General features: G+C 33.8%; 35 protein-coding genes, 1 long non-coding RNA gene and 1 pseudogene across 57 annotated transcripts; 20 read left to right on the top strand and 17 right to left on the bottom strand.

The window, feature by feature from the left end:
* Positions 1–7857: 7857 nt before the first annotated feature.
* LOC123699687 (Down syndrome cell adhesion molecule-like protein Dscam2) lies at positions 7858–79936 on the top strand. Its single transcript, XM_045646697.1, has 37 exons — positions 7858–7974; positions 9858–9891; positions 25374–25443; positions 29762–29808; positions 32024–32123; positions 32205–32242; positions 34818–34899; positions 37306–37385; positions 41504–41578; positions 41644–41788; positions 45609–45781; positions 46126–46216; positions 46368–46518; positions 47086–47250; positions 47701–47836; positions 50256–50375; positions 51060–51224; positions 51978–52122; positions 52546–52694; positions 53512–53722; positions 55172–55367; positions 55562–55728; positions 55886–55968; positions 56104–56241; positions 57309–57515; positions 59048–59177; positions 60068–60252; positions 60582–60761; positions 61188–61376; positions 61676–61900; positions 62152–62369; positions 62612–62726; positions 64963–65131; positions 71948–72099; positions 72907–73071; positions 77017–77124; positions 77490–79936. Exons 2-37 carry the CDS (start codon positions 9861–9863, stop codon positions 77609–77611), a joined length of 4923 nt encoding a protein of 1640 aa, XP_045502653.1. The 5' UTR covers positions 7858–7974; positions 9858–9860; the 3' UTR covers positions 77612–79936.
* A 6306-nt stretch (positions 79937–86242) lies between these two features.
* Positions 86243–87825, bottom strand: LOC123699628 (protein NDRG3-like). Its single transcript, XM_045646620.1, has one exon. It carries the CDS (start codon positions 87404–87406, stop codon positions 86429–86431), a length of 978 nt encoding a protein of 325 aa, XP_045502576.1. The 5' UTR covers positions 87407–87825; the 3' UTR covers positions 86243–86428.
* A 9866-nt stretch (positions 87826–97691) lies between these two features.
* Positions 97692–99013, bottom strand: LOC123699627 (annotated as a pseudogene).
* Positions 99014–99874: 861 nt separating this feature from the next.
* On the bottom strand, positions 99875–101204 carry LOC123699898. Its single transcript, XM_045646946.1, has 2 exons — positions 100059–101204; positions 99875–99985 (listed from the first exon to the last, which is right to left on the bottom strand). Exons 1-2 carry the CDS (start codon positions 101202–101204, stop codon positions 99875–99877), a joined length of 1257 nt encoding a protein of 418 aa, XP_045502902.1.
* Positions 101205–104170: 2966 nt separating this feature from the next.
* LOC123699897 lies at positions 104171–107012 on the top strand. Its single transcript, XM_045646945.1, has 8 exons — positions 104171–104182; positions 104276–104344; positions 104663–104764; positions 105495–105612; positions 105802–106002; positions 106267–106358; positions 106550–106594; positions 106812–107012. Exons 1-7 carry the CDS (start codon positions 104171–104173, stop codon positions 106592–106594), a joined length of 639 nt encoding a protein of 212 aa, XP_045502901.1. The 3' UTR covers positions 106812–107012.
* Positions 107013–108720: 1708 nt separating this feature from the next.
* On the bottom strand, positions 108721–111719 carry LOC123699830 (protein max). 6 transcript variants are annotated; one of them, XM_045646863.1, is made up of 5 exons: positions 111509–111719; positions 111370–111459; positions 111061–111171; positions 110853–110994; positions 108721–109370 (listed from the first exon to the last, which is right to left on the bottom strand). In XM_045646863.1, exons 1-5 carry the CDS (start codon positions 111551–111553, stop codon positions 109207–109209), a joined length of 552 nt encoding a protein of 183 aa, XP_045502819.1. In that variant the 5' UTR covers positions 111554–111719; the 3' UTR covers positions 108721–109206. The 6 variants fall into 6 exon arrangements, with proteins under 6 accessions (XP_045502819.1, XP_045502820.1, XP_045502821.1 ...); XM_045646864.1 differs by having other exon boundaries at positions 110853–110976; positions 111509–111718; XM_045646865.1 differs by having other exon boundaries at positions 111370–111438; positions 111509–111718.
* Positions 111720–113064: 1345 nt separating this feature from the next.
* LOC123699664 lies at positions 113065–114266 on the top strand. The gene is made up of 3 exons (XM_045646668.1): positions 113065–113302; positions 113653–113732; positions 113996–114266. The coding sequence occupies exons 1-3, from the start codon at positions 113197–113199 to the stop codon at positions 114245–114247; spliced, it is 438 nt and encodes a 145-aa protein (XP_045502624.1). The 5' UTR covers positions 113065–113196; the 3' UTR covers positions 114248–114266.
* A 1035-nt stretch (positions 114267–115301) lies between these two features.
* Positions 115302–116844, top strand: LOC123699706. Its single transcript, XM_045646721.1, has 3 exons — positions 115302–115448; positions 116229–116308; positions 116595–116844. Exons 1-3 carry the CDS (start codon positions 115358–115360, stop codon positions 116796–116798), a joined length of 375 nt encoding a protein of 124 aa, XP_045502677.1. The 5' UTR covers positions 115302–115357; the 3' UTR covers positions 116799–116844.
* A 2319-nt stretch (positions 116845–119163) lies between these two features.
* On the top strand, positions 119164–121732 carry LOC123699726. Its single transcript, XM_045646741.1, has 3 exons — positions 119164–119321; positions 119576–119655; positions 121426–121732. Exons 1-3 carry the CDS (start codon positions 119216–119218, stop codon positions 121624–121626), a joined length of 387 nt encoding a protein of 128 aa, XP_045502697.1. The 5' UTR covers positions 119164–119215; the 3' UTR covers positions 121627–121732.
* A 665-nt stretch (positions 121733–122397) lies between these two features.
* On the top strand, positions 122398–123063 carry LOC123699825. Its single transcript, XR_006752570.1, has 3 exons — positions 122398–122536; positions 122625–122710; positions 122803–123063. It is a non-coding gene; the product is annotated as an uncharacterized LOC123699825 (long non-coding RNA).
* Positions 123064–123515: 452 nt separating this feature from the next.
* LOC123699673 (testis-specific serine/threonine-protein kinase 2) lies at positions 123516–124917 on the bottom strand. The gene has a single exon (XM_045646678.1). The coding sequence runs from the start codon at positions 124636–124638 to the stop codon at positions 123604–123606; it is 1035 nt and encodes a 344-aa protein (XP_045502634.1). The 5' UTR covers positions 124639–124917; the 3' UTR covers positions 123516–123603.
* A 613-nt stretch (positions 124918–125530) lies between these two features.
* LOC123699441 (exocyst complex component 5) lies at positions 125531–139389 on the top strand. Its single transcript, XM_045646371.1, has 14 exons — positions 125531–125793; positions 125873–126004; positions 126085–126192; positions 126480–126677; positions 129136–129384; positions 129598–129815; positions 130150–130377; positions 131237–131396; positions 131836–131979; positions 132222–132310; positions 132771–132960; positions 133248–133404; positions 133714–133883; positions 139216–139389. The coding sequence occupies exons 1-14, from the start codon at positions 125761–125763 to the stop codon at positions 139309–139311; spliced, it is 2172 nt and encodes a 723-aa protein (XP_045502327.1). The 5' UTR covers positions 125531–125760; the 3' UTR covers positions 139312–139389.
* Positions 139390–139789: 400 nt separating this feature from the next.
* LOC123699438 (ETS-like protein pointed) lies at positions 139790–240453 on the top strand. Of its 6 annotated transcripts, none has more exons than XM_045646363.1 (11): positions 139790–139968; positions 155738–155873; positions 163118–163238; positions 212686–212802; positions 215915–216118; positions 216841–216969; positions 235119–235379; positions 236484–236639; positions 237600–237712; positions 238414–238571; positions 238982–240453. In XM_045646363.1, the coding sequence occupies exons 2-11, from the start codon at positions 155748–155750 to the stop codon at positions 239043–239045; spliced, it is 1449 nt and encodes a 482-aa protein (XP_045502319.1). In that variant the 5' UTR covers positions 139790–139968; positions 155738–155747; the 3' UTR covers positions 239046–240453. The 6 variants fall into 6 exon arrangements, with proteins under 6 accessions (XP_045502319.1, XP_045502318.1, XP_045502322.1 ...); XM_045646362.1 differs by having other exon boundaries at positions 237594–237712; XM_045646366.1 differs by lacking the exons at positions 139790–139968; positions 155738–155873; positions 163118–163238 and adding exons at positions 198382–198536; positions 204466–204826 and having other exon boundaries at positions 237594–237712.
* Positions 152437–182472, bottom strand: LOC123699439 (ATP synthase subunit d, mitochondrial-like). 3 transcript variants are annotated; one of them, XM_045646369.1, is made up of 4 exons: positions 174635–174695; positions 172394–172445; positions 153007–153228; positions 152437–152654 (listed from the first exon to the last, which is right to left on the bottom strand). In XM_045646369.1, the coding sequence occupies exons 2-4, from the start codon at positions 172441–172443 to the stop codon at positions 152453–152455; spliced, it is 474 nt and encodes a 157-aa protein (XP_045502325.1). In that variant the 5' UTR covers positions 172444–172445; positions 174635–174695; the 3' UTR covers positions 152437–152452. The 3 variants fall into 3 exon arrangements, with proteins under 3 accessions (XP_045502325.1, XP_045502326.1, XP_045502324.1); XM_045646370.1 differs by lacking the exons at positions 172394–172445; positions 174635–174695 and adding an exon at positions 182411–182472; XM_045646368.1 differs by lacking the exons at positions 172394–172445; positions 174635–174695 and adding an exon at positions 153417–153555.
* Positions 240454–255318: 14865 nt separating the features above from the next.
* LOC123699635 (39S ribosomal protein L37, mitochondrial) lies at positions 255319–257872 on the top strand. Its single transcript, XM_045646629.1, has 5 exons — positions 255319–255595; positions 255935–256282; positions 256387–256673; positions 256866–257035; positions 257572–257872. Exons 1-5 carry the CDS (start codon positions 255417–255419, stop codon positions 257818–257820), a joined length of 1233 nt encoding a protein of 410 aa, XP_045502585.1. The 5' UTR covers positions 255319–255416; the 3' UTR covers positions 257821–257872.
* A 61-nt stretch (positions 257873–257933) lies between these two features.
* On the bottom strand, positions 257934–266170 carry LOC123699634 (E3 ubiquitin-protein ligase synoviolin). Its single transcript, XM_045646628.1, has 11 exons — positions 265863–266170; positions 265655–265747; positions 265171–265323; positions 264797–264991; positions 264324–264508; positions 264088–264230; positions 263006–263233; positions 259273–259397; positions 258710–258828; positions 258366–258524; positions 257934–258160 (listed from the first exon to the last, which is right to left on the bottom strand). Exons 1-11 carry the CDS (start codon positions 266001–266003, stop codon positions 258091–258093), a joined length of 1611 nt encoding a protein of 536 aa, XP_045502584.1. The 5' UTR covers positions 266004–266170; the 3' UTR covers positions 257934–258090.
* A 351-nt stretch (positions 266171–266521) lies between these two features.
* On the top strand, positions 266522–283731 carry LOC123699637 (AT-rich interactive domain-containing protein 4A). Its single transcript, XM_045646631.1, has 26 exons — positions 266522–266901; positions 266983–267093; positions 267336–267492; positions 267697–267862; positions 268233–268451; positions 268610–268772; positions 268943–269080; positions 269178–269305; positions 269694–269871; positions 270549–270703; positions 270949–271172; positions 271695–271782; positions 271999–272115; positions 273120–273222; positions 273554–273700; positions 273932–273974; positions 274049–274144; positions 274237–276061; positions 276700–276875; positions 278188–278427; positions 279363–279573; positions 281132–281235; positions 282168–282290; positions 282584–282724; positions 283089–283217; positions 283456–283731. The coding sequence occupies exons 1-25, from the start codon at positions 266899–266901 to the stop codon at positions 283118–283120; spliced, it is 5088 nt and encodes a 1695-aa protein (XP_045502587.1). The 5' UTR covers positions 266522–266898; the 3' UTR covers positions 283121–283217; positions 283456–283731.
* A 2743-nt stretch (positions 283732–286474) lies between these two features.
* LOC123699622 (pre-mRNA-processing factor 39) lies at positions 286475–297476 on the bottom strand. Of its 2 annotated transcripts, none has more exons than XM_045646617.1 (16): positions 297256–297476; positions 296539–297200; positions 296146–296301; positions 295391–295531; positions 295097–295219; positions 294825–294986; positions 294474–294599; positions 293613–293739; positions 293347–293494; positions 292781–292928; positions 292349–292459; positions 292025–292189; positions 290191–290411; positions 289662–289930; positions 289138–289333; positions 286475–287840 (listed from the first exon to the last, which is right to left on the bottom strand). In XM_045646617.1, exons 2-16 carry the CDS (start codon positions 297160–297162, stop codon positions 287630–287632), a joined length of 2928 nt encoding a protein of 975 aa, XP_045502573.1. In that variant the 5' UTR covers positions 297163–297200; positions 297256–297476; the 3' UTR covers positions 286475–287629. The 2 variants fall into 2 exon arrangements, with proteins under 2 accessions (XP_045502573.1, XP_045502572.1); XM_045646616.1 differs by having other exon boundaries at positions 296539–297183.
* Positions 297477–304742: 7266 nt separating this feature from the next.
* Positions 304743–308784, top strand: LOC123699654 (39S ribosomal protein L9, mitochondrial). Its single transcript, XM_045646658.1, has 6 exons — positions 304743–304858; positions 306356–306452; positions 306540–306699; positions 307274–307443; positions 308189–308389; positions 308544–308784. Exons 2-6 carry the CDS (start codon positions 306375–306377, stop codon positions 308700–308702), a joined length of 768 nt encoding a protein of 255 aa, XP_045502614.1. The 5' UTR covers positions 304743–304858; positions 306356–306374; the 3' UTR covers positions 308703–308784.
* A 1574-nt stretch (positions 308785–310358) lies between these two features.
* Positions 310359–323968, bottom strand: LOC123699973 (putative uncharacterized protein DDB_G0289963). The gene is given in 4 exon segments (XM_045647033.1): positions 310359–312103; positions 312106–312531; positions 312615–312762; positions 323758–323968. Coding segments are annotated over 4 exon segments (2070 nt in total). The 5' UTR covers positions 323820–323968; the 3' UTR covers positions 310359–310669.
* A 412-nt stretch (positions 323969–324380) lies between these two features.
* On the top strand, positions 324381–325217 carry LOC123699972. The gene is made up of 2 exons (XM_045647032.1): positions 324381–324750; positions 324978–325217. The coding sequence occupies exons 1-2, from the start codon at positions 324537–324539 to the stop codon at positions 325124–325126; spliced, it is 363 nt and encodes a 120-aa protein (XP_045502988.1). The 5' UTR covers positions 324381–324536; the 3' UTR covers positions 325127–325217.
* Positions 325139–329224, bottom strand: LOC123699956 (protein salvador homolog 1). The gene is made up of 11 exons (XM_045647014.1): positions 329097–329224; positions 328800–328965; positions 328556–328724; positions 328400–328481; positions 328217–328324; positions 327867–327996; positions 327392–327502; positions 327139–327316; positions 326808–326944; positions 326480–326612; positions 325139–326268 (listed from the first exon to the last, which is right to left on the bottom strand). The coding sequence occupies exons 1-11, from the start codon at positions 329124–329126 to the stop codon at positions 326199–326201; spliced, it is 1314 nt and encodes a 437-aa protein (XP_045502970.1). The 5' UTR covers positions 329127–329224; the 3' UTR covers positions 325139–326198.
* A 1349-nt stretch (positions 329225–330573) lies between these two features.
* Positions 330574–332634, top strand: LOC123699964 (diphthine methyl ester synthase). Its single transcript, XM_045647023.1, has 5 exons — positions 330574–330861; positions 330976–331158; positions 331359–331530; positions 331755–331886; positions 332444–332634. Exons 1-5 carry the CDS (start codon positions 330727–330729, stop codon positions 332632–332634), a joined length of 813 nt encoding a protein of 270 aa, XP_045502979.1. The 5' UTR covers positions 330574–330726.
* Positions 331888–337769, bottom strand: LOC123699947 (rap guanine nucleotide exchange factor 2). The gene is made up of 2 exons (XM_045646997.1): positions 337513–337769; positions 331888–337105 (listed from the first exon to the last, which is right to left on the bottom strand). The coding sequence occupies exon 2, from the start codon at positions 337066–337068 to the stop codon at positions 333544–333546; it is 3525 nt and encodes a 1174-aa protein (XP_045502953.1). The 5' UTR covers positions 337069–337105; positions 337513–337769; the 3' UTR covers positions 331888–333543.
* Positions 337770–338350: 581 nt separating this feature from the next.
* LOC123699955 (serine/threonine-protein phosphatase 2A 56 kDa regulatory subunit epsilon isoform-like) lies at positions 338351–349840 on the top strand. Its single transcript, XM_045647013.1, has 8 exons — positions 338351–339278; positions 340746–340942; positions 342599–342793; positions 344348–344538; positions 344958–345171; positions 348090–348209; positions 349087–349316; positions 349556–349840. Exons 1-8 carry the CDS (start codon positions 339140–339142, stop codon positions 349662–349664), a joined length of 1395 nt encoding a protein of 464 aa, XP_045502969.1. The 5' UTR covers positions 338351–339139; the 3' UTR covers positions 349665–349840.
* A 2201-nt stretch (positions 349841–352041) lies between these two features.
* On the top strand, positions 352042–355652 carry LOC123699950. 2 transcript variants are annotated; one of them, XM_045647007.1, is made up of 4 exons: positions 352042–352392; positions 353182–354203; positions 354331–355159; positions 355547–355652. In XM_045647007.1, the coding sequence occupies exons 1-4, from the start codon at positions 352197–352199 to the stop codon at positions 355585–355587; spliced, it is 2088 nt and encodes a 695-aa protein (XP_045502963.1). In that variant the 5' UTR covers positions 352042–352196; the 3' UTR covers positions 355588–355652. The 2 variants fall into 2 exon arrangements, with proteins under 2 accessions (XP_045502963.1, XP_045502964.1); XM_045647008.1 differs by having other exon boundaries at positions 354331–355186; positions 355547–355633.
* A 2172-nt stretch (positions 355653–357824) lies between these two features.
* LOC123699962 (polyglutamine-binding protein 1) lies at positions 357825–358928 on the top strand. Its single transcript, XM_045647022.1, has one exon. The coding sequence runs from the start codon at positions 357905–357907 to the stop codon at positions 358736–358738; it is 834 nt and encodes a 277-aa protein (XP_045502978.1). The 5' UTR covers positions 357825–357904; the 3' UTR covers positions 358739–358928.
* A 2719-nt stretch (positions 358929–361647) lies between these two features.
* LOC123699954 (cystathionine beta-synthase-like) lies at positions 361648–371842 on the bottom strand. The gene is made up of 10 exons (XM_045647012.1): positions 371546–371842; positions 371172–371278; positions 370925–371095; positions 370577–370758; positions 367645–367884; positions 366354–366486; positions 364545–364722; positions 364037–364171; positions 362620–362810; positions 361648–361756 (listed from the first exon to the last, which is right to left on the bottom strand). Exons 1-10 carry the CDS (start codon positions 371614–371616, stop codon positions 361656–361658), a joined length of 1509 nt encoding a protein of 502 aa, XP_045502968.1. The 5' UTR covers positions 371617–371842; the 3' UTR covers positions 361648–361655.
* Positions 371843–373379: 1537 nt separating this feature from the next.
* On the bottom strand, positions 373380–377382 carry LOC123699953 (cysteine synthase-like). Its single transcript, XM_045647011.1, has 10 exons — positions 376857–377382; positions 376514–376617; positions 375752–375919; positions 375418–375578; positions 375047–375271; positions 374716–374848; positions 374409–374589; positions 374011–374142; positions 373678–373925; positions 373380–373523 (listed from the first exon to the last, which is right to left on the bottom strand). The coding sequence occupies exons 1-10, from the start codon at positions 377114–377116 to the stop codon at positions 373453–373455; spliced, it is 1683 nt and encodes a 560-aa protein (XP_045502967.1). The 5' UTR covers positions 377117–377382; the 3' UTR covers positions 373380–373452.
* A 9-nt stretch (positions 377383–377391) lies between these two features.
* On the bottom strand, positions 377392–396747 carry LOC123699952 (venom carboxylesterase-6). The gene is made up of 11 exons (XM_045647009.1): positions 396566–396747; positions 392360–392623; positions 383970–384208; positions 383612–383806; positions 382996–383191; positions 382004–382138; positions 381462–381597; positions 380425–380658; positions 378438–378613; positions 377958–378241; positions 377392–377763 (listed from the first exon to the last, which is right to left on the bottom strand). Exons 2-11 carry the CDS (start codon positions 392483–392485, stop codon positions 377583–377585), a joined length of 1902 nt encoding a protein of 633 aa, XP_045502965.1. The 5' UTR covers positions 392486–392623; positions 396566–396747; the 3' UTR covers positions 377392–377582.
* A 1695-nt stretch (positions 396748–398442) lies between these two features.
* Positions 398443–400069, top strand: LOC123699967 (lipopolysaccharide-induced tumor necrosis factor-alpha factor homolog). Its single transcript, XM_045647027.1, has 2 exons — positions 398443–399109; positions 399201–400069. The coding sequence occupies exons 1-2, from the start codon at positions 398700–398702 to the stop codon at positions 399313–399315; spliced, it is 525 nt and encodes a 174-aa protein (XP_045502983.1). The 5' UTR covers positions 398443–398699; the 3' UTR covers positions 399316–400069.
* Positions 400070–400112: 43 nt separating this feature from the next.
* LOC123699971 (lipopolysaccharide-induced tumor necrosis factor-alpha factor homolog) lies at positions 400113–400791 on the top strand. Its single transcript, XM_045647031.1, has 2 exons — positions 400113–400572; positions 400646–400791. The coding sequence occupies exons 1-2, from the start codon at positions 400271–400273 to the stop codon at positions 400752–400754; spliced, it is 411 nt and encodes a 136-aa protein (XP_045502987.1). The 5' UTR covers positions 400113–400270; the 3' UTR covers positions 400755–400791.
* A 53-nt stretch (positions 400792–400844) lies between these two features.
* On the bottom strand, positions 400845–401415 carry LOC123699970 (NTF2-related export protein). The gene has a single exon (XM_045647030.1). It carries the CDS (start codon positions 401297–401299, stop codon positions 400883–400885), a length of 417 nt encoding a protein of 138 aa, XP_045502986.1. The 5' UTR covers positions 401300–401415; the 3' UTR covers positions 400845–400882.
* A 665-nt stretch (positions 401416–402080) lies between these two features.
* On the bottom strand, positions 402081–418785 carry LOC123699948 (ribosome-binding protein 1). Of its 7 annotated transcripts, none has more exons than XM_045646998.1 (22): positions 418639–418785; positions 417793–418014; positions 417514–417690; positions 416545–416727; positions 415977–416148; positions 415570–415776; positions 415058–415203; positions 414853–414965; positions 414140–414293; positions 413129–413209; positions 411443–411598; positions 410527–410632; positions 410044–410141; positions 409703–409834; positions 408713–408853; positions 407566–407670; positions 406494–406937; positions 405866–405982; positions 405456–405515; positions 404870–404968; positions 404458–404520; positions 402081–404199 (listed from the first exon to the last, which is right to left on the bottom strand). In XM_045646998.1, the coding sequence occupies exons 2-22, from the start codon at positions 417991–417993 to the stop codon at positions 404179–404181; spliced, it is 2976 nt and encodes a 991-aa protein (XP_045502954.1). In that variant the 5' UTR covers positions 417994–418014; positions 418639–418785; the 3' UTR covers positions 402081–404178. The 7 variants fall into 7 exon arrangements, with proteins under 7 accessions (XP_045502954.1, XP_045502957.1, XP_045502955.1 ...); XM_045647001.1 differs by having other exon boundaries at positions 417793–418001; XM_045646999.1 differs by lacking the exon at positions 418639–418785 and adding an exon at positions 418322–418438.
* Positions 418786–420310: 1525 nt separating this feature from the next.
* LOC123699949 lies at positions 420311–426535 on the top strand. The gene is made up of 4 exons (XM_045647006.1): positions 420311–420606; positions 420932–422124; positions 422369–422552; positions 424459–426535. Exons 1-4 carry the CDS (start codon positions 420516–420518, stop codon positions 425919–425921), a joined length of 2931 nt encoding a protein of 976 aa, XP_045502962.1. The 5' UTR covers positions 420311–420515; the 3' UTR covers positions 425922–426535.
* A 735-nt stretch (positions 426536–427270) lies between these two features.
* LOC123699957 (dimethyladenosine transferase 2, mitochondrial) lies at positions 427271–430656 on the bottom strand. The gene is made up of 7 exons (XM_045647015.1): positions 430093–430656; positions 429866–430007; positions 429371–429510; positions 429151–429297; positions 428806–428945; positions 428484–428648; positions 427271–427465 (listed from the first exon to the last, which is right to left on the bottom strand). Exons 1-7 carry the CDS (start codon positions 430486–430488, stop codon positions 427300–427302), a joined length of 1296 nt encoding a protein of 431 aa, XP_045502971.1. The 5' UTR covers positions 430489–430656; the 3' UTR covers positions 427271–427299.
* Positions 430657–436168: 5512 nt separating this feature from the next.
* On the top strand, positions 436169–455740 carry LOC123699966. 2 transcript variants are annotated; one of them, XM_045647025.1, is made up of 5 exons: positions 436169–436471; positions 449184–449291; positions 451312–451389; positions 451687–451775; positions 455387–455740. In XM_045647025.1, exons 1-5 carry the CDS (start codon positions 436402–436404, stop codon positions 455591–455593), a joined length of 552 nt encoding a protein of 183 aa, XP_045502981.1. In that variant the 5' UTR covers positions 436169–436401; the 3' UTR covers positions 455594–455740. The 2 variants fall into 2 exon arrangements, with proteins under 2 accessions (XP_045502981.1, XP_045502982.1); XM_045647026.1 differs by having other exon boundaries at positions 436457–436471; positions 449184–449269.
* The last annotated feature ends 1943 nt before the right edge of the window (positions 455741–457683 follow it).

The following is a 457683-nucleotide window of genomic DNA, read 5'->3' as shown; positions in this document are numbered from 1 at the left end:
CGCTTGAAAGCTCATGTTAGACTTTGCGCAAATTTATTTATCTATATCGGCGATCCTTATTCCAATATAGTAGGGTTGTTTTTTGTTTAAACTGAATGGCAATGTATTTGTGAAGACACATACGATTACAGTCGGCTCGCTTAATCAAGCCTGCGTCGAGGACAAAACAAACGGACGAAGTTACGTAAAGCTGATGTAGCTATGTTTAAAAAAAAATAGTTGAGCTCGTTAGTCCATACACGTTTTACAAATTTTGCAAGAGTAAATGTTCATATTTTTATCAAATACATTTAGTAGAGTGTCGGCTTTTAGGTGCAGTGCATACGTTACATACATGATTAAATTTTATGATTTTATGAACAAACGTAGGTATAATCATAACATGGGTTGTAGCATCAATACATTATACAAAAGTATATTTTTTGGTAAATATTTTTTCAATATACTTACTAGGAGATGGTAAATATATGTATGTACGTTGTTGGTCTAAGATAGGTACCGAAGGTAGGTAAGGTTATATATAAATTTAAATCTTACTTCAGAATTATTTTTAATGCAACGAGTGTATTTATAATCCACGCATTTGTAAGTACACATACCATACACGCTAGTCGAGGGTAAAGTAATGTTTAGAATAGCGTATAAATAACATGTTAATATGAATAGTGGCTCATGACTCGTCTGTTCATTTCCATATTATAGAATTGGCGTGCATACTCTGGGTTCCTATTAGAAAATTGCTATGGTAATTGAGAGAATTCAATTGTTAAACGTTTGTGATTTATGTTGATTGTTGATAGTCTTCTGTTACCTTAATGGTTTGTTTTCGATGTGTCCCGAAATTAGCTAGAAATTTATCGTTTCTCTTTATAATTTCAATAGCAATATAATATGTTAATGCAAAATTTTGTTTATGGATTGAATTAAAAAAACTGCGCTTACTAATTGAGGAAATAAATCTCAGTGATCAGAAATAAACATCTTTATTTGATCTTTTTGTGGTAGTTGAATTAATGAGAAAAGAATAATACTTCACATAGGTACCTAGGGTGGTAATTCAAGTGAAACTAAGCACACACAAACATGTAACTTGATTAACACGATAGAATTCTTACATAAAAAATAGATTTAATAGAATAATGGAAAATATGCGCAACTCTCCGTAGTCTATTCTTTGGCTTTATGATAAAGTATTCAATTATAATACTTATTAATTGTATCTCAAAGACATTTGCAGAATATATGGTTTAGGCAGAATTTTGGTAAAGGCAGAATTAATAAATGAGGAACTATTCTCTACCTGCATAGTGATTTATTTTAGCCAACTAGATTTAAACAATAGCAGCTTTGAAGAGTAGAACCCACTAAACAAGTGACCAGTTGTTCACCGAAGTAGGCTTAGGTCGTCAAACGATATTGTTATTTCAAAAAAACATTACAATATACATTATATAGAGCACTGAGCAATCAATAAGTTTTCTATATATTTTCTAAGTGGTATAGAATCTAATCTGTTACACTTTACAGGCATAGGCAGATAGCAGGTAGGTAGGCAGGTATTAGAAAATAAATTCATGTTCAATGTTACAGCGGGAAATACCTATATTGAGGAACAAATTTCCGAACTCGCCGTAGTGGCGAGGCTCTATATGAACACTTCAATAAGGTCTGAATGGATTTATTGTTCCGCCAGACTAGATTTTGACGCAAATATTCAAATCTGCCCACCGTTGATTGGATATCGGAAACTAGACAATCGAAGTATTAATTTACTCACAGGTAACCATTCACTAATTAAAAGGAGAATCTTTGTTTTTTATATTAACGTTTAAGAATAATTTCTTGAACTTACTCAAATAGAACAGCTAAGTATAAACCAGTTAAAAAAACAATTTTTGCGTTCTGGAAATATCGTCAAATCATTCTTATGTAAGTGAATTGTCTAAAGCAATACAAAAAAGCCAGCGAGGGTTTGATGTGACGCAAAATGTATTGAATTGATGTTTTCTTATTGAGTTTATACGATGGCAAACATACAGATTATCTAGGCATGGAATTCATGAATATAAATACAAACGTATTTACATTTTCCCGTAAAGCAATAGTAGATATGTAAAACTCTATGTATAAAGTTGATAGATTGGTATTTAAGATGACAATTTCAAGACGACTAGCTTCAACGCGTTTATTTCAATAAATCCCTACCAACTAAATATTATAACTCTTTCTCGCTCAAAAATGCATATATTTTCATCGAATAGTTCAGGAATGTATTTTTAATTTAAAATCACACTTTTAAGAGTCGTGGACTCTTATAAAATTAATTGAGACCATTGTATTTCAGAAAACCAATTAAATAGCTAGTTTCAAAGTGTGTCGAGCGTTTAATTACTAACCATAAATTAAAACGAGAAGAATACTTAAAGGTTCGCAATGTAACTAGTAACGACATATTTGTAGTCGGACGGCACCGTGTAAGTAGGTACCCGCTCTTTAACGATTCAAGAGGAGTGTACGTAGTTGAAGTAAGATTTTAATTAAAACGGCAGGAGTGTTATAAAACACCCGAGCTGTAAAAGAAGCTGAGGAGCACTGGCTAGTTCTTTGCGTGTTAAGTTCTTTATTTAGTCTTAGCAACGGGCAACAGATTGTAATTTACTTTGCGGGCCTTTCAGAGGCTCGGTTCTCAATGGATTCCGCGTTAAAACCGCGTAATTACGGTTTCGGAACTGAAATTCGTTGGCAGAATCTTTATTGACTGTCTGTCGTAAAGGGAATGCGAATTTGAGCTTTTATGCTTCGATACGGGAGGAGATGATTTTCGAATCCTATATTTATTTGAGGAAAATACTTATTTGTTATCGTTGTTATATCAGAAGTACTATTTCGAAAATGATTTTTAAAATTGAATTTTTATCATCTTTAGATCTCGTGATGCTAAAGATAATTTTCGTCAATACCAAAACCATCGTATTGAATCATAAGTTTAAAATTCATACAATAAATACACATCACTAGGTAACTTCCCTCATCTAAATATTATATGAAAGCCATCATTATTACTATATTAATTGCATCCATTGTTCACTAATTACAAACATCACAGCACCATCAGTTTCGCGTTAATACATCAATCAGACATTAATTTCACTACTGTAAAGTTATTAAAATTCCCCGCGTTTTATTGTTTCCCCGTTCGCTTTTAGCGTCCTTTGTCTGGTTGGGAATAAAAAACGCAATTTCAAGCACGTAAACTACAAAAGGCAGTTTTAAGCGCGCTTGCACTCGTACCAAATTATTGTGCTCTTAATGGCTTGTAGCGTCGTCAACCATTTTTGTAACACTATTGATCTAGAACATCTGTCTTGACTTTTTATGTAAAAATGAGCTTTTTATGATAAGTTATAAAATTAAATTTCAATTGATTAAAAAAAATCACATTGTTAGTAGACTTGGCAGTGCTACGCGGTGTGAGCACTATGAGTGGTATCGGATAAATCATAATACAATTACGTACATTTTTGGTTAATCCATATAGCATTATCTATAGTCTATACTGTTAGGTTTTGAACAAAGATCACGCGGAAGAAGAGGCGCGGATCATCTAGTATGATTTAAATACAATTTTTTCTTGTAGGGGATTTGATCAAGGAAACTGATAAAACTATTGTACGTATATTGTACTGAATGTTTTATTATAACCTAACGTTCGGTCTAAAAGATTATAGAGTTACCTTACATTAGTATTATTGATGCAGCTGTTAAAAGGGCAGCTATGCTCATGATTTTGAAAATGACTAATGCCTTAAGGATTAAATATTGTGCATTATATGATCCCCTAAATATGTAATGAGTGTAAGTACACATTTATTATCTATTTATTTATTTATGAGCACGTTATTCCGGACAAATTAATCAAACAAATTCAAATATTATTATGGGCTAGAGAGTTGCTGCAATTAAGCTTTTAATAAATGAAATTATTAGAATAATTATATAGAATAATTTCATTTATTATAAGAGAAATTTCTGACAAATTATATTGGTTTCTGATAAATAGCGGCTAAATGTACATGAATCCCTATGGCTGTATATTGTATGAAAAGTAATTTGTGGAAAAATATTGCTATTTGCTCGGTCTATTTGTATATCCTTGAGATAAATATCTCTGAGAATATAGTTTATTGACACCCATCGCTTTTGTTTGGCGGGGCTTTGTGAAAGAAAACTATGAAACGAAATACTAACAAGTCAATAACTGCGTTAAAAACAACCGACTTCAAACTTGCACTTGCAACATTTACAAATACAGACAAAAATGCTCATAAAATAAAAACTACTGTGCCTATCCGAATAAAATTTTATGGGACCAATTCGACACCATCCCGCATCGAACAAAAAAAGAATCACGAAAATCGGTTCAGAAACCTCGGAGTAATCGGTGTACATACATAAAAAAAAACATACCGGCCGAATTGATAACCTCCTCCTTTTTTGAAGTCGGTTAACAAGTCAAGTGTGTTGAACCAGCTCAGTATTGAAGTTAATTTAATTTATTTTCTCTTTAAAATGCTATTAAGAAGATTTAAATTGCAAAGGGGAAAAGAGCACAATTATCACTTGATGGTCGGCAAGTAATGTGACCTCATAAATATCTGTAAGTACCTCTCGTAGAGATTAGAGGGGATAATCATTGAAGGAATCGATTTGGTTTAATTTTTAGTTGTGATCTTCTCTAAAAATAATGACAAATATTGTTTTTGTATTAATGAAATTTCTCTACTTAATAAGTAGTAGTTTTATTAGGTACAGTCGCGAATATTTCAAATAGCATGGCATAAAAAATATTTTAGCCAATATGTATGCAGCATCTCTGTAGCATATTGAGAAAAAAAACCATTTGAACTTACGAAGCAGTCGCACAATTCAATATTTTCGTTATACAAATACGAAAAAATTTCAAACTCTGCAACAGAATTTCGAAATAAAAATAACACAGCGATTCACATTGATGTTTGAACTTTGAACTACACAGCTCTCGAGAAGTGGGTCTGTGTTGCATGCGACAGTTTTACTTTAATATATATTTACTATATATTTCAATTTTTATATCATACGTAAAATGTTTTGTTTGGACCTGTTTCGTGTTCCGATTTATAAGCCGATTTCAATTTGCACACGGAAATACGCCATTGAACAAACAATTGACGTTTTAACAAGCTGGTTTTTATTCGGGAGGGAAAAAGGGTCGGACACCTGGTATTTGTGATTAATAATGAGGTCAGATAATATCGCTACCGTTGCACGTCTCATTCTTGTAAAACAAATAATTGGATGTACAAATATATCATTATTGTAACATCTTAAAGTATTTTATTTCATATATTAATTGACTCATTTTTGCAATAACTTAATACTAAACAAAACGGTAACTTATTTTAGAAAAACTTTGAGATGATACTATTTCAAGTTCACACGCGGTCAGGTATATAAGTTAAAGAAAAATATACAATATAAAGGTTAACAATTATGCCCAACATAGTTACTAGGAGCGGAATGATTTTTTCAATTTTATGTTGTTTGTACAATAATCAAGTCAGCATTTTGAATGAATCTAGGTCGATGCTGAAATTGGAATTGTCCGATGAGTTTTAGAAAGGATTCATTATCTTTACTGGGCGCTTAAAAACGCAGACTTTGCATGAATACATTCCGACCTCTCAAACACGTGTAGCCAGCATCAAAGAGCAATAGCACTGTATTGGGTTACTACCTACTGTCTTTCTTCATATGATTACTAGTGTACAAAGACTTTGCGTTTTTTATTTTCTATGTATAATATTATTTTTATATTTAAAAGTAGAGAGCGACTCTATCACCAGATAGATTTCCGAAAAACAATGGATATCGGAAAGAGTATTTTTATTAAGATCATCAAATGTAATAAATATGTATTGTAAACATTATTTATTCTTGAATGCAACGTACAGTGCGTTATGTCATATTTTTAACTGCACGCCCACTGTAAAATAGCATATTGTGGCCGCTTTAGATAACGTATTACTTTATAAATGACAAACGGGACAAGAAACCTCGCTCTTTCATAATACAAAGTACAAAAGAATACTTTTGCGTGTTCTTTGTGAAGCCTGCGAGTCCGATGACATGCGGTCGGACCCGCGCCTTGATTATGCGTTTTGTACTAGCTATGGACAATGTGCTTTGTTGCTGAATTTCTCTTATTACTTTGATGTATTTTGTATGTGTGTGTTTGTGTACTTTTACGCTGCGACTGCTCTTGAAGATTCGTTCATAATCAAATGAGTGTTTTTCTAACTGTCGTTTTTAGAGACCTTTTGTATCATGTTATGAACACAACAAGAATGAAGAAATACGCTGTATAACCCCCGAAACGTAGGTAAGCTAAAGCCGGTCGCGCTTTTAATATAATGTGTATATAATGTGTGTGTGTATTTTAAGTATTTGTGGTACAAATAAAGAATTTTTAGTAAATAAATTCCCTGTTTTGTTGATATTTAAATAAAATGTTAATTAGCACATACTCAGAACAAAGGTAGATGTAAAAAGCGTAGCAAAAGTTGTAAATTCTTTATATAGACAATTGAAGAATAGATATAAATAGATCCAATCATTATCGATCAAAAAAAAATATATTATATTACATCATACATGCAGTCTTCAAGTACCTACCTATGTCCTGTGATAAATTTGAAATGACGATCCGTTACAGGGTCACGACTGCTAAACATAAATTTCATTATCTACCGCAACATCAGCTGTTTGCGTACTTTTACAGATTTTTGTACTTATGCCAAAAAGTTGGTGTGTGCTGTGCAGATGAAAAGTTTAATCCACTACAACTGTTAGTTTATATAAGTTGAATTAATTGTTAATTAAAAAAAAGTATGTTGTAGTACCTAAGTGTAAATTAACAAAAAAAAAACACGTATATACCTATAATGAATACTACATGTGGATTTTTTGATATTTTCAAGTTTGTTTTCATAACCACCATTACTTAGATAATAATTTAGATGTCAAATTAAAATAAACATATTGATAATAATAATAAATAATCAATTTTTATGTTCAACGTAACATCTCATTTTATTTTATGTTTGCCGACGATATAGGTTTTAGAGTAAAACATGAAAGTTGCGAGTTAGTTTCACACTTGTCCGTGTAAAAACTTGATTTGTACTCACTAATAAAACATACTCACTAATAAAACGTGAATTCGATCCTATTTGCTTGGAAAAGTAAATATTAAAGTTTTTCAATTACTTACTTGAGTACAAATACCAAACATAACTCAAAGGTATTGCTAAAACTTTTCTCCTCATCATATTTATTAAAAGTAAATAAAAAGACTGACTATGTAATACATTTACATTGTGTAATGATTACAATAGCAGTATTCAAGTGTAAAAATGTAATTCTCGAATCGTAAAGAAATATTTCACAGGATTCAGGTATTCAGCGTCGAGTTGAACTACAGCGAATAGTAGAAAGGAAAGGTATAAAAGCTTCACCCTTTCTAAAAATACGTAAATAGAAGAGCGGAGAGTTCGTTTCGTTCGGTTCAAATGGCGGGAACGCACACACGCGCCGCGCCTACACTGTCCACGTCTCACATACGCGAATAAACGATGTGAAATGGGAAAAAAGTTAAATATGTATGAGTGCGGGTAAATATATAAATCGGTATATAAAGCGGTTTATATATAAAATAGGTAGGAGAGCGCGGGAGGCTGGCTGTATTGGGCTCAGTCGCTCGCGATCTCTCATGCTTTTCTCTCGCTCGGGACGCAGCCTCCGTCCGCGCCGATACTTGCCGAAATGTGAATTCTATTAACTTGTAACTTATCAAACTTTTTGGACAGTGTTGATAAACTGTGCTGTGATATGGACTCTCGGTTTCCGGTCCCTGCGTTGATGGAACTTGCGTAGTTGGTAAGTTACAAACTTTATCGAAGTAATTAAGTGAGCGCGGTCGAGTTTGTAAACATAAGTGACTTGAACTTTGTGTTATATATTACAATTTTGGTTATTAATAATTTATAAATACATTTTTAATAATAATAAAAAAAATTTCAATTTTCGATTCACTTTTAAGTGAAACTTTGAATAGTACACAATATAAGTATACTCACTAAACTTCGTCATAACTTATTACCACAAACATTTATCAAATAAAGTTTTAAATAATACAAAATAGAAACCAATCCAAACTTTTGGTTCCAAAACCGGGTGTACTTTTTGTAAGTAAAATATATTTGATAAGTGAATAAATTGGAGCTAATGAAAAAAGTGTAGCTAATGAATTGAGTGGCTGAATGCGTTTTATTTAAAAAAAAAATCTCTCAAATGAGAGAATCGTAAAATAAATAGTAAGTAATCCATCTATGATATAATAACACAATGCATAAATTATATCAGAAACATTTGTATTGTTTACAGTATCATCATAATTATTTTTTCTAGTGTGAGAATTGTTGTGGTGTTATTAATATGTGTTAATTATTCAACCGTTAGTTTCTTTAGAACTTTTCATCACAACTAAAAATAAAATATCTGGGTTAATATTAAAAAAATACCACTAAGTTTAAAAATATATACAAATTCCTATTATATACCTCTGTTTGTCGTACATAAAAAACAGACGTAGCTTCTATTTCCGTTCTACGGCGGACAGCTGACGTAGCATGTAGCTCGTTGCGGCGTAGCCAGTAAACCGTAGCTTTCATTGGAATTTATCGATTAGTACCAAAATACCACTGCCTCATCCAATTCAGATTAATGTAAGAAATTTGGATACACATTACAAAATTGAGATACATCATATTTTTAGATTTAGACCTAATTCTAAAAGATTTGTTTCAATTATGTACATTTATTTTTTATCATATTTTTAATTCAGGATCGAGATATATTTTCTTGTTTATTTAAGTCTTTTTTAATTTGCCGTCAAAACTTATAAGTAACTTCTAAATCAAAGGAGATAGTGGAAACAAACAACCAAATAACTTCAATTACTACTAGTTTCTTAAATATAATATAAAAATTGTTGTATATATTTTATATCATGAATATTGCATATTTGAAATAACTTCCAATCGAGAATTACTTAAGTGAGAAAGCACTTTATTGAAGTTTCCTTGCATGCACTTTTCTTGTAGTAATTAAAATTTAAATGGGATCGTGAAAAGCTTTTACCGCTTAAGTTTCGAACGTAATAGCTAATGACTTATTAAGTCATAAAAATGAATTTTATTTCGCAATGTATCGAACCCGTTCCACTTTTCGCTGGGTTTAAATAAATAAGTTAATATTAATGCTATTAAAAAGTTATTATAAGCTTAAGTAAAGATTGGTATTTTATTATTTTCTTCTTTTAGAAGTATTATATTAAATTTTTCACTTAAAAGCTGCATATATAAAGGAGTTATGTAAGCTTCTGTTTCTCACTATATACATATTTTTTTTCTTCGTTTAATCATTCATCGTCGTTATCATTTTCTAACTAAGTTTTGTAAAAATTTCATAACACCAACTGTTACTAAAATCTTAATGAATTTTCATTGTTTTTTTCTTTGTCAGAATTCCCTCCATTGTTTGCATCAAATTCATACACTTCACAGTTGTATACCGTCAGCCATGTTACTTTTTGATATCTGTCTGTTATGCTTGTCTAGATCATTTTAATTTGGCCGAATGTATGTTACATTTCAGGAAATATTCATTCTGTTTCAATGTTAACATTTAATTATAAAAATAATGTTTTACGTAACTTACTTTAATAACTACATAAAGTAATAATATTTTTTTTCTTTCAGGTTATGGACACGATCTTTCTTATAGTTCTCATCTGTAAGTATTTAAATAGATTAATAATAAATAATTTAATAAATTTAAAAAAATATTATCAAACGTTAAGTTAGAAGTAGACTTTCTTTAATGTTGTAACTTACAAGCCACATCACTACGGTCTACGTCTTAAGTGATAGATTATAATATGGAGTACAGAAGATTTTATACCATTTATTTATTTATTACTTTACACAATATTATTTGAAGGTAAACGTTTCTGTCCATGGTGTGGTTTTAATAGACAGTCTTTCAGGCCAAGATTAAATGAAATTTGATGAAATTATCCATGACAATTTATAGTACAGGCTTTAATTTTTTTGGTTTACAGAACACTCTTTATCGTAAAAACTCTTCACTACGTCATAGTATGTATAAAACAATTAACAAAGTCGCTTTCTGTGTCCGTTTGTATGCTTAAATCTTTAAAACTACGCAATGGATTTTGATGCGGTTTTTAATAGATAGAGTGATTCAAGAGGAAGGTTTAAGTATATAATTTATTAGGTTTTAGACAAAGCGGGCGAAGCCACGGGCGGTAAGCTAGTATTTTTATATAAAAATTCGTTCATATATATGAGAAATTAAATTATATCCAAACAAAAGTGCAAACATCCGTTTAAACGCAGCATCTACTATTAATGTAAAATTGTATCCGTTTTCGTACTTTAATTCATTTGCTCTCATTTAATTAAAAAAGAAGATAACAAAATACAATCAAAAGTTTACACAAGTCTGTGTTTGACAATTCACTGCCGATTTGTAAAAACACAACGGCCGGTATTAAATTTAGAAGACAGTGGAAAAAGAAATGGTTGTTTATGTTGGATTACATTAAAAATAAAAGTAGGAAAGTATCTACTATAATATTTATTAATTTAAACATTCGTTAATAATAATTTAAACGCCCATAGATTGGGATAAACTTTTTTGAATTATTTATATATTTACACTATAAGAATGCAATAAACTAAAATATTCAGTATTTCATTGAGCGAGCGGAGAGTGAAAAAAAAAAAATAAATAATTGAAATGAATGGAACATAAATTGAGTTCACAGTTTATATTTCAAGCATTAATTATAACCTAGTTAGTAACGTATTCTTTGGAACAGAGCAGAGTTCATCTAATTAAAGCCAAGAGTCACATACTAAAGCGAACAAGATACGGAAATGTAGCAAAAATTACACGCCACAAACTGAATCTCTGTTGTCCTTCTAGCTATTTAGCTCCAACACAAAGGTCTTTAGTTAGTTTATCGACGGGGAGAGCAAACACAAGCGTAGAGGCTTTGAACAATTCAATCAAACCTTAACGGGATTTTGAACGATGCCGTGGCAGTAATTGTTAAGGCTAGGTTCAAGATTAAACTAACCTCCTTACTTTATAATAACTCACAAAGACAAGAGATACACAAAATGTTTCTTACTAGGTTTCAATAGTTTAATATATATATATATATATACATCTATAATATAAAAATGAAACGCAAAATGTGTTGGTAAGCGCGTAAAGAACGGCTGACCGGATTTCGTTAATTCTTATTTTATAATATTCCTTGAAGTACGAGGATGGTTCTTATGTAGAGAAAACGTAAATATGTACCACGGGCGAAGCCGGGGCGGACCGCTAGTAATAAATATATATAGGTATATAATATGAACGTAACGGAAGCTATCAAAATAAATTCACGCATCTCGGGATTTCATTAAAACTCTCTCTTTATTTCACTTATTTTCACCAGTGTTAACAGGAAAAATATGAATATTTGTTTGCACATGGAAAGTTTTATATGAAGAGCTTTAATTAAAGTATATTAAAAATACACTTTTCAGTTTCTTATCAAGTATCTTATCGTCGAGGTCAGTTGAATAACATTTCATTATGTGTACAATTTTGCGGAAATTAATTTCTGCAAAAGTTAGAAGTTTTTTCGAGAATATTGTCGCACAAATTTAGAACAAGTATTAAATAATAAAATTTATGGCTGAGACCATTAGTCATTAATGTTCACAAGAAATGGTTCTATTGCTTTTAATATTTCAGGCGTCGAAAGGACACAATGACGTAATCAATAAGTCCGGTATAAATAATTGATAGTTCTGTTTCTTATTCCTTGTTTTTGGATAATTTTGTATAGTATGATAAATATTTGTAAGTTATAACTATACTGAAGAAAACTAAGTTTATTAACCAAAAAATATATTAAAATTAGAAATAAATTCATAAAAAGTATAATGTATAATATTAGTTCCTTTTAAATGATAATTCTAATCATAATATAATAACAATTTTCCAAAGCTTAAATATAAACCGAGAGTGTTGAAAGCTTCTAAAACAGCACAAATATTCATGCAATCACTTAGTGACTCTTTCGATACCCCTAATAAATTCTGTCCCTTAAGCGTTGAACGTATTTGAAAGGTCTTTTATTTATTCTCCTGGACGACATTTTAATACTAATTACACGAAAAGTAGGTTGATTTTTCGCTTTCATATAAGTTCTTAAAGAGATCGATTTTATTTCATTTTTAAAAGCTTTGATTTCTTAATGTTTTTAAATACGTATTTGAAAATTATTGTGTGTTGTTGCTACAGTAAAGTATACCATAAATATACCCATATATATAACCCATATATTAACCATAAAAGCTTCAAATTATAAAACATTTTAACATCGACGAAAAGTTCATATGTTATGAAAAATTAGGTTGACTCGGCGTACATTCTCGTGTCATTTTCCGCTAAAATGCGTATTTGTTCATTTCTTTTCCGTCAACTGTTTTGCGCGGTTGTGTACAAATACACGTACATGTTTTCAAGTCATTACATTCTCGTCTAAACTAATTTGTCAGTGTGTTCTGAACCGCGGCTGCGACTTTTGACGCGGATGTAATCTACTTAATTGAGTTCACAGGTAGTTAACATAATGGCGTTATTTGTAATGTAAGTGGAGCAACGTTTTATGAGTGAATAAATAGGTAATACATTTGAATTTGCGCTTATTTTGTTTTGTTTGGACTCAAAACATAATTTTATATATTTTCATCGTAATGTATGGTGTACTAAGATGGTAGGTACAAAATAGCGATGGCGATGAAAATTGTAAAAAAAATATTTAAAAAATTACTCAAGGTAATAAATTCTTTTTTCTGTTACTTGAACTTTGTTTCATATTATTTGTTTATTTTTACTAAGGTAGAACGATAGTCAGTATTAGCTAAACATATGATAATAATGGACATTATGATTAACTGCGAAGTTTTTAATTGTAAGAAAAACTATAACAATAAAACTGTTATAAATTATGAAATTAATTCCTAGTCGGATCATTGATATGCGGACTTAAATTGTTTTTGAGTTTCCATTACTTCTATTCACCCATCTGAATATCTCGCTGAAGATCATGTTCAATATGCACAACGGGAAAGTATATAAATAATAAATAATTATTTAACGTAACTTTTCTCTATGCTTGGCTATTTATTAAATCCTAATCGGAAAGAGTATCTCGAAATAAAATATACGGTCAATTCTGTTTAATAATAAACAATAAGAAAGATAAAGACTTTAGCGTAGAAACCGACGTTTTTATTCCGTCCTCAATAATAATTGTATTGTTCGTTCACATATTTGTTTTCCAATAACGAAACTGAAATGAATTGTGAAATAATTTAATCATATTTGGGCGAGCGAACACAATCGACTGTCCCTTGAGCTTTTAATTATTATCATTATCAGTTCGATTGTAGTACGTACATAATGATTGCTTTTAAATGATTTAACAGTGGACAAAACGTACAACTTTTAGGAGAAGTGATTCCATAAAATATATTTTTTCTTATTATTTTCCATATTTTTAAGTTACCTATGCATTCTTTAGAAACTTCTATTGCCTTGTCAAAATATTTTCGAACATAGCTATAAAGTAGATCTTTAAACCATACCTACTCCATTTTTTAGTATGCGTCAAGACTCTACTAGGTTTTGTTCGTATGTAATGTTTGAAAATATCTCGACAAAAGCTATTCAATTTGAGTCATTTTTTTACTTAGATAGGATTTGTCGAGTAATATGCATAACAGCTCAGCAGCAGTACAAAAGCTCATCTATTAGAGTCCGACTCGTGACTCAAATACATAGGCTTTGGAAATTCGCGTCAGGGTCACCCATAATTTTTTACACTAATTCATTAACAATATACTTGAATCAATGTCTATCACAGATTTCATTTCATTAATAAAAAAAAAATAAAAATAAAAAAATAAAAAGTTCATTTATTGCCTTCACAACAGCTTAAAAACTATTACAAACTAACTGTATTTAAATGTAGCATGTTCGTTGTGAAGGACTAGTGTCTGAAATAGGTCTGTGAAAGACCTGTAGTACAGATCACTAGCCCCCCTCGCGGATAACACTACTGATAAGTGATAACTAACTAAAAAAAAATAAGAACAGAAAAACAAAACAATAGAAACTTAATACTAATATGCGTGACCAATGTGTTAGTGAAATCTGTGTGTGTGTTTGCATGTACTTGTGCGCGTGTATAATATGTAAGTTTGTATTTGTGTGTGCGTGTGTGTGTCAGCGTGTGTGTTTAAGTGTCTGCGTGTGTGTGTGTGTGTGTGTGTGTGTGTCTGAGCGTAGATATTTTCATGTGTGTTTTTGTTCGTCATGTACAGAAGGATACAGAAGGATAAAAAATTAGGTTTTGGTAATTAAAAGATCTTCAGTTTGTTGGTAGTCTAGGGATTTTAAATAATTAGTTACAGCTGATTTACATTTATATTTATTTTGGGAATATATATTTAAGGTTTTATTTAATTGGTTGTAAAGAAATGGACCCATGAAACAGAAAAATTTGTGCGAATGAAAACTTTTAAATTGTGACGTCGGGCATACTTTATCTTTACGGCGTTGGCTAAATTGCAGGTTTTCGTCAAAATCTAGTTGAGTATGCTGTTTTATTATAGTTTGAAGGATAAACGATTGCCTAACAGTCAATACGTCCCACGTTTTGTACAACTCGGTAGTAGGGAATCGGTATGGAAGACCAGCCCCAACTTTGAGAATTGAGCGATGGGCTCGCTCAATTTCTAAAAGGTAAGTCTTTGCACTACCGCCCCAAGATGTGATGCAATAATTTATTATAGAACTACCTAAAGCGAAGTATACCATTTTGATCACTTGTTGATCACCAATGTGCCTTATACCCTTAAAAATGAAAATTAACTTACGCAATCGGCTCACGAGTATGTTTATATGTGGTTTGAATGATAATATCTGATCAACGGTTATGCCAAGATACTTAACTGTTTCAGCCCTCTCGAGTGATGGACATTGACAATTTAAGAGAGTTGAAGAACATGAGTGGGCTGTAATAGTAAAAGATGACGATGGAAGTAGTTTAGATCTATGAGCAAAGGCCATATATTTGGTTTTTGTGACGTTTAACGTAAGAATATTGTATTGAAGCCATTTACAGACACTGTTAAATCCCTGTTGAGCATATTCGAATACCTCCTCCCATGAATTACCAAAAAAGAAAAGGGCAGTGTCATCGGCAAAGGTGATGACTTTGCCCTTGGATAGATTGAGGTTGCACAGCCCATTGATATAAGTCAAGAAGAGCGTTGGCCCGAGGATACTTCCTTGAGGAATGCCATATTTTACTGATAGTTCGCCACTGATTACATCATTATTAAGCCTGACACGTTGTCTTCTATCAGTCAAATAGTCACTCATTAGTTTTAGTGGGATACCCCGCACACCACTACGCTCTAGTTTATATAATAGGTGAGGGATAGAGACTGTATCAAATGCTTTGGCTAAATCGAGAAAGATTGTCAAGCATTTTTTATGAGTATCCAAATTGGTGATAATTAAGTTGATAAGTTCATGGACAGCATCACTCGTAGATTTACCACGTCTAAACCCATATTGATTAACAGAAAGTTGATTGTTGGTCTCCAGAAATCTGATTAATCTTTTGTTAACTATCCGTTCCAAGATTTTGGATAATGTTGGCAATATAGATATGGGCCGATAATTATTCACACAGTCTCTATCCCCTCCCTTATGTATTGGTGTTATCAGAGCTATTTTAAAAGCTTTCGGAAATATACCGGTTTCCATACTCAAATTGCAGATATGTAATATTGGTGGAATTAACAAGTTACTATATTTCTTTATAATTTTACCCGAAATTAAGTCTACGCCGGATAGTGAATCATTGTTCAAACAATTTATAAGAGCTTGAATTTCATCTTTATCAGTAGGAAGCATGACGAAAGAGTCAAGAGAGGATGGACTGAACTGGAAAAATGAATCAACTTCTAGCTGTGAATTTTGATTCGATCTGATAATCTCCTCAGCTAATTTTGTACCAACGTTAGTGAAAAAACTATTAAGATCGTTGGCATTTTGGATCGTGTGAATTGTGGACGAAAAATTTAAGTTATTTCCAGAACCTTTTTTACAGTTACTAATTTGTTTAATTGAATCCCATATTTTTTTATTATTACCTTTATATCTCTGTAACTCCTGCCTTTCAAAATTACGCTTTGCTTTCTTTAGTTGAGAATTACAGAAGTTTCTGTAGCGATTATAAGTTATTTTTAGAATTTCGTTGGTTGGGTTTCGCTTTAGTTTTTTATATAAATTGTCACGATTTCGCATAATGCGCAAAAGTGTCTTAGTGATCCACGGTTTACGTACTCTCTGCCTCAACGGAGTTTTAATTGAGCGAGTATTATTGATTATAATATTAGTTAGATGACTTACAAATTTATCAGTCGCTATGTTAGCGTCATTATATTCAGAGATATAATGGAAATTGGTATTAGATAATTCTGAGTCCAGACCAGAAAAGTCAACGCGATACGATATATTAGGTTTTTTGAAGGATGATTTATCTTGCTTAAGGTTAACAGCAACGCACTCATGGTCCGTGATAGACGATTCGATTATAAAGCAAGTAGCGTTTAGGTTCGTTCTGATCATAGCATGATCAAGGCATGTCCTTCCGTGAGTAGGCTCAGTGTGAGCGGGTAGAATGCGATGGCTTGCTAGCAAATTAAGGTAGTCATAAGCCCGTTTATCCGATGTGTTTGTTGAAATATCAATATTAATATCACCGCATAATATAATATTTTTATACGAATGTAGTTTTGAGAGAAGTTTATCTAAAGAGTTTATGAAATTTGTTGTGTTCGTATGGCTCGGCGGGCGATATATTGCAATAATACATGTATCTAAGTTGATGGATACTAATAAACAGTTAGCATCACTAATACAAGGTTCCTCATGCGTTACTATAAGATTTTGGTTGTAGTAGATAACTACTCCTTCGTTTTGAGTGTTATGTGAAGATGTTGATATATACTGATAATTGTCGAGAATAGGGATGTTTCTATTTGATGAGAGCCAACATTCTGACAGCACTAAGATGTCCCACGAAACTTTGGATCTATGGAGAAAAGTATTAAGATTCGGCATGTTACAATTAATACTGCGAATGTTTTGTGACAAAAGATTTAAGTTATATTTACTATTGGAGTTTATGATATGTTTATCTATATTATCTATGTCGCATATTATAGAATTAGCCACCTGAATGTTATCTAGATCAGAGTTCAATGTTTCAACCATGGGCATTATTTTATGTAAATAATATGTAATAAAATTAGGTGTCGACGGCAACACCGTGACACACAAAGACGACCATAATTAAAGTAATGATTTAAACTCTGATCAGAAACACAAGTGGCAACTCCATATTTTTTTGATATTATGCGAAACATAAAAATAAGATTGATAATGATGTCGAGGCTAGAATTCGTAAACAAATATTTATTCGTCAGGGTCGTGACTATGTATACTAAATTGTATGTGTATATTGTGTATCTGATTTTTGTGTGTTTTGTGTAGTAAGTAAATTGATTGTAAATTGTTTTATTGTGTGTAGTTATGTCGTGTGGTCCGCAAATAGGTAAAGAATAAAGTAAATATTTGTTATAAAAGTAACAAGAGATATAATGTGTAAACTTATTTGTAATATGCAACAATAGAATTAAGTTTATGATTAGAGGTAGTAGTACAACATAATATAGTCATGCTGATAGTTGACATAAAATATCATTTTCATTTAAAATACGTACGGGTGTTGAGCTTTGTTCCTTTTTAATATAGATCTTTCCGTATGAGGTCCAGGCCGCAAACAGCTTCTTGTTTTTTACATTTTCGCGGGCTATATAAAAAATTTTTTTTTTTAATTTACTTGTTAAAAACTCAGAAATAAAAATAGGACGGGCTGGACCCTGTAAGTTTATATGCTCAGTGTTCAATTGCGATTCTTTATTTTGGCGTCTATTTTTATTGTAATTTTTATAATGCGATACGAATGATTCCTTACGGAGAGATGAAGTGAAATCCACTAATACGGTGTCTGATTTCGTGCGAAAGATTTCTCGTATATCTGAATTTTGAATTGGAGATTCGAGGCCTAGTGTCGAACTGATGTTAGAAATAATATTAGTCAGAGTGCTCTTATTCTCATTTGGCTGCTTGTGTAAATTTCTCACTTCTAGTGTAGTACAATGGGCCGATTTTTCAAGTTGTTCCAGTTTAATCTCCAGCGATGCCACTCGATCTTTGTATTCCTTATTTTCTTGTTCTAATTCATGTATTTTTAATATTAAGTCCTGGTGTTGCCCGGAAATAGTTTCAACTGATTTTTGAATCTCCTGATTTTGCGACATAATAGTAGTTAAAACATGATTCAATGATTCGAATTTCGTATCTTGCTGTTCTCTCAGTTCGACGAACATGGATTTTATTTCAGAAGTTGACTCAGTCGTTGTTATGGGAAGTTCAGCAAATGTACGTTTTTGACGTTTTGTTATATTAAAATAATTGTCCTCCGATTGTTGTATACACGAAATGTTGAGAGCCGAATCCGAGTTGTATTGTAATGTCGTGTTTGGTGTATTTAATTGAAGCTGAGAATCAGGTGGCGAGCGTCGTACAGACATCGTTTTTATTTGTACTACTTCCGATATACAATTAAATTTCTATACTGTAAATAAATGTAATACGAAGTAGTACCTATGACGGCGATACAAGGTTGAAAATCAATTAGCGTCTTTTTAAAATATCGGCATGAGCGAAAGATGCGTTGTGGTGATGAATAGGATGAATCACTCACTGTCTTGTCTTCGTCGCACGCAATTTTGTCCCGCTCTTCGTGATAGGTACTTAGCGGCCAGCTCCTACGTGCGATGCGATCCTAGTACTCGTAGTTAGTATTGCGCTGGTGGTTGAGATGATACGTTGTTTGTTTTTGATGCGTACGCTCACTAAGATGCAGCTGCTTGAATGTTATGGTATCCTGGTATATTTGATTCGTACGGTCCGTTGGATGAATGAAAGAAACAGCTTTATTCCTTCCTTCGTATTGTTTATCTCAATGAGAACTCTTCAATTTTATGAGCTCCTATTATTTTGTTTTAATTAAATCACTTCAATTTAAGCTTAAATCGTATACTTTTATTTAGAGACACACGTCCGTAGCGCACGGAGTCCGAGAGGGAAGGGTTGTTGTACGTAAAATGTTTCGATTCAACACTTACAGCTGAAAGCATATTGCAAGCTAAATCAATATTGACCTTCATTTCTTCTCTAGTAGTTACTTGATTTCGTTATTCTACATCTCTCGTTGTGAGAAATATCAACGTAAAATTAACGTTTTTAAAATAACTGAAGCTTTTATTCGCGTTTGTAATTTGAGTTACATTACATATGTAAAACAATGCAGTATCCACCGCGGTATTCATGTGATATTATGATAATACGTTCCGCTTAGCAAATACAAATGAAATTTACTCCGAGGCGAAATGTTTATTGCGCTTAGGTAATTTAATGTGGATGAGAAAAGATGTTGTAAAGAGAGATTTCAAAATGGTCCATCTTTGAAATTTACTGTTGATTACATTTTCAGACTAATGTGCTTTATTCTTCCGGTTGCATAGATACACAAAAATAGTCTGTATAAATAATTGTTATACTTTTAATCTAAGTAATGAAAGGAAATTTTAGTTACGTACTTACTTTTAACTCTGTAAGGGTGAAACTGATTTGAATTTTGGTTTATTGGATTATTCTCCGTTTGGATTAGCAAATTCACGAAAAAAAAAATTGAAAAGATTACAAAAAATATCTACCCAAGTATCGTCGGGGCAAACAGCTAGTTTGTAAAAATTGACACAACAGAGTCTGCGTCCCAACACCTTATTGTCACCATACACAATGAGGTCATAATAATTATTCTCCCGAGCTTACGTCACATGACGTTCTTCCAACCTGCGACGGTTTTCCTTACCTAATGCAATATCGGGGGACAAAATAATTGCATGTCTTTCCTATTCCACGCGATATACTGATGACCGCGGGTTCAAAGCTCCCATTTCCGAGCGGGGAAGGTATGGAAACAAAAGATGCTCGTTTCCTCAGCAGTTCCGAGCCATAGGTCGGCAGGGAGGGGCACAATGGAGGTATTGTTTGTGCCCGGTGACAGGAAAAACTCCGACCTCCTTGTTTCTGTGAATTTTTTATTTCTCTCTTTCAATTCTTTCCGCACTTTTTTCTCACTGAAAACCTCTTTGACCGTGTTGGTTTGAAATCGAAGTTGTTTGTTGAGACGGAAACGATAGATGCAAGAAAAGCATCTGATTTTGAGGAACGATTTATTCAAATTCGTTTTATTCAATCAAACTTAACCTAACCTTAGAGCTAAATACATTAGGTGTTGTACATATGTTTAGTGATAGGTATGTATCAATCATCGGTTCGAGACTGGCATCTTTGCTAGGTTACCGAGAAGGTAACCTGTATTAAAGATGGCAGTTCCTTCCCCATATAATGTTATGTTTATTATTTCCTTCGTATTGCTATTTTCTTTAGAGATGCAAGATTCTAGAATTAAAGAAATAAAGCATACAAGCTTCCACGGTTATAATGTAGAACCGAGAGATCGTAGGGGTTCGATCAAAAAAGAAATCTTAGAACCTCTCTCAGCTAATTGCCCGGAATCAATAAATGAACCAGATGTGAAATGCACTTGCCTGAAACCCGATAAAGGGTCACGGAATTTTATTCCTATAAATTCAATAGCAGTTCCATTTATGCAACAAAAATTAAACAAATAACAAATACAGTAAGTTTCTTTGCTACGGCTATTCTCAAATAAAATGAACTATACGAAGTTAAAACTGAACTATATTCATTTCCAGAAATGTAATGAACCGTTCAGTTTTATTTGGATTTTCAATGTTTATAAAATTCCGGTGTGACCTGTTGGGGGGTAGCTTAGCGGACGGCTGTGTATCCGTCGGATTTCCCCCTCCTCCCACCCTGACCTTTCCGGTCCGCTCTCAGGATTCCTTATTTACCCGTTTTTCCTTATCAGACGGCAACATTCGCAACACATTATCAAGCTCTCCTATATCGCGTATTTTATACAAAATAAACGTGATTACGCTCTTGTTCAATCAATGTATTATGTACTTCCTTTTCATGAAAATATATACACTTTTTATTATTTATAAATAATGTATAAGGTATATAATAGCAGAAGAGAAAATGATTGCGAACAACATCAACGATTCAATTTACGAGGTTTATAACTACGCTTTTTGTTGTTTTTGCAAAATTGTATTCATTCGTTCTCTTGCTATCAAAACCTGAAGGGTTTCACGGCATTTAGCGAAATACAAAATAATTTCTTGTGCACAGAATGCACTTCACACGAATGAATAAGAAAACACGAGCTGGTCGCTAATTGCGCTTTTTCAGGATTTACCTTCATAATGGCGTCGATGGAAATACGCCTATTTCTAATTAACGTCGAAAACCAAGTTCATTTATGATTCCCGAGCAAAAACAAAGCGCGAAAAGTTCGGGAACTATTATTTTCTATTGTGAAGTACTTACGAGTAAAACGCGCTGGATGAAAACTAATTTTGCTGCTGCTAATTTCAGTGTTTTAAATCACTATAAACAAATTAAATTTTGCCTTTTATTAAATTAGATACTTATAAATAATCTATATGTTTCTATACCAAACTTGTTCATATTTGTTTCAAAATAATTTACAATCGTCATCGCATCAATGCATCATCGCAAGGTCATAAATAAAATAGCTAGTCGTTTATCTTAGTATCTTATATAAATAGAAAACAATACTCTGATTATCCTCTAAATTAATTTTGCTATTAAGCTAATTGAAGACGTAATCAACTTACAATATTACCTCTATATTAAAAATACATGAAAGTAGCAATAACAATAATGTAGCAGATGTACGTACAAGACTATATCCGGAGGACGCTCTCCGCCCCTCGATTTCCAATGGATTCCTCATTTTTCGTCCCTGTCCCCACTCATGTGGAACACATTATGAAGGTATACACATGTAATGTAATTTGTTTTGTAAATACTTCTCGCGGGTCGTTGAGTTGCGAATTGATCGAGGGAATGAATTTTCGTTCTTGCCATCGGAATGTTTTGATTCCGTCGATGTAATTTTCTACGAAATTACGTGCCTATGTAATTAAATACAGAGAACATAATATAACGCTACGTTACATTAAATATTGTAGAACATGTAACGTTATGTGAATAGAAAATATTGAACAATAAAGTGCTTCGAAAAGATTTTATCAAGTAGTCTCTTTTTCATCTTTGTGACTAAGTAAGGCGTGAAGGCTTTGGCTGATAGAGCGAATAGCTCGTATTAGATCAGCCAATATCGTTGGCAATCGACCAGATTTAGTAAAAGTTCTTACCTTACTATGTACTATTGTGTTGTAAAAAAATAAGAAAGATTCCTTCATTTTACAGATCAAGTTGAATCGATCAAAATACAATCTATAAAATATTTTGGTCGGTTATTGCAAATAGAAAATCTAAAGTAAGCTTTAATTAATTATTATTTAATGTTCTAATATTTTAATGTTATATTTGTATACTTTGTTTTTGTCCATAATATGTAAAATAATATGTTTCGCGCTTTGTTTTTGCTCGGAAATCATAAATGAACATACAGTAAGTACATAGAACATTTTAATCCCTTTGCGGAAAAACTACGTGAATAATTCTTGGAAAGCTTTAAATCAACTATAAAAATCGATTTTTACTTCATTTTTTTCACACATCTCCAGTCTCTGTGCTTTTACTATAATCCGTTCGCTTTGTTTATTCTCTTAATAGATTTGCACAAAAAAAAATACATTTGCAGTGCCTTTACAATTGTATTAGTGGAAATAAAGGAGAAAGAAAAATACCTACTTATAATGTGCACCATGCTTAACGTACCAATCTTTTAATAATTTAAGTTAGTATAGCATGGATTTTCATGGAATATAAGCAATCTTATTACCTAATGAAATAATGATTATGTGGAATTACAATTGTCTACATTATTTTTAATCAAATAAATAAAAAGATCTCGAAAAGCTTTTCAAAGTTAATTTATTTATAAACTAAGGAATTTGCGATAGCTTCAGATATCAGTTGGACTCGTAAAATAATAAATAAATACAATAAACTATATCAATACATCTTTATTTACAATCGTAAAATATAAGCAACGTACAGCGAACGGATACGGGGTGCGGAAATCGAATTCCAAGATTTGTACATTATTATATGGAAAATAGGAATCCCTGTTGGATATGACTATGACGAAACCTTTTTCGAATCGAGCTGCCAATATGAACACGTAATACATGAGGTTGTGGACGCGACGTTACGATATAGCTTTTAATTTCAGTTTTATTTATAACATTTTATATGCTGTATGTATGTGCAGCCAATATATATCTGAAAGCTTTGTATCGGGGCAGTTTAATTATACAAGAGCTGTTTTTCTATGGTAATATTGTCCACAAACAAAAAATTGTTTGTTTTGAACAAATGTCGTGTTGACATCAATTTGTATTTCATCTCTGTGTGTGTTAAATAAAAGGTTGATTTTTGAAGAATTTTCTACGCAAAATTGACAAAGAACCTACCCATTATGCAATGGCATTTTAAAATACGGCTAATCTTTTATAGTGTATACTAATAATAATATAATATTATAAATCTTAAGAGTTTGTTTGTTTGTTTGAACGCGCAAATCTCAGGAACTACGGGTTCGATTTGAAAAATTCCTTCGGTGAAACCTTTGTATCGAGGGAGGCTATAGGCTAAACATCATCACGCTAAGACCAACAGGAGCAGAGCATTGCGGGTGGATCCGTGGAGCACAGCTAGTATCGGATAAACGTTGTAATAATTTACATCCTTAAAGTTTCCATTTAACAAATACCTGCCTTGAAAGGAACATTATATTATATTCAACATATAACAAAAATGAAAACAAGACCTTCTATTAAGTTAATATTTATGCTTTGCCAAATTATGAATGTTAATGAACATCCGGTGCGGGACTACTATGATTTTTCCCTTCAGGAGTTTGAATGCTGCCAAGTTTCGAAATATACACATATTGTAGATACTAATTGTAGATATTGACTGATAACATTAATACTTTTTAACCGACTTCAAAAAAAAGGAGGAGGTTATCAATTCGGCCGGTATATTTTTTTTTTTTTTTTTTTTTATGTATGTACACCGATTACTCCGAGGTTTCTGAACCGATTTACGTGATTCTTTTTTTGTTCGATGCGGGATGGTGTCGAATTGGTCCCATAAAAATTTTATTCGGATAGGCCCAGTAGTTTTTATTTTATGAGCATTTTTGTCTGTAGGTATTTGTAAATTTTGCAAGTGCAAGTTTGAAGTCGGTTGTTTTTAACGCAGTTATCACTTGTTTTTCACTTGATATTTGCGGAAAACTTCTTACCACTGTTACATTGTTTTAGATATACAAAAGTATATAGGTAACCATCATATCGGTACAAATAATTAGATTTTGATTAATTTCAATATTGGTCTGTCTCTATCATAAATACAAGTATTATAGGTACGTAAAAGCATTAAGCAATTATACCAAAAATAAATAATTTATAACAACATATCAGTGGTAGGTACCTACTTAATTATATATAATAATACTTAATAGTTCAGTACAAAAAACTGTGAACAACAACAAAAATAATCACACAGACACACGGAAGGCATGATTAGTTTTAAAAAATTAAACAATAGATATAATTAAATAATGCCAACATTTAAAATATTGGACACATCCACGTTTTAACTACTCTTACCTAACATGGTAAGTTAAATTACAGTTAAAGGGTTAACTATTAAATTTAAACGTAGGTAACCGCTTGCACAATGAAATTTGAAACACATGATGAAACCGCATTCGTTATTGGAACCCGTTGTGGCTTGTAAGTTGTAATGCACGTAGGAAGTGAAGGTTTTCATCACATGCCCACGTCAATAATTGGAGCGGTCTTGTTTTTTTGTTGCAGCGGCGCTCGCTCCGGGGAGGCTTTGTTCCCCCCGCGGCCCGCCCCACCCCACGGCGAGCTACGTAAAACGGTTCGTATTTTTCATTGTTGCTTTAAAGCCTTATAGGTTTTGCTTTATTTATGCCCTTTATGCCTCTTCGTGGAAGATAAATGCCCGGAAGGCGATGTTCTGTTTCTGTCACGGTTAATGGTTCCACGTTATCGGCGAGCGTGTTTATTAATTATAATTATCGTCTCTTTAATGATTCCGTGTAGTGCTCATTAAATTCGAAATGTATTCATTATGCTTTAAATTATAATATTTTTTTGTATCGGATTATTTCCTGAAGTTTTAAAATACAAATTAAAATTTACTTTTATGTAATGCAGCTGCAGTGAAGCAGACATGTATTTTGAAATTATCGTTATGCTCGGAATATATTATTTGAGAGGGAGATCTCCCTTTTGAGTCTATAACTCTATAGTGAAAAACCCTTACTAAAGCTTATCCATACGCTACATTGACGCTAGTATATTTAAAAATAGAATGGTACTTGACATGCGGATCGACGGGAAGTGATACTTGATTCTCTTTCAGTATGAACTATTCACTGCCTTTGATGTAGCTATCTATTCTATCAAAAAAAGCTTTAGACTGTAGTTATACCTACGGTAATCTAAATAATAATTCTGAACGCATTCGCATGGTTGATATTCAAAGTAGATACGCTGATGCAGCACGCACGAAAACAATTTCACACGCTGAAAAATCCCAATGGTATTTTAAATTCGAGTTCGTTTTAAATGAAAATTCTGTTTTTGCAAAATGCAACGCGCTCAATTCCCGACCCATTTTCGCACAAACGCGAGGAGAACAAGTATGGCTTTTGAATCACCCCATACTAAGTGCATTACAACGATCGTGCGAGATTAAACAAACAATGTTAACTAAGTTACTTACATTACAAACTGCGAACAGCGAACTTCATTCGCTTTCACGGGTAATGTTGTCGATACTCATATTTAACATTTTTTGTCCATTTTTCCCATCAATGTCTGTACTGTTTTATACGTTCGATAAAGAGCAATGAAAGCGTGAAAAGATGATTCGGAAGTATTCGCCTTGATAAAAATATATAAATGAGTAATGCACAGATTACCGGAATATTTAAATATTCCCAATAAAATGCAATTAGAAATTATATACCTTTATTTGTTGTTTAAATGGTCCCAACATAAGAAATAAATAATACAATTTTCTGAAAATGCTTTCTTTATTTTATCCGAGAAGATAATACGATGGTCCTTGGATATCCTCATAATTTAATTCTAAGAATAAAAACAAAAGATAAAACAACAATACAGCGAAATATGTCAACATAAAACAACGGAATGACATAAAGATAAGAATAGCCATATTTTTGTGGGCACAAACTAAGATCAAGTTAAACGATGCTATAAACTTGAGCCACAAAATCTAATATATCCCGTCTTGAAAATATCATCGTCTGGCTATATCGCTGATATTATATCTCACGACACATCTTCTATATTGAGGTGTCTTGTATTGATACCGATTTTGGGAGGGAAAATATAGATGTAGACTACAGGTATGTTTTCTATTGTTTAACGCAACATGATACGAAAAATATTAACCACACTTTTGAGCTCAGGCGTAATGTCCCCATCCTAAACAAACATCTAAATGTTATTACTGCTTAAAATTTCGCAGGGATTTATGAAAAATAATACGAAATGAAAAGCCACCGCAAACGATTTATATAAAACAATTGAGATATATCAGGGTTCAGTAAGCAACTGATTAACAGGGTGTTTGTGTTTAGAATAGGGTGCTGATAGTGTCCACACTCCACAGACAACGTAAACAATTTGCAGGGTCAGTTAACGCGTTAGTTTGCGTCCTACATACGGATTGAATTGACTCAGCCTTTTCAAAGATTAATGGGATGCACTAACGATAAATCGCAGTCGCCGGTTGACAACAAAAGATTTAAAATCCTGTCGAAAAATGTATTGATCGAATAACGGATGAATGTTTGTTGAAAGCTTGCAAGCGTTCAAATCGTCTGGTATTCCGTTTAACGTAGCATTGTTTTTAGAATTTTTGCATCAGTTAGTTTCGTGTTCACAAACTAAATTTACGTTATTTTTCATAGAACACTCCAATCATAATGGTTATACCGATAATCCTTTTCATTACAACATTCATAATCACAGAAGCCATAAATAATAATATTCCAATTTCATAGTCTTCACGATGATGGAAACACGATGTAATATGTAGGTAGGGTACGTTCATATAACAGAAACGGTCAGAATATTCCAATATGAATATTCCGGAAGATATTTATTGGAAATACATTATTCGCGTTCACCTACATCAATCATACGTAACATACATTAACGGCGAAGAATAAAAGTGCACAAAGGGAAGATAGAGAATGTTTTCACAGCTGCTAACGTGTAAATAAATGTGTATTCTTGAGGTTCATGATAAATTGTATTATATCCAGCGTATCCATCATAGAAGACACAAAGATAGAATACGACTCATACATTTTTAATCCGTCGGTAATCCTAAAGCCGATTAGTGAACCCATCATCGTGTGTTCCAGTTAGAAACAAAGAAATAATGCGGAGCATTTCGCCTCTTATTCTGCTCTAATCCCTAACACATTTTCGGATCGTTCAGGAATTAATACGATCGTTAATGAATGTAGCTTACGTTATTCAGCAAAATATCTGAATCAACGTTAGTTCCGTCCAACAAATACCTATCGACTATATATTCCGTTCTTATTTATAGACTGAAACTGTTCGGAGTTCGGACGGATGCAAATGAATTTAAGAGGAGAACTTTTTAAGCATTTTCGTAAAGACAAATTTGCATACTTAATTAGAATGGGGTTCTATATTATTTAATCACTTGACAAATGATTCTGCTGACGCTATTAGACGTTTCCCGGAAACTCCCATCTGCGCCATCGATCATATGCTGTCGATACATTTGACGTCTCGACTCTGCGCTGAATCAGCAATTTCCAATAGGGAAATGTCTTACTATTTGCGCCGTATTTTGAAAACAACATTTATATTTTATAAATTCAGTCAAAATCCAAAACTCAGACGTAGAAGCTGAAGTTGGTATAATATTTTTTTCACGACTGCGATGAATAAGAAATAGATTGATTCTAAGAACCCTTCAATTTTGGATAGATAATATCGTTATCTCGTCACGATTTGCCCGGTTTGGATTGAAATTTTATTCCCTTATGCTTTAATAATAAATTTGTATAGTGCCTATGAATAAATTATTCCCTTATATTATTAACATTGTTAAGAAAAGTATGAAATATGACCCCAAAAATAACAAAAGACAGTTTCGAGGACATCCTCGGATACATATCCTCCGCGGGAGATTTCGTAAGTGCTCAGAACAATGTCCTTTTATGGGCTTCACGTTACCTTCCATCAAGTAGAAGTGAAGAGTAGCCCTTTGAGAGCTTGCCGTGGCCCGTGCATTGTCTGCCAAAGGTGACAATGTATTGTGTCGTGAGTGTGCTCAGCCACTTTTTAATTTATAGCAAACTTGTTACATGAGAGGCGAAGGCGTTGTAATAAGGGACCTTGTGCCTATTGTGTATCTAACGTGACATGTAAGGGAACCGGTGATTATCGTAAGAGTTGTTATTGTATCTACAAAAGGATTTGTGCACACATATTCGTATATTCAATATTAATTACGTCTTTTGTTTCAAACACTGGTTTTATTGATTTATATTTGGTAATTTTTAATGTTGAGAACGTGTTGAGTACCATAGACTTAACTTAGAAAATTGAAAAGTTAATGAATTTTAATGTAACATGGGTTTAGGCATTTATAACTCAACATAATTTATTAATTTACCAATAATTGGAGAAATTTTTCCTATATCATTGGATAAGACAACGTGTTACTTACAATCTTCTTTCAAGGAAACAATTTATCTATACATAGGTATAGTAAATCTGTAGAAGGGTCAATCCTGTACATTGAAAATATTGAAAAAATAAATAGCAGGGGGTGTTACTGGATCGATACCAAACCCAAATATGTGATTAAACAAATTTTTGTCTGTCTGTCTGTCTGTATGTTCAGGCATCACGTGAAAACTAACGGTTCGATTTCGATGAAACTTTGTATAATTATACCTTATTATCCTGGGCATAAAATAGGATACTTTTTATCCCGGAAAAATACGTAGAAAAAAAGTAAATCTTAATTTTTCCGCGTGGACGGAGTCGCGGGCGGAAGCTAGTATAAAATAGATCCTAATTCATTTGTTCAAAACATTTCATATGCAAGTTTTAATCTGAAAATATACTTAACAAGTTTGTTTTTATTATAGATGGCGATCGGATTCAAGCGGATTCATAAATGATTCACGAAATATTGGTGAGTGTGATTTATTTCAGTTAATTGTTTTTTATTTATTTGGATCGAAACATTTCCATCAATGTTCTCTCCATGTGACAGATTTATACGTTTTTCACAGCGTTGTATATTATTTTGTGACAAGCGCTACGGTTCGGTTGGTATATTTTAATTTTTAATATTAAATCAAATGTAATGTAATGTTGTTTTTTTTTATTATCCATACGAAGACTTAAAGGTTAGGTACCTAATATTTAAATAGTAAATATACGTGTACTTAATACACTATGAATATCTGTTTCCATTTTTGTGAAAATAAATTTTTCACATATTTTGAATTTATTTTTAACTCTATCATACAATAACCTTACACATAAATATTAACCAATATGAATACACATTACGTAGATAAATAATAGGTACCAAAACTGTAATGACACGCGTTGAAAAGTGTGATAATCGAATCGCGTTCAACATCAAAAGTGATAATATGTCGACACTGTATGCCGTTAAAGTGATTATCGAGAAAATGTTATGCCGAGGTTATGTACCTACTTCGTGAACGCTAAATTACACACCGAAATGAAAATTAAAGGGCGTTTTATTCGAATCCTATTCGTTTGAAAACGTATCTCATTATATGAGATGGGTTTAAATTGGAGCTTACTATTTGTCAAACACTCTGCTGGGAGCGTTTCGATCCCACCGATTCAATTTGCGCGAAATTTAATTGAAAATCGAATCGAGGAATGAAATAAAAGCAGCTCGTTGAGATAATCCGTCATCGTTTTGAATACTAGTTCACTTTTATTCTGGCTCGATGCGAGTGAATACAGCGGAGAAGTCGCGAGACTTGTAGCGTGCTGCGAAGCGATGCTGGAATATCCCCCTGAAAGGATCTTAATCTTCCATCAAAACGGAAAACTAGTTAGCGGAGATCTTTTGTTCGAGAGCCCGTTTCATATTTTTTTCATTCGCTTAAAACTATTGGACTGTCTGGAAATCTAGATAATGAAAAGGTGAGGTTTTACGAATGATGAAAAATAAAAACGTAAATAATTTGTCTGCTCTTAAAGTAGATAAATAAAAATAAATAAAGATTAAAATTGCAAGAACTCTCGACGGTAATATTAAAAGTATGAACCCTTTCTAGACAACGCGTAAATTATTTGTTATATTTTAAAATAAATATAGGTAGTAAAATACCGACAACACGAATACAGCTCTTGGAAATCTCGATAGAGAAAGATTAATGAATATAGGATAACATACTGAAGTTCCTTCATTCGAATTTCATATCTACTTATTAATTGAAATAACATATCAATTTTATGGAGCCATTAATACCGAAAATGTCAATAAAATCGTGTGTGATCTGATCAAGCATCGGCTGAATATTCATAAAGAATTAACAGATCTCGTTAAATATGCAGTGTGGGGCATATAGCGCGGCAGTAGAAATGGCCGGCTGTCAGCAGTGACGAGGGTCGCAGGGTGCACTGGAGGCCTAATTGGAAATCAACGTGACACCCGATACGGTTCCCATCAAACTTAGCAGTCTGATGTTCGATTACAAGAATACGTCGTTCATATGTAGTATAGTCACAGAGTATAGTGTTATAAATGACGTATTTATAAATTGCTTTTGTGGTGCAATTTGGAGTTGTGTTTATACAATAAATTGCGACTACTAGTAGTACCTACTAATAAAAATACATCTTGTAAATGACGATATTGGGATGGTACAATGGACAAGCGATATGTCTTGTTACAGGCTTTTTTTATTTGGTGATTTAGGTACTAATTAATCGATATGAAAATTGAATGTTATAACATACTTATAAGTTATTTTCTTTCTTAGTGGATAATTTTTTTCTTTTAAATTACTTTAGAAATGTAACGGTTAGTATTAGTATGTAGAAGTTAGTTTGAGAATTTAATCAAGCACAGCGAAATCTCATTCCAGCATTCTTCATTACGTAGCTATCCTGCAAGAAAAAATTTATAATGAATGAACATACCGCTGTTTTAAAATAAATTAAAATTATAAGAATCGGTGAAAATTTACCAACTGCGATGCGTGCGTTTTAAATAAGTACAGGACATTACATGTATCCGCGACTTCATTCATTAATACCGACAATTATTTCAGTAAACTTTTCACACATAGTATTTAAAACGACACGATTACATGAGCTATATGTTTGAAAGATTCACACGTTTTGTATTCATACAGGTTCTGAAAATAATGGCTTCCATGCCGTATGGCCTAAAAAGAGTTTCAAGCTATGTGTGTGCTATCAAAAGACTGCGACTGAACAAAACGAGGCATTCAGGTAACATATTCTTTACATAAGTATTTTCAACATAGGAAACCATACAATGTTTCATCCTTACTTAAAAATATTTTGTTTCAGAAGAATTGTTGCGGATTTGTATGAAGGCGATAATTTGTGTAAGTATCGATTAATTACTTTAATTATTCTGCACCACGTTAAAGTTTGTAGGATTACTCAGAATAATGATTTAACCAGACACTGAATTTTTAACGCACATTATAACATACATTATTAAATTAAATTTCCAATCCCGAGAGCTTAATACATTAATAATGTATAATGTTTTAAGTTACACATTTAAAGTTCCTTGTTTTTCGTATTAAAAGCGAATGAAATAACAATATGTTATTGTCGTATTTAGGGTTTCAATATATCTCGCACAGTTAACAAATCGTCAGCTTAATTCGTATCATTGTTGTAATGTGAGTTCATAAAACATCTTGTTTGTGTGCCATCGACCACAATGGCCGCCCGCCCGCAGAATTAGTGCTCTCCCGCCAATTTTAACCCACTTTGTCTTCATTGCCAGCTGTCTCTGAGCTCTAGGGTCGCGGAACATTGGGACAATGATGGTAATTTTATAAAGATACTTTCTTAAACTTATTTGTTAGTTTATTGTGAGCGTTAATAGTGAAAAAAAAAAACATATTTTAAAATAATCAAAGATAATAAGAGATCCCGCAGGGAAAGTAAATGTGTTGCTACAGTGATATATATAAAGTACCTACAATACCCTCCAATTTAAGCAAAGGTGAACATGCACGGCTGGCAAAGGGTTCATTTCCATTTCATCTGTTTATAGTCCTAGGGTACAAAGGAAAGATATAACAGCTGGGAACAAGAGCGTAATTCCCGCAGGTTTTGTCTTGCGACAAATGTGTTGCGAAGTAGAAAAACGTGTCTACAAAGCTCACGGCTGCATTTTTAAATCCTTCGTAATGGCCAGTTCGTTAGCAAGCTACGAGACGTGAACAGGAAGAAACACATCATATTTTCCTACAATATTAAAACTAAAAGTGAAATCCGAGTAATGCCAAGTATTCGAGTCACGTACAACTATTTACAGAGTATGCAAGATGTTCGAATCCGTTTATTCTTTCACAAAACTTTATTTATAGGTCTTGTTTAACTTTGTATTCTTTGGAGAAGGTAGAAATGTTAAACAATATTTGTTCCATAAAATTTATCTCTTCTTATTCTTCTTATTTCTATACATTGCAATGAAATATGAAATATTCATATTTACGTCAATATTCATTTCTAAAGCAATGTTTAGTTTTATAAAAAAACAAATTACACTGCCACAGTAGTATCTTTTACTATATTACTTACTACTGCCACAGTAGTATAATAAGTCTCCAAAAATATTGAAGATCAATTAAAAATGCCCAATAAGGATCAAATTGCAAAAAATCGAAGTCTTTAAAAAGGCCTACACTTTTGATGATCAATACAGTGCACACCCAAAGGCAGTCGGAACTTGTAATCTGTATCTGAGAGCAAATAGTACACGTTGTGTGCACATTGGACGCGTCGTGTTCCGCAACTTGCAAAGCTTTGAGGGGATGAGACATTGCGATTCATTCTCGCATTTAAAAGCAAGACTGTAATTTCACAGGCCTTTGTCTATCCGCGCGGGCCTCCCGCTCGCAGGGAAATATGCGCATTCAAAATGGATTTTTATCTTTTTTCAAGTGCCACGCTTTAGTTGCGTACTTGCATTGAACAAAACATTCCACGTTAAATACTTTATTCTTCATAAATTGTCTACGCTGCATTAAAACGTTTATCAATTGAATTTCGCTACCGTTTTTCCCTCGTATTCACAATCGTTTGACGCTTATTGCAAGCATAAGATTTGCGCGTGGGATTTGAACTTTTCTTTGATATGTGCGTTAAACGTTTTATTTTTATTAAAACATCATTGATTATTTCATTTTTTTGTTAATATAGAATACATGATTTAGTTGAATAGAGTCGTATTCATTTGTCTTTACCAGACAGAGACCGTTGTCCGTTTTAATGGTAACCGCTGGTCATTCATCTTGGTCATCAGCTTGGTCATTCGCTGGTCAGGCTTGGTCATTCATTACCGAAGACTAATACAAGTCAAAAAAAATTATTTGCCAACATATCTTGCACAGTTCAAAGATTTCGTAGTTACGTGAAATAAATAGTTTATACAACGTGTGGCCTTATTCGGATGGGAGTAGGTCAGTGCACTCGGAAAGTTCACAGTATTGATTTTATTGCGCAAGCCCGAAAATATAAATGGGCTCTGCTATATGGAAGTGGTCCTGGCCATCGATTGCGGATAAGTGCTAAAAATACTCGCACTTCTACTGCCATTATGTCGGAGTGCACTCGAATCGCTTGCGGTGTACCCTCTTTAATTATACGTCATCTCTAGTGTACATTTTAATGTTACACACGAATCGACACAGGAATCGTATCCAACATTTCATCATCAATCCTATATTTTATACTGCAAAAGCTAAAAATAGGGTATAATTTATATATTATTATCATTAATTTCTGAGTATTACAAAAAGCAAGAAGCAAGACGTCTAATATTTTTAAATATGAAATGCACAACGTCTATTCTCGCTATTTATGAGACCTATTATTACCTATAGTACCTATTATTTGAAAGCTCTTTGAAGATTTATTCAATAGATGGCCTTTTTACAGATTTTAGTAAACGGAAGCGGCGGCAAAAAGCATTCAATCTAGAAGTTCCAGCCGAGTACGAACTTATTCAATCAAGCGAAGAGTAAGTAAACTTTTCCTACAAATAATGGAGATAAAATAGGTATCTTTCTACGAACAATACTGTATATTTTTTACCTTAAACATTGTTGAATATACATGAATAAAAATGAGACTTAATGAGATCGTTGCAAAACTTGATATTTCATTCAATTCAATGAATGTCTCATTCTTGTCCTCACCTCTCACCTTTTTCCATAAAAACGAGCAAATAGGTCACAAAAGCAGATGCATTGTCGCGGAATCTTATTAAAATTGGAATATCTTATTGAATTTTGTGCCGTAACATTATTGTGTTAAGACACAGTATCGTGTTCAAGTGACATCTCGGTTACATAATTACTTCAGACGCTCTACATAGCGGGGCGACGACCCAGCGCGACTTTGACCCACTTCTGACTAATTTCTCGTCTCACCCTCTCCCCAGACATTACACCTACATAAACGGTATCGTTTAGAACTTACCTGTCACTTGTAGCCTCATTTTCCGGCGAATTTTGAAGTCAATTATAGCTGTTAATTTTACGAAAGGGTACCTTTACATTATTTTATGATAGGATTAATGAAGTTGGCTGTGAAATTATTCACGTGTAAAATTAAATGACGATACGCGTTAAGGTATTAGTCCCTTATGGAAATAATTAATTATTAATGGGTTACGTTAGTCTATTTTTAATAATACAGAGTAGTTGTAATAATTTGCTAGCTACATAGAGTACTCTATTATGAAAGTGAATGTTTATTAATTAATTGATGCTTGTAATTTCAGTATACATACGAAATTAAATTCACTTACCGATATTATACAATAGCCCGGTAAAATGTATGAACTAAAATTTCCCATTAATACAGTAGGTAGTTAAATGTTAGGTGGTAGTTGTTGCAATAATTACAGATTTCAATACATACCCTTTACACATTGTAGTTAAAGACCCTTTTATAGATGCGAGACCCCACAAACTGAACGCCATTGTTCTTGCGTCTCAATGAATTGTTTCTTTTCATAATTGAATACAAATTACTGCTCTCGGCACACGCAAAATTAATTCCTGGTAACTCAACTGTATGTTAAATTGACAGCATGTATAACGAAGCCGTTATACAAAATTCATTACGAAAATGTTTAACATATAAACACAGGTATAAAGTATAAACGCAACCGGCAGAATTTTAAATAAAGCGTGATTACGTGTGCCTGCGTACTTGCAAATATTTATATTTTCTCATCGGCCTCCACTAAAAGTTTATTCGCGTTGTAATGTTTTTCTTCCATTACCTATGATTTGAAATGTTCCTAGAAGGGTTGAATAAAATAACATTATTTGTGAAAAGGTATATAGACTTGCCACAAAAATATTTATAAAAGTTTATTTTTATGCTTTACGCTTGTGTAGGTGTTTGTTTAATTGTTAATATAATAATAATGATAGTGCTTTATTTTTGTTTTTAAAATAATATTATAATATCAAAAGTCAAAACATATTTAACATAACTAATCTTTTCATATTATATTATTATAATCTTTTCATATTTTCATGTTTTATAAGCGCATGCCATACCACACCTTAAAATAATATCACTTTAATTAGAGAGTACACAGGATCAAGATACTCATTCACATATTTTTATTATTCAGGCGTATTTAGCATAAAACGATAGTTTGGAATGCGGAAAACAATACATGCAGGCTCCAACATGTAATAACTTTACTTTATCCACTACTTGTAAAATTAAATATTTTCTAAATCCAACTTTTTGCAGGAAACGCTTTGTTTTAAGCTGAGCATTGTGCTCGCACTGAGTAGTGCATGTAGGAGAACGGTTTTTATTAAAAATCGTCACTTTTCATAATGGTCTATAAAAGTTTGTCGGTAAACAAGCAGCGTAGCGCCCGGCGCCGTTGTTTCAAAGTTTGTCATATTCAAGTGTTTCGACAAGCAACTTTGCGCATTACAAACAGTTTGCGTCAACAATTTCTCATTTGTTCAGCACTTTGCAAATATAGCCTTTACAAATTTATTAGCCTTTAGTTCGCGTTCTTCACATTTAATGCATGGATATGAAGTTCAATGTGCTTTTAGTCAAAGCTTTATTTACGAAGCGTTCACCTATGAATGTGAAAAGGATTACTTTCAAGAACTTTTTCCGTAGTTTATGAATGGTAGCATGAAAGCTTCATTTAAGTATTATCTTAAGAATTAGTTTAAAGAAACTGAATAGAGTAGTTTGAGAACTAATTAGGAAGAAGCATTGAATTAATATATTTCACATTTAACATCCTGCATTTGATATGAAGAAATTTCTAAAAAATTTAATTAAGAAATGTATTTAAAATAATAATTATAAACATAAAATAATAATGACTTAAACTTATATGAAAATGTTTGTTATAACTTTGAATTATTTGCAGGTATAACTGCATACAAGTGGAATCTGCTAATGGAACTTGTGATGAAATACAGGGTAAATGGAAGAAGCAATTTAACACCGGTGAGTAATTAAGTCCATAAGCAATACTTTATTCGTACAAGAAATACGCCATAGGTAAAATATATGTATTTCAATAGGTAAGTACTTATACTTTATTATCATGTTTTACGTTTTAATATTTCTCTTTTACATTTCTTTTTTCATTGACATGGTGACACTTTATTATTTTTCTTTAGAATATGCTTCAGAAAAAATGTGTACCTACAAGCTCGAATATTGGATACAATCTTTATTTATTTATTTTTACCTTTTGAAGTCTGACTTTTATTACGATTTCGGCTTTAATAGTCAGTCGTCAACTTCAGATAGAAGGTTTGAAGTAGACTTGTTTTAGTAATAAAACTAACGTAAGTATACAAAATATTTAATTGGATTGGGCTTCGTGGAAATAACTGAAGAAAAACTGTGACTTTATTTAAATGAAATTGCTACACGAGGAAACAAATTAGTATGGGTCATGTTATTAAAATGTACAGCTTCACAGTATGAGTATATTTTCTATATTCTATTCATATACATTTTCTATTTGTTCAGTAGTTCAAATTATTAATTACATTACTTATAGTAAAACCCTGGCGAAAAGCTTATTTTGTAACATTTAACACATTTCTATAGTCAAGTATTATTATTTTACATAATATAAAATACAGTCTAAGTAACCGTTATTACTCTAAGGAATGTATAGTTAGTCTGTGAGACCACTAAGTATCGGGCGACGTTAACTGTACTGTATGATGGTTATAAAATGCTAGGCTTTGCCACTAAAAGGTTCTAGTCCACAGTCTAGAAATATAGCTTGCGGCTCATAATAAGACAGGTCATAAATATAATGGTTACCCCAGTCTCTCGAGTGCTGCGGGTTAAGAATTACTCTGCTAGAAGCGAGCTCAGATGACATCTTTGTCATTCTTTCTATTTTTATACTCATTTCGACGCTCCGTTGAATTTATGCAATTTTAAAATTTATAGACATTGAAAATACTTCGTTTCGTTTATGAACGAATATTTTAACAAGAATTTAAAATATCTCGGAATTCATTTCTTAATATCAAAAGATGACTATAATAATTTTGGACGGAATGTGTTTAGTGCTTTATTTTTAAAGAAATTAATCGATTTGGCGAAAACATTTTGAGCTTTTTTTGAAAGTATTTAATAGGTTTTTATTACGTGTAGGTATACTCTAGCATTCTTATTCTCTAAACTTATTAAATTAATAAATACGTTAATAATAATACAATTTGTCGTGATGTTATTACAATATTAGTTTATAAGTGTCTCATGTCTGTCTCGTAGGTTCAAGGATAAATGTAAGGACATATTATTGGATAAATGAAGCTTATTTTATTACATCGATTATTTCTGTTACCAAATTAAGCTTTTAGTAAAATACGATGATATACCTAATTATTCTCTCCCATGTTATAAACTCCATATATCCATGCTCAATTTCATTTTAAATTTTTTATCATAAAAAAATAAATGCACTTTTAAATAAATAATTATGTTCGCAAAAAAGTATAGGTTCGAGCATATTATAAATATTGATACCACCATGTGATTTAAATTTTAATTGTATTTCAAATGTCGTATATAATATTTGAACTGAAAGTTATTAATAATATATATTATTATTATAATGTTCAATGAATATTCAGTTAAATTGCATCAATATTTTAAAAGAGCCCCAGGGAATATTATAATTATTATATTCGCGAACAAATCGACAGGTTTATTATTTTATGCAAAATTTATCATTATCGTAACGAAATGCATTTTCCTTGCGGCATCAGATGGCTGTGTAATTTATAATTATTGTTGATTTAAATCATTTTGCTTTCCAGTATCAATTTCCATTTGCTCTATATAACATTTTACATGTAACTTATTGTTATATATACGTATGTATTACAAAAATGTTCTCGATATTTCATCTCTGGATACCAAAACTCGAGATGCAATAAATAACTCGAACACTGCGATACCCATTATAGTTAAGTAGTTATATTTTGTTTATATCACCGTTCACCTTCCATCTCGCATTGTTAGCAAGAAATAATATTTCCCCACGCGAATGCTTAAAATGGGTTTCTTCTAGCCACCAAGGAACAAATATATTGCGATTTGCTCCTTCATTTTCTCGCAAGGTATTTTATTGCTTTGGGGTCGCTCATAAATTTCCTACTCACTCAGAGAGAAAAATAAGGCTGTAGCTTAGGGCAAATTGTTGTGAAAAAATCCTATCAGTACGTTCTTATCACCTGGGTACAGAAATTGGAAATTTATGGGTGTGTTAATGTAAAATATGTGGTCTTAATTTAACTGGTATTTTGCGTGGAGATTGGAATTTATGCTTTTGTGTGTGAAAATAAAAGTTCATATTTTTCTACAAATTATAAATTAGACTATAAATAATATCTATTATAATATTTTTATTTTTCAATACATATCTACTAACTTCCATGTAGGTTATAAATTCCGAAAAACAAGCACCAGTAGTATTCGCCAAAATGGGCTAGAACTAAATTAGTGTATTTAATTTACCCACAAAACTCTGGTTCTAATGAGTTTCGTGCCAGATAAAGTTCTCAAATGGGATGGGAACCGGGATTAAATTCCTACGACCAGAAAACGTACAGAATACAATAATATGTACCATTTTCCTCGTCGTTAAGACCACTCCTATATATAAAACCTTCTTAATTTCACTTCACAAAGAAAATGCCAAACCTAAATTAAAAAGGAAAGTAAACAAGTCCTTATACAAAACGTAAAAAATTTAGTCGTAACCAGTCTTTAGGAAATTCGAATTGCAAATAAATGTGTAGGTAGGTATATATAGCACGTAGCACGTAGCTAGCGGTGACCTAAAAACATTGTCGGCCATCTGCCGAATTTTTTATGCACACTAAACCGTACATCGTAATGTCCTCGTCCATACGAATGGCTGGACTGAATATATTAGGGGAATTGGATTTCGATTTCCCAAAACATGATAGTTGAAAAGTTACAAGAAAATACGTGACTTTGACGAGATCAATTTTCGAGTCCATTCTGGGCTAGTACTCCAGCGGTTACTTTACCGAAAGGAAAGTTTTCAAATTGGAATAGTTCGCCGGATATTTCCCGCCTGACATCCATCTTGGTGGAGGTGGGCGTAGGTGGCGAGGGAGATGATTTTTTTTTTATTTTCATATGTCAAAAGCTCGTTTTGCCAAGCGTCTATTGTACTGACGAGGTTATCGCATGAAGTTTTTCATAAGAGTGTATTTACCCTCTTCATTTATGAAATGAAATTCACATTTCACTTTTCGTAAGGTTTTTCATTGGAATAATGTTTACCTAATTATGTGGGTACTCTTTTTGTTAAAACTTTATGGATATGTAATGTGAGCCAAAAACGTTAGGTATCTTCAAACAAGAGGAATTATACCTAATAATTGTAACAAATATGAAAGTATTTTATTTCTAAGCATGAAATCGTTACTGTAAATAGTTACACTATGTCCATAAATAAGATTCTCAGACTATTTTCGTTGCAACCTTCACGCTGCATCTTCCTCATGATATCAGCAATTTTGTTCTGTATCTACTTACTGAATAGTAACCCATTCGGTTGTAAATTTTTAGCTCGGTCGCACGATTTATAGCGTTATAAATTCTGAACGAATGCGGATAGTAAAACGGAAAAAGAATGAATTTTTCAACGAGTCACATTCCGTATGAGACGTCCTTTATAGAGGCTTTGTACATTTATTGTTTGCGTACAACTCCGGAACAATAAAGAATAAAATGCTACATATGAAGCGTAGGTGTCCTTTATTTATAAACATCAAAAGATAATATTTTATTTAATGTTCTAAGAATACTGTCTAGAAAAATGTTCTCCGTCTGTAATAATTTTGTAAGAACTTATACTTGTTTTTCTTGCTGAAAATACTAATAGATTAATCTCTCAGACGTCTTATGAGCTTTAGGAATCCAATACAAAATATTATTATGTTTCATAATTATGTTATGTGTACCTATAATTTACCAACTTATTTCTAAGGTGACTTTCTGTAACAGCGGCTTGTTTTATGGGACACAAAAATATTGTTGCACTTATATATTCTCAGGTATATGGTGCTCATTAGCGGCGAGGACGGGTTGTGTCGGCGCTTACAAAAGAAAACGACAAAAACGCTCTTCAGGTTAGAAAGAAACCATATTTCCTCCGAAGTCTCCTATTATTTTCATAACGTGTTGTGTTTTGTAGATTCTCGGCCGGAATTGGTGTATACTTTTATTGAACAAGCTGTACAGCCCGGGGCGCAAGTTGCCCTCAAGTGTTCGGCGGTCGGGGAACCGCCACCTAGGTTTCGATGGACCCTCGATGGACAGCCAATTCCTTCGCACCATGGGTATGAAGCATTTTGATAAGTCAACAATAACAAATGTACTAGCATCTAAACATGTTATCAAGTATTTCACAATTCTTGATAACATGTTTAGATGCAAGTAGCGTAAGCTTTTGTGAAATTAGAGAAAAATAATTTTATTTCATTTTCCCGAAATTTACAGAAGACTGTCTTGGATGGTGACGCAACGTAACCAGATATAAGGAGCAATCGGTTTATAAAAATATATAATATATTTCTTTGTTCTTTTAACATTTTCCTTCATAAGTATTTTATTAAACCGTCGTTCACGGTTCAGTTTTCCAGATATAATATGAATATTCAATTTCCTCTTATGATTTTTTCAGTTATATTGTAATCGTAGAAACAATTGAAGTGTATGTAGGTCAATAGTCAATGGTTTATTTGTTGAAATATTATGTAAAGGCATTTGGGCAAAGATTTTGTGGTAATATTACAATTGAATAAATTAATGTTTCTTAGGAAAGAATTTCGTTTGTTTTTATTTCGTTGGTATCGTTGGTTGGAAATGGTTGGAATACACTACCTAATACAACACAAGCTAATGTACTATTATGCATGAGTGGATACTATATACAGGGTGTAATCGTTAAGTGTGCACAGGCGATTTTTCCGTAAGTATTACAGATAACAAAAAAATTTAAACTGATATCGAAAGTACTTAACCTTATGAGTAAAACGGCCGTAATAAATTTTTAAAAATAAATCGAGAAATATCAAAAAAATTATCTTTAAACCCTCCCATACATTAAGTATGAAATATGAATATCCTATATACATTTAATATGAAAGATTTTAGCTTTCTTTTTCTCTTTTTGGTTTTCTGCTTTAATTACTTCGCAAATTTGAAGTGGCATTTTCCACGCTTTTTCCGGACATTTTCACGCATTTTCCGGATATTTTCCGGGCATTTTCCAGGCATTTTCCGGGACTTTTCCGGGAATTTTCCAGGCATTTCGCAGGCATTCCGGATGTCCCCGGAAAATGCCTGCGTGAAAATGTCCGGGGAAAAAGTGGAACATACCTGGAAAATCCCCGGAAACTCCCTGGGAAATTCCCGGAAAATGCGCCTGGGAATTTCCCGGAAAATGCCTGGGAAGTGCCCGGAAAATTCCCGGAAAATATCCAGAAAATGCGTGAAAATGTCCGGGAAAAGTGTGGAAAACGCCTGGAAAATCCTCGGAAAATGCCTGTAAAATCCTCGGAAAATGCCAGGGAAAAGCCGGGAAAATATCCGGAAAATGCCTGGGAAATGCCCGGAAAATTCCCGAAAAATATCCGGTTAATGCGTGAAAATGTCCGGGAAAAGTGTGGAAAACGCCTGGAAAATCCTTGGAAAATGCCTGGAAAATCCTCGGAAAATGCCAGGGAAAGTCCCGGAAAATGTCCGGAAAATTCCCGGAAAATGCCTGGGAATTTCCCGGAAAATGTTTGGGAATTTCCCGGAAAATGCCTGGGAATTTCCCGGAAAATGCCTGGAAAAGTCCCGGAAAATGTCCGGAAAATTCCCGGAAAATATCCGGAAAATGCGTGAAAAGCCGGGAAAATATCCGGAAAATGCCTGGGAAATGCCCGGAAAATTCCCGAAAAATATCCGGTTAATGCGTGAAAATGTCCGGGAAAAGTGTGGAAAACGCCTGGAAAATCCTTGGAAAATGCCTGGAAAATCCTCGGAAAATGCCAGGGAAAGTCCCGGAAAATGTCCGGAAAATTCCCGGAAAATGCCTGGGAATTTCCCGGAAAATGTTTGGGAATTTCCCGGAAAATGCCTGGAAAAGTCCCGGAAAATGTCCGGAAAATTCCCGGAAAATATCCGGAAAATGCGTGAAAATGTCCGGAAAAGGGTGGAAAACGCCTGGAAAATCCTCGGAAAATGCCTGGAATATCCTCGGAAAATGCCAGGGAAAAGCCTGGAAAATATCCGGGTAATGCCTGGGAAATATCCGGAAAATGCCTGGGAAATGCCCGGAAAATTCCCGGAAAATGCCTGGAAAATTCCCGGAAAATGCCTGGGAATTTCCCGGAAAATGTCCGGAAAATGCGTGAAAAGCCTGGAAAATCCTTGGAAAATGCCTGGAAAATCCTCGGAAAATGCCAGGGAAAGTCCCGGAAAATGTCCGGAAAATTCCCGGAAAATGCCTGGGAATTTCCCGGAAAATGTTTGGGAATTTCCCGGAAAATGCCTGGGAATTTCCCGGAAAATGCCTGGAAAAGTCCCGGAAAATGTCCGGAAAATTCCCGGAAAATATCCGGAAAATGCGTGAAAATGTCCGGAAAAGGGTGGAAAACGCCTGGAAAATCCTCGGAAAATACCTGGAAAATCCTCGGAAAATGCTAGGGAATAGCCTGGAAAATGCCTGGGAAATGCGTGAAAATGTCCGGAAAATGCGTGAAAATGTCCGGGAAAAGTGTGGAAAACGGCTGGAAAATCCTCGGAAAATGCCTGGAATATCCTCGGAAAATGCCAGGGAAAAGCCTGGAAAATATCCGGAAAATGCCTGGGAAAGGCCCGGAAAATTCCCGGAAAATGCCTGGAAAATATCCGGAAAATGCCTGGGAAATATCCGGAAAATGCCTGGGAAATTCCCGGAAAATATCCGGACAATGCGTGAAATGTCCGGGAAAAGCATTTAAAAAAAATGCCTGGAAGTCCCCGGAAAATAGATGTACTTATTACTTTACAGGTATTTTCCGAGGATTTTCCGGATATTCTCCGGGAATTTCCCGGATATTCTCCGGGAATTTCCCGGGCATTTCCCAGGCATTTTCCAGGCGTTTTCCACACTTTTCCCATTCCACATTTCCACATTTTCACGCATTTTCCGCATATTTTCCGGGAATTTTCCGGGCATTTCCCAGGCATTTTCCGTGAAATTGTCAGGCATTTTCCGGGAATTTCCCAGGCATTTTCCGGGGATTTTCCAGGTATGTTCCACTGACATTTTCACGCATATTTTCCGAGCAGTTTCCGGGCATTTGCCGGGCATTTCCCAGGCATTTTCCGGGGATTTTCCGGATATTTTACAGGCATTTTCCGGGGATATCCGGAAAATGCCTTTTTTTTTAGTGGGGAAATCTTGCATAGATACCCACGGCCTCCGGGTAAGAGGCCGTGGGTTATGTCAGATTCCTACCGACCAAAACCCCACTGTGTTCCGTCAAGCCGCATCAGCGACAGGGCCACGGGTATGTGTAGAATTCATCCGTGACCAATCCGGAAAATGCCTGTAAAAATGCCACTTCAAATTTGCGAAGTAATTAAAGCAGAAAACCAAAAAAAGAAAAAGAAAGTTAAAATCTTTCATATTAAATGTCTAAGGGATATTCATATTAATTCATACTTAATGTATGGGAGGGTTTAAAGATATTTTTTTTTTTATATTTCTCGATTTATTTTTAAAAATTTATTACGGCCATTTTACTCATTAGGTTAAGTACTTTCGATATCAGTTTAAAGTTTTTTGTTATCTGTAATACTTACGGAAAAATCACCTGTGCACACTTAACGATTACACCCTGTATATATCCAATTAGGAATGAGCCTGAATTATAAGAGATTCACTGTTTGATTGATTTAAAAATTTCATCTTAATATTTATGCAAAGCAATACATGGTAGAAAATTTTGCTGGTATAAAAACATAGCTAGCAGCTTCGCGAAGAATTTTCCGCGTAAAATGGCTCGGCAGAGGAAAGCGTGTTTTTCGGCCGAGCCACGTCCACACTAGCCAAGGTGCTTCACGCAGTACTTAATTAAAAAAAGCTTTTTTTTTATTTGACGTTTTGTTTTTGTTTATCCACAGAGCGATAATATCAGAAGGGCGCGACAACGGCCCATCTGGTATGGGCGGGAACAATTATATCCTGTCTACACTCTCGCTGAGCACCGCGCGGGTGGAGCACGGTGGCCGGTACGAATGCCGCGCGAGCAACGCGCACGGCTCGGTTGCGCATGCCGCTCGGTTGAACGTCTATGGTGACTATATATTTGGAAGTTTATTAGATTAACCAACATTATATTATAATTAATATTAAATTGTTTTAGGATAATGTGATTTTTGTTAGGTAGCAGGTGTTCATTTTTGTTTTGTTAAAGTGAAAATGGTTTATTTATTGAAATAAAAAAGGTTTACTGAAGGTACGAAGGCATTTGTATAAAGGTTTATCTTAATAAATAAAATGGTTATTAGAGATACCAGACACAAAATTAAAGAATTTCCTAAGCTTTTATTACTTCTAACTTATAAGTATATGACATATTATATCGCGTGAAATGTAAAGTCAAATTGAAGAGTTTTCATGAAAATATATTTCCGCTAGGTCCTCCATACATCAGAGCTTTGAATCCAGTGAAAGCTGTTGCGGGTTCGGAAGTGACAATATGGTGCCCTTATTACGGTTTTCCCATTGAGTGAGTAAATTTTCATGCTAAATCTTGCGTAAAAACTTGTTATCCTTTTCCCTCCCATTACATTTTGGCACACCTGTCTCTTTCACGCGTGTTTACTTATACAACCATGGAAAATAAGTAACAGAACATTTATTAAATGTTTACTTTGCAGCTCAGTAAAATGGGAAGGTGGAGTGGGTATTGATCCCAGATATCAACAAGTTGATGGCAGGCTAACTATTATAAATGTGGATAAAAACAGGGATAAAGGGGGTTGGATTTGTTCCGTAATGACACCTGGAGGGGAGCTCGCGAGGAGAGAGGTAAGAATCAAAGCTTGTATATCCACGAGAAATATAATATTGTTCACTCTTTGAGATAATGTTATACTTTGTATGGAGTTCATATAGCGTGCATCGATTGAATCGGGCATGGATTAAATCCAATATTATTTTTAGAAGAGTTCATGGGCAGCTAGTTCAACGTTCTAATTTAGTATGAATTCAGTATTCAGCCAACTTCAGATTTATAAAGTTGAAAATAGAATCTTAACGAAGTAGGTATATACGAATACGATGCACAAATTGCACATTTTCATGATAAGTTAACCTGTTATGAAAAACGAATAACTAGTCTATTACATTATTTGAACAATTCATAAGAAGTTTTTCAACTGGAACCAAATATTGCAGATACTTACTAAATATTTTATTATCAATGGTTCCATCCTTATGAGCATACCACTTAAATTCGTCATAAGATTATTTATTAATTTTGAGATCTTACAGAATCAATAACAAAAGTTAATTTAATGTAGGTACATCTTTATGAAGTTGCAAAAATTCTAGCCCATTTTAACGATCCAAGATAGTAAGATACGAATATTCCAGGTGCAAGTGAACGTAGTGTCGCCTCCCGTCTTGTCGCCCATCGTGTTTCCGCCCGGCTTGCGCTCCGGCGACCGCGCTCAGTTGACCTGCACTGTGACGTCAGGGGACATGCCTGTTTACTTCTCGTGGCTCAAAGATCAAATGCCGATTTCCAGCGTGCTACAGGTAGGGTTTATAGACATCTTAATAGATGGTGATTGCGGCGGATTGTACGTTATGTTGATTTTATTTTTTTAGGTGTATACGCGTAAATTTATAACACCTAATGAATAAGGATTTAATACCTACAACAGTATAATTAATCAGTATGTTTTATTCATATTAAACACGGTGACCTTAATCCTACAAAACGAAGTAAAGCCTCGATAAATAACAACAAGATAATAAAGTTTTTAAGCGCAGTTTCCATTCTATTCTCGTAAATTATATCCCTGCTTTTATTATAATCGTATTTTACAATACTTTGTACCTAGATATTTACAACGTTAAAACAAAAAATCACGTTTTCATCTCGGATTAACACCATCCATAGAACCCGTTCTCAATATTTAATTAAACTCAAAACTCATGTACTCTTGGTATTTTTTTCGTCTGGCTAAGATTACGTAACTGCAGGTCGACGAGCGCGGCGCGGAGTTCTACAGTATGTTGCTATTCAAAAGCCTTACAGCAGCACACAGCGGCGTATACACGTGTGTAGTGACGAACACCGCCGGCAAAGCTAATGCGTCTGCTGAACTAGCCATCAAAGGTGAGCCTTTCATTTCCACACGTTTAATCTTTGTACTATTTGTTTTGTATCTCCGTTGGAATGCTTGAATGCGGCTTTTGAAAGCACCGTGGGTTTTCATTTGTCGTATATTAATAGATATGAGATACCAAGCCTTGTTGGATAGTCATTACAATGCTTTTGAAGATTGACTGATTCCAATTTCCAAGTAGGTACGTTGTAGTATAAAACGTTGGCAGGCAGATAATAATATTATTTGATAAGATAATTATTAAATACTTTATGTTAAACATAAATTAGTTACGCTATTATCAATGAAAAATTTACTTAAATTCATAAAATATCTAAGTAAGTATCAATAAAACCCTCAAAAATCTTGAAAAGGCATGTAATTGACATAAACATTTAAACAATGTAATAACATGCATTACATATTCAAATCTACATGCCATAAATAAGCTATGCAGTATAGAAGCGATAAACCAAGTCCATAATTTGTTCTACACCATCCGGTAACAAATTTTAACTTTTCCGTCACACTTGCAACTTCCTTAACTCAAACTTATCGTACTCGCGGTAAATACACCACTTGGAAAATTGCCTTGTTTTTATAACAGATTAAATTTATACAACATGATATTTAATATTAGGTGCAGATATTATATAAAAATGGAGATTATGAATTTGGAGTAAGTATACTTTTTACGTAAAAATTAAGTAGGTATAACATTTATGTTTGTGAGTACCGAATAATAAAGAACTAGCGCGCAAGAGCAACTTTGAGTTGAGTTGATTGGAGAGACATAATAGATGCGGAGACAAAAGTTGCTCTTGCGCGCTAGCTAGCTAACGCTAATGTGAGATTGGCAGAAACGATTGTGATTTGTTTATGTAGTTATGTACCTAATGATGTTACTTATTATGGTATTAGAAATAACGATACCAAAAATTGAGTACATTATTTTTTACTTTTATTTCAATATTTCTTAATTAGATTCTACTATTCGCTATGTTCTATCAACTATAAAGCAATTGTTTACTATGCACTTGCTGACTCAATAATAAGTTATGGACTGAGTTGTTATGGATTAACTTTTAAAACATACTTAGATCAAATTAAGAACCTACAAGTAAGATTAATTAAGTATTTAGTTCATAAGAAAGTTCGAAAGAAGTTTAAAAATAATTATGACAAATTATTTCCATATTGTAACATCCTACCTGTAAATTATAAGGCTATATATTTAAATGCCATAGATACATATTATAGTAATGACTTTAAAATTGTAAAACAGTTTAGATTTAATACAAGAGCGTCAAAAGTAAGAAAATTTTATGTACCAATAACAAAAAATTGTTATGACCAGCGATCTAGAAAATATTATATACCAAAAATTTGTAACATGTACCCGATTTTACTAGACGAAAATAAATTAAAAATAGGATCTGTAAAGAGTAAATTAAAAAAATACATTTTGTCAAATATCTAGTACTAGCTTTCCGCCCGCGGCTTCGCCCGCGTTGGCTGAAACTTAACATAATATAGATTATTTATACTGAAACCTTCATCTTGAATCACTCTAACAGTTGAAGAAAAACAAAACTGCATCAAAATCCGTTGCTTAGTTTTATAGATTTAAGTATAAATAGGTACAGAGAAATGTGACTTTGTTTTATACTATGTATGTCATTTATAGCGGTATTTAAGTGTTTGTTTATCAACTAATTTGGCAATGTATAACCCAGGGTAATCTATAATAAGTAGGAGCGCATCGCCAACAAACTGTTTTACAGTTTGGCGAAAATTTGTTAAGGTTATATAGTGTTAAAATATAGTGTAAATTAATAAATAAATAAAAAAAAAAATATTATGTTCTAATAGCTAATTGATGTATGCTTTATTGTGTTTACGAATACAAACATGCCAATCCAAATCCTGCGATCCATTATAGTATAATCATAATACAAAATCGTATATTAATTTGTGAATACACGCTGAGGTATATGGAAAGTGGTGAACCATTATAATTAAATTCCATTCATAATCCAATACCAATAACCAAATTATATTCCGCACATTATCTGTTTCGAGCTAAATGTAACAAGTAGGTGGAGTATGAAATAACATTTATTTATACGTAGGTAATAAATTGGCATCGGAATAATTATCGAAATTATCGTCAATCATGTAAATAAAATTCTATGATTTCATGTAAAAATTAGGTTAAATATTATCTTTTGTTGTTTCTATTCATGCTTGTCTTGTTTCCATTAGAAATCTTCTACATAATAAATAAATGAAAAACATCATATTGATTTTTATATATAGTTTTGATGACTCTCAAAAACAAGTGCTGTTTATGTTTTTTTATCGGCAACCGTGATCGAAATCGCAAATTGCATATCATAGTGTAAGAGCGTGCAATATTTTCCCCGTCAGTTCCACCGTACTGGCAAATTGAGCCGTCAGACGCCGCCGTGCTACTAAATGGATCGCTCACGGTGAGCTGCGATGCGCGCGGACATCCATCACCCGCTATTTATTGGACAAAATTCTCTGGTAAGCTCCCTTACTATATTTTTAAAGTCCGCTCTAAGCTCCACTGCTCGGAGATGATGGATTTTCTGCTTAATAAAATCTCCTGTTTCTTATTTTCATTTCGGTTGCAAAGCTAAATTAATTTTAAGGTACTAATTAAATATAGAAATTAATTTAATTAAATGTCAATTTATAGAACGCTCAATGTTTTTATAACTGGCAACTTATACTTTTTTTTCTTTTAATTACTATGTGTTATCTGTAGTCGTATAATTTGACAATATTTTATACCGCCAATTATATTTCTCGTTATTTTGTGTTTAAAAAAAATAATAATATTTAATATTATATTAATGTAATTATCAATTATTAATTATAATAAATAAGATAATCTGAGTGACGTGATTTCGTTATTGGAATATATTATGGTGGTTTTGTAAGTACCTATTACCAGCAGCATAATACCTATTATCTTTGTGAATATAACTATCTTAATATCTATAATATTATCATAACCGCTAATGCGCTTTAAAAATAAACATTTCTGTACTCCAGACTTAATAAACTTTGCGACAAAACACTTACCGTTATGATTCACTTACATCATAAACTTCTGGCACGTTCACGGCGAAATAATCTCCACGGGCTTCAACTATAAAAGCACGAAGGTTTAAAATAGATTTAACACTATTTTTCGTTTATAAGGTAGTACAGAAACAGCGTTGGGAGCTGTATCGGATCCAGTGGTGCTTAGTAACGGCTCACTGAGGCTGGAGTCGGCTCGCGCGGAACATTCTGGAAAATATCGCTGCAGAGCTGACAATGGCGTCGCTCCGGCTTTATCAAAGGCCCTTACGATTCATGTTAATGGTAAGTGAATGCGCTCATTTTAGTCGAATGAATATTAAACGAATTGACTGACAGATAAACTTACATAATTATTGACTGTTCATTATTTCGTTAATAGAAACAATACGTAGAGTTTAGCAAGTATTCATTTATCTTTTTTCTATTTAATAAAATTACAAAGAAATGGACAAAGTATTTTGGTACAAGACAAACATTTCCTTACTTCCTTTTCACAGTGAATCCTTAGAAATCGTCTTAAAGATTATAAACAGAATCAAGATTATTTAAAAAAATATACCTACCTGTTCGTTTATATAACTGATCGTTTATAAAACTTTTGTAATTTTCCTTATTGATGAGTAATTGAAAGCAATATTTATAGGTTTCGTTACGAACAAAGTATTTTGATAAATCACTATAATAGTCTATATTCTGATGGCCTATATTTCTGTTAAGTTTTATCCAAATCAGTCTAGTGATTTTTTTTTGTGAACGAGTAACAATCATACATACATCCGTCCATCATAACATACTTTTGCATTTATAGTTTAAGTCGTAGGATTATCAATTCTTGATAAACCTCTACATTTTATAGTTAGTTCAAGCGTAGAGCGAACAGGTACCTTCTAGGGAAGCGCGTACCATCTTAGACCACATCTCAGCTTAACATCAGGCGAGATTGTGGTCAAGCGCTTCCCTATCGACAACTAAAAAAAATAGTAACATATTATAAAGTATAAACACGATCTCAAAGTGCAATTGAATTGCACACAGAACCAGCGAGATTCGAAACTCAATCAGCGAACGTGACCGCCAAGCTGGGCGACACGGTGCGTTTGGTGTGCGTCGCCCGCGGCGACAGCCCGCTGGCGATCGCGTGGAGCCATTCCGGACGACCACTTCCTAATTCTGATTATAGGTATATCTGTGGGGGTGGGGGTGGGGGTGGGACATAGCATGTGAAGTTACGTGTGTATTGTTTTATAGTGTTGTGGTTTGTACAATTTCTAGAGATTTTAAAAAGATAATAATTTTTATTTTTTACTAAGTGTGCTTTATATCGATTTCAAAATTAAATACACTTAATAATTTTAAAATTTGTCGTTACGCATATAAGTGAAAAGATTAACTGCTTAATTTTGTGCATTATAAAATTAAATTTAGAAAACATAAAGTTCGTGTTTTCTGATATAACTTTATGGGGTGCAGCCAAAAATTTTAATCAAACTTCTCTGAATATTGATATTTTTATAGTATCTTATTTGTGTATTCTAATAATTAGGATTCTTTATCTATTGACTTTTAATTTGAGTAAATAAACGTATTCGAAATATCTCGTTAGGATGAGTATATCAGAAACTCGTAGCGCGGAGGGTCTACGCAGCGAGCTCGTAGTGGAGCGGGCGGATAGACGCGACTCCGGCGTGTACCGCTGCCAGGCGTCCAACCCGTATGGCAGATCCGATCATTTCGTACATCTGGGGGTGCAAGGTATGAACAATAGAATAACTAATAATTAGTAATTATGTGACAGTTAAAGTGAATCTAAAAATAAGTAGGTAGGTTAAATATGTGATATGAACATAGTTAAAATATTAACTAAAAGTTGTTGTATACTGTTAATTGAATAAGTAGTTGTTTGGTGCTGTCAAAACAATCCGATCTCATCATCATCATCATCATCAATCAATCATTTTTAATCGTTTTATTAAATCTTATGTTTAACACAGAACTGAAAAACATTCATTTTGTTATGAATTCTTAAATAATGTCTGTATAATCAAACTAAATTCCACCTACAGAGCTTTTTTCACGAAATAAATGAAGATAAACAATCATACCATTTGTATGGTAATTGTTTCACTCTCGCTATCACGCGACCGAAACACGCTACACCCAGGTTAACTACAATTAACAAACCAAGATCATTTTAGCCTAAAAATAACACTGAAGCCTTATTGATTATTAAAAACTAGACGTCCGCCCCGGCTTCGCCCGTGGTACATATTTCGGAATAAAAGGTCCACAAGGACACAACTATGTCCTTTCTTGGGTATCAAAATATCTCCATACCAAATTTCATGCAAATTGGTTCAGTAGTTTAGGCGTGATTGAGTAACAGACAGACAGACAGAGTTACTTTCGCATTTATAATATTAGTATGGATAATGTCGTGCAATAAGTTTTAAGGATTTTTTTCAGTATAACTTGACTGTAGTTTCGTAATGTAAATCCGGTTATAAAAGAACAAATATTTAAATCATCGTTACATATAATCTGATTCATTAAACTAGATACTCGTTTGTAGAACCACCAGAACCGCCTACAAACTTTCGCGTGCTGGACACAACGTCCCGATCTATTCGTCTTCAATGGAGAAGACCATACGACGGAAATTCCCCTGTTATCGGCTATGTACTACAATACAGAAGGCACGATTCCACCAGTCCCGATGTATGGAGAGACGCAGAAACACACAACGTGTCTGTGTCTACACATTCTATAGATTCTTATACTGAGTAAGTATTTATCTATAGTCAAGTAATGATATGAAATATTAATACGTTTAATTGGTAATTAGAAAGATTTTTCCGATAATTAGTTATCGTAAAAGTATATAACAAAGTTATAAGAACAGTTAATAATATTTTGTCCAATAAAGCTATTGTTAAGTGATAATAATATAAATATGTATTAGAAAATATATTTTTGACGTGACAACGTCTTATAATTCGATAGAGCCGCCTGCACGCACGAAAAAACATGACTCGTGCGGCGTTACCTCGCTCTGAGGCGTTCCATGTAAGGCTTGAAGCGCAAGCGAGAGCGCGGAACAAATGACAAAGAAGCACAATCGGACGTTGTCACGTTCAACTATCGTCAGTAAACCGACTTTACAGACAACCAATTTTTGTTTATATTCTTGAAAATATATTTAGTAGAGAGTTCAATTAGTAGGTACGAATGGAGGAGCTAATATCAATTCACATAGAAACAGGAAATAAGTTTATTGAAAACATCATATTATTATGTATTTCGACACTTATGTGTTATATTCTAAGATCACATCTATATACAATACAGTAATATCATATACATTGCGCTTCGTTTGGCTCAACTTGGCAGAAACACTTTATATAAATAAAATATAAATAAGAATGACAAGAGAAAATAATATTTTCTGAGACAAAATGTAAGAATAACAATGACATCGTGACATCTTTGGTCGAGTAGATTTCGATTTCAATTTCACTTTCTATTATTTTTACCTCAGAAAATGTCAGAATCAAACAACATTTTATGAGATTGAAATGCTCCTCGATGTTGGTAAAACATTTGTTTTCTTTTTGTTGTAATAATCATGCACATTTAACTATATAACATATAACTTTAAGTAAAAAATAATTTACATGAGTACCTTATTTTTAATTGTAATTATTTCTTTTCTTTAGATAAATTATAAACATTCTCATTAAACAAAATATTTTCGCAACAGAAATCAAGTATGAATCGTCTTGACAGAAACAAATTAGATTCCAGGGGTCATCTGAGTTATTCCACGAAATACATAATATGTATTTTGTTATACTATTACGCATTACTTTTATTAATTATTAATTTCTGTACCTCATGTTTTTCTTGACGATATTGTGTCTTAAAATATGTATATCTAAAAATTTTGTCACTTAAATTTGTAAATTGTTGTTCTCAAGCTTTTTAAAAATACAAATTAAAGCAAGTATATACATGTATATATGTACTTGCACAGTGTACTTGCTTTAATTTGTATTTTATAAATTCGCAGCACAGTATTCAAGTCCCGTAAATGTTAATGTCTAAATAAATTCGATACGAACTGTGTCATAAAAGTATTCACGGTCATAATTTATTTACAGCGCCATTTCATAAATAAATGTATATAAAACTGACCGATGAGGTAAAAAGACATAAAAATTCGTGTTTCGTAGCGCGGAATCGGCTACGATTTCGGGCTTGGAGCCGGCTACGGCGTATCTGGTTCGCGCGAGGACTATGACCGCGCAGTTCGCGTCCGCACACACTCGCGCCATACTCGCTCTGACGCTACATGAGCCGCCTTCTAGACCACCTATTAGTTTACGGGCGTCTGCTCCACGACCGTCTACTATTGAACTTGCTTGGCAGGTAAAATTAACAGCTTTTTAACTCTCTTAATTTAAACTAAATAAATATTATGGAGTTTATGAACAAATGAATGTCGCAATCGAAAAATGATAATCAAGTGTTTTTAGGGTTCCGTACTGAAAGGATAAGACGGGACTGTATTGTTGAGTTTTTTTATTGTATTTTTTTCTATACTTATATATATCTCATGTTAGGCGCCACCAAAATCTTCCTGGAATGGAGAGCTACTAGGCTACACAGTATGGTGGTGGGCTTCAGCTGATGGTTCCTTAGCTAGTGGAGTAAATGTGGGGATGGAGTTTTCTACCGTAAGGGGACAAGTCACAAAGTACGTTATTGAAGGCTTGGAACATTACACCAGGTGAGATTGTATGATATTGATGTGTTATTCTTATATAAAATATTCAAATTATTAAGTATTTTTAGTAACTGTGTAAATTTTTTTGGCACAGTGAAAAAGTTATATTTTGTGTCAAGTTTTATTTTGCAGTAAATTACAAGATGAGATTATTTTGCAGGTATTCAGTTAGCGTCAGAGCATTCAATAGTGCTGGCGCTGGTCCAGCAACTGCACCTGTAAATACATTGACCAAAGAAAGTGGTAAGACATTACCAATTAATATTTATTACTAACTACTAAGATGCAAAAAAAATCTTAAAATATTTTTTGAATAAAGAGTTTTGATATTTTTTTTTCTCATGTTTATACGCATACCACTATTTATTTTCCGTTTAGTACCATCAGAAGGTCCCCGAGCGGTTCGCTGTAGAGCCGTATCACCACAAAGTATCAAAGTGGAATGGTCTCCACCGCCTGCGCACGCGCATCACGGAGCGCTACTGGGATACAAGCTGCTGTACCGCCCTGAGCATAGTGAGTAAATGTTGTATTGATATTTATTTGATTTATGTAAAGTGTATTTATCAAAATCTTGGTGTAAAATAAAGTTTCGTGTTCTAATGTTGATAATAAAATGTAAATGTCTATTTTAATTTTATTTTTAATTTGTGATGTGTTGGACATATTATGTGGTTGATCTGCTGTCGTCTTGCGTTCGTTCATGTGCTATCAAATAGTAACAATAATATAAAACAATTATTATTCAAAAATCGCTCTCAATGAGACCACACGATAAACTCATAAAAATAAATATAGCAATAATGTAAACATTATTAGACACCAACAACGAACAATGCGTGTACACTGTACATTGTATAACAAAAAAAAAACAAAGTTTTACTGATATAATAAACGTGAAAGTTTGTGAAGGTGGATAGATGATATTCCATTACGTAAAAATAGTTGATCGTATTTGTATGAAATATGTATGGATGGATCTCTAACAGTTAAAATAGCTGATTGGTTCTTTTCAAGTTTGGCAGGCTGGCTGGAATAGGAAGTGTAAAAATAAAAATAAACATGAATAGAATAATAGATGGATGCTATGTCGATGGATCTATGAACTTGGTAAAGAGAATAATCACATACATTTAACTCACCTACTACGTTCGGCTCTACGCACTTACTACGAGTACGTAGTGGGTGCGTACTGCGTAGAGTTGTGCGTAGCTGAAGGACAGTAATTACTCTACCACGTAATCACGTGTACACGTGTAAAATCGCCATCATGTATATTTGCACATTGGTGTGTTACATCAAAGGTTGGTAGTTGCCAACTAACTGGACTGGTACGATAAAGAATGTGAAAGTTCAGAAGAATGAATGAAAATGGTTAAGATTGTCGTATTGTTTATGTGAAGCGTTCCCGTTTATTAGGTTCGTAGCTCAAGGATGGTAGTTGCTTGTCGGCAGGAGTAGGCTGAATGTGATTTTCACAAAGCGTGAAATTTTGGAAGAATTGATGGATGTCATAGTATATTCTTGAAGCCGTGCGTACGTAGTAGGTGCGTAGCTCAAGGACGGCAGTTGCTTGTCGGCAGCGGCAGACTGGCTGGAGTGGGAGGTGCGGGGCGGGGGCACGGGCGGGGGGGCGCTAGCCGCAGCTGAGGTGAAGCGCGTGGCGGGCGTGGAGACGCTGCTGCTGGCGCTGCGCCCGCACTGCAACTACACGGTGCAGGCGCTCGCCTACACCGCCGCGGGGGACGGCGTGCCCGCGCTGCCCATACACTGCACCACGCAGCAGGATGGTAAGTGAAATGACTTTGACGCATATATTATATTGCGTAACGCTACAATATAGTTTGTAACCTTTCTTCTGTACATTGAAAACAATACCACGCAGCAAGATTGTATGTGTTATTTGACACATACATTGGGTAACGCTACAAGATAATTTGTAACCTTTCTTCTGTACATTGCAAACAGGCAAATTGCATCACGTAACACAATACAGCAATATAACCACAACCACGTGCAAATAACGAAACTGTTTAATTTTAGACGTGAAATATTTATTTTGACCTATCTCTTTTTAATAAAATAATATAAAATACTTACTTAAAGTTTATTTCTCATAATTTACCTCTTTGAAAATTGTAAATGTCACGCCACCAACATGTAAACACCGTTAAATTACAATCTCGCGAGTTCGAATCCCATTACATTATCCTGAACCTGACCCAGTACTGATGTTGGGGAAAAGTAATACATAACTGCGATGTATTCTCATTATAGTCTGAGGAAAAATAGTTTATTTAATTATTACATTAAATTGAAAGCAAAAGCTATAATCTCGTCGTCGTCGGATAATCTCTTGCGATTATAATTTAACAGTTTTTACAATGTTACGACGACAGAATGAATGTACATTGATTTAAGCACGGTCAATTTTTTTCGTGCCATTTGCCATTACCAATTCACAGATTAATAATTCAGGAACAGGTATCGGAAATGATTACAAAACGAAGGTATTAAATAATGCTGCATATTTAAATATAAATAATGCTCATGTTATGAATTGAACCGACGCTTTTGTTATTTATTTACCGTACCGTTTGTTTTAAAGGAAAATTATGCTGAAAACCTTTATGTTAATCAACAATATTATTGCTAATTAAGTTATTCCGGAAATTTTGTTTTATTAACTCCTCTCAATTTCCATTCTATTCCGGAATGAATGGGTATTGTTAATGCATTGCACCCTTTATAATAACAATATGAGAGCTATGAATAATATAATGTATTCATTAAATTTCATCCAATTTACTTCACGAGCGTGATTGAGTAACGACATCATTCATCGTTCATCAAGAATTCCGCTTTAAAATGTAAATTAACTTGAATCCTATCGCTATCGGTTACCATACCATGTTTACAGAACGTAAATTAAGCATGTGACCGCTCACTCAATTAATTGGCCATATTATGGGTTACCTTAATCTAGAATATGTGGGATTTTCAATTATCAACAGTTCATTATTCACAATCAATTCTCTCGTCAATTACTTCGGTTTTGTTTATCTGCTTTTTTTCGGTAATACGCAAATTCGGCAAACGCAGCTAAAGAAATACAGTAAGATACAATTTGCACAAATTGAAAACTGATCTCTTTTGAAATATTTAAAAACTCACTTGCATCCAGTTAACTTTTCCATCAATTCATTCAAATTACAATTCATCAATCAATTAATAAAAGAATAGCTTTTATGGAGTAAAAATATTAGTATGCATGCTACACACATTTTAGGATTGGATGGTTCTTTTTTAACCAAAGAAACAGTTCCAGGACCACCAGCTGCTGTAAAGGTGGCAGCTACTTCTATAACATCGCTTGCCGTTAGTTGGCTACCACCAAGTCGACCGAATGGGCCCATACTGTACTATACAGTATTTTATCGAGAATTGGGAAGGTGAGTCCCCTCATAATAAATGAGAGAATTTATTCATTTAACATTTTGTGTAGCCCCTGTGTTAATAAAATATATAATTTTAGGTGAGTTTCCAAACAATTAAATTTATTTCCCAATTTAATTTATAACTTAGTAACAAGCGTACTTAGCATATTTTTCGATATCTTTTTTAATTACACTAGCTTGATTGAATATAATAATAGTATACACATAAATTTTACATAAGTAGTTATATACATTTTATATCGTCTGAAGAAGTAAAGTACAACAATAATTTAAATATGTTTGTACAGCTGTATAGAGAAATATTATTATGGCTGTACATTTATACTAGTGTACTTTTACGTAGTATTTGAGTCTGTAGTGAGATCATTCACATGCTTTTAGCTTCAAGAGGACTCAATAGTCTATTTGAAAGGCTCGATTCTTTCGGTCTTGTAACAAATGCTCAGGCATATAGAATCCAAATGTTTATGGAGTGTAAGTGGTTTAGAGAACCTTTTTTGTTTGGAAAAGTCTTTTATCTTTTATTTCGAATATTTATTCGATTTCAACACAGAGCTCATACAGACAATTTTAACACATTGAAGATTGGCAATTTTGTGCTTATACCTATTACGATAGGTATTAAAACAACAAAATATCGAATATGACTGCCTACCTATTTATTATGTTAAGCATTGAATAAATATAAAATAAAATTGGGTTACACGAGGAACGTATTAAATTATGTATAGGCACAGTTATAGGTAGGATTACACATATTTATACGTATGTCTACGCCCTACGGATTTCATACAGCTCTTGTACTGCCACTCTATTTTACCGACAATTTTAGGATATCCATAAATTAGAATTTTTTCATCTTTTCACACACCTAGTGGTTTTAGAGATCGACCACCACAGACAACCACAGTGCAAGCAGAAGACACAGAAGTCATAGTAGGTTTGGGGGGTTACACAGAACTGCGTTCTCTATCTGAAGGAGCGACGTATGAAGCGTGGGTCGCGGCGCATTCCGCTGCGGGGGAGGGGGAGCCGTCTGCACCACAACCTGCCACTACTACGTCTAGAGGTAGGTTAGGTAGTTGGTATTTAGTGTGCTTTTGTTTGTGTTTACTGCGACATCACTTTCATTAAAAAATTGAGAACCTACAACGGAAATACTATAGTAGGTAACCATGCAGTTTATGTTTTTATCTTTAGGTGCATATTTTTTGTATTTTTGTGTTTTTTGATTAACGTTAAAAAGGTATTTCTACACACACTTTTATGATGGTATATATATCTATGAAGTTATGAGATACCTATGTACGTATTCGTATCTATTTTTGTGTTTAGTTGTTATTTGTCAGTTGTTGAGTATCTTCCAGTCTGTATGTTTATGTAAATCTCCACCCATAGCGGCAGTCCGCGTTCTATCCTTCGGTGTATGGACACGCGTACAATGCGGGCGCGCGGTCCGGCTCGCGTGCGCGTGGCGCGGCGAGCCGGCGCCGCGGGCCCGCTGGCTGCGCGCCGACCGACCGCTCACACACGACCCGAGAGCACGTCTCACGCCGATGGGACATCTTGTTATACATGGTACGTGTACCAATAGCTAGACTCAACAGCTTAACCTTATGCGCAATTTTTAAATAAATAAAAAATCAATTTCTTTGTACAGTGCACACAAAAATAACAATTTATAAAAATACAAATTTATAACTAATGTGTAGGTACAATTCAAACGGTTTTTTTTAGCATCAATTCTTATTGTAATCATTCAATATACTTATATTACAAAAAAATTGATTTAATTTTGTCTTAAGCTTGAAAACATCAAAAGTTACTGACGAGAATCGTAATGTAGGTTCTGATTCCTGGTTGTTAAATATATAATCTATTGGTATAAAACGATCAAAATCATAAGTATAAAATACAAAATAAGATTTTCATCGTACTGCCCGAAAATTCTCTAACATTCCTGACAAATATTTATACATACAAATCAATAAATGTTATTAATAGACGTGGACGCATCAACGAGCGGCAACTACACGTGCTCAGCTCGGAATACTTATGGCTCGGAGGAGGTTACATATCGTGTGGAATGTGTCGTTCCACCAGCAGCTCCCACTCTGACCCTAGAACATGCGGATCATCGAGAGGCTAAAGTGTCTTGGAGAACTTCGCATCATGTCACTGCTCCACCGCATGGTAAGTGGACCAAATCTTTCGCTGGAGCAGCAACTGTAACACTACTAGTGATAGTAACTAAAATACTATCGATTTTCTATCTTTAAAAGACGAACATTTAATGTAAAAAAATATCTCAGAAATTTCAATTTTTTTCGGGTCTTTAATGTTAAGTGGGTCAATACTTCCATAGATGAACCTAGTAAATTTACCCCTCTTTATCATTAGTGATGTCCATAGCCTATTTTTCACCATGTTTGAAAAACTCTAGCAGCATTATAAATTCTACTTATCAAGAAGTATGTATTACGTACAAAAAGGTTTCACAATCTGGTGGGTTCGTGTCCGAGAAGACGACAGTGACGCTGAACAAACTTCCCGTATAGACACAGAAGAGCACAGAATAGAAACTGGTGGAGAGGCAACCAATGTAGTACTAAGAGCTCTTGCATGTGGTGCCAAGTATTCTGTACGGGCTGTTGCACATTCTCGAGCGGGAACTTCGCCGCCTTCTGTTCCACTTTTGGTCAGGACGAAGCCGCCAGGTAAATGGAGTATTTCAAGAAATTAAAACTTAAGATGGTAATAAAATTTTTACCTGAGATAATTTTTTTTTTTTATATGTAGAAAAAAATATTTCCAATGTAGTTTCAAATTATCTAGTCATTTGGGAATGTTGGGTTGGTCTGTCGTTTTTTGCTTCTTCAAGAAGATCATTCAAGCAAGAATTACGCACTCAATTCCACTGTATTTATACTATGTTATAAAGTGTTCATCACATTAATACAACCAACAGTGTTAGTATGGGAGGGCGGAGGAAAACTCGGCGAGAGTATAGACGAAACAGCCGAAGCAGCAGTATGGAGTAACAGCAGTTCCCTAGCACTCGATGCTCGGCGTGCAGTGCGTTGTGGCGCTCGACTCGTGCGCTTGCAATGGAGACGTGCTTCACCAGCTGTTCCTTTACCCGCTTGGAGAGATGCAGATCTTACTGCATTGCATCATCATCGCGAGGTGAGTATTTAGAGACAAAAGGGCATATTTTCATCTCATTGGTGATCGCTTTAAAAGACAAGTTTTACAACAATATATAAGGACTTTCTCCATTATGATGATGAGTACTTTAGTACTTTAGCAGAGAAAAAATCGCAACATCTGGTAAAACAGAATATTAATTACAAATGGAGAAGTGTTGAACTTGTGAAAAGTTGGCTGTGAATTACAAATTGAATTAAAGTATAAATAATATTGTTTAGGTGATAGTCGGTGATCTACCCGCCGGCACGTGGTTCGCTCTCCGTTTGTGGACAGCGACTGATTCCACGCGACACCAAGCAGTTATATACGCAGCCACTAGTACTCATTCAGGAGGTAAGCTATCTGTACATAGTAGGTACTTCTGAACTTGCAAAATTAATAGAAAATATTTTCTACAAAAAATGTAGGGTAAATTTCACTTCAATAACTTGTAGGCACTTCATTGTGTGTACTTTAGTTTTTCAAACCTGAATACGCCGTATCGCGACACAATATTATGTCGTTTTCGTCGCTCAACTTGGAGCAAATGTATACTTCAGTCTGATGAAAGCTGTTTCTGAGAAACCTTTGTAAGAGAATGGGCAAATAAATAGCGTTATTATTTTTAGGAATTCAGGTAGGTAAGAAACTTTTATTAGATCGTAAGATGCTTTAAAAAGTTGCAAGTTTCAGTCTCATAAAATAAGTTACTAAAATTGCATTGTATCTCAGAATAGAATATTCTACGTTTGTAACATTTGTTCCTGACTTTAAACGTTTATTTTTATGAATGAAGATTTGAAGAAGTACTAATTTTGTGAAGAAAAAAACAGATTAAAGAATCTCTTACGCAAAGAGATAAATACAAACTCAAGAAAAGTACACAAACGAATAAGAATAATATTTCAGCAGACAGACTTAGAAAATATACGTATACTTCTTCGTCATCGTGGTTATTCACTAAATGTGGCTCAAGGACAACTTGCACCGGTTCTTATGGACAGTAGGTACATTCTACAGCCACGCTAGTGTTGCTAAGCCGCTTTTATTAATAAAGTCTATTTAGGCTTTACCACAGATTAGTAAATAGTTACTATGGCTTTACGTTTCGTTTTTAGTTCCAATAAGCTTTACGCACATTGAAATCTGTGAAACACGAAATTGGATGTCTAATGTGTAAGAATGGAACATCATCATAAAAATAAATAAATAAATAAAAATAAAAATCATTTATTTGTTTCATAACACAGTGTAGTACAATAAGATTTAATACAGTAAAAATTGCATATTAAAATAGATAAAGACATATTCAAGAAAACAATACACGACATTTGTTAAAGGCAGTCACGAACAGAATGTGGAAACGTGGGAAAAACCGACAAATAATATTGTGGCTCAGCTTAATATATTGTGGGTTGTCATCACTAACATAATAATATGATTTGAACTACAGAGCAAGACAGTTTCTTGCCGGCTCTTCTCTGTAAAAACTTATTTCAAAACCGGTGATAAATATTTATTTTTTAATTAAGTATGATGTTAATGGTTCAAAAGACTTTCTATGATAGGCTACTTGAAAAAATACTTCATGTATTTTCCTTATAAATATCGTTCAAAATGGCGGTTTAGTAATAGCCTGACAGACTGATTTTTGCATTACTCGTATCACTAGGAACATACGTTCTGTAGCAGAACCTCCCCGCTATCCTTATTTTAACTAACTTTTATTAGCTTCACCTATGTCTTTATTTTACATGTAACTTACCTACTAGTTCAGCATACATCGCCCATTTTTGCAAGTGACTACTATCAAGCTAATTTTCCGTTTGTAGCTTTATTTTGATGAGACGCCCAATAATTTTGTGTACGAAAGTCTCGATTGTGGTAGCTAACAGAGATAACAAGGATAAAAATTTTTGATTTGATGGTTCTCAAATATTTATTAATAACTGAATTTTTTTTGTTCAATCTCAAGATAATTACCTAAATTATTCGAAAAAATATTTGTCCTACAAAATCTATGGTTTGTTCAAAGAGTCACCCTTTCCAAAGTGTATCGATAACGAGGTCATCATAAATGATTACTAACAAGCTGATTTTTTTGTTTTCACTTAGTTAATGTTTATATAATTCAACAGACATATTGTCCTACAAATTGCGTAATAAATATTTGAGAACCATCAAATCAAAAAATTTTATCGTTGTTATCTCTGTTAGCTACCACAATCGAGAGCTTCGTACACGAAATTATTCGGTGTCTCATCAAAATAAAGCTACAAACGGAAAATCAGCTTGATAGTAGTCACTTGCAAAAATGTGCGATGTATCCTGAGACTCTTATCCTGAGATCTTTGAGACTCGATTGTGACCCAGCTTAAACAGACAGATTTAATTCAAACTTTGTACACTTATCAAGGATCAGTGATAATACAATAATTTCACATGCGGTTTTTTTTTTCAATTATAGATATTAATTTTCCCATAATCTATACATTTCCGAGGTGGAACGTTTTATGGTATTTAAAATGTTACAACTATTTATTATGTTATACGTTTATAACATAAGTAAGAACTAAACCCCCCACGGCAGAACGTCTCCGCCGTCCCGCGTCTTTCGGCGCGGAGGCCACTGCGCCGGGTGGCGGTGCGGCGTCGCCAGACAGCTCGGAGCGCGTGCTCGGGGCTGTATCGCTCGCGTTCGCCGCGCTCGCCGCGCTCGCTGTCACCGCGCTGCTGCTTGTGCTCATGGCTAAACGGAGGTAATACAACTACATAGGATAAAACAAAACCGATTTCGCCTACGTCACTATCTTTAAAACTACGCAACCGGTTTTTTTTAATGACGGAGTGATTCAAGAGGAAAGCAAGAAGAAGAAGTAGTAATAAACATGTATTGAATAAGGGCTCGCCGCTACCGTTGGTGCTCATCTGTAGTGTATAGTTCGACAACTTAAGAACTCAACACATCACTCAGTAATAAATTAAAATTAGTTTATATTATGTATTTATTTCCTTCTTACTTAATGTCGAAGGTTTCTTGTATTATGTGTTTATATTTTTTTTATAATTATTGAGTCACTTATGTTTAAAAGCTCTTAGAAAGCAAGGTAAAGTATGCAATTACATTTTTCTTAATCTAAACATCAGCAATGTCAATTTTAAAAGAATTCTTGGAGTGATGTCACTTACATTAGAGAGCTTATGGCTCTAACTGTCATCGCTAAAATATTTAATACAAAGCTCGTCTCGCTGAGACTTTTGAAAATAACGGTTCAAATGATAAAAATACATTTTGAAATATGCTTGAAAATAATATTATTATAAATTTATAAAGAATAGAAAAAATTCGATCACGAGGCGGGACTTGAACCCGCATCTTTCGCGCCATTCCGGGGCGGATGCCTAACCAACTCAGCCACTCGTGACCCGCCTGAGCAATCGAATTTATTCTATACTTTCAGTTTTTATGTGTCTTAAGGGACACACCGCGCGCCATCTATTGAGATGATTTAACAACCATCTCAACCAATATGAAGCACTTTTCAGTGAATACAATATTGTAACGATGGAACACGACCTTTTCTTGAATTTATATTTTTTGGTTTTTATGGCATTCAAATGCTTTATAAATATAAATTTATAAAGAATAGAAAAAATTCGATCACGAGGCGGGACTTGAACCCGCATCTTTCGCGCCATTCCGGGGCGGATGCCTAACCAACTCAGCCACTCGTGACCCGCCTGAGCAATCGAATTTATTCTATACTTTCAGTTTTTATGTGTCTTAAGGGACACACCGCGCGCCATCTATTGAGATGATTTAACAACCATCTCAACCAATATGAAGCACTTTTCAGTGAATACAATATTGTAACGATGGAACACGACCTTTTCTTGAATTTATATTTTTTGGTTTTTATGGCATTCAAATGCTTTATAAATATAAATTTATAAAGAATAGAAAAAATTCGATCACGAGGCGGGACTTGAACCCGCATCTTTCGCGCCATTCCGGGGCGGATGCCTAACCAACTCAGCCACTCGTGACCCGCCTGAGCAATCGAATTTATTCTATACTTTCAGTTTTTATGTGTCTTAAGGGACACACCGCGCGCCATCTATTGAGATGATTTAACAACCATCTCAACCAATATGAAGCACTTTTCAGTGAATACAATATTGTAACGATGGAACACGACCTTTTCTTGAATTTATATTTTTTGGTTTTTATGGCATTCAAATGCTTTATAAATATAAATTTATAAAGAATAGAAAAAATTCGATCACGAGGCGGGACTTGAACCCGCATCTTTCGCGCCATTCCGGGGCGGATGCCTAACCAACTCAGCCACTCGTGACCCGCCTGAGCAATCGAATTTATTCTATACTTTCAGTTTTTATGTGTCTTAAGGGACACACCGCGCGCCATCTATTGAGATGATTTAACAACCATCTCAACCAATATGAAGCACTTTTCAGTGAATACAATATTGTAACGATGGAACACGACCTTTTCTTGAATTTATATTTTTTGGTTTTTATGGCATTCAAATGCTTTATAAATATAAATTTATAAAGAATAGAAAAAATTCGATCACGAGGCGGGACTTGAACCCGCATCTTTCGCGCCATTCCGGGGCGGATGCCTAACCAACTCAGCCACTCGTGACCCGCCTGAGCAATCGAATTTATTCTATACTTTCAGTTTTTATGTGTCTTAAGGGACACACCGCGCGCCATCTATTGAGATGATTTAACAACCATCTCAACCAATATGAAGCACTTTTCAGTGAATACAATATTGTAACGATGGAACACGACCTTTTCTTGAATTTATATTTTTTGGTTTTTATGGCATTCAAATGCTTTATAAATATAAATTTATAAAGAATAGAAAAAATTCGATCACGAGGCGGGACTTGAACCCGCATCTTTCGCGCCATTCCGGGGCGGATGCCTAACCAACTCAGCCACTCGTGACCCGCCTGAGCAATCGAATTTATTCTATACTTTCAGTTTTTATGTGTCTTAAGGGACACACCGCGCGCCATCTATTGAGATGATTTAACAACCATCTCAACCAATATGAAGCACTTTTCAGTGAATACAATATTGTAACGATGGAACACGACCTTTTCTTGAATTTATATTTTTTGGTTTTTATGGCATTCAAATGCTTTATAAATATAAATTTATAAAGAATAGAAAAAATTCGATCACGAGGCGGGACTTGAATTGACTTAAATTTATATTTATAAAGCATTTGAATGCCATAAAAACCAAAAAATATAAATTCAAGAAAAGGTCGTGTTCCATCGTTACAATATTGTATTCACTGAAAAGTGCTTCATATTGGTTGAGATGGTTGTTAAATCATCTCAATAGATGGCGCGCGGTGTGTCCCTTAAGACACATAAAAACTGAAAGTATAGAATAAATTCGATTGCTCAGGCGGGTCACGAGTGGCTGAGTTGGTTAGGCATCCGCCCCGGAATGGCGCGAAAGATGCGGGTTCAAGTCCCGCCTCGTGATCGAATTTTTTCTATTCTTTATAAATTTATATTTATAAAGCATTTGAATGCCATAAAAACCAAAAAATATAAATTCAAGAAAAGGTCGTGTTCCATCGTTACAATATTGTATTCACTGAAAAGTGCTTCATATTGGTTGAGATGGTTGTTAAATCATCTCAATAGATGGCGCGCGGTGTGTCCCTTAAGACACATAAAAACTGAAAGTATAGAATAAATTCGATTGCTCAGGCGGGTCACGAGTGGCTGAGTTGGTTAGGCATCCGCCCCGGAATGGCGCGAAAGATGCGGGTTCAAGTCCCGCCTCGTGATCGAATTTTTTCTATTCTTTATAAATTTATATTTATAAAGCATTTGAATGCCATAAAAACCAAAAAATATAAATTCAAGAAAAGGTCGTGTTCCATCGTTACAATATTGTATTCACTGAAAAGTGCTTCATATTGGTTGAGATGGTTGTTAAATCATCTCAATAGATGGCGCGCGGTGTGTCCCTTAAGACACATAAAAACTGAAAGTATAGAATAAATTCGATTGCTCAGGCGGGTCACGAGTGGCTGAGTTGGTTAGGCATCCGCCCCGGAATGGCGCGAAAGATGCGGGTTCAAGTCCCGCCTCGTGATCGAATTTTTTCTATTCTTTATAAATTTATATTTATAAAGCATTTGAATGCCATAAAAACCAAAAAATATAAATTCAAGAAAAGGTCGTGTTCCATCGTTACAATATTGTATTCACTGAAAAGTGCTTCATATTGGTTGAGATGGTTGTTAAATCATCTCAATAGATGGCGCGCGGTGTGTCCCTTAAGACACATAAAAACTGAAAGTATAGAATAAATTCGATTGCTCAGGCGGGTCACGAGTGGCTGAGTTGGTTAGGCATCCGCCCCGGAATGGCGCGAAAGATGCGGGTTCAAGTCCCGCCTCGTGATCGAATTTTTTCTATTCTTTATAAATTTATATTTATAAAGCATTTGAATGCCATAAAAACCAAAAAATATAAATTCAAGAAAAGGTCGTGTTCCATCGTTACAATATTGTATTCACTGAAAAGTGCTTCATATTGGTTGAGATGGTTGTTAAATCATCTCAATAGATGGCGCGCGGTGTGTCCCTTAAGACACATAAAAACTGAAAGTATAGAATAAATTCGATTGCTCAGGCGGGTCACGAGTGGCTGAGTTGGTTAGGCATCCGCCCCGGAATGGCGCGAAAGATGCGGGTTCAAGTCCCGCCTCGTGATCGAATTTTTTCTATTCTTTATAAATTTATATTTATAAAGCATTTGAATGCCATAAAAACCAAAAAATATAAATTCAAGAAAAGGTCGTGTTCCATCGTTACAATATTGTATTCACTGAAAAGTGCTTCATATTGGTTGAGATGGTTGTTAAATCATCTCAATAGATGGCGCGCGGTGTGTCCCTTAAGACACATAAAAACTGAAAGTATAGAATAAATTCGATTGCTCAGGCGGGTCACGAGTGGCTGAGTTGGTTAGGCATCCGCCCCGGAATGGCGCGAAAGATGCGGGTTCAAGTCCCGCCTCGTGATCGAATTTTTTCTATTCTTTATAAATTTATATTTATAAAGCATTTGAATGCCATAAAAACCAAAAAATATAAATTCAATAATATTATTATATTTAACAGCTGAGAAAGGATTCGAAATGTTAGTTATTTTTTTTTTATTGTATCTCCTAGTCTTAAGTATTCTGAATTTCTTAAAAAGTAATTTAAATATAAGGATACATATTGTATCATTCGTTTCATTGTTTCTTTAATATTATAAACCTTATAAGCGGTGGTCGCCATACATTGTTCATTGGATTAATGGATAATGTACTTTTTGCTTTGAAGGTTAGCGTGTTTCATTAGAAACAGGACGCCAGCTAAGCACCTTCAAAACAACAATGTAGAATGACAAATGGCTCTAAGTTTCACCGTTTACCTAGTCGGGCGAAGGTGCCGTAATTTCTTTAGTTTATGTTCGTTTTCTTACGAGGGTGTAAGTAACAATCCACCGTTTATTTTTCCGGTACCTCATTTAGTTCCGTCGGTGTAAGCATGTTTGGCACAATTTATTGTCCAGTTGTTTTGACAATTACACTGGAGTTGAGTGTACGAGAAAATTATATGACAGAAAGAGAAAAGTTTTAACATTTTACAAGCCAAATATCAAAGAATAGAAGAAACCTTACAAGATTTGATTTGGAAATATTAAAAGTTGCAATTGTGACCTATAATAAGGTTAGCGTGCCACCGTAACGTACCGATTGTGTTTGATTCGATTCGAGCAAGGCGATGAAAGTTTTTCTGATATCAGAGAAATAGAATACGATACATTATTGCTGAGCAGTATTGAATATTCTTACTTCTTAGTCGCGATATAATTTCAAACATAAAAAATAACATAGATAATGTTTTTCGTATATATGTAGTACAGAGATAAAAACAAGACATTATCATCAAAATAGGCAAGCCTACTTTTATAAAAATACGTCAAGACAAAGATGAAGTATTAGGGTACCAATGTCGGCTGTCACAGTGAAATATGTTCTAATACTGGACAGTAAATCATACGGATGTTGGCCGGTAAGAAACTTGGAGATACGAGTATATGGAACATTCGTATGCTTCGTCAGTTATATCATTCGAGCTTGTCCTACTTTTTAGATACTAGCTTTTTCTATGCGACGGATCTCATTTATTTTTCTAGTACCTCATTCTTTGAAGTTTTAATGAATCCTGCGTCTAAGATGCAGGTGTGTTGTTTTGTAAAGGAAGTTGTGTAAATAGATTAATTGCATTTACATTACACTTTACATTATATGATACAAATTTTGTTTGTGTTGATGGCTGTAATGACCTAATTATGACTAAAATTATTTCCTAGATTATGTCAAATTATTTTCTATACTATACTTTAGGTAGGTACCTACTTACTACATAGTTACCATCCAAGTGATATTTAAATAATTCAGCAAGGTATTCTTTACCATGTATGATATGCATAACTACCATCAACCATGGAGATTTAAAGAAGTCTTACTTAATGATCGAATTAATTATTTGCAAGTGAGGTTGAAGTCAGTCCAGCCATTTCAGACGGTAACCGGAACGAAAGGGCGGACTGAATGTTAATTTTATAAATTGATTTACAAACTCAAAAAATTATAGCAGTTAATAATATTTCATTATTTTAATAGAGAAGAGGTCTCTTCTCTCTACCGTAGTTTTCCAATCATCAACCTGAATATTGAAAAAAATCAAACATCCTTTAAAAGTTTTTTTCATTTTTAGGTTAAGCAAATTCCCTTTACCCCAGCAAGGGTCTTTCTTTGCATCCCTTATTCTCTTTAAACCGGCTAACGGATTTATCTGTAACATTACCTACGAATTTTTATGAGCGGCTGTTTTTATTTAGCATCAATAAAAGTATTTTATTAGATCTGGATTTAGTTACGATAGGAAAATATTTTTGAATACAACATTTTATTCGCCTTGATGTAAAAATAACTATAAACGTCACTGATACTAACGGATCGTTTGCTGTTGTTAAAGTACATTCATATATTTATTTATAGATAATATAGACAGTATAGATACTTGTAATAATGTTTTAATGAGTGTAATTTTTTCAAGTGAGTGTGAATTGAAATGGCTGAGACTTGAGACACAATTTGAGTTCACATTAAAATATTTCTTAATAACCCTCATATTTTATCCACGAAATTTTATACGTTATATGCAAATTATATGTATTTACTAGCGGTCCGCCCCGGCTTCGCTCGTGGTACATATGAAAAATAGATGTTGGCCGATTCTCAGACTTACCCGATATGCACAGAAAATTTCATGAGAATCGGTCCAGCCGTTTCGGAGGAGTATGCAGACTAACATTGTGACACGAGAATTTTATATGTAAGATATATATCTGCCTTCTGAGATACAGGTAATTACCTAGTTCAGAAGGCAGAGCAATATTGTAAAGTTATATTTGAAGTTGCTAATAAATTGTATGTTATTTTATTTTATTTTAGCACGCTCTGGTCGTGCGGGGCGGCAGTGGACGAAGAAACGCGTCGCTGCAGCCACTCCGTCGCCAGCACGGACAAATCCGTGTGTCCCGAACAGCAGAACATACGGAACTGCCAACATGACTATAAGCACGATAAACTGTCGCCTGCTTCAGGTTAGTGATAATATATTATTTATATTATCCTCTTCTGGTTTACATAACACAAGCGAAAGCTTATTAAGGGATCAAATCGTGCCGTGTGTGAAATTAATCCTGAATATTTATTATTTTTTTTTTATTATGTACCTAAAAGTTACGATTATTACCATGATGTTAACAAATGATCAATAGACATAATAGCGTTCATATAACTTTGTCGTTATTATAATTAGCTAGTTAAGTTAACATGGATGATAATTAACCTTGACTTACATTGATTAGCTCCTGGTAAACACAGAAAAAATATAAAAATCTTTTCAGCAGGTTTTGAACACCATATAAGTAGGTAAATTAAATTACCTGTATAAATTGTTAATTTCCATAATAATTGAATTCCTATATACTACTACTTTAATTAACATTACAATAGAATTTACAGTGAATAACGCACACTGTTTAGTTTCAATGTTACGTTGTCATTACTCATTAACGCCGGTTATTTTATGGCAGTAATAATAACAAAGCGTATGTTGACAATGATAGCGTGATAATTATATACAATGTTTTGATTAAAATAACTGTTTGGTTGTATGTTGTTGTTAAAATGTGTATGAGTACTTACCAGTAAATATAAAGATAAAATAAACATAATTTTGCGTCAATTAAATTTCAGAATGTAATTATTGTACCTATTATTTATTACCAATAAATCCCTACCTACACAAAAATAAACTAAGGTAATTGACTTCTTTAAAACGAACTTTTAAACTTTGCTACTTGTTAAAAGTTCAATTCTATAAAATGTTCATTATCCACCCCAAGACGTATACGAGATAAGTCCATACGCAACATTCGCGGTGGGCGGTGAGACAGCGGCCACGCTGGACCACACGCTGCAGTTCCGCACGTTCGGGCACCGCGACAACGACGCGCCGCCGCACCGCCCCTGCAGGAAGCACCCGCAGCGGCACCGCGAGCGAGCTGACGGTGAGACACCACATAATATGATAGTTTACAGCTCTTAAGACACCACTTATTTATTATACTTTATAGCTAAAATGTGTTGAAGATTGCAGCGCTTACGGCGACATTCTACACGCTATAGAATTGGCAGCGAGACACTGTAAACTAACATAGTTTATGGAGCTGACGGCGACGTACAGCACATTAATACAGTATACATTTTATATCTAGCTTACTCACTGCGGCACACGACACACTTTTATAATTTACGCAGCGGATGGCGGAACGTAACACACTCAGCTGATGGAGGAACGTAACACACTATTATAGCTTATGCAGCTGTCGGCTGCACACAACACACTATTATGCGTAGCTTACGCAGATGACAGCTTCACACAACGCACTATTATGCGTACCTCTAGCTTACGTAGCTGTCGGTTACACGCAACACACTTTTATACATAGCTTACGCAACTGTCGGCTGCACACAACACACTATTATAGATTACAATGCTGACGGCGACACATTACACAATAATAATACTTATCTACTTATGCGCATTTACCTACTGCATTCTACTAAATATTAATACTTCACTGTTCTTAGTATGCCGGATTATGTGTACCTATTTAAATCAGAATACCTACATCTCTTGAGCTTTCACGCGTTTGCTCTTTATTACAATTGTGATAAGTGATAATATTGTAGTTTTATGGCACCAATGTCAGTTTAAACACATGAAAGTCAAAACCTTCTGACTTTTCAGTATCGTTTATCAAGTTTTTTTTTAAATCTTCCTTGATTTTCGTTGTTGATACTATGCCTACGGTCACTTGTACAACAAACATTAGCCATATGATAAAGACAGGACGTGAAAGGATAAAAACATAAATGAATTCAAATAAACACAAAATATTTACCACAGAACGTTTTAAACATGCAGATCACGATGTTCTCTCAACTAAACAACTCATCAATAAATTCCGTCATGTCGAGTGTAGCCAATTACGCGGAAGTTATTCTAGCGGGTGCACTAACAATTGCACTTTACATTCCTTCAGTTTCAATAAACAAGAGTCAAAGATCTGGAACGAAAACAAAAACAGTATCCAGACGAAGTCACAGTACCTAAGGTAAAATTACCGTGGTAAAGTTTACCCGATCGTTTTACGATATTCAGTGGGACATTTCTGTATGACAAATTAATAATTGTTTTTACGAAACGTAAACATTGGAATTTGGAGCATTTATTTATATCAATGACTCACTATCGCATAGAGCATGTATTATGTAAATTATTTCTCTAAATTTCTACCTCTAGGTCAAACTTTTATGCCGATTTTAATTTATCGATAAAAATCTTATACAATTTTTTTTATTATAATATAACAAGTAATTTAAAACCCCCTCTACAAACCCAATATTACTTATTATAAAATAATTTACATAAATTACCTATAGCAGCGGGCAATAACTTCTATATGGCATTACTAATCAATACTGAAATTTGATTAGGTATATCATATTGATTATCTTATGAATATTAAATTGTGAACGACAATGAAATTATTTTTAAAGTGAAACCCTACGCCACTCATTCGTTAGATTATGTTCGGTTCTATTGAGTTTCACGATAAGCAGATCTTGTTCCAACCAACTAGGTCCGCATTATTTCAAAGACTCTACCTTAAATCTTCCTTTTTTTAAATTAATCAAATTTAAATAGAATAAACGCAGATTTAATTAAATTCGGATTTATGTACACAAGTCATTTTTATCGTTTTCTTTGTATATTTTTCCTTAAGCTAGCGTTTCATGAGATAATAATAAAAGCGTTTTGTAATCTTGCTCCCTCGTAAAACAATTAACAAACATTGGAAGGATAAAAATTAAAAATATTATATTCTATTAATTTCCCTGGCTGGATACGATCGCTTTCAATTATATCGTATTAGCTTTTCATGCTTCAAAGGCTAATAATTTCTTTAAAAGTATCTCATTTGTAACAATGGTTCCTTAAAACATGACGTGATACAATCAAAATTAAAAAAATATAATTAACTACATACACAATACAACGTCGTCCAACTATTAAATTGTGCATTAAATGTACATATAAACAAAATCTCTATATCTATCTATCTGGAAAAAACTAGCCAAAAATTGATACAAAAAATATAAATCTATGAATTTTAAACCGACAAATATCAATGTAGATTTAGAAAGAAAGAAAGAAGAAAGAAAAAACATTTATGTCAAGGACATCAATAAAGAACATCAATACAAAAAAAATAAACATAACTAAACTAAACAAAAAAAAATAAAGTTACATAAAATTTACACACGAGAAAAAGTAAAAAAGAACATGAGAAAAAATTTAAAATATAAATGAAAAAAAAAAAAAAACGTTTGTAATTTGTTTACACAGATCATTGCATTATTTATGTCATGCACTTAATACAGTTAATTAATAACGTAATCCGATCACTCTACCGAAGTGTAGATTTACTATCTACTGTATGGTTTCATTTTAATATGACATGCCAAATGGCAGGTGATTAATATTCTTACCGTTTTTGTAACAGAAGAAAAAAATATGTACCTAGTACCTACCGCTCATTACTACATAATATTTTAGTACTAAAACAGTATCATGGTATGATGGTACCAACGATATTAATGCTTTGGAAGATCAAGATTCAATACGCGGAATAAGTAGGTACTGTTATGTACCTTTATAAAATGATCGCTTTTTTATTTCAACAACCACTCATTTTCTAGAGTTTTTAATTGTTCTAGACTCTAGTGTCCACTTGTTAAACATACATGGCATTTCAAACTGAATAATAATTAATATCAGTAACTATACAAGGGAAAAAAACCCTGTTTTAAAATATTTTTACGTATGCAATTTAAACAAAAGAAATGACAGTATATTGCTAAATAAGGCTAAATGTTGATTAATGAGTAATCCAAACCAATTTCCCTGCTATTAATAAGAATCTGATACCAAAATAATATAATGGCGACGCGACGCTGTAAAACTGTCATCATACTTCATAAACAATACAAATTATTTGTAGTCGGCCATAAAATTGTATAGTTCATTACATAGTTGCTGGATTTATTTATAAAAAATGTTTACATTAATTTTAACCTATCCTCAAATGCAAACTGACCTTATGTTTTTTTCGGCTTAGGATCACTATTGTTATTGTTGATTGTATTTAGTTGTCTTCAAATTCTTAGCTTATAATAGTTAAATACTTAAAATACGATAAAGGAAAATATTTCTCTACGTGTTCTCCAATCATTTTCCTATCAAATAAATTATAAAATAGTTGTTACCTTTCAGTTTATTGTTTATATTTTGTTCTTCCACCTAGTTTGAATTTTTATCAGAAAACTAATAATTTATTGCTATCTTTCAAGCCAGTCAATGAAAAAACACACTCCTTTTTGTATTCAACAAAGTATGACTCAATCCTAAGAAACAACCTTCAGAGTTCAGCCTCAACGTAGTAGCCGCTTTATGTAATAGCGGTTAATCATTTACGCTAACCAGACATGAACGTGAACACGACATACATTAAGTGTTATTTTCTATTATTACTGAAACTGTTTATTCATTTAGCCTCATGTCGTTTTTAATGTTACCTATGCCTTTTTCAGACTTAGGCACTATCTAATAAATAGATCCTATTTCACTCAAGGTTAAGGTAGCGTTCTGTAGTGAATGAATTTTTAAACCTTTGCTAAATTTAAGGTGAGTGAGGATTTTTCTATCCTTTAAAAATTTCTCGAGATCATCTGTTTCTGATGTCGATTTCAAAAGAAATTTCAGACAGTGAAATCTTTTTAAAAGACAGTAAAATTATTTTAAAGTACAAGATTTAAAATTTTGACCACTCGTTACATTTTAGAAAAGTTTATTTTCGTTATATTTTAAATAAATAACTTTCTTTCAGTTGAGAAACACCACTCAGAATGTGAGTTGCAGCACCTCACTCGCTATGAGAAGGTCCGCCCGAGACACTGCGCGGGAACCTCTTATTGCGTACCTCTGTCGCATCATGGTAAATGTAAACCTGTAATTTTTTTTATTTTGATTATGAATACATGACTTTTTCTTCTGTTTATCTTTTTTTTGGGTTAAGTTTTAAGATTTTGCTCTCCATGTTTAAATTGTCCACTTTGACTCTATCCTTTGTCTATAATTAGCAATCTCTTTAGTTCAATAAAGCGATAGCCATTCTATAATTAACAGTATTTCATTACAAGTAATAAATAGCATTAACACGATACTATTATTTGTTTTTGTATATTTTGTATACTAATTGATACTTACTCCTTCAATGGTTTATCAACCCTAACCTAGTCAGTTCCAAAAGTCGCAAACGTCATTTACCAATCCCAAATATTCCACAAGTAGCTCCACTAGGTGGCGGTAGCGGCGGCGGGGGGGGCAGCGGCGGCGGCTTCTCGGAAGTGTACGCGGGCGACTCCAGCGCGGAGTCCGGCCCCGGCTCGCTGTCGCCGCGCACGCACCTGGAGCACAGCTAGCGGGGACCGATTTACACCGAGATGAACTAATCTCCAGGTGGCAAGGGAAAGAAGAGTACGATTTTTTAGAGGGACGCTATCTACCTTTCCGACTCGGTGAGCGCGCCTGACAAGTAGAGTTCGTTCATTTTTCAGGCTTACATGCAGATATTTTCAGTTAAATTTGCTGATTAAGGTTAACTTCATTGATAAGGGTACTTGGGGTAAATTAGTTGAGTGACCAAGAACAGTGAGTCCGGCCCTGTCTCGCTGTTCTCGCACACGCACCTCGAACAAAGCTAGCGAAGACGTATATACGTATAAATGTTCTAGATTTGGCTGGTTTTGCAGACACTGATGCGGATATAATTTCATTGATTGTAATTTTATTTGTTATTGTAATAATATCTAAATACTAATTAGTAATTTCCTTTCAATTGAGTTCGATATCCGCGATCGCAATGTGAATAAAAGGAGTAGATTCAATAAGGCGCTTAGCCACGCTTTCAATTCATTGAAAACTTTATTAATAAAATCCCGGGAAATATATTCATTTTTATAATTCCGAGAAAGATTAGGTACAAACCACACCCACACTAATGATCTAAAGTCTAAACCAAAGAACAGCTTCAAAGTGTGTACCTATGTAATTTTTTTAAAAATTTATTGATACTATGATCACTCAACGTAATTTTTTTATCATTTGGGACGCTTGTCCAAATTTCTTACGAGCCTAATATTATGCGAGCAACGAATTTAATAACCAAAGTTCGGTGAATCTAACTCAGTATATATCCCAATTAGGCATTCCGTTCCCGTCTGAGTTGCCAAAGTGAGGTGACTGAGGTTTTAAAGAACACTGTTGAGTGTTGAATCACAAGATCCAAAGTACTTAATATTAATTGGAGTCAGGTGTGCACCGAATTAACTAAGAGTTCTCGATTCTAGAAGTTTCGAGCACTAAAGTATAATAATTATGTAACACCTTGAAAAATGAATTTTTCAGTGATAGTACTAGGAACTAGTGTTAAAGGTTTAGGCTGTCTGTAACATTTGGAGAATGGTTTATAGAATGAATAAATTGTTACGCTGTTAATTTATTTGTTTACAAATAAAGAGACTTGTAGGTATTTATTTAACACAAATAATAAAGAAAATAAAATGAAACTAAAGTAATAAACACGAATTATTTTCTTCTCGATCATCGTACTATCGAAGTATCGAGTACCCTTCCATTTGATCTAATCTTTAATTTTTTGCTTTAAAAAAGCAGCATTGCAAGTGACTTTTTATCAGACTTAATAAATAAGTGCAGTGTAAAACTACACTACCTAGAAAGTACCTACAAACCGTAAAGTTTTATAAAGTTAATGAAATTGGAATTCTTAATGGTCAATAGGTAGAATGAGATCAAAAGCCAGCTTGATAGGCTACAAATTTTATTTGCGACTGCATTGAGTTCATTTAACGGCTATAGAATCAGCTGCACAGGAATCAGGACGAATAAAATTGAACTCGGAATTAAAGGACTAATTTGTTAAATGTCGAAAAAATAAATAACTTTATACATTTAACAGTTATCCTACATGCACATTTAATACATTTCATTTCTAACAACAAACATTAAAAGAGTAAAACATGGGTAATTACATACAGTTTATTCGACCGCGCCGGTAAATGATAATAGGGCATTTATGTGAGAACGTTAATTAGTTACTTTAAAAAGGTGTAGACTGTACGCAATTATTTTTAACACATCAGCTACGAATTTTGCAAATGTTTAATTTAAAAATAAATATTATTTTCAAAACAATTATTTTTAGCTTATTTAAATGCTTCTGTTCAATCGATACATAAAATTAGGTATGTAAAGTTAAATAAATCAACTCCCAGTATGATTTGGGTATAAGACTTTAACGATATCATAGAAGGATCGAATTCTATCTAATAGGATTAAAAAAAACAACAAACTATCTATAAATATTAGACGCCTAAATGTTACCAACTCTTTAATTATATTTATATGAAAATGTTTATATTAACAAGTTTTATTATTGAATTATGTTTTAAACATCTGCTATGATATTGTTGGTGACATGAAGCAGTCGTTAAACACTAATTGAATCTGAAACACTATTTGGTGTATTTATACCCTGTGTAATATCTTTTAATATCTACATTATTGTTTAATAAATCCTCTACGGCCACGGCGTACCTTAATTATGGTAATAAAATGAGTTAATTACGTCATAATTTTAATGTTAAAGTGGAACTATGTAACATAGATTACACTTACCTAGGTAGTAGGTTATTATTGAGAGCGCACGAAAGCAAACAATTACCACAAATTGTCTAATCCATGTTATTATTTCATGTTATGCTACTGTTTAAAAGACTTTCAGGCATTCTTAGGAATTCCATAAGCATATTAAAAGTAACATTGTCCATATCGGATTAATATAACGAAAATAGAATCGAAGTTCTTACGTCACAACTAAAGACACAAACTACGCTTCAGTTTACTGCCATATTACACTAACTATGAAATAGATTAAGCGATTTCCTTATATACAATATTTTTATCTGTGTGTATCGATTAGAGGAGAAAAATGAGTATGGGCAATTAAATATGAGAATCACAGGCTGAGCCTAAATATGTTGTTATATTCCGCTGGAAAATTGTTTCATTTTGTAACGTCATACCTACTTATTTTACGTTTATGCTTCAAGGTCTATTAGATTTATTTTTACGAAAGCATTTCATTCAGTTTATAAGAAGCATATTAACAATTTATTTGAAGAGATTAAATATTAATTTTCCCTTGAAACTTATTTCGACAGATTTTAATATATTATATATTTTCATAGCAATGAAATACTTCACTCGAGAGTCGAAATAAGAATTGAATAATAATAATTGAACAATAAGAAGCTTAGCCTACTGATCTAGATTTGCCCATACTTGTTTTAGTAAAATAATCAAATGTTTTAAATGATCTCATGTTGTCAGTAGATTAGTTAGCTATTAAATTAGTTAATTAACTATATGTGGTTATTAATAATTTGTAAATACTAGTTGGACTGACGAATCATTCTGTACTTTTATGGAGCTTACATTTGTAAATAAATTTATTGATCTAGTCAATTTTTATTGAATGTTTTCGACAATATGATTGTATTATGTAAATATTAAATCTATGTGATCTGTTTATTGTAATATAAATACATTTACGAATTATTGTTGTTTTATTTCAATGCCCAAAGTCCTAATTCATCTACTCTTCTTTGACATTTTTTATGATTGATTATGATTCTTAGACAGATCTTTTGTTCCAATAAAATAAGAGAAATTTTATTTTTTAAAGATTAATAGCAACAAAATCACGAAAAACACAGAAGATATCCAACCTGTTAAAAAGTTCCTTACCTAAGTTCGACGGAAAACGTCTATGCTAAATTCCCAACCAATATGAAACCTTTATCAAAAATTCCTATATACAAAAATGTAACATCCCCAAGAGTAAAGAGGAGAATTCAATATCAAATATTCGAGGCGCGCGTAGCTCTACGAGAATGCTGTTCAGTCGACGGCGACAATTTGCCAACTCCGTGGCCTACAATGTTATTGGTTTAGTCGATCCTTCGATACAGACCTACATACATAGTTCCAACGAATGTAGATATTATTAAATTCCTGATTACCTACTTATTCTAACGCTCAAGTCTCAACGAATATGTTCGAATATTTCTGGATTAAATGTAATTTGTCTAGGAATTGCCATGGGAATTCTCGATGTATAATAAATATGCTTCATACAACTCTCAAAAGATAAAGAAAATAAACAATGGAACAGATATGTAGTTACTAGTTTTATAAATATAGCCATAATTTGTATAATGTGATATCTCTGAATTATTATGATACTCATTTACAATCATTAGGTATGGCCAACTTATATACAGTTCGTCAAGGCGAATTGTTTCTAATTAGTAGTAACACAAATACTATACTGTAGGTACTATACTATTAGTAGGTACCTACATCCCTAAAATACTTAGTAGTAATCTACAAAGTTTGTGAAGTTAAGTTTGTGAAACTTTTACCTTACCTATAATTAAATTTAAACAACATATATGATATATGATATTTTATATATATATGATATTTTATCACGACCCTGCTACAAAATAGAACCGTATTTAGCCGTCACGTATCGATTCTCTGTTCAAATATAGCATTCCAGTCAATCCGCCGGTTGAAGGCAACAATGTTCTTTGAGCGTCCACTAGAACGCCCAGCACTCAGCCACTTTGCCTACAAAGCTTCGACACTAGTATAAAGCGATCGCTTTGAGTTTAAGCTTGACTTACGACTCGAAACATATCGATGTGTTAGCTACTACATGCAGAGCCGTAGCCAGGTAACCAAGGGCCCTGGCAAATAACAAAATACCTAGGGCCTCTCGACGATCAACGAAAAGAAACAAAAACGCCCTAACTAGCTAAGTTGCAACCTGTCATATTTATTGAAAATGGGAGAAATTGCCGAAAACTTAGTTCTATCGCAGATATAATACAATACCTATTCTGTGGATATTTTCTGCTAGGATTCGAGGGCTGGGCCCCACTTACCCCTGGGGCCCTGGTCTAATCTACATAGCTACTTACGATGTATTCGTATGAGTTCCTGAAGTGTTCATAGTTCGCACAATTTCCGTAGAGCTACGCGTTGTTCATTCCAATTGCAACGCGATACAATACAATAAACAATGTAATACACTGCACAGTGCTCTGGTACAAGTGTTGAATATTAATAAGTAACTGTTTAGTATTTAGTTACTCATTTAAAATGTTCCTGTAGTTAAACAAAAACATTTTTTATAGGAGTTATACAAAACTTTTTCATTACTTTATGAATGTAAAAACAATTTCTTTTGTGTTTTACATAGGTAAGTAACCCATTACATTTACAGTACATCTAACCAGTAAGTTTAAAAGTAAGTGTTAGAGCATCGTTATAGGTTTAAAATAATAATGTATATTTTTTACATTTTAATAAGATTAATAGTATTTACAACACAAACATTACTGTAATATATTACGTTATGATATAGATTTATAGCTAAATTTATAAGTGAATAATTAAATAAAAGTTTCGGAGATGATACACACAGCGCCATCTAGTGGTAAGCATGGTAAATACTACTATTTCAGAAAAGGGAAAACTAAAAAGATTTTTGCTATAATATAATATCCCACCAAAAACATAAATGTAAAATTTGGAGAACAATGCTTATTCCAAAATATAACTTTTTTAATTTGAATAATATAATTATTTTCACAAAGCAAACAACTAATGACCTATTGAACCCCACAATTTGATGAGGCTAGTTTTTAGAACCTCACAAAATATAAACAGTATGTAAAACTAGCCTCATCAAATTATGGGGTTCAATAGGTCATTAGTTGTTAGCTTTGTGAAAATAATTATATTATTCAAATTAAAAAAGTTATATTTTGGAATAAACATTGTTCTCTAAGAGAAAATAAAACAATTGAGTTTTCAGTCAACCTAAGAACTTAATACATCTTTGTAAATAAATTTCTGGACTGTCTGCAGAACTTGGCACACATTTAGATCTCATTTCTTTTTTTGGCAAATTAAGTCAACGATTGAACTCGGCTCCAAATTTTACATTTATGTTTTTGGTGGGATATCATTACTTTTGGTACAGAAAATTACTCTGCAAATTTGATTTACTTTATGAATATAATACTTTTTATACACGATTTTTTTTTTCTTGCGGTTTCTCTGTATGGTTTGTTTAGTATTATTTTCTATATTTTCTTATATGTTATGAATGTCAGCGCACATTGCCCCGTCATTATCTGCAATTTTTTAAACTCGTTTTCTGTTTAAAAGATCACATGATTTTCTAAACATCCAGCGTGAATTTGTACACACACTATTACCAAGATGCAAAGATCGTTGTCGAAGAATCGTCGCCTTACTCCATGACGTTACGGTATTGCCATGACGCGATCTTGAAATTTTACTCTAAACGCGCCTAAAGATGTTTCACTCATATTAATATTACGCAAATTAAATCATTTCGACCTTCGACGAAGCCTCCTTCCATTACACCATTTATGGTAATTATTTTTGCATGCTTGTATTGGCTGAACATGTTTGTGCTTTATTAATATAATTGTATCACCATTGAATACCATTATATAAAGCGAAATAAAGATTTTATTTATTTATTTATGTATTTATTTATTTACACTGAAATTAAAACTAAACTAAACACTCATAAATAAAGAATAAATAAATGTGAATATGTAAAATTATATATTATTTTTAACTGTATGAGCAATATTTTTATTACAAATTTCTTTTATTTTACGTTTAATAACAGTTTTGAATAAAGAAATCATGCAATCGAAGTAATCCGCCCTAGCGATACTAGCGCGAGTGAGTGTGATGTCAGAGGCGCTTCGAATCTACAGATGTTTCGTCCTAAAATATGTAAACTTCAATAATCTATATCTCAGTCATTTATTGATGGATTTCAAAATTTTTTTCGGCCACTGATTAGTTTTGATCTATTTTTTAAGACTTGTAAGGTGAATATACTATTTTCTATTTTTTAAACTTTTCCATTTTTCCATACAAACAAAATTAATGTCATTGAAAAAAAAAATAAATACAAATAAATTCAGTATTTTCTGATTTTTTCCTTTGTACACTCACTATTACCTAGTTGATTACAAAATTTGAACTTTCTAGGTCATCTGGAAGTGGGTTAGGTTTTGTATATATCTATAAGTCAGTCAGTCTTAAAAATTGCGATTTTTGGATATTAATATCTACGCAACTGTTTAATCTTTATTTATGAAATTTAAGGTTCTTGTTTATCTTGAGGATCCTCTTGATATGTACCAAATTTGGTTTATTTAACTTAAATAGTTTTCGAGTTATAAGGGGGTGAAAAGTGGCTCGAAATGGTTCGTGTAAATATACACACGGCTGCTGCTCGCCAGTTCTCTTCGCTTGAACTCGGCTTGACACGCTGCCGCGTGTCTAGATGTACTTCATTGAATATCTAATACACGTGTCGATTATGCATAAAACAATAAAAAGTTTAAACCCTCATTAGATAAGACAGAGCCATGATCCACCGCGCTACCAGGATATTTGTTTTTTCAATTTAGTAAGATTTGAAAAATAATATTGGTAGGTATGTACTGACAATGTTATTGATACAAATTCCAATAAGATATAATACGTAACCACTAACCACTCTCACCACAAGAACTTGAATAATAATATCTTATTTTATTTATATCTAGATAAAAGCAACAGCATGTGATTAGATCAGACTACAACTTAGCTTTACTAATTAATACAAAACCAAAACAAACGTAAATATAACCAAGGAACTACTCGTGCATACGTGATGTCCCACATGTATTAAACAAGGATATCCTCATTTTAAATACTTCCCTTCCTTTACAAAAAGGACTGCATTCACACAAAAAACTAATCTCCGATATCCAACGTTCCGTGTGTATTCTTCGGAAAAATATCGGATAATCTGTACACCCAGTGGTCAGTAGGGGGTGAGGCGGGCGTCAAACCTTAGTTGCTACTCCATTGAAACCTCCCTGGGTGGCGAGCGGTGGCCATGCACGTTTGTTCACAGGAAAAAGGGGGAAAACGAATCGCAAATCAACCATTCAAAGCGAATCGAAAATTAATTATAGCTACGGATAAAAGTTTATTATTGTTCTGCGTTCGTTTCCTTTCTGTGATGCCTTTGTTTATTTATTTTGGAAATAGAACTTAAAACTAACACAGTAGCATTGAGATTTAATTATTTATCAATGTTTTTTGATAAAATTGTGAATAACATTCAAAAATCTTATTATTTATTCCATCACAATTATTATGATGTTTTTCGGAATTTCAAAGGTTTTACAGTTTTTTGCAAATTGAACCATTATTTTTTACATTCGTACGAACACTTGAAGTTTTATATAATCAAAGTAGTTTTGACTAGGTATTTTATCCAAAAATTATTTGTTACTAAATTTTACCTCTAGCCTTTTAGGGGCACTTAAATATAGTCTGACGAGCGGATATAAAATAAAATAGGTCAATTCAGACAACAAGCTTAATAATTGTTTTTTTTTGTCGATTAATTTAAAGTCTAGACATTAGAGTATTATGATAAGAAAGAGAAAGTTATGAAATAAACTTTTTGATTTTATATTATTATGATAACTATATATATTATTATTAGTATTTAATAAATTTTCAAATCTTATGATCCAATCAATATTCTGGACAAAAAGAGTCTGTATTGTTTATTGTGGAAGTTTATGTGGAATCAAAGCAATTTATTATTTTAAACATTGTGATAACGATAAGAGCATGAACGTTACTCAATTATGTGTGAATAATTAATGTAAGTATGTATTGTGTTATTAAAATAATCCAATAACGTTTTATAAACTTATTTTAGTCGTTACCAAAAATAAATAATCAAAGTACACTTGTGCCATTCATTTGATATATGAAGTGCATTTAATTTTGTAATCCAATTAGGTACAATTCGTTTTAAAAAATGTAGGTAAAATAAAAGGCAATTTAAGCCGTAAAATAAATATATTTCGTAATCATATCTAAAACAAGGCATAACATTTTTTCCTACGTTTCCAATGCGCTCTCAACAAATGTATTGTAGAAGCTCGCGTGGGGATAAGCATCGTGTGCATTTCTAGGTTAAATGTAGCAGCGTTGCATATTTATATTGTAATTCCTACGCAACATGACTACCTGCAGTAACCTTCCCCTTGAAGGAACAATCGGAATGCCTCGGATATTTTGTTAGGCTGTTCCTCCAAAACCATTCCACAATCCGAAATACAAAGCCAAGACGTCTTTGATGGCTCCAAACGACCGTTGAATGTCACTGTGTCTTCCACGTGAGGAGAGAGAGCCCCGGTTACGTTCAAGACGGGGACCTTGACAGAGTTGCTGTCGCGCGAGATTCCCAGGTCCGTACGGCGCAGGTATGAATCAATAAACATAGATAAATTAACTGGGTTCACATGTGAGAAACACTCTTTGTAGACGTGCACTAAATCGTGGTTACGATTGTCAGTGCTTCGACCGAAATGATGCCACATGAGATAATCTAAGGCTCCTTGAGTCATCCCACTGGAACGAAGCTGTCTACTATTAATTTTTTGATAGAGCCATTCGGTCCACCCGGCCTGGGTGGAAGTGCAGTTGATCAAAATTAGCGCATCTACTTTTTCTGGGTTAGCGAGCGCATAACGCGATAGTACATTAGCTCCTGCACCTACTCCAAATCCAATGAACGACCTTATTCCAAAGTGGCCGAGAACAAAATCAATCTGGGAAGACAATTCATCCATACTAGGATAAACGAAATCTTCGGGTAGGGTTGGGGCACCCTCTTCTTGGCCGGGAGCATTAACGTGATAGATGCAAAATTTGTCCAAAATAGCTCTCATATCAACAAAATTGAAAAACGCTTGAAAATTCGCTGCATAATTAAGTCCGAGGTCGTGGTAGGTGATTATGGCGCGTTTTTTACGGTCCCCCCGGACTGCCACCAGGATGTCGCCACGCGAGGTTCTGACCCTCTCCTCCACGCATGCGCCGTCGCTTTGCAAGCGTCGATCAGAAGGGTAATGTAGCGCAACACTTTTTAAATCATCATCTAAATTGTCTGAAGACATCATGTTGAGGAGCGCGATGTTCTCGTGTACTGTGGTCGGCATTATCCTGGCTAGAAACTTCCTTATAGAGCGCAAACTGCCGACTTCCGTTGTATACAATTGGATAGTTGTGTAACAATGACGTTACGATCCTACCTTTATTTTAGTCGCAAGTATAATTAGCATCAATTAACGTAATTCATCAGGTGCAGCTGCCGAGAAGAATCTTCCAGGTTTCATGTCATAATCACGAAACTTATATTATTACTGCACGTACATTAACTCCAATGCAGTAACTAAAACCACTTTCACTTGCCGTTCACTTTTACCTTTTTGTTTAATACGTATATTCCATGTTTCAATTTCGATGGACGATGTTTTATTAAAAGAATAACGCAAGAAAATAGTCAATAAAGTGTTGACCGGGCGAACGTAAGTCCCAACCAGCAGTCGATTCGGCACTACTCGGTCCCATTCGTCATCAATCGGCCTGGCCTCCACGGCCCACTTGAATAACAAGGTCGACTCGCAGCAACTTCAGTGCGGTAGGGAAGCCCGCGCATGTGTAATCAAGATAGTCGATTCCCGATTGTTATTCAACGGACTAACGTACCGGTCTATTACTATGAAATGTACGTTGTCGATCTATTTTTTTATTTTTTATTGTATTATATTTATAACTTCAATATTTGAATGAAATACGATAAGATTGTTTTAATTTAAGGAACTATACATTAAGTATCTACATTTACATTTATTTTTTTCTTGCTACTGTAAAGTTTACAGTTCACAACAATGCTTCTTATATATACAGTATTATCTATGAGCCCTACCCTTGGCCCTACCTGACATGGGTTCCCCTTTCGATAGTTGAGGTGAAAAAAAAGTTACCAGTTTTTTACTGATGACTCTATCAGCTTGCCATTCGTCCTGCAAAAAGATTTAATCTTAAAGATAAGATTGGAAAGCTAATAATAAAATATATATTAACCAATATTTAAAGAAATCTACCTAATTTATTAGGTATTTCATATGACTATAGGTATTGAAACGGTTTTTGAATTTTCTTTTTATTAAGTAATAAATAATAAAGGAACAGATGATAAACTGTACCTATTTGTTACCTACATAATTTCCACTGTTCGTTCAATGTTAGATAATAATAGAATTCCATCCTTGGATAACCCAATTTAATTTGCAATGAAATGGAATGAATGCATGCACGCATGCTTTTTTTCTGTAAATCAAAATCATTAAAACAAAATAATTTAGTTCTATTGATTTTATCATCATATTTATTATTTGTTTCTTGTTTATTATTCCTCAGATTATTCGTTGAATGTGGTTAAGGACTTTGGAATGTCAGTGGTAGTAGGTATATCATTAGATAATTACCTATTTATTGTTTAATCGTGCATTATTGCATGAACAAAATATCCTATGCACTTATGTGTACCTACGGTTAACGGTACAATTACCATAAATCAAATTCTAATTATACTTTTTTTGAAAACTTCTATTTAATGAATAGTTAAAATTGGATACATTAAAAGTTTATCTCTACACAAGCTCTACACAGAAGCTATTTAAAGGTAATATGATTTTACATCTAAACACTAATATTGGACCCGTCTTTTCACCTCTAAGAGCATTAAACCAACTTCATGCTCTAAGATTCACCTATTTGAAATATTAATTTTTTGTTTTTTTTTTTTTTTGTAAGGTGTTTCTCAATGTTAGCCAGAAGGGCTTCTACATTTTAACGCGGACGCGGGGGTGAACTGAAGGTTCACCCTGGTAGCGACATGCACAAGGGCGTCCCCCCTTGACGGGGACCACGAACCTCGGCTTGAGCTGTCGCTTGAGTGGAGGAGGCCAGAAGGGCCCTAATCGGACGGGATGAAATATTAATGTGAGTCTATTAATAGACTATACACTGTATACAGTATACTGGTAGCTAGCTGTCCAGTGAAAAGTACCTAAAACTGCCAACTAGGTGTATGCTAGTATGTGTTAGTTTTATAAAACTTATAACGTGGGATGACAGATGACGGTTCAAAACTTCTATTTATACAAGGCTCGGGTGGCTCGGGGTCGGGACACGTTAAACAAAGAAAATTTGCAACTCTATGAGTTGTTTTGCAGACTTTATAATATCTCTATACAGTATACATATATATTACACGCACAGCAATGCAGCTAGCTAGTGTAAATAAAATTTTAATTACGTGTCATGTTATTGCTCATGTTATTGCAAGAAACACCAGCGCGGCACAAACTCTATTACTTATATCAATTTAATGTGTGGCGGCAGCCCTTCGGGAGAACATCAATTAGTAACAAATGAGGGGAAAATTAAACGCTCGATTCGCATTCGAGTTCATATTATGAAATTTTTATTTTGTTGAACATTGTTTTAATTTGGTATTCTTTATTAAACTTACGTAAACATGCATCTATTTACTTCGTTTCTTCCGTAAAAATATATATTTTTTGTCACATAAAATCTCTTTTTATTATATCAGTATCTATAATTAATGCAAATTTCCTTCAGATTTAATAGAAAGCACTTACGCGTTAAAAATCATGGCTGCAGTTTTAACTTTTTAAGTAATATTGGTGCTGCTTCTTTAATCATAACTGCAACCTCTATTGATTACGGATAATTTTTTACCCTTTTTAATTCGACTAGACAGCTATTAAAAAGCTCATTAGTGATGTTACCCAAAAATTGGTTGGTGAGTTTCGAAAAGCATTGCATAAATGAAAATGTGCTCTATGCGTAGTACAATAACGTTCAAAAGAAATAATATTTGTTAGTGTCACCCGGCTCTGTTATTTTTCACTTCATAATTGGTATCCTATCAGATTTTGAACAAGCTAAGCGTAAATTTTAATTTCAGTGCGGCGTATCGTATAATATAACCACAAATTTTGACCAAAACTGAAAGCTCTAGAGAGCTTTTATTGACTGGATAAAACGTATAGAATAGATAGGAAATATAAAGCATGATAATAGTTATTGTTGATTAAAGTTAACCATTAATGACAATTGTTATAGATAGAATAGATATATAGATTTTGCAGGTAGGTAATAAGCCGTAATTAGGTACCTATGAAATCTTGTTTTTTTTACCTAATCTTTTGATCTTATTTTTAACGAACATAATATTCAAATTAAATTTATATAATTCATACCCTTGATTGACATATTAATAGTTGGTACATGCTACTGTAGGTATCTCTATAATATAAAAATTAAAAATGAATCGCAAAATGTGTTGGTAAGCGCATAACTCGAGAACAACTGAACCGATTTCGTTAATTCTTTTTTTATTACATTTCTTGAAGTACGAGGATGGTTCTTATAGAGAGAAAACGTAAAAATGTACCACGGGCGAAGCCGGGGCGGACCGCTAGGTAGTTAATTATATATTTGTATAGTATGTATGTATAATATTTAATCTATAGTAATCTAGACCAATTTCTAATATAATATAGGCCATTCATAGGCTCTTAGACAATATCTTTCCAATTCCAATTTCTTATGGAAGTTAATTACTTATCAAACGTGACTGGAATAACATCGGATGGGCTAATGATTCTCCTGACTATAAGATGTCCTAGAACAATATTAGTATGTAATGAAGTAGCTGACGCTATTTTCGTATTAATGATTTTTTTATACACGCTTGTATGTAGATACCCGTTATCAGTAACATAGCCACTAACATTCAATGTTATTTTTACACTCACAAGGTAAAACCATTTATTCGTAGGACCCTTCGTGTGAATAATATTATTATCCTGACAAAGAAAGCCCCAAGGAAAACCCCATAAAATCAATAGGTACCTACTATTGTATCACGCAATGTAGGTGGACTAAACCACCCTTTTTGTATAAATTATTTTTGTTCACTTATGGTTTTTAATTAGTTGGTAGTTACGTAATATAAGAAGAATTATAAACGAAAGAAGAAACATCATAGGTGGTAACGTTACATAATACTACCTATGTAGTGACATATAATCTGTATATATCATCTTAATATATATAAATCTCGTGTCACAATGTTTGTCCTCAATGGACTCCTAAACCACTTAACCGATTATAATAAAATTCGCACACCATGTGCAGTTCGATCCAACTTGAGAGATAGGATAGTTTAAACATGTAGGTACCACGGGCGAAGCCGGGGCGAACCACTAGTTATATTATAATATATGATGTAAAGTGACCATTTCACACCATCATAAATTTAACAAAAATAGCACTTTGAATGAATCATTTTATTTGTTATCTCATAGCTTCATAATATTACAGCGGTCAAAACAATTGAAACTCTTATACAGGTAATTTTTTATTACCCCATATACCCAGTGACGGATTAACCCTTAATCAAATTAAGCAATTGCTTAGGGCATCACGTCTGAGGGGGCACCAGAAGAAGCACAAAAAAAATCCGACCTAAGGGCATCACGTCTCACTCTCACGTCACCAAAAACCACACCAAAAAAAAAGTTTCTAGGACTAATTTGAAAATTCGCGCGTTTTACGTTGACAGAGTCCGACCTAGAGTCATAACCCCACTCCCGCTTGCCCACTCGCTGCCCGCTAGTGCATTCGACAATTCGAATGCCCTTGAATTGCGATCAGCCAATCACAAACCACTCCCTCCTCGCGGGCCCCAAGCCTGGCGCCTCCGCAAATCTGTTTCAATCAAATGTTTTGTTTTTTGAGTAATTGTGTTTTTTGAGTAAAAATATACAAAGAAACAGCAGACAACTTCTCATTCTTGAATAAAATACCCGATGCCGATAAAATTATGTGCCCTTACGCACTAGCGGTTACCGCTAGTGCGTAAGGGCACTAAGTGTCCCAATCAAACTGCAGAATACAATCAGCACAGTACAAATCTAGTAAACACATATCCAGAAGACCTTAACACCGAATTAATAACAGAAATTCAACAGTTTCATTCATATGTCATAAGTAAAATAAGTTTCAGACCCAGTGATTCGGCTCGCACAAGTTTACATCAAACTCACGCACATTGTATATAATGTAATAATACATTGTAATAATATACATGATGATAAGATTGAATCAGCTTTCCCTAATGTGGAAACAGCCCTGCGTAGTCCGGGCAATCTAAACATTCGAAGTTATATTATGTACTAGCTTCCGCCCGCGACTCCGTCCGCGCGGATGTCGGTCTTTGCGTGGATGGTTTATTTCTCCATTTTGAGTAACTCGGACAATGACATCTTATAAATATCTATTGGACCCAAATACGGCTAGGTCTATAATAATACGCAACGTGTGTTCGCGGTACCTACTACAGAACAACGTCTATGGATAACTGAAAAATTGAGATTAATTTTTTTTCTACGTATTTTTCCAGGATAAAAAGTATCCTATTTTACGCCCAGGATAATAAGGTATAATTATACCAAGTTTCATCGAAATCGAACCGGTAGTTTTCACGTGATGTCTTCACATACAGACAGACAGACAGACAGACAGACAGACAAAAATTTTTTTAATCACATATTTGGGTTTGGTATCGATCCAGTAACACCCCCTGCTAGTTATTTTTTCAATATTTTCAATGTACAGAATTGACCCTTCTACAGATTTATTATATGTATAGATAATGTCCCAACAGGCTGAATTTCTGTGAAGTTGTTGAAAACATAATTATAAACAATGTCTAAAAGTTCCCCATCATTCCCCTGTAAGGAAAAAAAATTATTCAAGGTCAAAGGTCAAAAAAATGAGTTTTTCGCGATTTTCAGCAAAACGGATACTATCTTGCGTGAATTCAATGCTCGGAAAAGCCGCAAGGCGCATTTCAATAAATAAATAAATTATGCTTTGGTTTTTATTATTGTCGCACCTACTCCACTTCTAAAGTACGTTACATCTCATCATCTTATTTTACAAAAAACCTTAAAACTAATGTTTTTATGCGGTAAAGGTTTAAAGACCGATTCTAGTTGACATACGGATAGGGGGGCCCACAGGCATGGATTGCTTAGGGCATCTAGTAGTCTTAATCCGTCACTGCATATACCTACATGAATTGAGATGGCAATTAGGAAGTTCTTAGAAAACAGCGATGACGCGATAAAATAAATAGGTAATCTTCCTTAATCTTGAATATTAAATTCAAAGAATTCGCTATGTTATCCTTGGAAGAGATAAGTCCTTTAAAATATTTTTAAAGCCAAGACAATTTTTATTTGTCGAAATTTTATTATTTTAACGAAAATAGGCTTAATTCTTAAATAAAGCACCAAATGAAATTGTACTCTAGAACATATTTCATTTGAATTATTAAAATATGTTGTTATTATAAAAAAATATTAATCAAGACACAGCCTTTAAAATGCCATCTAAGTAGGTATATCATTCTTTATTTTGGAGCAAACTTTCTCATCAAGGATTGGTACGTTCGCTTGCTTTGATATGTAAAGATCCAAGACTCAAGAGATGTCTTTATTTTTTACGGATTCAGTCTCATGTACCTCATACAACATTCACATATTAATCCACTCGAAGCCCGATTGTGTATACATTGTTAATACCTCACTTGTATGTAGATACAACTGCCAATCTAGGTAGTTTCTAGGTATACACTTGATTGACTACGTTGTAGGTAAAGGATAGAAGAACTTTTGTGGTACATTGTTAGGTACGCTAGTTGTTTTCTGAAGATAAATTTCCAATTTATTTTTTATGTTTTCTATTATTCATATTCTTTAATAGGTACCTACCAAATTTATGAAATAGCGAGTGTAAAGTCATAAAATCATTGTTGTGTGCTAAGATAGTAAAATATGAAAGACCCTTGCCGGTTGCCGAATAGACTATCTCTATTCGACGTTTATACTTCATACCTACTACAAAAAAATCAGAGCATAGGTACTTACAAACAATTTGGGACCTGGAACTCGCAATTCCTCTGACATAAAACTTTATCAATAGGTAAGCATAACAAATTTATGTTTAAAAATTGAGACATTTATTACAGACTAGCTTCCGCCCGCGACTCCGTCCGCGCGGATGTCGGTCTTTGCGTGGATGGTTTATTTCTCCATTTTGAGTAACTCGGACAATGACATCTTATAAATATCTATTGGACCCAAATACGGCTAGGTCTATAATAATACGCAACGTGTGTTCGCGGTACCTACTACAGAACAACGTGAAACGTCTAAGGATAACTGAAAAATTGAGATTAATTTTTTTCTACGTATTTTTCCAGGATAAAAAGTATCCTATTTTACGCCCAGGATAATAAGGTATAATTATACCAAGTTTCATCGAAATCGAACCGGTAGTTTTCACGTGATGTCTTCACATACAGACAGACAGACAGACAGACAGACAAAAATTTTTTTAATCACATATTTGGGTTTGGTGTCGATCCAGTATTACACCCCCTGCTAGTTATTTTTTCAATATTTTCAATGTACAGAATTGACCCTTCTACAGATTTATTATATGTATAGATTAGCCGCTAGCCGGCATCGCCTGGGTCATCCCGCGCAGTAAAAAATAAAGCCTATTTTACTGGGTAACAATGTAACATTATATTGAAAAAAAAAATCGCTCCAGTAGTTTTTAAGTTCAATATAAATTACAATCAAATCTTTCCTCTTTATGTAATAGTATAGAATGAAGATAGGGTTTGTCAAAAACGATATATTTTTCATCCATAATAAATAATACTTTGTTTAGCTAAGCGGATGTCGAATGGAAAACGGATTAAACAGAAAAAAGGAAGCTTTAGAAAATACTAGGTAAAGGAAATAGTAGGATTTAAAATGTAAAGAGAAAATCCCCGTATTTTTCTTAGATTAAAAACTGTTATCGGATGAAGAAAGATATAACGTTTTGTGACTTTTATTTATGAACAAATCCTATGTATGCTAACTACAGTAAAATATTATTAACAATTTTGCGCAATACCTAGTTAAGTAACTAGCTTATAAAGATTTGAAACTTACAAACAAAGCGATTATGTCAGCTAAAATGGAACTAAAACAATGCGAACATGTTTACGTAAAAAATTTTAAAGAATGGACACGGAGTACCTAATTACCTACTATTTGTGCTTGCGAATGCGAAACACCTTTTTATTAAATGTTCACTCTCGTTACCTTATACAGAATATTCTGTGTGAAATATACAAGAACTTTACGTACGCTATACGATAATAGTGAGTTTAATAAAAAGCGAAGGTCTCTCAATTGACGTCTGGGGTCTGTGCGGATATTAGAGCCCACGTACGGCGCTGCAAATTGCTGGTTCTATGACGGGTAATTGTGTTCCCTGTAGTTACATACCTAGTCAGATTTATAAATTAATACATACACGTGCAATGGTTCAAGTTATTTTCTAGTTGTGGATTTTAGTAGATAATATTGATGCCTCAACCTAAGGTCCCTGTCCTATAATGGGATTAAATACATTTTATAAACTCAATACCTAGGTATTTTATTAAGACCAAAGATTTCAGATAACAATTACCTACGGGTTGATTGTGATATCACTAAAAATATCCCACCATACAACCAAAAAAAAAGTGTATCTCCTTGTTTGGTAAAAATATACCTACCTATGTGTAGAGATAATTTAAATTGGCAAATGATGTTATTTCACGAAGAAGCATCCATTTTCGTGGCGTAATGTTCAACTACGGCCAGAGATATATAGATAAATGTGTTTGTCCACAGAATGGCGGCCAATCGGAACTGGGGTCACTATTTACGAGGTCCATGTTTGACTCCGTGCCAGGGTTCCGCGGGCGGAACGGTTTCGTGGACTTTTCGGAATACAGCTGGTTTTGGCGTCGATTAACCGAATAAATTTAAATTTACGGCAATTATAAATATTAAATAAATATTTTAACTACGTATTTTGTTTTATTTTACCTTTCTATATACAGAACTTAGCTGAACTACAGATGATATAATAGTAACTGAACTAAGCATTATGTAACGATGGTAATTAGATAGTAATCACAGAGAGTTCATATTTGCACCATTTGCAAAAACAAAGTTGTGTGTTGACTACCTAACAACACACTTTAATCCTTACAGATTTAGAAACAAAAGGGTCACACTACCCTACCTGGCCACCCAGGTAAAAAAACATAACACCAACATTTCCGAGCAAGTAACTACGATCCGAAAATACAATTTTCTCATCCTTCAACATTTTACCTTTAATATTTTACCCCGTGATTTCAAGGTAAAAGGTGTATTGACATTTCATTAATCGGTAGACTGGATAAACCGTATTTGAATAGGCTAGACTGGTAACTCCTGAACTTTTCACTATACATAATATATAAATTCCCTTTGTTTATTGGGAAAATATAAATAACATATACATAAATCAATGTATTTTCCATACAACACATTTATTTCGAAACCATAATAATGTGGATAGATATATCATTTAATAAAGAACCATTACGCAATTTAATTAATTGCTGAATTAGCAACGAGGTCAAACTCATTAGCGTTGTTTATAATGCATAGGTATTAAGGGTGCTTTCAATAAAACTTTCAGCTTCACGTGAATCTATGAATATTGCTTTTATATTTTAAAACTAGAGACACAGTTTGATGACTAATTAAAGCATTGTCTAGTAAAGATTTAAAGATTTCTGTTTCAGAGTAAAGAGACAATAATTATTAAAAAGATTAATTTTATGTCATAAAGACGTACTTTACCATAAGACTTGATAATTAAAAGGTGTCTGTATAAAGGAGCGAGGTAATTGGTTTCAGCAAGGTATAGTCGAGTGTCCTCGTTGATATAAAAGCTTCATACACGGCTTGTTAGCTCACCTTTCAATAGATACTAGTATATTACCCGCTCCTAGGGGTGGTTCAAGGCAAAAACTTATGTAGGTAACTACCTATTATAAAAAAATGTTAAATATTATAATGGACCCATGATAATAGATAATTAACGTTTTTAAACATAATAGTAACAATATGGACACTAATAAATGCGTACTATAGATAAGTTCGAAATAATAATTAATAACCATTATTCTATAGTTTCTTAAATTTTGAAGTAACTATACAATTAGCGAGCGCTCAAAGATTTCAATAAAGTTAATAACATGTGTTTGTATCACTATCACATTGATGCTGAAATTAAAATTAGATAAACTAATTGTGTTCACTAAATCTATATTATACAATACGACAAACCCCTATGGTACAAGTACAACTGCACATACGGTAAGTAAATCGCATCCTATAACACAATGTGTTCCCGCTTTAGGCTTGGGAACTGGAATTTCTTTAGGGAAACTCAATATTCCGTTTAAAACAATTTATTTTCGAGACCGACACACCTTTGTACAAAGATTTTTAGATAAGTGTAAAAAATACATTCTACCCGGCCAATAAATAATAAATAAAAAATGACAATCTATGTTGTTGAAGCGCATGATTGCTATAATAAGTTTAACAGGCGTAGACATAATCCTCCCCCCGGTGAAAAGCGTAGGTTTTCAAGCTTGAAGGTCTTCAGAAGTGGGCAGAGGACACAGTCGAACCAAAGGTCTTCGAACGCAGCCTCTTGTAGTTTCGACGTCCGCAACTCGACAAACGCCGTCAGTTCCATGGAATAATCGTACAATACGACCCATGCGCCAACATAGTGGTGGAGAATTATCCTCTTGAAGCAGTACGAGGTCTCCAATGTTTATTTTTGATTTGTCAACCTTCCATTTTGTTCGTAGTTGCATTTTGATATATACTCTTTCTGCCATCTCTTCCAGAAGTGTTGGCGGATTTGTTCAAGTCTGCCATATCTATCCAGGGAGCTCTCTTTAGCGTCATCCAATGAAGGAGCCGGTAGTGCATTCAATGGTCTTCCAATTAAAAAGTGCCCTGGGGACAAGGATAGGAAGTCATTCGGGGAAGATGACATGGGACATAGAGGACGGCTATTGAGAATAGCCTCAACTGGAGCAAACAATGTCGAAAGCTCTTCAAACGTAAGATGGGTATTGCCCATGACTCGCTTTATATGATATTTAGCGGACTTAACCCCGGCCTCCCATATTCCACCAAAGTGAGGAGCGTAAGCGGGGATAAAAGAAAATTTTATTCCCTCCTGAGCAGCAAACTCAGACAGAGGTTCTTGATTAGCCTTTAGAAAATTATTTAGTTCTTTCGCGGCAGCAACAAAAATTTTACCGTTGTCGGAAAATATTTCGGTTGGCTTTCCACGGCGTGCCACAAATCTGCGAAGTGTCATAATATAAGCGTCTTTTGTCAAATCAGATACGACCTCTAAGTGAATGCATTTGAAGCGCAAACACACAAACAGACATAAGTAGCACTTAACTACTCTAGCACCGCGTCCTTTACGATTTAGAATGAAGAAAGGGCCCGCATAGTCTACTCCAACAGACTTGAAGGGAAAGTCAACGTTGACGCGATTTGCAGGTAAGTCAGCCATTTTTGGATTATAGGTCTGACCACGAAGACGTGTGCAGCTAACGCAGTTTTTGACTACGCGCCTAGCTAGTTTTCTGCCATTGACAGGCCAAACAGACTCGCGGATAATCGACAACAGAAGTTGCGGTCCTGCATGCAGAGATCGAACGTGTTCGCGTTCAAATAGAAGCTTCGTCACATAATGAGTTGAATTTAGAAGAATGGGATGCTTCTTTTCAAATTTATATTCAGATGAACTGAGCCTGCCACCGACTCTTATAAGATTCGCCTGATGATCAAAAAATGGAGATAACGATAAAATATTTGACTTTGGGCTTAAAGGTTTACTATTTGACAACTTATCAAATTCAGAAGTAAAAGTTTGTTTTTGAGACAGCATGAAAATAAAATTAAAAGAATTATTTAATTCGTCAATTGATAAAATGCCGGTAAGTTTATTATTTTTATTTTGTTTTTTACAGTTGTGTAAAAATCGTAAAATGTAACTAAAAGTTCTTTGAAGTTTTGTAAATTTAGAATATTTTTTAAAATCAAAATTAATTTCAGATTCGACGGCTGTATGGACATTGATTACCTAATGCAAAATCTTTGGTTGAATTATGCACGGGCTCAAAAGACCTAAGGGATCGAAGATTCGAAATGAACTTGAGAGGATAAGTCTCTTTGTGATTTTGTCACTATGAAGTGGAATTTCGATGGGAAAATTAAAGCGTCCTTCGATGGATCCCAACAAAGTCCGAGAGTGCTCGACGACTCACTGATTGTCAAATGTTCTGTATTAATTTCGTGTAAATTTTGAAACAAGTTTTTTTGAATTAGTTTTATACTTTCGTAGAGGAAAACGAGCGTTTGAAACTGAATTTTGAATGTTTTTAAGTTGATCTTCATCATCACAGCCGGTGATTAGATCATCGACATAAAAGTCGTGCTGAATGATATTTTTGATTATTTCGTCTCCACATTCCTCTCCAACCTGCCAAAGACATCTCGTGCTCAAGTAACTGGCACTTGCGGTACCGTAAGTGACAGTACTCAGTCGCAGAGTTTTGATAGGCTGAGACTCATTTTCTCTCCATAATATGAGCTGCAAATTTTGATTTGAACTTTCAATTTGAATCTGACGATACATTTTGGCGATATCACCTGTCAAAATGAATTTATGTTGCCGAGCTCTGACTAAAATGGAGAAAAGAGAGTCTTGAATATTTGGGCCTACCATGAGGATGTCATTGACAGAGAAGCCAGAGGTTGTGGGGGCTGAGCCATCGAACACTACTCGGAGTTTGGTAGATTCACTATTCTCCTTTATGACAGCATGGTGACACAAAAAATATGATGGATTTGGAATAGGAGTAGGTGATTCAGATAGATGGCCCATATCAGCGTATTCACGAATGAATTCAACGTATTTTGATTTTAGTTCTTTATTTCGTCTAAATCTTTTCTCAAGATTTAGGAATCGTTTTTTAGCTTGAGAGTATGAATCGCCGAGGCAGTCAGGTGAGTCCTTTAGGGGTAACTTCACACAGAATCTGCCGCTTTCTAAGCGAGTGGTGGTATTTAGAAAGTGTTTTTCGCATGCTATGTCATTTTGACTTCGAACAGTTTTTTGGGGTAGCTCTTCAAGCTCCCAGAATTTTGTGAGCATTTTGTGAATTTCGTTAGATGTAGGGTTTGCAATTCTGGAATGATTGCAATGAATTTCTTTGCTAAAATAATTGTTGATTGGGCCAGCTATTATCCAGCCGAGTTTAGAATTTTGCAATTTAGGATTATTAGGACCTAAAGAAAGCTGTTCGCTGTTTAGAATGTCCCAGAAGATATCTGCTCCAATCAAAACTTCAATCGGAGCTGACTTGTAGAACTCAGGGTCCGCCAAAGTAAGAGAATTAGGTATTTTGAGAGCTTGAATATCAACTGGGGTCTTAGGTAAGCGGCCCGTCAATTCGTTGAGAACAAGACATGAAAGGGTAACGCTGTAGTTGCTATTTAGAGATTTTATTTGAGTGAGACAGCTTTCGTACACTGTATTAGAAGAATTATTGCCAATCCCAATGACATTTATTGCTTTCAATGGGCAAGTTCTTAGTGACATTCTCCGTTGCAGGGATTTAGTGATAAATGAAGACTGGCTGCCACAATCCAAGAGAGCGCGAACCTTTTCTACCTGCTTATTAATAGGGTTAAAAACTTCTATCAATGCTGTAGATAGGAGAACATGCTTGGACATTTGTCTAGAAAAGGCTGCTACAGATTCGTTTGGTTCAACTTGCTCATCTGTGCTTAAGTTGGCAGTGACGTCATCATTAGAACTATGGAGGAGAGTGTTGTGTTTTTGTTGGCATTGTCGACATGAACCCATGCGGCAGTTACTGACAGGATGCCCTTGTCTGAGGCAATTTCGACATAACTTATATTTATTTACATACGATAGCCTATCTTGTATATTTTTAGACTTAAATGTAGGACAGTCATAAATTCTGTGATTTCCGTTACAAATTATGCAAAGATAAACATTTAATTGATTTTGATTAGATGTAGAAAATGAATTAGTAATTTTCTTTTTATCAGACTGATTATTTTTTTGTGAATTTAGTTGTGAGAGACGTGGCGTGAATTGTAATTTGGAATTATTTTGTGATTCATTATAAGTGCCAACCTTATTACGATTTAAAGATTCTAACACATCTGCACGGTTGATTAAAAATATTTGAAATTGTTGCAAAGTTGGAATGTCATCAATAGTATTTCGATACTCTTCCCATTTAACAAGAGTACATTTTTCCAATTTAGAAGACAAAATAAATATTATAAGTACATCCCAATAGTCAGTAGGCTGACCCAGGCTAGACAGGGCGCGAAGATTTTTTGTAACATGATCGACTAAAAAACGTAGTGACTTGTCGGACTCACGAGTTAAAGATTGAATGTTAAGTAAAGAATCTAAGTGATGATCAACAAGAAGTCTTTTGTTATTATACCTGTCGCAAAGTAACGTCCAGGCTGCCTGGTAGTTTGCTGTTGACACTTCGAGATTAGAGACAATCCGTGCCGCATCACCCTCAAGGTAAGAAAGTAAATAATGAAATTTATGTATATCAGTAATATTTTTGTTTTTATGAACTAAATTTGAAAATGTGTCGCGGAACTCTAGCCAACGCAAATATGAACCATTAAACTTTGAGATCTCGATTCGTGGTAATCTAATATTTGAGTCTTGATGGAAAGAGTCTTCATTGCCCATCGATTTCCTACGATTTTCGTTGTCATTAAATAAATTATCATATTTTTTAATCATTATTTTAGCAGAAGCAATACTTTGGACGAAATCGTTCTCAATGTCGTCTCTTTCATCAATCTCGGAATCAAGATTTTCAGAATTTAGAACCTCAATCTCAGTCTGCAACACATCAAACTTTGTTGACAATGCTTCGAATTTGCTAAGTTTCAATTTAAATTCAGCCATTAATACTTCATCCATTAAAGTAGACTCGCTAGTTCTGTCCAAATAATTTTTAAATTTTGTAATTTGGCCCTTAATAGCTGACCTTTTTGAATATAAATCTCTTAACAACTTTGGATTAGGTTCCGTAGACATTTTGTAAAATAGTTTAATTAAATATTGTTATGAAAAGGAAGTATGTAATTATTTTCAAATTATGTAATTATTTTCGATTAATTAATAATTTAAATGCACGTCAACAAGTCTGATAAAGTTATGGAAGAAATAAAATGCTTATCTCACGCTCCTCGCCTGGTGGAACCTGCCGCTGGTAGCCGGGCTGCTGCTCACACGCAGCTGCTGCGCAGAAGATCGTGCGAGCGATATATTTTAGTCGCCTGAGAAGACGGCTCCTGAAATTATTCGGCGAAGTCGAGTTTATAAGCGAGAAGGGGCGATAATATACGAGATTGTTGTAAACAAAAAATGAATTCAATTTTGAACAAATTAATTACGATTTACGTAAGGGAATATGGCGTGAGGATGTGAGAATAGGTTAGGTAATAAATCAATTGCTATAATTTAAATTGTTTTATGGTTAGGAACGGAAGGAATTAAGGATTTGCACTTAACTTTGTATGAATTTTGAGCTGCACTCCGGCACGACACTTTAGATGTGGCGTTGTTCAGACGAGCAGGTTAGGTATCCCTTTCGGCAGGAATCAGTCCCAAAAAGATTGCGTAGGTGTGTAGATAACTTATCCGTATTTTCGTCCTGTCACGGTCGCCAAATTGTTCCCGCTTTAGGCTTGGGAACTGGAATTTCTTTAGGGAAACTCAATATTCCGTTTAAAACAATTTATTTTCGAGACCGACACACCTTTGTACAAAGATTTTTAGATAAGTGTAAAAAATACATTCTACCCGGCCAATAAATAATAAATAAAAAATGACAATCTATGTTGTTGAAGCGCATGATTGCTATAATAAGTTTAACAGGCGTAGACACAATGCGAATACAAAATTTTATTACCAGCCGCTTGCAAATTGGACCAAAACTATCAACGTCGCGAACTTACCTAACGAACCAACATCCGATCAAAGAAAATAACTTTAAGACTCTTATACCAGCCGCTGTCGGGGTTTTGTTATTTTTCTTATTCCCTGCAAGATGTATTTATTAGTTTATTACAGAACCTATGAAAATATTGATAGAAATCAATTATTTTGTAACAAACTTATAAGAAGTAAGTAGGTAATCGACATTACATTTTTTTCTCTAGCTTGAAAGTTTAGTTAGGAGCGATGCCTGAAAGACTTGCTGACTTTAATCAGTTTAAATGCTCAAAATTATTGTAAATGCAAGTCTGCTAATTGCCTGAGCAAATTAATTATATGGAAGTTTGTAGCTATGTTGTACAAAATACAATGTAGAGTTAAAAGTAATAGAGCAAATAAAAACAAGCATCTAGCAGAAACCGCAAGAGACATTTCAATGGTGACGTAAAGAAAATTACAAAATGTAGCTCAAAGCTTTACAAAAATTGATGAGCCACATTTTGTAATAAGAATTATTTATTAGTCCAATACGATAAGTCTTTCTTTTATTATTAGAATCTCTTTTACTAAAAACAAAGCTTATTTGTTAAATTGTAGCGATGGATTAACAACAATAGAGTCATAAACCCTAGAGATAACGTTCGCTGAAAGCCTTAAGTACCTAAAGGAGTGGGGATTTAATCTCCTATTGGGGATGGAATAGAAAAGGTATTTAAAAAATAGTTTACAATACTTTTTTCATTTACATTTAAATCGTGTTAAAGTAAACAAGAAAAATATAGTTCATAGCTTTATATTTTAAACGTTATACCTACTTTAGTTCTAAGATGGGCAAAAGTGTAAGTTGTCATTGTAATAGTTTGTGCAAATTGTGGAATTATTATAATTATACCTGTGTATCAAATATTTATTTATGGTTTTAACATCTTCAGGATATTTTCAAAGATCAAGAAAGGAGGCGAGGCAGACCCGCAGGAAAGAACAGAGTACCACTATCTGTTGTAAGTTTTAGGCACCTTCCGATTAAATTAATTTCTTACGTTTTGTTGTCTCACATATTTAAAAGACAATGATTAAAATCTTTAGGTAGTTAATTATTATTTTAAGTAGAAAGTTAGATGCTTTAATTTTTATGATAATTATTTTTGTTTTTATAAATAATGACTATTAAAAACAGCTCCCTTTATCTACTGAGTAGTGAAAGGGAATCAGAATCTCGATGACACCCCATTATTGTAAATAACTAAATTGAGTTTATTACAACAAATTAATGTTTCATATACTTTAATGATAATAAGTAATGTACGCTTAATTTTCAGGAAGAAAGGCGGGCGCGAAATGCCCAATACGAAAGAGAGAGGCGAGTGGAAACCTCCGAGGCGATGGCGCAGCTAGCACAGGCTTTGGGCTGTGAAGATACGGTAAATAATGGTTTACTAATATCACAAATACTAGTATATTATTATGTTATCTGTGGTTTAATTCACTTGAACTACCGCACGCTCTAATAAAAACTTTTCTAATGGTAGTAGAAAATATTTAAATTGGGAAACGTAATTAAATAGTCTCTCGGATGGAAACTACATAGGTAGACCTATAAGAAAAACAAAACACACCTACCCAAAATGATTTACACCAATTAGACGAGAACATTATAATTAGAATATAACCCCGTTAATAATTTAATTCAACTCATTTACGGGGAATTATTCCTGGTTCCAATCACACGGTGATCTCGGGACCAAACAAGTGTGTAAATTCATTCAGCGTTAACTAAACTAATTGAGCTGCAAATTTTGTCAATAGATCTATTAATATGCTTAAGTATTTTGGTATTGGGATAAATTGTGCTTGCAGTATAATATATTTACTGTAATACAAAGAGATTTAAATTTTTGTTTGTTTTGTTTTAATTGAAACAAACAAATAAGCGGTTCCGAAACCACTGGACCGATTAAAAAATTACCATTAGAATCCTACACTATCCCTGATGAACATGGGCTATATTTATTATTATTCAATACGAGAAAATAGGGATCCGCGTGAATTAAAAAAAAAACACTTTTTTTAAATTTTGCAGTGTAGGATATTATATTCGTCCATGGTGTAGGTAAGTATCTAATAATTATATATTGTATGATATTGTTTTAGATATCCAATGCTGATATTTTGGCAACGGCAGTGCAAGAGCTGCAGAGGGCTGCTGGTAGAGACCCATCTGATGACATTATGGAATTAAGACGTTGTAATGCTAAATTAATGCAACAGAGTAAGTATTGTGATTAATTATATCTAATTTTCTTAGACTTAAGTGGTCTATATCGTCACGTATATTTATTTTAAAATGTTGCTGGTTATTCTTAGTTAGAACAATCTGGATCAGGCATAAATTTAACTTTCATTTTTAATTTGAGTCTTATTTGAATAATTGATGATAATTATTCGAAACTTATTTCAGTCGAAGATATAGAAAAACGTCTTACAACTTGGGAAGAGCGCGCCGAAGTGAGATCAAAGAAAAGTGGTGGCATTAAGAAAAAGGATAAGATAAAGAATAAGAAAGTAGCAAACGCAATATCTATTTCTGAAGAAATTAAACAAGAAGCGACCGAGGCTGAACATCCCATTGCTAATGAGCCATCACCGACTGAAGCATCTGGTTAGTACCTAAAATATTTAAACATTCTTTCAATCTATTGGCGAGCTTTTCCCAGTTTTTATTATTCAAACTAACGTCAATAATTATTGTTGTCTCTTATTTTTACTAATCATAACTTGCACTTTTTTTAGAGATAAACGAATTTTAACTTAATTTTAAAAAAGTTGCTTTATTAACCTTAATTCAAATAACTTGTGTATATAAATAAAGTTAAATTTAGGACTAGCAAAATATAAAAATAACGATATCTCATTTAATTTTCAGCCTGTAACGATAGTCAAATTATAAAATCTGAGCCCATGCAATTGACTGAAGCCGAACCATTTCAATTGGATAGCATTGCCGCTGAGTGTCCCGTAAGTTACCCACCGCTATAATTAATTATTTCAATGGTACATTTATCTTTTACCTTTTCCATAATTCCCATTTTCTATTTTTATTAATTTAATTTTAGCACTTACCTGAAATATTTAATAGGGAAAGCGTTATTAAGAGATACAATCGTTATAATATGTATAATAATTATAAGTATGTTATTTATCACCAGGTGAATGATTGGGGTATTGACGATCTCATAGCTGAATATTTATAGGTAATAATATTATATGTATCTATCTTATTTATAATATTGTATTATTTACGAGTGTATTATTTTTTCGTACCTACTTTATTATTTGGATGCCTGTAATAATCGTTCTACCTTATTATCTAAATGTTAAGTATGTACATATTACTTAAATATGTATATACCTAACTAAAAAACCTATTAAAAATAGACAATTAAATAAATATTATATTAACTTTTACAGGTCAATACCGATTCCCGATTACAATGAAGTGCAATACCGACCATTCCAGTGCAATATAACGAAATTCCGAGTACCCTAACATTTGAGCAAAACTATCGCACTGAACAATGTGTATCTATTGTTTGTAAGGATACTTTTGTTTTTAACTTTGTAATACCATACTATTGTCTTAGGTATACATATAGTGCAATAAACGATTGAACTTTTCTTCTTGGTTTGTTTTCGAATCCTCTTAATTTTTAATCCTTAATAGGTAGTTACCTAGTACTTAGTTACCTAATAAATTAAAAAAAAATAAGAGTTTATGTACATATCATTCAAGTTAGCAGTTATAATATCTAGATATTATTTTCTAATATGGAATCTTTACGGTTTTTACCGAATACCACATTATAGATCTACATATTGTAACTTCACCACAATTGCATCGGTATATCAAAACCACATAACCAATATTCATAATATCCATAAAATGGTTTTCCGTTTGATATTGGAAATGTATTCATAGTCGCAAACAAGTTCGCTAAAAACGTTATATTCGAACAGCAAATACACAGCTGAACGAAAGTGCATTCAATAAAATAGAGTATCAGGAATATAGTACGCGTGGAGCAGCGTTATCTAAACAACATTGAAAAATAAACTGGAAAAACGTGCTGGTATTTAGGTCGATCTGCAAACTATTTGAACGAGTAATGATTAAAATATAGAAGCCGTGTTGGTTGCATTTCATATGTATACTTGTATACCATATATATAATTGTAGCCGCAGTTCATAACTGCGGCTACAATTATATTTTCTGAATTTAATTTTCATTCGTTAGATAATTTTTTTTATTTTAGCACTGAGCGTACGAATTTATATGAAGTATATAAAATCACTTAATTCATTAATGTACGCAAAATAAAGATAAACATTATTCTTTATTAATAGACACGTTGATGCTACTGCCATCTATACATTGGTCTCAACATTAAAGCTCGTCAAAGTAACTAGCGACACCTAGTTAACATAAAAAAATCTATCTTCTTTTGCGTGCATTTGCGTTCGCGTTTTATTCACGATTTTTTATAATTACCCCATTGGTCAATGGCCTTCTTTACTTTTAATTTATAGTTCAGGATACATCGCCCATTTTTGCAAGTGACTACTATCAAGCTAATTTTCCGTTTGTAGCTTTATTTTGATGAGACACCGAATAATTTCGTGTACGAAAGTCTCGATTGTGGTAGCTAACAGAGATAACAAGGATAAAATTGAATTTATATTTTTTTGGTTTTTATGGCATTCAAATGCTTTATAAATATAAATTTATAAAGAATAGAAAAAATTCGATCACGAGGCGGGACTCGAACCCGCATCCTTCGCGCCATTCCGGGGCGGATGCCTAACCAACTCAGCCACTCGTGACCCGCCCGAGTAATCGAATTTATTCTATCCTTTCAGTTTTATGTGTCTTAAGGGACACACCGCGCGCCATCTATTGAGATGATTTAACAACCATCTCAACCAATATGAAGCACTTTTCAGTGAATACAATATTGTAACGATGGAACACGACCTTTTCTTGAATTTATATTTTTTTGGTTTTTATGGCATTCAAATGCTTTATAAATATAAATTTATAAAGAATAGAAAAAATTCGATCACGAGTGGCTGAGTTGGTTAGGCATCCGCCCCGGAATGGCGCGAAGGATGCGGGTTCGAGTCCCGCCTCGTGATCGAATTTTTTCTATTCTTTATAAATTTATAAGGATAAAATTTTTTGATTTGATGGTTCTCAAATATTTATTGTATCCTGAACTATTATACTTCGTGTAAAATTTCAGCCCATCCTTAAAATATATTTTGTCAAAGTCTTATCTAGAACTGAAAACGTTTGAAATGTTTGAAATAAATACTCATCCATAAGACGACTGTCGTTTATTTAAGTATTGTATTTTAATAGTGTTATGTTTTAATTCAAAAGATCCTTAAAATCTAAACCAGTGTATTTTGTACACAACATTCATTACACAAATGGATACTATGAAGTTTTAGGTATATTCCGTGAATTCCTACTTTAAAAGTCATAGGATAGCTTAATCTAGATTAAACAATAGAAAATACTAAATTTCTGTAAGAGTTCAATATGTATAAACATGTAATATCCCTAATAGACAAAGATAAACAGCAAACAAATTCCTCACTTTATACATGCTCCTTAAAAAAAAATATATATTGCAAAAAACAAAAACCTAACATTTTAATGTGCACAACATTAAAATTATTTTACAAGGAAGATTCAACAACCTTATTTAATAAAAAAAAAGTAAATTACAGAGTTTGTCATATCCGCAACACAAACATTAGAACAAAATATCTCACAGAACTTAAATTATAAAAATAAAGTTATTAAACGTTGACGCTGTTGATCTTGAGTTTCTTGACCCGCCGAGTGGTGCCTTCTCCATCTGAACTGTCCGTGTCGTGTGAACTGTCTTCCGATTTAATGCCCAATCCCAATTCGTGTGCGTCCATGTAGTTGCCGGTTGCGCGAGCCTTTTCCAACGCTCGTACTGAAACAAATTTATAATTTTTATATATTATGATGTATACTATACTATAACTTTTCAACAGAATTCAATAAAGGGAGAAGTTTTTCAATTCAATTGTATTATTTTGTTATGTTGCCTCAGTGACTGGGTGATCAATTTTAATTTTTTTTTTATTTTATTTGAAGCCTACTGCCTTCTAATTATTGGTCCTATACAAATTTTATCCAGATCTGAGCATTTGATAGTGTTGGTTTGTTGAAAATTAATTATAACATGAGTATAACATTTATTATTTGACTGATATTATTAGCAATTAGTTACAAAGTTACCACAGCAAGCATGCAGATAATAATAATACATAATTAAATTCTAGTCTTAATATTGAATAAATATAATATGTTAATTATATAATTATCGGCCTCAGTCAGTTAATATTCTAGATAGGAAAAACTGAGATTAAGAGTTATATGATGCAAATAACAAGAATAAATTTATTGGATCAGCGAGCAGCATCAATATATAACCTGATTAAGATTACCCTAGTTTATTACATTACAGATAACAGGCCTCAATCTATCTATACCAGATCATTAGCAATGCAGCAATATAATCATAATAATTGAAATAGTAAAGATTTGAAAACAAAGTCTGTAAGAGAATATCTGTACCAGCTTAACTTGTATATCTCGCTAAAATTAAAGGATTACAATCAATGCAGAAAAAGTATTATAACATTAAGAATTTATAATTATATAATAATTATAGAGAATTAAGAAGCTTGAGAGCTTTAAATGTTAACAATATAATATAATAAATAATTATTAAAAGTACATTTACTTAAGAATATAGGAACTTTGCCTGGTAGATCTACCTTTAACCTTGAGGCTGCTTTTTGTGCAGTAATTTGAAATTACTTTTTAATTAAATCTTTTTTGTGTTTTTGCTTTGTACAGTAAAAAAATAGATAAATAAACATTAAATGTTTGTGTCAGCCGGTACACATTTATTAGTCGCGGGTGAATTCAATAAAACACCTGCGGCCTGTCATTAATACTTATATTATAATGCTGAAGAGTTTTTATGTTTCTTTGCTTGAACACACTAATGTTAGGAACAAAAGGTCCAATTAGAAATTTTTCTATGTAAGATAGATCAGATATCAAGGAAGCTGATCAGCTATTTATCATTACACTATTACCAATAGCAGCACGTTATGATGGTATAACCGTGGCTGACAGCTAGTAAATCACGAAAATATTTTAATTGGAGGCTGGAAATGTTTGTTTTATGTTATCCAACTGCACCAGAGGAAGTGGAAAAGGTATTTAGGTATGTATATTTTTGAGGTGGATTTATTTTAATAAAGTTTCTATGTATGATTTCCGTAGAATACTAACTTGCTGTAATTAAATAAAGAAGAAATAGTTTATTGTTAATTATAAAATATTATAATCACATCACTAAATAAATAAATAAAAAATCATAGGTATCAAAATAACTTACTTTGTGTCTCCAGTAAACTGTTTTGCCGTTTGAGATCTTCAATGTCTTGTTGGTGTGAGTTGTTTTTTCGCCTCATAAATTGTATATATTCTGCAGCTTTCTTCAATATTTGAGCTCGACTCGCCTGAAAATTAGAAGAAGACTAGAATTTTTTTGTTAAATGCTTAAAGTATGTATAGTAAGAAACCCATTGCAAAACTTTACTCACCACTTTTTCTCCTTGTAGTGCTGGTACTGAATCTCGGAGTGATGTAAAGCTATCCTTTATGTGATCTCTTCTCTTTCTTTCCAAAGCATTATGATGAGCTCTTTTTTCCGCCTATAAGAAAAAAGTTATTTATATTTATTTATATAAATAATATAAATAAACATAGCATACTAATATAATGCGTAAATACCAGACATCTGTATATTATTAAACCAAAAACGAAAAATCGATCTCATATACAAGTTGTAACAGTGGGTAGTGGGTACTTAAGGTCACGGAAAACGGATAAACCCGAATCGAACCACTTACTTGAGAATAATAACCTCCACTGCTTAAGCCATTCCTTGCATGTGGACGAGAGTCAGAGTCGTTTTCGGCCTGAAAATTATAGTATGATATCTAGTAGACAAACGAAATATCAAAACACAGAAGAGTAAAAAATACCTACATCACTTTCGATATCAATGTCGCGGTCGTCGTCGCTCATCATCATTAACGAATTGTAAAGTCCAATTTACAATAAGTTGGTATTATAGGTTACTTATTAAATTCATTAGTTAAAACTAAGAACCACCAAATAAGATTTCTTGATATTTTTTGCTTCCTTGCACACAATCACACAAAAGAACGCGTGACATAAATTGACAATAGGTACATGACATTTCCAATTGATCCGAACCTCCGAACATAAACAGATCTTCCGAAAAATATACAGATAACCTACACATACAGACTATGAAAAGCAACATTTAACTTAGATAAATAGACAATATTATCTATGGAACAGTCATGCTTGGTGTAGGGTTTGGTTAAACCATAATATAATTTTAGTTATACTTTAAGTTTTATACCAAATTTAACAATAACAGTAACGGAGACTTTGGATAAAATTAATAACAATCAAAAATTCAAAAATTGCAAAAATAAAAAAAAAACTGACAAGAAACAGCGTAGGTACCCGCAGCGTGGTGCGAGCGAAACTTTATATAGACAAAAAATGTTGTGTGGTTTTATGAAACCACGGTAAAAGTGAAACTTTTTTTCACACTATAGACATTTAACTAAAAATTATCATATTTGTACGATAATTATCGTACCGTGTATCGTTGCGCTACACAGACCAAAAAGTTTGAGACGATGTAATAAAAGTTTCACTTTAAAAATAAATAATACTAAACTGTCCGTAGATTAAAATTGAAATATAAATACTTTTTTATACTATTCTAATCAGTTGTTGAGTGAATGGCTGGTAAAAAAAATACAATATTCGATTTTTAAATATGTTGTTGCCTTGGTATGCAGTATAACAGTACAGCGTAGAAATATTACTTACCTACTCTCTATTATTTAGTAATAAATAAGGTAGGTACATACCTACATATCTACTATTTTCCAAAAAAAATATTTTTTCAATATATAACAAACTAATAAAATAATACAACATGGATAATGTGCAAAATATAGCAACTTCATTACAATATATTGATGTTAACAATAATGAGTTTTACGATAAATTGCAAGATGAAATTGATTTGGATTTAGCACGGCTAAAAAAGAATGTCGCGATTATAACTAATTTACGGCGTATGTTTATTCCTGTTTATTCATAGTATGGTAATACTTTTTGTACCTATATGTAAATACAATAATTTCTTTTAACAGTCACGGCTGCGGAAATGGAAGTGGAAACTGCTGCTTTTTATCATGCAGAGCTTTGGTACAACATAGAGGAATTAAAATTGTATTCAAAACAAAATTAATAAATAATTATTTTTAATCATAACTACTTACCTACTTATGTATTATTTTTTTGCCACTATTTCAATTGCAACGGTTGTTTGTAGATGTTTCTGTTTTGTGCGTGTTTTGTGGCATCGAGTAAATTTCATAGAATTGATAGTTACAATTGATAACAATACCAATATTAATTATAACCAGACCACTGCTTATCTCGAAATGTGTTCAAACAAACCACATTAATATTATTATTATATAAACACTTTATAAGGAAATGAGCGTAGGCAGTACGTTGATGCGTACTATATAATAAATTGTTTTCCTTCCATTTGGACTGTCGAAGTCTGTAGCATCGATTAACTATTATTTTAGAGGAGTGAGTAGAGACAACAGCCGAAAATGTATATTTGTAAATTCATCTGTATTTTTGTGATATTAGCGGTAGGGATTCAAGCAAAGAATAAAAAAAAGAATTATCCTCCACATTGTACTCGGGTTACAAAAGGTATGTTCTGTAAATAATTATACTCCCACAAAATATATGAACCCACAGAATTTTAGTTTTGTTTTTTTTTTTAGTTTCAAGTCTCGTATTTGTTGAATAAATTGTTGTGTAAATAATTGACGATATCTAAGAATAAAAAAATAAAAAGGAATAAAAAAAATCCAAGGTCGCATAGGTTTATCGCGCTTTTCAATATCCCGAGCATTATTATCAAATCAAATATTATTAAATGTACATTGCGAAAATTGGAATAAATTAATAATTAATAAGTAACTATGTTTCCGAAAATAAATAATAAAACCTTAAAATATTTAAATATCATCTGCAATGATTTGTAATGTAATTTTCAGATACGGATTATGCATCGCGCTTTAAAATGGATTATCCTGTTGTATATATTGTTCCTGGACAACAGGAAGCTTATCAAAAGGTAAAAACGAATTTTTGCATAGCAGATGGAAACTTAGGCTTAGGCTAGGTTAGGCTTAGGGGACATTTTCGCCTCATTTCAAACACAGATAAGACGAATGACTATCCTTTTTATGATTTTTAATAAGTACCTAACTTAGTCAGTCTTAGGATTCTATTATTGGCCGAATAAAATTTCCTTTACCCCTAATGTATTCTGGAGTATTAAACCAGTAGGTAAGTAGGTATCATTTTGTTGTTTTAATCGCATTTTCATTTTCACAGCTATACTGCATAAATCCACCAGCGATTAATAAGGCTGTGACCGTGGTGTGTGACTGGGCGGCCCCACCGCTTGTACAGTTCACCCTTGGAGACGAGTACATGCACGTAGTACGACAGGACCCTAGCCACAGGTACCTGGGGAACGCTGTGATCACCACCTATCAGCTCTGCAACCACACGACTGTCCTTGATAAGGATAACAGTAACGTTACTATTACGGAAATGTATGTTGATAGCAATGACATTGTATAATAAAAATTTAAATTTTGTATCGATTTTTTTTAATACAACCCAGTTTAGATTGTTCTTAAAGAATAAGAGAAACGTTATCACGAGGCGGGGATTCTTCCATAAGGATTGTTAACAAAATAAAACGCATATTGCATGATATGTGAACAACTTTGAATTTCGATACTCTTATTACCTACCTACCTATCAAGTATCAACCATCATGAAAGTACCTACTCTAAATTTCTAAAGGATTATAGATAGGTAGGTGATATATAATAATTATAGATAATAATATTGAAAATCCTCTATAATGGAATGGATTTATTCCGACTACATTGATACTGGCGCTGCACAATGTTGGTGGCCACAATCCACGACGCTGATGAAGTGTTGGTTTTCAATGTCACAATTAAGTTTTGGAATTTTTTATTCTTGTACCTATCCTTGTTTCCTTCGCTGAAAACTTATTAATACTTATAAAACATTTACGTATCTACCTGTTATAATAAGGATCCTTTCATCCTTGAATATAGACACTATCTATGATATATAAAAGAGCTAGATACGTTACCCGCTCTCTATTTTGGCAAGAAAAAACTCAGGTAAGTGCCCGAGTTTCACTTAGTCACGCACCATTCAGCGTCGTGGCAGGACGTTCTTTTTGTATTTTAATCGGCAGTTGTTATTACGAAGTACATGAGTGAGACATGTATTATGTCTCGTGCGTGAGAGTGAAAGAGAGAACAACTGTATTGGTGATAATGCGTTAGTAAGTAGGTATGTATTAATTACGCTGTTTTTTAGTGCAATGATGTTGGCGTATGCCGCGTCTACTAGTATAATAGGTCATTGGACACTATGGTGAAAATCTCATATCTGCCGTTAGGAAGGTTCATATTCCGCATCATTACTTCTGGAGTGATATTTTATATACACAGTTTCCATTAATAGGCAGTCAATTAGAAAATTAAAAAGTATAAGAACACGATATTGTGATTTCTTATTATGGGCGTATAATTTGACTACAAAAATCTACATGCTTGGGTAATACCCAGAGTTTATAAATAGATGTGTTAAGCTATATTATGAACGTACATTCGCACACAGTGGCTTTTAGCAAAAATTGATAAAATGAAGACTCCAGGTTTCACGTTAGCTTTAACGTTATGTATATTACACTGTTGTTCACACGTGCAGGCCAGACAGTTCAATTTTAGATTTGGTACGTCTTCAGCATAATTTAATATTATTATTATTATGTCAAGTAGGTAGGATGTTATCAAAGCGAATAGGGCGATTTATTCGTGCATTGGCAATACATTTTGCGTGCAAGTTGTATGTACGTACTACGTACCTATAGTATATGGTATATGGTATTGCACAGCAGCCATGCTGTAGCTATGACAACGGCTACTCATCATGGTCAGCTTAAATCTGGTGCATAACGATATAGCAAATTGTAATTAACATCTACTGATAATATTCGGTGCACATCCAATGTGCAAAGTGAAAACTGAAAACCATAGGTAGATAACAGCTGAACCACGGATTTAACCGAATTCGCATGTAAATCATCAATAGAACATTCACTTGTTTTTGTTTAATAAATTTTCACTTTTATACGGTCATTATTTAGTTACATGCAGAACTAATATAATTATAAATTTCGATATACATTTAATAAAGCAATAACGATAATTTTGTCGAAGTATAAATAACATGTGTAAAGTAATAATTCTAAACTTTTTGCGCATCGTTCATCATGAAAACCGGACCGATTGCCTTTTTTCTTGGCTTAATATTTTTCTTCAACGGTGTAAATAGCTGTCTTACTACCCTCGTTAATCCCTATGTTTATAAATTTGGTACGTATTTGCATAGTTTTTGTAGATTAAAAATATGTTATTAAGTAGAAAAAAACACCAGTTTTTCCTTGAAATTGGTATAACATGTACCTAGTTAGGTACCTACTAATCAACACATCAAAATGTTAATATTTCAGGAAATAACTATGGGACCACTGTACAAGTAATAGAAGGGACAATACTACCTTTTGTCTATCAAACATATAGAAATATTCACGTAAGTAAATGTTAGATCATTAGGTATAGTTCTAATAAGCTTTCTGAAATTTCTCATTTTTCTTATTATTTTATTATATGTAAGTTTTTATAAAGATAAATCGATCGAGCACTACGAAATGCGACGTGTAGGTACCTCTTTGTCATGAAAAGACCATCAAAGCACCTGTAGTACTGTAATACTAATAACCTGCAAGCTCCGCCATAAAAAATCTGACTGCTATACATAATTTGTAGTTGTTCAAAAAGACGGAGGAATTCTCAATTGATAGCTTTTTTGTTATCAGATACCCGATGGAATGTCTGTCACCTACGTGGAAGTGCAGGTGCACTCTCTGTCCTCACCTAAAGTAGACTATGACAACGATGCGCAGCAAGTCTCTATTGCTTTTAGCATCACCCAACTGAGTATGTCTTCATATAAAATCATAGTGAAAGCTGCTCCAACCAATGATGTGCTTATCTCAAAGGAATATTTTACGATTCACTAAAAATATTTATGATTTTCACTTGAAATATACAATGATATAAAATACATAGTTTGTGTTTCTGTTAACAGATTCGTTACAATCATTTACCTAACTGTATATTATGTAGATTTTTTTTTTCATTGTATATCATCCCATCTCAGCATTTTCATCGAGCCTAGCCACGAGCGTTATGCCATGCCGAGTCTATCAAGAGCGTTTACACATTATTATAGTGCTACAAGTGCTATACACATCGCAATACCCAATTTAATTAAAAAAATGGAATTTACTATTTAGGTAGATTTAAAATGCGAGAAATACATGAAAATAATAAATGTATTTTTTAAGACTGATGTTCTGCCCTCAAATCGCTAAAACAGAGGTTCTCAATCCGTAGATATCCGTAAGGTCGTTCGTTGGTAATAAAATTCAGCGATATAAGGTTTTGATATTTATTGTATAGCTATTCATATTATGCGCTATAAATTAAATAAACTTTGTAATTATTTATAAATTATTTTATAAAATATCGAAATTCCACACTAATCAAAACGATAAATTTGTTTCACTTCATTAAGGAAAAAGAAATTCGCTCTATTCTTTGGCTTTAGAATTTAATGACTATTTTTAATGAGCATTACTAAACTAATTACTTTTTCATACTACTACTCTACTGAAGTATACAGGGTGTACCTAATCGTTAAGTGTGCACAGGCGATTATTCCGTAACTATTACAGATATCAAAAAACTTTAAACTGATATCGAAAGTATTTAACCTAATGAGTAAAATGGCCATAAAAAATTTTTAAAAATAAAACGAGAATTATCTAAAAAAATAACTTGAAACCCTCCCATACATTTAGTATGAGATACGAATATCCCATGTACATGGGTTGATCCAAAAGTAATGATAATCAATATTAAACAAGCTCATTACAGTTATTATAATTATGTCGTTCTCTAGATAGTCTTCTAACTAGAAAATACTCTTCAATATTTTTTTTCCTAAACTTAAAAAAAAAACTTTGACTTCATCCACAAAAACCCCTCCACGCGGCCATTACTTCGCTGTCGTCTTAAAATCATTTATTGCTAAGAAAGTGTTTCTTGTGCCGAGGAAAGAGATAAAAGTAAATAGGAGCTAGATCTAAAAAATAGGGTAGGTGTTCAAGCATTTGGAATGCCGATTTTTGAATGGCAGCCATCGCAACTGACGCTTTGTGGTCTGGTGCGTTTCTTGGTGAAACACCGTTCAGGTCCGCAGTTTGCCATGTCTCTTTTCCTTACTAACCTACCGCAATCTTTTAATTTGGTCTGTTTAGTAAGAGCCCAATAAAGTGGCTACCTTTTTAAAATATTCCACCATAATTATTCCTTCAGCGTCCCAAAAAACTACCGCTTTAATCTAACCTACTGATTTTCACTTTGAATTTCTTCATCGTCATTTTGGAACCTCGCATCCAGGACATTGATTGTTTTTTGGTTTCAGCATAAACATGGTGAACTCGGGTAACGTCCATGATCACAAAACGTGACAAAAAAATTATCCTGATGTCATTAAAAATTTAGAAATTTACCCTCTACATGTCGAAATGTTGTTTCTTCTTTTCGTCGGGAAACATCTGGCACGCACGGTTCACATTCAAATTAATGTAAATAATTGGAAACGTGGCCTGTTGATATGATTACTATTTTTGTGATTACTTAGTGAATACATGAGCAAGCAAAAAACACTTATTTTATATTTTTATATGCACAATTACTTTTGGGTCAACCTAGTACATTTAATATGAAAGATTTTAGATTTTTCGTTCTTTTTTTGGTTTTCTGCTTTAATAACTTCGCAAATTTGAAGGGAAGTTCATTTAAAAACTGTAAATAGAGCTCCTCATTGTATTGCACAATGAGGACATCACTTCGAAAATCTGCTATGAATACAAAATGTATGGGAAATAAAATGTATGGGAGCGTTTAATGTAACGTTTTTGGATATTTCTCGTTTTATTTTTAAAAAATTATTATGGCCATTTTACTCATTAGGTTAAGTACTTTCGATATCAATTTAAAGTTTTTTGGTATCTGCAATAGTTACGGAATAATCGCTTGTGCACACTTAACGATTACACCCTGTATAATACTAGCTGCGCTTCGCGGTTTCACCCGAGTGGCTCCGCTTCTGTTGGTCTGCGTGCGTCAGCGTGATGATATGTATATAGCCTAGCCTTACTTGATCGATGGGCTATCAAATACGGAAAGAATTTTTCAAATCGGACCAGTAGTTCTTGAGATTAGCGCGTTCAAACAAACAAACAAACTCTTCAGCTTTATAATATTAGTATAGATACATAGTTACTTACTACCATAGGTAATATAAATAGCCTGAATTTTGTAATTTTACCATTTTGAAACACTGTCAAGGCAACGATAACGTATAACGATGAAAACTTTTAAGGCCACCATTTTTGTTGGTCTATTATTTTGCATTAGCGGCATTAATTGCAACGTGCTTAGTTCGTTTCTTAAGCCTTATGTGTATAAATTTGGTATGTAATCAATTTTTTTAAATATTTATACTTGCTTGATCCTGATTTATTCATGGTTTATTTTTCAATTCACCTTTTTCGTATGCATGTTATAATGCAAATAAGCATGTTGTGTGTTTGTAATATTAAAATAACCGTTTTTTACTAAATGCATAGTTATACAAAATGGTACATATTACAAAATAGTAATTATTACAACTTTTATCTGTCTGTCTGTCTGTTTGTTCCGGCTAGAAAACAATATATTATTTCAGGCGAGGATAGTGGTAACGTGGTCCAAATATTAGAAGGATCAATTTTGCCTTTACAGCACCAAACATATAAAGATATAAAGGCGAGTAATTATTATTCTTCTATATTTTATTATTTTCACTTTTCAACAGTTCGTTTATCTCTATCATCATCCCTTTAAGAACTATTAAGTACTTTATAACAATTAAACTCAAATAAACTCCTAAATATTATCTACAATACAAACTTTTTATGTGTCAAGACCAATGGTTAGGGAGCCAGGTGCAAATTTGGTTAATTATTTCCTCTCAAGAGATAATTCGTCAGACGCATCAGAGTACAGTATTATAAAGCCTCGTGAACGTCAGCTGGCGCTCGGTTGGGGGGGTGAGCGGTTGTAGCCTCCCACGCAAGTAGGAAAAAAAAATACATTTATTCATTTCCTCTCAGCTAAAAATTTGTCAAATTGTAGCTAACCCAATATCTCAACGAAAAAAAATAATCAGCTGGTTACAACATGGTGTATTATACGTCAGCTGGTGTCTCGAACATGAAAAAAATAAAATTATTTTCCGTGATTTCCTCTCAAACTAAAATTTACCTGATGATAGCTTATATGTAACTGTGGATATATAAGTATATAGGTCAGCTGGCTGTATCTGGGTGGAAAAACCGTCAGCTGATACTTTGAAAGTTATTACATAGGAGTTAGACAGAAGCATCTATTGCCAATTTATATGCATCAACTGACTAGGTTTTCCTCGAATTATTGCTAGCTGATTTTTTTTTATTTATCGCATCAGTATATTAACAATCAGCTCACAAATTTTCATCTGAGATGAAATGACGTATCTTTAATTATTATCGTTATTTTTAAAAATTCAAGCAACACACGCTAGCATAATATAGACAGTAATAAGGTACTTGGAGGTGGTTAGTTGTGCACATGATTACACTACGTACATTCAGCCACTTCGGTAAACATGTTTTTACAAATATTATAAACTGCATTTAAAAATAACTATCATATCATCAAATTCACATAACTACATAAAAGTGTAACAAATATGAAATAACCCACTAAAAACATTAGTTAACTATAATTATTAAAAAAATAATAGTATAATATATAATTAATAAAGTTATTACTTATCTTTTACGGGGACTTATGTTGATGGAATTCCACGTATCTCGATGATTTTGTTAATGTCTCATTATATTCGAGACACCAGCTGACGCATAATACACCATGCTGTAACCAGCTGATTATTATTTTTCGTTGAGATATTGGGTTAGCTACAATTTGACAAATTTTTAGCTGAGAGGAAATGAATGAATATACTTTTTTTTCTTACGTGCGTGGGAGGCTACAACCGCTCACCCCCCCAACCGAGCTCCAGCTGACGTTCACGAGGCTTCATAATACTATACTTTGATGCATTTTACTAATTACCGCTTGAGAGGAACTTGGTCATAAAATCTGCTTCTGGCTCCCGGACCACAAGAAGCTTATATCTCAAGACTGTAACTAAACTATCGTTATCGAAACTACTTTATTACTTACTTTCCATACACTTATAGTACTACTTACTTTAATAACATGGATTATCATTTCTCTAAAATCCTGCGTTATTTATTGACTATCGTAACTAACTATATATTTTGTAACAAAGCGAAGGCTATTAAGCTGGCGTTTATAGTAGCACTTATAATATCGAACAGTTGCTTTTTTAGCCTATTTTCACTCGCCTAGTTGCATTTTAGGGTCTATTTTCGATACTTCTCTTATTTTTTTTTTTTGGTACATTTCCCCTTTTTGAATCTTTATCTAATCTGTACTTACGTTTACGTCATTTTTGAACGTTTATTGCAGATTCCTGATGGAATGGATGTGAGTTATATTGAAGTTCGAGTGCATTCGTTCTCGCCACCCAAAGTCGATTACGATAGCAGCAATCAACAAGTCTCTATTGCTTTCAGTTATACTCAAGTCTCAGTGTCTACATTCAAAATCACTGTAAAAGCCGTCCCTAATGTTGATCATATAGAAGAAAAGAGTATGAAGAAGCTGTGAAAAAATACATTCATTACTAAAGTATTCTATGCTAATATGTATCTACAATAATTACATTCTTCATAAATGTAATTTAATCGAATAAATGAGTAAGTTCTTCCTTTTGTCTGATTGTTTTATTGAAAAAATAGTTAAATCGTAGATAAATCATTAAACTAAACGTTTAAAGTTAAACATAAGGTATAAGTACAATCAAGAGACCAAGAGTATATTGTAATTGTATTATAGTAAGGTTATTGTTATTACCTAGACCACAGATAATATATTATTACCTACTATATTTTCTAAATTCTAACATATTATTATTACCTACAAGCTTAACATTCTATTTCTATCTTCAAACTAATTATCGGAGTTTCAATGCGTTAAATCAATTTTTTTCGCGTTGAGTTTCTCAAATATCACGATGACTGCAATAAAAAAAATGGAAAAACAAAACTTCCTATATAATAACCTTAGTACATTTCAATGTACAATCAAGAGACCAAGAGTATAATATTAGGTACTACGTACTAATAATAGCTCAATGGGTAAACCACGACATTATGCGCTATATCTCTTACCTATCAATAATAATCCAAATCATTCATCAAGGCCTCAGCATTAGAAACGTGGGCTTAAAATGCATAATGCAAATTAATTTTAGCATTCACACAATCTCAACATAACTATTTACTATAGGTAAATGTGGTTCAATATAAATTAACATTTTACCATACTAAGATTTATGAAGCTGTCTGTATTCTAACAATTTTGAGAAACTCTGGCTTATCAACAATAACAAGTCGATGGCTGAAAGCCGATAATATGTGGTTGTGTTGGATAACATTAATTTTGCATCTTTTCTTTTACATAATTTTATGCGAAAAAGATAAAGACATCAATTACAAAATACTCCGATATGAATTTGGTGTGTATAATACCTATGACACAGTTTTTTTCTTATAAAGTTTTCATCATAGAGCAAAATTATTAAGGTGGTACCTACGTTTTATCAGGTAATGCTTCAGCAACCGAAGTTCTTTCAATGGTGCTTGTGGATACAATTCCTCCTTTTGAACCAATTTACCGCGTTAATTTGATGGTGAGCGAAAATTTTGGTCTCAAAAATGTAGATATTATACTTACTTAGCTTATTTTTTTGTAAAAAAATTCACGTGCCTTCTTCTTTTCCAGCCTCAAAATGTAGCAACAATACATAAAAAAATTACGCATTTCTATGTGGAATACATCAGTATTATATCAAAAGTTAACATCGTTTACAATCAAAACACTTCTATTTTGGAATTTCAAATTAAATTTCCATTTTATAAGATACCATTTGGAGTTATTGGTTTTTCAGCAGCAACACCGACATTAGAATGGCCCAATTGGCCCACAAAGCGTTGAAAGTGTTGAGTTTAAATAAAATTTACCGTACCGTATGCTAGTAGTGTATGTTGCCTATTTATTATTTAATATTACGTACCCATGTACAATGTTAGAGCTGGGCTAGTAAGAAAGTGCGCGCACGTAGCGACGCAACTCCCCATATGTTGATGGGCGCGACAAAATAGTTGCGGAGACAAAATTTGCTCTTGCGCGCTATCTCATCACTGTTTATTGTTTTTTACTTAGCACGATCATTACTTAATGATCTTGATACTGACTTCTAGCAAACATTTACCTATGCAAAGTTTAATTTCACAATGTACCTTCAGATGTTATAATTTAATAAATGTAATATCATATGGATAGGAGATTGAGGAGCATGTGAAAATAAATACAATGTTGTGTTTATTATTTATATACAAAACGTTTATTTTTACCATTGACGGCTAACAAATTCTGACGTCAATTGTAAAAAATATATATAAAATAATAATAGAAAATATATATCGTAATTAAATATAATGGGTAATTTTAAATTGAAAAATATTGTCCAAAAATAATTGAACATTACACTGTTTTGTGCCACTTTAACAGTGAATATGATACCTAGGCATGGGAACGGATATTGATATCATCGTGTCTTTCTCTTTCGGTCTCACGGTGATCTCCAGAAACACGTAGACCTGCCGATGTGCCAGCTTCATCGTGCTTTCCTGGTGAGTGAGGGGCTGAGGGAGCAGACTGCACTAGACGTCCCATCAAACTAGCACTTTTGTCCTTACGTGGTCGAGTCCATTCATGGGACAAAACGCGATCCAAAGTCAACCGTAATGTGATATCCGGCTCTAAAATATGTCGCACGATCGACTTTGCCGCTGCAGAAACGGAATCGCGGATCCTCGAGCGAAATACCCAATTGCGAGACATTTGATCTTTAAGTAGCTTACGGAGATTTGAGTCATCGAATGGCATCGATGCGTTTAACATTATGAACAAAATGATTCCAAGCGACCAGACATCTGCCAGCTTAGGATTATATGGAGTTCCGCTCACAACTTCAGGGGCAGCATATGCGGCTGACCCACAGTACGTTTGACTCAGAACGCGTCTGTTGTCACCATCTGTGCAAAATCTTGCAAAACCAAAATCGGCAAGTTTCACATTAAATCGTCTGGATAACAAAATATTCTCACACTTTAGGTCCCTATGAGCAATGTTTTTACTATGTAAGTATTGTAATCCGCTTGCCATCTGCCGAAACCACAGCTTGGCCTGGTTTTCTGGGACGACTCCATTACGTTTAATAAAATCTAGTAAATCCCCATTATCTGCATATCTCATAAATATAAATACTCGAGGCCCTCTCTGTAATATACTATGCACTTGAATGATATGAGGATTTTCGATTTTAGTTAAAATATCAAGCTCACGAGGGAAAAACTTTTCTAAAAAATCTCGAGGTGCTTTTTCTTTGTCGAATATTTTGCATGCCAGGTGCATTCGCTTTGGGCTGGACGCATCGCAGTATTCTGCTAGATGAACAGTTGCATACGATCCTTGTCCTATTTTTTTGCCGATTAAATAGCCTCTTTGTTCCAAGGCATTGACCTCGGAGCTGCGAGGGCTGAGACGCTCAGCCATGGAGCTCTATCGACTTTATCCTAACCCGTTTAGGATACATTGGACATTTCACGTGTACGATAGCTCTACAATGTTCAGTGGCACTCCTGTCAAACTTTTCAAACAATATTTAATTGGTATTTTCGCTCACCTCTCATATAAGAGAGTAATATTATAATTGTAAACGTTAATATCACGCACGAAATTTTGTTGAATATATTACGACATCACAAAGAATTTGGATATAAAAAAAACGCTTTCACTATCAAGAAGTCTTCCAAAAAGACGTATTTGCTACATTGACGTACATTTTTTTCTTTTGTTTCTAAAATTAAATTATTTTCAATTATGCCTGTGATAGGTTGCATTATAGGAGGATATTAATCTAGATTCCAATGGATGCAATTTAAAACATTATTAATATATCTTTAATCATAATATTATAATATGTCGGTATACACATCTTATTATAATTATATTAAATCTAATGTGTTTTAAAAGTTAAAGATACGTTGTAGGGAGTACCTATATATTTATATAATCAAAGGTTGTAGGTACACGCTCCAGAATACCAATAAGTTAAATTACGAAGCTCAGGCAGTTGCGTGGCAGTTGCCCGATTCGTGTAAGCGAGCGCGCAAAGCAATTTTTTGTATTAATTGCCTTGTTAACTATTTAAATCTCAAAACTAAAAAAAAATTAATGACGAACTGTATATTACACAGGTATATTATATTTTGATACTTAATAAAAATTATTGTCAGCAAACCATTCCCTGAAAAGGATTACTGAAAAAACTGTCGCTTGTCATTAAAAATTGCAACTGTCAAATGTCAACAAATAAAAAAGTTCACTTGTAAAATAGCCAAATAGGTACCTACCTATTGGGAAATAAATACGTGTTTAATTCATATTATGTTTAATATTATTATAATATGTTACCAGAAAAATCAAATCTTTTAGATATATTTTTATAAAAAATAAGAAAGTTACTACATGTTTATATTAAATTAGTTACAAACTGTATTACGAGTACATTCGGATGAAATAACTCATCTAGAAGTGGGAGGAGTGGCGAGAATTTAAATATATTATTCGTTGTAAATATTTGCATTGAACAGTTTATTTTCTCCGGCTGCCAAGATGATGAACCAATATATAAGAGAATTGGAGCAGGTAAGAAAAACAACCATTACTATTCGTATTGTGATTTAAAGACTAACTAAAAATTATTAAATCATCTTACCAATTTTAGGACCCATTTGATGCTGATGAGTTCGTGGAGAGAATGGTACGCCGAAGTATGCAAGAGTGTCGCTTACAGGATGATCAATTTGACCCAGAAATGATCCATGACATATTTACTCAAGCTATTCAAGACCTGAAGGTACTGTTTAAATTTTCCACATACATATGAAAGTATATATAAGTAGGTACCTATGTATAATAATAAATAATGACTTATAGGTTTTACAAGAAAGGCAGGAGAGAAAATGTGCGAGATTGGAGCAAGCAGTACAGGAAGAGGAGAAGATTTATGTTGCTAAACTTGCTGAAATCATGGATCAGCATTCAGTGAGTGTCCTATCTTTAACAGTATCAAATCTTCAATTACATCTTTGAATGTTTCATCTGATATTATTTATCTTCTGATAAGTATTAATAATCTATCTTCTTCTAACTGAATGAAGAATGGCTGTCGCTGAATGGGTTGTTGGATGGATGAATAAAAGTATTGAAGTATAATTACAAAAAGAACTGACAAATACAAACCATGTGAACCCCCCTTTATTACTATAAACTAAATTAAAAAAATTGTATAATAAGAGATCAGCACAATCTAACCATGCATATATTTTCAGCATTGTGTATCAGTATTTAGTACACTAGACGAGCGAATGTCACGGTGTGGTGGTAGAGCCTTGGATATTGGTGAGAAATTGGGAGCTGCAAGAGCCCCGAGAGCCAGGGCTGCCGCTGCACGGGATCTGCTCTCCCATTTGGCAAACTTCCTTAGCCCAGGACCAGTGCTTAGTGATCTGTTCAGTGATCCTAATAAGGTTATTATAGGTTTAGAGACATTTATTTTCAAAAGAATTTTACAATTCACTTATTCTAATTAAATAGTGATAACTTGTACACCTTGACAAAAAAGTTAAAAACTTGCGGGTGAGCGGAGAACTACTCTGTGCTATTATATCGTCTTATGACGGTATGGCTGTGTTTGTAAGGAATGCTAACGCGGATATAAATCAACTAAATGTGACATTGAGTGCATGAACTAAAATAAATATTAATTGTAAATTTATTTAAACGTTTAGTGTAAATGACTTAACTATTTAAAGTAATTTTACAATCTTGAATATATACAATCTTGTTTTTATTTTTTTATTTTTTACTTTATATAATAACTAATTCATAATATTATGTTATAATGGTTTTTACTCTTTTGATTATTTTTGTATATATACTTTTTATGTTATAATTAACACTTTATACTATAATAATTTATTTTTGAATTTTTTTTTTAAACTAGTGACTGTGATAAGAGTATTTTGTGATCGTTGTTATTTTTCTTTATATTGCTGATTTTATTTTATTTATTTACATTTTTAAGTTTTATACACGATAGTTATTACAGGAAATATTTTCATTTTGTAGTATATGAAGTTTTAATTTCTTTTTGAACAATCCTAATGATTTTACTTGTTTTATATCTGTAGGTAGGCTATTGTATATTTTAACTCCGTCATGAAGTAAATTTTTTGAGCCATACTAGGTACGGGCTGGATGGATATTTAGGTTGTCATAACATACATTTTGTCGTAGATTAGAATTTCGCTTTCTTTTAGTTAAAGTGATATCTGTATGAATTTCCTTATTAAACAATTTTCGTATCAGGATACAAGTATTATAGATGTAAATTTGCGAAATATCCATTATTTTAGTATCTTTATATATTTTTTTTGTTGGAGTGAGATAATTATAGCAAAAAAGGGTTTTTATTAATCTATTTTGGGCTATTTGTACTTTGTTCAGGTTAGTTTTAGCGGATGCTCCCCATATAGGTATTAGATAATCTAAGTGGGATTTAATTAAGGAGTTATAAATTGTATATCGAACAGTATTTGGAAGACATTTTGCAAATCCTCTTAATGCACCAGACAATGAAACTATTTTTTTCCTGACTTTCTCAATATGCGGTTTCCAGGTCATATGACTATCCAATACTAGACCCAGATATTTTTCTTCATTAATCTGTTTAATTTGTTGATTATTTATAAAAAGAGGGGCTTGTGTTGGAACTTTTTTAGATTTAGGTGAGAATATAATGTAATTCGTTTTTGCAACGTTAATTGTCAGTAGGTTATTTTGTAACCAAGTGTTAAGGAGGGTCATGTCATGTTGAGCTTCCGATATCAAAGAGTGTATTGACTGTCCATAATAGAATAGGCTGGTGTCATCAGCATATAGACTTAAGTCACCTTTGAAGGGAAGCTCATATACGTTGTTTATGTATACTAGGAACAATAGTGGGCCTAGAATAGAGCCTTGTGGTACTCCATAACATATCGGCATAGGATCACTTTGACATGATCCAATTTTGACAATTTGACAAGGGTTTCCGAGGTAGGATTTAATTAATTCATGAGCTGTTCCCCTGATACCAATGCAATGAAGTTTTGTTAGTAACAAGTCGTGGCTCACGGTATCAAACGCTTTTTTTAGGTCCACAAAAATGCCGACCGCAATATTTCTATTGTCTAAATTACTAATAAGTTTTGTTATAAGATCTGACGTGGCTGAGAGAGTATTGGATTTGGGACGGAAGCCGTATTGTTTCTGATAAAGAAAGTTGATTGAGTCAAGGAATTTTTTTAATTGAGTGTGCAGGACCCTTTCAAAAATTTTTGATATAACAGGTAGGACAGAGATTGGTCGGTAATTGTTAGGGTCTGTTTTGCTACCGGCTTTAAATATAGGTACGACTTTGGCAATTTTTAGAGAGTTTGGAAATGTTCCTTCTGATAGACATTTATTTATACAACACGCTAGATCATGGCTTATCAAGTCTTTGATACATTTTAAGGCTTTAACGCTAATGCCATCTAACCCTGAGCTGGTATTAGAGTTTAGCGAGTTAATAATGTTTTTTACTTCTTCAGCGTTAGTGGGATTAAACTGGGTGAATGAATTATTGTAATCTAATTTCACATTAAGTTGATTATATTTCTGGGTTTTAGGAATTTTATTTGCTAAATTCGAGCCAACCGAAGCAAAGAAGATATTAAAACACTTATGGCATTATTAAATGATGTTTTGTGGTATTGAGATTTATTCTATGTGTTTTCTTTGCTTTTATTTATCAAAAATAAATACCTATGATGTATCTCTAATCTTGATAGTCGTAATTCTATTATATATATATTTTTAACAGGTTATACAATTTGTGTTTGGTAAAATGTTATCCTATTTTGTACAATGAATTTTACCTAATAAATAATTGTTATGTTTTAGCTCAATGAAGCTGCAGATGTTATTCAAAAACTGTTCACTATTGCTCAAGAGTTGCCGCCTGATAAATTTGAGGTTGCCAGGAAGAAAATTGAAGCGAAGTATGATGAGATTGAGCGTAATCTCATTGAAGAGTTTGTCAAAGCACAAAATCAGGGAAACATGGCTAAAATGAAGGATATAGCCAATATTATGACGAATTTCAAAGGATATTCGCAATGCGTGGATGCTTATATTGAGACAAGTCAAATGGTATGTGAAAATTTATTTATTAAGTTTTGAAAATTTATGAAAACATTATGATAGGTAGTTAATTACTCTTTACTACTGTGTTCCACACTATTTCACATCACACTTAAACATTTTTTTTATTTCAAATTGAATAAATTATTTATTTAACAATACATAAAAGCATGTAACAATATTAAGAATAAGTACATAATAAAAACTCCTACATCTTTCTAGAATACTCTCCTGGGGAAAGATATATTTCTATCTGTTCTGCCGCTTTGCAAAAAGAACTACAATGTTATAAGCAACGTCTTTCCAAACCCTGATCAAGTGATGAGTAAATTTGTATTGAATATATTCCATTTGAAGCTGCAGAAATACATACAGACAAAACTTGCTGATAAGAACGATATTGAGAAATATTTACGCAATTTGTATGAGACTTACACGAGGTAAAGTTTAACTATATATTATATACATGTAATAATTAAAATATTTTTAAATTACCTTCACATAAATATAATTTAAATTAGCAGTTTTATGTATTGTTGAAATTTTCTACTTTATCTTCTTATAATATAAAAATGAATCCCAAAATGTGTTGGTAAGCGCATAACTTGAGAACGGCTTAACCGATTTCGTTAATTCTTTTTTTATAATATTCCTTGAAGTTCGAGGATGGTTCTTATGTAGAGAAAACGTGAATATGTACCACGGGCGAAGCCGGGGCGGACCGCTAGTATCACATAAATCGCATAAAAATTAACATTGTTTATCTTCTTCCAGTACACAACGTGTTTGTGACGAACTAGTGGCTGCTAATTTAGTATCAGCTGATGGTAACAGTGCGACTGGCGAATTGCGTAGAGAAGCCTTAATCAATGGTGCTATGGCCGGAGCCACTGAAGGCTATCCTGCTCTGGAGATACGGAGATTGAAAGCAGTACTATCTAATACATTGAACGCGTATTATGCTGAGAAACAACATGTTAAGAAACAGATTCAAGGGGGCGGGTGAGTTTTGAAATTGTTTGATTGTGAAATTAATTTTGGTAAAAATGTAGCTTCCGTCTTTATTGTGTATATTATAATTATATGAGTGTTTCTTTCTGTATCCATTCTGATTCGTATGACATCTGTAACATAAACAGTAATAATATCCATTAGATTTATCACTTAAAACTAGCTGCTTGCTCTAGCTCTCTCTGCCTTGAGAGGCATATTTTGTGTTAGTTTTAATACCAACTGAAACTAAAGTGATTAAAATTCGTTCATTCTTCTTGAGTTATGAATGGTGTAACTATAGTCGAGCCAATTTAATAGGCAACATTTGATGTCTATCAATTTTATCTTCGAAGAGATGTAACTTGCATAAAAACATCGATTAAAGTGAATTAATCGATACGGATTTGAAACATTTGTCAATCGAATTTATTAATTTATGATGATTTTTATTCACAAGTAATCAATGCATTCGATTCTAGATGTCAGATTTCGATTTTTAGAGTAACATCTCTGGTATTTAAAAAGAAAAAAGGTTTATTGACACAAAATTGTAACGACGTCAGTTCTTCAATTCAGAAATTGTTTATTATGTTTAGAATGGTTAATCAGTAAAATGAAATCTTAAAATTACTTGTATTGGTCATTATTATTATAAATATGTAATCGTAATTTAAAAAAGTTAAGCAAATGTGCAGTTCTAACAAAACGAAATATCATGTTATTCTATGTCGTCGTTACTAGGTTACGTTGTTGAATTTTGTTGAACTGTCAAATGTTGCCTATTAAAATGGCTCTACTATAACACTACTCATAAATATAATAAATAAAAAAATAATATTTATTTTCTTTTCTCTTTTCAACCTTTCAGTTTCCAAGAACTGCGTCGTGATTTACAAGCCGTGATTGGGACAAGGGCGAACATAAACATAGCGCAGATAGAGAACTATGGCGGCGAGACGTTCCTCAGTGAGCAGCTTGTTCAAAAGATGTTGAATGATGCAAAAATATCCTTCTTGAGATGCAAAACTGTAAGTATGTTACTCATCTGTCTGTGGAGCATGTCCACTGTTAAATAAAAAATACTCTCTTAAAAAGCTATAATACAAAATTATTTGTACAATTTGTTTTAATGTTTAATTATGTATGGTATAAGACTATAATTATATTCATACAAATTATATATATATACCAAGTATAATTTATTTAAGCTATTGCATAGCATATATATGCTTCTATCGCGGGCCTTGAGCGCGGGGACCGAATCGAGAAATTCCGTAACGAAAAAACCTCACGCTCCGCACTCCGACGGGTGGAGGTGTGGCTTGAAGGCATAGCATGCAATAGCTTTACCGCGGCAGTCCCCGAGTGCCACACGTCGTTTTTTTTACATTATGTTAAGTTTGAAATTTTTGAGAAATTACATTTTAAAGGTACTTTTTTTAATAAACATATTCTTTTCCTATTCAGTTATGTACATCTACTGAATTGCCCGGAACCACGATAGCCCTATTGGAAGTGCTAATACAACACTTGCTTATTGAACATGTTGATTACGCATTGGATTTAGGTCTACAATCTATTCCGATTGGTGAGGGGAAATCATTGCCTCAGGTATGTGTTGTACAATGTATTTTCTTAGATTCGAACCAGTTTGATGGCCTGTAAAATGTTAATTAGCTAACAGATAAATTAAACAAAACATTACGAAAGAAAATCTTCTGATCCTTCTTTCTGAAATTATCCATCTCTTACCTTTGTCAAGTGTGTGAAGGATAAAGTTTTTCGCCAAAGATCTATTGTTAGTTTTATTTTGTTAATTGTTTAAAATTTGTACTTCAATATTTTTATTTCAGATTTATTTCTTTGAAATAGTGAACCAAACGAATACAATTGTTAAAATGTTTGGGGAACAATTTCAAGAATCAGTGCTGCCCTGCTTGAGGTAAATATATTTATCGTGTCAATTTTACAAAAACTATAACATTTCGGCATGTTTGACTTAACCTGGGTTACATCATTACATAATATGTAATAAAATTTATATTATTGACTAGCTTACCGGCCGCGGCTTCGCCCGCTTTCTCTAAAACGATTTGAGATTTAAACTATCCTATCTCTCAAGTTGGATTGAACTGAACATGGTGTGCGAATTTTATTATAATCGGTTAAGTGGTTTAGGAGTCCATTGAGGACAAATATTGTGACACGAGATTTATATATATTAAGATTGATATTCAACTGTAATGTTTTCCATTCCATCATAAACAATGTATTATTATATCTATATTATTTTATTATATAATTGTTATTATTATTCTATAATTGTTATTATCTGCAATCAAAATAATATTTTCATTTATTAATCTGTATCTCTATCTTTTTTGTATCTGTATCTCCAATAGTTCAACAAGCAAGCAAACAGAATGCATACAACGAAAGAACACTATCATGGAGCAGTTAGAAACTAAATTGGACGCGGGGTTGGAGCGAGCGATCGCTGCAATAGTAAGCTGGGTGAAGCTGTACTTGCAGACTGAACAGAAGAAAACTGACTTTAAACCTGAAGGAGATATTGACACTTTGGCCTCACCAGTGAGTTTATATTCCGAGTAAATAAATAGAAAAAGTATTATAACGCTAGTAAGAAATATTTTTAGCATTACATACGAAGCACAATTTAGTAGAGCTAAAACACATTTTATTCCTTGTATTTTTTTGTGTAATATTATTAAAATTAAAATTAATGCTGATGTAATGATTACCTTTTACATATGCTTTATATTTATAAAATATTCATTAATTTCATTTTTTTTTTGTAAAGCTTTTAAAACACATCCGATACGCTAGTTAATGTAAATATTGAATCTATTTCTGTTTAGGCTTGTACTGCGGTTGTGTCATACCTCAACACAGTGATGGACAAGATTCACGCCAATCTAGATGGAGACAACTTGAACGCAGTCATGTTGGAGCTAGCTGTGCGCCTGCATCGTGTTATATACGACCATTTGCAGAACTTCCAGTTTAATTCTGCAGGTATGGTTCTTTGTGAAATTTATTACTTAAAGGTAAAATTATGTCGCTTGCTTAGGTTAGGGGAAAATCCATTTCGCATGTTGTTTTTAGAAGTAGGTGGGCAGTTTTTTTCCCACTCAAATGTAGATATTTTTACAGAAGACCTAGGTCTCGACACGGAGACACTCGATGCAATTCATGCTATGTAACTTACTGTTCGTCAAGCCTTATCCATTACGTAATTATCCCTTCGTTTTCTCTGCCATTACGAGCTCATACACTATTCAGTCAATACCACACTTACCAAACTGACACCGCACATGTGTCCAGGTGCAATGATAGCGATATGCGACGTGAAGGAGTACCGGTCGGCGGCGTGCGGGCGCGGCCGCGCGGCGCCGGCGCCCGCGCATGCGCTGTTCGACGCGCTGCATGCGCTGTGCAACCTGCTGCTGGTCAAGCCGGAGAACTTGCACCAGGTGTGCGAGGGTGAGACCCTGGTGAGTGATTTTTTAATAGATTTTTGATAAAAAATTAAAAAAAAAATGGGGGGGGGGGGGATTATACGATCCAATTAAGACTACCTGAACGATAATAATAATATGTAAAATATACTTAATTTGAAAAATACGATTTACTTAGTAATCATTGCAATAACAGTTTATTTAATTTCTAATTCGAAGTAAGTTAGACTACGCGTGTGTTTTATATGGTAATAGCTGTAAAACTAATTTAAGTATTCTGGATAAGATACAAAATCAATGCATGCGAGTTATAGGTTCAATTGCTAAACTGAGAAAGTTATTTTAAATAAAAAAAACTATAATATCACAATATGGCACTTAATCTGAGCTTTGGCACTACTTGGTCTTTAATAAACAATAAATATTGTTATATTATAAATGAATCAATACGCATTTCAAGGAAACGTATTTTAGAATCATTTACATGGGCTTTATTATTTGGACATGTCTAAAGCTTTTGATTGAGTGCGTCACGATGTTTTTGTGCTATACGAGACACTGTGTTAAGTATTACCGCACTTACCTTGAAAATATGTTTTAGTCATAATAAAACAAATAAACATATAAAAGTATGCCAGAAAATTACATCTGCAGCGTATAAATAAGATAAAAGTGCCACAAGGTTCTGCACTTGGACCGCTACTATTTCGAATTTATAAAAATACGTTATTGAATAATAAGATTACTTGCTCACAATCCTTACTAATAAGGTGAAAATGTGATTTATTTATTTATTTATTTATTTATTAATACTTTATTGCTCTTAGAATCATTACAAAAAGACTTAATCTAAGGATACATTACAACAATTGGCGGTCTTATCATGATTGTTTGTTTCTCTTCCTTACGAAACTCAAAACAGCAATTTTATGCTATGATTTTTCTAAAAATAGGATTAACTACATTTTAGTTACAGATATACGCTTCTTTTTACTGGGGTGATACATCATACATCTCATTCCGACGTGAATTTTCCAACGCGGGCGAAGTCACATGTGCAAAACTAGTTTAGTAATTACACTCTTCTAGTTTGTTACAAAAGAACGAGTTTTATGCCTAAAATGTAGTCCAAATGAAATTAATGATTCGTAACATAATCGATACGTATAAAAGTATTTTGTTACAGTAATCCAACTGCTTACTGGCGTGTAATGTTTTTTTTTTTGTCTTTAGTGTTAATTTGATGTTTCAATTATTGCATATTAGAAGTAATATATTTTCATAGTAGAAGATAACTTACAATGATTTTTTAATCACGATACCTTATAATCTCTTAAAGTCTGTTTATTTGTTGAATTTATTTAATATCGTCTTTGCCAACGTAGACGCTTACTCAAATACCGTGACTATGAAATGTTAATAAAAAACATGAAAGTAAAATATTGTTCCGCATATCATAACAAAATATGATACGGTATAAAATTATATTGATATCGAGTTAGAGCTAGCGTGCAAGAGCAACTATTTTGTCTCCGCAACTATTTTGTCTCTCCCATCAACTCTAGGGGCTAGTAAGAAAGTGCGCGCACGTAGCGACGCGGACGCAACTTCCTATAGAGTTGATGGGAGGGACAAAATAGTTGCGGAGACATAAGTTGCTCTTGCGCGCTAGCTTTTAAGTACATTATGGTACTTATCGTTATGTATTTGACTTGCACTTGGATTTAACCATATAACAAATGTACATGTAACACAACAAAAAAAATAATATAATAATTTTATGTATATGTCGATATAAGATTGTAAAATCTTTATGGTGGCGGCCTGAACCCTCATATTATTATGGTTGAGGTATGCCGTATGTGTCCCTTTAGTGGTAACATAATATTATATTCCATACTAGCTTCCGCCCGCGACTCTTCCGTCTTCGCGTGGATGGTTTACCTATTTCTCCATTTTGAGTAACTCTGGCAATGACATCTTATAAATATCTATTATAAAGACCAAATACGGCTCGACCTATAATAATACGCAGCGTGTGTTCGCGGTTCTACAGAACAACGTCTATGGATAAAACTGAAAAATTAAGATAATTTTTTTTCTACGTATTTTTCCAGGATAAAAAGTATCCTATTTTACGCCCAGGATAATAAGGTATAATTATACCAAGTTTCATCCAAATCGAACCGTTAGTTTTCACGTGATGTCTTCACATACAGACAGACAGACAGACAGACAGACAAAAAATTTTTTAAACACATATTTGGGTTTGGTATCAATCCAGTAACACCCTCTGGTATTTATTTTTTCAATATTTTCAATGTACAGAATTGACCCTTCTACAGATTTATTATATGTATAGATGGATAGATGATGGAACATGGATGATATACATAAACAAAACAATACAGCAGTATTCCTTGGTACTGAAACTGAATAAAAATATCGGCTAACAAGTTTTCTAGAAAAGAATAAATTACTAACAAATTCTCAATATGGATTTCGGAAAGGAAAATCCACAGAAGAAGCTATATTGAGATTAACGACATTAGTATATGAATACCTCGATAAAGGGGACAAAGTTATTGGTGTATTTCTTGATTTTAAAAAAGCTTTCGATACAATTTCTATTCCGATACTATTATCAAAGTTGGAAAGCTTAGGTGTCCGCGGTCACGTTCATCAATGGTTTCAGAGTTATCTGTCTTGCAGAGAGCAGTACGTGAGGGTTAAAAACGATATAAGTGATGCCTCATCATGTAGATTTGGTATTCCACAAGGCAGCACGTTAGGACCTACTCTCTTCTTAATCTATATTAACAGTCTCCCTGAAGTAATTTCTACCGATACAGATATACAGATGTTTGCCGATGACACTGTTTTGTTATTTCGCGGTCACAATTGGGAAGAAGCCCACAGAAACGCTGAGACAGGCTTGCAAAATGTCACAGCCTGGCTTGAAGATAATTTGCTTACACTTAATATCTCTAAAACGAAATACCTATGTTTCACAAAGACAAAGACCTACGGCCCATCCACAAGTTTATCTATAAAACTTCACACATTTCCATGTAATAGGAGGTATTTGAGCAAATGTAATTGTAAAATACTCACAAGAGCTTCATGTATACGATACTTGGGTGTTCTTCTGGATGATACATTGAGTTGGAAAGACCAGATCACCAATGTTTGCAATAGAGTTAGAAAGCTAATTTACATTTTCAAGCAACTGAGATCAGTAGCTAATAAGAAACTGCTTATTCAAACATACAAAGCACTGTGTGAGAGCTTAATAAATTACTGTGTGACGTCATGGGGCGGGGCCCCTAAAACAATAATGCTTGAACTTGAACGTGCACAGCGGGCAGTGTTAAAAGTTCTAATGCACCTACCATACAGGCACTCTACAGCGGATGTTTATACACAAACTGGTGTTCTCTCAGTTCGTAAGATTTATGTTCTGAAGGCTCTGCTAAGATATCACCGTCTAATAGCTCACAAACTGCCCCGAATGAGAAAACGAAAACTAAGGTGCCCTGTACCTCTAACTAAAACTAGTTTTGCAAGACGACAGCTAAATTGTATTGCTCCAAGAATATATAATAAAATCCCGACTAATAACATAAACGCAATAATAAATATGACTACTAATCGGTTTAAAAAATTCATTATCAACTGGCTCAAAAATCTGGATTATCTCCAAACTGAAAGTCTCTTCACTTTCATTAAATAGGTGTCAAAATCAAAATCACATATTCATAATATTCCACTCACTGACACTTACACACACACGCGCACACTCACACCCACATACACACACACACACACACACACACACACACACACACACACACACACACACACACACACACTCACGCTTGTCCACCTGTCCAATTCATGTATCGTCATATATATTATATAAATTATAATTAACTAGTAATTTTTATTCTTTAATTGCTTTAATTGTTATTAATCTGTAACTATAATATTCTGTTTACGTATTTAATAATACTTGTATGAACTCTTAAGGGAAGGCACTGTTTTCTGAGACACAGGTAATAACCTAGTTCAGAAGGCAGAGCAAAATTGTGAACTGAATATGTAAAATTTGCTAATAAATATAATTTTATTTTTTTTTTATTTTTAAAATGTATTGCTCGATTAAAAAAAATATACAGAGAAAATATAATAGAACTAAAGAATGAGTTGAAATAGAACACTATTCGTCTGGTCTTCATAAGATACTTGTCGTATAGGAAGCAAATCGTTATTTAAGAAACCTTTACCTATAGATTTTTTTTAAACACCACGCAAGTATGCGACATCTCGTACTCAGTGTACCACAGTTCCTGTGCTGCGAACGTTGCACAACCGGACGATACATCTGTCGCCTCCTCTTTTAATATACCTACATAATGCCAAAGTGTACCTGCGTAATAATATTTGATAATAAGATCGGCTAAAATTCAGATTTTATCAAAACTACTTTTGCCACTGGAAGTATAGCCACTGATTAGTAAATACAAAATATTTACTAAGGTATCTATCACGATGAAACATACATTCGACAAAACGAATTGTAAAACAAAATCAACGATGTGATGTGTGAGGGAACCCTCTAGAAATTACATATTATGTACTTAGTATTTTTTTGACCAAATAATATGTGTATGGTCAATGGTAATATCATGACCAATTTGCTCATGCTCTGTGCTACACCTAAAATTGCGGGCAACCTCACTCGGGCAAGATCACTTAATTTCTGACCTATTCATATATAAATTCAATTAGCAAAAAAAAAAAACGTAAATGCTTTTGTGCGTCTACGAATTAATCTTTTGGTTTGAAATTGTTACAAATAAAATGTTTACTCAAGGTCTTATATAGAAGATTAATGTCAAGCCATTTATATGCTGATTGATACCAGATACCTCACCTTGCTTCCTTCTTTCTGCGACCTTGTACTCTTTTTTGATATTAAATTATAATATTTTATGTCCATTTTTATTTGTTGGGCTTGCTATGAAATTGGCTATGAAGTATTTCTTCAAGCCAATCTATATCAATCTAATTCTATCAATCGCCATTTTAAATTCCATTTCCGTTGTGATGAGGAAAATTTTTGCAGATGTATTGTGTTTAATGAATATCTAAATTAAACCTCGATGCTATAAATACGAATTTTTATTCACCAAAAATTGTAATTGTTGGTTTTGAATTCTGGTTGGGTTTTGTTTGATTCTTTGAAGTTACATTGTGAAAACTTGACTTTGTCCATTTAATTATAAATAGGAGAAGTTCTAGATCCTCTTTTGATTTTAGATAGATTTGTAACATAGTATATAACTTGCAATTTATTTGTACGCAGGCGGAGTTGGATCATTCAATTCTGTTGAACTTCATTCAACTGCGCGCCGACTACAAGAGCCACAAGCTGTCGAGCTTCCTCAAGGGACTCTCGTAAACGAAACGACGTATTATTATTGTCCTTATTTAAGATGAATTATATTTAAATGTTATTTATTAAAGTATTTACGTATAATTGTTTATTTTATTCATTTTTACCTTTATTGTAAGTAATTAATAATTATAGAGTCTTATTGTAGAATAGAATTATATTATTTAATATTTTTTTATATGTAATGTATATTCAATATTGTATAGTTAATGTCCTAGTTTTTTTTTTTCATTGATTCAACGCTGTTAACAATTTTCAGCTATCATATTTCGCTTACATTAAAACATGTACAGTGTGAGTGTGCACTGTGCAAGCAATTTGAACGACCGCGCTTCGCTAGCTATAATATGATGTTGTTACAATACTGCCCCTTATCAGTGATATCTATACGACATAGCTTCACTACGTCCATTCATAAGTGCGCCCCTCTACGGCGGCGGCTGAATGAACGCGCTGGTGTGTGTGCGACGCGGGCGCACCTACGGCCGCGCGAGCCGCAGTGCCGACCGAGCCGGCTCGCAGCACACTTGTGTACTCCGCGCCGCTCCTCCTCTCGCGCGGTATACAGTGATATGCACACATGTTCAGTGTAACCTGCACTAATACTTCGACCTAGTGCTGTGATAAAATCGCTAATCTGGATACCCTAATTAAAATCGAGAGGTAAGCCGCGTTGGATGTGTTTATTTTCATTCGAACTCGACGCCTACGCGCGAGCCTGTCGCGATTTGAGCGACGAATTTACATGTTATAAGTTCATTCATTGGACGTTAGGGCCTATTTATATTATTATCGGAGTGCGTGTGATATGAATGGGTGATTAGGGAGGCTTATTGTAATGAGAGAGACGCGAGACGGGGCTCGATTCGCTGGGCGACGATACGAAACCGGGTTTGTGATCCGGGCGTTAGGTTGTATGGTCTTTTAATCGGTCGAGCGCGTTATCTAGGTGAGACCGGCTGCGTCCGTTCCATTTCAAGTGTTTTTATCCCGGGCTACCTGAGTCGAGCGATACTCGTCTTGCCACAAATCGATTCTTGCTAATATCATTACCCCTCGACTCGATCAGACCACACCTTACAATCGTTTGCGAATCCATTCGATAGCTTTTATCATAATGATATATGATCACTATTTATGAATAATTAATGTCATTTCCAGTTCGATTTTATAGGTGACGATAACAGGCTGCTCGATAAATCAATAGTTTAACAGTTGTGTTTACAAAGTAACTCTTAAACAAAGGTTGCAGTTATGAGCTGGAGGTTTAAATCAACTCTATCGTAAGAGCTGTGCTTGGCTTCACATTCTGCCAGGCACAAAGCTAAAGAAAACAATGACATCAGATAAAATATCTATATCAAGTTGATAAGCGTTCATAGATTAGAAGTAACATTAAAATTATGATTACGTTAGTCGTTACAGTGTAGTCATACATTTTCATAATATTTTTGACTCAGCAATGGTCATGGAGATTCTTCGTTATCTGGATGAGATATCTCTTATCCCTTTCATACTTTAACTCTTTACTTATATATTATCTCTTTCTTTCATTCATAATTACGAATCGAGAATCCTATTCAAAATCTGATAAATAAAAAAAAGAAAAGCTCAGCTTAAGTTTTTATGAAATTGAAAATGCAGAATAGCAATTTATTATTTTCTAATTTGTTTTCTCATACATGTAAATTTAAACAATGGAAAACAAATGAGTAGGTAAGTATAATGACGACCTAATATTATAATTTCTCGGAATATGACAAAATTTATCATGGAATAGATAGTAAATTTATCATTTATTTAGTGTATAAAATAATGAGTATTGAACAATTTTTACAAGTTTTACCTCATACATTACATATTGTATCATATCTTTAAATTAAATCTAATATGGTGACACTATCGCGTTATCAAAGTATTGCAAATATTGAATTATATTAAGGGAATTCCACTTTATGAGGTGATCAGCTCTAATCACAGTTTTTCATATTTTTCAAAGTAATTAAAAGCTGTATTAAATGTTTCTAATTTTATGTATCAAGTACTAAAATATTTTTATAGATAAAGGACATAATGTATAATATCTGGCGTTTAGCTTTTTGAATAGATTGAGTATAGGTAAGTACTAAAAGTACCTACCTAACTAGGAAAGAATTGTACGAAAGTTGTTATTAAGTATATGTTCTCAAGATAATTATTGTCTAAATAAGAAATCACTGGTACTAACTAGAAATTACTTCATATTTAATTATTTAGTTAGATACTATTCAGTATTCACTATAGAACATTAATCAGCGATCTCCTACCAGTTTTCATTCATTTACGAAAATTGAGCTTTTGCTTGTACCGTATTCTTTTGGAACTTGAATTCCCCTAAATATGCAAGAATTATCGATTTGCATATTCTTTCATCGCCATAAACAGTTTAATAGTTATTGATGCAATAAACTGCATGTGGAGGCGTCACAAAGGTTACATACTAGCTATTGAACCTTTTAGAAGGTAAAATTAGAAGTTTATATTAAAAAAAAAATACTCCAAGAAAGGATTTATGTAAAAGAAAAGTAGCGTAATGCGTATTTCACAATTTCCATTGTTTGTCATCACCAAAACCTTTTTAATGCCATCTGAGGACGCCATTTCAAAGTTATGTTCAAATCTACACGATTAATAAAAATTAATATATTTCATTCATGATATTTTTTTGTATACTAAAGAAATGCCCTTCATAAAGATTATTCATACAAAATACCTTCCTACGTGTAATGATAATACATAGCTTTTGGACAATTATCACTGAGAAATTAAGACTGAAAAGAGTAAAGAAACCTTGTTTCTTGTATTTCTTAAGTTCGATGGAAACCACCTCGCTCTGTCTTCAGTAGTCCTACTTTCTACAATTGCAATGTAGAGTTACTTCATTCATCACACGTATAAGCCAGCGCTATACTAATTCCAATTCATTCATATTTGATTGCGGTTTCCACGAAAGCCCTAAACTGTAACCCTTATTGCTTATGGTTATTTTTGTAGAACAAGTTTCGATTGCTTGAAACAATGTAAGCTTGTTCTTGCAACGGCCGCTTCTTGGTATCGGGTGAGCCGCATTAGTTGTGTTTCTACTTCTGGTTTATATTTGTATGTGCTAATTCGTTGTGTAATCGATTTTAATTTTCTTCAAATATACAAGTGAGAAATTTGTGAATAGAGCAGTGGTGTTGTAAAGAAATGGACTAGGATAATTAATGATTAATACCAAAAAGCTTCTTTTGTGTATTTTGGTTCGTTTAAGTTAACTGAAGTCCGCACAATTAACTAAACTAGATTTTATAGTAACGTACATAAAAATATGCAATTGATTTTACATTATAAGATATATTTCTCAAAAATACTAATGTATTGTTATTTCAGTAGAAACTAAAGCTATAAAACGGATCTACTCTACAAAATAGGAGAGCTGTATTTTCTTAATTTTCCTAATTATATCATATGAATGATTACCTAGATCAAAGATTACATTTACCATAGTAACTATGCAATTAGAAAAAACCATTAAGAAGTTTCAAAACATTCGGACACAGCTGTACCTAGTTGATGTTGGTCAAATAATACATTACTAAAGTTTAATGGTATTTCAATTTTACAACCACGCTACAACGTTAAAAGTAGGTGTATCTATATATATTCCAGAATATACCGTTTCAGATAAACAGGAGATATTTACATTGTTCAATTTATAAAAAAGAAATGGGAAAAGACAGCAAAAGCTTTCGTACCGATTTTCGATCAATCCGAAATGTTCATACTTATATACCTAGCCTTCGATCAATATTTCTCAAAATTCATAGAGAGCATTTCGCACTGTTTGTTATTATAGGAACGAAAGCTTAAACCAATCCACTCCACGATAAGGTTTTCAATAGCACCGCTTATCATATTACCACAATATTACTGCGGTAATTCACGTTCGTAGAAACGCAGAAAAATCACAAAACGTTACGCAGTTCCATATTATCATGTTATCACATACACTGTTATCTGGATATCTGAAGGCTACGGGCTTATGTAAATTATGTATTCAAATTCAATTTTCTATGTCGCTAGTCAAGAGATAAATTATTTCAAGACTTATGTAGATCTTTGTAGGACATGTTATTAAGATATAAGATAGTTACTTAGTTAAATTCTGATTGAAATAAATTATAATTTTTCATTCCTTACATATCATTAACAAACTAAACCTTCAGGATACAACAGAGTAATTTAGGCATAAAAGGTAAATTATAAAACTAGGAAAGTTTTTAGTTACTAGATATTAAAAACAGCGCGGTCAATACACCAATGTCCATTTTTGTAAAAGCCTTAAAACGGCCCTTGCAATTTCGACTTCATGTTCTATCCAATAAACTTGCAGGTGGTCTGATTCCTCTGCCATCCATGACTAATTCTTGCAGATAAGAAACACCATATTTTGTTTCTTTCCATACAAAAGATGAGAATCATTATTTGAATTCTAAAAACAACGATAAATAACCCCTGGAATGTTAATGTTCGTGATTTTACATACAAAAGACTGTTTCAATCAACAATAAAAATACTCTATCATATTCTGGTACTCTATCTAGTTTACCTGCATAATATAGTAAATAATTATCGTTGTGACTTTGATAAAACTTAATATATTTTTTGTAAAGATTGATTTAATATTAATTGGGTCATTGTCAAATTTTGCGCAGGTAAACGTAACTGCAGATTTCAAAAATGTGAAAAAGAAAATATTTTAAAATTGAACTTTTCTTTATGCCCGTGCCTGTTAAAATAACTGAAGTATCTGTAATTCAAGTTGGCCGAGATGTTTAGCTAATAATTTAAGATTTATTTCAGATTTAGTGCGTCAGGGTGGAGAAAAAATACAACTCTGTTATTATTACACTTTACCTTTTATCATTAAATTAAATAAGCCAGTCGAACATATTTTGGCTTTTATATTAATTACAGTCTTATATCTTATAATCACCATTAGAAGCACAAGCTTTTTTTAAGTTTAACAGTAATTTATTTACAATTTTAGTCAACTCTGTTACTTTATGAATAATAACAAACCTTAAATTCTACACTACTCCATGAAATATCTGTAAATTAACAGCTAATTACAACATATAACCGCTTCATTAACTGACAAATTAACCTATTGTAATTTAGCAGTATTATATTGAATAGCTTTTCCTAAATTTCGTAACTAAGTTCTTTAATCTTCGGGACACGAAAGTAACAGAGTTGTAACACAGTAACTTAGTTGTTCTTTTTGTACTATAAGTGAATAAATTGCATACTTTTGATATGTCGTCACGTTCGAAAAGATTGATTTTGGTTCTAAAAACATTTTTCTTACATGTGGGCTGATTTTTTTCATATGAAACTTTGATCCACAGCAAGACACTCTTGTATAATTTGTATTTCCTGCCTAGACATTTTAACGGCCTTCTTGTCGAATATTTTATCAATAGCATACTTTTCCTTCAGATTCTTAACTTTTTCATGGCCATTTTTAATAGCATTTACTGGATTTTCTGGATTGCCGTCCTTATTTTTAGACTTCTTTCGTTTTTCTCTGTTGCATTGTTTTTTATACGTCTCCTATCTCTTGTTAACTGTTTCTAATTGTTACTTAAATTTTATATAACCTGTAAATAACTTCGATCTGTTTCTGTTAACTTGCTTGCTTCTCAGCTGGCGTGAGAGGCATTTTAAGGGCGTTAATAACGGCAGAATAAACTGTAACAATATCTTCAAAGTTACATTTAATTAAATATGATTTATTTACATATAACAACTCAAAATTACTTTGGGAAACCGATTCTTAAGAAAAAAAATTATTACAAATATAAAATTTCAAACAAAAGTTACAGAATACATGCTTACTCAACTCTGTTACCATGAGCTAAGTAACAGAATGATGATAACAGAGTTGTAAATTTTACATTCTAAAAGACATAAATCATAGAATAATGCATTTAGTTATTTTTTTATTTCAAATTGAGCATAATTACCCCTTAAACAACAAAGTGAACGTAAGTTAATAGAAAAAAAACGGTTTTACTTACTTTAATAGGTAGGTAACAATGTTGATGCGGAATAAAAACACGCGGCACGTTCAGCGCCACGCGGTCGACTGAGATTCAATGTACCCCACCCCCAGACCTAACGAACGACCACAATGGCTGCAGAAACCTCGCTCAAGCTAATAGAAAGTCGAAAACAGCGCCACCTCTATTTTGAGTAATGATTTATTTAGTAACATAGTAGTGCACACGATTCCAAACACTACGTGGGACAAAGTTAAAATATTTTTTATAAAATAAATCTTAGCACTGATCGGGTTGAAAATGTACTTTTAGAAATATTCGCAATATTCTGTTTATAGTAATATTTTAATTGATGTGGGTTGGTATATTGGAAATTGTAGTTATTTTATATTTTCTGTAACGAAGTGCTACTTGGGACAGGTCAAATTTGTATGGAAAACCCTTCTGTTACCAGAAAAAACCACCATGTTACTTTAAAAAATAAAATAAAAAATGAAAACTAAGTCTTTATTTTATTAATATCTGTTTATTAATGCGATTAAGTTTGTATTTGCTGTAAGTTTTTAGTGACAGTTAATTTTTTAATGGTATAGAAGTAAAAAAGTTTTGAGGGACAAGTTAACCTGCGCAAAATTTGACAATGACCCAATTGATTCTATGAAATCACACAGGAAATTTCCAGCAATTACCTACTTAAATCCGTTCATACATTTGAATAATTTGAAACATGCAAAATCGGTATTCAAATATCTACGCCGAAAGCGCTTTAAAAAATCTGTCCATCAAACGCAGCTAAGGTTGGTGCTCCGTCGCTGCGGGGGTGGGAGGGGGTTGCGGCAACAGATGCGCACACGCAGCCTCTATACGTGTCCGTGAGATTTAATAGCATGTGCGCTTGTGTGCGTGTAGGGCGCTCTACACCTTGCACGCAACGGGACCCGAGCAGGTAGAAATATAGCCTGCTGACATGTTTTTAAACGGATCCCTGCGAATATGAATTTTGGGAAGCATAAAACATTTCACGATGAGCAGTTATTTCGAGGAAACAATGAGAGGTTTCATAAAATGCACGCGTGCGTGAGCATTCCTTTGCTTATCTTTTGCGTCAATCTAACAGTAGATATACATACAATTAATTAAAAAATAATAAAAACAATATGTATTATGTATACTAACTTATGACGCTATGTCTAAAAAGACGAAGGAAGAGGCAAGAACACACAAGTTTATTAAAAGTTAGATATTTATGATTTGAGATTTCTATACAATGTTTCTATTTGCATCCACTTAGGATTAAAATATCTAAATATAACTCCGTTTCTAGTTCACATTTGATTAGTCAGCTCCTCCTTTAATATAAAAGTTTACATTAACTTATAATAATTTGGACGCTTCCTCAGTGCTCTACGTTCTAATTTTGTGAGCGTTGGAATTTTTAATCACGAATATTTTTTGTATACCACAACACTCGACATAACAGATGTTCGTATTCGGGCGAAATCTTTATCTTGGGCATATAACTAAAGGTTGAAAACACATTTGTTTATTCGGTAAACATAAAAAATATTTACCCATCATCTTACCATCAACTCCCAACTGAGTATTTTTAGAGTAACCTTGATCCAGGGACTATAAATAATCATTTGATTTCATTAATGTTGTATAAAATCTGTGAATGTATTCTTATTTCTGTAACTTACTGCCAATAAGTAATCAATCAGTAATTTAAATGACCGCAAGTCTATCAATAATATTTATTCCGAAACAATGGAATGAAACAAAATTACCTATTATTTAATTAATTACTAGGACATTTTATCGTAGCATCAGACCATATACGTTTAATTTATGTATGCTCAAGTTTCTACAGTCAATTTTATAAATATCTAACTGCATTCATCAAGTATGCCGAACTCATATCGCTCCATACAAAGCTGGCACAGTAACAATTCAGTCCAAGTACTAAATATAGTTCAAAATAAAACAACTGTCGCTTGCCCTTCATCCAGAGCACATTTATAATGTAATTTTATACTTAATGCGTATAAAAATAGTGTCCATTTTAATTCGAACGATGTGGGCAGTGTAATTGGTAGATGTCGACGTCTGCGCGGGCGCACCAGAATTTTTAATTACGAATTAATTAGTAACGATCAACAGCACTACAGTTGCCTAACTTTTGGTTATATTCTAATTTCAAACTTTAACTGATACAAAGATATTAAAGACCATAACATACAAGCATGGGAAACAATTTACATGTTTTCTGATGTACCGAAATCAATTCACATAATAGCAGTATTAACAATTTAGTAATTTTTGCTCTAATATTTACCAAGCTCTATTAATTATCTCTTAGTTACATTGGTGGCTAGTGCACCCCTTAGATCATTATCTAAGGTGCACCCACGTGGTCATTTTATAGAAATTTTAGGTAGAATATGATAGAGGTAGAAATAAACATACCTGAAAAAAGAGATAGAAACCTAAACACAGATTATAAATATAAATAAATCATACAAGTAGGCTAACTTTTTTAATTATCTTTTAAAATAGGTCATGTTTAATTTAAAAACAGTTATTGATAGCTTGATCTACATTAATTTTATCTAAAAGTCTTAGCTAAAAGTACATTCGACCATAGTATTGGTAGACAGAATTATAGTATATGTTTAAAAATAACCTACGTATAAAATACCTTTGCATAATATTATTACGTCGGCCCTGAGACGAGTTCGTCGACATGCTGATAAAATGTTTATAACGACACATATCAATATCGGCGTCCGTACATTACTGAGTATTCTATGGAATTGTTTATCAGAGGGCAAGGTATAAGATCACAGCTTCTTTGAAAAACTTGCACAGATTTATTGTTAGACGTCAGGCTCTCATTTGAATACATTAAACCTTAATTAAATAGTACCTACATAGGTAGTAACCAGTATAGATACCTGATATTTATCCGTATACTTGCCTTCGTTGCTTGTTAGTCTTGTAATAGATAGTGATTAGAGAATGTGAAGACCTTTTAAACAAATTGGACAAAAGAGATTTAGTGTTGAGTACATAAATACAGAAAACCGAATAAAGAGCCCGTCGACATTTTTATCTTAATTGACTACTCGTATGTAAATTTAAATCAGCTTTTCGTTTCGAGTACCAAAAATCGAAGCAGATTTCGTCCAGACTGAAAGCGCATCTAAACTTTGCCAAATCTAAAAGACCTATCGCAATTTTCTCCACATAAATCTCAAAGATCAATTATCGCTGATCATTATATTATACTATGACTCATTTGACATCATTATATCACAAACATGAAGCTTAGAAGTTAGAACGTTCATTAGGTATTTTATGACAAACTCATGATTCGTGTCTCACAACACTCCGTGAATAGTTATGCAGATGGTGCTCCTTAACGAAGGTCAATGTTTTTTAATCTCTATCGATTAACACCTTAAAGAATACTGAGCAGGCACGGAGAGCTTCAAAAGATAACCCACACATGTAAACAGCTCTGAGCGTTTATCGCTCAACATTCACCTCACGGCTTTATTATGCGTGGATGAGAATGAATAGGCAGACGTATCATGGAGGTTGATTGTATGACAATTATAATGTTATTCATATGCTACTAGACTTGTAACGCCTTTGTTTTCTGGGATATTTTATTCCGTTTGCAGTAATTTCGAGTGGTGAGTTTGAGGTTTCAAGTTACAAATATGGTAAAATTGAATCCTGTAGGATATACAATTAATTACAAAACTAAAAGACCCATAGGAGGTCTATGTTCCTGCACTGGCAACAAATATGGGCTGACAATGAGTTGAAAGTTATATGTATAAACATGTAGTCAATTATAAAATTCTCCACATAATAAATAATTCAAACCTAGAAATAGCCTCGAATGTTCACGCATCAAACGTATGTAAACCAAAACAAAGTGTCACAAATGACCGGCGTTGGTGGACTCAGCTAATTTTTCAACTCGCACATTACTCATAGTTATGAATGGCTGAAGCGCGGGGCGCGGGCGGGGAGAGGCTAAATATAGACGTCTGCAACAGGTGGTCCTCACCCTTCCACCCACGCCCCAGAGAGAATATAGGCTCGGTACTATATGTACAAGAACTAAGCAAAGCAATGAATGAAACAAATGAATTCTCAGAAACAAAGAGTAAAGAATAACGAGAAAGATATGCTAACATAAACCTACAGAAACATCTAGAAACGATAAGTGAATACATAGGTATAAAGTATTTGTGCCACTTTTTATCGAAATATCAATTAAAATAAGAAAAAAAGCTAACCTTGACGACCGAAAGTAATTCATTGAGCAATTAATATTTAAATTTCCTTTGTCATAAACTTTCCAATTTAAGTACCTAATTGACTTTGATAAAGATAATGAATGAAAAGACGTAATTTCAACAATTGATGCTAACTGAAAAAAATACTAATTTATTTTCAAATTAGAAGCCAAAATATCGCTTGAAACATATTTCGTTTAATAAATCAAACTAAATTGTCCGCGTAATATTTCAACTTTATGGAACTAATTTAACCACAAATAAGTATAAATTACAGCATTTGGATTCTATAAATCGCTTAAGCTTTCTATTTGCTTTTGTGGCACTTCTAACTTCCTACATTCTCAGATGCTAACGATATAGCAAACTTTAAATAAACAAAACTGGACTATTGGATCTGGAATAGTGACTGTTTTGAATAATTTAAACTTACTACATTGTATCGAAAATTCAAACAAGAAAACTCTTATTTTTCTTAATTTCTGACAAAATCTAACAATTTTAGATAAAGCGTGCTTCGTCATATTTGGGAATACCGGTTGAAAATTAATCATGACCTGGATTATCCTCAGACAAATGACTACCTCCACTTCGCTCATATTGAATTCAAAATGCTGTAGTCACCAATTAATACAATTGTCACTAATGAAATAAAAGAGCTTCAAATTAGACATTCAGTTAGCATTTGGCTCTAAATAAATCCGGTAACACAATCCGATCATCAGTCACAATTTGCCACGCGCGACTTCTTGGCTGATGTCTCGGCTTCGACCCTGAACACTAAATATAGACTTGTGCAGCCCTTTTATGCACCCATAGACGATAATTCACTCGTTTGGACTCAATTCCACTGCATCGACCGTTTACTCTGGATTCTGCTGTCAAAGCACCGTTATTCCAAGAAGGGGACGTTTTATTAGAAACGAAATTGAGAACTGATGCTTTTTAGAATAGTATGGGTTTTAAGATGAGAAGAGCTAATTAGTATATAATCTAGACATTCATGAAAAATCTGGGGGCACGGTAGTGCCCCCGCCAAGACGAGCCAAGCGAAAGCGAAGCGCACGGGCACTACACCTACCTTTTCTCGAAGCGCTTCGACGTTTTTTTGAACCCTCATAACTTGGGTTTGGATTATGCTAGATCAACAAAATTTTCGGGATATATTGCCAATAGCGGACTTATTGAAAATATTAAGTTTTAATTACATTAGCTTTTATACTTCAGATTTTATTTATATCTAAAAAACGCTAATTTCGTCACTGACTCACTGATGATCATCAAAATTCTTAAGGTATTTCCTAATGTCCTAGAAAGCTGAAATTTTGTATGTAAGCTAGTATTAGCACACAAACAACAAAAAAATTATAAAACTTGTAACTTTCATCCCCCAACCCCTTAAACTAGGGGATGGGAGTTTGTATGAGACCTGTAATTTTAAATTAAATTTTGATGACGCTAGAGGTCTAATCTAATAATCTAAAACTTGGTTCCCCTATATATATTATGTATACTAGCTTCCGCCCGCGACTCCGTCCGCTCGGATGTCGGTCTTCGCGTGGATGGTTTATTTCTCCATTTTGAGTAACTCTGACAATGACATCTTATAAATATCTATTAGACCCAAATACGGTTAAGCCTATAATAATACGCAACGTGTGTTCGCGGTTCTACAGAACAACGTCTATGGATAAAACTGAAAAATTAAGATTAATTTTTTTCTACGTATTTTTCCAGGATAAAAAGTATCCTATTTTACGCCCAGGATAATAAGGTATAATTATACCAAGTTTCATCGAAATCGAACCGTTAGTTTTCACGTGATGCCTTCACATACAGACAGACAGACAGACAGACAGACAGACAAAAATTTTTTTAATCACATATTTGGGTTTGGTATCGATCCAGTAACACCCCCTGGTATTTATTTTTTCAATATTTTCAATGTACAGAATTGGCCCTTCTACAGATTTATTATTATATGTATAGATATGTATAGATACTCCTTGTTAAAAAAAAAAATTTAATCGACATATTATAATATTGAGACATATACTTCAGATCAGATCATATAAATATGAATGAATAGAAGTGTTGCGAACGTCTCCTGCCTCTTACGTCCACACAGTAGCTAAAAATAAATAAAAAATTGTCCTTGACAAGAGAGTGGGCTATAAAAAAGGCGTCTCTGATGTGCAAGAAATACACCCCAAAAAAAAGAAGAAAAAAAAAATATTACGAACAACTTACAAAAAGTAATGAAATCCCACCAAAAACATTTTCATGTAAAATGTTGCCAAGACGAGCCCATATGACTTGCACTGTCAAAAAGTTATCAGATCTCATGTAGAGCCAAGCTTCTAACACTACTCGCCCTAACTCTACAAGGCCTAATTTCACAAACTCTACACCTTAGTCAAAATATGTGGCTTGGCCGTTCGTTACAACAAGAACTATTGTATAACACAAAAGTAATGAACAGTGAATTAATTTTTCACCTTGCGCCGATGTGAATGTAGCGAAATGGCCAAAACATATTTTGACTAAGGTGTAGAGTTTGTGAAATTAGGCCTTGTAGAGTTAGGGCGAGTAGTGTTAGAAGCTTGGCTCTACATGAGATCTGATAACTTTTTGACAGTGCAAGTCATATGGGCTCGTCTTGGCAACATTTTACATGAAAATGTTTTTGGTGGGATTAAATTAACACCAAAATTCATATAACGATAGGTTTATTCAATTTTGTTAACATCACTTTTTCGTCTGCGCTTCTTTCGCATCTATCTTGGCTTTTTTCTCTTCGTATCCCAGTTGACTTTCTTCATCGTGTGGCCAAAACGTCGGACGATTAACAGGATCTAATGCTTCGTTCGGATATAAATCGTAAAACATTTCCATGGTCATATCTTCGAATTTAGGTAGACTCTTTATCTTTTCCAATTTTTTAGTTGCTCTAAAATTGAAAATATTTGTTATAATATTACTAGTTTATTTAACAAAAGTCGATTTTATATCAATTTCAATTACACTCTCTAAGTAAGAGCTACGTTATATGCTTCGTCATCTGGGCATAAAATAAGTTAACCCATCTCACTCGCAGCAGAGAGAACAGAAATACTTACACGGAATGCTTTTATTTATTCTTGAATGCAATGTGAATCAAATCATCTTTCTTAACGAGGAAAGATGTCTTCAAACCATTTTCTAATCTGGTATTGTATACCTACTATTCGTCGGGTCTTTACTGGTCACAAAATCCTAATAGATACAAAATATTTATTGGTTAGATTAATAGATTTACTCACACTTCTATATCTTTTTGTGCACTATCACAATATGCTTTGATCTCCGGTTGTAATGCCTTCCACTGTTCATCAATAGTAGCTGATAATAATTTATCTTCAGGATACGGGACTTTAAAGCCTTCGTATTCTTTCTTAAACTTTTCTACTAGCCCAGCAACCGGCACCAATGCTTCATATTTCTTCCAATCTATTTTTGGTAGTTCAGGTGGGTTTGCTTGAACTCTGTAAACATTTTTAAATATTAGCTATAGGTAAGCATAATGTAAAATTTCAGTCCTATAGAAATTTTATGAATTACAAAACGCAATAACAATATTCACAAGAGTAATTTAATAATTTAAACATGCAGAATTTTCACATAATAACAGATATCCCAAACAATGATAATGATACAAAAATAAACAGCTAACCGTCGAAGATAATTATCAGATTTTGCCTTAAATGCCAAGAAATTCGTTCGTTGATTAGGAGGCACTAGTTTATCTAATTCCTTCCAATTAATTGTAGGTTTTGTAAATCTTTTCGCCATAATTTAAAAAAATTGCGCAATCAAGTTTTTGACTACTGATATTTTAATGACATTGAAATTATATATCACAACCCAGATGACAACGATAAATGCTAAAATACACAGACAATGATGGCGACACAAAGGTTTACTTATTTCAAATGAATCTAAATATTTACTTGTTGGATGGAACACAAATCTGAAATCATATCTAAAATATCTTTGTAAAAGGGAATTTTACGAAAAGAATAGCTGCTGAATATATAAGATTACTAAAATTTAAAGTACCATATTGTCCGAAATGCTTTCACTAATCAATTCAGTAATAAACATCGATTATCGACCATGCGATGCACAAGATGCAGATGATCAAATTAGCACGCGAAATTGCGTGCGAGCAAATTGCTGAAAATTATTTTGTAGGTCGGGAACCGTATGTCAACGACTTAGCATCTGCGTGTTAATGCCCCCAGAAGTTAAATCTTCTATTTCAACGATTAAGGCCCTGGAGCAACAAAAGGACCTTAACATTATTCAGAAGTTCTATGAATCAATTTGAAATGCAATCCCTTTTTTAAGTGACTGAATTTACATATTAAAATCTCTGTTTTATATTCCAGATAGCATTTTAAAGATCTCTTGATGCATTACTTTTATATCTGACTGAAAAAAAGTCTTTGATACTATTGAGGCTAAAATATAATTTAATTTAATGAGACATACGAAAAATATAGAGTCGTAATATTATCATGCATATAAAACTCGTGCGAATATCGTTATGTAAAGATAACGTTTTATCTATTCTGATAAGATAGAAACAATCGGTCGGTATGATTTCTTAAGAGCTAAATTAAGGTAAACGTAGTTATATTTTTTTCAAAATAGAATGTATAAATAATACCCTTGTAGATTATTTCTTTGCTCGCTATTCTATGTTTCTTATCGCATGTCTATAAACATGTTTTAAAGTATAAAAAGCAACAGATTTTACTATGACGTCTACTATACTACCCCAATATTTTAAAATAATATGTTCTTATTTATTTACTCATTAATTTACCTAATTAAAGAATCTTACAAACGCATTAGGCGTTTCAAAGGTACCAACCAACCAATCCGTAGGCAATTTGTGATAACAAATCTCCGCGATCATAATGAAGAACTTGCACCTAATTATGACCCTTGACTTCACCCTCTCTTACAAATGAGTGAACAAACGACACGCCGTTCCAATTACAAGGCATTATTACAGACGGTGTCAATGTAAGCATCGTTTCCGGCGGATATTGCCCGGAGCGACACGAGTTGGCTCACGCTGAATTCCTCCAGCGACATATTAACCATATCATTTTGGTTTCCCGAAACGGCCACTCCACTTTTCAAAGGACTATCCGCTCTATTTCTTGAATAGAATGAAAAACACGTGCTTTCGGGAACCGTTTCCGCCGGATCAACCCGTTAGCGTGAACGAATCTGAAACGCTTTGATGGGATATTAATGGAAACGATGAGTGACGTTATGGGGTTTGTGATATTAAATAAAAATGGAACGGTTTCGTACAATGCATTTGAAATCGTAAGAAATAGTAAATACTATAGCAATTTCATTCCCAATGTTAATGGTGTAAGATAATTTAATTTTTCTCAATATATTATGAGAAGAATGAAGCGAAGCGTAAGCGACGTTTCATATTTTCTTTGTCACAACGCAACAGCATAAAACGAGAACATCAACACAGCCAAGAATGGCATGTGACCGATCCTACCTGCGGTCAGCGAAGCCCTATTAGTATTGCCACTTGCCCCCAGTGATCACTGACCATAAAATTATATTGACGTTTATGTAAGTAGCGAGAGCCGAGATGCTTGACGTGGAACCGCTCTTATGTACAAAAAATAAGAAATAGAAATAAACTTATACGCTCTTGCTCGTCGCTAGCAATTTGATCAGCTTTTTTACTCAAAATACTAATCGTAAATTTTTCATATATTTGTCAATTCGGGATTGCATAAATCAACGGTATGATTATATAAACTTTTAACCAAACGAAACGTCGCTCTCTTGTTCAAAAATACTTATAGCATATTTTTAACAACTGCAAGCTCCAACCTGAAAATCATCTCTATATCGGCAACATTTTCACAGCTATACAGCTGTCCAGCTCCTTTATTTCATTGTTTCAACTGCATAAAACACTAGCTACAACTCAATCCTTAATTCCAGTCCCAGCACGATGAAGCTGGAGTGGGCAGAAAGCGACTCCGACTTCGGGCTCGACGACGCCGCGTTCTACGAAGCCCCCGCTATGACCGCGCCGCCGCCCCGCAAGCATGTCTCCTTTAGCTTGCGACTTGATCTGGTAAGTATACTGTATAAGTACTATAGTATCATTGCTACAAGACATTTATAGCCGGTTTCATAGTTCGAATTGATTTTGTAAGTATGGTATGTTATGTGAAAAAATAAGAAATCATGGTTAGATAGTTCTGGATGTGCGTCTTTAGCGTCTGTTTCGTCAAAGAGTGTTAAATAGAATAAGGAATAATATCAATAAACAGTGAATCGGACAGATAAACAGTAATGCACTAATGCTTCAGCTGCACAAAGTGTAGTTTACAACAAAATATACAAAACTGTTCGTAAAAGCTTTCAGTAATGTAAAATGTAAAGTGATAGTTTGTTTGAATTATAATCCAAAACAATGAGACAAAGTACTTCAACATAAGTTCGATGGATATACAGAAAATTTCATAACCAGATAACCCATTCAATATTTTTTCTTCTCGCGCGATATAATAGTAGGTACCAAATGAAAGCCTTGGCGAACATCAAAGCCAGAATAACAACATACTTTAGAAACTAATGAAAACACTCGAAGTAATAACGAGTACGGCTCAACAGGTTTCTGTTCATTGAAATAGAACCTTGATCTTGACTTACAAACGGCAGGAAATCCGATTATACGAGGAAAAGCTACATCCTTGCCAGCGGCTAGCCTAGACGATTCGAACACGCTCAACTAGTTTAGAAATTCCGTTGAAAATTGTCCAGTTAGTGTGATTTACTTTCCGTGGACATTTGCAACGGCTTCATCTAAAATTAATGTTACCGGTTTTACTCCTTTAATAATATACAAAATACTTATAGACGAAAAGGCATAATTTGATACTCATTTTAAAGGCTGACGTCCTTTTGCTTCGATATATGTTGCTCATTTTATTCAACTAACATAAAATACATTTTAATGTATTCTTTAAGTTCTCGTACAGAGCTACTTACATATTTTCTGAGGCTTTTAAAGCATATACTATTTGACTTGACGATAAAGATACCTACGTTCAATATTCTAATTGAAAGCTCTCTCGTTAGTGATAGAAATAATTGAAATTTAAACGGAAATGTTTTATTATAACTTTTTAATAAACTTGCTTTATCTAGTCCATGATAATTAACGAACAAGTAGCTTTATTATAACAAGCCCATTTAGTTCAGAAAAGGCGAATCAAGAAAGCAATGCGAGAGGATCACAAAAACTCGTCTGTAAGACAGGTCCAATACTATATAGTACTAGAGTATAATTTGCCAAGACGTGTTCTGGATAGTACATGAATATAAAAAGACTTTAAACTTTTTAATAAAGACTATGTATTGACTAGTAGTAGCGGCCGCTTAATTTCGTTTCGAATAATAAAGAGCTTTTATATTATTTATAACTGCAAACTCAAACATTTAGCTACGGTCAACTTTGATATTAGTAGGCATATACCTATATTACTAAGGTGGTTAGATAAAATGCTTCAACTTATACCTAAAGTCCTAAATATTGTAAGAGAGAATTATATTTTTGATAGAGTTTAATATCAAAGTTAGCGCTAACGACTGACCATTAGAATCACAAACAAATAAAGCCGACAATTAAACATATTCAGCTGATATCCGAAATTGAATGCATGAGTATTCCATTCATAGTCCAATTTTGTGTTATTTCGTATTCAGTTTGGTCGCACGTAAGGGCTGGCTAGCACCGGATACCGCGGTGGCAGGCGCGTCCAACGGAGCGTGATCAACCGTCCTTCTACTTTCATAGCAGTCATATTGTCAAGCTTTTATTGTTCATAAATTGTAATTTTAAAGTGATTGAGTAAACTAAATTTGTTTAAATATAAAGGGAATAAATCCATTTATAAGATAATTTTGATTATCAGAGCTTTCTCGCGCTTTCGTAATTTAAATATTTTATCACATTTTTAAATAGTGTTGTATTTCAATATAAGAATATTGCTTTATTTACACGGAAAAGGTGTTATTAAGATATTGATATAAATAATAAATCCATATTGGTATACCTAATTGCGTTAAATGAAGCGTTTCTTACCATCCCCAACAATCAATCACTGAGAAGTTTAAGAAGTATCGAAAAAAGAGTTTCTATTTCAAAGCGTCCGCTTTTTATTCGTTTTGTCTTTATTTTTAATCTGTCCGTGACACTGACGTTAAGCTGCGCTAATGAGTTACGACATTAGCTTACTGCGACGAAGAGCTTATTGGATTTTTTACGAATGGGTTACCATTACTGTTGTAATTGTTTTCTGTGACGTAGGATAAATAATGTTTCGATCTTATTTTTAGTTTGTTATATTATTACATAACGATTTGAAATTTAACAGCTTCAATAGTAAATTTTACAAGCAAATCTAACCTATTTCCTTCTCATACCATAAACTAAAGATATTTACGTTTCACTTTTTTTATGAAGAATGGTATTTAAATAAAGAATGAATGAATGCATTTGTTTCTTGAAGTTAATTTAAAGTCATCAAATGAACACGTCATACACCCAAGGGTAAAATAAAGGGGCTGCCGACAGTTATGACGTTAACACCTTTATTCAAAGAGGTGTCGCCATAAAATACAACTTGACTTGATTTACATCGCTCCTCGAAGACAGAAAATGTACTGTATGGGCTCGAAAGGATTACATACTTCTTACCATATGTAACTTTCTTAAATACTTGTTCGTTTCCCACGGTTAATATTAAAATACTTGGTATTTGGTTTAGTGTTAAACTTTTTTGATTAATAATATAATGTTGTTTTGTATAGGTTAACTATAAAAACATGAATAAAGGTAAAAAAAACTTAGGCCTGCTATGTAGACTTACAAATAATAATATATTTTAACTTTAAGTACAATATAATATTATTCTTCTAACGATTACCTACTTCTCGTGTTACAACGTTTTTATCACGGCTATATGAAAAAAAATATTAATGTTTTTTGGCAATTGTACCTATAGTTTTGTATGATATCGATTAACTATATGACATCATTTACATTACAATGCTGTTTAATGCATTTTATAATGAACCTTCTATTTCAAATATTAATTAAAGTTTTTTTGGCGGAAGTGTAGTTAATTGCATATTATTATCAGTATTTTTCTTTACATTCATATAAATGTAAGTCATATTTATAAGGTAATGAAATAATAAACCTCCTGTTCTAAATGCGTAGTCTACAAAATATCATAAACAGAATGAATATTTCTAAATGCCTATTTTTTTTTCAACGTTTATATTTTAGAGAAAAACTTTCGTCAACAGGTTGAATAGTTGGATACTTTTCAATTTTTCAATGAATGTTATAAAGCTCTGTCCTCAAAAAAATCGACATTGAACACATAATAAATAAGGTAAAACTTACATAAAGCGTTGTATTTCATATTTCTGAAACTATACGGAAAAATTATTCTATTTATTCGAGCGAGCGTAGCTCATTAGGGCCTGCCACTTGATATCCGGCCCCTAATTAAAGGGATTTATCTAGCAGATATATCCGTTTCGAAGTTTATGACAAATATTCTGTAATTTTTCCAAGTGTATTTATAAATATATATTTTTTATGATAACCGCTTCAATTTGAATAAAATATATTCCTAGAATTAAATGACTGACAAATTTATCTTGTAATCTTTGTTTATGTAGCTGTAACTTTGATTAGATACTATATTGTTTGATATCTAAGATATTGCATTACTTGTTATGAGTTATCTATATTTTATATTATTAAAGATAATATATAAATCAGTCAGCAGTTTTTATTTCGTCTTGTGACGTTTACATGATTATTCTTTCACCGTGCTATAAATGGACATACACTCAAAATTTAAAGATTTAAAACTACGGGATAAGTATTTTTATGTTACCTACTTTTATATTAAGCTATTTTTTTTTTCAAACTCAAACATTCATTTATTCAATTAGACTACTATTTAGTAGCACTTTCGAATCGTCATTACATAAGTATTTTTAACATTTACCACTGATTCGAAAAGCAGTATCTATGGAGAAGAATCGGCAAGAAACTCCATAGTTGCTCTTTTAAAATCATGTCAATATTACACAATATGTAACTTATATCTAACTTATACATAATATATCATAATATGCCAAAGAACTGTCCTGTGGTTTTTACGCGACAACCCTCCATGGGTCTTTATCGTCCATATATATTAATATAAAAGTAACATAAAAATACTTATATTTTTTCCTATTTTGTCCACAATGAAATCACTATACTTTGTTTCATAAAGTTAGTAGTTTAGAAAAAAAAAATTAAAACTTAATAAATAAAAAGTTTATTACTGCTGCTTAAAAAGATTAAACATGAAAGTCCTTTTTTTTTTTTTTTTTTTTTTTAGTGGGGAAATCTTGCATAGATACCCACGGCCTCCGGGGAAGAGGCCGTGGGTTATGTCGGATTCCTACCGACCAAAACCCCACTGTGTTCCGTCAAGCCACATCAGCGACAGGGCCACGGGTATGTGTAGAATTCATCCGTGACCCCATCAGAAACATGAAAGTCCTGAAACTACGCTGTCGAATGTAAAGGAAAATGCATTATAAACACAGGATTAAGTGATCTCCATATATCTTCTGTTTAAAAGTTCTCGTGATAAATAGAGACAAGATCGAGGAGTCACATGTGATCAACATAATTAAATTAAACCGAGGACAAATTGACAATCAACTAACTAATATATCAGGATAAACAGAATTTATTTGTAGCTTTTTATGTAGGTTGGTTGTACAAAAACGTTTTAGAACGCGGTCTGTTGTAGTTTATATCATGCACGAGAAAATTGTGGTATTGTTTGGTTAAATAAAAAAATATTTACAGTTTTTTGGCTTATTTTAATTGAGATATATAATTTTTCCAAAAATAAAAGAGATCTACGACAATTAATTATTACTTACCAAATACTTATTGCATTCATGAAAAATACCATTAATCAACGTCTCTCATCCGTGGCATTGCCAACATCCATCAATGAAGAAAGCAAGGAAGAGGAAGGGTCGAAAGTGAATAGTTTATCCATCATCAAGGCACGTAAAATCTGAATTGGGTTCGTGCCCCCAAATATCGGTAATCACGTGCTAGGGAGGGCCGACCCCTCCGCCTGAACCGTAAATAAACCAGTGTTTATGGGTTAATCATCGCGTATGCATCACTGATTGTAATCGTTCTGTCTATGTGGTCCTGCTATGAGCTATCTACTTTTCATATTAACGCATTTCCTCGCTTAAAAATACATTTATTTATCTTTAACGAAACAAGAGACGTACTTAATTATTATGAAAAAAGAAGCAGTACTTATCACAAAATGAAACCGGGAAATAACTTGTTGCACTATCTACATTTCCATTATAAAATAGTCTGGTACTCTATTATATATAAATTAATACCTACAAGTTATAACTTATATCAGTGGAATAAAATCTAATTTATTTCAACAATAACAATTGATAGGCTTTTTATCGAACTTTATCATTCAATTTGAAACCTTATCATGGAAAAACAAAAGCCCTTGAGACAAGTTATTTATATTTTATGAATGAAAATAGCGTGATGACGTCATTTTCTGATACTATTATCTTCTGATATAAAATCGATGTACTACGCCCTTTCACACCTTTAATATAAATAAAGGGTCTTTGCCTTTACAATAAAAATAAACGTTATGTAAACATTACCTACTCATTTTTATTTTTGTCACAGCGCCGATATTATATGTCTATTTCAGTTAAGAAGTATATAACGTGTCCACAACAAAATTGGTTTAGTTTTAAGGCCAATCAGAAGCAGCCACGTAGACAACTAGTAATTGTATTAGATTATTATATTCATCGTTTCCAAATCGAATCAATTATTTAATTCAATTGCAAGTTCAAGAGCTAATTCTGTACGAACGCATTATTACTATCTCTCATATTATTTAGACTAGTAAAGGCGAGCAAGAACTAAGAAGACATAAAATATACCAATCCGTCCTGCTAATCTTAGCAGAGATATTCAACCGTGACTGAAGCGTTCATACAGAAAACAACTTTGATTTGGTGACGCGTATCTTGAAATATAATCAGATCATATCATATAATCTAACACTTGGTTGGATAACTAATAGACGCGTATTGATGCGAGGAGGTCGTATATCTCATGTCCTCCCTTTGTCACAATATCATCGTATAAATTCAATTTGATTTGATATGATTAGCCGGTAAAGTAGATAGATTTGTATAGCATTAAAAAGTATATTATTACTATGTTTATATTCTAAGTTAGTAAGTTAGATGCTACACGGCATGTTAAAAATTATCGTTTTCAAAGGAAACACGGAGCTTCTATTTCTATTTTATTTAGTACCTGTTGATTGAACTAACACATATTAAGCGTTCATTTACATACATTTTATATACATCAAAGTCAATTTGAAGGCCTAATGTTTCGAGTATTGTCTTGCGATTTTAAATCGGCCCATGATCGCGAGCGGAAGGAGTCCACTCCTGCGCAGAATATTGACGCGGGTCTTTAGTAAGCTTAGCTCACGTAATGGTAGAAAAAAGTAAGTTCCTGTCGATACAGGAGTCATTGAAACCATTGTTCTATCGGGATAAATGTGCGAATGACATGCTTCTTAAATTTATTTATATAGTAAAGTTTGCGTATTTGTGTCATTTTCTAATACATTATTGTTTAATAACTATTTTGTCATTTTATTTAAGCTTTCGGCTTATTTATTGAAATATTATTTAAGTAAATAAGCTATGTTGGTCAGTTAGTCATATATATTTAAACTTAATTTAAACTGGCCTTCTAAGAAGCTTTTGGATCAAAGATTTTTTCAACCTGATAAATGGTGAATTTTCACAAAAGTCTCTCAAACCATTGTTTACACGTTAACTATGCCCGTCCGATTAGGGCCCTTCTGGCCTCCTCCACTCAAGCGACAGCTCAAGCCGAGGTTCGTGGTCCCCGTCAAGGGGGGACGCCCTTGTGCATGTCGCTACCAGGGTGAACCTTCAGTTCACCCCCGCGTCCGCGTTAAAATGTAGAAGCCCTTCTGGCTAACATTGAGAAACACCTTTAAAAAAAAAAAAAAAAAAAACGTTAACTATTATTTCATCTCTTAAAACCCGTATAATAAATTTCTCTTGTAAACTTTGAATGATATTAGTTTATTTCATTATACAAATAACTTTCAGTAGACTTTAATTATTCCATGGTTTATTTACCTATTGAATAATCTTATATATTTTTTACAGTGCGATGAAGGCGGCGGCGCAGCAGAGGGCATCAAGACTGAACCTCCGGAGGCTGAAGAACCTCGCACCATGCAGAAAGTGCCTTCGTTGTCTGATCTCACAGACCCTGAAGCATCGTTGGGTAAGTCTTAATTGTAATAATTGTATTTACTTTGTGTACATATTGCAGAATACAACATAGAGTGGAATCTACGCTTTATGAACGTTGTAAGGTTAAGGTTCAAATGCTTTCTTGTTTATTTAACTTTTAAGTCACTATGTTACAACGTACTATAATGCTGATGATGACGTTTTAGGTAGGTTCTATGTAGGTCTTTATACTCTCTTTTCATCTTCCGAATTTCTAAACGCACATGTATTTTCTAGTTCTTTCGTTGGTTAAAACTTTGCAATACGTCATTTAAACCGCATAAAAAATCGGATACTTCAAGTGTTGCCATCACGCCTTCAGTGATGATAATAAATTACACCACAGATTCAAATAGATTATACTCAATTTTCGCGCCACGTGTCAAGGTAGCGAGTGACAGCAATCATAATCACGACGTGGCTGGAGGGAAGGAAACCGGCCAATCTGCCCTATCCTGCTAAACGTGCTAAACCAACGCGCGATCGGATAATCTGTGCTGAAAACTAAAGAACTATGGTCTGCATTGTTGCAGAGTTTTTATTCGTGTTGCAGTTGACCTAACTGCGCTAGTGATTTTTTTTATTGCAAACGATACCAAAAATTTAAATCAATTTTAACAAACTTAACCCACAAAAAAATTGGGCTATAGGGACAGAAGCAAAAATAGATACTGATTACATCAAGTAGTATAGTTATGAATGCAATATTTAATTATTATTGTGTTACATTATATAGATAGTGTAGCTGAAAGATTCTGAGCTTTTACAATTAAAAAGCTTCATATTTTATGTTGCTATTTTTTACAAAATCTAGGTACTCTACCAATTTGGCTCTAATTTTTTTCAGAAATATGATAGCCTTGCGAAATATGTACTTAGGCTACTTTATAAGCTTTTACATATTATATAAAGGTGTTACATAATAAAAGGGGTTAACAGGTCATTATGAATATTAATGTAATACAGTATTAGTATATGGGGCTGACTGACAATCATTAGCGACTAGAATCCCGAATAGGATAATTCGTTGCATCCTTGTTAGGAGCGATGCAATTTCAGCACGCAACTATTTTCATAACCCAGTTTACATGTATGCACTTGACATTGCTATTGATCGTTTTTTGATACAAGTAGTGTTTTTTTTTTTATATTTTTATTTTGTTGGAGTAACGTGGCATAGTTATAGTAGTCAGTGCTTGAAAGTTGTCATAAAATATTCAAGAATTGTTCAAGAATCAGGATAATTTCAACGAATTTGTTTGGCATTATTTGTTAGGCAATTTTTCGTGATATATTGATAGTAAGTCGTCATTCATAGTAGATAATATAATATTATCTTAATTGGGATAATCGGAAATTGCAATATAAACAACTCGTAAACATCCGCAACAGCCGTGTTTGTGCTGATTGGAATTAATTTTTAGGTTTTAGAAAGTTTATCCTAACGTGATTATGCTTTAGTTTCATGTTTTGGATTGGCAGAGCTTTAAAGAGCTTTTAATTTTATATGATTTTAAACAAAAAATTCTACACCCTATTTTATATAGGATAAAACACGTGTAGGATGTAATTTTTAATTTTATATACGTACGTACGTATGCTTTTTACATAAGAGCTTTTGAAAAAAGGTTTTTAACAAGATCGGTCGTAAAAATTTTAATACTTCCATAAAATTGATTCTTATCGCAGCAAATAAACGTTTTACATTTTAATCGTTAACATAATTATGAATTGTTGATAAACAATTATAATTATATCGCCATATCGGGCATGCTTCAACGCTTTTTAATGATTTTAATAAAATTTTGATACTATGTAGTTGATTTTTTTTAATTGAATGTTTGAAATTATTATAAAGTTAAATATGTTTACATACGTATGTACATATGTATCTTATTTATTCAGTAAAGAACTATTAACTTCAGTATTTATTTATTTACTCATGATTAATAACTGTTAGATATTCGATACAAATTGCCAGACCGCTGGCGATTGTTTTGTTGTATACAAATTTAAAAACAGTTCAGCTGCAACACACAGGGTGGCTAAAAATCAGGCAGGTCGTTGACCCCAGCAGTTAGCTCACGCCAGGGTGGCCTAAGGATACGGGCCTATTGTTCCCTCTATCTTTACTTTATATGTATATTTACGTGGGAACATCGCATATATGCACACATGTTTACCCATTTAGCACCATGTTTGTATTCTGTTTGTGTTCTGTTGCCAAGAAAAATATAAACTTCAATGGCGAGAGAAGGAAAATGTAAAAATATTTAATGATTAGAGTTTTGCAGTTTTCTTTAATAAAGTTTTCCTTGTCGAATAGGTGATTATTAACATACGAAATATTCAGAGGGTATATAATTATTTGCGTATCAAATGTTTATTAAATACGAAAACAAAAAATCTATAACTTTGAAATTGACTTCATGCCTTGAAGATTTACTTATTCATATAATGTTTAAAGTATCAGTGTGGTATCAGTTTACAACTTCGCAGTACTCCACTTTAACACAAAAACCCGCAATATAAGTAGAACATGTAAATAAAACTATTGTTAGGTATATAATATAGCGTCACTGCAAACTTTGCAAAATATTGTATGTCGTATTGTTATAAAATCCATTTTTTCTATAAACATTCGAGAAAGTAGCATTATAGTCTTCTAGTAGGAGGAGAAATTTCAAGGAAAACAAATAAGTAATGGACAATTTACATTATTCATTTACAAATACAGATGCAAAACCTAGACCTATTTTACGTTATGTTTAATAATCTAAAACAATATATTTCGCAACAATATAAACAAACATCGCAATAACAAAGTAGAGAAAGTAAAAAAATACTAGTAATTGATATGATATCAGTATTATAGCTAACGAGAACAATGCAGTAATTTGTTCAATATCTCAGACTCCCGCGTGACTCACACCGTACACTACTGATTAATTATATCATAATATGACACTTTTTGTACGCAACATTGTTATTTAACACAATTAGATAGAGCTGATTATCGAATGATATGTTAAATGTATGTAAACTTGTGTACGTGCGTGGTGTATTTGCGCAGATGAGACCTCACTGCCAATGATGATTATCACCGCTTTATTTATTCACGACTAGCTATAGCTGGTGGCCCCGGCATTGTCCGGGTTCAACAGGAAAGAAAAAAACTTTATAGACAAAGTTTTCATTCATACTTACAAATAACAACGTAAATTTCTAATATATTTTCAAATACCCCAATACACAATACAAATTTTACTTATTTGTCCTACAGGAAACAGATGTGTTGTTGCCAAAACCATAAGTCAACAAAGATAGTGCGATAAATTAAGTAATTACCGCAATTATCAGTCAACAAAACAAACATGCAGATTTGTCATATTGAAGTAAAATAACAAGTCGACGAGACGTTGAGGATTAATTCCTAGGTATTTTTCCTTGATAACAGCAATTAATGTGAGATAGCCATAAAAGAATTTTCACGTGAAATATTTTTTATTGTCTCGAGGCTTCATCCGACACCGTAAAGGATGTTGCGGTGTCCACTTCCCCTCAATGTTGTACGATATACAGGATGTTGCCAAAACTTCGTAGCAACTGTGTATATTTACATTCGCCCATTACTAAAGTTACACACTTCAGAATAAACAATTATTACTTACGGATAAACGTTTAACACAATAATGGTTACGATGTAATTACATTAATAATTGTTGATTTTATTACTGCATATCATTTGGCATTCAATTATACATTCATTTTATGAAAAACCTTTAATAAAACCCTCAAATTAGACTTCATCAGACGTTGTTTAATGCCAATGCATTATTAGTAAATCATATGGGTAATGTAACATTATAATGATGGCGTGCCCAACTTTTTTACACTCCATCGAGCGGAAAGAGAGTCTCGCGTGTCACCTGGTTTTTAAAAAAAGATTACGTATTGCAAGCCAGTTACGGCTTCCATAATTCGAAAAAGGATTTTTTTCTGTACATATTTTATTTTATATTTTTAATTCTATCTATCATCATTGTGAGTGTGACCATAATAATATTACATTCACAGATAATAATATGTTGCTAATTAAATGTGTAAATACAGTGTGACTTATCTGGGTAGTTGGTACTACTTAAATCTTACAGTCGCAGTCACTAAATATATCGATTACATACGTTGCAGTCTGCAGAAGCATGAGCAGAAGCTAAGAATTTAAATACCTATATTTTTTGTGCAAAACAAAGTTGCGGGTTATTTATGCCTAAGCAAGTTCAGATGTTGACACAAGAAAATTCTCATGAACGGCCTACCATGTTGACTCAAACGAACACGTGTTCAGCACACAAATACAACTGGCTCAAGACGTCCGACGCACACATACACAACTCATTCATGTCGAAGCTCGTGAATGGCGAAGCGGTCCCTGTACGAAAGCTCCTGAGAAGTTATTACCGCCTGGTACCGCGGGCGGACTAGTTGACGGACATGTTGGTTTATAAATCGACAGTCGATACTGACCGCTGCCAACGCAAACAGATAAATTATTTGATCGAAAAAGCAAACGAATCAGACGTGCTGATAATAATAGAACTACAATTATTACTAAAATAATCACACTACGCCATCACGATACTGTGTAATATTATGTAATGCGCTAGAAATACGTATCCATAACTCTTTTTTAAATATGATTTGGAGTTGAGGTTCGTTTAAGTTTATGAAAAATTTATTTATTGTATAGTACAGAATACAGATAGAATTATTAATGTGTATAGAGTGTGAGATATATTTTTCTTCCGAGCTATAAATAATAAACGTTAGAATCAAACATTATTATGCAACGAAATTTTTTTTGTAATAAAAATACGTGTAACTTTAACAATAGATATGCCACCTGAACGAAATAATTGTAAGCAAATACATACGCATTTTATTTCACTAGTCACTACAAATAATAATATTATGTTAATTGTCCACAAATCGACCGCAACAATAATTGCTCAAACCGCACGTTAGATAAACATTTACCTACCACGCGTAGGCGCGAACATTAATCCCTTCAACACAAAACAATTTACAAATCGTCTAGTCTGATTTTATTACCAACCTACGTTAGAAAAACATGTTATAAAATATCGTGTTCTTTTCACTAAAATTATTTAGAAACAACTATATAAATATCGCCGCGAAATAATATTCGGTCTTGTATGCGGAGTATTTTAAAGTAAGATTGATTCATTTTATTGATAACTGACAAGTTGATAAATAAAAATCAAGTTTATTGTACGATCAACGGATTGTTCACTAGATGCATATAAACAAGATGCATTTTAATGATATGGGCCATGTTTATTGAATATTCTAGTCATCGCTCAGTCATAGGCAGGTATACAATTTTTTTATAAACTTTTAATAATTTGATAATAATTCAGTCGTGCGCACGCTCTTATTGCTGATGCACAACGCGTCGAGCCATTCATATACGCATCCAAATGGTCTCGTCGTCACCTCTCGGTTCTGTGCTACTGTATTGTATGCATACTAATCGCTATAGCATAAAATCATAAAGTTGTACACGTAGAAACGAAATCTATTAAAGCTGTCACCTTTCCCACTTGCAGAGTGTGAAATCATGGCTGATCGCAAACTACACGGTTATTTTATTAATAAAGCATGTGACTAATAATAATAATGTATGTATTCATCTACATTAGCCATGGCCCTTGACAAATGTGTGATGTAAATAGAGAGTAACAACAAAGGCAAGATTAAAAACTCTATCAAGAAATGTTTACATAAAAATAATTATGTAATAAGTCTTAGTTATTTTAAATAAATGAAATAACATACAAACTTGTTTAATTAATTACGTATATTTAGATGATAAACATACGCACATAAAATATGTACAACCACTATGTAACATTCGAACACATTAAAGTACGAAGCAGCGCCATCTAGTGGCGTTGGTAAAATACGTGTACAACAAATTTGAGCGTTGTGTTTCAATAGTTCGTCTACCATCCGATAGGTGGCGGTAAATTGTAGTTCTCAAATGTAACCACAGAGGGCGTTACTCTAAATATTTAACCTTGTGTTGGTAGACTACTCAACCACTTTTTTTTCAAAAGCTTTACGAAAATTGTTTATTTATTAGTTACTTTGATATTAAATTTAAGCACCTTTTCGATGTTTAACTATGTGTAATAAATATTTCCCTTTATTATTACGAAATATAATTCCATATTTTTTTCTATATTGTGCCACAATATTCTTATACTTCGGATAAAAATAAACTACGGCTAAAAAGCTTGAGCGATAAACCACAAAACAATCGACACATTTAACTTATTTTGCATAGTTTTGCATAAACACGTGATATCTTAATCGTTCAATAATGATTTGGAACATAGAACCCTCTACGTAGGGGTAATAAAACGAGTTAGACCGTTGTTTGTGTGGATGTGACGTCACGCGGGGTGGCGGGGGCGGGCGAGGCGTGGGAATCGTGCGGCAGGTGCGCGCGCGCCGGCCACTGATCCTGAACGCACACACACAACGCAAGGAAACTATCCGTTATTGAGAAAGTTCCGCTTTTCCACTGCTCTCCATAATTTATTCTAAGTTTATTTGCTTATGGCTTGTTCAATATCTTATTGTGATCTATAACTTCTATTAGTTATAGAACGACAAGCTATTGCAGTACAAAATTTATAAAGGTTTTGCAGAGGCCAGTGAAAAGACAAATTTCGATTCAAGATTTCAGAAGTGTTTTGAAAGAACCTCATATTATGTAAGTACTTACATAATATTATGAGGTTCATTCAAAACACCTTGCAGTAAAATAAATATCAATATACATTTTACGATATGAGGAAAATATCTACGTTGTTTTTTTTTCGTTATCGAATTGTTAATATTTTTTCAGGTAAAAAATAAAATAGACCTTTCATGAAAATTAAACTGAGTATAGTAAAAAAGCAAGTTACTAATACTGTGCCAATACTATACCTTCATATATACCTATTTAACACTTTTTCTATAAATATCAACTTATTTATCTGCTTTATGAATGCTTTCCACATATTAAAATAAAATGTTATCATAAAACACAATTATTCAATTTTATCAGCGATAACAGCTTCATCACATTTAACAAGTTTTAAAAAGCTCACAGCGTAACCTTATTACCGAGTAGCCTCCACTGAGATTCAATAAAATTGGATACAAAAATTAGATTCCTTCGATGGAGGGTCGCCGAGAGTTTTTCGCTTTGATGTCGTTTAATAAAGTTCACCTCGTTCCCGCCAGGTCACCTTCTAAATGGACCTTAAAGTTGTATGTATCGTCAAAGGCTAATTCGTTTTTGTGTAAATGCTGAAACAAAATGTTATGAGCGCTCCTGATAGTGGCGCTTTTAGTTTTTAATTCTATGTTCCGTTATGCAACAGTTATTTTACGAAAAACTAATGATGTAAAATTAGTACGTAGTATCATGCTCTTTAATAATGTTTAATAGGATTAATTAACCTTATAACAGCACCTTCTACACCATACGATTGGGAAGATACTATTTATAAGAGACTAGGTACTTAAACATAACTGTTACTCTATAACAATTTCAAATTTAATCGTTTCTCAACGAGAAAGTACATAGATATTCCAATAAGAAGAAGCGTGAATATATATATATATATATAATGAATCTCGAGACTCGAGTTACCAATTTCTAAGTAAGGTTTGAAGCAATTAAGAGCAGTAAACAGCCCAAGGCAAGAAGGGCGGGCTCGGCTATATCTTACCGCTTAAATTGATTAATAGTTAATGAGCGAAGTGCTAAACCTTCTGTTTGAGTTAATTAGATACTGATATATATACGTGTTTTAACGTTTTTTAATTGCATTCATAGATTTAATTTTGGAGCGTGTAATGTGAGTTGAACAGATCTTTAGTTACATGAGTGGTATTTTGTTTTTTTTTTATCTACGTATCGATGTAATCTACATAATATAGTATATGGTTTGATCAAGGGTTTGATGGAAAAAATAAACCGGCACTCGCTGAGTTTTTTTTTATTTTTTTTTATTTAAATAATAAAATATTATCAAGAAATAACTTCACAAAGTATTAAATGCTCCCGCGCAACTGAAATTTACTTATTACATAAACAGATATAAAAACTTAAAGTATCTCATTGAGTTAAAGAGTTTTTTATTGTATTGTAATTTTCACAAAAGAAGGAAGTCGCCACAAGTAGTGGTTTTCAATAAGGTATTCATAATTCGATACGAACGTTTCTATTACACAATGAAAAAGCTTTCGAATCGATAAAGAAAATATGCTAGAGGATTTGAACAAAACTGGTGATTGACTCGACCATTTATCAATATAAAAATGTAAAAAATTGTATTAGAAGTCCATCATTTTACCATATGATATGGATACATCATCTCATATTTTTATCCAATTTTGCTTTTTTAATAGTCTCTTCTCTTCTTAAATTGATCCACCTTATATTCTTCATTACTCAGGCCCCGGAATCACAGACACAATAGAAAATCTATTATATCGTGGGCCGATCGGGCCGCTTGGGACTCAATGGGTTAAATCGAATATTTCTGTAAGCATACGTCTGTATAAACTACTTATGTTTAAGATGATGCTAAAAACAAGATGTGCTAACATTCTATTAAAGTGAGATATTATCATGATGCTGCATTGTTCCTAACATTTATAAATAGTGTTAATGTAAGCGTTTCCAGGTAACAATCGCATACCGATAATTAACGAGTCGCGAAGTAATTGCGCTAATAATGTAGAATTGCCACGATTTACACCGCCTCTCGCGTGCATCTGTATTGTTTGATTGAGCTTCCAGCTCTTTGTTACGATAAACTGTATCAGTTAGTGTAGTTTGTAGTGTATGGATAGAATCCATAAAATATAAATAAAGTTATGAACGATCAATGTATCACAATGTATACCTAAAGAGTATAATATAGACTCTCAAGTTTCTTTTAACATTTTATATCCACAATAAAACTTGTGTAAAATAAATTAAGTTTACTCGCATGTTAATTTCTGATTAAAATTAATTTATTTATTCTTTTATATTATAATAACATACAAATTACGTACATGATTGGCAGGAAACTGACTTCATTAACACAGGTCCTAAAAAGCGTCATAACTGAAACGAAATATCATATTTTAGTAATTATTTAATACCATTAATATACCCTTAATAGCTGATATTGCATAAATAAATTATTCTACGAATCGAAAAGTCCATCTATGCGTAAATAATACTGTATATATTATATGTAAATGCATAATGTTTTATGTAAATTAACTAAACTTGCCAATTTTGTTAATGCCTCGAATGAAATAAGGAAGGCTATAAACTTTTATTAATTAGGTAGTCAATGTAAATTGCACATAATTGTTTATAATCTGGATGTGTAGAAAAACAATAATAAATTATTAAAACTAGCAATTTTAGATAATAAAATGGAAGTTAAGTTTTATTACTTCTAATAATACAATAGGCTTATATTATTATTCCCAACGGTTTAATTACACTCTTTCTATGTATTGTATAAATTAATATGTGTTATTATTGTTATATTTAATGTCCCTTGAATTTATTTGCAGTCTGATGACTAACATCTTGAGTCTTTTATTCGTAAAATACGACGTCAGCAAGTACTTTTGAACTAAGTGATTTTAAAGTAATTACTAAGTGACCGTTCAAGAATCTGTTGCAAACCATTTTTATTTTAATTCTATTATTAGCATAAAGGAAGTACTTAACTAATAGTAAAACCTACAAATTTCCAATTTCAAACGTAATACTTGAATTAAAATTTACTATTGTACTATTTCCAGTTTTTAATAAAACGTAATTTAAATTATTTACTAATATTGGTCAGGTAAAAATCGTTTGTTGACACCAATTAGGGTTATGGGTTATCTTGAAAATTGCTCATAATCTTATAACAAGTCTAATGTCCGAGTGACAGATCAACGTCGTCTAAACTCTAACGCATGCATTGCGTGCGCACGCTAATGTGACATTTGGTCACTGGCGGGTCCAAAACGGCCCCTTTGTACGTCGTTTCGTGGAAATCCTTACCACACGCTTACCCAATTACATATTATGTATGTGATTGCACTTTGGTTTATAGTATAAAGGATATTACCCTCCCTGGCCTCGAACGATTGTTTCTTTTGAATGTTACAGGATACTGATATTTTGAGTCATTAGGACACAAGATTATTAAGGTTATTGCAGTCGACGTCTTATCTATAAACATATAAAGGAATTAATTGATGTGACTGAGCTCCATAAAACACGATAAAAATATTATAAATATTTACTAAATATGTAGTTTGCATGAAATTAAAATTCTCTTAATTTGTTCCCAATTTGGCCGAATCTCGATCGCAATAAATCTTTATAACATGTTTGTTTTACGAATCTGTGTATAATTATGTAAATGCTTAGACCCACTTTGCAGTGTCACGTATCGGGTTATTAACATAAAATTATCGCGGTTGTTATCGAGGCTTCGCGAAGAGTTGATAATGTGGGAACAGAGGACGGAGGCCAGCACCTGCGCGTCACGCCTCGGATGTTGCAAGCCTGCTCTTTGTTTGTGTATAGAAATATATTAGAAATTTTGAAGTGAGCTTTCGTGTTCTAACACGCCGAAGAACTTGCCAAATACCACACAAAACACGGTGATTATAAAGTATGCTAGAATGTCAGAAGCTAGATATGTGCTAAAGGAAACCATTATGACTATATAAAAAAAAAGATTAAAGCAACGTAAGAATAAACCCTTTTGTTCGTTTGATATTTGCATTTCATCAGCGTATAATAATAATCAATCCGCTTAATGTAATGTTCAAAATCAATTAACTTCCGACCAATTAATACACATAACGTCATTGCCAAAGATATTAAAATGTAAAAATTAAATCTGTTAAACGATTAATAAATCTCGTTTATCGTCAAGTGACCATTTATTTTCTGGGTTTGCTGAATTGTCTTTAATTAATTCTAATTGAGAGTCCTTTTGAGTCCTTTGCGAGGCGCTTTATTGCAAACGCCCGCATCGTCTCCATGGGATACTAAATTCGACCCTCATGTTGTAAACAACACTTTTAATTTCACACGAAAATCGAACTTCCATTAAGACAACACTAATCGATTTCCCCGAGTATTGAAATCGAAAAAATATACAACGAGAAATTTAAATCAAGTTTCCTGTTTACATTAAGAAAAGCGTTAACGGTAAGTCGCTACAATTCCACATAGAGCATTTCGAGAACGTCCTGATTTAGCTTTAGGAGCGGCCGACTAGTTTTACTTACCAAGAAATTGGGCAAACGGGCGAGCGTGCGGTTATCGGCGTCACATAGTTCGCTACTGTTCGGGCAGCGTCTTGTGTTTCATTAGCTAGAAATCCGGGGACTGTTTTTCCGGGCTTCCCAACACATCCACAATGGCGCCGTTTCCGGCCAGGTTCCCGCCAAAACAGAAATAAACTGACCCACTTGCGCGGCCGCACGTCCGTCCTGTTCGCGTGCTGTCTGCATTTCCGGATGGCTTGTCATATTTATGCTTTATGATTTTATATTTATATTAATCCATTTTTCTGTAACAAAAGCAAACCAAATAATCCACACCTGTTGAGTACAATGTAGAGAATTGAAATTGAGAATTAAAATCATAGTGATTTGTAACTAACGATCGATCGTCATCGCGAAAGTAACTTAGAATGTTGAATGAAATAAATAACTTTTGGATTATTTTACTTTTTTAATAGATACGAATGCCAAATATGCAAAGGAATAAATTTCGCATTATTATCTAGTTGTATTAAGAAACCTTTCACATGCTACGAAAACAAATTAGCAATAATTATTAGCACCTAAAATTATCTACCGATGCGCTAAACGATAATACAAACAGCATAAACAATTTAAATATGTGATTTAATCGTTGGATGTGCAGAGGTACTGGGTACAAAAAGTTGCATAACCGCAGTTTTTGGAGCGGAAAGGGGCATGAGCAGAATTGCTACACCGTAACCTTGCTAACGCCGACAGTTTATATATACGAGTGTACAATATGTTTGTAAACACCTATATTAATTATATTTACATACTACATATATATTATATTAAGTCGGATATTTCATGCAGATTAAATAGAGTTTTTGTGGGAAATTAGAATTACATAATACTAAATATAATTTATATTTTTTTTAAACTGTAGTTAGTTATAAATGTAGAGCTTAGACAAGTTTAAAAGTTATTTAATTAAAGTTTTGGCCGTCTTAAGTTTAAAGTGCATTGAAGATATTTTTTACTAATTAAAGATGCTATTTCATTTTGAATCTTATTTCATACAAAAGTATATTGGATAAGTTTGAGCTTTTTGAAATGTAGAGTTGCATTTTCAAATTTTTAACGTTAATTTTATTTATATTAATCAACATTTTGACATAGACATAGACATTTTCTCTAGGTAAATTTTCACGTACAGGTCAACAAAAATACCTCAATATTTTTTTTTCGTTCTAATCAGTTATGCATATTTTACGGAACACCTAAGTCTCCTAGATCTTAGGTCCATTTATGAAAAACCTCTTAGCGAAATCTAATCTTACAAAACGGCATTGGCAACTTCCTTCGCTTAAAGTTGACAAAGTTTGGGGAAGTACACAAAAAGGCAACGGGCAACCACAAAGAACATTATTGTCACTGTTGGTACAGACTCGACTCGAGATAAGAGCGGCACGCTTTGTCGGCGAAGATGAAAGAGCTAGCACGCGTCTCGCGACGCTTTCGAAGAACGAAGTACGAGGTTCGAGTCCCGCAAGCTAATCGATACATAATTCTGAGAATAAAAGAAAATAATTGATAACAATTCGTATGAAATTTCGATTTATAAGGAATTTTGTGAAACATTGTTTTCGTAAATGATATGAGATAAAACAAGTATGTAAAAATCTCGTAAAAATGTAGTCTCAACATAATTATACTTTAATAAACGTTATTTATAAGTAGGTACGCTAGGTAAGCAATAAATCTATTTTACTGTGAAGTATGAAATAACCGTTATGGGTGTAAAGACGGTTTTAATCTTTATTTTAAACGCAATAAAATTATTTATAATAGCTATTTAATTTGAGCCTACGTATTTTTTATTTGCAAGAACGAAACGATTCGTCGCTACACCTGATCAAAAGCTCATAAGCATCTGCTTTAAGTTAGATGTATTATTATAAAATGTGTTAGAAATTATTGATAATGTTTATATGCATTTTAATTATTGTGCACTTTAATAGTTTATGTTACGGAATAAAAAACATATTTCAAACGATTGTTTCTAAATTGTAATAAGAATGTCGTAAAACTCTACATTTGCTGCTCACAGACTCCGATAGACTTACGTATTGTGGACTTCAATCCGCAGTAAAGTTTGTTTCTTTTAAATATCTATTTGCTAATAAAAAGGTAGGTATGAGTATAGTAAAAAATAAAAATGTATCCATACAAATTATAATTTCACCCGTGCAAAAACTGTTCCTAAAAACGACAGAAGTTCTCATATAACTTTTTTGAAGCGATATCGTTTAGACATAATGAAAATATCCCATACTAACTATCTGTAGATATCTCGGATAGCATTGTCCGAACAACCAAGGTCCATGGCTGACCATTATCTTCGTTATCTCAACGAGAGATCGACGGCGGCTCGTTGGCCTCTGATTGAGCTGTACTTATCACTTGTATTCTTTTTATCTCAATCGATGTAGAACGGCTACTAGCTTATTTCGTGTTCAATTTTGATTCGAGCTTTAACTTTCTCTTATATTATATAGGTTTTGGTAACACGTTCATTCATTGAAATTATATGGGTATATCGTTTGTGTATAGTATGTATTGTAGATTTACACGAGTAGTTCCTGTATTAACGCAACTATAGTTCCTACAATTAAATGAATTCTAGATAATACGTTACATTTATTTTGTAGTAGCTGACTTTATATTTAAGTAGTTATTGTTCTTTAATGGGACTGAAAAAATATAAGCATGTATTATTGGTGTCTAGTGCAATGCGCGCTCAAAAGCGGACGCATTGCGCTGTGCAGAATATGCATAAAAAATAATTAATATTTTTTATTGTCGACGTTATCGCTCGCAACAATGAGCGCTACGCTTGTTCCTAATGAAGTCCTGGCATTTCTGCAGTATCAGCTGGATGTCATGGATGAAGTTAGCATAGAGCAAATTTGCACCAGCAATTTTACGGAAGAAGAGATACGTGACGCCAAATCACTTCTCTTTTCGGCATTGAATATGGCCGACCGGATGCCGTCTCGCAGGAGGGACGAGAAGGGAGAGAGGAGTCTACGGGACATCATCAAGGTGTTCAAGGAGACCGATCCGGACGACGTGCCGACTTTCGTGGCGAAGGATTTGCGTAAGCTGCCTCCCGTCACATTCGACCACGTCGACGTCACCCGCCTTCTTAAGGACATCACTTCATTAAGGACTGCCCTAAAGGAGATGGAGTTTAAATTTGGAGCTTCCCAATCCACCATCAACGATCTGCGTAATGAGGTCGTCGCCCTGCGCGATTCAATTTCATTATGTAGGTCAACGGAGGTTTCATATGTGAACACACGTCGTGGAGCGCAACGTGAGACTTTCGAGTCAGCGAATTTGACGACGCCGCCGGCCGTCGACCGCGTCACGCCGCGCCCCGCCCGACCCGCGCCTCCCCCGGAGAGCCCGCCTCGTGTAGCCAACCCGACACCGGCTGGCTACGCGGCCGCTGCCGCCAAGCCTCCCGTAAAGCGGCAAGAAATCACCCGAGATGGAGATCCCGTTAAGCACAGGGACTCCCCGCGCCGTGCGGCACACTTGTCGAGCGTGAATAGTCATCCACTCGATGAGGAGGGCTTTACAAAGGTAGAGAAAAGGAAGAAGAAAAAGAAGCCCTCCTCCAACAAGTGCGGTACCGCCCCGATCGGTAACAACCACCTGCTGCGGCCCGCCATACCGACGACGCAGCTGTACGTGTCCCGCCTGCACCACTCCACCCAAGCTTCTGATGTAGTCGAGTATGTGCGGGTTAAGACCAAGTTTATCGTGAGGGTCCAGCGCCTGGAGCCGCGCAATAATTTGAATTTTAATTCATTTGTTGTGCGTGTACCAAGCGAGCAGCTGTCGATCTTCATGAGCGAGGAGTTCTGGCCCCGTGGTGTCGTGTTCCGGCGGTTTCGCGGGCGACTTCGCAACACCCAGCCGAAGCCCATTCAGCGAAATATGACACTGCCAGTGCCGTGAATTGTTTATAGTGTAGTGCTTAATAGTTTTAGTTATAAAATATTATATGTATGTTAGTCTGTAAGGTATTTATTCTATGGGTCTGTACAATTTATTGTCTGTTACCTGAAATAAATGTTATAAATAAATAAATAAATAAAATAAATTATTATTTATTATACCTATAGTTATAATTTGATCGTATTATAACAGTGTAGTTTCGTAATCATTCGTGTATTATCTGTAAGGATATCTATAATGACTTGCTAATTTCGATCTGTATCAAATGATGTAACGGTAGCTGTTTTTGCACAATGTATGTAAGTAGTCATTTATTTTCTGCGTGGAGTATAAATAAAAAATAAATTGTTTCAACCATTTTTTTCAAAATTATAATTAGGCTCTATTAGTTTATTAGATAGACTTCAAAATTTCAAATAAGATTACGCCATGTCTTTTACATAAGTTATTTTTAACAGCGAATGTTAAACACATTGAATTATATGTAGGTAGTTATTAAGGATCGTTATACGGCAGTTGATATGTGAAATAGATGTACATAATTGTATGTATATTCTTTCTTATCACCTATTTAATCTACCGTTTACTTGAGCATCTCTCAGTTTAGCAATTGATTGTCGTAGAAAGATCTGTTAAGAAGCTCAACAAAAAATTAAATAACCATTATAAATATCGACATAACAGTTCTCCCAGAATCAGTTTAAGATCATCTACCGATTTGTGACTATAACCTTTTATAAACTGGACTCTATGTATATGAGTGCAGGTTATATATTTCCTCAAACGTGAGTTTGTATGTGTGCTAGCTGGTTCATAGTACTTGGGCGGCAGGTGTTTCGTAGCAGGCCTCCTCCCACTGCGCCGGCGCCGTCTCACGATTTAAAGATCATTGATCTGGTCGAGATTTACTAGCCTCGTACTGGATCTAAGGTGCAATGTATGCAGCCTTCGCCCGAAGGGACTAAGCGCGTTGAACTTCTTTATAAGACATAGGGATTTGTAGATAACAAATTATTTATTGAAACCTTTGTGTAAAATGTTCTTTTAACTTTGTTTTATATTGTAGAGTTCTTTAAATGTTTCTTGTATAAGAAATGACATTAATTGTAAGGAAGAGAGTCAATAAAAAGTCTCTCCAAATCTATACTAATATTATAAAGCTGAAGAGTTTGTTTGTTTAAACGCGCTAATCTCGGGAACTACTGGTCCGATTTGAAAAATTCTTTCGGTGTTAGATAGCTCATTTATCGAGGACGGTTATAGGCCATATACCATCACGCTACGACCGACAGGTCCAGTGGATCCACGGGGGTGAAACCGCGTGGAGCAGCTAGGAATGAATATGTAGCTTGTTAGATCGTAGGGATATCATAATCACAATATAATATTATCTCATCGCTATATCTTCATCGCCTGTGTCAAGTCTTCAGAACAGAACAAGTTTTTTATTACCTCATTTTTTCTATGGAACAAAAGTACTGCTGCATACAATAAAGAATCTAATTATTTAAACACGAACAAGGAACACGGAAGCTGTATCGATAATAATATTCATCACAGCAACCTTATTCGCATAGAAATAGAACAAATACGCTGTTTAAAACGATAGCACTGCACAGCTTTAACGTAAATGATGACTTGAATATATTTGTTACATGTAACAACAAATAAAAATACCTCCCATTAAATAATTAATGAGTAAATCGTAACTTTACGAAACAATATTTATAGTAGGTACAATAAATATTAGATCGAAAAATTGGAACAGTTTCTGAAGGCGCGTTGGAATAGATTCTACAGCGTAGTTGTTACAGCAATAATTTACCAAAGATTCGTTCCACATCCGAACTTTCTAACATTTTGTAATTGGATCGGCTACCGTCTTCAATAAACCCGGCTATTAATGCTGTAATTAAATCGTGGCTAGTAATTCGTTAACTGCCATTACTAAAGTGCGTGAAGTGCATTACGGTTTATTATCAATTAACTGTCATAATTTGAACTTTTATACGAATGTGTTATTTATTTATTTATTTATTTATTTAATTTATTATATTAATGAAAAATAGATGAATGAAACAAAATATTTTTTAATTAAAAAGAGCAGCACAATATCTTTACTACGATAACTTTTCATTGATGTTATCTCGTAGAAATTTTATACTGACATTTTTACTTATAAATTATGATACTGAAGCATTACTGAAATAGGTATTATAATATGTTTACGACACACCCTATTGATCTTCTTTCAATATTAAAGCTTACACGCTTATCGCAGTAATCCTTTACAACCAAACGTGTAATCGTAGTAATCACACAACTCAAGACTATAAGATAAACCAATTACATTCGTTTTATTTCGTATGAAAATGAAATTATCTATCATCAGCTATATGACGTAACACTAGAGGTAGAGGTAGTAACTAGTGGATAGTGGTACGTTCAGTAATCATGGGAGCCGTTGAACTTACGAACACTATAACAGTTTTTGAGTTCAACTCTTATTATAAGTCATGTCATTATTTATTTCTTTCGTAGAACTTTTGTAAGATAAAAACGCATGCTGGACCAGTTTCTCAGAATAATATAAATGTGAAACTAATTTGTTTTTGGGAGATTCTAAAATAAAGGAATAATATGTAATGGCCTAATATAATTTCGAAGTGTTATCCATATATTTGACCTATGAGAATCAACATGTTTATGATTTTAATTAAAATATTATAAAACTACAACTTTTTTCAATGGATAATAATAATAAAACCTCCAATAATGCTTTTGATAATAATGATCCAGTAAAGTAAATAGGTATCATACTAATTATTTAAAGATCTACATAATTAATTTAAACAAAGGTCATTTCGTCGTCAAGGTGAGACATTTAGGTCACGACAGATAAACACTTTTCATACTACGAATTTTATTATACTCGATATAACCTCTAAGTGGTTTAAAAAATATCTTAATAGTAAAACATTCATCCATTTAATTTAAACATAAATGATACATAGTCATCAATTTGAAAGGGTTACGAGGCCGAAAGGAGGACGTTATTCATCACCCACAGTGCGTAATGCACTCAAAATTTATTTGCGTTTAACCAAGATACACTGTCGTCCCTTTTAAACCTACGTCCCTTTGAAAACACACATCCTTCACTGTTATTCTTTATGTAACTTTTACGATTCCAACGCTGATCCATTAATTTATACAAAAATAGACCTATTACAACCATAAAAGACACCTCCAGAGCATTACTTCTGTCGCATTATACGGTCAGAATTACTATACTCACATTAATATCTTTTTCGATTACTTCGAGACAAAGGAGGTCGTTATTTAATCAGTAATTCGAATCGGTACCGGCAATTTATTTGTAAGTAGTTCCAATGTTGTTTCGTCAGTAATTTTTATGTTGGTAGCTTACACGTGTGTATAAAGACACATACACATATACATTTAAACATGCCTCATTCAACTATGAATGGGATGCTGCAATGTAGTTAGGGTTACCAACCGTTAATTTAAATTACATTTCTTTTTTAAATTGCAACTCGTAATAATGGACAAAAATAACATATCTACATATTATTTCCATTTTATTATACACAGTAACCTTTTTTACAAAATAAAAAGAAAGAGAGATTGCAGTCATTTTTATTTCACATGTAATTTGTCCATTAAGCTATCTCATTGGAAGCTATAACAAGACAGCAGTAGACTTAATCACTACGACGGGAAACAACAATTTAAGTACTAATAAAGGTGAAAGTATAACCTTACCGGCGCCTGCGATCTCGATGCATAACCCTATAAATAATGCAGCATTTGCGAATGTAGGTGTAATTCCCACGGTGTGCGAAACTGGTCGCAGATAAGCTGAAACCACGCGGCAAGTTAAATTAGTGCTTCGGTGACAGTTTCCTGCCACACCACCGGCTCTTATTTCCACAGTCAATTGAAAGGGGTTTGATATCCTTCTGAACCAGCGACAGTTGAACGCAGCTAGCCTGGCTGTCAGCTACACTGGGCTACATGCTATAATTTATATCTTGCATGTGTCAAAGCGGCTATTTGAAACAGAGCATATTCCTATGTAAGGCCTCGAATTAAATAGACCATTTGTTTACTAAAGGCAACTTGCAAATAATTTCTTGCAATAACTTGCAAATACTTTTTTAAATTATTTGGAAACAAGACTAGCAATAAAGCATAGAAATCTATAATTTTAAAAATGCAGAAGTAAATTTTTCACTGTCCACTTTATTACGAATCTATAAGCATTTTATAGCAACCGCGCACAAGCGAGCTACTTGGTTACGCATCCGAAGCGTCATTAGACATTTTTCGTTAATTAAGTTTTCATGTCAGCGTTAAAAAGTAACAACGTCATAATTTAACAAATAAAAGCTATCACTGAGCCGTGAGATGTTTTGAAATGACAATTTTTTTCCGTTAAGAATTCGTTGTTAATGGACTGTTTATTAATATTGTATTTAATTAACCATACCGGTCCTGTACGAACTGTCACTGGTTGACACTCGTGGGAAAATTTGCTTGGTGTCTTGTCCTTTTGGAATAAAAAATGATTTACTAGCTTCAAAAATATAATTTTATTTTTATTTGAGAAACATTATTACGAAATAAACATTTAATTTATAAACTGTAATAAATTTCTTCATAATATATCAACGGAATAAAAAATTACTTTTGTAAATTAGTTACGAGTTACGACACGAGTTACAAGGAAAATTTCGAATTAACAAACCATGGGATCGTAATTGAACCTTATCGATAAGTACAACCATGTATATTGTATATATACTTACTGTGTACGTAACCTACTTTGCGCAAAAAGTTAATTAATTAAAACTACAGTTCAGAAAGCATATACGAAATTCATTCACTTGGTCATTTTTTTCATGGTTACAGTTCATCTGATTGTTCCAGTCTGTTAGACAAATCATAAAGCAACCACTGAAGCTTATCATATGTACGCGTGGACTGATCGTCCATCTAATACGCTCCATTTACGAATCATTCAAGAAACGCACACACACACAGTCATATATGTACACCTACACAGAGATACATCAACATCGACTTGCCTATGACAATTTTTTGTTTTATCTGTATTTGATAAAGATTTTTTTAATACGATATTGTACATGTAACAGAAACCTAAAGATATCTGAAAACGTTAATCAAATAGTATTTTAGCTACGTTGCTATTCATTTCAGCTAGATGCTGTAGTATATCCTAAATAAATAAAGTTCGAATTTAATCTGAATGTAAGTTAAAACAGTAAATAAATCTGATTTCCAGATGACACCAAATGAGCGCCCAAACCGAGCCGTTAAAAAGTGTACCGTTTTATTCGAATCGTCATTTTATCGCCCGTTCCTGTATTTACATCTGAAAATAGCCCGTGGCGACATCTCATTAAGGCCGTCAGCGATCGGCACCGCTTTGAAATATGTCTCATTTAACCCCGACACTCCTCTAATAGCTGGTGAAGGGTTAACCACAAATAAATACGGAAGTGGGCGACGCTCGCGTCTAAGTCGATTTTTAATAGTTTTTAATTAGGAAATAGTTTAATTTTTGTCCCGTTGAAATAACATTTGACACCACGTCACGATAACAAATTAGCGTGAGAAATGTTTGTAAACATGCTGATGAAAGCTCACAGATGGACAGATAACGACGGCTGATAATTAATTCTTTAATTAATGTGTTATTTAATTAATGTGTTATTTAAAGTGATGAAAATCGTGTTGTATTTTGGTGACTTATCTTAACTTTAAATTAAATTAAGATCTTTTGATTATAATTATTTTCACTCTATGGTTTCTTAATGGTTGCTTCTTTCACGAACTGAACTGGATAATGTGCAGATATTAACTTGACAACACATAATCATATCTATTTAAAAACAAGTTTCCTTTACACAATGGTTACATAAACACATTATTATGCACCCTTATAAAATCATCCCTAGCTAGAGCATATGGTAGATGTCCTTTTAAGTCCTAAAACGCGTTCCTTAAAAAGACATTGGTATTAAGTTTCAATTATTAAATCGACACACAGTGGGGTCCCGTTGGAAGATGCCGGATGACCACGCCTCTTCCTGAATTAAAAAAGATGACAGTTATAAGAGCCACCCTTATCTTTACGGGCAAAGGGTTACAATATAATAACAGGAATTATTAATTATTGATGTACATAATAGATGCTTCTAGCGATACGTTTTTTGTCGTCTTTAAAACTGTATTTTATGTTCCAGATTTCAAAATTGATCTATTAAAATATAAATTAATTGTACATTTATTACGCATTTATATCAAAAACAATTTTAAGTCATAAACTGGACAAGTTTTAAAACAAGTCATAATTGGTTAAAAACACGGCGTATATATATTACAAATAAATAAATATTTTATAGATGTAATTGCTTATATATTCATAATTACATGTGAGTCACACAAAGTCAAATGCCAAAATATGCAAGTCTATACAGGATGTTATATCGCGGGTCGCTTAAATTTTTACGTAACGTCCTGTTACGTACGAATGGCATAACATCCTTTGGCTGTAACTTCAACCTCAAAATACCAAAAGGTTCTATAGAATCCAACCTTAGGTACCATATAGACAACTTCATCTGCATTAGAAATGAACATTTGTGCATATTAACAGAAAAGTAAATTATAGCACACCAGGTTTTCGCTTTTTGCGCTACAGCCGCTCTCTAAAACTTTCGGTTGATATTTAAAAGCTTTCAAATTTGATTTTTGTATAACTAAGGCTTTTTCAAAATGCTATTTTTTATATATGTTTGCATGTATGATGTGACAAAAACGATTTGGTATTTGTTTTTCTAAATATAGCCTTAATTTTAAGCATTTTATCTTATAAATATTTATCGCAACCAGTAAAATTAGAATAAATAAGGCATAAATTAATAAGCGTTAATTGTAGAGCGGATGAGTTTGACAACGCAAATAATCATAAATATGTAGACAACTTTTATAAATGCCTTTTTCCCATCGCTAAATCACCAATGTGAATGTATTCATAAGACACTTAAAGTCTCATGTGATGTGCTCCTGATGTTCTGACGAACGAAGCTCAAACCGGTCTTGGTTCATTCACTAACGGGCTTACAACGAGCCACTAGAAAAACTGCTTCATCCATTCAGTTTCTACTTTCGCGGTCAGTAATATTTGAAATGCAATAATATATTATGTCGAATGAAATTAGTTATACAATTATTGTTTAATTCTCATTAAAACAAAATGACTGCTCGGATATGTCTAATATATTGCATACTTACATGAGTGACCAGTATTAGAATTACATATCGAATATCAATTATTTTTCACAGGTAAGTTAATCTAAATTCGCTAATCTTAATGTATGCAAATGTAAGACGTGTTCTTAATCTAAAATTAAGCGTGTATATGAATGAGTCATTTGCTAGAATGATAAAAAATTTAGAACAGTAATAACGCTGATAAAAAACGAATGCATACATACGATTATTTCATTTAACGACTGAATGAAACGGAAATCCAAGAGGTTATTTTTTGTATGTTATTAATCTCACCAAAGTCGTTTTATAAGCAGAGAGCTATTTCAACATTTAATAAATTAATAATGAAGTGGTTAATTAATTTACGTTTCCTTTGTATCGATTAGGAAACACGGACTCTTAAATGGAGAACCTATGGTAGAAACTAGAAGTGACATCATTTTATATTTTAGTTAACACGATCTATTGATAAACACTAATTGCTGAGCCAAATTACAACACGTGGTAAATTAACTAACAGGTGACAGAGGCAAACTGTCAACAGTTCGATTATTTCTGTCATATTTTGTGCTAAATTTAACGCGGTTAATTTAGTATATTGGAAAAACAAGAGTCGTGAAAAATCACCTCGCGCCTTATGATTGATCATTTCTCGAAAACGGTGCGTATTCTTGACACAATATTTTGAAAGCGTAAAGTGTTGATTTGTTGAAACTCATCGAATGAGATATCGCGATAATTTCGTTTGACATTTCGATTGCCCTTGTTTTACAACAGCTTTGGTTAGAAGTATGATTCATTTTAAACAAAAAATAAATTATATTGAATCGTTTATTGATTATATTCGTGTTCAATTACACCAGAATTGAATATACTTTTTGTAAAGTAAACTATGACATTATATTATGTTGGCATTTAAATCTAAAAGAGCTTCCGAATGATTTGCAGAAAATATCTGCAATATAATATTTTGATCTCTTGCTCAATGGGGTATGTTTCCCTTAGAATATGTAAAAAATAAGATAACAAGCTCAACAATGAACACAATATATTGATGGCACACTGATATTCATGATTCTGTAAGTTGATACAATAATCGCCGCAGGCTTTGCTATGGGGTATCGAGTGACAGCGACAAATCGCTCGTGCATAATCGTAAATATGCTTTTTATACGAGGACAATCAAACTATATCCGGTAGAGCACCATATTGTTGAGCCGAAATACAAAAACATTGCTCATTATAGCGAATCACTAAAGGTGGAATTATACGGAATGAGCATTGCCATAAGGACGATTTTTGAGAAGCTGCACAGGTTGCATTTCTAAGGTACGATTTGTAAAAAGATCGCCCTTTGTGGCTTCAGACAGTGTGGCACCGGACCTTTTTGTTTGTGTAAAATACACGATTTTGTAAGCTAAGATTACTTCCCAGAAATTCGGATGCGTGATTTTTGTTGTAAGGTTAGTGACGCCGCGCCGTGGTCTGGGGAACTTTGATAATATTTCTCAATGCTCTTATCACATTATTTATTTAATATTAATTAAAGTACACTGTTATACATTCACTTCTTATTTATTAAATAAAACGATGTATTGATGTACCTATTTAAAAAACTAGGTTAAAGAAAGCTCTACAATTTTCTTTCTCTACAATTATAACTTAGTAAGTTTTAATAGTATCACTCTATAAAAAGATTGTTTTCTATTCTGAATAATTTTCGTTGTTGAAAGAGCAATCGACGCATCACACATTATATGTACAATGTACATATAGTAGGTACATACATTCAATTAAATGTCCGATAATATTAAATCAGTTTCTATTAAAATTATTTAGTAATCATAAACATCGTACATTAATTAATGAAGTAATTTTCTATTGTAAATTATGTATTTACAAATGTTAATATCGGATGTAGTGTCCACATAGCTGGATGTCGGTGTAGCAAGCGGATTTTCAATATTAAACGGTATTGAATATTCGTTCGTACAAGACACAAGTAAATCTTACTATTTTGTCTAACAAAAAAACATTAGATTATTTCGTGTTCCTTTGACGATTAGGAAAATAAACTTTATATTAATTTAATGAAATGTAAAATTTACGCAACATATAAAAACAAATGGTGTAAATTATAATTTGAAATTAGTGCGCTGTGCGTGAGGCAAAAGGTTTTATTTGGTACTATTGAAGCCATTTTTCAAGACTAGCTTTAGCATTCTTCCATTTTTTGAATGCCATGTCTCGTATAAGTTCATTATTAACATAAATATCATTCATATAATATAGTATTCTACTGGTATAGTGGTACTTATACCATTTTCTAGATGTTGAATTGCAAAGCAACCTGTATAACATGTAACCATATTCTAATATGTACCTTATGTTTCGTCTTAATGAATGAAACCGCATCAATACCGTAATTCAAAGCAAGTTTCTCTAAAGGAAACACGTGATAGCCGATATTAGTACATCCAAGCGATAGATGGAAACGTGACACTGGCTATTTATCCAGCGCCGTCGCCGTTAGCCAAGCGCGTCATCGCCGGCCGCCGCTCCAACTGTTAGCGAGGGTATAGTGGACACTCATTCACTCCATTACTAGATCTTCGCACCTCACCAACCACTAAGTGTATCCCATTCACGAGAATCGAGTAAATCAACCGAGAACATTCCCGCCGTATTAGGGCAGAACCGGAGGAGTTTCCTCAAACGGAAAACAACTATCCGCTTTGGTCCGAGCAACCACTTTCGTCTGCTAGCTTTATAAGTTACATCTTTTTTCATTGTCTATTTCTATGCTGCAGCATGCAGTGAAATAAGTTTCAAAAAGTTTACGTGAGTGGAAAATACGCTCTCGTGCTCGGTGATAAGGTTACTATTGGGCTGGACTTCGTGTGGAGTTGGCGCGTGTGTATAAGTGTTTGATTTTATGAATGAAGTTCTGCGTCGTGAGCGGAAGCGAAGCCGGGCGCAGTGCGGCTTTCCCGCGCGGGCAGTTTCATTAATAATTAAAACTCAGCTACTAGCGGAATGACCGGACGCGAAGATAATTTCTAGCCGGTCTCGGTGCGCAGCCGCAGCGCCCTGCCGGTGCCGCGGCAAAAACTCCGTTTTATTACTTTCCTAGAACAAGTTCAGAATTATAATCGACCTACTTTCAAATACTGGGAGCTTTCATTCATGGATGTAAATGAAGGAAATGGCAAACAGAAATGAATGAATTTATTAATAGACTTCCTCAATTAGAACGGCACAATCTTCATTGTAGTAATAAATATTGGGTATTAAAAATCACTAAATCATTTTATAGAAAGGAATACAGTACATGGTCTAAATAAATATTTAATTAACAACAAAAAAATCATAAGTTTTATATATTACACACAATTATATTTATTTCAGTAAGGTGTCTACTTCCTAATCCTATTTATAAAAAACGCTAATGAAAATCATAAAGGACTTATCATACATACCTAATTAAAATCATGATATCACAAATTAATAATTATCTAGATTTTTGTAGAAACTTCGTCATCCTTAATATTATATTTTCAATTACTTTTAAAAATATCTAGCTTTTATGTGTTAACGCTAACCTCAGATGGTGCCATCATAATTCATAACGGTCACAAAATATCAAATTATATTCGACTACCTCATTACGCAATCTCTATTGGAATAGTACTGGAGAAAGGGACAGCAACACAGTATGTCGTGTGGATGACAGGGATAGATAATGGTTTGAACGAAAGAGTGGAATATGACAAAGCAGTAAAATGAATGAGATAGACACCGCGGCTAGATACGCGCGTCCGGCAGGCCACTTCCTGTCTCTAGGGTTGTCCTGCTACATCGATAATATCGACTGAGGATATATTGTAATCTATGAAATGTATCGACTATCGAATCGATGTTATTGTTATTCTATCAATATGTAAACCTTCTCTATTATTTCTTGTGCATTTCCGCTGTAATGTTAACAGTACACGTTTCTTAGGACCACTCTAAATTAGTCTTAAAATATATTAGATTGTTAATACATTAAATTTTATGTATTAGATCAGATAAAGCGTCAATGAAACAGTTTCATTTCCTTTCAGACATGTTTCTAAAACCGTTAATTATATTCAATTTACAATTACTTTTATCTATTCCCAGCATTTGTCTTATTTAACGGATGTGTTTACAAAGTCTAATTTATTAATATCCTTTAATGTTTATATATTTTGTACAATTTAGCACTATGAGAAAATTACTTGACAAACACACATTTTAGGTTTCTTCGAAATCAACACGTATAGGTACCTACTACATTTTATTTCTATGTAGATTGTCACTGTGGAGCACAGATTAAATATGTCATATTAATACATATAAAGTCTTCCAGAATAAGGTACTTGCTACTTTACTACCACATTTTTAGGAAAAAAAACAACACGACGCAGTTTTTTACCACCTCGAAAAAAAATGTAAATTTCCATGTTAATATGCCTCACTAAGCTAATAAGAGCACACTGTTTGTTTTAAAGAATACGTGTATAATTGAATTTAGCCGCTAGTGGGCTAGTTGGAGCATCCTGCGCCCACGCTCTCTTAATTGTGCTACTCTTTTTGGTTAGATGTCGCCTTAACTCGATTAGGGCAATCAGAGTCGCCCTTTGACCCCTGACGCCCCGACGTCTGATCGCACGAGACTAATTATTGCTACAGTAACAATTATTATTGTTTCCGTTTTATAAAAATAGATCTTTTGTTGTCTAGTTAGGTAGGTACGTAAGATATGATGATGTTTTTGAAGAATAAAATGCAACTACAAGGTAATGGCGACCTTGTAGCTTAACTGATTGTAGGATATATTTTCATATTGCTCGTTTTTGGAAAGTTTCAGTTACACTTTTTTTTACTTTGAAATATTGTTTACTATGTAGGTATGGTACCAAATTACATCCAATCAAGTAAACATTATAGGTACCTACGAATAATAATTAATTATACCTTTAATCGAAAATGTCAATGATAGCTAGGTAACGCAATATCCGAAGTACCAAAATAGAGCCTCGTCTAGCTAATATAATGTTTGTTCACATTTCTAGTCAATTAAATGGCTCGTTTCATTCAAGCTTAATTATTACTATTGCATTGTTAATCCGGTTTCAACTTTCTAGGCTTGTTTATAGAGTCCACTTTTGTTTAATCTACAATCTTGATATGCGACATTGTTGCGTTGAGAGCCTCATTTATGAATGAACTCACAGATCGAGCGACTTCCGGCTAACTGTTGAGATAGTACGACACTCTTCCTGGTTCCTGTCGTATATTGTATAATTATCGACCGATATAAACAAGCCCTTAATCTGATACAAGCTAAGAGAATTGTTTTCTAAAGATAGTAGAATAAAGTATAAAATTCATGTAAATCGCATTTCACTACTGTATCGAGATAGCTCTATCGAAGTATACCTAAGCCGAACGAGTGACGTTTGTCGATAGAAAATAAACTTTATCGGTTTATAATAAAGTAAATTTTAATAAAAGTTTATCTGAGGCAGTGATCTCGCGTCCTGTAGAGCGTGTTTTTTTAGCCTCCTTCCCGTCGTTTCACCGTTACGCAATATATCGTAAATAATTAGCGGAAGGCGATATTCCTGTGTCTTATGGAGATGTTGACTATCTGGTTTTTAGCCGGACATTTCCTGCTCTAACGGTACCCGGTTACAATGTTGGTACTCGTCTGCTTTATACGCTAGCTGGAGTTGCCTATTACGATATTGTAATTGACACGACTTGCCTAATTCGAGTGATGATAAAGAAATGTTCTAAGCATAATACAACGTCTATTTAAGCTTGCAATATAAATCAGGCTTCTGAAAATTTAGTTCGAAATTAAATTAAATCAACATTAATTGATTAAAATGGTAAGTTACGCATTAACAGACATTAAGCGGCAACAAGAGATAAATCCATTTTTTGTTGTAAAGCATTTGTCGGTTCAAGCTTATGATAATGCGTATGGGACAACAAAAACTGTATTATTAAAGTTTGGAGACCTTAAATGGGTTCCAATAGATGGGCATGTTCGACATTACTTGTGGGTATTACCAATCCACTGCGTTTGCGCACGTACTGTCTTTTTGCTGAGCCGAATGCTCGTATAACTTTTACCAAATTGCGCAATTTAGCTCCCAATGCCGACACCGACCTTCTTTTAAATGCTTTTTTACCCACACTCGTCATTATTGATTAAAATAAATGGACTTATCGCAGGTTATAAAAGATAATCAATTTAAATGCCTCGTTTTATGTACAAAATTACAGCTACGTTAAGATATCGCGACGTCACTTTTATCAGACGGCATCGAACTAAGGTTAAATAAGAAATATAGATATTAAATAAAATTTTCTCACGATATCTATAAATAAGGCCAATACTAATTTATTCATTAGATAGCCAAACCGCAAGCCTATTAATCAAGAACGAACTTTTTATTCTATCTTTGTTGAGCACGATGAAAACTGGCAGATACGATAAAGCCAGAATAAATTGAGCTTCGTAATCGTGTAATTTAAAGATAGTTTAAGTAGCTTTTGGGTTGCAAGATATAATGGTCATATGACTTGTTCTCACGACGGCGCCCGCGACTAGACGCTGGACAAAATTATGACTGTTACAACACATCGGACCGGTCCACGGCTGATCTGACCTCAACTACGAGTGAGAACAAAATTTAAATTTAATGCGTAATAGCTTCTGTATCTTTCTGCAGTCCTGGTACTTTAATAAAAAAAATATAAAAAAATATTTATATTTTTAATTGAATTTGTTGATTTTTACATTTATTATTTAATTGCTACTACATATATACATGTAATAGGTAAAAAAAATATTACAAAACCATTTAAAGCTTATTATTTTTCAATTAAACTACAGTTGCACAATTCATTGAACAAAAGTCGCAAAACCAAGTTTTGTGCAATTGCAACAGCCCGTTCCAGACCAGTTTTATTTAAATCTCAGATAAGATTGCACCTTCCCCATAGATACGACGAAAAGTTACATCTTATTGTGTGGGTTCGTTGAGACTTGAGTCATCATTTCATTCTACGTCTCGGATATTGGTAAAGCAAACATGGTGAGTACACATAGGTGACAAAACACTGCTGTGTTACTCGACCACATGAATCAGTGCACACCATACAACGTAATTACAAGTTAGTAAAGCTATGCGTCGTTTTATTATTGTTTCGATAATTTATACAGTGCTTATGAACTCGAGACCTCATGTACATAGGAGACAAAAGTTAATTAATTCAAGTAATATTGACACCTTATATTACGCTTGTTATATACCTCCCAGTATTTATGGCTATGTTACCCTTTTAACTTCGACAGTATCTTTAAACGCATGTCTAAGTGAAAACATGTACATATAAAACGATACAGCATTCATAAATTGCTTGATGAATGAAATTATGTTCAACTAGTTCTAGTAATTTCTCCTTAGATGTACGAATGAAAGCAGATATACAAGATTCATTCATAAGTTAATCCCCACCTGTCCGCAAGAGCGGTCGTTCAACGTATCATTCAAGTTAAAACGAAACGCATTGATATTTAAACGAAATGTTATATTTATTTTACACTCAGTGGTGTGCCTAATTAATTATTTATTAAGTTTGAAAAACAAGGCTACCGACTCTTTGTATTTGATCTATTTAACATTCAATTACATACAATATTTTCATTTTCATACAATATTAAAATTGTTATTGAAAGTCATTGACAATCCCATTTTTTATTCATTTTTATATAAATTAATAACGTTATATTTTACAATCTTATAGTACAGTAGTTTTAGCAAACAATTTTATGATTTTTTTCATAGATAATGTAGAGTCTAGATTCAATGTAAGCTGAAATTGTATGTAGGTACTTACATAATTGATCACAAATTAGGAAAGATATACTAAACGATTAGTCTATACCTCTAAATATGTAGTTTGTACCATGTACTCTTAATATTTTGAACTCGCTCGTTCTCAATAGATAGCAAATAGTTAACTCATCAGTGAACTTAAATCCTGGAAATACCTACCTATTGTAAAAGAATAACACGGTCTCGTCTCATTTTAAATAGCTTTTGTAAAAGTATACAAATAAAGGTGTTTCGAGTTCCGTTGACTAAGGTCATGTTGACATTATCGAAAGCGGCCCAAACAAAGAGCAATCGGACTTTAGTCCTACGTGTCCACAACTTGTATATTTTGAAATGTAAATGCGAAATTTCCATGAAGATGTATAAATGGAATAAATAATCGTTTTATAATGTATCATTCTTTAAAAACTTCGAAAGTATACACAAATATACGGGAGGTGAGATATTAAACGTATATTGAACTTATTTTCAACAGGAATCTCTGAATAAAAACCACTTAACCATCATTCTTATTCATTTAGGTAACATTTTAATATGAATGATCGTAATCCATGCATTTAAGCAACAAACCACTACTCGTTTCGTTTTTTATTATGTAAAAGTTTATTGATTGCCGGCTATCATTATTGTCCTCAAGAAATAAAATATAACCGTAATCAAATTTACAAATATTCTCACGCTACTGGCCTACCTCGAAACGCGTCCACGACCGAATCGCAAAACATGATATTCGCTTCGAATAATTTCACGGACCTGTTTGATCACATACTCCGCAGTCTAATTTACATTGACCTCTCATCGCATTGATCGAGGTGAACTTTTCCACGACTCTCAGGATGTGAAAGGATCACGTTCGGGTGGTGGCGCGGTTTTGGCGCAATCGGAGGAGGCGTCTTTTCGTCGTCGCGATGATCGCGATCCGCCAAGTCGCTGGCTCGCTGGTGTAGCCGCGACATCGCAGAGGCTTCCGTTCCCGCGAGCGACGCCGTGGGAACTTTATTTTCGTATTTAAATACGACCCTCATTAAACTGGTTTGGCTTAAAATTCGCTGCCTTCTTTCGACGCCTTTTACTCAACTTTTTATAGTTCCGTTCGACATTTTACTGTTCGTGATTCAAGTCTAGACTGCGGCGAGAATAATGATGGTGTGCGGATTGTATTGCAGAATAGGATCGCGGTTCTTTTCATTTGAGGACTCGCATTCGCTGACGATGAACAATTGACATATCTTTCACCGGGTACCGACTAATAAAAGGGTTTTACTAATGTAATTCGACGAATACTGCCCAAATTTATTCAATTTTAAAATGCCTTGCATGAAATTTACAAAACAAACAAATAAAATTTCCTACGTTTTGAACTGAGAGTATTTTAAGTCAATTTCAGAAGCATAGTTGAAAGTAACTCTCGTGAAGTAGTAGTTTTCTTTCATGCACGACCTGTAAAGATTAGAGTAGATAATATAATATTTTTAAATTCCATATGCTACGTTTCTTTAGTAAACGTTGGTTCCCACACGTAACTAATTTTAAGAATTAATGAACCATAATAGTATTCAATTAATACAGAGTAATAATTTACTTCGAAACAAGAGTATTATTTATAACGTGTTACCTTTAAATCAATCCACGCTGAGTTGATGAGGAAAATAAATTTATTTAAGAATTGAATTTCTGAATAAATTACTGCTATTTTATTACATGTATACGTATAACATATACAAATCTCATTCTTAAAAAGAATACAAATAACACATTTTAATACATTTCTTGTCAAAACGTTTATACGCAAGTAACATATATAAAAACTGAATTGGTTCAATTTCATATCATACCTACTTAAAGTTTTGCATAATCATTGTCGAAAGATGAAATCATTATCATATTTAATTATCTCGACAAAATATAAAGAGTAAGTCATGCCTTAAAATGGTCTATACTTCCCCACGGTATCGGCTTACACCGGATGCTAGGTAACCCTGCATCACTCCGTAAAACCTTCCACAATATTTCTTGTAAATATAAACCTTATGCTCAACAAAATAAATCATATTTTTTAAAATCATATCTCATACTGTATTTAATTTTGTAACTATTTTTGAAAGTTTATCAAATTTCATCTCTATTCGTTACAATGTAGAGTTCATTTTGAAGTCTAAAGCAAATAAGATAGAATACCGGAAGGACTCATTGTATAGGCCCTTGCTACCTGGTGATAATTTTCTTTGTGGACTGTATACATGAACAATTAAGGATATAAGAAACAGCATTTAAAAGCATTCCAGGGATAACACGACGCATGCCATCAATATGCAATGAATAATGAATATTTCCATCATATATTATTATTTTTTTCTAATGAACTTTATGTCTTATCTACCTATATCATTTTATAAAATACTTTCATAACTACCTATAGGTATATAAACCAATACTTCAGAAAAAATGTATTTATAAATACACATCTTATAAAATTCTTATGCTAAATACCCTGAAAGGTTAAAACTCACTGATTTGCATTAAATATCAAATAATGTATTAAAACATCTTTCCAGCTCAAATATAAATAGGTAATGCTGTAACCTGTTCTCTTCAGAATGTGATATACAAAGCGTGAAAGACGTTTTTTAAAATGATATAAATAAAACTCTGAATTAGCGTTCACTCAGTTCATATATTTATATTCGCCATTTTTCATAAGTAACGAGCGGCGCATTCGTAAATGCAGGCCATTAATAAATTACAGAAACACACATGCACAATCAGTTAGGATCTTCACGGCAATATTATGTAAGTGTGCGTATAGACTTCCTTTGCGTATCTGTGTGAGGGTGAAGGGAGGTTGTAGGGGTGAGGTGGGGGGCTAGCGGGGGAGGAGGTACTTCCCGCGTAGCACCTGGCGCGCAGAGGTTACATGCTTCGACGGGATCCCTTTGATTTGTGGCAAGACGTGATGTTAATGTTCAGATTCACTCTTTGTTCATTGTCTTGCTGATAATCGTATGAGCGCTGTATTGCGCAATGCAGATCGTATTCAGCGATAGTCGTATATCTGTGTGGTGCACTAAATTATTCTAAGCGCGCTTTTTACGCGAAACTCTACAGTTGACCCAATCGCGGTTCAAGCATCGACGATGACAATACAGGCCACATCCTCTGTTTGTCTTAGTGAAAGTCAATTGTTTCGTTATTCCTTGATTATTTAACCAAAAGTTTGGGCAAGACGGTTGAGCAACGTTACGATATGAGACTTTAAAAATAAAAACCTTACTTTTTTAAAATGTAGAGTCAAAAAAATTATCAGATCTTGTAATGCTTGGTCTCCGGTTATAGTCACAAAAAATATGCAAAATTTATACTACTTTTATTCTATCTCTTTATTGGTTTCATAAGTATGTTGATTTAACTTACCTAACATTGTTCATTTTTATTATAATAACTGAACAAGCTAAATTTCTAAACATATTATGTATGATCTAACGCTTACGTCAGATCTACAGTTCCTTTTATAAAAAGGGCATAACCATTGGGTTTATTGATTATTCCTTTCTTCTAATAGTTCATACTTCATAGTCCAATGTTGGTTCAACAAAGCACAGATTAAATATGATTTACTACAAAGGTGTCCACGTGCTGTCTCAAACATTGACACGGTTTGATGGCGGCGCGCCCTGAGATAACGTTACCGCGAACAATGATGTACCCTTCAGACTGGACCGCACCTTAAACCGACGTTATTGGTTCGACTATTCTATTACTATTTACTTTAATTCGTATTATGTACATGTGTGGTTACGTAATCGTTGCATGAACAATACTTGTTTATTTTATCTTTGAACCTACATAATGACAATGTACTGCTGCTGTTTAATTGAATGAAACAAAAAAGCATTAATTTTACATAGAAAATTTGGTATCATAAAATTTGAACTTCATCGTTAGCTCTACATAATCGTGTGCTAAAGCCATAGCAAATCCATGAATGAACGATGGATGGTTATCTTTTGTGCTGATACAAAAACTAAGCCATAGATAGTCCCAGCGGGACCACGGAGCAATATTTACTACGCCTCTCGTCCCTTTCACTTCCTCTACGGCGACAACCTGCGAGCGAGCGAGACCGCAGCGCTGTGTCTGCGCGCCAGACAAGGATAGCGCATTCATTCATAACCAAGTCCGCCATCCGGTCTGCGTTTTGATCGATCACTTCATCTCCTTCTAACGCACAGTTTCCTCTCGAGTGCGAGCAGGTGGCACCGGATGCAGTGCGCTAAGCTTTTTATCGGAAGCTCTCTCTCCCGAACTTGAATTTTATCATCCGAGTCAGTCGCGAAACGGTGCATCGCCGCGCTCTATCCAGTGCAAGTGTTTAATGTGTTTTGGTTTAATAAGTGGACAATCACAATTGGTGATTTTCGTAAGCTCCACTGGGAGTGAGTCGAGCGAGCTTCGCCCCTCCGCCGGCGCCCATTGAGCGCGTAGTCGCGCACCGGCCGCAGTCACGCACGCGCGCGCCCTCACAGCCTACCTCTGAAACTCTGGATACGCGACATCCGATATTGAAATGACCGGTTCCGAAAATCTCTCGCGATCCTCCCGCGTTCAGATAGTGTTATCCTTGTTGTGATTTCACTAATTGGTGCTTTTGAGTGAGTGACGCTGAGAATGTACGAGAAGTCGCAATGGACATTATAATGGCCCAAATTACATTAAATGGGTAATTGCAGTACGTCATTGGATAATGGATTCGGTTCATATACCCACTGCATCATATCAGTCCTAATATGCGTGGGTCGCCGCTGAATTTTGCACTTGACTCCTGTCGAGTCCTGTCTCTCTTTGTTTTATGCCGTTCATTTAAATATTTAAATTCAATACGTTTTGTGTGTATGCGATGAATACGAAGCTGCAGTTCGAATTATTTGATTGAAACATTAAATAACACTAAATAGTGCTTGATTATGCTACGAATACCTATTTACATTATGCACGAAATAACTAGCCCATAAATTTAACTGGTATCGCTCTCGTTGGCCTTGAACCTTTGCTCATAATTTAACATAAAATTATTACTATTCATTTTTGACGCTCTCTCACTAAGTACAGTATTTCCTAATGCCCAATACGTAGAATACGTTCTGTATATTCCTTAAGACGATTCAGGTACTAGACAGGTACGCGTTATCAGTTTGGCTCAACGCTTACCAACGACCGTGGGAATGAAAAAAGCGTGTTAAACAATAGCAAGCAGATAAGAGCATCGTCAGAACCCATTTAGGGTACCACATGTAATTGCGTTTTGTGTTTTCACTATGTTCGTTTCATAGCAACATACGTCACTTTTAATGTTATTACGTAATGTTTTTATTTACTTTTATTTATAAAATTCTTTACTATTATTTGTATATCCCCAAAAAAAAAATGATACTGCTTAGATACATTGCTCTACAATCGCAACGGATACAGGTGATGCTTGTTTATTCAGTCACTTTTTTGCAAATCTTAAGAGTCCTTTTTAATGAATTTTTGATGTTAAAACATCCGAAAGTTAAACATTATTAAAATACAACATCCGTTATCTATCTAATCAAATGATCGGCAATATTGAGTATGAGAATAAATGAGGCAGCTAAAACTCTACACAGATCTTATAACAAAAATAATCACACATTTTATTTTCTGCGAGCGGAAATCGACGGAAATCAAACAACCCACTAGCGATCACAAATCAATAGTTTGTTTTAAAATAGGTTTACTGAACGCTAATTTGTAGCAAAAAGTAAATATTTTCATGTTTTCCCGACTTACTTCTATCGTCAGCGAACCGCTCACACGGCTGGTACAATATTACAAAGTTACAATCTAAAAGTATCCATTACTCCGTTAGTGGGGTAGACTCATTATTTGCATACGTTTTATTAGGTGGAAAGCAGCCTTCGTATTTACAACCTAAAGTATTTTTATCTATGTAAAACGTTAACAATAATAGCAGACCACGAAATATAACCTCCAAATGATAATTATGCGATTATAGTTACATTTTCGTTCGTTAGTACGTCAAGTGCAATAAATTATTCACCAAAGTGTGAGTGGAAACACAAAATAATGATAAGTATTTTACACGTTTATGCGGCAAGTTCGGTTCGCGCGAGTCAGCCGTCAAATTTTCGCACTCATCGAAGCGTACACCGCTGAATAATTGCGTCGCGCATCAACTGACGCACATTCGAGTGAACTTTTTGACTTCTCTTTTATGTTTCAACTTATTTCACTTATCTGAATAACCGTGTAACCAGTTGACAAATTTATTGTGGTCATGAATCAGTAAATTTACATACAGAAAATTCGATGCACACTTAATGTATCCTCGTGGATGTAGGTATAACTTATTTTAAAATGTATTAATTAATTTATTTCAGAAATTATAACCGTTTCCTGACTATAATCAGATATAATTAAGACTAACATGTGTTCTGTCTTTCCACAAATGCGTCAATAAATTTGATGAGGTGCAGTAGGAAATATTTTTAGCGCGTTAACACACGGTTAATAGCCGTTGATGTCATAGTGACACCGTTCCATAAACTAAGGTTATTAGGTATTGCCACATTTATCATAGTTACAGGACAGCTCTGAAATTTATACACCTATTTTTATGAAAATATATTCAACTAAAAATCTTTAAAATTATAATATCATCTAAACTTTAAGCCATCGTTTTGCAAATCATTTTGATAAATATTTTATGTATGAAAATTTGTAAGATAATTTATTACAACATTTGAATATTCACATTTTTCCATATAATTAAAATACCGGATCGACAAACTATTAATGTAATGTTAAACACATCGTCTGCGACACTGAACTTAACCTTATAACCGAATTAACATACAAAAGTACTGAAAATGTATTCATTTGAATGTGTAATCGTTTACATATTTTAATATCCTGAACAGAGATTTACCGTCGTACCGCTGACCGTGATAATGTTTATCGAATGATTTTAAACCGCAGCATATTTATGATCTCGTCTTAGACAATGTTAGTAAGTGCCAATTTTTTTAACAAATCGGATGTGCCAATATGAAGTGGGAGGGCGTTTATTGGACGCGTTCCTCTGAAATGAAAACGTATACAATAAAAACTCGGTTGTGCCAAACCCCTGAAACCGCGATCTTTAATCGCTCGGTTGCAGAAACGGCCATAATGCCACCCACGATAAAAATAGATATAAAATCTCGTGTGCGTTCATGAAAAAAAATTTCCTCGTGAAGATTTTTCTCGCGACTGATGCAAGGCGCATGTGCGTGGGCGTTGGGAGGCGCTCGCCAATCGCCGGCAAGCCCGCCCCACGCTTCTCAAGTCGACTGTGCACGCCTCGTAATATCATTTACCTAACTTTACAAGCAATTTAAATGAACTATTCGATTGAATTTCGAGACGAAACTGTCATGACACAAAAATACCAGATCAACCATATGTAGCTCAATTCTTCTACCGTCTATGTTTCCACTACAACGTTCTATTTTCTATGCTATTCTCTCATTGTCTCATAACGCTTTCATTCTTCATAAGATATTATGAATAAACATGGAATCAACCTTGATAAGATCTCGTAATAAGCAATGTTTCAATTTTATACATGTACCTACTTACAAAACATTTTACATATTATTAACACAATTTAAATAACAATGGAAATAACCTAATATTTTATACGTATACAGAGGCTCATATATCACGACAAAGTCCCCACGCCGCCCGTCCATAACGTTTTAATTGAGAGGTCTGAGGTCAAATCACTTGTGTCCATTGTATATTATACAGATGTGTTGTGCAGCTCCAAATACACAAATCGTGTTTGCGACACAATCCGCCAAACATGCCAAGAATGCGCTAACACAATTGTTGTATAATTTCGGTAAAAGCTCCGTTGCGTCGCGTCCAAACAATCTATCACATTGTTAGTTCGCGTCAACACGCTGAATTGTTATACAAGCATTGTTCTACATTTGTATCGTGCTCCCGCGTCACACACGTTTCGTCGAAGCATCCATTGTCGCAGTGTTTGTTGTTGCACACGCAAAACCGTTCGAAATCTCGCGGCGGAGCGTCAAAACAATGCCGCGGGAAAGAAACTTGTTTTTGAACGCACTCGCCCGATTGTAGGCCTGTGGAATTCCATTGTCTATCTCTCCACGAAATGCATTAACGCTAAATCCAAGTTTAACTTAGTTAGTGTACAAATATGCGGGTGTCCACTTTCCTATTAAGAGGGTCGGAGATGAGATAGAAATTAGAGCCGACCCCAGTTGATCCCGCAGTGCAATTGACACCCAACGCTTAGTATTTGCTTTAGAGACATGCCGCAGGCATTAATTAAGACTAGACGACAATTTCTACTTAACGATTGACACCGTCTATTGCTGGAATTAATATATTTTATGATGCAAATTTATTTCACAATTTATTAATTTATGATTTCTTTCATCTATTTATAAACCAGTATTTGTAACCGTCCAAAATATTAGAACTTATATCAAATAAATTTTGTAGAGTTGCATCAATAATAGATATTAAACAAAATAAGACAAATTCAATATAACGTCAATATAGTAGCAATTTAGGGGCGTAGGGAACAAATTGGGCGCGACAATCGAGTTAGTTGACCCCGAGACCCAAGAATCACAGCACACGATCATCTGAGACATATTGTACGCTCTACTTCAATCAAGAGCCTTACAATTTGTATCAATCACTTAAACATTGCTTGAGGATGCACGTTATGTTCGAACTTTAAACAAAATATTCAAATTAAATTTGGAATTCTTAATTTGATATCATATGTTTTAAAATTATTCTTAATTGATATTGTGAGTCATTTTATAAGTGGCTATTAAATAAACATGTATATTTATAGCGTTAAAATGAGCTCAAATGTTGATGGTATTTAAAAGCTCAATAGAGGATAATAATATAAGCTACTCGCTTATAATATAAATGCTTAAACCAAAGAGAATAAATTATCTGAATAATTATTGATATAAATGTTTTTATTTCCTATAAAGAGTTGTCAAAAAGATTCCTTATGTATATAATATGTAGTAGTGAATAATTGTATGCCAGTATGCATTGATGCATTAAGTATTATTGTACTATTGTCCTCCTATATAGGACAATTGAACTAGACGTATGTCGTTACAAATGAGTTATGACAAAGAGCCAAGACCACCTCGATTATACTTGTTAATAGACAGACATAATCTGATTAAACTTGAACGATTTTATTGGCCCATAACTAACTATTAATATCATATTTAATAGCATTTAAAAAAAACAAACTGGTTGTCGTATCAAAAGGTTCGAATCATTAAAATATGTAATCCAATTTATAGGTCATTTAAGATTGTTAAAAATAATCTAATAATAGTTGTAAATTTTATCGACCTTAGTACAGGTAGCTAGCTACTAGTTATTATACTGTGGTACAGCCTTTTTTTATAGTGGAGAATGCATTTAGGCATACCCAGGGCACTCGGGGAAAGAGCCCTGGGTTATGTCAGACTCACCCTGCTGTTAGTAGATACTCTACAATTATTAAAGCGTCGTGTGAATATTGCTTCAACAACATATGAACTATTAACTAAAAATCCACCCAACAAACCATAAATTGAATGTAAACCCTTCTCAAAACGGTTATTAAAACGAAATGAAGTTGTTTACATGTTAACCCTTGAACTCTTTACGCGGTCTGATGCACCATCACCATCAATTGGTTACATTACAGTTTCATTATTAGTATTCTGAACGCATGTTAAATATTAAACATCCACTTATCCAACCAATTAAGCTGGTAATCTTTTTAATATGCAAAGTGGGCTTGATGTTTATTCACTATCGATATTAAATTGAGATTATTAATTTTAAAGGGAGTTTAATGTATAGTAATGGAATCATTAATATTTTGATCCAATCAAATAAATTGATTAATGTTAATATTCCACGTATGGAATATTTAGGAAAATATGTAAACAAACACAATACTTCATGATGAAACTCAATACTGAATATGTAGAATAGTTAAAAGCTCTGTAACGGGTTCGACCGTGAAACCATTAAGGTAACGAGTTATCAAGTTAGAGAAAACATAGTTCATAAAATTTGTTATGCACTTTGATCATAACCAGTAACCACAAAAGTTAGCAAAATTGGCCGTCACAGGCGAGCGAGCAGTGTGTGAACACGAATGCAACGGGGGGCTAAATGAGGGTGGCGTAGGTGAGGGTTGAGACTGTTCTGGTAAATAGGGAACCGGGCCGGAAACGCCTGTGTCGGATCGCACCACGCACCTGTGGGAATTTCACTTGCAATTTAAATACGTATACATTACGTCGCCAACGATAGAGAGCGTTACCTTGTAACTTCACGCGTTACTTATCACTCAATAATGGTTTGGAGTGCACTTTATTACGTGTGAACCAGTTCGTTAAACTATTAGAGGTGTAATTGAAATGATAGGCAGTAAAACGTAATTGGAGTCAAATGCAAAATTCACTTATCGCTATGTCCATACAGATGTTCGACAAAAAATGAACAGTGATACACTAGTAAGCAGTTTTTCAACCGTGACTTGACAGACATTTTATCATCAAAATGAAAAACAGCGAAGAGTGTTTAGACTGATACAGAACAATATACAGTAAAAGAAACGGTGTGATATTTATTGATCTTATTTAACTAGTTTTAGTCAATTGTGAATACTAGAAAGATTGAACTGTAAATAGTGCTCAAAGACAGTGAATAAGAATTAACAAAGCAAAACCTGCTAACGGGTTAGTTAAAATTGGAGAACCCGTGGCAGACAAAATCGAGGCGACAGCGGCCATTGCAGGCATGGGAATCAAAGTCATGATGAAAGCTTTCAATAAGCCGAAAGGTGAGTCTAATTGATTACAACCTGACTGTGATATACTCTAATTTGTATTATAAATACTTTTACTTAAACAGTGTTTAAACGCTGTCCTATAGAAAAACATTCGAACCGATTATGTTGATTGTAATCTTGAAGTATTTAAATTTTAAACCTTCAATTGAGGGTTATCATAAATAATGGCTATAAACAGTCTTTCTGTTAGCAATACGAGAGGCCAATATTAAACACTTTGTTATTATAAAATTTGACAAAAAACAATATTTAAATTACAAAAAACAACGTAACGTCTGAGTCACATCTATCATAATTTACCTAAAAACCAAGCATAGACACATAACAAATAAAGGATAAGCTAAAAACACGAGCCAAGTACACAATATCCATTTGCAGAATTAGTATTTTTTGCAACACAATTGTCGGTTGTGAAAATCCAAAGTATCATCCTCGGAGAGTGACGCAACGTCTTGGTTTCGTGTGCTCTTGTCCCAAATGTGAACGCGCCGTGACTGTAACAAATATATGAAAACGTATTGTTTTCGATGCGTATCACTACACAACTTTAAATTGCTGCGAAGTATGTGCTATTTACTTTTCAGGAATTTTCTATGAGGCGAGCTTTCTATGAAACGTCCTATTGTGAAATAGTTATGACATTTTTACTATCAAAATATCCACGAGTCTTGAAAAGGATAAGAAGCATTTTAAAAGGATAAGCATTTAATAAATTCGAGAAAAAATTCAACTTGAAAATTATACTCTACTTATAAGTAGCGATATCATCCAACCTGTATATAAACCTAAAATAAATGCTTTTGCATACTTATAATAGTAAAAATAAAACAATTTTCATTAAACAAAAAATATTATACTAAAATAAATTTAAAACAGTGAGAGTTAAGGTCAGTGTAAACCTCGTTTCCGTTCCTATCAAATAGTGTAGAACAACGGTTATGCAAGTAAGCTCTCATTACTGTAATTATGAATTACTCTGCGCTCTGATGATCTTGAAAGTGAAGACCTTGCTACCGTGCGTGCTCAATCAAAGATAAGCTAAGTCTTTAAAACTGCACAATTATAGGAAATTAAGTTATTAAGCCAGTACGATTATCGTATCTTCATTCATTTTGTTACACCCAAAATCGTTAGTTTACTATATTTAAGAATATAGGTTTAAACAAGACAATAGAAACGTATAGATGTTATACTGTCTCTTAACAGCTCAAGTACAAGTTATAAACGTTGAGCATCCAAAATTCTTCTTCAATTACGACCATTCCAAAAGCCGATAAATAAAGCCATTTCACCGAGCGGTATAAACACGCAATAAGCACGTCAAGCGACTCTCAAACGTGGACAATACACGCATGTGTCATATAATGAGGTATTGTAACGACGCATATTACCGCGAGCTATAAAAGTCAACAATTTACACAATACAGAAGCTGGCATCGCACTCTCTCAATGAAGGCGTGAACGCTGGTGGCCTGTTTACTGTATCTTTCGATACTGCGTAACTTAGCTTATAAACTGAGGGAATGACAAAACATTTACATAAAAATGCTTTACATATTATACATATTGAATTATGTTTGCATAGAGTTGACATCATATGAAATATTTTTTTATAATTCATATTATCTATTAGGTTCATGCAACCTTGGCTGTAAGTAAATGAAGCAATTGGTTTACGTCAATACCCATTTTTGAACAACATATTGTCTCAATAGGAACTTAAACTCCTATAAAACTGATCTGCCTTTTACGAACATGAGGATACTATATCGTCGTTTACAAGCATACTTCTTGTAATGATAATACGAGAATTAATAGCTAGCAAGAGCGGGGGCGTCCATTCACGGTGCTGATTGGCCCATCCGGTGCGCGCTCAATGAGATGATGCGCCCGGGCCGCCTCTGTCATTGAACAAAGGTCTCTCGCCTACATTCGTGATCAACGCCACAGATCACTGCCTCTATTGTCTACTGCGTTTTGCCAGATAGATTAATAACCCCTGCTTGACTGTTTTTGCGATACTGACGTTAATAATTATCTGTTAAAAAAAGCCTCTATTACAATCTCTTACCATAGACTTGTATGTTTTTGAAGTAAGTATCAATTCTATCCAATAGAGATCGTAATTATAGAGTCAGTAACAACACTGTGTGTAGCTGAGGAAGACGAATGTAAAAAGCCTATGAAATGACCTCCATTTAACCGAAACATTTATCTTAAACAATATTTAACTGCACTTATTCTGAGATGGTTATTAAAATAGTGACCATTATCATTAACCTTGAACTACAAAGAACACTCTTCTTTCGCATGTAATTACTTTTTAATTACATGAGCGCTAGGAACAGTTATCAAAGTTAATTATACAGAATTTTGAATTCAAAACATCGCACGCGCCGTTTACGTCACGCGACGTTCCAAGTTCAAACGGCGAACAATAGAGTCGGTAAAAATGGCGCGAGCTTTTGTTCTCCCCCTCTATTGTATGAACTGGCCGTGCATTGGAAACAGTTTTCAGTTATTTATTTTTTTTTGTTTTCCCTAAAAAAAATATTTTTATTTGCGGCATGAAATGTAGAAAATAGAATTGTGTCCCATTTAAATGTTGTAAATTTATAATGAAATTTCGTGAGAATTAAATGAGCAATCTTAATGTTTACTGAAATTAGAATATAATAATATTATTTATTACCTTTGACCTACAATACCTACCTACTTGTAAGATCAAAAATATTAAAATACCCACTTTGACTATTTTTTTTTACCTTCAAGAATAGAACAATAAATATATGAGTGAATTACCTGACAGGCGGTGCACATAAAAATAAAGATATTATCGTTATAGCTATCACCCAGCAACAAGTGGTAGGCTTATCGCCCCTCGCAACCACCCTTATTTAACACCTGTTGCACCGAACAAGGCCATTTATAATGCTTTACGTGATATAGTTTAAGCCCCACAGTCTACTAAGCATATACAATCAAAAATTAGGGAAGCATTAACACAAATTGACGAATAAAAACCAACATTTTGCACGAATTTCAATGAAATACAGGGTTACATTTAATTTTTTCATTCCTGTAAAACTGTACTGCAATATAAGGTTATGCACCTTATATTATTATGACTGGCCATTTATATTTTTTAAGATCGTATAGAAACGTTAAGAACGAAATCTTGTTATGAAATTTTGTCCTATTTCAACAGTGCAGTATTGGAAAAAACTTCATATAACGACATGGTTTTATTTTATTTGGACTTATTAATTGTAATCAATAATTATACGGTGTTTCCTGTCTGTAATTTCTTTGATTTTAAATTAGCATGTCTTAACGACCAACTCTCAACAAGAGTCGTTTCGATATAATTTTTTGGATAAAATTGCGAAATCTTAATTTAATTTGCGGTTGGCTTAAGTTGTAAACGAATATGGAATGAATTAATAAAATTTATTTATAATGATTGGATTTAGGAAAATGTTTGTGTAAAGTTATTTTAGAAATATTGTATCGTTAAATTATCGACGGCAATAAATTGTTAATAATAAACAGAACTAGCACTAAATTATTTACTTATGGAAACTTACGTGTTGGATTTGTTATAATTCAGTGGTTTTGCGTATGAGCTGTGTACTTTACATAAAATTCCCTTTTAATTAGTACAAGCGTTTGAAGGCTAATTGCGAATCTGGTATTATTTGGTGGGCAGCCGGGCGCATCTCCTGCCTATTGTGCCGTTATCTACGCCATTCACGATTCGGCCCACACCACCAGTGAAACAACCAGAATATAACCTCCGATTCAACACTAAAACAATGTAAATTGTGCTGATTTCCACTAAACGGCTGTACAAAAAATTACAGAATAACAACTAGCTTTTTTTGATGATTTAGTTTTCATAATGAATTGAAAAACCCATTGAAATATCAATGGTTTTTTTTTATGTATATCGAGTACGTTATATTATTAACATTAGAATATATTAATTGTTAAAATACCACAAACTTGAAAAATGTTATGTTTTTAAAACCATAAGTGCGTTTCTTCGCATTTTAAGGCAAACGTGCGAAAACAACACAGATTATTAAATCGTACCATTTTTTCCGCTACTTGTAAGGTTGAGTTAATTTTCATTGCCCAACTAAAGTATAATTTCCGTTAGATAGCATCTGATTCATTCAACTGTTAACGCGATAGGATCATCTCAACCTTGTGAATGATAATAATTACTTAGAATCTAGAGCCTACAGTTAGGTACGTACTAACTATTAAGTAATTGTACCTAGCACAGACGATACATGTCTGTGGTACCTAGACTCTAGAGTACCTAGACTTCTCGGGTACATAACTTATTGGAATATTATCCATAAGTCATACAGTTAACAGTAGCAGGCCCACATTCTCAAACAACAATCTTCCATCAATTCCCATTGGGATTGCACTTTCTTGTTGATTGTCAGCATTCCGTTTATAATATCAAAATGTTTACAAAAAATTCAAACAATGTTATTGTGCATTAACCACAATTTCACGTTAACATAATATCATGAAACCGTCGAACGCTTATCAAAATTTGCACACGTTCCATTGAAGACTGTGTCAATTCTAACTTGAATATTTCTTACGAAAGAAATAAAGTTTTTCTCAGGTTCATATTAAGTTAATATTTACAAAGTTGGATGCTTTCAGTAATATATGCTATTTTCGATAGACTCTATTTTCGTCGTATTTCATGCTTATTTCATGTTATTGCCGTCCTGTCTTGTTTAGGATTGATCAGACTTTGCAACGTCCACAGTAACTTGAAGAAATGCTTTACACTCTCTTGTCCAGTAATGAGTTTATTAATATCTTAAATGAATTTAGTGCTGTTCAACAGCTGTACGGATGAGCTCAATCACAAACCATATTCGACAATTAAACAGAAACCATTTATCCCCCATTACAATAATAACGGAAACGGAAATCTTGACACCACACACTTTTTGCATGCGTGAAATGCCATTCCTGAAATTAATACAGCAAGTAGAAAACATTTTAATTAACGCTCAAACAAAAACTTCGGACAAAATACATTTGCTACCAGTATACTTTTCTATACATTAAAATTACATGGTTACTGGCATGTATTTTTTTTATTATTTTTTTTATCTATAATTCTAACATACATCGTTCTTCGAGCGCTTGTTATTAATGACATGATAATATATTGTTATGGGTGATATATTGTTATATTTTATATTAAAGTACATTTAATCCTATACATAGTAATGCGTAATGATGCAGGTGTACGCTTTTTATAAAACTTACATAGATTATAATGACCACATAGGTGAAAAATGAAAATGTTAACGTTAATTACCATTCATATCCTTGTTTCTAAGGAACTTGCATGTAGATATATGTATAAAGTAAAGGATTATTTTCTAAAAAATAGAGATTGATAACGATTTTTTTTTTCTTATAATAACGTCACGAATCTTCTCCAAAAACAGTTGGTTGGTTTTAAAAATATATATGTAATTAGTATTTGTTTACATTTCACCTTATAATAAGGTCCCTTGAAATACAACCAATGAACATGACTCGTCACAAAAAGTATGTTACTGAAATAAAACTCTTTTATGTCTCTACTGATAGAAAGAAACATAAAGATATCAAGGCAATGTCGTTTTTTAATTAGTTTAATTTGCTTAATGATCAAAGTTCAAATGTATACTAAAAACTATAAACCGTATACACTACGCTTTTTAAGCGATCCCATAAAAGTTATTATGATAACGACCGTGCAAAATAAAGGCACATAAAGGTACAAAACACAAATAAATGTCAAGTATTTCAGAAATAATATTATAATTTTAATTTTATATACATTAATAAAAAAAATCAAATCTTAAGTCATTTTTTTAGATAGTTTATTCGAACAATGTAAATTATTGTACACACGCGCATAATGAGTCAGGTGCACCTGCGTGTATACATAGTTTATAATTATAACACGTAATATAAGTACGTTTGCCTTTCCATATTTTAATCATTTATTAAAGAAAAAATCTAATTCGTCTTGTGTCAAAAAGTATATTGTATGAATCTTAATATGCACAGCTTTTTTGGAGCTCAAACGGTTCTAGATATTATTTTATTTCTTTTTTCTCTCGTTGTTACTGAATTTATGTGATGGCTACCTACTTTTCCCAAGAAATAAAGAAGCATAAGGAGCCGAGTATGAAAAATATTTAAATTGATCAGAGCGATTCTGCTAGATCAGAGCGGACACCGACCGTGGGAGAGCTGTACAAATCTCTACATCTCAGAACAGGTCGGCAGGTGTGCAGCCGCGCACACACGCACCCGCCCACGCACACACGCGCACACAAACCTGACGCACTTATGAATGAAACTAGTGTATGCAACACAGACACACTCGATGCAATCTCGCTTTTTTATCACTGATTTATTTTTAAAAATAAATATCAAATAATAATTAGTTGTACACGGTAAAATAAATACCATAGATGAAGTAATTAAAATGCCTGATAATTATCTCATTTGATGAGACGTCTGATTAAACGGGACACGCCGCGACGACACTCATTTCTGTCTCAAATATGCTTTGATATTACCGTTTTTTGATGTTTTGATTCGGCCAGAATTGATATCAGAACTAATAGATGTGGCAATTAAAATGTCGTCGAAAATGGTATAGCATTACTTATATTCTTTAAATCGATGTATGTTGAAATGAAAGATAAAACTTGGATAATCATAAATAACGCTAAAGAGGCTTAATAAAAATGTATCGGTGGTTCGCTACGTATTCCCCAACTGAAATGCGCTGACAGTGAGATCGTTAATCGGCCCCAACAACATCACGACACATATCGAACAAGCAATCGATGTCAATCGTCAGCTTCGATCGACAGCTGATAATGGAAAAATATGCACAACTAAATACAGTCAAGGCACGCTTGGTCTTAATCAGCTTGCGTATAGCTTGCTACAAATCTTTTGAACTCGACAAAGAGATAAATAAAGCGTTAGATCATTTGAACTTTGAAGTCTTTTTCTAAGCATTTTTTAAATATTGTTAGTCAGAAAATCATAAATACCTACACGAAGACAACGTAAAAATTAAAGCAAAAACTATATTGACCATACTAATATTATAAATGCGAAAGTTTGTGAGGATGTTTGTGTGTTTGTTACTCTTTCACGCAAATAATACTGAACCGATTTCAATGAAATTTAGCACACATATAGAGGGTAACTTGGATTAACACATAGGGTAGGTTTTATCCCGGAAATCCCACGGGAACGGGAACTATGCTGGTTTTTCTTTGAAAACGCGGGCGAAGCCGCGGGCGGAAAGCTAGTTGACCATAAAACATAAATACATAGCAGATTTTATTTAACTCCATTAATTATAGTTCATCGTATTTAAATGTACTTTGTGTGTAAGAAAATGCTATTATTACGGCTGCAATAAAAACCCTAACTACATTTAAACTGCAAATTATTTTTACGTCTTTAAAAGGGCAGGATTTAAATGGTAACGAATAATAAAAATGTCATTAACTTTTACTCGTTTCATTGATTGATATTATCATCAATGTTTTTCATTTAAACCATCAAATAACTTCATAGGAAAAACCAATTGGTATTCTAATAAATTAATAAATGTTTATCTACAAAATAAATAGATTTATGGAAAATTTTACTATACTAAAGATACGATGAAACAAAATAGGTTGACAAACAAGTCGAATAAATGGTGGGCGTCCTTTTAAGAAAAGTGCATTATGGTCGTTTGAATCATGTAACTAAAGTACCAATTACAATCTTTGTTACAGACATCCCATCGCAGGTGCCGCCGCTCACGCCCGGCACCAACAAGAAGATGGCCGAGGCGCTGAAGGCTACCTTCGCCTCCTGGGAGAAGGAGCAACTGCGCCTCGGTGTACCAAAAGGTAAATTATGTGCAATATATTTGTAAGGGTTTGTAGATATTATTCGAGCTGATTAGGTAAGGGAATTCGTAAAAGATTGAGTTTTTGAAAAGAACAAAACTTTGAACACAACAACTTGTAGCCAGTTTAATCATGCATAAATATACCTACCCGCATTTATTTCATACAGTTTCATACATTGTTATAATGTTCTTGAATTATTATATTGGTTAACTATGAAAGTAGCTTCAAAGTTTATAATTTACTAAATCTTATTTCAAAAGCTCATCCTTATTCATTCAACATTCTTTACGACTGCCCAGAAAAGTAATAAATTAAATCTTACGTATTATTTTAAATTTAACTCTTAAATCTAAAAGGATGGCTCTCTTATTTCAATATAATTATTTCATACCTTTGAACTTACACAATGAAAATCTTAGGACACTAACGTAAGAAACACTATGTAAAGATAAAGTAAGCAAGCATTGAATAAAAAGAATCCACATCAGCCCCCCTAGCCAAGTGGCTTTCTGTTAGCGTAGCGTTCAATAGAATAGACTACGAATGTATGAGATTGACGTAAGATACGTTTGTCTACAGCTGATCTCACTAATTCAACTGCAAGACGAGTCGTAGAAATATGGGCTAGATTTGCATATGCAATATATGCATTTAGCTGGAGTGATGGACGTATGGCGACCACCGCTGGAGACACGCTTGTCTCTTAGTCGATATGTACTAGATATTTAATGATAGTTTTTTTTCTTTTAGTTTTTTTCATCAGCAAGAGATTAGCTTCCAATATGCATATAAGTCAGGGGAAAAAATTTAAAATAATAAACGTGCTGGTTTTCTAAATTGATATAATATTACGTCTGCTCTACCAACCGATAACCATCATTCAATCTTAATATACAGTCAAAATTAAACAAAAGCAACAGTTCTATAATCTATTTCTGTCCAAATGATTCGCAATCTATTGTCCTTATAAAGTGTACCGTGATTGTGGGCGGTCATAGAGCATAGAGCAGACAGGTGGAGGGTCGTCGCCCGTGATCGGCGGAAGTGCGTGCGTCTGCGCCGTGTCTATTCGCGCTTCCGCTCTATGCGCCCAGCACACGATTATTCTGAAACCAATAAATATTTCAAATAACTCTTACACGAGACTATGCCAAACAACCGTTTGCAACCGAACAAAACAAATGGTTAATGACCCGTGAACATTATTAATTTACTTCATTGCACCAAACACCTAATTAAAATCCGATATTTATAAAGATAATTAATATCGTTGCACAATCGTACGATAATAAACATAACACAATTTGCTTTAAAAGCGAAAATAATTTGCATACGATAATGAACATACGACCTTCCCTATCCTGAAAATCGATTTAATTAGATATTCGACTCTTTCGTAAATATTCCTTCAGGCCAAGGTTAGCGAGTTTCTTGCTCAGTCCAACCTGAAAACCTTGTTTTAACTTAAAGTATTTATTAGCAGTCAATATTTACAAAATATTGTTTAACAAATGTCTTTCAAAATAATTTATGTAAATGGTGCAAAAACAACTTAGATAAGAATAAAAATAGTAAATAGGTTTTCAGTATAATCAATTTGAACTTGTTCTACGTCATAGTTAACAAAACTAGGTAGGTAGGTACTTAAGATACTTTTTGATGAAGAAAATATGCTTAATGATAAAAAATAACAGCTTCGTTATCGTTCAAACGATTCTCCAGATTTAGCAGAGCAGGTGTAATATAATTTAAGAATAAAATATTATCATTTATATCCTTGAATGTAATAAACGCTTAATGAAGATTTATCGCTGACAATTTTACAATCATGAGTAAGATTGAGTTCACTCATTGACTCCAGTTATTAGTCGAATCCTGTTTAACACATTATGATTTATTCCAAATGAAAATCCTCTCTTATTACGTTATTTTTAACCATTGTAGTCCTTTTATTAAGGTTTATAATATAGGTAACGATATACGATGTACATTTTGTTCGTATCATACTCATTGATTATTCATTAAGACCCAGCACCGAAGACAATCAGCGTACCTATATTAAAAAAGGAAAATAATGAACGTTGCAATATGTTCCTTTTACTTTAATAAATAGAGTTAATTATTATTATAATTGCATTCTCGTTAACCTGCATAGAAAATGACAGGTTGAGTGCCTACTCAGTCAGTAGCCGGAATATTACAGAATGAAATATAAACACGACGGTGCTTCTCTTGAAGGCGGTCACTGACTAAAAGCCGTAATTAAACTAATTATTTAGTATTAGCCGGCTCTCGTCCCGCTTTTCGCAAAGAAAAAGTCAAGTTACGACCCATTCTGCAATTTGTAACATAGTAACGCTTAACTGCATTTGTATCGATTAACTTTCTTCGCTTTTTACTGAGGGTGGTTAAAATAAAGTATTTTAATTTGAACCGTTGATGCTCTCACACGGATAATTACTAAAGTTCGTAGTTATACACACTAAACTTCCTATAATACATGTTAGTATGAAGTGCAAAATAAAAGTTCTCTTGATCAAAGTGAATTTAATGTTAAAAACGCAATTACGACCATTTACCTACTAGCCAATGCGTATTATTAAAAAGACCGCGATCAATAAACCCCTGTTATTGGGCAAGCAATTCGATCATCTTCAGCAATAATAGAAACTTATATCAAACAGTGGGTCCGACGAAGGACGCTCGCTTCCTGCGCGTGAGGCAAGTTCCGGAGTTAGCCAAGAGCCCGCCCGACTAATTGTTCCTCTTGCCTCACATTCGATAGCTATTATTCTTCTATTAGGCCTTCGGTAAACATGATTGGTTCTCGATGTTTAAACAACTTACATTGAATGTCTAATGAGATCATAAACTGGTACAAAGTCTCGAACGATCCAAATTGAAATACATTTCAGCTTAAAGTATTTCCATGGAAATCAATTTAGTATCCAATTTATGTCAGGATTGCGTGCTATAAACAAATGTATTAATGTCTTTCTGTATCACCTAAAAGTACACATTTACCAAACTATGTAAATTGCGCAAAAAAAGCCACATAATGTTTATTGAGCATTGAGACGCAAATTAAACTCTTTATGTTTATAACCAGATCCACGACAATGGAGCGAAGCAGCGGTGGCAGCCTGGCTGCGGTGGGCAGCCCGCGAATTCTCCCTGGAAGGCGTAGCACTGCAACAGTTTGCGCGCGCGCAGGGGAAGGACATCTGCGCTATGGGCCGGGAGGAATTCGTGGCCCGTGCGCCTGCCTTCATGGGCGACATCCTGTGGGAACACTTAGAAATACTTCAAAAAGGTAATACGATCACGTTTTTTAGGTTCTAAAGTATTGGAACTGAAAGGATATACGGTCATTTTAGGTTTTATAGGTCAAGTTTTTGGGGGCTTCGTTACCGTTGGAAATACTTTCATTTAATTTAAAGTATGATCAATTTAGAACTAAATGGATAAAATTTTGTGTAATATATGTATATAGTTTCTTGGTTTAAAGTATTAAATAAATGGCTAAATCCATACTAATATTATAAATGCGAAAGTAACTCTGTCTGTCTGTCTGTCTGTTACTCAATCACGCCTTAACTACTGAATCAATTTGCATGAAATTTGGTATAGAGATATTTTGATACCCGAGAAAGGACATAGGATAGGTTTTATCCCGGAAATCCTACGGGAACGGGTTTTTCATTGAAAACGCGGGCGAAGCCGCGGGCGGAATGCTAGTAGAACATAAACCCTAAATTCTTTACTAGCTTTCCGCCCAAAGAGAATACCTACAAATACTACGTTTTCCGCCCGTGGCATCGCCCGATTTGTCTTAATGTTAACATAATAATAATTAATATTATAAACTAAAACCTTCCTCGAGATGCACTCTATCTATTAAAAAAATCGCATCAAAATCCGATGTTATAAAGATCTCGGGATAAATATTACTCAGGTACAGAAAAATAGCTGGATGTGACTTTGTTTAAGGTATGCTGGGTGGATGTACCACTAGTTTGATATATTTTGTTATAGATGTAGAAAAAGAGCGATCACTGCTAGCGAATGTGCCGCCGAACATGTACGAGAGCAATGTGTGCCTGCCCGAGCTGCCGGACTACATCCCCCCGCCAGCGCACCACTATAATAACAACAATAACACGGGTAAGTGACTTTTCTTGAAAAATATTGTAATTTTCAACAAATAAGATAAGTAAAAATTAATAAAATGAGAATTTAGGTATTTCTCCATAAAAAATAACTTGGAAAGGTGTATATTAAGAAATTACGATTAATAAAAACTTGCGTCTAAAACTCGTGAATTGTTTATTTTAATTTTCTCTTTATAATGTTAAACATCTTATATTTATAATGAGGAAAAAGCGATATGTTCTAATATTATCAAATTGATCACCGGTAAATCATCGTGCTGAGATCTTACATCTGTTATACATTCTCACGGCCATCGTTAGCATTTTTAAATTACTTTAACATGCCATAATCCTCAAGCCCACAATCTTACTTGTAGCTATCTACTCATAAAGATAGGCGGCTCTTATCTACGGCGATAAAGTTACTCTCATTAAACTACCATTCACGATAACCCAACAATTATTAACTAGTCCTTAACTAACGATAGAGCGTTTATTTACTAGATACGTTCAGTACCTAATTATATCTTTTGACAGCCTTTCTTTTAGAAACGCTTACGGTTATCGCATCCAGTTAAAACAACGATGATAGAATATAATATTTCATATCTTTTCAGAAAATTACTCACTACATTTAGAACGGATTTTAAGCTTTAGTTCTTATTCAACACGTAACAATATTTCGAGGAAGAAGTTCCATTCATATAATATCAGATGAATATAAGAACTAATTAATCAAAGTTTTACAATCCCAGGGGTTGGCTGCGCAATCTCACGTATAAAAGCTCATTTCCATTAGATATAAAACGGCGTTTATTGCGTACTAAATCATAGGAGCGGGATGTTTTGACTGGAAGCCGCGAACGCGTTCTGCTACTGAAATAATAAATTAACTAAGAGACAAGGGGCCTCTTGGTCGTCGTTAACACGGGTGGTCTACCGGTGCGGCTGCCGGCTGCCCGACACCTATTCGAGTGCCGTGTTCGACATGCTGATTTTACTGTCATGTAATTAGCATGTGCATAATTAACACGAACTGTGTTAATAATACGGTACATTACCGACCTTTTTACGACAATACTATGAAATACAATTTATTTATTTAGTCGTTTTTTGCTAGATATTACTATTTATAAACTCTTAATAGATATTCGAATAGATACTGGTGGATAGAGCCCATCAAGGCAATATTGAAATAAGTCTAATTAATTGTATATCTAACAAGCGTGACATATTTGCATAACATGTCATTTATATTGCGACATCTAAACACAACCTTAGAAATTGTAGAAAACATCATTAATATCACATCGAGTATGAGTTTCCAGTCGGCTGGGCGGTGCCGCAACCGGCGACCTTGGCGCCGTTTTTCCGCTCTCTTTCAGGCCGCGAGGCCTGATCGTCTTGTCGTGTGTCATCTTTCCAGTTTTCATAATACTAAAATTACACGTGCGTATCATTATAATAACTTGTTTTTATGTTATAAGTTTAAAAGAGTGTTGTATTTACGTGACGATATCGATAACACACATTTAATTATGATGGTCTACGGTTTTTTTACAGTTTGCCATTCACATACGAGAAGAATGTTTTGAAGTTGATAGACATAAAATTATACTAAATTCATTGCACTTGGACATCACAAAACCACGTCCGTCAGTGACATAATATTTTTAAAATATTGTCTCGTTATTGCTATGGTGATGTAAGATCAAAAGTTTCTTTGATGTTGAATATTTATTTGAGAACATAAGAATCATGTTTGCGACAACTTCTTAGATGTATGGTGGGAATTATGTGTTAATTATCAGCTGATTAATTATATAATTGTTTTATTTATTTTTGTCGTGTTCCAACGTATGCCTTGTTATATTCTTCTACGAATTAACTCTTCAGAAGTTAATGTTTTCTATGTCTATTTTAACACATTCTTGTTAATCATAAAATTATCAAATCATTACTGCTCTTCTTAAAATATGTTTTGGTTAAACATCTGAATCTCGCAATTGTTTCTTGTATTTTCGTACTTATCATAGTCAACATTTCAGCATATGTTGTTATCACTACAGTTTTTGCGGAGTGTATGGCATTGAAGGCTTAATTAGTATCGTTCATTGTACGAAAGGTGCACCCCTACCAAGCGCCTTCGCTGACTCGATTGTCAGCTAGAGCCAGTCTTCAACCACAGCGAGGCCGCGCTGTTCTTCTTCTTAGCAATCGTGTCTTCTTTATCTATTCATTATTTTTTCATAATTTGTAAATAGCAGCAATAAAATTGATTCTTTTTGAATTATTTTCAATTTCATTTTATTTACCGGCAAACGTAAGTATTGCACGTTTGTTCATTTGTGGTTAAATATATTTTTTAAATTTTCTCATTTGTGTTGTCGAAGTATAGGCGAGACGGTGGTCGAGCAATCGGCTGAGTGTGAAGTGCTAGTGATAAATATGGCCAAATTGGATTCTGGTTAAGATATGTTTTTGCACCCAAGTTCCCGCTCCAGGGACTCCAACGAGCTGGACCCACTTTTGGTATGGCGTGGTGAGTTATTGCCATTTGCGTAATAATAAACTAAAAATAAGATAACGTAAATTTTTCGATATTTGATGTTTAAAAATGTTATTATGTATCTATTCCTTTCCTCTTGACAAAAAAATGAAAAAACTGTATTAAAAACCCTTTTCATACAATTATAGGTACGTAATAAAATTATACGTTTATAAGATGTAGATATGCTTAATATATGCGGCCTACGCCATCCACTGAAATATTCCTATGTCTGCAAGCATGTCCTTGCAGCAACTCGAGCGTTAAAAAATAATGCAACTGGGCCGACAGCGCGAAGGTTAATATACAAAAAGGTATATTACAAATTTAGCAATAGCACACATAAGGATTGGTATATATGTGTGCAATGTTCGAGGCATCCGCGCTGTCGCAAGTTGCGCGGACAGCAAGGCGCAGGCACATCCTCGCGTTGCGCACTAGCTGGCTAATCGCCGGACGTGCGCCTCGGAACCGCTCGCAGCTTGCGACACGCCACACTCTGCAGAACCTAACGGCCTGAGAAATTCATGGCCACTGCATATCACAGATTGATCAGATTCACGTTAATGGAGGTCTCGAAACAAAGGAATTTGGGAAACTGGTGTCATAAGTTTTTGGAGATGCTATGGCATAATTATGTCATTATCTAAGATTTTATTCCCGAACTTTTCGAAAACATAGATAATTTAGGAGAGTTAAAATAAATAATATAATTTAAACAAATACAAATGTTCATGAAGAAAACCTTTGAAAATAAAGATCTGAAGTCAGCATGAGCTTTTACAGAACAACTGTAAAAGCTCATGCTTGAACAAGCGACCAAATTTAGCAAATAAGTACATATATACGCTACAAACCAATTAGTAAAAGTTACCATAAATACTTAACCATCTTTTGGCGTACTCTACATAAAACGGACTCTACATTTTTGGGTAATTGCAATCTGCAATCCAATCAATATTAAATTAAGTTCATCACATTCTTAAGTTGCATTTACGCAGCATGAGTCAGTAACACGTTGACCAATCGTGATAAATTATTTCCATAAAGTAGTGCTGTTAGGAGTTAGGTAACACGTTTGACGCCTTGTACCCTTTTAGCGAGTGATATATCAGCCAGCTCCGCCCAGACTTGGCACTGTTCAATTATATAACACCAAAACAGTCAGTTTTATTTTTTTCAAATCAGCAATTAAATAAAAAATGAAGCAAGGTCCCATATCGTGGTCCACATACAAACTTAAGCAGGGTAAAAAAGTTCAGATATTAATTCGATTTTTGCCTGCAGCTCTGATTAAATTAACATTTCTTATTATGGATCGAATTTGTATCAGAAACTGTAATTTACATTTATTGAATTTTCAATAGAGATAGATAAATAAGTACTCAACTAACGTGCTGTAATAAATCTTTTTACGATAAAATATTATATGAAAAACATATCGACCTTTCTTTCGACAATCACAGTAGTACAAAAGCATCACGTGCCAGTAATACGAGATGAATAATCTAATATCATTTACATGACATTAAACATCAATCCTAGTGAAGTGTCGATAGGGAAAATATTGAGCTTTCTTCAGTATCAATAAAAAGATACGTGTCACTTGAAGCAGCCACATCCGGGAACCATTGTACCTCAATTGGCTTCCGGTGCAACCCGATACACTCCTGCGCACGTGCGGACCTTTTCAAATTTCGAATTACGTAAATCGGCACAATGGACGAATTAGAACAGAAAACCGATTAAATACAGACAAAGAAACTAATTGTATTTAAAACTTAGTTTAATATTGAGTCACTCATAAAAGCTTTATAATATGTGAAGTAAGAAATTCGAATTTAGGTTACCTATTTTACCCTCTTTAATCATCACTAATTTATATTATCTTGTATTGTCTACTTGTACCTATAACTAAATATAAAAACGATTAACAAGCAGATAAATATTTCTTAAATATCAATATTGATAATAGTTTCTGTTCACAATATAGGTGCAAATAGAGTTATTATAATAATATTCATAGACTTTCATACTTGACTTTAGGAGAGGATATAGAATACGTTTGCAGATTTTCCTTAGCTTTGCAACTTTCATAGAATCAGAAACCAAAATATTAACAAAGTGCACATATACCCAATAATATCACACATAAAATCATTGTTATAAAGAGCTATAAAACATAATACGCTCTTAAAAACGCAGGTAAGGAGTAAAGGCCAGCCCTTAAGGGTTGGCAAACGAAAAGAGCAAGGGTGCTTCTGTGTATTTATAGTGTTCGCCACCGAGGGCCCTTCAATGAGCCCCTAACAAGAGCCCTCGCCAAGTGCTCGTACAATCAGCGTCTTTTTATATTCAGGTGATTTCTATTTCAGGTGGCCTTGATTCGATTCCTAACCTGATTGTTGATAAATGAAAGAATTCAAATAAAGGATAAGGGGTCAGGCGAGTCACAAAAGCGCTTAAAATTCAAAAAAAGATCCTTATCGCCGATATTTTATTTTCATTTAAATTAAATGTTTAGTCGCGATAGCATTTCATGGATCAATAAAATTTTATTCCCTTTTTAATAACGTTCAACTGTCGAACCGTAAAAGTTAACTAATCGAAAACTTATCTATACGTTTAATACGAGCCATTCAGATTACATCATTTAATTGTTTTGTAGAATTGCAGAATATTTGAGTGGAAAAACATTGATATACCTAATTATATTAAGTAAATAGAACAATGGAATGTCAGTATGTTTCGTGGAACTCTGCAAATAAATACAGTGGGACCGATAACGACTTATCGCTACCACAGTTAGCGCAGTATTTTTCAGCCGAACGAGTGTGTTCGCCGTTTTGTATGCAAATGAATGCGTTTGAAGACAACTTGTTACATTCGTTGCAAACTCGAATATATACTAGTATTATACATGCAAACATAAAGACATTTTCAACGGTTTGTTTGCTTTAAAAAGGCTTAATTTAATATCTTAATTACCTGCCTCTATAAGAAGCTTTAATCAAAACTCGAATATATTAAATCTCTTACAGGTACGAGCGAATAAAATTTCTAATCCGCATTAAAGTATTGACTTAATCTTTCCTTTGAAATTTAAGTAGAGTTCTTTGTTCGCGAATTACGCAGGTGTTTCAGCTTGCACTTCAATACATTTTCGTACCTCCAAATAAGTGTGGGAATTACGTCGGATGAAAGAGTTTACGTGAATTTGGAGCCCTCAGGTCGGGTGATGGATCTCCAATATTAGTGTCGAGTTACAGCGCGGCTTCAGGCGCCGACAAAGCTTCGCCAGCCGATTGATGTGCCGAATTCAATTAATTGCGCTATTTGCAATGCTCCGCTCTCATTTAAGGAAACCCTAGCAAAAACAAATACTATTTTGCGCGTTTATTAAAATCCCGATTAACGTGTTAACTGAAGCAACTAGCTTGTATATTCTTTCACAGCCGATTGTGATAGAATTAAATTTCATAAGAGCATTAGATTATTTAAGCTAAGAAATCACATTCGGATATGTCTATAATAATATACAATTATTCTTTATAAGATACTAATAATTTCCAGAAACAATTAACTAATCGCCCCGGCATTATGTCGTAGTAATTACGCTCTTTCATGAACTTTGCCAGTTCAATGGGTCCATACAAAATAGTTGGGATTACTTAAATATGAAACAATATAAATGTGGTATCTTATCTGCACAAGGCAGGGGCGGACGGCGTGGGCGGTTGTCCTTCATGAAACCATGTGATAGCGCTGTCACAACAATGTCGAGACTCCAACATGGGTTACTACTGTTATTTATCAACTATTTTGTCACAAAGTTTAACTTGCGATAAAGCTTGTTAAACAAGAATAGACTCGTAGATTATACGGCGAAGTAAAACAACAATGAACTTAAATAAACATTTGCTTTGGTTTTGTGATATTTACAGTACAAATGCTATCGATTTTTATCGTAAGTCCTTTGTAGGATTTTAAAAGATCATAAATAAATTGATAAAATAAAATATAGCTCTTTCTACATTGTAAATTTATTTTTGTTCTCAGTTGCATATTAAAATATAATATACATAAAGAATACATTAAAATCATAACGTTCCCAGAATTTTTAATTGAAACTATAAATGTCGTAGACCATCTCGTCACATTATAGAGGTCGAGAGGAATAAATAATTGGTACCGGAAGTGACGTCCCGAGCGCGTCCTAATTTAAAATGCAGGCCGCCTACCGCTCTGTTAAACTTTACTGTTTCTATGTAAAAACATCCACAACTTGTGATTATTTTAATGTCACTTAAAGCCTCAAATTAAGGAGCTATAAATTTTATAATTATATGATCCCACTTATGTCGAAGTAAAACTGCAGATATTCCAATTTAAATCCTTGGAAAGATATTTAAATATAAAAACTTGAAAAGACATAAAAATTGAATTTCAAATGAACTGAATCACTTTTGTTTTGACTAGAACGGATGTGCTCTTTTTAATTAAAACAAAGGTCACGAAAAAAGTCGAGCTGTTAATAAGGCATTGATAATTAGCATACAGTTAAGTTAATGAAAACAAATATAAATATTTTCCATGGAATACGATTTTTTAACTCAATATAATTAATTAATTTAATGTTAGAACTGAAATTAAATTCAGATATATAATAATTAATATTTATAATTTAATAAACATATAACTACTTCTTTTGTCATAAAACAATTCACTTGCTGTGCCAAAAATTAATTAAAAATCTCCACGCTCCGCTCTACAGATTTATGTAGAGTTTATTTTTTCAGCATTTATCTAAAAAAGATTGTTTATCTGTGACTTCCGTCGCCTGCCGCGGTCGATACGCTCACTAGCTCTTTATTGTTTACACTTAATGTAATTCAAAGCATGGAATTCTTCGGTAAATTGTATTTTTAAATTTAAACGCTAAAGGAATGACTACGAGCTTAGGTACTTTGTGCGCGGCGATCGACCGACGTTATTTCAATATTACTACGCCATTTGCGATCGATATTACGTTTATGCCATACTTAATTTACCCTTTTTGTTGCCGACTACGCATGTTCCTAGTAAGATGTCGCTAATGAATAGATAAATTAAACTTAAAATATTTGCACCGTATTTTATACGCAAGTAACGTGTTACGGTGTGGACTGTTTTGCATATTATGCCAGCATACATAATACAGCAGTTACTAAACCAAAACAAGAGCCCCGTACAAATCATCGAATGAATTTTAACATACTAATTAATGGTAACGGTAATTTTCATACTATGAAACTTATTATGTACGTATGAAAACACTGCCAAGATTATTTTCTCATTGACACAAATCTATCGGATGGTTTTATTTCCTTTTAAAACAGCAAGTGCATCGCGAAGCCAATATCCCGCGTGTGTTTATTTCCGCAGCACGTTTATTGAGGTATAGAAAAGTAATTTCCCTTGTCATTTCCACCGCTCGCCTCCCTCACTAATTGAATCTTGACTTCGTTCTAGCACTCTGTTTTCACAAAACTTGCACTCACTGTTTAATCAAGTTATGTTAATTTCATTTTAAAACCTTTAAAACGCAAAGTTTCTGTACTGCCAATATTGCAGGAAATTTTATTTTAGTTCGCAGAAAATAATTAAAATGAGTTTAGTTATTTTACATATAATAATATAAATTATAAATCTAATAATCATCACACGCAGTCATCAATCACACCCTCGCATAATATACCTCATGCGGTACATAATTATGCAACATACACAGGTACGTCTAATAAAAAAATCGTATCTTCCGACGTCGAAATCGCTTCCTCCGGTAGACAATAGCCCTCTATATCCGGCAGCACACGTGCTCAGGTGCCTATTATCCCGAGCGTTCCCTTGTCCCTGCTTTTGTGACCTTAAAGATCCACCCCTAGTAACTTGACCCGATTTCGGCAGAACCGCCTCTAACGGGTACCCTCCCATCGGATTCGTGAATATAACGATATCAGATATATTACACATCTGTCCCGAATCTGCCAATGCAAACATCCTGTAGCGAACCAACATACGATAAAATTTATCTGCATTTCTTATTCTACAAGCCCATCAAGCGTGCCATAATTGCAAAAACGCTTCTAGATTACATGTGGTTGAGATGCTCATTATTTTCAATTCCTCGTAGTGCAAATGGCTAAACATTTTTTTAGCTTGAGTAGTTCCCAAGTCGTCACCGCCTCAAACAATAGATACTCACTCAAGGTCAAACGCGTCAAAAGTCATAATCATTACACGTAATTGCACCTTATTTCGCCATTGACAAGATACATGTCAACAATTTTAGGTTCAAAAGTACATTTCAAATGATTTGATTGTAGTGGTTGTTGTTAAATCATAATAAAATTGTCGAGGTAAATAAATCTAAAGATAGAGTGATTGAAGTGATGAAGAAAGACAAAAACTGATATTTTTTCATGATGAGCAGATTAACTTTCATACAGTATATAATAAGCCTTTTTTTATAAAAAATATTGTTAGGTAAGTTAGTATGTAAAACGGAATACTATAAATCTCTCTTATTATTACATAAATGATGTAGAGGTACCTTCAGTAAATTCTTTTAATTGCTATTATGTTGTGTATGTTTACTAATTAGAGTTATTTTCCTTAAATGATAAGGTACAGGAAAAATGCCGCACGCATGAAACATTAACATACATTATGTAAGCATAACTAGATTATACAGCTTTACTTGCCCATACGTATCATCAATTTAATTGAGATGTAACTGTAAATAAGTCGGTTTTGAGAGGTATGCTAATTTTCATAATACTTTGTCGATTAGCAAAAAAATCAACGGTCGCGCAACAGTTGGTCTCCGTAGCAGGTGGCATGACAGGTCGCAACGCACACTTCTCAGTGCTCCAAGTCGTTCGGCCGCGATCGGGTATCTTCGACGCGCTCGGTTCATATTTTCCGCGGCCGCCCTCTCTAGATCCGCCCGAGGCAGAAAGCTCAGTTGCCTGTTAAGCGCAAAGCGGTGCGGTGCTGTCGGGAAGCAATAAGTGCAGCGCGTACAACTTAACGAAACTGCTTGAATATTAGTGCCGACTTTAACTTGAACATAGGACAGTTAAAATTTATTTACATCAAAAATATTATTTAGTTTTTTTATATTATTTTATAACTAGTGTTGTTGTAAACAGAAATATTATCAAGTGCGCGTATATGAAGTACTGACAGTGTATAAAGGCGGTCTGCAGCCGCCATGCTCCTAGTAGAGCCGCGCGAAGCCGCCGGGCCTCCCTGCGCGGCGCCGATCCATCTCCCCATGTCCACTCTCACAAAGCTGAACTTCACCACAGACTATAGTGTTAAAGTGAAACCATATGAGAACACTGAAACGGACAATAGGCTCAACTATGAGCAGGCGTTAAACGCGAGGTTAAGTTACGAACAATCAGTGAACAGTTCAAATAAATTGCAGTATGACCACAACAGGCTCGCGTTTGATCCTACGGTGGAAAACATTTGCAATGACCCGTCCTACATATTACCTGCAGGTTTGCTTTCTCAATGACTATTTTAATTTTAGACTAGATAACACTCGCACTTGTTACTCCTACGTCACAATTATATGTATAGAAATAGTGTCTTTATAATCTATGTTTTTAGTCAGTCAGAATAAATAATTTATTTTATGCTTGTTCTTTCGTTTATCTTTTATGACTATTAATTAGAATTTCTTTTTTTCTGTTTGTAAAATACCGCTATATTCTTTTCAAAATTGTATACCTTGATTATATACCTATGAACATAAAAGTATTGATTGATTTAAAATAATTTTTATATTTGATTGAATTCACAATAATTATGCACCTACACTAAAAATTACTTTTTATTAATTTTATAAAAGCTCCTAGCTCTATTTTTTATCTATTTAATAATATATTTAAATTATAAGACGTACTAAGCTACTAGACGCCACCTTTATACAAATATCATGCAATTAGTTGTGGTTGTAAGCACGAAGCGCCGAGCTTTTAACGATATCATTCAAGTATCAGGCGAGATTCATTGAGAGCTGCGGCCGGAAGTACTCTCGCCGCCATCTTGGATCCGGCGCGGGCGCACCTCGCCGAACTTCCGCCGCGTGACGCGCATAAAAAGCTCCTACACTATTGTCATATAAGTTACATTTGCATACATAGATTACGTGAAAATAATGTGAACACTTCATCTACATAGCATTATCACTAAAACAATGTGTTGTATAAAATATAATTTATTTATACAATAGATTTATGCTTCCTATTTGCTACGCTGATATATTACCTCGCTATCAGTATTAATATTAATAATATAAGTTTTGCAAATATTATTACATCTCTCATATAATATGTTGAGGCAATCTTTCGAATGCAAAGAATTAACTTTTAGCTTCTAGAATCGTCATTTCTTGTGTAGGAACTAGGTAAGTGATCATATAATTTTTATGTATAGCGGTTTGCGCAATTGAAATGTGCATCACGTTTCTAAATATAAATATGCACGTTGTTCTAATAATCGCGACTTGTCTACAAACAAAATATGATCAGTGCATGGTTCAATAATATAGGTGTCTAACGGTCCAGGTCGATCACCTTAAAGTAATCATTTCCTTCCTTTTACAGAAACAAATCTCATTCGATCAGCTTGACGTGAGCGAAATAGCGAATTAGTTTGTAATCCGACTATCGAATAACCTAGCACCATAAATGTATTGTATTTGGCGGAGCATAGACCCCATAAATATTATATTTTTGTATCACTTTAAATAGATCTGTCGGAATAATTCTATTAGTATCAATAAAATAGTCACAAAAATGATACTTATAAATTATTACCTATGTGTTACTTCTGCACTCTTGGGGGAAATTATTAATAATATTAATCTTTATCTCACGGTTATAGTAACGGTTAATTTGCAACTATAAAAAGGCCTAAGCTTATTCTACAATTCTCACGCTTCTCAAAATTACAAATTTAATAGCAATAAAAAGCCAGTCCGAATAAATATCAATGAAATTATATCATAGAGAAACGAGTTGCGACACTGACACATCATCAGAATTTATTATATTTCTATGTATTTAATACTTGATTTAATATAATTAATGGTTGAAAGCTCATATTAAAACTTTTATTCTATTGCAATTTTTTATCACATAATATTCTATTTTTACGCGCTTGCAACTATTTAAAAGTTCAAATAAATAAAAATTATCATTTAAATGGCCGCTAACACTGCTAACTAATACAATTATTATAAATTATTACCTTAAACACTTACCACCTTTTCTATTAGCGTAACGATAACCTTTTCAGGGTGAATATATTATTAATAAATTTCATAATCCTAACTGATAATTAGCGAGTAATATATAGTATTGGATGTACATTAATCCGAATAATTTCCGACGGTATCATTAGGAGCTTTATAAGGAACAAAGTCGCGTTAGGCACCTGTCTAATGCAGCTGTTGTGTGGATGACCTGTGAGACAGTAGAATGACTTTGACCTCGATGCTTAGATAACCTTTATTAACGTACAATAACGTTAACAAGTCAATATGTAAGTAGTCGGCCGCGTACGCTGTTATTCAGGGCTTTAGTTATCGTATGTTTCAACCGAATCGTGTCATGCAATATTCTGTTTGAACTCCCAAATAATGACGACATGTTATTTTTTAATTTTTTAATTAAACACATGTTGGGGAAACTGTTTCCATATTCCAATATTGTCACTATGACGTCACACGTGTTGACGTCACAACAGTCAACACCCATTCATATCCACTTCCGTCAGCCGCGACACACCAGACTAACTTTGGATTCGCTTTCCTGTGCAACTCGCAGTAATAGCTATTTTTTCTTAGAAACTGCGCACGTCTTCGGATAGAAATAATTTCTCACAAACCCCATTCATATATGAAACGGAAAAGCTTTTTGCTGCTAGTTACTTAATGCGATCGCAAGAATCAATGAAAGCTCTATCTACCATTCATGCGCTGTATTAAAAAATGAAATTAATTATGGATTTGATGCGTACAAATTTTTATGTTTTTTAATTATTTTTTATTGATATTATATTGATAGTCTAGCTATATTGGGCATTAAAATAGCAATAAAAAGAGTATGACGTCACAACGTGTCACGTACGGCCATTGATGCGCCCGCGCCGCTTCCGCCAGCCGAAGCGCCACTACATCCTGTCTCCGACTTAACGCACAAGACGCAGTTCCTTTTTTAATATATTAACCTAAAGCACACTTTTTATGACGGACATTAGTTCAATCTATAAAAAGGCTGATGATAGTTTTCATATATTTTTAATATTAAGTCTAGATAGATCTAACATAGAGCTTATAAATAGTTATTAATTTTAGTCGACGGTACTTGATACTTTAATTAACGAGATAATTATATAATAAAGTTAAATAAAGATTTAAACTTAAGTCTGAATAAAGCGACATCCGTTCGTTTTCAGCTTTCCATACTGTCAGCATATGTTTTATGGCGGGCTAAGTTAGTATGGATAAGTTTTATGGGTTCCCCATGTCATAAGCTGCACAGTGCACGGTCAGCAGGTCCCCCTACGCGGCGTTTTTGTAACGTTCGCGCAGGTGGCGGCGCACCTGCCAAACTGGCGATTAGACTCTACATGGCATATAGCACTATTACGTTATTTGCTTGGGAAATTACGTTTGATACGTTTTATCTAGAATAGAGTTTTTCTGTTAAAACGATAAGATTAATATTATTTTTTCATATTTTTAATTTTATATTTAATTTATAAATGAGAATTAATAATTGCATACTTCTAGTTTAAAAAGCCAAACGCGCTTTCAGTTTAATTGATTATAAAATAAGTAGGTAGGTAACATGGAAAGAGCTTTTTTACAAACAACTTCGTTCTAAAGTTTTATTCGCGTATCAGATATAAAAATTAATTTTATAAATTATATATTATGCACTAAAACAAGCCATGACATCGGTAAATTTATATCAGGGGCGAGATATTTTATTCAGTAAATCGGTATCACCATCTGCCGCCCGCGGCCTGTGTTTATTAATTGATGCAAACATTATGTTCCACCGGATATTATTGTAAGCCCGATATTATTTTTATATCAAAAACTTAACTTTTATACACATCGGTGTGCAGTGACGAAAAACGTTTAATTATATGCACGAGCGTGCCATACGGCGTTTTATTGGTAATAAATATCGGTGTTATGTGATTTCGGTAGATCATGTATGTCCAGGATATAATATAACTCTTGCGGGGGTACAAGGCCTGGCTGTTAACCCCTGTCGCCGAAGATGAACGGTGGCCACCGTTGGGTTTTAGTGGGTATGGCTTCATGCGAGTCCCACATACCCCCTCGTGCAGTAAAACTGTAGAGGGGGATACGTAAATGCATTTCCCAACGTTAAAAAAAAAAAAAAGGATATAATATAACTCCCTCTAATTATAAACCGACTAGAGGTCGTAGAGCTTTAAAATATATTCCGTGTACGTACGAAACTTTTAACCTCTTCAATATTAATTATTTTTGTTCACAATTTATCGTCGTGTTATGTGGACAACCACGTTTGTTTAAGGAAAATGTTTAATCATATAATAGGTATTATTATTATGATTGCTTTGACTCGGTTCGGTTAATATATTTCGAAGCCTGACAATAATTGACCTACATTCACTTGAAACTTAAAAAAAATAAATATGACACAAAATTCGCTTGGTAAAAATAATAATTAGGTATGATAGAAACGAGCATATGACAAAGAATAGCATCCGCTGGACATAAATATATTTAACATTTCCTGTCGAATGATGCTCCAATTTTTGAATTTGATTTAAACTCCATGCGTTGACAGCAATTTCCTTTTATTTTGAATGTTGTTGTAGTTTTTTCGCGTTTCTATTTTTCATATTTTAGCAATTTATTAGGCTACATTCTCGTCACTCGACAAATTATTTCCAAATTCATGGTGACACGTGTTATTTTTTTAAATTTTGGCACGTCTAAAAGGACATTAACATTAATATAATGCATGTTTTATTTACTAGAATAAAATAAAACAGGATTATTATTGTTGGTTATAAATTTATAGATCTAGTACATTTTTAGACAACATTCAAACAACATAATTTAATTCTGAACAGCAAAACAGATATATCTAAGGAACGAATTAAGTAAAAAATTAAAAATGTTTTAATTCTTAATGATGCCAAGATATTAAAAAGCCCAAATCATAATCCTTAATGAGCGATGAATGTCAAAATAGCACGTGCATGACATCTAGCCGTCAACGGTTGATCACCTGCGGTTGTTTTGCGTCTAAAATTAAAAAATCATATAAAACTTCCGCTTGGAACTTTGAATTGGAGCTGTGATCTCATTCTTTCAAAAAATAGCCAGGTAGTAAATAAAGATAGAAGAATAACAGATAATATTTACGTTGGGGTTATTGATGGCGCTTGATAAAAGCTGGTATCCAATAATGAGGAAAAAATTTAATAACGTAACGATTATAACTCTATGATAGAGTTTTATAAAGTTCATTAATTCTACTATTTTTTATTTCTACATTGTAATAAGGCTATAACTTAGATAGTAGTTATTAAGATAGGTAGGTAATACGAATTACGAATAACTTAATATGATTTTGAAGTCGTCGGTCGTCATATACACCATATGGTGTGGTAGAGCGCGTGCGCGACCAAAAAAGACACGTCCCAGGAATATTTTCGCAGTTCTCAAGTTACGTAAGGACAAGTAAAAAAACGATGCTGCCAGCTGCCATCTGCCTCTTGTTTCTGTCGCACATGTCTTCAGATCTTTAAATAATATTCAAAATTTCTAAAATATCATTAATTGGACGCCCGTCTCATAATATTTGAAACTGCAAAGGAAATAGAATATAAAATGTATAAAGCACTACAATAAACTAACCGCTACGCAATTTTACTGAATAAATCTCGACAGATTTAATAGTACTTAACCAAATTATGGATGCAATTACCAATATAGGTACATTTGTAAAAACGTCTATATTGTATTTGGAAGTGGCAAAGTAAAGGTGGTCACAGACGGATTGCTGCGAACCTCTCGTTCCGCGCCAATGGTCGCCAAGTCCCGCGACCTCTCGACCTGGCGCGCGGGGCGTGGCCGCGCTGGATTGGCCGCCCCGCCCGCCCGCGCACACGCCCCTCGCTCATACGCGCCGAAGCCCGAACTCGCGTCATATCGAATTTATAAACGCTTATAATATGTGGACGATTATAATTGTGTTTCATCTGATTTGTCTTTTATTCGACCTCAATAAATGTGAGGAATGAATGTAAACCTCTTTTCAAAGTCGTATGTAAAGTATGTGATCGTTTATATAATGAGCGTAAACTCTTATCTTTTAATTAAAATTATGCATTTTCATTTTCTAGTAATTTTCTAAGTAACAAATATGTATAATATACATTTTCATCCAAATATATTTAACGTATACGATTGTCGACTGAACACTGACGTACGAGAGGTCATAAGTTCATCCCCGCGGGAGCTTTTTCGGTAGTTTAAATGTTTTGTAGCAGATTTATGGGCGCTATTGTGACGACTGAAGGGAATTGTAATGAGCCACTTTCACTTCATTAAAATACTCGTATTAGTCGATTTGACATCACTGAGTGATTTGTTTGCGGCTTTGTTGTTTGCATCGTAACATCAGTCTTTCCGTGACGCGTTAAAAAACATTACCATTTTAACGATATGTTTGGAATGTGTCTTCAAGCGTGAAATACTGTGTTTCTTCTTCATTATCTGAAGCTACGTTACGTGAATAATTGATGAACAATGATAATGAAAAGTCTTGTTTAGTAGCAATGTTAAATATGAATAAGTACCTATATCTACTTACATGATATGTATCAACGATTCCTGTGTAAACAGAAAAACACGATAACCTTTTATATGCAAAACAGAAAAACAAATACTTATAGGTAGGTTAAGCAACGTTATAATAATCTACACATAACCTATCCTACTAGCCTATTTACACGACTCTACCATACATTAAATTATCTATTATTATCTCCATTTCATGTTACTATAGAACATTTTTGCGTGACGTTGAACATCGAGGTACCTACGGTCTCTGATGAAACAAAAAAAGTTTATCACGCACATTGACCGTGGGAATCACACCTATCCAAAAAACTTTGTTCAAAAGTGCTCTGACCTTTAACAAAGGTTTTAGTGGTAAATATAAAAATTTCATAAAACATCATGTTTCTGCAACGTTTCTAAAAAAGAACTGCAATACCTATTATCAATTAAAACTATTTAAGTACATGTCTACAAAAGAGTCATAATAAAAAAGCTAGGTACCTATTGTTTATTAATTCCTAAAATAAGTTACATCACTTGTTACGATTTAAATACGTCTTTGTGCACGTATTTCAGATTTAATCCAATACATATCGAATCGTCTGAATGCTAATATAATTGACTGTAGGCAGAAGATAAATTGATACTGTATACCCTCAAACAATGATCGTGGGACTACTGACCCGTCGAATTGGTACTTATGACAGTAACACAATTATCCAATCACAGAATGTGTTCACGCGTTGCTCCTATGATAGTTCCAACTGTACATGCTTTAAATTATAGCTTAGGATCGGTAGACTGGATTTTATATTTCAAACAACTGAATCTTGCACGTGGATTTTTGAATTGTATATATTCTATGTAATAAACACCTACAAAAAATAAACACGTTGTGTTATGTTTTCGTGTATTACCTATTCTTCTTCTTCTTATAATAATATTTTTTCAAATTAAATACCTACCATAAGTAACATTTTTTGCTCAGTTTGAAAATAGGTAGGTTACATACCAATTTTAAACAATTTTCTTTACCTCGTCCTCACCACTTAGAAAACTTTGATATTTGGTATGATTAATACATTTGGTAGAAGAACTCGGAAAAAATATTGTATAATGTAATTACTAATTACGTATTATAATTCAAAATCCTACACAACGTATGATATTGTAGCTCGTAGCGTCGCCAACGCACGGTGTCCGCGCTCGGACACGCGCAGAACAAAAGGCGCGCCGTGAACCGCGACCGTCGCGCCTCGCTTCCCGCGCTCTACCACACTCACGAGTTTTAACCTTGAACTAACCATATTCAATCCGATATACTTCATTTATTATGTATGTGGAATCCGTAAACCAGTAAACCACAGAATTCGTACTCTTATTACTTTCCCGGAAAGTTAGGAAAACTTTCCGTATCCTAAATATCTTGTACTAGCTGTGCTCCGCGGTTTACCTGCAGTGCTCCGCTCCTATTGATCTTAGCGAGATGACATTATGTAGTATAGGCCTTCCTCGATAAATGGGCTATCTAACACTGAAAGAATTTTTCAAATCGGACCAGTAGATACTGACATTAGCGCGTTCAAACAAACAAACAAAAAAAACTCTTCAGCTTTATAATAGTACCTATAGATAAGGTGTTTTACGTACCTAAGGTACATTAAGCTTACCAGTCCTAAACTACGTGTTATTATTTCAGGTGGCTACACGACAGGCGGGCCCCGCGAAACCAACACATATTACACGGAGACGAGCGGCGGCGCAGCGGCCCCGGCGGCGGCGCCCGCGCCCGCGGCGGCTTCGCCCCTCGACGAGTACTACCAGCCGGAGTACCCGCCGCCCGCGCCGGCGCAGCCCTACCTCGACGAGTACTACCACCACGCGCACGCACATACGCAGCCGCTGCTCACACACGAGCACAAATACCAACCTCACTCGTACACGAAGCCATATCCTAGAAGTGAGTTTTAGCTTGTTTTTCATATACGCCACCATGACCATTTATCCGTTTTAGCAATTTTTTTTTCTTGCATAGAAATAAACATAGAGCTTGAATTATTTCTAAGTAACAAAAAATCACTTTTCCCCCTCAACTATATTATTAATGCGTAAACAAAGACATCAAACAGTAAAAAATCACATTAAAAGTCTATTTAAAACACAGACGCCTTTTGCAAGCAAAAAAATAGTGACAAGTCATTAGGAAAGATGTAACGATAATAAAGAACAAAGGGATTTCTGACTTGGTTCTTAATTAATGTATGTATGTATTCAGTTGCAAGTTTCAAACGGACTTGTTAGCCGACTTGTATCGTCTGGCAATTAAATTCATGGGGTGTCGTCTTCCACGTGTTATAAATGACTGTCAACCACTAACGACTACTTTAAAATCAAAATTATACAATACGTTTTCTTTTTTCATTCATTTACTAGCATTTGTAAATTTACATGTTATGTAAATATACAATGTGTAGGTGTTTTGCTATTGCTATGAAAGTATATTTTGCACATAGCGTACACAAAGTACAATGCTAAATTTATTCATAAATCAGCCTTTTCCGTAATTCTAACTCAAACTCAAATATTTATTTATAAAATTAGACTGCTTTTGAAGCACTATTGAATCGTCATTACATATTTTAACATTTACCACCGATTCGGAAAGCAGTATCTGTACCATGTGTAGGTGTTTTGCTATTACTATTCAAGTTTATACAGTAACTCTTCAGCATATCCCATTCGTATTAAATATCATATGTGACAAGCACAATACTAATCCCTACTACCTAATATTATAAATGCGAAAGTAACTCTGTCTGTCTGTCTGTTACTCAATCACGCCTAAACTACTGAACCAATTTTCATGAAATTTGGTATGGAGATATTTTGATACCCGAGAAAGGACATAGGCTACTTTTTATTCCGGGAAAATGACGCAATCCCGGAAATCCCACGAGAACGGGAACTATGCGGGCTTTTCTTTGACTGCGCGGGCGAAGCCGCGGGCGGAAACCTAGTAGATAATATTATAATACTAGTAACTAACATAAAGGTACGGTTTCAGCGGCGGGCGGCAGGTACGGCGGCGAGGTGTACGGCGAGGGCTACGCGCCGGAGTACGGCGGCGCGTGCGCCGAGTGGAGCGAGTGGCCCGGCGAGCAGCACGCGCTCATACCGCAGGACAAGCTGCCCTACCCCGCTTCGGGGCCCTGCTTCACCGGTAATATATTGAATTCTAACCTCCAACACATTGACAAATAAACACAATCAACACATCCAACAAATAGTCTCACAAATCACAAACAAGTAAACTAATAATGACTTATTAAAAAGGTCGTCAAAAAATATCCAGTACAAACAACTAGAATAACAAGTAACAATTGTCTCTTAAAAGATCAAACTCAAACATTTATTTATTCATTTAAACTTCTTCTAAAGAAGCACTTTTGAATCGTCATAAATGTGGTCATAACATAGGTCTATGATATATAAAAGAGCTAGATACGTTACCCGCTCTCTATTTTGGCAAGAAAAAACTCAGGTAAGTGCCCGAGTTTCACTTAGTCACGCACCATCAGCGTCGTGGCTGGACGTTCTTTTTGTATTTTAATCGGCAGTTGTTATTACGAAGTACATGAGTGAGACATGTATTATGTCTCGTGCGTGAGAGTGAAAGAGAGAACAACTGTATTGGTGATAATGCGTTAATAAGTAGGTATGTATTAATTACGCTGTTTTTTAGTGCAATGATGTTGGCGTATGCCGCGTCTACTAGTATAATAGGTCATTGACATAGGTACTTTTAAAATTCACCAGTCGTCAAAAATGTCCGAGACTTTAAACATTCATTCGAATTAACGCCCCATTTTGTAATATTAATGTTCAAAGTCTATTGTTAACGCTTAAAAACAGTGCCTAATATATGCATAGGCAGAGTTTTGCTTTGGACATTTTTTGAGCGCCACTATGAGTTTAGTTAATCATTTATGTCAATGCGATACGATATATGTACGATAAGTACGATAGATTTCAGTAATGACAAGTCTTTGGTCTCTTAAAATATGAAATCCGAAAATAAAAAGATAATTGATTACCTCTCTATTTAAAACTTCCAACTCCCTTATTATCTAGAATGTTTTGTATATCGTAAAGCAACTGTGTACTATCTGTGCAGGTTCAGGGCCGATCCAGCTGTGGCAGTTCTTACTGGAGCTGCTGACGGACAAGAGCTGCCAGGGCTTCATCTCGTGGACTGGCGACGGTTGGGAGTTCAAGCTTACTGACCCTGATGAGGTAAGATCATTTTTATGTGATAAATTAAAGGAAGGGTTTTCTTTAAGTAGATTACAAGCCTTTCATATGGAGGTGTCTCCTTGTAAATATGAGTTGAAGCCCATAGATACATGTATGTCATTCTAATCATGAAAGTATTTGATGCCAAGGATGATCTTCTATGGCATCGAAATCGATCAATTATGTAGTTCACTACCTTTATATCAACATATTATGTATTATTAAATGTAAAAGTTTCGAAATAATCCGTTGTCCTTTTATATACCTTTTCCCATACTTCAAAATGTTTACTAATTTCACATTTTAAAAATACTAGAATATACAACTTGAACATAGTTATCAATTTTCATACCACCTAGAACTAACTTCATGCTGTTAAATTTAGGTGTCGGTGTGCGCACGCATCGTAAAAATTCACTCTCATCATTTTTCTCCATCGCGCCAAAAGAAGTATAACTTCTAATATGGTTGTTAAATCATCTCAATAGATGGCGCGCGGTGTGTCCCTTAAGACACATAAAACTGAAAGAATAGAATAAATTCGATTGCTCAGGCGGGTCACGATTGGCTGAGTTGGTGAGGCATCCGCCCTGGAATGGCGCGAAAGGATGCGGGTTCGGGACCCGCCTCGTGATCGATTTTTTTCTATTCTTTATAAATTTATAAGTATAACTTCAGTAAATTTATTCACCTTTACCCAGGTTGCCCGGCGCTGGGGTATCCGCAAGAACAAGCCCAAAATGAACTACGAGAAGCTATCCCGAGGTCTCCGCTACTACTACGACAAGAACATCATCCACAAAACGGCCGGGAAGCGCTACGTGTACCGCTTTGTTTGCGACTTGCAAAGCTTGCTTGGGTAAGATACCTATCATTATTGCATTTTATTTGTTTTATAAAAATAGATAGTCAAAATATCCAAGATCTTCACGTGCAACTTTCTATTCCGTAATATCTTATTTCCCGATTCTCTATAAATAATAAATATCCTTATCTCTTACCACACCCGAGTACCGAACTTGTAAAATAAACTTGTTAACGGGGGGTAGCACAGGAGACCCATAGCACGGGGTTTACTCAGTTTGGGCTCCTGTCTCCCACTTCAGTAATGTACTTATAATATAAGTTTGGTGTTATGTATTTTGTAATTTTTGATTGTGGGAGGAAATAAATAAATGAAAATGAAATTAAAATAAATTATTGTTATACTTACTGAATTTAGGTTATTTTTATTTTATATCACAATTAACAATATATTTCTCTTTTCAGAATATCCCCCGAACAACTTCACGCAATGTATGAACCTAAAATGGAAAAGAAAGACGACGACTGAACCCGCTGCGAGCTCTCGAGCGCGCTCAACTACGGCGATATCACACCACTGTACTGAAGTACCTACTCTATCGCACGTGCCACATTATAATGCAAACTTTCGGTCACAAATCTACAACTAAGAAATTATTTATACTTTGCCATTGAATTCACATACATTTTTATTTATTTCCATCATCGAATGAGTGTTTCGATTGCTCGATTTAACAACGACGATGATATCCACAACTCGATCATGTTCATACTGAGTCACGTTCCTGCGTTTCATTTTAAATTAAATGTAGAATTTCACAAACAATGTCGGATTTGATCTCATGCACATCCACCAGTGGAATTTATTTTTAATTGTAAATGTATAACCTAAAGGTTCTATTATAAAGATTTAACACAAGTTTATGTATTACCATACCTATTAACCAACGGTGCCTTAACACTCACAGAATTGTTAATTCATTCTTAATCTTCCCCTTTATTGTATTATCCTAGTGTGCAAAGGCTATACGAGGCCTATGATTTATTTTTAAATTGATATAGGTACCTATTATAATTATCACGTATCTTGAATAACTAAAACGATGACTTTTAAAATATAAAATTTATACATAAATAGATAAAATAGTGAAATTCAGCTATCAATTTAATAATACTGTAAATATAAGTTAATTTTGTTACTTTATAAAAATAATTAGGTATTATATTATAGTAGATAATAAGTGTTGTATGTTTGATTCGATTCGATCGCAAATTGTTGCAATATGCGGTTAAATTAATAATTATGTGATTACGGACATAACAAATTGCTAATATTCCAAAAGTCCAAAGATTATTAAAAAATGATTGACCCACCAATTGGTAAAAGTTACTGTAAAATCACCAAAGGGACTACATTATCTGGATTATTAAAATGAAAAAGCTAATACCTGAGTCATATTATTTTTTTGTTTTGAAATAAATAACAACATAAGAAATGTATATTTAAATGATTGCAACACCAGGTGACGTCACAAGTCGCTGATCTCGTGGTAAGGGATTGTAATGTCTTACTAGTTATGAAATTAATTAGTTGTATTATTTTCAATTTTTATAGCTCCTAGCATACACCGAAGATATTTCGATAAGTTTTATTTTGTAAAGTATTATTCCTCCATCAATATTATACCTTATTGAAGTCAATCATTATGGCCTTTTTCATTTATATCAAAGGTGCTGTGTTTGTGACGATTATTTATTTCTGGCAATGTCTTCCTCATAATATTACTAAAAGTTTGTCAAATTAATGTATCACGGCGTTGGATTCAATATGTTATCTATTGTATAAATTGTAAGCTGAATGATAAATGTCCTACTTTTCAGTTGAATGTATGTATTGATGGAAGATATAAATTTAAATATATATATTTACGAAATTATTGGTTGGTTTCCTTTATATACCCAATACCCAAATAGATAAACTCGATAGTTACCCCATACTCATATTGCACACTATTACATTAACTTTAGCATGATTTACCTTCTATGCGAGTATGCGTACCTTTTTTTTTTTTTTTTTTTTAACGTTGGGAAATGCCTTTACGCATCCCCCTCGCCAGTTTTACTGTCCAAGGGGGTATGTGGGACTCGCACGAAGCCATACCCACTAAAACCCAACGGTTGCCGTCTATCGTCTTGAACGGCGGGGGTTAACAGCCAGGCCTTGTACCCCCGCCGTCTGTGGCGACTGCCGCTTTTTGGCGGCCCTTCGAGGTCCGGAAGTGGCAATGAGCGACGATATTAAATAATATCGTCGTTTCATTTTCGGACCTAGCCACCTTACGCCACGGGGGGCTCTGGTTTCCTTGCCGCGAGCATAACTATAGTATGCGCGTATCTACGGAAACCTCCCCCCGCGCTTTTTCACTAAGGTAGTTTACGGCTGGCGCTGGTCATAAAGACGCCTACGCCTGCCGGGTCTGCGCCGACGCAGAGGATCCGCCGCTGGGTCGTTCTCTCGGGCCCTTTCGGCGTCCTCCTTTCTTTTCATAACCGTCGCACAGAAAGTGACGACGGTCTTCCATGCACGGTCGGTGTCGCCAGTGACCATAGTCTCTACAAGAGCCCGCAGGGTCAGCTGTGTGTCTGTCCCTAGCAGGCTCTCGAGAGACCTACGCTCGTCTGTCCATGCTGGGCATTCCGCAAGCGTGTGCAAAGCCGTGTCTTGAGGGCTGCTACAATGATGGCAGGCGGGAGCCGGTTCACGACCGATTCTGTGCAGGTAACTGCCAAAGCAACCGTGCCCTGACAGAACCTGCACAAGCCGGTAACTGACCGACCCCCACCGAGAATCCAAGAAACCAAGAAATCTTGTATGTCAGTTTCCTAACAAGTTCATCCGGGATAATTTCCTTGCAGCTGTCATTAATTACAACAAATCCCATAAAGACAAAAAACTATCATCATCTCTTCTGGCCATATCCGGTCCTGAATCACCAGTATACGTAAATGGACATCTGACATTGGCAAACAAACATCTGCATGCTGAAACACGTAAACAGGCTAAAAGGAACGGTTATAAATCTGGGGGCACGGTAGTGCCCCCGCCAAGACGAGCAAAGCGAACAAGCGAAGCGCACGGGCACTACCTACCTTTTCTCGAAGCGCTTCGACGTTTTTTTGAACCCTCATAACTTGGGTTTGGATTATGCTAGATCAACAAAATTTTCGGGATATATTGCCAATAGCGGACTTATTGAAAATATTAAGTTTTAATTACATTAGCTTTTATACTTCAGATTTTATTTATATCTAAAAAACGCTAATTTCGTCACTGACTCACTGATGATCATCAAAATTCTTAAGGTATTTCCTAATGTCCTAGAAAGCTGAAATTTTGTATGTAAGCTAGTATTAGCACACAAACAACAAAAAAATTATAAAACTTGTAACTTTCATCCCCCAACCCCTTAAACTAGGGGATGGGAGTTTGTATGAGACCTGTAATTTTAAATTAAATTTTGATGACGCTAGAGGTCTAATCTAATAATCTAAAACTTGGTTCCCCTAGATATATATATGTATAGGTACTCCTTGTTAAAAAAAAATTAAAACTTTAATCGACATACTTATAAAATTTTGTTACAAACAACTTACAAAAAGAAATGAAATCCCACCAAAAACATTTTCATGTAAAATGTTGCCAAGACGAGCCCATTTATGACTCGCACTGTCAAAAAGTTATCAGATCTCATGTAGAGCGAAGCTTCTAACACTACACGCCCTAACTCTACAAGGCCTAACTTCACAAACTCTACACCTTAGTCAAAATATGTGGCTTGGCCGTTCGTTACTACAAGAACTATTGTATAACACAAAAGTAATGCACAGTGAATTAATTTTTCACCTTACGCCGATGTGAATGTAGCGAAATGGCCAAGCCACATATTTTGACTAAGGTGTAGAGTTTGTGAAGTTAGGCCTTGTAGAGTTAGGGCGTGTAGTGTTAGAAGCTTCGCTCTACATGAGATCTGATAACTTTTTGACAGTGCGAGTCATAAATGGGCTCGTCTTGGCAACATTTTACATGAAAATGTTTTTGGTGGGATTTGTTTTGTGCGAAACGTGAAAATTTTTATACGTAAAGAGGAGGCGAGTCCTGCAAGGAATATCCTAAGTATTGATCACCTTCAACAGCTACTCAAATAATTCGGTGATTAATTATATTTTTTTTCCAAATTGAGATACAACTTAATTTTTATTTTGCTCTAGTATATCTTTTGTATTTTTTTTATTTTGTATTATGAATCGAGTTCGAAACATTAAAAAACAAATTGAACCAATTATTTATTACCAAAACATCAGGGGAATGAGAACTAAGCTACTTGATATTCACAAAAACGTACTGGCAAATAACTACTTAATAATAGTATTGACTGAAACATGGCTTAACCATAACATATTTGATGGAGAAATACTTGATAATCGTTATGAAATTTACAGAAGGGATAGACAGTCTAACTCATTATTTAGGGATAAAGATGGTGGTGGTGTACTCATTGCCGTGCATAAATCAGTGAAATCCTTTAGAATGACTAATTTTGAAAGTACTGCTGAGGATTTATGGGCAGCAATAGAATTTCCTACTACAAATGGATTGCAGAGAATTAATTTATGTGCGGTCTATATTCCTCCCCCCATCAATAGTGCGGTTCTAGAAAACTTTTTAAATAAATCTTCCATTGCTGCTAATCAGTCGGTAAACCACCTGATTGTTGGTGACTTTAATATGGGTAGTAATTTAAATTGGATTAGAAAAGAACATTATGACAATTTTTTGTGTCCACATAATTGTAATAACCCGGTTGCAGTTTCACTTATTGACTTCATGGCTTTCTGTAACTATAAACAATATAATGCCATTGTTAACTGTAATAATATAATATTAGATCTGGTATTATCAAATTTAAATAAGGTCATAGTCACGGAAGCACTGGAGCCCATATCCACTGTTGATAAATATCATCCACCTCTAATCATAAATGTTAGTTTGGAAACACCTCTATACCTAAAACACAACGTCACAGAACGGAATGACATATTCAATTTTTTCAATGGTAAATATGATAATATTAAGCACGATCTATCTGTGATTGATTGGACATCAAGGCTACCCTACGACATGGATGTAAATACTATGGTTTCCGAATTTTATTCTATCTTGCGAAATTTAATAAAGCAATACGTACCACTTAAGCAAAGACGCAACTCTAAGTATCCTCCCTGGTTCACAAATAGGCTTATTAAATTGTTAGGTGAAAAAGAAAAATATCGTAAACGCTATAAAATATATAAAAACGAAATGGATAAATTGCAGTATAATTTATTAAAAAATAGAACTCGCATTATATTAGATAAGTCTTATGAAGATTATATAACTAAAATACAGGGCGATATATTAAAAAATCCTAAAAACTTTTGGACCTACGTAAAATCTAAGAGGAGTCATGCCTGCAACTTTCCATCTGTTATGGTACTTAAATGATAAATCAGCAAATGATGGTAATGAAATAGCAAACTTATTTGTTGAACATTTTTCTTCGGTATACAGTCAATCATCGTCATCCTTGTCGTCACAAAACGTACTTTCATATTTAACTATGTGTGCTCGTAATAACGTAAATATTAATGAACGAGAAGTCAAGCGTAAATTACAATTACTCGATATTACTAAAGGTTCGGGTTATGACGGTATCAGTACGGTATTTTACAAAAGATGTGCAACGGAATTGTCAGTTCCTCTATCTATAATTTATAATAAATCTCTAAACAGCGGAATATTTCCAACTATTTGGAAAAAAGGTTTGATAGTGCCAATTTTTAAACAGGGGGATAAGTGCGAAGTAAAAAATTATCGGCCTATTACGTTGTTATCGATACCCGAGAAAATTTTTGAGTCTTTCGTTTATAGTTACATATCGTGGCACACCAAGAGTCTTATTTCTGTGAACCAGCATGGTTTCACAAAAAAAAGTTCGACACTTACCAACTTGCTAAGTTTCACTAAGTCAGTGATAACAAAAATAAGTAACGGTAATGAGGTCGACGCAATCTACACTGATTTCAGTAAGGCCTTTGATACAGTGAATCACCATCTGCTAATTAAAAAACTTAGGGACACTTTTTGTCTTTCAGAAATCTGGTTGCAGTCTTAATTATACCTTAGACCACAAACAGTTAGGCTTAGCGGATATCAGTCTAAAGAATATTATCAGTTATCTGGAGTTCCCCAAGGCTCCCATCTAGGCCCATTATTGTTTACATTATTTATTAACGACATTACAAATGTTATCTTGGAATCTGAATATGAAGTTTATGCGGACGACTTAAAACTTTTCAGATCGGTAAATTGCTCTCAAGACCAACAAAAACTGCAGGATGATATAAATCGAGTATCTCTCTGGTGTAAGAATAACCTAATGCAACTGAATGGAAGTAAATGTAGTTTTATAAAACTTTCCAGAAAACATGTTAAATTCAAAACTACTTATAAAATTGATGATATTGCTATTAATCAAAAGTACAATCTAAAAGACTTAGGACATTGGATGAGGAATGCAGGTTTGATACACATATAGATCTGGTGGTTCGCAAAAGTTTTAAAATGCTAGGTTTTATTTTTCGTAATACACAGGATTTTAAATCTACTCTCGCTATGAAAATACTTTATAATTCTCTCGTAAGGTCTAACCTTGAATACAATTCAGTCGTCTGGTGTCCTTATTATAAAAAATATATTACAGTAATCCAAAATTAATAATGCACATGCAAATCTTCGCTAATTGTCGTATTTCCGAAGACACTCGAATCATTGAATCGTAAGAGCCCTAAACAACGAACTTGCATTTTACACCTTGTTCAAAAGAAATAGAAGTCAATTCATGGTCATACACAATCAAAAACAAATCGGGTGGTAGGTGACGGTAGCCTGTCAGTCAAAAAACTCAAAAATCCGTCAGTTGTCTTTAAATATTGGTGGTTACTGCACGTGTTCTCTCTGTGTGGAATTATATAGAGCTGCTATGTGGAATTATACATCAAACACGAACAACGAACACGAACACGAACACGAACACGAACACGAACACGAACACGAACACGAACACGAACACGAACACGAACACGAACACGAACACGAACACGAACACGAACACGAACACGAACACGAACACGAACACGAACACGAACACGAACACGAACACGAACACGAACACGAACACGAACACGAACACGAACACGAACACGAACACGAACACGAACACGAACACGAACACGAACAACGAACACGAACAACGAACACGAACAACGAACACGAACAACTAACACGAACAACGAACACGAACAACGAACACGAACAACGAACACGAACAACGAACACGAACAACGAACACGAACAACGAACACGAACAACGAACACGAACACGAACAACGAACACGAACAACGAACACGAACAACTAACACGAACAACGAACACGAACAACGAACACGAACAACGAACACGAACAACGAACACGAACAACGAACACGAACAACGAACACGAACAACGAACACGAACACGAACAACGAACACGAACAACGAACACGAACAACGAACACGAACAACGAACACGAACAACGAACACGAACAAGAACAACGAACACGAACAACGAACACGAACAACGAACACGAACAACGAACACGAACAACGAACACGAACAACGAACACGAACAACGAACACGAACAACGAACACGAACAACGAACACGAACAACGAACAACGAACACGAACAACGAACACGAACAACGAACACGAACAACGAACACGAACAACGAACACGAACAACGAACACGAACAACGAACAACGAACACGAACAACGAACACGAACAACGAACACAAACAACGAACACGAACAACGAACACGAACAACGAACACGAACAACGAACACGAACAACGAACACGAACAACGAACACGAACAACGAACAACGAACACGAACAACGAACACGAACAACGAACACGAACAACGAACACGAACAACGAACACGAACAACGAACACGAACAACGAACACGAACAACGAACACGAACAACGAACACGAACAACGAACACGAACAACGAACACGAACACGAACAACGAACAACGAACACGAACAACGAACACGAACAACGAACACGAACAACGAACACGAACAACGAACACGAACAACGAACACGAACAACGAACACGAACAACGAACACGAACAACGAACACGAACAACGAACACGAACAACGAACACGAACAACGAACACGAACAACGAACACGAACAACGAACACGAACAACGAACACGAACAACGAACACGAACAACGAACACGAACAACGAACACGAACAACGAACACGAACAACGAACACGAACAACGAACACGAACAACGAACACGAACAACGATAGTAAAATTTATTACCGAACTGTGCTAAAAAATAAAAAAAATAAATGCCTTATTAATTTTCTATGTATTTCTTTTACATTATGTCATATTATTATTTTTAAGCACCAGGGGGGAGGCGAGCAAATTTCTTCCTTCCTTGTATGGATGTTATTAACAATGTATCGTGCAGCAACTGATCAGCTTAATCGATACTCAGTTCTTATCAAATCCAGCACCAAATCCAAATCAGTACCGGTAGTCTGTACAAATTAGTCGGTAATTACCGACAACTAATTTATAGACCCGTCTTCAGCAATGAAAATGATGTCGCTTAATACCTCTCCCCAATTTGATGGAAGCATACAATGGATACATATTTGTTTATAATTTTTATTCTTCACAAAACTTTCCGTTATGCGTCAAAATATTTATATAATAATAGCCTTGTAGTAATGCATTTTTATCTAAATTAATAACATCATTATTTCAATTCCGTAAATATATGAACAATACAATATAATATCCGTAATATATGAATAATAAAATATAGATTTCATGGATTTGGAAAATCATTTCTTTGCAACACATTCGAATGTTGTCAAAACAAATTATTCTTTGACATTGTCAATCGTTATGATACCGACGTTTTGATCTCGACAAGATCTCGATAACTAAAGCCCTTCTCCCATAACGATTTACGATACTTCTAGAATAGGTACGATACTCGAGTAGAATACTAGTAAGATATTTGCTCGCTACCCGATGATCGCATATTATGCAACTGAAAAATGACTAAATTCATCATTATTGTGCCTCGTTTTTGTGGGCGGACGTTATATAATAATAATGGCGTAGGGATGTGACGACCCCATCGCCCCCGGTTGGCATATCTACAATAGATATCCCAACCGTGCAGTCAGTCACCCCGCAGGGCACCTTGTGGCGAGGTGTTGGGGAGTAGCGACCCCGCGGGAACCGAGCGCTCCCGGGGGAGGTCCCTGTCCTCACCTCTGGGCTGTCCCGGTGGCAGTTCGGAGTGAACAATGACGAGGTTCAGGATCCCCCACCTCTGGCTTGCCTTTGTTGGCCGTCCAGAGTGGAGCCGCTAGAGCTATATGCTCGGGGGTGGAAGTGTCTAATGGCGTAATAGCGGGAAAACCCGCTCCGGGCCCGCGGGCTCGCGATGGTGAAACCGGTGCCGCACCTCTCTACACCCCCAGCCGTTCAGCTGATGCTGCCCCCTTGTTGCCATTATCGGTAACCTTTTTGGGAGCCCATCGACCGAACTGGCGAGTCACCGTCTGCCATAATTTTCAATTTTTAATATTGAAAAGGCAGACGTCCATAGCCCCCATAGACTCAATATACCAGTCCATCTAACACCCCCTTCCATAACCCAGTTTTATTCATTTCCATTTTTCTGCAATAGTCCTACATTGGCCGCGGACTGCCCAGGGCTGTATCTCTATAGTGCAGCCATGGGCAGGCTGCGGCTGGTGTCCCACTACACATTAAATTCTCTAAAGGGCCTCTGCGTGTTGGACCTGTGTCCCCACGTAAGCCTTCCAAAGGACCGGGTATCATCCTTACGGCGATACCCGTGTATTATGGAGAGAGACATAATAATAATCAATCAGTCAACCCGCAGGACACCTTGTGGCGGGGTGTCGGGGAGTAGCGACCCCGCGGGAACCGAGTGCTCCCGGGGGAGACCCCTGTCTTCATCTCCGGCTTGCCTTCACCGGCCGGTCGGAGTGAAGCCTGACGAGGACAGGACCCCCACCTCTGGCTTGCCTTAACCGGCCGGCCAGAGTGGAGTCGCGAGAGCTTTTAGCTCGAAGGGTGGATGCGAAGCGTAAGTGGCGAGTGGGCACGTGATGCTGGACCCTCAGGGAGCGCGTGATCGGAGTTTAAAGTCCAGGGACGCCTCTCCACCCTTAGCTGCTCGCAATATGTTGCCCCCTTGTCGCACTATTGCAGCGACTTATTTCGGGGGCCCATACAGTGAGAGGGCGAGTCACCACCTGCCAACATATTTTTACTTTCTTTTAGTAGAAAGGCAGGTGCCATAGTTTCCCATAGTCCCCAGTACCAGTCCATTTAGCATCCCAATCCATAGCCAAATTATTAAATTTCCATACCCTGCAATAGTCCTACATCGGCCGCGGACTGCCTAGGGCTGTATCTCTATAGTGCAGTCATGGGCAGGCTGCGGCTGGTGTCCCCCAACACATTAAAAGTCTCAAAGGGCCTCTGCGTGTTGGATCCGTGTCCCCACGTAAGCCTTCCAAAGATCCGGGTACCGTCCTTCTGGTGGTACCCGAGTATTATGGAAATGAGAAACATAATAATCATTTATTTATTGTAACAACAGTTAGGTCGTTATGTCGAGCAATCAGCGATTCCAGTGACGAAGAAGCTCTTGCAGTTTTTCTTTTTTATAGAAATAGAAGACGGCAACATAAGAGTAAGAAGTACTGGATTCATCCATATATTGAAATAAAAATAAATTGTAGAGATTTGTAGCCGCACGAGAACTACAACTCATGATGATTAGAAATTTTTATTTTTCTACCGAAGAGATACGCGGGAGACGTGACGCAAAAGCGACCAACACGGTGAGTCGTGCGATGCTAGTCGCGGACGTGTAGGATACCGATAGCGTAGTGTGCGAGCCTACATACAAATGTATGTGATAATGTGAGTTACTCCGCGGCGACTAGTCTCCGAGACTTGCAGGATACTTGAATCGCCTGTGCGTATCGTAATGGGAGAAGGGCCTTACGGTTTGTGTGGGTTTGTAAGTAGATACGGTTGAAAATATCGGAAAAATTATAGATTATTATAATCTATACATATAATAAATCTGTAGAAGTGTCAATTCTGTACATTGCAAATATTGAAAAAATAAATAGCAGGGGGTGTTACTGGATCGATACCTAACCCAGATATGTGATTAAAAAAAATTTTTGTCTGTCTTTCTGTCTATCTGTCTGTATGTGAAGGCATCACATAAAAACTAACGGTTCGATTTCGATGAAATTTGTTATAATTATTATCCTTTTTACCTTATTATCCTGGGCATAAAATAGGATACTTTTTATCCCGGAAAAATACGTAGAAAAAAGAAATCTTAATTTTTGTTAATTTTTCCGCGCGGACGGAAGCTAGTTTTATAATAAAAAAGATATTTCACACTTCCGATGCTATATGATTAAACGCAATAATTTTTTCTCTTATTTAATGTTATTGCAATTAAAATAAAATACACAAATAATGTTTTATTTTTAAGATGGTTTCAAAATTTTATTGAAAACTAGCGGTCCGCCCCGGCTTCGCCCGTGGTACATGTTTACGTTTTCTCTCCATAACAACCATCCTCGTACTTCAAGGAATATAATAAAAAAAGAATTATCGAAATCGGTTCAGCCGTTCTCGAGTTATGCGCTTACCAACACATTTTGCGATTCATTTTTATATTATAAGAAGATGTTCAGAAGCCTCTTATAATAATATGTACATATTACTTATCCATACTAATATTATAAATGCGAAAGTAACTCTGTCTGTCTGTCTGTTACTTCATCACGCCTATTCTACTGAACCAATTTGCATGAAATTTGGTATGGAGATATTTTGATACCCGAGAAAGGACATAGGCTACCTTTTATTGCGAAAAATGTACCACGGGCGAAGCCGGGGCGGACGACTAGTATTAAATAAATATTAGAATAGTTTACTGCTGTCTGCATTTATTCAGCCTAAAAATTCGATAAATTTCTTTCTGAACTTCTAGGATAATAAAATTATACAGATGAATACAAATAAAATAAAACGATCCAATTACGAAAAAAATTTATTAGAAAATTTTCATTTAACAGTTTATAATAGCGTAGTTGAAAATTTGGCTCAAAACCATCACCCCTCACCAACATAATAATTCTAGTAACTTGTTCATATGTAAAATATAAAATTTATAGATAAATATTTATATTTAACACATAAATAATATTAACTGTGAACCGCTAAATCAATTGCATTGCATCTTTTGCTTATTAACTGTAATAAAATATACAATGATGCACATAATATAATAATACAAGCTAAAAATACAAGTGATACAAATTATCAAAAATTATCCGTTCCGTCCTTAGTTTTAGTTCCGTCAGTTTCTATGATGTCTTAAAGATTTCTCAAAAGGCTTCGAATTGAGCAGAATTATCTTGTAGAGCTTTTGGAGTCTTTTGATTAGAATTTTATTGCACTTCACAAATAACAAAATATTACTAAACTAAAACTAATAGCTTTAACTATATAAAACATAACGCAGATTGATATTTTCTTAGGATATTTGTTATCCAATAGATTTAGAGGACTTTTAAGAACATAATTAAAAATTATCCTCTTGAAAACACACAATTTATATTTATTTTGATAGAAATATGAAATATTATTTTCATGATTGATGATTGATGTCAAATGTCAAAAAAGTAAATAAAGAGATTGCCATACATGGAATTTTGGATTCCATGAATATGTAATTAATAGAACATTAATTAATCGATTGATATAAAAAATATCGAATTTGATTAAAATTAAATTAACTGCCATGTTTTTTTGTGCATAAAATTTGCTTTTTTATATGCAATTGCAATTGTAATAATGCGAAAATTAATATAACTAATTTTAATTTACTATCTATTCCCTAAAACTAAGCTAAATTTCTTGGAAAAAGAACACTAAATTTTTTAGGTCTATACTATAGTTACTGATTGGTTACTGATAATCGTTAGTTACCGACCGATTTCGGTCGATATCGATGTCGATTAGTGTCGAGACTACGCCTACTGATCTTTCCTGTCTCACGCCTGTAAAGGTCTACCAGAATCTGATGGCATATTTATATTTAAGAAATAATAGATTTTCATGTGGCAACTTATTTGACAACTATCAAATTGGTTGTCAAATTATTTGTCTTTTTTGCAGTTGATGAATAATTTTTAGGATTTTGTCTAAAAAATCTTCGAAAATGTCGAAAAAGCCGCTGCGATCACAAGCAAGAGGTGTTGTTTATAATGTGTATAGAAAAACATTCGATGAAGAAGGGTCAAACACATCACAATTTTCAATTTTCAAGATTTTATTTGTAAATTTGACTTACCCGTTTTCATACTTTATATTAAAAAATATTATATGTAGGTAACTATAATATTGTTTGTTGATTAGAATATAATTTTATGAAAACTTATTACAGGAGTTTCCAATACGGCTATTCGTCAAGTCCAAGCTGTCCAAGTCAATTTTATAATGTGTGACGAAAATAAACATAATTTTATTTTATAAAAAATTATAAGCAGTTTTGATCTACATTATCATTATATCGATATTTTCACATGGCACACTGGTAATGAATATACAAATATAGTATAAAAGTAATATGTATAATTGTATATTATACATGTAAGTATGTAACTAAATAATATTAAGTGGATATCTCATTATTAAGTACAGTATTGTCCACTTATGTAATGTGACTAATGATATTAAGGACAAAATAAAAAATAAGCAGTATCAAGATCGTTCAGTCCATTTTCCCTAGGGTTGCACACTCAAAATTTTGATTTCCCAAATTGCCATCAGATTCTGGTTTACCTATAGTAACTAAACCGTTTAGACCGTGCAATAAAAATTAAATAAAAAAAACCCCAACGCAACGAAGAAAAGTGCATAGAAAAAGGAATAAATAATTTCACAAACTTCCCGACGATCTTTAAAAATAAATACCATTTTAAATATTTATAAAAAAAACAAAGTCGTCGGGGCTGCCATGCCAACATTATCATAATATAATATCATATATACCTCTATAAATATTTTTTTTAGAATGGTACTTACTTAATTTTTAAGATCGTCGATCGTCGTAAGATTTTAATATCCTGTCGTTTGATGCTCCATTTGGTTTATTTATACCCACTGTCGCCCCTAAAGTGCCCTAAATGTAATAAACGGATGAACCGATTTCGATAAAATATGACTAATTGTAATTCACACTTTGCCCTTTCATATGCCCCGTTTGAGTATATTATTTGACCACATTCGATTATTGTTCATTTCCACTTTTACCGCCGCGCTGTAATCTAATAAATGGATTAACCGAATTGGATAAAAATATAACTAACTGTACTTCACCCGTTATGCACTTTCATATTTGACAATATTCGTTTTTTTCATTCCCACTTTTACCCATATATATAGGTATAATAAATGGATGAACCGATTTTGATTAAATATGTCTAATGATACTTTACACGTCATGCCCTTTCATTTGATATGTCACTTGAGTATATTTGACAAAATTCATTTTTTTATTACCACTTTTATACCTATATCAAATAAATGGATGAACCGATTTTGATAAAATTTGACTTATTGTTACTTTCATTTGGTCGTTCACTTTCATTTCACTTTTACCCCTATATACCTAGATATAATAAACGGATGAACCTATTTTGATAGGTACACTTTATCTAAGAACCAGCGTCTGAAAATATGCTGCCTAACAAAAAAAACCGCATCAAATTCGGATTACCTGTTAGCGAGCTACGGTAGCACAAACATGTATTATACACATATAGTTGTCAAACACTCATCACCCATCTTTTTGCGTCGGGAGTTAAAAATATAATACGACAATCGACACAATTTAAAGGACATTTTATGTATAAAATTTACCTAGAAAAAAACATAATTCTAATTTGACCCCTTCCCCCCTACTACTTCAGCTTATCCCACTCCCCCCCACCCTTGGGGACTTTCGATATGATCACCTGGACATTTATAGGAATAACTGTAACCGATAACTTATATCGTACACTGTACAGTGTACAATAAATATAATGCCTTAGCAAATGTTCGCCGTGAATACTTAAATGGTCATAACTTTTTTGTTTACGAACCGATTGACATGAAATAAACACTAAATGTTAAATGAAGATTACTCCAATATATTAGTGAAAACCGCATCTAAATCGGATAAGCCGTTTCTGAGATTAGCGTGCACGAACATACAGACAAACAGACAAACAGACAAACAGACAAAAATTTTTTTAACTACAGTTTTGGGTTTGGGATCGATTTAGTAATAACACCTGCTAATTTTTTTTTCCATATTTTCATTGTACAGACACCGCTTTTCTAGAATTTTGTTTCAGTTATATTATAGATAAAATAAATAAATAGATAAAATAAATAAATAAATTTATGCTCCTCCATCTTTCCCCATTGTAATGTTATGAATTTCATTTTGCAATAAAAATACCATTGTTATGACTCGATTGTCGTAATGAACGAACTTTGTAAACCTTGCAGGTTTGTACGGAACCCTCGGCGCGCGAGTCCGACTCGCACTTGGCCGGTTTTTTTTTATTTATAACCTGGAATATGCTTTTTAATTCACGTACCGGAATGACAGTTAATTTTGTATTTTATTTTTAGTAATCCTTTGAACAATTTTACTAATTTTCTGCTGGATATGAAATTTTGCAGTTTTAAAGGTCCTAGAATTTAGTGAACTCTGTTCACGCCGGACCAATTCTATACGAATAGATGACAAGCGTTTTGACTTTTGCCATTTGCCTAGGCCTTGAATAAATTAGGTATGTCAATAACGCACGCAATAATTTTGATCAATATGAAACGGCTACGAAAGAAAAAATCCAGATGCTAATTAAAAAGATAAATTTGAAAAAGAGAAAGGTAATTTTAAAAAGTAATTTTTAAAATATTTCTTAAATTAAATTTAATTTTAGTAAACTTGGAGCGCCATTACAGAAGCAGCGTTTCAAATGAATTATATAAAAAAATAAGGAAAAGAAGTTTCCTCAAAAGACCATAATATAATACAAGATTGGTCAGAAGTAACTTTTTTGTAAAATGTTTAAAAAAATGGAGCAAAAATTTTACATAGAAATTTTCTCATTTCTTATTACTTCTTTAAGTTTCAATTTAGGGCAAAAACAACAAAATTATAGTAGTAGTAGTAGATTTGCATTAATATATTTTATGGGAAAAAATTTGTATACCTAGTTTGGTTTCAAAGGGGGGGTTTTGAAATCAAACTAGGTATACAAATTTTTCAATTCTTGTGTGCCCAAGAATGTGCCCCGGCATAGTCTAAGACGGCCCTGCTCAGAACCTAAAGTCTTTCATAAAAATATGTTGTCAAATTTTTGTTTATTGTGGCTAAAAGTCAAGAAGCTAAAAGTTTATGCTCATCACTTTGAAGTGTAATAAAAAAAAAACTTTAACCATATTATGTCAAATGTCACTTGTCAATTGTCATTTATGTCAATTTGAAAATAACCTATGTTTTGCACGACTATAGACCTAAGACCGAAGTAGATTTAATCACAGGATTTAATATTGAACAGGCAATAATATTAAAAATAAAATGAAACTGTCGAGAGTTTTATACGCTCAACATATCGGATTTATGTTTAAAAAGCATTGGATGATACAGGGCAAACGAGTGCCTATAGATACAGGTATCGAACAGTATTTAAAAGAAAAGGGCATAAAAGTTGAAGATGCTCTAGAATTTGTGAAAGAAGAACCAGTTTTGCATGAAAGGTTTGTCTACACTTACCAAAGGATTCTGTTGCAATATAAGCTAGAGAGTTTCGTCTTGTTTTCGGTCCGCCCCGGCTTCGCCCGTGGTACATGTTTACGTTTTCTCTCCATAAGAACCTTCCTCGTACTTCAAAGAATATTATAAAAAAATAATTAACGAAATCGGTTCAGCCATTCTCGAGTTATGTGCTTACCAACACATTTGGCGATTCATTTTTGTATTATAACTATGTATTACATTCATTAACTTCCAAGCAACATCCTTAATTTTTATAATATAGTTATTACAAGATACAGATATATTCAATTCAATACAAGATATATTCAATTTTATTTCAGGCTTAACATCGTAGGGCCTTATGAAAGACCTTTGCCTTTAGACCAAAATCACCCAGATTACAAGGAAAAACCATGTTACACCCTTAAAAATACAACTGTTCTTCTGGAAGGTGTTGCCCAAGCACAAGTTTTGACAAAAACTGTCATAGCTCAAAATAAACTTCCACCAAGAATAGAAGAGTTGGCAACACTACCAGCACCTAAAGCTGTTCACGAAGGAGTTAAAAAAGCAATCTTAAGTGCGAATGTATTTGATTGCGAACAGAAAAAATTGCCAAAAATCAAAGATTCAGAGAGACCAGCATATAACTTTCCTCGGATTTTAGGAATATCAGACAGGCGTAGAAAGTGTGTAATTAATATTTTAAAACTAATTAAACCTTTTTATATTTAAAAACTATATACTTTTGAACTGTTTTTACAAATGGTAACTAATTGATTTTTTATTTCAGTGTAATCTTAACAAACAGATTAATACAACTTGTTGAAAAGAGCAGCGATGTTGATGTCACTCAGAACAAGTATGTTGTAAATGATGTTGAATGTAGCACTCTATTTGACAAAGACGACGAACTCATACAATTTCAGGAGATATCCAACATTCTAGTCACAAGTAATAAGCCCCTGAAACATGACATAGAAGATGATACAGACTTCATTGACATACCTGATTTATATCCTGTAAAGCATACAGTGACATTACCAACTGAGCATTTCTATAATGAGTCTAGTAAATACCGTAAGTTAACTCCATATTTTGTTGTTTTGTCTTTCTGAAAATAGCATCATTAACTTAACATGTATAATTGCCCTATTATTTAAAAATGTGAGATGTTGCAATCACAAAATTTTAACATGATCATTCATTTAAAATAGCTGTAGAGCATCAGAATGTAATTTGATAAAAAAAATATTTGGTAATACTTTACAGCAATCCGGTCAACCGTTGCCTTGAAATATCCCCACACCACGTGGCTGCACTACAATCCTACAGAGGTGAAGAACATCTATGAAGAGCCAGTAACCAATCACCAAGTGCTTGGACGTTCGTTGACTCATGCCTTTACTGTTGCTTCCGCATTCGCAAAACAATTATATGGGGTATGTTTATTGTTCTCTTCTCTTATACTAGCTTTTCGTCCCGGCTCCGCCCATGCCGTAATTTTTTTTTCTTAATTATTATTATCCTAATCCCCAGTGAAGATGAATCCAACTGACCAAATATCATTAAAATCTGTTCAGCCGATCTTAAGTTAACTGTTTTGACAAATCTTTCTTTTTTTCTATGTATAAATATTAGATATAGTTGACCAAGTTATTTGTTTATAAAAATATTGCACAGAGATAAATTTGGAAACAAATACTATAATTTTTTGGCACTATAGGCCTTTTATTACAACCAACCTGCACTTAATGCACCAATATGTTTAAAAATCTTTACATCATATAAGATAGAATAATATATATTCAGCAGTAATTGATATAAAGCAGAAGTTAATTTCGAAGTTTAAAAATTATCTCATGAAATTTGAGCAATATTTGACATCTAAACACAATTTTAATCATAATGTTTGCATAAAAATTATATCATTTAAAGTTAAGTAAGAGCTCCTACTGATCTTTTTTTTATTTTATAGGAAGATGTAAAAGACTTGCCGGAACCTGTACATGTAAATTGTATACAAACAGATGGCCAGAATTACCATTTTGGAGTATTTGAACTGAATACATTAAATGTTGACGGTGTGGAGGGCACTAAGAATGTATGGTATTGCAAGAATGATATGAAGTTGTACGACTCAAGCCGTTATTTCAGTGGAATGCCGTCATTAGAAAACTACAACCCTAAAGTATATGGCTATATAAATGCCTTTTACAATTGTTAAGTTAAATTACTGTATAGTTGTATAGTTATAGTCTAATAAATAAATATAGTTTACATAAAGGTTTTATTTTCCTTGACTAGCTAGTATTTAAGATGTTTGAAGAAAAAGTATGATTTAAATGTATTCATGTGTATATCTCATTATATTTACAAGAACATAAATACATTTATTTTCGATTAGCATACACAAGTTTACACATACCAAAACACTTTGTACAATAAAATTAATAAAATATATGACAGTGTAATGCAGAGTCTGTTACATCAAAATTCAATTCTCTAAACTAAATTTCTGTAATCGACGTCTCCTTAACTCTTCGGCGTCTGCATCAAGGGTCTCGCTGCAAATAAATATAAGGTTTAATGTTTATTAACATCATGATATGATATACATAGTAAATAAATTACCACAAATGGTATTGTCACTAAAACTTGATAAGTGCACAAAGTTTGAATTAAATCTATCCATTACGAGTCGGTCAAAATCGAGTCTAAAGGGGTCAGTTACATACAACAGGTGAAGCTCAAAAGACTTAAATCCAATACCTAGGAGTTTCCGTGGGCATATCTTCCACTCGATCAAAATCGAAGTCGTCTGCGAAGTCATCAGTGCTGGTCGACGGGCCAGGGGTGGGGGTGAAAGATGTGCTTGGTACTTCCGGTTTTACTTTCACAGGCGTCGGTACGGGGGACGGCTCGGTGCGACTATAGTAAATAATAAACATATTAATCTCGACTAGTATTATGTAAAAAAAATTGGATGTAACAAACATACTCGACTATGATCTTATTACACAGATACATAAATTGTTGAACGATAACTTTTAAAAACAGTATCAAATTATTTAATAGCAGTGTCTAAATTGTGAAAAAAATGTGTATTGACTCACTTGATATCAGTCTGGGTAGCAACATTGGCACAATTCAAAGGCAAGTTCGTAACGACAGTGGAGTATTGCTGCATCAACAGTACGGACGCGTCCAACATAGCTTGGATTTCTCGGAGTAGCTGAAATGAAAAAACAAAATGAAAATGCTAACAAAAACAGATGACATAGTAAATTTGAAATATGTTAGCCTCTGATACAAAAATAACGCATAATTTATTTATGTATTCATCTTCATCTTCATAGGTACTTAGACATGCACTTGAAGCAATTCAACATTAAACAAATTACTATTTATAATACTTTATTGTAAAAATATATTATATAATTTTATTATGAATATACTATTTTATATATTTGTTATACCTATCTACTGTGTTTATTTGTACACGAATAAATAAACAACTACACTACGTCATATTATTTTTGTACTCCCACGTGTCGCATTGTACAAGAATAGGACAACAGTATGTACATACTTATTATGTATTATATCTTTGGCTCATTATAATGAACAATGTAGTGAATTTGTTGTATGTAATTTTACTACTAATATCTCAACTTACGTGTAATCGCGCTTCGATATTCCTCCGTTCGGTGCCTTCCATTCGCTGCAGCTCCTCCACAGTGAGGGTTGCGAGGGACGCGGGCCGCGGCGGGGGAGGGGGTGGCATGCCCCACGCCATCATTGCTGTTTAGATGATAATACAAATATATACTTAAAACTAAATTAAAACTTTAAAGCTGTCCCTGTGAAAGTTTTATCAAAATTCGTTAAATAGTTTTTAAGTTTATCTATTACACATAGTTCAGGATACATCGCCCATTTTTGCAAGTGACTACTATCAAGCTGATTTTCCGTTTGTAGCTTTATTTTGATGAGACACCCAATAATTTCGTGTAAGAAACTCTCGATTGTGGTAGCTAACGGAGATAACAAGGATAATTTTTTTTTTTTGATTTGATGGTTCTCAAATATTTATTACGCAATTTGTAGGACAATATGTCTGTTGAATTATATAAACATTAACTAAGTGAAAACAAAAAAATCAGCTTGTTAGTAATCATTTATGATGACCTCGTTATCGATACACTTTGGAAAGGGGGACTCTTTGAACCAACCATAGATTTTGTAGGACAAATATTTTTTCGAATAATTTAGGTAATTATCTTGAGATTGAACAAAAAAAAATTCAGTTAGTAATAAATATTTGAGAACCATCAAATCAAAAATTTTTATCGTTGTTATCTCTGTTAGCTACCACAATCGAGACTTTCGTACACGAAATTATTGGGTGTCTCATCAAAATAAAGCTACAAACGGAAAATTAGCTTGATAGTAGTCACTTGCAAAAATGGGCGATGTATCCTGAACTAATATCTTTCCTCTTTACGAAATTATTAGTATGTACTCTGTCAGCAACTTGTCAGTTTTACTTGTATTTTCAGTTAGTGTTTTCGTGACCACTTGATAAAAGCTTTATAAGCATTTTTTATTTAAATGACAAGTTACTAATAACTAAAGTTTATTGATAGTTTCTTTCGTACATGACTTAGACTTCAGTTGTTGTATAGTTGTTGTATTTGAATATGTTTAGTATTTTACAGTCATTAAATAATTTATGGGTATCCAGAATTAAGCCAAAACAATAACAACAGCCTTTCAGCCTGTTCAAGCATAATGTAAAATTCTACATATAATGTTTTTTAAAATCGCAAATTCGAGAGCTTATTACTGTAAAGAAGTTTCCATCTATATAGACTCAGTAATAAGTAATCTATACATATCGCACACTTAAAACATAAGTGGCACTATACAAAAAAATTCATTTTTGAGTTAAGTATGCAGTCAAAAGGCATAAAACGAAACGCGCCTAACGCAAAGATCCCGGTAGCTCTAATGCGTCAAATTTTTGCTAGATGTCGCTAGTGTCACTTATGAATTTGTCACAATTTGTCCGGTCGGTAATTGATAAACCGGCACTATGCCATTTCGCGTCAAGTCTCCGGTGGAAATCCTTGTCGAGGTGAGTCAAAAACTGGCACTTTGTGTAAAGTGCCACTTATTTAATTAATTTGCTTTCGAATATTTACAGTGAGTAAATGCATAAGTGGCAGTTTGAATATAATGCCAGTTATTTAATAAGTTTAGTGTGGATTTTGTTTTTATACGAAATTCAATAACGGGCATTTTCTTTAAAGAGCCATTTAATCAATAAATATGCTTTTAAATTTTCGCTGTGCGCAATTACATTAGTGTCAGTTAAATTGTGTTAACTTTAATTAGGATTTTGTTTTTATACGAATTTAATAATAAAAAAAGGCATTTTGTTTAAGGCTTTTTGTATTATACTATCATGGATCCGAAAAGAAGTAGATGTAGAAGTATAATAGAATTATCAACTCGGAACAATCAAAGAAAAATAGAAAATGATGACGATGATGGATCTCAAATTACTAAGCCTGCTTCTAAAAGAAATTCCGATATTGTTGAACCGCTTTCAACAATGAGTGCGTCCGAATTGAACATCATGAGAAGTTCATCCTTTAAGCTCTTATCACAACCAAACTAACACTGACGATGGTAACTTTTTTCTCGCCTCAGACGATGACAGAACAAACTTTCCATCAAAGAAAAAATGCAGGAGATCAAACTCAAACTCGTCGTCATCGTCTTCGTCGTCCAGCTCGTCCTCATCTTCGTCCTCAAGCACATCATCCAGTTCAGCTTCAGCTTTGTCTATACAAAGGCCATAACCTAACCCAACAAATTACTCAAATTAGGTACTATAGACACACGTAATAATTTCGACCCTTCTAATCCCGATGACGAAACAGAGAACCCAAAATGTAAAGTAAAAGGAATGACCAAATGCAAAAATTGATGACATTTCCTTCACTCAGATTGTTGAAGTTTCTAATAATCATCAAAGAAGTGATCATCTTCCTGCTGATTCGAATCTTAAAAGTGGTCTTGCTCCGAATGATGGTTATCTTGTCGCCTCTTCCAGCCCTGCTGATAACGTCGAAATCATACATTTTAATACAAATGACACAGGAACGATGAACGATACTGCAAAAGAAGCTCCAACTCAGCCAGTTGATGCAATTACAAGAAAACGAAAAATAATAAGATCGTTACATACTACAAATATTGTGAAGATACTAAGAAATACAGGCAAAAATATGTTTCAAACTCAAAACGCTTTTCCAGCTAAAATGATTAAGAAACCTTGTGGAAGTACATGTCGTCTGAAAATCGCAGATAGAATTTCTGAAGAGTCACGAAAACTTATTATTAACTTAACAGAGATAAGGCCCAGATATAAATATAAAAAGATTAACTCTAATAGAAAACCGAAGAAGGTTAACGAAGTTACTGCAAGATTTTTACTGATCCATGATAATTAGACCATTGATACGCTGATTTTTACGTAACTTTAACAGTTCCTACTTCGAATTAATTGAAATACCTCTAATAACTGTACTGATTAGTAAGTAGTAAGAACAAGATTTTAATGTTAATGTTATTTATGACAATACTTTTATCTAGATTCAAAAACTTGTTAATTATGAATATGTGTGGCAATTTTGACCGAAAACTATGAGCATGTGCCAAATAAATATAATTCTTTATTATTTTAGTAATTCTACTGTTTTATTTATCTCTTTGTTATTATTACAATGTAGGGAAAATAACATTTTAGAGGTCATTAAGCAAAAAGTTTTGAATAACTAGAAAACTATAACCGACACAATACTAAACATTTTTTTAAAAATGCTTTTCCATTAATAAATAATCAATAATTTTATTGTTTGCCACTGGATACTGAAACAGCGTTAGTTAAACTGTTATTTTAATCCGATCACAAGTCTATATTTATATTTTTTTAGTTCCATATCACCCATTCAATTTAAAAAAAATCTTAAAACGGCCGTACTGTAAAATTAACATTTTCGTTTAGTGCCACTTATGTTTTAAGGGTGCGATATAATAAATCTGTAGAAGGGTCAATTCTGTACATTGAACATATTGAAAATATAAATAGCAGGGGGTGTTACTGGATCGATACCAAGCCCAAATGTGATTAAAAAAATTTTTGTCTGTCTGTCTGTCTATATGTGAAGGTATCACGTGAAAACTAACGGTTCGATTTCGATGAAACTTGGTATAATTATACCTTATTATCCTGGGCGTAAAATAGGATACTATTTATCCCGGAAAAATACGTAGAAAAAAAATCTTAATTTTTCCACGCGGACGGAGTCGCGGGCGGAAGCTAGTAATTAATAACATACGTGGTGGAGGCATATTCGGGAAGGGCGGGGGCGGTGGCACGGCCCCGGGCGCCGGCGGCACGGCCCCGGGCGCGGGCGTCGGCGCCGCGTTCGGCGCGTTGTGCGGCACGTCCGGCGCCGGGGCGCGCAACACGTTCAGCCGGCACGTGGGGCACGTCTGCTGCCGCTGGAACCAGAGCCGGAGGCACGCTGCGTGGAATATGTGGTTGCAGGGCAGCTTCTTGGCACCTGGGGGTGAAAATATACATGGTAACCGTAATGTGTTGTAGTAAAATATGTACTTACATTAAATTAGGGACAAAGTTTTGAAGGTAAAATATAATCACAAATATTATCTATTTTTTGATATACACAGTACAATTTGGCTTTTTCAGTGTGATTATGAGTAAGTAATTCACACTGCATATTATGGGACTAAGTTTTGCTGAAAACATAACTTTTAACTCATTATTACCAGAGATCAAAATATAAATGTTTATTTAATTTCAAAAATATCATTTCGCATATTTTTACATACCTGACTCGATTTATTCGTAATATCGTAAGATATTATAATTCGGGCGACCTCTATAATAAGTTAAAATATGAACCAACAAGGAATCAAATCTCACAAACATCCTTGAAATTAACTCTCTGAATACGAAAGTCCTAATTACGCAAGGTTCGTTGATCTCACAATCGCAATAACACTAAGAGTTCAATTCAATACATGTGTGTATTATATTTCAACTGCAATATTTCTATATTGGTTTTACTTGACCAAGAAACAAAAAATACCTTATTTTCGCTATCTTATTAAAAATACAATGTATGTAATCAATCAAATACACTATCATACTACTTTAATATCTCTTATGAACTAGGAATAACACGAAAATTAATATATTTTAAAAACTGGTCCTGCTAACCAGTTTCACTTGAGTTAAACTACTTTTATTGGAAAATTTTCATATATGACCAGGCAGGATATAAAGTATTTAACTGTACCATAATCAGATCACGTTAGCATTGCATTCCTATTTCCTACATAAGGTTACTTTTTATACTATAAACATACAATTAGTTTAGTAGGATAAACAAACCTCCATGCATCTCCTCACGGCAGATAATACACTCATTGTCTGCCGCAGCCAACTCTTCAGGTGTTGCATCTGGATACAGGGTGTTCATGTTTCTGATCGCACGTCGAGACAGTACCACGTCATTGTAAGCTCTCTTGAAACTCCTACAAGAAAAATAGAATAGATGTTTATCATCATAAATCAATAAACTTTTAAAATAATTCAAATTGAAATACAAATGTTTTTTATCATCTTACCTCATAGTTTCATACATAGGTCGGAAAGCAAATAGTGGCAATGTATATATCCTGACCATTACGGCAACGAAACCAACATACAACAATACTTTGAAGAAGTTAATCACCAATTCAGTGTAAAGTAGTACAGCAGCCTTGCTCTCCCATGGTGCTTCCCAGCGAGAATCAATAGCATGAAGAATATACTAAAAACAATTGTTAATTACTGACATGTCATAATGTATAATTAAACAGTTATTGCATAACATACTGTTATCAAAAAGTTTATGAAATCAATAATAAAACTATTGAAATTTGAAATATGAAAAATGGACTACATTAATAAATTTAATGCACAAATATGGTTTTAAATAATTAATTTTATCAATGACAAATTAACAAATATAAAACGAAATTCATTCGCTTTAAGATAAGATAACAGAATTTATTTAAACAATTTCTTCAGATAATAGTTAAAACAACTTTTTAGGTACCTTGATCAAAATGTTAACAATCATCACAAGTAATATGCTATACTCAAATCCAAACACGAGCTGTACCGATGGTCCTCGTAAAATAGTAAATTGATAGGCATGGTGGATAAAGAAGAAATCAGCTTGTGCTAGCAACATGAGTAGTGTTAAGATTCGTACATGAAACAGCCAACCAATGACAGGGCTTCTTTCCATCTAAAGAAAAAAAAAACAATTAAAATTAAAACTACCAACTCAATTATTAGCGTCACAAAATTTACACAATCTTTCATACATACCCAACAAAAAGTGATTAATTGATATATTCTTAAGTTATTAAAACCAAAATATTTCATAATTATATTTCTATAAATACCTTATAATTTTATACTCACATAATCAACCCTGTCCTCAGCGAGCCAGTGGAATGCTTTCAGGAATAATAACACAGTGAACAGTGCTATGAATTTTGGATTGAAATCATCCCTAAAGACGGTAAACGCCAGACATGTTTCAGTTATAGCATACCAAGATCTTTCTATTAAGTGCTGAAATAATATATTCAAATAAGTTATAGAATGAATTTAAAAACAATTACCTTAATCTAATAAATAATTATTTTCAAATTTATTGTTAATTAAATTTAGCATTTAACGTAAACAGTGATTAGCATTAAAAACATATTATTTAAGCAGCACATGACACTTAAAATATTATTATGATATACCTACTTAAAAATGTACATAAAATTATTCTTATCAGATTATTGGAGGTGAAAAAAAATGTTAACAATAATACGTTTTTAAATTGCTTCATATTTATATTGATAAATATATAGTAAAGAGAAAATTAAAATAAGTCTTTATATTATTATAGTACCTCAAGTTCTGCAGGACGCAATTGCCCAAAGAAAATCTTCCTTATAACTTTTCCAACTAGCAATACAAGAATCAGGCCCTGTAAATACATGACCTGCAAGAAAAAAATATTATATTCAGTATGGGCTGCATAGCCATGGAATCTACGCAATATGGTGTTTCATTTTGCAAGCGGCCAGTTTTATAAACAAAATATAACCCATACTTACTGCCATGCTTGGATTAGAATTAGTGAGGTAAACCACGGAGGGGTAAAATTGTTTCTTCTGGTAGTATGCATTGCCGATTACTACGGTTGTGAGTGCAAGGCTGATAGCAGCAGCAACGAGAGCTTTCATTTTTACAGTCATCTAAAACATTTATTATTTCCTATCACAAAAAATTTTCACATAAAAGTCTTGAGAATATTCTAGGCGCTCCCAAATCCCATTATTGTCAACAAATACATTTTCAAAACATCGTTTCGTATCAATAACTTCAACAAAAAAAATAATTTTGACGTGTTCAATGTTCATTTGTGACAAGTGCTGGGATGATTTTATGTTCGGATACTTGTTTCCTTATTGATCTTTATATCACATATTGTGATATCACATTAATCTACAAGAAATATAGGAAATTAAAGAAGTGATATACATAATAGGAATGAAAAAAGTAGCATTTAAGTGTATAAAAATCTGTTAAATATTTCCAATAAGGAAATACAAATATTATTACTATAAAGCTACTTTTATTGCTTGCCATATAAAAAATCTATGCGTATCTCATACTATCCTAAGCTTAGATTATCCTAAGCGTATTGTGACGCATGCACACTTCACTAGTAATCCAATCTGTCAAAAAAAGTAGATTCAGATTGTCACTTTGACGAAAATGGTGTTTGTTCCTGCAATGCATTGAACCTAGTTTTTGCGGCTAGTAGAAACGGTTTCAAAAACCAACTTTTAAGATTCGTGATTATTATTGTAGTAAATTAATTTAGTTTCATGATTTTATACTGTGTATAATCTTTTATCCATGGAAGACCTTTGTTGCCGCGCAATCAATCTTCGCTGTATGCGTTCCCTATAATTTCCGTGATAATTTTACATTTTTTATATAAGTTTTCACAAGAATATTTTGCCATTATTACTGTTAATTAAATTTAAATAAGTGTTCCACTCAATGTAGCCATTTAATTCAAGACGATAAAGTTTAACGTATGTTGCTATTTTCATACCTAAAGATATATTAATAAACAACAAAATGGTAAGTATTATTTCTTCTGTTGATAAAAACTTCATCAGCTATGTAATTAATATCAATATTGATCGATATCTTTTAATTTAGCAGGGTGATGATCCTCCATACCTACCTGTAGGAACTGATGTTAGTGCAAAGTATAAAGGTGCTTTTTGTGAGGCAAAAGTTAAGAAGGTAGTGCGCAACATAAAATGCAAGGTAAGGGTAATTTGTTAAAATATTTGTAAAATTTTGATACTAGAATTCTACTAGAAGTAGTAAAAAATATGTTATAATATTGTATATTCCTTGAAAACAACAAAATATTTATATTTCTATATACATAAATACAAAAAAAAACTTATTTTCCATTGTATAAGTTTATGTATCTATCAAATTGTTAAAATATTAAAACAATATTCTTTATTATATTCATGTTCATCTTCATTTTTATTACACAGGTAACTCTGAAAGCTGGAGGAATAACAACAGTGAATGATGATGTTATTAAAGGAACCTTAAGGGTTGGTAGCACAGTGGAAATAAAGCAGGATCCAAAGAAAGATCCCATTGAAGCAGTCATTACTAAGATACAGGACTGTAGCCAGTATACTGTTGGTATGTTCATAACTACTTATTTTACAAACTATGTAAGACTAATTACTATATTAATATATATGAAATCAATTTATTCAATCAAATATTTAAACTATCCCTAGCTTTAGAGCTAGACAGCCAGACAGACTAGTATACTAGATATTTAGGTGGTATATGAATAGGTACAACAACATAGCAATTAACAGTTACTTGAATTACTTTCAGTTTTTGATGATGGCGATATAACAACATTGCGTAGATCAGCACTGTGTCTCAAGAGTGGGAGGCATTTCAATGAAAGTGAGACACTGGATCAGCTGCCACTTACACATCCAGAACATTTCTCCACTCCTGTGATAGCTGGCAGGAGAGGAAGACGTGGAAGAGCCCAGTGTGTATTCATTTCTTAGATAATTTAAATGTTGATTAGTATAATGGGTAAAGTGGGATGCTTAGTAAAGTTGGTATATTGTAATGAGAATATTAGTTTTATGGAAATTGAACAAATTTAATAACTTATATTAGTTATTTACAAACATGATATTAGTTGTTATGATGTGAAGCCACTGTAAATGATAAAAGTTATTTTTATATTTTCAATAGTTGAATACTTTGAAAGTTGAAAATGTTTGAAATCATTAATTATTTTGTATTATGCTGTGTATCTTATTCCAAAAATTATAATCTGACTTCATTACAACAACTACAACCAACGAAACACTATTTTTTCAATTTTATCTTCAACAAAATAAATTCACTAGGTCAGAGGAGAGTGAGGGCGAAGGCCCAACACGTCGCGTAAAAGCTGACAGCACTGAACGCGAGCCGCATGTCGGTCGCGTAGTGCTTGTAGAAGCCGCTAGTGGGGCGGAGCGCCGGCGTCCCCACCAACCGGCCTTCCCTGCACTTGTTGTAGCACCCACGGCACAAATCAAGGTCAAAGAGGACTATCTGGTGCGCTCATTTAAAGATGGAAGATAGTAAGTATTTTTTTTTGTCACAGTTGCATTGATTATAAATTGAAAAATTATTTTAATATATATTCTTTCAATGAAATAAAATAATAGTGAATATTCCATAAATACTATGTCACATTACCTAGTAAGTATTCTAATGTTAATATTTCCTTACCTTACAGCTATACAGTGCCAAAGAAAGAGGCAAGGGAATTCCGCAAAGGCAGTGCTCCACTAGAATGGTGTGGTGTAGAAGCTGCTTTACAGTATCTTAATAATGGGGTACTTCCACCACACTGGGACAGAGATTCATTGTTTAATGAACCTAGAAACACTTCAGATGATGTAAGTATAACCTAAATTCATACTTATTTATTTATTGTTCTAGTTTTAGCTAGTTTACTGTAAGTAATCTAATTACATATTACCTCTTCCAATATTTACTATTTTATGTTATTTAGCAAAACCTTAAAATTCAAAAATATCCTGACATAACTTGATTAATTTGCTTTTAGAGTTCTGATGATGAGCCTCGTGAAGAAAAGGACCATTTTGTGGCGCAACTATACAAGTTCATGGATGATCGCGGAACGCCGTTAAATCGAAACCCAACTATCGCAAATAAAGACATTGATCTTTATAGATTATTTAGAGTATGTTGATTTTATTCTAATTATTAATTACTATATTATGTCACAGTTCTAAATGAATACAATAATTCAGTATACAATAATAAAAATTACTTTATAGGTTGTACAAAAGCTTGGAGGGTATAATAGAGTGACAAATCAAAATCAATGGAAAACAATTGCTGATAAAATGGGATTCCACCCTGTTACTACAAGCATAACTAATCTCTGCAAGCAAGCATATAAAAAGTAAGTTTAGCATTGGTTTACTGGAATAAGGGCTGATTTTTCAATCCTTGGTTAAAACATCGAATAACAAATTCATCGAATAACGGATTCAACTACCATAAATGTATTCTAATTGTCCATATATGACAGTTTACAGGTGACATTTTTCTCTTAAAAATCTTTAAATTAAAAACCCATCTGTCAAGCGACATTTATCGATTTATAGCCACCAAAACAGGATATACAACAAAATATATGGTATTTTTTAAAACGGCCGATTGTTAACCGCGCATAAATCAATTTCCCTTGCCTACACATTTACAGACTATTACAATTACCTGATTCTGATATTGCTATTCTGGGGGAAATACAACATATCTTCAAGTTAATATTGTTCTGTTCGCCTTAGGTTCCTACACAGCTTCGAAGACTTCTACCGCAAGCTGGGCGTGACGCTGGTAGCGCACCCGCGCGGGGCCCGCACGCCGCCCGCCGGCCGCAGCCTCATCCGCGACCGCGACAAGCTGCCGCCCGCGCCCGCCACGCCGCCCGCCACCCCCACAACGCCAGTTAACTCCGCGCCGCCCGTGAGTAACGCCCTATAAGTACACGTATGTACACAGTGCCGGCGTTAGGGGGGGCTGGAGGGGGCAATGGCCCAGGGCGACAAATTCTGGGTCTAGATCTGAAGTTGGTTAACCTAACACTTGATATTGCTTCCCTCAAGTGGGCGCCACAATATTTTCAGTGGCTCTTACGCCGGCACTGTATGTAGAAGCAACTATGGAGTTTCTTGACAGTTGTTCTCCATAGTACTGCTTTCCGATTCGGTGGTAAATGTTAACAATATAATGACGATTCGAAATCTCTTCTTGAAGAATTCTATTTGAATAATAATTAAATGTTTGAGTTTTGAGTTTATGTAGTACACGTCAGAACATTTTTACCCATAGCTGTGCACGACGCTACGAAATTGGTTGAACATACAACCCCGCGCCGTTGCCGCACCCGGCGCCACACTTGCAAGCTCATCCACGCCGCCGGCCGCTAAAATTATTATTATAAAAATGACTTCCACTCATACACACATGACCACCAGAATCATAAGCATGTGAAACTTATCATGTAACTGTTACTTTAAACAGCTAATCACATCTGAACACTTATGACCATAATTTAACATAAAATTTATACTCATCTGCCTTATGTATGGTTTATGAGGAAATGTAGCGTTATTCTTATTATTATTGTTTAATATTTTTAGCGTGCAAAAGACAAAGATTCTGATAAAAGTGAAACTGATAAGAGTGAAAAGGATGAAAAGGTCGATAAACCAAAAGAGAAAGCTCCCTGCGCTAGCGATGAAGAAGACAGCGCTGACAATCAGCCTCTAGTGCCAACCTGCACAACTCCCAAATTGTGAGTAATCCAAATCCAAATGAATATATTTATTTTTAATAAAAATTAATATAATTATGTAGTTGAATAAACGTAAACACGCTTAAACTTATGAATTTATTTTATTGTCACTTATCTAAGTGTATAAAATTTGAAATCTGTTAATTGAGTAATGCAAAATGAGTCGGATTTTAATAAATGCATAAAAAAAAATTTTTAATTGTGAATAAGTACCTACATTTTTTATAACAAACTATTCTCCACAGACCCGAGAAAGAAAAAGAAAAGGAAAAGGAAAAAGACAAAGAGAAGGAGAAGGAGAAAGAAAAAGATAAAGACAAGGACAAAGATAAAGATAAGAGTTCAACAACGAGTGAAGAAAAAGCGCCAATAAAGTCTAGATCGCAATCTAAGACTAGAAGTCTACCGCCAATCAAGAGTGAGTCGCATGAGAAGAGAACACCGAAACGACGGCCCCTCTCATCCAAACGTATGTACTACCAAAATTTTAATTACAAATTAAGGTTTTTTGTTTTAACTTTTGTCTTTTATCCACCTTTAATTTAATAGCACTACAACTAATTACATTTAGCTGATTACATTATTATCATATACTAGCTGCGCCCCGTGGTTTCACCCGTGTTGCTCCACTTGTGTTGGTCTTAGCTTGATGATATATAGCCTATAGCCTTCCTCAATAAATGGGCAATCTAACACCGAAAGAATTTTTCAAATCGGACCATTAGTTCCTGAGATTAGCGCGTTCAAACAAATAAACTCTTCAGCTTTATAATATTAGTATATATTTTTATTCTACCAATATGGGTCTCGGCACACATATGGGATCGAAAAGGGATCGTAACCGTATCGCCTCGAGCCGTTCAGAATGGTTTGTACATCTAACTGTCTATAATAATAGTTATTGTTATTGTTACAAATTGAGCTGTTGTTGGTGCATCTATGATAAATAAATAAAATAAATAAATAAATAATAGTTGATTTCCTTTTGTAGTGAGTGAAAGTGGGAGTGGAAGTGCATCTCGCGCATCCCGACGCCCACATGTTTCAACTGACAGTGATAGTTCTGGTAGAGCCTCTAGGTAAGTACTTAGAATTATTTAAAACACAATTAAACAAACATTAAACATATTTTGTTGATAATGGTAAATGTATTATAACGTAACTACAGTCGTTAAATTTTTAACAATTATTTGTGAGGTAAAATGATTTTGGTGTCGAAATAAAAGTTTACATTGTCGGATTTAATGGCTTACTTTCTGTAATTGAAGAAAAAAATGATTGTATTATTGGTTCAGATGCGGTCTTACCAAGAAAATGCAAAGTCGACGAAGTCAAAGCGCAAATTCCGCCAGCAGCGGTAACACCATAGCGTCTAACAGCAGTAAGCGGCCGCGGAAACGAAAGACAACAGAGTAAGAATACTTTTTTATACATAGCAATCTTTTTTAAGAAGTATCAATTATTATTATCAATAGAATCATAAGAATATGATTGAAGAATTGTAAAAATATAATCTACTAGCTTTCCACCCGCAGCTTCGCCCGCGCAGTCAAAGAAAAACCCGCATAGTTCCTGTTCCCGTGGGATTTCCGGGATAAAACCTATCCTATTTCCCGGGGTAAAAAGTAGCCTATGTCCTTTCTCGGGTATCAAAATATGTCCATACCAAATTTCATGTAAATTGGTTCAGTAGTTTAGGCGTGATTGAGTAACAGACAGACAGACAGACAGAGTTACTTTCGCATTTATAATATTAAGCTGGGTATCGACTTCGCGCTCCTGGCGCGCGCGCCATGAATGACCGCGCCGAGAGTGCGTTCCGCGAAGCGCGTTCCAAATAATTGAAGTATATCAACTAAGCGCGCCTGGCGCGCGTGGCAACTGTTCCAGTGTTTGACCGTTCATCATGGAAGCTAGTCGTGTACGAGCAGCAGCAGCTTTTGTAATTATACACAGCATAATAAGAAAGAAAAAACAGAAACGAAAAGTGCATTGGTGGATAAAAGAGCTGTACCGAAAAAGAATACAGTATGGAGTGACACTTATAAGAGATATGCAGTTCGAAGTGAACTTCGAAAACTTCTTTCGTACCATATAGCTGAATTAATTTACGGCAACTTTGGTTATCCATAATTATTACTCGGAGCGCAACAAACACAAAAAATACGACAAACCCGTCTCCATTGGCGCGCGCGCCACGATTTATGCGCGGTAAAAAACCGACACCCGACGGAACGGACCGCTCCGCGTTCGACCGCTCCAACGAACATTTTGGCGCGCGTTCCAAACTGGTATCCATTTCACGCGGCTGGAGCGCGCGCCAATGTTCGATCTCTTGGAGCGCGAAGTCGATACTCACCTTTAAGTATGGATGATTCAAATTCAATTAATAATTTCATCATTTTGATTTTTGCAGGCCATCTACTGGTGAACCAGCCCGTATAGGAAATTCCAATGTGAAAGCACAAGTTGGAGACAAACTCAAAGTGTACTATGGTCCAACACAATCAGAATCTAAAGTGAGTTTTTTTTTACTTTGTTGCACTAAATCTACAAATTATCGTGTCATAATCATACAATAAAATTAATAGACAGATAATAATAGATTTGCCGCCATTTTTTTAAGTGAAACTTCTTTAGGCGCGTTGAGTATAAAATTGTAAGGTCGGGTCATGGCAATACCGTCACGTCATGGGATAAGGCGACGATTTTTATATCTTTGAATCTTGCCAAAGAAGTTTCACTTCTGACACGTGTGCTCAGTACACACGCTCTGTTTTTTGTTATTAAACAGTTTATTCATAGAAAACACCAGCAGCAAAAATGATAAATACTTATACATTTTTGAAGGTTACCTATGAAGCAAAGGTAATAGAGATATCCGCTGAAGGAATGTTACGCGTGCACTACACAGGCTGGAACACGCGATATGACGAGTGGATAAAGCCGCAGCGTATCGCCCTCAATGTAACGCAACATGACGCTCGCAATAAGAAGGTTGGTGTTTTTGTATAGTTAAATAGTTTGTCAAATAAAAAACAATATTATAATGTAAAAACAAAAAAGATATTGGCTTTTTACTTGAATAAAATGCACGTTAATATTATGTACCTAATGAAAATGCTCAATGTTTTAAGTTAGTGTTTTAAACTATGAATGGGTTTAATTTTATTTAACTACATGAATCAAGTTTTTTGCCTAAATATGATATTCTTTTTATATTTGTAGAGTACTGGTGCAAGCAGGCGAGCTAGAAGCAAGAGGCCTGAAGGTGCGTATATTTTCATAATTATTGTAATTTCCTATAGTTGCTAGTTACACGAATATAAACATTATTCATTTCAGGAACCTCTGTACGATCAGATACTGACAGTGATTCAGATAGTGACGTGGATGTAAAGAGACCGCCCAAAAAGTCAGATGACAAATCAAATCCGAAAAGTAAGTTGATTTTTATATTCCGTAAATATTTGTATGTTGTAACTGTTTTTTTATTCTGTATGTTATAAATTCAATGTCATCCTTTTTAACAGCTCCATTACGCACAAAGGATGCCAAATCAAGTGATAGCAGCAGTTCAAGCAAGCCAAGAAAAAGGCCTGTCAGGACGGTGTCAACACCAACAAACATCTCTCCAGCAAAGAAACCGCGAATTAACACTACACCTCATCAGCACCAAGGGCGGGACTATGATCTAAATGAAATTAGATCTGAACTTAAAGGTCTACAAACCGTCAAACAAGAACCTGAAGAAAATATTAAGACTGAAACAATACCGACAGAAAGTGAGGAAAACCAACCTTCCACATCTAGTTCGGACATTCCGCTGGAAGAAAAACAAGCTGAAGATGTTTATGAGTTTAAAGAACCCGAACCCTTCGAACTGGAATTGCATGACGAAAAGAAGAAAAGAACCCATCGCATATTTGATGACATATCTCCAACAAAGTACACTTCAACATTAACTAAATCACTTAGTGAGGAAATTTCCGAAGAGGCATTAAGACCTAGAGCCTCTTCATTTAGATCGCCTTCGTTATCACCATTTAGAGAATTTGGATCGACTCGGGATGCTGCTGGTAGGCAGACTCCCGAAGAGGATTCCAAAGATGGTCTGTTTTCTCTAGATGATGACTCTTTGCCCGGTGAAGGAAGCTCTGGGCCTATTTTTGAAGGATTCACTCCTGCTAAAAACCAAGAAACTTATTCGAAGAAAAGCAAAGTTACGAAATTGCGGGAGTTAATTGACGATTCTCCAGAAAGTCCTGCTGACGACGAACGATCATCCGAGGATGAGCGCGAAGTTATCGTTAAAGAAGAAGACCGACAAGAAAGCCCTATGACGCCGCAATTAGAAATAGTTAGTAGTCAGGAAGTGGCCAAGGAAGAAATAATAGAACAAGAGCAGAGTAAAGAAATTCAAGATGCAATTACTCTTCTTAAAGAATTACCACCTATAGAATCTATCCCAATGCCTCCCAACACACCACCCCCGCAAAGCAAACCGACAATACCCACTACTTCAGTTACATCTCCTATTGAAGATAAAGAAGAAGAAGCCGACCATCAAAATGAAAAAGCCATACTCGATCAAACTGATCTTTTATCCATACCTCTCCCAAGTTCTGAACCTAAAGAGATGTCAAGACTCAAAATTGAAAAGTTAGACCCTGATCCTGCATTATCTAAATTAGATGCTCCATCCAGCCCTATCGACACAGAAGAAGATAAATCAGAACCCGACAGTCCCGCAAGAATTGATGTTTTACCTGAACCTCCTCCGGGTTTCTTGTTACAATCCGAAGGTCCAAAAATAGCTGAAAAATTACTTAAAGCTATTAATAGTGCCAAACGTCTTTCCATGTCGCCACCCCCGGCAGAAGATCGACCAATTACACCTAAAAAGGACAGTATTCAAATTAAGACACCGGAAGAGAAAAATTCTCCTGTGCCTCCTGAAATTAGGATGCCAACACCAAAAGGAGAATTACTCAAACCCCCTACTAAAATTGAAACCAGTAAAAGACTGAGTCCAGAAGAAATAAAAGATTCTATATTTGGCGAACCATCGAACATGACTGATTCTAAACGCGATGCAGCTGCTGACATTAAAAAAGTTAAGCCAAAAGAAGCGTCGCCGCCAAGATTGCAGAGTCCTTTAAGTATATTAGAGCGACGAAAGAGTGTAGCAGATTTACCTTTGGGAGGTCCCGGGAAGAATAATAAAGTACTCAGTGACACCATACAAAAACTTTCAAGTCAAATAAACCAATCGGTTTCGGCGGCTACTATACCAATACCGCCATATCAGCCCGAAGACAGAAGCGAATCTACTGATTCTGATGACTCAGATAGAAGGTATGTTTAGCAAATATTTTTGATATATGATTTGTTTAGGTAGTTATAAATTTATAAAGAGTAGAAAAAATTCGATCACGAGGCGGGACTCGAACCCGCATCCTTCGCGCCATTCCGGGGCGGATGCCTAACCAACTCAGCCACTCGTGACCCGCCTGAGCAATCGAATTTATCCTATTCCTTCAGTTTTATGGGTCTTAAGGGAATCGAATTTTTTCTATTCTTTATAAATTTATATTAATTATAAAGCATTTGAATGCCATAAAAACCAGAAAATATAAATTGTTTAGGTAGTTTAATTTGTTCATATTAAACATCTCTATAGTTGGTAAATTTATTTTAAGATATATGGAATTGTTTATAATCTGATTAAATTTGAATAGAAAATAGAAAATTCTATGTTTAAAATACACTTGTGCATTTTTCCAAATCATTAGATAACTTCTTACATGATGATGATGATTGTTCCTTTAACTCCTCGTGGAGCATAGGGCCTCAGTTGCAGTTGCAACTTCTTACATAACTAATTATAAAACGGCCCAAATACAACAAGTTTTTTTTATAAAATTAACAATTAAATTTTGTAAAATTGCGAACGGAGTATCTTTTTTTATTGTAACGTAATTGTTTCCCAATAGGTTAATAATAGACAAGCTATCAATAGAAGAGTGGGGTAGTGGTAGCGGCAGCGGTGCGAGCGGGCGGGCGGAGCGCGGCGCGCGCGGGCCGCACGCCGGCAAGTCGCCCGGCGAGTGGAGCGCCGGAGAGACGCTGCTCATGCTGGAGGACGCGTGCAAGAACGAGAGGAAGCATAGTGAGTGCGCGGTTGTGGGATAGAGAGCATGGATTGGCGATGTGATAAATGTCGAGGAATGATTCGTAAATTATTTGTCATGTAACTGACAGCTGACGACTACATCACTTAAAATATTATGCTTATCCATAATTTTTTTGCCAGATTTTGGTTATGGCAATAAAATCACAAGATAGCATGTTATAATGTCTGATTTATTTTGGGTACAACATGGTTTATATACTATGATAATTGATACTTCGTGCGTGTTACGATCTTAACATAAAAGTGAAAAAGTGCTTAATTAATATACCTAGGTGACAATATACAGTTAATATGTGCAGGTATGTAGTCGCTATATACCAGCACATATTAACTGACTATATATATATATTTCTATTTGAAATAAACGTATTCTCATGTTTACTATCGGTCAATTAAGCAAAGCTGGCATGTTCACAGTACTCACACTTATGCAATTTCACTTACAGTATGTTCAAAAATAAATGCGACTCTAGTTTCATTTTAGAAAATATTCAAGTTTTAGACTGGCTTGCATATTCGCTCGTCTTTTAATTCTATTGAATATGCTTAGGATATGTCACAACTAAGCGCTCTAAAAGATTTTCCGCAAAATTTAATTACGGATCAACAACTTTATGAACACTTCCAAAGAACACATACCGCAATAAGACATTGGTATTCAATTTTAAGTAAGAACAACCGATATCATTTGTAAATTAATGTAAATGGTGATAACGCTGATTATTAATTAGTAATTTGATTTTCGAAAAAAAAATGCCGATTATAGTCAAAATTTATATTTTTCAAACAAGATCCTTATCATCCAAATTTCCACCTTGGTGAGAAAAATTGACATTTCTAATGAAAATGAACAAAAAATTAAATGATTTTATTAAATACTGTAAAATAGTATATAATTCTTCCATTTACTGTATCAAAAAATTCTTCATAGATTTTTAGATATTCGTACTACACCAATTACATCATCCTGTATTTATAAACAATTGCAAAATATGACACATACATAGGCCGGGAGATACTGACACAAAATTTCGGGTCATTTGTAACAGAATGGCGGTTCTACAGAGGTCTTATTACGCAATGACAAAAAGAAAAATGATGGTCAGAACGCTGGTACCGGCGGACTAGTCGCGTGGGCGTAAGTCACACTCGTCGGATAAGTAAGACCCCTCTAGACCGCCATCCTGTTACAAATGGCCCGAAATTTTGTGTCAGTATCTCCCGGCGTAACATGTGCAATGTGTAAATGTGTTGACGTTCCAGCTCTTCTTAATATACTTATACACAGGTGCAAGTGTGGTAGTAGCGGGCGGCAGTCGGTCAGCGGGTGGCACTACAGCAGTCGCTACGGGTACAGCGGGCCCGGCGAGCGTGGCGGCGGCGGGCGAGGAGGACAGCAACCTGTCGCTGCTGCTGTGCGAGGAGACCATCCCCGGGTCTCCGGCGCCGGACGCGGAGCCGGCGCCGGCGCGCCTCGCTGTGCACCTGCCGTTCGCCTGCGCGCCGCCGCACCACGAACGCTCTAAGGGTTAGTGCTTAACAACTTATTATCTTTAACTCTAACACATGGATGGTGCAAAATCTTTAGATAATATAAAAACGAAATCGTAATTACTTTTTAACCGACTTCAAAATAAAGGAAGTGGTTATCAATTCGGCTGGTACGTTTTTTTAATTATGTACGTACACTGATTACTCCGAGGTTTCTGAACCGATTTACGTAATTCTTTTTTTGTTCGATGCGGGATGGTGTCGAATTGGTCCCATAAAAATTTATTCGGATAGGCCCAGTAGTTTTTATTTTGTGAGCATTTTTGTCTGTATTTGTTGTATGGAGTTTTTAACGCAGTTATCACTTGTTAAAAATTTAACACTTCACACAGTCCCAGAACAAGAGAAAATTATATTGCTAAAGTTGACAGTAAAAATGTATGTTGAGTTCTCAAACAATAAATCCTAATTGAATTCACTCTTCGAAATTGTCATCAGAACCAAATTTCCACTTATCCGAAAATATCGATAGTGCAATTAGCCAATCTAACCAATTACACTAGATTTTAATCTTTTTCAAAATGTTATTTTTATTAAGTTTGAATGCTACACATGACATGAACATAAATGTAATAGTCCTACAAGCATTGAGTTAATAGTACTACGTATGGAGGATACACCACGAACAAAATCTGTGCGCCATTTTTTTGCTCTAACTAAGTTTTAAAAATTATTATCTAGTTAGGTACTTACCGATGAAAGTTATTCCTTTGCACTTTTTCGTATTATTTGTATTATTTGTGCAATATCGTAACACACACGAAGGCATATTTGATGCGTTTCATCTTAAAACAAATAAAAATGAACGTGCAGTTACGCCATGTGGCGTATGTTGAGCGGAACATAAGTGATGTAGGCGGTGTCGTCTCCATATGTTTATCTCAATGCCTACAAGAGCTCCTGATTCCGCAGCGGAAGAACGTCGCAACTCAACTGGGGCACGTGAAGGCCGCGAACCCCGCGAGGCGAGCGCTGAGGGCCGGGCGCGGGAGGGCGAAGGGCGAGCGCGCGAGGGCGAAGCGCGGGAGGCGTGCGAGCACGAGCCGTGGCCGCGTCGCCACGCGCTGCTCGACAACACGCCGCCCACCACGCCCGACAGCAGCCTCGACCTGTCGCCGCACCGGTGAGATACTTGTCTAATTATACTTGGTTTGTAGTCCGGTCAACATGTACCGTTTTGCATGAAATTGTGTATAGTCACAGGAAAGTACGATCAAGGTGTCCATTAAAGGTACAAGTAATACCATATCCGATTTGCAACTTCTAGATATGTTCTGTTTATTTATTTATTTATTTATTTATTTATTTATTTTAGAATTTCCGACAGAGGATACAGATTACATTCGTTACATCTAATACAAGTACATGATCTTCTGCACCTCTAATTAAAGGAAATTACAGCGTTCAGAATGGATTACAATTACAATTAAAATTAAAATTAAAATTACAATTACAATTACAAATCTAAAATTACAATTATATTCGTCAAATTATAAAAAAATATTATAAAAAAAAAATATTATATAATAAAAAATTAAAGAGCAATTAATTATATACAGAATTCAAATACATAATTATTATTAAAATTGCAAATATTATTCAATTACAATTAGGTATATTAAAATTAATCACTACAATAAAATTATACAGGTTGGTTACATTAATTAATAAAGGAAAAATAGAAACTTTTATCATTGGCTAAATTGAAGGATTAACGATTTGAAGCGTGTTAGAGATTGACTGAAGATGTCTATGTCTTGCGAGATACCAGTGAGCTTGTTATACTCATGGGTGAGTCTGACTGTTGGTGAGTTTTTACCAAGGTTTGTCCGATAAGAGGGGGCACTAAAAAGGCAACGAGGTTGACGAGGAACTCTAGATGGTACATTAATATTAAATCTGGTTAGTAACGCTGGACAGTCGAAACCATTATTAAACACTTTATACAAAAACAGAAGATCAGCTATAGTGCGACGCGACTCAAGAGATCTCATATTGAAATATTTAAGTCTGTCTTCATATCGAGTCAATGATTTCTTGATACCAGCTCGGTAAGCCAGCTGGCGAACAAGTCTTCTTTGAATTCCTTCGATTCTTTTTCTGTGAGTCTGGTAAAAGGGATTCCAGACAGTACTGCAATATTCCAAGCGGCTACGCACGAAGCTATTATACAGTAATAGCGTGGTAGACCAGTTCTTAAATTCTTTTGAGCTGCGCAAAATAAAGCCAAGTGAGCGGTACGCAGATGTAATTATAAAATCGTAATGCTCTGTAAAACGTAACTGAGAATCTAAGTTTACTCCTAAGTCACGAATCGTTGAGAGTTCTTTTAAAAAATTACCATTAATATGATATTTAGATGTGATTTTATGACGGGTTCGAGAGAAAGATATTTGATAGCATTTACCGCAGTTTAGGTACATTCTATTGGTTTCGCACCAGTCAGTCAGTCTGTTTAGGTCAGTTTGCAATAAATCAGAGTCAGTAGGATTATTAATTTAGCTTATCTGTCTGGTAAAATAACAGGATTTGTTTGAAAGACCACATAAAAAATGTCAATGCTGTTACCGGTATGTGTTAACTAAACGCATGAATGTAGAATTGAAATAAAAAAGAAATCTTGAAAGTTTTATGTATTGCAGTGATGTAAATAATGTTTGAAATATTTCATTTTTGTACAGGGAACGCCGAATATCAGAAAGAGACAGTCCATCTGAAAGAAAAGACGATGAAGAGGACAGCAGGCCTGCGGACTCTTGTGCACTTGATATTGATAAACCACATGGTAAGTTACCCTTTACAACCCTCTTATGTATGTATCAGTATGCATCGAAACTTGGAGTTTAAATAATTATTTCTAACACAATATTTATCACATTTACACATATTATAATGATATTTATTGAGCACCTATATGCATCGAAACTTGGAGTTTAAATAATTATTTCTAACACAATATTTATCACATTTACACATATTATAATGATATTTATTGAGCACCTATTGACATCTTACTCAAAAAAATATATAAATTTATTTATATGGTCTACGAAAAAATGACAATTTATTGATAAAAGCTTTGTATCATAATCTATTTAATCATAATTTTTCCGCTTCTGCATACCTAAATGTATTTAAAGATCATCGCACTTTTATCCCAGCAGAACGCGTCCAATAAAATTAACGAAACTATATTTTATTTTATATTCAATCTTATGAAATCGCGTTCAATTGCGCTTGTCGAATCATCTGAATCTGCAACAACCCATGAAATCTAGATTATTTCGGATGATGTCAACACCGATACGGCTGATGAGGTAGTCTCGACCGGTCATGGTCAGGTTGTTATTAGTTGCGTACAAGCAACTAAAATAATGCGTATTCTTTAGCCAAATATTCGATTTCATCTGCGTGGTCGATTCTTTGCGGATACTAATCCGCGTTAGGTTCCCTCGATTTCGACTTGTCCGATGCGATTGGCTTGCATGAAGTAACGTTCATCTTAAAACGATCCTCATATATTTGCTCCGCGCGGTTTCACCTCCGTGGCTCTTAGCGTGATGATATATAGCCTATAGCCTTCCTCGATAAATGGGCTATCTAACACCGAAATAATTTTGCAAATCGGACCAGTAGTTGCTGAGATAAGCGCGTTCAAACAAACAAACTCTTCAGCTTTATAATATTAGTATAGATAAACGTATAATGTTCCCACAGGCAGCGGCCGGTCGCGGCTCGCGTCGGAGAGCTCGCTGGGCGCGCGCGTGCGGGTGCGTCGCTCGCGCCGCGACACCGACGACCACCACGCGCCGCTCAAGTACAACTTCTACGTGGAGCTCGGTTAGTGTACCGCCCGTGCCGAGATAAATTTGAAAAATTAATCGAAAGCAAGCAAGCAAGAACATTTATTTTTATCCTGTATTAAAAAAAAACATGATGTTCGATATTTCCCATAGTTCTTAATTTGGCGTACGTGCCTACTTGAAGAATTCACCCTTTTTTTGAGTGAGGAAATCTTTCATAAGATGCCCACGGCCCCCGGGGAAGGTTGAAAAATTCACCTAGTATAATCTATTTATAATTTAATATTAGATCGATGTTTGACTAAGACCGCTATTGCGTGCTGCTTTCAGATCCAACATGGGACTGCCAGTCCCGTATCAAGCTGTTGATGTCGCGGATGGCTGACCTGCGCAAAGCGTACCACTCGGTGAAGGCGGAACTAGCGGCCATCGACCGACGGAGAAAGAAACTACGCAGGAAGGAGAGAGAGGGTGAGAAATTATTCTACTATCAAAAACTAAAAGGAAAATTAAAAACTACGTGTGGCACTCGGGGACTGCCGCGGTGAAGCTATTGCATGCTATGCCTTCAAGCCACACCTCCGCCCGTCGGAGTGGGGAGCGTGAGGTTTTATCGTTACGGAATTTCTCGATTCGGTCCCCGCGCTCAAGGCCCGCGATAGAAGCTATGCAATAGCTTAAAAAAAAACTATATTCGTATTATATATTCCTCTTCAATCTAAAGCTATACGTGTACAAGGTACACAACTGGTGGCATCAAAAATATTTACATATTTTTCGAAATACTTTTGAGCTTATATTATAATAATATATGAATGTTTTTTTTTTGTTTCAGCTGTCAAGGCAGCCAAAGCCGCGTGCTCATGATTCGACTAGTCTGCCTGGTGCAGAAATAATATTCCGAAGACTTCAGTTTATTCGTTATAGAATAAACACAACTAAAGCACACTTTCACACAATATCTCGTTTACGTCGTTTAAGGCGCAACGCTCACTGAATCAAGAGTCGAGGTGCGGTCGAGGCGCGGGCGTTCAAAAAGCGCGCCTCCTCTAGATATTCTTAAGAATATCTAGAGAGAAAGAATAATTTTTTATTCTTTTTTTATTCTTAAGAATATCTATTATTCGGTTAAGAATATCTAGAGGAGGCGCGCTTTTTGAACGCCCGCGCCTCGACCGCACCTCGAATCTTGATTCAGAGAGCGTTGCGCCTTAGGGATAACAATACATTTCGGTATATTAAAATGAATTATAAATATGTTTTTACAACTTTGAACTCTATATTTTATCGTTATTTTTATTTACACAAGTAAAGTCATAATTTAATGCATTTTTTGCTTTAAATCTCTGAGTTTGGATTTTATATTTATTGTAAATACAAATAAATAATTTATAAAAAAACTGATGTTTTGCAAGTATAATCTTTAGACTTGTATATTAACGATTTTAATTTAAATCAATAAAGGTAGTGGTATAATACATGAATGTTTTTATTTTCATCCTCACCCTACGGCCTACTAGCAATTTGCCGATTTTACTGGTTTACCTAGGAATTAATATAGAAAAAGTTATATCACCCAGAAATAACTGTAACAACCTGAGAGCTATTTATGTCTTGTATATCAAGTTTTATATCTTACATAATCAAATCCTCGGTTAATAAGATCTCTGTATCAATAAAACATTTATAATGATAATATAATCACAGTATTACAATATTATTTTCTATTGTAATACTGTGATATATTGTTAAACTTGGAAAGCTGCAAGCACCACTCACGTGATTGCAACAGAATCAAAACTACTATGTACATGTCGTGGTCATATCGTAGAATTGATCATTTCATGATATGAGTGGCCATTTCACGAAATGGTCGCATATCGTGAAATGGCTAACATAGTTTGATCAGATCGTTAAATCGTCAACGTTTCACGATTTGGTCATCCACATTTGGCCAGATCGTATAAAATATAAAGAGTCCATAAAATATTAAAAAATTTCAGAATAACTATATTCTAAAAACTTATTTAATGTCATTTAAGTTAGTGCCGCGGCAGCGGCCGGCGAATGCCAGAAGCGAATCGTTTTTGCAATAGAAAACGTTAGGTTAGGTTAGACTTTGATAAACAACGCACGAGCCGAGCGAGCAAAGCGAGCGTGCCGCAGCAGCGGCCGGCGAGTGCCAGAAGCGGATCGCTTTTTAAAAAACAAACAATTATAATAATATAGTTAGTACTTAGTAGTTTCTTAAATTATTTTATTTAAGTCGCATTTTTTCTTAAATACATATAAGTAAGATATCCACATTTTCCATAGTACTCGTACCTCTTCGTCGTAAATTCTTTGCTATGACTTTCTTCATAATATTGTTATTAAACGAATTATGAAGTTTTTAACTGCGAATAATTTAATTTTCGCCAGCGGCCGCCATCTTATCACATACCTAAACATAGAGCTTGCAGCGCCTCTACCAACGATTAATGTAACTATTTTACGATATGATCAAATAATTTTGATAATTTCATGAAAAAACCATGCGTTAATTGGCCATATCGTGAAACGATTTCTTATCATTGATCTGCCCAAACCACATCATGATGTGGCCAAACTAAATTGGCCATTTCACGATATGCGATCATTTCGTGAAATGGCCACTCATATCATGAAATGATCAAATCTACGATATGACCACGACATACATACTATTAAAAAAGTCTATTAGTTATATACAGGGTGTCCCACTATTGGTATACTAAGCGCGAAGGGATGTAGTTTTGCATATCATACTAATCACGTAAAAATACTTAAACAACAAAATTACATCAAAAAATGTTGCTAAATTTTTCCTGAAAATCCATGTTTTCTTCTCTAACTTCGCGCAGCCGGCACACCGCTTCGCTAATGTGAGAATTTTGTCTATGAAAACATAAACGATAGGTCACGAGTTGGTAGCAAAGCTGGGCGGGTTGCTTGTTATGGGTGTACACATTGAGTTTTAAGAATAAATCTATTTGAAAAAAAAAATGCGTCTGAAATTTTATAAGTATTTTTTACGTACTTAGCGAATGCAAAACTATAACCACCTTTGAGCTTAATATAGTGGGACACCCTGTATATTTGTTGCTGCCTTAAAATAATCTATTACGCTTGATTACAGCACAATAATTAAAATGAATAAAAGTGAACAGTTGCTAAATTTAGTTTTATTTGCTTGTCTGTTTGATAGAGGTTTTACAGGTACATGGTTAGGTGTGCACAGGCGATTATTCCGTAAATATTATAGACAAAGATTTTTTTTGTTATTTGCATTAATTATTATAAGGAAAGTTCATTTAGAGACTGTAAATAGAACTTCATTGTACTGCACAACGAGAACGTCACTTCGAATTTAGTAAAAATATTTGTGTATGGGAGTGTTTTATGTAATTTTTTTGGATATTTCCCATTATTATTTTAACAGTTATTAGTGCCTTTTTACTCATTTATGTATATAAATACATACTTCGATATCAGTTTAAAGTTTTTTGGTATATTATAACGGTGCATTTACATCAAACGAGCGAGAATGCTCATTCTAACACACCTAATCCCACTATTATATGTCAAATGCTTAGTCAAATGCTGTGGTCAAATGTATTTATTTCGTTGTTCATAGTGCGTTTGAAAAGATTCTATGGAATGTTCTAATACTGAACAACACTGAATACGAGTTTTCGCTTACACTAAAAGATCACGAAAGAATGCTCTCTGTTATGTAATAGTTATGGATAATAATTGCCTGTGCACACTTAACGATTACACAATACACCATGTATATGCCTATTTTGTAATCGAAAGAATGATAACTATATGTAATTAATTACTTATTTATTTAACATAAGCATACACACGCCACGCAGGCTTTTATAGGCCAAAAAATTAGCAACAGGGGCTTTCTTTTTTCCAACATCTATAAAGTTATGTAACATCATAATATTATTATCATACTTTGACCACTGTACACAAAATATTAATGTCAACATTTTTCCCATACTTTATTATACTAATGAAAAAATGGTGCAAACTGTATAGAAAATCAAGAGAAAATCCGATCAGAAATTCGGTTTATCGTAATATTTTAATACCATTACTTATAAGCTTACATATGTTTCTGTTCATATTAAATTGAGGTAAATCTTTCTCTACTATACAGGAAACAGAAGATTGAAATAAAACACAATGTTTAATAGTTTTCAAAATTATTATATTAAAACAATGTCATACATAGAGTAATGTTGTTAAGTTATAAGATTGCGACATTAAACCTTAACAAATATGAAAATCACTGAATTCAATGATGAGAAATGATAAATCCACCTCTCTTTACAAAATACCTCTTTGCAATATTCTGTACTTCTAAATATCTTATACAAATTATCTACTATCCGGTGGCGAGCTGTGTTGCACAAACAATTGTACTTCTTATTTATATAAAACGAGAGTTCAAGAACTTGAAGACTACTGTATTAGTGATGTTAAGTAAATGACAAGTTGATAGTTATACTTGTATACGTAGTATATTATTATTAGTCTGTGGTTATACATAGACTTCCTTCACCCACAATGAAGCAACTGCACATAAACCAAACGGTGTTCGTTTGAATGAACGTGCAAGCTGGACAAACAAACCAATTGCAAATGTACAAGTGACATCTAGTCCAGATATAATACAATATTTTTACTTTATCTTACTATATAATTAAGCCTTAATTATAGCAAGTGACACATTTAATAATATTCGAACTATTTTTATTTATTTGGCAAAGACAAATTACAACAACACAGCCAAATGCGTCATCTAATTAAACCAAAAAAATTTTACAGTTTAGCTTTTTACTATGTCAATTCAATTTTAAAACGACTTTTTGTAATTAATTTTTATTTAAAATATCTACTAAACACAGATTTGAAACATTTATTGAAACTGTATCATAAATCATGACAATTACGAGAAAAAGATAAGTTTTAACAATTCATTTATATCTAATATGACATACACATCAATTTACTCCCTATTGCAATAAAACTATGGAACATTTCAGATTCTAATAGTATTTCTACAAGTTATATATGCCGTGAAGAGTTAATATACATTTAGGCGACGCTGTACACAACGATAGCTTTGAGATCTGAGCATTACAAATTACAATCGATAATTCTCATTTCCATGTGTCAGAAATTACTGTAGGTTAGGTTCACAAGAACAAAATTTTAATAAGTAGTTCATGACATATAAATTTAAAATTAGTACACACAATCAGTTCATTAAGGTGCCGAGGTTTCAACGGGGGGTTAAAAGCGTCGGGGGTGCGTGTGTTTCGCGCGGCGGGGTTTGCACTAGTAGTAGTTGGGGTACTGGGGCCAGGGCGCGTGGTGCTGGTAGGGGCCGGGCGGCTGCTGGTAGCCCCACGGCGGCTGGTACGGCTGCGCGTACGACTGGTCGTACGACTGCGCGTTGGCCGCCGTCGTCTGGTAGTATGTGGTGCTCGTGGTCGTCGCGCTCGCGGTGGTCGTCGCGCTCTCCTTCTTCTTCGTCTCAGCGGCAACTCTGGAATAGGCATGACGAAAGATTTTGAAATCCTCTTCCATAATGTGTGCATACGTTTACTATACAAGAAAAACCCTATATTTCGGTAATATATTTAAATTTAACAAAGATAAAAGCCATTTTTCAAAAAATATTTATCAACTGTGCCAAAACAGCTCGGAGGTGTCATGGCGTAAGCGTGACGTCACTCTTTAGTAAATACGTAATTATTTGTATGCATTGCGAAGAAAATTTAAAAAATATTGATTTAATATGTGTTATAGAAACGAATTTCAACGTTTATAAGTGGTGTGCAGAATTGCAGTGTGAATCCACATTAAAATAATGCTCAAAAATGTGTTAGTAATTATTTTAAGGGAGAAAATAATAAGAAATGATTGTATAAAGTTGGCGCGGAGAACCCCGAAACCACGTATTCGTGAATTCGCAATTATATTTCTGTTCTGAGTCGATAAAGCATACGTGAAACAACAGAAAATAAATAAAAATGCGTATTCTCAACATGTTCATAACAACAAAATACATCTGACGTGAGTTGTTTACTTAAGCGTGACGTCACGCGTGTTTTAGTCAAAATGGCCAACTGCAGAATTTCAATGTTTTATTTTATTGATAATCTCATTAATCTTAGTGTTTTTAAGATTTTTAAGTCACTATATTGAATTTATTTATTATACATTTTCCCTTAAAAACACTAATACAATCATTTATGGATACTGTCGTCATGCCTATTGGAAATTTATTTTAATGATATCGGTAACGAGAGTGTTAGTGTTACCGTTTAAAAAAGTTATAGAAAGCGCTGTAACGTTCTACAATACTTTTAATTACAATCTCTTGAATGAACGAAGTTATTCATTTGTAGCCTATCTATACATGTATAATCTATACATATAATAAATCTGTAGAAGGGTAAATTCTGTACATTGAAAATATTGAAAAAATAAATAGCAAGGGGTGTTACTGAATCGATACCAAACCCAAATATGTGATTAAAAAAATTGTTGTCTGTCAGTCTGTCTGTCTGTCTGTATGTGAATGCAACCCGTAAAAACGGTTCGATTTCGATGAAACTTGGTATAATTATACCTTATTACCCTGGGCATAAAATAGGATACTTTTTATCCCGGAAAAATACGTAGAAAATTTTAATTTTCCTTAATTTTTCCGCGCGGACGGAGTCGCAGGCGGAAGCTAGTGTAACATAATTTAATTAATTATTCGGAAACTATAACGGAACAATGGACTACAACGGCGGCCCGTCCCCGCTAGAGCTAGTATAGTAGGGAGCACTGACTGCGGCGGCGGCGCGTCGTGCTTGTCCTTGCGCGCGCGCTTGCGCAGGTGTCGTGCGAGCGCGCGCGCGTGCAGGTGCGCGGCGCGGGCGCCCGCCGCCCCGCCCAGCTCCTCGGCGAGCTCGCGCCAGCGCCACGCCAGCGCCGCGCTCGTCTCCAGCTCCGCGCCCTCCTGCTTCTCGTACGACCGCACCAGCTCTGCAACACAAGTGTACACATGTAACTAATGTATAAATCCCGGCGGCTCCGTCCGCGTAGCTCAAGGAAATTCTCGTTTGAATAAGATGTGTCACCGTGGTAAAAAGTAACCTTTGTCACAGGCTAGCCTTCTAACTCTAGGCACAAAAATCATACCATAAAAACAATCAGTTTTTTTTTTCGAATATTACGGTACGTACAATTATAGCTCTAATAAAAATTAAGATACGCAAATGGTTAATACACTCAAGTAAAGTTAGAAAAAACAAGTGCAATAGATAGAACAAGTGAAATAATTATTTTTGACATAAAACCGAAACTCCCCTACCTTCCAACTCTTCATACGGCGTTCCAGGTGTATGTATCGCCATATCCAATCTCTGCATATGCAACCTGGCGTTTAGGGGGTCCTTCTCTATGGCTTCATCGAGAACTTTCCTCGCTGCAGCTGGCTCTTGTTTAACATGGAACAAGAACCGAGCGTACTTAATCGACAGAGCTGAGGCAATCGCCTTGTTCTTGGCTGATGCAATGTATCCTTCATACAGCTGTACACATTTGTCGTAGTCGCCACGACGACGTTCCAGATTTACACGACTGTGAAAGAAATGGAAAAATTTATATTAAAATTAATACGTAAATTAAAACTTATTTTTTCTATTTTCTGATTTCTCTATTACTACACGTTTTTATACGCATATCATACTCTCATATTATAATTTCACTTGTACATTTACTAACAACCCCACACATACACATGCAACCAAAGACCAAAGGATACACTCTCACTAGTACGGGTTTTGGCGCCACAGTGCGCAGTCTATTTAGTATTACAATGTGTTTGCGTGCACACGCACCGGTACTGTATCTGCACGAGCCCCGGGCACGTCTTCTCGATGCGGTCGAGTATCTCTGCGGCCCGGGCGCAGTGGCCGAGCGCCTCCTCGAAGTGCGCCCAGTGCAGGTGCAGCTCCGGCTTGTCCAGGTGGTGCACGGTACACGCCCGCTCCAGTACGTCACGCTGTACTGCCACGAGTTCTGGGTGCGCGGCTGACTTCTCTTCGAGGAACTTTATCAGCTGCAAGAATACATGTTTATGTTCAAGGAGCTTTATCAGCTGCAAGAATACATTTTACAGCTGCACGTAATAAATTGACATAATATAATGGTTAGGGAGCCAGGTGCAAATTTGGTTAATTATTTCCTCTCAAGAGATAATTCGTCAGACGCATCAGAGTATAGTATTATAAAGCCTCGTGAACGTCAGCTGGCGCTCGGTTGGGGGGGGGTGAGCGGTTTTAGCCTCCCACGCACGTAGGAAAAAAAAATACATTCATTCATTTCCTCTCAGCTAAAAATTTGTCAAATTGTAGCTAACCCAATATCTCAACGAAAAAAAATAATCAGCTGGTTACAACATGGTGTATTATACGTCAGCTGGTGTCTCGAACATGAAAAAAATAAAATTATTTTCCGTGATTTCCTCTCAAACTAAAATTTACCTGATGATAGCTAATATGTAACTGTGGATATATATATAGGTCAGCTGGCTGTATCTGGGTGGAAAAACCGTCAGCTGATACTTTGAAAGTTATTACATAGGAGTTAGACAGAAGCATCTATTGCCAATTTATATGCATCAACTGACTAGGTTTTCCTCGAATTATTGCTAGCTGATTTTTTTTATTTATTGCATCAGTATATTAACAATCAGCTCACAAATTTTCATCTGAGATGAAATGACGTATCTTTAATTATTATCGTTATTTTTAAAAATTCAAGCAACACACGCTAGCATAATATAGACAGTAATAAGGTACTTGGAGGTGGTTAATTGTGCACATGATTACACTACGTACATTCAGCCACATAGGTAAACATGTTTTTACAAATATTATAAACTGCATTTAAAAATAACTATCATATCATCAAATTCACATAACTACATAAAAGTGTAACAAATATGAAATAACCCACTAAAAACATTAGTTAACTATAATTATTAAAAAAATAATAGTATAATATATAATTAATAAAGTTATTACTTATCTTTTACGGGGACTTATGTTGATGGAATTCCACGTATCTCGATGATTTTGTTAATGTCTCATTATATTCGAGACACCAGCTGACGCATAATACACCATGCTGTAACCAGCTGATTATTATTTTTCGTTGAGATATTGGGTTAGCTACAATTTGACAAATTTTTAGCTGAGAGGAAATGAATGAATATACTTTTTTTTCTTACGTGCGTGGGAGGCTACAACCGCTCACCCCCCCAACCGAGCTCCAGCTGACGTTCACGAGGCTTCATAATACTATACTTTGATGCATTTTACTAATTACCGCCTGAGAGGAACTTGGTCATAAAATCTGCTTCTGGCTCCCGGACCATAAGTTTCTATCTATTTTAACGTTTACGTTTTTAGAACATGTTATGCTAGAATGAGTGATAATATTTCAAATTAAATGTTATTTTACTATGTTATTCAACTAGGAATAGGAACGATTCTGCGCCATTTTATGACGACATAGATATTTATTTTTAAAATTGGTAACATTCCTATTCTTAGTTGAATTGAATTGCATAGTAAACTCTAATTTGTTGTTAAGTATATATTTTATTTATTAATTTAGTCCATAGAGCAAAAGAAAGTTTGAATTTTTTCATCTTATTTATGTACATACCCTCATCCAAAATTCTTCATACAGCGCACACGCGATTAGGCATCGTTCGTGCAACACTAACGCGCGTTTCAACGATCCATGCTGCTTCTCCCACTCCAAGTAAGCCTTCCAGTTCTTCAGCTGACATCTTTCTAAAGGCTTCACGTGGAAGTACGGTCGTTTTATCTGTATAAATTAAATTATAATTAAAGTTAGTTTAATCGGTTTACATACAAATGTATTACTACAAAAAAATAAATGGAAATCACAAAAAAAATCTTACATCGAAATTACTTATTTCAATTCTATGAATAGCATTAACAATAATTTATGAGTATCACGCACCCCTTCTTCAAACGCCCATCGCGCGGCGACCTCTTCCCCGGTAGTTTTGTGCACTTTCCTCCTCGCTGCGATAACACGCTCTTTGATTGCCTGCCCTTCCTCCTCAGACGCCTAGTAACAAAGTTATAGGTTAAACTTATTAAACATATAATACTAAGTATTTACACGAAGAAATTTCAATATTTAGAAAAGGTAAAATAGGGGCTAATTTTGCAGATAATATGTACTTTTTTTCAATTTTCATTGATTAGTTTCGGGGTGTGTATATGAGCACGCTGTAACTCTTTGGATGTCGCGTGTACCATGTAAAAGTATCCACATATCTCTATATTCAATTTCATACATCTCCAACAAGCTGTTTTTGCGTAAAGAGTAACAAACATACATGTTTTCTTCGCGTTTCTAACATAAATAGGAGGTAGTGTATCTCACCACGTGGTCTAGCGGCTCGTCCTCGCCGGGCGGCAGGTCGAGCTGCGGCACCTGTCCGCTCGCGTCGCGCACCTCGCCGCGCAGCCGCACCAGCTCCGCGCGCGACACCACGCCCGCCACCGGCTCCGACATCACGTGCTCTTGGAAACTGCACCATAACAACATACACTTATGTCACACAATACAATACTTAGACATTTTTTTTTTTGCATTTGGGTATGCATCACTTATAAAATCATATTAATAGTCAGCGTCTACTTGATCAAAGATTATAATTATTAAGAATAGAAGTGACAAATAAGTAAAATCCAGAAATTGGTATAATACTCATACAATGATAAAAAAACATAATAATCACAGAATTATTGAGTTTTATGTAATTATGTAAGAACAGAAGCGAAAAATGACTAAAATCCAGAATTTAACTTTTGAAGATAAATGAAAAAGCTTTTTGAAATATAATCATATTTTTTTTTTATATTTTCCATGTACTTAAATTAATTAAACAAATATGTCTTTAACCTTGTTATTTTAAATTATAAGAGCTCCTGAAATGTTCTACTCACTTGTCAAAATGGGATGTATATCCGAGTGTTGGTGTAGCTAATAAACGATCATAGATGTTGGTCACATTCAAAGCTGAACCATTTTCTGCTTCCCACTTTATGTATGACTCCCACAATCGATCTGAGCGAAACTCTAAACCGCATGCCTCTATAATAATGAAAAAAGATAGTATTATAGAAAAACTATTCACATAATAATGATTGTCATAATTTTCAATTTTTGTAAGCTTGTATGTTGTTTTAACATGTACAATAATTGTACATACCTATCGCTCGTTCATACTGAGATCGTATATAGACGTGGTCTTCAGTTCTAGTTGATTTGACATGATTGAGATAATGTATCCAGAGATCCACTGATAATGGTATAGCTTTCAGACCTCTTTCTAACACCTGAAACGTGCAGAGTTCGTTAGCAAGTCCCAGGGCGGCCGAGCGTCGCCAAATGACGGCGGCGCCGAGAAGCAAGGGAATATTTAATAGCATTATATTATGTTTTAATATAATTTTTGAATTGTGAAACGAGAGGTCGTACCGCGGCCAGGACGGGGCAATGCCGACATCTCGCTTCCATCCAACTTATAAAAATGTTTGTCGGATATATTACACCTGTTCACAGTCGGCGGCCGTCGTTCTGCCTCCCCGTCGCCGTCTCCCTTGCTAATGCCATTCAATGGCGTACCAAATTAATGAGGACCTGTTGCGCTTCACGCTTATATCATTTAATTTAACAATAAACTTAAGTAATTCAATTCATCTTCATTAAGCACTTACTTAAATAAATTACATGATAAGGTATTTGACAATACATCATGCGTGTACATCTTAAATAATATATATAAACACTACTAAATACAATATAGCACCACAATGAATAAAACACTAAAATAAATTCTATGTAACGCTTATACAACTCTTCGATGCATACTGTAGATTTTGCCTTACGGACATTGCCGACCTCGTTGCACTGTTGGGAAAAAAAAGCAATTGCACAATGTGTTACGACTAAAACAATTTCAAATCCAAGTGTTATGACATGTGAATTGTATAAAATTAGATATTATTAAACCTTACCAAGACATCATGTGTAACAAAAAATTATTAAAAGCTACACAAGTGGTACTCACCTCGAGGCACTTCTTTTTACTTCCTTTACGTTTTTCATAATCAGCATATTTCCTCCAATATCCATAACAATATGGGTAATGAGACAAGAAGGCGTCATAAGCCTCACGAGCTGCCTCTACATCACTCTGTTGGCAAAAAGTTTTAACAATTAACAAATGTCAGAAACACAATTTCAAGAGAGTGTGCATTTAGTAAATCAGTTGGCCCTTGCCAATCCACATACATATTCAGTTCTCTTGGCTTCACAAAGCTCAAGAGATTAGCAAAATTTTTCATCACAATAATTACTGTTTTGTGAAAAGTTAAATGTTAGTATTGTACACACCCAAGGTAAACTAAATTTATGTTACCTCTTGATCTACATATTGCAAAAGATATGTCCATCCAGTGAAGTCTGTGGGATCATCATTGACCACTTTCCAGTATTTATCTAATTCAGGTAATGTTTTTTTCTTAGGTTTTTCATCTATTGATGTTCGCTTTTCAGCAGGTACTGGTTTGCTTTCACCGTTCTGGAAGAAAAACCACTGTTATTAGTTTGAATTTTATAAATGGTTATGCTATACATAATTATATTTCATCTTCTATGTGCACCAATAATTTGACATATATTATGTCATACCTTAGCTACTGCCTGCTTTTTCTCTGCTGTGGGAGACTCTGGATCATAGTCACCTTCTTCATCAGGCTTTCTTTTTCTGGTGGACTCCTTTTTAGATGCCGGAAGTTCATCTTCTGAAACTACCTGTGAAAAAATTGTCATCCGCAGTGTTATCTTGTGTTTATTGCCTAGAATAATGACTGGATTTTAAAAGTACTACATGAATCATGCCTTAGAATTTTTTCCTATGAGTATAAGATAAGGCTCAAATCACATTAAAATATCATTTTTTTGATCAAGTTAAATATATCTAACCTCTGTGTCAGCAGGTAGTTCTGCTGGTTTTGGACCTGGTAATTCATCATCGGATACATTTTCAGCGTCCTTAACACTAGGCTTTTGCACCGCTGGCAATTCATCTTCAGATACCACTTCCGTTTCTTCAGCGCCACCCATCTGGTAGACAGATTTACAATATGAAATAACAAATACTCTTTAAGTATACTTATGTGCCTCATGTTGTTCAATTCTCTAAATGTTATCTATACTAATATTATAAAGCTGAAGAGTTTGTTTGTTTGTTTTAACGCACTAATCTCAGGAACTATAGTCCAATTTGAAAAATTATTTCAGTGTTAGATAGCCCATTTAACGAGGAAGACTAAAGGCTATATATAGAGCACAGCTAGTATTAAATGAAAGGGAACAGTTATGAAACAACTGATCAGTCAGTAGTAAGCACTCAAATAAAAATACCTTAATCACTACATAGTATAAAACAAAGTCTCTTTCTCTGTCCCTATGTCCCTTTGTATGCTTAAATCTTTAAAACTACGCAACGGATTTTGATGCGGTTTTTTTATTAGATAGAGTGATTAAAGAGGAAGGTATATAATTTATTAGGTTTTAGACAAAGCGGGTGAAGCCGCGGGCGGTAAGCTAGTAATGTATTAGCATATAACTAAAAATCGAATACTTTATATTTCAGCATTAGCTGTTACCATGGAAACCATACCATTAATAATATATTTGATATAAAGTAAAGTATGTTAAAATATAATTTTTCACACCTTAGGAGACATCTCTTGATCTTCATTTTTGTCAGTTTGTTCAGTTTCATTTTCTTTTGATTCTTCTGTACTTAATTTCTTGTTCTCATCAGATGAGACATCTTCTTCTGCATTATCTGTCTTTACATCTTCAGATGTACAACTAGTTTCCATGGGCTGAAAAATATTTTAATTTTAATTGTTTAACATTAATGAATTAGCTGAAATAGAAGTATAGCAGACACTTTTCTACTACTTTGAGTTATTGATTGATAGATTAGGTGCTGTAACCATGAGCTGAAATAAAGTAATACGGAAAATAAAAAAATCTAAATTTTTGAAATTGAAATAAATAATACATCTAACGGTTGTTATTCGGCTGCAACGAGAATCAGTATATAATAAAAAATTTACCTCTTCCGATTTATTTGTTATTTGTGCTTCAATGCTTTCACTAATTTCTTTTTCTTCAGTAATTTCTTCATTCTTTACTTCACTATTATCAGAGTCATTAGTTTCCAAGTTGTTGTCATTACTATGCTCATGAACAACATTATCTTCATTTTCAATATTACTGCCTACATTGCTTTCTGAATTTTCATTCACTTCAATCACGCCATTACTTTCCATTTTTGCATTATTTTCGGCCCGCTCTATGCTTTCTTCCATGGCAAATACCTCGCTTGAAAATTCACTGTCGTTATTTATTTTAGAATTACCTTCTGTATTATCATCTGTACATTTAAACGTAGCACTCAGACGAGAATCTCCATCAGAGAGGACATTGCTTAGAGAATCATTAGGGAAATTAACGGCATTATCACCCACATCAAATGAGTCGTTATTATAACCCTCGGTATTATTCTCTAAGTAATCGCCAACACTGCCAGTTGATAACTCAACTGCATTAAGAAAACCCTGGTTTGATATTGACGACTCATCAACAGCGGCATCAACGCTACTGAATTCTCCGTCCGTCAGTAAATGAGATAATCCGTTTGAATTTTCATTTATAAGTGGTACTTCATCATTGTCCATAGTAGTTTCTGATAGACATTTCTGAAAAATAATTGAAACTAAAGAAAGGCCGATAGAAAAGAAAATTCTATAACCTCAATAGTATTTACGTACCTGTAAGTCCGGGCTAGTATCGTCGTCCATTTTGTGATAAACAATATTTATAATATAACTACAAAATATGAGTTTTAAAATCAATCTTATAGTCCGTCAAAATTTACACTATATTTTTGTATGCTAAAAAATTTCAATGAACAACCACGCAGAAACACTGCAATAATTTACAATTCAACGAAAAAAATCTATAACCATTTGCATTGGACACATTCCTTCTTTCCGCGTTCGATGCACAGAATATATTAGTAAGGGTTCGATGTCACAACTCACAGATTATGTATAATGTAATGCCGGCACTAGTCACTACCAAGAAGCTTATATCTTATACACTGGAGATTTCGGTATGAACATTTGACGTGTAACAAGAAAATTGTTGTGTTTTATCACTTTCACACCTAACTTGGTATTGCCACTGTTAATACGAAGTTTTCCCAAGGCTACTATGTATGCCGTAATATTCTGTGCAAAAGGTTAGTTTTTGTACATGAGTTTGTTGATAAATTTCCAACAACGTCATTCAGAAGCATTGTTGGATGAGACAATTATTATTTATGCTAAATAAAATAAGTATCTGGACCAATTATTAAAAAGCGATACTCCCTGATTATGGGTAGTTACCATAATAAAATTGTAGCAACTCTCACTTTGACAATATGGCATAAGCTTGGCATAAGTGTCAAAAAAATTGCGTCGCTTCGAATATTTAAGTTAATATTGTTGCGTATTTAATAAATATTTTCCGAATATAAATAATGTACCTATTGCATTGTGAAAAATTGCAGAAGTGTTTGGACACCAAATTCTGGCATAGAATTTCACAGGCAAGTGTATATTTACGTTATTTACAATATTCCTCAATACTCCTGCATTTACCTGTTTAGAATCATTTCAATGGCAAAAATTGTAAAATTTTGCATCATTTTAGAAAGCAGTCATGTTAAATTTGTTATTTTCCTAATACTTTATCATTTTTCAACAAGTTTTCAATAAACAAAATTAACAAGTAAGGTAACCATGATGACGAGTTTTTATGGATAGTGAAGAGAATATATTGTAATAACAATATTATGATGAAATTTAGAACACCATTTTCAAGATTTTTACTAGTAATGAAACAACACTCGACATCGGTATTGCACTCACATGTAGTTATAATATTGTTCGTTTTTACATTGAAATTTATACTTTTTTAACTTACCTCATATTTTTTGTTTTAGGTATTTCAGCTTTCCAAAAAGTAAAATAAAAAGAAATTTATGTGCCCATCAAGGATAAAATTACTGAGGATTACGACCCAGAAAAAAATACCTTTTGAAAAATAAACTTTGTAAAGTTAGCTGAAATTTGTGCAAGGCGTTTATTATAAACAGTTTTTCTTTGATGATTTTGGCTTGAAATTGACCCGTCGAAGCAACGCGTTTAAAAAGAAGATCTGAGTAGCTTACAATTTGGTAAACAGCATCTGATGCAAAACACAACTTTCCTCTATTTACAAAGGATGTTAATGCTATATATCGGTTCATATCCAGGCTTTGTAGCCAAGAGTTATTGAAAATTATCATTCTATACCAATTAAAATTATATGTACCTATAAAGTATGGCCAGTAATATTATAATATAATTAATACTGTTAAAAATATATGTCGTTATTATTTATAGACCATGATTTTTAGTTTTTTCTATTTCGAAAAATCCTGAATATACAAACCAGTGTGGTCACCCACAGAAAGAGACAAAAAACAACACTGACGTCATTCAAGGTTATATTTTCTTGTGACAAGTCAATGGTCATAGTGCAATCTCCAGTGTATTAGATATAAGCTTCTTGGTCACTACACATAGGCCAACGCGTTGGCACATGCCACAGCACAGCACATGCACATGCACTGGTCCAATGTGTAGAACCTGTGTGTAGAACGGGCGTTGGCGCGTTGGTGGTAGGTATTTGAACGTTGGCCAGCGCGCTTGCGAGCTTGCCGCGCGGTGTCGGCAACATCAAAGGACACTTGTCGCAAGCTTGGCGCACCATCCACATTCCACACATTGGCCGCGCGATCAGTTAACAGTTTGCTGTTTGACTGTAGCAGCGATCAGGAGTGCACGTTTTTTTTCTTGCGGCGAATTAACACCTAACTTGACAAAATGGCGAACAATATGAGTAACGAGGAAACATTTAAATTTATTGAGCTCTATCAGAGTGAAAACTGCCTGTGGAACCCAAAAAATAAGTACCATAAAAATAAAAATGTTGTATGTATTAAAAGTGCCAAATAAATAAGGTTCTTGGACATGCCGTTTTCCTTACAATGTTTTACTTCACAAAGAGCATCCTAGTTTAATATTATAAATGTGAAAGTGTGTTTATTTCTTTGCTTGTTACATCCATTTTGAATTCGTCCGTCCGCACATCGGCTCGAACCAAACCATACTAAACGACCTCCCAATGTGTGTATTACTCACAAGCGCGTTTGCAAGCGCACCGCCCGCGCCAACGCGTTGGCGAATGCGCTGGCCTATGTTTAAAGGTGACATAAACCTATATTTAAGCGCCTTATTCACGGTCCATTTGGCTGTACGTCCCGCGAAGGTCATACACGATGCACGACGCAAAACGACAGTATTGACGTACGTCAATAATTATTATTATTATGTTATTATTGACGTACGTCAATACCACTGTCGTTTTGCGTCGTGCATCGTGTATGACCTTGGCGGGACGTACAGCGGGGATGGACCGTGAATAAGGCGCTTTAGCCGTCGAATAGTGGTCGAATCTAAGAGCAATAAACCTATAGAGTACTTATATTGAGACAGAACAAAATACATATTTTCTAATCTACTTACTCTTAGTCAATAACAGCATAAGCCAGATTGAGATAGCGATAGAGTATCTGCACTGTCTTCAAACGTAGCGCGCCGGCAGTCAGTTTGTTTTCCAACCAGCTGGTGGGCTAAGTGCGTCAAGTGTTTTTAACGAAATATTTAGAAAATATAAAGTGTACAGTGTTTCTTTTTATTTGTCAGTGTGCTAAAATAACTATTGTATGTTTAGCTACCGGCTATCACTAGTCGAATGGGAGTTTTGGATAAAAACAATGTAAAAATATCTTTCCATTGGTAAGTGATTTTCAGCAAATTGATAAATATTTATGTTTTAAACCTATTTGAAGGTTTTATCAAGCGCTTTTTGTAATTTTATGTTGTAACTGTAACATTTACCCACTTTATGGGGTTGTGGAATACAAAACAATGAAATAATTTTTAAAAAATGTCACAATAATATCACGTTTGGCATTTTGTTTACCACCGTAGTGTTGTAACACATCTAGCGTATATTATCGATTTATGACAAAAAATCTATTTCACATTAACGTTGATTTATTTATTTTGTTTCTTATATCAGATTTATATTATGTAGTTGTTGTTGCAAATAATAGATGTAAATTTTCTACCGCAGGAAAATAAAAAATATCACGTGGTTGTTTTATTTGACTTATGTGTTTTGTTTGTTGTTTATTATTTTCTCTTTTAGATTATTAATAAATTCCTTAGATTACAAAATAAAAGACAGATGGAGCGTTGCCGAAATAAACCGAATAATTTATCGTCATTTTCAATAAAGCTATGTGTGCTGTCATTTCGCCGCTGCACTGTACGTACACGGTGCTTCTGTGTGCGTGTAATGTTGCCAGATATTGAAAAATTTCCCAAATTTTTCCCCGACTACGCAAAAAAGAGGGTTATGTTTTTCGAGTTTATGGATGTATGTATAATATTTCTTTGACACGCCCTGCAGTATAAACCGTTGGACCGATTTTGAGTTGTGAGGTTTCATTGTAATGATCTGAATTATTATGTTAGTGGCGGTAGTGACGTAGGCTATATACATAAATGAGAAGTCAAGTTTTAATTTTTATTTAAATTCTTTTATTACATAAAGTACCTGCCTACTAAAGTTATATATGGACAAAAAATTGTATTCAATTTTTTATTAAATGAATTACATCCAAAAAGTTTCAATATTAACTATAATAATTATATTATTTTTTATTTTTCATAATATATGAATACGAATAGCGGTAGTTTTTAGTCGAGAATACGGGACACTTTATTTTCATCATATCCATCATGGAGTTCACATAAATTAAATCGCTAGCGAAAACGACTATGACGTTTTTAAGCTTTATAAAAGTAACAAAATAATGTATTATGCTTATTAAAATAATCTAATAATTATCATGAACCTTTAGTGCACTATACAAATAATCACATTCACGATCGAAAAATCCAACAGCATTACCCTGAAGATCCTTTAACCATTTTACCGTTTTACCAATAAAAATGGCAAATTCATTTTCAAAATACTGGCAACATACGTTGAAGTTTTGTATTCCTTCATATCTGTAAAATTATTATTCGTATTAAAGAAATAAATCAGCCAAATAATCTACAGAAAACCTGTGAAACGATGTTTTATCTTTTTTTTTGTTTTCGGGAACAAATTTTACAGCGTTTTATTATCACAAGACGGCATTTTTTTACTAAAATTGCAAACCCTTTTTGACGTATTGCATGACACTATATGCGCTATAGCACTGGTGCAGCGACGTATTTGTTTTTGATTTCGTATTTTCTTTGACAAGGGCGACGGAAGGTTGTCATGCTCCATCTGTACTTTATTTTGTAATCTAAGATAAATTCATTTTGTTTTAGATTTCCAGAGCCAAATAAAAAATGGGTATAAAACATGAGACGAGTAGATTGGACGCCGTCGAAATTTGCTAGATTGTGTTCACTGCATTTCGAGCATGCGTGTTATCAAGATGGATACTCTAGAAGAATTTTGCAATCTTACGCTTACGTTTTGTTTTTATTCCTGTAGATAATAAATAAATTTGATCAAAGAGAGTGAATTTTTATTTGGAATTTTTTTATACATAAGTTACTTTAAATGTGTAACTATGTGAGAATTAAACGGTTGATTAAATGACAGTTCTCATAGATGACAAACTACTATTGAAATACATACTTAATATATTTCCCATTCCTGTGGGATTTACGGGATCAAAAGTAATTTTTCCAAGTTTCATTGTAATCGGTTTAGTAGTATTCGCGTGAAAGAGTAACAAACATCCATCCTCACAAACTTTTGCTTTATTAGGTAGGATGTAAGGAAAATGTTTTCTTTAAGACTGTCCTTTTATTAACTTGTTAAAATGCTACATGATTCCTTCATGCTGACTGTGCCTTTCTCCTCACTCCTTTAACTTTATCATCATTTCCATCTTTATTTTAAATTGTTACATTTCAAGTTTGAAAATTTCTTTTATAATATACTACCTTTCCGCCCGCGTTTTTAAAGAAAATCCCGCACAGCTCCCGTTCACGTGGGATTTCCGGGATAAAACCTATCCTATGTGTATATGTACAAAATTTCATTGTAATCGGTTCAGCAGTGAAAGAGTAACATCCATTCTCGCATAATAATTTCGCATTTATTATATTCGTAGGATTAAACAAATACTGTATTCAACTGAAATTAATTATTAATTTTGTTTTTTATTTTATTTATTATTTCACGAAACCGTAAATGCAAAATGCATTCACCATTTTATCGATTGAAGCACATCCCATCACTATCACCTTCTATCTATCTAAATACGTATCTATAGTAAAAATGGTGCCATGACTATGTTGAAACGTAGCTTGTAGTCTATAGCTATCTCATTCTTTCATACGACGTTTTCTTTAGATAGAGAGAAACAAATATATGTAAATTGTATACGCTCGATACAAGTACTCTATAGGTTTATTGCTCTGAGGGTCGAATACTATAAATTGCCGCTTCGCTTTCCTTTGACTCGTGGCGCATTCGTACCAAAATTCGTTCGAATCGTGCCTAGAGGCTCGGCCGTTGTTTATACGACGTTCGACCCAACTACCCACACTTTACTAATAGTCGTTGACTTGCTGCGTTTTGTTATCAACTACCTACATCAATTAGGTAGCTGTGTAGAATCGCAGTACATTCTTATTACATTCAAACTAATATTTAACCCGGCCTCGCACGTAATTTCTTATAGTATGGTACATTTTTGATGTTTATACTACGAAGAATTTTCGAAGTTAGATAATTGAAAAATAAATCTTATTTTAATTTCTAAAATATTTATTTTTTTAAGAAATTTCCGCAGCTCTGATTTAAGGGATTTTATTTTCAGTTGCTGATCTTCTAACGGATTCACTATCGATATGAATGAAAATAATGTGCCTGTAAAGTCGAAATACTTCGTCGTGTTCGTAATTAGTTCAATGTTTTTATGGTTAGGTAAGACTTATAAAAATCTGCGATAGCCGTACTTTTACTACTTTTATTTCTTCTTTTTTCAGTTCAAGAAATAAATGTCTAAATTCCTCGTATTTTCCCCACACACTTCTACTTCTACCTTCTACCGATCCAAGAAGCATATATTATAATACACGATATAAGCTGATCGGCCCAAGGATCGGCCATTGGCCGATCTCTCCATGATCCATCTGATAGATTAGTTCCACGATTATTGTCCCCGAGCTTAGATCATTAAGTAATGGATGGAGTACGCTGGCAAATGTTCTCACTAAACTTTCTGCTGATTTTGGTGCGGGGAGGGTAACTCACACTATTGAAACACAATCACACATTCACAAAAATAATTTGTGTCACGAAAGTCGTAAAAATTTACGACCTTTTAAGCGATGAGTTTTTAAATTGAACTCTATCCCTAAGTTCATAAAGATTAAATTTGTATTTTATTCCAAGTTGTCTCGTTCAATCGCGATTCAATATCACGTTCTAAATTCAACTTTATAACTTAGATCATAAAGATTAAATTTGTATTTCTTTAAAAGATAGTCTCGTAATGAATGCGGTTCATTATCGCGTTTTAAATTCAACTTTATCTCTTAGTCCATAAAGATTAAATTTGTATATTTTCTTTCCATGATAGTCTCGTGGGGCCGCATCAATAATCGAGTAAACATGACTCGATTATTTGTCTTGATCATATCGCTAAACGATACATCGACGATTATTAAAAATTGCATTTAATTAGAAATGTACGTTAAAAAATAAAAAAATATACACAAATGAAAGGTAATTCCATCTTTTTTAATATTCGACATATTTGAATTGCTTCTGCAAGACTTGACAGTGCAAAACGGAATTTTTAGCAGAGCACTCGCAGACGTCCTTTCGATGTCTTCGAATACGCAGAGTGTTTGTAATCGATTACGCAAGTAGTTTTTATGAAAGCATAAGATTTTTCGATTCGAATAATCTTATACCTCGGCAAAAGGGGAAACGCCTTACTTAATGATCTAAGTCCCCGAGACATCTTTCGTGAAATAAATATAACAAAATAATACACTACTAAAGTTATTAACTCTGTGGATAATATAAATGACATTGACGTATGAAAATGACAAATGACACATTAGCCCGAGACTTATGAGCTTAGAGCTAACCTAACTCATCGTTAGGTACAATAAAAAATAATAAATCTGTATGAGAATTGAGAAGATATTATAATATTTAATTGTCAATAATATTAGTATCAGATTAGTAGATCCCAAGAAGCTTATATCTTATACACTGGAGATTTCGGTATGAACATTTGACGTGTAACAAGAAAATTGTTGTGTTTTATCACTTTCACACCTAACTTGGTATTGCCACTGTTAATACGAAGTTTTCCCAAGGCTACTATGTATGCCGTAATATTCTGTGCATAAGGTTAGTTTTTGTACATGAGTTTGTTGATAAATTGCCAACAACGTCATTCAGAAGCATTGTTGGATGAGACAATTATTATTTATGCTAAATAAAATAAGTATCTGGACCAATTATTAAAAAGCGATACTCCCTGATTATGGGTAGTTACCATAATAAAATTGTAGCAACTCTCACTTTGACAATATGGCATAAGTGTCAAAAAAATTGCGTCGCTTCGAATATTTAAGTTAATATTGTTGCGTATTTAATAAATATTTTCCGAATATAAATAATGTATTGCATTGTGAAAAATTGCAGAAGTGTTTGGACACCAAATTTTGGCATAGAATTTCACAGGCAAGTGTATATTTACGTTATTTACAATATTCCTCAATACTCCTGCATTTACCTGTTTAGAATCATTTCAATGGCAAAAATTGTAAAATTTTGCATCACTTTAGAAAGCAGTCATGTTAAATTTGTTATTTTCCTAATACTTTATCATTTTTCAACAAGTTTTCAATAAACAAAATTAACAAGTAAGGTAACCATGATGACGAGTTTTTATGGATAGTGAAGAGAATAATATATTGTAATAACAATATTATGATGAAATTTAGAACACCATTTTCAAGATTTTTACTAGTAATGAAACAACACTCGACATCGGTATTGCACTCACATGTGTTACATTGAAATTTATACTTTTTTAACTTACCTCATATTTTTTGTTTTAGGTATTTCAGCTTTCCAAAAAGTAAAATAAAAAGAAATATATGTGCCCATCAAGGGTAAAATTACTGAGGATTACGACCCAGAAAAAAATACCTTTTGAAAAATAAACTTTGTAAAGTTAGCTGAAATTTGTGCAAGGCGTTTATTATAAACAGTTTTTCTTTGATGATTTTGGCTTGAAATTGACCCGTCGAAGCAACGCGTTTAAAAAGAAGATCTGAGTAGCTTACAATTTGGTAAACAGTATCTGATGCAAAACACAACCTCTAATTACAAAGGATGTTAATGCTATATATCGGTTCATATCCAGGCTTTGTAGCCAAGAGTTATTTAAAACTATCATTCTATACCAATTAAAATTGTATGTACCTATAAAGTATGGCCAGTAATATTATAATATAATTAATACTGTTAAAAATATAATATGTCGTTATTATATAAAGACCATGATTTTTAGTTTTTTCTATTTCGAAAAATCCTGAATATACAAACCAGTGTGGTCACCCACAGAAAGAGACAAAAAACAACACTGACGTCATTCAAGGTTATATTTTCTTGTGACAAGTCAATGGTCATAGTGCAATCTCCAGTGTATTAGATATAAGCTTCTTGGTAGATCCTATTACTTACCATGTGGGGTCTGCGTACCATACTTAATAAAACTTGTGTTTTAGATCAAATACAGGCTGTGCTTAATCAACAAACTAGAGTGTGTATTACATTTTAAATTATTCTTATTTCTCTCAGTCTTTACTTCTTTTTGGCTATTTTTATATGTGTTTATTTTGTTCCATAGAATACCTTTATACTGAAGAGAAAATGGCCTCTTCCACTTCACAAGAAAGGCGGTAAAGTACCAAAAATGAAGAATCGGCATTTCATTTACGAATTAGTTGAAGACACAAATATTTCAAAGAAGCCCGATATGAAAATAATTTTGAACAAATTTGTTGATGGTATCTATATCATGTTTATTGTTTGTAAGGCTGCCTAACATTTTAATTCTAAGTGATATTGTGTAGAAAGTAATACTCCTATTCCTCTAGAATCTAGATAGAACTCTGAAGTCTGACGAAATATTCTAATGTTTTTAAAAACAAAGAAACTGAATTGAAATATTTCCATCAATTCACTTAGGAACCACACCCAGGAATTTGGCCGACTTAAATCTGCTAAAGTAACAGCCTATATTTTTACTGCACAGCTTTTTAGGATAAACAAAATAGTTGAATTCCCATATAACGAAAATAATAAAAAAACCTGTAAATTCAACTGCAAAATTATACTTAAGTTAACTTAATGAATTTATATAAAGACAGACCAGACAGACTAGCGGTCCGCCCCGGCTTCGCCCGTGGTACATATTTACTCTATATAAGAACCATCTTTATACTTCAAGGAATATTATAAAAAAAGAATTATCGAAATCGGTCCGTTCACGCGTGATGCTGTGACCAAGGAAAACGGGTTTCATTTTAATATATATAGATGTAATAAACCTAAATTATAAACTAAGTATAACATTTTCAGGCGTTGGCAATGTTGGCGATGTTTTAACACTGCGACCAAACGTTGCCTACAATGAATTTCTGCTACCAGGACTGGCAGTATATGCTACACCTGAAAACTTACAGAAGTTCAAAACTGATGAAAATAAATCAAAAGAGACATTACAATTTACTTCGCCTTATGTCCAGAGGGTAAGATATTCTATAACTATTATACACTAGCTTCCGCCCGCGACTCCGTCCGCGCGGAGTATTCACGTGGATGGTTTATTTCTCCATTTTGAGTAACTCTGACAATGACATCTTATAAATATCTATTGGACCCAAATACGGCTAGGCCTATAATAATACGCAACGTATGTTTGCGGTTCTACAGAACAACGTCTATGGATAAAACTGAAAAATTAAGATTAATTTTTTTCTACGTATTTTTCCAGGATAAAAAGTATCCTATTTTACGCCCAGGATAATAAGGTATAATTATACTAAGTTTCATCGAAATCGAACCGTTAGTTTTCACGTGATGCCTTCACATACAGACAGACAGACAGACAGACAGACAAAAATTTTTTTAATCACATATTTGGGTTTGGTATCGATCCAGTAACACCCCCTGGTATTTATTTTTTCAATATTTTCTATGTACAGAATTGACCCTTCTACAGATTTATTATATGTATAGATTTACACCATAAAAAACATTGTTATTTAGTAATCTCTTCCGCACTAATATTTCCTGTGCCTGTGAATGTGATCTAGGTGAGCACTAGAAAGTTGTTCCTATTATTTAAAAAAAAAAAAAACAAATCATTCTCATTTCTCTATATGTCTCATTTCTTATAATCTTAGAATTTGTTTAGATTATGCATGCAATATCTATCTCTATCTCTAAACCTGTTTTTTTAGAACAGAATCAAATTAAGATTTTTTTTTTCAGACCATGGGAGTTCTCTCTCGTTTAGTATTACAAATAACCATGAGCAAAACCACACCATGGAAACTCGAACCATGGCATATTAAAACATCTTTTAGGAAAGCTGGTTTTGTTGTACCTGAACATGCTATAACAATGCCACCCATAGAAATTAATGGACCTGACTTATCCTTACAGGAAAAAGAATTTTTTGTAACTGTTAAAGTAAGTTTCATTCATGCTTTCTCTGTTTTTTTTTAAACTGACATTTCATTATGTATAATAAATAATTATTTACGCAGTGGGATTCAAAATATAATTGATAAATATTTCTGTAAGATATTCAGCCCAAATATTAAAAATTAATAATATTTTACAGATTAATAACAAGGAGGAAGTTAATGTTAGATGTCGCATACACCACTGGGCGACAGGTTTGGAAAGATTGCCATGGGAAGAATTTCATTGGAAAAAGCCTTTAGAAGCTTTAATACCAGAGCAGGCAGCAATATTAGAAAAAATGCCTTTACCAGAATAAAACTTGAATGTGGACAAACACTTGAATGTGGAAGTAGATATATTTTAGGTATATTATGATTTAAATAAAAAATATTAAATTATTATTTGTTTCCAATCCTTTCAACTTTGCAGTGTCTAATGGTAGAATATTTTTTAAATTGGTCCAGTTCTATAAATTTATAAAGAACTAGCTGCTCCCAGCGGTTTCACCCGCATTGCTCCGCTCCTGTTGGTCTTAGCGTGTTGATATATAGCCTTCCTCGATAAATGGGCTTTCGATCCCGCATCCTTTCGCGCCATTCCGGGGCGGATGCCTGACCAAAAATATCAATTTGGTCCAGTTGTTTCGGAGCCTATATTAATATCTCTCTAAAATGTTATAACTGAGCCGCACGGTTATATTATGCCGCACTCACATCTAAGATCTAAACTCCCCTCCTGCACGCGCACCCCAGCCTTGATGACTCATGACGCCCACGCGCTTGTGCCACGTCGCGGCCGTACAGCAGAAATCGTAATATTTTCATTTAGGCAGTAATTCAAAACCAAACGTCCAATTTTACATTTTAATCATTCAAAGACCAAATTTTTTTTTACCTAGACTGAACTCAGTATTAAAATAATTTATTTTGATAAGGATTAATATCATGAGTAAAATAAACTGTCGATGTCGATGTAGCTTTCGAATTTTTAAAATACCGGTTTTAAAAATTCGTTCACCAGAAGTTTTTGAGCCTATTCCTCTTTATAAGATTAGTCAATAGTCTTGACTCTAAAGTGACTTTAATACCCCTTCCAGACGACACAATTTTTCGTCCAATTTGACTAGATTGGCAATCAAATTGGGTCGTCTAGACGGAAATATGAAATTGAAGGTCATTGGGTGGTCGGGATCAGCCGATTTGCGATTGCCTTGGGATTGCCCGATCAAATTGGGTGGTGTGGACGCTAATTGGCCAATTTTTACTTGTAATCTCTTCCTGATGCTAGATATTTACAGTTACTATTAATCTCTCCTCAGGACTAACGGATTCTCTCAGTCTAACAGTGTCTTGTTTAGTAATGTATGGGCTTACTAGAGATAATAATTCATTAAAAGTGTCATGGTCCATCCGCATAAAATTTGTGAAATCGACACTGTCCAGTTCTCTAACAATATTTATATAACTTAGCAGTATTTAACTCTAACAATATTTCTTTTAAGCAACCATTCTTTGCTCCATATCCTTTTTCTTTTTCTTTCTTCTAAATTTGTAGTTACGGCCAAAATCAGCCCCAATTTTTGTTTTTTACTAAGAGGCATGTTGCAAAATAAAAGTCCAGTCAGTAACGGCAACGGAGCAGAACTAAAATTGGCGATTTAATTGTGTACGTGTGGATAGACGATCAAATTGGGCCCGATTCAATCGGCAATCAAATCGGCTGATTAAATTGTGTCGTCTGTAAGGGGTTTAAAGGTGGGTTCCCACGGCCTGATTTCTTCACAGATCCGACCGCGCCAGACCAGACCACAGGCCTTGGGTATCGACAGGCATTATCGGATGCGCCGAAACCGTACGGCCTGTGGTCTGGTCTGACGCGGTCGGATCTGTGAAGAAATCAGGCCGTGGGAACCCACCTTTAGACTCTATAATATAAGATAGTGCAGATATCAATATAATAAAATAAAAAAATGTCAATTCTCAATGAAATTTATTTGAATATTGATAATACGAAATCGAATTTAATAGTAAGTAAAATAAATTATTATGCAGATAGAATCTTATAAACAAACATTATATTGCGACAATACTCATATTTTTACATGTTCTACATAAATAATTTATTTCGGATCTAGCAAGCAAGCAGGTTTTTCATTACATTTCATTTCATTAAAGCGTATTTTTATCTTTTTATTGTTTGGTTAATCTTTGAGTTTGGTTTTATAGCTAAAGCAAAAAATAATTTCATGTCTAGGTAGATTTTAAAATTAAAGCATTTAGAAGTTTATGATCTTTCTAAATCAGTTGTTTGTTCTACTTGAGAAATTTCTTCTTGAGGTACACTTTCTACCCCTTCATTTCCTATTTCATCATTATCATGATAACTATTTTCAAGCTTTACTTGTTTTTCCCCCTGAGATTCATCATTTGATATTTGGGTGGTCAATACATCTTGTTCATATGTAACGTTAGGGTTTTCTTGTTCCACGATATGATTATCATATACATTATCATATTGTTGCTGTTCAACAGGGTTATCTGATTGGTGATATTGCTGTTCATAGTTTTGTTGGTCGTAATTTTGATATTGTTCTTGTTGATATTCCTGATTTTGCTCTTCTACATTATAGTAACCTTGTTCATAATTTTCATTTTGGTATTGGGTAGGATTACCAACATATTGATTATCATATTGTTGCTCATAATTAGGATCATAAGGTTCCGTTGATTCTGCGTGTTCATTTATTTCGGGGCCATAGTTGGCCTCATCTTTAACAGCCTCGTAATAAGAGTATTGTTCATTGTTTTCATAAGTCTCATTTTCTGCAGCGTTTCCTCCTAACTTTTCATTATATGCGTAGTTTTCATTGGGATTTTCCGAATAAAACATATTTTTCTGTTCATCCTCATATTCTTTTATTTGAGATGTATCATTCTCCGTAGTATCTTTCAGTTTAGTTGTTTCAATATCCGTTTGGAATTGCTCACCTGAACCGATTAAATTGGATTCTTCGAAACTTTTGGGAATATCTTCATTTTTTAAGTTAATATTACCTTCGTTATCATCTTCTATAATTTCTTGAGTTTCGGATAGGTTTGTAATATTTTCTTCTATCCGCTCTGTACTTTCCAATTTATCTACGTTTATAAAATCCGAATTTTGTGTTGTCGAAACGTGCTGTTTATTATCATTCGATTCAGTTTGACATATATTTTGATTGTTCAGATCTTTATATTCATTCTTATCGGTGTATGGAATTTTTGTCTCGAAGTCATGATTAACAGATTCTTTAAAGTTATTAAGAATATCATTTTCTTTTTCCTTAAATTTAATTTCTTGAGTTCTTTGATTTAAATCCTCATTTATTTTATTTAAATCTCCATTTTCGAATTCATGTGTTTTACCGTTATCTGTATTGATAATTCTCTGATTTTCTGGTGTCAACAGCAAGTTTTCATTATTGACTACGTTTAATTCAGGTATGAACTTTTCGGGATTTTTTGTAAAATCATTATCAATTTTTTTAAGTGAATCTTCGACCATCGTATCTTTATTTGCGACATGTATTTTTTCATCATTCAAGGAATTATTTTTAGTGTGATCAAGTGTTTCGTTACATTTAATTTTGTCATATTTGTTTGTATCTTGAGGTGCAGTTGTTAGATAATCATTTGTTTTACGTAGTTCATCTCCATTGTTCTCAATATTTATTTGTTCCGGGGCGTTTCATTTATGTTAATATGTTTATCTGAATTATTGTCTTTTTCTGGAAAGTCGTATTTGTCATAATATAATTTTTCTGGCACGCTGCAAGTTTGTGGTACATCCTGGTGTTTCTTATTAATATATTCTTCATCGTTTTGTTTTATTTCATTAAGAATATCATATTTACTTTTCCAATCAGTATCATTAGATAAATTAGTTATACTCGAAGAAGTTGGTATAGAAAAACGATTTTTGATGTCGGGAACTGAATGCTTCTTTGGTATCAAAATATAACTCTTACTTATTTCTTTTAATATTGCCGTTTCATCTAAATTTCTATATGTCGATACGATGTTTCTGTGTGGATCTGGTGTTCTGAATCGAGGTAAATATTCTGACGACTTTGTTATTAATTCTTGTGAGTAATCACATTGATTTTCCTGAAAAAATAATGATGAAAAATAAATTATTTTAATCTTATTACTTACATGGCGTTGAAATAAGCTAGTAAGTACTAAAGTACCTTATATCGCACAGGTGTGATAGTGGTAGAGGTCCGGACCCTGTCAAGCCAACCCAAAATATATTCATTACGACTTTTCCGCTTCTTATCTTCTTCTAAAAATGCATCGAATTGTTTTCTCAATGCGTTTATTCGCTCAGATTTGACTCTAGAACCAGATAAGTTTTTAAAATATTGCTATAAACCAACAATTCAATTTTATAAAAAAAACGTATTCACTTTTTATTCGATTTTCCCATTTAGTTGTTATAACGAAATATCTTTTTACAATTTTTAAAATTGTTTGGGACTGTAGTCCCAAGTGAAATCATTGCCAATCGACTTGTAGCCTTTGCTAAGGTTATGCTACTCGCAGTATCGTTGCTGAATAACAACAGTTACACATTGTGCATGTACATAGTAGGAGTATTAATATTATCAATCGGATGTGGTACATATTTCATTACAAGCTTTTATTATTTCTGTATATTATTTAACGCTTTATTAACTAATTGAGAATGATTGCTATGCTACCATAATTTTAATCTCTACCATTTTCGTTTTTAAAAGTATTTACGGATTTACTGGGCAGCTGAGTAGGCTGAAGTCTTTTCGTTTCAAAGAAATTAAAATGATAGTACTGATAACTAATTTATGCTGATAGATAGGTACAGTTCTATTCAAACTTAATGGCGGTTCGGAAGTTAGGTGCAGGTGCGAGTGCGAATGCGCACGTCCCGCTCATATCAAACGCATGATCTGTTCTGTTAAATTCTGAGCCGCCATTAAATTTGAATTGTTCCTACTGTAGTCTGTATTTTTGATGATACTTTAATTCCATAAAATAAAATTAACTTGGCTATAATAAATTGCAAGTGTAAATTCAAAACTTAGCTTTTAATTCCCAAATACCCGCAAACGAGAAATTTACAAATAGTCACCGACACTGCGGGTAAATGTGTATCTCTTATTAATAAATAAATAAAATAAAAAGGTGCTGTAGTATGAACAATCTTTAACTATGTATCAGGCATCTCCTGGTACCGCAGATAACAGTGACCTTCGACCTTGCTTATAATATAACCTTGTCACGAAAGTTTGTTGCTTACAATAACTTTACACATGCTGGTTATAGGTATTCAACATTAGACAATAACAATAAAACTATATGAATTAATTATTATTCATTACTAGCGGTCCGCCCCAGCTTCGCCCGTGGTACATATTTACTTTTTCTCTACGTAAGAACCATCCTCGTACTTCAAGGAATATAATAAAAAAAAGATTATCGTAATCGGTCCACCCGTTCACGCGTGATGCCGTGCGCGTGACCAAGGAAAACGAGATATATATATATATATATATATATATATATATATATATATATATATAAATACCAACCTGGGCACTAAGTTGATCCAGCCCGACTGCCGTGCATTGCCGACTCCACCTTTACCCCAATATTACTCGACTCCGGTTGCATAGATCTTGCCCAGAGTGGCAACGGCGCAAATATTTGAGCGACGTTGCCAAACATATTCATGGAGAAATTGATATATTCAACATTTTTATTGCTAAGATCTCGAACTGAATCGACTCCGTAACGGCCGAAATTCAGAAACCCATAAACATTTGTTGGCTCCGTTTTATATACCAAATCCAAAGTCGTATGTTGATCAGATTCATTTATATTATCAAAATTACAGCTTTATTTGATCCGACAAAACTAAACTGTATATTAAGTAACGTAGATTAATTTTTCGTAAACACTACTGTATTTGTTGGCTCCGTACACAAACATATTATAGTTAGTTAACCTTCCATACATTGCTAAATCCGCCTAAACTAGACAAACTCGACTTCGTAACGGTTCAAATTTTGAAATGCTTAAACACTTCTTGACTCCGTTTTATATACCAAATCATTAGTCGTATGTTGATCTGTTCCCTTTATATGCACTTGCATGATATTGACATGGGGATATGAAATTAGGGCAAGAAAAAATCTCCTGAGTCTTATGGAAGTTGAAGAAGTCGACCGTAATTCAATTGAAACTTATAGAAAACGTTGTGAAACTAAAAATACGGAACCCTAAAAAGATAGATATTTGGACGAACCTTTCATCATACAGCGACAATGATAATTCTCAAGTAGTATGCATCCTACAAATAACAACCTACCTCTTGAATCATCAGTAAATATCAAGATTATTATCATAATATTTATTGACGTATAGCGTTCGCCTTTGCCCTGATGCTGATATCAATCTGATAAAATAATTAAAATGTTAGATTTAGGTCAAACAAATGACGACTCATATTCCTGCACAAATTATCCATTACGGAGTAAATATGAGTGTACGCAGATCGCCAACACGTTTAATCAGCAGTGGTGCAGTGGGTACTGCTGGTGGATCGCATCCCGACCTATCGAAGCTAAGTTCGTTTTCTACGAGTTCTATGCCAACTGATACTCAAATTACTTACAGAAAACGGAAACAACCGCTAGAACAAGATTGCAGATGTAGTGATGATATGAAGGATATTCGGTCGGAGTTGAGCCGTATTAGTACATTACTTGAAAAATATGTATGCTCAAATTAACAAATAGTAAACAAAATTCATGAAAACATTTCTGAGGTAAAAACACAAATTACCGAAATTAAATCGTCCAACGAACAATCCTTGAATTTAATTCGCCAAAATACGAATCAAATCAATGAAATTAATTAGTCATCAGCATGTATGATTATTACTGCTACTTAATTTCTCAATTAGAATCCCAGATAAACCAGGGTGAGAGTTAAATAAAATCACTGGAATTAAATCTTCAATCAATAAATCAGTCAGCCAACCCATCGGGTTTTACGTCTAAAAATCAACTACATATAAATAAAAACTTAATCAAGGAACTACGGGACAGAAAGAGCCGCGAAAAAAATGTAATTTTTGCTGGTTTCCCAGAATCGACATCTTATAACTCAGAGGAGAGAAAATCTAAAGACAACTACGAAATTTTAAAAATTACCTCACTAATAAGTTCAGACCTACCGAAGCCAGTAAAAATATATAATTATAAATAATTATAAATAACCTTAATTCAAACTGTAGTACATGTCTTGATGGTATTACTACAAAAGCAATTAAATGCATCAAAGAAAAATTAAATCATAGCTTAAGCGACTGTTTTAACCAAGCCATAAGTCAAAGACGTTTTCCGGACTCATTAGAAATAGCGAAGGTAACTCCTATCTATAAGAGTGGCTCAAAATTTGAACCTGTGGTGTGTGCGTTTACGCTAGGGAGGACATCTGTTGCCGCCGCCTTGGTACTATTGAAGGCAATGATCTATCCATACTGTGGTTACGCATTGACTGCGATGACCACCCCCGTATTTACGCGTGTCTTTACCGGTCTCATAGTGGAAACGCCGAATCTGACCGGCTTATTGAGCATGTTCAAGGAACGATCGATAGTTTACTACAAAGGGTTCCCTCCGCTGAAATTGTAGTGCTAGGTGACTTTAATGCCCACCATGTTGAATGGCTAGGATCACGAACCACAGACCACGCGGGGCGATCCTTTCATGACTTTGCCTTGTCCTATAGCCTAACGCAACTTGTAACTTCACCCACGCGAATCCCTGATGTGGAGGAACATACTTCGTCGTTGTTAGATCTCCTGCTGACCTCACATCCTGACCACTATCGGGTAACCGTTGAGGCTCCTCTTGGGTCATCCGACCACTGTATGGTACGGAGTGTAGTGCCTCTCACCCGCCAATCTCGAACTCGACCACCCAGCTACCGTCGTGTTTGGCATTACAGGTCGGCCGATTGGGATGGGATGCGCACTTTTTTTGCATCCTACCCTTGGAAGCAAATTTGCTTTGCGTCTAGTGATCCTAATGTTTGTGCAGACTCTGTCGCCGATGTGGTTTTGCAGGGAATGGAACTCTATATTCCTAACCTTGTAATTCCTGTTGGTGGCAAGTCCAAGCCCTGGTTTGGGCGCTCATGCAGAACGGCATTTCGTTTGAAGCAGGAACGCTTCCAGGCCTGGGCAGAAGCTCAAGCGGTAAAGGATCCTAACGTTAGACGACTGAAAAAAAGATATAATGCTGCTTCCAGATCTTACAAGAACAGTATCATAAAGGCAAAGTCAAAGTATATTGAAGGCGTTGGTAAGAAGCTGACCCAGTACCCATCTGGTACTCGCGCTTTTTGGTCCCTTGCCAAAGCTATTCAGGGCAATTTTTGTAAATCGACGTTTCCTCCACTACGCAGGGATGACGATACTTTGGCCCACACTGCAAGAGACAAAGCCGAAACTTTGGCAAGTCTCTTTGCGTCAAATTCGACTCTAGATGACGAGGGAAAGACTCCACCTATTATACCACATTGTAATAGTACTATGGCTGATGTGAAATTCACGCAATGTGCCGTGCGAAGAACCCTACTTTCCCTTGACATTCACAAGTCGAATGGACCTGACGGCATTCCTGCAATAGTGTTAAAAACATGTGCTCCTGAGCTAGCTCCGGTTCTAACGCGCCTGTTCCGGTACTCATACACCACTAGTACTGTCCCAAGCAGTTGGAAGATTGCCTTGATACACCCGATCCCTAAAAAAGGCACACGCTCTGACCCATCAAACTACAGGCCGATTGCGGTAACCTCCTTACTCTCCAAGGTTATGGAAACCATAATCAACCGCCAATTGTTGCGTCACCTAGAAGATCGCCAGTTGTTAAGCGACCATCAGTACGGTTTCCGTGGAAGTCGATCGACTGGCGATCTTTTGGTCTATTTAACGCACAGATGGGCTTCCGCTATTGAGAGTAAGGGGGAAGCTATGGCAGTCAGTTTAGATGTAGCGAAAGCCTTTGATCGGGTGTGGCACAAAGGTCTTCTCTCTAAACTGCCTTCATACGGGCTCCCTGAGAAACTATGCAGTTGGATCTCCAGTTTTCTCCAGGCACGCAGCATTAAGGTCGTAGTCGACGGATCGTGCTCAGAGCCGCAGCCTGTGAATGCTGGTGTCCCGCAGGGGTGTGTGCTGTCGCCTACGCTATTCCTTCTTCATATCAATGATATGTTGCAAATACATAATATTCATTGTTATGCTGATGATAGCACTGGCGATGCCACATACTCCGGGCACGCACGAATCTCTCAGGAGCAGGTGGATCAGTATCGGAACGAACTTGTGTCCAACATTGATAAAACCCTGGATGCAATATCCAGTTGGGGTCAGACTAACCTTGTTAAATTCAACCCATCAAAGACACAAGTGTGCGCATTCACCGCCAAAAAGAAGCCGTTCACGGTGACTCCTCGATTTCAAAACACTCTCCTCAAAGCCACGCCAAATATCGGGATTCTCGGTGTCGACATTGCGAGCGACGTGCAGTTCAGGGGTCATTTAGAGGACAAGGCCAAATTGGCCTCTAAGAAACTTGGGGTGCTCGCTAGGGCGAGACAGTATTTCACGCCAGCTCACCGCCTGCAACTCTATAAGGCACAAGTTCGGCCTCATATGGAATACTGTTCTCACCTTTGGGCTGGAGCACCCCAATACCAACTACTTCCTCTTGACCGCCTGCAACGTCGAGCCACTCGAATCGTCGGCAAACCCGAGCTAACCGATCGGCTCGATCCTTTGGCACTGCGGCGGGATGTTGCGTCTCTGTGCGTATTCTACCGCCTGTACAATGGGGAGTGTTCCGAGGAACTTTTTGGCTTAATACCGGCTGCCAAATTCCACAATCGCACTGCACGACATAAGCTCAAGTACCATCCGCACCACCTGGATGAGTGGCTCTCAACAACTGTGCGCTTTTCACGGCATTTTCTGCCCCGAACAACTAAATTGTGGAACAGCTTGCCATCTTCGGTGTTTCCATCTACCTATGATATGGATGCCTTCAAAAAAAGAGCCTACGCGTCTCTCAAAGGCCGGCAAAACAATCGCAAAGTTACCTGACTTTGCAATTGTCCATGGGCGGCGGTGATCATGTTCATTAGTACACCGCCCGCTCCTTTGTCGGTTGTGGTATAAAAAAAAAAAAAAAAAAAAAAAAAAAACCTGGTAACTATAGGCCAATTTCGGTTTTGCCAGCATTGTCAAAAATATTGGAGAAGATTTTACACACGAGATTAGAAAAATATTTAGACTCATTTAATTTTATTTCAGTGCGTCAATACGGATTTAAGCCAAAAAGTAACACTCTGTCAGCGACTATGGACCTAACTATTAAAATAAAACAGAACATTGACGCAAACAATATAGTTTTGGGAGTTTATTGACGTACAAAAGGCCTTCGATACCGTTTCTCACGAACTTTTAATGAAGAAATTAACATCCATTAACATTAATGGTAAAGCAGAAATCATATTTAAAAAATCGATCAAATACAAATAGTTAAAATAGATAACCACGATAGCATTCCCTTACCAATTACATATGGCATACCACAAGGTTCGATTCTAGGCCCATTGCTTTTTTTTAATTTATATTAATAATTTACAAGATTTAAATCTTAAGGTCACCTAACACTTTATGCGGATGACACTTGTCTGTTTTATTTTGGTCCCTCTATACATGACATGATAGCGCAAGCACAAAATGAATTAAATAAATGGTTTCAATGCAATCTACTAAAAATAAATATATCTAAATTCAAAGCTCATAACAAAATTATAACCTAGATCTGCGAATCGGCAGCTCCCTGAAATGGAATTATCAGATCGACCACCTAAAAAATAAATTATCAGCACTTCTTAGATCTCTGCGTAATATTACTTCTTGCATACCTCATAAATTACGCAACACCATCTACAACACGTTAGTAAAGCCGCACCTAATGTATTTAATAGAAGTATGGGGGAGTGCTTACAAAAATAAATTAGCGCCACTCCAAATTTTACAAAATAAAATCATTAAAACTATCTTTAACTATCCTTTTTTAACTTCTAGACAAATAAAATCTACGACGACACATAAATAATGAATTTAAAACAATTATACTTTTATAATACGTGTATGTTCATCCGCAAAGCGCTACATAAAAACATAAATACAATTAATATTATAATCTCAACATCAAATCGCCACTATCCTAATAGACGAGCTAGCTATCTTGCCCTCCCGAAGATCCGAACAAATTATGGAAGGCGAACGGCAACATACGTTTCTATAACGGGAATAAATGTCTTTAAACCTTCAAATGGCTAAGGCCGCAAGCGACCAATGGCTGAGCTCGGTGGGCTCTGATTGGCTCATTTGAATCGGATCAACAAGAGCTAAAACGCAAAAAAGGTGGATTTGTATAAAAAGCACGTAATTATTATTATTACTGATGGTGACACTTGTGGCTCCGTTCGGATCCACATACGGACGGTGGTGTGGCAATGGATCCACAAATACCAACCGGATCAACAAGTGAAAACGGATCAAATAATTACCTACTAACTATATGGCACGTTTGATCAACATAGTGCCCATGGAGATATCTATATATATATATATATATATATATATATATATATATATATATATATATATCCGATTCAAATGAGCCAATCAGAGCCCACCGAGCTCAGCCATTGGTCGCTTGCGGCCTTAGCCACTTGAAGGTTTAAAGGCACTTATTCCCGTTATAAAAACGTATGTTGCCGTTCGCCTTCCATAATTTGTTCGGATCTTTGGGAGGGCAAGATAGCTCGTCTATTAGGATAGTGACGATTTGATGTTGAGATTATAATATTTGTATTTATGTTTTTATGTAGCGCTTTGCATATGAACATACACGTATTATAAAAGTATAATTGTTTTAAATTCATTATTTTAGTGTCGTCGTAGATTTTATTTGTAGAAGTTAAAAAAGGATAGTTAAAGATAGTTTTAATGATTTTATTTTGTAAAATTTGGAGTGGCGCTAATTTATTTTTGTAAGCACTCCCCCATACTTCTATTAAATACATTAGGTGCGGCTTTACTAACGTGTTGTAGATGGTGTGGCGTAATTTATGAGGAAGGCAAGAAGTAATATTACGCAGAGATCTAAGAAGTGCTGATAATTTATTTTTTAGGTGGTCGATGTGATAATTCCATTTCAGAGAGCTGCCGATTCGCAAATCTAGGTTATTTCTCGTGGGTTTTATGTTCTAATACAACACCGTTAATTTTAAGTGGAGCGTGTGGTGGAATAATTTTTTTATGAGCTTTTAAATTAGATATATTTATTTTTAGTAGATTGCATTGAAACCATTTATTTAATTCATTTTGTGCTTGCGCTATCATGTATAGAAGGACCAAAATAAAACAGACAGGTGTCATCCGCATAAAGTGTTAGGTGACCATTTAGCTTTAAATCTTGTAAATTATTAATATAAATTAAAAAAAGCAATGGGCCTAGAATCGAACCTTGGGGTACGCCACATGTAATTGGTAAGGGAATGCTATCGTGGTTATCTATTTTAACTATTTGTGATCGATTTTTTAAATATGATTTCAGCATATCTAGTGCTTTACCATTAATGTTAATTGATGTTAATTTCTTTATTAAAAGTTCGTGAGAAACGGTATCGAAGGCCTTTTGTAGGTCAATAAACACTCCCAAAACTATATTGTTTGCGTCAATGTTCTGTTTTATTTTAATAGTTAGGTCCATATTCGCTCACAGAGCTCACTTTTTGGCTTAAATTCGTATTGACGCACTGAATTAAAATTAAATGAGTCTAAATATTTTTGTAATCTCGTGTGTAAAATCTTCTCCAATATTTTGACAATACTGGCAAAACCGAATACTCACTCTTATAGATAGGAGTTACCTTCGCTATTTTTAACGAGTCCGGAAAACGTCTATGACTTATGGCTTGGTTAAAACAGTCGCTTAAAGTATGATTTAATTTTTCTTTGATGCATTTAATTGCTTTTGTAGTAATACCATCAAGACCTGTACTACAGCTGTTTGAATTAAGGTTATTTATAATTATATATTTTAACTGGCTTCGTTAGGTCTGAACTTATTAGTGAGGTAATTTTTAAAATTTCGTAGTTGTCTTTAGATTTCCTCTCCTCTGAATTATAAGATGTCTTTCTGGGAAACCATTAAAAATTATATTTTTTTCGCGGCTCTTTCTGTCCCGTAGTTCCTTGATTAAGTTTTAATTTATATGAAGTTGATTTTTAGACGTAAAACCCGATGGGTTGGCTGACTGATTTATTGATTGAAGATTTAATTCCAGTGATTTTATTTTACTCTCACCCTGGTTTATCTGGGATTCTAATTGAGAAATAGCACTCTTCAATATGTTTTGTTCAGTAATTATCATACATGCTACAATGCATGACTTAATTTCATTGATTTGATTCGTATTTTGGCGAATTAAATTCAAAGATTGTTCGTTCGACGATTTAATTTCGGTAATTTGTATTTTTACCTCAGAAATGTTTTCATGAATTTTGTTTACTATTTGTTTATTTGAGCATACATATTTTTCAAGTAATAAATACGGCTCAACTCCGACCGAATATCCTTCATATCATCACTAAATCTGCAATCTTGTTCTAGCGGTTGTTTCCGTTTTCTGTAAGTAATTTGAGTATCAGTTGGCGTAGAACTCGTAGAAAACGAACTTAGCTTCGATAGATCGGGATGCGATCCACCGGCAGTACCCACTGCATGTTGGCGATCTGCGTACACTCATATTTACTCCGCAATGGATAATTTGTGCAGGAATATGAGTCGTCATTTGTTTGACCTAAATCTAACATTTTAATTATTTTATCAGATTGATGTCAGAACCAGGGCAAAGGCGAACGCTACACGTCAACAAATATTATGATAATTATCTTGATATTTACTGATGTATCTTGGGAGAGATCACAGCACACCCTACACCATCAATACTGACGGCAAGATAAATATAGCGATCTAGGTCCTGGGATCAGATCACAAGGATTTCCAGAAATCCAGCGATATATTTTCATCCGTCAATACACTACCCTACACGTCAATAAATATCGTAATCCGATAGTAAATATTGACGGATCACGTGAAGCGTTCGCGAAAGAGTTGCCCTAATTCAAGTGGTAGGTTGTTATTTGTAGGTTGCATACTACTTGAGAATTATCACCGTCACTGTATGACGAAAGGTTCGTCCAAATATCTATCTTTTTAGGGTTCCGTATTTTTAGTTTCACGACGTTTTCAATAAGTTTCAATTGAATTACGGTCGACTTCTTCAACTTCCATAAAACTCAGGAGATTTTTGCTAGCCCTAATTTCATATCTCCATGTCAATGTCATGCAAGTGCATATAAATGGAACAGATCAACATACGACTTATGATTTGGTATATAAAACGGATTCAAGAAGTGTTTGAGCATTTCAAAATTTGAACCGTTACGGAGTCGAGTTCGTCTAGTCTAGGCGGATTTAGCAATGTATGGAACATTATACCTAACTATAATATGTTTGTGTACGGAGCCAACAAATACTGTAGTGTTTACGAAAAATTAATCTACGTTACTTAATATACAGTTTCGTTCTGTCGGATCAAATAAAGCTGTAATTTTGATAATATAAATGGATCTGATCAACATACGACTTTGGATTTGGTATATAAAACGGAGCCAACAAGTGTTTATGGGTTTCTGAATTTCGGCCGTTACGGAGTCGATTCAGTTCGAGATCTTAGCAATAAAAATGTTGAGTATATCAATTTCTCCATGAATACGTTTGGCAACGTCGCCCAAATATTTGCGCCGTTGCCACTCCGGGCAAGATCTATGCAACCGGAGTCGAGTAATATGGGGGAAAAGGTGGAGTCGGCAATGCACGGCAGTCGGGCCGGATCAACTTAGTGCCCAAGTTGGTATTTATATATATATACCTAGATAGATTAACCAAGTCAAAATAAATTATTAATAATAATGAATCTAAAAAAAATATTTTCGGTCCATCATAACTAAACAGCAGACAAAACTGGTCAAGCTCTGCAATCTGCATAACGTCCTATAGAGGGAAAAAATAACCCGGGAAGTGATGTTACTACGTGACTGAGGGTTATGGAAGTTTTTAGTTGTTACTTATTGTCCTTACTCCTGTAGCATCTATGGTAGCATAAGGGTAGCATCTAGCTAACGAATCTACTTACAATGAAATTTGAGATGGTGTTCTTTTTATTGCTCTCACTGCTCTGATAAACCTTTCCAGCATTTGATAGACAATTTTATAGGAAAAACTCTGGAAAATCTATATAAATTGTGATTGTGAAAAATTATGGCTATGAACTGCTTTTTTTATGTCAAATATTATATTTGTTGATTTGACTGTGATTTGATTACATAAACAATAATAAACCTAATTCTCGAGGTAAATAGGTAAGTTTTTATTCATTTCAGGGTTCCGTAAAATAAGAAAATTAGGTGTAGTTAGGCAATAATCGGATATTTTAATATTAAAAATAGACATTCCAATTTTACATTAATTGAATGCTGCAATTTTATTATTAAATAAATAAATAAAAAACACTTTATTGTACAATGCACAGATATAAAAATACAATAACATACAAAATGAATCTTCACCGTAAAAATTGGCGGCCTTATCGCTTTGAAGCGATTTCTTCCAGGCAACCTTGGGATATAGGAAAATGAAAATAAATATTATTAGTTTATAGACTACATATTATATTTTCTATATAATCTGTACCTACAGTGAGTACATCTGTGAATTTTCTATAGTTTGACCTCTTTGACACTTGACAGTCTGAGCATATGATGCTGAGGTTATGTTTTGAAAATTGACAATTGACTATACCTATGCCGTAACAAGTCAAAAAAATTATTTTATTTTAGCAGCGTGATTGCAGTTCCACTGCTTTTATTTATGGACAGTCTAGTTTCGTAACTAATTACTAAATTGTAACACACAATGATACCTCGGTGGTGGCACAAGATTATTCGAAAACGGACTAAACCAATACCAGAAGATATTGCACAGACTTGGAAGACACGATTGAGTTTAGCTTACGGATTTTTGGCATGGAATGCGTTTGGTTTAATGGTTTATTCTCTTTACCAAGGAAAGGCTGATTGGGCACATTATTATGGTTTAAAAAGTGACGAAGAAAAATCTATGTCTCCAGGTATATATTTTATGTATTCTCAAGAGTATAAGAATTCATGAGTGACTTTTATAGGTACCTATCCCATTCCATCTAGACAGCCTAGCTAGCCTAGTTTTGAATAAATGAATAATAGCCGATACAGACAGGTCTATCTTAAACATATAAAGCACATTCTAAATGTGATAGAATATTAATTAAAGCTAATTTTACCTACTCATAGTTAAATTATCTTTTTAAATTTTCAGGAATAGCTTGGGCCAATACACTTGGTATTAAAAATGCTCAAGTTGTAAGGATATCGGGTTTTAAAAAGGTAGATGAATATGATATTGTTGATGGAAAAGAAGTCAGAAAACCTCGTAGAGATGAATACAATGAAGAACTTAGTGAATAATAATTATTAATATCAAATGTAAATAATTTATTGTTCTGTGATTTATACTTAATCTTATTAAATAGTGCAAGACGGTAGAAAAAACATCCAATACAAGTTATTATTTTTTACTTTCCATAATATCAAAATATTATTTAATAAACAATAAACATAACGTAGCTGTTATATATTAGCTAAAAAGGCAAGAAATGCAAATAAATATTTTAAAACTTGTGCTCAAATTCAATCCAATTTTTTATTTAATGGCAATTTTGCTTAGTATTTCGTAATTCTGCCAGTGTCACCTTGGAAGATTATACACGCTTCATTATGTTATTCACAAATAAGTATAAAAGAAATGATTGAAAACCTAAATTATACATATTGAAATAAATAGTTTTGAAGAAAGTGTGCTTAAATATGTACTTTCAGCATCTGTAATAATTAACCTACCTGAAAAATTGTAGATGCAATAATAAAATTAAGAATGATAATATCTTATGTGATCCTTCGGTTTTACCAACAAATTTGTGTCACAGCTATTTAGCATGAAGGTGTGCAAAGCTATGTACCTACACCACATACATAATAATAGCTTCTCAATTGTTCTTACAGGAACAACTTGATACAACTGGAAAATCTGTTGACATGTTGTATCTTCTATAGTTCCATAATAAGATGAAAAAAATTAAAAGTAAAGAGTTGTTTGGAAGAAAGCTATTGCCTATTTTAGTCTTCTAATAAACACAGAGTTTCCAATGACATAATTGGATGCTTTTTATTTGTATATAATGCAAATATTTTTTACAATTCTGTCCTTATTTGTGACAACAATAATTATGCTTTTAACCTGTTGGTTTAAATATAAATAGATTGAATTATCATGATTAATTACATTATTATTCAAAATAATTTTATTAAAATATGTGCAATCTAAATTATTGCATTAGTAAACTGATTTATATCTTAGCAATTTTAGATCAATAATTTTTTTTATAAAAGCCTCCTAGGCAAATTTAAGGCACTTGTTTCCATAACTGTTCTTTTATATACTATCTAAGATCACAGTTCAATAAAACTATTTATTACAAAATCAATGATTTGTGAGTGCATTGTATGACTTTGCTCGTCTTCTTCTTTCAAGTTCTTGCAGCAAAGCAGACCTGTAAACAAAGTTTGAAAATCTTTCATGTGAATAAGTACCAAGTTATATATTTAAAAAAAAAATACTTTTCTTTAATCTTTACTAATAGGTCTGTCAAACATATTAAAAACGTAAAAAAATTGTTCTCTGTCTATAAAAATGGAGCATTTACTATTGCAACATTCACAATTGATATATTTTTAATATGAATATGAAATTTAGATTCTTACCTATATTGTTCATACTTCATAACAATTAGTTGTAACTCTTGTTTGTAAAGTCGTGTAAGCATATCTGAATAGCAATCCAACTCGCTCAGACGGAACATATTCCAACGTAATTTGTGATCCAATTCCTGATCAGCTGTGTTTGATTAAAAAAAAATATAAAACATGAGGAAATATTGACAAAATAACTAGTAATTGAAATGAGGGTTCGAAAATATGGAGTGTATATTCTTAAATATATTTTCTATTGTGTAGGTACATTACAAGGTTTTAAGTACCCACACATGCAAGTATAAGTGTTTGTTTTTTTTTATAATAATTGATACTTTACCTTTCGAGTAAACGACCAGCCAGTGTGGAATTTCCTCCAAAAGATACGGCGGCACAAGTGTCGGAACGAGTGGGCTCACCAAATAGCATCCTCCCACCAGGCAAGGGTGTGCATATGTTGTCTGTTGTGTTATTTCACTAAAAGGAGTAAAATTATATTTTTAAAGTTTGGTTTAATCTTTGGGGAATAAGGTCGTAGTAGGTATGGTGAAAATTAAAAAGGTGGTCTGCAGGGTTAAATTTAAATTTTTTATTTACTTATTTTTTAACAAATTTCAGCATGCACAAATGCATACATATTTGGACACACCATAATATCCCTTATAACTTACTTAAAATAATAGACCCCATGCTGAGGCGTCGACACGCGTTGCCATGGGCGGGGTACGCTCTCCAAAGGGTGTGTCCAATGAGTTGTTTGAGTATTATGATCCATATAGTAACGACGCCCACGAAGAGTTCGGTCAGCAGACCAACCAGGCGGTAATGGTAATTCGCATTCATCCGAGGCTGTAAGAAAACGTCAAATGTTTTACGGCTATTGTGTGAATGTTGCTGTTAGATTAGAGGATCATTAAAACTAACCTTGACTAGAAGTTATCATATTTCCACCATGATTTTTATTATGATATGGAAGAGCAGGAGTGTTAACATAATTTGTATAAATTGGTGATGATTGGCTGCTGGAATTATAGGCTAAAACAAAAAATAACTTATATTATAAAACATTACAGTTCAATTCAAATTTAATGGCGGTTTGGAAGTTAGCTGCGAGTGCAGGTGCGTGTAGGTACAGTCAAGTTGAGTTCCTGATACCCAAATTTGCGTATTGCACATCAGAACGTACGATGTCCCGAGCCGCCATTAAGTTTGAATGCTACTGTACATTACTATCAACTAATACTTATACTTAATCGTATTTGCAACAAATATTTTTTTAATTATTAGTTGAATGCAATAACACTCATATAAAATAACATTATTAGCTTATTAAAATTTTCTATGCATTCCTCATAATGTGATTAATGTTTTATTAAAATTGTGTTTTTTTTATACTCACAATCGGTAACATGAAGTCTTATAGAGTGTGGAGATGGAGGATGGATCCTGGGTGTTAAACTCAAATTAGAAGATATTCTAGGCATGCTGGTCTCCCTTGAACTGTACTGCTGTTGTTTTTGTTGCTGTACCTATAAGTTTAACAAACAATAGGTATATTTCCAAAAATTACTTTGAATTTATTGGAATGGATGTTCATAATAAATAAGTGCAATCATTTCTGGTGATATTTATTTTTCGCAAAAAGCACACTTCAATCTTCTTTCTAGTATTGATACACAACGTTGGTAAACTATCTAAGACATCGATAAAATGCAACATTTATGTAGGTCATGCTTATAATTTTTTTACCTGCTGCTGATTTTGATAAATTGGATCTTCCTGGGTTTGATGATAATATCTATAACTACTTTGACGACTAAATGAATCATCAATATCATTTAGTGTTGAATGTGAAGCCTGGAAAAATAATTAACAATTTGTTTAATATCTATCATACTTTCTTTGTTAAACACTAATTAAGTAATGTCTTACTATATTTGTGTCCAAATGAAGCTGAGAATTAAAATTGCTTGCAACACTAGTTGTTTCACTCCCGGCGGATAAACTAGCAAACCTGTTAAACATTGAAATATTGTTTTATACACAAATTACAAAAACTACATCATAACATAAAAACATTTATACTACCTGTGCGCTAAATTGGGTACTGATTCACTCGGAGTATACTTGCCAGCATGACCACTCATTGTTTGAGCTTTACCAAATTTATTTTCAGTACTTTGAGAGCTTCCATCGCTTGTCCCAAATGGTTGACTTCGTGGTCTTCTGTTATTGCCAGTGGTCCATACATTAATGACTGTAATTAATTAATCAGATCGTAAATACTTAAATCGAAACGAATATATTTTTCTGATAGATAAATAAGACATACTTGGTAAATCCGGTGGAGTATCTTTCTTTATATACTTTCCTACGACACCTTCATTAATTGCCTTTTGTCCCTTGCGCGATATCATGTTTGTATAAACTTGGTGAGTATAAACAACAACAGCAATTAAACGCTTCGACAATGTTGTAAATTGGTGGTAAGGATCGAGCTAAAAAGAAATTATTTTTGTCATTTCTATTTATTGTTATACTATGAAAATTACATAAACTATTTTCTTTTTTATTTTAAAGCACTCATTTTTAACAAGCAATTCATTTACAAAAATAAAAACGTTATTACGCCAGGCTTTTCTGTAATCTGTATTGACATTTGTATTTTGTTGGTAATTTGGCAATGACAAATGATTAATGCCAATTTTGTAAACGCCCGTCTACACACGTTCGGTTCCCAGATTCGGAATTCAGATTCAGTAGCCCAAGAAAAATCGCACTTGAAGGCTGGTTCACACTTTGATTAGTGCGAGTGCAGGTGATTAGTGCAGGTGTTTAGTAACTACAGGCTGGTTCACACTTTGATTAGTGCGAGTGCAGGTGATTAGTGCGAGTGCAGGTGTGTAGTGCGAGTAGTGTCCAATTCACTGCGAGTGCAGGTGATTAGTGCGAATGCCATTTTGTACAACAACAAGCGTGCCGCGTGCGACGCTACACACTACGCTAAACACTAAACACTAAACACTCCTGTCCAGACGTGTTTAGTGGCAGGCACGCTGCGAGTGAGGGGAGGGAGGGCGCGCGGGACGTGGCTACTCGCAGTCCACTCGCAAAAAAATAGAACACGCTTCTATTCACTTTACTACACAGCCTACTAAACACTTGCACTAAACAGTCGCTGTCCACACGTAGTTACTAAACACCTGCACTAATCACTTGCACTCGCACTAATCAAAGTGTGAACCAGCCATAAGTGTGGACAGCGACTGTTTAGTGCAAGTGTTTAGTAGGCTGTGTAGACTGTAGTAAAGTGAATAGAAGCGTGTTCTATTTTTTTGCGAGTGGACTGCGAGTAGCCACGTCCCGCGCGCCCTCCCTTCCCCCTCACTCGCAGTGTGCCTGCCTAAACACGTCTGGACACGAGTGTTTAGTGTTTAGTGTTTAGCGTAGTGTGTAGCGTCGCGAATTGCACCATTGACCTGCACTCCCACTAATCACCTGCACTCGCAGTTGAATTGGACACTACTCGCACTACACACCTGCACTCGCACTAATCACCTGCACTCACACTAATCAAAGTGTGAACCAGCCAGAAGCGTGTTCTATTTTTTTGCGAGTGGACTGCGAGTAGCCACGTCCCGCGCGCCCTCCCTTCCCCCTCACTCGCAGTGTGCCTGCCTAAACACGTCTGGACACGAGTGTTTAGTGTTTAGTGTTTAGCGTAGTGTGTAGCGTCGCGAATTGCACCATTGACCTGCACTCCCACTAATCACCTGCACTCGCAGTTGAATTGGACACTACTCGCACTACACACCTGCACTCGCACTAATCACCTGCACTCACACTAATCAAAGTGTGAACCAGCCATTAGGAAGGTGTAAAGCACATATTACACCTTCATTATATGAGAATAGATATATGATATATGAGAATAGATATATAGAATTCAATATATGACTATATGAGAATAGGCGACATTGACATTCAAGATATTCGTTGAAAAATTGAAAATGCATTTTTGTTTTGACTTTTCATTTGACACTGTGATTTGACAATTTTATTGGCATACCTACAATTGTGCCTACAACACAGAGTCTGTGCACAGAGTACCTTTTTATGCCTACAATGCATTGCTTTGATTTGAGGTTATATTAATATATTTATTTATATAATTTCCTAAACATATTTATACTTTGTAGGAGTCTCAAACGTAATCTGTTTTCTTACTCAACGATTAAATACTAGAGGAAACATTAATAATGTTTTATTTGGTTGGTTTAGGCTTAGGTGATGCTAAAGACATTACAGTAAAAGGTCTAGAGATAGTGAAAAAATGTGATAAAGTTCTTTTAGAAGGTTACACATCTATATTAACAGTCGGACATAAAGTATTGGTAAGTAAATACTTAATAAATGTAAAGATTTTTTGTTATGATCATAATATTACGGTATTAAAATTTTCTAAGCATTGGTTTATTCAAATGCATTATAAGGACTTATTTAAATAGGAGGAGTTTTATGGAAGACCCATAATAATTGCTGATCGAGAATTATGTGAAGGTAATATAGATGATTTCTTGAAAGAAGCAAAAGAAAGTGATATTGCTCTCCTTGTGGTGGGAGATCCGTTGGGAGCAACTACTCACACAGATATGTTGCTTCGTGCTAAACAGTTTAATGTAGAAACCCAGGTAAAAATAATAAAATAATCAGTATCCCTAATTACGGTTCCTGAGATATTCTGAGAATTATTGTTGAAAAAATTTACATAAATATTACTGACTTATTTAAATTCAGAATTACATCACATTTTATTATTACTATACTCAATAACTACTTGTATAAATATATAATACTTTTGAAAAACTTAAAAATAATGCTTATCTTTTAGATAATTCACAATGCTTCTATAATGAATGCTGTCAGTTGCTGTGGGTTACAGTTATACAATTTTGGTGAAACCATTTCAATACCTTATTGGACAGAAACATGGAAACCAGACAGCTTTTATGAAAAGATTGTTGGAAATTTTTCAAGAAACCTGCATACCCTTTGTCTTTTAGGTATACCTACTTAAAAAACTTGTTAAATGTAGAGAAATTAGTAATGTGTATTCATATGCCCTTTACACTATACAAACACAACATGTACATGATTCATAAGTATTGAATCCAATTCATATGAAACTTACTTAAAATTTTTGCCTATCAACTGAACGTTAACAAAATAGTTTAACTATCTTTCTTTTTTCATATTAAATATTAATGGTATAATGTTTTATTTTTAGATATAAAAGTGAAAGAACCTACTGAGGAGTCATTAACAAAAAAGGTTCGGCAGTATATGGATCCTAAATTTATGTCTGTCAAAGAAGCTGCAACACAATTAATACAGATAATAGAAAATAATCAAAACTCAGGTTGTTATCATACTTTTTTTAATAGAGACTATACATATCAAGGACTATAAATTTAATTCATAAGAAAGTGAACCATACATCAAGTATGTTAATATTAAAGAATATTAGTGAAAATATTTATTTTTAGACAATAATAAATAAGTAGTCACTGATACAATTTTAACTATTTATCTAAACTAGTGATATTTACCTTATCAAAATTAATTCAGACTTGGAGAAGGTCAGATAAACTTGAATGAAATTTATAAAGCTTCAGTATGTACATAATCAGAATGGCTCAATTTTTGAACTGATTGACATTATTATCTATTTATATTTGTTTACACTAAAATAAAACTTGCATGAACCCATAAAGATATGTGAATGAATTTTTTTTAATATTTTTCCGATCAACTTTAATGCTTCTTCATGATATTTAATAAATAACTTATCTTAAAAGTAAATTACATGATACATATTTGATGAATGTCAAAACTTTTTTTCCCTTTCTCTTAAAAAATAAAATGTTTAAATTTTCAGTAATCATGTTTAATTGTGTACATATTCTATTGGTGCAGGTATAACTAAAGATAGTTTAGCTGTTGGCTTATCGAGAGTGGGAGCTCCAGATCAAAGAATAGCAGCAATGAGTTTGGAAGAAATGCAAAATTATGAACTAGGGCCACCTTTACACAGCTTGGTGATTCCAGCTCCGAACCTTCACCCACTTGAACTAGATTATTTAGCTCAATTCAGACAATTTGTTTAACTTTTGAGTTATGCAGCAAGCAGACACTTAAACTAAAAATTACTTTATTCTTTATGATATGAAAATATTCAAAGATGAATCATGTTAAATATTACATTAAGGCTATTTAAATAAATATTTGATAAAATAATGTTATCATGTAGTTTTATTATTTACATTTAGAATTTAAATCATGATATAAACATTATCAATTGCTACAATAAGAAATAATAATATTCAATAAAATTAAAATTGGTCCACAAAGCTACCAAAAACTTTCTATGATACAATAGTGAAGAAAGACATGACATGAATAATTATGCAACATTATTAGCAATGTTTATATGCAAATTCGTTGCCTTTAAATCCCTTGTTGATATTGGGATACAAGTTTATATATCCGCATGTCAATCGCGTAAAAAAGCGCGTCTAATGCAATATGCTATATAATGTTACACTTATTTTTGTAGATCTTACTCCCGAATTGTTTAATTAAATCAATTTGAATTATAAACATTAATAAAAGGTACATTAATTATTATTATTTGGTCTAAGTTGCGCGTTAAATTACGAAATTAATAAAAAAAAAATATACACACAATACACAAACAACGGAATGTAAATGTACCTACTTAGGGTGCAATATAATATTACCACCGACAATGGTACATTTCTAATATTTCTAGTCATAACTGGAACATGGTGGGTCACATATCTATAATAATATATTAAAGGCATGGCTAATGTGTAATTTTACACTATATAACACTAGGACATATTTTAAACATTAAATAAGACAGTCTTTAAACTTACTTATTAGGGATACATACATGAACTTTATTAAATAATAATATATTAATAACTCGTGCTTTCTAGTCGTCAAGTGAGATTATTAAAATGATCTATATAATTAGACATAAATGGGAGTATTTAAACAGCAGAGACCTGTTGGTCTTCATCTTCGTCATCAGGTGTGTCATGATAGTAATCATAGGGTCGGGTCACGCCTTCGTGCGAATGCGCTCGACTTAAACGCTCAAGGCGAGCAACTTGAGCGGCCAACGTGTATGGCATTCTCGGGGGCGGAACCGGCCGCACGCAGCTAGCTGTCGTACAGGACCCATGCCCACTGTCACTTGAAGTCGCCGAACCCGTTTTTCTTAATGGCAAGTTTACTAAAGATGTCACACTGCTACTTTCAGCAGACAGGTCAACTGGCAACAGTGTTGGAGTATCTGAGTGTGATCGTTCATGTGCCGCTCGAGAACAGCAAATTCCTGGAACAGTACCGTCACGCCGATGTGTACAAGGCGAGGGTCCCGGCGGAGGAGGTCTCGGTTGGTGAGGTCGTGTTTTAGCAGGCTCAGAAAGAGCCAGAAGTTTTCTTACAGCTTGGGGTGATGCTGCTCCAAATTTATTTGCCCCAAAGCTCTTTTTACTTTCACTGGCTGATGATGCGCTGCTTGTTGTAGATAAAGATGGTGAAGGGTGTCGACGCCGAGGAATAGTAGGCGCGGGTCCCGAACCTTCACATTCCAATGACAAAGCATGAAGCCTGTCTTCATCAGTTTCAACATGCATGCGGTTTAAATATGCCTTTACACGTCTAACCATTTGGGCTTCTTCAAACATTTTTTTAGGATTAGGTACATTGGAAGATTTCTTTCTTCTTTTAACTGTTACTTGGCCTTGCTGAACACCAGTAGTTAACTGGTTTAAAGCAACCATAGCATTTGATGGTGGTTGTTTTCCTGATTCCAATAATGTTAGCAAATCATATGGTGCACTGCACATGTTTGTAAGAGTTTTTACTTCTTTAGCTATCATACGCAATTTCTCAAAATTAACCATACCTTCTACTTTTGTGTCATTTCCTTCATGAATAAATGTTAAATCTTTTCTTACCACAGGATAAAATGGTATAACTGGTGATCTACCTTGTTCAGCAGTTAATAGCTGTCTATATTTAGACATATTCCTTGATGGATCCATAAGAGTTTGCAAGTCAGAGAAAAGTTTGCTGTATTTGGTTGGTAATTTATCCCAAGTCATTCGCAATCTGGATACAGCCCCATGGCCTAAGCCAGATATAATTGCAAACATAGAATTGTAGTTCTTGCATTCCTTGCAATGTCTTGCAACTTTAATGAATTGTTTTATTATTCTTGAACGTCGCACAAGATTTTGCTCATTTACAACTTCTGTTACAACCCAAAACATTTCTTTATTAACTAAGCCTGCAAATTGTGATAACATTGGTGTGCCATATCTACTTTTTAATCCAAACAAATCATCTACATATTCAGTACTCTCAATTTGCCTGAAAATATAGAAATCTTGTAGTGTAAGTTGAACTGCCACTTCAACGGCATTAAGCTGCAGAAAATGGACTACACTTTCTCTCAGTAGTTCTGGAGCCATCTCATCAGGTACTAAAGTTTCACTTATACCATTTGTTTTTAAATAATATCTGGAGCTTAACCCAATTCTCTCAGCAAGGTTCTGTAATTGATCTGGAAGTCGGTGTTGCTTAATTATTCCTCCCTGAGCAACTGAAACTTCACAAAGGGAAAAATTGGAACTGGGTTCAGTTATTCCAAACTCACGTAATGCTAACATAACCACTTCCCTAGCAGTTGTTTCCTTGTGGGCCGGTAAATATTTGCAGGTTTGATCAGCTCTGTATACCTTTAATACATGTTCAGGATAATCAGAGGACTGATAATCATCATAGCAAATTGAGATAAGATCAGGATTACTGTGGGAGCTATAGAAAGAATTGCTTGTATTAGCCTTATTTAATGAATCTGTATTTGACAAAATACTGTCATCACTGTGGAGGCCATCTGTGATTGTGTTTTTGGGTAGTATATTCATTTTCATCAAAGCTTTGTGTAGTCTTTTCGGGCCTAATGTCATAAATCCTTTTTGTGGTTCTTTTTTCATTATCTGCTGGGGTTTTTTAGTAGGAGATTGAAAAATTGGTGTAAATGTAATTGGATCATCACTTAAAAGTTCAGCAGTTGATAGTCTTGCTCTAGGGTCTGTTTGCCACCTAGCCATGTTTGTAGCTCCTCTTTGTCTAGGTGAATTTTCTGGCATAAGAAGCATTTGCTTGAAAGCAAGGAAATTACTTTTGACAGTAATGCTAAGATGTGTTGAACCTGTTATTATTTCCATAGCTTTTGCATGGCTTACATGTTGGAATGATTGTCCATTAACTTCCAATATTTGATCTCCTCTTTTAAGACCAACATCTTCAGCTTTTGAATGCTTCTCTACTTTCAAAACAAATATTCCATATCCTCTTTCATATCCTCCAAGGATGGTAAAATTTAATGGTTCATCTCTTGTGGGGCGTGACAAAGTGACACTTCTAGTTCGTGCCTTTGCCGAACAAGCTATATTTAACAATCGCAATTGACTTTCCATCTTCTCGTGTTCTAAAGCCATTTCAAAGTTCTCCAAAAATTCCATCATATTTGGATCAGTTTCAAAGTCAGTGAAATGATTATTAACCCAGTAAAGAACCACTCTTGTAACTTTGTCTCGGACTGATGGTTCAGAGAACCAGGCAAGTAACTGTTTGGCAACTACTAAATGACTTTCAATGAAAGTCCTATGAGTCAAAAGAAAATCTTCCACATATGTTGAGTCTCTTGAGTTATCTTCAATGAGCTGCAACATCAACTGCTCTGGAGTTCCTCTAATAACTACTTGTCCATCTTGATGACCTGTTTCTCCAGCGGCACCCCTATATTCTGTTACCAGTACCACTACACCATTTTCATTTTCATGACGCTTTATATTTTCCTGGCCTTGATGCAAGATTCGATAATAATCAGTTTGAGTAACACAAACAAATTGGCAGTCATTACATCTAGTAGTCATTACTCCTCGGTGGTATAGTCTCTCCAGTGTGGCTTCAGCCATTCCAAAACTATCACCAACATTAAGATACTCTACTTCACCATTTGAATGTTCAATTCCAACATGTCCATTTATTAAGACTGACCATGAGTCATGTTCTTCTCCATCTTGCATGACAATTGTTTCAGCTTTTTCAACAACAGCAAATACCATTACAGCACACAGTGCTCTACGCACAGTCAAAGTCATGTTTGTAAATGCTTTCAAATGTTGAGTAAATTCAAGAAGAATCTCAATATCTTCTTCAGTTCTTTCACTAGGATCCTTTTCAAGACATTCTCTGACAGCATCCCTAACTGTCAGACTGTCCATACTTTCTTCTAAATCTTCCTCTTCATCAGAATCCACTATAGATTCTAGGAGACCTGACAAGTCTACCTCCATGTCCATATCTAGGGAACTGTGAACTGATGTCATTGTGTCACTGCCACTGTATGCAGAGCTTGTATCACTGGCGTTGGAGCACTTAAGAGTGTGGGGGTACAGCTCTGGACTGTGACGACCACCGCGCCCACCTCTCAACATTGTGAGGCTTCTATATGTCTTAGATGACTTGCAGCTCCTACAAAAGATTAAAGGACTTAATATACCACATACAAATTTGGGAAGGCAAGGCATATAATACTTGAGTATTTGTATTGTTTCTCTACATTAGTTATTGATATAATATATTAGTTTATTATTATAAAATTATATTGGGAGATTCATACAAAAAAAAAAAGAATTCAAATGTTTACAATAAATATTTATTTTGCCTTCCCAAAATACGTTGACAAAGGCTAGACAAAATACAAAAGCTGTACAATTTACATTGATTTTCTCTTATAAATAATAATGAGTCTACATGGACCATTCAGGTTCCATTTATATTGATAGCTGGTTAATATAATATCACCTGTTAAGTTAATAATCTCAACTTAAATACTGAATATTTGTATACGACAAACATGTTAAAGTATTATAACAAACCTTTTCAATTTCTATTTTATTTATTTTGCATTCATGGCGGAACTGTCAGAGCTTCCATGTTGCTTTCTAATTAGCTACGCCATTGGATAGGAACACCAGTTCAAATGTTTAACACTATACACTCGATTTGTTACACGAAATGTAGATATTCTAAAAACATATATCATTTATTACGAAAGCAAGCAAGACACCAAAATTTTAGAAAGCTACTTTCCAAACGTAGTACCTACACACCATAGACACAGATGTTTTAAAAATCGTTTTCATTCAAGAAATAATACAGATTAAACTATTGAATGAAAAAGTATTGTCAGTGATTGTGACCATAGACTAAAAATTTATTGAATTTTACCACAATGAAATAATTAAATATCATTAGCATTAATTTGATAATGTAAATGAGAAAGAAAACATAGCTTAAAATTATTTAACAAAAAAGTTAGAAAACTATCATGAAAGTTCAAATATTCTTATGTATTCAAATAAGCTTCACTCATTAATTTTAAAATTAATAATATTATATTATAGTATTTTAAATAGCAAGAAAAAATATTTTAAATCTGTATACTGAATAATCCCTAAATGATATACCTTGGATATACCTAATGTTGCTATAGACACAATATATTTATCAAATTAAATAATTCCCTTCCGTAAGCGATTCTGAAAGGGACTTCTTATTAAATATTTCTACATTTCGACAAAAACCAAATTGCGTTTATCACATAAAATTATTATATAATTTTTCTAGTTCATTGTGTAGTTTTTAGGAAATAATAAAGGTATTACTCTAAATAAGTATCTAAACTGATCATCTGAACATTTTTATATCTCCATCTATTTTCAGAAATAGGTACTTTTGAGTGCTGGCGTTTTCGCAGCAAAACCAGTGATGTTAATCTTATAACTAGATAGCTTTTTGTAAATTCATCGTTTTCGTTGCGAAAAAAGTCTAAAAAATCATATTTATCTTCGCGAAAGTGAACTTATCGAATATCATTTGTGATTTCCAATAAAATGCACCTTGTTTCACTGTCTAAGTCGAAACGGATGGTGAGCGATGGCGAGAATACGGTGATAGATTTTTGGTGTTAAAAATTGCTCTGTGTCATTGCCATATAAGTTTTCCATTATTTAAGAGCAAAAATAATTCCTTATTTTCGACGTTTTCCGTGTTCTTATAATTTAATCTTTACCCAAATTGACGATTATTGTGTGGAAATTAAGTTGTCATCGACTGACCGGCTGATATTACACGAGGCTTGTATGTATATGTGACTTCTACCTTTTGCTATTTGTGACACGCCTCAGAAAATAAATCTGATTTTGTGAATGAACTCGTTTTGTTTTGTTTTTGTGGTAATTTAGTGTTAAAGACGATTTTAAATTACGTAACTGTTGTGGAATCGTAAAAGTGTATAAAGGATGGCCTGAGTGTGACCACTCCATTACCGTCATGAGTGACGAAGGAATGTTTGTTTAGGCTTTAATATTTTGCTTCGACTTAACGAGGAGTACTCGTTCATCTCGTTAAATTGGCTGGATCATGAATCTATCAGCATTTAAACAAGATTTAAATTGATCGTTCTCGGCTTATCGTCATTACGGACTCTTTTATATTAGAAAAATGTCTTCGGGAACGTTTGTTGATAGAATTGACCCTTTCGCTAAGCGGTCTTTAAAGAAAAAGACCAAGAAGTCTCAAGGGTCTTCACGGTATCGTAATACGCAAGATGTGGAGTTGCAGGCATTGCCATTCCTAAAAGGTAAATATTACTGTGATTAACTACTTGTTTTTTTTTTGTATTATTTTGATTTACAAATTATTTACCATGTTAGTTATATTTATCTATGTCATTGAACTTATATATTTTTTAATTCTCTTTAAGTTCCCATTATCAATAAGATTTAAATTTGAATATATGTTTTGGCTGAACTTAATATATAAAAATTTGTTCAATACCTCAGAGATACCTTAATATTTTAACTTTAGAGTGATAATAATGATTGTTTGTTCACATTTTTTACTATTAGTATCAGTGGTAACTACTGCTGTTTTGTACAGGTGATATACAAATAGCCTTGCAAAAGAGACCTACTTTTAGCAGCAACTCTATAAATGGTATAATTTATGATCCTTACTATGGAACTTACTTAGTAAGATATTAAACTTATTCACATAAGTTTAAATAATGATAGATACAATAAGACTAAAATGCCAACAATAATTTGTTAATGATAATATTAATTTAGCTATTATGAGAATTAATGTAGTTTTAATATTTATAATTATGGTTCTAAGAAGACTGATCAGATCATTACCTGAACTGTGATTCTCCTAAAAAGGATTTTTTATAATTTCTCAAAATAAGGTAACCTAAATTTGATACAATTTCTTGTCTGGTGATAATATGGTTTATTACACTTGCTAACTTTTATTTTAATATGATCTCATCATTTATCTGATTTTCAATAAATATTTAAAATTAATGTTATGTATCATCAAACTAGCGGTGCCCTTTTACAGTACTCCAAAAGTGATAATGCGCATAGAATTCTTCATCACAGTTCGGTAACTGTCATATTCCCAGAGCGTCCGAAGACAATATGTATATAGAGTGGTTAAATGCATTTTCTTCATGCATAATTTAGTAAAATTTGTTTAGGCAAATGAAATACATTTTGGAAATACGACAATTAGCGAAGATTTGCATGCGCATTATTAATTTTGGAGTACTGTACCTGCATTGCTCTGCTCCTATTTGTCTTAGCGTGATGATATAAAATAGCCTATATGTTGACCCAACCTGTTAGTAATATTCATGTAAATTTGAACGGGTATATCCAATAAATAATCAATACTTTTTAAGTTTAGCCCTGAAATACATACAGACAAACAGACAAAACTTCTGAAAAATACATTTTTGGCATTACATATTGAATGTACATCACACCCCAAATATTCTTTAAAAAATAAATCCAATTTACAGTATTTTTTTTTTAATTTTATGATAAGTATATGTATGGATTTCTCATAAACATCATTTACATATTCTATATTATAGATATTTTACTCTTATTGTAAGTTAAATATAATTAAATTTATATATGTAATATAATATTGTGTATTGGTATGTGCAAACATGTCTCTCTATGTATGGGAGAACTTAGTTCACAATATAAGTAAATACATAGATCTCTGTTTGTATTAAGATTATGATTTGTGTTTACAGATGTTCCAAGTAGCGAACAAGAAGAACTATTTATCCGCAAGTTACGCCAGTGTTGTGTTGCATTTGACTTTATGGACCCTGTAGCAGACTTGAAGGGGAAAGAGATCAAGCGCGCTACTTTGAACGAGCTTGTCGAGTATATCACTGTTGGACGCGGGGTACTGACAGAACCTGTGTACCCAGAAATTATTAAAATGGTATAGTATATGCTTTTATAGATAAAATATTTTCTTTTTAGCGCCACTACAAATTTTACAAAATAAAATTATTAAAACCATTTTTAAATATCCCTTTTTAACTTCTACAAATAAAATCTACGACGATACTAAAATAATGAATTTAAAACAATTATACTTTTATAATACGTGTATGTTCATCCACAAAGCGCTACATAAAAACATAAATACAAATATAATATTCTCAACATCAAATCGCCACTATCCTAATAGACGAGCTAGCTATCTTGCCCTCCCGAAGATCCGAACGAATTATGGAAGGCGAACGGCAACATACGAAGGAGCACGTTTCTATAACGGATTGCCAAGCAAATTAAAAAGTGTAAACTCATTCATTGTATTCAAAAAACAATTAGCGAAACACATCCTGGAAGACCACACGCTCAAACTTTGAATGCAATGAATGAGTACCTAACCTAAACTTATGTTTATAGTATGTAACTTACTCTAAATTTTTATCTAACGAATGATATTTTTTATAAATACCTATGTTTAAAATTTAAGTTTCTCATGTAAGTGACTTTATGTCTTAATGGGAATAAATGTCTTTAAACCTTAAAACCTTAAACCTTTTTCTACTTCATGATTATTATGACTCAAGGTTAGATGTTAAATTGTATTATGAGGATCTTATTTATATGTAAGTTTGGACAGTGTAAACATATACTGGATTATGGTAACCTTGTTTCAAAATTTGCGTTAATTTATCTTTTAATTAAAAATTAAATTTACTTACTATTAAATCTACTACTAAATTACTATACAAATCGAATGAGAATAACTCAATATGTAGATAAGTGAATAACAATAAAAATGCCAAAGATTTATTTTATAATTATTACAAAATTATGGTCCTAATTTCTGTGTAAAAGATTGTGAAAGTGATCTTTAAATACATAATAAGTATGTCTTTTTTGAAAAATATTTAAAAGTCAACTTCTAACAGTTTATTGAGTGTTATCAGCCATATGTGTGTATTTGATGACCTTTGACCAAATCTTATGTACATTATGTTGACAGTACATACAATTTGTACTGGAAACTTTCTGAAGCAAAACCTTCTGAATAATGCTAGAATATTAATTTAGCTCTTGTAGGGAATAATTAATTTAGCACCGTAAATGGCTAAACATATTAATTAAAATTTATCATTTTAAAATTTAAAGCAAGTAATTTTTTATTTTTTTATTTATGTGACCAAATATAAGATGCATCTGTGAACTGATTTTATTTTCATGCAATACATATTTTTTGAGCAGAATATTTAATATTAAATTATGATTATTTATTTTTATAGATATTATTGTCTACAGTCTGCACCATCAATTTAATATCATTAATCTAAATAATAAATTAAGAAATGATATCCCAGTATGAAACTGATTGTGATATTTTGAAGTTTGAACCACAAGAGAGGAACTTACCATGCCATGATCCAATTATTTTGTGATTAATATAACATAAACTGTTAAAAAATCTTACATCTTTTAATAGTTTGAAGTTAAGCAATAATGTGTTTAGTGTTGAAAAAAATCATGCGTGATTAGTACCTGATACTTGTGAATTTTTTTGGTATTATATTAACACTAAAATTTGTTGTTTAAATTCATTTCCTAGATATCGGCGAACTTGTTCCGTACTCTACCGCCAAGCGACAATCCCGACTTCGATCCGGAAGAAGACGATCCCACTCTGGAGGCTTCCTGGCCCCACCTTCAAGTAGTCTACGAGTTCTTTTTGCGCTTCCTTGAATCTACTGACTTTCAACCAACTATTGGGAAGAAGGTCATTGACCAGAAATTTGTGTTGCAGGTATTTATTTGTTCTTTTGTTTGTATAAATAAATATTAACCATTTTATTGTGTTGAATTGGTGTTACACCTACTAAATTAATCTATCATATAAAGTAGAATAGGTACCAACACTGAATTTAAACACTTTTTGTACACAGTAATATCATAGTATTTTATTGATAATTAAGTATTAGCATCACATTTTTTTATGTAAAGTGGAATATAATAAAGTGGTATATGTACTTAAAAATTCATTAAAATAAGAAAATTAGACATCATTTTGTATTTATATTCTTTAATTTTTGAAATATTTTTTATTTATACATGCTTCACAACAATCTTACAGCTATGTAGTATGAAAATATTTTAAATAATTTTGCCCTAATTTATTTTTCTATACAACAAATAGCTCAAGCCTACTTATTACAGTAGAAAAAAAAAAGGTTTTGCACTTAACTAACTTATAGTGATGTTATCAAACTAAGATACATTTCAATCTCTACAGTTTTTTTTTTAAATTGGCTTGTCAAATGAAATAGAGAGAAGTGGATGTTCTTGGTGTTTCTGGTTGAATTATAAGTAATTCTACACTTTTTCCCTGTAAATAATAATATGATTTCAATATTTACTATTGTTCTTTTTTGGAATGTGTTGTCAATGCAATTGAATGATTTAGGTCTTTATCAAATAGAGCATATCAATAATGAGAAAGTACTTGAATAATATTCTATTGAAAATTATTATTGTTGTGGCCGTAAACGAATAGCTTGCATAATCTAACATTCTAGGTAGTAAGATTTTTATTTTTGAAGTGAAATTAATAAAGCTTCATTACAGAATAGTCGAAAAAGATTATTTTCATTCATATCATCCATTTATCTTAAAATTTAATATTCTGTAACAAACTAAAATTGCTTGTCTTGAGTGATGTCTGTTTCAATATCTTGTAAAAAATAATGACGAATAAAAGAACTAGTACATGAGCAAAGAGTAGGTACCTACAATTCTTTTGTCCTCCTATCAATACATAATCATATGTAATCAAATAATCAGTCTGTTAGCCATTTAACCACTTTGACTGATCAAGAATATTCATGTTTGTTTCAATGTATTTAAAAGAGTACAATAATAAAAACAAAGATTAGGTGCGATTATATACACGTCATATGAAGCATGAAATATTTAAACATATTCTTTGGTAGTTAGAAAAGAGGGGAAATAATTACATTTTCCCTGTTGGTATTTACAACTATAAATAACATTGGGTTAGGAAGGACATTTTAAAATTCCAATAGGAATTACGTTTTATACCAGTTGTGTTGTTCTTTTTTTGTTTATCCACGAAAGAAGTAAAGATTAGTAGAAGTATTGAAATTGTTACTTTTTTCCAATTTATTTTAACAAGATACATTTAAATTTTATTTTTTCATATTTTATAAAACATTACAGTGAGCTAACTTCAGAACTAAACGCTCAATTTATTTATCGTTTATAGACAAATGAAGCTAATTTATTTTAATGCATGTATGTACTTGAAAAATTTTTAAATACTGATTTTTTATTTCGTTTAAAGCTTTTAGATTTGTTCGATTCCGAAGATCCGCGTGAGCGTGATTTTTTGAAAACTGTGCTCCACCGTATCTACGGAAAGTTCTTGGGTCTACGAGCTTTTATACGAAAACAAATCAACAATATATTCCTGAGATTCGTTTACGAAACTGAGCATTTCAATGGCGTGGGTGAACTTCTAGAAATACTGGGAAGGTAAGCATACACAGGGCCATAAAATCAATTGATGGAAATAGTAAATTATCAAAAACTAGTTATATGCTGAGTAAAACTGATTCATGCAGCTAATGGTATAAATGAAATGAGGATTGAAATATGGTATGGAAATATGTATGGCAAATGGCTGTTTAACAGTAAGCTGAACTACACGTGAGCTACGGGTGCAAAGCCACTATAGAATGAATATCCACCGTTTTTTTAATTTATTTTTGACCTCATTAAAAAAAAAGTGATTCTCAATTCGATAGCATTTTTAATGATTATTTTTTTTTATAAGCTGGTGTTTTCGGTTATATGTAGTTGTGACTAGACAATCTGGAACACGGTTTAGTTTTTTGTTAAATAATATTTTTTTACGTTTTAATTATATTCTAACCGCCGCCCTCGCGTTCCAGTATAATAAACGGGTTCGCTCTGCCGCTGAAGAGCGAGCACAAACAGTTCCTGGTGAAGGTGCTGCTGCCGCTGCACAAGGTGAAGTGCCTGTCGCTGTACCACGCGCAGCTCGCGTACTGCGTGGTGCAGTTCATTGAGAAGGACGCCACGCTCACCGAGCCGGTCGTGCGCGGCCTGCTCAAGTTCTGGCCGAAGACTTGCTCCCAGAAGGAGGTATGCCACTATCACTACATAGTATAAAACAAAGTCGCTTTCTCTGTCCCTATATCTCTATCCCTATGTATGTAAAATATTTTATTGATACAGTGGTTCTCGAGGAAGGTTTTAGTATACAATTTTAAATACGTTTTAGACTAAGCGGACGAAGCCGCGTTATATAAAACAAGCGGTCCGCCCCGGCTTCGCCCGTGGTACATTTTTACGTTTTCTCTACATAACAACCATCCTCGTACTTCAAGGAATATAATAAAAAAAGAATTATCGAAATCGGTCCACCCGTTCTCGCGTGATGCCGTGACCAAGGAAAACGGGTTAAATTTTTATATATATAAGATTAAGGGAAATTTATTGAAGTCGTTTTGATGTTAAGTATTTTTTACATACTTACTCAGTGTATGAAAATCTATAAGTCTCTTCGAGCCTAGTACTGCAACGGTGGAAAACCCTGTAATACTAGCTAATATGTAAAATGTTTAACCCGCAATCCTCCAATAAATGGGCTATCCAACAATTAATTTACTAATCAGGCTAGTAGTTCCCGGGTTAACATGTTCAAGAAAACAAACCAACTCAACAAACAGATTATAAATTCATACATATATGTATGAATTATATTCTGTAACAGTTGACATGAATTGAAAATTCATTATTGGAGTTAAAATGAATACATGAAAGCGAATAATAGATATAAAATAGCAAGGCGCCAGTTGTATCTAACGCGGTAGGTATGATTGGGCGATAGGATTGTTTGTTGGGTTATACTTTTAACGTTTAAGTATATCTTATTCATATTAAAATCTCGTGTCGCGGTTATCACAAAATTAAAGAACAGATATTGATATACTCTTGTCTTTAACCCATTGAGCCCCGAGCGGCCCGATCGGACCACGACACAATAGATTTTCTATTGTGTCTGTGATTCCGGGGGCTGAGTTATTCTGGTCTATAATAAAAGACAGGATAGTTTTATTTCAGTGATAAATGGATATTGGTTATTGTATGATGTAGAGCTGGGCCCTATATTATACTTATTATAATTACTAGCTGTGCCGCGCGTTTTCACCCGCGTGGCTCCGCTCCTGTTGATCTTAGCGTGATAATATAATAGCCTATATTACTCGTGGATAATGTAGCTTTCGAATGGTGAAAGAATTTTTAAAATCGGTCCAATAGTTTATGAGCCTATTCATTACAATCAAACAAACAAAGTTTTCCTCCTTATAACATTATATATTATAAATTATAATACATATTATAATTATAAATGATTGATAATAATTAGAGACGGAAACTAAATAAATATATGTCTAGATTATAATATCCACTTCAATCAATCAACTAGAATAGATTCGATTATTTATTCCAGTTGAAAGATTGTATCAAATCAATGAAAACAATGAGAAAAATGGGATATGAATGATATACTTGTGCCCACAAATTCGTTTATGCTTGCTTAGAATGGAATAGAATAGGGAATAAACTAATGTTTACAGACAGGTGTGATGACACTTGCAAATAGTCAGTGGATATTAGTCACAGTCGTCCAATTTTTTATTTATTACTTAAGCAGTTCAGAATTCAGAATTTATTTAGTAGATGGACAGAGTACTTTGTCATACTTTTGTGGTTTTTCAATTTTGTATATTATTTATTCACTAGCTGCTCCGCGTGGTTTCACCCCCGTGGCTCCACTCCTGTTGGTCGTAGCGTGATGATATATGGCCTATAACCTTCCTCGATAAATGGGCTATCTAACACCGAAAGAATTTTTCAAGTCGGACCAGTAGTTCCCGAGATTAGCGCGTTCAAACAAACAAACTCTTCAGCTTTATAATATTAGTATAGATAATACTCCATATTCTTTTGACTATTTTTCGAGTACTCAATTTTCTTTTTCATCTACTCAATTCTTTAGTGTAAATGCGTTTTACATTTTACATAATATGTAAATACATAATTTTTACATAATGTATTATAGTATATGTTTAAAATATTTCAAAAAAAGATAAACGTTCAAAAATATCTCAATAATACCGTCAAATGCATACAGATTATATGATAAAGAAATATTATGTATTATGAGAAGTATAGGTTAATGTAGATGGAATAGTAGATTAGAAGAAGTAGTGAAATCGGTGCGATGACGCCATTCTGTTTACAGTGAGGCAGTAACATAATATGCATGTGACTTATATTGTTCGAGTATTAATATGTATAAGGCATAAGCTATCCATAATGAATATAGACAAAAGGTTAATACTGAAAATGTATTTTAATAATATTTGCAAGGATAGCACTTGTCCCTTAGTAATTTTTCAAACAAAAGTATTTGATTGAGTTTTCTTTAGAACAGTTTAACTCATTTCCATTATAGGCGTAGTATATCCAACGGTTAAGGACACTGATTTTAATACAAAAGGTGTTAAAAATAAAAGAGCGCATACAAATTTCTGTGTTTTTTTTTTTCATCTTCTTTATATGTATTATATTGCTATTGATAAGCAATGAAAAAGCAAATCTTGAAAACGTACTTAAGCTACGTACATCGTAAATCCAAAAAGGTTTGACGACATGTGTGTGATTCTATTAACTTGCCTTTATATAAGCTTGCCATATATATCAACTAGCTTACCGCCCGCGGCTTCGCCCGCTTTCTCTAAAACAATTTGAGATTTAAACTATCCTATCTCTCAAGTTGGATCGAACTGCACATGGTGTGCGAATTTTATTATAATCGGTTAAGTGGTTTCGGAGTCCATTGAGGACAAACATTGTGACACGAGATTTATATATATTAATTAAAGATATTAAGTACTGATTGCAATTCATTATTTTGGTAACATTGATTTTATTTTGTTTTACATTTTCGATTTTAATATTTTATAATAATGACATGGGTATTTTGTTATAAGGTGATGTTCCTGGGTGAGATTGAAGAGATTTTGGATGTTATCGAGCCTGCACAATTCGTCAAAATACAAGAGCCGCTGTTTAGACAGATAGCCAAATGTGTGTCCAGTCCTCACTTCCAGGTAAATAAACGACATTTTTTGTTATTTGATTTAAAAATTACATTTTAACATACAGTTGACAATTTTAACATACTATGTTTCCGTAACTTGAAATCAAGCACCTGTTTTGCAATGTAGACTATACAGTATATTTTTTTCGATAAATAAAATGAATGCTTATATTCATTTGACATCTTTTGTTTGCAATTTCTCTTTATTTTCTCTTAATCTTATATTCGCATTAGAATTATCTCCAATATTACTGTTAGTTATGCGGAGGTATTGATAGTGCTGATAATATCTTATCATAATAGTATTATCTGATATTATATACTTCTTATACACAAAACTTCAATAATTCAATAGTTCACATACTACCTATGGCTTATTGTTAATACTAGCTGTGCCGCGCGGTTTCACCCGCGTGGCTTCGCTCCTGTTTGTCTAATATTGATAATATCTAGCCTATATTACTCATGGATAACGTAGCTTTCGAATGGTGAAAGAATTTTTAAAATCGGTCCAGTAGTTCATGAGCCTATTCATTACAATCAAACAAACAAACAAAGTTTTCCTCTTTATAATATTAGTGTAGATAAATAAATACAACATTTTCTTAACACAACATGTATGTAATTTTTATTATAAATATTAATTTGTTTATGCTAAGAAAATGTAATTACTTTTGATGTGTGTATTCACATTTAGAACTTTCAATATTTTTTCTACCATAAGAATCTACAGACTTCATGTCTTGACCAACAGATTATTACACTATTATCAAAATTGTTTTTCTGTATACTCTTATGGAAATAGTCATTTACATAACATAATATAAATGCTTATACCGACAAATTAATAGCTAAAATAAAATTCTGTTTTATTGTAATTTTTGCAGGTTGCCGAAAGAGCATTATATTTTTGGAACGGCGAATATATATTGTCATTGATCGAAGAGAACATTCAAGTTATAATGCCAATAATGTTCCCTGCGCTGTATCGGATGAGCAAGGAACACTGGAACCCAACAATAATTACCTTAATTTACAACGTGCTAAAAACATTTATGGAAATGAATCCCAAGCTCTTCGATGAGCTCACTACTAGCTACAAAGCAGAACGGCAAAAGTAAGTTTTAGTTTAATATTTATTTTGATGAACAATATTTTTTATTGTAGTAAAAAATATATTTTCTTCTGTGCTTCAAAGGAATCTAAATTATTAAAATACGTACGTGATTTAAATCGTATAAGAAAGAAAGAAAAACATTTAATCCAACACACTTATATAAAAATAAAGTTTGGAGAAATACCAAAGTGCACGACTCATAATGCTTATCGGGTATAAATGTGATCGTTGATCCACAGAGAGAAGAAGCGCGAGAAGGAGCGCGACGAGCTGTGGAAGCGGCTGGGCGAGATGGAGATCAGCCACAAGCAGCAGCAGGCGGCCGTCGGCGCCGCGGTCGCCAAGTGATGGCGAACCTCCCTCTGCTAGATAATGCGATCACTTTTATTTTCTCTTTATATTTTCTATTCGATTACATTTTCGTTAATGACTTTATTAATTTTTATACCTCTCGCGAACGGTTCGCTCGGGCGGAGCCGCCCGCCGGCTGGGCATGGGGGGCCGCTCGCGACCCGCTGGCAGCCCGCCGGTCGGGCGCCGGGGGGCCGCCTGCGACCCGCTGGCAGCCCGCCGGTCGGGCGCCGGGGGGCCGCCCGCGACCCGCCGGCAGCCCGCCGGCCCGGCGCTGGGGGCCGCTTGCGACCCGCCGGCCCGGCGCCGGGGGCCGCTTGCGACCCGCCCCCCGCCCGCTCGTCGCTCCCGGCCCGCCCCGGCTCGCTCGGCTCCGCTCTCGTCGTCGTCCTAGTATTTTGTATTCGTTCACGTAGGTCTCTAGATTACTTTAGGATTTTTAATATTGTTAAATTGTTTAAATAAGTTAAAAGTTGTATGTATTATTGATGCATGATCGAATGTATTGTATTTCGGATCGTCGATTATGATTGTATTAATCGGGCACCCAGCTTTCGGCTGAATATGATTGTACAAAAAATTAAAAAAAAAAATAGAAAAAATTCGAACACGTAATTCGTATAATATAGTTTACGGGTTCCGGTGTGGGCGAGCCGACCGCTTGCGCAGATCGCGCGATCCGATGGAGTAGAGCGTAGGGGCCGCGCCATTATTGAGGAAATTAAATTATATATGTAAGGCTTGATTAGATTCGGTTCGGCCGTACCGGGACTCGGGCGTAGATTGTTCTATGAATTTTTGTTTTATTAGATGCTGAATTCAAAAATGTAATTTTGTCGTACTATCATTTTGTATAGATACATAGTGTAAATAGGCATTTATTTATTATAAATTTATAGCAGTGTGATTTTTATACATAGCTGCGGGAGTGGGCCACGATACACCGGTCGTACGGATCGGAGCGAACCGGAGACTATTCATGTATCATGCATACAGCTCGGTATCAACTAAAAAGTTAATTTGATCATATTGGATTAGAACAATGCTATAGTAGATATAATAATTTGTAAGGGAATAGTCATTAATTTGTATGATATTGCTGTAGCCATTAATTTTTCTATCGTCACTCGTAGAGCGCATCGGCGCCTCTGTATATACGGTACGCGCCTAGCAGCCTAGCGAGCAACTGCGTATGTATGTATGTATGTACACTATGGAGATGTTTGTTATGTAAAATGTATTAACATTGCAAAAATTATATGATCTTATATATAAATTACTATTATAGTACACAGTATGGAAATAAAAAAGTTGACTCACATAATTTGAATTCTTTAAGCATGTATGTGTAACGGTAGACGCCACGCTTATTCGCCTTCGTCCCGCCCCGACTGTAACTTCCACAACGACTAACGTTTCTTATAATGTTTGTTTCGGTACGCGAAATACACAAGAAATTTTCACATTACATAGTTTTTTATTTTAGTTCGACTTGCAGATTCGAAATTAATTTGCATACCTAATGAAAACTATTTATTTATACAGTAAAGATGCATTTATTTTAAATTATTATACGTATTTTTGTTGTAAAATGTTTCTTCAAATTAAATTTTCCTTATAACATTGTAATGTGTTGTGAACATACAATAAAATACACTGTTATTAAAATTTCTGCTTTAACTTTTAAACAATGACTTGAGCATTTTACCATACACCAGACAATCTTAATCATCAATAAAAGTTTGTATGCTGAAGTAAACACACATAGTGTGAAACGAGGACAAACAATTTACATTTTCACTACAACACAATAACAAATAAATATATTTAGTTTTAAGAGATTTTAAAGCTTTCAATACAATATAATCTATAAATATACTCATGTATATTTTTATGTAAAGCCTGCTTCATTTGTAAATATTAATTGATTCTATATGCAATCTTACAAAATGCAAATTCATTTAAGCTATATTATGAATATCAGAAAATACTACTACAATAATTTATATAAAAGAATATAATTTGATGTCAAAAAGGGACTGAAGTAAAGTTTTATTGTTTTTGAAAACATAATTACATATTGCACTAAGGTAGGTATTAAATAACTGTTTTGCGTTTAATTGTTAATGGTGAAATTTTTAACTAATATTACTAGTTACTTGTAATATAATGAATAAATATTAAATAAAGAACTCGTATTATGCACACACACATTTACTTTTAATTCACTTATAAACACGATAAACTTAGATTGAACTTAACAAAGAGACAAAGACATCCAAAAAATAGCATGTGCCAACAATGTTATCAACCTTCAACTGACCGTGCCTCTTGAACCTTGAGTAATTAAAGGTACATACTACCTTAGTACCAGACAAATCAATACTCACTTTCTTCAATAAGTTAATCTCATTGCCATAACTACCGAACCCAAACAAACCTCTTATCGAAGTGTATGGCGCACTGATGCCGACGTAAGTTACCAAGTTCTCTTTAAAATTATTTTTTTTGTGCTAAAAAATTACGTAAATGTGTTATCATTATAGATCAGTAATGAATTATCGAAGATCACGTGTATATTCAGCTCCGATACCAAAAATGCCACCGGGTCTCTTAGAGTTAATGGAAGGTCTAAGTAAAGATGTTCTGAGAAATAATCCAATAAATATTTACGAGTTTTGTGCAGACCACATGCAGAAATTGTTACAGATACGTGACGATCACCGTAAGTATATCTCTGCTATTGAACGTCTCCTCTATACTTGAAATAGATATAGGTAGTAAACCAACTTTATAATTAGGTATACATATTTACAACTTATAAATATATGTAATAAATTTAAAAGATAGTCATATTTTTTTTTTAATTTCGTTCAATATAATAAGAATGAATGAAATATCTAATTTAGGATGTAATTAATAGTCGTCAATGTTAATTATCATGGTAGTTACTTAATTTAAAATTTTTAGTTGTTTTTGTGTACCTACTTTGTAGTATTAAAAATTAAAATTTTCAAAAGCTTTGGTGCCTATACGATGTTATTTTACTACACATTATTCTAATATCTGATTTTGACTTCTTTGAAAATAAATATGAAATGCTTGTTAAAATATTTTGGACTCCTTGTAACTTTTTGATCGAATTGGTTCGTTTGATGAAAAGTTTTAAGTTTATCAAAGTCAGGATATTTATTTTAATATTTTAGTGCCACTATGTATGTATTTTTTTTAATTAATATCAGTAGGTACTTGATACTAATATAACTTCGTTTTTTTTGCCTGTTTTCTTGCTACTAGAGTGGGCCCTAAAATTTTGAGAAATTGGTTCGATTCTCGTTGGAGACTGATATAATACATCTTGATGATAAGGCACGAAAAGATTTTGTTCGTAAAGAATTATTGTAGTTGTCAATCTGCCCCATAAACCAGTATATTTTCACCAAATTTCGCACATCTGTTCTTTTCATATCTATGAAATTTAAATGATGTAGTATATTTTAAATTTTGATTATAGCACATCAAAGTATAAACTTGGAACAAAAGATAATTAAGGCACAAAAAATAGTGAGAGAAAGAGCTAAACAGCGCCGTGAAACCTATGATAAATTGATAGCAGGCCAAAAAGGTAACTTCCTTAATAATCGTGCTTTAAGTTTACATGGATCAGCAAACGTTAATCCTGAAAATATAAAAATATCAGAAGGAGAATTACCTGTCAATCAAATAGAAGATCTTGATGCAGAAGGTCGGATCGTCATAATAGAGATGAATAATGATGATTTAATTGTGAATCGTGAGGCTGTAGAAGTACAAAAAATAAATGATCAGAATATATTTGAAGACGAGTCGAAAGAAAAAGGAAATGAACAAAATACCATCGATATGGGCTTTGAAAAAAGAGAGAATGAGAACCAAATAGCAATAAATTTGAAAGAATTTACAGATATTCCTAATAATGAAAAAATTGATGTTGACCAAAGTCTGACATCGCTTATTGAACCAAGCTTTGAAATAAATGCACCTGGCGAAAAATCAGTACTAAAAGAAAGCTTTAAAGAAGCAATTGACGATTTTGATCAAAATATTTATATTGAAAATGAAAACATAGAAACAGACGCTACTAAATTGAATAAACAATCTACATCTGTAGAAAATGCAAGGTCTGACGATGATAAAGACATACAATTCGAATCAAAACAAGATGAAATTCAACCGTCAGTAGTATTCAAACCGGCTAGTGCTGAATCAGAAATTATAAAACCTAAGTTAGAACAGTCAATGTCGGAACAATCATATAGTGCGAAACAACAGGAAAACAGTACGAAAATCACAGGTGACACCGATGCTCTTCCTGAAAAAAAGGATGACAATAATTTAATTAACGATGGTACTCATCACAATGGCATGGATTTAGAAACTGCTGCCATAACTATACAAAAAGTATTTAGAACCTTTCTTTTTAAAAGTAAAACAACCAGTATAGATGATGCTACAAACGTGGATATTAATTTGTTTATTAACGATAAGAATGTCCAGGTATTAAATGCTAAATATAACTGACTGAATATTTAATCATTTTTTATATTTATGGAGATCTTTAATCTTTTCCATTTAGTGTAGGTACATTTAATTAAGTATTTTATTAGAAAATTAAATGTTTCAGGAGAATATAAATATTTCAAATGTAAATATAAATAAAGAAAGAAGAGGCATAAGCAGAATGGATACCGTATTGCAAACCGTTAATGAAGAAAAGTCTTTGTCATTATCTACCGATGATTCTTCGACTTTATCTAGTGCAGCTACAATTATACAGGCGCATATAAGGGGATTTCTTGTAAGAAATAAATTCAATGTTAATAAAGCCTCGTCTTCGTCACTTCTTGACTCTGAATGTTTTTCTGGAACTTCTATGGAAACAGAAAGTGATCAACAAAAAGGGAAAACTATACTGAATATACATATTGTTCCTGAACGGGGGCACTTTACAAGTAGGGATGAAAGTATCATAACGTCAATGGATTTATCTATGGACAATAGCCCACCCTCATCTTCCAATTTACATCCGCATAGTTATGATATCAATGAACGACGAAAACAATTGAAAAGGGAAGACGCTGTTCAATCTGTCTCTCCGCCTAGCAATAACAGCAGTAGTAAACAAAGTGAAGATGTAGATTCAGTTAGGGAGTTGTTAGTACCGGAAAATACGGATTTATCAAAAAAGGTTACTGCCGATCCGTTAATTCAAGGCAATAATGATGTATGTCCTACACATAATGAAATTCAAACAGCTGTAGAAAAAGAAATGAATGAGCATTCACCACAGCCGTCTATTGAAAATCGCATAACATCTGATGAATCGGATGTGGTAACGCCATTCATTGAACAGAGTATAAGTTCAGATAACGTCAAATTAATGCATTCCAGTGAGTTTCATGAGGTAGTTTTACCCACAAAGGTGTCACGAAGTGACACTTCTGTCGTCCGTGGTGAGTGAAGACATCTAATTTTATCAGGTGATAAATTTTTACATACTATTGAGGCCACCGCATGATGCTTATTGCCCAATTTGGTAGTTAGTGGCAATTTGCGTTTGACAGTCAAACAAATAACAAGTAGAGTATCTTTTGCATTTATGCGTAGTTAGATCACGTATTTAGTTTTATATTGTAAATTGTAATTAGTGTATCTTATCAATATATTTAATCTAGACTATGAAATTAAGTTATCCCAAAGGTCTCAATATTTGTAAACTTTTTAGTAGAATCTTAAATACTTGTGTTTTTAATTTGACTACTAACTATATACTTAGTGCAATTTTATTATTTTCTTAAATCAATCTTGTCTTCAGCTCATTGTATTACTTTTCTTTTCAGAGTTCCACAACGTGTTAGCGTACTTTTTACTATGGAATTAATCAATCAACATTCAACGCAAGAATATTATTATATCTGGCACTGCTGTAGAAATTTTCATTAAAACCTATTTATATGAATTACTCTTTAATTACACGTTTGTCCAAAATAATAGTAAGGATTAATTACGGAAGCCTGCTCGAGAGGTTTCAGAGATATTGCAAAGAATATTGTGATCATCAAAATGTAATAAAACAATAATTAATTTTTGTAAATATCTTAATCTTATAATATATATAAAATCTCGTGTCACAATGTTTGTCCTCAATGGACTCCTAAACCACTTAACCGATTATAATAAAATTCGCACACCATGTGCAGTTCCATCCAACTTGAGAGATAGGATAGGTTTTATCCCGGAAATCCCACGGGAAAGGGAACTATGCGGGGTTTTCTCTGAAAACGCGGGTGAAGCCGCGGGCGGAAAGCTAGTAGATATATAGAGAAACTATAGTATATACATTTGTATATAGTATTTTTTTGTAAGTAAGACTTACATGTAAGTACATATTACTTTCTTTCAAGTGTACATTGAGACAACTGTACGAATTTTCATTGTTTATGAGAAATCAGAACTTGGTGAAATGTAAAGACATGTATAGGTATATAAATAAATCCCATTTTATACTTAAGTTCCAGCTCGCCCGAGCTCAATATTAAACATCCAACAAAGCAAACAAACTAGAAAATAATTTAAATGCTTTCAGGCTTTTTTAATTTATAATTGTTTATCGACTCTTAGATGAAATATAATTAAATGCGAAAGTTTTTGTTTGTTTGTTTTGTTACTCCTCGCAAAAACTGCTGAACCGATTTTCATCAAATTTGGTATTCACATAAAGGGTAACTTGAATTAACACATAAGTAGACCGTTGTTTTTATCCCGAAAATCCTATGGGAACGGGAACTAGCCGGGTTTGAACTTTCTACGCGGATGAAAAGCTTGTTTTTTAAATTTTTAAGTCGAATCGACGAACATTGTAATTGTAATATCTAGCTTCCAAAAAAATATATTTACTTATAAGTATCATATAAACATTGCTTATTCCATTCTAATATTATAAATGCGAAAGTAACTCTGTCTGTCTTACTCAATCACGCTTTAACTGGCTTTAACTACTGAACCAATTTGCATGAAATTTGGTACAGATATATTTTGATACCCGAGAAAGGACATAGGATAGGTTTTATCCCGGAAATCCTACGGGAACGGGTTTTTCTTTGAAGTTTACATAAAATTACCTCTAACCTACTACTACCTACTAATCGTTTTAAAATTAGGAAATAATTTGTTTTCATTTGGGTAACGAATAAATTTACATTTACTGTCCACTGGGCATATTGAAATTGGATATTAAACTATTTGGATGTGTATGTATGTATGTAATATTCTCAGAATTGCGCAGTTTTTGGATGGTTGTAAATTTTATGAGTGTAGGTATGTTTGTCCATGCATAACTCTAAATCTATAAGTCAAATTGAAAATTCTGGATATGCTCCAATTTGGGGAACGGTGGCAATTTTATCAGAATCAGTTTAATAGTTTTTGAGAAGAAGGCTAAATAGTAAATATGACATGAAAATACGTAACGGCTTAATTCACGCCTTCCGCTACTTAAACGACGGATGGTTAAATTCTTAAATTTCGTAAATTACTATTTGAAGAATACTTACGTACATCTACCCTATGTTTCATATTAACCCTGGGCCTGGATCTTCATTCACCTACAATTCACCCAAATCAGTGCAGCTGTGGTTAAGTCCTAAGAACATATAATTATTAGATTATTATTACATAGTATGGATATATTATGATATAATTTAAAGATTATTATTAGTATGGATATTGATAATGTACTTCCAGTATTGGTTCGGACAGTACTTTGTATAAGACTTTGTACATACAACAATAACTTTTAAACTTAGCTTTTAAATACAATTTACAATCTCTGCTACATTGGTGCTAATAGATGGTACGAAATGATAGTAGGTACCTGTAGGTACCTACTTGCCCGGTAATATTAATTCAGACAAAAAATAACAAGTCTTGTCAATAAAACCAGAACTAGGTTTATTAATAATTATTAGGTACCTATGGGTACCTATATTTTGTACTACTTATAATCTGTGGATAATGCTGGCTGATACTCTTTGGCAATTGGCAATGTCAAGTGTCAACTGTCAATGTTGCTCTCTTAGTATAGTTACTATACTCTTTGCTCTTAGTTGTCTAATAATTTAATAAACAGTCTATTTTTATTTTAAAATATAATAATCAATCGAGTCTAACTTTTAATTTTATATATACAAATAGTAGCAATGCCTTTACCACCGGCATTAGCAGCACGCCTCGCTAAACGTGGTATATTAAACTCGAATGGAAAGCCAAATACTGACCAACAAGTAACACAAAGTACGGAGGAAATTATTGCTGAAGATTATGACAATAAACCTGACGAATCTGGTGTAACAGAGAACTTTTGGGAAGGGATAGAAGGGGTAAATGTTGATCCTATTAAAGGGCACAAAGGATGCCCCAATAAAAGCAATATATATCATGAATGTTCCAAGTTTTGTGTCAAAACGTGGAAACAAGGTAAAGCAACACCAAGTGAAAAATATTTGGAAGATAAGAGAAAACTTTTAGATATATGGCCTTTACCACCCGGTTGGGAAGAAGTTTACGATGAGGGCACAGGCTATTACTATTTCTGGAATGTTCACAATAACTTAGTATCGTGGCTTCCGCCGTCACATCCAAAAGCTACGCCTTCTGAAAGCGCTGCGCATTTGCGGGAAGAAAGATTGCTAAAGGAAGGAGATGAAAGTGATGACAGTAGTGAAGCTTCAGATCAAGAAGTTCCTCAAAGACATAAGGAAAAACGACATGAAAGGAAAGAGCGGAGACATGAACCTGTCCACCATAGAGACAAAAAGAAGCAAAGAGTCAAAGATAACGATCTTGATCCTATGGATCCAGCATCTTACTCGGATGTGCCTCGTGGTAACTGGACTGCTGGATTGGATGCCCATGCAAAGACTGGAGTGGATACAACAGCTTCTGGATGTCTATTTCAGATGAGGCCCTATCCTGCTCCAGGAGCAATATTAGCTGCCAATAATTCACATAAAAGGTCTCCTTCACCTATTTAATAAAATTATAATCCAGTTGATTATAATTTATGATAGTTGGTAAGATAGGATTGAATTACTTGTAACATAAAATAAATTGTCAGTGTAAGTGCATTACTTATTGGTTGGTTATTATTCCCCAAGTGTATCCTAGACTATAATTTCAGCACCGATGTCATGTTTGTATTAAATAAAATTCTGTATATTTAAACTGTCTTTTCAATCTAATACAAGTTTTTTGTTGCTGGCTTTGATTATTATTCAGATGTATTAGTATCAACTAAATTAAATTTTAAATCGTAGGACTATCACATTTTATCCAAGAATTCTTAATACCTATTATGCCGGGTCCAGACTGGTGAAACGTAACATGCAATGTAACATGCAATGAAAGAATTCACCGTCCACATTGCTGCAATGTATCATGAAAGGTAACACACTTTGTAACAATTTCTCATAGTTTGGACGTCTTGCGCGCGCGAATTGTGCATTACACGCGCATGCTACGAGCATTACAAGCCGCGCGCGGAGCGATCCGAAATTTGTCGGTTTTTCGACGAACACAAAGGGGCGCGTAGTGTGCGCAGAGCAGCCGTTTGAGAACGCAACGAACATGGAGGACGAGACTGCGTGGAATTTTTGTTTGGTATATTTTGGTTGGTTAATTTATGTTTGGTATTATTAATAATGAAGTACTGATAATCGTCATAGCAAGAACGTGGTCTTCGGACTCCATGCTTCGTGTGATCTACCGGTTTGACGCGCACGAAAAAAACGTGTATGTTCGCGGCAGAATGGCGGAAACAGACGAACGCGGGATGTTCGTAGTGAATGCGCGTTATGAGCGCGCTATGCGTCCACACCAGCAGCGAACATGCAATGAAAGGCAGAATGTTACATTGCATGTTACGTTTCACCAGTCTGGACCCGGCATTACCTAGCCTAATTAGTAATTATTAGTTATTTGATAACAAAAAAAAAATAAAACATGCCTTATAACATTGTGTTTTTATCCCTGTAAGAGAAAATTAATTTATATAAAACAAGGTATCCGCCCGCGGCTTCGCCCGCGCAGTCAAAGAAAAACCCGCATAGTTCCCGTTCCCGTGGGATTTCCGGGATTGCGTCATTTTCCCGGGATATAAAGTAGCCTATGTCCTTTCTCGGGTATCAAAATATCTCCATACCAAATTTCATGAAAATTGGTTCAGTAGTTTAGGCGTGATTGAGTAACAGACAGACAGACAGAGTTACTTTCGCATTTATAATATTACAAGGATTATAAATCTTCATGGTTCAGCGGTTGATCAACATGGTTTTATTGTGGATGGTATTGAGCTTATTGTTTTGTTGAGATATTAAAAAAAGAATGTGTGCCGAGCAAATCTCAAACGAGCGAGAAATGTTATTATCAAAATCATTTTGTTTTCGAATATGCTGTAGGTAACATCTTGCTCTTGTAGGCTTAGCTTGTAGGTATTATTACTTTGAACAGATGAATATTTTTCTTTTTAAATATTACCGAAAAACCGATACAACCTAAACAAGAGAAATTATAGAGTTCAAGAAATGTGCCTGATTTAGTAAAAGATTTGTTATTTGAATTTTTCACCGAAATCTTGAGGTAACGTGAAAAATTTTAAATACAAAAGTTGTAGATCTTTTCAATACCTACTTTGTCATTTAACATTTTTCCATAGGAGTTGTAGTTTTGTCAGAAACTGTGGTCAGAAATGACATGGTAATAAAAAGACTATGGGTGATACTATACGAGCGGTTTTCCCGCCGCGGGATTCCGCTTCTGAACCGCACTAGTTACAATTTAATATGAAAGTTGTATGCTGCATACTACACTGCGCGGTTTCCCGTCGCGGTTCACAGGCGGGACAAATTCGACCGCCGCATGCAGCGTCAAACCGCCGCTGATAACCGGCGCTTTAAACTACACGGGCGGTTTCCCGCTACGTTACATCATTCGGCGCGGGACCTTGGCGCTCGCTCGTGATGTTCAAATGAACAGAAAACAGCGATAAACCGCGTCCCGTGCAGTTTGATGGTCTGCGGCAGCGTTGGCGAGCGGATTCCCGCGGCGGGAAAACCGCTCGTATAGTATCACCCTATACTAGAAAAACCAGATCGTGGTTCAAATTTTGTAACTACATAGATAAAAAAGACAGACAAGTACAGATAGTTACCAACTATCTCTTTCGTTAATACTGTTTAGAATTGGTTTAGAATAAGTAAGAGAATAAGCTATCTATTTCATTTCACCTCAAAAAAGGATTTCTAGGAATGTGGTTAATTAGAATTGTGCAGCCGCTCGCGACTAGCACAGATTTTATTTACGTTTGTTTTGTGAGTGTTTGGCCTTTGCCGATCTTTTCGCCTTTGGCGAACAACCTTTCCATTGTTAAAACTTCCAACTATTCCATTCAAGATAAGGAATAGTAACAATATCTTAATTAATAACGATAGTGACATTTGGAAAAAGAAGATATTTTTTTATATAATTTTAGTTGAATTAGAATTTAAATGAAACAAAGATTTATTCATTGTATATATTTTATTTGTCAAAATACAAAATCTCTGGTCTCATACAAATATGTATGTGCAAAATATAAATGCTTGTGGAATTATATGATATAAACTGTATCATAAATGCATTTCCAATGAACACATCGATTTAACATTCCTTTACAAAACATAACTGCAAATTTGTTAATTAGAAGATGTACACTTATAAGTAAATACAAATAATTTAATTCATATATGATACCTACGAAATTAGTAATAATAATCCACTATATATTTTTATTAGTAAATATAAATGTAGACACAGTAACAATAACAACACAAACTAGCTAACAAAAAAAAATCACTGGTGTGTTTGTGACAGTCTGAGTTTTTTGAGCATTATAAATTATTATTGCAAATATATTTAGGCTTTTCCATTTCCATTCATATGGTTACCATTTGTAGTAATGAAGTGCATGAGATCTTCTGAAGTCATTGTTCCCAAAGGCTTTTCGATATTTTCTTCTGTGAACAATAAGTAGAATAAGATAAGATATAATATTATACAGGGTACAAAATTATTTTGGCCATTATACTCATTAGGTTAAGTACTTTCGATATCAGTTTTAATTTTTTTGATATCTGCAATAGTAACGGAATAATCGCTTGTGCACACTTAACGATTACACCCTGTATGTATATATATTATATTCAACTGTTATATTATTATATTAAATAAATACTGTAATTTTTTTGAAAAAATAATACAAAAAAATATGCTTTTCAACAACTGAAATTATTATTCAACTATTAGTCATTGTTTTATAATCTGATTCATACAATATACATATTTGAAAAACTATAAATTACAGAAAAACAAGTATTGTGCATGCATTAAAGCAATATTGCTAGTACATGCACTATATACTATAATATACCATATACTATATACTATGATATTATAAATGCGAAAGTAACTCTGTCTGTCTGTCTGTTACTCAATCACGCCTTAACTACTGAACCAATTTGCATGAAAACTGGTAAAGAGATATTTTGATACCCGAGAAAGGACATAGGCTACTTTTTACCCCGGGACATAGAATAGGTTTTATCCTGGAAATCCCACGGGAACGGGAACTATTTTCTTAAACTGTGCGGACGAAGCCGCGGGCGGAAAGCTAGTAAAAAAAAAGACGTGTGGCACTCGGGGACTGCCGCGGTAAAGCTATTGCATGCTATGACTTCAAGCCACACCTCCGCCCGTCGGAGTGGGGAGCGTGAGGTTTTTCCGTTACGGAATTTCTCGATTCGGTCCCCGCGCTCAAGGCCCGCGATAGAAGCTATGCAATAGCCTAATAAAGAAAATACGTCATAATCTCAATGATTACCTGTCTTTACTACCACAACATAAGGAGATATGTCAAGGATGCGGGACACTTCGCCCAACGTTGGTTTGTTGTCAATGTTCACTTTGTAATACTTTTTCACAATAAATTTGTCGAGACTCTCCGCAGTGGAAGCGGACAGATTGGCCAGACGCTGCCGGGCGTTATCGGTTGTGAATACTCCTTTTAGCAATCTGTAAAATGAAATTACATTTTTATCACAGAGTCTGAATATATAAATTTAAAATTAAATGCACAAATGTAAAATGGTGTGGATGATAAACGTTTTATTATTAAGCTATTGCATAGCTTCTATCAAGGGCCTTGAGCGCGGGGACCGAATTCAGAAATTGCGTAACGTTTTTTTTTCTCCTTTATAATGTGTTATAGTGGTCCCAATGTGGTAACATATGTTTTGGAGTAGTTATTAATAACTTTCCTTGTCGATTTTATTAAATAGATGCAGCTGAGTTTATGTATTATAATATTTTTATTACTCTTTATAGAATAGTAATAAATTACCTTAGCATGGATATAATATATTACTTATTACAAGATTTCATATGAATAATACATATTATTCATTTAGGGCGGTGAATAAGGTATTTGTAAGAAAAATTCCACAACAAGATACACATATACCAACAAAAAGAGGATCAAGAAAATCATGAGTTAGATCCTTGATGAACTTCATAATATTTTTGATTTACATATTTTTATAAAAAATAGATTTATTGTTTATTTTTAATTTGCCATGTTTGTTGACAAAGTCATATTTCTAAATGACAAGAAATAATGATTTCTTTAAGACCATTGCTTACTAAAAATAGGTTTGTTTTCGTGCAGTTTTTACCAATTATTATTTAAAATTTTTAAACAACACGATGTTTAAGTGAATAAAAACAAAAACAGTAACTCAAAAGTGAGATTAAAGTTATCATTTTGGTCATATATAAGTTATTTTTTATTTCACCATATCATAATGTATTATTATATCTTACTAGATTTCCGCCCGCGGCTTCGCCCGCGTTTTCAAAGGAAAACCCGCATAGTTCCCGTTCCCGTGGGATTTCCGGAATTGCGTCATTTCCCCGGGATAAAAAGTAGCCTATGTCCTTTCTCGGGTATAAAAATATCTCCATACCGAATTTCATGAAAATTGGTTCAGTAGTTTAGGCGTGATTGAGTAACAGACAGACAGACAGAGTTCCTTTCGCATTTATAATATTAAAGTATGGATTACACGATTTTGTTCAAACACGGTTGAATAAACAACTTAACAGATTTGGATGAATTTGGGAATAAAGATTGGAGACGTGAGAAAGTACACAATATCCCGATTCCCGGCAAAGGGAACGGAACTATGCGGGGTTTCTTTTAACTTCGCGGGCAGAAAGCCAGTAAAAACCTTATTCCTTACCCCTTTTCATTAAGTACAGTGAGGAGTGTATCACCAGTTTTACGTAACAGAGCGAGCGCTTCAGCCACCGTACAGTCGGGCGATATTGACGAACATGGCTTTATCACATCCACGGGTACTTGCTTGTTCCACCACCTGGAAAATATTGAATATGTTAATAAATAGAAAAAATAGAACGTGTGTACCGAGCACACTTGTCAGAAGTAAAACTTCTTTGGCAAGATTCAAAGATAACATAATCGTCGCCTTACTCCATGTCGTGACGCAACCTTTAAAATTTTACTCTCACCGCGCCTATTAAGCAGTTTCATTTCAAAAAAGGGAGCATCAATATTCTTCTATGTTATATTGATAGGTGATAATAAAGCGATAGAATAAAAGATAAAGGTGTATTAAAAGTATTCAAACCAATGGATATCAATTCCAATAGTGAGTAGAAAATAGTCATTAAAACCAAATACAGCATACTTAATTAGAATTTGCCCAAGTATTTATTCTTAAAACATACCAAAGTTTGTCATTAACAGGCAGCGGTTTGAAGTGACGGGCCTCCATCCACTGGTCGGAAATGAACTTGGTCATATAATTCCTTATATTGTCGGGCAATATGACCACACAGCGCTGGCCCGCCTTCAGACTCTTGGCCACTTGCATTGCGCCCCACATGGCTGCACCACTACTGCCACCTATTTCGATTATTAATATTTTAAAACCTTTTGCGTATTATTATAATTTATATTGGTTATTAGTTTTTGATAATTACTTAAGTACCTATTCCTTAATTTTTCTGTGGGAATGTTTGGGAGATAAAGCTTGAAACCCTTTATTCAAGATAGCGACCATGAATTTGATATTAATTTTATCGAAGTTGTTTTGGCAAAAAGGAAGTCTAATTTTTTATGCGAATATCTGTGGTAATAAAAATTGTTAAGCAATCAAAACAGATTTTTCGCCAGCTATTTAATTGAAGAATATTTAGTACATTTTTGAAGATCCACATGCTTTATAATTTATAATTAATAATTAATGAATGTTAATCAAAACTATATGAAAACTGATATTAAATCATTACGATTATTATTTATGGGTCATTTCATACACTCATAATATAAACAACATATTCGTGTAAGTAATCGTAAACAATAATTATGTTATATTGATTAGCGATTACCCTTTATACAATTTTTAATTAATACCAACGCGAACGTAACAAATTATATCAAGTAAATACGCAGTACGATTTCATCAATGGGGTTTTCCCGTATTTATGTAATTTTACATGCAAAACGTATTTACGTATAAGCTAGTAACCTAGTGTTCCTTGACGGTCTGCATAATATTGGAGGTATTTCTGAGAAGACGATTTAATATCGCGTAGGAACTTAAATCATTAAGTAATGATCTAAGCGTAGAAAACATTGAAAAAGTTAATCGATTAGAAGTGCGATTGTGGTGTGTTCTTAGAAAAATATTATAATAAAACCCATCTGTTTGCATTAAAGTTACGGTTATCGCAGAGGTCGTCTTGAGATACAAAAGGTTAGGTATTATTTTTGTTTTATTTTTGGTAATATTTTAATATTATGAGTAAGCATAGTATAGATATTTCTAAGACAAAAAAGATTGTATGTGTGTTTATTTTATATCGACGCCTATGCCATAATAAAAAAAGGGATAGTTTAATGTTACCTATGTTGAAAATAAATATTATTCCTGTGTCTTTACCAAATTACGCGATTATGAAAATTCTTCCTCCGGCTGAACGCTGAAGGCTACATTGTTCCAACTGGCATATAGGATATTAGAGCATAGGTTATATTTTATTTTTATTTTATTCATTCCTAGTATAGTTGTAGTTTTACATAGTATTTTAATACATAATTCGAAAGTTAATGACGTAACTATCATACTCGCATAAAATCTAGCTTCGAAGAAAATTAATCACGCATTATTTTATCAGTATTTATCAAATCAGACCACATAATCAATGCAACAATGGAGATAAAGCACTGCGTGATTTTTATCGTATTCAACACAGGAAAATAAACCATGTTGATAATTCAAGATAAAGCTCAATGCAACGATTATATTGTTTTGTTTTTTTTTTCATTCGATTATATAATTAATTACCTAATTAAACACGGTCCAAATGTATGAAAAATAAAACCGGCCAAGTGCGAGTCGGATTCGCGCACCGAGGGCTCCAAAGAAACCTATTTTATTATTATATTGTAACCTAAAATTTATGCGTTTCAATTCTTTCCTTTTGAGGTTTGGAACGCTAACACAATTCTAAAATATTTAAAATATCACATACCACATAAAAGTCCTTCTTCTTTAATAAGTCTTCGTGACATTTGCAACGAGGTAGAGTCTTCTGTTTTGATCCATTTGTCAATTACTGACCTATCTAATACTTTGGGCAGGAAATCGTAGCCGACACCTTCGACCTATATGTATACAAATATACACAAATAAAACTATATCTACATCAATAAGTGTTCAAATTATGTCATTTTTTCATAATAATAACAACTAACATAGCTTAGTAACTACAAATAATATATCTGAGAAAAATCCATACTAATATTATAAATGCGAAAGTAACTCTGTCTGTCTGTCTGTTACTCAATCACGCCTAAACTACTGAACCAATTTGCATGTAATTTGGTATGGAGATATTTTGATGCCCGAGAAAGGACCCAGGCTACCTTTTATTGCGAAATACCACGGGCAAAGCCGGGGCGGACCTCTAGTAAATTATATTTCTATAGTAAGTAAAACATTTTACTGTTTCAATATGTAGTAAAAACTAAAAATATAAGAAATTAGAATTTAAATTCGTGTTTCTTCGATAAAGACAACTCAATTTGAGCATTAATCAATTGGAAGATGCATCACATGTCATGTAATCACGATCTGTAAATATTTCATCTTACGATGTTAATCTTGTTATAATAACTCAAAGTTATTAATTTAAATATTTGTTCAGCTCACTGCACAGTCTAGGTCATTTTTACTTATTCGAAAACTTACATGACATAATTTTTTGTAATGTAGTTTCATGCATAGGTAGTCGTGATAAAATGATTTAGACAATTCATAACTAACTTTGCGTAATAATGTAAAGTTACGCAAGTCGGATTATAAATGGTTATTTAAACATAACAGTTTATCATAAGCTTATCGCCAAGTGCGACACGAGTTTAAATAAAATATTATTGACCAAATGAAAAATATACGACTTGAGTTATGTTGTTAACGAGCATTGTAAATAACGTTGTATGTGATTGCAATCTTTATAACGTCAGATTTAAGTTTGTATCTGCTTAGTTTAAAGTTATAATCTATTATAAACAAGCCTTAAAATCAAATATACATATACAGATGAATCTTTTCTATATGAAGTAACTGTTTTCATTCAAGTATCAACATTGAAAATAATACAGGTGTGATGAAGTGTGTGAAAGGTGTAAAACTTTTAATTTTACAATCTAAACAAAACACGAAACAATATTCCCGATTTCCCTTCTTTCTATTTAATGTTTACTAAGTTACAATTCCCACATTCAGAAGCAAAGCAAAACCGGATAAGTCCTTATTCTTACCTCATACATTTGCACGTCGCTTTCGTTGATCTCTTCAGGTTGTGCCAGTATTGACCCGTATGGGTCCACTCCCACTATTACACATTTGGGACATCGTTCCTTTATTTTGTGCGCAATTCCAGATATTGTCCCACAAGTGCCCGCCCCCACCACCACCATGTCGATATCGTCGTCCATGGACCAGAGGATCTCCTCCGCTGTGGTGTCGTAATGTGCCAACGGGTTGCACACGTTGTTGTACTAAGGAAGAAAATGTATATTTTTATCTTGCTTGAGTATCCTATTTAAAAATAAGATTCACAAGATATATCGCGATAAACCATCGCTCCTATTATGGTAGATGATTCAATATGTACATAATAATAATATAGATATTCCTTATAGATAAGTAATTCATCCTGCATTCAATAAATAAAATAAAACTAGTAGTTTTCGATCTTTTCGTGATAACACGTTCACTGATTTAGGACTACGTCATATCTCATCAGCGTCCTTTTGGATGATCATAAGCCGAATCTTATCAAACAATTAATATTTTAATCCGATGCAATTAATTTACGATACTTTAGGTATCTTTCCAAGAAATATTACGTGTTTCATTATCTGGTCGATGTAAGAAACACTCCCTTTATCATGACGAATTATTTAATTAATTGATTACAAGATTACAAACCATGGCACAGTTGTGGTCGTTGATATGGGAGCGACGTGGAATATTCTAGTGGAATATATTGAAAGGACGAACAGCATTCCGTCAAGGACTGCGCTGATAAAGGAAACCAGTAGCAAATGGCGGATTCTAATAAGTTTATTTCCGGTTTACTAGACACTGGTTCATCTTATTTAAAAAAAAACGCAAAATAATGAAAACATACGTATGTAAATGAGTAAAACTAATAGGTACCTACTTTCTGCTTCAAGGTTAGTTACAGAGATTTTATTAAACAGCAAATTGATATGCAGCACGTAAAACAATACGGTGTAAATAATAATTAATAGACATGTACAGGCTGAGAGGATTTGATTTATATATAAATTTAATGGATAATACGGTAACTGAAGGTAGGTAGAGAACGGTGTGGCGAATCAAAAAATAATGCAAGGCCCACAATTCGACATTTTTGGAAAATTACTAAAATGTCCTCGAAACTAAAAAAATCGTAAGCACCCATTCACATTTTTATCAAAAAATGAATGAAAATATTTAGTATTTTCTAAATCTAAAAAGTTAGTTACCTATGTATTTGTGATTTTATACGAATTATTATCGTAAAATACGGTTGCAATGAGCATTAATATGATATTTTAGAGGTGGTTTCACAGCCACCCGCGTAACGTTTCCTTTTCTTCTTTATCTTTTACCATGGGCAGTCTGGAAGAGATCGCTAGTAAGCGATAAGACCACTTTATGTACCTACCTACCGTGTTAATCCATTTTGTATGATTGTAGATATTTTACTTGGTGTGGTATATTAAATTGATAGATAAATAATTAATAACTTCAGGATTTTTTTTATCGAGCCAAATTTTTCCAATCGTGTTTTGGAAACAGTCATCCCATCACACATACGTTCATATAGTACTTATGTATTAGATATTTCAGTGCAAAAAAACTTCAATATTTTCAATTATAGCTCAAAGATAACAGTCCATTTTTCCGTTTTCACCTAGTAAGAGCCCGAATAATAATTTATGAAGAATTTTATGCATCTAATTTATTTATGTAAGTATCTATTTTTTTACTATGAACTGCGTTCTGACTTGGGTAATTTTTCGTATTTATAAACCCAGTTAAGGTTTGCGATTTTTTTTATTCTATATTTTTTTTTTATTTAAGGCATTTGCATGCCTTAAATGCTGATTAACTCTTTTTAAGAATAAAATAAAATTTTATGTCGGACGATTTATGTAGTCATAAGTGGCACCTATCGATATCGTGACCTACCGTATAAATAGGTCGCGTTAAAGTATTTCCCTGTGGTATTTCCATTTCCACACAGGATTTCCATATTTCTATGCATATAGTGCGCATGCCGCATATTGCATACTAGACATTCATGTATTGTACGACAAATTTTTAAAACAACAATTTTTACGATTTAAATAGGTAACTTTACGTACTTTTGCGGAAAAAAAAATTACAATTATAAATCAATGATAACGGTAGGTAAATGTTGAAAACTAATAAACATTATAATTTATTACGCTATTGTTTGTTCAGTTTTTTATAGTTTACATTAGTTTTTATCATTGGCAATCGTTATGGCTATTAAGTAGGTACAACGAGCAATTTGTCATACGAGATAAAAGTCAGTGGCGTATCAATCAGCATCTTTTATTCAATTACTCTTTCGTACTGAGAATATACTCTGATAGGTAATTGTTTTGCTATGGAATACTGTTTATTGCGAACAAAAAACAAAATAATTTGGCATATATTATTAGAAGCCAATTGATATTGTGTTTTGCATAAGTACCCTGTAGGTACGCCTGGAGTTCAAGGCGAATCATTAGATCGGTATTTACCAGTAATAGTAACCTAATACATATGCAAATTAATGTTGATTTTGTATCGCAACTAAATTTTATCAGATAGATATTTCAAATTCGAAACATATTATGTATATACAATTATATTACTTGTTAGCCGAAACTTTAAATTTGTTCTTTATAAATTCAATCAAACTTAAGAATGTGATGTAAGGCAGTTTCACAGATCACAAATGTTGCAAACAATATCTTAAATTATTTATTTCATATTTTATGTATGATTTTTATCACTGATATAGCCTTTTGTGCACTAGATTCTTTTATTACAAGTATATGAATAACAAGGGCTTTTAAGATATTTGGTTCATTACAAAACTACACATATTATATATTTTAGTACCTAACTAATAATGTTATAACCAATTTACTTTAATCCACCTACCTGGTCTAGTAGAACAGCATTAGGGATTTCTTTGGATAATCTTTTTGCTACCATAACATTACTTTCTGGTGACATTGTGGGGGCTTCCGTAGGAGTTCTGATGATTTCCGCTCCCAAGGCTTTTAATGTGTTAACTTTTTCATCTGACATTTTCTCTGGCAATACTATTATGCATCTGTAGCCTGTTGATATAGTATTTATATTTAGATTTAACTCTATAGTTTTTGTAGAGAAATATTAAAATAAAAATCAAATTTATTTTCTAAAATATAACTACTTATATCTGTATACATACATTAAAGTATTTTTTTTTTAAATCATTAACAGCGATTTTTTTTTAATATTTACCTCGTACAGCAGCAGCTAAAGCCAGACCAATTCCAGTATTTCCAGATGTGGGTTCAATGATGACAGACTTCCCTGGTACTAGTATGCCTTTTTTTTCTGCTTCCAGAAACATTCTGTAAGCAATTCTGTCCTTCACTGATCCACCAGGGTTTAAGAACTCACATTTTGCATCTAAAAACAAAAGAGTAAAGGCAATTAATTTCAGATGTTTTATTTGATAGATAGTTTCAATTAAAACTATACTTACAAACATCACATTCCAAGCCCTCTTCTTTGGGTATCTTCGAAAGTTTCACTAAAGGTGTATTACCAATGCATTGTAGAACATCAGAATATGTCTTTTGATTTCTATCCCTAAAAGTATAAGATATGATATTAAAAGCCCTTCTTTTGCCTCCTTTATTTTTCATATAATTATAAAATATGTTTCATAAAAATATTTACAGATTTTTAGAATACAAAGGCAAAAATTTGATATCAATGGAAAGTTAAAAATATTTTTCTAACGTGTTTCGAGGCAGTATAAAAATAAACTTCTCATTTGAACTACATAATAAAACTGGATGCAAAAATAGTTACTGTTGCTACATTATTTGCATTCAAAAAAGTTTTAGTACTTACAATGCATGAGTAACATGGTTTAATTCTTTAAGGTTAAAATAGTTTGTCGAGTTTCCTGTACCATTTTCCATTTTTATTGCTTTTAAAACTTGATTTTTAACCTTTTAATAACAAAATTATGAAAGTTTGGAACTATAATTTTACTGAAATTAGTGAATATAATATGATTCACATAAGATTAAAAATAATATATTTAGCAATTACGCTCGTAAAAAAATAATACATTTACAGATTTAGATTATTTTAACATCACACTTCTCCGCTAACTTCACAACACGGACTGAATGGTTGCCAGCTATGAAGTCCTGTTTTGTCTCTGTGACGACTTAATCTAGTGTTGCCAATTCATGATTGTTCGTATGCTCATGAGGGTGAGGAATGAGGTTGGTGAGTTTTAAAGTGGTTTTAAATATGATTAACAAATCAGGAGTAGATAATATGTTATTTAAAAATAATTTATAGTGCTAAGAAAATTAAATGGCTATGGATAATTATTATCTATCCAGCATGTTGGTTTTATGGGTAAAATAAGAAAATACTTATGATTTTGATAGCCTTATCAGTCAGGTCGTTCGACTCCCGAGAGAAATAAAATATTTTTCAGTTTTGGGAGTGAGAACATTTACATTTTTTAATAATAAATAAAATACTTTTAATAAAATAAAAAAATCATTTATTGCTTCTCATATCCTTAGCTCATATCACATTTAATATTGCGTTACACGGTATATTATAGTTGGATATAGTCTATATCCAACTATAATATACCGTGTAACGCATACAAAGAATACAAAGAATAGGTCATACAAAGAAGCAAAAGGCTGCGTCTCAGCTATTGCTGTCCAAAAACAGCGATGTGTTTTTCAGCCACCCCTAATGATAGGATACAATAAATGTACAATTCGCATCAAAGTAGCTGTAGGTAGGTTAGATACCTATGACTATCTGATTTTATGCTTTATCAGTAATTTTTTGCTACACTAAGCTATAACCGGTGTGATGTACCTACTTGTAAAAATATAGTTTTTCGAATTTTTGCCTGTTTGTATGGGCTAATCTAAAAATTCAAAAAGTACCTACTTAAGTAATAGATTTTCTTCAAAGAGATAGTTTTTGACGTGAGGAGGGACATAGGAAAGGTTTTTCCCGGAAATCCCACGGAAATGGGAATGGTATAAAGGTCGACATTCAGACAACCATTCATATTTTTGTACAGGAGATAAATTAATCATCATGTGACATTAAAGTGTGTCCCTGTGGATATTTCCAATATGTGTGCGGAACTTTTTTTACTTTGATAAGATTACTATTTTATCGTTTTATCAAAATACAAGTGACTCGTTGTATTTAGTTCATTTCGGATTTAAAGTTGAAAAAGAAATATTTAATGTAGGTACCTATTCCTATTCCTGAGTGAAAGCTATTTTTATTAAATTTTTTGTATTTAAGTCATAAGAACACAGTTAACATGGTAAAAAAATATGTGTTAAAAATATGTTTTACAAATTGAAGTACATTACGATAGTTACAATTATATCCCATAATATCTACTTTTAATTATTCTGTGGTTGTAGTCACAATATAAAACGCCTGGACTCTGGCAAATAGACCAGTGCCAATCCCGTCCAAAATGATAAAAACCTTAAAAAAATCGCAGTAGGATGAAACTCATTAGAAAAGGAGGATAATAATATGATAAAAATGTAAGGAAAAATAAATTACGGTCAATCCGAGATCCGAATCCTACTGTGATTTTTTTTTGTATCAAAAATTATCGGCACTGGTCTAAAAGTGGACAGGGGATATATACTTGAAATAAAATCCAAATGATGCTCTATTGTTATTTGTTATATATTCAGTATGCAATATTGTATAATACAAGGTTGTTCATAAAAGTTTTAGAAGTCTTATTTTTGATGGTGCATGATGTAATTGAGGACGTCATCTGCAGTAGCGACACTTTCCGGGATAAAATGAGCTGAAATTAAAACAGTATGGAAATATAAATAAAAATTACACTTAGTTATGTGTTTCTCTAACAACGCATAGCAAATGCATTTAAATACATTTACGCGATCTTTACGGACAAATAATTTTTAAAAGTTTATTTTTGTTGCTTGGTGTTTAACTACCTTGTTCATTCTCTGCAGTAATGTTTCTTCCGATAACCACAAAATCAGTGATATCTAATACTCTGGACAACAACCCCACAGTAGGCATTCCCTTTTTTCCATTTTTTGCAAGAGTATAGCAATGTTTCACCAAATAATCAGTAACTTTGGCATTAAAATCGAAGTCTTCAGAATCGTGTCCAGGAAGCTTGGTGGGATTAGTTGCATAATTTCGAAAACTGTCTTTTGAAACTGCACCTACAAAATGTCTTTAAACATATCTTCTAAATTAAAAGTCGCTTCATTAGAAAAAAATAACAAAAATTATGTTCAGAAATGATTAAGTTTCCATACCCTTCGTCATTCACTACGATAGCGATATTCTCTTTTCCCATTTCTTTTATAGCTTCACGACACGTACATTCAGTATCAACTTTGGGATACTTGTGGTTGGGGGTAATTTTTGTAATTGGATGTTTCCACCACCTAAACAGTTAATCGCTATAATCTATACTATATTATATTAATTTATATTAATATTAATCTATACTTATATTATAAAGTTAAAGCTGAAGTTCGGTGTTAGATAGCCCATTCATCGATGAAGGCTATAGGCTATTTATTTAACATTACCTAAGACCAACAGGAGCGGAGCGACGAGGGTGAAACTGCGAAGCGCAACTATAGTGTCTTATAAAACTAATAACTAGCTGGACAATTATTTTATTCTGTGTATTCAACTATATATCTACCTCATGGTGTGCTCAGGCGGGTCCATGAAAAGCTGTGCTTCCATCCACTGATCGCTAACGAATTTAGTCATATAATTTCGGATACCATCTGGTAAAATTACAACGACACGTTTTTTTCCATCGAGTTTCATCTTTTTAGCAGCTCGTACAGCGGCTGCCATGGCTGTGCCACTGCTGCCTCCTAAATTATTTAAATAATTAAAATAAAATAAATATTGTCTATGGTTCACTGTACTTATGTACGATCAAGTTAAGTAAAATACATTCGCGTTCGAAAACAATATAAATATGTATTTTTGATGCGAACCACACAGTAGTCCTTCTTTCTGACATAATTTTCTAGCCATTAGAAATGATTCTTCATCCGTTACCACTTCAAATGAATCGGCTACCGATTTGTCTAAAACGATAGGAATTTCAGATCCTCCAATCCCTTCAACCTGAAAAGACAACAACTAAGAAAGACTAGAAAAATTTAACAAAATATTAACAAAGAAACTCTAAATGATCTGTTTACACACTACACTACACACATTACATGTAGATAAAATAAGCTCACTCTTTAAAAAAATATTTACGTTACGCCATTTACGCATTTAATTTAGGTACGTTTTATATCATTAAAAAAAAACTTTTACCAAAAACGGGTGACTCTTCCCGTTGACATTGAACATGGTAGATCCATCTGGTTCTGCGACTACGATGTGGCAGTCGGCTAGACGTTCTTTCAATTTGTGTCCGACGCCAGACATGGTCCCTCCAGTACCAGTTGCCAACACAAACATATCTACTTGGCCCAAAGAATGCAAGATTTCTTCAGCAGTCGTTTCATAATGTATCTTAGGATTCATGGGATTTTCAAACTGTTGGATTAATATTATTATTAAATTATTTTCTTAGAACGAATCGACATAGGTAGTTATTAGGTAGTGTTTAATAGTTAGATAGTTATTAATACAATAATTTGGTTATTTCATGTATTATTATCATGTAATGTGTATTTAAATACCTGATTGAGTATAACTACGTTCTCGGGATCCTCATCGTGTATTTTTCGAGCAATATCAACGGATGATATATTTGTTTGGATAACTTCCGCCCCTAGTAGTTGCATGGTTCTAACTTTTTCATCAGAATTTTTTTGGCCAGTAATAATTATACTTTTATTTCCTAAAAGTAAGTATGTATGAAGACGTACATATGTGTGAAGACAGGTACAACACTTATCTATAAATGTTAATCTACTGCTAAATCTTCTGCTATGTCAATTAAGAAACAATAAAGTTTCCAAAAGTAAACGTAAGTACCTACTTGAGTAAAAACTGTGAAACAAACGAACTTACCCATAAGGGCAGCATCAAACGCAACACCGATGCCAGTGTTTCCAGAAGTCGGTTCTACAAATATCGTGTTTTTCGAAATATTTCCCCCTTTTTCCGCATCTTTGACCATGGCAAGAGCAATTCGATCCTTGATAGATCCGCCAGGATTCATATATTCACATTTTGCGTCTAAAATTTTCTTTTAATTTAGGTACGTCTAGTCTTAACAACTGTTAACTAGCTGAGTTTCTAGAACTAGAAACTATTTAACTGTAGAGTGTAGAGAGGAATTAAAACAAGACGAATAAAAGGCAGAATATGAATCTAAGAGACATCAACTAGAAACCAGATAGAAACTAAGAGCCGCCCGATGACTGACTTTCTGGCGACCCAATTGATCAGGAAAAGCTCTATGTCATGTTTTATTTAAATATCCATTTAAAATCAATTCACGTTAACAAAATATTATTAACTAGCTTTCCGCCTGCTCCTAGTTCCCGTTCCCGTGGGATATCCGGGATAAAACCTAGCCTATGCTGCTCAGTGAAGATGCTGCTTTCTAATGATGAAATAATTTTTGAAAGCGGTCCAGTAGTTAATGCGTGAAAACCATACATACATAATTACAAACTTTCCCTCTTTATAATATTAGTATAGAAGTATGTCGAATCAAATAAGCATACAATGCAAATAAAATAAATAATACAATGTAAATAAAGTAAATAAAATAAATGTAAATAAAAATAAAGTAAATAAAATAATAATACAATGAAAAATACTCACAAATTTCACACTCCAATCCATACTCTTTTGGTATTTTATTTAACTTTACAAGAGGCGTATTTCCAACAAATTCTAAAATAGAATTATGAATTTTTCTATTTCCCCTAAAACAAAAGTATATATAGAGTATGAATGTTTCGGATGTCTAGGGTATGTTAAATATTTGGAAAATCTAAGCTATCCTCTATAGACAACTATACAGTCTTATATCGTATATATTATACAGTTTGAGTACTAGTACTTTTTAATTCTTGTTGAGTGCATCTTTTGTACCTTCGCATCTGAGTACATAATGGCTTTCCCATGTGGATATATTATAAAATCATCTAATATATTGTCTTACCACGGTTTCAAATGAGCTGCTTCATTTGGAATGCAAGATAGCTTATGTCTAGCGTCAATTAAATTGAACATTGTGATTTGTGAACGCAGAAGTGACTTATCGATATCGATGGGACAAACTAACTTGTAGAAACGATACTGAGCGAGTGTTAAAAGAATAACAGAATCTCGATTTATTAAATGTCTATATAGATATTTATGACCCATAAGTATACCTATATTTAGCTTATCAGCAAAGTAAGATGCCAAGATGTCATTCATGTGGAGTAAGTTTTAACAATAGCTATTTTCATGGTCATATTCAATTTTAAATCTAGTAAAAAAATCGTTGACGTAAAGATAAAAAGAGCAATAAAAATAGATTTCTATAAATAAAACTTTTTTATTGTTCTATAATTAAAGCAACAATTATTTTAATTTGTTAACAATTCATTAACACTGTACCTAATGTACAAAACACGATAAAAGGAAGTATATACATAGAACTTAAAGATAACAATAACAGTTAGAACACATTTATAATAATAAGAACGTGGCTTTTGCACATAACAAAACTTGTAACATTAATTAATTATTTCTATAGATAATTATTTTTATCGCTTAAAATCATGGTAACAACTAACAGATTATTGCAGTATCCGTCTTAATAAATAACACTTTATAGTTCAATCAATTCTATTATATCACCAATGTCCTCTTTATTTTAATTCTCAAGACACTGTAAAAATTATGGCTTCTTGGTATAATTATCGTAGAGCCAATCCCAAAAGCGCACCCTTTTGGGTTCGGGATCCTCTTTCATGGTAAAGTTTCCCGTTATGTCGAGGTAGTTGATGTGCTGTGTATCATTGACAGGAAGCCATTTGAAGTCTACTATTGACTCGTAATCAATCGGAGGTGTTGGGTTCCTGAAAGGTCAATAAGTTTATGTTAAAAATGGATCTTGTCGTTATTATTTTGTAAACATAGACCATATAAAAAAATACCACTTTTGCCGCATAATTTGCATAAAATTGAGAATAAATATTACATTTTCCGTATTTCTCTCTCATTCGTGAATATTCTTACAGGTACATAGACAAATATTGAAATATACAATTACCCAGTCTTTGCAAAATTTGTCCACAATTGCACCATTTTCTTGGAAACGGCTAATTCTGGCGAGTCATCGTCTAGTCTGTAGTTCAATCTTGAGAAATAGAACAGGTAGCCCATTTCATCGCCATGACAGGCCCCAGGGTGAGAGATGCCCAACATTCGCTTGAAGAGACCCAATGCACCGTCGAAAGCAAATCGATATAAGTAGGTCGGGCTCGTTCGGTTCGTTTTGGCTTGCAGACGGATCGTGTCTAGTGCGGGCCTCAAGAACATTATATCTGTGAAGAGCTGTTTCAAAATTTTCTTTAGAAATGTAATACAAAGTAGATTTAAGTAAGCAAAATAAAATTCAAGTGTTTTTTTATTATCTGTATTTGGAAGACCATTACAAATACCAATGAATTAAGATGTTGTAAGTGTAGTTGCTTTACTGGTGAATTTCATACAAATATTCAATCAATTAGTTAGTAGCTCTGTAACTTACATCAATAAGACTATCGATATTTCGTATGTCCACAGGTCGTTGTTGGAAGTAAAAGGCTCTGATGTGTTCTGCGACCTTTTCCAATCGTTCCTCATCAATTGAAGCAAGTTCCGGGGGTATGACTCGGGTAAATTCATGTTCTAGCTCACTCAATAATTTAGGGTAGCGCTGTAGACCTGCGCATAATGTTAAAATTATTTTAATTAATTACAGAGTAGCTGGTACGTAGGTTCTTTTAAATTGGATGAATTTTTATGAAAATCTATTTATAATCTGAAGAGTTTGTTTGTTTGAACTTTGAACGCGCTAATCACAGGAACTACTGGTCCGATTTGAAAAATTCCTTCGGTATTAGATAGCCCATTTATCGAAGAAGACTATAGAGTATAGACTATATATCATCACACTAAGATCAACAGAAGCGGAGCAATGCGGGTGAAACCACGGAGAACAGCTAGTATTTTATAAGAAACTAAATTATACAATAGCGACCTGAATGATAATAATACCATTAATCATTTATAATGGAAACTATTTAGTATTTACATTCTTAAATAATATAAGTGTATACCTACTTAATTACCTATAGCGTTAAGTTAAAGTTAATCTTTTGTTCGAACTACCACAATTCAATAATGCCTTTCACATACACACATAACGCTCTGACATAATGTATTATGAATTATTTGGGGCATTTTCATTTTCACTGTATTATCTAACATGAGTTACAATAGGCACTCATATGACAATATGATGTCATAATCCTATGTTACGCGAATGGCAATGCTACACAGAAAACGGCACGTTTTAGCAGAATGATGTGACCTTTAATATAACATAGGCGAAATAAAGATATTGCGTATTTCGTATCTAATTTCGAAAGGAATAATTTGATATCGATGACTCGACGAAAATAATATAGGTAATGTTACCTACTAGTTGCTCGCCCGCCCGCCCGGACGCAATTCAGTCTTTATTCGAATTAAATGCGATTGAATTAGTTTTCTGTATCATAATCGATCCAAACGACGAATTCCTGAAGATGAATTGAGATCGTCTCCTTTTTTCTAAAGTCGATTAATAGTAAAAAAACAAAACTTTATAACGTCATAGTTACCTACGTCTTTATTTTTAATATTTAATAATTTATTCCACAAAGAAAATAAATATTTAGCAATGACTCATAAAGGACGATTACAAGTGATTTCAATTATTATAGAGTATGCGGTAATTAAATAAATATTCGTCAGCAATGCTATTATGTCATGTGGACATTATATGACCGTACTCCAAACTTCTCGCTTTGCTAATTAAATATTTTGCAGAATTCTAATTATTATATTAATAGGTAAATTTGCTTAAAATCTTATATACAAGGTGAACAAGGCTTGAGTAAATAACGAGTGACGAAGGTAGGAGATTCTGGCTGCGCCTGGGTTTCCGTCGAGTTACGAAACATCGGAATTTCCGTCCAGTATACAATATGTCTAGTAGCATTTAAGCGAAGCTTGTGACCCACTTGCTTGATCCTTGATACACGAATACCTGACTCCTTTCAAAATAAATTAAAACTCAAACGTAGATTATTGCAACATTAACTGCAAATCATTTCCATCTAACCTATGTTTATACGGTAAACCCTTTTGAATGTAAAAGCAATAACTATAAACACAACTTATTTGTAGGTATCATTAGAAGTTGCCCAACCTCTATATTAATTTTGTTCTCCTTAAAATATATCCTGTATTTTAAAAATCTTAATTAATGTATTCGAGTGAGTTATTTAACTGTAACGTAGACGGTACCTACATCATAATATCATTAATCATTATGTCGTGGTTATGTTAGATACCTAGCGTAAGTATGTTCGTATCTTCCTTAGTTGGTACAGTTAAATAGGTATAGGTACACGAAGTATCTTCCATAAAACGGTTCCAATTTATCCAGTCAATTGAAATTTATTTCTTAATTAATGAACACTACTCACGTCGAAACAGAATAATTCCTTCTTCAGCATTATACCCTGTGAGAAACGGCACATCTGAGCCCGGCAGCGAGTCTTTCGGCATCTTGGTGAAGAAGGCTCCGGGCAGGTCGGGCTCCACCGTCGGCAAGAACGGCAGAGCCACTGTATTGTGAAGGTCTGCTGTTTTACCCGGAGCAGCGGATAAACGAGCACCAGCTTTAACTAGTAGCTCGCTTGGCGTGGCGCGTAAATAGCCTACAAATAATGTTTATTCAAAATTCTGTTTATTGCATTATATTAACAAAAATATGGTAACACTTAACTTATATCTTATTTACATTTAAAACGCAAAGGGGACCCAAACTACTGTACCTACCAGTCGGGCTGAAATTCGGGCAAGTAGATATAGCGACTATGATGTATCGGCTAAGAAAAGAATCTTATCCTAGGATAAAATAGGGTGTCTGTATATGTAGGTATTCTAAGTTTGTACCATGAAAATTTATTTTGACCATGCAAGCGAAGTTCAACTAGTGATTATATAGAACTTTAATAAAGCTGTGTTTAAAGTATTATTTAAAGATGCAATAAATTTGTATGTACACTGTACAGGTTAACAGGTATTCAATGGATTACCTTGCTACTGCCAAAAGAATGTCTTTCAATAAAATGCATGGGTAAAATTCTTATATAATGTTTTAATTAACATATTCATTTTTATGGGTATGAATATAAAAGGCATCTTTAAATTTTATGTTAATAGCATATAAGTAGGCTCGTTGTGGCGGTAAAAAATACTGTGCATCGACAACAAATTCTTATTCATTCATATACAAATACATTTTTTTAAATTTTTCGTTAAAGGTTTGTTTGCGTAAACGTAATTTACATAATATTGTTTGGTAGCTTCAACAAGGCTTCAACGATAATGGCACGCAATGACGTTTTCATTCGTTCCTACTCATCTAGAAGAATCCATTTGATACGGCCGCTGTCTTCTATTATGCTAAATTCAAATAAAAAAATCCAGCAAGAGTTTTTATTAATTTTGTCCTTACCTAATAGTTCAGCAGTGCTATTGGTATCGATCCCAAGTTCTCGACCAAGTTCAAAGGCTCGTTTTTTAGGTTCCCTGGCAAGGGCCCACGGTGATATCGCCACACCACTTTGCGCTATTGCACCGTGAAACAGTCCCTAGATAAAGTAAACGTCTTAAACGTATTTCATAATGTGGTACCTACTAGGTATAGTCTTTAGGTAGCGTTAGCTTCTATTAAGTATATTCTGTGTTTTAGGATTACGGCATAGTAAATGGCAATTTCTTTGCCAAGTAGGTACACAATTTTGATTAATATTTCCTAGTTAAGAATTATTGTATTAAATTAACATTTCCTATTGTAATTATTTATAATTAATATCTTAATAGGATACTAATTATATCCTCTATTCAATGGTTGATAATAATTGGGTTGCTTAATTTTTAACTGTTACTTCGTATTTATGAACTAAGTTCCTGCCTAAGCCTTCAGAAGCTCAGCCCCTTAATTTAATTAAATAACTGTAAAAAGTGAAATCTTTTTCAACGTAAATGTTTAATTACCTGTGATGCGGGTGATAACATGTGCATATGGACAGACGCGGCACCGGCTGATTCACCAAAAATAGTGACACGAGTCGGGTCACCCCCGAAATATTCGATATTATCTTGTACCCACTTCAAAGCCATAACTTGATCCTAGAAAATAAAATGTTCTCTTATTTCGGAACTTTTAGCTTCACTCACGTACCCTGGCAAATATAGGTATATGTAGTTAGTAAGATGCGCTCTTCCAAATTATTAATTTTTTCCTAAATAATATGTTAGATCCGATCTTACTTTTCTTTGTTGTTACTCTGCATTGAATAATGAATACGTTCCAAATATTATATAAAATCAATGTAAAAGGAGTTTAAACTTATTTCTGGAAAGGGAAAGTTGTCATGACGTCACTTGTAGATACCAAAACTATATTGTAATCCAAGCTGAATCATGATACCTACCCAAAAGAACGACGTGAGGCATGAATTATGTACCTACTACAGTCCACAGGTTTAAATTGTTGTTTTAATGTTTATTTATTACATGCACATTTTAGTTTATGTGCGGTAATATGTGATGGCGATGCTCCTTATATCTAAATGATAAAGCATTTATTAATGGCCGCTAGCCTATTGATACAATAATATACATAAATTACTGGTATCTTTTTATGGTATACAAACCTAGATAAATCACATATCTACTGTTGTAACATTTCTCTTATTAGGTAGTTATTATTTCTCGCACTTGACCGCATTTTTTTGAGTGAGTACGAATTTTATATAATTAGAGTTTTAATTTTATGGGTACTTGGTTCTTGCTTATATGTTTTTAACATTAAAACTTTTTGATTTGAAATAAATGATTAATGAGATATTTTTAATTGTATACCACCTTGAGCAATGTTACAACACAGATATAGAAATTGTGATGATTTTTGGTTCTATTACTTAATTCATCAAAGAGTGTCATGTACCTACTTAGTTCTATTTTTATCACAATGGAAGCATTACCTTTAGACCCATGTTTCCAGAGACTTCTTCGTTTTCCAAGCTCAGAAAGCCTAGAGCTCCAAGCCTATAATTAAGGGTAACAAGAACCACGCCTGCACCAACTAGGTGGTCGGGTCCGTACAGGAAAGCGTTTCCTGATCCCACTGCAAAAGCTCCACCATGAATCCAGACCATTACTGCTAGCTTTGGGTTGTATCTAAAGAGATTAACAATTAATGTTAATATTTACGGAAATCAATTAAAAAAGAACGTAAGAACCAGTTCGAAAACATCTTTTTTTTTTCAATTTTTACAGGAAATAGTAATCTGTATTGCGATATAAAGTCGATGGGTCCTTGAACAGTGTGGTCATTGTATAATAATATCCGATGTCATATGGAAGTCATTTTAAGCTAACTACTTCCTTTCATAGTTTTATCTGGCTAGACGGATGGCTCTCTAAAAATATAAGATCTATTCTATATTTTTTTAATAAGACTTAATTTTTAAAGCCATTTGTAAAGTACCTACCTATCGATATGAAAACATTTAAACAAAGTAGAATGAATACTTTTTAAGCTAGAATAAGTAAAATTCGTGAAGATAACGAAAATAAGTATGTATTAAGTTTCCATACCCTGTAAGTATATCGGGTAAAGCAGGCGTGTACACATTTAGGAAGAGACAGTCCTCGTCTCCCTTATAAGTGTCGAACAACATGAACCTGTGAGGGCAAACTGCGCCCTCTTCGAGCGCGTCTCGGATGCCTGACCATGGCTCCAGCGGCGAGGGCGGTCGGAACCGCAGGGATCCTCGAGGTGACTGCGCATACCTGCACATAGTTTAAACTTATTGGACTTAAAGATAAATAAAGTACATAGTTAATTTAAGTATATAATATAAATGCTATTGTTCACATTGAGAATGAAAATTCATCCCAATTTTTAAACAAACATCTAAGTACCTTATAAAAGTAATATAAAACTGTTAATCACCTGATGCCTTTAAAGCTATAATACGGTGTTTGCGCACTTGTCCTTGCGACAACGCGACGTCCTCGTAAGGAGCCAAATCTGGTCGCCACTACAGGCCCTCCACCGACCCTCATTCGGTCAACCAATGCGTGCACCAGGCGGGCTGCACGTTGTGGTACATTCTGTAATCTTCGAAGAGCATGTTTCAGCCCGACCGACTCGCTAACTGTACTTGATAGCCGCCTCCATGCTCCTGTTACCTGAATAGATACAATAGACTTAATTACGTTATTCTTATAAAGATCACGCTGTTAAAGCGTCGTGGCGCAAATTTTTTAATAATAATCCATGTCCAAAAATATAATCATATAGGTAACTTAACAACTAAGTAATTAATGCATCTTACGAGTATAAGGCTCCTACTTCTATAATGCTATCTATTCAAATAAAAGTATGAATTTGGAAGTGTGGATTCAAATTTCAAACAACAATAAGCGGTATTTTTTTTAAATACATTTACAAATGTCGAGTTCAAATCAATATAAAAATTTCGTAGTTAGTCAACTATAAAAAAATAAAGACCTACGTAAAATTATTACAATGATATGATAATTATACAGTCCATAAACGGTGATAATATATAATTTTGAATCGTTTACATAATGACGTTTTACTTTTCATTACCGACTCAAAAAATGGTAGTTACCAGTTAACCGTGAAATGTTACATAACTTGATATCAACTGAATTATGGATAATAATTTATCATTTGATACTGAAAGTTGCTATAATATATTATTTGTTTGAATAAAGATACATGTACCTAATGTATTAATAAAGGTGTTAATTTACAAACACTTTATTCACAAAATCTACGCAGAGCTTTCCTGTGATAATCGTTACACGGACCAATATTAGTTTATTGGTTAAAACAATAAATTGCTATTTATGAATATTATTAGTATTTGGTTGTAACATCCATATTTAAACATAAAAAAAATATTAGTGAATTCATTTTGTCGATCATTAAAAATCATCATCGAAACATGCTTTAAAATTAAATTTTAAGATTAGAACCAGACAACTCTTTCAAATCACTAGAAAGGCGTGATGTTTTATATTCTAGGAGGTAGCAACGTTGACAAGTGAGCATTTTAGTATAGTTGGTTCTTTGATATGCTGTTCCTCTTGCTATTTCGGTTACAGTCCGGGCTGTCTGGCTGGCCCCAGTGGTTGCGTTTATTAGTGCGCATCTTATCTGCACAGGAAAATATCCTTAATTTAAAGTCATTTTTTAACGCGTAATTTTTAATCGTTTGCCTTTAGAATTTAAATAGATCCAATAGACATACATTTTTTATTGCAAGACGTGTTTTTCGTTGTTAAATAGGTGCCAGACGCAATTTTTATTTCAAAATAATTAAAATATCATCGAAATAAGTGAAATTCCATCAACATGAGTCCCAGTGAAGGATAAGTAATCACTGTGTTACTTATCTATACATATAATAAATCTGTAGAAGGGTCAATTCTGTACATTGAAAATATTGAAAAAATAAATACCAGGGGGTGTTACTGGATCGATACCAAACCCAAATATGTGATTAAAAAAATTTTTGTCTGTCTGTCTGTCTGTCTGTCTGTCTGTCTGTATGTGAAGGCATCACGTGAAAACTAGCGGTTCGATTTCGATGAAACTTGGTATAATTATACCTTATTATCCTGGGCGTAAAATAGGATACTTTTTATCCTGGAAAAATACGTAGAAAAAAATTAATCTTAATTTTTCAGTTTTATCCATAGACGTTGTTCCGTAGAACCGCGAACACACGTTGCGTATTATTATAGGCCTAACCGTATTTGGGAATTGGGTCCAATAGATATTTATAAGATGTTATTGTCAGAGGTCTCAAAATGGAGAAATAAACCATCCACGCGAAGACCGACATCCGCGCGGACGGAGTCGCGGGCGGAAGCTAGTACTATATATAATATTCATTTTACTATTTACAGTTTTTTTTGCAACAATCTACCATATCGCCTCCTTTTTCCCAACGAACCTCAAATAGGACGTTAATGTAAACTTGATAAAAACCAAATATCATCAAGAAATTAAAGACTTTTTAACCGATTTTAAACGCGATTTATTCATTGTATTATTTTCCCAAGTCTTTAATTTCAAAATTTATAATACTCGCGTAAAATCAAACACTAGAAAATACAAATATCATCAAATTCATATTTATACCCAAAAGTGTAATAAATATGAAACCATCTATTAAAAATATTAGTTTACTAATTATTCAATATAAGTATTAAAAAAAGATAATATAATATAAATAATAAAGTTATTACTTACCTTTTAAGCGGACTCATGTTGATGTAATTTCACTTATTTCGATGACATTTTAGTTATTTTGAAATAAAAATTGCGTATGGCACCTATTTTACAACGAAAAAAACGTCTTGCAATAAAAAGATTTTGTCTGATGGATCTATCTAAAGGCAAAAGATTAAAAATTACGCGTTAAAAAATGACTTTAAATTAAGGATATTTTCCTGTGCAGATAAGATGCGCACTAATAAACGCAACCACTGCGGCCAGCCAGACAGCCCGGACTCTAACCGAAATAGCAAGAGAAACAGTATATCAAAAACCCAACTATACTAAAATGACTTTTTTTTAAACGTTGCTAGCTCCCGTACTATTAAGACTCAATCAATTAATACAAATACCTATATAAATGAAGTAATTTACTTGTCAATCAATCATTTTTATGTACATTAAACGTTTTGCAATGAGCACTCGTTATTACATTCGACTTGACATAAATATGTGCAAAACCTTAGCGATATAAGATATTGCACGACCCCATATAGATAATTACATGATCATTTCTTTGTAGAACATTCAGGCAATTTATGAACATCCAACATACTGTTATAGATTACTGTCATTACATACATCATCACTCCATAGTATAAAACAAAGTCGCTTTATGTGTCCTTATGTATGCTTTAATCTTTAAAAATACGCAACGGATTTTGATGCGGTTATTTTTATTAGATAGAGTGTTTCAAGAGGAAGGTTTTAGTATATAATTTATCAGTTTTTAGACAAAGCGGGCGAAGCCGCGGGCGGAATAATAAATAATAAATATTTCGGGACAATTTTCACACACGGCACGATCTGATCCCATACTAAGCTTTCGCTTGTGTTATGGAAACCAGATGGCTGATAAACATACATATTATATAATTTTAAATAAATACTTAATATAGATAATTAACACCCAGACACAGAGAGAGCAAACATCTATGTTCATCACACAAATATTTGCCCCGGGTGGGAATCGAACCCACGACCTCTGGCTTGGAAGGCAGGGCCACCACTACCAACTAGGGCATGCACCCGGGTTTACCCGGTTCCGAAAAACCCGGGTTTACCCGGTATACCAACCAAAAGTACCAGTGGTATTTTTATTGAAGTTACGTGCCTTCTTTTTGAACAGAATTTTAAACCTTTATTTGACTTATTTTTATTTAAAAATTACATAAGTATTTAAATCTTATACCGATGTCAAGGATTATCACGAACACATTCATTATATGCAGCACAAATGGGCTGTAGTCCGTCCGGCGCGATACCACTATCTCACAAAAACCGGCGTAAAGCGTTGAGCGTTTCGCATAGGTGAGTGAGACATTCCGGAGGCCCACTCCCCCCCCCCCCCCTTTTTCCCTTTAAAATCATGGCAGCGGAATTAAGAGATTTATTACCCCAGGAGGGTACCAACACGCAAGGTGCTGGAGAATCCCTCCCTGAGCACTTTTGTTCAGGCTGCCCTATGTATTCTGGGGAGGGCAAAATCCCGCTCAATACTCAAGCACGAGGCAATAAGAGCAACAAGTCCTGTGCACGCCCATCTACGTTCTGCGTCAACTTTTGTAACATCAGGGGCTTACACTCCAACATCAATGCCGTCCACTACCACCTTGAGACGGCAAAGCCGGCCTTGCTCTTTTTAACCGAAACGCAGATATCTTCCCCCTCTAATACAGCTTATCTCAGTTACCCAGGCTACAATCTGGAGCACAACTTTTTACCCCGCGCTGGTGTATGCGCCTTTATCCGGAATGATATCTGCTTTCGACGCCTCAGCTATCTTGAAGGTAGGGATCTTTCCATCATTTGGTTGCGTGTAGACTGCGACGACCACCCTCGCGTCTATGCGTGCCTATACAGATCCCATAGCGGTAATGAGGAAACCGACCGACTCATCGAGCATATACAATCGGCGGCAGATACTATGCTCAATCAGATACCCTGCGCTGAAATTGTAGTCCTTGGGGATTTCAATGCCCATCACTCAGAATGGCTTAAGTCCCGAACTACTGACCACGCAGGTAAATCTGTTTTCGACTTTGCTCTTGCCTATGGTCTTACTCAAATGGTACAATCGCCAACGCGAATTCCTGATGTTGAGGATCATACGCCTTCCCTGTTGGACCTACTGTTGACATCTCACCCTGATGGCTATCAGGTCCACGTTGATGCCCCTTTAGGCTCATCGGACCACTGCCTAGTGCGGAGTGTAGTGCCAATCTTGCGTTCGTCACGGCCGGAGCGTGTTGGCCGTCGACGCGTTTGGCACTACAAGTCAGCAGATTGGGATGAGATGCGTACATTCTTTTCGTCCTATCCCTGGGGCCGTGTTTGCTTCTCGGCAGACGATCCTAGCACCTGCGCAGACTCTGTTGCCGATGTGATACTTCAGGGCATGGAACTTTTTATTCCGAACTCTGTTGTACCCATTGGTGGCAAGTCCCAACCCTGGTTTGGTCTCTCTTGTAAAACGGCATCACGCCGAAAACAAGACTGTTACCAAGCCTGGGCTAATGCACTCGTGTCTAGTGATCCAAACGCCTATACACTTAAGAGAGAACTAAACTCAGCCTCTAGGTCCTTCAAAAGAGCAATTGCAAAAGCAAAGTCAGAGCATATTGCTAAGCTTGGCGAGAAACTTGCCCAACTTCCTTCGGGAACGCGCGCCTTTTGGGCTCTCGCCAAAGCTGTGCAAGGAAACTTCTGCAAGCCGTCACTACCATCTCTGCGCATGGAGAATGACTTGTTGGCCCACACGGCAAAGGAGAAGGCCGATCTTCTTGGCTCCCTTTTCGCCGCAAACTCGACTTTGGATGACATGGGAAACTCGCCGCCTACCATCCCGCGGTATGAGGGCTCTATGCCGGACATCCGGTTCACCCAGAGCGCTGTGCGTAAAGCACTTTTTGCCCTAGATGTCCACAAGTCGAGTGGCCCCGACAGTATTCCTCCAATTGTGCTGAAGATGTGCGCACCTGAGCTAGCACCGGTCCTCACGCGACTCTTCCGGTACTCCTACTCCACAGGCGTTGTCCCGAATTCATGGAAGACAGCGTTAGTGCACCCAATCCCGAAAAAAGGCGATCGCTCTGATCCGTCCAATTATCGACCTATAGCAATCACCTCCTTGCTCTCCAAGATAATGGAATCCCTTATTAATCGCCAACTACTGAAATATCTGGAGGATCACCAGCTGATTAGTGACCGACAGTACGGTTTCCGTCGCGGTCGCTCAGCTGGGGATCTTCTTGTATATTTAACTCACAGATGGGCTGCAGCGATTGAGAGCAAGGGTGAAGGCTTGGCGGTCAGTTTGGACATAGCGAAAGCTTTTGATCGGGTTTGGCACAAAGCGCTCTTAGCAAAACTTCCATGCTATGGGCTTCCCGAGAGACTTTGCCAGTGGGTAGCCAGTTTTCTCACAGAGCGTAGCATGCGTGTCGTTATCGACGGTTCCTGCTCCGACCCTAAGCCTGTGAATGCTGGTGTCCCACAAGGTTGCGTTCTGTCTCCCACTCTGTTCCTTCTGCATATCAATGATATGCTGCGCAACAGCAGCATTCATTGCTATGCAGACGACAGCACTGGTGATGCAGTTTACACCGGCCAATGCAATGTCTCTCGGGATCGCGTCATTGAGTACCGGAACAACCTCGTGTCTGAAATTGAGGCTTCTTTAGACGAAGTTTCTAATTGGGGTCGACTAAATTTAGTCGAATTCAACCCGAAGAAGACACAGGTTTGCGCGTTTACCGCAAAAAAGCTTCCCTTCGATGTAACCCCTATTTTTCAGGGCACTCCTCTATCAGCCACAGCTAGTATTGGTATTCTCGGTCTCGAAATCTCGAGTAACGTGCAGTTTTCCTGTCATTTGGTAGGCAAAGCCAAGTTGGCTTCTCAGAAACTTGGTGTGCTCTGTAGAGCGGGACAGTATTTCACGTCGCGTCATCGCCTCAGTCTTTATAAGGCGCAAGTCAGGCCGCACATGGAATACTGTTCCCATCTCTGGGCCGGGGCACCCCAGCAATACCTCCTTCCATTTGACCGCATTCAAAGGAGAGCTGTACGACTCGTTGGCGAACCGAGTCTCACCGATCGGCTTGATACTCTGGCGTTGCGAAGAGATATCGCTTCCTTATGCGTTCTCTACCGCATTTACTATGGGGAGTGCTCTGAGGAATTGTTTGGAACATTACCCACCGCTGAGTTCCATTACCGCACAGCCCGCCATAAACAGAAATACCACCCTCACCACCTTGACTGCTGGCGGTCGACAACTGTGCGCTTTAAACGGAGCTTCTTTCCGCGCACAACAGTCTTATGGAACCAGCTTCCTAGTACGGTATTCCCGAATGGTTACAATCTGGGGACCTTTAAGAAGAGAGCGTATTCTTTTTTAAAAGGCCGGCAACACACTCCCAATGTCCCTGGCGTTGTGTGTGCTTATGGGCGACGCTGAACGCTTACCATCAGGCGTCGCGTCTGCTCTGTTGCCTCCTCTCTCATAAAAAAAAAAAAAAAAAAAAAAACACGTAGAGCGAAATGAAGCGAGTAAAATGAATGCAAACTGCTAGTTTGGACACAAAATCGTAAGTAGACAGTGAAAATAGTAAGAATATCTTTAATAAAATTTGAATTTTTGCTATCTTCGTGTATCTAAAGATGTAATTAAAAAAATCTTGTAGTTAAATATGATTATTGTCGCAAATTTCTCTAGTGCCTCTATAGGCACTTTTAATCCTGACTCTATAATAGTCAGGATTAAAACTTATCGATTTGAGTTACCTCACATTTAAAAAGAAGTGCGTCTTCTGTATACAAATGGTTTACTTATAAAGTGGTTGCCTAACATGACAGATTATATTGCTCTGTGAAACAATGTGCCCTCGCAAGTAACGCAATCCCACGTGGTATCGTTCTAAACGTTCCTGTAATTTTTTATCTGTGATTCCATAGGCGTGAGAACAATGGAGATTTTGATTCGTGCTCCCACCATGACCTCTTTCAACATGCGAATAACATCTTACATTTAAATTACCCCGTATTAGATGCGACATAACATTTATTCCTACAACTCTCTTTTATTATTACTGTTAATTTTATTAAATCTGAAGTTAACTAACAAGCAACCTATGCTCTACATTTTGGTTATTCGAACTATATATCTATAGATATCAAAGGATTGTTTATCCTTTGATATCTATCAGATACAAATTAAGATATGGCATTAATTTTACTGATACATGTTCATTGTTTCTTTGTATTTAATACAATAATTTAAATTTAATGCTATAATAAAATAATATTATAAAAGATTAATATCTTTTATTGTAACTTCAAAGTTTCTAATCTACATTCCCGTACTATTAAAAACTCTAAAAACTGTTCACAATGGTTACACAAAGGCGTGAACATTACTAAAGAATAGAACAGATTATTTCATTTCCCATATTTATTCCTATTACCATATGACGCGACGCGGTGGAACAAAATTAAGTCACTAATTGCTTTGTCCTGAAATAATTGTGCTTGTTCAGAAAAAACTGTAACATGTTTAAGTACTTAAATGTACGTTCTGTACATTAAAAAGATTTAGTTTAAAAATGCTATGTTAGTATGTAAGTATATGCATATTACTTGCTCTGTGGTAAGTAATTACTAAATTTATATTACCTATCAACGAATAGATCGGATTTGATCATGTTTTGATAGTAGAAAATAAATACCTAGTTAGTACAATATAATATAATGATGTAGGAAAAAAAATCTTCTTTTTTTGTAGTAGCCTCTTGTTTTTTTTACACAAATTGGTTTTGAAACAAAGCTTAATTTAAATGTAACAAGTTTTAATTTAAATTATGGACCAATATACTATACTATTGGGACACCCTGTATATTGGACCATGTTTAAATGAAATAAATATCGAATGTTTTAATTATAAATAAATCGCCACAATTATTTATACTCTACAAAAATAAAATCAAAGTGTGTATTGTGTAAATGTATTCCTTAAATGTTAACTTACTTTCATGGAGTTGAGGCTGCTGGCTGCATTGATGACGACGTCTCCAAGCGCCGCGGGAGGCAGGGCGTCGCTCCCAAACTCCAGGGAACACACACACAGAACTAACGCGAACCACCAGACACGCATTTTCACTATTGTTCTCACAGTCTTATCCACATCACAGAAGTTATGAACATATTATTTATTCTTGTTTCCCATTTTTTACTGCCTCACAAAACATCACCTAATGTATTATCTGTTATGCAGCGCACGCTCAGATAACGTCTGAAACAAAATTTTATCTGTTTGAATTATATTACTTAAGTTTTCTTTTTTGAGTTGGCCTGTTTCTTTATAAAATATACAATACATTTCGTAGCGTTAATTCTAAGATTGTCGTCATGTTTAGATAGGCATTTATTTGTTTTTTTTTTCTGATTGATTTGGTATCGGGTTACACAAGTTTGTTACAGTAATGTTGTAGTGTATTTGGAAACATTTTTATAGTGTATACTCTATTTAAGCAAAATGCTTAGCGGCCTGTATTCGTTCTCGATATTTATTCAAGTCACTTTCACCATCTGTGCGTTTGAAACCGGCCGCTTGCATTATGCCCACGATTATGACCAAATTCAAAAATAAACAGATCATTTTAACACATTAAACAAAACGTCAGTGAGTATGCCTATTCCATGGAAAATATTTCGTGTTAATTTCACGTGGATTTTTTATTACAACATCACGGATTTTGCTCGATTATCGTGTCGTCAGTACATAAGAGTTCAACGCTACACTCTTAAAGCGACACGTTCTAGAAAGTCTTATTAAAGTTGAATTAAAGCTTAAAAATAGATTTTTTTTTATTCAAATTATTAAGCTCTATGACATGTTACAACACTAAACAGTTTTTATAAATTTTAATTTCATGCAAAAGATCTTAACTACAACTGAAATTAGAATACTTTTTTTAACATAACTAATTATATTGTCATGACCTATATTTAAGTATGTATTGGTAAATACTTAATAATATCTTAATTATTGTTGTCATTATGACATTATAAATCAAGATTACATACAATAGAGTTACCTAACCCATACAAAGCCTCGAAAAGTTTACGTAAAGTCAGTTGATAGGTATCTTTGATCGTTACGTCATGTGAAAATTACATCCCTGTACAATACAGTTTGAAAGCAAACCGTAATTTCACTGTCTACAGTCTACTGTCTAACCTTCCGCTTTGTACGTTCGTTACTCAGTTGTAACCATGGACGAATAATGGTTGTAACATAGATATAGTTATATCAATTTCTTTATTATGTAATGTCCTTGTGTGCACGACTCTTGAGTTTATTCAACCGTAATTATTCATATTTTTGTATGAGAATGAAAGATTCAGATCTTACGCTATTTAGGTACAACTCAAATTAATAAACATATAAGTATTTTTATAAAAATTTATATTCGATCACAAAGGAAAAGATTTTTTGGAAACAGCTAACTTTTTAAAATTTCGAATGTTAATTAGGTACTATAACATGACCCACGCCGCGGCCGCTTCGGTTTATCTCAAAAATATTTTTTACACTTTTTGCAATATGTTCCGTGTCTATTGTTCGTAGCGTAATTATTTTACTTTAAAGGTAGTCTTACTCGATAAATAAACTATGGAACACAAAACGATATTTTCAATTCGGACCTAGTCCTGAAATGGTCTTGTATTCTTTCTTCAACCTTCCAAGCCCATTTCTTTATTTCATTCGTCATTACGATGCTTATCCTAACAATTTAAAAGCGTGCAACACATTTGCGGAGCCCTGCTTGTGCAAATGTTCATGGATGGTGGTGTTAGCTTACCATTCAGGCGAACCCTCTCGGTGGTTCGATCTAACATAAACAAATATAAAAATAGTAAAAAAAAGTTTGGAAAATCCAAAAGTGCACGCCTCATAATCTCATCCTTTACAATAAAATTGATTATTTATAAAGGTGTATATAATATAAGTATGTAGATACACTTGTTCTCATGTGCCAATGCTCTTGTACTGTCTCAAAACAGTTGGAAAAGTAAAGAAAGCGGTACCGTAATAATTGAGCTATTTTTCTTGTGGCCCCACCTAGATGTGAAACTGCGCAGGTTTAAGGGATTGATTACCAACTTATTTTTTTAAACCTTGGCTTATAGTATAAAGAATCGAGTTTATAATGGTGAATTTTGAGTACACTATAAATATATAAAAAAAGTCGATATTTTTTTTGTTTATTTAATAACAATTAAACCACATCGAATCAGACCCTGAAAAATGAAAGGGTTCTATTCCTGAGCATACTCAAGCGTAAGAGAAAAAAAAAGACTCGATTAGTAAAGTATTTCGGTCGCTATCGTGTTAACAAGAAAATCCTCCGCACATACAGACACACGGACGTCCAAGACAGAACTTTTTTGTGTGTGCAATGTATGATACATAAAGACATTTTAAGTTTGAAAAATCAGATGTTTTGCGCGAAGTGACAGTAGTACCCACCTCAACGCTTCGCTTATGAGGCGTGCAATAAACGCAAATTAACAAACTTTTCAGCTATATAATATTAGTGTAGTATAGGTAGTTTTCTATGTGGGATAAGATTATTGGGCTCTATATTGAGTGCTTAAGTTAGTGAATAAAATTATTTATTAGATTATCAAATAAATTTTCTGTTGATAAAACAAGCACTATAATGCTTAAAAAACATACTTAGTTTTTAGATAAATGATCAAACTATTTTCAGTGTTTATTAAATCTCTAAAAATATTTCTGGTGATCAACGATAGTGGCATTGTGCGCTTTTATATTCAATTATTAAATAAATAAGACGATCTAAAAGTTAAGTAATTACGTAGTAGACTACAAGCAGACACTACAACCTTGCTTAAACTTGTGGGATACTTTATTATGATTTGACCATTGCGCATGCAAAAACATAATTGAATTAACCGTGACCAATGAATTTTCATAAGTAATCTAATGATTTAAGCGTAACATTAATGGTAACTGTTAAATTTCGCAAAGTGACCCTGGACAGTTCTCATATGCATGAAACTATTGACATAGCTGCACAAATTACGACATACAAAGATCGTTTTATAATATATAGTAGGTAGATACTTTTAACTTTTTTGTATGACAGCAATATTGCAGCACATGCAGTAAGCTTTTGTTATTACTTTGCAAACTGGGCTTATATTAGTATCTAATATTATATTACTAAGCATAAAGTTTATCTATTGTGAGAAAAATATTTAAAGATTATATTATATTCTGGGACATTGGCTTCAAAACGGATTTAATTAAGTAAATTTTAAATAGCATACCTAAGCAAATCTTATGATAGGTTATCTCTAACAGACATAACTATCTTTTATAAATTTTTCGGCATAAGTATATGTAGATAAAGAACTCCGTGATTTAAACACCATTACCTACAAAGAGCATCAACTTGATTGATATCGCTGACTATCGGGATAAGTAAAAATTATCAAATTCAGAAAATCACTAGATTTATTTTCATCGCAGTTGATATAATTTCTCGGCAAAATATTTTATGTCCAGTGTGTATCTAAAGAATGTACACATTTTCGCAACGTACATACAGCTATGTAAGAATTAACATTTAATTACAAACCGTAATACTGTACATTAAAGCAATCATACCTTTTTTTTCATAATACATGGATCTTATAATACCCACTGATCTATTAGTTACAGTATATATACTCATACTCTTGTATTCGTAATACTGAAAGCTCTTTATGTTATAGATGACCTAAACGGACTACTTTTTGTATATTTTGTATTAAATTATTTCTAACATATAGCTAAGTAGTTATATGGAAAATATTGTAAATAAAATGAAATTAAAATAGACGAATTCGAGTGTAATATAAATAAATAAATATTAAATTAGCGAATTTTTTTCCTAGGCCGACAGTCGTGCCGACGGCGACAGCTACGGTAACCCGAAAAGCTACAATATTTAATAATTACTTTTTATGTAAAAGAAAAGATTAGAAAATACCTTTTATAGATGGAATTAAATTAAAACCTTGTTATAATTTAAAACAAATTGAATATGACTTGAAAAATATTTATATAGGTAGAATATAAACTTATTCACTAAGGAACAAACGAGGAATGTAGGTTAGTTACTAATTACATAATTTTATTAGTAAATAAACAAGAACCTACGTAATATTTCAGCTCCACTATAATGCAAAAGACTATGAACTTATTAACTCTTTTCTTTATTAAATGTCGTTATCACTGTTAACTTTCATTAATAAAAATAAGATTGTTCGTGTTATGTTATATGAATGTACACTGAGCAAGCGCGCGCGACCTGTGCGTATAGCTGTACCGACTTCACTAAAGCGACAGGTCGGCCTAGTGATTACCCAACACCACCCACCACAAACCAGGTTATTATCCAATATCATACAACATCTCGAAGAGATCACCGGCTTGGTTTTATATTTCATTACCCACTGCATAAGGTTCCGGGTAATGGTTACCGGAACTGAATATCTCCCACTTTCTAGAAATATTTATTGTTTCATAAATTAACCTGGAGGGAAAACATTTCAGTATCATAATATTCTAGGTCCACCCAACACCATATATTTTTCTAAATTCGCATCTATTGGCCAATAAGGAAACGTTAAAAATCTTACAATACTGAATCATATATATATAGTTTAAAATAGTAGGTAAGTAACGTTAAAATAAAAAAGAGCGAGCACACGTGTCAGAACTGAAACTTCTTTGGCAAGATTCAGAGATAAAAAAATCGTCGCCTTACTCCTTGACGTGACGGTATTGCCATGACGGGACTTGATAATCTACTCTCAACGCGGCTAAAGACACGCTTAAACTCAAAAAATACTAAAATGATTGTTGTACAAAGTTATTGATAAAATGAGTCGAGAGCGTTAATTTTTAACTTATTACTTGAAATTAACTTTAAAGTGTTGTTTTAATTTAAGGAAAGAAACCCTTTAAAAATATTGTTTACAGAAATAAAATTGAAAGTTGTTCAAAGAGGCCACCATATCTATTTATGTCTATCTTTTAATGAATCATGGCTACTACACTGCTGCTTACATTTTTCATAAAAATATTTTTTTTGTGTTGCATCTGCACTTATTATATTATTAACCCAATAATTGAGCCCCAAGCGGCTCGATCGGTCAACGACACAATAGATTTTCTATTGTGTCTATGGTTCCGGGGCCTGAATTATAACTTATAACACATTAACCTATGGCTATGGCAAGTTATAAGTTAAAATTTAGTTAACAGCTAATCATGATAATTAGAATTTTGTCTATTTTTCTGTTAAGTATGTGGGTTGGGTGGATGTTGAGTCGCTAACAGAAATATGAGTAACGGTAAACATTCAAATTTATTGAGCTGTATCAGAGTGAAAACTGCCTGTGGAACCCAAAAAAATAAGCTGTGAATAGATACACAGCTGCAGCTGTTAGCGACTCAACATTAAGCTCAACATCCATTTTGGATACATCCGCCCGAAACAAAGCATACTGAACGACCTTCCAATACCTACGTGTGGATTATTCCTAACATTTTTTTGATTTTTTTTTAACTCACAAGCGCAACGGCAAGCGCACCGCCCGCGCCGCGGCTGGCGCGTTGGCGAATGCGCTGGCCGCTGGCCTATGTGTAGAGGCTACATTGGACCGACCGGTGGCTGGGCCAGCGCACTTTCCAACGCGTTGGCTTAATTGTAAAGGCGGCACTACATATATTATGGTTTGACTGCGAACAACTTAGAGCGAACAACTATGAAACTTTCTTACCACATACTAATTTTTTGGTATAACATAGTTATTATCAACAACATAGATTATTAATTATTTCTGAAATTTAATTTAAATTATAACAATATTATGCGTGTAGATATAGCCACCGGCCCTACCTTAGGGCCACCACAGGGCCCTAAGGTAGGGCCGATTGGTAGATTCTATAAAAATTACTTGCTCTGTGCCTATATGTCACTACAATTTTGACACTCACTTGACAGATTCTACGTAATGTCACTATAGGTAGGTACTTACAAGTTACATTGACTTTTATTGCCATTCTGATTGTTCTGATTTTCGAACAATATTAATTGATAACATATTTTTGGAAGTATTCTTGTATTCTACATTGTATCGTGTAGTGAAACTTACTTCTTATAACGTGTATCTCAATGGAATTAAGATTTAATCAATAATTCAAATACTAACTACAAATTCACTGTAGATAAATATAATTTTGGCTTTATTGTTAAATTTTACGTCTCTAAAGTGTAAACATCAAGATGGCTACTCATGATCCAAATATGATAGCATCTACAGTACCAACCATAGCCCCTACGGCACCAGATGATCTTCCACCTCCATATTCAGCGGTAGTGGGTAATCCGCCCTATGGATTTGTGGTTCCGCAGGCAGGCGGCTATCCTACGGGCTCTCAAGTACCGAAGTCATTCACTGCGCCTGGTGTATACCCTCATCCTCCTGTTGTGAATATAACCCAGCCTCAATCAGGGGACATACCACCGCCACCAGGTATGTCAGTGCCAGTAGGGGTGGTGATCCCTGCGGCAGTCGGTTCTGAACCCACTACAGTAACCTGTTACAATTGTGGAAAGGTTGTTACTACTAGAGTAACATACACCACGGCCTGGCACACACATTTAGTAGCTGGATCTGTATGCATTATAACTATGTGAGTATCTGAATATTTATAGTGATAAAAATATGTAATATATGAATATTTCATAGATATGTAATAATTACCAAATTTTTATTATTTTCAGGGCTTGCTCTCTGTGTTGTCTGGGTCTTGTTCCATATTGCTTTGATACATTCAAGGATGCCGAACATTACTGCCCAAACTGCAGTACTTTTATCGGCAAGAGTAACAAATGTTAAAAGAATGAAGAAAAGTTGGATTATGAAAGTTTATTTAAAGATTAATCTTAAAATTGTGACATACTTAGTCTGAAAGTGCAAATTTCTAAGGTGCCATTTGCAAACATTGAAGTTTAAGTGAATAATCTGCTATTGTATTTTTATTGTTTATAGGACACAATATAATATATAAGTTTAATGAAATTTAGTATACATATTTACAACCATAGAACTTGTACAAAAAATGATTTAAGCTTAGGCTTCTTTTGCTTTATTCACTTTTTTATGAAATAAATAACCTAAAGTGTGCTTATTGGTTCATATATCATTGTAATCATTTAATAATAATCAGTGCCCTTTTTAATGTTATAAAAAGTGAAAATCACCCAATTTATGATTCTGTATCTATATTCCATAATCACTTCAATCTCAAATTGCATTTCATCTAAGTATATGATTAAAAATATCTAAAATATTATGGTGATTGGATAAACTGTGATATATAATAAAATTCAACAATACTTATGTCAGATTTTGATATTGTGCTAAATACAAAAAATGTTAGCATGTCAATAAACATATAATAAAAATTGTATTTTCTTTACATAATGAATTATTATTGTATGTTTTCTGTCTTTTTTTACCACATAATTTTACTTCCAAGTGTTTATACTTTATTTATTATCTATTAGTCTTATGATTTGTTCTTTATTGATAGTTTTGTTCCAGAATTGTAAAAAGATTTTTATGTCTTGCAAATAAATTGTAAATGCTATTTTTATTTTATTTACCCGAGTATATTATTGAATAGCCATTTTGAGAATATATAACAGTTATTATATTATTGTGCTTTATCTGTTATTTGTATATTCAAGTTGATTAGATAAAAGCATCTATGACTAACTGATAACATGTTATCAACATGTAGTGCGACTGATCAATATTGAAGCAAGTTCTATTTAAATGTATTTAAAAAATGAGCAACAGAAATGAGAGGACCAACAGAATAGAAAATAGGCAAGAAGCAGTTGAAGAAAACCAAGATCACATTCGAAATGTAGAGCCTCCACCTCCGTATACACCTGTGGATATGTTGCATGGACAAGTGATAACTAATCAACCTGTCATACATCAAACTATTATTGTGCAACAGTCTCTAAAAGATCAACCAGTCCTCATTGATTGTCCAAGTTGCCATAAAAGGTCCAGGACTAATGTGGTCTTTGCAAATTCCCAAAAAACACACATGATAGCCGGTTTCATTTGTGGTCTTACCATGTAAGTTTTTTAACTATTATTTTGTTTGAAGTGATTTTGATTGAAATATTTATACAATGATTTTGGTTCACAGGTGGTGTATGTTATGTTGCCTTGCTGCTTTACCTTACACATTGAAGATATTTAAAAAACCAGAACATTATTGTTCACATTGTAATTATTATTTGGGTTCTGCCTCGTAAGTTTTAAACAAAATTGTATGCATACCTTAAAAAAATATTTATGTTAAACTCCACATTATTATTTAAGTTAAATAAAAATAAATAAAAAAGTCTTTTGTATCACTTTATTTTGTTCATACATCAATAATCTAATTACTATAGGGTACTTGTAATCTGTAACAGTCCGATGCAATTTTCCACTTTCCATCGACGGCCACAATTAGAAAAGTTTGTTGAAATGGTTTCCTTTCTTCTTCATTCTGATAAGTGACATCACCACAGGCTTGAATAAGGTATGTCAAATTATTGGGCATAAAGTTTTCGGCCACAGGTTGAGCATCTAGCGTCTTTACGTAATGATTACTTGGTGGTAATTCTAATAAGAACTTCTGGATCTTAGTGTTTCCATTGATTCCATTTCCGTTCCATACTAACAAACCAGTATCAAGATACAACTTTGAGGTTAGGTGTCTACTATTATCAAGTTGTTTATAAAATAATTTTGTAAATTCTTCTGCAGTTTCACATGCATTGTCAACTTTTTTAACAGCAACTTCCGTGGCCATTATTGTTCTTTATTTTTCTATTTGAGATATAATGAAGTTCATTTATTTGTTTTCAAACATTAGAAATTAGGATATAGTTTTGACATTTCACATTTGACATATTTATACAGAGTATGAAACCAGAAACACAGAGACAGAGCAAGTAATATAGGTAGGTACTTAATGAAACACGGACAACGGGCCATAGAGCATAGACAAAGACAAGTACCAAGAAGCTTATCTTGGTAGGTACCATAGGTACCTACGACGAAACAATTTTTTAAAAATCTAATGCTCATGGCCAGTGATGAAGCAGTAATAGAGGGTCCTATATTACTTGCTCTGTGTAGAGGGGTTTATACTCTATTTAGGAATTAACGAAGAGAGATATATGAAATGTGCATGACATGTCATTTTAAACATAAGTAATTATTTATTACTTACCACGAACCACCGTTATTTCATGATCCGGAATTGTTCTATACGTACATACTCATATAAACTCTCACCTTTCAGCAGCTTTTATGAGTTAACGAAGGTCTGATTATTCAAAGAATTGCATTCAGATATCCGAAAATTCGCTTAGGTACCACATTTGGGAAGAGAACCGACTAAAATCTGTTAACTTTAACTACCACATGGAGGTGGACCTTCCAAGTGGTATTAAGAAATTGCACCCCATAATCCTTTATACTGTCGTCTGTCGAATTACGTTATGAAAATATATTATAAACAAATACCTATGTGTCTTCTGAATGGATTCCTAAAATCAAACTTAAGAGAAAATAATAACACATACAAGTTGTAGAAATATTTTATTTGATTATATCTTTATCTAAAAATTACGAGCTTTATATGACCGATCTTATTACAATATAAATCATTAAGTTTAAATATTATGTCTAGTTTTAAATATTTCAATTCTGGACATTTGACACAGTAATTCACGATATACTGCACTATTGAAACACTTATTAATTTAAGAAACAGGAAGATTTCATTAGATTCATTGATCAGGCATTGACAGTTTTTAGTCGAATAGAATTACAATGCTTTTCATTAAAAATATTTCTTATGTTGATTCAACAACTGGAAATCAGATTAAAACGTATTGTGCGAATAGTTAAGGTTCGCTTATTTAATGATTACTTTAAAGATCTGTATTAATTAAGATTGCATCGATTTATATTAACTTGCAATATACTTGCTTCAAAACCCCGAAAATATGCTTACCCTTAAAATATTATCGTGTTCAAATAGTTCAAATACATCAGCGTAATAAAAATGGCAATAACTATTAAACTTAATGTTAACATGCATTTTATAATTTTATTATTACATTAAAGGAAAATAAAACAGTCGACTTATCAAATTCAAATCTTATTCTAAGGCACTGAAAAATGATTATGCACTAGTACAAAAGCTATAAATAAATCTTTAAAAATAAATAACACTCCCTAAAATTGTCCAAACACACGTTTAATTAAATTCGGAATAACTTATAATTTTAAATAATTTAAATAGAAACACCCAAATAATTGCTTTTTTGAAAATATTGCAAAATGAAGAATAAATTAAATCTAAATACAGGGATTTATTTTGTAAGTTGTTAATTATGATTAAAGTTTATATATATCGTAACGGTAAACATAATATGACGTAAATAAATCAAAGTTACATAAGAGTTATTTTTATATCAATTTGCACTTGTATCACCCAGAAGACTGTAGGCGAGCAATAGTTTATGTCTAAATCTAATTTCACACAATAAACAATTCTATATTATAAAGGCTCTCACACACGAGAATATAAAGATCCGATACATCTTCTATCGCTGTTCAAATCAAACTGAACATTTTTTGTAATTCATGGCTCTTGTATTCGAATTTTAAATCTTTATATTATAAAAAAAAAAAAAAGTTTTTTATGTCAGTCTTATGTATGGGAGAGCCTTAATAATTTTTACGCATCTAATTAGTCAATTTTTATTTAGTCTAAATTATATAAGCTGCTTTACTTAACATTACACCATTAAAGTATGTTCATACGTGAAGAGCCAAGCACGAACAGTATCAGTAGTGCTATTAGGAAATAAGTTTTGTATCTCAGTTCTGCTACAACACAAAGTACATAATTTAAATCACAGTTTCACTTTCATGAAAATATCGTCACATAATGTGTGGTCAGAATAATTTAGACAATTACCTAATCCTGTACAAAAAACACAGGTTAATTTTGACATCAATTATAAAAAACTAAGTCGTATACAATGTTGCGCCAAAATCAATAAATATTGAAAGAAATCCGATTGACAATACAACTTATACAATTTCAAATAATTTCCTAAGCAATGAATATTGCAACAACTGTAAAACACTTATGTTGTACCTTTACAAATGTCTTTTATATTTTTTATCACTACTCAACATTTCAAATCATGTTAATATTCAATTAATTTATCCCTGAGCAAAATTATCTAATATCAATGTCAAAAACAAAATCGAGGGTATTCGCAAAAAATGTTCAGTACACTGTGTAAATTAGCATATATACCTTAGAATTAAATGGATTTTATATACACAATAGATATCATACAATGTAACAGAAATAAGCACGAAATTGTAATCTCACTTATCGATTCTACATGGCGTTGAGAGTGATGCTAAATGTTATTTTGAATCTACGCATTCAAATAACGTGGAAATAAGTTAACTAAAGAGCCAGAATGTTTGCCAAAAGTCGATATAAATTTACTAAGACAATTCGTTAGAAAATTTTAACAAGTTGGCAGCGGCAGTGTATGTCAAGTGGCCAATACGTTACCGGCACTCGTGTGAACGCACCGAATGCATGCAACGATCGCCTACTAATATTCTTGTTCGTGTTGAATTTTCTATTCGTTATTTCTCTCCCAGAGATGCCTGTAAATATCGTATTATATTAATACTTTTCCTGATTACACTTCATGCTAAAGAAAAGTCAAAGAACAATATAAATAGGATCTTCTTTATTTTCATTTAAACTGTTGTTAAAATACATGAAAATAGCATATTATAATTTCTAATGCCTTGACATAAAAGCTACAACTACTCGAATAGTAGCACTCGTAAAAGAAAACGAACTAAAAACGTTTATAAGCTCAACGCTATTTAAATGTTATTATGTAATAAGAAATTCACCTTTAATGGACCATTGTGTACGTCGATTTCATGTTTATCTGAGAGACTAGATATCAGCTTTTCCTGTAATAAACAGATATATTTTTAGTATACTCATTTACTAACCGTATAAAAAAAATGTCAGTTAGAGCCAGCACGCACGAGCAACTTTGTCTCCGCAACTATTTTGTCTCTCCCACCCATGGGCTAGTATGAAAGTGCGCGCACGTAGCGACGCAACTCCCCATACAAATCGATGGGAGAGACAAAATAGTTGCGGAGACAAAGTTGCTCGTACGCGCTGGCTCTTAAGACTATAGGCGGAGATAACGGATGTCATATGATGAAGTCGTTAACACTTTCACTTTCTTTCTGAAATAATAGGGAGAGGAGAATGTAAGAGAATACCATGGTAAGTTACAATAGAACATACCTCTGTAAGTCGTTCTGCCTCAGCAAAGGTGACATTGTGGCTCTTCGTTTTCTGTGCCTTTTGCAGTTCACTCTGCAGTTGATCAATTTTGTTCTGCATCTTTTAATATAAAAATAAGAATAAAATTAAAGTGTGCACACTATTTAATTCTTATTAAAAAATTCCATCCATATTATTTCGATTATTTTTGCCTTCAAATAATAATTATGATCAAAAAATTCCGGCACCAATGCAACAATTCACACAAATAAAAACGCAAAAACTGCATCAGAATAATACATAAATATTGCCATAACAATAAAACAAGGAACACAAATAGTGCAATAAATGATGATGGAAACACGTGTTGTGAAATCCAACCAGTATTAATTTTTAAAATTTGAAACAGAAGTTACTTATATATTTGTTTTAAACCAGTCCATATGTATACATATAAATATATTTTTTTGTTCAATGATAACAACATAAACAGTATAAGTGTTTTCGGACTGCGATTTCTTTTAAATCGAGTGACACAAAACAGGAAAATACCAAGAAAACCACGTAAAAACGACACTAAGAAACGATCAAGTCAATTAAAATATACCTCTTCTACGATTGAAGGTAATGACTTTTCTATGCAGGAGTATGCAAACGCCACTGGGTCCTACATGAAAAGTCACTCTATTTTAGCCATGATTAGAAATGTTGTATTTGCGTATTTACCGATTGTGTCCCATTATGCAATAAACTATAAAATATATGGGATGTAATTTTTTTTCTTTCTGTTACAAAAATAAACTGATTTGGCAGAAATTTAAAGAAAGTGTGAACTGCAATAGTTTTTTTTAAATAAATTTCTACGTTTGTGCTGACGTATCTGTAAATAGGCTAATGGATCGATCGAATAGGAAAATGATGTGTTTTTTTTTTATATGGAAAAAAAATCTTTAAGTATTAAATTAATGCATGCATATTTAAGTCAGGTATATCATGAGCAATAAGTACAGTGTATACCTGTGAAACAGTCCTGTGCCTCAGGTCGTCCAGCTCCTTCTGTTTGTCGGCGAGCTGCTGCGCCCAGCGACTCTCCTCTATGGCCACGTTCTGTTGTAACCGGCTTAGTACACCCTCCTGTCAATGGGTTTCATTAATTCAAATTAAATATAATATCATTGAGATATACATATGGAGACGACACCGCCTACATCACTTATGTTCCGCTCAACATACGCCATATGGTGTTTTAAAGTGAAATGCATCAAATATGCCTTCGTGTGTGTTACGATATTGCACAAATAATACAAATAATACGGAAAAGTGCTTTCATCGGTAAGTACCTAACTAGATAATAATTTTTAAAACTTAGTTAGAGCAAAAAAATGGCGCACAGATTTTGTGCGTGGTGTCTCCTCCATAGTAATATTATCTCAATGTATAATATATTCAAATATTTTTTAATTAAACTATATGTATAATATGTTTAATGGATTGCAAAAAAGGGCGCATTACCACCGGCTGTGCTAAACGACGTTGCTGTGTAACTACACAGCAACGTCGTTTGCAACCTAACTAGGAATAAAATTAATGTAGTAGTTAGTATTTTTAATATAGCACATAAGAAACATTTTTAGTATCTTCTTACCGTATCATCAATAATTCTCTTGTATTTGTCGACTAAGGCCTGTAATTGCTCATTTTGCGCGGCTAACTCGCCGAGTCTCGAATCTGCGGGTGCCTTTTGCGAACTTTCCGCCAACTGCTTCCTTACAACTTCAGTCTCTTGTAACTTTTTCTGCACCTCACCCTCCAATTTCTTCCTCTCATTCTCTTTCTGTAAGAGTTTCTTTTGCATCTCACTTTCAAGCTGTTTCTTTTCATTTTCTTTTTCCAAGAGCTTTTCCTTTAGCGACTTTTCGAAGGATGCCTTTTCAGCTTCTTTCTTTTGTAACTCAATTTTGATGTTATCGGCGAATACTTTGATCCATTCAGAGCCGGTTGAGTTTGCAGGAACAGCTGAGGGACACACAGCGCGAAGAACATTTATCACTTCATTGTAATTTGTCTCCTCTGCCCTTGTTTTTGCTTCCTGTTAACAAATTGTAACATTAGCAAATAGTCGATTCATTGGATTACACTTAATTTATTTAGCATCTAAATAGGAAATATGATACATTTTTATAAACTATAAAAATACACTAACGCATTCTCGAAGCAACTATAGATATATAGGAACGTAAGGATATATTTCTTTCATTTCTAGATTACGATAATCTTGTTTTCTGTTTACGATTATATAAGGTACTTTTAAACATAGCACTATTAGCGTATATACAAAGCGAAGCCGGCCAAAGAGCTTATACCGAATGACGTTAGAGGATAGTGAGTTAATACAACCTGTTCCTTTTGATTTCAGAGACTAATGAACATTGTCTTTTACTATGAATGATTTTGTTAACCATATGGCTAAAGATTATATCCTTCTTTTAGTATCCGATCAATATATAATATATAATATATATAGGATAACCGTTGATTTATCCATTCAACATTATTTCATTTTTTTTAATATAATGGTTCTTTCAATTTTACGTTAAAAATGAATTGAAGAAAAATGAATTTGACCAGGTTATTAATAATTAAAATGGACCATATGAAAAAATATAATGGAAATCAAAAATAACACGTTGCACGTTATTATAAGTAACGACACTTACAGACGTCGTGCCTTGGGCCGGCAACGCGCTGGACGCTTTAGCCTGCAGCGATCTTTCAGCGCTTTGTAAGGCCTCCATTACTTTCCAGTTTTTAGTTCGCAACTCCTGAGTGATTGGAGTCAAAAAAATTAGTTGAAAGTTTAGTGTATTATAATATTATGGAAGAATAGAATGTAAGAAATAGATAATGTTATGATTATGAATAAGGTATGGGATAGTATAGGTAGACAATGTACTTAAATTCTGTTAAATTTTAAAGAGTTTATAGATCGTCTAGCCGATTTTTCTCAGGGTGTAGATAGGTTGAAGAAACATTCCAAATCGGCGGTGCTTTTAGTGAAATGCCAATAATTCATAATCACTTTTTGAGTACAAATAAAATTAGTAAATTAAATATTCTAAGTTAAAATTCATGCAGGGATATTGTTCATATACATATTACTTCGCCCGTGGTACATATGAAAAATAGATGTTGGCCGATTCTCAGACTTACCCGATATCCACAGAAAATTTCATGAGAATCGGTCCAGCCGTTTTGGAGAAGTATGGTAACCTAACATTGTGACACGGGAATTTTATATATATAAGATTTGCAGAGCTGCGAATTAAATAATAGCTGTCGTCATACAGTATATGTAGAATGTAAGAAAACCTACGTAAATAAGTCTTCATTTGTATAATATGCAGACTGTGTAACACAATATAATGAGAATGTGTGTTAAGCTTTGTAAATATAGAATATTAAAACTATTTTGATTGTGCAAAAATTTGTACTGATTTTACTGCATGTTCTATATCATGAGTTAATTAAATTTTAGGGTCATTTTAAATATCTCGTCATTTTCAATAATCAGAACAAAGCAGTGAATCAGACTGGCTATTCTCGCAAATCTGTGGGTATATATGAAATATGAATATAACGGGTGCGTGGGTTCCGATTTTGTAAATAGAAATAATTTATTAAGAAGTTTTATCTCGTTTACCATACACACTTATAGAAATACATATATATTTAAATAATTATTTCTCCTCAATAACGCAATACTACGCCTAATATCAACCACGGACACAACATACTTCTTTAAGCAACATAACACAAACTGCAGCCAACTCAAAATGTTTATTTATTTATTTGTCTTAAACTTACATTATTCTTCTCCTTGTAATGCTCCAGCTGCTGCAGCACCTGCGCCAGCTGTTCCTTCTGCTGCTGGTTGTCAGCCTGCGCAGAGCTCAGCTCTCTGCGGAGAGCTTCCACCACACTCTCCACTTTGGCTAACTCCGCTGCCTGTATATTATCAATCTTATCTTATCTAATATATAAATCTCGTGTCACAATGTTTGTCCTCAATGGACTCCTAAACCACTTAACCGATTATAATAAAATTCGCACACCATGTGCAGTTCGATCCAACTTGAGAGATAGGATAGGTTTTATCCCGGAAATCCCTCGGGAACGGGAACTATGCGGGTTTTTCTTTGAAAACGCGGGCGGAAACCTAGTTATATGAATTTAATCTGCAAAATCCTACCCATAGGTTGCCTGATAGAAATCGCTTAGTAGCGATAAGGCCGCCTTTTTAGCTTTATAACATAATATTGTCTGTTTCTTTTTTATATGTACATATTTACTTGGTGCTGAATAAAGTGCATTTATTACTTTATTATAATACTAGCTGTGCCGCGCGGTTTCACCCGCGTGGCTCCGCTCCTGTTGGTCTTAGCGTGATAATATATAGCCTATATTACTCGTGGATAATGTAGCTTTCGAATGGTGAAAGAATTTTTAAAATCGGTCCAGTAGTTTTAATGAGCCTATTCATTACAATCACACAAACAACGTTTTCCTCTTTATAATATTAGTGTAGATTTGTAGTGCAATAATAAAGGTCCCTTCTATTGTTTGTTAGGATAAAAGCACATAATACTGAACCAATTTACTATATTTTAAAGATTCTAGTTTCTAAATTTACAATACATATAATGTTAAAAACTATTTCCCGTTTCTGATACTACAATAAACTTTGTAAGTGTACAGTCAATCAAGGATCAATGTCATGAGTTTATCTTCATGCAGCGTGTAGTTATGCTTATATACTATATTTATTATTATGTAATATTAAATACACCAACATACCTTCTGTTGTTCATTAGCATCGTTGACCGGCAAGCCATTTTGCGCGGGTGTAACTTTCATCATTTTGATTTCAGCCAGTTCGCTTTCCCTCGCTGCTAGCTGTTCGCGAAGAGAAGCGACCTCCTTTGATAGCTATAACATACATATTTAATATTTATGTATGGTGTAATATTAATTAAGAAAAAATCATATTTTCAAATTTATCGCAACTTTCAAATTTATTGCAATGTTCGTTTCATATAGGTACTATCGAAAATAGTTTCTTCACTTTAAAAATTAACATAAATGTGTTTGGTTGGTTCAAATCAAATAATTACTGAAGAATAGAATCCCCCACTAACCTCTTCCTTTTGTTTTTCGTAGTCCTCCTTCACTTTGTCTAAACTGCTCTCAGCTGTCTGCGCTCGTGCGGTTGCTCTTTGAACTTCATTCTGGAGATCTATTTACACAGATAAAAAAATATGTATAGAAATCACGTCGCGCAAGTTAATTATTCATATTGAATTTCATGTTGTTTTATTGTCTGTCTGTGCGTAAAATATTGCGGGTCAGAAATGCACCAATTTTGCTTTGCTAGTATCTATTTTATTATTTTTCTTATATATTTTTTATTATTTTTCTATGGTTAGTGCGCATTACAACTAACAAATTAATATCCGGATATTGTAGTATTTTTATGTATATGGCAATACCGTCATCATGAAGTAAGGCGACAATTTTGATATCTTCACTTGCCAAGGAAGTTTCACTTCTGACACGTGTGGTCAGCACACACGCTATTATCTATTTCTACCTCGGTGTTACTATAATTAGTAATTCCATACCGGCGAGTCGCTGCTGTGCCTGCCGCAGGTCCTGCTGCGCGAGCTGGTCGGCGTGCACAGCGCACTGCCGCTGCTGCTCCAGCTCCGCGTACAAGCGATTCGCCTCCTGGACATGGATGGGTACATCGTTAATTATACTAACAATCCATACTAATATTATAATTATGCGAAAGTAACTCTGTCTGTCTGTTACTCAATCACGCCTTAACTACTGAACCAATTTGCATGCAATTTGGTATAGAGATATTTTGATACCCGAGAGAGGACATAGGAAAGGTTTTATCCCGGAAATCCCATGGGAACGGGAACTATGCGGGTTTTTCTTTGACTGCGCGTGCGATGCCGCGGGTGGAAAGCTAGTGTTTTTATATATAAAGATGACATTTTTTGTAAGTAGGTTATTATAAAATTGCAAGGAAGTAAATAATTAAAACTTGCATTCTCTAAAATCGCTCGTAAAAGGTCTCAAGTTTCCAGCTGTCCAAATATAAGGCTGTACTGCGTGAATATCAACGCGTAGTTTTTATTCTCGGGTATTAAATTCTTCAATCAAAATTATACCGAGTACGCACTGCGAAATAAAATTCGCATGATTTTTTTCAGTTAAATTCAGTTTTCAACCGAGTATGAGTGTGTAAAATGGGTCATGTAAATGAGGATGGGTCTATTGCACGTCTGAGTGAAACGCGCGAATTTATACCGCAGTGCCGACATAGCCAATAATAAAAAAATAAATATGTATGTTTAGCATTCAACTTGCAACAAATCTCAGAATTATTTTCCGCCCGAATCCGCAGTACGTCTAGGTTCGCCCTCTACATTCAATGTGTTTACAGAATTGCGAAAAAAATCCGCGCGGTGAAAAATAGTAGCGGTCTCGTCTCCAACATTTCCCGTTTGTAGCGCAGTCGCTCACCTGCAGCTGCTGCGCGAGGTCGGCGGCATGTTGCTGAGCCATCATCATGGAGTCTCTCGCCGCGCCCGCCTCGCACCGCGCCTGCCCCGCCTCTAGCACACGTGCGTTTAGCTCCGCCTGGAGAGCTGTCAGCTGCTGTACTAATGTTGCTTCCGCCTGTATACAATATTGAAATTAAATAATATATCGTTGAATCGTTTGTAATAACTCAGGCACCGGAACCACACCGATCGGGCCGCTTGGGGCTCAATAGGTTAAAAGGATTACTTTTAAAACGTACGAGACCGTAATCACGCAAATTGATACACTTGTAAAGTAGCGGCAAATAACTCTAGTGCTGACTGATAATAGTGTGCAGAAGTAAAAAATAAGCTTTTTTTGACAAGAGTTCCCCAATCGTATACCATCCTATGCGCTGAAAAGACGCGACATCCTGCGCGCTTTCAATGTATATGTTAATGGAAATGTATGAAATCAAGGAAATGTGTACAATTCCGATACCATTTAGGAAATGTATAAAATATTGTTTAAAAAACTATTTAATGCATGCATATCCTAGGAAATGTATACTCTTCCTAGGAATTGTATACAATTCGCATATCGTATTAGGAAATGTGTAAAGTAAATGCTTTCTGTAATAAAACACGTTGTTATTTTTTTTTATTATAGCTCTTATTGATACAATCGGGTAACAGTCATACCGTAAAATTGTAATAATATTATGTTCATATTATTATCTTACTAATTAACATTTTAAAAATCAACTTTCTAACTTTTAACGTAAATATCACAAAATCAACTTATATTTATTCTTTTAAAATCAAATTTTCATTTGGCAAGTAATCAGTCCCCTCGTCCCGCTGTCCCCGCGTATATTTGGCGCAGTCGAATTGTATAATCCGCCGTATTACATTACGGCTAGCTGTTTTAATATGCCGAAAATTCGTCTTTTTCCAAAATTCTACAAAAAGACGGTCGCGAGCTGACGGAGCCCCACTTCTTGGGGCTCCTATTTCTGTGTAGTTTTAAAAAACACGAACCTAACCTAACCCACCCCCTTATCCAAACCAAAAATTTCTGATTACGAATTATCGACAATAGTTACTACAAAATGCCGACCGTTTGTAAACGGCCAGATTATATACAATTTGTCTACGACATATCAATATCTTAAATGTTTTACATTTCCGATTGCTATTTAGGAAATGTATAGATTTCCTAGGAAATGTGTATAAAATAATTTATTTCACACATTTCCGAGCGATTTTAGGAATTCTATACATTTCCTAGGAATTGTATACAATGACGGATTACATAAATTTCCGGTAACATATACATTACATTGATATAGTTGTTAATCTGTTAATTGTTTTTTTGCAAATTTTTTCTGCTCCATTCACAATCTATTTTTTTTAAAGTGAAACTTTTATTACATCGTCTCAAACTTTTTGGTCTGTGTAGCGCATGTCGCGTGACGCACGATACGTACGGTAATTATCGTACAAATACGATAATTTTTAGTTAATGTCTATAGTGTGAAAAAAAGTTTCACTTTTACCGTGGTTTCATAAAACCACACAACATTTTTTTTTTTTAAGTTTTAACAATACCAGTACGTATGAGCAGATATGCCCCGCTAGAGTTATAATTTCTGTCTGTGATGTTAATTTTAATATATTTACTCACCTCAGATAATCTTTGAATATGCATTTCCATTTGAACTCGTTGCGCTTGGGCTTCACCCTCTTCTCCCAATTTTGCTTGAAGCTACAAAAAATAGTAAAAGTGTTATAATAATTGTAAAGTACGGGCAACCATTATCATATTTTTTTTCATAATAACTGAAAAATGTACAGCTTTCTGTCCACGGATTAGTTCGCGCGAACTATATTTGAAAAAATCTTTTAGTGCTGAGCTAGAGTACAAAAACGAGCATGTACAAAATCTGAATTACTAATCCATCTGAACTTCTCATCAATACATCCACATTGACCTTTTGATGTTTCGATCAGCAATAACTTTAGGTCGATCGAAACATCAAAAGGTCAACAATATTATAAATTATACATACTTCATCATATTTTCATATTACACATTTCTGTTTATTTTCATAGCAATAAATTATAATCATTCATTCATACTCATTTTTTCTACAATCCCCTCTAATATTATAAATGCGAAAGTAACTCTGTCTGTCTGTCTGTCTGTTGCACTTTCCCGCTTAAACCTCTCAACCGATTTTGATGAAACTTGGTACAGACAATCTTTAGACTCTGAAAAAAAAACATAAGCTACCTTTTATTGCGAAATATGTACCACGGGCGTGTATAATATCACTACATAGTATAAAACAAAGTTATTTTCTCTGTCCCTATGTCCCTTTGTTAAGCTTAAATCTTTCAAACTACGCAACGGATTTTGATGCGGTTTTTTTTTAATAGATTCAAGAGGAAGGTTTTAGTATATAATTTACTAGCTGCTCCGCGCGGTTTCACCCCCGTGGCTCCACTCCTGTTGGTCGTAGCATGCTGATATATAGCCTATAATAACCTTCCTCGATAAATGCTATCTAACATCGAAAGAATTTTTCAAATCGGACCAGTAGTTCCCGAGATTAGCGCTTTCAAACAAACAAATTTTTCAGCTTTATAATATTAGTGTAGATTAGGTTTTAGTGAGCTAGTGCACTATACGTACGACGAGTTTGTCCTGCGCGAGCGCGTGGTTGTCGTCCATGAGGCGCTGCAGGCGGGTCTGCAGCGTGTGCAGCTCGGCGCGCGCCGCCGCCGCCGCCTGCTCCGCCGCCCGGCTCGCCGCCGCCGCGCGACCGCGCTCCGCGTTTAGCAGGCCCCTGGTTCATATCGTATTTTTTTTTTCTTTATAGTATTGGAAGGCAAACGAGCAGAGATGGCAAAGTGCGTCGCCCATAGACGTCCATAACATACGTTATGGGTGTTGCCTACCATAGAGGGAAATGGGATGGGATAAAAACGGTCTTAAGGAGAAAGGTGGAGCTAACCGTGAATTAGGTGTAGCGGTGTGCTTTTGGTCTTTAAAGAAACACATATGCTTTTTTCTTAAAATAACTCAAATCGTAGTTCCTCGGAAAGACAGTCGATGGCAGTTATTATTATTATTTCATATTTGTTTTGTATTCATGATGTTGATATACACTACAAGAACTGTGTAGCTATTTATACACCCTACTTGTACCGTACATACAACATACTACACTGGTATGAGTATGTACAGATACAAGACTATCTTAAAAGAATATAATTTATGTTTATTTAAAAATAAATTGTATAATTGTAAATATGTTTTAACAATGATACAATATTATGCATAATCACAAGATATAATTGCATGTTTTTTTAATCACACCGGTAAGCCTAATTAAAAAAACTTACCTCAATTCCTTCAGTTTAGCATGTAATGCTTGAGATGCCTCAATTTCATCAGCAAGTGCCTTTTCTTTATCAGCAAGTTGTTTCTTCAGTTTTTGCATAGGATCATTAGGGCCCTGAGAACAATTGATCAAATTGTTTAATTATTACATATTAAAGTATTAATTAAAATAATACCACACATTTATTTGGTTGTATAATAAATTACCTCAGTCCATTCAGAGTGTTCAGGCAGAGGGTCATGCTGTTTGTTCAACAAAGCATCGGTAAGGATCTGTATCTCGGTGCGAGAGAGAGACGCTTCCTTCACCACTCGAACCAATTCGCTCACAGATACGCCGCCGCTATCGCCCGCTGTTCAACATTTTTTTCATTTATTTTTGTATTATTATTTTTGTAGTATTGATAGCCAAATAAGATAATAATTTGCATATTATTATGTTAGCGTATCGTTATCACGCAATAATGATTAAAAATATAAATTTATTGAAATACAATTTTACATTCAAATTTAATTGTAAAATTGAAATTAAAAGAGCAACTAAGGAGATTCTTGCCGGTTCTTCCCTGTATGAAATGCTTTCTGAATTGGTGGTAACTGATAAAACTACGACAATTCGGAAGTGCTTCTAGAAGAAGTCACTTTTATTATAAATATTAAATACAACATAAAATTTGAAATGTATTACAGACAAACATTATTTTAAAATCTCAACTGACCCATAAGTGAAAGCACATTGGGCTCGGCCTTCTTCTTCTTGCCCTTCGCGGGGGGCGAAGGCGCCGGGACCGCGGGGGGCGCGGCGACGAGCGCCTGCTTCAAGAGCTTCTCGGTTGTGAGCTCGCTTGGCTGTGGAGCATTAAGCGGGGGCACAATCTCTTCTGCGACTGTACCTTCTTCCACTGCTTTCTTCTCTACTTTCTTTGCTGTAATAAACATCTTTATAAGAACTACATATTTTATAATTATATGATTTTCTATGTGCTGAACTTAAGAAAATGCAGTTGTGAGTTTAATTCACTTGGGCTAAAATAAAACTGTATATAATAAAACACATAAAATCCAAAATCACATAAGACTGAACTGACTAAATTAAAACAAACATAATATTTATATTAAAATATACCCTTTCTTTGTTCCTTGGGAGCTTCACCGCTATTGCGACGTTCACGGGAAGCCTCCTCCTTAACAGCCTCTACCACAGGTTTTGGTTGTACCTTAGCACCACCTTTAGCTTGCTTTGGCTTATTCTCTTTGATTTCTTTCTTCTCTACAACCTCTTCTTTAGGTTCAGTTGCCTAACAAAATATTATAAGGATAAATATTTGAAGAATATTTAACTTTAATATGTATAATTATGGTTAAAAATACAAATTGGAAAGACAACAATGTCTCATTGCCATTTCGTGCAAACCAGAATTGATTCATTCACATGCACTTTGTTTGATGTTATCAAATGTGTAATTGTTGTATAGGACACTGCACTAAAACAAATTACCACAAAAATATAAGTTAGTCAGGTTACATGAAATAAACTAATCATATAAAAAATAATATAACATGTATGTACATGACACATAATAAATAATATAGGTTGTATAAGATGCTCTTAGTTTATTATTACAATACATAAAACACAAAACACAACGTCTAATACAAAAGCGTGAGTGGAAGGGTTTAAGTGAGGGACTCACTTTGTCCCCAGAGAGTGTAGAATGTAACAACTCGAACTCATCCTTAGGTTGCATCTCCTCGAAATGGTTGACGGCTGTCGTAACCGTAGTATCGGGGAGCGTGCTCGGATCGCTAACGCAGCTCGGATCCTCTTTGTTTACAAGAATCGGCTTTACTTTAGAATCCTTGCCGCGTTTGCGAATCTGTACATACATTTTGCTTCCCCTTAATTATTGCCTCAATAATCACATAACATCATACGCAAGGTGCCTAAGGTAAACAAATTCGATATTTTTCGTAAAGGAGGGGGGATGTGATATTTGTATATTATTGTTTATTTGGTTAACAGTGTCAAAGCATTTGGTTGAATGTGAGCGAGACTTTATATTTTATATGTGAATGTAATAAATATCCAGATACATTAGAAATAATGATTCAGGTATAAATAGTCCCATAAGCAAGCCAATAAATATATAATCTAAATAAAAAAAGTGTGTAACATGCATATATTTATAGACCAATAAATTGTATAACCAAACCCCAAAAAATGCATTAAAACAAAGATGATATGATATGAATGTTTAATTATATTATTATAGATGTGATAACTTCATGAAATCCAACTTCAAAAGGTTACAAAAATATAATAATACTGATAAGATTGCAGGTAAGAATACAGATTTTTATATAAATAATCACAAAGAAATGACTAAATATAGTAGAACTTCACCCAATATTATTTAGAGAATAAATTATAAATAGAAAATTTTGTTAAAAGTTTTTAAATAATGTTATTACAATTAAAAAAATACATGGACACATTCTAATAAGAAGCAATATTATTTACAAAATGTATAAATAACAAATTTATATTATATATACAGTATTTTGGACATTACAATACAAGCTAGGCTGGACACTGTCTATAATGCTCAAAATAATGTAGCTGGTTATAACAATAATCAAATGATATTATCACTAATGCTCACCTTGATGTTTAGTGGAGGTTCAGTTGGCACTTCGACAACAACAGGTGGACTAAATTCTACATGTGGTTTTACTGACACCGGTTCATCTTCAACTCCACTCTCAGCCGGTGCTTCACTTTCTGGTTCACTTCCCGTTGCTGCAGTGGTATTTTCTTTGTTCTTTTCTTTCTTCGCCAACTATAAAAGATTCATACAATGAGTGATTTGTAGGATTTTATTTTCTGTCTGTCTTTCAGAACAAAATAAAATTAATTTGATACAAATTTTCCAATACACTACCTTCTTATTTGCCTTTTTGTTTGTTTTCTTATTCTTTGACTTGTTCTCAGCTAGAGCTAACAGTTCACTTGTTGCCTTTCGTTGCTGAGCAATGGCTTCTTCATAGCTTGTTCCTGATGCTGAGAAGAGACCCATGAGTAGAAGAACAGCTACTCCCGCGACTCCAACACCACACAACACTAGCAATGCTTGCAGCTCCATGGGACCTGCTGCATTCACTCACTGTTCTCAAAAAAAAATTAAGTTTTTCAAGCTATTAAAATTGATTTTTTATTGTAATGCAGATAATTATAATAAAAAGTATATTTTAAAATCGACAGTTTAGAAAGAATATGACTACTTTTTTGAAAAAAAAAGGTAAGAATAAAAAGCAAGGTTTGTAATAAGATTAGTAAAGCTTAGTAGGTACTTCTAAGACTAATTCTAATTAAATTCTTATACAATAATACATAGCGAGGGTGCGAGACTTGAATTCAACCGGTTTTTTATTTCTCTGTATTTCTAAGGATCACAGACCACTGAAACGTACCAATTTCAATAGCAATATTATTTAATTCCTTATAACTTTTCGCTTAGAAATGTTAAACATCCCGCAATGGAATAGAAACTTGAACTACGATTGACGAAGCTTCTGCGAAGGCTGACACGTAAGCAATGACACATGTCAAAGGTTATTGACAGGATATTTATATTACGATTATTATGTGTTATTTAAATATTTACCGTAAGTCTACTTAACAGAAAGTGAATATTAATCGAATACGGTGATTTGTTGTAAGAAATAAATAAGAATATTTATTTGGAAACGAAACAATAACGACAACTGTATCAAACCAATAAGCTTACCTTTTTAAATATGTATATTTTACAAAAAAACTATTAAATCAATAATATTCTTTATCGTGATGCAGTAAAAAACCAAAGAACTAGAATATAAATTATTCAATAAACATTGATTTAATTTTAACAAAAAAATGCCGATGAAAGGAACTGTCAGTCTGTCACTCCGCCGACAAATCGGCATTCGTCATTTGTACAGACTATGCAGAACACATTTTTTTTGCCAGATTATACAAATAACGTATAATATCTGTGATAATATCCATCATTGCTCCTTCATAAAGTCCATCCCCCTATGAGTCCATCTAATAAGCTCTTGGTCCATCCATCCATCATATTTAGAGGTAGTTAATGAAACACAAAAAAGTAACATTCATCATCCAGTTCAAATTCATCAATCAATCATTCGCAGTTTTTAACAAATGCAAGACGTCGCGACGTCGCGACGCGTCGCGTAAGCGCAAAACTCGAGATCGGCGGCACCGATTTGGTTATTTTTTTTAAATAATAATTCTTGAAGCACACAGATGGTTCTTATGGAGAGAAAATGTAAACATCTACCACGCACGACGCACGAGGCCAGAGCGGACCGCTAGTTTAGTATAATCACACACAATAATTTAACTATAGACTAGGTATAGTCAATAGTCAACACAATAGTCAACTATACTTTTGGTCATAATGGGCATAATATAAACATGTAAATAACGTCATATTTTGATGACAAATCTTGAATATTGAATACGTGTTGTTGGAGGCGGTTATATGCAATACTATTTTACTGATCCCATTTCAAACTACCTTTAACAAATTATAAATTTAGATTAATGCTATCAGAATTCAGAACTTCATCGCCCGTGCACTACAATATATTATTCGAAGAAAAGTAAGAAGATCAGCTAAACGCATTTTTTCTACATTGCCTGAAATAATAGAGCTTTTAGCGTTATGTTCTTACTGTTCTGTGGTTACACCTTATTTTACATTGATTTCATCTGTGGATTTCATAAACACGCCGAAAGATCTTCTTTTTAACCGACTTCAAAAAAAGGAGGAGGTTATCAATTCGGCCGGTATGTTTTTTTTATTTTTTTTTTTATGTATGTACACCGATTACTCCGAGGTTTCTGAACCGATTTACGTGATTATTTTTTGTTCGATGCGGGATAGTGTCGAATTGGTTCCATAAAAATTTTATTCGGATAGGCCCAGTAGTTTTTATTTTATGGGCATTTTTGCAAGTGCAAGTTTGAAGTCGGTTGTTTTTAACGCAGTTATCACTTGTGATAAACTTAATTTTTATATAGTACTAGCTTACCGCCTGCGGCTTCGCCCGCTTTCTCTAAAACGATTTGAGATTTAAACTATCCTATCTCTCAAGTTGGATCGAACTGCACATGGTGTGCGAATTTTATTATAATCGGTTAAGTGGTTTAGGAGTCCATTGAAGACAAACATTGTGACACCAGATTTATATATATTAAAAAATAAAGAAAGAAGATAGTTGAGTTAGCGTTAGCTACTATTATGTACACTGTGGTATTGTTCTTGTTAGGTTTATTGCAATGAATAAGGAATCTTATTGTTGCTCTGAGGTTCTTGTTCCGTTTCTAGACGTTTTCTTAGAGATATTGGTGACTTGTCATTAGTGCCAATGTCAAATTTGACAAACGTCAAAACCAGTCAACCCAGTTCATCAATTATCTAGTGATTTTGTCAATTATTTATTGTGAACAGCTGTCCATTTCCCTTGTTAAATAGAATATTTGCAATGTTTTAAGTAACTAGTAAAGCAAATGTACGCTTTAATTAAATAAGGCCATACAAAGACAAAAATAATCGAAACATTTCCTGATACACAAAATCAAGTTTTGTTATCCACAATGTCGATTCCTCCGTTGGTTTGCAGTACACCACCACCTCCAGATCAGTGTGAAGACGACAAAGACGAAGATTTTGATTTACAGTACAGACGTAAGTTCCAGCTCAAACACTTACTCGTTATTTATGTTCTCAAACTAAAGAAATTCAAATGATTGTTCTTTGCATTTTAATGATAATGTATAGAACAATCATTTGAATATAATGTATTAAAGAAACAAAATAAAATAATCTGTAGGACTAGCGCAATTATTGGATTTATTATAAATACAAAATAGTTAAATATATTATTTTATATTATAAAGTGTATGACATTATGCAAAAGAAGTAGGATGAAAGATGAATAGAGATATACATAATTCAATATTAGGCTAGAATTATTTGTTTTAAAATTATTAATGCTTGTAATTTTTTTTAGTGTCACAGGAAGAGGATGAAGATAATAATTCTTATGATTATGGAAATTATTCTTCCTATACTAATTACTGTCAAGAGCCAAATATAAATGAAAATGAACATTTTAAATCGGAGCCTGAAAATAGTTCTTTGAATGTTGAAGAAAAAAAAATCTGTACTGAAACTTCTGCAGCAGTTCAGACTGAGTTTATATTAAATGAAACTGAAACAACTAAAAGTGAAGATATTGCTGTTGAAGATTTAAATTTAAAAATTGAACAAGAAAATGTAATTTCGGACCACCTTGTTACACACACAATAAATAATGCTGTTGACCCTGATACTTATGGAATTTCATGTATTGTTGATCATTTAGATTCTCCTGATAAAACTAATGTTGTTTTAAACGAAAATGAAGAAGATGAAAGTAGTGATGAAAAAAGTATATCAGAAACAAATGTTAGTCCATTGGATAATTGTGAGGTCCAAGGTAGTTCTGAAAACACAGTAGAAATAGAAAAAGAAGATCCAGTGTCAAATGAAATTGATATTGAACAACACATAGAACAAGATACCATTCAATCTGAAGAAGTAGAACCTGCTATGAAATCAACAAATACCGATGATTTTGATGACTTTGAAGAATTTAAATTTACAGAAACCTCAATAAGCAATAATGAAGTAACAGCAAATTTTGAAAATCCCTGGGACAATAATGATACGGAAGACTTTAGTTTTGGTGATTTTAAAGCAAATTTTGAGAACAATAGTGATTCTATTCAACCATTCAAAGAAGAACAGATTAATAATGAAGAAGATGTTGTTGTAAATAAGCCTATAACAAATAGTGAAGATATGGATTTGGATGATGATTTTGGAGATTTTGATGACTTTAAATCTTCTGTCAATCAGGAATCAGAGGACAAACCTACAACGGAAACAGAACTAGCACACCATGTTACAGTTTTAAATTTTCAGTCTCCCAATAATGAGGCACAGATAATAGAAAGCATAAATAACATTATATTTAATATATTTCCAGAAGATTTGCCTAACTGTGAACCAGAATTTGATAAAACACTCGACTCAATGTTAACAGAAACATGGCATCATTTAAAAGAAGTAGACGAGAGACAACCATATATGGTTCATTGGAATAATTCTTTAGGTCAAAAAAGCCTGTTAAAAGCTCTATGCATTGACTCGAGAAATATAGTAAGTAGAATATTATTCCTCTTTAAAGTAAACATTTCTTTCATTGAATGGTTATATGAATACCTACATGAAAGTGATTCAGAATTTACAAGTAAAAGATAATAAGGATTTATTTATGCTGCCTCTTCTTGCATTAGGGGTCTTGGTGATTTTTGATAATAATTTTTTATAAATCATACCATAAGTGGCATTTATTTTAGCTATTTGTAGTAAGATTTAAAGAAATTTCTCTTAAAATTTTCAGTTATTTGGTCCAAAATGGAACTATTTCACACCTAAATATGCAACAAGTTTGAGTGTCGCCCCACTTCAACCCCAAAAGCCAGCAGCTGTTCCTAATGCTCCTTCCTCAGAAGCGGTTAACAGTGATAAAATAACACCTAAAGATACGTCTTGGACTGATCCTTTTACTACAGATGGGCAAGAATGTAAGTTATATATTGATTGTGTATATGCATTTTTAAGCTATGAGTAACTTAACATAATAGAGACTAGATTATATACATTCAAAATGTAATAACTAAGTATATTTTTTCATGACACATTTCTTTACCACTTACTAAGTAGTTTAAATAATGCATTGGATGATATAAATATTTGTATAAACTTTAAGGTTAAATATATGTATAGTTTATATCATTCAAAAGAAATTAATTGTATTATATTTTTCAAAAAAGATTGTTTCTGTAAGGACTTATACGCTATCCAATATTGTGGAATTATATATTCTGCATTAGTAAAGTTAATATTGCATTTTCAAAGTTGTGTATAATCTAGTCTCTTATTATAAAACTGTAACTAACTGATGCTATGATATACGTTGATTAATGTAATAAAACACGGCTAAGATTCATATCAAATTACATTTTAAGATATTATTCTCACTATGAACTTCTTTTGCATGTCTTGCACATGGATTAACACTGAACACGTTTGCAATTTTGCTTTATCCTTTAACCCATACCATAGACACATATGCTGAAGCTCTTCTCCTAGATTTAGAACATCTCATGGCAACACTAGACCAAATGGCTCACAAACATTCCACACTTAAAATATCAGAGCTACTTTCTACTGGTAAGTAATATTGAGTGAAACATGACTTGAGTTCATCGAGTGTGGCTATTTAATTATTATTATTAATAATAAATATTTTGATTTAAGGACGCGTTTTCAAATCCAACGAAAATACTTTTTGTGATGAAATTACTATTTTTTTTAGTTATAACCCGTTTTCGGTTGGAATGGATTTTCTCTAGTTATACCTAGTTGTAACTAAACGTCTTTGTTGATCCTGCCACACTATGCTCCTCGCGCTGCTGTTAGGGTCAACTCACACCAAAAGAGCGGCGAAGCGCATCGAAGCGGAGCGCAGTTTCCGTGTCATATGAATTTTAACTTTATTGTCAATACTATAAAACCTATTATCGCCTGAGAAACTCGAGTCCCTGATGAATGAATCCATGATGCCCGCGGCGCCGCTGGAATTCCGCGGAATTCCAGCGGCGCCGCGGGCATCAGCGCGACTCGTTCGAGTTTCTCATGCGATAATAAGTATTATAGTTATGAAAATAAAGTTAAAATTCATATGGCACTGAAACTGCGCTCCGCTTCGCTGCGCTTCGCCGCTCTTATGGTGTGAGTTGACCCTTATTCGCCGCGACATTGCCCTCTCTGGCCACACACTGCTCTACTCGCGCAATTAATCGCGACGCTCCTCATTTCGCACTCGTATTGCCGGTCCTTTGACTCGCGCTCAAATACCGACAAAATGGGGAGCAGTGAGCGACGATGAGCACGACGAGTGGCTTGACGAGTAATGTGTCCACAGTCCACACTATGTCTCTGCCTTTCCTCGTTACTTCCCATATCACTCGTCGAGTGTGTGGCCGCGCAGTTACACAAAATTTGCAATAGAGGGAGCACCTCTATATTTTATCTAGACAACGAATATATTCTTACCTATGAAAACGCGTCCTTAATTTTGTAAAAAAAAAAAAGATTTGTTATTAATAATTAATTAGTAAAATGAAATTTTGCAAAGTTAATGTTATATAAATTGATTAATGAACAAAAATGTTTATAAATCTCTAATTTTTATAACTAAAAAAATAGTAATGTGTTTTTGATATTATATGCACTGAATAATGTAATTTTGCTGTCTAAAATACGTTCCTATTTTTTGTGTTGCGGAAAATTAGTCGTTAGTTTCTATATATATGTATATTTTAAAATGAACAGACTCATCAGAATTAATTTTTAATATCAAATTTACAATACCTAATAAGTAGGTAATCATTAAAATTATTTAAATATATAAACTTATAATTCCAGCCAGCACCATGGAAAAAGAAAAAACACCCAGAGAAATCCGACCTTCAGATTTGGATGTGTTTGAGAAAGCAATATCAGTTACTAACATAGATAAGATACATTCCAGTACATTGAGTGTGCAGCCACTAAGACATATCAGTTTGCCTGACACACATATATTTACCCCCACTGACTCGGAAACACCAAGATCAAAAACGATTCACTATGATAATGGGCCTCCAGTACTTCTCCCACAACAGATTGAAAGCCATAATATAAATATTGAAAAACCTCCCTCACAACACTCAACTATAGAAAATAATGATGATTATTGGGAATTCCAAGATTTTAAAGGAGCTCCTAGTCATACAGCTTCAATGCCAAATACTGATTGCTTACAACCAGATGACAAAGTGACTACTACTTTACCAAGTACCAGTGAACCCTCCACTAATTCAGGCATTACATATCAAACTCAATTGCTGCAACCAGTCAAACTAGAACCTATCATGCCAACCTTGAATTGGCCTGACCCTGGAGAAGTCAAGGAAACCTTTGACGATTTCTCTGATTTTATATCTAATAGTAATAGTAATTGGAATAATGACGGTCAAGAACAAAATAAACCTGATTTGCCCATTTCCAAAGAAGTAAATGACGTTGTAAATGAGAATAGTATAGAAGATGAGTTTGAGACATTCCAATCAGCACCCACTCCTATATCTAATCATATAAACCACGTACAGTCTGAACATAACTCCTTTGAAAAATTAGAACCTGTAATTGGTATCCAAAAACAAATGGATACATTAAGTTTTAAGTCTAATGAAATTTTATCTTCTAACCACACCAGTACTGTAGAAAACAGCAGTTTTCTTAAAAACAATTCCAATAACTTTAACACAAAACAGTCTCCTGTCAACCAAAATATTCTACAACCAATAAATTCTGTTTCTACATTGCGAGCGCAACAAGGCGGACAAATTCTACAACCACTGTCCCTGGAAAGTTATTCACAGATTAACTGGCCAAAGCCCGGAATAGACTTGCAGAATCTTTCAAGCTTTAACCCCTTAGAAAGTCTTCAATCACTAAAAAGTGATACTGGATCTAGTGGTCCCAGTAAAGTGGCGTCTCCTATCCATAATAAGGCGAATGCTATTCAGAACGAAATATCCGACGACGACATTTGGGGAGATTTTGTATCTAGTAAACCGAAACAACACGCGCCAAAGAAAACGCCAATATTCGCTGACGACGATGAGTGGACGGACTTCGTTTCTAGTCCAAGTTTATCACAAAACAGTTTAAACACAATTAGTTTTAATGTTCAATCTAATTCAAATATACAAAAGAGTTCCAACTTAAATAGTGCTTCAAAAAGTAATCAAAATATTTCTCTCGATATACCGACATTAAACTATATAACCCCAAAATCTTCTAACCGCGGGGCCTATATTGATAAACATTTCCAAAATTTATAACATTGTTAGTATCTTGTTTAAATAAACATTAAAATGTACTTAATTTTGTATAGAGTAGTTAATATTTAATAAAAATAAATATATTATGTATATAGAGTGGTGGTGGTGGTATCATAGCAATCATAGTTATAACTGTCAAGTTTCGAATACGTTTTTTATTCATTGCGTTTGTAGGGAATTTCTTCCTTGAAGTTATTTAAAACAGCAATATCCCTTAAGATATAATTTATATGATTAATAATAGTTTCGATACAACATGCGAGAGATTAAAAAAAGACAGCTAAATAGGTGTGATGTTTGTATTGTACTCTTTGTAAACAAGCCTTGTCGTTTATTAAGTTACAATTTTTTTAATTATTTCCTTTCGAAAGCTTATTATGGAATCTAATATATACATTTAACCATATAGGATGTTATGTGTATTTGTAAATTCAATTAAATTTCTTTGATTATTTTTGTGAGGCAACAGATTTACTATTTTGATACCTAATAATGTATGTTCAGTAGTAGTTGTGCAATGGATCAATGCTCTTGTAGGATTTCATGTATTGATATTTCATTTATTATTTCGAATAAAAAAAACGAAAAATTTGGCACCATTTTTAAACGAAATGTAAATAATAGCGTGCAATAAACATGCAATAAATAATTTTAGTTTTCATTGTTGTTATAATAGTATGCTATAATTGAGAAGATTGTAATATCTAAATAGTTAATATATATTCACTCATTTTAAATTAAAGTAACGGCTTATATATTAAATGGAACTGAAACATCATTGAAGATTGCAGAAAAAGTATAAGTATTATTGAAGTAAATGAAAACCTTGCATATGTTTACAAGATATAAATATGTATATTGTATATGGAACTGTATGCATTGTGATCTCATTAAATCTGGTTAAAAGTATTTATTTAAAAATCCGATATGAAACCTAATGACATCTTGTTAAAGAATTTATATTTTTGAAAATAATTATTATATAGATACTTAATGAGAAATAAAAAATAGTTAAAGGAATTTTTTAAAAGCAATTTTGTAAATTGATTATAAATAATTGTAAATATATAATATGTATATAATGTTGAAATGTATAAAAACCATCACATATATTTAATGTATTATATTTGTAAGTTAAACATTATTGTTACCGATTTGAAATTAGAAAATATTGTTTAAATTTATTGAAAATTTAAAGTTAATTATTATTTATCTTATGATTTTAATTTTATTCTCTGTACTATTGTTTGTACAAAATAAATGATTGCATCTATGCACAATATCTTGTCCTTTTCTTTAAAAGTGAATTTTAGAATTATTGAAAATGTTTTAATAAATAATATAACAAATTTACTGTCTAAATAGTTTATTATTATTTCTATACAGTATCATGATCAGTTTCAGAATCCGAATGTTCAAGGTCATCAATATTTGATTCCAAGCTTTCTTTAACGTCAGAATCCAAATTTACAGCAAATTTGGGTAAATTGTTATCCATAGCTGCCCTAAATGGACATTGCTCAAATTCTGGCCAAGATACAAACCTGTAAAATGTAGATTTTATAAACATCTTCAGTATTAAGACGAGATAAACAATATTATAATAATAGGTAATAATAAAATATGGGAATAATTTTGACTTAAATATATATGTAGTTGTATAATTATGAAGAATGATAAAATATATTTTATATCAGTTAGTTTTAATCACTTTTTTTTTAATTCAACCAAATATAAGATAGATATATTGGTACGGGAGCTAGCAACGTTTTAAAAAAAGTCATTTTAGTATACTTAATTGGGTTTTTGATATACTGTTTCTCTTGCTATTTCGCTAATTTCGGTTAGAGTCCGGGCTGTCTGGCTGGCGGTAGAGGTTGCGTTTATTAGTATTTAGTGCGCATCTTATTTGCACAGGAAGATATACTTAACTTTAGTCATTTTTTAACGCGTAATTTTTAATCTTGCGCTTGCGCTTCACCCGCTATTTCCTTCCGCGTACGGTGAAACTGTGGAACGATTTAACACCTTCGGTGTTCCCGAACAACTACGACATTGGGGCCTTCAAGAAAAGAGCTTATTTGTCCATAAAAGGCCGGCAAAGCACCTGCAACACTTCTAGTGTTGCAAGTGTTTATGGGCGGTTGTGACCACTTACCATCAGGTGGCCCACCTGCCCCTTTGCTTGCTCTGACATAAAAAAAAATCTTTTGTCTTTAGATAGATCCATCAGACATAATTTTTTTATTGCAAGACGTTTTATTCGTTGTTAAATGGGTGCCATACGCAATTTTTTATTTAAAATAATTAAAATGTCATCGAAATAAGTGAAATTACATCAACATGAGTCCGCTTAAAAGATAAGTAATAACTTTATTTCTTATATTATATTATCCTTTTTTAATACGATGCGCACTGATAAACGCAACCACTGCGGCCAGCCAGACAGCCCGGACTCTAACCGAAATAGCAATAGGAACAGTATATCAAAGAACCAACTATACTAAAATTCTCTCTTGTCAACGTTGCTACCTGCTATACGATATGGAATTAAAATGATACCTTTTAAAAACAGTAATTTTTTGTTGTAATGTCAAGTCACCAAACTGGGTGAAGATAGTCATATGGGGAAGTTTTGCATCATTGGGCCCTGGGGCTATGTCTTTGTTAACATCTGGAGGATCTTGACCAGTTATAAGCCATACACCGCAGCCAGGTATCCATTGCCTGTAATTTCGTAATTTAATAATTTATTATGTAGGTATATTTTTTTATACTTACATCATAATAATTAAAATAATCTACAAACTTAAAATAATTTGTAATTAGGTACAAATTTTAAGTTTACATTTTAAATATATAGCTTTAATTATAATATACTTACTCTAGCACAGGAATGACTCTTGAGGTCTTTGAGAAAGTGTGAGGCTTAAAAAAATACCATAATAATGGTAAGTAATCAGGTGGACAAGGTAGTGTTTCTTTTTGTGTTATATTTACTAAATATAAGAAGTGCTCATCTATCTGAAATTGAAACATTCATATATATAAGGAATTAGAATAAACTGTACATTAAAATATAATACCATTTAATATTTAAATAGAAATAAAAATCAAATGTCATCTCTATTGCATTGTTTAATTATTTTTTGTGAACATATTCAACTAAGATTTGTTTTTTATTGTGTACAATATTAAAAAATAAAAAATAAATCACTTAAAAACTTACCACAGAAACTTTTTTGTTCACAGGATAAATCCATGGTAGAAAGTGCGCTTTGGGTACTTTTTTCAGTACTCTAGAATAAAAAAGAGTTTGAAATAAGGATGGTACTGATTTGTGTTTCCCATATTCCACTAAAGTATCTGTAAGAAACTGTATTCTTCAATTATAATGATATTAATAACATTTTAAGAAATTATACCATTAAAATAAAAAAATATGTTACCTCATAATGATGAACTGGTATAATTATAAATAAATCTGGCCTACCAAGTTGGTTTGTTGTATTGTGAAAAACAATGGTATTAATAAGGTGTCTTACAAATGATAATCCAGGCATAGCTCCAACTATTTTTATTTTTCTTCCTTAAAAAATAGAAGATTTACCCATTATTTCATATTATAGCTTTATTATAATTTGTCGTAAAATGTTATAAAGTTAAGACATCTGGGCCAGTAATAATTAATTAGTGATCGGCCGAACAGTCAGTAATAATAAAAATCTAAATTATAGAAGTTTGATCTAAATATTTTTGTATTAATATTCTGCTATAGGTGTCTAGAATGTTTTGTATTTATTTATTTATGTGCAGATATCTTCTTCAGTTTTTTCTTGTAATAAGCAGAACTTCAGCTGAAGACAAAAGGTCTGTTAGAGATGACGAAGTACAGTCCATTCCTATCATTTATATGTAATACTATAACTACACTAAACTCTTACCAGTGTTTTCAGTTGCCAAGTCTCCTAATAATTCTTTGATTCTATTTCCATCATCCATTTTATCTTGGAAAGCCAATTTCCACATTCCAAAAAAATCTGCAGTTTTATATTTGATTCTTTCAGGATATTTTTGTTGTAAATCCTTAAAACATATAATATACAAAGACATTTATACTACTAAATATTAATAAAAAAACATTTATCCTACAATTTATTTTCAAACTTACATTTAAAATATTACTAAAGTAGTTGGAAGATTCGTATAGGTAAACTGGATTTTTCTGACATCGCAAAATTGCTTCTGTTAAAAATCCTAATCCAGGATTAACTTCGACTATTGGTGCATGTTTGTCAAAGTGGCCTTTTATAGTATCGGCAATATCTCTGGCTGTATTTTTATTAATTATGTACATCGTTTCAGGTGTTTTGTATTTCTTCAAAAGTACCTTTGGCAAACATGGGATAATATTTTTATACTCCTCATTACTCTCTAAATAATTCATCAAATCAGTCGCATATTTGGCACCTTTTTCAATTTGTATCTCTTCATTTTGTTTATTTTCTTTATGTTTTAACCTCGCACATAACCTTAATCTGTGAGGTTTAAATTTATTTAAAAACATTATTCATGTGATACTAATGCTGGAGTTGATAGCCTGTTTAGAAATATTTTATTTATTCCTCTCAAATGTAGGTACTTATAAATAATTCTACTACTACTGATCAAAAATAATGTACTCTGTGCTACTGATCCAATATCATAAAAATACATGAAATTTGTTTTGAATTTGATTATAGATGTTAAATCTAGGGGCTAAGTGTCAACTGTCAATGTAACATCTGACATTGCATCTGACAACCAACTGACAACAGACAATGCACGCCACAGATTAATATAATTTAGTACTATAGGTAAACCAGAATCTGATGGCAATTAGGGAAATCAAAATTTTGAGTGTGCAACCCTAGAGAAAATGGACTGAACGATCTTGATACTGCTTATTTTTTAGTTTGTTCTCAATATCATTAGTCACATTACATAAGTGGACAATACTGTACTTAATAATGAGATATCTACTTAATATTATGTAGGTACATACTTACATGTATAATATACAATATACATATTACTTTTACACAGGTAATACATATTATTATTTACACATACCTATATTTGTATGTTCATTATCATTATGCCATGTGAAAATATCGATGTTATATCGATAGAAAACTAGACTGCTTATAATTTTTTATAAAATAAAATAAAAGTAAAATAAAACTATGTTTATTTTCGTAAGTATTAACAGATACACACATTATAAAATTGACTTGGACAGCTTGGACTTGACGAATAGCCGTATTGGAAACTCCTGTAATAAGTTTTCATAAAATTATATTCCAATCAACAAACAATATTATAGTTACCTACATATAATATTTTTTAATTAAAAGTATCAAAGCGGGTAAGTCCAATTTACCAATAAAATCTTCTAAATTGAAAATTGTGATGTGTTTGACCCTTCTTCATCAAATATTTTTCTATACACATTATAAACAACACCTCTTGCTTGTGATCACAGCGGCTTTTTCGACATTTTCGAAGATTTTTTAGACAAAATCCTAAAAATTATTTATCAACTGCAAAAAAGACAAATAATTTGACAACCAATTTGATAGTTGTCAAATAAGTTGCCACATGAAAATCTTTTATTTCTTAAATATAAATATGCCATCAGATTCTGGTATAGGTCTACCAGATATAGATATATCAATTAGTATTACCAGAAATTTCGGAGTTCTAAGATCTTTAGAAAGTGTCCAATCGAGACAAGGGTAGATTTAATTGGCCAGCCTGGTCCCTCAATAACGATGATTTTTCCGTGTCCATAATTTCGATAAATCTGTTCTTGCGTCTTTATCAAGCGTGGCCTTCGATTAGGCAACGCTTGTACACGTACACCCTGCGCTTACACCTGATCATCACGTAAAATATTGAATCCGTGACCACTCCTCTTCTTTGAATGCCCCTAAACTTCGTTTTTCTTTCCTTCCCGCGTATTCCGCTTCCTACAAGATTTACCATAGACCAATATAGTAGACCAAGAGTAATAGTAGATTTTATTGTTTTAATATGGTTTTAATTAATATTTTATTGTCTTTTGTGTTCGTTTTTATCTGTGTTAAGTGTGTTTAAAAATTTAGTCTGTCATTTTCACCCTCACCGCAACAAAGGTCGCCATTCAATTAAATAGCAGATTCAACCAGATGACGGTGACATATCGATACTAGGTCTCGCCACAGTTGACAGATATGTACTACGTACATACAGTTAGGAAACTAAGCCCCTGCGATGAAATTATGACGTATAGCTATAGGGCTGTTACCTTTTTGATATTTAACCGACTTCAAAAATGGAGGAGGTTATCAATTCGGCCTGTATATTTCTGTTTGCTTTTTTTCACAGTTGACTTTGTGGTAATTTTGAGATTAAAACCCGTTAAAATTAAAAAATGGTGTAGCCTAAATATGAATTTACAAGAAGAAACAGTCTCAATAAAATATATACCTTGTAAAAGTAAATAGGTACGTTTTTTTCAGTGCTATATTTCGAAATCTTGTCTTTTTTGGACGCCGAAGGCTATTTTAATGTAGGTACCTACCTAAATTATTTATAATGCTTGATATTTGTATGATACATATTATAAGTATTCAATAATTGTTTTAAACCAGAATTAACAATACTTGTATGTAGGTATACGGTCTACTAAATTATTTTTAAAACGATAAATTAAATTAAATTAAAAAACACAAAATATATGCAAAAATAAATTAAAATTATTATTATACGAACATAGAACCTCCTTTTATATAACCTTTTTGTTTTAGGATGAAAAAGAAAATAGTTTGACAGGCTTAGTGCTTGACAAAGTGGTAAAGTCACGTATCGATAAAAATACAATAATTATTATTATAATATCTATCTTTTTCTTCCCTAATATTTACGTAATTATGCACATAAAGAGCATGGGACATTTTAGTATGAAGCCTGGTATACCTACCAATTTGCGATAAAAAAAAAGTCATTTTGGCGGCAAGAGATCAGAGATGAAACATGTGCCAATCGATAGTACATCAAAATACAAATAGGAAATACTCTTTGGTAAAATGTCGTAATTGATACGGTTTCGGAATAAATAAGAGTTTAAAAAAAATTTTTTCTTTTTAGTTTTTTGAATTATTTGTTACTTCTTACACTTAAACGTTAAGACAAAGCATATACAACTTCTAATTTGTAATAAGTGACGCACCGCACGTGCGTATCCCTAGCCCAAAGTTGGTTTATTACTTTGGTTTAGATAGTAATGCAACATTTTAAAACCCTTTTTTTACAAATTAGAAGTTTTATATGCTTTGTTTTAACCTTTAAGTGTAAGAAGTAACAAATAATTCAAAAAACTGAAAAAAAAAATATTTTTTTTTAACCCTTATTTATTCCGAAACCGTATCAATTACGACATTTTACCAAAGAGTATTTCCTATTTGTATTTTGATGTACTATCGATTGGCACATGTTTCATCTCTTGCCGCCAAAATGAAGTTTTTTCAAAATTTCCAACTTTAGGTATACCAGTTAGGTTCCTTGCTTTTTAAACAAGATTTTTTAAGGTTTCCATTTTTTAGATTTTCGTGCTCTTCTAGATTGCGTAAAAAATAGATGCGGTCTTTAAACAGACTGGACTCCTAATAGGTACTATTTGTAGCTATCATTTTGGTAGAAAATATGTCAACATAATTTAAAACTCATACTGCCATATCTATAGAAATTAAAAAATAGTCTCTTTTTAACTTGTAGTCAGATACGATACAGATATATATTTATTGAAAGGGCTACAAACTGAAACAATCGATATTTATTTAATGTGAAATGACATCACTTTAAACTTTTTTCCATACTATATTCAAAATCTGTGGATGTGTCACCCGCTACTATCGATCCCCCTCAATACCCTCGAAAACACGCTTTATGGGGGGGGGAGCCATTTCGAACATTTTGTATGAAGTTTCCTTACTGTATGTATCTGTATATTGTGGTCTCGCTCTGCACTTAGACACAGAATAATATCTAGCAGCTAGATAAAGAAGCTTTTCTTCGCAATGGTTTTGAAAGAAATATGTACTCAATCTGATAAACACTATGATTTAATTTAGCTCGCGTTCCAGGTCGAGCACGTGTTCATTTAGGTACCTACATTCCTACCAAATTTTTGGTAGATATGTAAATGAACACTATTATAAACGCGAAAGTTTGTGAGTATGTATTTATGTATGTATGTATGGATGGATGGATTTTTGTTACTTTTTCACGCAAATGTTACTGAACCGATACTGATGAAATTTTGTTTGTATGTAGCTGAAGACTCAGAATAACACATAGGCATAAAATCTCGCTACCTCACTTAGAGGGTAGGTAGGAAATTCTAATATGGATGTTTCTTAACCGATTTGATCATAGGAAAATAAAGTTATCCAATCAAACCGCCTGTAGGTAGGTATTTTTTTAATACCTACACGCGGAGATAGACAGGCTTGACTTAGCTATACCACTAGCGATTAGCGACTATGCATAGCATGCAAAACATCACACACTTCTTCATAAGCCATATCATAGTTCAACCCATTTCCACCAGTGCTTAGCTATAAGTATGCATCAATGAATATGATTGGTGGATGAACATCGAACGCATCCACGGCAACGTACAATAGCACATATCTGGTGGACTGTTGTACGTTGCTGGCACCCTTACACTCGATATTGACGAAGTCCCTCTCTTGGATGAGACTATAAATAAAGAGAAGAAGAAGTAGACAATGTCAGAATGCAGAAGGTCTAAAACCGGCTACTTCCCTACCTGAAGCAGGTGCAATGGCCGGCTTTAGCTTTAGCTAGATTACATGCATTCATTTAATTTGCCATTGTTCTATGGTTAATGTGGAGATAAAAAAAATCGCATAAACCCTTTTCGAGTCGTGAGTTCTTGAATACGCTGAAACGGCTGAAAGTTAACTGGTTGCCAATTTTTTATCCTTTCCAATTGCTTTTAAGTAGGTATGTTAACAAGTATTGTGTGCAACAAGCCTAAGTAATAAGTATATTGATGCAATGCGTAACTACTAGTATAGCTCCTGGTTGAAGAGATAATTGATTGATTGATTGCTGATTGTTGAAAGTACTTGAAACCACGTTGAAACAATTCACTGAGCTGTGCAGATTATGTCATAAACTTAGGTCATAAATTATTATTACCTAGTGTGAAACAGTCACATAACATAACATATTATAACAAACAAATAATCGATACGCAAATCTATACTAATATTATAAAGCTGAAGAGTATCGAGGAAGATTATAGGCTATATCATATATATATATATATATATATCATCACGCTACGACCAACAGGAGTGGAGCCACGGGGGTGAAACCGCGCGGAGCAGCTATGACGAGCTATGACGAGATGTGCGACCCATCAGCTCTTTTCCCAACTGTCATAAGGAATCCCAGTCGCACCCTACGGAAACATCCATCGAATTAAACTTAGAATAAGCATATACATACATCTTGTATTGTACATACATACATCTTGTACGACGACGCGGTTGGCGCAGTGGTAAAGTAACTGCCTACTGAGCCGACGGTCCCGGGTTCGATCCCCGGTCAGGGCAAATATTTGTGTGATGAACTCAATTATTTGTTCTTGGGTCTGGGTGTTATTATCTATATATATGTATTTATTAAATATTATATTTATCGTCGCCTAGTACCCACAACACAAGCCTTAATTGAGCTTACTGTGGGACTAGGTCGATTTGTGTATTAATGTCCTATAATATTTATTTATTTATTTATTTATTATTTATTTGTATTCATTTCCCGGTATGACCAATGATATCTGCAATGTTTCAGGTTCATGCAGTAGGTAGATACCTATAATATGTTGTATGTAAGTAACTATTTTGTTGAACTGGATTTTATACGAGCGGGGGTATAGGTACATTTTGAAAATGAAGACTAACTTTTTAGACTTTAATTTCTATTCTATGTATTCTTCATTATGTTCATTGTGTCAAATTACCCTTTACAAATATAAAATGCTACAATAAATAAACAATATAAAAGTCCATTGTCTCTCCATGTGAACTTAAATATCTACAAAATTGATAGTAAGTACATATATTATTTATATACTGTATATATTATTCCACATACATTATCTGACTCATTAATGTTACGTACCTAATCCATACGTATAACATTAAATTAACAATACAATTTCTGAACTAATCAATTAACACGTACCTAGCGCTAAATCCGCTTCGCTAATTAAAACGATTATATGTGTAAATCATCGGGCTTAATGCAGCTGAATTCCAAAGACTAGTGATATCATGTGATAGGTAATCTGTAGGGCCCAATTTGGTATATTAGTTGAGCCAGTGTTATGTGCTTTGTATGCAATTGAATAAGGTATCTACGAATGTTGGGAATCTCATTGTTGCTATTCTTTGTCATTGTGACCCGCGCCTCTGTGATTTTCGAGGACTGCGGTAAGTTTTACAAAAAATAATTCAACTTACTAATATATACGCATATGTTGACAAGATACCAAAACAAATTACATTTCCCAACGTGTAGAATCAACAAAGCTAAAAACAGTGTAACATTTATGGCTATTAAAATATATAATAAAATACCGGACAATTTCAAGGAACTACCAGTAAATCTTTTCAAAAATAAACTGACGAACTGGTTAATGGTAAAACAATTTTATGACATTGAAGAATTTATGACTTTGAAGTAGTGTAAACTGAATTGTGTGTGATAAGTGAAGTGTGTAGTGATATAATCGTGTAAATCGTAGTGCGTTCGCGTAATTGTGAAAATTGAATTGTGTGTACATTTAAATAATTAAACTAATCAACTTTCTTTTTTAATATTTGCACACCCAATAAATGGGTAGAATGTATTAGCCACATAATATTGTAATGAAAACATCTATAATTTGTAACTAGTTACATTCTTGCAAATAAATATAATTTGAATTTTGAATTTGAATTTGAATTTATAAGAATATTGTGTAATAAGATTAATTACCTATACAGCTTATATACGCAGATTATTATTACTGGCATGTAATGCTTCCTGTTTAAAGCACAACCTCAGAATCTGAAACACCAACATTATTTCTATTTTTTATTATCATTTGTTTGTATCATGGTAGATAAATAGAATTGTGTTTTAATCTCTTGTTTGACAGAGTTATGATAAAAATGCTAAAATGTGTATTATAGAATATCATAGCTTACGCCTTATATAGTATAGTCTATACTACACCGTAGGAAATCTCAAAAAATCCATGGACTCTCAATTAATGGTTAACTTTGGTTTACTTACACAATACTTAGCTATTGTGGTTTTCCTGTTATGATAAAGTGCTTATATATGTAAACGGAAATGTGTATTATAGATTAGTGTCAAAAATGATAAATGGTAAATGTGCAGATCCTGAAATATTTATGAATTATAAAATTGCCATTTTACGTTCGTATTCAGGCAATGTTCAGTAAAATAGTTTCCAAAACATTTCTTCAAAAAGATATCTCCAATAATATCTAATTAATCTGTAGTAAAAATATTCATCAGTTGTTAGGAAGTACTTATATATTAGCTAGAGCCGATCTCCGAGTACCCGGATAAAAGTTCACCTCTGAGATGTGTCACAAACATAGGTACTGTATATTCCATCATCATCTATAGATAGATGGGTAGTCTTCATACTTATTATAGAGCCGATTAAATGTGTTTTCGTGAAGAATAACAAATATTGATTGATCCTTACAGTTACGTCTATCCATACTAGGGCATGCACCCGGGTTTACCCGGTTCCGAAAAACCCGGGTAAAACCGGGTTTTTTGAAGATCTTGAGAACCGGGTCTGAATAGCTTGAAACCCGGTTCTCCCGGTTCCGACCAAAATATTAAAATATAAAGTATTATTTATATTTTGCTGCAACGTCAGACTCACGTGCATCGCGAATTTTCGTGCCACGCCTCAAGCGTGGCTCTGATTGGTTGTCTAACCTTAGATGCTATAAGTTTCCTACGGATGTATTACCAAAAAAAATTAGGCTTCAAAAATGACAAAAAATAGGCTACTGAAATATTTTCATTCGATTTGTCGTGAATTTGAAATGCTATTTCATTACTTAATGATCTAAGGTTTCATAATATATTGATCCTGTCATGTTTTTGTTTTTGGTATCAAGCTGAAATTTATATCGAATACTCAAGTCTTCGGGTCCCTTGATGCTGTAAAAAAGTCAAACTCACAAGCCAACGCATCAAAAGATACAGACGTAAATGCTGTAAATTTTCGAAAATTTCGACATTCGCATGGGACTCTAAACCTACAGGGTACTTCTCATGAACACAGAGCCTCTAAATTTGGTAAAAGTAACGTCTTATAACACAGATAAATAAAAAATTGCTAGAAACATATATTTCCAAAGTTACAACAATATAAAAAATAGCGCGAGTCCGACTCGCACTTGGCCGGTTTTTTGCTTTACAGTTTACAGTCATGGGCGTAGCTAGCCATGGGCTCAAGGTGGGGCAACAATAAAAAAATAATATGTAACTAGCAACTGTATGTACCCAAAGTCACATCCAGGTCTTCGAACCTCAAATGCCGGTGGCACGGCCGGCGGCTGCGCCGCCGGCATTTGCGAAGGCATTTGCGAAGGCATTTGCGAAGGCATTTGCGTAGGCATTTGCGAAGGCATTTGCGAAGGCATTTGCGAGGGCATTTACGAAGGCATTTGCGAGGGCATTTGCGAGGGCATTTGCAAGGGCATTTGCGAAGGCATTTGCGTAGGCATTTGCGAACGCGCGTTCGCAGGCGCGTTTGCAGGCGCGTTCGCAGGCGCGTTCGCAGGCGCGTTCGCAGGCGCGTTCGCAGGCGCGTTCGCAGGCGCGTTCGCAGGCGCGTTCGCAAGCGCGTTCGCAAGCGCGTTCGCAAGAGCGTTCGCATGCGCGTTCGCTGGCGCGTTCGCAGGCGCGTTCGCAGGCGCGTTCGCAGGCGCGTTCGCAGGCGCGTTCGCAGGCGCGTTCGCTGGCGCGTTCGCTGGCGCGTTCGCAGGCGCGTTCGCAGGCGCGTTCGCAGGCGCGTTCGCAGGCGCGTTCGCAGGCGCGTTCGCAGGCGCGTTCGCAGGCGCGTTCGCAGGCGCGTTCGCAGGCGCGTTCGCAGGCGCGATAGCATTTGCGATGGCATCTTCTTTACCTTGAAAACTTTTTTATAACACTCACTTTATTCTGTGTAATATTTTCTGAAAGTTTTTTTTTCTAAGGCCCATATTTTTTTGAGTTGTAACTCACGTGACACGTTCTTTAGAACGTGAAACTTAAAACAAAATTGAAATTTGATAAAATAGTGGGGTAACTAACTGTACTACACTCATTTTTCTTACAGCTTATGTAACATAGAAGCCTCAGCTATTTTCTTTTTTCGTGTGTAATTCGTTATTCGAATTATTCTTATTCAAAACACCTTATTGTTCACCTACCACATCACGAAATAGATCCAAAATGTGTCCCTATCTTCAGCCGTTTGGTCGCTGGGCGTATGACAATTATTTGTTAATCAGTCATTGTAGAGGTAAATAATACTAATGTTTTGATCTCATTTTCTGTGTCGACTGTCGACTTTCGAGAATCGAGTGTGAATTTTCTTACGGATATTAAGCTTAGTAGTTAGTACCTGGATAATTCAATTTTTAGATTTAGTTAGGTACCTTCCAGGTCAAAGCCTGGGTGGGGCAAGCGCCCCACCCTGCCCCACCGTGGCTACGCCCATGTTTACAGTTAATGAATAAGGTTTAAGTTTATAGGTGATATTATGATAACAAGGTACTTTTATAAGACTGATAAATAAAGAGAAGTATTGAAATTTTGTTTCTTTATTAATTTAATAAAATAAGGGTTCATACGCACTATGCGGGTAGCCGCATTGCGGGTAGCCGTCCGGCTGACCGCAGGATGCTGTTGCGAATGCGGCCAGCCGGACGGCTACCCGCAATGCGGCTACCCGCATAGTGCGGTTGAAAAACCGTTGCGATTTGCGGTCATGTCGATCCATTTCAAAGATGGAAATGGAAGAAGTTGCAGCTATTTACTACATTTACACACGTTACGTATAGAAGAAAAGCAAAGAAAGAAGTACTGGGTGCATCCTTATTTGCAAACACGAGAGGAGAGCAAGCATTTTGCAACCACGTGCACACACTCACTCAATGGCGGGCAGCCGCAGACTGAACCGCACAGTGCGTATAGCAACCGTCCGGCTGGCCGTCACTCGGGCCGCAGCTCTCCGAGCAACCGGAGCGGTCTGCGGGTAGCCGCATCGCAGTGCGCATAGAAATGAATATTACGTACATAATTGTGCTTGCGGTCAGCCGGACGGCTACCCGCAACGCGGCTACCCGAATAGTGCGTATGAACCCGACACAAGCCGCGTAAAATAAAAGGCCCATCAGGTACTTTTACAGTAACTTTTGTTTAATTTCGTTTTTTTTCCGAGGTATTATAAAAGAACCGGGTAACCCGGTTCTACCCGGTTCTGAGCTCAATTTGGAACCGGGTTTCAGAAACTTGGAACCGGACTCGGTTCTGCATGCCCTAATCCATACTCATAAACTTTCACGATTTATCAGTAGAATGTAGAATAGATCATAACGTCCATCATTCTAGGCACTTACAGTACTTTTTGCCTGGGTAGGCCAAAGAAGCGGTTAACATAATATATATACCTATTACTTATGTACTTAGGTACGTAAACTATGATTAATAGACACTTTTTTATCTTAAAAAAAAATAATAATATGTATGACGCATACATTTAATCAATGCCGGATTTAAGTCTGGTATAGTTAATAGTGCTGATATGTATTATGTGGTCTGGTTGTCTCGGGGCAACAAAAAACGGAGGCCCCAGACAAAAGAAACCATTAAATAATAATACCTAGTTATTGGGAAATTATAGCTGTCTAATAAGGATTAAGAAATGAAATTTACAATATCGCTTTTCTCATAGTAGTCGAGCCATATCGGAACATAATAATATAAGTAATCTAATTCTATGATATCTACATATTATTAGATAATATAATTTATATTATATTCAATTAACTAGAATATTTCGGTAATATCTGTAAGTAAAAGTAAGTATATTGTCTGCAACTGCGATAAATATTTATTAAGCCAGCATAAAAAAAGCTTAGTGTAATATAAAATACGAGTAGCTCTGTAAAGATAAGAACGGATTAAAGTTAAGCTGTTTTTATGAATTTCTAATACTTATATATGTGTATTGTTAGAAGTGATTTTAGAGGAAATCGTTTAACATACAATAAATTATTGACTATATCGCAAGGTAGATAATTTTAATTCTTTAATATTAATTTATTTTATCCGCATGGGTAAATAAATATGATACTTAGGTACTTATAAGCACAGGTAATATAAGACCTTCCCGATCCCAATAGTGAATAGAGACTTTAGAGACGGATTCTACCAGTAACTAAGTAGGTATAACACTAGTAACTAGCACTACCTAAGTAAAGTATTGTTTAAATATGTTATGATATGTTTTTGTAACAAAATATTAAGTAACTAACTACCTAGTTACTTATATCTATTAAAATAAAATTAATAAAAAAAAAAACTGTATTTACTAGTTAAAAATTTTATAATAGCTACATAACAAGCTAAAATAAGCGAATGAATATCATTGCAATTTTGCATTTTCAATGTTCATTGAGTTTAATATTCAAGGTTGCACAATTTTTATGCTGAAAGGAATAATAAATTTTCGAAAGGAGAGATGGAAGAAAAAAGCATGGCTATAATAATATATCTAATCCCTATTTTGTACTAACTGCGTTTCGCGATTTCACCCGCGTACCTAAATGTAAATGAGCATTTCCTTTCTGTGGGAATTTCAGTAGGCATAATATATCAGTATCAGTAGGCTATAAGGCAATATATTATATCAGCTGTCTGTTAGGTTGTTGTTATCACCTAGTTCCAGAAATTAGTAAAAATGGTAAAATATATATAAGGGATTTTAAATTAAACGATGTGTTTCTTCTGAAAACAAAAGAAACGACATTTAAAGTTTAATTTAACTTTAGCACACAATTTAAATTTTAAACAGTTCAAACATTACTTATCACATCACAATTTTATTTGGCGTCGTTCGCCATTATTAGTTCTCTCGCGACCTCTGTCGTAGGTATGTCTCACTAATGTTATAATATTATCTATGCCGAGCGGCAAAATTCAAATCCAATAAACAAAATAATAGGTTCAAAGAAATGAAGTTTCTTTACATCTCCCCCCCCAAAGAACATATTTTGCAATATAATTTACACAAAACTAATATATTCTAATTCAAATGCTTGAATACACATAATATAACATAACATAGCTTCATCTAACTCTTAATACTACATACATACTATAATTTTAGTTTAACAGTTTTCATTAAGTATAAAATAGGTACATTTTTTTATTTTTATTTTTTATTATTCTACTTTAAAGACAAAGGAATTAGTTTCGTTATATGAAAGAGGTTCGACTCTGCCTTTTTATGGCCAGTATTAATTCTATAAATAGAATTTGAAATCTTCTCAATAATTTTAAACGGACCAATTCTCAATTCATCTAATTTATTTCTGTTTAATTTACTACCATTCTCAACATATACCATATCTTCTACTTGGAAATCAAACTTAGCTCTATGTTTATCAAATAATTTTTTGTTGTAATTATGAGATTTTAAACTATTTATGAATGCTATCTTTCTATCTCTGAGCAAATCTTCTTCTGAGATTCTATGTTTAAGTTCATTTGGCAAACAAGATATATTTGTGCCTTCTAATAGATATTTAGGAGAAAACCCTGTGACTGAATGTTTTGTTTTATTATATTTATCAACACAGTCATGAGCAATCGTTGTCCATGCTTTTTTATAATTATTTTCATTAACTTTACATCTGATTTTATTTACTAGAGTTTGATTCAATCTTTCATTTAAACCATTGGAAAATGGAGAATTTACTGCAGTGAATATTATTGGTATTGATTTTTCCTTTAAGTAATTTTTGAATTCTTTTGAGTTGATTCCTGGGTACTGATCAGAGAAGAGCATCCCAATTGTGTCTGAGTCTGTTGCTTTATTTATTAATTTCATAAAATCATTAGCATTTTGTGTCTTTGATGTAATAATAAAAGCATATCTTGTGAAATGGTCCACAAGAAGATGTAAGTATTTTTTTGTGGATCGTTTGCCTCCAAAGCCTCCAATTGTGTCGATTGAGACTATCTCAAAAGGTCTGGTAGCAGGACCTAATTGTGACATTAAACCATATTTTTCTTGCCCTCTTGTTTTATTCCTAATACAAGTCTCACAATTTTTACAATGTATTTTAATATTTGTTGTGATATTTTTTGCTGAATAAAATGGACTTATTGTGTTAAGCATTTGTCTTACACCAATGTGACACATGTTTTTATGGACGTTTTGAATCAATTGTTTACTGAATTTTTCAGATAAAATTATCTTTTCATAATTTTTAAACTTTTTGTAATAGACATTGTTTTTAAATATTAAACTGTTTTTTTTATTTTGTAACTCTTCATTTTTTTCTTGGTCCGAAATAATATCATTTAATTTTATCAAATTTACTATTTTTAATGTATCATCTAAGTTTTCATTTGCATTTAGTACAGGATTCCTACTTAAACAATCCGCTTCAATATTTTCTCTTCCTGGAGTGTATTTGATTTTGAAATCATATTGTGATAAATAATAAGTTAAATCTCCCAACTCATCATCTGTCCTTGATCTAATATTTAAATTTTCTAAAGGTTTATGGTCAGTGTATACTGTAAATGATTTGCCAATTAACCAGAACTGCCAATATCTTATAGCTTCTTTGATCGCCAAACATTCCAAATATATTGCTTTCTTTTTCTTTTGTACTTTGTTTATTTTTTTTGAAAAATATGCAACTGGTTTTTCAATTCCATTTGGTTGTATTTGTTTCAATACAGCTCCTATACCTTCCAAGGAAGCGTCTGTATAAATGTTAATTGGTAAGTTCTTATCAAATATTTCTAAAATTGGTTTTGAGCACAATAATTGTTTTATAGCCTCAAAAGATTTTTGGCAATCTGAAGACCAAATAAAAGTCTGATTTTTACGAAGTAAGTTGTGAAGAGGATCCAAAATAATTGATCTGTTTGGTATATATTCATGATAGAAATTAATTTTTCCCAAAAACTGTCTTATATTTTTCTGACAGGTTGGTACCGGAAAATCTTTTATTGAAATTAAATTATCCCGTAAGGGGCTTATAGTATTTTTTTGTATAATATGACCAAGATATTTAACGGAGTCAGAGGCGAACATACATTTTGTAAATTTAAGTCTAAAACCTTCTGTTTTTATAGCTTCCAATAATACTGTTAAATGATGAACATGTTCAGAAAAACTTTTAGAAAATATAAGTATATCGTCAATATAGTTAACAGCAAAGTCAGTAAGCTTATGTTTCCTTAAAATATTACCGAGTATTCTTTGGAAAATAGCTGGCGATGTCTTTAGTCCAAATGGTAGGCATGTCCACTGATAATGCCCGTCTTGTGTTACAAAGGCAGTCTTATGTCTGTCTTCAATCCTTAAAGGAATTGACCAAAAAGCGGAATTTATGTCTAGTGTAGAAAAATATGTTGAATTTCTTGTTTTTATTACAAGATCTTCTATTAATGGAAACGGTTGAGCCTGGGGTACCACTATTTTATTTAGTTCTCTAAAATCTATGCAAAGCCTTGATCTTTTGTTGTCTTCCTTTTTAAAAGCTAGTGTTACTGGTGCTGCAAATGGACTATAAGATTCTTCAATAATATTTTTGTCAAGTAATTTTGCTATTTGCTGTTCTATTTCTATTTTATCTTGAACCGAACATCTGTAAGGTCTTTTACTGCAATATTTGTCCATGAGTAAATCTATACGTGCCTCATATTCTTTGACAGTGCCAACATCATATTTGTCTTTCGCAAAGATGGATTTATAGTTTTCAATCAATTCATAGATCTTTTTCTTCTGTTGATTATTTAAATTGCCCATGTTTATTTTGAAATTTTCTTCCAATATGTGCTCATTAAAATTTATTGAAACTTTTCCACATGTATCTTCTTTTTTAATTTCTTTATTTTCATTTGTAACATTTTTTTCTTCAGTTTTTTGAGTTATTTCCAAATCCTCATTTTGAATCAGTTTAAATTTCTTAATAAGGTCCAGACCAATTAAAAAATCATATTTAAACTCTTTGCTGTCGACAATATAAACATCAACATTTTCTTCAATTTTTAAAATTTTTATTCTTATTGTTGTCAAACCATTAGTCTTTTTAACACCATTAATTGTAACTAGGTTATCCTTATTTAAATTATTTTCACTTTCTTTCACCCTTAATAATTTGGAATTAATTATTGATACATTAGAACCGGAGTCATATATACCAAACACTTCTAATTTTCCATTTAATATTAGTTTGACTTTAATTAATGGTGTTATTATTCGTTTTTTGTATCATTGTTATTTAATTCCACCTCTATCACTGAATTATTTACAGCTTTACTGTTGTATGTCTTACTGGGATGTTTAAACCAACACTTATCTTCATGATGATATCTGACGCCTTTATTTAACCCTTCACAAATCTTACATGGTTTTGTTATTTTTTCAATATATGGTTTTGTTATATCTTTAGTATCATAATATCTTTTTGTTTTATAGTAGTTTTTTTTGGTTGTTAAATTTTCATATTTACCTATTTCATTATATAGTGCGGCAGTTGATTTTACAGTTTTTTTGTCAATTTTATCCATAATGTATTCCGGTAAACCCATAACAATAATACTAATCATTGTTTGAGTGTCAATATCTCTGTTTACTTCTAATAACAGTCTTTCCTTCTTAGTTGCATATTCCAGTAGTGATCCAGCTTGATATTTGAAGTTAAATGCATATCTCTCTTGAGTCCAACCCTTATTTCCGTATGTTTCACACAAATTTTCTTTCCATTCTATCCAGTTTGAATTCACAGTTAGTTTTATCAACATACTGGTATACCAATCTATACATTGTTTCTCTAATAAATGTTTCAATATCTCAATCTTCTCTTTATCTTCTAAAATCTCAAATCTCTCACATTCACTCTCAAATACAGTTATCCACTGATTTACATTCGAATTTTTATTTGAAAATTTTTCTATCATGAATCGTTCAGCTACTTTACTGATATTTTTATTTTCTGTTGTGGTGTTTTTATTATTACTCAGTAAAGGTACGGTTTCTCTTGTAATTTCTTCCAAATACTGGTCACCAAACTGTAAATTTTCGCCTTCGTCTAAATATATGTTCCTCAAATCTGTGTTTAAAGGTATCCACACTGCACGTGTCTGATGTCTTTTTTTTAATGAATTTTTTATTTTAGTGAATACATCCGAAGATATTAAACTAGTGTGCTTACTTGCAGGTTTTAAATCATCTGGAATATTAAAAATGCGTCCATCCGTAGTCTCGATTGAGGTTATGCACACCACATTGGATTTTCCATCTGATCCCGCTAAAACTGCGAATTGGAATCGTAGTTTATCCATTTTCATAACTAGAAATGTCGTTTTATAAGGGATTTTAAATTAAACGATGTGTTTCTTCTGAAAACAAAAGAAACGACATTTAAAGTTTAATTTAACTTTAGCACACAATTTAAATTTTAAACAGTTCAAACATTACTTATCACATCACAATTTTATTTGGCGTCGTTCGCCATTATTAGTTCTCTCGCGACCTCTGTCGTAGGTATGTCTCACTAATGTTATAATATTATCTATGCCGAGCGGCAAAATTCAAATCCAATAAACAAAATAATAGGTTCAAAGAAATGAAGTTTCTTTACATATATTTATGTACTATATCATTTTTGGAGTATGTGGCCTGGGCCTATCCGAATAAAATTTTTATGGGACCAATTCAACACCATTCCGCATCAAATAACAAGTGATAACTGCGTTAAAAACAACCGACTTCAAACTTGCACTTGCAAAAATGCCCATAAAATAAAAACTACTATAGGTACCTATCCGAATAAAATTTTTATGGGACCAATTCGACACCATCCCGCATCGAACAAAAAAAGAATCACGTAAATCAGTTCAGAAACCTCGGAGTTATCGGTGTACATACATAAAAAAAAAAAAAAACATACCGGCCGAATTGATAACCTCCTCCTTTTTTTTGAAGTCGGTTAAAAAAATATCACGTAAATCGGTTCCGAAACCTTGGAGTAATCGGAGTACATACATAAAAAATTATACCGGCTGAATTGATAACCTCCTCCTTTTTTTGAAGTCGGTTAAAAAAAACATTAGGTAGGTACATTCAATACGCCATTCTTAATCCCACTTAATTCCACGCTGATAAAACGATAAATTAAAAATAACATTGCATTTGAATTCATTAAAACTCTTTTGCTAATCCTTTTTGTACGTGTAATTTATAGCTGTTAAGATTGTTAGTGCATACAGGTTAATTTTTTTTTAAATCGGTGAATGTTCATAGAATCTAATATTAATTATTGCTGCCGCGGGCTGAAAGCTAGATCTACAATAAAATCAGCTATAATAATATGTGGTTATTTTTATTCTTACTAAGTAGATACAATAATATAGTCCGCATACCAACTATCTACTTTAAAAAAAATCATAAAACTAGATTATATCTACCTAGGTATTTAATGATAGAACCAATCCATGTTATTCTAATATTGATTTTTTTGTATGTAATAAATATTATGTATCTACAATGAATACTTCGTAAGTATTAAAATGTTTATTCAATAGTTATATGTATCAGGTAACGAATATGATAACAGCTAGTTAGTATCATATTTTTGATGGCGCTAGAAATTTTGACATTCCTAGTGTATTAGATAATATTATAAGCTTCTTGCATTCCTAGTTAGTAGTAGTAGTACTTAGTTAGTTTTTATCTTGGATAAAGCAATCTACATACATAATATTATATGCGGCATACATATACAGGGTGTCCCACTATTGGTACTTATACTAAGCGCGAAGGGACTTGTAGTTTTGCACAAAATTACGCCAATTTTTTTTTTCTTAATTTTTCCTAAAAATCCATGTTTTCGTCTCTAGCTTCGCGCAGCCGGCATATACGGCTTCGCTAATGTGAGCGATAGCTCATGTGCGGGTGGCAAAGTAGAGCGGGTTGCTTGTTAGGGGTGTACACATTAAGTTTTAAGAATTCATCTATTTGTCAAAAAAATTCGTCTGGAATTTTATAGGTAAGTATTTTTTACGTACTCAGCGTATGCAAAACTATAGAAATGCAAAACTAAGCTAGAGAAGAAAACATGGATTTTCAGGAAAAATGTAGCAAAAATTTTTTGACGTAATTTTGGAGTCTAAGTATTTTTTACGTGATCAGTGTATGCAAAATTACAAGGTCCTTAGTATACCAATAGTGGGACAGCCTGTATTTTTGGTTTGTGGATGCCCACTTTCGAGACACAGACACAATAGATTTTCTATTGTGTCTGTGGTTACGGGGCCTGAGTTATTACATTAGTTATACTTAGTTGTTCCTATAGCGATCATTATGAAGTTTTAAGCTGCAGTAGGTATTTTATCTCTGTCGAAAAGAACCGAATCAAGTTTCTAGCGTTTTTTACATATTTTATTTCCTTAAAAGATTCAAGGTTTTGTTATTTTAGTAGATACACTATTTTTTTATCAAGTTTTGCGAACTTGCGAAATAACGATTTGCATATAGCTAGTTGTATTGTACTTAGATCAAAACTGCCTCACGCCATATCTATAGTTTTAACTTTTAACCAAAGAGTAAACTACCTACCTAATATACCTATATGGGGGTTTTAATTTTAAATTATTAAAAAGCTGAAAAGCTCGCTGACATCCGAGCAAATAGCACATATATGTATATACAATATACATATTATGATATACCTAGAAAAATAAACTGTTCTAAATTAATTTTAATCACAATTTAGACTTTTTCCTATGCTAGCAGATAATTAGGTAATTTAAATAAGTATAACTAAGTCAAAATGAATGCATCAGTGTATATATTAATTATTGCATGGTCATTTCAAGGGTCCGCTTACGACTTGGTGACTGTTAACATAGATGGATGTGGAAGAAGTCTGCCTTGCTATGTCACACTGGGGGAAAGTGTCCCAGTGAGTGTCCGCTTTTATGCAGGTATAGTATACATTTATATCGGTTTATATACTGTTGCGTTAGAGCGTTTTCACATTGTCCGGTCCGATATCGGATATCGGGCGCCGATAGCCGATATCCGATATCGGAGGCTAAGTAAATTAATGTATGATTTAGGTACCTGTCTTTCACATTGTCCGGTCCGATATCGGATATCGGAGCCAACACCGATATTCCCGTGAACTATCGGACGATAATGTTCAGTGTTACCAACTCAATTTTCGAAAAGGTAGTATACCAACAGCAAAAAAAGCACTAGTTTGTGTATTTTCAGTCATTTCTAGGCGCTAAATGTAAAAAAAATCCTTTCATTTACTTTAAACCTTTTTATTAAGAAAACATTCATTTAAGTATTTAAAGGCATTAAAAATACTATTTTTACGGGAGCTATTTTAATACCGTCCTATAATATATACGGCAATTGGCTGAACTGAAGTAAACAAAAATATATTGCGTTCTTAAATTCAACCGTATCTTCGAAATATTAGTGTCTTTTATCTTTATTTACTCATTCTGCCTCGCTCCTCCTCCTACTTGGACTACTGTTGTGCTGTAAGCTGTTTATTGTATTGTTGTCATTGAGTCATAGATTTAGTGCTTTGTTTTAGCGCCGATATCAAACCTGTATAATAAATAGCACATCTAAATAATATTAAGTAATTAATAATATCAAATCTTTTTTTATATTTTACTTTTCCAGCTGTTTTTTGTAGTTATTTTTACTGTATGTACAACTACGATCTATCAGTTGAATTTTTTTAAATCAAACTCTTTTTATTGAAAAGAAAATTTACAATACGGCAATTTTGTTTAGTTTTCTCTAAAATTTCAGAATTAGAATGCGGCGACCTTACATTTTGTCAAGAACGCGCGGCGACTTTTGAGCTTGTTTGGCTTGTTTACTATTTTGGTTGTCATGGCTCGTATGCTTAGATTATAAATGGCTATATTATTATTAGTCTGTGGTACTACGTAATTTACTGTTCTGTGGTAGGTGGTGGTAGATAACAGCACCTACATTTGTAAATGTAATTTGAATTTATATTTGCCAGTTTCGTCGCTTTAATACTGAGTTGAATTTTATTTGATTTTATTTGTATAAGAACATAACAGTCGTACATGATTTAATATTAAAAAGTTCTAAAATTCACTACGACCACACAACATGTTCTATTATTAAAAAAAGAAAAACAGCATATAAAAAAAACAAGCCTCACAATGAAATTGAATATTGAAACTAGATTCTGACTCTACAGAGGGTACAAATCCAAACTCCGCAGTCAGCAGATTAAACCGGTTTGAAAAACATAGTTTATTTATTACTATTTATTTTATTTAAAATAAAGTTTCTTTTTTGTAACATAAATGCATCCACTGTTTTTTTTAATTCTCCATATATCTACTTTTCCAGTTTCTGGCAACACTCATAATATCGGGACGATATTATCGGATAATGTGAAAGGGCAAATTGTGTCCGATATCGGATATCGGCTATCGGCTTCCGATATCCGATATCGGACCGGACAATGTGAAAACGCTCTTAGGTATCGTATAAGTATATAATATGTTAGATACTCTACAAAAACATAACTACTAGAATTCTACATTACCTCATATTATTTATGAACGGGTAGACAGGAATAAAAGTTTCTAATTTTATGTCTATAAAAAAAAATGTTCGAATAGAATCTTAATAAAAAATATAATTTAAGGCAATCTTGCTTTTGACCTTGACGTTTTATTTTTTTGTGTCTGTATAAAAAATAAAAATGGTCGCATCGTGATGATTATTTTGTACGAATACCTACCTCTTTTATATTATGTTCTGTCTATATAAATGCAAAGACTCAACCTATCTTATCTGTATGTATGTATTATCAGTCATACGGAATGTAATTCTAGAAGGTAATTCTGTGATTATTACCTACCAATTAGATAATAATCATTGTTCTGTGTTCATTAGTCTTATAATAATGAACTTATCTTTTAATATCTGTTTCAGATTTTGCATCACTAGAACTAGATCAGGATGTGATGTTCAAATTGAATTACGTTAATGCTAAACCTCCGGTTACACCCGGTAAGTAACAAAATCATTTTGTCTTTTTTTAACTCAGGTAACTATGTATAATCTTTTCTTAAAGGTCTCTCTTATAGATCGTATAGAATCTCTTCGAACTTCGAAGCATTCACTGAACTTCATTAAGATCTTATACAAATTAGTTAAAATAACTCAGGCCCCGGAACCACAGACACAATAGAAAATCTATTGTGTCTGGGACTGATCGGGCCGCTTGGGGCTCAATGGGTTAAATCTGTGGTTAATCACAGATAACTATTATACATAGACTGGTTGAATGTTTGACTTTGATTTCAGAACCTTGCGACATTTTGCCATGTCCGGTGCAAACAGACGCTATTACCTCATTCACCAGTGTCATGACCGTGCCTACAAATATGGCTTTGGTAAGAAAAGCGGTTGGAATACCTACCTACTTCTTCCTATGTAGTTTATTTACATTTTACCGTCAATATTGTATACAGCATCCAATTTGGAAATTAAACTTTAACCCTCCAATTTTATTCTTCGCGTGCTTGCAGAAAAGTCACTGCCTAAATTGCTTTTCACAATGAAGCGCTATCGTTAATTTAAATAAATAATATAGGTAACTACCTCAATATTGCACGACGATGCGAAGCATCAGAGAGTGCTTTACGATCGAAAAATTTTTTTCGCCTCATTTTTGCAGCTATTCTTATTATTATAGCCTTGTTAGTTCACGGAATCAAGATATTTTGCATACTATTGTCGAGATAATTTAATGGAGATTAATCCCATACTTTTTAAAAATTGATTTACTTCAATAGAATTGGAAAAAAACACCGAAATAGGTCAAAAAAATTTCCTGTCCGTCATGTGTGAAACCTGAAAACATTATAACTTGTGAAAAAATCCATCATTTGAGTTAATTTTTTTTTTTAAATATTCTAATCGACGATTGTAGGTCACTGAATGCGAATGATTAATTAATTCAGTGTCGTTTAATTGCAATTAATAAAAAACGAAAACTACAAGACTGTATATCTATATATATATATATTTTTTTATATTTCATAATTAAATGAGCATTATGAGTCGTGCACTTTTGGATTTTCCAAATAATATCTTATTATAAATCTATACATATAATAAATCTGTAGAAGGGTCAATTCTGTACATTGAAAATATTGAAAAAATAAATAGCAGGGGGTGTTAATGGATCGATACCAAACCCAAATATGTGATTAAAAAAATTTTTGTCTGTCTGTCTGTCTGTCTATCTGTCTGTCTGTCTGTCTGTCTGTATGTGAAGGCATCACGTGAAAACTAGCGGTTCGATTTCGATGAAACTTGGTATAATTATACCTTATTATCCTGGGCGTAAAATAGGATACTTTTTATCCTGGAAAAATACGTAGAAAAAAATTAATCTTAATTTTTCAGTTTTATCCATAGACGTTGTTCCGTAGAACCGCGAACACACGTTGCGTATTATTATAGGCCTAGCCGTATTTGGGAATTGGGTCCAATAAATATTTATAAGATGTTATTGACAGAGGTACTCAAAATGGAGAAATAACCATCCACGCGGAGACCGACATCCGCGCGGACGGAGTCGCGGGCGGAAGCTAGTGTATAATAATTTTCTCAGGCCAGGGCGAAAACCCGGAAAATTTAGTTGATCAGTTTTGAATTACTACTTACTTGTTTTGATACAACTAAGTTATAAACCTGTAAAATCAAAAATGCTTCTTAGTTTTTCAGAATAAAGTAAGATCTAAAGTATATCTACAAAGACTACAAATATGTAGCTGTATAAATTATACCCATACCCATGTAATAAATATAACTTTCATATAAAATACTAGGTACTAACACGTGTTATAACTACACTCACCGGCACGGAATCTTGGCCACTTACAAATTTGCCGATAAAAAAAGTTTGAAGTGTTTTTCACGATTTTTTTGTATGCAGATATGTTAACATATTATTTGTTTAATTCTATGGTAAGAAATCATTGAGTTTGAGAATAATCTTTTACCACTTTTTAAGAGTTATTCGAAATTTGTGATTTGTGCGGTTAAGCCGAAGTTACGAATTGTTCGTTTTAAACTTTTTTCGATATCTTTTATGCCGTTTTAAGATATTGTTATTGTTGTACTGTAGTCAATGATCATAACAAACAATTTAAAATGCCATTAACATCTGAACAACCTACTCAGGCCATCACAATGTTAGACCAATGACTGCCGCAACGTAAAGTACCTAATGTACAGTACGTACCTCGTTCAGCGATGCACTATGCATGGAGAAGATACCAGGAGACTGGCAGCCACATGTGCAGACCAGGAAATGAAGGTGTGAGGTGCACATCAGCTCGAGAAGACCCGTTTATTGTTCGAGAGATACTCAGAAATGGCTTTCTGACAGTTTTTAGGATACGCCACCGGCTCTAAAACACCAGGATAATAAATGTGAGTGAGCAATCGGTGAGAAGACTAATGAAAGAAGTTAATTTGAAGGTTTTCAGACCAGCACGCCGTCCAGAACTCCTCAGACATCACAGAGAAGCACGTCTTCGTTTTGCACGAGAACATGAAAACTGGACCCACAGCCAGTGCGCTCGTGAGGTGTTCACAGATGGCTGCTAAGGCACTTTACGAGCTTCTGATAGCCAACAGTCAGTATAGAGGAGACGAGAAGAGAGGTTTTCACACATCACCACACTCAAAATGCGATTTTTCATGGAGGGTCAATAATGGTATGGGGAGGTATAAGTTTCGATGCTCGCACGGAGTTATTTATCGTAGATAATGGCTTAAATTTGATCAGGTACATCGAGGAAATTCTCCAGGAACATTTTCAGCCCTATTACAGGTTTATCAGTGAAGAAAATTTGCTACTTATACACTATAACGCACGTCCGCGTGTCGTACGATGCGTATAAGAGTACCTTCAAGAGGTTATTATTGAAAAATTGGAGTGGCCAGCTCGTAGCCCGGATCTTAATCCAATAGAACACATCTGGGACATGCTTAAAAGAAACATAAAGTTCGATTCCAACTCAGCACTAATGTTAGATGAGCTTAGAAATACAGCTGGGGCCGTTTGGTACACTATAGCTCAAGTGGTCTCCAAAAATGTCTTCTAGAGTATGCCAGACTGGATGCAAACAGTGTTTAAGGCAAGAGAAGGAAACACCCTTTATTTAAAGGTTCAATTTTTTTTATGGAAACGTTCTTTCTAATTTTTTAGCATTTTTTAAGAAATCATTTAAATTTCACAGGAAAAGCGTAAATTCTTGTTTAATTCATATCTACTCGGTAGTACTTCTTATTAACTTCCAATTATTACTAAAAGTTAGTAAAAACATTAAAGTAACTAGTTTTGATTAAATTTTTATTGAATTTTGTAGTAGAAAAGAAATAGTGTTATTTTACGCAAAAATTTGCAGTGGCCAAGATTCCGTGCCGGTGAGTGTAGATTGCACCAAACGTGGCTCATACAAATCAAGCATAATTTATAATCTGAATAAATGTCACGTCCATTTCATAGTTCTACTGTTTTGTTATGACTAAACAAAGAATCGTTAACCAAATAATGAAGGAAATAGGTGTGAGCATTTGAATAAAATAAATATTATCTTGTTGGTGACCTATCTAAAGATATTATTCAACTTAGATTTAAATAATTTTAAGTTAAGTACTATCTTAGTTTAAAACTAAATTTTTTTTACAATATTTATTTTTTGTTTTTGTTTTACAATATTTATTTTTATTATTTAGAATAATAAGTCCTTGCTTGGTGTTCAAAGATCGAATTAACTGTCCGTAAAGTAGGTTAAAATCGAGTCTAAAGGAATCGGTTAATATATAACCGATAAACATATTGAGGTAGCTTAGAAAAGCGTGTTAAAAACATCTCCGTCGGAACAAGTTACTTAGTAAAAATAAAAAACGAGTTTTTGTTTCAATTAATATTTAATGTTTCTAATTCTCTCTCAAACCTTCTTAATCAATAATCGCATATTTTCAGAATCAACGTGGTTATCTGCAGTGGCGTGTCTACAATGAAAAAAACCTCGAAGTCCTGTGCTATTCCGTATTGGTACAGACTCAAAATTATGTGCAAAAAATGCTACGGAGGAACTCTCACTTATCAAATAACCATAATAAGAATTTTGATAAACATTATCCAATAAATTTGACAGCCCCAAATGCAACCATTGAATTTTATGCATAAGTAATTATCTATTGTTTTATTCTCAATATATCTTAATTGGTTCATGTAGAGCACCATTTAAAGGTAACTAATTACTAACCAATTTTTCCTTTAATTGGGACTTAAAAAAAATACTATTCGCTATTTAATTAAATACTTTTCGAACGATTTCCTTGTTATTATTTCGTATGAATTCGTATTATATTGTGTGTTTGTGAATTCGTAAATTTTATTCGTTCATATTAACTTGCGTTTGTAATTAGCATTAAAAGTGTCAGGCTTTTGTTTTAAATTTATATAAAGAAAGTTCATTTTACAAAACTTTCGGCACCGCCTGCACTGTGCCGCTGCAGCTGGAGTAGAGTGGGTCAAACAGTTCGTAATTCATTTAAATAGATAGACCGTAACAGTATAACACCTATAGTCATTAAAATCACATAATATAGTTAGCTGCTAGAAATAAATGTTACGAAATATACCTTAGTACCTTCTCTATAGGTACTTAAATATTATATTTTATTAACCAAAAACAAGTGAAACAACATGTTTTCCCCGGTAAAAGGACGTCTTTAGATTTTTTTGATTTATCATTTATCATTAGTCCATAAGCAGGCTTCAGCCTGACTCTACAGAATCACAGATTAGATAATAGTTTGGAAGACTGAAGGTAAGCTTTAGGACCGGCGCGGCGCGGCGCTGTACTCCAAATAACACATTATACTTTTATTGAACCTACAAAATAATATACCTTATATTTTCGATACGAAGATAAACAATAGGTAGCATGCTAATAAAACTGACTAAATGTTAGATAATTGGATTTTATTATTTATTTGCACACATTATTAAATAATTTAAGCTCTACCAGTATTAGGTACCTACTTATATTGCAGGCGCTTTTGCTAAGTTTATAAATTAGGTAAGTTTAATACAATAATACATACATGAATGCGAAAGTCTGACTGTTAGTGCAGCACCGATTTGGATTGAAAAAGACGGATACAATTTTTGCTTGTTGTTTAGGTACTCCGTAAGGAAAAAAGGTAAAAGCTCGTAAGTATATAGGAAAGCAAGCTTTCGCTGCCGGTTTAGGTCAATAAAATTATGATACATTATTATCAATTAAAAAAATATACGGTACCTACCTAAGTATTATATATCACAATATGACTTGCACAATATTAGGTAAGTACTTGGTAAGTAACTAACTATGTAGTTGTATTCTTTACTAGCTGCTCCGCGCGGTTTCACCCCCGTGGCTCCACTCCTGTTGGTTGTAGCGTGATAACCTTCCTCGATAAATGGGCTATCTAACACCGAAAGAATTTTTCAAATCGGACCAGTAGTTCCCGAGATTAGCGCGTTCAAACAAACAAAAAAACAAACTCTTCAGATTTATAATATTAGTATAGATTAATCTTCACAACGGACAAGGGAGTATTGTTTTATATCGTAAGCATTTGTTTGATAGGATGCCAATGAGACAACAATTAAAAGCGACTATTTTTCATCTGCTTCTTAGCTGATGTTATTTAATTATAGGTAGGTAAGAGGTAGGTATATTACGCAATCAAAATGCAATAATCATTCTACAAGTAAAAAAAAACATCCGTCTTTCAAATTTTGTGTGGCGTAGATAAGTCTGTCTTTATTTTTATTTTATACAAATCACACGCAATAAATGCCTGACAATTTCTCCCACCAGTCTTTTGTTAGTGTTTATTAATTTAACCTTTGGCCTGTCATTGATTAAAGTGTCGTTGGCCTACTATACAGAATTTCTATTATTAGAAATGTTTAGAAATGCTGCGTTTATAAAACTTTAGATGTAATTAGGTATTGATCAACCTTGATATATTCATTTTAACTTTGCTGTAATAAAATGATCAACAGATTTTTTCAACATAATTCACCGCGCTGGCCAAGTGCGAGTTGACAGATGTTGTAGTTCAATAGCTTATTTAAATTTTAAACCACTAATTCCTTTGCTCTTTTTTTGTCATTAATAATATAGGCAAATAAATACCCATACAATAATATGTATATGATTTGAAGCGGAATATTAAGTAGGTAAGTATAATTTTCAAGTTCTGTTTGTATTGTTTATATAT

Source organism: Colias croceus, chromosome 18 (genome assembly GCF_905220415.1).
Source record: "Colias croceus chromosome 18, ilColCroc2.1".
NCBI lineage: Eukaryota > Metazoa > Arthropoda > Insecta > Lepidoptera > Pieridae > Colias > Colias croceus.
Note: the sequence above shows the minus strand (reverse complement) of the source record. Positions and strands in the feature narration are given on the sequence as shown.

What these genes read in the sequence shown, in the direction of transcription:
- LOC123699687 (XM_045646697.1), top strand. Translation starts at nt 9,861, where the DNA reads ATGGACACGATCTTTCTTATAGTTCTCATCT. An exon ending in CGATTTCCAGCGTGCTACAG is followed by an intron (nt 47,251 to 47,700) that starts GTAGGGTTTATA and finishes ACGTAACTGCAG; the next exon opens with GTCGACGAGCGCGGCGCGGA. An exon ending in TGCTGAACTAGCCATCAAAG is followed by an intron (nt 47,837 to 50,255) that starts GTGAGCCTTTCA and finishes TTTCCCCGTCAG; the next exon opens with TTCCACCGTACTGGCAAATT.
- LOC123699947 (XM_045646997.1), bottom strand. Translation starts at nt 337,068, where the DNA reads ATGTTGAGAGGTGGGCGCGGTGGTCGTCACAGTCCAGAGCTGTACCCC.
- LOC123699956 (XM_045647014.1), bottom strand. Translation starts at nt 329,126, where the DNA reads ATGTCAATACAGATTACAGAAAAGCCTGGC. An exon ending in AGATTACAGAAAAGCCTGGC is followed by an intron (nt 328,966 to 329,096) that starts GTAATAACGTTT and finishes ATTTCTTTTTAG; the next exon opens with CTCGATCCTTACCACCAATT. An exon ending in TTCATTTGGACACAAATATA is followed by an intron (nt 328,325 to 328,399) that starts GTAAGACATTAC and finishes TTATTTTTCCAG; the next exon opens with GCTTCACATTCAACACTAAA.
- LOC123699830 (XM_045646863.1), bottom strand. Translation starts at nt 111,553, where the DNA reads ATGATGATGAGCGACGACGACCGCGACATTGATATCGAAAGTGAT. An exon ending in CACTACAAGGAGAAAAAGTG is followed by an intron (nt 110,995 to 111,060) that starts GTGAGTAAAGTT and finishes AAAAAATTCTAG; the next exon opens with TCTTCTTCTAATTTTCAGGC. An exon ending in CAGTTTACTGGAGACACAAA is followed by an intron (nt 109,371 to 110,852) that starts GTAAGTTATTTT and finishes AATTTGTTTCAG; the next exon opens with TACGAGCGTTGGAAAAGGCT.
- LOC123699634 (XM_045646628.1), bottom strand. Translation starts at nt 266,003, where the DNA reads ATGACTGTAAAAATGAAAGCTCTCGTTGCTGCTGCTATCAGCCTTGCA. An exon ending in CCGTGAGGAGATGCATGGAG is followed by an intron (nt 263,234 to 264,087) that starts GTTTGTTTATCC and finishes TTTCACCCCCAG; the next exon opens with GTGCCAAGAAGCTGCCCTGC. An exon ending in GCTACCCAGACTGATATCAA is followed by an intron (nt 258,525 to 258,709) that starts GTGAGTCAATAC and finishes TATTTACTATAG; the next exon opens with TCGCACCGAGCCGTCCCCCG.
- LOC123699970 (XM_045647030.1), bottom strand. Translation starts at nt 401,299, where the DNA reads ATGGCCACGGAAGTTGCTGTTAAAAAAGTTGACAATGCATGTGAAACT.
- LOC123699438 (XM_045646362.1), top strand. Translation starts at nt 155,748, where the DNA reads ATGAAGCTGGAGTGGGCAGAAAGCGACTCCGACTTCGGGCTCGACGAC. An exon ending in TAATAACAACAATAACACGG is followed by an intron (nt 216,970 to 235,118) that starts GTAAGTGACTTT and finishes TTATTATTTCAG; the next exon opens with GTGGCTACACGACAGGCGGG. An exon ending in AGCTTACTGACCCTGATGAG is followed by an intron (nt 237,713 to 238,413) that starts GTAAGATCATTT and finishes ACCTTTACCCAG; the next exon opens with GTTGCCCGGCGCTGGGGTAT.
- LOC123699952 (XM_045647009.1), bottom strand. Translation starts at nt 392,485, where the DNA reads ATGCGTGTCTGGTGGTTCGCGTTAGTTCTGTGTGTGTGTTCCCTGGAG. An exon ending in CTGGAAACATGGGTCTAAAG is followed by an intron (nt 382,139 to 382,995) that starts GTAATGCTTCCA and finishes TTTATTTTCTAG; the next exon opens with GATCAAGTTATGGCTTTGAA. An exon ending in TAGCACTGCTGAACTATTAG is followed by an intron (nt 380,659 to 381,461) that starts GTAAGGACAAAA and finishes CATTATTTGTAG; the next exon opens with GCTATTTACGCGCCACGCCA.
- LOC123699706 (XM_045646721.1), top strand. Translation starts at nt 115,358, where the DNA reads ATGAAGACTCCAGGTTTCACGTTAGCTTTAACGTTATGTATATTACAC. An exon ending in ACAGTTCAATTTTAGATTTG is followed by an intron (nt 115,449 to 116,228) that starts GTACGTCTTCAG and finishes TTAATATTTCAG; the next exon opens with GAAATAACTATGGGACCACT. An exon ending in AAACATATAGAAATATTCAC is followed by an intron (nt 116,309 to 116,594) that starts GTAAGTAAATGT and finishes TTTTGTTATCAG; the next exon opens with ATACCCGATGGAATGTCTGT.
- LOC123699964 (XM_045647023.1), top strand. Translation starts at nt 330,727, where the DNA reads ATGTTTTATTTGGTTGGTTTAGGCTTAGGTGATGCTAAAGACATTACA. An exon ending in GCATACCCTTTGTCTTTTAG is followed by an intron (nt 331,531 to 331,754) that starts GTATACCTACTT and finishes TTTTATTTTTAG; the next exon opens with ATATAAAAGTGAAAGAACCT. An exon ending in AGAAAATAATCAAAACTCAG is followed by an intron (nt 331,887 to 332,443) that starts GTTGTTATCATA and finishes CTATTGGTGCAG; the next exon opens with GTATAACTAAAGATAGTTTA.
- LOC123699948 (XM_045646998.1), bottom strand. Translation starts at nt 417,993, where the DNA reads ATGGAGCTGCAAGCATTGCTAGTGTTGTGTGGTGTTGGAGTCGCGGGA. An exon ending in ACAAAAAGGCAAATAAGAAG is followed by an intron (nt 417,691 to 417,792) that starts GTAGTGTATTGG and finishes AATCTTTTATAG; the next exon opens with TTGGCGAAGAAAGAAAAGAA. An exon ending in AACACTCTGAATGGACTGAG is followed by an intron (nt 414,966 to 415,057) that starts GTAATTTATTAT and finishes AATTGTTCTCAG; the next exon opens with GGCCCTAATGATCCTATGCA.
- LOC123699622 (XM_045646616.1), bottom strand. Translation starts at nt 297,285, where the DNA reads ATGGACGACGATACTAGCCCGGACTTACAG. An exon ending in AACTACCTGCTGACACAGAG is followed by an intron (nt 295,220 to 295,390) that starts GTTAGATATATT and finishes ATTTTTTCACAG; the next exon opens with GTAGTTTCAGAAGATGAACT. An exon ending in GTAAAAAGAAGTGCCTCGAG is followed by an intron (nt 293,740 to 294,473) that starts GTGAGTACCACT and finishes TGCACGTTTCAG; the next exon opens with GTGTTAGAAAGAGGTCTGAA.
- LOC123699441 (XM_045646371.1), top strand. Translation starts at nt 125,761, where the DNA reads ATGATGAACCAATATATAAGAGAATTGGAGCAG. An exon ending in ATATTGAGACAAGTCAAATG is followed by an intron (nt 129,385 to 129,597) that starts GTATGTGAAAAT and finishes ACATCTTTCTAG; the next exon opens with AATACTCTCCTGGGGAAAGA. An exon ending in TTGACACTTTGGCCTCACCA is followed by an intron (nt 132,961 to 133,247) that starts GTGAGTTTATAT and finishes ATTTCTGTTTAG; the next exon opens with GCTTGTACTGCGGTTGTGTC.
- LOC123699949 (XM_045647006.1), top strand. Translation starts at nt 420,516, where the DNA reads ATGTCGATTCCTCCGTTGGTTTGCAGTACACCACCACCTCCAGATCAG. An exon ending in GCATTGACTCGAGAAATATA is followed by an intron (nt 422,125 to 422,368) that starts GTAAGTAGAATA and finishes TAAAATTTTCAG; the next exon opens with TTATTTGGTCCAAAATGGAA. An exon ending in TACTACAGATGGGCAAGAAT is followed by an intron (nt 422,553 to 424,458) that starts GTAAGTTATATA and finishes TTATAATTCCAG; the next exon opens with CCAGCACCATGGAAAAAGAA.
- LOC123699673 (XM_045646678.1), bottom strand. Translation starts at nt 124,638, where the DNA reads ATGGCTGAGCGTCTCAGCCCTCGCAGCTCCGAGGTCAATGCCTTGGAA.
- LOC123699954 (XM_045647012.1), bottom strand. Translation starts at nt 371,616, where the DNA reads ATGGAAAATGGTACAGGAAACTCGACAAACTATTTTAACCTTAAAGAA. An exon ending in TTTAGCTGCTGCTGTACGAG is followed by an intron (nt 370,759 to 370,924) that starts GTAAATATTAAA and finishes CTATATCAACAG; the next exon opens with GCTACAGATGCATAATAGTA. An exon ending in CCTGTTAATGACAAACTTTG is followed by an intron (nt 364,172 to 364,544) that starts GTATGTTTTAAG and finishes AATATTTTCCAG; the next exon opens with GTGGTGGAACAAGCAAGTAC.
- LOC123699955 (XM_045647013.1), top strand. Translation starts at nt 339,140, where the DNA reads ATGTCTTCGGGAACGTTTGTTGATAGAATTGACCCTTTCGCTAAGCGG. An exon ending in GGCATTGCCATTCCTAAAAG is followed by an intron (nt 339,279 to 340,745) that starts GTAAATATTACT and finishes TTGTGTTTACAG; the next exon opens with ATGTTCCAAGTAGCGAACAA. An exon ending in TGTCCAGTCCTCACTTCCAG is followed by an intron (nt 348,210 to 349,086) that starts GTAAATAAACGA and finishes TAATTTTTGCAG; the next exon opens with GTTGCCGAAAGAGCATTATA.
- LOC123699972 (XM_045647032.1), top strand. Translation starts at nt 324,537, where the DNA reads ATGATACCTCGGTGGTGGCACAAGATTATTCGAAAACGGACTAAACCA. An exon ending in AGAAAAATCTATGTCTCCAG is followed by an intron (nt 324,751 to 324,977) that starts GTATATATTTTA and finishes TTAAATTTTCAG; the next exon opens with GAATAGCTTGGGCCAATACA.
- LOC123699439 (XM_045646368.1), bottom strand. Translation starts at nt 153,535, where the DNA reads ATGGCGAAAAGATTTACAAAACCTACAATTAATTGGAAGGAATTAGAT. An exon ending in TCTGATAATTATCTTCGACG is followed by an intron (nt 153,229 to 153,416) that starts GTTAGCTGTTTA and finishes AAATGTTTACAG; the next exon opens with AGTTCAAGCAAACCCACCTG. An exon ending in GCACAAAAAGATATAGAAGT is followed by an intron (nt 152,655 to 153,006) that starts GTGAGTAAATCT and finishes TTTCAATTTTAG; the next exon opens with AGCAACTAAAAAATTGGAAA.
- LOC123699971 (XM_045647031.1), top strand. Translation starts at nt 400,271, where the DNA reads ATGAGCAACAGAAATGAGAGGACCAACAGAATAGAAAATAGGCAAGAA. An exon ending in TTCATTTGTGGTCTTACCAT is followed by an intron (nt 400,573 to 400,645) that starts GTAAGTTTTTTA and finishes TTTGGTTCACAG; the next exon opens with GTGGTGTATGTTATGTTGCC.
- LOC123699897 (XM_045646945.1), top strand. An exon ending in ACAGAGTACCACTATCTGTT is followed by an intron (nt 104,345 to 104,662) that starts GTAAGTTTTAGG and finishes CTTAATTTTCAG; the next exon opens with GAAGAAAGGCGGGCGCGAAA. An exon ending in CTTTGGGCTGTGAAGATACG is followed by an intron (nt 104,765 to 105,494) that starts GTAAATAATGGT and finishes ATATTGTTTTAG; the next exon opens with ATATCCAATGCTGATATTTT.
- LOC123699654 (XM_045646658.1), top strand. Translation starts at nt 306,375, where the DNA reads ATGTGGGGTCTGCGTACCATACTTAATAAAACTTGTGTTTTAGATCAA. An exon ending in CTTCGCCTTATGTCCAGAGG is followed by an intron (nt 307,444 to 308,188) that starts GTAAGATATTCT and finishes TTTTTTTTTCAG; the next exon opens with ACCATGGGAGTTCTCTCTCG. An exon ending in AATTTTTTGTAACTGTTAAA is followed by an intron (nt 308,390 to 308,543) that starts GTAAGTTTCATT and finishes AATATTTTACAG; the next exon opens with ATTAATAACAAGGAGGAAGT.
- LOC123699966 (XM_045647025.1), top strand. Translation starts at nt 436,402, where the DNA reads ATGTTGGGAATCTCATTGTTGCTATTCTTTGTCATTGTGACCCGCGCC. An exon ending in TGTGATTTTCGAGGACTGCG is followed by an intron (nt 436,472 to 449,183) that starts GTAAGTTTTACA and finishes GGTCATTTCAAG; the next exon opens with GGTCCGCTTACGACTTGGTG. An exon ending in GAGTGTCCGCTTTTATGCAG is followed by an intron (nt 449,292 to 451,311) that starts GTATAGTATACA and finishes TATCTGTTTCAG; the next exon opens with ATTTTGCATCACTAGAACTA.
- LOC123699637 (XM_045646631.1), top strand. An exon ending in TGCAAGCAAGCATATAAAAA is followed by an intron (nt 269,306 to 269,693) that starts GTAAGTTTAGCA and finishes TGTTCGCCTTAG; the next exon opens with GTTCCTACACAGCTTCGAAG. An exon ending in AGTTCTGGTAGAGCCTCTAG is followed by an intron (nt 271,783 to 271,998) that starts GTAAGTACTTAG and finishes TTATTGGTTCAG; the next exon opens with ATGCGGTCTTACCAAGAAAA.
- LOC123699962 (XM_045647022.1), top strand. Translation starts at nt 357,905, where the DNA reads ATGCCTTTACCACCGGCATTAGCAGCACGCCTCGCTAAACGTGGTATA.
- LOC123699957 (XM_045647015.1), bottom strand. Translation starts at nt 430,488, where the DNA reads ATGTTTTTAAATAAATTTAAACCTCACAGATTAAGGTTATGTGCGAGG. An exon ending in CTTGGCAACTGAAAACACTG is followed by an intron (nt 429,511 to 429,865) that starts GTAAGAGTTTAG and finishes CTATTTTTTAAG; the next exon opens with GAAGAAAAATAAAAATAGTT. An exon ending in TGAACAAAAAAGTTTCTGTG is followed by an intron (nt 428,946 to 429,150) that starts GTAAGTTTTTAA and finishes TTTCAATTTCAG; the next exon opens with ATAGATGAGCACTTCTTATA.
- LOC123699950 (XM_045647007.1), top strand. Translation starts at nt 352,197, where the DNA reads ATGTGTTATCATTATAGATCAGTAATGAATTATCGAAGATCACGTGTA. An exon ending in TTAACGATAAGAATGTCCAG is followed by an intron (nt 354,204 to 354,330) that starts GTATTAAATGCT and finishes TAAATGTTTCAG; the next exon opens with GAGAATATAAATATTTCAAA. An exon ending in TGACACTTCTGTCGTCCGTG is followed by an intron (nt 355,160 to 355,546) that starts GTGAGTGAAGAC and finishes TTTTCTTTTCAG; the next exon opens with AGTTCCACAACGTGTTAGCG.
- LOC123699628 (XM_045646620.1), bottom strand. Translation starts at nt 87,406, where the DNA reads ATGCCGACCACAGTACACGAGAACATCGCGCTCCTCAACATGATGTCT.
- LOC123699664 (XM_045646668.1), top strand. Translation starts at nt 113,197, where the DNA reads ATGTATATTTGTAAATTCATCTGTATTTTTGTGATATTAGCGGTAGGG. An exon ending in TTGTACTCGGGTTACAAAAG is followed by an intron (nt 113,303 to 113,652) that starts GTATGTTCTGTA and finishes TGTAATTTTCAG; the next exon opens with ATACGGATTATGCATCGCGC. An exon ending in AACAGGAAGCTTATCAAAAG is followed by an intron (nt 113,733 to 113,995) that starts GTAAAAACGAAT and finishes TCATTTTCACAG; the next exon opens with CTATACTGCATAAATCCACC.
- LOC123699635 (XM_045646629.1), top strand. Translation starts at nt 255,417, where the DNA reads ATGAAACTGTCGAGAGTTTTATACGCTCAACATATCGGATTTATGTTT. An exon ending in GAACCAGTTTTGCATGAAAG is followed by an intron (nt 255,596 to 255,934) that starts GTTTGTCTACAC and finishes ATTTTATTTCAG; the next exon opens with GCTTAACATCGTAGGGCCTT. An exon ending in TCGCAAAACAATTATATGGG is followed by an intron (nt 257,036 to 257,571) that starts GTATGTTTATTG and finishes TTTATTTTATAG; the next exon opens with GAAGATGTAAAAGACTTGCC.
- LOC123699898 (XM_045646946.1), bottom strand. Translation starts at nt 101,204, where the DNA reads ATGGGTTCATGTCGACAATGCCAACAAAAACACAACACTCTCCTCCAT. An exon ending in CTGTCAATGACATCCTCATG is followed by an intron (nt 99,986 to 100,058) that starts GTAGGCCCAAAT and finishes TCATTTTGACAG; the next exon opens with GTGATATCGCCAAAATGTAT.
- LOC123699726 (XM_045646741.1), top strand. Translation starts at nt 119,216, where the DNA reads ATGAAAACTTTTAAGGCCACCATTTTTGTTGGTCTATTATTTTGCATT. An exon ending in GCCTTATGTGTATAAATTTG is followed by an intron (nt 119,322 to 119,575) that starts GTATGTAATCAA and finishes ATATTATTTCAG; the next exon opens with GCGAGGATAGTGGTAACGTG. An exon ending in AAACATATAAAGATATAAAG is followed by an intron (nt 119,656 to 121,425) that starts GCGAGTAATTAT and finishes CGTTTATTGCAG; the next exon opens with ATTCCTGATGGAATGGATGT.
- LOC123699953 (XM_045647011.1), bottom strand. Translation starts at nt 377,116, where the DNA reads ATGAATGACATCTTGGCATCTTACTTTGCTGATAAGCTAAATATAGGT. An exon ending in GTTTGATGCTGCCCTTATGG is followed by an intron (nt 375,579 to 375,751) that starts GTAAGTTCGTTT and finishes ACTTACTTTTAG; the next exon opens with GAAATAAAAGTATAATTATT. An exon ending in ATCGTAGTGAATGACGAAGG is followed by an intron (nt 373,926 to 374,010) that starts GTATGGAAACTT and finishes ATATGTTTAAAG; the next exon opens with ACATTTTGTAGGTGCAGTTT.
- LOC123699967 (XM_045647027.1), top strand. Translation starts at nt 398,700, where the DNA reads ATGGCTACTCATGATCCAAATATGATAGCATCTACAGTACCAACCATA. An exon ending in TCTGTATGCATTATAACTAT is followed by an intron (nt 399,110 to 399,200) that starts GTGAGTATCTGA and finishes TATTATTTTCAG; the next exon opens with GGCTTGCTCTCTGTGTTGTC.